Source organism: Macaca thibetana, chromosome 7 (assembly GCF_024542745.1).
Source record: "Macaca thibetana thibetana isolate TM-01 chromosome 7, ASM2454274v1, whole genome shotgun sequence".
Lineage (NCBI taxonomy): Eukaryota > Metazoa > Chordata > Mammalia > Primates > Cercopithecidae > Macaca > Macaca thibetana.
This window is the reverse complement of record NC_065584.1, coordinates 16,813,928-17,390,643: the sequence shown is the minus strand read 5'-3', so window position 1 is coordinate 17,390,643 and position 576,716 is coordinate 16,813,928. Positions and strand designations below refer to the sequence as shown.

At 46.5% G+C, this 576,716-nt stretch overlaps 4 protein-coding genes, 3 long non-coding RNA genes and 1 pseudogene across 14 annotated transcripts in view; 6 read left to right on the top strand and 2 right to left on the bottom strand.

Moving 5' to 3' along the window:
* PSMC1 (proteasome 26S subunit, ATPase 1) overlaps positions 1-35,462 on the top strand; it is a 1,015,066-nt gene extending 979,604 nt beyond the window's left edge. The window contains exons 2-12 of the mRNA XM_050799114.1: positions 20,138-20,185; positions 22,737-22,790; positions 23,671-23,767; positions 26,530-26,654; positions 26,884-27,069; positions 27,265-27,393; positions 28,275-28,371; positions 31,073-31,262; positions 32,246-32,397; positions 33,037-33,191; positions 35,109-35,462. Coding sequence (XP_050655071.1) covers positions 20,138-20,185; positions 22,737-22,790; positions 23,671-23,767; positions 26,530-26,654; positions 26,884-27,069; positions 27,265-27,393; positions 28,275-28,371; positions 31,073-31,262; positions 32,246-32,397; positions 33,037-33,191; positions 35,109-35,243 — 1,368 coding nt within the window. The 3' untranslated portion in view covers positions 35,244-35,462. The remainder of the gene's footprint in view (positions 1-20,137; positions 20,186-22,736; positions 22,791-23,670; positions 23,768-26,529; positions 26,655-26,883; positions 27,070-27,264; positions 27,394-28,274; positions 28,372-31,072; positions 31,263-32,245; positions 32,398-33,036; positions 33,192-35,108) is intronic.
* A 3,844-nt stretch (positions 35,463-39,306) lies between these two features.
* Positions 39,307-228,102, bottom strand: NRDE2 (NRDE-2, necessary for RNA interference, domain containing). 2 transcript variants are annotated; one of them, XM_050799009.1, is made up of 15 exons: positions 228,093-228,102; positions 89,973-90,090; positions 76,215-76,323; positions 74,464-74,697; positions 70,322-70,471; positions 63,799-64,246; positions 62,577-62,982; positions 61,113-61,246; positions 57,968-58,088; positions 52,429-52,604; positions 49,993-50,379; positions 47,898-48,826; positions 46,049-46,187; positions 40,286-40,357; positions 39,307-39,688 (listed from the first exon to the last, which is right to left on the bottom strand). In XM_050799009.1, exons 2-15 carry the CDS (start codon positions 90,034-90,036, stop codon positions 39,563-39,565), a joined length of 3,495 nt encoding a protein of 1,164 aa, XP_050654966.1. In that variant the 5' UTR covers positions 90,037-90,090; positions 228,093-228,102; the 3' UTR covers positions 39,307-39,562. The 2 variants fall into 2 exon arrangements, with proteins under 2 accessions (XP_050654966.1, XP_050654967.1); XM_050799010.1 differs by lacking the exons at positions 74,464-74,697; positions 76,215-76,323; positions 89,973-90,090; positions 228,093-228,102 and adding an exon at positions 71,914-74,455.
* Positions 90,043-108,861, top strand: LOC126959716 (uncharacterized). Its single transcript, XR_007727602.1, has 3 exons — positions 90,043-90,117; positions 95,626-95,742; positions 108,838-108,861. It is a non-coding gene; the product is annotated as an uncharacterized LOC126959716 (long non-coding RNA).
* CALM1 (calmodulin 1) lies at positions 161,568-173,374 on the top strand. 2 transcript variants are annotated; one of them, XM_050799190.1, is made up of 6 exons: positions 161,568-161,723; positions 165,173-165,203; positions 166,386-166,529; positions 168,957-169,063; positions 169,474-169,609; positions 169,785-173,374. In XM_050799190.1, exons 3-6 carry the CDS (start codon positions 166,460-166,462, stop codon positions 169,811-169,813), a joined length of 342 nt encoding a protein of 113 aa, XP_050655147.1. In that variant the 5' UTR covers positions 161,568-161,723; positions 165,173-165,203; positions 166,386-166,459; the 3' UTR covers positions 169,814-173,374. The 2 variants fall into 2 exon arrangements, with proteins under 2 accessions (XP_050655147.1, XP_050655146.1); XM_050799189.1 differs by lacking the exon at positions 161,568-161,723 and adding an exon at positions 162,033-162,313.
* Positions 220,399-224,075, top strand: LOC126959728 (uncharacterized). Its single transcript, XR_007727635.1, has 3 exons — positions 220,399-221,418; positions 221,591-222,308; positions 223,763-224,075. It is a non-coding gene; the product is annotated as an uncharacterized LOC126959728 (long non-coding RNA).
* Positions 228,103-256,778: 28,676 nt separating the features above from the next.
* On the top strand, positions 256,779-273,037 carry LOC126959723 (uncharacterized). 3 transcript variants are annotated; one of them, XR_007727630.1, is made up of 5 exons: positions 256,779-256,999; positions 259,386-259,448; positions 261,193-261,427; positions 262,059-262,199; positions 272,591-273,037. It is a non-coding gene; the product is annotated as an uncharacterized LOC126959723 (long non-coding RNA). The 3 variants fall into 3 exon arrangements; XR_007727628.1 differs by lacking the exon at positions 256,779-256,999 and adding an exon at positions 258,135-258,596; XR_007727629.1 differs by lacking the exons at positions 256,779-256,999; positions 262,059-262,199 and adding an exon at positions 258,135-258,596.
* Positions 273,038-304,188: 31,151 nt separating this feature from the next.
* Positions 304,189-576,112, bottom strand: TTC7B (tetratricopeptide repeat domain 7B). 4 transcript variants are annotated; one of them, XM_050799034.1, is made up of 22 exons: positions 575,876-576,112; positions 550,307-550,461; positions 544,946-545,114; positions 509,927-510,057; positions 495,278-495,399; positions 461,780-461,858; positions 456,463-456,635; positions 447,181-447,244; positions 442,901-443,038; positions 424,674-424,757; positions 423,560-423,664; positions 421,077-421,194; positions 418,933-418,990; positions 412,942-413,014; positions 410,064-410,224; positions 384,173-384,289; positions 376,971-377,068; positions 371,829-371,993; positions 369,466-369,516; positions 359,692-359,832; positions 343,983-344,185; positions 304,189-305,189 (listed from the first exon to the last, which is right to left on the bottom strand). In XM_050799034.1, the coding sequence occupies exons 1-22, from the start codon at positions 575,994-575,996 to the stop codon at positions 304,968-304,970; spliced, it is 2,748 nt and encodes a 915-aa protein (XP_050654991.1). In that variant the 5' UTR covers positions 575,997-576,112; the 3' UTR covers positions 304,189-304,967. The 4 variants fall into 4 exon arrangements, with proteins under 4 accessions (XP_050654991.1, XP_050654992.1, XP_050654994.1 ...); XM_050799035.1 differs by lacking the exon at positions 371,829-371,993 and having other exon boundaries at positions 575,876-576,088; XM_050799037.1 differs by lacking the exon at positions 575,876-576,112 and having other exon boundaries at positions 544,946-545,110; positions 550,307-550,383.
* On the top strand, positions 522,179-530,780 carry LOC126958219 (40S ribosomal protein S18-like; annotated as a pseudogene).
* Positions 576,113-576,716: the final 604 nt, after the last annotated feature.

Sequence of the window (576,716 nt, the reverse complement as noted above, 5' to 3'; positions counted from 1 at the left end):
CAGGTCATTTTACCCAAACACTTCAGTTGAAAAAAATCTTTTAACAAACTTGCCTGCCGGGCACTGTTTTAATTACATTACAAATGCCACCTGAAGTTATGTGAGTAGGGTCTATTAGTATACCCATTTTACAGATAAGGACACTGGCGCCGGGGCTCACATGCTGACATGCCATGCCAGCGGCAACCGGGGGGCACCCAGGAAACCTGGCCACAGGGCGCCTGCACTTCACCATTCCAGTACCTGCCCCTCTTTTATATATATATATATATATATATATATATAAAACAGCTTAATTGAGTTACAATTCACATACCATACAATTCACCCACTTAAACCCCACAACTTAGCCGTTTTTAGTGTGGTCACAGGTGTCTGCAGCCATCACCAGAGTACATTTTAGAGCATTTTAATACTCCCCAAAAAAGCCCCTTACCCATTTGCACTCACTCCCCGTCCCCTCCTTCCTACCCCCAGAAAACCACTAATCTTTCTTCTTTCTTTCTTTCCTTCTTTCTCTTTCTTTCTTTCTTTCCTTTCTTTCCTCTTTCTTTCTTCTCTTTCTTCTTCCTTTCTTTACTCTTTTCTTTCTCTTTCTTTCTTCCTTCTTTCCCTCCCTCCCTTCCTCTTTCTTTCTTTCTTTCCTTTCTTCCTTCCTTCCTCCCTCCCTTCCTTCTTTCTCTCTCTCTTTCTTTCTTTCTTTCTTCTCTTTTTTCTTTCTTTCTTCCTCAAAGTGTCTCTCTGTTGCCCAGGCTGGAGTGCAGTGGTGCAATCACAGCTCACTGCAGTCTTGACCTCCCAGGCTCAAGTGCTGCTCTCGCCTTAGCCTCCCAAGTAGATGTGTCCAAAGGCACACGCCAGAACACACAGCTAAGTTTCATATTTTGTAGAGATAAGATTTCACCGTGTTTCCTAGGCTGGTCTCAAAATTTTGAGCTCAAGGGATTTGCCTGCCTTGGCCTCGCAAAGTGCTTGGATCACAGGCATGAGCTACCATGCCTAGCCCACCAACCTACTTTCTGTTCTCTATGACTTCACTTAATCTGAACGTTTCATATGAATGGGAGCAAATAGTATGTGCTGTTTGGTGACTGACTTCTTTCATGTAACGCAATATTTTCAGGGCTCATTCATGTAATATATGCATCATACCTCACTCCTTTCATGTCTGAATAATATTCCCATGTATGGATATACCACATTGTGTTTCACATTCCTCAACTGATGAACAGTTGGGTTGTTTGCACTCTTTTGCAATTATGAATAATACGGCTATAAAATTTCATATACAAGTTTTGGGGGGACATATGTTTTCAATTTTCTCAGGTATGTACATAGGAGTGGAATTTCTGGCTCATATGGTACTTATGTTTAACCTTTTGAGAAACTTCTAGACTGTTCCCCTCATTATTCTTTTTAAAGGTAAGAACACTGAGTAAGGCCCCCAGATTCTCCTCCTACTTTCCCCACCCACCTCCAACCCCCAGCAGTCTGGGGAGGGAGAAACTTCCTGCTTACTATGGGTGGTTTCTGTCGAATCTGCTTTCTATGTCCTGAGGTCTCCCTGAAGCTTATGAAAGTCAAGAGCAGGTCATGGTAGCTCACGCCTGTAATTCCAGCACTTTGGGAGGCCGAAGTGGGTGGATCATGGGGTCAGGAGATTGAGACCATCCTAGCTAACATGGTGAAACCCATATCTACTAAAAATGCAAAAAATTAGCCAGGTGTGGTGACACGTGCCTGTAGTCCCAGCTACTTGGGAGGCTGAGGCAGGAGAATCACTTGAACTCGGGAGGCAGAGGTTGCACTCCAGCCTGGGCAACAGAGCAAGACTCTGTCTCAAAAAAAAAGAAAGAAAAAAGAAGAAGAAGAAAGTCAAGAGCAGAGACTCCCTGTCCTCTGCTTGGTGCCAACCTCCCCATCCCTTCCTGCAGCAATGAGTCCAGGACAGCCCAGCTGAATGGAGGAGATGGCAAAGAGCAAAAGAAGATGTTGGAGAAACAGGCATTGGTGAGTATTTAGAGGTGATTATCCCACCACGCCACCTAATGGGGGAACAACATGAACAAAGAGCAAAGGCAGGCTGGGTGCAGTGGCTCACACCTGTAATCCCAGCAATTTGGGAGGCCGAGGCAGGCCAATCACTTGAGGTCAGGAGTTCAAGACCAGCCTGGGCAACATGGTGGTATCCCGTCTCTACTAAAAATACAAAAATTGGCTGGGCATGGTGGCAGGTGCCTGTAATCCCAGCTACTTAGGAGACTGAGGCAGGAGAATCACTTGAACCCAGGAGGCGGAGGTTGCAGTGAGCAGAGATCGAGGCACTGCACTCCAGCCTGGGCCAGAGTGAGACTCTATCTCAGAAGGAAAAAAAAAAAGAACAAAGGCAGGAATGGAGCAGGAGAAGATATAGGGGAAGTCCAAGGAGCCAAGAGAGGAGAGGAGAGGTGACAAAATAAAAAAGTATGGAGGCCAAGGGTGACTGCCTTAGCCGCTGCTCCTGGAGGCTGCCTGTGGTCTCCAAGATGCTTGGATAACTTACCCATCAGTGTCTTTTTTAAAGTTGAGCACCGAGTCTCATTTGCGTATGCATGTACTTATTATCTGTTTGTGAAAACAAATCTCCATATGTGTATTTATATACAGATGCCACCATAGAGGTCTTTCTACCTGGACATGCACTCCACTAGGGTCTTGGGATATATTTCATGTTCCTCAGTTGTCCCTGTGTTCTCTTTCCTAAAATTTGATCTGTGGACTAAGCTCTGATTTTTATCTTGCACAAATTCTCACCTAAGGGGCCTAGGGAGTCATGTCCTACACCCCATAAATTCTTATCAGATCCGTTTTATGTGGCCCTATATATCATGACTTACTTTCCAGTCTGACTTTGGAATAACATTATGAGACAAGGAAAAAAATATTTAATCCCAAAATTATATTTCCTTGCCATGCCTTGAAATTGCCCTGCAAAGTCTCTTGTAAGAAAAATCCACATTCTATAGAGAATCCCCTTCCCCCTTTGTTTACCTTCCTTTCTTTCCAGATCTAGGAGATAATCAGCTAAGATCCAGGCACCCTTTTAGGGCTAATAAGAAACATTTTATAACCTACTTTCTCTCTGAAGCCTGCTATCTGAGATTCCTCTGCACAACAAATTTGGTCTCCACATCCTTTATGTTAACCTGAACATTCCTTTCTATTGATCCCGGGTCTTCAGATAAACTCAACCAATTGTCAACCAGAAAATGTTTAAATTTACCTATAGCCTGGAAGCCCCTGCTTTGAGTTGTCCCGCCTTTCTGAACCAAACCAATGTATTTCTTAAATGTATTTGATTGATGACCCATGCCTTCCTAAAATATGTAAAACCAAGCATTACTCTGACTGCCTTGGGCACATGTTCTCAGGATCTCCTGAGGACTGTGTCATGAGCCATGGTCACTCATATTTGGCTCAGAATAAACCTCCTCAAATATTTTACAGAGTTTGACTCTTTTCATCGACAATAATCTGGCGCCCAACATGGGGCCTCTGAGAAGACTCAGGACCCTGAAGGAGTTGCCTGAAACTGGAGCTAAGGAACCAGCAGGAGCTCACTGAAGCCTTACTAAGTTTGAGCTTCTCCTTTGGTGGGACTGGTAAGTCCTCCTGAGCCTTGGACCTCCCGTTTTGGTTGATGGTCCTTTATTTATCCTGGGCTGTTTCTCTCTCTCTCTCTCTCTCTTTTCTTCTAGGAAGTTGATTAAAACCTTAATTTTAGGTTCAGTGGTGCATTCAAAAGGGCTGGCCTTTATCCATTGCCTTTTCTCTCAAAATTAATCTCAATTGACTTGTGGGCACTGTGCTCATGGAACTGAACTGTTATTTTTCATAAGTAAATGAGAGACTGAGTTCTTCAGCTCCAAAGAGAAAGGACATTTTGCTCTTCCCAGCTGAAAGTCACCTCAGGGTGACTGGGGGCCTTGTGGGAGTGTCTGGGGGGTTGACCCACCCAAGACTTGCAGTGGCCCTATAGGAAACTCCCAACAAATATTAATTTAAAAAGGCTCGTCCAGGAAATATGTGTAAGGGGTGATCGCTCAGCCTTTTAAGCCCACTCAGAGGTGACAGACCTCTGAAGAGAGAAACTGAGACATGTAAGAGGGTGGAAATGACTCATTGGTGACACACTGTGGAGTCCTGCCCACAAGCAGCACATATCAGTCCACCACACAAAACCTTAGGCCACAGGTCAGTTCTTATTTATTTATTTATTTATTTATTTATTTTTGAGGCAGTATCTCACTCTGTCACCCAGCCTGGAGTGCAGTGGTATGGCCTTAGCTCACTGCAACCTCTGCCTTCTGGGTTCAAGTGATTCTCCTCAGCCTCCCAAGTACCTGAGATTACAGGTGCATGCCATCATTCCCTGCTAATTTTTATATTTTTGGTAGAGATGGGGTTTTGCCATGTTGACAAGGCTGGCCTGGAACTCCTGACCTCAAGTGATCTGCCTGTCTCAGTCTCCCAAAGTGCTGGGATTAAAGGCATGCACCACCAGGCCTGGCCAAGTTCCAAAAAAAAGGGGAAATAAAACCCTCCAAAAAAAAGAGGAAAGGCAAGGAGAGTGGCCCCCTATGGGCACCCAGCTAGGTTTAGGTTTAATAACTATGGCCTCTTTACTTCTGAGTATTTATGTAAATGGGAAGATCTTACTAAAAATGACCTAGGTCTAAGTTTCCAAAATGGGGAACTTTTGATATCCCTAAATTGATTTTTTTGCACTCTAGATTAGAAAAATTAGGCTAAAAAATTGAAGAAAATGAATGGGAATTGTACTTTAGCTGGCACCTAGAATCATCAGAAAGAGAGAATAATAAGCTTTCCTCCCTCCAGGAAGTTAATTAAAAGTTTTTTGAAACTGTCTCAGAATTAAAGAAATTAGTAGAAGTCCCTTCTGAAATCAGGAAGACTCCAGAAACTGTCTCCCCTTCTGCTCCTCCTGACCCTCTTCTCTCTGAACTTCCTTGTCTGGGCAATTTCATTTTTCCTCCTCCTTCCCCTACTCTCTTGCCTCAAGCCACAGGGGGACCAGAAATAGCTGGAGAAAATAATACTGTAATTGTTCCTTTTAGAGTAAAACCCGCTGGCAGAGGGGATGCTAACATAATATATAAACCCTGGACCAAGTCAGACTTAAAGGCCCTGGTATCTGGATTCCCCAATCTGAAGTAGATACCTTTGGATTTGCTAAGGAATTCCAATTAACGCTTTAGACTTATGATCCAGGGTTCTCTGACCTGTATCAGCTGATGGAGTTACTGGTCTCCAAAAACACAGCTGCAGAATGGTTTAGAGTAGCAGATTAGAAACAGCCTTTAGAAGATTTTGATAAAATAGATGCACCTGGAAGAGAGAGATGCAGAGAAGCTTTGCAATCACCTCTGTGAAACTGTATCATGGATATTCCCCAAGGTTATAGATTGGGCAAAGTTGCAACAATGTAACATATGCCCAAATGAAACCATGCCTGACTTTTATATCAGGTTTGAAAAGTTTTCAGGAATACCTCCTAAAACTTCAAACATGGTAGAAGTGACATCTTACTAAATTCTGGGTTTATTCAAGGTTTGGATAAGGAGTTAGCAACCCTAATAAAGCAGAACAATGTGGCTTGGGCTTCCTTTTTTTTTTTTTTTTTTTTTTTTTTTGAGACAGAGTCTCGCTCTGTCACCCAGGCTGGAGTGCAGTGGCCGGACCTCAGCTCACTGCAAGCTCCGCCTCTCGGGTTTACGCCATTCTCCTGCCTCAGCCTCCCGAGTAGCTGGGACTACAAGCGCCTGCCACCTCGCTCGGCTAGTTTTTTGTATTTTTTAGTAGAGACGGGGTTTCACCGTGTTAGCCAGGATGGTCTTGATCTCCTGACCTCGTGATCCGCCCGTCTCGGCCTCCCAAAGTGCTGGGATTACAGGCTTGAGCCACCGCGCCCGGCCTGGCTTGGGCTTCCTTGACCACTAGCCACCTAGTCACCTTAGCTGACTAATTGTCGCAAACAATCATTAAGAAAGAAAATGAAACAGTCTCTAAAATTATGAGTTTACAACTAAAACAACTTAGTAACCAAGTTGGGAGCTTGCAAGGGTCCCATGGTCCCCAGAGATCTAAGCCACCCCAAGAGGAAGCAATTTGCCACTATTGCAAAAAGAAAGGACTTTTGTTTGTTGTTGTTGAGACGGAGTCTCACTCTGTTGCACAGGCTGGAGTGCAATGGCATGGTCTGGGTTCACTGCAACCTCCGCTTCCTGAGTTCAAGCGATTCTCCTGCCTCAGCCTCCCAAGTAGCTGGGATTACAGATGCACGCCAACACACCTGGCTAATTTTTTGTATTTTGATAGAGACGGGGTTTCGCTGTGTTGCCCAGGCTGATCTCAAACTCCTGAGCTCAGGCAATCCACACTCCTCGGCCTCCCAAAGTGCTAGGATTATAGGCACGAGCCACCGTGTCCATCCAAGAAAGGACAATTTAAAAAAGAATGCAAAAAACTTAAATGGGCACTTGCACAAAGCGGGCAAAGGGCCCCAGAGGAAGGCACCCGAACAATTAAAAAATCAGAATAGGGATGCTCCGAGGGAATAGAGACGACTTTCCCCCTACTTCTAACTAATGCTTTAGGAGAAGTAGAACTACCCATAAATGGGGAAGATACCAAAGTCCTTGTCAACACCGGCGCTACGCTGTCAGTTTTTAACCCTACCTTGATTAAAAACCCTTTCCCTTGGAGTAAAGAAAAAGTCCAAATGGTAGAGGTTTCAAACTCTCCTATTGGAGCATTTAAATCAAATCCCCTTCAATTTCAATCAGGAAAACTAATGGGGCATCACGTTTTTCTTCTAGTAGATAGTGCCCCCATACACCTGCTGGGATGGGATTTCCTAGAGACCCATAATGCTCACACCTCGTTTTCACAGAGGGAGAAATGATACTCAACTTGGGAGACATAGAAGACTTAGAAAAGCCCACAAGTAATATTACGCTTGGGAAAATTAATCAAGATTCTGGACAGGAAAAATTAGAACCTTTCTTATCTAAGGTCCCAGACTCCTTATGGGCAAACTCTTCCATAGATACTGGGTGAATTAACTCAGCAGTCCCTATAGAGGTAACCATAAATCCATCCAAACCCCTGCCAAATGTAAGGCAATATCTCCTTAGACCAGAAGCCTTACTAGGAATCAAACCAATCATTCAGGACTATTTATACAAAGGACTCATAATACCCTGCACCAGCCCTTGCAATACACCAATCCTCCCAGTTAACAAGCCAAATGGGGGCCAGGCATGGTGGCTCATGCCTGTAATCCCAGCACTTTGGGAGGCTGAGGTGGGTGGATCACCTGAGGTCAGGAGTTCCAGACCAGCCTAGCCAATATGGCAAAACCCTGTCTCTACTGAAAACACAAAAATTAGCTGGACATGTTGGCAGGCACCTGTAATCCCAGCTACTTGGGAGGCTGAAGCAGGAGAATCGCTTGACCCCGGGAGGCAGAGGTTGCAATGAGCTGAGATCATGCCACTGCACTGCAGCCTGGCCAACAGAGCAAGACTCTGTCTCAAAAAAAAAAAAAAAAAAAAAAAAAAAAAAGCCAAATGGGAAATGCTGGAGATTTGTTCAAGACCTAAGAGTTATAAATAAAATAATAATTCCCAGACACCCTGTTGTTCCCAACTCCCACATCTTATTGTCCAATATTCCTATCATTCCCAGCCACTTCTCTGTAATAAGGTGGTGCATTTTTCAGCATACCTGTAGAGCAAAATAGCCAGTATATTGCCTTCACTTTGGAAAATCGCCAGTACACATGGATAGTCTTACCCCAGGGCTACTCTCAAAGTCCCACCTTTTTTTTTTTTTTTTTTTTTTTTTGGTCTTGCTCTATCAGCCAGGCTGGAGTACAGTGGCGCAATCTCTGCTCACTGCAACCTCTGCCTCCTGGGTTCAAGTGGTTCTCCTGCCTCATCTTCCCAAGTAGCTTGGATTACAGGTGCCTGCCAACATGCCTGGCTAATTTTTGTATTTTCAGTAGAGACGGGGTTTAGCCGTGTTAGCCAAGCTGGTCTCAAACTCCTGACCTCAGGTGATCCACCTACCTTGACCTCCTAAAGTGCTGGAATTACAGGCGTGAGCCACCACATCCAGCCTCTTTTATTTTTTATTTTTTATTTTTTTACTTTAAGTTCTGGGATAGAAGTGCAGAACGTGCGGGTTTGTTACATAGGTATACATGTGCCATGGTTTTGCTGCATCCATCAACCCGTCATCTAGGTTTTAAGCCCTGCATGCATTTGGTGTTTTTTCTAATGCTCTCTTTAAAGTCCTACTTATTTTTCTCAAATACTAAAGGCAGATTTAGATGACACTGAATTTTCAAATGAATCTACTCCAATTCAGTATATGAATGATTTATCGTTGTGTTCATCCTCACTACCAAAATGCAGAGAAGGTACTGTCCACCTATTACAACAGCTTGCTTTTAAGGGACACAAAGTGTCAAAAGATAAATTACAATTTTGCCTTCTCCAAGTTAAATATTTGGGACACATGATTTCCTCAAGGTGGCTATTAATAAACCCTGAGAGAATCTCTGCTGTTATGATCTTTCCCATGCCCCAAACTGAAAAGCAATTAAGAGGATGCTTAGGGTTAACAGGCTATTGCAGGAGTTGGATTCCAAACTACTCCTTCATGACCCAACCCCTACAGAAGAAACTAAAACAGACCCAGGTGGAACCAATCCACTGGGAAGAGGGGGAAACCCAACACGAAAAGATCTAAAACAGACTCTCACCCAAGCACTTGCTCTAAGCCACCCCATTTACAGCCTTCCCTTTTCCCTCTTTGTACACGAAATAAATGGGAATGCTCTACGAGTATTAACTCAAAAACATGGTGACAATTACAGACCCATTCGTTATTTCAGTCAACACTTAGATCCAGTTGCAAGGGGGCACCCTCGTTGTATGAGGACTGTATCAGCTGCAGCCACCCTATGCAAAACAGGGAAGAATTTGTTCTAGGGTACCCTCTGCCCATCTATGCCCCTCACTCTGTGAAATGTCTTCTTCTTTTATTTTGAGACAGAGTTTCACTCTGTCACCCGGGGTTGTAGTGCAATGGCATGATCTTGGTTCACTGCAACCTCTGCCTCCCAGGTTCAAGCAATTCTCCTGCTTCAGCCTCCGGAGTAGCTGGGATTACAGGCATGCACCACCACACCAGGCTAATTTTTGTATTTTTAGTAGAGACGAGTTTTCACAATGTTGGCCAGGCTGGTCTCAAACTCCTGACCTCAGGTTATCCGCTTGCCTCAACCTCCCAAAAGTGCTGGGATTTCAGGCATGAGTCACTGTGCCTGGGTGAAATCTCTTCCAAGCTCTCACCACACTCAATGCTATTCTGTTAGCCACCTTGTCTCTTATGAGGTACTCCTGCTTTCTGCCCCCAACATCACTTTGAAGCATTGTAACACTTTTTTTTTTTTTTTTTTTTTTAGACAGAGTCTCGCTCTGTTGCCCAGGCTGGAGTGCAGTGGCACAATCTGGGGTCACTGCAACCTCCGCCTCCTGAGTTCAAGCAATTCTCCTGCCTCAGCCTCCTGAGTAGCTGCGATTACAGGCACCTGCCACCACGCCTGACTAATTTTTGTATTTTTAGTAGAGATGGGGCTTCACCATATTGGTCAGGCTGGTCTCGAACTCCTACCTCAAGTGATCCACCTGCCTCAGCCTCCCAAAGTTCTGGGATTACAGGCGTGAGCCACCACATGCAGTCGAAGTGCTGTAACACTCTTAACCCTGCTACCCTGCTCCTCTTTCCAGGAGAACAAGAAGAGGAAGAGGAACATGACTGCAATCTACTAACATCTTACTCTCCCCTAGAGAAGTTTTACAGGAAACTCCCATTGATAATATGCTGAATTAATGTGGTTCATGGCGGGTTCTTATTTAAGGGAAAACCAGGGGCATTACAGGGCAGGATATGCCATCACTTCCATAGCAGACATAATAGAAAGTGCCCAGCTCCAAGGAGTCAACTCAGCCCAGATGGCTGAATTAATCGCATTAACCAGAGCTTGTAAATTAACTAAAGGAAAAGTGGCAAATATACGTACTGAGAGCTGATATGCTTTCGGAGTAGCCCATGATTTTGGCATACTATGGAAACAGAGAGGATTTCTGACTTCATCAGGACAGCCCATATGAAATGGACACCAAGTCTCAGAGTTACTAGAAGCAATTCAGATGCCAAAGAAACTTGCAATCATACAAATTCCTGGGCACTCATAGGATAACACTGAAGAAACAAAAGGAAACAATCTAGCTAATGCTGCAGCAAAGAATGCTGGAAAGAAGGCCCGTCTTGTACGGAAATGTACCTTTCATCCTACAAACACCCGCACTAACATTCTTTTACAATGTCAACAAGCATCTACCCCTCAAGAGAAACAAACCTGGCAGCCAGGCATGGTGGCTCACGCCTGTAATCCCAGCACTTTGGGAGGCCGAGACGGGCGGACGACCTGAGGTCGGGAGTTCGAGACCAGCCTGACCAACATGGAGAAACCCTGTCTCTACTAAAAATACAAAATTAGCTGGGCGTGGTGGTGTATGCCTGTAATCCAAGCTACTCAGGACCCTGAGGCAGGAGAATCGCTTGAACCTGGGAAGGCAGAGGTTGCAGTGAGCTAAGATTGCACCATTGCACTCCCATGGGCATGGCCCATGACACAGCCCTCAGGAGGTCCTGAGAACATGTGTCCAAGGTGGTTGGGGTGCAGCCTGGCTTTATATATTTTAGGGAGGCATGAGACCTCAATCAAATTCATTTAAGAAATACATTGGTGGCCGGGCGCGGTGGCTCAAGCCTGTAATCCCAGCACTTTGGGAGGCCGAGACGGGCGGATCACGAGGTCAGGAGATCAAGACCATCCTGGTTAACACGGTGAAACCCCGTCTCTACTAAAAAATACAAAAAACTAGCCGGCCGAGGTGGCGGACGCCTGTAGTCCCAGCTACTCGGGAGGCGGAGGCAGGAGAATGGCGTGAACCCGGGAGGCGGAGCTTGCAGTGAGCTGAGATCCGGCCACTGCACTCCAGCCTGGGTGACAGCGCGAGACTCCGTCTCAAAAAAAAAAAAAAAAAAAAAGAAATACATTGGTTTGGTTCAGAAAGGCAGGACAACTCGAGGGGGGCTTCCAGGCTATAGGTAAATTTAAACATTTTCTGGTTGACAATTGGTTGAGTTTATCTAAAGACCTGGGATTAATGGAAAGGAATGTTCAGGTTAAGGTTGTGGAGATCAAGTTTCATTGTGCAGAGGAAGCTTTCAGAGAGCAGACTTCAGAGACAGCAGGTTGTGAAATGTTTCTTATCAGACTTAAAAGGGTGTTTGGCTCAGGCCAGGTGTGGTGGCTCATGCATGTAATCCTGGCACTTTGGGAGGCCCAGGCGGGTGGATCTCAAGGTCAAGAATTCAAGACCAGCCTGTCCAAGATGGTGGAACCTCCTTTCTACTAAAAATACAAAAAAATTAGCTGGGTGTGGTGACGGGCATCTGTAATCTCAGCTACTTGGGAGGCTGAGGCAGAGAATTGCTTGAACCCCGGAGGTGGAGGTTGCAGTGAGCCAAGATTGTGCCACTGCACTCCAGCCTAGGCAACAGAGCAAGACTCCGTCTCAAAAAAAAAAAAAGGAGGGGGTTAGTGCCTGGTTCTTGGTTGATTATCTCCTGGATCTAGAAAAGAAGGAAGGAAAACAAAGATGAAAGGGGATTCCTATAGAACGTTGTTGATTTCTCCCACAAGAGACTTTGCAGGGCAATTTCAAGGTATGGCAAGGAAATATAATTTTGGGGTAAAACATTTTGATTTTCTTCCTTGTTATGCCAGAGTCAGATTGGAAAGTAAGTCATAATATACAGGGTCAAATAAAACCCATCTGAGAATTTATGGTTTGTGGGGCATGACTCCTCAGACCCCTTAATAGGAATTTGGGCAAGATAAAAAAAAATCAGAGCTTAGTCCTAAGAATCTATGCAATCTTCCTTGGTATAACTTTCTAAAATGGGTGTGGCCGTACATTCCCTTGCTAAAGCCAGAAAAATGTTTTACTTGTTCATTCTCATTCCCACAATCTCCTGTGTCTGCCTACCCCATACTTCTTCTCTTTTCAAACCTGAAATTTTCTCCTGGTCCCCTGCAAACCTCAGCAATCTTCCTGCAGGCAGAGCCCACATCATTTGGTATGATACAGACGGGACAAAATGAAGACTGTTATATGGAACAGCACCATTCTAAACATTCCCCGAGGTTCCCCCTTCTTAGGGTATCTCCATTATAGGGCTGCAACCAAACATGACGCCCTGCAGGAATACTCACCTAACAATGCCTCAGGACATCACTGAGGGGGTCTAACCAGGTAGAACGTTGCATAACAGTAGATATTGGGGATAATCAGTTGAGGCAATTGCCTGGTTATAATGGGAAAAAATCTAACTGCTGTAGCATGGCCTTTCCAAATAACCACCAGTCCTGTGCTTATGGCTGGATGCCCCTATCCAGGACCACAGGTGCTGACACTGCCTTTGAGGAACTATTTATGGGAGTTAATTAGGGGACAGAGGTCCCCGATGGGACAAATTCCACCCTAAGACCAGGGCGCTTCTGGGAAACCTTATGGAATACCCAGGCAAGGGTGTACTGAGGTGTAACCTCCACTCATGTAACAATTATATGGGATACCCAGCGGTTCTGGATTGACTCCATTTATCCAAATTGTACAAATGCCATCAGTATACAACAGCAACAGCATTCCTGGTGGATACACCAAAATTGGCCACCCAAAAAACTAAAGCATGACCTCAGTGGAGGAGTTGGAGCTGGGCTAGGCATATAGGGGCAAGCTGAGTTCATGGCTAATGAAGAGACATTCTTTAGAAAAAAATTCCCCATTGAAAATAGACCACATAGAAGGAATGCTATTGCAGGAAGAAAGAAAAGGATGGGAAGCTGCTTTAAAAGATAACACAGCACTCATCAAATGGATAAAAGAAACCAGAAAAACCATGAAAACATACTCCCAAAACCAAAGATGGGAACGAGCATGTATTCTTACCCAACAGGGGCTCATATCTATTTTACTACATATGGAATCTGGGGTGGCTATGAAGCAATGACCTACAATCCTCAGTACTGACGCACAATCCAGTCGCCTATGGAAAATATTTGGTCCCCCAAACTTATGGGGATTTTTGCACAGTAAACGTGACCTTAAACATTGTATTCTCAGCTGGGCACAGTGGCTCATGCCTGTAATCCCAGCACTTTGGGAGGCTGAGGCGGGCGGATCACCTGAAATCGGGAGTTTGAGACCAGCCTGACCAACGTGGAGAAGCCCTGTCTCTACTAAAAATACAAAATAAGCCAGACGTGGTGGCTATGCCTGTAATCCCTGCTATTCAGGAGACTGAGGCGGAAGAATCGCTTGAACCCGGGAGGCGGAGGTTACGGTGAGCTGAGATCATGTCACACCATTGCACTCCAGCCTGGGCAACTGAGCGAAACCCCATCTCAAAAAAAGAAAGAGGCCGGGCGCGGTGGCTCAAGCCTGTAATCCCAGCACTTTGGGAGGCTGAGACGGGCGGATAACGAGGTCAGGAGATCGAGACCATCCTGGCTAACACGGTGAAACCCCATCTCTACTCAAAAATACAAAAAACTAGCCGGGCGAGGTGGCGGGCGCCTGTGGTCCCAGCTACTCGGGAGGCTGAGGCAGGAGAATGGCGTAAACCCGGGAGGCAGAGCTTGCAGTGAGCTGAGATCCGGCCACTGCACTCCAGCCTGGGCGACAGAGCCAGACTCAGTCTCAAAAAAAAAAAAAAAAGCAAGCAAGCAAACAAACAACAACAACAAAAAAAAAACCATTGTATTCTCAGAGCACAGGCACCAAAGTTAAATGAGGCTCAAAGGTACTCTGTCATCCAACTGGCAGACATTGGGAGTATTGTAAACAATACAAGAATACTCCCTCTGGGAAATACTCCCCCTGGGCTATTTCAGCTGATAATAACACATGGCATCCATCTCCCTTTCAGGTTGTGAAAACAGAAAATGAGAATGGCTATGCCCTCAAACCACTTGGAAGCCTGAGTTTTCCCAGACTTGGCCTCTAATATCCACCCCCATGGCACATAGCATCTAGTGTATGGGGAAGGGCCATGTCTGTTGGGAGGGATGACAAAACGATACTGTATAATTATATGACTTCTCTTGTGACAAAACCTCTTTCCACGCCCCCGCCCCCCTCCCCACCCAAATACCAGTATTTGGGGCAATACAAAAGTGGTGGGAAAAATCGATTTGTCCACTGTTAACAAGTCCTACAACAATTTAGACATTGAGGGCCAGGCGTTCCTTGCATTTGATTTATACCCTCCTCAGGATGCTATACCTGTGGCAATAAAATGGCCGGAAGAGAGATTAAATTTATTGGACTCTGATTTAGTGTTGGTCCTATAATCCTCAAATAAGATTTATCATAAGGTTCAAATGACCCTTGATAAGGAGGGTAAACACATTGTGAGTCTGACCAAAGAATATGATGATGCATGCAGTGGTTTTTTGGCTGGTTAGGTTGTGTACTGCCCCCTGACTCTACCTATAACCTTCTTGGATGCCTAATCTTTGCCATCTTTATGGTATTTGTCACTGTATTAGCATTATAGATCTCTTGTAAATGTTATGCCAAATACAGCAAAAGGAAGAAGGCACAATTAAAGACCCAGATGATAGCTTGCAAAATAGATAAATTTGGAACTTTTTTTTAGACCAACCCTAGGCCTGACTCCTGCAACGGGAACTACAGGTAACTGCCACCACGCCCAGCTAATTTTTTCTTTTTTTGTATTTTTAGGAGAGACGGAGTTTCACCATGTTAGCCAGGCTGGTCTTGAACCCCTGACCTCAAGTGATCTGCCTTTCTTGGCCTCTCAAAGTGCTGGGATTACAGGCGTGAGCCACCACACCCAACCTTGATGACCTATCTTTTGCATAAAATGCATTGACATGAAATGCATCAGTCTTGACAGAGCCTCCTTGGAGAGTAAAGCAAACAAGCATTGGTAACAGACATTGAGGCTGAAAATGACTTTTTAAAATGCATTTAAACAGGCAAAATACCTGCCCTTAGGACAAAATGTAAATTAGAACAGCAGAAGCAATATTGGTTTGTAATAGTCTTTTCAGGGTAACTACAGGGTTTGCTGGGGCTACTCGATATTTCAGGATGCTTTAGATAAAACAAAAACCCATTGATTAAACCTTAACTTAATTTCTTTCAGATTTAGCATGTATTATTCAATGTGGTTGCTAAAAGTTATTTTTATCCAGTCATATGAAATATTTATTCTGATTGTCAGAATAAATTCTCATCTTATTTCATCTTTAAAAATGTTTTTGTTTTCTACTTCCTATTTTTGAAATGTATTTGCCAGAAAAATTAAATTTTAACAATCCTATATATTTATTTTCTCTTCCCTGAAATGAAAATGTTTAATCCTGATAATATCTTATAAAATTAATGTAATTATTCTGATTTTTATGCTTGATTCTTTTTTTTTTTTTTTTTTTTTTTGAGATGGAGTTTCGCTCTTGTTGCCCAAGCTGGAGTGCAATGGCGTGATCTCAGCTCGCTGCAACCTCTGCCTCCCGGGTTCAGGCGATTCTCCTGCCTCAGCCTTGCGAGTAGCTGGGATTACAAGCATGCGCCACCACGCCCGGCTAATTTTGTATTTTTAGTAGAGACGGGGTTTCTCCAAGTGTTAATTTAAAAATTCACACACACACATATTTACCCAAGAATACCATATATTTTATTATAATCCTTGCTTCACAGATAACTCATATTTTTAGCTACATAATTGCATTATTAAAAATTAAGAGAAACAAATATTAATTTTTTCTTACTATATAACTTTATAAATATATTATTTTAATTTTATCTTAACTGTTTCTGATTATTTGTCTTATGAGTTGCATTCTATAATTTATCTCTGTCATTCTAAAAATAATATTTCTTGATTTACATATGAAGAGGTTTGTGTAATTGAAAAATAAAAGTTGAGGGTTTTTTTTTTTTCCTCCCAAGTAATAAATCTGATTTGGCTAAATGGGTTGAAGTGGAGCACTAATTTTCCATTGGACATTTTTCAGAAATAGAATGCTCTAAAACTCTGCTGCTCCATGGCTTTGACAAAAATGTATTTAAAGAAAGTTAACTTTTAAATTCCTATGATCTTAAAATATTATGAAAAATATTGTATTTCCAGGCCAGGTGTGGTGGCTCACGCCTGTAAACCCAGCACTTTGGGAGGCCGAGGTGGGTGGATCACTTGAGGTCAGGAGTTTGAGACCAGCCTGACCAAGATGGTGAAACCTCCTCTCTACAAAAATTACAAAAATTAGCCAGGCATGGTGGCAAGTGCCTGTAGTCCCAGCTACTCAGGAGGCTGAGGCAGGAGAACGGCTTGAACCTGGGAGGTGGAGGTTGCAATGAGCCCAGATCGTGCCACTGCACTCCAGCTTGGGCAACAGAGCAAGACCCTGCCTCAAAAAAAAAAAAAAACTGTATTTCCAGGGGTATAATAAGATTAATGATATTAAAAATTTTCCAGTTCTTTTTCAGGCTATCAGTTTAAGCTCTGAGTGAAAGAGTAACATGTCTTCATGGATAGTATTTGGTAAGTCATGGGAAAGCCTCTTGGGTGCATTTCCCAGAAACTGAGAAACTGAATGACCCTAATCACTGGCGAACGAATTGTTTTGCACCTACAGTGTTTTCTAGTTCCTGGCAACCACATTGAAGAAAGACTTATTTCAAGTTATCATTAATAATAGATTTTGTGGATCAATCACTGTGTGATTTTTTTGTTTAGGATATAGGATTGGAAAGAATTGCATGACATTTTCATCACAAAATTATTTTCTTTCCCGTTCATGTGAATGAGAATTCTCAGCCCAAACATCTGTAAACAATAACTAACGAGACTAGAATTGGTGCTGAACCCTGCCTCATTCTGACATTGTTATATCCATCCATGGATAGGTGAAATGAACACTAACTTACCACAGACTGTATATCATCTTGATCAAGTGCATACTAGTGGCAACTGGTAATAACTCCAAATCCAGAAAACATTTTTAGCATGCAGGACCCAAAAGACACAGAAAATAAAATACATGAAAAAATTCTGACTTATAAAACTTTTGCAAAAATGTGCGAGAGGTCAATCAATAAAATGTTTTTCAGCATCAACATACACGATATTAGGATAAAAGTATGCATGATAAATGGAATGGAAATGTTCACTTCAAAGGGAAGAGATGAAAGCAAATATTTTCAATGCTAGAAAAAAGCCTGCGTACATAAGTTTGAAATGGATGAAATATCAAACTATCATGACAGTTAGATTCCTTTGTGTATATACATTAAAGTGTCAATACTTAAAACTTTCTGGCAAGTGGATCATTTGCAGCTATTTAAACTTATATGAAATTTAGATGCTAACCTAGAAATGTGTCAAGAAATACATTTTGCAAATTACTTTTGAGAATGCATGAAGAAATGTGTTTGAAGATCACTGTACCACTCTACCAAGAGATTATAAATTTTGAGTGGGATATGGGACCATCTAATATATGCACTGAATGAGGGCGCCAATGGCAATTTGTATATTAAAAAAAAATACTAATAAGGCCAGGTGCGGAGGCTCACACCTGTCACACTTTGGGAGGCCGAAGTGGGTTTATCACTTGAGGTCAGGAATTGGAGACCAGCCTGGCCAGCATGGTGAAACCCCATCTCTACTAAAAATACAAAAATTAGCTAGGCATGGGGATGGGTGCCTGTAATCCCAGCTACTTGGGAGGCTGAGGCAGGAGAATTGCTTGAACCCGGGAGGTGGAGTTGAGCCAAGATTGTGTCACTGCACTCCAGCATGGGTAACAGCATGAGACCTTGTCTCAAAATAATAATAATAATCAGAGTAGCTGATACCTAGAGCAATTGTCCTATGCCAGGTGCAATTCTCAGCATTTTACTTTAGTCCTTAAACAATGGCACCATGAGGGAAGAACTATAAAGGTCCCCATTTCACAGACGACAGAACTGAGACACAACAACACAGCTCACTGGTGACAAGGCTGGAAAGGAGACCTGGCGGTGGGGCCCACATTGTTAACCCCTTGGCTGTTTGCCTAGTAATTATTCTTATTTTTTAAATAAAAAGTCATTCTGATGGCTTCTTCCAACACACGAATGGGCCCCTGGGCCACCAGGGCGTGGCTGCCCGGCTTTGTTGACCACTGTTCTGGAGTTCCGGCTCTAAAAATGTGGTGTATGAGCCACCCAGCCTCAGAATCCCTTGGGGTATCCGTTAAAATGTAGGTGTCTGGGCCCTGCCATGGGCCTACAGAATCACAGTCTCTGGGGGATGGCACCAGAGTCTGCATTTTGTCAGCATCTGGGCTGGTTCTGATGTGCTTGAGGTTGCGGGAGGGCTATTGAACAGGATGCACACTTGCCTCTGGCACCTGCCCTCTGTCCACCTCGGCCCCGCCCCCTCTGTCCACCCTGGCCCCACCAGGGTGGGAGGTTGGAAATTGCAAGTGGAAAAGAGGGAGAGTTGTGGAGATGGCTGTTAACCAGGTGGGGAAGATTGAGAGAGTCAGCCATAAGGCAAAATCGATGAACGGGGACGGGCGCGGTGGCTCACGCCTGTAATCCCAGCACTTTGGGAGGCTGAGGTATGCAAATCACTTGAGTCAGGAGTTCAAAACCAGCCTGGCCAACATGGTGAAACCTCATCTCTACTAAAAATGCAAAAAATTAGCCGGGTGTGGTGGCTGGTGCCTGTATTCCCAGCTACTTGGAAGGCTGAGGCAGGAGAATCGCTTGAACCTAGGAGGCAGAGGTTGCAGTGAGCTGAGATCACACCACTGCACTCCAGCCTGGGCAATGAGAGTCTCTTAAAAGAGAGAGAGAGAGAGAGAGAGAGAGAGAGAGAAAGTAGGGTTGCTATGCATTAAGAGGGCACTTCCTCCATCAGCATGTCCTCCAGAATTAAGGTCTTCAGTTTTAGTCCTCAGCCTATATTTCTTTGCACGTGTCACCATCTCAGGAACCCCATACTTTTCCAGGTTATACACAGATTGCCTAGACCTTCCATACCACACTGGCATTGCTTTCAGCATGTATGAAGGGATAATCATCTTGCCCCATCCTATCGTGTGATTTCATATGTCATGTACACTAGATGCCAAATTTGTTAACAGAGGTCGATAGTGCTAAGACTTTCCATTACCGTGTTCCAGTAATGATAAAAAGGAAGAAGTGTACCTGTTGTGTGTTCATAAGGGAAATATTTTTAGTATTTCACAACTAAAATCCCTAAATTAATCTGGAGCAGAAAAAAAAAAATCCATCTCTCCAGAAAGATGCAGCATTTTGAGCACTTGTTAATGGAATTTCCAGAAATAGAAGGGATTCTTGCCATTTTTCTGATGTCCTGGAGGGTGTAACAAATGATTAACTTTACCAATCAGCTTCAAGAAGAGGAATTTAAGACATCTGGCATCATCACAAGTCACAGGTCATCAGAAAAAGACAGGTTTAGATGACTCATTACACACACACATACTCCCAGGTGTGCAGGTTAATTCCAGAAGCTGAATAATAACTGAAATATTTGTGCAAATGTATATGTCAACTTCCCGGTTCCAAATGCCATTCCAGTTTTTAGAACAATAAAGTTCTTACCAGTTATAAATTTTGCATAATTTAAATATTGTATATTTTCACGATTGTCCTAGCTCTTTGACAGTTGGGGTCATTGTCTTAAGTTGTTCACTAGCGCCTCATAACGGGTATTCAAAATTTCTTTCAAGTAAAATATTTATAAAGTTCACGTTATGCCTATAAATTACTGCGTTGCCCTAGTTCGCCCGCACAAGCCCTTAGAGCACAACTTGGTCTGCGCACAATTTGGTTCCTATCGGCTTCCGTAGCGTCCCTAACGACTTCCGCCTCTGGCGGGCCGCCGTGGTGGAGGAACTTCCGGCAGCGGCAGCTCAAGTGGCCAAGGCAAGATGGTGAGTGACTAAGGATTTCTTTCCGCTGGTGGTCGCAGTGCGATGGGGTCGCCGCGGCCTGAGGCGAGAGACAGAGGCGGCTGCCCGAGGAACTGAGACTGCCCTCTTCTCCTCCTGCCGGCCTGATCTTCTCGCCGGGTGGAGGCTCCCAGGGACCGCGCTCAGGTCCACCGCGGGCCAGGGCCGACTAGCGGGCCTTACCCGGGGGTCCTGGGGCCGGGGCTCAGCGCAGAGAGGTCTCCTGCGTGGGCTTGTGGGGCGGCAGAACGGATCAGGTCCCCGGCTTTGCTGCTCCGCCGACCAGGGCTTTGCTGATCCGCGCTGGGAGTTTCGGGGGCGCCTCCTCGAGTCACTGGGAAAAATGCTTTTTGAGTCGGGCAGCCGAAGGGTGCTGGAGAAGAGGGTGGGATTCGTTCCACCTGAGGAGGGGAGAGCGGAGTCGTGGAAGGCCTTTCGGAGCTGGCGGCGTTTGAAGGAGGCCTTAAAGACGCTATTATGACAGGCGGAGCTCAAACGGAAAGGGCCCGTGGTGCAGTAGTAATAATAAAAGCAGCTAGCATTTATTCATCAATTCACTAAACAAGTATTTACTGAGCACTTGGTGTTTTCTTGTTGTTGTTGTTAAACTTTTGGCTAGCTTCTGTTCCAGACACTGAGGATACAGGGGGTGAGCGGGATTGATGAAGTCCCTGCCTTCATAGTGCGTACATTCTACAGCAGAAGGCAGACAATAATCAGAAATATGATGTCAGGGGTGGGGTGGTCATTGTTGTATGGTTATTGTATAGAAAGGGAAAACATGGAGGGGTGGCTGCTTTTTATAGAGTCAGCGAATGTCGCTCTGAGGAGGTGAAATTTGCGCGGACCGAAATTGAGGGAGTAACCCCTGCAGATGTCAGAGGGAAATGTCCAGGCAGAAGATACAGCACATGCAAAGAACCTGAGATGGGAATGTTTAACCTGTATCATGAACGCCAAGAAAGTCAAATCTCATAGAGGTCGTTTTGTTTTGTTTTTTTGAGACGGAGTCTTGGTCTGTCCAGGCTAGAGTGCAGTGGCGCGATCTCCGCTTCCCGGGTTCAAGCGATTCTCCTGCCTCAGCCTCCCAAGTAGCTGCGACTACAGGCGCCCGCCACTACACCCGGCTAATTTTTGTATTTTTGTAGATACGGCGTTTCACTATGTTGGCCAGGCTGGTCCTGAACTCCTGACCTTGTGATCCGCCCGCCTCGGCCTCCCAAAGTGGGATTACAGGCGTGAGCCACCGCACCCGGCCTCATAGAGGTCTTACACGGATTTCTGGGTAGTATTCTAAGCATGTGCCAAGTACTTTTCCAGCATTTTCTCATTTATTACAACAGTTCCCTCGAGGTAATTACTACTGTCCTTATTTTGATAAGGAAGAAATGGAAACACAGTAAGTGGCTGTGCTGCAACACAAACCCCATCGGTTTTTTCTAGAACAGTAGAGAAACACCTGGGTTTTGACATTCAGCAAACCTGAGTGTGATTTCTGGCTCCATCTCTGACAGGCTTTGTGACAACAGGCAAGTCATTTAAGCTCTCTGGGACTTAGTTTTCTTATCTGCAAATGGTGGGGGGGTAATGATAGTACCAATATCATAGTGTTTGTAAGAATTCAGTGGGATAATACTTGGGAGAATATTTAGGACACTGCTTGGCATATAGTAGGGGTTCAGTAATTGGTGTACTTGTTATTTGAGACTGAGAAACATGTAAAATGCCCAAGAGGTGAAGAAGTGTTGGTGTATTCATTTAGAAGTGCTGCGTGGGGCTGATCTGAGGGAGCTGAGTGGGCCCTTCTAATCAGGAAGTTCACTCATCTTCATATTTAAAATGCCACCATTTCTGAGACATTGTTCAGTGTTAAGCTTTGTCCTATAACTGAAGGGCCTTTTAAAATCCGGAATCCCACTGAGTTTATTAATACACTAAGTTCTTAACACCTTAAAGTGATAGAGCTTTTCAGATTGAGAAGAAAGACCTGCCCGGAAGCCCCCTGACTTTAGGGGTAGGAATTAGATAAGGTGCTATTGGAAGGAAAGTCTTCTGGATCTTGGTGTGATCTAAGTAAGGGGTAAATGATTGGTAAACATTTTCCAAGCGTGTAAAATGACTTAGCTTTCATAGCCTGATTTTATGGAATATATTCTTGGTAGCTTCAGTCTGGTAGTTTCCTATCAAAAGCTGGGAAGGTCCATATTTTCCCCTCAAGAGGGGGTGATCTTAAGACTCTCAGCCTCTTTGGTTATATCTACTTCTCAATAGAGTTGTTCTTGATTCTAAGATGCAATCAATTGCCAGGTGTACCGGTAATCCATCAAACATCTTTTCGGGGAAAAAGAAATTCTGCCACACTAAATGCACACATTGACTACAAGTATTACCTCTTGCGTTCAGAAATGTTGAAACGAGGGAGAAATGTTACAGACTCACAGGACACGTTACAGACTCACAGGACAGTATGAAGGCATTCTTTTCAAGTGATCATATTCTGAATTTACATCTGTGTCTGATTTTTCTCCCACAGGGTCAAAGTCAGAGTGGTGGTCATGGTCCTGGAGGTGGCAAGAAGGATGACAAGGTAAATATGCCAGATTTGTCCTGTGATACGAGCAAATTGTAGAAAATGTGGTCTCGGCTGAGAAGTTCTATGGGGATTCATGAGTTTTAAAAAGTAGAGTGATCCAGTAGTTTTTAAACTAGCCTGTCCTACAGATAGAATAAGTATGCTTATACTTTAGAAAAGGTTATTGACCTAACCATCAAATAGGTATTTAAGTGTGTAAAAGCAATGACCTTATAGAAGTATTAAAGTAAATTGCCTATAATTTTGGTGTCTAATATCCTGAGGTATGAAGATTGCCTCAGGTTACCTAAACTTTTGGCGTATAACTTGATTCTTACCCCTCTATACCTTATTGGAATAATATGACTCATTGTCACTTATGTGTGTGGTAAAAAGATTATATTTATTTTCATTTATTATTATTATTTGAGATGGAATCTTGCTCTGTCGCCCAGGCTGGAGTGCAGTGGTGCGATCTTGGCTCACTGCAACCTCTGCCTCTGTTCGAGCAATTCTCCTGTCTCAGCCTCCCGAGTAGCTGGGATTACAGGTGCCCACCACCACACCCGGCTAATTTTTGTATTTTTAGTAGAGACAGGGTTTCGCCATGTTGGCCAAGCTGGTCTCAAACTCCTGACCTCAAGTGATCTGCCTGCCTCAGCCTCCCAAATTGCTGGGATTACAGACGTGAGCCACCGCACCCAGCTTACATTTACTTATCATATTTACTTATTAAAATTGCAGGAATGTGAAACAAGTCAGGTTTTTAATAACATCCTAAAAGATCAGGAAAATTGTACCACCTGAAAATAGATGATGGTGGTACAGAAATAAATTTGTGTTTTAATATGATTTTCATGTGACTTTTTTTTTCCTGCTGTTCTAACAACTCAAGGACAAGAAAAAGAAATATGAACCTCCTGTACCAACTAGAGTGGGGAAAAAGAAGAAGAAAACGAAGGGACCAGACGCTGCCAGCAAACTGCCACTGGGTAATGACATGGCTCCTCCTTGCCATCTTTCCAGTTCTTAGGAGAAACCGTCTCTGTGCATGCAGCTTAGAGTCTGAAAGGGGAAACAGGAAGTAGAGGGCAACTGAAGCTCTAGCTTTGTGATTCAGTTTCACCTAACTCTTGAGTGTGACATTCCTCTAGGTTGGCATACAAGTTATCTTTTGTTTTAAAATACAGTATTATATGACTGTGTCTCACTTTAAGAAATGTCACCATTTTTCTTTAAAGGCTCCTTTAGTGGATTAAAAGTATAGTGTTAACTTGGGAGGCTAAGGCAGGAGAATCACTTGAACCTAGGAGGTGGATTGCAGTGAGCCAAGATTACGTCACTGTACTCTAGCCTGGATGACAGAACAAGACTCCATCTCAAAATAAATAAATAAAAGTATAGTTTTAAATTACAAAACGCAGGTTGAACTTTAGTAACTCAGAATCATGTGTATTTGAAATGAAATGCCACTGTGTTGAAATTCAGATCATGCAATGCCTGAAGTTACAATAAAATTTTTCAATGGCTTCCTGCCGAACATAGAATAAAATTCATACCAGACAACCTGACCCAGCCCACCTCTCCGATCTCAGCCCTGCCACTCCCCCTTGCTCATTGGACACACTGCTTGCCTTATGTTGTTTTGACTTTTGTACATATCAGGGCCTTTGCCCTCACTCATTCCTCTGCCTAAAATCTTCTTCTTCCCCCAGTTCTAATCATGGCTACTTGCTTCTCATCATCTCTCAGGCTTCAGCTCAAATACATCCCCAAACCCTCATCTAAATATGCTCCTCCCTGCTTAGAAGAAAAAACTAAGAAGAAATACTTAAACTACTTTAAAAAACATTGTTCAGTTAATTGAAGGAAATCAGTAAAACCAGCCATTTGTCTACCATAACAGATTGGTATGGTGCTGGTACAGAAAAAGACAGGCTACCAGAACAGAGTAGGAAGTCCAAAAACAGTCATGTTACATGGATATTTAATATACACTGAAGGTGCCACTTCAGGTCTGTGGGGAATAGGATGGGTTATTTAATATGCAAGGCATTTCCATCAGAGAAACGCAAATCAAAACCACAATGAGATACCATCTCATACCAGTTAGAATGGCGATGTGGAGAAAGAAATGGGAACACTTTTACACGTTGGTGGGGCTGTAAACTACTTCAACCATTGTGGAAGACAGTGTGGCGATTCCTCAAGGATCTAGAACTAGAAATACCATTTGACCCAGCCATCCCATTACTGGGTATATACCCAAAGGATTATAAATCATGCTGCTATAAAGACACATGCACACGTATGTTTATTGTGGCACTATTCGCAATAGCAAAGACTTGGAACCAACCCAAATGTCCAGTAATGATAGACTAGATTAAGAAAATGTGGCACATATACACCATGGAATACTATGCAGCCATAAAAAAGGATGAGTTCACGTCCTTTATAGGGACATGGATGAAGCTGGAAACCATCATTCTGAGCAAACTATTGCAAGGACAGAAAACCAAACACCGCATGTTCTCACACATAGGTGGGAATTGAACAATGAGAACACTTGGACACAGGGTGGGGAGCATCACACACTGGGGCCTGTTGTGAGGTGGGGGGAGGGGGGAGGGATAGCATTAGGAGATATACCTAATGTAAATGACGAGTTAATGGGTGCAGCACACCAACATGGCACATGTATACATATGTAACAAACCTGCATGTTGTGCACATGTACCCTAGAACTTAAAGTATAATAACAAAACATTTTTTAAGTATATATAAAAGGCATTTCAAAAATTTTTGTCCAAAGAAAATGAATTAGATTCTTGACTCTTGCCAAATGGAATACAGGTATATGTGTGAAAATAAATAAATGAAAATTAACCTTAGGGAAGAAGAAAGTTTTTGAAGTAAATGGGAAAACCCAGAAACCATAAAAGAAAAGGTTGACATATTTGTCTATAAAAATGATACAATTCCCAGCACTTTGGGAGGCCAAGGCGGGTGGATCACAAGGTCAGGAGATTGGAACCATCCTGGCTAACATGTTGAAACCCCATCTCTACTAAAAATCCAAAAAGTTAGCCAGGTGTAGTGGCATGCGCCTGTAATTCCAACTACTCAGGAGGCTGAGGCAGGAGGATCACTTGAACCCAGGAGGCAGAGGTTGCAATGAGCCGAGATGGTGCCACTGCACTCCAGCCTGGGTGACAGAGCAAGACTCTGTCTCAAAAAAAAAAAAAAAAAAAAAAAAAAAGACACAATTCCTCTGTGACTTGAGACTTCAAAGCCAAAAGAAACAATAATACATGGAAAACATTTGCCATATATGTGATAAACAGGGTTAATATCCCTGATATTTCAAAATTTTACAAATAGGTGAGTGTGTATACAGCCAGCATGCAACAGTGTATATACTGGACTGAGACACATATGTAACTTTTTATTAGTACCTATGGGAAAAAATGAACCAGACCCAGGTATCTGATGGGTCAGTAGCTTTTTTCTTCTTTATACAGACTTTTCAGCCAAGGGGCTAGCTATTTGGTCATAAACCCCATCCCCATTTTGAAAGTCTTGATTATATAACGGCCAAACTCCCCTTTCCATTTTGGCACCTGCTTACTTAGAGTTACTAAACTGAATTTTTCTGAAGCTATCTCCAACAAAAATGAGCTTATTTTAAAATCTTAATTCCTTTCTTGCAAACTTCAGGGTCCACGTATAATGAAACTTGATATTTTAATTTCAGTGACACCTCACACTCAGTGCCGGTTAAAATTACTGAAGTTAGAGAGAATTAAAGACTATCTTCTCATGGAGGAAGAATTCATTAGAAATCAGGAACAAATGAAACCATTAGAAGAAAAGCAAGAGGTGAGTTGAAAAGTTACTTCATTTTCTTTTTTACAAATTGAATTCTATTTAGAACCTAAAATTGTCAACAAATAAATGAAATTCAAGTAGTTGAACCTGTCCAGGCTTTCATGAAGTATTATTAGTTGCCTTTTACTAAGCATCAGCTGCTTTGCAAATCTACTGAACTATCAGGATCATCTACTTTTAGGTCTAGTCTGCTTTTTTCCCTTGGCATTTTCATACATAGGAGGAAAGATCAAAAGTGGATGATCTGAGGGGGACCCCGATGTCAGTAGGAACCTTGGAAGAGATCATTGATGACAATCATGCCATCGTGTCTACATCTGTGGGCTCAGAACACTACGTCAGCATTCTTTCATTTGTAGACAAGGATCTGCTGGAACCTGGCTGCTCGGTCCTGCTCAATCACAAGGTGAGGTGATAGTCTTTTTCAAAAGCCCATGGAAGTGCTTTCTCTTTTCACTTAGATCCATCTTCCTGTCCCATGGAAGTAGATCACCAAAGCACTCCTGAGGCAGGAGAAGGATGTCATGATTGGCATCGCTTTGCTGTAAACAGATCCAGCGAACCTCACGTTCCTGTGTTAAACGTTGATGTTTCCTGTTAGGTGCATGCCGTGATAGGGGTGCTGATGGATGACACGGATCCCCTGGTCACAGTGATGAAGGTGGAAAAGGCCCCCCAGGAGACCTATGCGGATATTGGGGGGTTGGACAACCAAATTCAGGAAATTAAGGTATTATTGGTAACCATCTCTGGGTTTTTTCTGAGTTTTGGTTTCTGCTGTCCCATTTAGGATACTTTGGAATTGTTTGATATGTTTGCTTGTTTATTAATCAAACCAGTAGCTGAGACAGAGCTTGCCAGTTGTGGTATTTTTGTATTTGTTAATACTGAGTTAGGTGATAGAAATAACAATCAGTTGTGTGATGGTTCCTGCAGCAGCTGCAGCTTCATTCTTTTTATATGTAATGTTGACTGCATTGTCTGTGTGAATATGTAATGTTTCTGACTGTGTTGACTTCAGTTGTGTTTATCTGGAAGCCTCCAGTGCTTTGTGGAGCTAGCATGTGTACTTGCACACATTTAGACAGTGGTGGGGTTGGAGCATAATCCCAGTGCCTTCAGCGGCCCTGGGGGCTGCAGGGGATATGGTCATTGAGGATGGCTGTGGGCTGTCTGCATGTTCTTTCATAGGGAAGTCATTCTGAGCCATCACAGATCTCTGCCAAGGACCTCTGAGGCAGCTGAGAAATAGCCATAATGTCCCTAGATGGGAAGAGCCTTTCCCGGTCCTATCTGTAGTTTAATTGAAAAGGGTGAACTTTAGCTTTCTTAAGTCTCTCTTGCTCAAGAAGAGCTCCAGGCTGACTTCTACTAGAAAGTAAAAGGGGAATTGGGTGTGACAGGGAGATGGAATGGGTGCAGGGAACTCAAGTAGGACAGGTGTCATCTTCAGTATGTCTTTGCTGCTAATAGAAATCAAGCACATTGTCTCTAAGAAGAGGAATTGAGATTTTTACTTATTTTTGTTGAAAGCAAGATATTCTTATGTTGCCAATTAGTAAATATGCTAATAATTTCAGTAAAGCCTTTCATTTTTACTACTTTTCATAGGAATCTGTGGAGCTTCCTCTCACCCATCCTGAATATTATGAAGAGATGGGTATAAAGCCTCCTAAGGGGGTCATTCTCTATGGTCCACCTGGCACAGGTATGCTCTGTTTTTGACACTTTCCAGGCACCTAGCTGGTCTCTTGAGTAGCAGCATTGGCTAGTTATAATTACTGAACTAGTAAGTGAGGACACCACAATTCCTTAGTTTAAAACAGGGCTGCTCAACCTTGTCTACATGTTGGAATCACCTTGGGAGCTTTCAAAATACTGATGCAAAAAAAAAAGCCTGAGCAACTTGGCGAAACCCCATCTCTATAAAAAATTAGCCGGGTGTGGTGGTGCATGCCTGTAGTCCCAGCTACCCAAGAGGCTGAGGTAGGGGGATCACCTGAGCCCTGGAGGTCGAGGCTACAGTGAGCTATGATCACACCACTGCATTCCAGCCTGGGCAACAGAGTGAGAACCTGTCTCAAAAAAAGAAAAAAAAAATATGAAAAAAAAAAAATGATGCCTGGCCCCATCCCCAAAGATTTTGATCTATTCATCTGGAGTATGGCCAAGCCTGGGAGCCATAGTGGAGAAGTGCTACTTTAAAAGCTCTATTCTGAGCATGGTGGCTCATGCCAGTAATCCCAGTACTTTGGGAGGTCAAGGTGGGTGGATGACTTGAGGCCAGGAGTTCAAGACCAGCCTGGCCTATGTGGCGAAACCCCGTCTCTACTAAAAATACAAAAACTGGCTGGATGTGGTGGTGCACATCTGTAGTCCAGCTACTCGGGAGGCTGAGGCAGGAAAACCACTCGAACCTGGGATACAGAGGTTGCAGTGAGCTGAGATCATGCCACTGCGTTCCAGCCTGGGTGACAGAGCGAGACTGTCTCCTAAAAAACAAAGCTCTATTCTGCGGTATCAGATTCATTTAAGCAGTCATTTGAGAGAATTGACAGTGTTCCTAAGAGGATCCATGCTGAGGGGTGCCCACAATGGAGAGACTGGGAGACGCCTGTACCCAGAGGCCGAGAGCTAGAAGAGATCGCTCTCCTACAGCCCCTCAACTTACAGCTTAGGAAATTATGTTTCAGAGCGGCCGGTGACTAGCCCAAGGCCCCTCTGGGAGTTGAGCTAGTAACAGGGCTGGAGCTGGAACACAGGCCTCCTGACCCACAGCTGTAGGCCCCCTGTGGGGCTCTAGCACTAAAGGGGCTGCGGTACAGGGCTGGGAGGCAGGACTGGACAGGCAAGTCTGTCAGAGGAGCAGGCAGCTTGTTCAGTGAGCCCTCTGACCACAGAAGCAGCCCAGGGGCTAGACTTGGCTGCTTCTGCACTGTAAGATCCTATCCACTGAAAAGGTCCTGTTTATTTTCTGTTCACCTTCCCTCACTGATGCTTTCAGGGAGCAGTTCAGCCTTTGCACCTGCTACTCTGCCTGTCTAAAAGGAACATCATTGCCACATGTTACAAAGCTGAGCTTTGTGTCAGCCATCCCATTTCTGGGAAGTCTTCCCTGTCACACACCAGCTAGCCGCCTCCACACTCCTCCTGTGCCGGCCTGAGGCTGCCAGTTCTGCCCCTAACTGCCTCTTTATCCTGAGGCACCCACCCAGCTCTTGCCAGGGTCCTCACAGACCACCAAAGGGTCCTAGGTCTTCCAATTCAAAAATTCTCAAGTTGGGCACTCTTTGCTGACTCTTGTTTTTCTTTTCTTTCTTTCTTTTTTTTTTTTTGAGGCGGAGTTTCACTCTTGTTGCCCAGGCTGGAGTGCAATGGCATGATCTTGGCTCACCGCAACCTCCGCCTCCCGGGTTCAAGCGATTCTCCTGCCTTAGCCTCCCCGGTTCAAGCGATTCTCCTGCCTCAGCCTCCTGAGTAGCTAAGATTACAAGCATGTGCCGGCTAATATTGTAATTTTTTTAGTAGAGACAGGGTTTCTCCATGTTGGTCAGGTTGGTCGTGAACTCCCAGCCTCAGGTGATCCTCCCGCCTCAGCCTCCCAAAGTGCTGGGATTACAGGCATGAGCCACTACGCCCGGCCGGCTGACTCGTTTTTAACCTGAAAGTGAAATATCAGCAAGTAGAGCAGTATTGGAAATGATGTTTGAGCTCTTCCCTGAGATCAGTGGGAGGAACTGCCTCTGCCTTGGAAGGGCATGTCACAGCAGCTCTCACTGTGGGCTTCATCAAGAGCTGGTCCTGTCTCAGCTGTCTGAGCTGGCAGCAAGCCCACCCAGTAGCTACTCTTCTGGAGCAGCGGGCACTGCATGCCTGGAGCTCAGGAACACTGTGTGTGTCTCCTTAGGGCCAAAGCTAGGATTCCCAGACCTTTTTTTCCAGCCCTGATCGTTTCCTAGGAGTTTAGTTTGGCTCTCCAGCCCTGGGTTGGGTGGGTCAGGTTAATGTATGCAACTTTGAAGGGGCCCAAGAAAGGCTCAACCAGAGAAAAAAATGAGATTTATTTCATTAATAGTACGAAGCATTTCTTCATACGGGTAATTATAGTTCGCAGTTCTTCAGGGGAAACTGGGTCAAGGTTGGAAAATAACCAAGTAAAAAGTATTTTCTGATGTTATCATGATAAGTTTAGGAAAATAGCTAAGGATAATCCAAACATGTTAGTAGATTTTTCTAAATGTCCTCTTGTCTACTCAGGACAACGGAATGTGGTGACACCTGAATTGGTGACATGCCTTAGCATGGGGGCCCACCTGTTTTTGGTGTCCATTTAAGGTGGTAATGATACGAGTTTTTAAGTTAAAACAGCACTTGAGGTGTCTTTTTAAATCTTTTTTCATCTAAAATAGGTAAAACCTTGTTAGCCAAAGCTGTAGCAAACCAAACCTCAGCCACTTTCTTGAGAGTGGTTGGCTCTGAACTTATTCAGAAGTACCTAGGTGATGGGCCCAAACTCGTACGGGAATTGTTTCGAGTTGCTGAAGAACATGCACCGTCCATCGTGTTTATTGATGAAATTGACGCCATTGGGACAAAAAGGTAGACTTTCTCATGCTTATTTTGCCTTGTTTAGAGGGAACACCGCATAGTTCTTCTCTTGAGAATGAACCATCTCGGGGGGCTCTCTCTGTGGCCACAGTTCTTGCCGTGCGTGGCCTTCCATGGATGCTTTAGGCTCTGCTCTCCCAGGAGCCAGGTAACAACTGCCCAGGAGCTGTGAACGTCTGGAGATTGTTCAGTTGTGAATAACCATGTCTTGAGCACACACCCTGAGCCAGGACCATCTGGACTCTAGGGACACAGCTGTGAGCACAACAGCCTCTGCCCTGGAGGAGCTCACAGTCAGGTTGCAGGGATCAGACACCAAACATGGAAACAAAATAAATGATACAGTTTCAGGCACAGAAACTGCTATGGAAAAATATGATCTGTAACTTGGCTGATGGGGAGTGTCAGTCCATTTGTGCTGCTGTAACAAAATGCCTTGGGACTGGTATTTTGTATAAAGAATAGAAAATGTATTTCCCACAGGTCTGGAGGCTGAGAAGCCCAGGATCAAGGCACTGGCATTGATGTCTAGTGAGGGCTGCTCTCTGCTTCGGAGATGGCACTTGTTCTGCAAAGGGGACACATGTTCAGGAGACAAATGGAAGAGCAAAAAGGGCCTATGCTAGTTCCCTGCAGCATTTTTATAAGGAACACATGCTGTACAAGGCCTTTTTTTAATAAGGAACTCATGCAGTATAAGGCTCTGCCTCATGCCTTTAGCCCTTTCCAAAAGGCCTCATCTCTTAACCACCTAGTAGGGATTAAGTTTCAACACATAAATTTGGGGAAATACATTCAGACCATGGCAAAGGGTGCTGAATTTATTTTTTCCTGAGCGTAATTGAGGGAGTGCCATGTGAGTTAAACAGGAATGTTTGTTAAGGTGTTTTGTCACAATGAAGTCTTTGCTGTAATTTCTCTTGAGCAGGTGATCAGTTGGGTCTTCATTCCTTCCCTTTTTTTTTTCCCCAAAGATATGACTCCAATTCTGGTGGGGAGAGAGAAATTCAGCGAACAATGTTGGAACTGCTGAACCAGTTGGATGGATTTGATTCTAGGGGAGATGTGAAAGTTATCATGGCCACAAACCGAATAGAAACTTTGGATCCAGCACTTATCAGGCCAGGTTAAATTTGCTTTTGTTTCGTCATGGAGATTAATGTGTTTATATATTTAAATGTGCTTTGGGAGGCCTATAAAATGATACATAAAAAAGCAAAAACTGCAGTGAAACTTAGGATAATTTACCAAAAATAGGTCCCCTTGAGATGAGTGTTAAGAGAACATGATAGTCTATGCACCTCGGCCCTTTGAATTCCAGTCTTATGTCTTGATCTTTTCTTTTCCATAATATTCCTTTTTTAGCCTCAAGAACTGGCTGCTTTTTCTGGAAGAAATAATTCATGTGATGGTAGGATTTGTTGTTTTTACTTTCAGGTAGCATCAGAAGAAACAGTGATTTGTTTGCTGTCTTTTGTAATGTTTTTAACACGATAGGTCTGTCCAATTTCACTCAGGACTTGCTCCTTTCATTTATTTCTGAAGGTAGCAAAGTAGACAGAGTTTCTTTTAAATGAAGAGAATTCAAATGTAGAAATTTACAAACTACAAAAATGTATGGTTACTTTTTAAGATTTGGACATCCTTCCCACAGAATACTGTCTGACTGAAACTTCATATGTAAGGAGATGGGCTGAGGCCTCTGAGCCATGGCCAAGCCTGGGTTTTGATGGTGGTGTGACTTAAAAACTTTTCATACCTGCAGGCCGCATTGACAGGAAGATTGAGTTCCCCCTGCCTGATGAAAAGACGAAGAAGCGCATCTTTCAGATTCACACAAGCAGGATGACGCTGGCTGATGATGTAACCCTGGATGACTTGATCATGGCTAAAGATGACCTCTCTGGTGCTGACATCAAGGTGAGAGCCTAGCCGTGTCAGCTCATTTCTGGTAATGTGGCTGTCAATCAGGAAAAAGTCTATACATGCTCTTGGGATGGTGGTTGGCCTGGACAGATGGGTGTCTGTATTTTAATCATCATACTGGTTTATGATTACATCCAAATAGTATATGTGCTTGTTATTTGAAGTCATTTTTAATGCATCATTTTATGCAGTGAATGACCCTAAGGCTGTAGCCACAAGGCTGAGTTGCTGGTACTAAGCTGCCTTAGGCCCAGGTGACTTTCTCAAGGTGTGTCCAATGTAGCTGCTCAGTCCCAGGTCAAGGGAAGGATATGTCCTGGGAGAACTCTCCCCAGAGCTGCAGAGTGGGGACCAAGCACCCACCGCATTCATGTCCCAATCTGTGTTCTGGAAGGTTCTACCAGATTACACCTCTTGATTTTATGACAAATGTACATGAGTTAGGACATTTCCTCCCAGCTGACCAGAATTTACAGCAAGGCCTGGCAGTGTTGAATATGGGTTCAAGCTGCTTTCCCTGGGAAGAACTGGGTTTTTGTCGGTCATAAGTGCCATGGTTAGGTAGGGACAGCACAAGCAGTGCCTTTCCAGGTCAGCACCTGCCCTGAGCCCACAGATCATTGGCAGTTAGTCGTAGAGAACTAGGTGTCTCTGTTGGTGAGTAAAATCTATCTTCTTTTTTAAAAACTGAAAGATCTTAACATTTTATTTTTAAGATAAAAACTTACTTTGACAATTTTCAAGCCTTCAAAAAAGTTGCAACAATAGCACAGTGATTTGCCAAGAGTTAACATTTTACCCATTTGCCTTTTCTCTTTCTATACACAAAACTTTCACCTGTACCATTTGAAGTAAATGACCTGATGGCCATCACCAAACAAACTTCCGCGCCAGGATTGTGTTTTTTGCCGCATCATGTTTTTGCCACAGTAATTACTGGCCAAAAGAAAAAGAAAACAGTAACCCATGTAACATGTTCATTTGCTGTCCCTCTCTATCTATTTCCTTCATTTCTCTTTCCTTTCTAAACAGATCAGTCCTAAAACAATAACAGTAACCCATGTAACATGGGTTATTGTTTTCTTTTACTTTGGGCAAGTAATTACTGAGAAATTAAATAGATTGGAATAAATGCTATACTCTATAGTATTATTCCATAGTATAGATACTGCCACTTAGAGTATCTAACCAGAATACATGTTCTCGTATGACTATAAGTAAATGAAATACACATATACTGTCAATTGCCTGTAAGTTTCAGGGCATAATGTCGTTTGTTTCCTAGGAATATTATTCTCTTTAAGGAAAGTGGTGCTGTAAGAATTTACTGACCTGCCAAGCCACATAGCTTGTTAGAACCTAAGCCAAAACTAGAACCCACAGCCCCGACCCTTAGGCCAGTCTTCTTAGTTACAGTAACTCCCAGTTTAAGCCACTTCACATCCTTTCAGAAAATAGGATGCTTAAAATATTTTTTAAAATCAAAATCTTTCCCAAATAAGCAATTTGTGTTTAGTCTAGGTGTCTTATGCTTTATTTCAGAATAGATTTTTTTTTTTTGAGATGGAGTTTCGCTCGTTGCCCAGGCTAGAGTACGGTGGCATGATCTTGGCTCACTGCAACCTCCACCTCCCGGGTTCAAGCAATTCTCCTGCCTCAGCCTCCCGAGTAGCTGGGATTACAGGTGCCTGCCACCGTCCCTGGCTAATGTTTTCTATTTTTAGTAGAAACGGGGTTTCACCATGTTGGCCAGGCTGGTCTTGAACTCCTGACCTCAGGTGATCCGACTGCCTTGGTGCTGGGATTACAGGTGTGAGCCACTGCGCCCAGCTTTAGAATAGCTTTTTCGGAATTCCTTGTTAGAATAAAAATAAGTATTTCACTTTCTGAACACACTGTTCTTTCTTACAGGCAATCTGTACAGAAGCTGGTCTGATGGCCTTAAGAGAACGTAGAATGAAAGTAACAAATGAAGACTTCAAAAAATCTAAAGAAAATGTTCTTTATAAGAAACAGGAAGGCACCCCTGAGGGGCTGTATCTCTAGTGAACCACGGCTGCCATCAGGAAAATGGTTGGGAAATTTCCCAATCCCTGAAAGGGATGAAGTTCTGGGAGTTGCCTAGAGGAATCCCTATTCCCATTGATTTTTATTAGCAAAGCATCCTGTGTCTTTTGGAGTACGATGTGTAAATGCCCATTGGGTGGTCTGTCTGTTGGTCACTGTGCAGCAGTCTGCTTCCCAATAAAGCGTGCTCTTTCACAAGCACTTCCTGTTTCTGCAGTCTCCACACACACCTACCGCTCAGCAGCAGCCTGTGGGTGGACCCAGCTGCAGGGAAGCCTGTGGATAGGAACTCAGGCTGCAGTCACAAGGAGTGTGGACCTCACTATGCGTTCCCCGCGTCACACCCCCAGAGCTGGCATTCAACAGTAATTACAGCGGGAAATGGTCACTACCACAGAGCCAGGGATATTCGTTGTTTAATAAAGGCTGAATTAATGTGGCTGTTGCTTCTAAAGGAAGTCCAGCATTCCTTTTTGGAAGTTTTGTGGACCGTGCGTGTTTCAGCACTCTGAGGGCAGAAAATAACTACTGGTGTTCCCAAGAGACTGAGGATTCCTAGAGATATCTTGAAAGCCCTTGTTCTTGGGCTTAGAAACCTCATCCCTTTCAAGGTGTTCAGAAACATGTCAGAACTTCCCCTTCCCTTTCTTCATCTATTTCCTTCATTTCTCTTTCTGAACAAATCAGGCCTAATGCTATTAAGTGGGGCAGATCAAGGTAAGCATTCCCTCGACAGGTGGCCTGGCGTGGGTTGTAGGGGCCCATGTTGAATGAGGAGGGTGTATTCGTTTTTTGTTAATACCATAACAAGTTACCGCAGGGTTTAAAAACAGCACAATTTGGCCAGGCACAGTGGCTCATGCCTGTAATCCCAGCACTTTGGGAAGCTGAGGCAGGCGTATCACAAGGTCAGTAGTTCAAGACCAGCCTGGCCAACATGGTGAAACCCCATCTTTACTAAAAATACAAAAATTAGCCATGCATGGTGACGGGCGCCTGTAGTCCCAGCTACTCAGGAAGCTGAGGCAGGAGAATCGCTTGAACCCAGGAGGCGGAGGTTGCAGTGAGCTAAGATCGCGTTGTTGCACTCCAGCCTGGGTGACAGAGCGAGACTCCGTCTCAAAATTAAATTAAATTAAAAAAAAAAAAGTGAAAACCACAATTTAATCTCAGTCCTGTTGGTCAGAAGTCCAACACGGGTGTCTCCAGGCTAAAGTCATGCTGTTGGCAGGACCGTTCTCTCTGGCATCTCTAAGGGAGAATCCGTTTCCTTTCTGAGCATTGTTGGCAGAATTCTGTTTCTTGGAGTTGTGGGGCCGAGGTCAGCATTTCCCTGCTGGCTGCCAGCTGAGGCCTTTGCCAGTCTGTGAAGGCCACCCTCCCTCCTGACTCGCGGCCCTTCATCTTCCGCCTGCAGCAGCAGGCCCAGTCCCTCTCTCCAGCTGACCCTTCTTTCTCTCTGCCTTTTCTACTCTTAGGGACCCTTGTGATTACATTGGACCCACGCAGATAATCCAGGATAATTTCCCTGTTTTAAAGTTTACGATCTTAATTTTTATCTGCAAAGTTCCTTTTGCCATGTAACATCCACAGGTTCCAGGGCTTAGGGTGTGGCCATCTTTAGGGGCGCCACTCTGCCTACCACAGAGGACATTCACACATGGGGGTGGCCCAGTGCAGGGTGAGGACAGGGTGCTCGTGGGGAAGGCGGGTGTCAGCCCAAGCAGGGTGTGGAGCTGTCTGTGTGGAGAAGCACCACAGCACGGGGACTCAGCATGGGCAGGGGGAGGGTGGCATCCGTGTGGGGTGTACGTGCAGGGCTGGGGTGGTCCAATACGGGGAGTCAATGTGTGCAGCCTGATGTGCAGTATGAGAGCCCAAGTGGGTGAGGAAGGCATCTGCAGGCACGGGCTGGTGGCAGGGGAGGGAGGCTGCTTATGTATGGAGGCAGTCAGGTAGGGAAACAGGACGGTGGGCGCCAGGTTTCTCTGAGGAGTTAAGACACAGAAAGGAGAAAACGAGAAGGACCCCTGTCCACTGGGAGCGCCTAGGAACAGTGACACCCCAGCTGCAGCAAGCACCCCCAGACCCAGACCTTTGCTTCTATGTAGTATTCTCCATTAAAAGGAGTGAGGGCTGATTCCAGGGCTAGGCAGGGAAAGGACAAGATGAACCCAAAGTCTGTTTTGCCAGAAAGCAAGGGAGTGCTCAAGGAATGATAGGGACATGTCCAAAGGACACCGAAGCCTATGTGAAGGGACTTCCACTGGCCAAACCTGGGACAATCTGAGCATCCCAACAGCTAACTATTAACGGAATTCAGTACAGCCCTTTAAATAGGGAACTACACACACATACCACTACATGTGAATTGATCTGAAAGTCTGCTGAGGAAGGGGTGTTTACAGAGTTTGAGAGTATCCCACAAAACACCGTTCAGTTAGAAAGGAAAGTCCCACTGGAGAAGTGCAGCAGACACCGTCTTCGCCAAGTGGTCAAAATGCACATCGGTAATGGGCACTTTGACAGTACGTGCCACCCAGGAGTGTCACTGCTGTCACACTCCTGCCAAAGATGCTTAGCGTGAATCCAGTGATGAGGAAACACCAGGCAAACACAAACTGAGGAACATTCTACAAATTCAGAACATTTCAAAAGTATCCATACCTTGGAAGTCAAAAAGCTTCCAGTCAGAAGACCAAAGAGATGACAACCAAATGCAGCTCCTGCTCCTGAACTGGACCTTTTCCTAGAGGACGTGACCGGCCTGAGGACCCGCTGGGAGTACCGTGTCCATGCCGACTTCCTGCTCAGTGTCTGTATCGTGAGTGGGAAGCAGACTCTCGGCAACTGCCTCTCACGTGGTTCAAGAAAGAAAATTCTTTGTAACGGACTTGCACCTTTTCCGGAAGTTTGAAATTAAAAAAAACCAAAAAACAAAAAACCCAGCACATCAGTATTGCCTTTTCCTTATTGGTAATAGCTGAGCCTTTTCCTCTAGAGGGACAGTCTCCCTCATGTCAATCCTACAAAAGCAGCTAAAGCAAATGCCAGGGCCTAGAGTGTCAGGGTAGCGGGCTGAACCGTACCCCACCCCAGCTGCTTCTCCAGTTTGCTTGTTGACCAAAATGCTGAAATTACCATTTCAGCAGTTGGCCACTGAGGCCTGCGGTGCCAAGTGCAGGGATGCAGGGGTAAGTGCTTGTGAAGTAACAGAATTCCCATAGCAATTTCTTCCCTGGCTTCCTACACTGGTGAGCCGGACAGGGAGAGCCCTGTCTGCCTGCAGAAAACCCACCGGCTCTTTGGAGCCCTTCCTCAGCAAAACCATTTAAGGTGAACTCTCCCATCACTCCCTCTGCAGCAAGCCCAGCTTCACTTTTCCAACGCAAAATAGTATGTGTGCCTTACAAGTAGTAGCTGCCTCCTCCTACTGGGGACACCGCACAGAGGTGCCTGCTGGCCTCATTCCAGGAAAGAACACTGTCCCAAACCCGCGGCGGGCCGACCACTGTGGTCTGATATGATCAGTGGCTCCTTTGAGGAAACGAGCGCTCCTGATGAAACGCATGAGCCACTGTTTGACTCGAGCTCAGACCCCCCCTTCTCAGCCCTCCGAGCTGATGGTTAGTCTTGGGAGGCACGGAGTCGTCTTTCAGAACTTCATGTCAGCAATCTCAAACGGGCTTTTAAAAAACAACAGTGATGCTCTCGACATCTTGTTGGTCAGGCCTGAGTTCTTCAGCAGCCCCAGGGCACGCTGCCCCTCCAGCTCCAGGAGGAGGCATCGCGGGCTAAACTCAGGGAACTTTCCACGCACCGCTTGCAGGCCAGAACATCAAGCCTTAACTGCGGGTCTGAACACAAGAGTAAAATCTGCTCACCAGCCTGGGGAAAACATCCTAGTGCTGAAAAACCAGCCCTTTATCTCAGAGAGGGCCTGGCAGGGCCACCACGCCACCAGCGGAGGGGACTCACTCACCACACAGGGGCTGGTGCTGGCTGCACACAGGCAGAGAATGAGCAAGGACGTTGCCACACGTCAATCATCATCGGTTTAATGACCCCTTGGCATGACTCTCTGGCTATATACAAATATACACATATTCACATATATAATATGTAAATAGCTTTTGTGTCATTTACACACCCAAAAAGTGTACAAGATGTGAAGAGGCTGACAGCCCACATTATTACTATCGAGAAAGAACATTTCGAAAGCTGAGGTCTCCCAACACACATGTTCTCCGCTCACGCCTCCTAGCTCTGCAGGGTGGGCAACTTGGCCTTGCTGCTCTCTAATCCTCCAGCAGCAGCTCCAGCTCCTCCAGCGGCAGGCGCACCCGGAGCTCCTTCTCAGTCATCAGGTCCAGGATCTCCTGCATCTCGTCGGGGAAGTACTCCACGGCGTCCAGGTATAACACCTAGGCGCAGGCAGGAAGGCCACCCCACTCAGCCTCCACTTCCTGTCAGCCTGGAGGAACTCAGGAAGCAAGGGCCAGGTTCCTGGTGACCCTGCCATCCTGTCGCCCCCCATGGCCCCTGCTCCCCTTGGCTCAGACTTTCTTAACTCGGGCAGCACTGGGCACATTCAGGAAGGACACCACATTCGCAAAAGCGAGCAAACGCCAAGCGAGGCCTTCTCTTTCAAAAGGGGGGCCAGGAATTGCTGGCTGTCACCCTCAGTTTGACTTCTGAGTGTCACCTGACCTGGGCCCTCACAGCCGGGCTGGGACATGATCCCAACTCTTTCAGCATCTGGGCTGAACTCAGCAAATGCTGGGAAACCTGCTACCCACGGCAACACTTCCACGAGCTCCAGCCCCAGGCAGGGCCAGGCTCTGACTCCACAGGGGACAGCTCCACCAGGAAAAGGCTCTGGATGTACCTTGGGACAGGGTATGGCATCCATGAGCTGAGCATCCCCGGTGCCGCGGAGCAGGCCGGGAAGACACTAGCTGGACGGAGCCCTGGCGGGAAGTCTTCGGGAAGCTGAAGACACCATGGCCTTTAACACTTACCTTTGCCCAAGGGCAGTTCTGAAGCGCTTTGTAGAATACACCTTTGCTTCTTTCTTTATTTCCTAAGGAAACCTGGGGTGAGGGGGAGAAAATACAAACATGATTCATTGACACACAGAGGCTAAGGCTACACAAACGCCCTTGGATGATGGGCACAAGCCCCTCAGCTTCAGTGAGCCTGCCTGTGCGGAAAGCCTGTCACCGTCACGGGGGCCGTGGGATGGGGGCAGGTGCCAGGGAGCACTCTCAGAAGCCACTGCTGTATTGGGGTTGTTTCCTCCCATAAAAACGGCCCAAGAGTGTCAACCCTGAACACGTCTGACTTTTTAAAGTCTCGTATCTCCTCCTCTGCTGTGGGCTGTCACGTCTGGGTGTTGTAACAGTGCTTGAAACCAAGCAGCGTCGGTGAGATGAGGCTGAAGACCTTATACAAATAGAGAAAATCTTCTACGATACTTATCTTAGAAAACATAGAGAAGATACTTGCTTTAATACTTGCCATTTTCTGAAAACCATCTTTTAGAGAAACGAGGCGGCCAGGACGGTGATCACTACCTTACTAAAGGTGCAAGTTCCATCAGCAATCTCAGCATCACTGTGTGGATATTCAGCACGTGTTCTCTAGATATAAAACCCCCCATCGCGACTCAGCCACACAGCCTCCTTCCCAGCCCAGTGTGGAAGGAGACCCAGCCTGGGACCTCCGCTGACAACAGCCCCTCTCCAGCCCCTCCAAGGAATCACAGCTCACACAGGCAGCTCCACAGGTAGCTGGCTGTGCAGCCAGGAGTGGGCACAGGCAGGGCTTGTGGGGCTGAAGTTTCTGTGTTTCCATCCACCCCGTCCTTCAGGCTCCCCTCCCTCAGAAGAGTGTTCTAGGGGACACCAACCTTGCCCAGCCAAGCGGCTGGGGCACAGCATGCAGCCCAGGACCAGTGAGGGCTGCTGACCGGCCTCCCAGAAACCTGAACAGTGGCATCCAGGGACTCCAATCTCCAATTTACATCTCAGGAACTCCATCTACCAAGGATGGCCTCATTCCTTTTTCAATTTTTTTTTTTCACGGTCTATGTTGCCCAGGCTAGCCTTGAATTCCTGGGCTTGAGCAATCCTCCCACCTCAGTCTCCCAAGTAGCCAGGACTCCATGGCCGGTCCTTCTCAACTGTTAACTCCCACAGTCACAGGGACTGGAACTGTGATAACCTTGCTTCAGGCAAGGCCCAGTCTGTCCCCAGCCTCTGCAAGTGCCACGCACAGGGCCAACTGTGAGGCTCGGAGGACTCCTGAGTGTCCTCCCTGGTGGGAGCCTCCAGTTCTGAGGCTGAGCCTCTGAATTTATAACCAAAGAGCCATTGAGCGCTGTCTTTCCTTCCCATGCCAATATACTTCAGCGTCCTTTCCTAAGATACTGACAAAATTTAAGACTTTTTTTGTCGTTTTTGAAAGAAAGAAGAAAAACTTTATGACTGTACTTTCTCAACCATGCACAGCTAATCCTGGAACCCAACAAATCCAGGTACACCAAATCCAGGCTGGCTAGCCTCCATCAGTGCTGGAGACGCCCCTACTGTATGGAGGTATGGAAGGGCTTGACGCCAAGTGAAAGCTTGCTGTGACTATGTGTGACTTCCGTCCATGATTTCATATTCTGAGACGTGGCCTGTGTGTACCTTTGCCTTCTGACTGGCGCAGAGTCTCAAGGGAGGGAAGAGTTCATGGGTGCTATCTGGCTCTCCTGGTCCTCCTTCCTCACCTTCTGAATTGACAACTGAGACTCCTCATGAAATTCCTAAGTCAGGACTGAAACATAACAGAGGGGGCAACTCTTCTTTGCTGGAGTTCCCACGGTACTGTGTCTGCCACCCCACGGGATTGTGGCCAGGTAAATGTCTCCTCAGGTGGACTGGGAGCATCTCAGGGAACCAACAGGGTCTTTGCTGGGAACCTAAGAAAACAGCTAATGGAGGAGAACTGCCCTGATGGGTCCCCGAGTGAGTGTGTGATTCGGCCAAGGGCAGTCTCCCAGAGGGAAGCGGGAATGGAGACTTCATACAGAGGCCTTTCCCCTCACACGAAGCCCCAAGAACTGAATCTCATACAAACTGTCCGAAGAACTCAGCCAACAAGATGCTGGCCAGGCACGGGGGCTCACGCCTATAATCCCAGCACTTTGGGAGGCTAAGGCAGGCGGGCTGCTCGAGCTCAGTAGTTCAAGACCAGCCTGGGCAACATGGCAAAATGCTGTCTCTACAAAAATACAAAAATTAGCCCAGCACGGTGGTGCGCACCTGTGGTCCCAGCTAAGGTGTGGGGGTTGCTTGAGCTCAGGAGGTTGAGGTTGCAGTGAGCTGAGATTGCGCCACTGCATTCCAGCCTGCATGACAGAGCAAGACCCTGTCTCAAAAAAACAAAAAATGCTCACGACTCAGACCTGAGCTGGGCCATTAATAATTCTCCCCCGCAGGACCACGGGGGAGACGAGTGACAGTGGCGGGCAGCTGCCTGTCGGCTGCATCACTAACGTCCCAAGTGTCTGAGCCCTCCGTGTAGAGAAGCTATCTGGTTTCTCGTAATCACTTGTTTTGGCATTTGTCTACCTTCTTAGATGTGTGCTGCCTCCCCATGGGGGAAGCAACATCTCTAAGAAAACGAGGAAGCTGAAGGTCTTCAGGCTCTTGCAAATTTTGATTCTCTTTTTTTATCTCCTTATAAACAAATCTGAGCAACTGTTACCTTATACAGCTTTTTAACTAATTTAACAAAACATGACCAACCTTGCCCAAACAAAAAAAGATCCATTTCTAGAATGCTCCCTCCTTGTGCTCCTGAGAGAAGATGGACACTCTGCTGAGAGGCTTACTGGTTTATCTCTGATAGATAAAAAAAGGGGGCTTCTTTTCCCTCCCACCAGATCTTGTAAATGATGGTCTTTCAATATATACCAATTCCTGCCAGCTGTCAACAGGATGGAAGAAGTTATACTAGAGGGTAAAAGAAAATCTAATGATTCACAATTCAGAAATGCCACTGTGCCCTTTTTATTTTAAGACGTCTTTCATCAATCCCATGAAATCAGCTAACTGGCTTATATACTCATAGTTCCTTCTTTATTGTGTAGGCAGACGACCAAATTAAAGGATTTTAAGTATCTTGAAAATAACTGCAATTTTAGCTAAAACAACAAAACAATAAACAAGCCAGGCGCAGTGGCTCACGCCCATAATCTGAACACTTTGGGAGGCTGAGGTGAGTGGACTGCTTGAGGCCAGGAGTTCGAGGCTAGCCTGGGCAACATGTGAGACCCCATCTTTACAAAAAAATAAAAAAAACCAGCCAGGCATGGTGGTGCATGCCTGTAGTCCCAGCTACTCAGGAGGCTGACGTGGGAGGACTGCATGAGCCCAGGAGGTTGAGGCTGCAGTGAGTCGTGACAGTGCCATTGCAGTCCAGCAGCCTGGGCAATAGAGTAAGACCCTATCTCAAAAAGAAAAGAAAAGAAAAAAAGTTTGGTGGAGAGTGTTAATGTATATGCAAAACAGCGTATTTGAAAGTCTCTCCTACAAGTGAGGTTTTAACCTGCTAAGTTCCAACATTAGTGGAAAATTTTAACTGCTGTTTGTCCAATTCCTTTCCCTCCCATATTCTCCATGGCCAAGAATAAGCTTTAATTCCTTCGAACTCTTTTTTTTTTTTTTTTAGACGGAGTTTCGCTCTTGTTGCACAGGCTGGAGTGCAGTGGCGCAATCTCAGCTCACCACAACCTCCGCCTCCCGGGTTCAAGTGATTCTCCTGCCTCAGCCTCCCGAGTAGCTGGGATCACAGGCATGTGCCACCACACCCGGCTAATTTTGTATTTTTAGTAGAGATGGGGTTTCTCCATCTTGGTCAGGCTGGTCTCGAACTCCTTCAAACATTTTTACAGGGGAAAAAAGTGCAAACAAGCAAATACGCTTGCATGCATGTTGCAAGAGTGTATGTATGTGCATATGTATAAGCATGTATGTATGTGCACATGTCCACAAAAAGGCACAATCGCACAACCAGCCTCACAGCCCTCCTCCAGGGAGCCTTAGCCTTCCCCCTGGCCTGCCAGGCTCTCTTCTCCTGCCTCTTCAGACACCTGCTACCTTCACCTTGCATGCTGGCCCTAATGTGATTTTTCCCTGTGTTAACAAAGTGCTAGGAGCCTGCCCAGATGCCTCAGGAACTGCTATGGGCACTCTGCTCTAATTGGTCCTTAGTTCCAATACTACCTTTCCAGAAAGAGAGAAATTCCCTAAGGGGTCAGATATTTTTTTCAAAGCCAACAAGCACTTTTTGTCCACAACCCAACCAAACTAGGCTAATGGCAGATTCTTAGTAAAAATATGGTACATTTGCACCTTACCCTGCCTCTACCTGTAAAAGACTGGGCAAGTTAAACTGGCAAATGTGCGAGCTCCACCATTTTAAACGTAAAGATGGGTGGAATCTTTATGCTGGGAATATCAGGGAGCATCTGCCCTGCTCCCTCAGCTGAGCAGCCTGATGACAGGAGTGGAGGTTTCACTAAAACCCTGGGCTCCTGACTCTGCTGCCTCAAACTGCCGTCTCTACCAACAGCAGCGTCCTGCCTGCAAGTTTCCAGCTCACACACGAGTCAAACCATAAGATCAGAGCTTCTGGGTCTGAAGAATAAATGTTAAGAGAAATGCACAAACTTTTGCAGTTTTTTTTTTTTCTTTTTTTTGAGATGGAGTCTTGCTCTGTGGCCCAGGTTGGAGTGCAGTGGTGCAATCTTGGCTCACTGCAGCCTCCGCCTCCTGGGTTCAAGCGATTCTCCTGCCTCGGCCTCCCAAGTAGCTGGGACTACAGGCGCCTGCCACCACACCCGGCTAATTTTTTGTACTTTTAGTAGAGATGGGGTTTCACCGTGTTAGCCAGGATGGTCTCCATCTCCTGACCTCGTGATCCGCCCACCTCGGCCTCCCAAAGTGCTGGGATTACAAACGTGAGACACCGCGCCCGGCCGGAAATGTTGATTTTAAAAATTACATTCTAGATTGCATTTTTAAAAAAAAAAAGACAAGGTCTCACTTTGTCACCCAGGCCCGAGGGCAGTGGTGTGATCATAACTCACTGCTACTTCAAACTCCTGGGCTCAAGGAATCCTCCTGCCCCAACCTCTGGTGTAGCTGGGACCAAAGGCTCACACCACAGTGCCCAGCTAATTTTAAAATTTTTTTGTAGAGATGCGGTATCGCCATCTTGCTTAGGCTGGTCTCGAACTCTTGGGCTCAAGCAATTTTCCCGCCTTGGCTTCCGAAAGTGCTGGGACTACAGCCTGAACCATTGCACCCATCCTGAACCTTTTCTTTTAAAAACAAAATCTGGACCTAGAAATTCCTATGAGCAGAATGAAAAAGAATATAGGTCTCTTTCAAAGGAAAGCTCTTAGACCATTTTGCAAGTTGCCAACTTAAGTCAACTTAGAGAAACCCACATTAAATCCTATTGCACTCAATAGCCTAGTAACTACTCTTCAACTTCGTTCTACCAAATATTTTGAGGAGACGGACCACTTGCAACCTCTTCCCAAGTCCTGAGAGATCTGACATTATCCCATCAGGATTTCTTAGGGATTCACCAATGCCAAGAAGATGAGAGTGAACTGTGGCCTCCCAGCTCTCTCGGGCAGGGGCTTCTGGACAGCCATACTTTCTCATTAATGAAGGAAAAGGTAGAGCTCTGCATGAACACAAAACATCTCAGTATTTTCTTACCAGAAAGTTCAAATACATCCTCCACAGCAAGGGGCACTGGCTGCCACTGTCGCTGCGCATGGCGTTTTCAAACAGGGCTTGGATCCGATGCGTTAAGCCGGTCTCAGGAATTGTGGCGTGGATCTCTCTACCGTCTAACCTGCAAGGCAAAGGCTCATGTGACTCTGACACAGTTCTCTCATGCTACATCACAGGAGGGAGAGATGCCTTAGTGATGACAAGTGTCAGCAACAGCCGGATCAGAGAGAGTCAGGGAAGAGAAGTCCCTCAGGCACAGGGCGCTGTGCACGGGGCTTCTCCAAGGCCAGGAGAAGGCACAGGCAAGAGTTCTGTGGTTTCTACACCACACCAAGTCTGAGTCTGTCTTGAAGTCACACCAAAACCCCCCCACCCGTTTTCTAAAGAAAGCTACCCTTTGCCAGGCACAGTGGCTCACGCCTATAATCCCAGCACTTCAGGAGGCTGAGGTGGGTAGATCATGAGGTCAGTAGTTCAAGGCCAGCCTGGCCAATATGGTGAAACCTCGTCTCTACTAAAAATACAAAATTTAGTAGGTGCCTATAGTCCCAGCTACTCAGGAGGCTGAGGCTGGAGAATCGCTTGAACCCGGGAGGCGGAGGTTGCAGTGAGCTGAGATCGCACCACTGCATTCCAGCCTGGGCGACGGAGTGAGACTCCATCTGAAAAAAAAAGAAAGAAAGAAAAGAAAGCAAGCTACCCTTTAATCAGCAGAATGCAAATTCCACTTTACAGGAAGAAAAGACCTTTTGATTTATAGTAGAGAAAGCAAGGCTCACATGGAGTGAACAAAATCCCAATGAAGGAATAAAAAACAAGTGAAATATTATTCAAAGACAGTTTTGGCTAATTTATAAGGTCAGAGTGAAGCAACAGCAAAGATTCTGGGAAAACAATGATGCCTAAGCTAATGTGTCCCCCAGATTAACATTTAACCTTTAGAGAGAAAATACTGGATCAGGCCGGATGCCATGCTTCCCTCCTGTAATCCCAGCACTTTGGAAGGCTGAGATGGGAGGACCACTTAAGCTCAGGAGATGGAGACCAGCCTGTGCAACACGGCAAAACCCCATCTCTACAAAACATAAAAAAAAATTAGCCAGGCGTGGTGGTGCCTGTAGTCCCGGCTACCGGGGAGGCTGAGGTGGGAGGATCACTTGAGCCCAGGAGGTCAAGGCTGCCGTGAGCTGAGACTGCACCACTGCACTCCAGCCTGAGCGACAGAGTGAGACGCTATCTCAAAAGAAAAGAAAAAAAAGAAAATATCGTATCGAAGATGGTATTTAAACATGACAGTGCTGTCACTAAGAATGCTGACAAAAGCTCCCAGTCGTTACACACTTTGTGCCAAGCACTTACCTCACTGACTCCTCAGAGAGACCCCATGATGTAGCTTCTTCATGCCCATTTGACAGAGGGGGAGCTATGAGAGGGGAAGCGGCCTGCTCGAGTCACCCAGCCGAGAAGAGCTGGCACTGGAATCCAGAGCTGCCGCCCAGCCCCTGTGCTGTCAGCCATCAGGCTTCCATGACGGCTTCTCAGCATTCCCGTGGTCTGACGGCCACCACCCACGCACACAGAAGCAACATTCACACTCCCGAGAAGCACACCCAGGCGACCGCCACCAACCCCTCTCCTGAGAGGCGCCGCTACTTTGTGACTCGATCACCTTTCAAACCATTTTTCTACGACACCTACAGCCCCACAGCAGGTGTTCCGGGCACCGTGCCGTGTTCATCCCTGTATTCCTGAGACCCGGCAAGGTGGGGGGAACACAGCAAGCATTTCATAAACATTGGCGGGGCACACGAACAGGACGGTCTGGAATTACCTCTGGACAGTTTCCACCAGTCTCTTCCTCAGTTTCTCAGCTTCAATTGCAAACAACCAAGGCTCCAAGGCTTTGGCAGACCTGGTGATTGTGTCAAAAAATCTCCTGGTCTTGCTGGCACTGTGGGACTTATTCTGAATCTGTACATAGGACCTCCAAAGAACCTGGTTGCCCGGATACAACTTTAAAGCCTGTGAGAGCACCTCTCGCAGAGGGGCCAGCGGGTAGACACTCACTTTCATGTGGAACCTCAGCAGGCTCGTGTGCATCAGTGTGATGGCTTCGAGAACACTGGTCCAACTCTGGGAGCTCGCACTGTCCCCCTCGCCAGAGCCTTCTGGGAAAACATAACTGTTCAGTTTTGCAAATACCTGTTCGTATATCCGCACAGCAGCATCAATCCCTGTGGTCAAATACTGGAAGAGCATGAAGCATTTAGCCAAGCTAATTAGGCGGCTACAGGAATCGGTGGGAGCTGGATCGGAGACACAGCTGTCACCCAAACAGTCCTGCAGCGCGTGCTCATAAGCCTTTCGCGCTTTCAAAATGTGAACAGCCAACACCTGTCCAGTGTAGGGCCCACAGGGGCTGCTCTCAGTCAGCTTGGTTAATATGTGAACAGCTCGGGCCGTGGCAGCCCCTCTCACTTCCGGCGACAGCTCCACCTCCAGCTCAGCATAGAGCAGACTGAGCTCACAGAGGTCGGAGTCTTTCAGTTCTCTGCTTCCTGCCATGCCGAGTGCTGTGTCAAAAACTTTTCTGGCATCCTCCGTGTTGCCAAGCAACCACTCTAGATGTGCATACTGCTTCCAGAGGCAAAAGTTGTTGCGGTTCTCTGGCTCCTTAAGGAGATTCTTGGCTAGTTTTTTGCAGTTCTTCCCTTGTGACTTTAATCTCTTCTTGTTTTTAGTGTGCAGACACCAAATTACCTACAGGGAAAAAGAGAAGAATGACCCCAGGCGCTCTGTAATTAAGACGTCCTCTGCTGCCAACGGTAGAAAGCACTGACAGGGAAAAAGGCGTCTATACTTCCCCCTTTATCACGGGTCTGGTAAACACTGAGGCTCTCTAAGCTGGAAAAGAAATGAGGATTTTTACCAGGGCCATAACTGCCCAAATATACAATCCAGGGTTCCAGCTGAAATCTCTATAAACAAGGCTGATACCTACAAATGTTCTTCTCCAAAGAGATGTGGCCACAACATTTTAACATACTATTTCAATACAACCTGGTGTGTGTAATCTGTAGTTAAAGCTTCAGAACTTGGGTGCTAAGAGAGCCAATACTAACTGTGGCCAGCAGAGGACAGAACAGCTGACTCAGACTCATTTCTAGCAGAAAGAGGAGGGTAAGTATTACAAGTAGCTTACCTTTTATTTATTTATTTATTGAGATGGAGTCTCACTCTGTCACCCAGGCTGGAGTGCAATGGTGTGATCTCAGCTCTCAGCAACCCCCACCTCCCAGGTTCAAGGGATTCTCCTACCTCAGCCTCTTGAGCAGCTGGGATTACAGGCATGTACCACCACACCCAGCGAATTTTTGCATTTTTAGTAGAGACGAGGTTTTGCCATGTTGGCCAGGCTGGTCTCGAACTCCTGACCTCAGGTGATCCGCCCGCCTCGGCCTCCCAGAGTGCTGGGATTATAGGTGTGAGCCACCCCGCCTCGGGCTCCCAGAGTGCTGGGATTATAGGCGTGAACCACCCCACCTCAGCCTCCCAGAGTGCTGGGATTATAGGTGTGAGCCATCGCGCCCAAAGCTTATCTATTTTAATAAACCCCTGAGTACTCTGACGCTGCTTTAAAACTGTTCTGAGCACTCACTGCTCATATATGGACGGGGACCGGGTAGTGCAAGACAATACAATAAACAGCTCGAGAGTCACTGAGGTAGCCTGACTCATTCCTGTCTCACTCCTCTTCGCTGCGGCCCCTCAGAAGGGCAAACACACACAAGGTGCCTTCAGGGTCACTGGAGGAAGCGGCGCTGGGGCATATTCCAGGGAGAGCACTCAGAGGCTTACAATCCCGTTTATAAACACTGACATGAAATGAAAAGTCCCCAGACACAGGAGGACGAGTCTGGAATTACCTTTGCAATCTCATACTGTAACCAGGAGAAGCAGAGCTGGGACTTCTCTTTGCCTGAAAACAAAGGCATGACAAGGTGGAAGACATTGCGGATGAACTCCTCGCCCTCTCGGTTCTGACCCCTGGTCCAGCGAGGACAGCCCAACCGATCCATGCGGCCAACACAGCTAGCCCCGGAAAACGAGGGGTTGAAAAAGGTCAAGGGCTTTTCATCGTAAAGTCCATTATCAAAGATGCTGTTCTCATCCATAGCCAGATAAAGACAGGAGGCTGGAGAAGTAAGGCCAGAAGGCACACCCAAGAACTGCAGGAAGGCCTCCACCAGCTGGAACTGAAGATTGTGGCTGGAAAGTCTGATCAAAGACTGCCCAATATCATCAAACAACACCTGCAACAAAGGCAAAATAAAGCGACCCATGTCACAAAACCAAACCTGCACATTTTTCACAGTTCTCTTTATGTGCATGTACTAATGGTTCAACATTATTCAAATTAAATTCGTTTTAAATAGACAGAAGCTTAGCTCTCTGTTAGCAAAAGCCAGAGGCCTCTCAAGGCAACCTGGACAGCTGGAGAATAACTGTTAGGCAGCCCTGTGGTGCCATTAACATTTCCACACATGGGAAAGCCTGGGAAGGAGAGAAGGCTTGAACAGGTTTAAGCCAGAAGCTTTCAAAGTATCCTGATGGATTTGTAGAAAATCTAGAACATGCTCACTTCTGAAAGCATATATAATTGCTTTTGTACTTTGATAATGCATGATGGTGAAAAATTTTTATTGTACGATGGAAGATAAGAACTTTACTATTTGTGGTTTCCTTGTATAAAATTGCTCCAAGAAATGAAAAATATGCTCAAAACTAGATAAACAGACTCAAGGTAAGAAGGAACCTACAGGAGCAATGGAGCATGTTAAAAGCAATTATAAGAGCTTAATACTAACTGTAAATGTCTGTGGCTGAGTTCATGTAATAATTTAAAAACATAAGGCCAAGGAGGCCACCCTTTTGTGTCCTGGTGCTGCTTATCTGACTGGTCTTTGTGGCTCTCAGCAAAGAGGAAATCATAACATAAGCACAATAAACTAGAGTATGTGGGATTCAATCAAAACCATCAATTAATCAGAAAGCTGCTTCTCTATGTTAAAAATAAATTAGAAAGCTTTTCTCCCCCAGGCTTTGATTACGGAAAAAGCTAAATGGCAAGAAACTGCTCGCAGCAGCAGTCTGCTCCAGAAATCTGCTTCCAGGAGACTGCTGGGACTCCAAGCCTTGAGAAACGACTTCCAGAAGGGTGGCTGTGAACTCTACCAAAGAAAGATTCCACTGTTCTGCAGACTTTCAGCTTCAGCGAGGCGAGAGGCCTCACGGGCAGTTCCCTCTCTAGACGGCCAGTGAGTTGAGGCTTCCCTAGAAGCTGGCCCCTCCTTCCTCCAGAGATCACCTCTGTCTCTATCCCCACTTCTCTGTGTCCTCACTCCAGTCTGGCCACCCCATTCCCCACTCCTCAAACGCTCCTGGCACTCTGGGGCCTTCACCTGTGCTGATCCCTCTGCCCAGAGCAGACACTCTGTCATCAAACAAATATTCCTTCCGCATCCAAGAGGATTCACTGAGCGCTCACCACAGGACGAATGCTGTTCTAGGCACTGACGTCACAGCAGTAAACAAAGGGGATAAACTCCTTGCCTTCAGGGTACCTCATTTGTAGAAAAGGTTACAAAGCTCCAAGACACAGAGTTGGTATCTTGTGAAACTGGATCAATTCCAGGTATCAAGATAGCATTTCTGCATTTTAATTTAAAACCTCCAGAGCTGCTGGCCACTAAACACGGGGCAGCATGTAGCAAGTCACATGGTAACAGTAAATGAGATAACACAGGTGAAGTGTCTGGCACGCCACAGGTATTCAATAAATGCTAGTTTCTTCTTCTGCAAGACACGCTGATGCCAACTGTCCAACAAGGACCCTACAGCCAGTCCCTCTTGTCTTCTAGAGTTCAGTCTGTATCTGCTACAGCTTCACGGACCCAAGAGTGGGGTGGGGAAAGTGGACACAAGGAAAGAATCTAGGACGGTGATTACGAGTTTTTTGAATAATCTGTATGTATCCCACAGGGTTCCACATGAAAAATTCACTGAATGACCTGGAAGTCAATCTCCAGAGGGGTGACCACAAGGGCCCATCCACCTACTAGGGGACAGGAGCTCTCTGGTCAAGCGCCTATATGCTTCCTCATCACCAGCAGCCAAGGAAATTCTACACTGATATCCAGCAGGAAGGAAGTTTCACAGATGAGAACAGGAACAGGTTACCATCTCCTCAGCTAGCCAACTGCTAAGAGAGCTCCAGCGGCCTCCTTTCAGATAACCAAAGTGCACGGGAAAGCAGGCAGAGGCCCCCGGTCAGCTTCCTGCCTGGGGCGGAGGATACATGCCTGTCTCTCGGGATCCTCACAGTCTTCCTCAGTTTGCTTCTTGGTCTTATCAGGGCGCCAGGGCCGCCAGTGCCTCTGGTCTCGGGAACGCTCAGCAGCAAGCCAGATCTGCCACCGGGGCAGAGTCTTATCTTTTATTTCCTGGTCATCCTCTTCTGGTTCATCGTCATCCTCATCTAGACAAGAATGAGACTTCTTCACCTCATCAGCAAAGAAAACCACCATCGCCACTCAATCAGCCTGCTATGTCAGGGATGGCTGGGCACCCGCAATGCCAAGATGTGTAAGAGCCATGCCAGCCTCCCAGGATACTCAGTGGCATTTAGGACCTCCCTTGTAATCAGTCAAGTCCTCAGGAAACCACGGAAGACAAGGTGATAAAATCAAATTATTTCTAATAGTATAGTGATTAGAATGGAAATGACACAGACTCTAGAACAGTACTGTTTAGCAGAATGCTCTGTGGTGATGAAAATGCCGTATATATCTGCATTAACGGGGTAGCCACATGTGACTCACTGGGCACGTGAGATGTAGCTAGTAAAGGAACTGAATTCCTTTTTTTTGAGACGGAGTCTCGCTCTTGTCGCCCAGGCTGGAGTGCAGTGGCGCAATCTCGGATCACTGCAACCTCCGCCTCCCGAGTTCAAGCAATTCTGCCTTAGCCTCCTGAGTAGCTGAGATTACAGGTATGTGCCATCACACTTGGCTAATTTTTTTGTATTTAGTAGAGACGGGGTTTCACCATGTTGGTCAGGCTGGTTTCAAACTCCTGACCTCAGGTGATCCACCTGCCTTGGCCTCCCAAAGTGTTGGGATTACAGGTGTGAGTCACCACACCTGGCCTGAATTCTTAATTTTATTTATTTTTAAATAGTCACATGTGGCTAGACGTTACTATATTGGACAACATAGTTTTAGAGTGCTAAATGACATTTAATGATGGTACTAGTTTAGATTTTCTTAAGCCATCAGAATTTTTAGCCAGGGACCTTGTAATTAATTATGACCTGTGCTCACTAGAGCTTGCCTTTAAAAAAGCCAAATCAGGATCTCCAATAATTTATTTCACCTTGTTTCCTAACTCTGAACGTGCAGAATGGAAGAGGAGGAAAGCCAGTGTCATCTGTAAAGTTCAAGGTTAAAAAATAAAGAAGGTGTATAAATGGTATGGCCACACAGGAAATCATTTTGGCTGTTTCTTACAAAACTAAACACACACTCAGCATAACTGCACTCTTGGGCACTGATCCCAGATAAATGAAAACCCATGTTTACACAAAAACCTATATGCTAATGCTCAGAAACAGCTTTATGCATAATCGCCCACACCTGGAAACAATCCAAACATCCTTCAGTAGGTTGAACAGTTAAGCTGTGGTCTATTTACACAGTGGAATACTACTCAGCAATAAACATGAACAAACTACTGATATATGCAACAATTTGTATGTATCTCAGGGAAATTATGCTAAGCTAAAAAAGCCAATCTCAAAAAGTTACACAAAAAAACAACTGTTCCCAGGGATGCGGACAAATCGGAACCCTGGTGCCCTGCTGCTGGGAATGTAAAATGGTGCAGCTGCCGTCTGCTGCATGGAAAACAGCACGGCATACTAGACACAGGATTATCGTATGAGGCAATTCCACTGCTGAGTATCTACCCAGGAGAACTGAAAGCAGAGACTCAGACAGATAGTGTACACCCATGTTCAGAGCAGCATTATTCACAACGGCCCAGAGGTGGAAGCAACCAAAGTGTTCACTGACAAATGAATGGCTAAACAAAATGTAGTATATACACACAGTGGAGAAGTGTTCGGCTTTCAAAAGGAAGCAAATCCTGGTGCGACATGGATGAACCCTGACAACACTGTGCTAAGTGGAATCAGCCAGTCACAGAAGGTCAACTACTGTCTGATTCCACATCTGCCGGGCTCCTAAAGTAGTCACATTCATAGAGACAGAAAGTAGAACGATGACTGCTGGGGCCTGAGGGGAGCGAGAAATGAGGAATTCGTCTTTAATGGGTACAGAACTGGGGAGGATGAAAAAGTTGTGGAGGTCGATAGAGGTGATGGCTGCATGGCAGTGTGAATGTACTTAATGTCACTCAACTGTATACTTAAAAATGATCAATTTTATCATATATATTTTACAACTAAAACAATTTTGTTAATCAGTTATATACCTTATGATTCCATTTATATAACCTTCATGAGATAACAGAAAACAGACAGAGAACAGATTAGCGGTTCCCAGGAGTTAGGGAGGGGAAGGGGCAGCTGTGGCTAAGAAAGGATAGCGCGAGGGAGCCTTGCAGTGGTCAAACAGTTCTGTATCTTGACTGCGGTAGTGATTACACAAAGCTACACACGTGACAGAAACTGCCTGGTACTATAGAAACACACACACAAATGAGTGCATGTAAAATGGTGAAATGTGAATCAACTCTGCAGATTGTACCAATGTCGTTGCCTGGTTCTGACACTGTACTGTGGTACCACCACTGGAAGGAACTGGGTGAAGGGTGCACAAAACCTCTTGGTACATTTTTTCTACTTCTTGTGACTCTATACTATTTCAAAATAAAATATTTTTAAAAATGTAAATGCATAATGTGTATCTATAGTATAATATATACTGTATATATTAGCATTATATATAGTATATATTAGCATAATGTATATATTAGCATTCTATTATTCCACCAATATTCTGCCTAAATGCTCTTCTGAGTTTCTCAGAAAACTAAATTTATTTATCACTTTCTTCTAAAGATCTATGTTTAAAGTATCCTTTAATCACTCTGAAAAACTCTTATAAGAGATACTACCTTTGTGAGTCATACATCAGACTTAGATACCTGAATTTACTACATGAAAGACTCAAAAGATTACATGGCTTTGGACAGACATTCATGTATAACAATTACATAGTAACAGAGAGTGAGGGCAAGAGAGAAGAAACATGCTATGAAAAATGCTCGACTGCCTGATGTAATCAACTACCCTTTAAACGCTAACCTTTCAGGATGAATAAGAGAAGTTAAAAATAAAATAAAAACAAAAACTGTTATTAATTAGGTTTGCTGGAATCAAGAAAATTTTCAGCCTTTCTTTTGACCCTCCTAGTTTTTTGGAGGACTTCCACTAAATTCATTAGAAAGAAATTCATAAATTCAGCAGAAGTTTCTCCATAATGGAAATGTGTGAGAAGCTTGCAGAGAATGTAAATACCAACACAAGTCTCTAACCTGATGCTAAAAGTCAAGGTTTTGGTATTAATTTGCATTCCCTTTTGGAGAAAACTAACTTTACACCTGATTTTAAGTGACCATTAGACATCTGGAAACTTATCACAGAAGTAAAATTAGTCTGTGCCACTGCTATGAAAACTTTATTGTCACAGAAATGCAGAATACAGCAAACTGTGTAACAGATACTATGCATTGTAATGGGCTCGCTCTCTAACAAAAACCAAACAAAACCAAAACAACAAAAAACTAAGCCTAAAAACACAGACCTATGCTAAGTCAGTCACTCAGAGAGGAGAGTTACTAATCAGACTTCCGTGTTTTGGCCCTTGCTTATGCAGTCTTGCAGACTCAGTGGCTGAGTGCAGTACCTACTTCCGTTTCATGCAGGCTGTTTTTCTTCATACGTAAAACCACTGGTCAGCCTGATGAATAGTTCTCATTCTTTTTGGAAAAGAACACTCCAGGGAAATCTAAACAGCTGAGACTCTGACAGCCCCAAGTGAGGCATGATCACTGCCTGACAGCACTGCCCAGAGGAGAGTTATCCGAAAACACCTGAAGGGCCCTCTTGCTTCTTGTGGTAACAGAGACGCTCCCTGGCCCAGAGCTCTGAACTGTCATGCAAGACAATGCCTAATCCAAAGTTTTCATGGTGCAAATGAATAAACAAAGAAAGGCCACACCTGTGGAAAGAGGCTTACTGAGCCTAGGCAGGGAGCCAGTCTCCTGAGTCCTTGTCCATCCCTCTTTCCCTATGGAACTTTTGATGAAACCATCTGCCTGGCAGATCTCTCTGCTGGAACTGCCTTTGCAGGGAGTGAAGCAGTTCCTGAATGTCTAAGAGTTGTGCTGTCCAATACATCGCCATTAATATGTGGCTATCAAGCACTTGAAAAGTAGCTAGTCTGGGCTGGGTGTGGTGACTCACATCGGTAATCCCAGCACTTTGGGAGGCAGAGATGGGTGGATTACTTGAGGTCAGGGGTTCGAGACCAGCCTGGACCAACATAGTGAAACCCTGTCTCTACTAAAAATACAAAATTAGGTGGGCGTGGTGGTGCATGCCTGTAATCCCAGCTACTTGGGAGGCTGAGGCACAAGAATCCCTTGAACCTGGGAGGCAGAGGTTGCAGTGAGCCAAGATCGACCCACTACATTCCAGCCTGGGCGACAGACCAAGACTCTGTCTCAAAAAAAAAAAAAAAAGTAGCTAGTCTGCACTGAGATTTGCTAAAAGTGTAAAATACACACCAGATTTCAAAGAGTACTAAAAAGAGAATGCAAAATACCTAGTTAATAATTTTTTTTTCCTTTTAAAGCATGCAATTGGCATCTGAATCTCTGGTTAATAATTTTAAAATATTGATTACATGCTGAAATGCTTTGATATACTAGGTTAAGTAAAATACACTATCAAAATTAACATCATCTGTTCCTTTTTACTTTTTTAATGTGGCCACTAGAAAATTTGAAATTACACAAGAGGCTCACATTATATTTATACTGGGCAGCTCTGTGTTACAGTATAAATCTGGAAAGTATTTTGGGGTCATTTAGAATGACAGTTATGTAAATGCTAGGTAATAATCACTTTACAGTAGTCCTAAAAAGGTATTTTTCAAAGTATCTGTTGGTCTGTACATTGACAGGATAACAAAAAGACTGTCTGAAATACACACTAAAAAAGAATGGGGTTGGGCGTGGTGGCTCACATCTGTAATCCTAGCACTTTGGGAGGCCAAGGTGGGCAGGTCAGGTGTTTGAGACCAGAGAGACCAGCCTGGCCAACATGGAGACCCTATCTCTACCAAAAATACAAAATTTAGCTGGGCGTGGTGGCAGGAGCCTGGAATCCCGGCTACTCAGGAGTCTGACGCATGAGAACTGCTTGAACCCAGGAGGCAGAGGCTGCAGTGAGCCAAGATCGTGCCACTGCACTCCAGCCTGGGTGACAGAGCGAGACACTGTCTCAAAAAAAAAAAAAGAATGGGGAGGGCAGTTATTAACAAGATTCCTTCTTCAGTTGCAACCTTTAAAAGGAAAAAGGAAAATTACAGAAACTTTCAAATCCTCAAAGCATCATGTACTGAAGGAGTAAGTCAACTGCTTTAAAACTTCTAAGGGGAACCCATGACATCTACTTAACATTTTTGACATTTTGATGTTTGTGCAATGTTCTGAAGCTACTGATAGCTTAAGTAGATAAACAAATAATCAAGAGGACATAAAAACAAATTCCAGAAGAAAAAAATGTACACGTCTTCACTGAGAGGGACTTACCTGGGTTGATGACCACCCAGCCACCTCGTTCCTGCTGGTGCATCCATGCCTTCCAGCCTCGGGCTCCTTTCTCCCCAGCCCGGGGCTCTCCACTGTCCCAAAAGGGCTCAAAGAATTCCACCTGTTCAGATTTTAGAATGGATGTTAGACCTCACTTGTACAAAACTGCTGAGTCAGTGGGCAAAATCCGTGCTGGTGGACATAAGAGAAGCTTATGATCCTTGAAATCATGTTTGCCATCAGTCTTTGAAGTAGATACATGCTACACACCCCAAGATAGAAAAAAGAACTATCTAGTGTGGCAGGCAGCTTCCAAGATAGCCCCCATGACACTACCCCTGCCTCGTGGTTTTCACACTCGCATGTGAGCTGGACCTAGTGATTCTAACACACACAATATGGCAAAAGTGACGGAAGGTCACTCCCGAGATTAGGTTACAAAAAGACTAGCTGAGGTTCAGCAAGAAGGGTCTCCAGCTGGGTAGGAAGGGAGTGGTTTCCTAGTTCTCATCCTGCCAGGCCAGTCTAACCAGGGACAGTGGCACTGCCAGTTCACCTAGTGCCACTGGACCCCCAAGCTAATTCCTAAAGTCATGCCGCTTTCAAGGTATTTTGAGAGGAAGGCTCCAACAAGAAAGATCATGAGCTCCTGAGCACAACCATATCTTAAGTAACTATATATTCCTAACACCTGGCACAATACTCACTGCCTAGCAGGGACTCAGTAAACGCTTGTTGGCACAGATCTGAACAAGGTAGGCAACCAGGGAGTAGAAAGGTCTGCATTTTTTTTTTTTTTTTCACTCTTGTTACCCAGGCTGGAGTGCAGTGGCGTGATCTTGGCTCACTGCAACCTCCGCCTCCTGGGCTCAAGCAGTTCTCCTACCTCAGCCTCCCGAGTAGCTGGGATTACAGGCATGAGTCACCATGCCCAGCTAATTTTGTATTTTTTTAGTAGAGACAGGGTTTCTCCATGTTGGTCAGGCTGGTCTCCAACTCCCAACCTCAGGTGATCTGCTCACCTCAGCCTCCCAAAGTGCTGGGATTACAGGCATAAGCCACCGCACCCAGCCTAAAGATCTGCATTTTAAAGCCTGGCCCCATTAGCGCCTCCCTCATTCATTGGGGCATTAGGTCTGCAGTGTGTGGTAAGCAGCTCCCTGGCAATAAATCTTTCCCCATGGAACAGAATGTGAACACAGCAATGAACAGAAACATGATCATGTTACTGACTCGAAACAGGACTGTAAAAGTGAGCCAATAACCTACTCAATAAAAGCTTTCCTAAGAAACCTTTTGAAGAGGACAAGCAGGCTTCCAGTGGACACAGCATGGGCCAGGAGCCACAGGATTCTCCAGCCTGAGCCCTGGGCAGTGCCATGCATGCCTGGAAGAGTATGGCGTCCAGGAGAGTCATGTCAGGGCAGCGCAAATGTCCTGACACGTCAGTCATCCTCAGGAAGGGGAACCAGGAAGATGACGCTCCCTCTTTAGAGGTCTGGTTCTTGTAAGAGTGAAGAAAGAAAGTTTACTCAAGAAAGGATTTAAAAAAAAAAAAGTGTGATAAATGAGTATAATCTATTTGTTTATTCCACAGAAACACAGCCCAGTAATATCAGACCTGCCTGTGTGAAATCACGCTACTGTGTTTATGGTAACAATGTCTCTCAGTCAAAAAAGCAATATGGAATATTAAGTAAGAAACTATATTCCAAATCTGTCATGTAAATACTTTGGAATTACAAGTGCTGTTCGTGTTTAAAACCTCAAGCACGTGGATCTTTGATGGGTCACATTCGTAGGCAGAACCCTCCACCCATCACTCTGTTCTTATCACGGTGGGTCTTAGGAAAGGGGCAGGGGAGGGGGTGAGAGAAATTCCGATCCTGACCTACAAGCCTCCTTAGAGTCAGCTGAGAATTCTGTAGTACAGGCTATTCTTAAAATCTCACAGCATGTCTTAAAATCACTCTGTTATATGGCTTACTAATGATCGATTAGAGTAATTTAACTGGTATAATTCTTTAATCCCATTTTTTCTAGACGTAGCATCATGATAAAAATGGTCTTTACTGGCAATTCATGAAACTCCCACGTGATGGAGACCTTGGCCTCTCAAGAAACACTTTTGAATGTTCACCATAAACTCATATATTCTATTTATCTTCCACTAGACATCTTTACAGAGTAGAAAACTGAGTTTTCTTTAGTGCAAAAAGGGAAAAGATATGTTTTCTTATATGCGTAGCTCTATAAAAATTCTTTATTTCTTCACTTATCTTCACTTATCTCAAACACTGGCAATGCTCGCTTGTCATCTAAAGGATTAACCCTTCCCCAGTAAGATTCACTGTTGACAAGGTGCCTTTGTGTAATTTCATTTGCAACGCTACTGAAGATTGTGGGTAATTAGAAGGTTAACTGGGGAAGTGACACAAGACCCAAACTAGAATGCATATGGGTGGAAGACAGTAATACAAAGTTTAAAATGGCATGACAACTTATTCCCTGACTGGGGGAGTTAACCAGTATCGAAACAAAGGTGGAAAGGCGATGGAGTGGAGAGGGGAAAGGGGGGGGGGGGTGAGGAGGGGAGGGGAGGAGGGGAGGGGAAGAGGGGAGGAAAGAAGGGGAGGAAAGGAGGGGAGGGGAGGGGAGGGGGGGGAGGGGAGGGGAGGAGTGGGAAGCGGAGGGGGGAGGGGAGGAGAGGAGGGGGGAGGGGAGGGGAGAGAAAGGGGGAGAGGAGGGGGAAGGGAGGGGAGGGGGAGAAGGGAGGAGGGAGAAGAGGAGGAAGGAGAGGAAGGAGGGAGGGAAAAGAAAAGGAAAAGGAAAGAAGGCAGGCAGGATGACAGGGTGGGTCCTCAGACAGCCTTTATGTTGTGAAGGAGGGGAAGCGTCTTTACCTATCCATATCTCACCACTTTCATTACAAAACTTTCCTCAGATCACTGGACTATTTCTGAGAAGTCCTCCTCAGCAGACTGATATAAAGGAGGATATGATATTTTAAAAACACTACCACACCACCTCTCATTATCCACACCACCTCTCATTATCCACACCACCTCTCATTATCCACACCTTCCCCCTCTCCCTCCCTCCAAAGAGCCAGAAAGAAAGAGATGAGGCGAGCAGAGCTGGGTACCTGTCCTTTGGTAGGCAGATCTTTCACGCTGTCAGGTTTGAAGAAGGTGAAGTCCACCATGGCCTGGAACAATGAGACGGCCTTCTCAGAGTGGCCGGCCTGCCGCAGAAGGTGGCACTGCTGAAGGAAGAGTGCTGCGAACAGGAGGGCAAAGGGGAAGAAGCCAGGTTGATACCAGTAAAGGGAAAGAATGTACTTCTCAAAACAGGCAATTAACACACTGAGAACATCTTTTACCTGCAATCACTGTTAATTTACAAAGCTGTGATACGTATCCTGATTGAAAGCGTCTCACACAGTATTATAAACCAAGTATGTTTGTTCTAATTTTTGTATGAAACCACAGAACACAAATATTAACAATAAAAACTATATATAGTACATAAAAATAAGTCAAGAGGTTGGTCTGAATGCTATCAAATAATCAGAGCTCATTATTACAAGAAAAATGGTAGAAACAGGATGGCGTAGCAGATTTTTATCAGGAAGCAAAGAGCTGTATTCAATTGATCACTAGATGGCATTATTCGCCAGCAACTTTCATCCTATGTTCAGAGTCGGCTATAAAAAAATCAAGGTTCCATGTCTGAATATTCCAGTTCATCTTACTTGTGGTACAATTCCAGCTACTAAATAACACTAAACTATTTGAGTAGATCACAAACAGTAACAAAGTCAAGACTCTGTGTCAGTGTGATAAATGCTTATTATTTTGAGAGCAATGTATTTCTATCTTTAGATGCCAATAGTAATCAATACTCAATAACAGGGGTTGTGATCAAATAAATGCCGGACATTGAGCTAGACTTGCCACAGATTATCTCGCTTACTGTGCACCACAGTCCTGTAAAGCAGGTTTATAGTATTGTTGCTGATGGAGAAACTGGGGCTCAAAGAGGACCTGCCTAAGGACACACCAGAGCCAGTGAAGGGCAAAGCCTTCAGGATTCAAGGTCAGGAGTGATTCTCTCTGGCTCGGCAAAACATGCAGCCTCCAACATCTCAATGCTGTCAAAATGTATATCCCAGGCTCCTTCAGGACAGATCAAAAATGTTAGCAGCATAATAATGCCCAAAACTTCTATTTATGCAGTGGTTCCCAGTCAGAGCATCTCACAGACATCACTGCCTGGGACCCTATAATTGGGTGAGACAGGCACACGCATCTCAACAGATAAGACCATCGACTGCCAAAGCAGTTAAGAGATTTGCCTGTTTACTTGGCTAATCAGCAGAACCTTGTCCAGTGATATCTTAACTCTACTGGCTCTACTGCCCCCATCTGCCCTGGGAGCTGGGGGCAAATTTGTTATCAAAAAGAGTCGTAATACTTTTTTAAAAAATCAGTTCTACCAAACAATTCAGAATTTTTCTAGAATAAATCAAAAATAGATCTTCATTTTCAAGTAAAGCCAAAAGAAAGTCTAACTCCTCCCACGTAACTGGATCTGGTTATCTCCTTACCAAACATGGCCTCTTCTGTGCCAGGCAACGCAGGGTGAGATAAGATGCTGCCGTCCTTAACAGCAGACAAAGTGCTCAAGCATTTTCCATAAAGACTGTGAATTTTTGATATCGAAAAGGTACTAAACTGGCTCTGGCAAAATAAAAGGTATTTCTGCCAAAGGGCTGTATTATTGGGATGCAAAAATATCAGTTTCTGCCACTCTTTGACCAGAGTGGAGGGCTCCCAGAACTCTGTGCAGAGCTTCAGCTTGGCCAGTTTCAGATCCACACTGCTCTGGTTGCTCTCAATGGCCCGCTCCAGAATGGCCAGCTTCTTCTCCAGAATGAGCTTCAGGGACCTCTTTCGCTTTTCCTGCTCTCCTTCCTCGATGGCATACAGGCCAGGACTTTTCATGACTTCGTCCTCAACAACAAAAACACCAATTGACAAATGCAAATGGACCTGGGGGATCCTCAGAGTTTCAACAAAGCTTAGTGATTTTCTTACCACCCCCTAGGGACTTTCTTAAACCACCGGTTCGCCACAATTTCTTTTAAAGAACACTTGGATCCTAAGGTGCTTGTGTCACCTGGTATGTCTGATCTTGTGTTTCTCACTTAACTGTCCATTCTCTGCCATTTTAGGCTTTGATTTCTGTATCAATGACTGGCATACAATGCCTTGAAAGTCTTTTCTGAAGAGCAGACCTTACCAATAAAAGGGCCAAATGTGGCACAAAATATGGTAATTGTATGAGTGGTTCAAAATGAGAGACTCAGACAAACCCACAAGTTTTCGAAAGGGAATGCATGGCTCTAACTGGGTAATACACTGAGCAGCCCTCTCTCTTTCACAACTCTGTGAGCTCTGCCTCTTCTGTTTGTACTTCAGGAATGCCTTTCCCTATCTGGTGAACATCCCTTCTTCTTTCAAGATTGTGTTGTTGAACTTTACCTTCTCCTTCTTGGTAGCTCTTTCTCCTCCCTCAATGCAAATCATCCCCTCACTCCACTCCCAAGTTACACATTACAGTGTTTACTACCCCAGGGTTGCACGTATTCTTCACATGTCCACTCTCCTCACTGGACTCTGAGCGAGCTCAGGGCAAAGCCTCTAATAATCTTTGTATGCCCAGTGTCAAATTTCCTCATTAGCTCAAAAATTGTTGCAGAGTCCATCAGTTTGCCCAAAACCAGGAATGTCCTTCTAAGGTAAGAGAACTGGGATGGCAACACGTACCTGAAAAGCAACGAAGGCCATCCACAGCTGCGTATCCCGAGGATTCTCCCGCACCCGCCTGTTAAACTCCTCCACCTTGGCCTTGAGAGCCGCACTCTCGCTGTCTGGCTGTGTGTCTGGCTGCTTTGATTCCTGCTCTGGAGGACCCTGTCCTTGTAGCCACTGTGTGGTTGACTGATCATAAATCCCCAGAGGATTCAACCAGGTTGTAACAGGAGCCGCATCTTCCAAGTCCTTCACTGGTATAAAGGAGATGGGCTCAGATGAGGGAGGTTCAGTTTTACTGCTGATGGCAGCTCCGTCAATGTTCATTAATCCCACACTCTTCTTAGTAAAATAGCGTTCAACCTGCTTGCGTGAATGCTTCTTCTCTGTGGAAGTCCCTTCCCAAGATATGCACTGCTTCTTAGGGTTAATGCCAAGGCAGGAGTCTCCTTTCCTCTTGTATCTGATATTAGAAAAAGAAAAAAAGTTACTGAGGGAATATGTGTACTACCTCTGAATGACTGAAGGCGCATTAGACCTCAACTCTTGTTACGCAGGTTCACTGCACAGATCCAAATTCACCTTACCTTCAGATTGTTTCTATCTGGAGATACACAAGGACTAGCAATTAACTTTTTTTCTGCCTGGCTGACTTCCTCCTATAACACTTCAACTCTTTGTTAACATCTCATGAATTTCAGATCATGCCTGTCTTCTAGATCTTAGTAATTTCTATTTTCCTGGAGCCTTGTAAAGAACTGTCACACACATTATGTCATTTGATCATCACAGCCATATGTGACAGGCAAGGCAAAAATTATCATCCCCTCTCTTAACTGTTCCTAAATAAGGACACTGAGGCCTGGGAACCTGGATCATCTGTCTCCTAGACCAGTCCTGTTTTCTCAATATTTTCCTGTGTCCCTACTTAAGAAGGTAACATATAGGCCTAAGATTCTTTTTTTAATCCTGAAACAAAGTATGTCAAATGAAATTACATTTAGTTATTTTCTACTCTAGAGGAAAAGAGGTTGGGTTCTAAAACGCTTTTATGGAACGTGTAGGCGTCCCCAGAGTTAACAAACACATGACTACTGAATATTTGCACAGGCAAAAGCTAAGGAAAATTGTACATTCTTCTGTATGTATGTTAGCAAACAATTCAATTTTAAAAATGGGCAAAAGATCTGAACTGAAATTCCACAAAAGAAGACATGAATAACCAATAAGCACATAAAAAAAAATACTCAACATCATTAGTCAACAAGGACATGCAAATTAAAACCACAATGAGGTACCCTACACACCATCTAGAACAGTTTTAAATTAATATTTAAAAGGCTGACAACACCAAATGTTGGTGAGTAACCTGTGGAGGAACCAGGACTCTCATCCGCTGTCAGCGGGAATGTAACCTGGTATAATCACTTTGGGAAAAGATCTGGCTATTTCTTAAAAAACTCAACACAGACCTAACCTATGACCCAGCAATTCTATTCCTACATATTTACCCAAGAAAAAGGAAAGCATATGTCTACACAAAGACGTGAGCACAAATGTTCTTGACAGCTTTATTCCTAACAGCCAAACACTGAAAGAGTCCACGTGTCCATCAATAGAAGATGGATAAGTAAACGAAGGTAGAGCCATACAATGGAATACTACCAGCAGTAAAAAGGAGCTACTGGTAAGTGCCTTATGGACGGATGATCTCAAAAACATTACGCTGAGTGAAAGCAGCCAGATACAGAAGAGTACTTTGGGAGGCCAAGGTAGGCGGATCACGAGGTCAGGAGATTGAGACCATCCTGGCTAACATGGTGAAACCCCATCTATACTAAAAATACAGGGATTACAGGTGTGAGCCACTGCACCAGTCTACAAAAAAATTTGTAGGGTTTCCCTCTGTTGCCCAGGCTGGAGTGCAGTGATGCAATATAGCTCACTGCAGCCTCAAACTCCTTCAGCAGTCCTCCCGCTTCAGCCTCCTGAATAGCTGGACTACAGGCACACGCCACCACACTCAGCTGATTTTTAAATTTTTTGTAGAGACACAGCCTCACTATGTTGTTAAGCCTTGTCTTGAACCCCCGGCCTGAAGCAATCCTCCTGTCTTGACCTCCCAAAGTGCTGGCACTACAAGTGTGGGTCACTGCACTTGGCCAAAAATCTTTATATATGTAAAGTCCTTAGAAGAGTGTCTGCCATACAGTAAGGGTTAGATAAGTTTAAACTATTATTTTATCAAAGTTGGCTCCTAAACATAAGCCAACTATTTTATCTGGTGTATAGCCAAAGAAATAACAGTCTATTCCAAAAACGGAGAAAAAACGGACTGAGCTGAACTTCACTATCAGATAGTATATTAGTCTTAAGGAATTTCCCAAATATAGTTTGACTCTAATTTTCTCAAGTTATACACTAACTTTAGAACCTAACCCCTGCTCACCACAATCCTCCCGTACACAGTGTCACAGCGGGATGCTCATAGGAGTAGAGGATGTGCTACTCTATACGGAGTCAAATCTGACCTCCTGGAACTTCCACTCATTAGTACTGGTTCTAACTTCACAAGCCACACAAAACATTGTCAATCCAGCCTCCAAAGGGCAGTCCAACCAAACTTAAAAGACAATGATCGGGGGTGGGATGGGGGAAAAAAAGGAAAAAAAAACAATGATCATATCTCTGCCTAGGCTAAATGCCCATCTAGTCCTTACATGACAGTGCTAGTCAAATTTTAAGTGTTCATCTTCATTTCAATGCTCTCAGTGTATCAGTGTTCCCCCTAAAGTGTGAAAATTCAGTACCCGACACAAAATTGTTAACTGCAGAACCAGTTCAAACTACTTCAACTTTGTCAATAACAGAACGATGAGTTGTTTTTCAGTTGCATGGACCCACAGCTCGCCAGTCACAAGCTTGTGCAGGTGAATCAAGTGTGCTCAATTGGTGACCCCAAAGCCAGGGAACAAAAATGTTAATTAACCACATAGGGAACCAAGGTACCTGAACCAAGGAGCACGGACCAAATTAAGAAGTGAGGGGAGTTGCTGCCACATGAACTTAAGAGCCAAGAACCCACAGGCCGGGCACAGTGGCTCACGCCTGTAATCTCAGCACTTTGTGACGCTGAGGTGGGTGGATCACGAGGTCAGGAGATTGAGACCATCCTGGCTAACATGGTGAAAGCCCATCTCTACTAAAAATACACAAATACAAAAAAATCAGCCAGGCATTTACCTTCCCAGAGTCCATGCATGTGAGTTGGGTCAGGTGCACTGGCCCAGTGGAAAAGAGAAAGAAAGAATAAAAGCTAGAGAGAGTGAAGCAAATGAAAGATACAAAGTGGGATGGAAGAATTAAATCCAAAGCTCCAGGCAATCAAAATGAATGCAGGTTGAATAAACTTGGGCAAATTTTAGTGGCATATGGAAAAAAAAAATTAGTCGGGCATGGTAGCACATGCCTGTAGTCCCAGTTACTTAGGAGACTGAGGCAGAGAATCATTTGAACCCAGGAGGCGGAGGTTGCAGTGAGTCAAGATTGCGTCACTGCACTCCAGCCTGGGCGAGAGAGCGAGACTCCGTCTCAATAGAAAAAAAAAAAGAGACAAGAACCCCACACTGTCTGTCTCCATAACCCAATCAAATCACGCCTCGATGCAGTTTCCTATCTCCCTCACAGTTACTCTCTTCCTCTAAAACACAGACCCCATTTGGGGGAGACAGATTCAAGTGCTGCCTCCTGTTGACCTTGCAATAAAGCTGCTGCTTCTCTCAAAAGCTGGTGCCATAGTACTGACTTCTATGCACTTGAGGCATGAAGCCCATTGCTCACTGACAGTATTCTCACTGTCTTCTGACCAGCTCAGACGGCCATAGTATCAATATCTTCTCAGAACTGGACACTAACAGTTACTAATCCAGCTACTAATCCAGGCAAGATGTGTCTTGTGTAAACTTTACCAAATGGCTAGGAAATCACAATGCCCTAAGCCCTTTAGCAGTGGCATCCTTGAGGTTTAGATTAATAAGGCTGTTTCCAATTACTTTCTTCCTAAGTCTGTGCTATTCATTAGCAGAAGCTCAAGAGCCACTCTTTGTTAGTACGTTCTCCTCTTTTCATCTATTAATAAATACTAACCCTTTATGTTGGCATACCAATTTCCAATTCCATATCAAATATTCTGATATTTGAGCACAAGCCATGGCAGAAGTTGCAATTTCCAATTTACAAATGAAGCAACAGAGGCTCAGACAGGTCGGATGACTTGCCTGGAACTATATTGCTAGTAAATGGCAAAGTCAGAATGAGAACCAGAGTCCTCTGTTTCCAAATCTAGAAAACCACACACCCTGTCTCATCTTTCTGCATGGGCAGTGAAAGAATATTTGAAATGTGAAGTCAGAGACATGAGGGTTCAAATCCCAACCCTGCGGCTGCCTGGCTGCATGATCTTGTGCAGTTACTTAACCTCTCCGCAATTCCTTTTCCTCATTTGTGAAATGAACAGGGTTCTCCTCCTCCTCCTCACAAGCAGCTGTGAGGATCAGACAGGCTGACTTAAGTGAAACAACACACACAGCACCATGGCCACTACCTCATGTCCAATCTCTGTTTGTTGACTGCCCATCTTTTTTTTTTTTTTTTGAGATGGAGTCTTACTCTGTCACCCAGGCTGGAGTGCAGTAGCACAATCTTGGCTTACTGCAACCTCCATCTCCCAGGTTCAAGCGATTGTCCTGCCTCAGCTCCCCCAGTAGCTGGGATTACAGGCATGCGACAACATGCCCAGCTAATTTTTGTATTTTTAGTGAAGATGGGGTTTCACCATGTTGGCCAGGCTGGTCTAGAACTCCTGACCTCAAGTGATCCACCCACCTCGGCCTCCCAAAGTGCTGGGATGACAGGCATGAGCTACCATGCCTGGCCCCAACTGCCCATCTTTTCTTGGGAATCTACCACATCTGGGTGTGCCTTTGGTGGCACAGAAAACCAAGTAATACCTCAAGGAGCATTAAGATAACTCAAAAATACATGAATACATTGAAAATATAATAGTCATTTATGCTCAACCATAAAGTTTCCACTGATAGTAGGCAGATTAAATATGTACTGAATAAAACAACTCATCAGGAAGGAAATTTTAGTTGGAATTGCTTACATGGTGAGGTATAATGTCAGGATAAGTGACAACAGGATTAAAAGTTGGAGACACAGCAAAATAATGGAAATGGAAATTTATTTCACAAAGTCATTAGTCTATAAAGAATAATGATCTTCAAGATCTCCTCTTGTCTTTGTATTCTAAAACTGATGATTCTCTGTCTTCAATTCTCATTATCTGTAAACTGTTTGGGAACAGATTGTGTGTTACTGTTCTTTATGTTCCTCACGATTTCTCACAAAGTACTAAATGTCTAAAGCAGGGGTATCAGATACGGTTTGGCTGTGTCCCCACCCAAATCTCATCTTGAACTGTAGCTCCCATAATCCCCACATCGTGGGAGGGGCCTGGTGGGAGGTAATTGAATCATGGGGCAGGTCTTTCCTGTGCCATTCTTGTGATAGTGAGTGTCACGAGAGCTGATGGTTTTATAAAGGGCAATTCTCCTGGTTTTATAAAGAGCAGCCACCATGTAAGATGTGCCTTTGCTCCTTTTTCACCTTCTGCCATGATTGTGAAGTCTCCCCAGTCATGTAGAACTGTGAGTCCATTAAAACTCTTTTTCTTTATAATTTACCTAGTCTCGGGTATTTCTTCACAACAGTACGAAAATGGACTAATACCATACCCAATCTTTTGGGTTCCCTGGGCCCCATTGGATGAAGAATTGTCTTGGGCCACACATAAAATACACTAACACTAATAATAGCTGATGAGTTTAAAAAAAAAAAAATTCACAAAAAAATGTCATAATGTTTTAAGAAAGTTTACAAATTTGGGTTGGACAAGTTTGGTCTAAAGGGTTTAGTAAGTACTCAAATATTTTTGATTGCCAGATTAGAGGGGAAAAGTTCAAACTCTATTACTAAAGCAAGTATCACCTATTTTTTATGATTTTTTCTTATGATTTTTATGATTATCTGATGGTATATGCTAGAAACATTTTGAGAAAGTCCTTACCACTAAATGTCATTTTTTAAATGACAGAAGTTGGGGGTGGATAAATAAAAGCTTTGCCACTTTAAAAAATTGCATATAGGTTAGACCAAATGGTTACCAGATACCTGTCACAATTAATTATTACAAGGTACTTTTGGATTCACTTATTCAACAAATACTTATTGAACGTCTACTGTGCCAGGCACTATGGCAAGCACCAGGAATAAATAAGATTAATCTGACTTGAATTCAAGCATTAAGCTTTCATTTTAGAATATGAGATAAGACACGTGCCTGAACAATGCAATAAATAAAACCCAACAGAACTGATGAAAGACAGAAACAGGCAGACAGACAGTGCCAAGAGAGTTCCGAGGAGAAAAAAGTTACTTTCCTACAGCGAAAACTGGGGCAAAACAAGGTGGCTACCTCGCTATATCCCCTCGGTAGAGAGACTTGTACTCCCAGTTCGCAGGATCTGGTTTCTTATCTGTTCTGAAGGTTTCTCCCGTCACAGCCTGAATGTCCTCAAGCCAAACAAAGCGATGTCCAGTATCAGCTGCAGCATTATTTCCTTGACTGTGAGACAAAGGAAGAAGAAGGGAGAAGCACTTTAAAAATCTTCCAGTGACACAGCTGGCATTTTCAGCAATATGAGAGTTAAACACCTCAAACTCCACATAGCATCCAACACGCCCGAGTACATAAAATGTACACGTGCCACAGAGATGGAAGAGGACTCTCACTCTGGGCAAAGAGTTTAAAAAAATAAAGCAAAACCTGTCACCACTAAATGACACTCTACCAACAAAAGTCTTCCTACCTCAAAAATTAACCTGAAGAATATAGGTATACAGGAGTTCTTTTAAAATGTTTCATTTAGATTACTGTAACCTGAATTTCAGATATATTTATAAACAAAGTCTTTAAAGTATTCCTGCTCTGAGGCACCTTAGAGGGCTAGGCAGAGGGAACCCCCACACCTCCCAAGGTGACAACCACTGACATTCAAGTGCACTGCCCTAACTTCACCTAACTTACTTGAAAGTGCCTAGATAGTTTATTCCAACTCAAAACCTCTCAAAAAAGCCATTGCTCTGAACTGTTCAGCCTCCAACATTACTTAGGCTTGGTCTCAGCCTCATTTTTATAGTCTGGACTCTGTATTTGCCGTTTTGCTTATACGTCTGGACCTTGTACATAAAGGGCAGAATCACGAGGCTCCCCTGAAGACAAGACCCTAATCTATCTCTCTGAACCAATGTGTAGGCTGGCAGACTTTCAGCTCAGATACAAAAGGAACCACTCCCGGGGCGTTAAGTGAGAGGGAGGGAAGGTTTTTCTGGCATCTAACATCTTCTTCCTCTAAAGAAAATCAGTTCATAATGCTGCTGACACAAGAAGGTGCCAAAGTAGTCAAAACAGCCATTAACTGTTGCTCCATCTCTGCTTTTCAGCTCTGCCCAGGTACAAACAAAGATTCTGGAGGCTTCTTAGTTATTCTTGGCAGGGAATACAAGGGAATGGCATTTCAGGAACACTAGCTACTCAATAATAGTTGTTGAATGATGAGCCTCAGGTTAATGTATGGAGATTTCAACACATTTCCCTTCAGAACAACTGCAGAGGGCTCTCTGTCAACAAAAGCCGTAAGAGGCAATGAAAAGATGGAGAGCCTACTGCAAACTGATTGATGCATTCAAGAAAGAAATGGAAAGCCAACTGGGAGAAAAAAAGGAAAGGCCAGCTGCAGACCACCCCTGAGGAGTCAACAGGTCCTTTCCTCTCCCCTTGGTGGTACTGAGCTAAGGAAGCAGGATGTGGTAGTCTGGGCTGTGTGCAAGGAAGGAGCTGCCTCCACCTAAAGGTGAGGGAAAGCTCATCCCAGAAACTCAAGGTCAGTTAGTAGCTGTGGCCTCTGGGGAAGGTCATTTGTCATCACCCTGAAACAGAGTCTCACAGGGTCTGCTACCCTCATGAACCCATTTTCCTGACATCACAGAAAGACTCTCACAACTCACTAGTATTGCAGTCCTTGTCTATGTGGAAATAAATAATTCTTCCAGGTCACCTTCTCAGGAAGAGAATACATAAGTTAATAACAAGACAGTAAAACAGAAGGACAAGAACAATCTTAATAAGGATAGTCTACAAAGTATCAATAAACTTAAAAATGCTATCTGGATCATAAAACTATCAAGAGGCTATAAAGATTCCCTGACATGATTAAGCATAGGCTGAAATTAACTATCCTTCAAGTTCTAAAGACAGTTTCTGTGTGGTTTCGGGAAATCCTTTAAAACTCATTGTCCCCAGCTATAAAAAAGGACAAGTAGCTAAAAGGTGAGTTTTGGGAAGACATAACAATTAAAGTAGCTTGCTTTAAAGACACAGTAAAAAGTAAGGATACCAATAATATATTCATTCATTCACGTAACAAAAACGAATTCAGTGCTTACTCTCTATCGGGCCCTGTGCATCAAGTGCTGTGGGAATATAGTGGTAAGCAAGACAGGCCAGATTCCTACCCTCAAAAATTCAGTCAAATTCAGAACCTTTTTGCTCAACCGCTTTATTTTTTCCTCTAAAGAGCAAGCTTGGGGGCTGGGCGCGGTGGCTCATGGCTGTAATCCCAGCACTTTGGGAGGCAGAGGCAGGCGGATTACCTGAGGTCAGGAGTTCGGGACCAGCCGAGTCAACATGGAGAAACCCCATCTCTACTAAAAATACAAAAACTAGCCAGGCATGGTGGCACACGCCTGTAATCCTACCTACTTGGGAGGCCGAGGCAGGAGACTTGCTTGAGCCCAGGAGGCAGAGATTGCAGTCAGTTGAGATCGTGCCACTGCACTCCAGCCTGGCCGACACAGCAAGACTCTGTCTCAAAAAAAAAAAAAAAAAAAAAGCTTGGGTTACAGGTAGAGCTCTCCAACACTTATCTGTTATCAGAGGGATCCCATAAGCCTGCAGTGACTGTCTCTTGGACTGGAAACATTAAGGGCCAGTTTCCAGACTTGCTCCAACACAGAGCCCTCGCTGACATCAATGGGACTTCTAAGCACACAATGGAAGTAACTAACTCCTGAAGGCCAGGTGCAGTGGCTCACGCCTGTAATCCCAGCACTTTGGGAAGCTGCAGCAGGTGGACTGCTTGAGGCCAGGAATTCGAGACCAGCCTGGCCAACACGGCAAAACCCCATCTCTACTAAAAACACAAAAATTAGCTGGGTGGGGTGGTGCGTGCCCGTAGTCCCAGTTACTTGGGAGGGTGAGGCAAGAGAATCGCTTGAACCCGGGAGGCAGAGGTTGTGGTGAGGCAAGATCATACCACTGCACACCAGCATGGGTGACAGAATGAGACTCTGTTTAAAAAAAGGAAAAAAAAAATCCTGAAGAGTTGCAAAAATCTCAACAGCACTATTTCTTTTTTAGCGATGTTCTAGACAGGTACCTAGGTTTTCTCTCTTCTAGACCATATAAGCAAAAAAAGGAGAAAGTTAAATGAGCAATAATTCAGGTAGTTTTACCATATACCACCTGTCCCACCCACAGGCAAATACCCCTCTACTTAGGAAGACATTCAACTAGGCACAGAGAAAAAGGTGTATTGAGCACCTATGCTGTGGCCATCCTGTAGAATGAATTGAACAATATGCTGAAGGTAGAAAGCAGAGTAGGCCGCAGTGGCTCATGCCTGTAATCCCAGCACTTTGGGAGGCCGAGGTGGGTGGATCACCTGAGGTGAGGAGTTCAAGACCAGCCTGGCCAACACGGTGAAACCCTGTCTCTACTAAAAATACAAAAAATTAGCTAGGCGTAGTGGCAGACGCCTGTAATCCCAGCTACTCAGGAGGCTGAGGCAGAAGAATCACTTGAATCCGGGAGGTAGAGGTTGCAGTGAGCCGAGATCGCGTCACTGTACTCCAGCCTGGGTAACAGAAGCGAAACCCCGTCCCCCCGCCAACAAAAAAAAAAAAAAAGAAGGAAAGCAGAGTAAAATATGGGAGAAATAAAGCCCCCAAGGAATGGAAATACTGTAGTCATGAGCTGTTTTCCACACCTTCGACATAGTGGTCTTAAACAAATATGAAAGAGAAAAGGAAAAGGCCAAATGTAACAATTATTTAAGTGCTATGTTAATCTTAAAAGGGTGTGTGATCATGTATACACACAGGAGTTGATAGCAGTGACTGAATGAAAGATAGATGAAGGCAGAGAGAGATGCTTCCCTTACCCTGAGCGTGGAGACCCACGGCCCTCAGAGGGGGATCCCTTATCTGTGAGGTGCACTGGCTCACAGACCCGCCGCGGCACATCTGCCATCTTCTGAAAATCCCAAGGACTTGTTGTCTGAACCAGACTCACACAATCATCACTATGTCTAAATAACATTTCTCAAATAAAATCGTGTCCTTAATTTTTTCCCTTCTCTTTTTTAAGCTGATATAATGGTAGAGCTCTCTTCTGATTGAGTGACTACATGGTTATTTGAGTATCTAATTTGTGACAACAATTAAGGGAGAAAAACTCAGGACTTAAAATATCATAGGTGCTTGAGAACAGCAACCTACTTCGGTTTCTCAGATTCCCTTTTACTGCCTACGACGCCTCTGGAAGGTTTGTCCTTTTCAGAATCGGTGTCTGTCTCAGACCTGCTGCTACTCGACTGCCCATGCTTCCTCTTTGTTTTCTTATGATGCTGATGCTTCCTTTTTTTCTTTTTCTCTTTCTTCTTTTTTCTGCTTATTTGTTTGAGCTTTTTGTCAGTGTCACTTTCATCCGAAGGCTCTGATTTCAGAGGACTCCTGTTTGGGAAAATCAACATTAGAATTACTTTCTAAAAAGATGTAGGAAAAATAATACTATGTAAATAAGTCAACAAATATTTAAGAGGGAACTCTATACATGTTCACACAGATTTACTATTTGCCCATATATTATACAGTAACTTCCTGGATTACACCTTACCTGCAAGACTCAGGAATTGGACCTAAAATAAAAACAGGTGAAGAAATTCTAATTTTAATAGTTTCTAAACCTATACTTTCATACTTACACATCTTTAAATGAAAGTAACCTACCACTTATCAAATATAGTATTTTTTAAGACATTATTAAAGGTTGACTGGTGTGGAGACTCACTCCTATAATCCTAGCACTTGGGGATGCCAAGGCAAGAGGACTGTTGAAGGTGCTCGGGAGTTTGAGACAAGCCTGGGCAACATAGCAAGACCTCATCTTTATTTAAAAAAAAAAAAAAAAACAGCCGGGCGCGGTGGCGCAAGCCTGTAATCCCAGCACTTTGGGAGGCCGAGACGGGCGGATCACGAGGTCAGGAGATCGAGACCATCCTGGCTAACACGGTGAAACCCCGTCTCTACTAAAAAATACAAAAAAAAAACTAGCCAGGCGAAGTGGCGGGTGCCTGTAGTCCCAGCTACTCGGGAGGCTGAGGCAGGAGAATGGCGTGAACCCGAGAGGAGGAGCTTGCAGTGAGCTGAGATCCAGCCACTGCACTCCAGCCTGGGTGACAGAGCAAGACTCCGTCTCAAAAAAAAAAAAAAAAAAAAAAAAAAAAAAAACAAATTTCAAAAAAGAAATCATTATAAAAGGTTTATTTTCAGTGCCACATATTATGTCAGCATGTCGTTAATAGAAAAAAACAAAACATTTAATTGTGGTCCGTGTTTTCGGAGATGACAATGAGCTCTTCTTCCTCATTACTGAAATATCTAATATCTACCAGCTTCCTCTCACGCATCAACTATTCTCAATTTCCAGAGGCTTCTTACACATTTAGAGTATGGGGTTTCATAGCCTATTAACCCTATTAATGAAATCATCTAGTCTATATTTGTGAGAGAACTTATTTCTCAGTTCAATGATCTAAAACAAAATTCTTTCACAGTTGAGGAGAGATGTGTGCCATCTTGCTTTCCCTGATGTTTTCATGCCATTTTTAATCTTATACAAGCTCCCTCTATTTTTACAAAAGGGTTGAAAATGCAACTAAAAAAAAATCTGAATTATGATATTCTAAAGGTTACTAATGAGGCTAGTAAAGTTACTTGAGAATCACAATGATGCCATTTCCCTCTTGGCCTAATTACAGGCACTAACTGTGTCACGTACTTGCCACTGCAAAGCAAAGAAAAAAAAATTAATACAAGAGGTAAGGGAAAATAGTCAAAGATCACCTCATTACTTTAAGTAAGAGTTTTACATAGCTCTTTTATTAGAGTTTTCTAAGGAGCATCATTTCAGCTAAGCTATAGATAGTAAACTGACAAAAACGAAAACACATCTGTCAAACAAAAACTACCTCGTCAGCGGTGACCCTTCAGAAACATGGGCTGGGGCTGCTTCAGTCTGTTGGCTCAGGGACGTTATGGATCCAACACAAAAGCTTGGGTTGCTCAGCCAGTCTAACTCTGCACAGGCAAAAGGAGAAAAGATCAATGAAATTAGTTCAATATGATTCTAAAGCAGGAGATCTATCCATCTTATCAGCTGACATCCTAATTCACAGCCAATGTCAGCCAATTTTGAACAGTCAGTCCAAAGTCCACAGAAGCTGAACAGAATCCATGAAATTTTTATTTCACAGGGCATGGCTTTAAAACACCCGAAAATATTCAAGACCAAAATCCTTCCATGATATCAAGCTGCAGCTTAAGCAAAAGCCATGTAATAAGTATGGGCTAAAAGGCAACAAGGCATTATGCATTCCATCCACCCACACGGTCTAATGAGTGTGACAGCTTCCAACGCATTAGGTTTTTATGACCTCAAATTTGATTCAGACAATTCCTAAAAGTTAAAAAATCAAACTGGCTGGGCGTGGTGGCTCACACCTGTAATCCCAGCACTTTGGGAAGCTGAGGAGGGCAGATCACCTGAGGCTGGCAGTTCGACACCAGCCTGGCCAACATGGCGAAAAACTGTCTCTAGTAAAAATACAAAAATTAGCCAGGGGTGGTAGCACACGCCTGTAAACCCAGCGACTGGGGAGGCTCAGGCAGGAGATCGCTTGAACCCAGGAGGCAGAGGTTGCAGTGAGCCAGTATTGTGCTACTGCACTCCAGCATGGATGACAGAGTCAGACTCCACCTCAAACAAAACAAAACAAAACAAAACAAAATAAAATCATGCATAAAAGCCCACCATGCTTAATATTATTACAGAAGATTAAGATATTTTTAAAAATATTCCATGTTCTACCTTAGTACACTAACTTAACAAACCTTTCCTTATAATAGTACTCTTCTTTGGAAATAAAAACCCAAGATGTCAACTTTTAATGTAAAATTATATAAATGTTAATACTGTGGTGATTATCTCTAGGTGATTATATTAAATGTCTAAAGATTTTCTTCTTTCTGCTTATCCATAATTTCTTACTTTTCTACAGTGAACTATTTCTAAATTACTTATTTTCTAACTTTTAGGAGTCTTAGCTGTGAAGGGAAGAAAAAACATGGGATGGCAGCAGCAAGGGAGCCCAGAGTGGGGTTTGTATTTTGTCCTGTTTTGTTTTAGGATGGGAGGCCAGCGAATATTCATATCCTGAAGAGGAAGAACCTGTTAAATGGTTGAAGATACAAAAGAAGAGGGAAACTGCATTTTTGAACAGTTTTATTGAGATATAATTTACATACCATAAGTTTCAGCCATTATTCATGTACAATTTGACAGATTTCTAGTATATTTACAGAGTTGCGCAGCCATCTCCAGAACTTTAAAACATTTTCATCATCCCAAAACAAAACCCCAGACCTATTAGCAGTCCATCCCTATCACCCACCTCCTGCTTCCCTGCCCCGCCCACCTCACCCCTAGCCAAACACTAATCTGCTTTCTATCGCTCTAGATTTGCCTATTTTGGACATTTAATATAAATGAGCTCATATAATATATGTGGTCTTCTGTAACTTTCCACAAAGTTTTCAAGGTTCATCCATGCTGTAGTGTCTATCACTAACCGCATTCCTTTTTATTGTCAGATAATATCCCATTTTATGGATTTACCACATTTTACCTGTCCGTTAGTTGATGAACACTTGGATTATTTCTTCTTTTTAGCTATTATGAATACTACTACTCGGAATATTTCTGTACAAGTTTTCATATGGACATATTTTCATTTCTCCTGAGTGGACACCTAGGAGCAGAACTGCTGGGTGATACGGTAACTCATGTTTAACATTTTGAGCAACTGCCAGATTGTTTTCCAAAGTAGCTGTACCATTTTAGATTCTCATTAACAATGTACAAGAATTCCAATTTCTCCATATCCTTTTTTGTTATATTATCTTTTTTATTACAGTCATCCTAGTGGGTGTGATGGGTTATCTTGCTGTAGTTTTGATTTCCATTTCCCTAATGACTAATGATGCTGAACATCTTTTCATGTGTTTATTAGCCAATCACAGATATTCTTTGAAGAAGTTCTTTATTCTGGATACTAGCTCCTTACAGTAACTGTATTAGTCCGTTCTCACACTGCTATAAAGAAATACCCAAGACTGGGTAATTCATAAAGGAAAGAAGTCTAACTGACTTGCAGTTATACATAGCTGAGGAGGCCTCAGGAAACTCACAATCATGGTGGAAGGCAAAGAGGAAGCAAGGACCTTCTTGATGTGGTGGCAGCAGAGAAAAGAGTAAAGAACCAAGGGGGAAGAGCCCCTTATAAAACCATCAGATCTAATGAGAACTCACTCACTATCGCGAGAACAGCACGGGACGAACTGCCTCCAGGATCCAATCACCTCCCACCAGTTCCTCCCTTGACACTTGGGGATTATAGGGATTACAATTCAAGATGAGATCTGGAGAGGCACACAGAGCCAAACCGTATCAGTATTTGCATCTTAGTATGGAGGAGACACCAGAATGTATGCCTCCTGACAACAGGTGCTGTTTTAATCACTGGCTTATAGTAGGTGTTCAACAAATACTTGTGAGAAAGAAGGAAAAGAGGAAGGAAGAAAAATCCCAAAGAAAGGAAGAAATATTAAACAGCACAGAAAAAAGGGAAAGAAGTGACAGATTCCAACTTAAGTGCCTACAGCAGGCCAAACACCAGGCTAATCACTTAAATCCTTTTCATCTTTTAATCCTCACAACAAGGCTCTATGGCAGGTAGTATGATCACCATTTTATAGAAGAGAAAACTAAGACTCAAAGGGGTTAAGTAATTAGTAAGGTCATACCTAGTAAATGCTAAACAAATGTTCATGCAACTTTCTACTGTTTTTTTCCTTCTGAGGTTGGTTCCCTTCACTTGGGCCTAATTCCTGGCAAAAGATATGTGAAACTAGTTCCTGTTGCTCACTGAGATCAAAATTATTTCCACAATAATCAGATTCTATCTATGAAAAAGGAAAAGTGGAAAAAGATGGAACAAACAGAATTCAGGAAAAGATGCTCTCAAACAATTCCAGTATATTTTTTTTTTTTTTTTTTTTTTTTTTTTGAGACGGAGTCTCGCTCTGTCCCCCAGGCTGGAGTGCAGTGGCCAGATCTCAGCTCACTGCAAGCTCCGCCTCCCGGGTTCCCGCCATTCTCCTGCCTCAGCCTCCCGAGTAGCTAGGACCACAGGCGCCGCCACCTCGCCCGGCTAATTTTTTGTGTTTTTAGTAGAGACGGCGTTTCGCCGTGTTAGCCAGGATGGTCTCGATCTCCTGACCTTGTGATCCGCCCATCTCGGCCTCCCAAAGTGCTGGGATTACAGGCTTGAGCCACCGCGCCCGGCAATTCCAGTATATTTCTACATAAATATTCTAGATAGTGATGACAGCTGGAAGAAAATGTAAAGAAATACATACAGCGCGAGACTCTTTTTTTTTTTTTTTTTTTTTTTTTTTTTTTTGAGACGGAGTCTCACGCTGTTGCCCAGGCTGGAGTGCAGTGGCGCGATCTCGGCTCACTGCAAGCTCCGCCTCCTCGGTTCACGCCATTCTCCTGCCTCAGCCTCCTGAGTAGCTAGGACTACAGGCGCCCGCCACCGCGCCCGGCTAATTTTTTTTTTTGTATTTTTAGTAGAGACGGGGTTTCACTGTGGTCTCGATCTCCTGACCTTGTGATCCGCCCGCCTCGGCCTCCCAAAGTGCTGGGATTACAGGCTTGAGCCACCGCGCCCGGCCCAGCGCGAGACTCTTCAAAGAAAGTCCTTCAGAAGACACAAGAAAGGCTTTTTAAATTTGAGCAATGGGGTCTTGCTGTGTTGCCCAAGCTGGTCTCAAACTCCTACGCTCAAGCAATCCTCCTGCTTCAGCCTCCCAAGAAGCTGGGACTACAGGTGTGCCACCACTGTGCCAGGCTTTTAAGGATGCAATTGAGGCTTTGCTGTATGGCACTACTATGGGGGAAAAAAATTCAGAAAGAAAGAAAATTTGGCCAGTGCATCTATTATACTAGCACTTCGGGAAGCTGAGGAGGGAGGACCACTTGAGCCCAGGAGTTCAAGACCAGCCTGGGCAACATAAGGAAGACTCCAACTCTATTAAAAAAAAAAAAAAGAAAGCTCTTGGGTTTTGAACCTGAATCATGATGGATCCTCTGTGACCTTCATGACAATCGAATGACCTTCTGTGGAGCAAAAGATATTTTCACCTGACAAGAAGTTGTGTTTTATTTTATTTTTTGATAGCATATTAGCAGTAGACATGCAGGGAATATCAGAAGTAATACTCACTGTATGGCAGGCTTGGAAAGATTTTGGAAGTCCTCTAGTCCATGAATTTTCAAACTTTTCTTAGCCAAGGAACTCACTTTTCAAAGAGAATCTTGCAGAGAAGTCCAACATGAAGAACAGAAAAGGCAGGGACGCTCTCTAGTTGGGAGTTCAGAAGGAGGGGCTGGGTCTGAGATGGCTCTTCAGAGCTCAGCCTGGACACCACCCCCTCCCTTATAGACCAACAGCTGGAGTCCCAGCTGTGGCCAAGGGCAAGCATCTGAACCTGAATCTGTGACTCTTCATCCAGTTCTCTCCATCCCACACCATGGGAGCTTCTCTTCACTTTCTCAGCTAAGGGGGCTTGTTCTCCTAAAGTCCCCCTGCAGTTAGTACACGGGGCTCTTATGGCAATCTTCACATTGTAATCTCATTATCTTCCCACTATACTCTAAGCCAAGGGTCAACAACTCAAATCCTTATAGGGACCAGATTAGTAATGACTACTGTGATACTACACAAGTGGCAAAAGAAAAAAGAAACACCACTGGCTTACAACTCTTATATCCAAGTTTCCAGCTCCCTCCCCTCCTCCCACCTGTCACTTCCCAAACTATAGGCCCCATGAGGGCAGGGCCATGACTATTCTCTACTGTATTCCCAACTCCTAGCACAGTGCCTTGGTACAAAGCAACTGGACTTGATAAATATCTGTTGAATAAATAAAATGAATGGGGATATGCACCACATCTTTGCATGTTTATACTCCAACACCTAATCAAATGAACTGAAGAAATTTGAAATCTTCAAAAAAAATCCATTATCTAGGTATAAAGTACAACTAGTATAATTCTTCCTTTCTTCACTGTAAATGTATATTTAATCATGACATAAGTTGCTGAACACCAACTCCACGCCCAGGCACAGGTTGAGGTATTGGGGGTACAGTGGGGAACAAGAAAGGTTCTGCTCACAGGGGGCTTATAATTATAACCTTCACTGTCAAATAAAAACTTGCATTGTTAAATTCAATTTTAATTCAACAGAATTCTGGAGAAAGTGATCTGAGATGAACAGACGCTTTATTAATCAGATTGCAAAGTCCTTTTCAACAGTTACATCCTCACGTAATTTACATACTTGATGGATATAAAATGTGTACATAGGTAATTGTGCCAATACTAAGCAAGATGTAACATTTATAGAGAAGACCAGCAGCACACCAAATACCTACAATTTAAGAAAGAGAATCCCACTGGCTGACAAGGCTTTTGTCCTTGCAGGTTAGTAAATTACGAGTTAGAATGTGCCTGGAAATTAACACTCTGCCATACATTTTATTATGCATACACACCAAGCAATGTGGAAACATCAGGCAGAAAAACCACATTAGAACTACTGCCTAACAAAAATAGGCAGGTATCTGGTAGAAATGTAGCATGTATAAATTTTCAGCGTAATTTAACAGAAAATAATATAATGAATCACCACTGAATAATTTCAGCTGAAATACTTTTTATGAACATTTATTATGTAACCCCATTTCTCCATCACTAGTGAAAATGCTCTAATTCTATTACACATAGAGGGAGGAAGGAATTGCCATGAAAAGATCTGAACTTTAAAATAGATTTTTAACTATAATTGGATAAAATATCCAAGTTCTACATCCATTCCCCTTCTATTATAACGAAATAGCACTGATTACTAGTTCCTTTGAGTGAACTCAGAGGTAAGTGCTCCTCCTGAGACGGTAATTCAAAAAATATTTCTAGGGCCAATTGTATAAATAAAGTAGTGTATATATTACGGAAGAGATTTGTTCCTTTAAAATAAATAAGCCTAACAAAGGATCTGGGAGCACAAACTTATTTATACAAAAAGCACCAGCAAACATGGCTGAGAACTGCATTTAAGATGATTATTACAGAGAACCTGAGCAAAGTCAGCCCTTCCACAGCAGTTAACCTACAATTTGAAGAGGCCCAGGAATTCCAAAGGTATTATATAAAGGACCAAAACCCCAATGTTCTAATATCATAGCATGGTTTATAACACAAGTTCTGTAGTTAGAAGGACCTATGTTCAAACTGGTGGTTTCTTGGTTGTGCAACTCTGAACAAAGTAACTTCTCTGAGTCTCTTTTTTTTCATTTGGCAATTTTTTACCAACAGCCAGGTATTGGTCTAGGTGCTAGGAATGCACGATGAGTAAGACAAACCCAGCACTCCCTTCATGGAGCTACCCTACTAGCAGTCACTTCTACGCAATGTGACAAATGCAGAGAGAGAGAAAATAGACAGGGAATAATGAGAGCACGCTCCCTAATTCAAACAAGGTCTGAATCAGAGAAAACTGCCTTAGAAAATATCTCAGCTAAGATCTAAAGGAGGAGGAGTGAAGGAAATATGCTCCTAGAAAGTGTCTGGGAAATAGACACTGAGAAATAGGAGAAGTGATTGTGGCTTGGACATTGGGACTGAGGGGAAATGGGGGCAAAATGAAGCAGGAGAGGTAGGGCCTTAAAAAACATGTTTGAGAGCTTAGCATTACCCTAAGAGCAATGGGTAGATGGTCATGTTTTGAATGAGAGTGACAAAATCAGATATACTGTTTGAAAGATCAGCAGCAAAGAACAGCATTTAAGAGCACACATTTTAGACCAGGTATGGTGGCTCGTGCCTGCAATCCCAGCATTTTGGGAGGCTGAGGCGGGTGGATCACTTGAGGTCAGGAGTTCGAGACTAGCCTGGCCAACATGGTAAAACCCCATCTCTACTAGAAATACAAAAATTAGCCAGGTGTGGTGGCGCACACCTGTAATCCCAGTTACTCAGGAGGCTGAGGGAGGAGAATCGTTTGAGCCCTGGAGGCAGAGGTTGCTGTGGGCGGAGATGCCACTGCACTCTAGCCTGGGCGACAGAGTAAGACTCCATCTCAAAAAAAAAAAAAAAAAAAAAAAAAAAAAAAGAGCTAACACTTTGAAGCTAAATTGCCTGAGTTCAAATCCTGACTCTGTGACTTACTAACCATGGGACCTTCAGAAGTTACTTACCGGCTCCCTCTGTGCCTACATTTGAAGAGTATTAATTTCATAGAGTTGTTATGAGAATTCAGTAGGTTAGTAGTTGTAAGGCATTTAAACCAGCCAGTGTCACATAGTGTTGTTTTTAAATAAAGACATTTAAAAATTCTTGCTACAGTGTGGCGAGTGGCTCAGGGAGCAATGGTAGGACTAGTGGTGGGGACGCTATTTTAGGAGGCTGTTGTAGCAATCCAGGGGACAAAAGTTAGGTAGTGGTAGTAAGACTACGGAGAAACTAAGGACTTTCAGAGTTGTTTGGAAGGACTAAAGAACTGAATGGGTGTGTGTCTAAGTTTCGGTTTGGGTGAATGGTAGTGCCATTTTCTGATGTTTGCACACAAGAAGAAAAAGGTTTGGAGGAAAAAGATAATGTGTTTAGTTTCTTCCCCAAATACGGATAATATACTTCATATACTATGAAGATTAAATAAACTAATACACCATCTTCCATTCCAAATCTGTCAAATATTTGATTCCCAAGCAACAATGTTTTAGGGTACACAATCCTAGTCAACAATCTGAGGGTAGGAAGAAAAGCTCCAGAACTGAAGGGGTCAGATACTGGGCGCTCTCTGCTGCTCTTGACACAATGGATGCTCCTATTCCTGTTGGTTGAAATAATGAATTTTACTAAACATAGCCCCACCAGGCTCATTACTGAATGTGATACCTACTTAAATCCTGGCCTCTTTGTTTTTTTTCTAAGATAGAGTCTCTCACTATGTCACCCAGGCTGGAGTGCAGTGGTGAGCTCTCAGCTCACTGTAACCTCCAACTCCCAGGCTTAAGCAATCCTCCCACCTCAACCTCCCGAGTAGCTGGGACCACAGAAACACACCACCACACCCTGCTAGTTTTTGTTGTTGTTATTAGAGCCCAGGCTGGTCTCAAACTCCTAAGCTCAAGTGATCTGCCCGCCTTGGCCTCCCAAAGTGCTGGGATTTCAGGTGTAAGCCACTGTGCCTGGCCCTTGGCCTAACTTTTAATGGCAGCCAGAAAGAGGAGAACAGTGCCCCTCTCACTCATTTTGGCATTGGCTGTCTTTCCTGTCCAGGAGTTTAACATTTTTTTTTAAATTGAAACTGCACCCACCTCTTGCTAACACTATTTTACATTTTTATAACATTTTTATAGTGTAAAGCAAAAAGTACACTGCTTCTATTTATAACAGTAAAAGACTGGAAAGAGTCCAAATGTCCTTAATAGGGGACTAGTTGAATAAAGCATGTGACAGCCACACGATGGAGTTCTGTGCACTAGTAAAAAGAAATGAGGAAGATCTCTATAGAGTGTAGAGCGATCTCCAGGATCCAAGGTAAAATGCAGAATAGTACGCATTTAAGAAAGAGAGGGGAAATGTAGTTGCTTATAGAAAGGAAGAAAAAAAAATGGGAAGATACCATAGGATAATGAAAATGTTAGTCTGCAGGGGAAGGAAAGTGACAGGTTGGATAAACAGAGATGGAAGGCTTTTCTTCTCTGAATATACCTGGTTTACAATTTTAACGTCAGACTAAGTGTTTCATAACATTATAAAGCAAAATCAAATTAAAAAGAAAAACAATGCCTAAAAATGGAAAACATTTACATTTATATCACCATATATCAAACTGGTGATAAAATCACACAGGGAATTGTTTCAAGTGATTTTCAAACTCAGTAAATTGACCGCATATCCACTGTGGGCTACGTCCTTAAAACAAATAGAACCATAAAAAAATCTGAAACTGTTAGTATTAGTCACATTAACACTGTTATTTTGAACATACACAGAAATTTTAAAATTAAATCAAAGAAGTAAAAGTTTCATAATCTTACATTTGGAGTGGAAATACTAATATGAATTCCTGATGTATTTTTCTCTTCCTGGTTCCATCCACTGAAAAAGTCTAGAAGTAATGACAACACAGTGGTGATGATACCCCTAACAACCCAGTGTGTGGTTTTCATATATCCATACCATTTTCCACTAAAAGAAACCAGGATTCCCTGGAGAAATGGCCAACTCCAGGCCACAACAGAAAATATAAGTGATGATTCCTGGACATCTCTTTGGACAGAAAGCAAGAAAGCTATTAAATAAAGATGATTGGGTCAGGCCCGGCATGATGGCTCATGCCTGTAATCCCAGCATTCTGGGAGGCTGTGGCGGGAGCACCGCCTGACGCCAGGAGTTCAAGATCAGCCTGACCAATGTAGCAAGACCCTATCTCTAAAAACATAAATAAATCAGCTCAGTGTGGTGGTGCACACTAGTAGTCCTAGCTACTCAGGAGGCTGAGACAGGAGGACTGCTTGAGCCCAGGAATTGGAGATTGCAGTGAGCTATGATCGCGCCACTACACTCCAACCTGGGCGACAGGGTGAAACCTCATCTCTTTAAAAAAAAAAAAAAAAAAAAGCCTACCTGCAATGTATTGAAATATAAACGTTAAAAATTCATGACTTCATAATGAAAACAAAAGACTTCATACCTCACTGGTCACCTCTAGAAGTTACTGGGACCCCAACTCATTATTCTGAAACTAACGAAAGGAATGAATCAACTAATCAAGTAATTATCCTAGGCCAGGCGAGGTGGCTCACGCACTTTGGGAGGCCAAGGCAGGTGGATCGTTTGAGGTCAGGAGTTTGAGACCAGCCTGGCCAACATGGTAAAACTCTGTCTCTACTAAAAATACAAAAATTAGCCAGGAGTGGTGGCACATGCCTGTAGTCCCAGTTACTTGGGAAGATGAGGCAGGAGAATCACTTGAACCACAGGTGGAGGTTGCAGTGAGCCAGATCTTGCCACTGCACTCTAGCCTGGGCGACAGCTAGACTCTGTCTCAGAAAAAGAAAAAAAGAAAAAAGTATTTATCCTATATTTCCTTCCTAACTAAACTGTATTCAGCGTATCCCAATAGTTCTTCATAGAATAACTGATGTTAATAAATACAGGAGGAATGATACGATTAGAAAATAACCATTTTGCAACCTCAATGAAATAATAATGAATCTAAACAATAATCATAAATGGCTGCAAAAATCATTAGCTGTAAGGTTCACGGGCTGCTTCATATGGGATGAAACAGGTTGCAAACACATGAATCCACCGGTCAATCTTAACATCACTAAAACAGAATACGTCAGACAGGGCATCCTCCTGATATGATTCCATAGCAAGTGCACTGCTCCCCCAATGAGGTACTTTCAACAAAAAGATTAAATCTGAATAACTAATTGACTAGAGCTAAATACCAGTTTATATGAAATACTGGGATACAGAAGCATGTTAAGTGACACTATGAGGATTTGGTGGGAAACGTTTACAGGACAAATAACACGGTTTCCTCAAAAAATCGACCACATGGAATGAAGGAGAGGGAAAAACTGACCAATATTGAAAGAGACCTAAGGCATACATCCACAAAATGCAACGTTGGCTTTATTTTGGTAATTGACTTGAACAGTCCAACTGTAAAATCCCATTTTTGAAACATCTTGTGAAATGTGAACACTGACTGGTAAGTGAAAATGACCAGAAAAGAATTATGGCTTGTTTTCACTACAGGAGATAATGTTGTGTTTACATTTTTTCAAAAGACAATACTTTATAAAACATACTTTTACACATATTTTCCTGATCGTAGATATCCAGAGGATGTCAAATAAATATTATTTAAGAGTAAGACTCCTCTGCAAAACTTCGATTTCCCCCTCTCAAAATAAAAGGATAAAGCTTTGTTATTAAAGATTACTACCCTCCATCACCACCAGCCCAACCATATTTCCCAAGGCTCCTCTTTATGCCACTATATCTCCAGACAAACTAGATGATTTGCAGTTCTCATGTTTTTCTTCTGCAGGACTTGAAGGCCCTGGTATACCCTTCCACCATCTTTATTTGTCCAAATCCTACTCTCCTGAAGATCCATCAAAACTTAGCTCCTGGCTAGGCACAGTGGCTCATGCCTGTAATCCCAGAACTTTGGCAGGCTGAGGCAGGAGGATCACTTGAGCCCAGCAGTCTGAGATCAGCCTGGGCAACATAGCAAGACCCTGTCTCTACTTAAGAAAAAAAATAAAGAAGCAGGCCAGGCACATTGGCTCATGCCTGTAATCCCAGCACTTTGGGAGGCCAAGGTGGGCGGATCCTCTAAGCTCAGGAGTTCCAGACCAGGCTGGACAACATGGTGAAACCCCATTTCTACTAAAAATACAAAAAATTAGCCAGGTGTGGTGGCGCACGCCTGTAATCCAAGCTACTTGGGAGACTGAGGCACAAGAATCACTTGAAGCCGGGAGGCAGAGGTTGCAGTGAGCTGAGATTGTACCACTGCACTCCACCCTGGGTGACAGAGTGAGACTGCCTCAAAAAAAAAAAAAAGTAAAAGAAAAAAAAATTAGTTCCTACATAAAGCCTTCTTTGAACCTTCTATTAGAAGTAATTATTCCTGGGCTGGGTGCAGTGGCTCACAAGTGTAATCCCAGCACTTTGGGAGGCTGCGGTGGGCAAATCACTTTAAAGTTAGGAGTTCGAGACCAGCCTGGCCAAAATGGTGAAATCCCGTCTCTCCTAAAAACACAAAAATTAGCCGGGCATGGTGGCGAGTGCCTGTAGTCCCAGCTACTTGGGAGGCTGAGGCAGGAGAAACACTTGAACCCGGGAGGTGGAGGCTGCAGTGAGGCAAGATCGTACAACTACACTCCAGCTTGGGCGACAGAGCAAGACATGGTTTCAAAAAAATAAATAAATAAATAAATAAAAAGAAGTAATTAATCCTGTAGTTAACCTACGATATGTATAACATCCTATCTTGTACTATACACTTTTTAGGTACACTCATGCATTCGTGCAACACATAATTATTAAGTAACTACTATCTATCTGTACATCTAGAAAATATTTATTTAACACCTATTTTGGACCTGTGCTGGGGCTAACTATGCTCCAATGAACACAACCTGATAGAGATTACAGTCTAGTAAGGGAAGACTACAACTTTACACAAGAAATTACTCACAATTATAAGAAACAGGACGAGCGCAGCGGCTCATGCCTGTAATCCTAGCACTTTCGGAGCACCAAGGCAGAGGATCGCTTGAGCTCAGGAGTTTGAGACCAGCCTGGTCAACACAGTGAGACCTCGTCTCTACTAAATATTAAAAAAAATTAGCCAGGCCTGGTGGTTCACACCTGTAGTTCCAGCTATTCATGAGGCTGAGGCAGGAAGTTGAGCCCAGGAGTCTCAGGCGGCAGTGAGTTATGACAGAGCCACTGCACTCCAGCCTGGGCAACAGAGTGAGACCCTGTCTCAAAAGAAAAAAAAAAAATTAGGAGAAACGTTACAAAAAGTGTAGGAACTATATGAGAGGATGTAACAGACGTGTAAGACTCAATTGGGCTCTGTCACATATGGCACATAATTTAGAATTACTTTTTTTTTCTTTTTTTTTAAGAGACAAGGTCCGCCCCCCAGGGCAGGATGCAGCGGCAAGATCATGGCTCACTGCAGCCTCAAACTTCTGGGCTCAAGCAATCCTCTCAACTCGGCCTCCTGAGCAGCTGGTATTACAGGTGTGTACCAGCATGCCCAGCTTTAAGAGACAGGAGTCTCGCTCTGTTGACCATGATGGTCATGAACTCCGGGGCTCAAACTAGCCTTCCACCTACAGGTGTGGGCCACCGCTCCTGGCCAGGATTAATTACTTCTTAAATGAACTATGTACCCCAATTTTGAACAATGCAGCTCTGCTGGAAATGTCTAGGACTTAAGAAAAATGTGTAAAGCCATAACCTGATATACAGTAGGCCCTCAAGAATAAAAGTTAGTTCTTTTCACTGGGTGCTGTGCCCGTCCAGAGAGAAACTGATTAGATTTTGGATACTAATCGCCTAGCTCTAGGCTGCTAAGTAATACCAACCTAATAAGCATTTCACAAATAAGTATAACAGGAAAGGAAGGAATACGTAATAAAAACATTCTGCATTTGCATCAAGGGTTTCCTTGAGATGTCGAGTATCACTATTCCCAATTTAAAGACGAAGTAACTGAGGCTCGAAAAAAGAACAGGACCTAACAACATCGTAGAGAAGTCCCAGCTCCAGGGCATCTGCTGGTCTCTCTCCACCCCTCCATAACTCTACAACCTCGGCCCAGAACAGGCCTTTGGGCCCCAGACCTCGGAGGAGGTCTTGAGCCTTTCCCAGAAGGCTTTGCAGCGCCGCGGAGAACTCTGGGATACAAAAATCCAAGGCAAAAGGCTAGACCTGGGTCCGAAAAACGGCCTCTTAAGCCCCCCAAGTGCCTTCTTCGGCTCGTTTGTGTGCTTACCTTTCCTGGAGCTCCCGCTATCGGGAGCCTCACTAATTCCCGCAAAGGCCGGGAACAGCGCCATGACCACAGGCCGTACCGCAGTTCCTCTCTATAGAGATGGCGTCGGCGAGCGAGCGTCGGTCTGAGGACCCCGGCCGTCGCGGTACACTCTGGGAAATGTGGTTTTCGCAGCGCTCGCTGGGGCTTGACCCTGAAGCGGGAGGGGCGGGGCCCAGAGGGGAGGGTGGCCAAGGGACGGGGGCGCGGCGGGGCAGGGCGAGGCAGGGCAAATCAGGGCAGGGCGGGGCCAAGGGGGGCGGGGCGAGAAGTGACGGGTTTCTAGTGGTTGGGACCCTGTGAGAACCGGAACTGCGAAAACCGGGGGAGGGACTTGTTCACGGCGGAAAGGGACTAAGGAAATTGGGATTCCAATTCGACCCCTAAATTCACACTATCCTTGCTAACTGGGTCAACTTAAACGCTCTAAGCATCTGTTTCCTTATCTGCAAAATGTTGAGAAGATTAAATGAACATATTTATAAAGGGCCTAGCATTGAGTCCGGCCCATGAAAAGCACTTAATATGTGTTAGTTATTATGTGAATTACGATTGCAAGTTCGGCTCAAAGTCATGTGAGATATCCAAACTTCAATCGGGTTATCATATTAAATACCCCACAACAAGGAAAAATGGAAAGTCCCATCAAGTTCAAGGGTCTTTGATAATTATAAAATACCTGTCTATGAAGCATTCTTGACCCTGGTTCCCCCCACCGAAAATCTAATCACACCTGCTACCAGAAATATAGAGAATAAAGGAACAACTTAGAAGACTTTGTACCACCAAGAAACAATTAGCCAAATTTAGAATGTGGGAAATTACAGAAAACAACCGTGCTTCCTTCGCATATCAATGGCTTTAAGAGCGCAGGAGATTGTAATAGATACGAAGATCTTACAGACACATCAAGCAAATGCAATGTATCTTTGGCCTCACCTCATTATGATTCTGATTGGACAAACTGTAAAAAGACCTTTTTAAGGCCGGGCGCGGTGGCTCAAGCCTGTAATCCCAGCACTTTGGGAGGCCGAGGCGGGCGGATCACGAGGTCAGGAGATCGAGACCATCCTGGCTAACACGGTGAAACCCCGTCTCTACTAAAAATACAAAAAGAAATTAGCCGGGCGTGGTGGCGGGCGCCTGTAGTCCCAGCTACTCCGGAGGCTGAGGCAGGAGAATGGCGTGAACCCGGGAGGCGGAGCTTGCAGTGAGCCGAGATCGCGCCACTGCGCTCCAGTCTGGGCGACAGAGTGAGACTCCGTCTCAAAAAAAAAAAAAAAAAAAAAAAAAAAAAAAAGACCTTTTTAAGATAGATGGAGAAATAAGAAGGTACGCAGAGTACAAGCAATTCGTAAGTAATTCTTGTGAATTCTGTTAGAATTACTAAGGTACTGATATCACTGAGGTGACCTTTATGTATTTATTTTGAGACAAGGTCTCCCTCTGTCGCCCAGGCTGGAGTGCAGTGGTGCGATCTCTGTTCATTACAGCCTCAAACTCCTTGATTCAAGCAATCCCCTCACCTCAGCCTCCCAAGTGGCTGGGACCACAGGCTACACCACCATGTCTGGCAAATTTTTTTTTTTTTTTTTTTTCAGGTAGAGGCAGGGTTTCACCATGTTGCCCAGGCTGGTCTCGAACTCCTGGGCTCAAGCGATCTGCCCCCCTCAGCCTCCCAAAGTGTTGGGTGCCTGTGCCTGAGCCACCGCACCCAGCCTGAGATGACTTTTTAAAGTTCTTATATATTAGAGATATATACTGAAGTATTTGCAAGAGAAAATAGGTAGGTAAATGAAGATATATTTATTAGGATCCCAGGGAGTTAAAGATCTGTATTAGATAGGAAATACATTAGAAACCAGAGATGCAAATGTAATAATCTAATCAAGGAATGGATAGACTCTAACGAAGGCTGCAGACCTGTATAAGAATTAGGTTCTATGAGTCCAAAATAGACACCCTTAAAGCTTTGAAGTCCCTGGCAGAGTACTTACAAAAAGGAGCTTAGTATGACAATAGGGGCAGTAATTCCTGCATGTCTTCAACTTTAAATCTCAGGTTCTACCAAAATCTTTGACTCTAAGTTACCTCAATTAATTGGGGCAGCATTTGTCTCTCTCAGCAGATCACTTCAGGTAACTGGGATGGAAATAGTCTATCCCAATGCCTCCTATCTTTCCACCCCAGAAAAGTAAGAATTAATATGGAAGTTTTAAGAAATTAAAACCATAATAATGTTTCTGTAATACGAAGGAATCTGGGTATTTAGGTATATTGTGTACTTACAAATGTATAAGAGAATGTTGCTCAGGAGACCCTTCTCACAAGAACAACTTAGGCCGGGCGTGGTGGCTCAAGCCTGTAATCCCAGCACTTTGGGAGGCCGAGACGGGTGGATCACGAGGTCAGGAGATCGAGACCATCCTGGCTAACACGGTGAAACCCCGTCTCTACTAAAAAGATACAGAAAACTAGCCGGGTGAGGTGGCGGGCGCCTGTAGTCCCAGCTACTCGGGAGGCTGAGGCAGGAGAATGGCGTAAACCCGGGAGGCGGAGCTTGCAGTGAGCTGAGATCCGGCCACTGGACTCCAGCCTGGGTGACAGAGCGAGACTCCGTCTCAAAAAAAAAAAAAAAAAAAAAAAAAAAAAGTAAAGCAGGCAGCTAGTCTGTCCAGAAAAAAAAACAAACGAGAGGCTGGGTGCAGTGGCTCATGCCTGTAATGCCAACACTTTGGGAGGCCAAGGTGGGAGGATAAAGTGTTTGAGACCAGCCTGGGCAACAAAGTGAGATACCGTTTCTACAGAAAAATTTAAAAATTAGCCAGGCATGGTGGTGCATACCTGTGGTCCCAGCTACTCGGGAGGCTGAGGCAGGAGAATTTCTTGAGCCCAGGAGATCAAGGCTGCAGTGAGCCATGATCGCACCACTGCACTCCAGCCTGGACAACAAATCGAGACCCTGTCTCAAAAAAAAAGAAAAGGTAAAAAAAAAGGAACGGAAAAGAGGTGGGTATGAGTGAGAGCTAAAAACTATAGAAAACAGCCTTTAGGTCATTCCAGAAGACATGATATGAACAAAAGGATCGGCAAGAGGCAGCTAGATACAAAATAGGTAGATAGTCAGTACTTGTTTGTTGGCAAAATACTGCATATATAATTCCCACTCACTTTTGGAAAAGGATATTATAGAAAAGGAATAGGGGGCCAGCCATGGTGTCTCATGCCTATAATCCTAGCACTTTGGGAGGCTGAGGCAGTTGGATTGCTTGAGCCAAGAAGTTCGAGACCAGCCTGGGCAATATAGTGAAACCCCATCTCTATCATTTTTTAAATAAAACTAAAAAAAGAAAAAGGAATAGGTAGTGAACATGTTTTGTTTAGTTTAGTTTAGTTGGCAGGCTCCTTTCTGAATCCACAAGAAGTCTTGTCGGTACAATGTGGTCTGGCTGTCCCAGCCCCATCTGACGGGTTAGGATAAGTGCGTGACCTAGCTCAGTCATGTCCTTAGTTGATAGGTGCTCAACCCAGCTCTGACCCAAGCCAGGCCAAGCAAAGTTCTTTTCCATGAATTTTGAAACTAGAACTGAAAAGGAAAAAGTTATCTCTCTTTGTGTGTAGACTGCAAGGTATAATAGTCCAGGAGTAGAGATGCAGAGTAAACTGCCTGTGGAGAGAAGATAAAACCAGGAGTGAGCTGGACAGGACGGGCCCAGGGTTTTGGAACTCAAATTCTAATTCTCCCTGGAGCTCAGCCTCATTCCTAGGCTTGGGTTCTAGGAAACAGCCCAATATCCTTATAATACATTTCACATTTCAGTAAACAAATTCTGTCACTTGCTACCAAGAGTCCTAAATGATACAGAATGAACGAGTGAATGAATAAATGATACCATTTCCACACTCAAAGTCACAATCTCAGAACCTGAGGATACTCCAATTGTTGATAGTTTGAATGACAAATGACACTTTTAAAATGGTCTACTCAGAACATGTATAAACAAACTCCATTCATCTGAAGAGGGAAAGAATCCTCACTCACTGATCAAGAAAACCAGAGAAACAGGTCTATCAACTCCATCAATCTTAAGGAATTTTCTGGTAGTTCCTATGAAGTCAAATGAAAGAAAATGTGCCCTTTGGAAATCAGAAATATCAGCAAGGAAATCAAACAGCCTGAGCCACTTCACTGGTGTGATCTTTTTTCTGTTTTATTTTATTTTGTTTTGTTTTGGGGTTATGGGGGTCTCAGGTTGAAAATGTCTCAATATGTGGACACAATCCCAAGTAACAGATCTTCAGTCATAGTTAACCAGCCTATTTATGCCTAACTCACAATTCACGCACTCCAGAACCTGCTAAAATATGTAAAGTTATGCAGAAAATAGAGAAGAGGGACACCAATAACACTTAATAACTATACTGTAGTCTAGAATAATCATTAAGAGAACCCTGCTTGGGTTTACTGTCCTAAATGGAGGCTGGGGTACATTTTTAAGAGCCTTGGATAAGAGTGACTTTAACCAGAGTTTTATTTATTTTTTTATTTTTTATTTTTATTTATTTTTTTTTTGAGACGCAGTTTTGCTCTTGTTGCCCAGGCTGGAGTGCAATGGCACAACCTCAGCTCACTGCAGCCTCCACCTCCCATGTTCAAGCGATTCTCCTGCCTCAGCCTTCCCAAGTAGCTGGGATTACAGGCATGCGCCACCAATCCTGGCTAATTTTGTATTTTTAGTAGAGATGGGGTTTCTCCATGTAGGTAGGCTGGTCTCAAACTCCCGACCTCAGGTGATCTGCCCACCTCGGCCTCCCAAAGTGCTGGGATTACAGGCATGAGCCACCGCGCCTGGCCCTAACCAGAGTTTTAAAAGATTAAATCAATCTTCTTGGGTAGCTCACTCTTAAACTAGCACTTCTTCCCAAGATGCTCTGAAACAATTTTCAGCTTTCGTTGTGATTATAGCTCTTCCAGAAAGTGATAGGTTTTGTGTTATGTTGATAGGGAAAGAGATCAACGAAACAACACAAACCTCTTTTTTAAAAACTAATTTACAAATAGGCAAATAATTAAATCACCACTGTTCAGGCTGCCTTTCTTTGACTAGAAAAATGACATTTTAAGAACTGGTTTGGTCCCAGTCTCCATTTAAAATTTCCTTAATCTTGTTGATGTTTGTCTCTCTGGCAATTCTCCTGGCTTGTGGGTGCCCATTTTTAAAGTGTGGTCAGAGGTGTTGGCTGGTTCCTATCTTCCCCCTTGTATTAACATCTGCACCTCTCTTCATTGCCTCCTCTCATTGCCAAAGAGAGTGAAAGTGTGAATTTTTTCACCTGTAAATTTCCAGTTACAGGGGAAAGTATCCATATTAAATTTGTTTTCACCTTTTGCCTATTTATTTAGGAATACAGAGAGGAACTATTCTCTCCTACCATTTTAAGCATGATGCAAGAAAAGTTTTCAACACAGAAAAGTATAAAAAAGATGGGAATGATCACCCATGTTTCCATTACCCAAAATAAAGACAAATATTATTTTGGAGTTTGTTTTGTTTTATATTTTATTTTATTTTACATTTTTAATTATTCAGACAAGTCTCCTTCTGTCCCCCAGGCTGGAAAGCAATGGTGAGATCACAGCTCACTGCAGCCTCAGCCTCCTAGGCTCAAGGGATCTTCCTGTCTCAGCCTCCTGTGTAGCTGGGACGACAGGCGCACATCATCATATCAGGTAATGTTTAAATTTTTTGTAGAGATGGGGTCTCATTTTGTTGCCCAGGCTTTGTTTTGTTTTCTTAGAGATGGAGTCTTGCTCTGTTGCCCAAGCTGGAGTGCCATGGTACGATCATAGTGCATTGCAGCCTCAAATCCATGGGTTCAAGCAATCCTCCTGCTTCAGCCTCCTGAGTAGCTGGGATTACAGGTCTTTCTTTCTTTTACGTTTTTCCTGTATCTTAGATCATGGATAATTTTTTTCATCATAGTTGTGATTGCTCTTTCTCTTAATGTTATACAAAAGCATTTCTGTTTTATTACAAACCTCATAAACATGTATTATTAGATTGGTGCAAAAGTAAGTGCGGTTTTCGTGTGGTTTTTGCCATTCCTTTCAATGAGGAATAGCATTGAAAGGATGCATAATATTTCATTCAATGGATGGAATTACAATATACTTAATGACTCCCTGTAGCTAGGTATTTAGCAAACCTCACCTCTTATGTCATCTCATCAGTGTTATCTATGAGTTCTCCAAACTATGAACTGGCTGGTCAGGATTGTCAACCATAGGATTTTATTTTATTTTATTTTTTGAGACAGAGTCTTGCTCTGTCACCCAGGCTGGAGTGCAGTGGCCGGATCTCAGCTCACTGCCACCTCCGCTTTCCGGGTTTAAGTGATACTCCTCCCTCAGTCTCCCAAATAGCTGGGATTACAGAAACCCACCACCATGCCCAGCTAATTTTTGTATTTTTAGTAGAGAGGAGGTTTCACCATGTTGGCCATGCTGGTCTCAAACTCCTGACCTCAAGGGATCCACCCACCTCTGCCTCTCAAAGTGCTGGCATTACAGGTGTGAGCTACTGTGCCCTGCCAACCATAGGATTTTAAGTTGTAGCTTGTCCACCAGCAGCCAAGACATTGTTGATGACGAACAGCCATTTCACTGGAGCATGAGGAATGAGGTGTGAAAAAAGCAATCAAGAGGGGCACAATGACACTTTCTAAAAAGATAAATATGTCTGGGTGCGGTGGCTCACGCCTGTAATCCCAGCACTTTGGGAGGCCAAGGTGGGAGGATTACCTGAGGTCAGGAGTTCGAGACCAGCCTGACCGACCTGTTGAAATCCCGTCTCTACTAATAATACAAAAATTAGCCAGGTGTGGTGGTGGGCGCCTGTAATCCCAGCTACTCAGGAGGCTGAGGCAGGAGAATCGTTTGAACCCGGAAGGCAAAAGTTGCAGCGAGCTGAGATTGCACCATTGCACTCCACCCTGAGCAAGAAGAGTGAAACTCCATCTCAAAAAAAAAAAAAAAAAGCAGACAAATACAACTTCAGATAATAAAGGCAAGGTTCTACTCAAAGCATATTCAGCAAAGGCCATACTCTATGTGTCAAAGGTACATACGGACATCTCAACAAACAAGTCTGCCTGAAGAGTTAAGTGCAAAGATGATCTATAAATGAACAAAGGATTACTACCAGCACCGCGGAGGTGGAGATTAACTCTGCCCCTTTGGATGAATCCAAGGAAGTGGAGCTACTTACCCGGCTCTTACAAATGAGAAGTAGTCCCTGGGACAGATGAAGGAGAAAACAAACATAGGCCGAGAAAGCAGCATGCACAGAAGTCCCAGGTTATAAAACAGCAAGGTGTGTTCAAAGATCCTCAAGGGTTCTCTGGCTGCAATGTGATAGGAGAGGCTGGGGGCCTGCAAAGACTGTCTGGGATCCGGACATGAAGAACTCTGATGTCATAGGTGGTTTAATAATTTGTCCCTAGTTCGGCTGGGCACGGTGGCTCACGCCTGTAATCCCAGCACTTTGGGAGGCCGAGGCGGGGGAATCACGAGGTCAGGAGATCAAGACCATCCTGGCTAACATGGTGAAACCCCACCTCTGCTAAAAATACAAAAAATTAGCCGGGCGTGGTAGTGCACGCCTGTAGTCCCAGCTACTCAGGAGACTGAGGGAAGAGAATGGCTTGAACCTGGGAGGCGGAGGTTACAGTGAGCCGAGATCATGCCACTGCACTCCAGCCTGGGTGACAGAGCAAGATTCTGTCTCAAGATAATAATAATAATAATAATAATAATAATAATAATAATAATGGTTCTTCCCGGGTGTTAAACTCTAAATCTTTGGAGTTTCCCCAGTGATAGGATAGGAGTGTCTTTGTTATTCATGGTGGCCTACACCTGAGTTTATGCTAACAAGATAACTCAGATGGCGGATGCCTAGAAAGACCAACTCTGTGATTAGAGAGGAGGGGTTTCTAGCCAGCCCGACCTCTAGGGAGTAAAGGTAGCTAGAGGCTGAATTTGATCATATTGAATAACGTGCCAGTAATTCAGTCAGTCCATCATTCCTATGTCATGAAACCCCAATAAAACTCTAGACACAGGCTGAGCAAGCTTCCTGGTCGGTAAACACAACAGCATGCATCCTGATTCTCAGAGGGCACAGAAATTCCATATTCAGGACCCTCTCAGAACTGTCATTGGCTGGTCCTGATTGGTATCTTTTTTTTTTTTTTTAGGCAGTCTTGCTGTATTGCCCAGGATGGAGTGCAGTGGTACAATCTCTGCTCGCTGCAACCTCTGCCTCCCAGGCTCAAGGGATTCTTGTGCCTCAGCCTCAAGTAGCTGGGATTACAAGTATGCGCAACTATGCCCGGCTATTGTCTGTATTTTTAGTAGAGATGGGGTTTCGCCGTGTTGGTCTCCGACTCCTGGCCTCAAGTGATCCACCCACCTTGGCCTCCCAAAGTGATAGGATTACAGGCATGAGCCACCGTGCCTGGCTTGTATCCTTTATAATAAAACTATAATAGCAAATATAGCACTCTCCTGAGTTCTACAAGTCATTCTAGGGAATTATTGAACCCGAGGGTGCCATGGAAACTCCCAAATTTGTTGCCACTTGAGCCACTGGGTGCCACTGGCTCACACTTGTAATCTCAGCACTTTGGGAGGCTGAGGCGGGAGGATCTCTTGAGCTCAGGAGAGTTTAAGACCAGCATGAGAAACATGGTGAAACCCCATCTCTACAAAAAATACCAAAAATTAGCCACGTGTCATGGCACATGCCTGTAGTCCCAGCTACTTGGGAGGGTGAGATGAGGATCAGGAAGAGCCCAGGAGGTCAAGGCTGCAGTGAGCTGAGATTGTGCCAGTGCACTCCAGCCTGGGTGACAGAGCAAGACCCTGCCAAAAAAAAAAAAAAAAGAAAGAAAAGAAAAGAGAGAGAAAGAAAGAAAAGAAAGAAGGAAGCAAGGAAAAGAAAGAGAGAAAGAAAGAAAAAGAAAGAAAGAAGGAAGGAAGGAAGGAAGGAAGGAAGGAAGGAAGGAAGGAAGGAAGGAAGGAAGGAAGGAAGGAAGGAAGGAGAGGCTGGGTGCGGTGGCTCACGTGCAATCCCAGCACTTTGGGAGGCCGAGGTGGAAGGACCACCTGCGGTCAGGAGTTCGAGACCAGCCTGACCAACATGGAGAAACCTGGTCTCTACTAAAAATACAAAATTAGTCAGGCGTGGTGGCACATGCCTGTAATCCCAGCTACTCGGCAGGCTGAGGCAGGAGAATCGCTTGAACTCGGGAGGCGGAGGTTGCAGTGAGCCAAGACTGTGCCATTACACTCCAGCCTGGGTAACAAGAGTGAAACTCTGTCTCAAAAAAAAAAAAAAAAAAGACAGAAAGACAGAAGAAAAAAAGAAAGAGTGGGTGGCCTGGGGACCTCTGGAACTTGTAGCTGGCATCTGAAGTCAGGGTGGTCTAGTTGGGAACTATGCCCTTGAATCTGTGGAGTCTGTGCTTACTCTGGGTGCCTCACATAAGAATGGCACTGTCGACTGGGCTCAGTGGCTCACGCCTGTAATCCCATCACTTTGGGAAACTGAGGTGGGTGGATCCCTTGAGATCAGGAGTTTGGACCAGCCTGGCCAACATGTTGAAACCCTGTCTCTACTAAAAATACAAAAATTAGCCAGGCATGGTGGCACATCTGTAATTCCAGCTACTAGTGAGGCTGAGGCAGGAGAATCACTTGAGCCCAGGAGGTGGAGGTGGCAGTGAGCCAAGATCAGGCTACTGCACTCCAGCCTGGGCAACAGATTGAGACTCCGTCTCAAAAAAAAAAAAAAAAAAAAAAAACAGGAATTGCGTTGCAGTATTTCATAATGCATACATCTTATTTTGAAAAGTTTTAAGTAAGGAAATACCAAATACTTGTGTCAGAAAAACCAGTCTGCAACAGTATAAAGAATGGATAGACAGGGTAGAATATGAAGGAGGGTGTGTTGCAGATGGCTAGGAATCGGGATGATCAATAAACCAGGCCGGCATACAGTGATCAGGAGTGAGACTGTTCTTTTTGAGTTAACTTTTAGGACAACAGTATGTTTAAAAGAATGAATTACAAACATATCTGTGAAATATGTGTGCGAAGAGGCAGATGAAAGAGCAGCACCCCCAGGATTTAGTTCTGCATGTGACCAGCCTGGCGTGGAACAGTTGGCAACTTATCACTTTAGATTACTGGTAGGCTAAAGGATTTGTTTTTTGTTTGTTTGTTTTTGTGTTTTGTTTCGTTTTTGAGACAGAGTCTCGTTCTGTCACCGGGCTGGAGTGCAGTGGCACATCTCAGCTCACTGTAACCTCTGCCTCCCAGGTTCAAGCAATTCCCCTGCCTCAGGCTCCCAAGTAGCTGGGACTACAGGCACGTGCCACCACGCCTGGATTTTTTTTTTTTTTTTTTGTATTTTAGTAGAGACAGGGTTTCATCATGTTGGCCAAGATGGTCTTGATCTTCTGACCCTGTGATCCGCCCTCCTTGGGCCTCTCAAAATGCTGGGATTACAGGCGTGAGCCACCGTGCCAGGCCCAGATTTGGGTCTTTTAAAGATACATTTTCCTTTTGAGTTTTTGGGAAGAATTTAAAAATACAAAATAATAAAACAGGCCAGATGCAGTGGCTCATGCCTATAATCCCAGCACTTTGGGAGGCCAAGGTGGGCAGATCACTTGAGCCCAGGAGTTCAAGACCAGTTTGGGCAATGTGGTGAAACTCTGTCTCTATAAAAAAAATATAGGGCGGGCGCCTGTAGTGCCAGCTACTCAGGAGGCAGAGGCAGGAGAATGGCGTACCCGGGAGGCAGAGCTTGCAGTGAGCTGAGATCCAGCCACTGCACTCCAGCCTGGGCGGCAGAGCGAGACTCCGTCTCAAAAAAAAAAAAAAAAAAAAAAAATTACCCACGCGTGGTGGTGCACCCCTGTGGTCCCAGCTACTTGGGAGGATTGAGCCTGGGAGGTTTGAGGTTGCAGTGAGCCAAGATCACACCACTGCACTCCAGCCTGGGTGACAGAGTAAGACTCTCTTTCGAAAAATGAATTAATAAATAATGATAATAATAATCATAAAACAAATGATTAAGTGCTCTCTCCCACCCCCAATTTAGCACATGCTAAGATTTTCTTCATTTGTTCTATTTGTGCTTATTTGCTTTTTATTTAAATCAATGACTCTCAACATGATGGTGTGGGGAGTGGGGGCGGTGTGGGGGAAGCAATTTTATTTCCCAGGGGACTTTTGGCAAAGGCTGGAGATACTTTGGGTGGTCACAGTTTGGGGTGCTGTTGGCATCTAGAGGGGAGAGGCCAGGGATGCTGCCGAACATCCTACAACGCCCAGGACTGCCCCTACCACAAAGAATTACCTGGCCTCAAATGTCAGTAGTGCTGAGACTGAAAAACTCCAATTTAAATAAAATACATAAAATATTATAGATAAAATCGAAGTCCCTTGGTACCCCTCCCCAAACCCGAATGTACTTGCATCCACTATCTCCCCCAAAACAACTGCTATCATGAGTTAGGTCTAAGGACAGAGGGGTTTTGTGTATTCCAGCCAAATGGAATTCTGCAGATAAATCCAGTTTTATAACTAGGGACAAAAAATCACATCAGCACATATTGGTGTTGTACCTGATTGGTTTACCGACTAATTCCATCCCAGGCATGACATCGATTTCCCTTAGTGAAAAATCATCCCTATTTGCTTCTTATTTTGAAGGCGTTTTTGTATTTAAAGAATCAAAATTCAAGTCAGGGCCCTTAAATTCAAAGACCTCAGCAATGAAATGTTGCATGGTGGTGACAGTCATTTAGACGAAGCAACATTCCTAGTGCAGTTCTCCATCCTGCCTCATTAGAGATGCTTATGTCATGGACAGAACCTCCACAATGCAGCTTGATTGGCTTAAGCAGAAGACAGATCTTTCCGTGTTAGACCGAAAGGTGGCATCGAGGATGGAAATTCGCCCCCTTACTTTTCACTATCCTCAAATGTTTTGCTAACAGATTCATCAGAACTAGTGAGAGCAAAATGTCTTTCAACATCTCTCAAGAGTATCAAGCAGCTGACTGCAACTTTTCACATTCCTTCAGCATATGGGCTGTATAATCTACAGGGGATTCTGCCGAATATGCTGATAATGGTTTCCTCCTTGACCTTCAAGCTAATTATCACCAGGGAATCTTTAATGCTTTAAAAGTACATGTCACTTGGCTGGGCGCAGTGGTTCACGCCTGTAATCCCAGCAGTTTGGGAGGCCAAGGCAGGTGGATCAAGAGGTCAGGAGTTCGAGACCAGCCTGACCAACGTAGTGAAACCTCATCTCTACTAAAAATACAAAAATTAGCCGGGTGTGGTGGCGGGCACCTATAGTCCCAGCTACTCAGGAGGCTGAGGCAGGAGGATGGTGTGAACCCAGGAGGTGAAGCTTGCAGTGAGCCAAGTCCGCCACTGCACTCTAGCCTGGGCGACACAGAGAGACCCTGTCTCAAAACAAAACAAAAAAAATACATGTCACTTATTTTGCTCACAGATCAGTGGTTTAATAAATGCCAGCGTATATGTTAAATTTTGTTAACGTTTAATATCTTTTTTTATCAGCCAAAGTGCATTAAAAATTAAAATTAATTCCCACTTTCCCATTTTTATGCTGTCGGGTAATGTTATTTTACATCGTGCTGTAGTGGACGTTCAGTGCTTTGAATTAATGCACTTGGTGATTTATTTACCGCCTTGGGTGTTAGTCATTACTTTTTCAATTACTGTAAAACTTTATGCATCACAGCATGATACTCTGAGAAACCAGATAAACAGTGCTGGGGAGATTTTCTTTTAAATGGGATCCAGTAATAAAGACAAAAGACTACATTAGAATATCTAATGTGCCAGCCAGAGACATTGGTTTCCATGCTTGTGAGCTTGTGAATCACCTTCCAGAAGTGAACCTTTCCCAACCAGAATGCATGGGAAATCCTGGTCTTCTGCCTTTGAGTCACTGTACAAGTCATAGCAAGCCATCCTTATCCACAGAGCTCAAAAGCAGGAATCTCTAGCATCCAGCGTATTAGCAAGAGGAAGCTGAGATTTTGAGAGGACTGACATTGTGTCATATCATCCTACAAACCTTTAGAAGTGCCATCAGTGATTGCTATGCTATGCACCAAGACCTCAATGTGTCCACGCATTTGATTTCTTTTCCTATATTTGATAAAGCCCTGACAAGATGCCTAGCACTGTCCTGTGCTCTAGGGATTGAGAGCATATAACAGCAAGATGACATGCTCCCGGGGGAGGTTTTAATCTCCTGGAAACCCTGTGTCATTGCCAGGAGGGGCATGCCACTGGAACATGGTCCCTGCTGTAAAACTCACAGGGAGGTGAGGCTGAGGCAAAGAAAGGTTAGAGGAGGCCTCATTGGGCTGCTTCCAGAAGCATTCTAGAGCAGTGGGGAGCGAGGAGGAGCCGTGGGCAAGGCGACAGAAGCCGCAAATGGGCTCAGTGGGAGTCCAAATTCAGCACCTGCAAGCCCGGCTAGCCTGACTGTGGTAAACACACAGCCACAGGGATTCCAAGTAGTCCCTGGAGCGAAGGTTTCTTCCAGTCTGTTCAGCCCACTCTGCCTGGTGGTCCTAGATCTACAGTTATTTAAAATGTGCCGATGAAAAACAAAAGGAAAAAAATGTGCCAATTGAAAGGGAAGTGTTTCAGGACAGGTGCGTTGCCTCATGCCTATAATCCCAGCATTTAGGGAGGCAAAGGTGGGAAAATAGCTTGAGCCCAGGGGTTCAAGATCAGCCTGGGCGACATAGTGAAACCCACTTGTCTTTTTTCTTTTTCTTTTCTTTTTTATTTTTTGAGACGGAGCTTCACTCTTGTTGCCCAGGCTGGAGTGCAGTGGCGTGATCTCAGCTCACTGCAACCTTTGCCTCTCAGGTTCAAGCAATTCTCCTGCCTCAGCCTCCCGAGTAGCTGGGATTACAGGTGCTCACCACCACACCCGGCTAATTTTTGTATTTTTAGTAGAGATGGGGTTTCACCATGTTGGCCAGACTGATCTTGAACTCCTGGCCTCAGCCAGGTGATCCACCCACCTCAGCCTCCCAAAGTGCTGGGATTACAGGCATGAGCCACCACATCTGGCAATTTTTTTTTTTTTTGAAGGGGAAAAATTTTATTAGGTCCAGAAATCAAAGATGACTTAGGGTAGAATTATGATTACGTGCAGAATTGGGTGGTTAGAAAAGAAATCAATCTATTGAGGTCCAGCCTAAGGTTCTGATAGCCAATGGGTAGACACAATGAGAGTAGTAGTATTCCTAGAAACCAGGATAAATCTCCAACTCGTGTGAGTTTATTTTATTTTATTTATTTATTTTTTTTTTGAGAGGGAGTCACGCTCTTGTTGCCCAGGCTGGAGTGCAATGGCACGATCTCGGCTCACTGCAACCTCTGCCTCCCAGGTTCAAGCAATTCTCCTGCCTCACCCTCCCAAGTAGCTGGGATTACAGGCACCTGCCACCAAGCCCGGCTAATTTTTGTATTTTTAGTAGAGACGGGGTTTCGCCATGTTGCCCAGGCTGGTCTTGAACTCCTGACCTCAGGTGATCCACCCACCTCGGCCTTCCAAAGTGCTGGGATTACAGGCGTGAGCCACTGTGCCCGGCCTACTTGCATGAGTTTAATGAACCAGGTAGATTATTGTATATCCGCCCTTATCCCATTCTCGGTCAGGTGAATTTTCTTGCTCATGAAGTCCACATTGAAAGCAGCATGCTCAGAAATGGAGGTGAAACCCCCTTCTCTACAAAAAATTTAAAAGTCCTAACTACTCAGGAGGCTGAGGTGGGAGGATGGCTTGAGCCTGGAAGTTTGAGGCTTGAGCTCCTTCCCTGAATCCTCCTTGACTTAAACCTGTCCCTTTGATGAGGCCTGTGTAAGATCCTCCAGGAGCTCCTCACTCAGGACAGGTGCCCACCAAGCGGACCCTGTTTCCTCCAGCTGAGCAGAATCAAGGCAGGTTTGGATCATTTGCTTTTTTGGAGCCAAGGAGAAAAATCTTTTGCTTCAAGTCTTATTGTTGTGGACCCAGGAAATCTGAGACAGGTCTCAGTTAATTTAGAAAGTTTATTTTGCCAAGGTTGAGGACGCGCCCGTGACACAGCCTCAGAAAGTCCTGACAACATGTGCCCAAGGTGGTTGGGGCACAGCTTGGCTTTATACATTTTAGGGAGACACGAGATATCAATCAATATATGTAAGAAGTGTGTTGGCTCCGTTTGGAAAGGCAGAACAACGTGAAGCAAAGGCAGGAAGCAGGGAGGGAGCTTCCAGGTCACAGATAGGTGAGACGCAAATGGCTGCATTCTTCTGAGTTTCTGATTAGCCTTTCCAAAGGAGGCAATCAGATATGCATCTGGCTGGGCGTGGTGGCTCACACTTGTAATCCCAGCACTTTGGGAGGCCGAGGTGGGCAGATCACTCGAAGTCTGGAATTTAAGACCAGCCTGGCCAATATGGTGAAACCCCATCTCTACCAAAAAATAGAAAAATTAGCTGGGCATGGTGGTGCATGCCTGTAATCCCAGCTACTCAGGAGGCTGAGGCAGGAGAATCGCTCAAACCGGGAGGCGGAGGTTGCAGTGAGCTGAGATCGTACCACTGCACTCCAGCCTGGGCGACAGAGCAAGACTCTTCTTAAATAAATAAATAACTAAACAAATGACAGACTTTGGGAAACCAAAGATGCGGGATTCCTTGAGGCCAGGAGTTCGAGGCTGCAGTAAGCTATGACTGTGCCACTGTACTCTAGTCTGGGCAACAGAGTGAGACCCCATCTATAAAATAAATAAATAAAATATAATAATTCCAGTTTTTGCAAGGTCTGGAGAGTGACGGTCTTTTAGGCCTATTATGCCATATCCACCCTAATGGGTCCCAAAGGCTAGGTAGCCCCTGGGAAGTAAAGACTACTTTTGGCCTCTGAAACTGACACAGAAAATTATTTTAGCAAATAAACCTCTCTGCCCAGAAATACCCAAATAATGCATTCTAACGTGTCTGCTTTCAGGTTACCTGAAGAACCCGGATGGAGAGATCAAGTACAAGTTATAGTGAACAGAGGGTGTAGGTTCTGAGAGTCATGACTGGCGTTCATAGCTGGGGTGGATATGGCATGGTCAGTCCCAGCCTGGACCCATGCAGTTTTCTGTGTGGCCTGTCCAGGGACCACCAGACCCTTTGGGAAGGTGGCAACGGCCTGGGAGGGAGACTGAGGGAAGATTCAGAGAGACCTCCCATCTCAGTGTCTGGAATAGGTGTGTCACTTTGCTCCCAGTCAGAACTGATCAATTCCCCAAGTCCAAATGTCAGAGTTATGATTTCTTGTACAAGGTGAATGAGAGCCCCAGATATTTTGGAAACTAACCATATTGTTTTCCCTTACCTCTCTTAGGAAAGCGGTCACCAAAGAGTTCCCATCTGAGTACAGGTTACAGGGCCAAAAGACCCTGATGCCCCAGCTGCCAAGGGGGTGATTTAGGCAGAGAACCTAGAACAGCAAAGAGGCGTGCTATTTCGACTCACACTGCTTCCACGCAGCAAAGAGGTGCTGGGAAAGCGATTTTGAAAAGTTCAGAGATCTTGACGTGTCTGTTCATCTTAAGCTTATTATAACTATAATTTTATTTTATTATTTTATTTTTATTTTTGAGACAGGGTTTCACTCTGCTGCCCAGGCTGGAGTGCAGTGGTGCGATCTCAGCTCACTGCAGCCTCCACCTCACGAGTTCAAGCAATTCTTGTGCCTCAGCCTCCTGAGTAGCTGGGATTACAGGCATGTGCTACTATACCCAGCTAATTTTTGTATTTTTTGTGGAGACAAGTTTTCGCCATGTTGGCCAGGCTGGTCTTGAACTCCTAGGCTCAAGTGATCCGACTCCCAAAGTGCTGGGATTACAGGTGTGAGCCACGGTGTCCAGCCAAGCTTATTATAACTGTAATTTTAAATTATCTTCTTCTATTCTGATCTTGACTCTTACAACTGAATTTGTAAGCTTTATAATGAATATTAGTGGAATAATTTACTTAGGAATTCACCTGGTGTCTATTTTTTTTGTATGGTTTTAATCACAGTGATTCCATACTCTTCTATGACTGTTACCTGCACAAGTATTGCCCCTATTATCTATTTTGGGAAATACTTAATTGCTGTCTGCTTCTGTGTTAATTCAGGGAGCTCATTCATTCTCAAAATAGAACCTCTGCGATTTAACCAAATGACTCAGATCTCTGCCCCCTGCCCCCCACATGCTGCGAAAAGCACAGCTCCGGTCACATGTCCTGTTGCATGAAAATAAACTTGTTAAATTCTTTCCCAAACTACTTCCTCTTTCAAGTTTCCCTATTGATTTCCATCAGCTGCCCTGTGCAAATATATCTCTTCCCTTTGGGATCCCAAATTCATTTATTTTTCTCACCCACAGGGACTCATGAACCTCCCCAAATTACTTAATATATGTATGCATATTTTTCTGAAGACTCATCATTTTCATGCTATTCTCAAGGAATCCATGGCTCTCTCCTCCTCCAAAAGGATCAAAATGATCTGCCATTTTAATCCATGCCATCACCACGTAATACTAGTGTAGCAGGATGAGCGGCAGACAAAACTCCTCAGACACCGAGTTAAAGAAGGAAGGGGTTTATTGGGCCAGGGGCATCACCAAGACTCCAGTCTCAAGAGCCGAGCTCCCCGAGTGAGCAATTCCTGTCCCTTTTAAGGGCTCATAACTCTCAGGGGGTGCGCGTGAGAGGGTCATGATCGGTTGTACAAGCAGGGGGTATGTGACTGGGGGCTGCATGCACCAGTAATTAGATCGGAACAAAACAGGATAGGGATCTTCACAGTGCTTTTCTCTGTCTGTAATCTATAGATAACATAACCAATTAGGTCAGGGGTCGATCTTTAACTACCAGGCCCAGGGTGTGGTGCCAGGCTGTCTCTTTGTGGATTTCACTTCTGCCTTTTAGTTTTTACTTTTTCTTTCTTTGGAGGCAGAAATTGGGCATAAGACAATATGAGGGGTGGTCTCCTCCCTTACTAGTACTACTAAAAGCAGCTGGGCGCGGTGGCTCACACCTTTAATCCCAGCACTTTGGGAAGCTGAGGCGGACGGATCACTTGAGATCAGGGGTTCGAGACCAGCCTGGTCAACATGGTGAAACCCCTTCTCTACTAAAAATACAAAAAAAGGCCGGACTCAGTGGCTCACACCTGTAATCCCAGCACTTTGGGAGGCCCAGGCAGGCAGATACGAGGTCAGGAGATCGAGACCATCCTGGCTAACACAATGAAACCCCGTTTCTACTAAAAATACAAAAAAATTAGCTGAGCATGTAGTCCCAGCTACTCAGGAGGCTGAGGCAGGAGCATGGCGTGGACCCGGGAGGCGGAGCTTGCAGTGAGCCCAGATCGCACCACTGCACTCCAGCCTCAGCGACAGAGCGAGACTCTGTCTCAGGAAAAAAAAAAAAAAAAAAATTAGCTGGACATGGTGATGAGCGCCTGCAATCCCAACTACTCAGGAGGCTGAGGCACGAGAATAGCTTGAACCCAGGAGGCGGAGGTTGCAGTGAGTCTAGATCGTGCCACTGCACTCCAGCCTGAGCAACGGAGCAAAACCCTGTCTCAAAAAACAAAACAAAACAAAACAAAACAAAAACCAGCATCCTGACTAGGTCCCTCCCATCTCCTCCTTCCAGCCCATTCGGGACAAGGACGCAACATTATTGCTTCAATCTATGGAAGACAGGGGCTAGCTGCTCTCACTCCTGTCTGTCTGAAAGATCTGCAGGAGTCTACAGCCATACCACCCTGAACACGCCCAGTCTCGTCTCGTCTCGTCTGAAAGGTTTGCAGGAGTCAGGCTAGTCTACTCACCTTGGCGCCACCACTTCACCTCTATTCCTAATTTGTTTGCTGCTTTCTTCCCAAGAACCCCTCCCATACCCACTTCCCCACACCTATCCACACTTCAAGACCCAGTAAAAGATGCTTCACACACCAAGACCGGCCCAGAGAGAGTTTGGTTTCAGACGACAGAATAACTGAGTGGGCATGTGGCTCCGGAGTATAAATATTTGGAAATGTTAATATGATATATATCGTAATACATAATAATATTATTATAATAAATGTTAATATATAATAAACATTAGAAAAAAATATCTGCAAAGAGCTTAAACCCTTGTAAAAAGATGAACTCTACAAGGTAAATAAAAGCAGAAAGCAGTCAAGTGCTTATTCTCAATTTCTACTGCACTTAGGCGCCTAGCCCAGTACTTAGGCGAAACTAGCACTTGACATTTACGGAATAAATGTGGAATGTTATATTGAAAATAAAACATATGGAGGCCAGGCGCGATGGCTCATGCCTGTAATCCCAGCACTTTGGGAGCTGGAGGCAGGTGGATCTCCTGAGGTCAGGAGTTCGAGACCAGCCTAGCCAATATGGGGAAACCCCGTCTCTACTAATAATACAGAAATTAGCCGGGTATGGTGGCACATGCCTGTAATCCCAGCTACTCGGGAGGCTGAGGCAGGAGAATCACTTGAATCCGGGAGGCAGAGGTTGTGGTGAGCCGAGATCGTGCCATTGCACTCCAGCCTGGGCGAAACTCCATCTCAAAATAAATAAATAAATAAAAACATATGGAGCTGGGCACACCTGTAGTCTCAGCTACTCAGGAGGCCAAGGTGAGAGGATGGCTTGAGCCCAGGAGTTTAAGTCCAGATTGGGCAACATAGCAAGAACTTGAACCTAAAATAAAAGTTAAAAACTAAAAATAAATGCCTAATTAACTTTTGAGAGGTGCTCAACTTCACTAGCCTTCCTGAAAATTCAAATTTAAATAATACAATACCATGACCTAACCTTCAGAATAGCTAAAATGAAAAGAAAAGAAAATGCCAGGCTGGGCGAGGTGGCTCACACCTGTAATCCCAGCACTTTGGGAGGCCAAGATGAGCGGATCGCCTGAAGTCAGGAGTTCAAAACCTGCCTGACCAACATCGTCTCTGCCAAAAAATACAAAACTGGCTGGGTGAGGTGGTACATTCCTATAGTCCCAGCTACCGGGGAGGCTGAGGTTGGAGAATCACTTGAACCTGGGAGGCGAAGGTTGCAGTGAGCCAAGATCACACGACTGCACTCCAGCCTGGGCAACAGAGCAAAACTCTGTCTCAAAAAAAAAGAAAAAGAAAAAAGAAAAAAAAAGAAAATGCCCAGATTGATAAGGATAGGGAGTAACCTACACTCATGCACTGCAGGTGGGGATGTAAATTGGTACAGCTACTATGGAAAACTGTATGGCAGCACCTACTAAAGCTGAACATATGTATATCTATCACCCAGCAATTCCACTCATAAGGATGTACAAACCCCCTTCAAAAAATAGCAAGACCTCATCTCTAAGAAATAAAATAAAACCCCTTCCTATCTAAAGGGGATTGGGAGTTTCACATGGTCAAAATTTGCCAGCAAAATATGCCGAACAAAGTACTTTGTAAAAAGTAGATGAATTATTGCCCTAGTCCTTGCATTCAAAATGGTTATTTACAAAAGCATCGTAGTTGCTAAGCAACTTAAAGCAGTGCACTACATGTCAAATGACATCTTTAATAGGTGTATAGTAAATACACACGTTCATAGTCACATTTATCATAGATATGATTACAAAATCAATTTAAAGTGGAGAGAAAGAAAATACACTTTGAATTAATAATTAATAGTCATCTCAGGCATTTGATTAATTATTATTAAAAATGTAACTAACTCCGGGCATAATTATTTAGGAGAGAATTCGGGTCTTCTTAGAACACATTCTAAACTGATATTGTTGGTCTCTAAGGAGTAAATGTGTTCACAGCTAAGTTAGGTGTTCAATATTATGAATCAATATTAATTTTAAACTTGGGCTGAAGAGAGAACAAAAAATGGGCTAGTGCACAGCTACATAACCATTCTCTCGCCTGTTATGCAGACAACTCCAAGTTACCTAATTTTTTTTTCTTTCAGAGTCTCACTCTGTTGCCCAGACTGGTGTGCAGTGGCATGATCTTGGCTCACTGAAACCTCTGCCTCCTGGGTTCAAGAGATTCACCTGCCTCAGTCTCCTGAGTAGCTGGGATTACAGGTGTGCACCACCACGCCTGGCTAATTTTTGTATTTTTATTAGAGACGGAGTTTCACCATGTTGGCCAGGCTTGTCTTGAACTCCTAACTTAAAGTGATCCACCCGCCTTGGCCTACCAAAGTGCCGGGATTACGGATGTGAGCCACTGTGCCCAGCCCCAAGTTGCCTAATTAGGTGTTACTGAAATGGAAGACCAAGCAGGAAGCTGGTGGCTCAAAAGATGGGGCTTGTTCTTCATGTCCATGGTGCTCACTAGTAGAAGGTTCAGGCAAGTGCTTATCTTTATTTGAAGAGGATAATGGCTAATATCAAGGCCAGGAAAGTACAGCCACTTGCATAGGTCCCAGCCTCCAGGCACATAGCAATGTTAGACCAGGCCTCACCTGACAATCTATGCCTTCCCCAATCTGCAGCAGTTCTGTGTCTCTAAGTTTCCTTCTGGACTTAAGCCGGCCCCTTTGGGTCTCCACACACAGAGGGCCTGCTAAAAACCTTTCCACTAAGCTTCTAAGAGCTCCAGAAAGAAATCACTGGAGGCCGGGCGCGGTGGCTCATGCCTGTAAGCCCAGCACTCTGGGAGACCAAGGTGGGCAGTCACCTAAGGTCAGGGGTTCGAGACCAGCCTGGCCAACATGGCAAAACCCTGCCTCTACTAAAAATACAAAAATTAGCTGTGCATGGTGACACATCCCTATAATCCCAGCTACTTGGGAGACTGAGGCAGGAGAATCGCTTGAACCCAGGAGGCGGAGGTTGCAGTGAGCCGAGATTGTGTCACTGCACTCCAGCCTGGACGACGAGTGAGACTCTATCTTAAAAAAAAAAATCACTGGAGCCTTCCACCAAACCCTCATCCCCAAAGCTGGCTGGCCACTGCATTCCACCAGTGCTCAGACGACACAGCGCAGCTGCGCCCTAAGCCCAGCGGAGAATTTCAAAACAGGAGAGCTCACAACAGCCACTGCTCCTGTGTAAAATGTTACAAGAGATGACAAGGAGGTCTGGAAAATCTGAGATCTGAGCCACAGACCAGGCAGCTGGCTCTTAGCCTGGCTTCTCCCAGTCCGGGGTAGGCTTCGCGGGATCCCAGCCCTTCCAGCTATTGGTGACGGTGGAAACACCAAACAAAAGAGAGCTGGCTTTTCAGGAGGTGCAAGTAGGGTCCTTTAGGATAGTGGTCCCTAATGGTCCCCAACCTTTTGGCACCAGAGACTGGTTTTGTGGAAGACAGTTTGTCCACGGATGGGGTGGGGAAGGGGGAGGGGAGATTGAAGGGAAGGGATGATTTGGGGATGAAACTGTTCCACTTCATATCAGGCATTGGATTCTCATAAGGAGCCTGCAGCCTAGATCCCTGGCCCGCGCAGTTCCCAAAAGGGTTTGTGCTCCTTGGAGAATCAATGCCGCTACTGATTCAACAGGAGATGGAGCTCAGGCGGTAATGCTCGCCCGCCCGCCGCTCGCTGGCCTGCTGTGTGGCTTCGTTCCTAACAGGGCATGGACGGGTGCTGGTCCGCAGCCCAGGGGTTGGGGACCCCTGCTTTAGGAGTTCTGAACACCTACGTGTTTGAGTATTACTGGGAAGATATGATGCCAATATATTGGATTTTTTTCCTTATACAAATTGATCCTCCACCCTTGCCAGACCCTTCCCATTCATTTCCTTTGGAAACAGTCTACCTTATCGCCCCTACACTGTTACCCAGTTGTGTACTCAGGGATCCCAGTTTACTAGACCCCTTTGTCAAGCTCAGGGAACACTGGCAAAGAATGGAAGGAAAGGGCCAGAACTGCAGAGGTTTTATGATGCAGGCAGTGGCCAAGGTCTGGGACGTGAAACTTGCCCGGGGTGCCCATGACTTCAGGAAAATCTTGAAGGTGGCTCGGCAGAGCACTCACCTTCATTCCAGTATAGCTCAGGAGAGCCCTTCTCCTGATGAGCTCTGGGCAGGCCCTGTCCTTCCCTGCTCCCTCACCCTTTTACCCTTCCTCACTGGTGTAGGCAGATGTCCCAATTCGTCTGCAACCAAGGCAGGGACAATGGGCTGAGCTGACTTATTTAGGAACAGTAATTCTTCCCAGAGAAGATTCCCCATTCATTTAGACACTGAAGCAATTATTTGCGGGCTGACACTTGTAATTACCTTTTACTGCAGGTAGGTAACTGTTCCAGGCTAATAGGATTACTGGTTTCTGAAGGGCTTTTGGAACAAGCAATTTTCAAATAGTCAGCACAGCATGTTCAATGAACTTTCCACCCAGGGCAAATTCCTTCCTCTGTGGCTCCTCATGACAGGCAAGGTGTGGATTCCTGGATGGGGGGCACTTTGGAACTGCAGGCGCATTTTTCTTCCATGCTCCTTTGTTTATAAATGGGACCTGAGCAAATTATGCTTGGTTATATTTCGTGGGCTTGCATGTAATTATTCTAAAATTTTCAACTGTTCTGGAAGTTGGCATTAAATTATATCAACCAACCAATCTTCTTAGCAATGGCAGGGAAAATCACTTTCCCAGTTATGGTACCTCATGGTTACTCCTCCCTCTATACCACACATTTCTGAGGGGAAGTTAAAAAAAAAAATCCAGGCTGAATGTGGTGGCTCACACCTGTAATCTCAGCACTTTGGGAGGCTGAAGCAGGAGGATCACTTGAGCCCAGGAGTTTGAGACCAGCCTGGGCAACATGGTGAAACCCTATCTCAATGAAAGTACAAAAATTAGCCAGACATGGTGGTGTGCACCTGTATCCCAGCTACTCAGGAGGCTGAGGTGAGAAGATTGGCCTGAGCCCTGGAGATCGAGGCTGCAGTGACCTGTGATTGTACCACTGCACTCCAGCCTGGGTGACAGAGTCAGACCCTGTCTAAAAAAAACAAAAACAAAAACAAAAAAACAGGCCTTTTAGTCAAGGTTTTTTGTTTGTTTATTTGTTTGTTTTTTTGAGACGGAGTCTCCCTCTGTCACCCAGGCTGGAGTGCAGTGGTGCAATCTCAGCTCACTGCAACCTCCACCTCCCAGGTTCAAGTGATTCTCCTGCCTCAGCCTCCTGAGTAGTTGGGATTACAGGTGTGTGCCACCATGCCTGGCTAATTTTTTTTTTTTTTTAGATGAAGTCTGGTTCTGTCACCCAGGCTGGAGTGCAGTGGTTCAATCTTGGCACACTGCAACCTCCACCTCCCGGGTTCAAGCAATTCTCCTGCCTCAGCCTCCTAAGTAGCTAGGATTACAGGCGTACACCACCAAGTCCAGTTAATTTTTGTATTTTTAGTAGAGATGGAGTTTCACCATGTTGGCCAGGCTGGCATCGAAATCCTGACCTCAAGTCATCTGCCCACCTTGGCCTCCCAAAGTGCTGGGATTATAGGCATGAGCCACTGAACCCAGCCTTAGTCAAGGTTTCTAACAAGATAATCAACTGTTGTAGACTGTAAATAATGATTTTACAACAAGGTTCTCTATTTGATGAGAAAAAGTCCATTTGAATGCTTGTCAATATTTGACCCTATCAGTTGGTTTGACATTTAGCAGTTTAAAAAGCACATCCACGGTCTGTTGGAAAGACAATGTTTCTTGCTGAGAAGGCTTCTGAGGTATTTGGTGGTGGTGGTGGTGGTTGTTCTTGCTTACTGAAACATTCCCAGCAACTCCACTGTCCATCTATTAGTTAGACAAACTCTGAGGGGGTCATAACCTTTCTCTTTGTTTGCAGGAACCATCCTGCCACCTGCCCTGAAGAGGCTGCAAAATGGCCAGGAGGAGATTGGGAGAATTTAATCCTTGCACCTCAAGAAGAAACAGTTCTACTTTTAAATAGAAGAGGACAGTGAGTAGCTGAGAATCCAGGGAGCGTGAACCATGTAGACTGCCAATTTGGAGAGTAGTTTTTAGACTTCTAGACATAGTCAATGCCTAGAACTTATAAAGAAATTCTGTTATCAGTAATATGTACTCTCGATTTGGTTTGTTGGTATGCAAACTCATTCAAGTCTGGGATCTGCAGAGAAGGAATTGTAATCCCACAACAAATGTCATTTGCAGCCCTTAGAAATAAAAAAAATACTCATGTATTGTTAGGAAAATTGAGAGTATGCTACATAGCAATCTCCAAAGCCTGAAAAATGCTTAGCTGAAGATCTGATTTTATTTATTTTTTTTGAGATGGGGACTCACACTGTCACCCAGGCTGGAGTGCAGTGGTGCAATTAAAACTCATTACAGCCTCAAACTCCTAGGCTCAAGCAAACTTCCTCAGCCTCTCCAGTAGCTAGGACCACAGGCACATGTCACTGTGCCTGGCTAATATTTTATTTTATTTTTTTGTAGAGATGGAGTCTCACCATGTTGCCCAGGAGGGCCTCAAACTCCTGGGCTCAAGCGATCCTCCCACCTTGGCCTCCCAAAGTGCTGGGATTACAGGTGAGAGCCACTGTGCCCAGACTGAAAACCTGAAAACAGTTTTAAAATTTTCTTTTACTATTTAAAATTATAAAAACCTTTAGTATTACCACAACCTTTGCAAATCATTCTGTTGGGGGCAACTAAAGTCATCCTCAACTGTGAGCCCCCAGCTCTACAGTATCAGGGGAGTAGTTTGCAAATTGAGAGCATGTAAGTAAAAGTACAAGTTTGGAATCAGACAGAATTGGGTTCAAATCACACTCTAACACTTCAAACCTGTGCAGAATCATTATCTACCTCACAAGGGTGGAGACAATGAGATCACACATGTGAAGTACTTAGTACTATGCCTTGTGCATAGTAAATGCTCGAACTGTGATTAACACATTACTTATACTGAAGAGTCATGCTTCCTTTATGACATATGCCATTAACATTTCTGAATGACGCGCACACCATTTGCTAGCCAAGCCTCCTTTATGGCAGATCTAGCCTACTGGGATTGAGAAAGTTTCTAAGGTACCTGTGACACCTATGCCATCATAAAATGTCAGTCCAGGCTTTGGTCCCAAAGGGGCCACTGCACCTGCATCACCAATGCTTGTTTAAAAAACTGGTCTTAGCTGGGTGTTGTGGCTCACGCCTGTAATCCCAACACTTTGGGAAGCCAAGGCGGGAGGATCACTTGAACCTAGGAGTTCGAGACCAGCCTGGGCAACATGGCAGAACCCCGTCTCTACTAAGAATACAAAAAATTAGCCGGGCACAGTGGCAGGCGCCTGTAATCTCAGCTACTCGGGAGGCTGAGGCAGGAGAATTGCTTGAACCTGGGAGGCAGAGGCTGCAGTGAGCTGAGATCACACCACTGCATCCCAGCCTGGATAAAAAAAGCGAGACTCCATTAAAAAAAAAAAAGAAGGCCGGGCGCGGTGGCTCAAGCCTGTAATCCCAGTACTTTGGGAGGCCGAGGCGGGTGGATCACGAAGTCAGGAGATCGAGACCATCCTGGCTAACATGGTGAAACCCCGTCTCTACTAAAAATACAAAAAAAACTAGCCGGGCGTGGTGGCGGGCGCCTGTAGTCCCAGCTACTCGGAGGCTGAGGCAGGAGAATGGCGTAAACCCGGGAGGCGGAGCTTGCAGTGAGCCGAGATCGCGCCACTGCACTCCAGCCTGGGTGACACAGCGAGACTCCGTCTCAAAAAAAATAAATAAATGAATAAATAAAAAAAGAAGAAGAGAAAAAAAAAAAAGCTGGTCTTGGCTGGGCGTGGTGACTCATGCTTGTAATCCCAGCACTTGGGAAAGCAAAGGTGGGAGGATTAATTGAGCCTGGGAGGTTGAGGCTGCAGTGAGCCGTGATTGTGCCACTGCACTCCAGCCTGGGTGACAGAGCAAGACACTGTCTCAAAAAAATAAAATAAAATAAAAAAGCTGGTTTCTGCCTGGTGCCATGGCCCATGCCTGTAATCCCAGCACTTTGGGAGGCTGAGGTGGGAGGATCACTTGAGATCAGGAGTTCAAAACAAGTCTGGCCAACATGGTGAAGCCCCATCTCTACTAAAAATACAAAAATTAGCCGGGCATGATGGCAGGTGGCTGTAATCCCAGCTACTCTGGAGGTTGAGCCAGGAGAATCACTTGAACCTGGGAGGCAGAGGCTGCAGTGAACCGAGATCGTGCCACTGCGCTCCAGCCTGGGCAACAGAGTGAGACTCCATCAAAAAAAAAAAAAAAAAAGCTGGACGGGCGAGGCTGTGCTGCAGTAACAGACACACACTAAAAACGCAGCAGTTTAACACTGAAAAGTTTGTCTGTCCCTCATGTAAAATCCACTTTGGGTTTGAGAATCCTGCAGGGAACCTGTCAAGCAGGGGTTTGGAGCACGCTATTTCTTCTTCGTGGCTCCACCACCTGGAGACAAGTTCCCTTACTGCTGCTCTGGTGGAGAAGAAGAGAGTGGAAGCCCCTTCCACGTTTACTCACAAGCTGGTGGCTGGAACTTGTTCCAGGAGCCCGCTCAGTGCCAGGGGCTGAGTAGGAGTGAGGGGTTGGGAGCGGGGAGGCTGGGATATCTGATGAGCGTTGAATGTCTCTGCCTCATCTACTGAATCAGAATCTCTCAGGGGTGGGATCCAGGACTCTATTTTCAAACTTCCCAGCTGATTATAATGTAAAGTTAGTCATTACAGTTGCTGTGATTAACTATTACTGGGACTTTTCCTTTATGGGATGAATAATTTGAAATAGTGGAAATGAAAGAACAGTTCTAGGCTGGGCCCGGTGGCTCATGTCTGTAATCCCTGCACTTTGGGAGGCCAAGACAGGCAGATCACTTCAGGTCTGGAGTTCAAGACCAGCCTGGCCAACATGGGGAAACCCCGTCTCTACTAAAAATACAAAATTTAGCCGGGCACAGTGGCGGGCGCCTGTAATCCCAGCTACTCGGGAGGCTGAGGCAGGAGAATTGCTTGAACCCAGGAGGCAGAGGTTGCAGTGAGCCAAGATCATGCCACAGCACTCCAGCCTGGACGACCGAATGAGACTCCATCTCAAAAAAATAAAAAATAAAAAATAAGGCTGGGCGCGGTGGCTCAGGCCTGTAATCCCAGCACTTTGGGAGGCCGAGACGGGCGGATCACGAGGTCAGGAGATCAAGACCATCCTGGCTAACCCGGTGAAACCCCGTCTCTACTAAAAAAAAAACAAAAAAAAAAACTAGCCGGGCAAGGTGGCGGGCGCCTGTAGTCCCAGCTACTCAGGAGGCTGAGGCAGGAGAATGGCGTAAACCTGGGAGGCGGAGCTTGCAGTGAGCTGAGATCCGGCCACTGCACTCTAGCCTGGGCGACAGAGCGAGACTCCGTCTCAAAACAAAAACAAAAACAAAAACAAAAAATAAATAAATAAATAAAAAATAGAAGAGTAGTTCTGTGAATATAATAATTGAGAGTCTAAGTGTTGGGCTTAGACTAAACTAAGCACTGGGCTCTTTCCTAGCTGTCATTGGTGTGTAGCTCTTAGATACAGATGCCTCCCAAATCTGTGTTTCTGGCCCAGACTCTCCCTGACTTCAGGCCTATACACACTGAGGGTCTCACAGGTGCTTCAAACTCAGTTTGTTCGTCTCTACCAAACCTGTTCCCGTGTCCAGGGACAGTAGCAATATCCATACTCCTAGGGGACTTCTAAGGCTTCCCAACTTAGGAGTCTTCCTTGTTTTTTGTTTGTTTGTTTTGTTTTGTTTTTTTGAGACAGCATCTTGCTATATTGCCCAGGTTGGAGTGCAGTGGTGTGATCTTGGTTCACTGCAGCTTCTAACTCCCAGGCTCACATGATCCTCCTGCCTCAGCCTCTTGGGTAGCTGGAACCACAGGTACTCAACACCATGCCTAGCTAATTTTTTTTTAATTTTTTGTAGAGACAGGGTCTCGCCATATTGCCCTGGCTGGCTCGTGGGCTCAAGCAGTCCACCCTCCTCGGCCTCCTAAAGTGCTGGGATTACAGGTGTGAGTCACCATGCCCGGTCACCTCTTATTTCTTTTACTCCTTAAATCCAGGCAAGACATGTTCCTATGTCTTTACCTTATACAGCATCTCCTCCCTTCTCTCTCCCTCCACTGCTGCCCCTTAGTCCAGGGTCCTGTCATCAGTCACCTTGTCCTCCTGCCTAGTCCAGCTTCTCCCTCTTCTTCCTCCCACATTGCTGTCAGGATATCATCATTCTTTTGCACAATAAGCATCTCCTCATCTTTTACACAACTCCTCTCGCTGAGATGCATTTTTTGATCTTATTCTTTTTCCCTCCACTGTTCCCCAACATACTAGTCTCATGCACCTATAGTTTGCACTCATGTGTATATGTCTTTCCCTCTGCTAGAGTGCAAGCCCCATGAGGGCAGATGGCACGTTCGTCTCTCTCAACATGGTATCCTCGGAGTCTAACATAGCACTCAGTACTCAGTAGGTTTGAGATAAGAAAGAAATGAGTTAGGGCATTGTAGGTGCCATATAATAGTCTATTGAATGAAAAAATAAGTGAATATCTCAAATATTCATTAAAGGATTTCACCAAACTCAAAATAATAAATTAATTTAAATTGACTACTTGAGCTGGGCACGTGGGTCATGCCTATAATCCCAGCATGTTGAAAGGCTGAGGCTAGTGGATCACTTGAGGTCAGGAATTTGAGACCAGCCTGGCCAACATGGTGAAACCCTGTCTCTACCAAAAATACAAAAAATTAGCCAGGTGTGGTGGTATGTGCCTGTAATCCAAGCTATTTGGGAGGCTGAGGCGGGAGAATTGCTTGAACCCGGGAGGTGGAGGTTGCAGTGAGCCGAGATAATGCCACTGCACTCCAGCCTGGGCAATAGAGCAAGACTCCATCTCAAAAAAACTATATAGATAGATAGATAGATAGATAGATAGATAGATAGACAAAATTGACTACTCATCTATATGAGTTTGGCCATTTTTTTTTCCTATCTTTTTATTTTTATTTTTAGTTTTTGAGACTGAGTTCTGCTCTTGTCACCCAGGCTGGAGTGCAATGGCATGATCTCGGCTCACTGCGACCCCTGCCTCCCGGGTTCAAGCGATTCCCGTGCCTCAGCCTCCCAAGTAGCTGGGACTACAGGCGTGCGCCATTACACTTGGCTAATTTTTTTTTTTTTTTGTATTTTTAGTAGAGACAGGGTTTCACCATTTTGGCCAGGCTGGTCTCAAACTCCTGACCTCAGGTGATCTGCCCGCCTCAGCCTCCCAAAGTGCTGGGATTACAGGCGTGAGCCACCGTGCCCGGCTGGCCATTTTCCTTTAGAGGACTTAATAATGAAATCCGTCTTCATTGGAAACCGTGTTCTGCAGCTATGATTGAAGACACAAAAGGAGATGAAGAGAATCATCATGTCCAGGGTGTCTAGGTGGCGTTAATTTACAAGAAACGTTCCATTGTAATTTGCAGAAAAACAATTTTGAATAAAATCAAAGGAATTAAAAATAAAATCAAGTGAATTAAAAATAAATGGCTTAAGTGAATTCATCCCATAGTTCAGGAAGAGCTAACAACAGAAAGTGATGTCATTTTTCTCAATTCAATGCATAATCCATAAATATTTGTGGGAGTTAAAATAGTAGTGTTCATATTTGTTATAATCCTGAATATCTACAGCTGTACTTATCCATACATAATAAAAAGTTAGCCAGAATTAATTCAGAATTTATTTCTAGGAATGTATGTATAAGCCATTTATTACAGAGTATGTCTCCTATCTTAAATAATAATAAACTTTTACTACAAAGCATGAGGAATTTTAGTCTATTTCCTCACCTCTAAATCTGTTCTTTCATATCTTTATGAAAGATATGCAAGATATCTTAGCACCTCTACCTGCTAAAGATTTCCCCAAAGATGATCCAAAAATTGGAGACCTTACAATAGAGGGTAATGTTTTATTATGCAGATAAAAACAGATGAATGGAAGCCAATGAATTAGAAATAGTGGCTGGGTGCAGTGGCTCACACCTGTAATCCCAACACTTTGGGAGGCCCATGCAGGCTGAATGCTTGAGCTCCGGAGTTGGAGGCCAGTCTAGACAACGTGGTGAAACTCTGTCTTTACAAAAAATACAAAAACTAGCCGGGCATGGTGGTGTGCGCCTGTGGTCCAAGCTACTTCGGGAGGCTGAGGCAGGGGATTTCTTTAAAAATTAGAAATTGGCCGGGCACAGTGAATCACGTCTGCAATCCCAGCACTTTGGGAGGCCCAGGCGGGCAGATCACTTGAGGTCAGGAGTTCGAGATCAGCCTGACCAACATGGTGAGACCCTGTCTCTACTAAAAATACAAAAATTAGCCGAGCGTGGTGGCACGCTCCTGTAATCCCAGCTACTCAGGAGGCTGAGGCAGGAGAATTGCTTGAACCTGGGAGGCAGAGGTTGCAGTGAGCAGAGATCACGCCACTGCACCCCAGCCTGGGTAACAGAGCTAGATGCCATCTCAAAAAAAAAAAAAAAAAGAAATTGGCTGGGTGCAGTGGCTCATGCCTGTAATCCCAGCACTTTGGAAGGCCGAGGTGGGGGGATCACCTGAGGTCAGGAGTTCAAGACCAGCCTGGCCAACATGGTGAAATCCCATCTCTACTAAAAATACAAAAATTAGCTGGGTGTGGTGGTGGGTGCCTGCAATCCCAGCTTGTTAGGAGGCTGAGGCAGGAGAATTGCTTGAAAAGAGGAGGCGGAGGTTGCAGTGAACCAAGACTGTGCCATTGCACTCCAGCTGGGGTGACAAGAGTGAAACTCTGTCTCAGAAAAAAAAAAAAAGAAATAGTACATAGAAAATATTAATTTATTTATCAATAATTTTCAGTAATACATGAAATACTTAGAAACTATAGATAAGAAAAATAATACAATTAAAATCAGTCATAATACTTCCAAATCAGATGACTACTACTAGCATTTTGGTTCTTTCCCCTATGAATAAGTGCATCTTAGGGAACAAAAGGTAGGGGCATCATATGGACATGATGCTTCAGAGAACCTGACTTTTTCACTTACCAGTATACCAAGAACATCTTTGCCTGTCACGATCTTACTACAACATCAATGACATATTACAAATCCATTTCAATTATGTTGTTGTACCATTCATGGATGACTGCTCTCTGATAACACTGTATCCCATTTAAAAATATTATCTAAAAACTGAAATTAATATCTATGAATTAAGTATTTATGGACACCCATTATTTTTTCCTTAGGATAAATTATAAGAAGTGGAATTGCTGGGTCACGAGGAGTCAAGATTTTAAAACTTTTTTTTTTTTTTTTGAGACAGAGTCTCGCTGTCACCCAGGCTGGAGTACACTGATGTGAACTTGGCTCACTGCAACCTCTACCTCCTGGCTTCAAGAGATTCTCCTGCCTTAGCCTCCCAAGTAGGTGGGATTACAGGCATGCACCACCACGCCTGGCTAATTTTTGTAGTTTTAGTAGAGACAGGGTTTTGCCATATTGGCCAGGCTGGTTTCAGACTCCCGACCTCGGGTGATCTGTACACCTCGGCCTCCCAAAGTGCTGGGATCACAGGTGTGAGCCACTGCGCCCGGCCAAGACTTTTAATAGACCTAGTTTAATGTATAACACTGATTAGCTCCAGAAATATTGTATCAATTTATACTTTAATATTTATGGTCCCAGGGCCGGGAGCAGTGGCTCACACCTATAATCCCAGCACTTCAGGAGGCTGAGGCAGGTGGATCACCTGAGGTCAGGAATTCAAGACCAGCCTGGCCAACATGGTGAAACCCTGTCTCTACTGAAAATACAAAAATTAGCTGGGTGTGCTGGCACGTGCCTGTAATCCCAGCTAGTCAGGAAGCTGAGACACAAGAATCTCTTTAACCCAGGAGGCGGAGGTTGCGGTGAGCCAAGATTGTGCCACCCCACTCCAGCCTGGGTGACAGAGTGAGACTCTGTCTAAAATATATATATATGGTCCTTTGTGTTTGCTTTCTGTTAAACTGTTGAACTCATTTATGCCAGAGTTTGTAATTTTTAAAATTGCAGACATGTGTGAAAAATGAGACCTTGGCAATGACCTTGAGCAGTAGGATATAAATAACTCCCATATGCTTAGCGTTCCAATAATGAAACACTAGGCATAAATGGGCCTTTGTCCTTTTATTTATTTATTTATTATTTATTTATTTAATTTTATTTTTAAACAGAGCCTCTGCCCAGGCTGGAGTGCAGTGGCACAACCTCTGCTCACTGTACCTCGACCTCCTAGGCTCAGGTGATCCTCCCACCTCTGCTTCCCAAGTAGCTGGGACCACAGCTGCATGCCACCACACCTAGCTATTTTTTTTATTTTTTATTTTTTATTTATTTATTTATTTTTTTGAGATGGAGTCTCGCTCTGTCACCCAGGCTGGAGTGCAGTGGCTGAATCTCAGCTCACTGCAAGCTCCGCCTCCCGGGTTCACGCCATTCTCCTGCCTCAGCCTCCCGAGTAGCTGGGACTACAGGCGCCTGCCACCTCGCCCGGCTAAGTTTTTGTATTTTTAGTAGAGACGGGGTTTCACTGTGTTGGCCAGGATGGTCTCGATCTCCTGACCTCGTGATCCGCCCGTCTTGGCCTCCCAAGTGCTGGGATTACAGGCTTGAGCCACCGCGCCCGGCCGCTATTTTTTTTATTATTTGTAGAGACAGGGTCTCACTATATTGTCCAGTCTGGTCTTGAACTCCTGGGCTCAAGAAATCCTCCTGCATCGGCCTCCCAATGTGTTGAGATTACAGGAGTGAGCCATAGTTCCCAGCCTTCTTATATATGTATTAGAATTCTTCATACATACGTATATAGGATGTTACACAGATCTATGACATATATTCTGCAAATATATTCTCACAGATTGTTGTGCATCGTTAAGTTTTTGCTTATGTTGGAATGTATTGTCATGTGAAAGGTTTTGCAATTTCCTTTTAGTCAAACCAGCTTATTTTATTGTTTCTGCTTTTGATGTCATGCTTAGAAAAGTCAAGGCCATCCCTAGAATATATAAATATTCATCAAAATTTTCTTCTAATACATTCTAGTTTCAATTCATACATTTAAATCTTTAATCTGAAATTTTATGCTGATGTATGATGTAAAATAGAAATCAAACTTTTTTTTTCTAAACACAAGCTGGCCAATTGTCTCAATTTATATCATGAGGTAGAGGCTTGGAAGAGGTTAATTTCCACTAAAGCAAACTAAGATTCCAACATGTGCTATATCCTCCTTCAAAGCCCAGAATCTTAGCTTTCTGCTTTCTAGAGCACTATCTGTGCTCCTGGACATTCAGGAAGAGGTGTCAGCAGTTCCTCCTAAGACACCTCTGCTTTTGCCACATTCCTAGACTATCTTGGATCTCTGACCGAATGGATTCTGGAAGCAGTCATTGTCATGGTGCTCACTCAGTCCCCAGTCCCTGGTCAGCTCCCTCGTCAGAAGCTTGGAAGACCTGTCAAAGCAGAACAGAGCGTTCCAGGGCAGCACGGTTTGGGGGAGTAGTGGAGGCAGAAGGGATGACACAGATCTTTCCCCCCCAAAATCGAATACATATGCCTAGGATACCACTTCTGTGAACCTAACCTAAAGAAATACTTTCCCAGGCCAGGCGCAGTGGCTCACGCCTGTAATCCCAGTACTTTGGGAGGCTGAGGCGGGCGGATAACAAGGTCAGGAGATCGAGACCATCCTGGCTAACACAGTGAAACCCCATCTCTACTAAAAAATACAAAAATTTAGCCGGGCGTGGTGGCGGGTGCCTGTAGTTCCAGCTACTCGGGAGGCTGAGGCAGGAGAATGGCATGAACCTGGGAGGCAGAGCTTGCAGTGAGCCGAGATTGCGCCACTGCACTCCAGCCTGGGCGACAGAGTAAGTTTCCGTCTCAAAAAAAAAAAGGAATACTTTCCCATGTGGACGAAGATGGAAGAGTAAAACTGTTCACTGCAACATTATTGTTAACAGCAAAACACATCAATGGAAAATTGGTTACATAATGATACATCTGTATTATGGGATACTTTGCAGTGATTGAAAAGAATAAAAGGGAGAGAAGAAGGGAGGAGGAAGATAAAGACTCCAAAAACATATGAAAAGAAAAACCAAGACATAGAATATTATGTACAATATAAACTGGTTAATGTAAGAAAACCCACAAATATGTAAACATATATATATTTATATTCATGAATATATGTGTATGTATATACATACACATCCAAACATACATATTCATATACATTCATAAATATAGAAGTATTTCAGAAAAGATATTGAAAAGATGCAAACCCCACTGAGAAAAGAGTGGATGGAGTTGATAGGGGAGTGCTAGAAAGAGATGGCAGAGGTTTTGTTTTTTTTTTTTTTTTTAGCATTTTACCCTAAATACTTCTGTATTTTAAAAATCTTTTTTTGTTGTTTTTGAAATGGCATCTCACTGTGTCACCCAGGTTGGGGTGCAGTGGTGGGATCTCTGCTCACTGCAACCTCCGCCTCCTGGGTTCAGGTGATTCTTCTGCCTCAGGCTCCTGAATAGCTGGGATTGCAGGTGCCTGCCACCATGCCCGACTAATTTTGTTTTGTTTTGTTTTGTTATGAGATGGAGTTTTGCTTTTGTCGCCCAGGCTGGAGTGCAATGTCACGATCTTGGCTCAATGCAACAACCTCCGCCTCCTGGGTTCAAGCAATTCTCCTGCCTCAGCCTCCTGAGTAGCTGGGATTATAGGCACCTGCCACCATGCCTGGCTAATTTTTGTATTTTTAGTAGAGACAGGGTTTCACTATGTTGGCCAGGCTGGTCTCAAACTCCTGATTTCAGGTGATCCCCCCACCTCAGCCTCCCAAAGTGCTGAGATTACAGGCATGAGCCTCCGTGCCCAGCCTAATTTTTTTATTTTTAGTAGAGACAGGGTTTCACTGTGATGGCCAGGCTGGTCTTGAACTCCTGACCTCAGGTTATCCACTCACCTCGGCCTCCCAAAGTGCTGGGATTACAGAAGTGAGCCATTGCACCCTAAAAATCTTTTACAATAAAACATTTCAGGAAATGCATATGTAATTTCTCTCTTTCTCTCTCTTTCTTTTTTTGAGACTGGGTCTGATGCTCAGGTTGGAGTGCAGTGATACAATCACTGCAACCTCCACCTCTGGGGTTCACGCTATTCTGCCCCTTCAGCCTCCCAAGACGCTGGGATACCAGGCGTGCACCACCACGCCCTGCTAATTTTTTTCTATTTTTTGGTAGACACGGGGTTTCACCATGTTGACCAGGCTGGTCTAGAACTCCTGACCTCAAGTGATCCACCCAGTTCGGCCTCCCAAAGTGCTGGGATTACAGGCGTGAGCCACCATGCCTGGCCGTAATTTCTTAAAAGACAAAAATTAAAAAGAAAGGTTTTCATGGAAACCCTAAGGCTATATACACCAGGATGAACTGGAGTGTTCCTGAGTTGGTCACCAGTTGGGACTCAGTCTTTCATTATCAGTAGCATCAGTGAGCCCAAGCAGGCTCAGCTGAAAGCCAGCCTGCACATGCATACGTGGGGCACAAAACTGGATGTAGAAAATGCAGAATGAAATACATTAGAACACGAACACACTAGAGAATGCCCAGAATGCCCATATCAAGGATCAATTTAATCTAGAATTCAAAAAACAAAAGGAGCCATAAATAGTGAATACAACAAGATGAATCATCTCCCAAATGGAGAAGACTCGATGGCCTTTGTTCTGGGTTGAACCTGGACTATGCCATGCATGAAATAATCATATAACTTTTTTTCCCACTGCCTCAGAAAAAACAAAACAAAACAGAAGAGCAGCAAAAAAATTACTGGGTGTGGGGGTGCACACCTGTGGACCCAGGTATTGGGGTACTGGGGAGCAGGAGGATCCTTAAGCCCAGGAGGTCGAGACTGCAGTGAGCCATGATCACATCACTTCACTCTAGCCTGGGGAACAGAACAAGACCCTGTCTAAAAAACAAACAAACAAAAACAAAAAGAAGAAGAGGAAGAACAAGAAGACGATGAAGAAAGAAGAGGAGGAGGAGGAGGACGAGGAGGAGGAGGATGAATGCCTTGAAGTGATTGAAAATTACAAAGTTTTTTTTTTTTTTAAAGTGGGAATGATCACCTATTTTGCCACTTTGGCATGTCTCATGATTTACTACTCAGATTAGTCTTCATCTGTTTGGGCTGTTATAACACAATACCATAGACTGGGTGGCTTATAAACAACTGAAGTTCACTTCCCACAGTTCTGGAGGCGGGGAAGTCCAAGATCAAGGTGTCAGCATGTTCTGTGTCTAGTGAGGGCTTGTTTCCTGGTTCATAGACAGCTGTCTTCCGGCTGTGTCCTCACATAGCAGAAGAAGTGTAGGAGTTTCCAGGGTCTCTAATGCCATCCAGCCCTCATGACCCCATCCTTGTCCAAGGTCCCACCTCCTAATACCATCACACTGGGGGGTTAGGATTTCAACACGTGAATTTTGAGGGGACATGAACATTAAGTCTATAGCAATTACCAGAACTGACTTACTAAAGACTTGACCCTTTGGATCCTTCTATATTCATAGCAGCTGCCAGATTAGACTGACAAATAGGGAAGTAAGGAGCCCCCTGTCCCAGCCTGCAGCATCAACCCAGTTCTAAGGCCCATTTGAGGCAGGAGTGGGGATCTCCCATCTAAGACACTGGAAGCCCGCTTTGCTTTGTCACACTGGAAAGCCAGGAGGGCAAGACGGTGGGCACAGTGATCCCTTACCTGTCAAGCGCCAGAGGGAGAGCACTCAAGTGACCCTGCTCCTCAGATGTTGACTCTGTTGAGGGCAGAAGCACACAAGGGGTGGGAGGGAAGCAGAGAAGCAGTGGATCCTGAGGAAAACACTGCCAGCACCATCTTTTACAAATCCTCTCCTTGCAAATTTATTTCCCACTTCCTTTGTCTCTTTAACTCAGCTCAACCTTTCCCAGGGAATGTGTCCTGGACCCCCTGGCTGGGTCCAGGTGGTTAGATACACACAGCACTGTTTCTCCTTCATAACATTTACCACAGTAATGACTTGACATTGCTGCCCATAATTATTTGACAATACCAGAGTCTCTCATGAGACTACAAACCGCAGGAACTGTGCCTTTCTTTAGCTCATCTTGGCATTCCTGTGCATGGCACATATAGGAGTTCTATAAATAGGTGCTGGATAAATGAATGAGAGCGAGCAGGAGGAGGAGGCATCTTGGAGATGAGACTGGAGGCTAAGACCTTAAAAGAAGGCAGGATAAAAAAGAGTTTAACTTTAACCTGATATAATTTCCAGAAGGGCCCTAGAATACATTTGCTGCCAGATGATTCTATCATTCCATAACTAGAAAAGTTTGAAATGTACATGCTCCTGAGAGAGGTAAGACATTAACCTAAATTTGCATTTGCATATTAATAACACTTCCTTTCCAGAAAGAAAGCTTGCAGAGAGATTATGCTGTGGAGAATACTAAATCAATACCCTGGGCCAGGCGCGGCGGCTCACGCCTATAATCCCAGCACTTTGGGAGGCTGAGGCAGGTGGATCACCTGAGGTTAGGAGTTCGAAACCAGCCTGACCAACATGGTGAAACCCCGTCTCTACTAAAAATACAAAAAATTAGCCAGGTGTGGTTGTGGGTGCCTATAATCCCAGCCACTCAGAGGGCTGAGGCAGGAGAATCTCTTGAACACAGGAGGCAGAGGTTGCAATGAGCCGAGATCATGCCACTGCACTCCAGCCTGGGCAACAAAAGTGAAACTCAGTCTCAACAATAAACAAACAAATAAATAAATAAATAAACACCCTGAATATCTGAAGGTGGAAGCTGTGGCTTGATGACCATGGAGGAGGAAAAGTAAAGACCATGGTAAATGGTGTCAAAAACCATTCACCATTCTTATGTCATAGTTTTGCTAAAGGTCACCTTACTGTTGGTCAGAAACAAACCACAGTTCACACTGGTCAACGAGACCCCTTTGCAGTGCTGCATGGAATTCTAATGCAGTGCTGCATGGACGCTGGGCAGGCACTGGCAGCCAGCTACTTCCTCTTTCAAGTAAATGCATGCTAAGGGGTGGTGGAAGATGTGCATCTGGTATCCACCCAAAAGGAAGAATCATGCCCTTGAGGTCTGATCACAAGACTCTTCTGCTGTAATTAAAATGGAATAATCTTCACCATCAACCAACCTCCAGATTCTACAAGGTACTGCCACCAAACCTGGCTAGTTATCGAAGGATAGTCATCTCTTGGGGAAGATCAAACTCTAGAACTCAATAAAAGAAATGAACCTCGCAGCCTATTAAAAAGGACTTCCTGGCCAGGCACAGTGGCTCATGTCTGTAATCCCAGCACTTTGGGAGGTGGAGGCAGAGGGCTCGCTTGAGCCCAGCAGTTTGAGACCAGCCTGGGCAACATGGTGAAACTCTGTCTCCACAAAAAAATATGAAAATTAACTGGGTGTTATGGCACGTGCCTGTGATCCCAGCTACTCCAGAGGCCGAGGTGGAAGGATCACCTGAGCCCCAGGAGGTCAAGGCTGCGGTGAGCCACGATTGTGCCACTGCCCTCCAGCCTGGGTGACAGAGTAAGACCCTGACTCAAGAAAAAGATTTTAAAAAAGAACTTGCTGAAGATTGTACAAAAAGAAAAGAAACTTGAAATGGATAATTGCTTTTATTAAGCTGCAGGAGTTGGATTTTTTTCTCTCTCTACTGTCAGGATGTCTTTAAGACACCAAGGTGGGAAACAGATTTTTCCGCATAGCCCCAACTCAGGATACATTTCCATGGACAATGACTGGATACCCTAAAAATGCCCCCCATTCATACCCTCTGAAAGTGTTAAGGTTAATTGCATAAAAGATCATTTGAAGTTTACTAAAATCTTAGATTCTTAGAAAGGATCTCTGAGTACATCTGGATTATTTTTTATTAATAATAAAAAAATTCTATGGAATAGCAAGGATGATCCTCAACTTATGCTTGAGTCTTCACAGAAATAGGATCTATGCAAGATGAAATGGACCAAAAAAAAAATGAAAAAGGATCTAGTTTGCTTCTTTTCTAGCCAACTTATTCCCTTATTCCATTATTAAGCAATTCTGCTTAACAAGCTTTTAAAATACATCTTATTACACAAGGTCCTATATAGCCAACTGGCTCAATTTAAATTTACACTGGTACCTTGTTCTCCCAAAAGTATTGCCTAAAGAAAAATATTTTAGTTGCATAATTAAGTAAAAGGCAAAAAATTGGCAATGATTTTATTTCTGGACTTATGGCCACTGGAACATGCCTGTGGCAGGAGAGAAAGTAAACTAAACTTTGAAATTAAATAGATGGCTATACATTTATGTCTTGACATGTAAATTACACATTTGCAGTCCTTCACTGAAGCCCAGTTTCAGATTTATTTTACTTATTTATTTTTTAGACAGGTGTCTCATTCCGTTACCCAGGTCAGAGTGTAGTGGCGCAATCTCGGTTCACTGCAGTCTCCGCCTCGTGGGTTCAAGTGATTCTCCTGCATAGCTGGGATTACAGGCGCCCACCACTACGCCCGGCTAATTTTTGTATTTTTAGTAGAGATGGGGTTTTGCCATGTTGGCCAGGCTGGTCTGGAACTCCTGACCTCCAGTGATCCGCCTGCCCCGGCCTCCCAAAGTGCTGGGATTACAGGCGTGAGTCCCTGCGCCCAGCCCTATGTTTCAGAATTATTTAAAACCTTATCTTTTTTATGTGAAACTTAGAGCCTCACAAAACACTATTTGTGAGGTATCTTTCCCATAGTGATTTATTTTTGTGAACAAAATTTCATTTCTATAAAATATATTGTTGGCAATTAGTATAGTCATTTAATTTTATGACTGTGTATTTTAGGAATAAATGCATTCCCCAAAGGGGCACTGACATATAATTAGCAATAGAAATGATGTCACTGCTATAAGGAAATTCAAAGTGGCTAAGATTCCAGAGAGTCCTGCAGAGGTCTATAGCCTATGGATTATTAAACACTGCCACCTGATAAAGGGGGGACAAAAAGAACAAAAGCAAATGTACATGATTTAGAAATTCTGAAACATGATTTGAGTAACTGGAAGTAGAAACAAAAAGCTTTCTCAAATATGTTTTAAGTAAACTATCAGAGTTAGCCTACAAAATAATACTTTTTAACTTTGACCAGCAATTTAAAACTTTTAAAGTATTTACAACAATCTTAAATATATAATCAGTTTATACAAAAAAAATAGGCCAGGCGTGGTGGCTCATGCCTGTAACCCCAGCACTTTGGGAAGCTGAGATGGGAGGACTGCTTGAGCCCAGGAGTTTGAGACCAGCCTGGGCAACATAGTGAGACCCCATCTCTACAAAAAACTTAAAAACTAGCCAGGTGTGATGGCATGAGCCTGTAGTCCCAGGTACTCCCAAAAATCAATAATAAGACTTGATCAGCTCAAGAGGAAATTCTAAAGAAAGGGGATCTGGTAATTAAATCATGAGATGTGTCTTGGACCTCCTGGCATCAACCTTCTGGGAGGCAGCAGGAAGGAGATAGTCTCAGCCAATGTCTCTATTCCACAAAAAAATGGAGCCCTGAGAAGCTAAAATGGTTTGGGTAGAACTCCACAATAGTTCTCTCTGATTGATACGGGCTGCCTATGTTTGATTCAGTTGTAGGAATCCGTATCAATGAAAATTAGTTATGGCAGGAGCTTGCACTGTCAGCCATTACCCACTATTGCCTTCTACTACACTATAATTACATTTCCACTCGAAAGGGATTAGGACCTCCACAAATACTGAAGTGTACTGAAGGTAAATTGAAAACCAGTGGGAAACAAAATGCAGTTTAAAAAGCTTCACACAACCAGCAACCTTAAACAGAAGAACAACCATTTTGCCCCAGATCAAATCTCAGGATGCCCATCAAAAGCAATCCTTTGAGTATTTCAGGGTCTTAAATTGTATTGGTGGGAAGGAGGCAAAACAATTCTATTTGGATTTGCACTGAACCAAAGTTAAATTAGGGACAAATTCCATAATTTAACTGGGAATCAGTGTCTTTTTCCCTTGTCTTTTATATACTTTTTTTTTTGAGACAGGGTCTCACTCTGTCACTCAGGCTAGCACAATGCAGTGAAGCAATCATGGCTCACTGCAGCCTCAACCTTCCAGGCTCAAGCAATCCTCCCACCTCAGCCTCCTGAGTAGCTGGGAGTACAGGCACACGCCACCATCCCTGTCTAATTTTTCATCTTTCATAGAGACAGGGTTTCACCAGGTTGCCCAGCCCGGTCTCAAAACTCCTGGGCTCAAGCAATCCTCCTGCCTTAGCCTCCCAAAGTCCTGAGATTACAGGTGTGAGCCATCGTGTCCAGCCTATTTACAGTATTTCTAAAGTTACAGCTTTGAAAGAGTTGAAAAGTGTTTTCACTATCTAACTCTACCCATGCTCATTGTGAACAGAAGTTCTGTGTTTTGGATCCTCTATGTGACAGAAGATAAATACTAAGTGCATCAGCAGAGGGTGGAGGAAGTGAATTCCATAAATGCTCACCCTAATGTTTTCTGCAACAGAAAATCATCTATTCTCATCTTTTTTCAGCTATACAAAAAGAAAAAAGGAAGACTGTTTCACAATCGTGGATGAGTAGCTGATCATAGCTTTCATAAAATACACATACCAGCACTTCCGCACAATTACCTTGAAGAACCAGTTTCTTGTTCCAAACATTTCAACAGCAAAAGACCTACCTGTAGCCAGCCATTTAGAAAGTGAAATATTGCCTAGAAAATACTTATTGGAATCAATAAACAATTAAAATTGGGGCTGAGGAAGTTCTTAGATTTACTTGATTTTTTTTTCCCACAGATTTAAAAGAAAATAAATTTCAAAATACTGTATAAATTCCTATGGATACAAGCTACATATACATAAGCAGGTATTCTCTTAATTTGTGTCAAAATTATCTCCTGACACCATCAGACATACTACCCCTTCTGGTAGTACCATTCAGGATCCATAAGATGGCAGGCCTAGATTTCACAGTAGTAATTAAAAGTGTATATACATTGATTTCTTTGGGAAAAAACCCTCATATTATCAGTAGCATGTGGCTGGTAACAATCTTAGGGGCATATATCAGATTAAATTTGTAAATTAAAAAACATAGCAACTATTACCAGGTTAATGCATGCTATTAATTCATATTGAATCACAAAATATTATTGCCGGAAGAAATTTAAGATCATCTACTTTAGTCCTGCCTATTTCCATGTAAAGAAACCAGAGTGCAGATGTCAGAACTTTGCCCAAGATCACATGACAAAGCAAGTAGCAGAGAGAGGACCCGAATCCTGGTCTCCTTCCTCCCAATCTGTATCAGTCCTATTGTTCCCAATATTTCTTCAATTCCTCATGGTGGCATCAAAGTCCAAATGACTGCTCTGCTGTCCAGCCCTATCCTTGCAGTTTGCCACAGATTGCTTTTTCCTTGTCAAAGGAGTCACTCATGAGTCACCACTTGTCCTATCTGGACTCCGCATGGAAGCATGGAATTCCACAACTCTCTTCATAAACCAGTTGTGTGCGTCTCAAACTGGGGTGTGATGATGTATGGGGTACTTGAAGTCGCAGAATAAATAAGTACTATTTCCTTCATTGATTTTGGTGGTGAGGATGGGGCTCAACATCTTTATAATTAGAACATAAAATATGTATGAATGCCAAACATGAAATGCATAAAGGTTCAAAGCAATGTGTAGCTTTGTGTAGGCTAGATCAGGCCACTGTGCAGGCCTGCAGCAGTACAGCTCTTCAGTCCTCTGTGCTATCATGGACACTGTGGTGGAAAGCTTGGTATCTCATTAAGAGGCTCCCTCCTTCAGTACATAACCTGGAGTGCACCTTGTCTTCCATGATGTATAGAATAAGCTAACCTTACACTTGTGTTCTGGAAAAATCAACACACTGCTATCCAAATGCTATGTGGATAGTCCTAAGACACATTTTTTTTTTTTGAGACAGAGTCTCGCTCTGTCGCCCAGGCTGGACTGCAGTGGCTGGATCTCAGCTCACTGCAAGCTTCGCCTCCCGGGTTCACGCCATTCTCCTGCCTCAGCCTCCCGAGTAGCTGGGACTACAGGCGCCCGCCACCTCGCCCGGCTAGTTTTTTGTATTTTTTTTTAGTAGAGACAGGGTTTCACTGTGTTAGCCAGGATGGTCTCGATCTCCTGACCTCGTGATCTGCCCGTCTCGGCCTCCCAAAGTGCTGGGATTACAGGCTTGAGCCACCGCGCCCGGCCCTAAGACACATTTAACTTCTATATGACAAGCATTACATTATAAACATTAAAATATTCACCAAGTATCAACTATTATATATGATAAATATGTAACAGAGGCCACTGCTGGGCAGAATTCTTATGGACAAATCAAACACAGTGGATGGAATTAATAAAAATAAACCAACGTACTACTTTTAGTAAGCATTATGCTATAGAGGAATGTACAGAGATCCAAGAAGCAGGAGAGCTGGAGGATTTTTGATCACTCATCTAATGTGTCTTACTCTATTTTCTCATCTATAAAAAGGAGATTGGATTGGGTTAGAATGGGGGGAAAATTTAGAATTCTAAATTGTTTTTTTGCTCACCCTCTGCTCTAGCATTTCCTTGGGCATACTTTTTTAAATGAATGTAACATAAGATAATTAGCACCTAAGCATTTTCCTGAGCATTTTGACAGTGATTAATTCAGTTTCTCGGAACATACTCACCTCCTTAAAAATTCTCGGTATATTGATTGGCTAGAAATCAGTAAATTAGTTAATATCATGAAAAACAAAGTAAGACTGGGAAACAATTTCAGATTAAATGAGACTAGAGAAAGGACACCTGAATGCAATACAAGATCCAGGATTTTGCTATGAAGAACGTTATTGCCATTATTGACAACTGGCAAAATTCGAATGACCACTATAGAACAGGCAATATTAGACAATGGTGTTGTATCCATTTCCTGATTTTGATAATTGTACTCTGGCTATGTAAAAGAATGACCTTGTTTCTGGAATTACACACTGACACATTTAGGGACAAAGGAGCATCATGTCTGCCAAGAGAGGGAGAAAGAGAGAGAGAGAGGGAGAGCAAGCCCAGATACCAGTGTGGTAAATGTTAAAATCTGGGAAATATGAGTGAAAAGTACATGGGAATTCTTTGTACTATTCTTGTAAATTTTTTGTAAGGCTGATATTATATTAAAATAAAAAATTAAAAGAAAAAAATCATAAAGACAACCTGTTTGATGGCTACGTATAGAACTGCAATGGAAACCAGATGTAGAAAAATTAATGAGGAGGGCAAAATTACAGTCGAAGGGAAGCTGATTTATTTATAACATATTTCTTTGCAATTTATGAGTTTAAGATAATATACTATACTGTCTTGTATAAAAGGATGCATCTGGCGAACACTGGTCTAAAAATTCTTATTTTATAAATATTGTTATAAGGTCACTCTGTAGCTTATTTTTTGAGGTTTAAAAAATTTATATATAATAACTATAATATGTCTTTATTTTTCTTTTATGTCTTCTTTAGTAAATCTTTACTTATAGCCAGTGTTATAACTTAAAATCTCTTCACAGACAACTCACAGGGAGACTTTCACTCAGAATCTATGTAAAAACTGAACCAAAATGATTAAAGACAGTTTTAGACCATGAAAGAGAAATTACATATGTTGAATAAAAAAGCAATTTAAAGCAAATTACAAGAAACAAAATGAAATTTCAAAAATATATACTTTTACATGGAGTGCCATGGTGCACACCTATAATCCCAGCTACTTGGATCACTTGAGTCCAGGAGTTTGAGACCAACCTGAGTAACACAGTGTATTAGTGTGTTCTCATGCTGCTAATAAAGACACACCCGAGACTGGGTAATTTATAAAGGAAACAGGTTCAATTGAGAGTTCAGCATGGCTGGGGAGGCCTCAGGAAACTTACAATCATGGTGGAAGGGGAAGCAAACACATCCTTCTTCACATGGTGGCAGCAAGAAGTGCCAAGCAAAAGAGGGACAAGCCCCTTGTAAAACCATCAAATCTCGTGAGAACTATCACAAGAACAGCATTAAAGTAACTGCCCCCAGGATTAAAGTATCTCCTGCTGGGTCCCTTCCACCACACGTGGTTATGGGAACTACAGTTCAAGATGAGATTTGGGTGGGGACACAGCCAAACCATGTCACGTAGTGAGGCCCCTATCTCAAAAAAATGAAACATCATGTTATATCAACACACGGTAAGATAAAACAAGACACCAGAAAATAAATTCTGGTCTATACCTCACCTGTGTGCATAGGTAGATTATCTGTTGTTCCCAGGATTTAGCACATAGAAGTGGCATTGCTTCATATTTTTTCATGATGATTTTCAAAGGGTAAATGATCTCCCATATGACTATTTAAAAAATATATTTATTTTTCAATTGCTCAGTACATGTAAACTTCTTTAAAAATTAGCTTTTTCTTTTTTTTTTTTTTTTTTTTTTTTTTTGAGACGGAGTCTCGCTCTGTCGCCCGGGCTGGAGCGCAGTGGCCGGATCTCAGCTCACTGCAAGCTCCGCCTCCCGGGTTTACGCCATTCTCCTGCCTCAGCCTCCCGAATAGCTGGGACTACAGGCGCCCGCCACCTCGCCCGGCTAGTTTTTTGTATTTTTTTTAGTAGAGACGGGGTTTCACCGTGTTAGCCAGGATGGTCTCGATCTCCTGACCTCGTGATCCGCCCGCCTCAGCCTCCCAGAGTGCTGGGATTACAGGCTTGAGCCACCGCGCCCGGCCTAAAAATTAGCTTTTTCTTCTGTAAACACTTGTTTCTGACTTACACATCTCAAAGTTAAAATACTCTTTTTTTTTTTTTCTTTTTCTTTTATTGAGAAAGAAATAAAACTTGCTCTGTCACCCAGGCTGGAGTGCAATGGTATGATCTTGGCTCACTGCAACCTCCGCCTCCCGGATTCAAGCGATTCTCCTGCCTCAGCCCCCTGAGTAGCTGGGATTATAGGCTCCTACTACCATGCCCAGCTAATTTTTGTATTTTTAGTAGAGATAGGGTTTCACCATGTTGGTCAGGCTGATCTCGAACTCCTGACCTCAGATGATCCACCCGCCTCCCCGCCTCAGCCTCCCTCCCAAAGTGCTGGGATTACAGGCATGAGCCACCGTGCCTGGTCCAGTGTTTACCTTTCCCCCATATAGTTAGCTGATAAAAAAGCTTTTGTGTATATACCCTGCATATCACAATGGGGGTAAATTAAAGTTAAACTGAGATGGTTTTCATCCATATCTGAAACTCAAAAATCTTGATCAGTTGCTAATAAATTTCACACAGCCCACTTATATTTACAAAGTGAAGAGTAACCGATCTACTCAGAGCATGGGATCATTAGAATAAAACATTTGGGAAGTCTGTCCTTGAAGGACTAACACAAAAGTATGTTCTCATCTTTACACGAGGACTCTGGATTATTTTCCATGCTTTTGTGATGAAGTGCTGTTTTGTTATATAATTTTGACTTGGATTCTTCCCAATTACATCTGTTTATGTAATTTCAGGAGGAATACTGAACATCTGAGTCCTGGATGATACTATTATAGTAAACTAATAATTGCAGAAGTTTTTAAAAAAAAAAAGCTGCATCAATTGCACCATTGCACTCCAGCCTTGGTGATAGAATAAACCCCATTTCTTTCTTTTCTTTTTTTTTTTTTTGAGACGGAGTTTTGCTCTTGTTGCCCAGGCTGGAATGCAGTGGTGCGATCTCGGCTCGCTGCAACCTCTGCCTGCTGGGTTCAAGTGATTCTCCTGCCTCAGCCTCCCAAGTAGCTGGGATTACATGCATGCTCCACCATGCCCAGGTAATTTTTGAATTTTCAGTAGAGACAGGGTTTCACCATGTTAGCCAGGCCAGTCTCAAACTCCTGAATTCAGGTAATCCACCCACCTTGGCCTCCCAAAGTGCTGGGATTACAGGCATGAGCCACCAAGCCTGGCTTCCGTTTCTTAAAAATATGTAGTCATCCAGCCTGGTCAACATGGAGAAACCCCGTTCCTACTAAAAATACAAAAATTAGCCAGGTGTGGTGGCGCACGCCTATAATCCCAGCTACTCGAGTGTCCGAGGCATGAGAATCACTTGAACACAGAAGGCGGAGGTTGCAGTGAGCCGAGATCACGCCACTGCACTGCAGCCTGGGAGACAGAGTAAGACTCTGTCTCAAAATAAAATAAATAAATAAGTAAATACATACATATACATACATAAAATACAAGAACATTACAAAATAGAAGTTTTCCTTATTTCATTTAACTGTTTTTTTTCTCTCCAGCTATTTTAATTGATTTAAAATGTTCAACATATATTTATTTAGCAACTAGTATATGCCAGACATGGTTGTTAAGTATTGAGAATATAAGCAAATAATATGTAATTGAAAACCTGCATAAACAAAAACATGGTCTCTGGCTTCATCCTGGTTACAGTCTAAGTCCTGAGAACTTAAAGGGCAGGGATGAGTTTTATAAGCTTGGTACCTCACTGGGTGCCTTGCACATGCAAGAACCACAGTAACACTCTCTGATGATACTGATGATGTCTGCACTGCCTATAGATCTTTCTTATTGGTAGAAGAGAGATTCTTCACGCTGTAATCAGATCATTTTACCTTTGAAAATAGACTTTGGCTGGGTGCAGTGGCTCACGCCTGTAATCCCAGCACTTTGGGAGGCCAGGGTGGGCAGATTACGAGCTCAGGAGCTAGATACCATCCTGGCCAACATGGTGAAACCCCGTCTATCAAAATACAAAAAATTAGCCGGGCGTGGTGGTGCACACCTGTAGTCCCATCTACTTGGGAGGCTGAGGCAGGGGAATTGCTTGAACCCGGGAGGCAGAGGTTGCAGTGAGCTGAGGTCGCGCCACTGCACTCCAGCCTGGCAACAGAGTGACACTCTGTCTCAAAAAAAAAAAAAAAAAAAAAAAAAAATAGACTTCAGCCCAGCCAGACCCGGTGGGTCACACCTGTAATCCCAGCACTTTGGGAGGCCGAGCAGGCAGATCACCTGAGGTCAAGAGTTCGAGGCCAGCTTGGCCAACATGGTGAAACCCCGTCTTTACTAAAAATACAAAAAATTAGCCCGGCATGGTGGCACATAATTGTAGTCCAGGTACTTGGGAGGCTGAGGCAGGAGAATCACTTGAACCTGGGAGGCAGAGGTTGCAGTAGGCCGAGATCCAGCCACTGCACTCCAGCCTCGACAACAGAGCGAGACTCTGTCTCAAAAAAAAAAAAAAAGAAAAGAAAAAAGAAAAGACTTCATCCAGCAAGAAAGAAAGCTGTCATACCGGATTCCTGAAAGTCACTTGGAATCTCATCCTTTTTAGGAATCTCAATAGCCTTGTCTTACTGAAATAACAAAAATTGCAACAAGTTTCCACGCATAGGCAAGGAGCTGTGGACCTTTGTAAACATTGCTCAGTGTCCAGTAATCCCATTGTTAGTTATTCACATGCAGAATAAATTCTCAAATGATAGCTCTTTGACATACACATTTTATACAAATTAGTTGATTAGTTATATACATAGCCTCAGGTTCTAGATGACAGGGCTTACTCTTCATCAGTCTTTCGTTTTTTTTTTTTTTTTGAGACGGGGTTAGGCTCTGTCTCCAGGCTGGAGTGCCCTGGCGTGATCTTGGCTCACTGTAACCTCCACCTCCCAGGCTCAAGTGATCCTTCCACCTCAGCCTTCCAAGAAGTAGCTGAGACCACAGGCGCCCACCACCATACCCAGCTAATTTTTTTGTATTTCTGGTAGAGATGGGGTTTCACCGTGTTGCCCAGGCTGGTCTCAAACTCTTGAGCTCAAGTGAGCTGCCTGTCTCAGCCTCCTAAAGTGCTGGGATTATAAGCGTGAGCCACCCTGACTGGCTTCCTCAGTCTTTCTGTAATAAAAAATCTTTTTTTTTTTTTTTTTTTTTTGATACAGAGTCTCACTCTGTCGCCCAGGCTGGAGTGCAGTGGCATGATCTTGGCTCATCGCAATCTCCACCTCCCAGGTTCAAGCAGTTCTCCTGTCTCAGACTCCTGAGCAGCTGGGACTATAGGCGCGAGCCACCAGGCCCAGCTAATTTTTGTATTTTTAGCAGAGATGGGGTTTCACCATGTTGGCCAGGCCTGTCTCGAACTCCTGACCTCAAGTGATCTGCCCGCCTTGGCCTCCCAAAGTTCTAGGATTACAGGCATGAGCCACCATGCCCCGCCCTTTCCGAAATAAAACTTAGCAAATGCTGATGTGAATTAGAAACAGCAGTACAAAGGAAAGAATACAAAAAACCCACTGGTAAGTGGTTCTGAAAATAAATCATACAATCACTATTCTCTTTGATGAAAATATTTTTTCAAGATGATAAACAAGCACTGCAGATACCTACCATTGTGTTGCAACTGCCTACAGTATTGAGCACAGTAACATACTACGCAGATTTGTAGTCTAGAAGCAATAGGTTATTCAATATGGCCTAGGGGTATAGTAGTCTACACCACCTAGGTTTATGTAAACATACTCTATGATGTTCACACAACGATGTAATTGCCTAATGATGCATTTCTCAGAACGTATCTCCACTGTTAAGTGATGCATGACTGTACGTTAATGTATCTGTGTTTTCCTGGGAGAAGGTTCCTATGACTTTCATTAGATTCTCAAAGGTGTTAATGATCCGAAAACTTCCTAAGAACTATGACCCCAAAAGAAAATAATCAGCACTCATATTCTAAGGAAACTAGCACATGGAATGAATTCAATAAATAGTGTTAAATGAAATCTAAGTAAATAACTTTTATCTAGAGTATCATTAAACTTTTTTTTTTTTTTTTTTTGAGATGGAGTCTCGCTCTGTCGCCCAGGCTGGAGTGCAGTGGCCGGATCTCAGCTCACTGCAAGCTCCGCCTCCCGGGTTCACGCCATTCTCCTGCCTCAGCCTCCCGAGTAGCTGGGACTACAGGCGCCTGCCACCTCGCCCGGCTAGTTTTTTGTATTTTTTAGTAGAGACGGGGTTTCACCGTGTTAGCCAGGATAGTCTCGATCTCCCGACCTCGTGATCCACCCATCTCGGCCTCCCAAAGTGCTGGGATTACAGGCTTGAGCCACCGCGCCCGGCCTTCATTAAACTTTTTTAATGCTGTCATCAGAAATATATGTTGAGTATGAAAGAAATCAGTGAAAAGAGGAGAAAAATGACAAATCAAGATGGAGTGACTACTACATGCAGGATAATGGTACAGGTGGTGGGAGGACTTTTTTAAGGTAATTTCTGCTTTTTAGGCACATATGATAAATGTGGGATGGTATGATAAAACATACAAAGTGGTGTAAGAATATTAGCAAAAGGAAAAAAGCAGTCAATGTATTTACAATATACACTAGCCTTTCTAAAGGGGATAGCCTCTGAGGGAAAAGCCTAGGTTTGAAGGAGTTTTTGACATATACAGGGTTTAACTGTGCCATCTGCAATAGGAAAAGACTAGAAGTATGAGGTATTGAATAGAAGGTATTGGAATAAATGAAAACTGCCCCTACCTGCTCCTCTTTTTACAGTTTTCAGCTATTGCGAAGAGAGCACCAGGGCAATGCGAAGCAATCCAGCGGTTTCTGAAGGGCACACTCCCTGGCTCTGCCTCCTTATGCTACTTTTGTGTGCTGGGGGTTGGGGGCAGTTTGCTGACTTGACCAGAGGATAAGGAAATCACTCCTCCAGTGCCCTGAAACCATTACAGATTTTTATTTGTTTTTATTTTATTTTTATTTTTGGAGATGGAGTCTCATTCTGTTGCCTAGGCTGGAGTGCAGTGGAGCAATCTTGGCTCACTGCAACCTCTGCTTCCTGGATTCAAGCGATTCTCCTGCTTCAGCCTCCCAAGTAGCTGGGACTACAGGCATGTGCCACCACACCCAGTTATTTTTTTTGTATTTTTAGTAGAGACAGGGTTTTGCCATGTTGGCCAGGCTGGTCTCAAACTCCTGACCTCCAATGATCCACCCGCCTTGGCCTCCCAAAGTGCTGGGATTACAGGCATGAGCCACCCCGCACCTGGTCCCATTGGATTTTGAAACAGGTATTAGCCTAACAAAGATCTTTCACCCAGAGGCAAATGCCTTGAAAAATTCCAGTTTATATTTGGGAAATGTCCCCAGTGGGAATATTTGAAAGCATAAAAGCACACCTCCAAGTCAGTGCTGCCGCTACTTCCTTCTGTGATGTTTCTGAGAAGTTCCAGCAGAAGGCCAAATCCAACTGGTGTCTAAACTCTTTCCCCATTTTGCTATTATGAGTTTTCTTAAAGTGAGGCATATCTGCAGCAACATATTTTACTTACTGGTGTCTTATTTTTTTACTACAGAAAAGTAACTAGGAAATACATGATGAGACCATTATTGGGGGGATAAAGCCCAGGAATTTAGTCCAACTATGGTGATATTCGTTGTTTGTCACTCTTCACCTCAAATATAGAGTACAAAAATACTACTGGGTGTAGTGGCTCATGCCTGAAATCCCAGCACTTTGGGTGGCCGAGACAGGAGGACTGCTTGAGCCCAGGAGTTCCAGACCAACCTGGGAAACATAGTGAGACACTGTCTCTACAAAAAATTAAAATTAAAATAATTAGCCGGGCATAGAGGCTGATACCTATAGTACTAGCTACTCAGGAAGCTTAGGTGGAAGGATCACATGCCAGGAGTTTGTGGCTGCAGTAGCTATGATCATGCCACTGCACTCCAGCCTGAGCGACAGAGTCAGACCCTGTCTCTAAACAAACAAGCAAAACAAAAATACTATCATTTATAAAAGTTATCATTCCTTGCATATTCTCCTTCCCTAAACCCACTGCAACCACTTTCAGATCACAAATAACTTAGGGGCTGACTACTACAAACCATAAAATGGGTTCAACTTCCAGCTCTGGGTGAACCTGACAAGTTATTTATCCTTTGTAAGCCTAAATGCCCTTATTTGTGAAAAGGAGTAAATAACAAGGTTTTTGTGAACAATAAAGGAGACACTGCAAGTAAAAATATTGCATGGCATACTGTAACTGCTCAATAAGTATTTGCTATTATTCTTATTACTGCCTTCACTAGTGTCCGTATCTACAGTCCTTTGTAAAATTCACCTTGTGGCCAGGCATGGTGGCTCATGCCTGTAAAACCAGCACTTTGGGAGGTCTAGGCCGGTGGATCAACTTGAGGCCAGGAGTTAGAGACCAGCCTGGTCAACATGTTGAAATCTTGTCTCTACCAAAAATACGAAAGATTAGCTGGGTGTGGTGGTCACACCTGTAATCCCAGCTACTGGGAAGGCTGAGGCACAAGAATTGCTTGAACCTAGGAGGCAGAGGTTGCAGTGAGCTGAGACCGCACCACTGCACTCCAACCTGGGCAACTGAGCAAGACTCTACCTCAAAAAAAAAAAAAAAAAAAGAAAAAGAAAAAGAAAAAATTCATCTTGCACTTTGCTAACACATTTGGCTTTTTCTTTTCTTTTTTTTTTTTTGAGACAGGGTCTTGCTCTGTCACACAGGCTGGAATGCAGTGGCATGATCACACGTCACTGCAGCCTTGACCTCCCAGGTTTAAGTGATCCTCTTGCCTTAGCCTCCTGCGTAGCTGAGACCACAGGCATGCACCACCATGCTCAGCTAATTTTTCTTTTCTTTTTCTTTTTTTGTATTTTTTGTAGAGAAGGGGTTTTGCCATGTTGCCAAGGCTGGTCTCGAACCCATGGGCTCAAGCAATCCACCCACCTCTACCTCCACCTCCCAAAGTGCTGGCATTACAGACAGGCATGAGCTGTGGCATCTGGCCATATTTGGTATTTTTTTTTTTTTTTTTTTTTTTTTCCTTTTTCAACTCATTGCTTGCTAACACATTGGATATTCTTAGATCACCTTTGAGTTTTGTCAGTTTCTTTTCAAAACTCTTCAGTGGATTCCCTGCATACAGGACAGTCTTATCTTCTTGCCTGGAATGTGTAGCCATTCCCTAACTGGCCTTAACAACCCTGATACCAGCTTGGTCTTTCATGATGCTCGTTAATAATAGACTACACTTCTTCCCCTTCCCCAACACACCCTGCTCTTTCAGACTCTTTGCCTTTGTTCCTGGTGTTCTGTGTGTGTGGAATGCCTTCTCTATGTACATCCATATGGGGTGCTGAAGATGCCACCTTCCCCCACAAGGCTCTGATCCCTTCAGCAGAGCAAACGCTCTCTGGACTCCTGAAATAACTTGTCGTTTTCTCCCATCTTGAAAAAGTGTTACTTAGGTTCACATTATCTCCCAACCTAAAATATAAATCCTTTAAAAACCAAGGTTCACGTTTGTTACATTTTACATACTCATGGCCCAGGGTCACACTCACAATCGGTACAAATACCCATAATGAAAGCAGAATGTGGTAACAGAAGACAGTGAAACAAAGTGCTGAGGGAGCCCAGCAGAGGAAGAGTTTATTTCATTTGCCTTCACATTTGAAGTAAATCTTTAAGGATATTAGAACTGTGTTGGGCAGAAATGATGGAAATCAGGAATCTAGGCTAAGGCAGCAACATGAATAAAGGTGGAGAGGGAAATGCACAACGGAAGAACAATTCATATGGCTAAAATTTCGGTGGCAGGTTGTTAGGACTGAAAAGGCAGATTATAGAGGGCCCTGAAGGAACTCCTAATTGCATTTGGACTCAATTTTGAGGTCATGGGAAGCTAATGAGGTTTTTGAGCTGGGAAATGACAGTCAGATGTGTGTTTTAGAAAAATGACTCTATCAGCTGGGCACACAATGGAACTAGGGATGAGACCATTAGTTTGCATGTGTGTGTCCCTCCAAAATTCATGTTAGAACTTAAACCCCAAGGTGATGGTATTAAGAGCTAGGGCTTTTGGGGAAGTGATTAAGTCATAAAGACTCCACCTTCATGAGTAGGACTAATGACCCTATAAGAGAGGCATCAGAGAGCCGCTTGGCCCTTCCAGCTCTTCACCCACGTGAGGATACAGCATTTATGCCCTTTCACTCGTCTGCCTTCTGCCACATGAGGATGCTGCAGCAAGGTGCCATCCTGGAAGCAGAGACCAAGCCCTCTCCAGACACCAAATATGCCAGTGCCTTGATCTTCAACTTCCCAGCCTCCAGAGCTGACAGAAATAAATTTCTGTTGTTTACCAATTACCCAGCCTGTGGTATTTGTTACAGTATCAGGAATGGACTAAGGCAAAGACCAATAGAGACTTTCGCAATAGTTAGGAAGACAGTAATGGTATCTTGAACTACAGTGGTGGCAGTGAGAATGTGAAGAGGCAAGATGTGAAAGGAGACAGAGTGGAAAGAGAACTTCAACAGGGTGATGGAGAAGAAGCAGGTGTTCTCAACCTGGAGTCTATGGAGAGAACTTAGGGGGGTCCATAAACTTGCACAGAAAAATAGAACATCTTTATTTTCATTAACCTGTAAGTTAAATGTAGCATGTCTTCAATTACGAATACAGGCAACACACCAATGGCACCGGACTTCATCAGATTGGCAAAGGGATCCATGGCATAAAAAAGAACTTCTTCACTCTAAGGGCCTAAAAGTCTGGTAATGTCTTTACCAGAAACAAAGATTACAATTAAATACAAAAATTTTAAAACATTAAAAACAAAAACAAAACACAACAATGTGTGGGGACGGAGGGAAGGAAGAGTAGTAAAAACAGAAAAAGTTCTGTTTGACTTTAGATGTGCTGAGTTTCAGGTGTCAGCCCACCCTTATTTCATAGGAGGACATCCGATTTCTTATGCCCAGTCGCCTTCAGCAGGGAACCTGAATCATCTCCATATAGTAGGAATCTGCATTTCCCATTCTGTTCCTCCTCCCATCTCTCCGCATTGAAAAGAGTCCAGGGGTGACCAACTGTCCTGGTTTGCCTGGGACAGAGGGGTTTTCCAGGACACATTCAATGCTAAAACCAGGAAAATCCAAGACAAACTATGATGAGCTCATCATCCTAAGAGGCCCTCAAATCTGGCACTGTATGCTAATAAGGCTATAATAATACTATCTACATTACAAAACTATGCTATTTAAGGTTTCTTTTAGATCTGAGTTTGTCCATCTGTTCTCATGAGATGGAAAATCCTGAAGGAAAATCTTCCTTTCATAAGGTCAGACTCAACAAATCCATTAGTAACTGCATATCATTATGTCAATAGTCCCACAATTTATACAGTTCTGGCACATCCACCTATCATGCAATCCTCACAAGAACTCCATGAGGTAGATTTGATACTCTTCCTATCACAGAAACCGAGGCTCTGCAAGATTTATTACTTTGCTTTACCTCACCCAGCAAGCAAAGTGGCCGGCTCCTAGCACTGCAGCTGTCAAAGAACACTGAGATACTGTGTGTTCTACAGAGACAAGAGCTACACGGAGATTATGCAGAGTTGCAATTTCTTTCTATTGCCTACACGGAGATTATGCAGAGTTGCAATTTCTTTCTATTGCCATGTCCAGGAACTCAGTGCTCTGCCACTGCACTGATTCACAATAATATGAAGTGTTAGTTTTAAGCACAAGGTACCCTAAGGTAAGGTGTCGGCTGACCTAAGGGAAAAGGCATAAAAGCCAAAAAATAAATGTCCCAAACCAGTAAGATTAAGCAAGAACAGCAATAATTTGCAAATGAAAATGTATGGCAAATGGTACAAAGACTATGCTCCCAGATGCAGCTCTAATTAGAAAATCTACACACGGTAGTAAGTGTACCTGTATTAGTCAATACAGAAAATCAACATGCCCGTGTGTGCCTGCGTTGATCGATCCAGGAATCTTAGCCGGGGATGGAACGGTGAAAGCCAGGATAGATAAACCACGGTAGTAACGTACTACTAATGCTCCATACACTTAAGGGAATGGCCCTGCCAGGTTTATTGGCCCTGCAATTCACCAGCTACCTCTTCCTGTCGCCATGGCAACACCCACACCCAACAGCTCCAGAATTCACCTTTGGATGTCCACAATCCACCGAATTTGCACCTACGCAGTTCAAATAAACCAACAAAAGACATCCCCACCCGCTAAACTGAGACAATCACTACCTTTTCCATTTCCCCGATTTCTAACTCATCCAGGGAACATGTCTTTAATTTTTCACCCATATCCACTGAAGGGAGGGTGAGTCCTAAACAACGACCACTTTTGATAACAGTGAGAGGGTTTTTTTTCTTTCCTCCCCCTCCCCCCGCTTTTATTGCGGGGTTGGACATTAGAGACAAACGAAAACCGGATGCACACACAAACATTTGCCTAAAAAAGGCAAGTTAGTTGATATGATCAAAATAATTTTCAGCCAACGTCTCGTGGCACGTCTGTCAGGCAAGCTGAGTTTTACCCCCGCAGGCGACCGCCTCTGGAGCTGAGAAATAGTTTCCAGCGCGGCAGTTTGATTTACAGCTCTCAAAAACAAAAACGCATTCCGTGCCGGCGGGACCGCGCACAGCGTGAGCAACCACCATGACGTATTCGAGAGAGTTTTCCAGAACGGCTCTCTGGCTCGAGCAAGATCCCCAGGCAGCAAATCTCATTTCTGCTGGGAGAAAGGGAATCAAATCGCACCCCACTGCGCCAGCCCAGAGAACGCAAACCAATCAGTTTTATTAAAACGATAGTTAAACCCTTCCTCAGACCCTGAGCTCTGCCCCGAGCCCCGAGACCTCGCTTTCTACCCCCACCACATCCCTAAGACCTGGGAAAAACAAAACGACTCGCCGTAGAGGAAAAGGAAACCCCAAACAAAACTCGGTGGCAAAGCCTTTTTCTACTGGCCAAAGAGAGCCGCGAAGACCCCTTGCGTCCGGGGCCGTCCGCGCTGCCACTACTAAAGATGGCGGCCATAGGCGGAGCCGCTCCCTACGAAGGCCGCCGGCTGCCCCACCGGCCACGACCATTCACGCGGAGGCCTCCACGCCCGCCGCGGCTTGACGCATTGCAGGTACAGCGCGGCCAATCAGGCGGCGCGGCTCTTTTCGGCCAACCACTGCAGGGTCGCGCCGGCCTATCAGAGCGTCCTTGTCAAACAGAACGAGGAAAGAAGCCTCAGCAGCGCCAACTAAGCAACCGGTTACAGAGCTCGTTCCGGTGCGTGTATGACGACACCACCGTGTGCTCCTCCGCTGGGAGATATAGTGCCCTCGCCCGAGGCTCGCCCCGCCCGCGAGCGCTCCAAAGGCTTGGGCGTGGGGCTAGCTCCTCCCCTCCGCTTGACGGGCGGTGGTTCCCCCGAGACAGAAACTTGCCTGAAAAATAATACCAAATTCCCGTGCTGCGGCCCGTGGCCCTCCATGGGGCGACGTGAACTAGCGTCGCCTGCCCCCTTGCTCTTTGCCGTTCGTCCTTCGCGTTTTGTGAAAACAGTTGGCGCCGCAGAAATGAGATAAACGCCCTGAGCTCGAAACCCGCAATCGAACTGTCACCGAGCCGACCCTTCCTGTTTTGGAGCCCAGGGCCCGGCCACCCGAGAAGCACCCTCGTGGGCACTTTGTTTCTAGAAGGGCCCGTTTCCATTTCCTTCCTAAGGTTTCCTTATCTCCTGCGGCGGGAGGGGTCCGCTGGGCTCGGGTTTTCAGCTGCGTCGGAGCTGCAGAGGGCTGCGGAGTGAACGCGGCCAGGAGCCCGCCTGGGAGCCCGCAGCGCCCGGGATCCGGGCAGAGGCCTGAGAGCCGCTGCTTGGCCCTCTCTGGCAGGGTAGACCGAGGGGAGGCTTCTGGCCTCCTCCCCCTTAAGCCCCTTATTGCTTCTGTGGGGAAGGGCCTCTTAGGTAGAGGCGAAGGTCCGGGGAGATGACCTCTCCCATGGGCCACATCTGCTGCCATTGTCTGTGTCGTGCCAGAAGGTACCTCTCAGCCCTCAGTGCAGTGAAAAATCTGACACCCAAGAAGGTCGATTGACACGCCTAACGTCACATAGCAATTTAGTAGCACAGCACAGAATAGAAGCTACCCAGGCTGGCTGTCTCCCAAGCCTGTGTTTCTCTACCACAGTAACACTGCATCTTCCAGAGCTGAAGCTGTAGTTATGAGATGGCTCAAGCATTTGGGGGAACTGGAAGGCAGACCTGGGAATGAAGAGAATCGTTTTCTCTGAGCAGAATTTTCAGTCAGTGACCTACAGAAAAAGTAGAGAAGAAACATTACTTGGTTATTGTCACTGTTCCAAGAAGCTAGCTAAGAAAATTAAATCGTGTGGATTTCTTAAAACTGCAGTTTCGTGTAACCTCCAAACATCCATCTGTGACTTTGGCACAAGGTGGCTTGGATGTCTGATCTTTGTGATTGAACTATGTTCACATCCTGTTTCTAAGACTGTGTTACTAATGGTTTTTCCTGAGGTTTTACAACCAGTGGTGGTGTCTGCGCTGTAGTCAAGTGAAGGTTCTTTGATCTAAGGCTATACTTGTCAGTTGCTGTTTATTGCTTCTTAAACTTTTACTCAAAGTCTTCTTCAAAAAGGAGAAAAGCTGTGGTTTTCTTTCTGTAGGCGGTTAGTAGTCATCCCCAAAGATGTTTGCCAAGTGAGCAAATATATTGGAACTTCCAAATGAGCATTTCACTGTAAAAATACCTGCCCCCAAAACAATACGTCATGTTTCTTTTGCAATTTATATGGTATAGGAAACATGTACTGTGACTTCTTTGTAGCAAACCAGATCCTGATGTGAAAAAAGAGATCTAACTGTGCCAATAACAAATTGAGAATTCTTGAGTAAGTTCCTTTCCTGTGTTCTTGGGACCTCAGTTTTTCTTTCTTTTCTTTTCTTTTTTTTTTGTTTGAGACGGAGGCTCGCTCTGTCGCCAGGCTGAACTGCAGTGGCATGATCTCGGCTCACTGCAACCTCTGCCTCCCAGGTTCAAGCGATTCTCCTGCCTCAGCCTCCCCAGTAGGTGGGATTACAGGCATGTTTCACCACCTTGGTCAGGCTGGTCTTGAACTCCCGACCTCAGGTGATCTGCCGGCCTCAGCCTCCCAAAGTGTTGGGATTACAGGCATGAGCCACCGCGCCTGACTGGGACCTCAGTTTTCTAGTATGTAGACTTTGAGGACTGGATTAGAGAATTTCCAGATTCCCTTCCAGCTCTAGTATTTGATTCCCCGGTGGAGAAATTGGACCATAACTTCATTATGTCATTATACTTAGGCTTATCTGTTTCTGTGTATAATGCTTGACATTGTACAAGTTGCTTATATGTTTATTTTTATATTCAGTCTTCCCAATATTTATAATACTTCCAGAGGAAGGGTCCCAGTTTTACAAAGAAGTTAGGCTTACCAGGAAGCCTGAACTACATTTATCTAAATGTGAATTGGTGTGCCACAAAATATTCCTTGAGGCTTATTACTTCAATCCTAGTACATGTAAAACTTGCTTTTTAGCAGTCAGCAAATGAGCTCACTAAATTGTGAACTCCTTAAGGACAAGGCCTGTTCGAGTCATCATCATATTGTCTGTGCCTAGTGAATTTCCTTTACATTTCTAGATAAAGATTTACTGAAGGAATGAATGAACAGTAATTAGGACAATAGTAGGAGAATCTGGATTTGAAAGGGCCTTTGAGTCCCAAGAAAGTCAATCAAAGGCCGGATGCAGTGGCTTACACCAGTAATCCCAGCACTTCGGGAGGCTGAGGTGGGCAGATCACTTGAGCCCAGGAGTTCAAGACCAGCTTGGGCAAAATAGGGAGACCCTGTCTTTACAAAAAATAACAAAAATTAGCCGGGCGTGGTGGTGCACACCTATGGTCCCAGCTAATTGGGAGCCTAAGGTGGGAGGATCACCAAAGGCCAGGAGTTTGAGGCTGCAGTGAGCTATGATCGCGCTGCTGGACTCCAGCCTGGGTGACAGAGTAGGACCCTGTCTCAAAAAAAATCAGTATTTATGGAGTATCTACAACATAGAAGGTTCAGTTTCTTTTTTCAACGCAATTTTTTTCCCCCTCTGGTTGAGTTGTCTCCATTTTTTTATTTTTAAGTTAAAGAAATATCATTGTGGAACATTAATGATCTTAAATATCAGGGCTTATCTCCAAGCTCTCCTTTGTGTGTATTCTATTACATTTTTTGAAGAATACAAAGATTTAGAAGAAAATAATTTTTAAAAAACCTATCTGACTCACTCAAACAAAATTGCTCACTTTCCCGGTCTATTGTTGCTTTTCTGGTCTTTGGAAAGAGATGATGTCTTCTACCCGGCCTTGGATTTTTTTTTTTTTTTTTTTTTGGTCCTTCCTTTTTCTTTGGTGGGGGCAGTTTTTGGAAATAAATGTCACAATGGATCAGTCAATTTGAGTAGGCATGGTCTAGTCTGTCGTAAGTATTTTATATGAGTACCATTTGACAAAGTCAGAATTCTATAATGATTTTTAACTTTTTTTTTTTTTTTGAGACAGTCTCATTCTGTCACCCAGGCTGGAGTGCAGTGGCGTGATCTTGGCTCACTGCAATCTCTGTCTCCCGGGTTCAAGTGATTCTCGTGCCTCAGCCTCCAGAGTAGCTGGGACTATAGGCGTCTGCCACCACACCTGGCTAATCTTTGTATTTTTTGTAGAGATGGAGTTTCACCACATTGGCCAGGCTGGTCTCAACTCCTAGCCTCAAGTGATCCACCCGTCTTGGTCTCCCAAAGTGCTGTGATTACAGGCGTGAGCTGCCATGCCAGGCCGATTTTTAACATTTCTAAAAAGATGTAACTCTTGAGACAAGTCCACTGTGACCTCAGATGTATATACATCCACATCTCTAAGAGTCTCCTGGTTACTAGGGAATTCCGCACAAGTTCCTCACAAAATTCACAAGCAAGAATATTTAGAACATGAAATTCTAAATCTGGGAAGAACCAGAGAAAGTCCATCTGGTCTAACTTTTACATTTTCCAGATAAGAAAACTAAGTCCCGAGAAGGGACTAGTTAGGGAAAGAACAGGTTTTTAGACTGCTCTTTCCTTTGACCTTTGAAAACATTTTAATCAAAGAACAATCATAATAAGGGGAGTAGAGGAATGTTATCATTCACAGGGCTTCCAAGTGACTGTGGAAAATCTTGGGAGACTGCTTTGGACTTTGTTATCCATTTAGGGATTGGCTGTTCTGAATTGTTCTCTGTGCCTTATCTAAACCACTTGCCTTAAATCTTTGACCTTCATTTAAATTGCTGACACTTCTGCCTTGTGAAACTTTATCATAATTTCTTCTGTCTTTTTTAGGCTAGCAGCATTTCCCGTTCTTATTCCCAGAAGAGCTCAGAGAAGTTTATTTTTTGAGATGAGTGATGCATAAAAAGAAATGTGGCTACACAATTCTAATTATTTCATAAAGTTCTGAAGTATTTTTAGGGTATTGCAAAGTGCTAATAAAAAAAAATCATGTTCATGGATATACAGAGTGGAATAATGGGCTTTGGAGACTCCAAAAAGTGGGAGGGCAGTAAGGGATGAGAAATTACCTATTGGGTACATTGTACACTGTTCAGGTGACAGTCACACTAAAAGCCCAGACTGTGCAATATATACATGTAACAAAAATGTACCCTTTAAATCTATAAAAAAAAAAATCCTTTCCAGCCCTAGTTTGCCAAGGGTTTTTTTTTTTTTCATGAAGAACATTTATAATAAACTCTTTGTTCTGCATAAAAAAAGAATAATGTTTGTGTCTTTATTTCTCATTATGCGATTTTTAGGCTGCTTTCTAAAATTTTGATTTCTTCAGGAGGTTAAAACAGTATGATTGGACTTGTTTAGAGCATGGTGCTCTTTCACAGAAAGAGAAACTTGTTCCAAGGCTTCAGCGGCATCCTAACCCCCTAACCTAGCTGGCCGTCTAACAAATATTCACAGCAAAACAAGTTTCGAAAGTCAGAATGGCTCATTGGGAGCCTATGGTGTCGCCATATGGAACACAGTTTGAAATGTGTGCTCAAACCACGAAGTATTCCCAACTGCAAAGGTTCCCACGGGTCTCAATTGAATCTGTATAAAAAAGTAAAAAATAAAAATAAAGTTCCTACAGCTACAAAGCACAGAATACCTTTTCTCTCCCCTTCTTTAGGATTTGAAAATCAGAAATGCCTCTAGTAGAATCTCCGTGTCAGTAGACCATTTAAAATATGGTTCATATGTTTTGCTGCTATTCAGTTTTAAGGTCATTTCCTAAGTTTCAAACTTTGAGGGGAAACAGGTGCAACTGTGAACCTTTGTGTGGCAGGGAAGAGCTAGAGCAGTGAAACATGAAACTATAAATCAGTTCTCTGAGTCACAAATCTCTTGGGCTGCTCTGGAAGACAGTGATGACTCAGCAGCATTGCATAGGACTGGTGGAGGGTGAGGCGGCTGAGGGCTTGGTGCCCTGGGCACCAACCTGTTGGGGGTGCCGCCAAATGATGGGAGCCCGAGTTGGATCTTCCCACTGCTGAGCCCTTCCACAGACCAACTCAGACCCCCTGACCTGGGTTCTGAATGGATTTCTGACCTACCCATTGCCATTTAGCACACTGATACTTTAAATATTATAAGCAACCACATCTTATATTTCCCTAGGGTTTGTTTATTACACTAATGTTACAGATGAGATAGCTGAGTCTGCGTGGCTAAGCGGCCAATGAAGCAGCCATTTAGCCTAGCAAATGAGATGCAGCAATATGGTCCTCTTCTTGGGAAAAAACTACTTGCTTTGTCAAAACAGTGAAAATAACAAAGCCTTGAGTAACCTTTCATCAAAATAAGACATTTTCTGTCTATCCTTTTGGTTTATGAGAATGAGAATGAGAAGGAAGGTGACACAGTGATATTCAGTTGTACAACTTGAAAACACTCCTGAAGGTACGTCTTTTCAGTGGCCAAATGATTCAGTCATCCCGTTGTGATGCCTGGAGTTGGTTTATTAGCCAATGACTCAGAGCCTCGACTTAGAATGAATAAAACTCAATAAGCATCTTCACTAGATTTAGGTGGAGGTGGTTTTTCTGTTCAAAGACTACTCCCCTTTGACCATATTTTCTCCATTATAGGAAGCAGAGGATGGATCCAGTTATGTGAAAGTCTGAAGAAAATTGCCAAAGGATGGGTCAGCCAGGGTATATGCTTGCTCGTGACTATAGAAGGATACAGGTTGGGATCAAAGCAGGGGTAGTTCAGGATGTTCCGGAGGAGGTGTGGCCTCCCACCTTGCTTTCAGAATTAGAGCAAAGGACTTTCTTTTCCTTTTGTATTTTGAGAAATTCACTTTTAATATCCTCTTCAGTCCTGAGAGTAAATCGAGCTCAACACTAATCAATTAAATAGTCGACTGGTGTTTAATGAGTCAAAGGCTATGCTGAGTTCAAAAAGTATATCTTGGCTTCTACTACTATATCTGATGTTAGATATATGAAACGATAATATCAGGTAGAAAAGGACAAGAGGGGTAGGAGTTCAGCAGAGAGGACGTTCATTTGGAGTTGTGATAATCAGGAAAGTTTGAAACACGTTGCATTTAAACTGGGCATAAAAGACCCGTAGGATTTAGATAGGTGGTGAGGATATGGACAGGCGTTTGGACACTGAGAATGGCATGGAAAAGGCAATGAGTTGAGAGGGGACAATGTATGTTCAGGGGACAGAGACTACAGTGGTTTGTCTGAAGCAAAGAATGTGTAGAATAACAAAGGATGGTAATGCTGAAAAAGTAGATTGGCAAACTGTTGAAAGGCATTGGGAGCCATTGAGGGTTTTTGAGCAAGGGAGTGACATGATGAAACTGCTGGCAGCTGTGCCTTGGATGGATCAGAAGGGGACAAGCTCATTGGGATAAACAAAGATCATGGATGTGCTATTAGAAATTTTGGGATCCTCAACATTCCTGATCCAGGCAAACACAGATGTTTCTTTTTTTTAAATTTCTAGAATGGAGCTATCTGATAGAACTTATTGCAATGATGGAAATGTTCCATGCTGCCCAATATGGTAACCACTAGCCATATGGGCCTATTGAACTCTTGAAATGTGGCTATAAACTGAGGAACTCAATTTTAAGTTTTAATTAAGTTTGATTTAAATAGTCACATGTGATTAGTGACTACTGGATTGGGCAGCACAGCTCTAGAAGGAAGGACAGAGGCTATTTATTGATTGAAAACCAAACCACACAGTTGCCAAATTAGATCTTAACTCTGTTGGAATTGGTGGGGCCAAGTCTTTGATAAAACCCACAATCAGCATCAATTTACCTGATTTATCATTATGATCTGGTTTTCCTTGTGTCAAGACCTCAGCGAAAGTACCCATTTGTGCCAATCACTGGCTCTGCTCTACAGGCAAACTGAGTCACCCCAAAACCTGCCATTTCAGCTTGTCGCTGTGGCCACATACCCTCAACTGAATAGCTGTTAAATTACTTGTAAGCTGTTAAATGTCTATTGTTGCATGGAGAAGTCTTAGACCTGTTCTATGGTTTGGCCTGCATTCTAGCACATATGTTGAAATATGAAGTTGCTGGTTATCATTTGGATGCTAATTGAAGTTACTATTCCCCTTGCTTTTGGAGTGATGAGGAAAATGGTAGTTTAAGAATTTCCGGCCGGGCGCGGTGGCTCAAGCCTGTAATCCCAGCACTTTGGGAGGCCGAGACGGGCGGATCACGAGGTCAGGAGTTCGAGACCATCCTGGCTAACACGGTGAAACCCCGTCTCTACTAAAAAATACAAAAAACTAGCTGGGCGAGGTGGCGGGCGCCTGTAGTCCCGGCTACTCGGGAGGCTGAGGCAGGAGAATGGCGTAAAAACCCGGGAGGCAGAGCTTGCAGTGAGCTGAGATCCGGCCACTGCACTCCAGCCTGGGCGACACAGCGAGACTCCGTCTCAAAAAAAAAAAAAAAAAAAAAAAAAAAAAAAAAAAAAAAAAAAAGAATTTCCAGGCCTGGCTAGACACAATGGCTCATGCCTGTAATCCTAGCAATTTGGGAGGCCGAGGTGGGTGGATTGCTTGAGCCCAGGAGTTAGAGACCAGCCTGGGCAACATAGCAAGACCCCAAATCTAAAAATAGTAATAATAATAATAAATTAATTAATTGAATTTAAAAAAAGAATCTCCAGGCCAGGCATGGTGACTCACTCCTATAATCCCAGCACTTTGGGAGTCCAAGGCACTTTGAGCCCAGGGGTTCAAGGTTACAGTGAGCTATGATCATGCTATTGTACTCCAGCCTGGGGGACAGAGTGAGACCCTATCTTAGAAGACAAAAAAAGAAAGAAAAAACCCAGCTTGAAGTTAGTGTAAACAACTAAAGAACAAAACTATGATCTTATCCCATGGGGCATTTTACTATCTGAATTCACACACAGTACTTGGTCCCTAAGTCTGTGTAACCATTGGCTGCCTTTGACTTAAGGGCTCAGTCGGTTAAAGCCCAAAGCTGAGGCTCAAGTCATGGGTCCAATCTCATTAATGGCCAATTATTTTGCTCTGTTCTCATTCTCTATCCCTGACCCCACTTTCTGTGTTGCATATTTATGACCTTGGTCACGAGGGTGGCTTGACCAGAGAGGGCACAGAGGAAGGCAAATCCATCACCACAGCTACTAGCAAAACAAGCACAAGCCCTGTGAATGGAGGAAAATATGTGTTTTCTCCTATACAAAGCAAAGTGTTTAAAAAACAAAAAACAAGAATGAGGCACTCAAAGCTGGTGAATGGTGCTGTTTGGAAATATTGCACTTCAGACCACTGAATATACTGGTGACCATCACAAGCTGGAACATACAACGGGATAGTTAGTCTGGCTATGAGTCATTTAAAATCATGGGACACTAAACAGATGCCCTATATGCTAAAATGGATAATATTTTTCTCATGGTAAGTTGTCATGGCCAAACACTTGCTTATTATGTTCTGATGGTAACATAGTTTCAAATTTAAATGTAATGTAAGAATATTCCCTCTGCTCATTACCTATGTGAGTCATTCATAAACATTATAAGAACAAAAAAGATAATCACAAAATTTTAAATGGAAAAATAATGGAGTATTTTATTTATTGACAGAGATAATAAAACTTTTTATGATAATCCTGAATAGAATTTAATGAAATGTAAATCCAGATGCAAACAGCAAGAACCTGTTCTGGCAATTGGAGATGATTAGTGAAGCGGAGAATCCTGAATGGTGGATATTCATCTAAGTACTATTGGACCATGGGGTGGAGAAGGAGGGAGTCGAGGATGGTGAAGAGGTATTATTTACTATCAAACCAACCAACCAACCAACCATATCTGTCTCTACCTGTCTCTCACACACACAACTGGATGTCTGACAGTGAGCAGGGCTCTTGACCTCTCTAGACCTCAGAGGCAAAATGAGAATTGTCCTCCAGCTAGAAAGCATCACAAAGTAAATGTTTTGCTTTAGATTTTCTTCCCCAAACACTCCATATTCCTTATGTAGGAAATAGAGCCATTACTATATTCCTATGATCTTATGTTAAATCTTTGGGTAAGAAATATCTCTTTATAAACCAAATTTTCATCTTAATCTTTGCCACTTCTTCCTCCTACCCCAAATTAAAATAAAAATAAATTCTATTAAGTTGCAGGAGATAGTTATAGTGTAATGCTTAAGTGCTTGGGCTTTCAGCTAGATTTTTGGGTTCCACTTAAATTAGGCAAATCAGTGACTTGTTCAGTGCCTCAGTTCCTTTGTAAGAATAATAATGATACTTGCTTCACAGGATGGGTAGGAGGATGAAATAATACATTTAGCACAGGGCCTGGCCATAGTCAATGCTGAGTAATTGTTATTTTTTATTTTTATTTTTTGAGACCGAGTCTTGTACTGTTGCCCTGGCTGGAGTGCAGTGGTGTGATCTCCACTGACTGCAACCTCTTTCTCCCAGGTTCAAGCGATTCTGCTGCCTTAGTCTCCCAAGTAGCTGGGATTACAGGTGCCTGCCACCACGCCTGGCTTATTTTTTATATTTTTAGTAGAGATGGGGTTTCACTATGTTGACCAGGCTGGTCTTGAACTCCTGACCTCATTATCCGCGCACCTCAGCCTCCCAAGGTGCTGGCATTACAGATGTGAGCCACCGCGCCGGGCGAGTAATTATTATTTTTAAACTATTTCCATTTCTCCATTTCCATTCTCCATTTCTCCATCTTCAATATATGTATATGTGTGTATACATATATATGATAAAGGTTATATACGTATATGTTATACTCATATAACCTCAGACACAGGGTTTCACAGCTAGAAGGAATTTCTAGATCAAGTACAAAACTCTTGTTACATCTGTGTCCTTTCTGTCAGATTCAGAGGATTACAGTGATTTGGTTAGTGACAGAAATGATATTTAAACATGAGATTCCTGGCTTGGGGCTGGCTGCATCGTTTTTACTTTTCTTTCATTTACTTTTATCTTATTTAAATAATTTCCTATAGAACAATTTCCTTTAAATATGAAATGTTCCATAGGTTTTTGGTTCTCAGTAAATTATGATATTACAATAATGTGGCTTATTTTCCTGATTGCTGATCTCTTCATAAATTAGGACGTGAATTCACTTAAAGCAGTCTATTTGATCACGAAAACCCAGTGACTTCTAAGTAGGCAGTCAGAAGAGTCTGCTTTATGAAACAGATAAACACCTAACATTGGACCTTTAAAATGTTCAGATATCAACACCACGAAAATATTATCTGATATTAGAGCCCCTGAGCAAGGGCTCAAGCTCTATTTTATGCCCCATCCCTGACTCACAGTAAGATCTTGGGCAAGTCACCTGACCTTCTTATATTTCAGAGTGTCAAACTGTGAAAAGCATGTCCATAAAACTGTGCAAGCATGACCTCATTATAAACCCGATGGACTTGAGTGCTTTGATACATTAAAGAATTACCGAAAGAGAACTCTAGTTTGTAAAATATGAAGAATGAGGAAAATAAATTTTACTAAAGTAAAAGGATTCTGAAATGTACAGTTTTTAGCAAGTAAAGTCATAAAAAAGTTTCAAAATGTTATATTTGGGTGAAATAAGGTTAGCGACAGAGGAAAAATATTATTTTAGAGAATGCTTCGCTTTTGAAACCATAGATTGTAGCAACTTAACCAAAATAATTACAAGGAATGAAAGACTCAGAAATGAGTAGATCCTTAATAATTAAACACATTTCTAGGCCATTATTTTCCCCTACTTATACAATGCATACCATGTTTTAAAATGTATTTCACTGGCCAGGCGCAGTGGCTCACACCTATAATTTGGGAGGCCAAGGCACGTGGATCACTTGAAGTCAGGAGTTTGAGACCAGCCTGGCCAACATGGCGAAACCCCCGTTTCTACTAAAATTACAAAAATTAGCCAGGTGTGATGGCAGGTGCCTTTACCTGTAATCCCAGCTACTCAGGAGGCTGACGCAGGCGAATCGCTTGAATCCGCGAGGGGAATGTTGCAGTGAGCCGAGATTGAGCCACTGCACTCCAGCCTGGGCAACAGAGGGAGGCTCTGTCTTATAAAAACAGAAAAATGTATTTCACTCACTACTATATGAAAAGCCCTGGAGAAAGAATACCAATACCCTTAGGAAAGAAGCAGTTTTATTATTATTATTATTATTATTATTATTATTAGATGGAATCTCGCTCTGTCGCCAGGGTGGAGTGCAATAGCGCCGTCTTGGCTCACTGCCATCTCCGACGCCCTGGTTCAAGGGATTCTCCTGCCTCAGCCTACTGAAAGTAGCTGAGATTACAGGCACACGCCACCATGCCAGGCTAATTTTTGTATTTTTAGTACAGACGGGGTTTCACTATGTTGGCCAGGATGGTCTCGATATCCTGACCTTGTGATCCACCTCCCAAAGTGCTGGGATTACAGGTGTGAGCCACTGCGCCCGGCCAAGAAGCAGTTTTAATAATGAGTTTGGCCATTTAGGCTTGTAACTAACTGGATTATTGAATATTCTTTAAAATTACTTTGTATTAGTCCCTTTTCTTCTATTTCCTTATTTCCAACTCTCCCATTAGTATGCACGCTTTATTCCTACTCAAGTTTCCCCCTATGAACCCAGGAGTAGTAGTATTATTTTTGCAGCGATTGGGTTTAGGTTGGTGAAGTGAATAGTGTCTTTCTAATCTGCAGAGGGAAGGCAGCACCATCCCCTGGCTTGCTGCTGCAGCCTCTCTTTAAACAGCAGGTTCACTCTTTCTGCCGCATTCCAGAAGGAACACCAGTAGGAACAGCTCCACACATGCTGACATCTTGTCTGAGGTTATCCCAAGAAGTCCTGTGGCATTTGCAATGTGCCTGTATATTTTCCCTTTAAAAAAAAAAATCTTCCTGCAGACTTTGTTGAAACCACAAACAAACATAACCAAGCAAAGCCCTTTCTAGCAGAGCATGTTAATCACACACTGCTATATTCTGTGAAACAGTAAGCAAATGATAACCTCCAACTGTTGCCCGGGCCCTGTAAACAAAAGATCAAATTCTGTGTTCTGCCTTGGCAAGAAAAGAAACTGCAGCATTTTGTCAAGATTTTTACAAGTCCTGGGCTTCACATTACTGGCTGAAATTGTTCTTTCTCTACTTTACAGAAAAATGGAAAACACTAGTAAACTTAAAGATTTAAATGTTATTTTAAAAGGAATATAATAAAAAATGGAAAACACTAGTACATTTAAAGATTTAAATAGTATTTTAAAAGGAATGTAATCAAAACTGTAGTTTAAAATACAATCAGGCTCCATAATAGAGGCAATTGGCTGTGTGTTCCACCTGTAATGCAGGGGATTTGAAGCATCTATTTTTTCCCTTGTTTCTATGGATTTATGAATAAAGACTCTGACCCCCCTCAGGATTAGGAAAATTACGAAAAATTTAAAGCCTGGGTTTTAAGGTCTGTAGAAGCTGCACAGGTACACTAATTTCAGTAAGAGGGGCGCCAGAATGAATAGTTTTCTCCACAGGAAAAAGAGAACAAAATAGTAGGGGAGAAATATTCAGGCATCCTAAAAAATATTCAGTGGAAACGTGAAAACATTAAAGACTGATTAAACATCGCAGCATGACACAGATTTAGCAATCGAGCATATATAATTTGGCTCAGATATTGCTCCAAAATCCGAAGAGCAAACACAGGACCAATTTCTTCCAGGACAACGACCTCGTCCTCTGCAGACCCCTCTCCTCGGCAGCTGAAGGTGTGGCCAATCTGCCTCCACCTCCCCGCAAACCTCCCAGTCTCAGGACATTCCACAGCACCCCACACTGGAAGTGGCCGCTGCAGACCCAAGGACAAGCGGCACGCGGGAACCTGCAGCCCCAGTGGAGCGGTTAGAGACGTTGAGGTGGGAGGGTCACCTAGGTGGGGTGAAGCTGGGGTGGTTAGCGGGGCGAACGGCTTTCGAAGCTCTGGGCCGCCCCCAGTTTGGACTAAGCAGGCGCTCATGCCTTCGCCCCCGCCCAGGATGGGCGTCTCCTGAGGACTCCCCGCCACACCTGACCCGACACCGCACGCCCAGCCTAGAACGCTTTCAAACCCCGACCCAGCGCAGGGCCGCCGCGACTAGCGCGCGGGGGGCGGCGGGAGGCCTAGCGAACCGGGGGGCGGGACCAGGCGGGCAAGGCCCGGCTGCCGCAGCGCCACTCTGCGCGCGGCGTCTCCGCCGCGGCGGAGGGATACGGCGCGCCATATATATACCACGGGGCTCAGGCTCGCGCTCCGGCAGTGGTGCTGGGAGTCTCGTGGACGCCGTGCCGTTACTCGTAGTCAGGCGGCGGCGCAGGCGGCGGCGGCGGCGGCACAGCGCACAGCGCGCCTTAGCAGCAGCAGCAGCGGCAGCAGCAGCACCATCGGAGGCACCCCCGCCGTCACAGCCCCCGTGCTGGTGCAGCCACCCTCGCTCCCTCTGCTCTTCCTCCCTTCGCTCGCACCATGGTAGGTCGGGAGTGGCAAATGCCGGCGTAGCGGCTGCCCGAGATTTCTTCCCAGATTTCTAGTTGTTTTGTTTTTTGTTTGTTTTTGGTTCGTGGAGGTTTTTCTTTTCTGAGTGTTACGCAGTAGCTGCGCTTAAAGGAGGATGTATTTTGGATTTGCATCTCGGCGACCTCTGCCAGGGGGCTTCATTTATTGGTTCCCCTTGGAGCTGGACTTGGCCGTAGGCCGTCCAAGGGCAGGGGCTCCGGCCGCAACTGCGGCGGGGCTTTCTGCATCTAGCCCCCCCGCCCCCCGCCCAGCCCCGCACCCACTGCATCCACCAGCGCCGCACCCGGGCTGCCTGCAGCGCAGCGTTTCGGCCTGGGAGCCGGGCGGGGCCGGGCACTAGACCCCCCCGCCCGCCTGTGCCCACCCCGCTCGCCCCTCCCCACCCCGCTTCTCCGCCGGCGTGAAGGTGGCAGGTCGGGCAGGCAGTGGAGAATGAATGGGCTGGAGCGGGCCGGTGGCGCACATTGTTCCGGCCGGGTGTTAAGGGGCGCAGTGAGCCCCCGCCACCTCCCCACCTTGGCCGGTCCTGCTGGGCACCCTCCCTCGGTCGCTCTCCCCTCCTTCTTCCCGGGGGGCGCGGCGCGGGCGTGGGCTGGGAAGGAAGGAGCCGGGGAAGGGTGGGGTTGGGGGCAGGAAGGCGAGGGGTTGGGGGCGGAGAGGGCGGAAGCGGCGGCCCGGCCGCCCTGCGCCCGGGCGGGGCTCTGCGGTGTAGCCGTGGCTTGTTCCTGCCGCTTTCGCACCTCTACGGCCCCCCACCCAGTGCAGCAGTGCGGGCGGGCGTGAGCCTCGGTGCACCAGGAGGCCCTTCCCGCGGGAGGCGCTCGGCTCGCGCTAATTGGGGCGGGGGGGGGGGCGGGGGAGGAGGGAGCTGGCGCGCGGCTTGGTTTCCATTAGAGACGCAAAGTTTCTGCTCCGGGAGGAGGCGGCGGCGCGGCTGGCTGGTAGCCTACGGGAGCAGAAGCGGGTGGGAGGTGCGGGGTCGGCCTTGGCCAGGGCCCTGGAGCGCGGGGACCGGGGGTGGTGACCCTCCTGGCCGAGGAGGGGTGGCGTCCCGACGCCCGCTCAGGGGCCGCCTTGTCCCCCGCCTGCTCCCGGGCACGCGTCCTGCCCGGCCCCTCGCTCCGCGTTCCTCCTGCCCCGCGCCACTTCCATTCCGCAGAGAGATGCCCGCCACGTTTCCGCTTTCTCTGCAGCCTCTAGATTGCCAGATGCGACTGTGCGCCTTGCTGGGTGTGTTTTCCACAGCCCCTTCCTCCCTCGGCGGGCAGGGCTGACATCACCGAGTGCGTTTCTGGTTTGGCGGGTGGGGAGATGGTTCCCCGCAGGGTTCTGGTACACCTTTGCCCCCAAGGCTAGCGCCCTTTGGGGGAGGAGGATTTCGTTTTCGAGAAAGTTGGGTGCCCCTGGTAACCCCTCTAACAAGAGAGTTTTGTAGCGAGGTGGGACTGTTCTCCCCATAAGGTGACAGTTCCTCTTGCGAGGTGTGGCGGCGCTTCCTGTTGTACAAGACAGATGTTGCCCTGGCGTTACGTAAATCATCGTGTCTCCCTCATTTAATTTTAAGAAAGCCAATTTTTAGTGATTGGGGTAGAAAGAAAGATCCATTTATAATCTGTAAAAATAAGTTTTCACCCAATATCAATATATTGGAACGCCATTCTTGCTGTTAAAGTTTTCACTTAAGAGAATAAACTTCATTAGCTTTCTATTAGGACTTATTTTGTAATTGGCTTCTTAGGCATCCTTTAAAAGAGAAATACACATTAGCTCTCCTTGAGGTCTCGAATTCCCTCGGCTGGAGGCACGGGTTCAGTGTGGTGGAGACCAAATAATGCAACTGAGAATTACCTTCGTGGCCATTACTGCCTCGATTGAAGTGTGTTTATTAAGCACAGTTCTTATGTCATTCTTAAGGTAGGTAAGGTAGGTAGGGTTAATACTCTCCAGCAAATTAGGTAGACCCTCTTTGCCAGAAAAGAGAGGAGTATATGTAGTCTGATAATTATTGTGTAGTTTTCTGTGTACTTAATTTTTGTAGTTTTGTAACACTTCATTTATAAGATGGTACCATTTTTTCCTGGCTTCTGAATAATAGGATAATTTGACCCAGGGCATTAACCATTGTAAATGGTAGGCTTTTAACAAATAACTGCCTAATTTAAAGGATTGGAAAGCATTTGTTACATGGAAATGAAGTTGGTGGGGTACCCAGTTGCTGTATCTTTATTTTTTCCACTTAATTATTTCTCATAAAATGGATGTAAAAGCCTGTTAATCCAACCCAATGCCATTATGTAACGACAGTTTGGAGATTTCGAGGGCCTGGAGCAGTGCGCAAGGTGCGCGGAAAGCCTGCCCTGATCCTGGCTGTGGTGGCAGTGGCAGTGGGCTGGGTCCCTTGTTGAGTGGAACAGGGGACTGCGGTGTCCATGGTGCAGTAGGTGGCGCGCTTCTGTCTTACAGCCTGCTGCCACTGCAGCTGGTGCCATGGGGCTTTATGCCGCTAGAGGTGCCATTTTTCACATGATGAACTTAGCCTAGTTAGATCGCAGAGCAAGCTGTAAGCCATGGGCCCAGAAAACTTGAAGTGAGCAGAGGTTGTCACTTCCTTGAAATCGTTTGTTAAAATAGCATAAAGAGTTTCCTTTATTCTAATTACTTTCATTAAATGACAGTGCTACAGGTTTCAAAAGATTTTTTGAAGATCGATTTTTGAAAGATCACAATATTAAAAGTATAATTGGAAAACCTATGTTGAAATCAACCAAACATGTTGTGGACTGAATGATAACCTTTTCTTTCTTCATGTAGGCTGATCAGCTGACCGAGGAACAGATTGCTGGTAAGTTGACAACTCCAAGGAGTCCCCAGAAGGCCAGAACTAGGCATTGACTCAGTTTTGGTGACTCCTCTGTTCCTCCCCGCTACAGTCTGGGCAGTTTTCTAAGAATTTATTTAAAGAAGAACAGTAAGCAGAAACATTGAGGTCAGGTGTTATTCTTGCTAGTACTTTATAGATGAGGTGAAAGGAAGTAAAATTAGGATGCCCACTTGTTAAATTCTGGAGAATTTGACCATGTTTCACAGTGTGCAGAGTTTGCCTATGATTAAATTGTACTGAGCCTGCTACTCAACAATTTAGTTTACAGTTCTTATGCCATGGGTCTTTCAGTAATCTGCCCTGAAAGCTTGTGCTTGCTATCCTAAAATAAATGGAAATGGGTGAAAATGAGTGTTAGGACCACTGTAATAATTGGGAAGAAAGTTACATTAGTTAAACTCTGTTGCCTAGGCTGGACTCTTAACTCCTGGGCTCAAGCAGTCCTCCTGCCTCAGCCTCCCGAGTAGCTGGGATTACAGGCATGTGCCACCATGCTTGGCAGATTTTAGCTTTTTAAAGTCCTGGAGGACTCGTTTTGAGACTGTTTCTCTTTAGGAAACCAGGAATGCTTCTGAAATATCCTAAAAGTCATGTGGAGAAAAACAGACTGTTAACCTGGGAATGTACATTTCTAGTAACCATTTCATGTTGTTATGAAACAGGGGATTCTTATGGCTTTAGAAATGTAACAGGAAGGGACTTGAAGGGGGCACATGGACCAGTCTTGTCAGATGGGATTTAGTCCCTTGAACCCAGGAGGCAGAGGTTGTAGTGAGCTGAGATTGCACCACTGCACACTGCACTCCAGCCTGGGTGGCAGAGTGAGGCTCCATTATTTTAAAAAAAAACAAAACAAAACTGGATTTAGGACTAATTTAAGCATGTTTCAGCTTAGCCGCCTTGAAACCTGTGGGAATATTGTGGTGTATGGCACCGTTTACTGGGAGCAGTGTTTGCTTTATAGGCTGCTGTATAAAGGTCAGTCCAACAGGACTATTGTGGTCTTTATTTCGTTAGATAAAGACCAGACTTCTGATACCTTGCACAACTTGAATGGCTTGCTTTGGCAAGCCCCCGGCAAGTGTATATTGTGACTGGGTTGGATAAAGACATTCATTCTAACGGGTCAACTTTTGTTTTCAGAATTCAAGGAAGCTTTCTCCCTATTCGATAAGGATGGCGATGGCACCATCACAACAAAGGAACTTGGAACTGTCATGAGGTCACTGGGTCAGAACCCAACAGAAGCTGAATTGCAGGATATGATCAACGAAGTGGATGCTGATGGTAAGAGCTTTAGAACCATGAATGAGGGCCACTGTTGTGTAATTCAAGTTCAGAAATGTTACAGAATTGTCTTTCAGGTCCCCAGAGCAAAGCAAATGTGCAAAGATCCTTTCTGTGGTTGCCTTAGGGCCATTGACAATGACAATAAAAGATGATGGGCCTTGTGTCCGTCCTGCTTAGCTTCTACAACGTTTTCTGCAGGGATCACTGTATTGTTTTTTTTCTGCTTGGCGTGACCTAGAGCTCAGATTTTTTTTTTTTTCTTTTTGAGATGGAGTCTTGCCCTGTCGCCCAGGCTGGAGTGCACTGGCGCGATCTCGGCTCACTGCAACCTCTGCCTCCCGGGTTCAAGCAATTCTCCGCCTCAGCCTTCTGAGTAGCTGGAATTACAGGCGTGTGTCACCGCCCCCAGTTAGTGTTTTGTATCTTTAGTAGAGATGGGATTTCACCATGTTGGCAAGGCTGGTCTCAAACTCCTGACCTCGTTGTCCGCCCGCCTCAGCCTCCCAAAGTGCTGGGATTACAGGCATGAACCACCGCTCCTGGCTGAGCTCAAAGCTTTTATCAACTGGCCCATGAGTCTGCACTGAGTCTTGATGGGGAGGTGAAATTAAATAGCCACAGAACGTGCTTTTTAACAAACTTACTGTGTCTAAAGAGGAGGAGGAGCCACCAGATGAAGTGGGTGACAAGCTCTCTTAGAAGTTACCATGAAAGTGTGAGCTTGTAGATGTGTTTGCTGCGGAGGAGCATGTGAGGTTTGGAGGCGGATGTGTGGTGACTCTAGGGGATAGTTTTGCAGAACCTAATGGAAAGGGAAGCTGTAAGGTCCAGGGTCAGAGGGAACCAGCAGTAACCCTGATAGCGGTTTGTCATCTGTTCCTCTCGACTCTACAGCAGTGGACAACAGACCTTTGATTGCTGATTTCCACTTCCCCACCCCTAAAAGAAACACGTATTTTGGTAAATCATATATATATTGTAATGTGTACTATATAACATTATAGAACATGATTTTTAAAAGATGAGTTGCGGGGAGAGAAGGTCAAAAGAAAAAATAAAAGATGAGTTAAGAATAAACTATTCGGATCTAGATTTTACTTTGTAGATGATTGACTCAAAGGCGGTGTGGTAAAATCGCTTGTCTGGTCACAAACATTTGGAAGCAGAGCTTTTGATTAGGTTATTTGACAAAGCTTTCAGCACATTAGAGCGGTTTTCACTAATAGTGTTTTGAAAAGAAAAAGTTTCCCATGGTTCTCTCTAGTTTGACTGCTAAGATGATCAGCTATCTGGGAACATGGAGTAACTTCCTCTTGTTTGTGGGAGCCCTGGGAATCTGTGCTTGGGGAGGGGAGAAGTCTGTTAGGCTCTTGGATTGTGTGGAAGAAGGAGAAGTTGTGCCAGGCTGCAGAATCCTGTGTTTGCACTGAGAAAATAGGATGGTACCTGACCTTCTCTGCATGGCTGTGAGACAGCTTAAAATAATTTCTCTTGTCTTTGATGAATATGAACAATATCTTACAATTTTTGAGGCTAAAAAGTCTTGAAGGGATCCCTGAGGTATTTTCTTTTAAAGTAAAGGTACTGGTGAAAATGAGTAACTTAACCTAGGGTTTTTCTTCCTAATTTTATTTCCATTTAGTTCAATTACACTGTTAGTCTGGAGTGCTTGTCTTTAGGGGTATTTATCTCTTAGTTTTAAAGAGTTGTTTGGAGTACTGGCCCTAGAACAGATTCTTCTGAGAGTTCCGTAAGTGTTACTGGTCTGAGCTGTGAGAATGCTGCTGAGCTTTTCCCTTAATGGGAAATAAAGATACTGAGTTGGAAGAAAACAGGTGGCCAACCTTCATAGTGTGGCCAAGAAATGATCCTGGAGAAGACTTGGTAAGACTTTATGGCCCATGCATGGCATAGCAAAATCAATGTTCCTCACTCATAATCTTTTCTCCCCTGAAACACTTTATACTCTTAACCTGCAGCTCAGTTCTAGGCCTTTTTTGCGTTACTGCCGTCACTAGCCAAGACAGAGTTAGACCTGAGTGATTTCCCTGACTCAGGGATGGCAGTTGCGGGCGCTTCTTCCCTCAGAGTGGAAAGATTCAGCCTGCAGAGTGGTGTGTGCTGTTCTTTTTCTTGAACTGTACAGCCCTTCATGACCCTTCCATGGGCTAGAATCCAGATGTGCAGTTTCCTTTGTATGATTAAATACTATCCTGGGCACTGATGATGAGTTTGAAATTATATGAAATTGCCCCGTGAAGTGTTTGAACATTTTAGACCTGCAAATGTTTGAACCTAGTAAGATAGTTTGCCCCTTTGTCCTAGTGTGTGTTTACCATTCTGTACAGTGGTTCTGAAATGATTACTGCAGAGCAACATTCATGGAGTGCTTACTTTACATGAGCTTTTGTTTTTTAATTTGAGGTAATGGCACCATTGACTTCCCTGAATTTTTGACTATGATGGCTAGAAAAATGAAAGATACAGATAGTGAAGAAGAAATCCGTGAGGCATTCCGAGTCTTTGACAAGGTAATCCAGCGTCTGCGTAGCAGATGGTACTTAAGTATGGCTGCTTCTGCTGTCACTTCTAAAAGCTATAATAATGTTATAGGCAGAAGACTTAAATCTAACTGCCTGAGCCTTTGATCTCACTTTCAAAAGTCCTCTTTATGGTAACTGTATCAGGTGAAGGTAGGCGTAATAAATAGGAATTTTGGACCACGTTTCTTGACTGTTACTTTGAATCATTGTGAGCTTTTGAAAATCCTGTTTTCTGCATTAGCTGTTTGCACGTATTTAGAAGGTTAGAGGTGGGAACTAGAGATCGGAGAATTGTTGATGGGAGCAGAGTTAGCAGTAACTTGAGAGGGCGTAGCTAAGTCAAAGACCTACTTCCTCACACCACAGCATTAGCAATAACAATTGCTGAATGTTCACAGGATGGCAATGGTTACATCAGTGCAGCAGAACTACGTCACGTCATGACAAACTTAGGAGAAAAACTAACAGATGAAGAAGTAGATGAAATGATCAGAGAAGCAGATATTGATGGAGACGGACAAGTCAACTATGAAGGTAAAATGAAATTATTTGAGCTCAGTGTTTCATAGTCTTACCTTTAGGATCTGTAAGCAAGCCAGCTGCTTCACTAGGCAGCGTTTGACTTTATTTTATGTACAGTAAAGATGTTGTGTTCATTAAAGCTGCTTTCAAAGATAACCAAAAGTTACTATTATATTTGTCTTTTCAGAATTCGTACAGATGATGACTGCAAAATGAAGACCTACTTTCAACTCCTTTTTCCCCCCTCTAGAAGAATCAAATTGAATCTTTTACTTACCTCTTGCAAAAAAAAGAAAAAAGAAAAAAGTTCATTTATTCATTCTGTTTCTATATAGCAAAACTGAATGTCAAAAGTACCTTCTGTCCACACACACAAAATCTGCATGTATTGGTTGGTGGTCCTGTCCCCTAAAGATCAAGCTACACATCAGTTTTACAATATAAATACTTGTACTACCTTAATGATAAGGACTCCTTAAAGTTCCATTTGCTAATGATACACTGTTTGGGCTGGCCAGTTTTTCATGCATGCAGCTTGACGATTGAGCACAGTCAGGCCTTTGTATTAAAAATGAAAAATGAAAAAACAAATTCAAAACCTATTCAAATGGGTTCTAGTTCAATTTGTTTAGTATAAATTGTCATAGCTGGTTTACTGAAAACAAACACATTTAAAATTGGTTTACCTCAGGATGACGTGCAGAAAAATGGGTGAAGGATAAACCGTTGAGACATGGCCCCACTGGTAGGATGGTCCTCTTGTACTTTGTGTGCTCCGACCCGTGGTGACGACACACCCTGGTGGCATGCCTGTGTTTGTTGGTTTAGCGTTGTCTGCATTGTTCTAGGGTGAAACAGGTGTCAGGCTGTCACTGTTCACACACATTTTTAATAAGAAACCTTTACCAAGGGAGCATCTTTGGACTCTCTCTTTTTAAAACCTTCTGAACGATGACTTGGAGCCGGCAGAGTAGGCTGTGGCTGTGGACCTCAGCACAACCATCAACATTGCTGTTCAAAGAAATTACAATTTACGTCCATTCCAAGTTGTAAATGCTAGTCTTTTTTTTTTTTTTTTTTCCAATAAAAAGACCATTAACTTAAAGTGGTGTTAAATGCTTTGTAAAGCTGAGATCTAAATGGGGACAAGGCAGGTGGAGGGGAGGCCAGTGTACATTTAAATGCCCACAGCCCAGCATTGGGTTTCCCTCCCAAGGCCCCAGCACCAACCTCTGAGCCCAAGACCTTGCCTAAAAACAAGCAGATACCGATTGCTTCATCCTATTTATGGACATGTAGGTCTAGTTGCATTTTCACTGGGGGGAGGGGGGAAGGTGAATTACGGTAACTTTTAATGATCTATTCAGGCAGTAGAGCTCTTAAGGAAAAAAAAAAAATCCACTTTCTCTCAAGCATGTATTTAGGGGTTCTCAATTGTGCTGCTGATTACCTGTCTTATGTAACTACTTGAGACCATCTGCAAGAGACATGATTTAGTGTGTCTGTAATTCAATCTTCGCTGTGTGTGGTAGAAGCAGTAGTCACTTTTCTAAGCCAGTCTCTTCATGCCTAAAAGACACTACCAGTCACCTTTGATTCGCGACTTTTAATTTATGATTATACTTAACCTTAGCCTCCTTTTACTTTTTTTTTTTTCCCCCAAAGTTGACTTGACTTTGCTTCTTTCCCCCCCAAGTAGAACTAATGCTAGCTTCCAGCTTGAAAGTGAAATTCCAGTGTGGAGTGAATTTTGTGTCTAATTATAAACCTGTAACCAAAACTCAGACATCTGGTTCTGGTCTTTGCATTGAGATTGGTCCCTGTAAAAGCCCCTTAAAAGCATATTGCATTTAGTACAGAGCTCTTTTTTGAAATGAAGGCTGGAGGTGTGCATTTTTCACGGTGTTAGCTGGTTGTATCTTATTAGCAAGGAGATTGGGGTTTTGAGTGTTTGCGTGGGTGGTTTCAATTTGCCAGGGAACAGTGGCAGGCTGCTAGCAAGGCAGTGAGAAGCTCTTGGCAGCCAAATGGGTGCATTCAGGGCTGATTTATAGAGACCCTTGGCTTCTCCTTCTCCTACTCCCTGTCTTTCTGGCATTTTGTAGCTTGTTAGATTTTCTGCCAGAGGGGTGGGTCAGAGCAGTGGAGAGGAGACATCGCCCATGTGCTTCTGCTACTGGTCCTTGGGCTGTGTGGTTGGTAGAAGAGAGGTTGACACTATGAGCTAAGGGTTGGCTTTTATCATTCCCTGAATCTGAAAGGAATGCCTAAGGGTTTCTCTTCTGGTGAGATAGGGTTCCTGGTTTGAGTAAGTTAATGTCCTGGATATTTCTTGTGGCAGGGGGTGGTCAAAGAGCCTGATTGGCTGACCCAGTCTCACACCTGTGGTCGATGACCTCACTAGTTTCAGAGGGGGCCAGAGGGGGGTCATTTGACTTGTTTTTTTTTTTTTTTTTGAAATGTAGCCTTCTAACCCTCAAGTCTTTTTAGAAGCTGGGTGGACTGTTAGTGGTCTTGCAGCCTATCCTAAAAGACTACCTTTGAAACAGGATTCTTGTATGGCCAGGATCCTGTCTGGGAACCAGAAACCCTACACCCTCCCCCTCCAGGGAATGCTGAGTTCCTGTTGTGAGCAGAGGTGAGGCAGAATCCATTGTAGCCTTCCCCCCTCGCATTTGCGGGGATGGCCAACCCAGGCGTTGGGTGTTAGTCTGCATGAGTTTGCGAGAGGAGATAGCTGGGTGTCGTGGCAGTGCCCTTGAAGTTGGTTAGCACCTTCCTGTAAACTCTTGCCCCTACTTCTAACTACTCTATAAATATATACATATATTTATATATAAAGTGATTAGTTGAACTGGCATCCTGCTTTAGCCTGAGACTTGCCATAAGAAACTGCTGAGTACTTGGCAAACAAACCCTTTCATAGTTTTGTTCTCCATCTGTTTGGGGTAGGTGTTGAGCGAGGCAAATGGATCTCGATACTTCAGATGGGCTTTTGATGCACTGTTGCCAAGGAAGGCTTTTTCTGATTTTTTGACAAATGAATTTTTGCACACTTTCATTGGTGTCTTTCGGCAACTTAAACACACATTGAAAATGAGCTATTGTACATATTTTTATATTCTCTTTATAAATGCATGTCTGATTGTACTTGTAACAATATTGTAATGAACGGCTGTGCAGTAGGCCCAGCGCTGCTGTGTCTCGTCAGAGGAATAGCTTACCACGAACCCCTCAGCATACTGGGAACCTCTTCCTGAACAAAGAATGTAAATTTGGTCAAGTCTACTCTTCCGTTCATTCAATTATTTTAAGCATTTGAATTATTTATTGTATATCCTAAATATATTTATCCTTTGGCAGTGACTAGATTTCCACTAATGTGTCTTAATCTATTCCTCCAGCTGGCAGTTACTGTTTTTTTAATCCCTTGAAGTTGTCCTGTAGGAGACAGAAATTCTTTGCTGTCTGTATCCCTTGGAGTAAGAAGGTAGTGGCATGGGTGGAGTGTGTGTTCTTTCTCCAAATCTATTATGATGTTCATTAAACACTTCTGTAGCAAAGATGGTGGTAGTTCTTTTGTTACTGAAGTTGCCCTTCACCATGGCTATTTGAAAAGGAGATGTACTTGGACATTTCTGTAAATCTTGAGATAAACTGTTTGGAGATTTAACCACCTCTCTGATGGGGGACCAACTCTATGGAAATTGTAAATAAGTTTTATTTATAAACCTGGCACTGTATTCAATAAACATTTCTGCAGCCTTTCATCTCTAACTGCGAACTGTGTAGGTTTCTAGCTTGCATAGCTTTCAATCCCTGTTGCTCTCAAGGTAGACCTGTCCTCAGATGTAACTTCACCGGGCCTCTAGTACGGTGAGAGTGAGGGGCCAGAAATACCATAGACATCCCACAACAGCCTTACCCTAGTTTTAAGTAGTTTGAGTGTTAATAGCTGACATTTTTAACATAGTCTCTTAGCCTATTATTTTGTCCATGCTTGCTTTTTATGCAGAAAATTTACACCATAAAGATTAGTTTCCTGTTAACCCCAATCCAAGTCTCTTTAGGACTTGTACAAAGAAATACATTTTTTTTCCAGTAAGATGGGAATTTTAGATGACAAGCACATACCTTGGTTCATGTCAAGAGCGGGACAGCTGAGGAAAGTGGGGTGGGATGCAACTCCAATTTAGGATGTTGGCATCGAAGCCTTCCCCTTAGTCAACACCGGCCCAGACCCTGGTTCTCAGATGTGGCAGGGGAGGCTACCTTGTGTGTTTCCCACTCTGCCCAGAAGGAGTGAGAGGGCTGAAAAGTGGGGCAGGGTAAGTCCCTGCTTTGGACGGAAGGCTTGAGACACATCTCCAGGAAGCGTTTAAACAGCCCCTCCTGCACACAGGAGCTGGGACTACAAGGATATGGACATCACCGTGGAGACGGCCCTCTGCTCTGAGGCTTCAGACCCAGCTTCTGGTTTTGGTTTTGTCCCTCCAGCCTCAGGCAGGTTCTTTACCTTTCCCAGGCCTCGGTATCCTCTTTGGTAAGATCCTATTGGACTTGGCACCTTCTGCCTGTGACTTTCTAGGATTATGACCGACCTGGTTTGGCATCACTTTCTGTTTAGATAGATGAAATTGCAGCCTAAAGGATGGGAGGTAAAATTGCGTAGGAGTGCGGTGTCCTTTGAGATGACAAATGGGATTTAAAAATTCTCAGCAGCTTCGTGTTGGGGGTGGAGTGGAGGTTAACCTTGCTATTAAGACGTGATGTAATATTGGAACCTGGGTCAGAGAAACTGATTGTTAAGTGACTTCCATTCTCCCAGGACGGAAATAGGAGGCTACCACTGGGCCTGTAAGGGATTCAGTCCAAGTGTCGTCATCTGGTTTTTCAGCAGCTCCGGTTTAGAAAAACACACATTTCCGATTCCAGCTGAACTTTCCCGGGCACTGGGGGGCTGGAGCACCCAATGACTCAGGATGCCTTAGAAGGAAATAAAACATAAAGCTTTTTATAGCTTGGTGCTTCTCTCCCACTGCCCTCAACTCTCTGCCAAGGAGTGGGAGGAGTTAGCTCATGGCCCAGAACAGTTAAAGCCCCTGAACTCCAAATCAAGTGGCAGTTTTCCTTACGAGAATTATGTTCTTTGTGTTAGCAGCCTTAGGAATGAGCGTGAATTGACACATTCAGATTGTGGGGGTTTTTTTCTTTTTTGAGATGGGGTCTCATTCTCACTCAGGCTGGAGTGCAGTGGCACAATCACAGCTCACTGCAGTCTCAACCTCCCGGGTTCAAATGATCCTCCCACATCAGCCTCCCCAGTAGCTGGGACTACAGAGATGTGCTGCCGTGCTCAAGCTAATTTTTAAAATTTTTTATGCAGATGCGGTCTCACTCTGTTGCTTAGGCTGGTCTCAAACTCCTGGGCTTAACAAATCCTCCCACCTTGGCCTCCCAAAGTGTTGGGATTACAAGTGTGAGCCACTGCGCCTTGGCTCAGATAATTTTTTTTTTTTTCTTTTTTTGAGATAGAGTCTTGCTCTGTCACCCAGACTGGAGTGCAGTGGTGTGATCTTGGCTCACTACAACCTTCGCCTCCTGGGTTCAAGCAATTCTCCTGCCTCAGCCTCCCGAGTAGCTGGGACTACAGGCGTGCACCACCACGTCTGTCTAATTTTTGTATTTTTAGTAGAGATGGGGTTTCACTATGTTGGCCAGGCTGGTTTTGAACTCCTGACCTCAGGTCATCTACCCGCCTTGGCCTCCCAAAGTGCCGGGATTATAGGTATGAGTCACTGTGCCCAGCCCCAGATAGTCTTTTAAATGTCGTATCTTAAAGTTTTATTTTCACTTTTACGAAGGCTAAAAGGAAAATCCAGTTTCCTCTAGCAACATAATTATTTGAACATTTCGTTGCAACATAATCTTTAGATCCTGGCTGTATGTCAGCATGTTTGCTTTTAAACTAATTTTTCATTTTGAGTCTTTGTATACCCTTCAAGTTGTGATTTTTTTTTTTAAGTTACTGCATTTTTTAGCAAAAGATAGATTTTTTCCCACATAGACATATCAGAATCAAGATTTGAGATGGTTTTAAAAATGGAAAATAAGTAAAAAAGTAATTATAAAATCATATGTTGGTTAAAAGGAACAGGTCATATAGGTAAAACTTTCTCTGAGTGCGAGTTTCCATATCTGGTAATTCTCAAACTTGGAATACTTCTAACACTGGACATCTAATCCTGTTTCCACAAGGCAGAACTTAGTCTTTCTCCCTTTCAATGACAAGAAGTTAATTAATAGTCCATTCCCATTTTTACAAAAGCATTTTTCTGAATTTAATAGAAATGCTGTTGATTATTTAAAATTTGTGATATCAAATGACCCAGTACCCTATAAACTATAGTTGAGACTTTGTTATTTCCTTTTGGAATTTTTTCTCACCATATAGATGCAAAGATAAGAGTTTGCAACATGGGGTCTCACTGTATGTGGAAGTTTTTTTTTTTTTTTTTTTTTTTTTTTTGAGACAGAGTCTTGCTCTGTTGCCCAGGCTAGAGTGCGGTGGCGCGATCTCGGCTCACTGCAAGCTCTGCCTCCCGAGTTCACGCCATTCTCCTGCGTCAGCCTCCAGAGTAGCTGGGACTACAGGCGCCGGCCACCTCGCCCGGCTAATTTTTTTGTGTGTGTTTTTAGTACAGACAGGGTTTCACCATGTTAGGCAGGATGGTCTCAATCTCCATCCTGACCTCATTATCTGCCCACCTCGGCCTCCGAAAGTGCTGGGATTACAGGCGTGAGCCACCGTGCCTGGCTTTTTTTTTTTTTTTTTTTTTTTAGTAAGCATAATATTCTTTAGTATGCATAATTGTATGTTGTATGTATTACAAATATATTACAATCTTCTTACTCCTTATACCTTTTTCTCCTCATGATATAATTTATGTACCATAAAATTCACCTTTTAAAAATACACAATTTGGTGGTTTTTAGTATATTCACAGGGTTGTACAACCATCACCGCTATATAATTTTAGAACATTTTCATCACCCTGAAAAACCCTGTACCCATTGGCAGTGATTCCCATCTTCCTTTCTGCCTCCTTCCCCCCATCCCCTAATCCCCGGCAACTACTATATTTTCTGTCTCCATGGATATGCCTATTCTAGACATATGTAAGTGAAATCATGTATTCATACTTTTTAAATCCTCTCTTTTTCACTTTTTTTTTTTTTTTTTTTTCTGAGACGGAGTCTCACTCTGTTACTCAGGCTGGAGTGCAGTAGCCCAATCTTGGCTCATTGCAACCTCCTCCTCCCCGATTCAAGCAATTCTCCTGCCTCAGCCTCCCAAGTAGCTGGGATTACAGGTGCACACCACCACGCCTGGCTAATTTTTGTATTTTTAGTAGCGACGGGGTTTTGCCATGTTGGCCAGACTGATCTTGAACCCTTACCTCAGGTGATTCACCTGTCTCGGCCTCCCAAAGTGCTGGGATTATAGGCATGAGCCACTGTGCCCAGACTTTTTTAAACTTTTTCCACTGAACATTTCTCCATTGCTTTACATTCTTAAATGTAATTTTTAAGATCTGGCTGTATTAATACATCATCATTTAGCTAGCCAATACCCTAATAAAGGCCATTTGGCACATTCCCATTTTTCTTTTCTTATTTCTCCAAGAAACATTCCATTTTAAGCCACTTTAACTGTGAGCACATTCTTACTAGGCTGGAATCTGCTTCCTTTTAACCCCACCCGTTGGTGCTACTGCAGCTTGGTGGAGCTAACACTGGACATCTAATCCTCTTTCCAACCTTGGTCTTCCTCACTGTCATGGACCCCTCCTGACTTCTTTGTCAGGCTTAATATTTTGCTCCTTCTTTTTTATTTTTATTTAATTAAATTAATTAATTAATTAATTTATGACAGAGTCTCACTCTGTTGCCCAGGCTGGAGTGCAGTGGTGTAGTCTCCACTCACTGCAACCTCTGCCTCCCGGGTTCAAGCGATTCTTATGCCTCAGCCTCCTGAGTAGCTGGGATTACAAGCGCCTGCCACCTCGCCTGGCTAATTTTTTGTATTTTTAGTAGAGACGGGGTTTCACTATGTTGGCCAGGCTGGTCTTGAACTCCTGACCTCAGGTAATCCACCGCCTCGGCCTTCCAAAGTTCTGGGATTACAGGCGTGAGCCACCGTGTCTGGCCGGTTGTGTTTTTGTTAAGTGCACTGGTTTTGAGTTGGTTGCTCCTTGTTTTTTAAAACCACTCTTTGAGAGAAATCAAGGAAATGTAGTGAAATTTACCCAGGCTGTGTATTCAAACATCTGTGTTCAAATCCTGGATTACTGGCATGTGCCACCACACCCAGCTAATTTTTGTATTTTTAGTAGAGACGGGGTTTTGCCACGTTGGCCAGCCTGGTCTCAAACTCCTGGCCTCAAGTGATCTGCCTGCCTCTGCCTTCCAAAGTGTTGGGATTACAGGTCTGAGTCACCACACCTGGCCTACAACATATACCAACTTTAATATGTAAGAACTGATGCATGCAGACATAGCATAAAAATGCATAAAGTAAGAATTAACAATGGTAAGAATAAGAAATCCATTATTATAGATATTTTAATATACTTCTGGTAATTGAGAAATCAAGCAGACAATAGAAGATTTGAACCACAGAATTAACGAGTTTGATCTCTTGTATATACATAGAACATTAGACCCAGCAAGTAGAGAATGCACATTTGAAATATTAAATATTAATCAGCACTATTATTAATCACAAAGTAATAAACAATATAGCTATGTGGTTATAATATAAATTGTAAATACAAATATATAATTATATAAACAAATTATTAGCATAATAAAATTACTAATAAATATCAAGAAGATATTAAATAGATAATTAGGATTGACTACATGTTAGATCATAGGGTAAATCTCAACGACTACTTTAAAAATCCTATCATATTGACCTAGAAAATAATTCCAAAAATACACCTTTAAAAATAACTGTTTAGAAAATTAAAATCCACTTCTAATAACACATGGGTTTAAAGAAGAAATCATAATAAAAATCTAGAAAATGTTTAGGATTGAGTGAAAAAAATTCTACATTTCAAAATGAGATACAACTTAAGTAGTACTTAGAAATGTATAGCCTTGGCCAGGTGTGGTGGCTCACGCCTGTAATCCCAGCACTTTGGGAGGCCGAGGCGTGCGGATCACCTGAGGTCAGGAGTTCAAGACCAGCCTGGCCAACATGGTGAAACCCCATTTCTACTAAAAACACAAAAATCAACCAGGTGTGGTGGCAAGCACTTGTAGTCTCAGCTACTCAGGAGCCTGAGGCACGAGAATCTCTTGAATCCGTGTGGTGGAGGTTGCCGTGATCCGAGATTATGCCACTGCTTTCCAGCCTAGGCAGCACAGAGCAAGACTCCATCTAAAAAAAATAAAAATAAATAAATAAATAAATAAATAAATTTATAGCCTTAAAGGGCTTATCATGGAAAAGAAGAAAGGCTAAAAATAAATAAGCTAAGCATCTAACTTAGGCTAGCAAAAGAATAGAATAAGCTCAAAGAAAGTAGAAGGGAAGTATCAAGGATAACCACAGAAATTAATGAGAAACAACAAAGAAGATCAACACAGACAAAAAATGGGCTCTTTTAGAAATAGCATGGCAGTTTGTCAAAAAAATTAACCATGGAATTACCATATGATCCAACAATTCCAATTCTGGTTATAGACCCAAAAGAATTGAAAGCAGGGACTTAAATAGATATTTGTACACTTACGTTTATAGCAACATTATTCAAAATAGACAAAAATGGTAGCACCCAAATGTCCATTGATGGAAGGAAAGATAAAATATGGTATAGACATATAAGAGAATATTATTCAGCCTTTAAAAGGAAGGGAATTCTGACACATGCTACAATGTGGATGAATCTTGAAGACATGCAAGTGAAATAAGCCAGGCACAAAAGAACAAATACTGTATGATTCCATTTATATGAGGTACTTAGGGTGGTCAAATTCACACAGACAGAAAGTAGAATGGATGGTTGCCACAGACAAGGGAATGAGGCATTATTATTTGATGGGTATAGAGTTTCAGTTTTGTAGAATGAAAAACTTCTGGGCTGGCTGCAGTGGCTCAGCCTGTAATCCCGGCACTTTGGGAGGCCGGGGTGGGTGGATCACCTGAGGTCAGGAGTTTGAGATCAGCCTGGCCAACACAGTGAAACCCCTGTCTCTACTAAAAATACAAAAATTAGCCAGTCATGGTGGCACATGCCTGTAGTCCAAGCTAACTTGGGAGGCTGAGGTGGGAGAATCACTTGAACCCAGGAGGCAGAGGTTGCAGTAAGCCGAGATTGCACCACTGCATGCCAGCCGGGGCAGCAGAGACTCTATAAAAAAAAAAAAAAAAAAAAAAAAAATGATAGGGACAAAGATTCCCCTCATTCAGTGGGAAAGTAACATCATTTTATAATCATATATATTTTTAACTACTGATTCAATTTCTTGAACAGTTTGTTTTAAATTTTCGATTTCTACCTGAGTCCATTTTCTAGGAAATTTAGGAAATTGTCCGTTTTGTGTGTCTTCATATTTACTAGCATCAACCTTTTTTTCTTGTTTTTTTTGCAGAAGGGGTATAGCTATATTGCCCAAGCTAGTCTCAAACTCCTGGGCTCAAGCTGTTCTCCCACCTCAGCCTCCCAAAGTGCTGGGATTACAGGCAAGAGCCACTGTGCTTGGCCACATCAACTTTTTAATATCACACTTAAAAAAAAAAATCTCTGGTTAATGATTGCACTACTGTACTCCAGCTTGGATGACAGAACAAGACCCTGTCTCTAAAAAAACAAACAAAAAAACCCATTTTTAAAAAAATCAGCACTCCCTGAAGTTTGTCTAACAGTCTTTTTTTTACTTGAAACACCAGAAATTAGATTTTATTATAAAGCTATAATAATTAAACAGCATATGAGTGAATGCAATAATAGGAAAAAATAATCAATGATACATGAAACATCACCTGCAATATAAGCAGGTTCCAGAATAACATTATGTTTCTGTAATGTTCTCATCACTTTCTTGACTTTAAAAAAAAATTGTAGTAAAACACATAAAATTAATCATTTTAACCATTGTTAAGTATACAGCTCAGTGGTATTAAGTACATTCACATTGTTGTGTAGCCATCACCACCATCCATCTCCATAAGTTTGCTTTCTTTTGTTTTTGTCTCACTCTGTCACCCAGACTAGTGTGCAGTGGTGCAATCTTGGCTCACTGCAACCTCTGCCTCCCAGGTTCAAGCAATTCTCCCACCTCAGCCTCCCAAGTAATGGATTACAGGCGTGTGCTAACACACCCAGCTATTTTTTTTGTATTTTTAGTAGAGACGGGGTTTCACCATGTTGCCCAGACTGGTCTCGAATGCCTGGCCTCAAGTGGTCAGCCCACCTTGGCCTCCCAAAGGGCTGGGATTACAGGCATGAGCCATTGCACCTGGTCAACTGGGCCATTCTTTCTGCCATCTCCATCCAGGTGCCAGACCTGTAAGCAAGGCCATTTTGGATCCTCTAGATGAGGTCATTCACCAGCTGAATAACACCAGGTAGCTTCAGTTGACCCACACGAAGCAGAAGAACCATCCAACTGAACTCTTCCTGAATTCTTCAGCCACAAAATCATGAGATGAAATAAAATAGTGGTTGTTTTAAGGTCCATACCATATGGAGTCCTCTGTTTTGAACTAATAGAAAAAGCACTACGGAAAACAAAACCAGAATCCCAGAGAATTAAAAAAAATCACACTATGACTTTTTACCTATTCTTGTTAAATTCTTCCAGAAAAATAGAATTGAAAAAAGAACTTATATTAAGACCAATTACCACACCAGATAAGAACAGGAAAAGGAAGAAAAATTACAGGCTGATCTTATGTACATAGATGCAAAAATATACAAATCTAAATATTAAACTGAATTTAGCAATGCATTAAGTGAAACATATCATGACCATGTTGGTTTTCACCCAACAATTCAGTGCCTATTTCAGTGGAAGAAGAGATTCCCACAAGGGGAAGAACAGGCTAACAACCAAGCCTGTGGAAGGGCAGATGCCCTGCAGCTTCGGCTTTTCTAGAACTGAAGACTCCCACTCCTCCATCAAGACTCTGTCTCTTTTGTCTCGTGCCTTGCCTTCCTTCCTGTTTCCTGCAGACTGGCTTTTCCCTACAGCAGGAAACATGGCCAGCACGACTTCTAAGCTTTACATCCTACAGCTTTAGCCAGGCCGTGATAATCTGGCTCAGTTCCAGTTCCAACACTTTTTATTTTTATTATTTTTTTAGAGGAGGGGTCTCACTATGTTGCCCTGGGTGGCCTCAAACTTCTGGGTTCAAGCACTCCTCCCACCACAGCAACCCCAATAGCTGGGACTACAGGTGTGCGCCACCATACCTAGTTCCAGTTTCATTTTTGAGAAAGGATTCTGGTACAATTTAGCTAAGCTGCCCACCCTTGGACCAATCAACTGTAACAGGAATTGGAGTCTGGGGAAAGGACTGTGTATCAGTTTTCCATGACAGATGTAACAAGTTATCACAGGGCTCCTGTGACATGGGGTTTTGGGGGAGGTGGGGAGGTCAGCAAGTCCATAGCAGGGTTCAGTCCTAGAGGAGTGGTTCTGGCTGGAGAGTTAAGGCAGGGCCCAAGAGACTTTAATGTAATGTTGTTCTGATTATATTCATATAGAGTCTAGCACACAGCAAAATTTAATACATTATAGTTTTTTTGTTTTAAAATATTGCAGTATAATTGCCTTTCTCCCTTGTTTGTTTTTTGTTTGTTTGTTTTTTGTTTTTTTTTCAGCCAGAGTCTCACTGTTGCCCAGGCTGGAGTCCAGTGGCAAGATCCTGGCTCACTGCAACCTCTGCCTCCTGAGTTCAAGCAATTCTCCTGCCTCGGCCTCCTGAGTAGCTGGGACTACAGGTGCATGCCACCACGCCTGGCTAATTTTTTGCATTTTTAGTAGAGATGGGGTTTCACTGGGTTAGCCAGGATGGTCTCGATCTCCTGACCTCATGATCCACCCTCCTCGGCCTCCCAAAGTGCTGGGATTACAGGCATGAGCCACCATGCCTGGCCCATTGTTTTTATTTATTTGTTTGTTTATTTTTTATAGAGGAGGGATCTCACTATGTTGCCCAGGCTGGTCTCAAACTCCTGGGCTAAAGTGATCCTCCTGCCTCTGATTCCCAAAATGCTGGGATTACAGGCGTGAGCCACTGTGCCCAGCCTCTCCCTTGTTTTTTAAAAAAATGTGATGAAATTCACATAAGATAAAATTAACCATTTTAAAGTGTACAATGCAGTGGCATTTAGTATATTCACAGTGTTGTGCAACCACCACCTCTGTCTAGTTCCAAAACATTTGCATTACCCAAAAGAAAACCCTGTGCTCATTAGCACTCGCTCCCCATTCCCTCTTCCTCCCAGCCCCTGGCAACCACCAATTTGTGTTATGTCTCTATGGAATTACCTACTCTGAAAATTTCATATAAATGGAATCTTACCATATGTGGTTTTTGTCTGGCTTTTTCAACTTAGCATGGTGTTTTCAAGGGTTATCCACATTGTAGCAGGTATCAGTATTTTGTTCCTCTTTATGGCTGAATAATATTCCGTTGTGTGGACATACCACATTTTGTTTACCCATTCATCAGTTGATGGACATTTGGGTTGCTCCCGTCTTTTGGTCCCCCTTGTTTTGGTCAGTGATACATGTATCTTAGCAGGTTTTTGGTGACCTAACAAAATGCTGGAGGCCGGGCGCGGTGGCTCAAGCCTGTAATCCCAGCACTTTGGGAGGCCGAGACGGGCGGATCACGAGGTCAGGAGATCGAGACCATCCTGGCTAGCACGGTGAAACCCCGTCTCTACTAAAAAATACAAAAAACTAGCTGGGCGAGGTGGCGGGCACCTGTAGTCCCAGCTACTCGGGAGGCTGAGGCAGGAGAATGGCGTAAACCCGGGAGGCGGAGCTTGCAGTGAGCTGAGATCCGGCCACTGCACTCCAGCCTGGGCGACAGAGCCAGACTCCGTCTCAAAAAAAAAAAAAAAAAAAAAAAAAAAAAAGAAAATGCTGGCCCAGTGTGTGTGATGCTGCATATCACAAGTGAGAAGATAGCCTGTCCCCCACAGTCCCTGTGCCCATTTTGCTGCCTGTGGGGACAGTGCTAAGAACTCAGTCACTGAGTCACTGATACCTGGGTTTGAGTCCTGGCTCTGCCACTTAGGCTTGCGGGACCTCACCTACTGAATGAATGGGTTGGGAGGCTCCATAGATGTAAGAACCCTTTGCAAGCTGGGAAGCTGAGCTGAGGTGCTGCTGCTGCTATTCGTCCCCAGGCTGATTCAGAGCACAAAACCCCAGGCCTAGTGCAATCCAGGCTGTTTGGGTTCAAACCTCAGCTCCTCTTTTTACTGGCTGACTGATTTCGGCAGGTTGTCAACTTCTCTGAGCTACTTTCCCCACCTGGGCCCCTGAGCCCTGCTGGGCAGGGAACCCCTTTCTCCTGCCTGCAAACTTCAGACTCTTTCCTCTGAAATAATGGAAGGGGACACCTTTTATTAAACTGCCGTGAAAAGATGAGTAACAGGCTCTCTGGTGAAGCTGGCCTGTATGAGCTTGAAGATGCAAACCTGCACATGGACATACACACATGTACATACTCACAGGGCAATTGTCAAGACACGTAACAACAGGGAGGGTCCCCTGTTCTTTCCACCAACCAGAACACTCTCTTGCTTTTGCTGGTGCAGGGTTGAGAGTTAATCCTTCAATTGGAGGCTCATGGGGGAGGTCCCAGGGGTCCAGGGAGGGAGCTGCGGCAGCAGGGGGCACTCAGGGGGTGTTGAGGCTGGTGGCTTTTACCAGCAGGTAAGAAAGTTTTAGAATATTTTAAGGCTGTTATGGCCACAATGGTATGTATCGGACAAATGCCAGCATTGCACACCTGTGAACCCTTTCCCATGGATAGGCCCATACAAGGGCATGTGCCTTGCCACACACACACACACACACACACACATCCTGCTACATCAGACTTCCTGGCTTCCTGCAGTTAGTTTTCCTCGAATGAGCCAAAGCTGGGCTGACTCAGGTGGCAAACTGCCAGGATGCTGGTATTTCCCTCGGCTCTGGCCTGAGAAGCTTCAGGGAAAAACCCACTCACATCCTGAATCCTCACCTGCTCCAGGCGGGCCTGCAGGCCTCCAGGCCTGGGCGCCGGCGACAGGCAGCCTCAGTGACATCCTGGTCTCCCTGAATGCCAAGCATATTGGCAGGCAGACAACCCTGCTACACCCAGGGTTTCTCCAGAGTCCTCCCAAGGAAGAGGTAGAATGAGGCTGGTTTTCTTAATGTTTGGAGCTGGAAAGTTTAGCTGAGATAACTGGTCTAGGCTTCCACTTTTATATTTTTTTATTTTTTGGTAGAGACAGGATCCAGCTATGTTGCCAGGGCTGATCTTGAACTCCTGGCCTCAGGTGATCCTCCCACCTTGGCCTCTCGAAGTTCTGGGATGACAGGCATGAGCCACCACACCCAGCCCTAGGCTCCCATTAATAGGTGAAGAATTTGGTCCCAAACAGAGACAGAAAACCAAGCAGAGTCCCACATGCAGAGGGTGGTCAGCCCAGGGCTGAACCCCGGCCTCCCGATGCCCCAGCCAGCACCTTCCACCCAGCAAGCCACAAATGACTGGATTCCCCCATTTGGTGTTCTGATTGCCTCCTGGGCAGTCCCCCATGGACACAATGGCCTAATCGGCTAAGTTTTCTCTTCCAGTTCTGCTCCATGCTATTCTGGAGGCCTGTCTTTCTCAGCTCCCAACAGAACTTACCTCCCACGTGGTCCGGTGGCAGTGTCAAATAGGTCCACGTGCTTGGCCGGCAGATGAACATACTGATGCACTTTATTTTATTTTTCTGAGACAGTCTCGCTCTGTTACCCAGGCTGGGGTGCCTGGCACGATCTCAGCTCACTGCAGCCTCTACCTCCCAGTTCAAGTGATTCTCCTGCCTCAGCCTCTCGAGTAACTGGGATTACAGGTGCCTGCCACCACACCTGGCATATTTTTGTATTTTTAGTAGAGATGGGGTTTCACCATGTTGGCCAGACTGGTCTCAAACTCTTGACCTTAAGTGATCTGCCCACCTTGGTCTCCCAAAGTGCTGAGATTACAGGCATGAGCCACCACCCCCAGCCTGATGCATTTTAATTAATTTCCTCTCCTGGGTATTCGGGAGGCCTTCACCCAGTTAAAATCCATAGGCTCGGGATACTTCCCAAGAAGCGGTTCTGATAAGTAGGGGTCTTTGGGGTCTTCCATGCCCACACGGGCTGCAGCTGTGTGTGTGTGGGCATGCCACATTGTGCGTTAGTCCCTTCGTTCAGTTATTCGAACCCATGCACCCTCCTTCCCAGGGCCATTCCCTGTGGTTTTCTCCCTGTCCACTGCACAGCTTCATGCATTGTGCCCCAGACACACTCTGCGAGACCCCTGCTGGGCCTCTGCTCCGGATGCACCTTCGGCCTGGGGTGCCTCCCTTCAGAATCAGCCAAGTTGCTGTTACAGACACAGAGTAGCAGCCCCTGCCCCGGAGATTCCCACTTGGTAAGTCCAGGCTTCACGGACAACACTGGTCCTTCCAGGCCCAGGTTCACTGTCATGTCCTCCAAGGAGCCAGTCTCCCTCTTCAAACACTGCGACTGATGCACTCTCCCTGAAAAGGCATGGGTTACAGACGCTGTCTCCGTCGACTGTTGACAGCTGGGGAGGTGTGTGTCCCCTCCCCACCACGGCGGGGGACTGCGACCTACTGAGGGTTGACAAAGCCTCAGAGGTCATCCCATTTACTCAAGCGTCATTCAGCACCTGCTCTGGGGATTCAAGACATCAGTCACTTGTCTCCACGCTGCTGTGTCCTAGCATGGGGCCTGGCCTTGAGCAGACGAGGCCTGCATGAAACAGAGGGGCCTCCAGTCTGAACGCCTGAGAGCCCCTGACCCTAGGGTTGATGTATCCATGTGACAATCACTTTCATTTAGCAGAGTCCCTCCAGGAGCCTACAGCATGGAGGGGATATAGCTCAGTTGACAGTGATAATTTTCAAAGGTCAGTGTTGTCACAGTGGTGGGGACAAAACGCCTGGGAACAGAGGGGGGGAGTACACAGGTGGACAGATAGACCAAGCCTTTGTCCCTGGGCTGCCAGGAGGTGTGCTGAGGCCTGTGGCACTCAGCCCTGAGTCCTGGGCCAAGGTCAAGTATCCCAGGCCTCCCCCTGCCCCAGCCTTTCTCCCTCCCTGGGACTTGGCATTTATGTATGTATTTATTTAGACAGAGTCTTACTCTGTTACCCAGGCTGGCGCAATCTTGGCTCACTGCAACTTCCACCTCCCGGGTTCAAGTGATACTCAGCCTCCCAAGTAGCTAGAATTATAGACGCAGACTACCACGCCCGGCTAATTTTTTTTTTTTCAGTAGAGATGGGGTTTTACCATGTTGGCCAGGCTGATCTTGAACTCCTGACCTCAGATAATTCACCCACCTCAGCCTCCCAAAGTGCTGGGATTACAGTTGTGGGCCACCGCACCTGGCCACTGGGACTTGGCCTTTGAAAGCTTCCCCTTAAGCGAAGACAGAATATTCGTCCCCACCCTCTGCCCATCTTCTGGTGCAAACACAGTGTCTGAGTATGGAAACCATCTTCTCTCTACTCAGCGTCCTCCAGTGGCTCCCCTTTTCATTCCTTCCTTTGAGAACCCATGTGTCTTGGCCCCCGGCCTCCTGTGTGGCATCTCCTACCCACCCACCTGTCATACACTCTGCCTTGGTGCTTCTTGTGCTCATCAAATGTGCTCTTGCCTCAGGGCCTTGGCCCTTGTTGTTCCTAAGGTCTAGAATATTGTTCCTTCCCAACGGCCAGATGGTTCCTTCTCCCCACCCTGTGGTCTCTGCTCATGCCCAGAAAGCAGCCACATTGTCTCGCCCGGACCCTGTCCCCCGTGCTTCTGAGAGTCGGGGTGTGTGTGTCTTTTTCAATGATGGCTGCTTAGACCTTCTTTTTATTTCATTTTTAAATATTTATTTATTTATCTATTCTTTGAGACAGAGTCTAACTCTGTCACCCAGGCTGTAGTGCAGTGGCACGGTCTCGGCTCACTGAACCCTCCACCTCCCGGGTTCAAGAGATTCTCCTGCCTCAGCCTCCTGAGTAGCTGGGATTATAGGCCTGTGCCACCATACCTGGCTTATTTTTGCATTTTTAGTGGAGACAGAGTTTCACTATGTTGGCCAGGCTGGTCTTGAATTCTTGACCTCAAGTGATCCACCCGCCTTGGCCTCCCAAAGTGCTAGGATTACAGGCGTGAACCACCCCCTCTGGCCTGCTTAGACCTTTTAAAAACTCTTGGCATTTAACCCACATTTACTCCCGGGCACATCACCCATCAGTTCCCCCTGGATTCTCTGGCTTGCTTCTAGATGCTAGGTCCGAACGACGCCTGCCACCCTAGTCCACGAGCATCGGCCCCAGGTGTGTGTGGTGCTGGGTGGGCATGGGCGCCTGAAGCCAGGCATCTTCCAGGCCCAGGCCTCTTGTGCCCAGTCCTCTCCCACCCAGTGCACTAGGCTGAGGGCGTCTCAGAGGCCAGGGCTGGTCCCATCGACCCATCCTCACAGAGCCTGGCACAGGCCCCGTCAGGCAAGTCGGATGCAGCAAGGCCCCAGTGCCCGCCCCCCCCCCCCCCCCCCGCAGGAGTATCCTGATTGTGAATAGGAGGGCTGGGGAGAGGTCCGGGACTCGCCAGGAGCGCAGGTTGTGGGACACCTCGGCTCCTCCCATGGGCAGTGGGGAGCTGCTGGGTCCTGTGGAGCTGGTTCTGCTCTGCCACCCAGTCTCACTTCCAGCCCTTTCCTGCCCTGGCTCCACGGCATCCATGGGCGCCCCTGCCTCTGGCTTCCAGGCGGGGCTGGTCAAAGGGAGGCACCATGGGTGACTGAGGAGGGAGAGAGTGAGGCCAGGCGTTGATTGCCAAGTGGCAGCTGGGCTGTGCATTAGCAATGGCTGTGTCCTTCAGTGAGGGTCCCAGCCTCTGTGGACAGCCCTTTCCTGCTGCTCCGGCTCAGGCCCACCCTTTGTTCCCTTAAGGCCAGGGGCTGGTGCCTGTCTAGACCTGGGGTGCTTCGACATCCTGTGTTGGTAGCCTAACCCTGCCCATCCCCTGTCTGAGGTACCCTGACAGCCCCAGTTCCCCTGTCTGAGTGTGGCCCCTATCACCTGCCTGCCAGGACACTGGCAGAGTGTCCTGCCAATTTAATGGCACACCCACTAAATTGTATTTACCACATGGTGCATCAGGACATAAGCTGACAAACCCATTTTAGAGGATGAGGGGAAGGGGCCAAAAGCAGAAAGCATTGTAAGTCGGACTCTGGGGACTCCAGCTGGCAAAACGGAGGCTCAACACCAGAACAGGCCCCTTTGGGAAGCGAGACCTCTGAGCATAGCAGTTTCCCAGGTTCAGCTGGGGCCCTGGGGCTGAGGCTGCACAACCAGCTGAGCCCAGAGAACAGCCAAGGGGACCCAGCCTGGCTCCCAGGAGGAAGAGCGCAAGGTTGCCCTCCACAGGCCCAGGCATTAGGGTGTCCGGGTGTGCAGAAAGGCATCTCAGGAAGGCTGGGGTAGGGTGCCCACTCCCACCCTGCCCCCGAACCCTGCAGCCTGAGACCTGGGCTTCTAGCATGCACATGTATTACTGGAAAGGGGTCCCGATTGAAGAGGGTTCTTGGATCTCATGCAAGAAAGAATTCAGGGTGAGTCCACTGTGCAAAGTGAAAGCAAGTTTATGAGGAAAGTAAAGGAATAAAAGAATGGCTACTCATAGACAGAGCAGCCCCCAGGGCTTCTGGTTATCCATTTTTATGGTAATTTTTTTATTATATGCTAAACAAGGGGTGGATTATTCATGCCTCCTCATTTTAGATCGCATAGGGCAACTTCCTGACGTTGCCATGGCATTTGTAAACTCTCAAGGCGCTGGTGGGAGTGTAACAGTGAGGAGGACCAGAGGCTCCTCTCACGATCGCCATTTTGGTTTTGGTGGGTTTTGGCCGGCTTCTTTACCACAATCTGTTTTATCAGCAAGGTCTTTGTGACCTGCATCTTGTGCCGACCTCCTGTCTCATCCTGTGACTGAGAATGCCTTAGCCTCCTGGGAATGCGGCCCAGTAGGTCTCAGCTTCATTTTACCCCACCCCTATTCAGGATGGAGTTGCTCTGGCTCAAACACCTCTAACACATGGACTCTTCGGAGCTCGATGGAATTGTCCTGAGCCTCAGGGGGACATGGGAAGGGGAGTAAGGTCTACATGAGGCCTGTTCAGACTCTAGCTTCACCCAGTTGGTGGTGAATCCTGGGGGGCAGCTCGTTGCACTGGGGCTGTGGCTTGCCCCCTTCCCATGCCTGCACTTGGATCCAAGCCTACTTGAGAAGCTGTGGAGAGCTGCCTTGGCCTCTCCGGAAAACTGGAGAAAACAAAGAAGCAAAGTTACCAGTTACCATGGAAACCATCCAAAATTTAAAAGACTGAAACAATAGTTTAACATTTCCAAAACCCTCCTGATTTTTGTTTTTCTCTATTAATAACACACACACATACAAACCCCACTGTATTACATTAGTCTGATGAGACACTGGCCTGGAATGAGAACAGGGTTCAGGATCTTAGGGGGCCATGTGGCTCATGGAATGCCCAGAATTAGTTTTAGGGATTTAAATCAAAACATGAATAAATATTTAAAATGCAAAATCTAAATCCTGGGGCTCCTCTGCAGCTGAAACAAGGTAAAAGCTTTTTGCTGGATTAAAGAGAGCGATCATATGAGGGTGGGGAGAAGCTGGTGAAGCCAACTGGGCACTGGTGGAGGGAAGGCTGGGAGCCGAGGCCCTGCCCAAACCCCAGCTCTCAGCTCAGCCATCACTCCAGCTCCAGCTGGCCTGTTGCACTCTCTGTCTGCAGGGCCTGAGAGGTGAGGCGATGTCCTCAGTGTTGCACGGGGCTGCTGTGGGTGAGTAGGGACTGAGCTCACTCACTCTTTGTGGAGGCCGTTGGGTCACCATCTAAATGCTGGGTCTGTACCAGGTACAGTGACTCATGCCTATAATCTCAGCACTTTGGGAGGCCAAGATTGGCAGATTGCTTGAGCCCAGGAGCTCGAGACCAGCCTGGGCAACATGGCAAACCCCACTGCTACAAAAAGTACAAAAATTAGCTGGGCGTGGTGGTGTATGCCTGTAGTCCCAGCTACTCAGGAGGGTGAGGTGTGAGGATTGCTTGAGCCTGGGAGGTAGAGGTTGCAGTGAACCAAGAGATAGAAGTTTCAGCGAGTCAAGATAGTGCCACTGCACTCTAGCCTGAGTGACAGAGTGAAACCCTGTCTCTAAAGTAAAAGAAAATGAAATGAGATGAAATAAAGTAAAATAAAATAAACGCAGGGTCTGGCTGGGTGTGGTGGCTCAGGCCTATAATCCCAGCTCTTTGGGAGGCTGAGGCAGGAGGATAGGGATGCCCTGGTGGGCGCCTTGCGGCTGTTCCACACTGCTGGCGGGCAGAGCCCCAGGGCTTGCCTGCTGCCCTCTTCTTCTGGGAATGGTTTCCTTCACGTTCACAGGAAACCAGCATCCTCTGGACTCAACCACGTGTTTGCATAGTACTTAATCCCTTCCCCAGTTCCAGGAGAGAGGCCTGATTTGCCACAGGGATTGGTTAAAGGATAGGTAAGGATCCCAGTTGGAGCAAGTGACCTGTGATTAGATGCTGGCCTGGAGTTCTGTGAGAGAGACGCCCGTCTTCCTCTGGCCTGGAACCCGGAAGCATGATTTTGAAGGCAGTCCTCCTGAGCCTGTGAACGGGGAAGCCTCTCTGGAGAAAGCAGCCTGTACCACCCAGCTCCACGCCCAAACTCTTCAGTTATATGAGCCAATTCATTCTTTTTTGTGCTGAAGCCAGTTTGAGTTGGTTTTATGATCATCCCCCCGTGAAAAAGTTCTAGTTGGGACAAACACTCAACCCTGGGCCTGAGATTCAAGGGTCTTGTCATCTCTCCCCTTCACTTTCTTTCCCTTCTTCACACACCCTCACCGCTGCTCGGTGCTATTCCTTCACTCAGCACACGGATCCAGTCGGCCTCTTCCAAGCACCTGGCAGGAGTCCATCCACCAGACGGCTGCTCTCAGCACTCTCCCTGCTTGGCGTGTCTGGCTTCCTTAGCACTAAGCGCTACTCCTCTAAGTAGCTACTTACCTTCCAAGGCCTTCCTCCCTCGTCCAGTGAGACTTCCTTGCAAATCTCCCATGCATTGCCCTGGCTGCCCAAGTTTCTCATCTGGCCTGGACAAAATACGCCAGGTGGTACCAGAACCCTGATTATCATACCTGGTGTAGTTTAGCAGCTTCCTAGAACTTTTTTTGTGTGAGACAGAGTCTCGCTGTGTTGCTCAGGCTGAAGTGCAGTGGCACAATCTCGGCTCACTGCAACCTCTGCCTCCTGTGTTCAAGTGATTCTCCTGCCTCAGCCTCCCAAGTAGCTGAGACCATAGGCACCCGCCACCATGCCCGGCTAATTTTTTGCATTTTTAGTAGAGATAGGGTCTCAGCATGTTGGCTAGGCTGGTCTGAAACTCCTGACCTCAAGTGATCCACCCACTTCAGCCTCCCAAAGTGATGGGATTACAGGCATGAAATAGCTTCCTAGAACTTATTCCACAGAACCATTCCAGCATGGGAGCTGTGCCTGAGGAGAGCTATCCCCAGGCCCTGGCCTTGAAAAAACTCTAGTTGGGACAAACACTCAACCCTCGGCCTGAGATTCAAGGGTCTTGTCGTCTCTCCCCTTCATTTTCTTTCCCTTCTTCTCACACCCCCACCGCTACTCGGTGCTATTCCTTCACTCAGCACACGGATCCAGTCGGCCTCTTCCAAGCACTTGGCAGGAGTCCATCCACCAGACATCCATCAGAAAGGAGATGCAACGATCATTTCATACTCATTTCCTCCTTTGGTCCTCACAATGACCCTGAGAGGTACAAGATTTCAATCTCACTTTAAGAAAAGGACCTTGAGGCCCAGAGCAGCCTAGTGACTTGTCCAGAGTCACACTTCCCTGTCCTGGTGAAAACAACGACCAGACCTGTGGCCTCAAACCCAGGCGTTCTGATTCTACCCCACTGGGTTCCCTTGCTCTTTCGGCTGATGAGAGACAGATCTGAACACGAGTGAGAGGCCCCGGGGGATGTGTATGCATCTCTCCTTGGCCCTGCTGAGTCAAGGTGGCACCTGTCACCTCCTGGCCTGGCTGGTGTTCTTCCAGCCTGGATCCAGCAGGCCAGCCCCATCCTGACCATGTCGAATCCCAGAGGCCTTACCGGGGGGCCGTGCCTCTCCAGATGAACAACATAAATTCATGGAAATGTTTTCACAAGGGCGTTTTTCCTCTGCTGGCCTCCATTTCCTTGAAAAACACAGACTTGGAGGTAAACAGTCTTTGCTGTTGCAAGGGAGCAAATATAGACTTCCTTCCACATCCCCCGCCTGGCAGCTCTGCTTCCTCGACCTTCCTTCCAGCCCCCTCCAATGTCCCCAGGGAGGACGGAGAGGGCCAGGCTCCAAGGATGGAGGGTGCCCCACAGTGGGGGGTGGCACCTGGAACCCCAGATGCTTCTGTCTCACCAGAAGTTAGGGTCCCCAAGTACCTCCTGCCCTCTGACTCCCCCCACTCCCATCAGACTTGGTCTGATGCCCTGGAGAAGCAAAAGAGGGGGGCATTGCTGAAAGGAGGGGATGTTGTCAGGTGAAAGTGGAGGCTCCATCCTAACGGGGGAAGATAATCTGTAGGCTTGAACTATACTTTCTTCTTAATTCCAGACCCTGGAGTTTGCTCATAAACAACACATCGTCAGCTCAATGCTTCAGCTTCTTGAAATTAAACACCCTGTTACGAAGGATTTGAACAAACACCCCTAACAGCAGAGTGCAAAATGAGAGGAATTACTTTGTCTGTTTATTTACGCTGTACACTTTACGCTTGCAAAATGCTCCGAAATGCATTTGATTTTGTGTCTGAGTTTCCACCCCCGCCGACAAGATCCCTGTGGGGATGCATCCTTCTGGTAATTCTCGGATACAGTGTGGAGGAAAACAGTGGTGGAGTGACCAATCCTCAGCCACTTGCAAAATAGAGATCAACTTGATGGGTTTGCCTGGGCATATGGGATTATTGGTTGCAATTCTTTACTCCCTTGTGCTTGTATTATACACCCACATGCTTGCCACAGCCTCGTGGTAGATTTCCCTGCCCCACTGACATTGAGGTTGAGCATGTGACTTGCTTTGACCAATTGCAAGGAGACAGAAGGAACTGTGTACCAGTTCTCAGCCTGGGCCTTAAGAGACTGTGTGTTTCCACTTGTTCTTTGTTTGCTTTTTTTTTTTTTTTTTTTTTTGAGATGGAGTCTCACTCTATTGCCGAGTCTGGAGTGCAGTGGTGCAATCTTGGCTCACTGCAACCTCTGCCTCCAGGGTTCAAGCAATTCCCCTGCCTCAGCCTCCTGAGTAGCTGGGATTACAGGCATGTGCCACTACATCTGGCTAATTTTTGTATTTTTAGTAGAGACAGGGTTTCACCATGTTGGGGAGGCTGGTCTCAAACTCCTGACCTCAGGTGATCCATCCGTCTCAGTCTCCCAAAGTGCTGGGATTACAGGTGAGGCTGTACCCAGCCCCTACTTGTTCTTTGCGCTTCTGCCATCTCTGTAGCAACCATTTCCCCTGTAACCCCTTTAGCCTGGGACCCAGAGTGAATACATAGCAGGCAGAGTCTTGCCCCTGTTGACCTGTAGACCCTCAAGTGAGGGTAAATGGTGGCTGTTTAATTCTCTGAGTTTTGGGGTGGTTTGTTACACAGTATATCATGACAGTAGCTGACTGATACAAGTACGCAGTAGAAGTTCTGTAGATAGTAGGTGATTGATAAATGGCACCATTCCTGGCACATGTATTACATCCAGATTTACAGAGCATCTGTTTGTTTTGTTTTGTTTGGCACTATGATATCTTAGGTGCTTGGGATACAAGTAATAGAAATCAATAAAATAATAATAATAACCAACCTTATTAAGCACTTACTGGATTCCAGGAATTGTGTTGATCTCATTTCATTTCCCCAATATTCCTATGAAGAAACTGAGGAAACTGGGGCTTTGAGAGTGTAAACGACCTGTTCCAGATCATTTGGCTGGAAAGACCCAGTCCCTGCCCTCAGGAAACTCACAGTCTGGCAGAGAGGGACAAGTTAGTTGCAAACACCTGTGCATGCCTGTCTGTGCGACTGGACTGATGATGCTTATTGTCCAAGTATGGATTCTGTAGCAAGGCAGCAAACAGCAGACTGGCTTCAGGCACAGCCCTTGGAGCTGAGGGCTGTTAGGAAGTCAGGGGACAGTGAGGTTACCATCTGGCACCAAACTGCATGAAGGCTAACATACCAGGAAACTCATGGAGGCTGAGGAAATTCCTGCCTTCCGAGTTGTAAAAACTTAAAACTGGGTTTCTGCAGTTCTGGGCCACCTTTCCCACAGGCATGTTGTGTGACCTTGGGTCCATCCCTTGCCTTCTTTTGACCCTAATCTCCTCACCTGGAAAATGAGCTAGGGGATGCAATTGGGTGAGCTCTACGGCAACTTCTATTTCAGAGATGCTAGAGCCCTGGATCCCTGCTTTGGAAGGAAAATTCCTCCATTTCTCTTTCCCCTTGTTATCTGCAAGAGGGGAGAAGTGTGGAGTGAACATATCCTTTTAGTACTTTTTTTTTGAGACAGAGTTTTGCTCTGTTGCCTCAGCCTCCTGAGTAGCTGGGATTACACCACGCCTGGCTAATTTTGGTATTTTTATTAGAGATGGGGTTTCTCCATGTTGGTCAGGCTGGTCTCAAACTCCCCACCTCAGGTGATCCACCCACCATGGCCTCCCAAAGTGCTGGGATTACAGGTGTGAGCCACTGTGTCTGGCTGTCATTTTAGCACTTGTGTTCAAGGCAATATGAGCAGTGTGTCTCCATGTGCCTTCCTCGTAATGTGATGTTTGTTTTGTTTGATTAGAGACCATATTTACTGTGGTCCTTTCTCCTGAAAACTGAACTGGCAATAAACGCTATGGAGCAGGATTTTAGCACCAGCATATGGGTGTGTGTGTGTGGGTGTGTGTGTGTGTGTGTGTGTGTGTGTGTGTGTGTGTGTTGTCGGGGTGGTGGCGGTGTTCTGTGGGTTAAATTTAGCTTTCCAAAAGACCAGAACAATAGCTACTGTTTATTGAGCAACTGTTATGAGCCATGCACTTGCATTGTCTCAATCAATCCTCACAATAGCCTTGAGAGGTGCCTGGTAGGGTTTCTCCATTTTACATTAGGGGCCTGCCATGCTACTTTCTCTTGCTCAAGATTTTCTCCCCTTAGCTTCTCTTGGGAGAGCAAGATGTTCCTCATAGCTATGTGATTGTGGACAAGTTCTGAACTTCTCTGAGCCTCAGTTTATTTATCTATGCAATGGGCATCTGAAGTCCTTCCTTACACTGTTTTACATTAAGTAATATAAAAGATCTGGGACATAGAAGACAATCAATAAAGGTAATCATTTTCTCTAATGCATGATAATTATGTACTTACTTGAAATAAATTAGTAAGTCATCTTCAGGTGAAATACTTCCAACTCCATCTTTTCCTAGAAATTTCTGTTCTGTTTTTACAATTATTTTGCTCAATTCAATTTAAACCACAGAACCCCAGTACGCCAGAGCTCATAATTACCCAGGGTCTCCCAGTCCAATTGGCTTTCATATTTTTTTGTGTTTTTTTGGGGTGGTGGGGTGGGGTCCTAACTAGAGAACACCTTTTTCTAACTGAACCTTATGGGGAAGCCCAATGAATAAAGCATAGAGCAGGCCGGGCGCAGTGGCTCATACCTGTAATCCCAGCACTGTGGGAGGCTGAGGCTGGTGGATCACCTGAGGTCGGGAGTTCAAGACCAGCCTGACCAACATGGAGAAGCTCTGTCTCTATTAAAAATACAAAAATTAGCCAGGTGTGGTGGCACATGCCTGTCATCCCAGCTACTTGGGAGGCTGAGGCAGGAGAATAGCTTGAACCTGGGAGGCAGAGGTTGTGGTGAGCCGAGATCGCACCACTGCACGCCAGCCTGGGCAACAAGAACAAAACTCCACCTCAAAAACAAAACAAAACGAAACAAAAACAAAAACAAACAAACAGAAAGCATAGAGCAGCAGGACTGTTCTGGTTGAGACAGGAAGTGTGGCTGGTGCACGGCTGGAGTCCTGACCAATGGGGGTCTCTCCCCTCCAGAGTAGGAACTCCTCAGTGCCCCCGAGGAGACTTGCCCCACTCTCCTCACACTGCAGTTGTGACCCACTAGGTTAGTCATCATGAAATCAATTCAGAGGTCACCACCTAAACAGAATAAAATGAAAAATGCCAGCATGCATTGCACATGGTAGGGGTGAGTGTTGGTATGTGTCAGTTCTGTTTCGGTTCCATGGTACCCATGTGTTCACCTGACAGGGAAGTAAACAGCTATTTCTCATTGTGACTTCCATCAGAAAGTTGGAAAATCACTGCCGTTCACTCTAATCCCTCATTTCATGTTTGGGAAACAGAGCCCAGAGGAGGGAAGTGAGGGAACGGACCTGCCTGAGTTAGAGCTGCAGCCAAGATAAGAATAGACGTCTCTGGCCTCCTTGCTCCATGTCTTCTTTTTGAGACGGAGTCTCGCTCTGTCACTCAGGCTGGAGTGCAGTGATGCGATCTTGGCTCACTGCAACCTCTGCCTCCCGGGTTCAAGCGATTATCCTGCCTCAGCCTCCTGAGTTGCTGGGACTACAGGTAACTGCCACCAAGCCCGGCTAATTTTTTCTTTTTTTGTATTTTTAGTAGAAACGGGGTTTGACCATATTGGCCAGGCTGGTCTCAGACTACTGACTTCAGGTGATCCTCCTGCCTTGGCCTCCCAAAGTGCTGGGATTACAGGCATGAGCCACCGCACCTGGTCCTTTTCTTTTTTTTTTTTTTCCCTTTGAGACAGTCTCATTTTGTCACCCAGGCTATAGTAGTGCAGTGATATGATCACAGCTCACTGCAGCCTTCACCTTCTGGGTTCAAGTGATCCTTTCACCTCAGCATCCCAAGTAGCTGGGACCACAGGCACACGCCACCATGCCCAGCTAATTTTTAAAAAAAATTTTGCAGACAAGACTTTGTTCAAAGATAAGCCTTTGTCTTGAACTTCTGGGCTCAAGCGATCCTCCTGCCTCAGCCTCTCGAAGTGCTGAGATAACAGGTGTGAGCCACTGTGCCCAGTGCTCCATACCTGCTTGAAGCAGCACACAATGGAAGGGTTAACACTCACTGAGCCTCAGGATGTGCCAGGCACTGCACTCAGTGCTTCAGATTGAGGCCACCTTTGCAGAATTATGACTGAGACGGTGAAAGAGATCTGACTTAACTGACTCCATCTTGCTTCTAACCTCCAAACTGCCCTTGTTTATTCCTGGGCGTAGGTTGAACTAACTTTGGGAGAAACTTAGTTTATAGTTTATAGTTTAAACAAAGACAGTAATAGCCCTTTCTCAAAGCAGACTTCCTTCTTGCCTGGGGACTAGATTGCCTTTGTAGGACTAACGTTAGCCACAAGATTAGAAATTATGGTTGAGGAGTCATGCAGCTGGAGGTTACAAGATGCCGGCCCTCCGTAAACTGCTCCTAAGATCCGTGCTTGAGAGATTTTGCAGACCTTGCATTTGATGGATCAGCTGGCACCACTCAAATCAATAAACTGGCTCATCTGATCTTGTGCCCTCCCCCCTCGTAACTGACTCAGCAAGAGAGCACAGCTCTGATTCCTGTGATTTCATCCTTCACCAATCAGCACCCCTGGCTCACTGGCTTCCCCCCGCCCCAACCAAGTTATTCTTACAAACTCTGCCCCCCGAAGGCTCAGGGAGACTGATTTGAGTAATAAAAAACTCCGGTCTCCCGCGCAGCTGGCTCTGCATTAATTACTCTTTCTCTATTGGAATTCCCCTGTCTTGATATATCAGCTCTGTCTGGGCAGCGGTCAAAGTGAACCCTTGGGTGGGTACAAGATAGGAAGTCATTTCAGCCCCACCGTGACTGTATCAGCCGCCTAGGGCTGCATAGCAAATGCCACAGACTGGTGGCTTAAAGACAGAAAGTTAAAATTTTCTCATAGTTCTGGATGCTGGACGTTTAAGATCAAGGTGTCAGTAGAGTTAGTATCTCCTGAGGCCTCTCTCCTTGGCTTGCAGAATGGTCTTCTTCTCCCGTGTCTTCACAAGGCCTTATCTTTGTGTCTGTGTTCTAATCTCATCTTCTATTTTTTTTTTTTTTTTTTTTTTTTTTGAGACAGAGTCTCGCTCTGTCCCTGAGGCTGGAGTGCAGTGGTGCAATCTTGGCTCACTGCAACCTCTGCCTCCTGGGTTCAAGTGATTCTTCTGCCTCAGCCTTCCAAATAGCTGGGACTACAAGCGCGCACCACCACGCCTGGCTAATTTTTGTATTTTTAGTACAGATGGGGTTTCACCATATTGGCCAGGCTGATCTCGAATTCCTGACCTCGTGATCTACCCACCTCGGCCTCCCAGTGTGCTGGGTTTACAGGCGTGAACCACCACACCCGGCCTAATCTCCTCTTCTAAGGATACCAGTCACATTGAATCAGGGCCACCCTAATGACCTCATTGTAACAAAATCTCCTCTGTAAAGACCCAATCTCCAAACACAATCGCATTCTGAGGTCCTGGGGGTTAGGGATCCCACATAGAAATTTGGAGATGGGGATGTAATTCAGCCATAACAACCTAGCAATAACAATACCACTGCTACTATCATCCTCATTGACAGGCAAGGAAACTGAGGCACGGAGAGGGTAAGCTGCCAGGGCCCACGGGGAGGAAGAATCAGACCTGATGCAGACCTGGACGTGTGGCTCTGAGCCTGTGCATCACTCACAGTGCCCTGCCGCCAGGAAGTGAGGGGAGCTCATGGGGAGCCCACGGGCTGGATGAGGAGGTCAGACCAAGGAAGAGGGAACACTGCATTTCACCGGCTAACGACTGCCAAGAGCCCAGATAGTGAGTGGGTTGAGGAGCTCAGAGGAAGGGGCAGCGGGGCAGTCCCCTCCCTCCTTCCATGAGGACTTGCTGCTCTCAGCCATGCTTCTGCGGGACAAGGAGTGGCATGCCCAGGCTGGGGCTGGGGGTCCCCACTTGCTGCACCCCAGCATTCCCGGTCCTGTTCCAGAAACATTAGGGAAGGCAGGGAGCAAGGGGGGGCCTATTAGGGGACAACCTTGAACCTCGAGTTCTATTGATATGAATTTGCAGCTTTACCCATGCAAATTACTTGACACGCACCTTCCCAGTGATCTCACCTGAGACACTGAGGTGGAAGGCAGTAGGCCTGCAGTAAAGAAATCGCAATTTGGTTTTTCTTTTTAATATTCATATTCTCAGCACAACCCCTATGACTCTTCTGTCCTATCTTTGTCTCCTTCTTCATCACTGTCCCACGCTCGTGCTGTGTCGCCCTGGATGATCCAGTCTTTCCCTACAGGCTCTGTCTGCCTCTGGGTTACCTCTCTCTCTGCCTCTCCCTCCTTTTTTCTTGTTTTGAGACAGAGCCTTGCTCTGTCACGCACGCTGGAGTGCACTGGTGTGATCTGGGTTCACCGCAATTTTCATCTCCCAGGTTCAATTGATTCTCCTGCCTCAGCCTCCTGCGTAGCTGGGACCACCAGCGCCCACCACCATGCCCGGCTAATTTTAGTATTTTTAGTAGAGATGAGGTTTCGCCATGTTGACTAGGCTGGTCTGGAACTCCTGACCTCAAGTGATCTGCCCGCCTCAGCCTCCCAAAGTGCTGGGACCGGCAGGCGTGAGCCACCGCGCTGGCCTACTTCTTCCTCCTTCGTTGCTAATAGGAGCAGAGCCTGGCTGCTCTGAATTCATAGTTGCCACCCCGTTGCTAATTGTACCACTCAGACCAAAAGACCAAAATCACACTGGAAAATGCTTTCTTGTGCACATTTCAGAGTGAGCCCCCCTTTCCCATTATTCTCCCCTCCTCTTGCCCTAGGAACAGGAGGGGGCTCTAAGAAGCTGGTTTCTCTATGCGAAGCACTAACAGTGCCCTGGCAGCCACTGGGGGCCTTGAGCGTCCATTCCTGCTCTGGGCTCCATTCAATTCCAGAGGGAGCCAAAATATCCACACTGGGCAGGGCAGGGGATCGCCCTAACACTAAGACATAACACTATTTCCCTGTAGCATTCACTGGATCTTCTCAGCTGTGCTGTGAGGGAAGCCAATACTGTCCTCATTTTGTAGGTGGGGAAACTGAGGGACAGAATGGCAAGCGAAGTGACTCGACAGAGGTCACACGGCCAGTTCGCAGCAGTCAAGACTCAAATCCAGATCTTTTGACCCCAACTCCAGCGCTTCTTCCCTGAGATCTCTTGAGATGGAAACTTCAGGAAAATAAATGAACATTGGTGGAGAGAGTCAAAGAGGAGGAGGATGCTTAGGATTCTATTTCCTCTGCCGGGTGCAGTGGCTCACACCTGTAATCCCAGTACTTTGGGATGCCAAGGTGGGCGGGTCACCTAAGATCAGGACTTCGATACCAGCCTGGCCAACATGGAGAAACTCTGCCTCTACTGAAAATACAAAAGTTAGCTGGGCTTGGTGGCACGTGCCTGTAATCCCAGCTACTCAGGAGGCTGAGGTAGGAGAATTGCGTGAACCTTGCAGGTGGAGGTTGCAGTGAGCCGAGATTGCACCACTGCACTCCAGCCTGGGCAACAGAATGAGACTCTGTCTCAAAAGAAAAAAAGTCTGGGCCGGGCGCCATGACTCACACCTATAATCCCAGCACTTTAGGAGGCCAAGGCGGGCAGATCACCTGAGGTCAGGAGTTTGAGACCAGCCCAGCCAACATGGTGAAACCCCATCTCTACTGAAAACACAAAAATGAGCCAGGTGTGGTGGCGGGTGCCTTTAATCCCAGCTACTCAGAAGGCTGAGGCAGGATAATTGCTTGAACTCCGGAGGCAGAGGTTGCAGTGAGCCAAGATCGCGCCATTGCACTCCAGCCTGGGCATCAAGAATAAGACTCTGTCTCAAAAAAAAAAAAAAAAAGAATTCTGTTTCCCACATACCAACCTCCTCTATTTCTCTGGGTTAACATGATGAAGAAAAGTAGTAGTGGCTTACTCCCAGAAGGGTGTACGGTCCCCAAGGCAGGAGGGGCGGGGAAGCAGCTGGTGGGTGAAACCCTTGCACTGCCCCAAATCCCATGGGGCTGGGGCAGGGCCTGTGGGCTCGGAGAGAGCTGAAGTCAGTGAGCCAGATGGCCCGGCTGCGGGCAACTGTTTATTTCCCTTTTGGCATTGCAGGGATCCTAATCCAGTCTTTTTTTTTTTTTTTTTTTTTTGAGAGAAGTCTCACTCTTGTCCCCCAGGCTTGAGTGCAATGGCTCGATCTCGGCTCACTGAGACCTCTGCCTCCCAGGTTCAAACCATTCTTCTGCCTCTGCCTCCCAAGTAGCTGGGATTAAGGCATCTGCCACCATGCCCGGCTAATTTTTGTTTTTTTTTTTAGTAGAGACGCAGTTTCGCCATGTTGGCCAGGCTGGTCTCGAAACCCTGACCTCAGGTGATCCGCCTGCCTTGGCCTCCCCAAGTGCTGGGATTACAGGCATGAGCCACCGTGCCTGGCCGATCCTAATCCAGTCTTGATTAAAGGCTTTGGTCTGCTGCTGGGTGGGCAAAGGGGAGTGAAGGGAAATTAGAAGGAATGGTAAAGAGGGGGCAGCACCCTGGGCCCCCAGAGCCACATGGTGGTAGTGTGACAACGAGTGGGGATGCCCTAAAGAGGGTCTGGGAGACCCTCAACAGTTGGAGCTGTAGGGGCCTCTCTCTTCACTGTCAGCTCTGAAAGGTCAGGCAGGGATTTTTATATAGGGAGCTGAGGCTGGTGGGCTCAGTGGGTAACGGGGCAGGGTGGGAGGCACTAGTCCATTGCTGTCCATTCTGGGGATCCACCTGTGGTTTAAGGAAGCAGATCCGCCTCATCCGGCCTCCGTCGCAGGCTGCCGTCCAGGTCTGTCATTCCCGCAGTGCGGTGCATAGCCTACACTCCTCTCCATGGCTGCCTGGTCTGGGAAGAAGAGGCACCTGATTTTGAGGCAAACACAGCCCAACAGATCTTTGCTCTGGAGCATAAAAGCTGGTCTTTATGAAGACTTTAGTGAAGAACTTATTTTCAGGTTGAACTAGCACATACTCAGCTCCTTTTATGTGCCAAGCTTAGAGTAGGTGACCTTTCTCATCTAAACCTCCCATCTCCCAATGCAATTTCTGCTACTTTTTTTTTTTTTTTTTGGAACAATCTTGCTCTGTAGCCTAGGCTGGAGTGCAGTGGTGCGATCTTGGCTCACTGCAACCTCCACCTCCCAGGTTCAAGCAATTCTTGTGCCTCAGCCTCCCGAGGCACGGGAGGATTACAAGTGTGTGATTACAGCTGGGATTACAGGCGTGTGCCACCACACCCGGCTGATTTTTGTATTTTTTAGTTGAGACAGGGTTTCGCCATGTTGGCCAGACTGGTTTCCAACTTCTCATCTCAAGAGATCCACCTGCCTCGGCCTTCCAAAGTTCTGGGATTACAGGCATGAGCCACTGGTACCTGGCCTCTGCTACATTTTTGAGTTGGAAAGAAACGTACTTGCTTTATTGATGGAATGACCATATTTATATTCTCAATGGCAGATGGTGCATTTACAAAATTTAAGTCAGTTTTGTAGTCACGTCTGGCTTGCAGTGTCACCTCTCTTTGTCCCTTTGAGAATGGTTGGGACATTTGGATTCATACCCAAGACCCTCTGTGTGGCCCTGTTGATGTCCCTTCTCACCCTGGTGACTCCCAGGCTTCTAAGCAGTTGCTCGAAAGGTCTCTAGGCCCTTGGCTCTTAACCAGCCTAGGAGGAGCCAATGATTCCAGGAGGTTCTCTAGCATCAAGGGCTAGGGCTAGGGCTGGAGACTTGGTGGGCACCCAAGTGAGAAAGAGGCCCCCAGCCCATCCCCACTCCTTTAAGGGAGACCTTGCCCTTTGAATTTCAGCTGAGATTTGGGACTCTCCTCCCCACTCATGTCTGCTTGCTGGAGTTGCCTATGAAGCTGGAAAGGCTGTGGGCCTTCTCGTCAGAACTGGGTTCAACTCTTGCTTGAATCTCGGCTCACTGCAAGCTCCGCCTCCCAGGTTCATGCCATTCTCCTGCCTCAGCCTCCTGAGTAGCTGGGACCACAGGCGCCCGCCACTACCCCCGGCTAATGTTTTTGTATTTTTAGTAGAGACGGGGTTTCACTGTGTTAGCCAGGATGGTCTCGATCTCCTGACCTCTCCTGATCCGCCCGCCTCCGCCTCCCAAAGTGCTGGGATTACAGGCGTGAGCCACTACGCCTGGCTGAAGTGTTTTAATAATTTTTGAATGAGGGGCTGCACATTTTCATTTTGCTTTGGGTCCTGCAAATTATGTAGCCAGTCCTGCCTCTTCATCTTCTCTGGTGAATCATATCTAATTCTACCACATCATACCCATTCTACAGATGCATAAACCGAAGCTTGGAGAGGTGAAATGCACAAAATTACCCAATCTCTAAATTGCAGAGCTGGGCCCAGAAACAGATCTTCATAAATGGAGTCCATTTCACTGGGGTGGTGGCCGTGTTTCTGTGGCCTTGTGCCTGGCCTGGGCCCATGAGTTGACAGGTTACGGGTCAACAGACTCAGTGGCCTTTACCCTCTGGCTCTTAGAGGCCAGGGACTTGGAGGATCTCACCAGTCTATCACAAAACTTTCCATTTTTAACAAAGCAGTGAAAATGGCCTTCTGTCTGCCTCTTTGTTTCTTTCTTATTCTGGAAGACAAGTGAGAAGGAAATGGGAAAGAAACAGAAGAACAAATGTCATGGAAAGTCCGTGGCACCTCCCTCCTCAGCCTGAGCAAGGCCACAGGGACAAAGGCAAATATCAGGGAAGAGCAGCACCGCTACCCCTAACCCCAGGCCTGGGGCCTCTGGGTGGCTGAGTGTCCACAGCTCTCTGACCAGTGCTGAAAATGAAAACTCAGGACAAGATGATCCCCACTGCCCAGAACAAAGAGAGGCTGGTGCATCTTAGTCACTGCTAATTTCTGGCAAATTACTGGGCTTGGGAGCAGGACTGCTTGTAAAGTTCCTGGTTGCACCAAGCTGGAGGCAATTTATTCAAAGGGAAATAAGGCTGCATCTGCTGAGGGAACAAGGAGACAAGGGAGCCTCTTGCACGCTCGTAATGTCTGAACCAGATCTTAGATTCACCTGCAGCAGGCCCAGCCCTTTCCCCAGCCTGGTTTTTATGCCTTTGGAGAGGTTTGCAGAAGGATGCTCAGAGGGCTGATGGGAGCTTGGGAGGGTGTGTGTGCGTTCTTTAAAAAATAATAAAGCCCTTGACCACGCCTGAGGCTGAGCACATCTGAAGGGAGTCGTGGGTGGGAGGAAATTGCAAATAGTTTTTTTTCAGCCTGAGATGGAAGGCACTGGAACTGGTTCCCAAGGAGAGGGAACGCCCTGTGGGCTCTAAATTCCAAGGTGGCTGGACTCACGCACACACTCCAGGTGCTCAAGGCAAGAAGGGAGCATTAGGGTCCAGGAGGGCATACATCTCAGGGCTGGAACCCTTGGAAGGGTAGGGGGAGAGAGGGAAGAGGAGATGTCTTTACCTCCTTAGGCCTCAGTTTGCCCCTCTGAAAAATGGGGCATGGGAGGCTGGACCACAGTGGTTCCTTTTAGTGTGGACATTCTGGATTCTGAACCTAGAGAAAAAGGACAGGTGGGAAGAGGAGGTTCTTCCTGAGCCCTAATATCTGGACAGCACTTCAGTTTACAGGACTCTTTAAATCCATCTTCCGTTTTTTTCTTCTTCATCATCATTATCATGGCAGACACACAGAAAAGGACATACACAAATGGAAAGTGTTATGAATAACTGTAATTGTAATAATCATAAGGAAAATACCTGTGTAACCAACAACCCAGGTCAAGGTTAAATGACAGAATGATACCAGCCTCCCCAGGTGGCCCTCCTCACTCACACTCCCTCTGTCTCCTAGGTACTCATTGTTTTACTTTCATGAAGATCATTTCCCTTTTATTTTTCAAAATTTATTTTATTTTATTTTTTGTTTTGAGACATACTCTCACTTTGTTACCCAGGCTGGAGTGCAGTGGTGTGATCTCGGCTCATTGCAACCTCCGCCTCCCAGGTTCGAGTGATTCTCCTGCCTCAGCCTCCCAAGTAGCTGGGATTACAGGCATGCCACACTACACCTGGCTAATTTTTGTAATTTTAGTACAGACCGGGTTTCACCATGTTGGCCAGGCTGATCTCCAACTCTTGACCTCAAGTGATCCACCTGCCTCGGCCTCCCAAAGTGCTGGGATTACAGGCATGAGCCACTGTGCCCGGCCCATTTCCTTTTTTAAAAATGATTTTGCTATGTATGCATCCTTAAATAATAAAGTTTAGTGTTGCCTGTTCCTGAACTGTATATAAATGGACTCATATAATATGTGTTATTTGTGTTCAGCTTCTTTTACTCAAAATCATGGTTGTGACATTTGGCTGTTACACCAGTGAAAAAAATGGGGCCCCAGAGAAGATAAACAACGCATCAAAGATCACATAACTAGTCATGGCAAAGCTGGACATGAGCTATGCCTTCTGCCCACTCCACTACCCAGAGTGACCAGCTGCTGGTGGTGACTTCCATTTCCAGCAATATGGTGGACTAAGTAACCTGAGAACGGAGGAGATGGTCCCTATGGCTGAGCCGAGATCACAGGCCCCAGATGAGGAGCCTCTATCCCCTGCGCTTCATGGTAGGGTGCTGTACCTGGAATCATCTTCCCACTGAGACAAAAAACGTGGCAGGGAGGTAATTCCCCAAAAGGAAATGGGGGTGTAATTAGAAAGGGGATGGATGCTGAACAGCCAAAAACAACATGTCCTTTCATTTGTCCTGTGCAAATGAAGGACAGTCATTTTTAATTTTTCCTGTCTCACTTCTTAATATACAAGTTAGGACAAAGTGTCAGAATCGACTCCTAAGAACACGTCAGGCATCCTCGTCTCTCAGTTCAACAGTTAGTAAATGAAGCTGATGGAAACATTGATTTTCTGAATTTCTTCTCCAAGCTTTGAATTTTCTCCTCACTCTTGCACATGAGGCTGACACAAAACTGACATAAAATCATGGCATTTTATGGCAGCTGGATGCCCGCAGGGCCAACTCTTCCAGCTTCTGCTTGGACAATTATTCCTTCATGTTACCCCTGCCTTTGCCTGGACCCTCAGCTTCATGCCAGAGACCTCCCCAGTCTTGAACAACACCTTGAAAAGCGCTATTAAGCAAACAGCTTCCAACAGGGGCATAAAGTGGTTTCCTCATATCCTCTTAAGTGGAGCCCCTGGCAAGTCCTTTACATCCTAGCAGGCAGAGAGGATCAGGTTTTCAGAAGAAATTAGCAGCTGGGATGAGATTTGTGGGGAGGGAGGGATTCTTGGCTGAAGAGGGGAGATGGGAAGGGTGAGGAAATGAATAGCTAAGCAAATAGGACTGGTAGAGCCTGGGGTGTGGGAACGGCAGCCTGGAAATCACAACACGGGGGTCAAAGTGTCTGGGGAGGGGGCAGGGTGGTCAGAATAATGGCTTGGCTCAGCCCCTGGGCTAGGGCAGGTCCTCCAGGGTGCTCCTGACATAGCCCCTTCCAGGAGGGCACAGAGCTTTCTCCAGGGACCCCCAGCCTCAGGTGGAGCAGCAGGCACTGGACTGGATGTTGGGGAGCCCTGGAGACATGTGTGGGGCAGCTGTAAATATGCCCATGTCTTAGGTCATTTGAGGCTTACAACCACCCAGCACATTTTATTGGCATCATTATTTTATCTTGAAAGAGAACAGTGCTGTTCCCTTTTGACAGGTGGGAAAACAGAGGCACAGTGACGCTTGAAGCTGCCCCGTGGCAGAGCCAGGATGTGAAACTCTGGCCACCTGACTTAATTTTTTAAAAAAGATTAAAGAATGAGGGGATGGGACTGGGCGAGACCCACGGTCCTTTCCCATTCCCCCATCTGAGTGGCTGATGGTCTTGTCTACTGGCTTTCTTGCAGTCTAGGGTCACATACGGTGATGAAACAAACCTTACAAAAAAACAAGCCGCTTTGTAAAAGACGAGCCGTCAGGCTAACCCGATTTCCTTTCTTGAGATCATGCGATTTGAGAGAACAGCCAGGCTGGGGACACATCCTGCCTGGCGGCCTGTGGAGTGTGGCCATAAGCAAAGGGGCCCAGGAAGCTCCCCTGCGCTTTGTGCCTCTCTGAGCCAAGCACACGCCGCCTCCTACCTCTAACTGAGAGCGCTCACCCTACCTCTCCGGGACACCCCACCCACTGCCCAGCCCAGTGCCTGGCCAGCACACACCGTCAGAAACCCCAGTGAGAGGACGGAAGACAGGCTCCGCCATCCTCTTGCCATCGGGCAATACCAGGTCTGCATAAGGTGGGGTCCACCCACACAGAGTTGAGTAACCCAATGCTTTTATTGGCCTGATTTAACCCTGGAGTCTGCTTAAGCAGAAAAGCAAAGACAAGTCATAGAAGGTGGCACTGAAGAGCCACCTGGTCATGCTGGAAACAAACAAGGCCCTGGGGTCAGAGACAGGAAAAGGTGGCACCGGCTCTGGGGTTAAGCTCTGAGTGTCAGGATCGAACTTGCGGTAGCGCTTGGAGCCCTTGGGCCTCCCCGCTCCCTGGACAGATGACACTGTCAGCTTGAGAGGAGCCTGCCATGGTCCACGTAGCTCATGGGAGGGTGGAGCGACAGTTCAGGCAGAATCTCTGGAACAAAGTCTAGCGCTCATTCCGCCTGCCCACATGCCTTCTCATCTGATACCAGTGCAGGAAGCCATACCCTCCGCGACTCTGGTTCCAGCATCCAGGAGGCCCCGACTGCAATGCCAGAAACAGGAGACTCAGAAACAGGAAAGTGAGCTTGTCCCATTCTGCAAGGGAACCTTCTGTGATGGTGACTTAACAGCAGCTGCATCCCCTGAGTTCTCAGAACTCCTCCATCCAGAAACAGAGCGCCCAGGAGTAGGACCGGCTTGGCAGCTCTCTGTGCCTCTCCAGGCCAGGGGGACACACCTGGCCATAGCCTCAGGTGCCTTGGCTAGCAGGCCCCACCTTGGCAGCCTGTGCTGTCTCTCCCGGGAGTGGATGTTTCCTAAGTGCTCCACTCGCTCTCCCGGTTCCCCTGACACAGTGACACAAATGGAATGCTCATTATACATGCATGACAGGGCTCATGACACAGGTGAGTTCATTTACATTTCACAATAACCCACTGAGGCTGATGGGTTATTGCACAATAGCATTTTACCAATGAGGACTCTGAGGCACAGCAAGGCTAAGTGCCCTGACTGTATTAGTTAAAACAACTAGTAATCGGCGAAGTCAGGATTGCACACCCAGACAGCCTAGTTCTCAAGTCCATGACCCCAACAATTGCACTGTAAAGGAAATGAAGCAAATGAGCTTTCCCAGAGCGAGATTTCCTCCTCCTTTCTCCTTTCTGTGCTAATTTCACTCACTCAGGCTTGCTTTTCTTTCTCTCTCTTTCTTTCTCCTTCTCTCTCTCTCTGTCTCTTTCTTTCTCTTTCTTTCTTTCTTTCTTTCTTTCTTTCTTTCTTTCTTTCTTTCTTTCTTTCTTTCTTTCTTTCTTTCTTTCTCTCTCTCTCTCTCTCCCTCTCTCTCTCTCTTTCTCTCTCTCTCTCTCTTTCTTTCCTGTTTTTTTTTTTTTTTTTTTTTTTTTTTGAGCCAGGGTCTCTCTCTGTCACCTAGGCTGGAGCACAATAAGTCAGACACAGTCCACGGCAGCCTTAACCTCCTGGGCTCTAACAATCCTCTCACCTCAGCCTCCTAAGTAGCAGAGACCCACAGGTGTAAGTTACCACAACCAGCTTATTATGATTTTTTAATTTTTGTAGAGATGAGGTCTCCCTATGTTGCCCAGGGTGGCCTCAAACTCCTGGGCTCAGATGATCCTCCCACCTCAGCCTCCCAAAGTGCTGTGACTACAGGGATGAGCCACCATGTCAGTCACCATTTCTTTTTAAGAAACCACCCCTCTTCCATCCCATGAGATCAGTGGGCGGGCACAATGTTCAGGTTGGGCCAATCAGACTCTCTGGGTGCCTGTCACTTAGGCTGAGTGACAAAGAAGCCTTGAGTCCCCCCTCACAGTGGTGCCCTCCAAAACCCCACTTCTGACAAAGTTTTCTGAAACTGCCTTTGTTTCTTCAGCTTTTCTTTAACTTCTATAACCTATCCAGTTTGTTCCTAATAAATGGCACTTTTTTCCTCTGCTTGTGAGCCAAAATTAGGTTCTACAATTCAAGAACCCTTTGGATACGACCAGCACAGAAGTGACTTGCCTTTCATTGTGTATACTTTATTTTTTAATTTTTAATTTTTGTGGGTACATAGTAGGTATATGTATTTATGGATACATGAGATATTTTGATACAGGCATGCAGGGCGTAATAACCACAGCATGGAAAACAGACTATCCATTCCCTCAAGTATTTATCCTTTGTGTTATACTCTTCTAGTTTTTTTTTTTGTTTGTTTTTTGTCTTCTTTGAGACAGAGTCTCACTGCGTCACCCAGGCTGGAGTGCAGTGGTGCGATCTCAGCCACCGCGACCTCTGCCTCCCAGGTTCATGTGATTCTCATGCCTCAGCCTCCGGAGTAGCTGGGATTACAGGCATGCACCACCATGCCTGGCTAATTTTTGTATTTTTAGTACAGATGGGGTTTCGCCATGTTGCCAGGCTGGTCTCGAACTCCTGACCTCAAGGGATTCACCCGTCTCAGCTTCCCAAAGTGCTGAGATTACAGGCGTGAGCCACCATGCCCGGCCTCTTCTAGGTATTTTTAAATGTACAATTAAATTATTTTGACTATAATTACCCTGTGGTGTGGTCAAATACTAGGTCTTATTTATTCTTTCTATTTTTTTTTGTACCCAACATTTCATATGCTCTAGTAGGCACCAAACGCGTGTCCAAACAGGTCTAGATTCAAATGTAGATTCTGCCACTCGTTAGCTGTTGTGATCCTGATGAAGCGACCTCACCTCTTCAAGCTTCAGATCCTTCATCTGAAAAACGAAGATACAACCTGGTTGTACAATTATAAGGAATATTCCAGTAAGAGAAAGAGCAGGTGCAGAGAAATAGAAGTACGAGAGAATTTGCCTTAGGCCACAGTGGCAGGTCTCATGAATGGCTCCCACTCTTCAGCCCTCCCTCTGTGCACACCCTTTGCCATGGAACTTTGCAGTGGCCTCCTTATGGTAGGCGGGAGGTACTTTCCTACCTCTTGATTTTGAGATTTGACCTCAGCCACGTGTTTTGGTCAATGGCGTGATAGCAGATATGGTTCAAGCGGAGACTTGCAAAGGGCTTGCAGGACAGAGTTTCCTGTCTTGTGCCACTATCATTGGCTTCAGGTGGACATACCCGGGCTAGCCCACTGGTCCCAGCAGGAGGTGAGAGACACATGGAACAGGGGCATCCCCAACTGAACCAGCCTAAGGCAGATGATCACCTAGATCAAAGCTCAGTGGAGACGAGGAGGACCCGTCAAGCTCAGCCTGAATCAGCCAATCCCCAGCTGACCGACAGACATGGGAGGAATGAGGAATGATTGCTATTTTGAGCCACAGAGATTTGGGATAGTTCATTATGGAACAACTGCTAAAGGTACATAAATTGGTACCCAGAAGTGTGGTGCTGCCATAACAAAACTTAAAATACGCAGCATTGGTTTTTTAGGACTGAGTGGTAGGAATGAGTAAACTATTAGGAGGGTCAGGAAAAATAGCAAAGAAACTGCAATTGGAGGTGGAAGAAGTGGCAATCCCATTGTGTAATAGGGAATGATTAGGTAAAATTGTTGTCTTTAGTAACTTATTGGGAAACAAATGTATCTAATGAACTCTTGGTCTTGGGCAAAGAGATTTCTAGGCAGACTACTGAAAGCATCCTTTGACTTTTATGGTTGTGTTTGATAAGGTACTGCAAAAAGGAGATGACCTCAGAAAATAACTGCCTGGTTTGAAAGTAGTATTAGACTTTGGGAGGCTGAGACGGGCGGATCACGAGGTCAGGAGATCGAGACCTTCCTGACTAACACGGTGAAACCCCGTCTCTACTAAAAAAAATACAAAAAACTAGCCGGGCGAGGTGGTGGGCACCTGTAGTCCCAGCTACTCGGGAGGCTGAGGCAGGAGAATGGCGTGAACCCGGGAGGCGGAGCTTGCAGTGAGCTGAGATCCGGCCACTGCCCCCCAGCCTGGGCGGCAGAGCGAGACTCCGTCTCAAAAAAAAAAAAAAAAAAAAAAAAAAAAAAAAGAAAGTAGTATTAGAAAGAATATAGAAAAGACTGAGTGCCGTGGCTCACACCTGTAATTCCAGCACTTTGGGAGGCAGAGGTGGGCAGATCACCTGAGGTCAGGAGATCGAGACCAGTCTGACAACATGGCAAAACCCCATCTCTACTAAAAATACAAAAATTAGCTGGGCATGGCAGTGCTTGCCTGTAACCCAGCTACTTGGGAGGCTGAGGCATGAGAATCGCTCGAACCCAGGAGGCAGAGGTTGCAGTGAGCTGAGATTGCACCACTGCACTCCAGCCTGGGCAACAGAGTGAGGCTCTGTCTCAAAAAAAAAAAAAAAAAAAAAAAAAAAAAAAGAATATAGAGAAATTTGAATGTGTTCTGTTGATATGACTTTTAGCACATGGAGTAGAACGGAATCCAAGACACAGGGAACCCATCAAGTTTTCAGAGTGCTGTACTGGCAGTAGGACTCCCAGCCTGCATGAAAAAATACCAAAGTTGTTTAAAATGCAAAAAGACCTCTGGGTAGGAAGCAGTCTGAAAAGATTGCCTAAAAGATGTATTTTACAATGCCTTCAGAAGTGACTAAGGAGGGTGATAGAAAAGGGAGAACATTGCAGAGGCTGGAGCAGGAGCCAAGCAGAAAATGGAGATGAACCTCTCTCTGGATGGAAATCTGGGAGCTAATCAGGGAATGTTACCTACCACCAGAACAAGGGCAACTGGAAACATTTTCCTAGCAGGATTTCAGAATTGCTATGGACTAGTGATGGCTATGGGCCTGTTTCTTCCCCTGTTTGAGTGGCAATGTTTACTGCAGGTAAGATGGATAACTTACCCATAGATCTCTGGATTACGAGGAGCTGCATCTGAACCTGATGAGATCATGAGAAAGTGGACTTTGGCTCGATGCCATTGGTTGCTTTGGGGTTGTTTTGGAGTCCTGAGATGGGAGAAAATGAATTTTGCCTACTGGATAATTGGGGTCATGGGCACGGAGTGTGGTAGTTTGATGACATTAATGGACCCAGTTCTTCACCTTTCCCTATAACTATGTCCTTTGCTGTGTAACTTTGCAGTGCCCCCCTACGGTGGGCAGGGGGCAGTTCCTCACTCTTTGAGCTAGCCTCAGTCATGTGACCTGCTTTGGCCAATGGGATGTTAACAAACATAACACAGCACTTGCATGACGGAGCTTGTCCCCTTGCACCTCTGACATCACCGTAAGAAGAATATGCTCAGGCTAGTGTCGTGATCTATGGAGCAGGACAAAAGACACGTGCAGTAGAGCCACCTCAAGCTGGCTAGCTGCAGACTTATGCATGAGTCCATAAAGACCTGAAGAACCACCAAATCAACTCAGTGTAAGTCAGCCGACCCCCAGCCAATGCACAGACACACAGAAAACAAAAAATACATGACTGCTGTTTTAAGCAATGGAGTTTTTTTGTTGTTTTTGTTTGTTTGTTTGTTTGTTTTTTTGAGACAGGGTTTCACTCTGTCACCCAGGCTGGAGTGCAGTGACATGATCTCAGCTGACTGTAACCTCCACCTCCCGGGTTGAAGCGATTCTCGTGCCTCAGCCTCCTGAGTAGCTGGGATTACAGACGTGTGCCACCACACTCGGCTAATTTTTGTATTTTTAGTAGAGATGGGGTTTCTACTAAACCCCGTCTTTAGTAGAGACGGGGTTTTACCATATTGGCTAGGCTGCTCTTGAACTCCTGACCTCAAATGATCCGCCCACCTAGGCCTCCCAAAGTGCTGGGATTACAGGCGTGAGCCACTGGTCCTGGCCTAAGCAACAGAGTTTTGAAGTGATTTTAAATGCAGCAGTTCTAACTGATACAGCCACAAAGAGAATTTTTCTCCACGTGAGGCTGTTAGCCACACACAAAGATTAAATGAACTCCTTCCTTTGTCGCGTAAGAATCTCTCCAAAGTTGATCACCATAACAATAACAAAAGCTACCACTTATTGAACTCTCATTGTCGGACTCTGTGAGAAGTGCCACGTATGTATTATCTCATTGAATTCTTGCAACAGCCTTAGAAAGTAGGTATGATTATTTCCATTTCAAGGATGGAAAAAAAAAAGCCCTGAGGCTAGGAGAGGTTAAGAAACAAGGCCAAGTTCACGTAGCGAATAAGTGGTAGAGTTGGATTCAAGCACAGGCTGGTCAACCTCCCAAAGCTATGCCAGATAGGCGGCACAGACACTGTAGTTAATGGGGTTTCAGGCCTTGGGAATAAGTGGTCCCATTCTTCAGGTCCACCTGTGGGTCACAGAGCACTTGTTGGTTTTATTTTTCCAGTAGAATTTAATATAAGAAACTTACAGTATTCAATATAACAATTGAACACCTGCCCAGTCCAAGCCCCCTTTTCTCCCCAGTGCCATTCCCTCTGTTTTGGAGAACTGAAAAGGTGAGAAGGAGACACCAGGGTAACAGAGGTGGAACCTGCAGGAAGTGGCAGCCACCCTTACATCAGAGAACAAAGGGAAGTATGGGAGTTATCAGAGCCTCCGAGCTGGGAGCAAGACGCTGCAGAACAGGGGCCTTGTCTGGCACCTCTCAGGGGAAGCTCTTATTTTTTTCTTTTTTCTTTTTGAGACGGAGTCTCACTCTGTTGCCCAGACTGGAGTGCAATGGCACGATCTCGGCTCACTGCAGCCTCTGCCTCCCAGGTTCAAGCGATTCTTCTGTCTCAGCCTCCCAAGTAGCTGGGATTACAGGTGTGCACCACCATGCCCGGCTAATTTTTGTAATTTTAGTAGAGACAGGATTTCACCATGTTGGTCAAGCTGGTTTCGAACTCCTGACCTCAGATGATCCACCCACCTTGGCCTCCCAAAGTGCTGGAATTACAGGTGTGAGCCACTGCGTCTGGCCAGCTCTTATTTCTGACAGTGAGCAATGCCAAGGACATCAAGGAACGTAGCTGGTTGGTTGTCGGGGGTAGGGTGGACTGGGAATATCCAGTCTGGAACCCCATTTTTTCCACATGCAAAGAAGATGCCCAAGGAGAAGCAACGGCAAGAGGGAGAGAATGGGAGCTGGATCGGGCATCAGAAGACAGTCAGGATTTGGATAATTGAAGACATCTGAAAGAAGAATTTGCTCATCCAAGGTCCTGGGGCTAGGATGGGGCAGGGCTGGGACTGAGCACAGACCCACGTATGTGTGCTTCTCCCTCCAACACTGCGTTGTGGGGAGCTCTACCCTGGCACCTCCTGCCATGGCGCTGGGCATAGGCTTGTCCACCCTCTGACACAATGCCCACCGGTACCTGCAGCCCTGGGTGAAAGCCTTCTAGGGAGGGGCAGGTGACAGAGTGGCCCCCCTGAGTTAGCAGAGTGTGGTGGTCACAGCTTGGGCTCTGCAGCCAGACGACCTGGGACCTAATCCTCACTGTGGCACCCACCAGCTGTGTGACCTCAGGCAAGTCACTTAACCTCTCTTATTTTTAAACATTTTATTCTGAGAGAATTTTAGATCTACAAAAGAGTTGCAGCAAGAGTTCCTGTATACTGTTTGCCCAGTGTCACCTAACGTTAGCATCTGACGTTACCTGACATTCATCAAAACTAAGAAATTAACATTGGTACATTGCTGTTAACTCCACTCCAGACTTTATCCAGATGTCTCCAGTTTTTCCACCAATGTCCTTTTTCTGTTCTGGGATCTAATCCAGGATCCCAGGTTGCATTTAGATGTCACCTCTCTTCAATGTCCTCATCTATAACGTGGGGAGGATGGTAATGACATCTATCCCACGGTCCTGCTGTGCGGAGCAAGCGATGGTTCACAGATGTACTGCATTAGCTGGTGCCTGGCACAGAAAAGTGTTCCATTAACTAGAGGTCACAATTCTTATCTTAAGCCCAGTGCTATTGTCTCATGCCCTCTGAGGGCCTATCTTGGAATGCGAGCCCAGGCCTTGCCCACTCACTCAGGGCCTAGGTTATTTTGTGCCCCTCCGGCAGGCTGGGTGGGGTGTCAGCCAATCCAGCCACTATCACTGAGGCCCAAGGAGGCACTCCCTCTAACCTTACAAACTGGCCAGGGGTCTGGGGCATTGACTAAGGACCCGCTTTAGAATTAGGCAGGCCTGGGTTCAAATCCTGCCCTCCCCAATTAGTCCCTCTGTGAACTCAGGCAAATCAATGAATTTCTCCAAGCCTCCATCATCCCTGCCTCCCAGGGTGGCTAGAAGAGAGGGTGGTTGACAGCAGGTGTCAGCCTCAGGCAGGGTACACAGCAGCCTCCCTATTTTCTGCAGCCCACTGCCATGCTTCCCAGGGCAAGCTCTCCCCGTGCTGTTCTGCAGCTGGGCTCGCCAGGCTTGGTGCCTGCTCGCACTTATTTGTCCACATTTGGACATATGGCCTGGCTAATGGGGAACCCAGTCTGCCCAGTCTGCAGTTCCATCTCCTCTCACTTCCTTCCCCGCCCCTTACGTGTCCCCAGCTGATGCTTCTGCAGAAATGCCAAACCAGGCCATCAGAACCCTCCCTGCAGGGCGGTCTAGGGTGGCAAGGCCATATGCGCCATCATCCCGGTCTCCTCCCAGAGCCTCTCCAGCACCACCCTCGATCAGGGCTTCTGGTTGGCATCATGACTTGGAAAGGAGGGACGCAGGCTGCCAGAGACCATGCTCTGCTGCTCATCTTCTCTCTGGGCTCCTGTCCCGGCTCCAGTGTCTCCTATTTTGGCTCTGCATCCTACCTTCCCGCCCCTCTGGCATGCCCCAGTCCCCTCAGACCCTGAGCCTATGAAATCCTGACAACAAAAATGGTGAGTGTGTGGTAGCAAGGTTCAGTGCTGAAGATTCAAAGTCTGCCTCTGTCACTTCCAAGTGGTGTGACCTTAGGCAAATCCCTTAACCTCCCTGTGCCTCATCTGTCAAATGGCAGTAAAGATTGTACCTACCTCAAAGGGTTATTGAGAGGAGTAAATGAATTAAGGCAAGATGCTTTTATTAACTGATCGCATTAACGTACAGTGCTTAGAACCACGCCGCGGAGCTGATGTTACCATTGTCATTAGCAAGGCTGATACTCAGAGAGGTGGTGGCAGCTGGAAGAGGAACTTCTGGTTTTGGTTTCAGGTAAAACCAGGGCTCTGGGCTTGTATCCTGGCTCCTTTACTTCCTAGCTGTGTGACTTTCGGTCGGTCACTTAAACACCCTTGATTTCCTTGGTTTCCTCATCTGTAAAATGGGGAGGAAAGCAATAACCACCTTGTAAGTTGCTGGGAGGGTTTGATGAGATGATGCGTGGAAGTGCCTAGCACAGAGCCAGGAACAACCCGAAGGCCCTCAGTGGATACTTGGTAGATGGCAGGAGGATGGGTGGAAGTCCCTGCCTTTGCCTGAAGCATGGGATTTCAGAGCTTGGTTCTCGTCCTCAGAAGGGGCTCCCCCAGGGCCTGGGCCGGGGTGGGCCCTGGTATCTCTGGGTTCCTGTCCCAGCTGCAGAGTTCCCCAGCCAGAGCCCACAGGGCCAGTCACATCCTGTTCCTTTTAGGCACCTCCTTTTGGGCCCCAGGGCCCCAGATAGATATCCTGCTATTCATTTAGTCTATGGCGGGTGTGGGGTGGAATATTTAGGTAAAACTTTACAAACAGCTAGACTTGAGGTTGGCCTTGAAGAACACTACGTATGCCAACAGGTGGAGAGAAGAGGGGTGGAGATGGTGTTTGCTGTACACTGGCTGCATTTGTGGATCCAGAGAAGGGCCTCCATGCATCTATGCCCTTTGCAGTGAGGCTCTGCTGCTCCTCTCTACCTTCTGGATCTTGGGTGGCCTCAATACTTGCTTTAGCAGGGAGAAATGCAGCAGAAGTGATGATGTACCAGTCCTGAGCCAAAGCCACGAGAGGCCTTGCAGGCTGCGACTGCCACCTCAGTGTACTTAAGCCTGGGCTAGCCTCTTGGAGCATGAGAGGCCACATGGAACAGAGCCAAGCCAGCCCAGGTGTCCCAGCTGAGGACCTGGACAAGGGGGAGAGCCCAACCTACACCCTGTCTGCCAGCTCACCACAGATGCAGACACATGGGTGAGGCCAGCCAAGGTCAGAACTGCCCTGCTGAAAGAAACACATACTCTTAAGCCACTGGACTTGGTGGTTTGTTGAGCATCACTGAGACCACAGGTAACAGAGACAGTGAAGGTAAAGAGAATGGAGAGGCAAACTCGCAGGAGGGACAGTGTGGGGGTGCCTAGTGGGGGGTGAGCAGCCCAGAATTTCTGATTCATACGGGCCTGATGGCAACTCCAAGTTCCCTCAAGCCAGGAGGCCTGAAGCCTGTGTGGCCAGTGACCCGCCCGCTGCATGATGGATTAAGCGCATGTCTGATAACCGGATTGGCCACCAGACTGCTGGTTGGATGTCTGCCAGGTTCCCTCACAAGCAGGTCTGCCTGATATGTTTTCTCAGCCTGTTTTTTCCTATTTGCCAGAGCCCAGGCCTTTGAAACTCCTATCACAAGGCCGCTTCCACTTCCCCCGTGGATCCTGGTGAAGTTCCTCTCATAGAACAGCGTTTTCTTGATGTTGAGCAACAACTCACAGAAACTCCTGGAACTTGCCTCTCAGCCATGCGCACTGGCGCAGCCCTGCTGTGTGGCCTCAGGCGCCCCTCTCCTGCCCCCGGGCCTCCCTCTACTGCGTGACCGGCCACATGGCCATGCCTGCTGCTCTGTGCCTGTCTCCTCATCTGTGAAATGAGGACACAGTCATGGACCTCATGGCGGGGGGGGGGGGGGGAGGGTGGTGGCAAAGGGGACTACTGTGTGTGGTTTGGATTCCTCCTGGCTTAAAAACGGCTTCCATCCCCAACTCCCCAGCTCCCCGTCTCCACCCAGGCCATTTGAACGATCTTGACGATCTTGTTGAAAATCACAGTGGTTTCCAAAGCAATCCAAGTCTTGTGCGGCTCTGGGCTGAGGGTCCCCACGCTTTCCACCCAGACCTATAATCATCACAGATGTTTAGAGGAGATCGTAAGTATAGAGCTGTATGCTTTAATTCTGCTGACCCAGGCCCCCGCCCTCCTCCCTCCTGGGTACCGGGCTGCCTCCCAGGCTGGCGGGGCTGGTGTCTCTGTCTCCTCCTAACACCCCTGAGATTTGCAGCGACGCCAGGCGCGGCGCTGACCCAGGAGGTGGGGTGTTTAGAACCCGCCCCCCGGGCTCCCCCAGGAGCTTTGAATTTAGTAAAGGCAGCAGTCAGTTCCCTGGTAGGCTCAGGGAGGGACTCCCGGCTCAGTCCTCAGCCCCCAACCCCCACTCTCCAATGCCCTTCCCAGACTGATGACCCGCTCTGCTGGAAAACCTGAGGCGAAAGGCACCGCCCCAGAGCAGGGTCTGGAGTGGCAGGACCGGCAGCCAATGAAGGTGAAGGCCGAGCGTTACATCATCACCGTGGTCTCCCATTGGTTGACATTCTAAGCTTCCTGACTCCGCCTCCCAGCCTTGACAATGGGCCTCTCTGGGCCTCTCTGCTCCCCAGGCTTCTGCACCCTAGTGCAATCGTTGCCGAGAAGGCCACTGTCGGGCAGAGTGCTGGGCTAGGCGGCAGCCCGAAGTCTGGGCTGAGCCACTAACTAGCGGTGAAGCATGGTGTTGCCAGGCGTCATCTTCCTCACCTGCAAGAGGAGAGGGTTCCAGCTGTCAATCTCGGGTTCTGCCGCAGTTCATCCACCACCACACACGCGCCCATGAACGTCTTCCTCGCAGGCCAGGGGACCCTGGCCGGTCAAGTGTCTGGTCTGCCATGGGCTCCCTTTCCTCCCCAGAGCCTGGCAGGAAGTGAGCATATGGAATGGTTAATGTTAACTGATATTTTCTAAAGAGCAGACACTGGGCTAAGCCTTATACATTGTTTTCTTCCTATCCTAAACATTAGCCCGCCATGCAGCCCTAATTGTTCAGAGACAAGCACTGACTCTGAGGCTTGGCCAGGTTGAGTGATGGCCAAGGCCAAGGACCTGGTGAGGGGGACAGTCAGGATTCGAACCCAGGCGGCTGGCTCCAGACCCCTTCACCTGATGCCACGGGAATGGATGGGGGGCACCAGCCTCGCCATTGTGACTCGTTTGAGCTCTCAGCCCGGCCTGTATCCTGGCGGGGGCCATCCCCGACTGGCTCGGCAGCTCCAGGCTATTCCGAGGAACAGTCTTCAGAGAGCCTGGGTGCTGAGGGGGAAAGTTGTTGCTGAGATTTGACAAGTTTGGTCCTGAGATGTCAGAAAGAATTTCAGCTCTTCTGCCACCCCAAGGATGGTGGCAAGTAAATCACAGTGAGCTGGCTTATGTCAGGTCGACTGTGGAATTTGATGCTAGCTCATTGCTACCTCCTCTTCCTTGCCTGCCTCTCTCGCTCTCTCAGCTCTAGTTTGAGATCAGCACAGATTCCCTGGGTGATTTTTGAGAAAACTGCCTCCTCTTTAGGACTTGGCATCCCGAACCTCCATCAGGAAAGGGTGGCGACATATACTCTCACACCCAGGGAGACTGCAAGGCCTACCCTCCACTCTCCACCTGGGTTCTCTGGCATCGAGACTTGTGCCCTACAGTTTTGGGCCCTTGAGGTGATGTCCCAGTGGGACCAGGGTGAGGGTGCAGGTATCTGAGAGCGTAGTAGGACCAGAACCTCTAACCTTAGGGAGGCTTCCTGGGAGCCAAGCTTGGTGACTTAGAATGTGAATGTCTGACTCATATCCCACTACCTTTTAGTGGGTGCTGCAGAGGACAACGGAGAGGGATTCAACTCTGAAGAGTGGTCTTGTGGAAGAGGTAGCTGGCTTGTTCAGTGTGTCTCTGGCAGCCTCCCTAAGGTTCTCAGGTAGAAGTTTCTGGCAGGTAGATTTCAGCTGTGTTTAAGGAAGAACTTTGAAGTTGTCAGAATGAGCTGTCTTGTGATAGTGAGCTCCCTGTCTGCAGAGGCATGCAAGCAAGGCACTTTCACTTATGCATTCAAGCTGACCTATGCAAGGCACTGTGCTAAGTGCTGGGTGCAGAGGAGAACGAGACCCAGTGGGGAAACAGGCACTTGCAATGCTGCTGTGAGTGTGAGCAGAGGTCAGCATGTGGCATCTGGAGCACAGGGAGGGAGTCCTGAAGGCTGCATTGAGGATGAGGATACAGCTCTTTGCTGAGCCTTATGGTGAACCAGAAGTTTACCAGGCAGACAGGGGCTGGGGAGAGGACTGGCATTTGTCCATTCAGGTTATGTTTTCTGAATTATATATAGAAGGACATGTTGCAGAAGAAATGCAAGTACAGTGAAGAATAAGACTGGGGGACTTTTACAATTCAGAGTGGCCTTCACTGTGGGTGATCTGAATCGATCCCTGTATACAGGTGCTTCTGGGGTGACACTTTCCCTGCTCCATGGAGCTCCGGGAGGAGCGCGGACCACCCCCTTCTTTGTAGGCCCGTCTGTGGGGTGCCGCTCCTCCTCCCACCTCCCCACTGCACAGGCAGCCCGTCAGTGTCCATGAGCTGCTCCAGAAGGATGCAGCTCTGAGGAGGCTCGGGGAGCAGCGTATCCTAGCAACCTCTGAGGCTGGCATCTGCAGGACTAGGCCCAGACTCAAGGCTCTTTCTAATTCACCAGCCTTCCCTTAATGATAAGCTTTCCCACACAGATGTGGGGGTGGGGAGGAAGAGGGGAGAAGTGGGCAGGAAGTGTTGCCTCCAACCCCATCACAGAGCAGGTCAAGCCTCGCCCACAGCACTGCCAGGGATGGGGGAAGGAGGGAGGGCAAAGTGAGTCCCTTAACTGCATATGCCACTTGTCCATCACCATGGCCAGTTTATCACCGTTTAGAGGACAATGAATCCAGGCAGTGATCATCAATGATAACTAACATCATAAAAAGATAGATGGCTGGACATGATGTTCCTTCCGATGAAAGACCACAACACCTACTGAAAAATCAAACCTGAATCAGATCAAGCCTCTAGAGGTAACTCCCAGCTACAGGAATTAGAGAACCAGGGGGCATGTTAATGTGTCAAGGTGTTTAAACCTCACCACAGGGAGGCGGCCAGATTTCATCTCAGGCAAAAAATTACAGGTTTCATCAACAACGTGGAAGGAAAAGGAATAAAAGAAAAAAAAAAACAAACCATAAGGAGAATTTATAGAATAACAGAAGCTTAAGAGAAATATCAGCCAATTACAACATACGGACTTTGGATTCTGATTCTTGCGAACAAACTACACAATAGTGACAATAAAAATGAGACATATTCATGAGACAATTGGGGAAATTTGAACGCTGACTGGATGCTTAACCTCAAGGAATTATTTTTAATTTTTGAGCAATGTGAAAATGGTATTTGAGATTATGCTTAAAAAGAGTCCTAATTGTTGAGGGATTCATACAGAAATATTTGCTGATGAATTAATGAGGCCAGGCACAGTGGCTCACACTTGTAATCCCAGCACTTTGGGAGGCCAAGGCAGGCAGATCACCTGAGGCCAGGAGTTCAAGACCGGCTTGGCCAACATGGCAAAACCTTGTCTCTACCAAAAATACAAAAATTAGCCGAGCATGGTAGCACATTCCTGTAGTCCAAGGTACTCGGGAGGCTGAGGTATGAGAATTGCTTGAACCCAGATGGAACCTGTTCCCAGCTACTTGGGAGGCTGAGGCGTGAGAACTGCTTGAATCCAGATGGAGGAAGTTGCAGTGAGTGGAGATCGCGCCACTGCACTCCAGCCTGGGCGACAAAGCAAGACTCTGTCTCAAATAATAATAATAATAATAACAATAATAATAATATGTCTGGGATGTGCTTTAAAATAATCCATTACAGAGAGAAGAAGGAAGTAAAGGTTTAGATGAAACAAGATTTGCTCTGAGCTGATTGATCACTGTGGTAGCTGGGTGATGACAGGTACATGGGGGTCATGATACTACACTATTAATTTGAGTCTTACAAACTTGCGATTATTTGACCATTTTTGACTTTCAAAATGACTTAATGTGGTGCAAACCAATCCTTTGGTGTATGCTGGAAATTTTTTCACAACAAAACATTCTTTTCAAGAAAAAGATGAAGGGCAAACCTGCTTTTTCAGCAGGCTCTGCCCAGGAAAGAGGTACCCGAGACTCTCACTAAAATCTATAGGGCTGTCATTAAAAAAGCCAAAAATGACCCTCAGAGGCAGCTGTAACTTGCATGAATTATTTCTGTTCAGCTAATAATAACAGTAATAGCAATAATGATGATGATAATAATAATAATTTACTGGTCGCTGTCAGCAAATGCTGAGCAACATGCCTGGATATGTTGGAACTGCAGAAGATGGTTTCATTAATGCCTTAGTTGCTCAATAAGGAACAATAAAAAGTTAAAGGAATCCAAACAAGCAGTAGACCAGGCATTGAATGGAAATTCTTCTTGCTTGCAGAAGGCAGCACCCAGGGTCATTCCTGGAGCATAAACGATCCCTGCAGAACATGGGCTAGAAGACCCCACAGTAGGGCAGAGGCAGATCCTGGACTGGGATCCCAGCAGTGAGAAGACCCGGACATCAACCCTATTTCATTCTGTGGCCTCTGCAAATCTCCAAACTTGTGGAGCTGTAGTTGCAAGCTCAGACTTGTGGTTTCCTGTACCTGGAGGAGGCCCAGGTCATTCTGTTAAGTCCCTTGTCTATTTCCTGTTTTTATCTGGATGCTGAGTTAACTATTTGATCCAACAATAAAACTAACAAGGTTTTATTTATTTTTAATGTCTTCTCTTTGCTGAACGCTGTGCTGGGCACTGTAGCTAACATAGTTTTTGTCTTAACAGCTCATGAATCAAATCCCAGCTCCACATTTTATAGCTTTAGACAAGCATTTAACCACCACTTGGGCCTGTTTCCTTACCTGCAAAGTGGGGATAATGACAGTTAATAGCTACTTCATTGTGACTTTGTGAGGATTAAATAAGATAAGGCAGATAAACTACTTAATAGGGTCTGGCACATTGTAAGCCTCAATAAATGGCAGCTATTTTGTATTATTATTATTATATAAAACCATGAGTGTTTAACAATGAATATATAGTAAACAGTGATTCTGAATGATGTATGATGTGAGATATCCTCAAGGACTGGTGTCACAGGGAAGTCTTACACTAGACCTTGAAGGATAAGACCAGAAACTGCTGGATGCTCCCCATTACTGACCCTCCCCATTTCCTTTAATAACAAAGCTGAGACTACATTTCTTAGCCTCCCTTTCTGCTAGATATGGCCACATGATTAACTTCTGGCCGATGAAATGGATGCACAGGTGTTATGTGGAACTACTGGAAAGGCTGCTTAAAAGGAACTGGTTGAGTGGGAAAGATAATCCCTTTGTCCCATTTCTTTCTACTGCTGGTCTGGAATCCTGATGTGATGGCTTGAGCCCCAGCATCCATGCTGGGGCATGAGTTAAGGGTTTTTAAATAAGACCTTGCATATAAAAATATGCACCAGGGATGATGGAGCATGATGGGAGCCTGGGTTTCTGGTGACAGTGTGGAGTCACTATAATGTCCCTATCTCCTTATATTTGGGTATGAGAGTAGTAAGCTATCTTGTTGAAGTCCCCCTTTTTGCTGTTAAACGCACCCAAACTTACTCTCAGGGACGGTATTGAAAATATTTAACAACCAGAATGGCACAGGCACTGATGAGGAAGGGTTTAGGGTAGCAGAAGGCTTAGAACCACAAATATTTACCAACCAGTATGGAAGTGTTTTAATATTTTAGCAACCAGCTTAGTCATATCAATGCAAAACAGCTGAGAACCAGTTGAATACTAGCCCTGCCTAACCTTAACTAATACAATCAATAATATTTGGGAATAGCTAAAAAAACCAAGAAGATGGCCATTCAGGCCATGAGTACAGCCTGAGTAAAGCTTTAGAGGGTGAATGAAGCTCCATCAGTTGATGTACAATGAGAACTAGAGATCAGCCTGACTTGTTGGGAAGGTTCTCTTGAGTATGTGTATGTGAGTATGTGTAGATTATAAGAGGGGCTGGAAGATGTCATTGGAAATAACACCAAAGAGGTCAAATAAACCAGATTGTGGAAGCCTGTGAGGATTTGAGGCAATAAGGAGCATTTGTGGGCTTTTGGGTAAGTGAGAGAGCAGATGAGCCCTGGCAGTGAGGAAATTTGGCTTTGCAGTGCCAGGTGGTAGTTCAGTTAGCACTGCAGTGTAACAAGCCATTCCTATTAGTCAAAGAAATCACAAGTCTACCCAGATTCAAGAGGGAGCAGGCATAGGTGCCATCTCCCAATGGGAGGAGTGTCAGGGCCACATCACAGCAAATCTCGTGGATGGGACTGCTGTAGCTATCCTTGGAAATGACAACCTGGCACAGGCGGTGTCCCTCCTCGCTGGCACCTTTTTTTTTTTTTTTTTTTTTTTTTTTGAGACAGAGTCTCACTCTGTCACCCAGATTGGAGTGCGGTGGTGCGATCTCGCTCACTATAATCTCTGCCTCCTGGGTTCAAGCGATTCTCGTGCCTCAGCCTCCCGAGTAGCTGGGATTACAGGTGTGTGCAACCACGCCTGGCTAATTTTTCTATTTTTAGTAGAGATGGGGTTTTGCCATGTTGGCCAGGCTGGTCTTGAACTCCTGGCCTCAAGTGATCCACCCACCTCAGCCTCCCAAAGTGCTGAGATTACAGGCGTGAGCCACTGCGCCCTGCCACCTTTCTTGTTAGGAAGCCCCTCGGAGTGGGTACCTTCTCTTTCTTAGCAGTTCCAGTCTGCTCAGAAGTATTAGGAAGCTCTCACTATCTTTTAAATGGGATATGCAGTGTGCACCAAAATTATTTATGGAAACCAACTCTATCTTTGGTGGAAAATGTCCAAGAAAAAACATAAGCACTGAAGTAATTAGCTAAAATAATTGAAATGAAGGGAATAGTTCAGACTCTTTAAGTATGACTCGAAAACGAAGAGACATGGATTCCTTTTTTTTGAGAAGGAGTCTTTCTCTGTCACCCAGGCTGGAGTGCAGTGGTACAATCTGGGCTCACTGCAACCTCTGCCTCCTGGATTCAAGTGTTTCACCTGCTTCATCCTCCCAAGTAGCTGGACTATAGGTGCCTGCCACCACGCCTGGATCATTTTTTGTATTTTTAGTAGAGACGGGGTTTCACCATGTTGGCCAGGATAGTCTCGAACTCCAGAGCTCATGATCCACCCACTTTGGCCTCCCTAAGTGCTGGGATTACAGGCGTGAGCCACTGTGACCAGCCAAGACATGGATTTTTTTCAGTGAGAGGTGATATAATCCCCATCACTATCCCAAGTGGGAAATGGAGTCATTCAGTTAGCAAAATCTTCCAAGTGCCCACTAGATGCCAAGCATCGTGCTAGGTCCAGGTTGAAGATGAAGGCTGCCTCCTACCTGCAAGCTGCTGAAACTTAGCAACGGAAATGACCAAAACATGTGGACAATGATGTGCTAAGTGCTCTGATGGAAGGCAAAAGGTAAGGTGTCCGGGAAGGTGGGAATGATTGGGCTCAAGGAAGCCACCTTGAGCTGAGTTTTGGAGAAGGAGACTAGTGTACCAGGAACTCAGGGGCAAAGCAGGCCAAGGACCTTCCAGGCAACCCTGGTAGCTTCCTGAGGCTGGATCTTCTCAACCATGGCTGAATGTTGATCTGTCACACAGGCCCAAAAGAGAGCTGGAGAGAGACAGACAGACAGATACACACACACACACACACACACACACACACACACACACACACAGAGAGAGAGAGAGAGAGAGAGAGAGACTGTCTCTTATTATAATCTTAAGATAAACAAGTCAGAAACACAGCAGAGACCAATCATATGGCAATATGAGGCCATTCCATGAAGGGGCAAGCAGCACCCCCAGATCTCCATAAGCCCAGAGAGAATCATCCAATCATATTTAGGGCAATTCTGGGCCATCTGCATTTTAAAATAATCTTTTGGATCTATTGTTTGAAGGAGGCACACTTTAAAGAACACTATATCTTAAAGGAAAGTCGATTATCCTTACCTAAGTTTACAAAGGACCTTTTACACATACACTTTGTTTTCTTTTCTTTTCTTTTTTCCCCTGCATCTTCTTAGAGCAAGAAAGGAATACACATATACTTTTTATTTGATTTTGTTTTATAGTTATTTATTTATTTAGAGACAGAATCTCTCTCTGTTTCCCAGGCTGGAGTGTAGAGATGGGATCTCCCTATGTTGCCCATGCTGGTCTCAAACTCCTGGCCTCAAGTGATCCTCCCTTGTCAGCCTCCCAAAGCACTAGGGTTACAGATGTGAGCCACTGTGTTAATGCATTTAATCCTCACAACACCACTCTAGGTGGAGGTATTCCTGTGGGTCCCATTTTAGGATGAGGAGCCAAAGACACCGAGAGTGGTTGAGAAACTGGACTCACACTGAGATCCCTGCTGGAACCAGGAGCCCAATGGGCCCCACCCCCTGCATTCCTCTATGATTTTTCCTCTGCGATGCCTCCTGTCTCAGCCTCCTCCTCGCCATTCCTTTAACCCTGTTCCAGGTCACACCATTTCATGTCTCCTGCGTCCTCCTTTCCCTCAGCTCCTCCCCTCCCATCCACTTCCCGCTATGCCACCAGGGATCTTAATGAAAGTCAAGTGTGGTCCTGTCCCTGAACCTTCTTACCAGCACCCATATGTAGCCTCAGGATCAAGTGCAGACTCCCCTCCTTGGCATCCTAGGTCGATGCCATTTGGCCCCAACCACGTCTCCCTCCTAATCTCTCACCACCCTGTGTGCACCAAATGTGCTAGGCTGCAGTGCCTCTGAGCTTCTACCGTCCCCACAAAGAGCCCAATTGTGAATCTAGGTCTTTGCAATGCTGTTCCTTCTTTCTAGAATGTTCTTTTCTTCTTGAATTTGCCAAATTCTTAGTTCCTCAAGACGAGGCTCAGAAGCCGCCACCCTGTGCCCCCCCTCTTGGCTTCCCCAGCCTCCCTCCTCTCTCTCCTGGGGTTGGAGTTTTCCTGCAGACGGAAACCCTTCCCACACGGCCTTGTTGTTGGCTCTTTACTTGCATATCTCCCTCCCTAGACCAGGAGCAATTTTAGGTCAGGACAGATCTTACCCATTACCATGGGACCCACAAGTGGGGCTGAGCCCTCACACTGGCATATCGGGAGGAGGGGGGCCTAGATTCCATGGCCTGCTCTGCCCCTGGCTAACTTTAGGGACTGATCAGTGCCTCGCCTCTCTGTGAGAGAAGAGCATTTGTCCAGTCAGTGGTTTTGGACCCTGGGAACCTTGCAATTAATACTGATGGCCAAGAACCACCCCCAGTGATCCTGACTCAATTGCTCCCAGGCGATTCTAATATGCCCCCAGGGTTGAAAACCACTCTGAGTGCTTCCCCGGCCTTGATGTGCACACAAGTCCCCTGGGCCTTGTCTAAGAGTCGTTTCTGGTGCAGTAGGTCTGGGGTGGGGCTGGCGTGTCTGCATTTCTCACAAGCTCCCAGGTGATGATGGTGCTGCTGGCCCACTGACCACCAGTGGGACTTAGCCAATCTCTTAGAAAGGACTTAGCCAATCTCTCCCATCCCAATGCCATTGAGATGGAAGAGGAGACCTGGAGGCCTGCAGTTCAAGAAGGAGGGAAAAAGGGGTGGAGGGAAGTAGTGAGGCTGAGGACGTGGTCATACCTGAGTAGGGTGTGGGCAAGCAGCCACCCCCAGGGTGAGAGGCAGGAAAAGCAGTGCAGCCCCTGCCCTGTTCATTCACAACCTCCCCACTCCCTCCCAGTTGCTTAGGATTTCAGTCCTCATCAGGCCATCATTCCCGTTCCAGCATCTGACTCTCATGGTCCTGGCCGATGGGCCACATAATGACTTGTCTTTTGCAAGATCAATTTTGTTCTGTTATTTACTAATTGCTTAGTTATTATTTTGATGGACGGAACAAGGCAGCCAGCCCTCTGGGCTCCTGTGAAACAAACTGACTTCTAGCTCACACCACTTGGATAGATAATAGATCCTCCCATTGGAAAGCCCAGGCAAGTGTATGAGGACTCCTTGTTCCCTGTGTCCCTTGCTCCTGAGGACAGATCCTGTATTAGTCTGTTCTCACGCTGCTAATAAAGACATACCTGAGACTAGGTAATTTATAAAGGAAAGAGGTTTAATTGAGTCACATTTCTGCATGGCTGGGGAGGCCTCAGGAAACTTACGGTTATGGCAGAAGGGGAAGCAAACACGTCCTTCTTCACATGGTGGCATCAAGCAGAAGTACCCAGAAAAAGGGGGACAAGCCCCTTATAAAACCATCAGATCTCATGAGAACTCACTATCACAAGAACGGCAGCATGGGGGTAACCACCCCCATGATTCAATTACCTCCCACCAGGTCCCTCCCACGATACGTGGGGATTATGGGAACTACAACTCGAAATGAGATTTGGGTGGAAACACAGCCGAACCACATCAGACCCCCTTCGCCTTACGTCAGGTGGGCTTTCGTGGAGTAGATACCCCATCTGGTAAGCTCTGTAGCTGAGGTCAGAGCTCCTCCTTGGGGACCCTGATTGCTAAGGGGGCAGATGCCCTGAGCTCCAGCAGGGGAGAGGGAGGGAGACTGGCTCGGAAAAAGAGCTATCCAAGCCAGAGGGAAGCAGACAAACAGAGAAAAGGCTTATCCAAGGCCAGACCTCCCCTGTCCCTGCCACTGTCTTATGGGGTCTTCATGTCTACTGGCATTATTATTGCCTCCACCATCAGGCTCGGGGCTCCAGCAGCATCTGAATTTGATTCATCTCTGTCATCCCAGGAGCCAGTGTACGGCTTGACGGAGTCAGTGAGGTCCTGTACATCCCACAGGAAAATGACCAAGGGCTAGAATTCTAGTAGTTGTACCCAGCCTGGCATTTGCCATTCATCCACCATGCATGTGATGTGTTTGACTCTTGCTCCCAGTAGCTCACATTTACAATGCATACTTCCTATGCTAGGTTATACTCTGGTGTGTTGTTTATTCATAGCCAGTATTTCCACTTGATGAGATCCTATGGGATTTTGCAACTTACGTAACAAACTTTTAGGCAGCATTTGCTATGAGTTGAATACCATTTTAGGTGTTTACTTATCGAGTCCTCGTAATGGTCCTGTGAAGTAAGTATAATCATTACCCACATTTTATGGAAAGCTGAAGCACAGAGAGATGAAGTAAACCTGCCAGGAAGTGAGGAGGTGGGATTCAAACCCAGGCTCCCTAGCTCCTGGGCCTGTGCCATCGCCCTCAGCTAAGCTGCCTCTCCTGGGTTTTCTCATTTCCAACCATTCTCTCTTTTTTGGATGTTGTATGCCTGCCTTGATCATTGTAAAGTAGTCTCCAAACTTTTTTTGTTTGTTTTTTTGTTTTTGTTTGTTTTGTTTTGTTTTGTTTTTGAGATGGAGTCTCGCTCTGTCGCCCAGGCTGGAGTGCAGTGGCGCAATCTCAGCTCACTACAAGCTCCGCCTCCCGGGTTCACGCCATTCTCCTGCCTCAGCCTCCCGAGTAGCTGGGACTACAGGCGCCCGCCACCGCGCCCGGCTAATTTTTTGTATTTTTTTTTTTTTTTTTTAGTAGAGACGGGGGTTTCACCGTTTTAGCCAGGATGGTCTCGATCTCCTGACCTTGTGATCCGCCCGCCTCGGCCTCCCAAAGTGCTGGGATTACAGGCATGAGCCACCGCACCCGGCCCCTCTCCAAACTTTTTGATCATAAACTCCATCAGTAAACATTTTGGAGCATGTTTTCCTCTAACATATGTATGGAATGCTGGCAAATTATATACAAGCACCACTGTCAGAAATTAATATCGCAAGGCTTGGTACGCATTTGGTGCAACGATGGAAATAAATCCACATTTCAAATAGTCTCCTTGAGAATCTCAAATTCAAGGGCAGGAAATTGCTGCAGATTTGTCACTGGTTTTATTTCATATTCTGTCATTTACTTTATTTTTTTTCTCCTGTGCTTAAACAACTAGTACTGTCTTCACTTCGTAGGCCCTTTGCAGGAGCCCTTTTAAGTCATCTATCCAGTAGGTAAGGGCTGATTTAATGAAGAGTAGATAGTTTGCAAACCCAGTTTCCTGGACAAACTTGAACTGCCTTACAGCACTAATGGGAAAAGCTCATTAACCCCTTCACACTATGGCCACCTGACTCAGGATTACCTTCATATTGATTTGTAAATTAAATATGAGTAAGTCCTCATTTCTTTCCTAATTTTTACACAAATATATGAATAAAAATTCTAACATTATCTTCCTGCCCCTGGGGTGCACAGGCCCCCAATTACAGACTATTTCTTTGCCATTCTCATGTTTATTAGCATAATTTCCATGGGTTTCAGGGGTTGTTACACGTGATGCAACCATTTTCACACAGATGAAACCCTTGGGTAATCAAATAAACATTTTTAAATAGCCGCAGAAAATTATTTGATTAAGTAAATACATGCTCAGGAACACAAACAATTCTCAGAAATGCTTTTATGTGCGTTGTTAAGTTCCAAACAAGTGATCCACGTTTAGTATGACACATGGTACAAATTCTAAGCTTGATTTTAACAGATTGAATAAACAAATACTCCAAAGGGCTTAACAATTCCTTCAAGTAGTTCCCACTTCCCTGTGGCTCGGTGGATCATTTACAAGGTAACAGGCCTGGGTCTTAGGTGAGCTTGGATGCTTGAGTGATCATCCACTGGAGCAATTATGTGATTAGTGGGACCAGCTGCACTTGTATCTCCCAAATAAGCCTTTTAAGCAGAGAGATTTAATAGGGGAAGTGCCTGAGTCTCAGAGAGACTAAAGCCCATACTGATAGTTAATGGTGGAGCTGGATTTAAAAATCAGGTCTTTGCTAGCTGGCACAGCATACCAAGCAAACTCTTTATTTTTTGGTGTATTAGGCAGCTATTGCCATGACAGTGCTGAGTAACAAGCCACCGCCAGACCAGGTGGCTTAAAACAGCAATCCTTTTTGATTACATTCACAGGTGTGCAGGCCAATTGCACTTGAGCTAGGCTGGCCTGGTTTCCAGATGCCAGGCCCTGGGCTCCAGGCCCCAGATTGCTGGTTGGGTTACAGTCTGCTTTCCGTTATCACTCACCCTCTGTGGTCCAGCAACTACCTGGGGCATGTGGTCTGCTCCACTGATCTCATTCTAAGGCTCAGACTGAAGTCGTATTCTCCCTCAGTGATCAATGGCAAGCCCAGCTGGTCAAGTACATTTTTTTTTTTCTTCAACTTTTAAGTTCTGGGGTACCTGTGCAGGATGTGCAGGTTTTTCACATAGGTAAGCATGTGTCATGTTGGTTTGCTGCATAGATCAACCCATCAACCAGGTATTAAGCCCAGTATCCATTAGTTATTCTTTCTGATGCTCTCCCTCCTCCTCCTGTTCCCACCACAGGTTCCTAGTGTGTGTTATCCACCACCTCCCCAGTACATCCATGTGTTCTCATTGTTCAGCTCCCACTTATAAGTGAGAACATGCAGTGTTTGGTTTTCTCTTCCTGTGTTAGTTTGCTGAGGATAATGGCTTCTGCTCCATTCATGTCCCTGCAAAGGACATGATCTCATTCCTTTTTATGGCTGCATAGTATTCCATGGTACTACATTTTCTTTATCCAGTCTATCATGATGGGCATTTGGGTGGATTCCATGTCTTTGCTATTATGAATAGTGCTGCAGTGAACATACATGTGCATCTGTCTTTGTAGTAGAATGATTTCTATTCCTTTGGGTATATATCCAGTGATGGGATTGCTGGGTCAAATGCTATTTCTGCTTCTAGATCTTCAAGAATTTGCCACACTGTCTTCCACAATGGTTGAACTAATTTACACTCCCACTAACAGTATAAAAGCATTCCTTTTTCTCTGCAACTCACCAGCATCTGTTGTCTCTTGACTTTTTGATAATCACCATTCTGACTGGCATAAGATGATATCTTATTGTGCTTTTGATTTCCATTTCTCTAATAATCAGTGATGTTGAGCTTTTTTTTCATATATTTATTGGCCACATGAATGTCTTCTTTTGCAAAAATGTCTGTTCATGTCATTTCCCCACTTATTAATGGTTTTTTTTTTTCTTGTAAATTTGTTTAAGTTCCTTGCAGACTCTGGACATTAGACCTTTGTCAGATGGATAGATTGCAAAAATTTTCTCCCATTCTGTAGGTTGCCTGTTCACTCTGATGATAGTTTCTTTTGCTGTGCAGAAGCTCTTTAGTTTAATCATATGACATTTGTTAATGTCTGCTTTTGTTGCAATTGCTTCTAGCATTTTTGTCATGAAATCTTTGTACCTATGTCCTGAACGGTATTGCCTAGATTTTCTCCCTGGGTTTTTATAGTTTTGGGTTTTACATATAAGTTTTTAATTAATCCATCTTAAGTTAATTTTTGTATAAGGTGAAAGGAAGGGGTCCAGTTTCAATTTTCTGCATTTGGCTAGCCAGTTCTCCCAACACTATTTATTACATAGGGAATCCTTGCCTTATTGCTTGTTTTTGTCAGATTTGTTGAAGATCAGATGGTTGTAGGTGTGTGGTCTTATTTCTGAGTTCTCTATTCTGTTCCATTGGTCTATGTGTCTGTTTTTGTACTAGTACCATGCTGTTTTGCTTACTGTAGCCTTGCAGTATAGTTTGAAGTCTGGTAATGTGATGCCTCCAGCTTTGTTCTTCTTTTGCTTAGGATTGTCTTGGCTATTCAGGCTCTTTTTTTGTTCCCTATGAATTTTAAAATAGTTTCTTCTAATTTTGCGAAGAATGTCAATGGTAGTTTAATGGGAATAGCATTGAATCTATAAATCACTTTCAGCAGTACGGTCATATTCATGATATTGATTCTTCCTATCCATGAGCATGTAATGTTTTGCCATTTTTGTGTCCTCTCTGACTTCCTCAAGCAGTGGTTTGTAGTTCTCCTTGAAGAGGTCCTTCATTTCCCTTGTTAGCTGTATTCCTAGGTGTTTGATTCTCTTTGTAGCAATTGTGAATGGCAGTTCATTCATAATTTGCTTCTCTGCTTGCTTGTTGTTGGTGTATAGAAATGCTAGCCATTTTTACACATTGATTTTGTATCCTGACACTTTGCTGAAGTTGCTTATCAGCTTAAGAAGCTTTTTGGGTGATACAATGGGGTTTTCTAGATATAAGATCATGTAATCTGGAAACAAAGATAATTTGACTTCCTCTCTTCCTATTTGAGTATGCTTTATTTATTTCCCTTGCCTGATTGCCCTGGCCAGAACTTCCAATACTGTGTTGAATAGGAGTGGCGAGAGAGGGAATCCTTGTCTTGTGCTGGTTTTCAAGGGGAATGCTTTCAGCTTTTGTCCATTCATAAGATATTGTCTGTGGGTTTGTCATATATGACTCTTATAATTTTGAGACATGTTCCTTCAATATCTAGTTTATTGAGAGTTTTTAACATAAAGGGATGTTGAATTTTATCAAAAGCCTTTTGTGTGCCTATTGAGATAATCACGTGGTTTTGTCTTTAGTTCTGTTTATGTGATGAATTACATTTATTTATTTGCATATGTTGAACCAAACTTGTATCCTGGGGAGGAAGCCAATTTGATCCTGGTGGATAAGATTTTTTGATGTGCTGCTAGACTCAGTTTGCTAGTATTTTATTGAGGATTTTTGCATTGATGTTCATCATGGATATTGGCCTGAAGTTTTCTTTTTCTGTTGTATCTCTGCCGTGTTTTGGTATCAGGATGATGCTGGTCTCATAAAATGAGTTACAGAGGAGTCCCTCCTTTTCCATTGTTTGGAATAGTTTCAGTAAAAATGGTACCAGACTTTCTTTGTACCTCTGGTAGAATTCAGCTGTAAATCTATCTGGGCCTGTGCTTTTTTTTGGTTGGTAGACTGTTTATTACTGCCTCAATTTCAGAACTTGTTATTGGTCTATTAAGGGACTCAATTTCTTCCTGGTTCAGTCTTGGGAGGGTGTATGTGTCTATGAATTTATCAATTTCTTCTAGATTTTCTAGTTTATGTGCATAGAGGTGTTCACAGTATTCTCTGATGGTTGTTAGTATTTCTGTGGGGTCAGTGGTGATATCCCCCTTATCATTTCTGATTGTATGTATTTGGTTCTTTTCTCTTTTATGCTTTATTAGTCTAGCTAGCAGTCTATCTATTTTATTAATTTAAAAAAAAAAACAGCTCCTGGATTGGTTGATTTTTTAAGGGGTTTTTGTGTTTCTATCTCCTTCAGTTCCACTCTAATCTGGGTTATTTCTTGTCTTCTGCTAGCTTTGGGGTTTGTTTTTTCTTGGTTCTCTAATTCTTTTAGTCATGATGATAGGTTGTTGATTTCAGATCTTTCTAGCTTTTTAAAAATTTTTTATTTTGGACACATGGTTTCTCTCTGTCACCCAGGTTGGAGTGCAGTGGTACAATCTTGGCTCACTGCAACCTCAACTTCCCAGGCTCAAGCAATCCGCCCACCTCAGCCCCCCAAGTAGCTGGAACTACAGGCGTGTGCCACCATGCCCAGCAATTTTTTTTTTTTTAATTTTTTGTAGAGACAGGGTTTTGCCATGTTGCCAAGCTGGTCTCAAACTCCAGAGCTCAGGCAATCTGCCCACCTTGGCCTCCCAAAGTGCTGGGGTTACAGGTGTGAGCCACCACATCTGGCCTCTTTCTACCTTTTTGATGTGGGCATTTAGTGCTATAAATTTCCCTCTTAACACCGCTTTACCTGTATCCCAGAGATTCTGGTATGTTGTCTCCTTGTTCTCATTAGTTTCAAAGAACTTCTTGATTTCTGCCTTAATTTCATTTTTTACCTGGGAGTCATTCAGGAGCAGGTTGTTCAGTTTCCATGTAGTTGTGCTTTTTTGAGTGAGTTTCTTAATCTTGAGTTCTAATTTGATTGTGCTGTGGTCTGAGGGACTGTTATGATTTCAGTTTTTTTGCACTGGGCAAGCACATTTTAAGCCTCTGCTCACTTCCTGGCCACTAATATGCCAGTGTCACCTGGGCAAGCCCAAAGTCAATGAGTGGGAAGGTTTCTCCCTCCCACCATGAGGCTATAGCAAAAGTGGGAACAAGTCCCTTTTTCATTCATCATAAGCAGTAGTTTGAGTTCACAGAGACCAAATTCCCAGCTACCTGAATGGATCTGAACTTGTGGCTACTCCCTGCCCAGAGGAGGGGGCTGGTCTTTGAAGAATTGCAGTTCTGCTTCTAACTAGGCCTTTTTAAAAAAAAATCTTTTTGTTATGAAAATGTCCAAGCACACGTTAGAGAGAGAGAGTAGTCTAAAGAACTCCCACACACTCATTACTTAGCTTTAACATTCTGTCATATTGCTTCATCTGTTAGTAACTAGTATAACCATAACACTATCATCACCCCGATATTGACATTTAATCACTTGATACCATCTAATATGTTCAATTTCCCCCAATTGTCTCAAGCCTTTTCACAGTTGTTTGTTTGAATTAGAATTCAAACAAGGTCTACACATTGCTTTTGGTTGGCAGTGTGTAAGACTCTTTCAATCTGTATCACTTGCCCTTCCTTCTGAAAATGCCATTTATTTGTTAAAGAAACTTGGTCATTCACACTGTGCAAGTTCCCACAGTCTGGATTTGGTGTTCAGCATGTTCCTCTCTCCTCCATTTTCCTGCAAACTGGAGGTTGATCTAAGGGCTTAAGTAGATTCTGGTGTAGTATTCTGGGGAACAATGGAGTCACAGGTAGTGCTGTGTACCAGAAGGCATCATATCAAAAGGTGCTCCAGCCCTAGAATCAGCCACTTCTCAAGGAACCCTGGATTCTTCTAGTGGGAAAGGGTACTTAGAGATCACAATCAAGATGCTAAATATGTTTATTGCTACTGTGGTATTATCACTTCTAAGGCTATTCAGTACACAATGCAGGAGATATGCATATATATATATATATATATATGTGGTTTAGAAAGAGGAAAATAAATCCTGAGTTATACTGACATTTCAAATTCAAAGTTCCTCTTGCCTAAAAATGGATCTGGCACTATGGAACGTTAACCGCTATTCTCTTCGGATTTATCTCCCTTGCACTCTTTGCTGACAGCTATGGGTGACAGGATTAGGCATATACAGGATCATGGGATATGGGGAGCTTTTTCTCCCCAAAGGAGAGAAACTTGAGAGCTGATGAGACTGCTGGAAAAGATCCTTTTGCAACTGACAAGCAGCTGCCTGAACTTTTCAGTGTTGCTGCAATGGGTGGGTCTTTCTCTGGCCTTCCTGAGCTCTTGGCCTTCCCTATCCTGCTGCAGACAATGGTTTTCTCTCTCTCATTTCCCTTTCCTATCTTTTCTGTTACTCAGGGCAACCATCCTGCCAGAGACCACATGTGGAAAAATGTCCTTGGGAGCTTGACCTTGTAAACATATGGTGGTACTTCCTCCTGGTCTCCGCCATCCAGGGAACAGGAATTTTGGGGTTCATAGCTCCAAAAATTATCTTGAGTAGTTAAAAGTCTTCACAAGCTCAAAACTGGCTGTTCTAGACTCCTTCTGGGGAGAGCAATGGAAACTGCCCAATGCCGTAACTCAGGAGTTAAGGCTGTGCCATTTTACAACGGCGGCTCATGTTCAATCCTGGCTTAGAGAATGAGTCCTTTCTGGTTTGATATCTGCGTAACCTTGATCATTTGGTTATTCTCTTCCCCTCCACAAACCATCTTGAATTTTTCTTTCTCTGAGCACAGAAATACTGGCTTTTTGGCCTGGCTAATGCTGGGTAATAAGAAATTTAAAAGGACTTTTTAAAAAGAACACTATGCACTGTGGTGAAAAGTCAGCTTAATGAAAAGTGGATATTCACACTCTAACAGTCTGGGACCCCTTGGGAAAAACAGGAGACACCACAGACCCTGTTTTGGGAAAAACCTCAGTTTTCCTCATGAAACTTCAGGATTGAAAGCAGATAAATCCTTCTCAAAATCTAAGGCTCTGTTCCGTTTTGCATTGCATTATCTGATAGTTTTAACTTTTTGGAGTATCAGAAATTACTTTGTATTATAAGAGAGATTCGATGTGTAATAACTAGGTAGGGAATATACTTTTAGGGCTAGCTAATGGCAGTTATGGGGGAATACTCAGCTCTGCATGTTTGGATCAGAGTAGCATGCTCTTGGCCACCTAGCAAGTATGGAGATGTCCCTACCCCTCACTGAGAAATAAGACTCTCATGGGGATGGGCTGATTCCTCTTTTCGGAATTCAGGATCTGGTATAAAAATGGGACCCTTAATATTGGGTGATCTGTTTTGCCTTCTAGTTGTGCCTGCTTATTAGGCCGTAGAAACGATATGCTTTCCTCGCCCTGTTCCTCCAAGGGCTCCAATCCAAAATCAGTAATCCAACTTAAAAAGTGACAAATGAAAAATCTTACAAGTACTAAATCTTCTTCTGTCTGTGTATTTATATGTGTTTATGTGTGATATGAAAGATCTTTAATCAACTGGCTTAAAAAATAAGAGCTCCTTAGGGCCTCATCCGTGCAAGTAATGGACACTTTTAAGCAACGCGATCTAGATGTTAATATGAACATGCTCCATAGTTTTATGGGTTTCATATTGTTTTGCAATTGCAAACATCATCCCAAGTGGGTATTGTAGAGTGTCACAAATGAGTGGCAATCCTGTGGAATCAACTTCATGTTCATTTTCTAACTCAGAATTTTATAATCTAATTAAGTGTTCTCATTACTAAAGTTGGAAGTGTAAACAGGTAAAAAAAAAATAAGAGCTTAACTAAAATATTTTATCAGAAAAATAAAAAGTGTAACGTCTTTTAGTTCATGTAACTTAAGTAAGCTTTGGAAAATAAAGGCAGTTTTAAAGATTATTGGTAAAATAAAAATATCTTCAAAATTTAGACATTTCATTTAAATTAGGCAGGTCAGATATTAAGTTTTTCAAATGCTTTAAAGTCATAAAATGCTTCTTTGGCTTTTGAAAATTGTTCAATTTACCTAATTTGGAGCATTAGATTCTAGATAAGGCCTGGGGACATGTGGAGAGCCATGCCCCCTAGCTATGCTGAAAACAGTCAGCCCTTATCTGCACTTCTGTCTGGGTCCTAGGTTCCACATCTAGTACATAATTAAAATCCCTTATTTACCAACTTTTTTCAAAAATAAAAGTTGCTAAGAGTTAACATTGTAATATGTAACTGAGACTACTGGAGAAACAGTTTTACATGCAAGGTGTGTAAGAAAAGTGAAATCTGTTTTGGTAAAAGATTATAAGAAGGCATGGAAATGTAGTTTTTCTGCCTAGATTAAAGGGTTAAAGGGTTGTGTCAATTAGATAGGGTAAAGCTGAAGGTTTAAGCCCGTTTTGGAAGATTTGTGAAAAATTAATGTGTAAAAGAATTTCTGTGTGAGAACATATTGGCTAAAGTTAAAGAAGTATTATTCAGTTTTTTCATAAAGTGAGCATTGAAATAAAAGCACAACAGGTTTTCCATAGAGCACTGATCTGCTCTTCAACAAAATTTTGTAAAGGGTTATAAAAGATTTATGAGCATCTTACCTTATGGTCAAACTGATTAAAGTGGATAGGTTTGTCTATAAGGTTTTATTAAGAATTGGGTTAACATCAATAATGCACTGATGCAAAGGTGAAATTGGGCTCATTTGGTATAAAAGTCATACAGGAAGCATTGTCAAATATGAAATGATGTTTGGCTTTCTTTGGGCTGTATTTGTATAAATATGGAATTGGTATGTGTTCCAAAATTATGGAAAACTCCTATAATTCTAATATCACTTAGGGTATGATATCAATAACTATACTTATTATGTAAAATTGTTGTACACCACAGAAGTGACAAAAATTTCTTTGTCAATTGTGGCTTTAATAGTGGCTGTCCTAAAACTTTTTGTCATCTACTGACAATTGTCTTATTTTGGTCCTCTTCAAAAGGTGGTTTTATAATCAGTTATAGGAATTTTACAGGTGCTCTCGAATGCAGGTTTCTGATAACTTTGGAGATTGTGACCTAGCATAGAGGAAAAAACTTTCAGGATTCATGGAAAGCTAAAACGTTCATGAATATCAAGCAGAACAGGAGCTAACTGCGTGAACTGCATTAATAGAAGACTGAAGTAATCTTTTTGACTTTTTGCTTAAAATGTTCCTGATGCTTCCTTTTGTTTTTGAATCAAGGAAACTTTTCTTTTGAGCTATTTACAGCTTTTAACAATTGAGAGAAGTATACTTCTGTGAACAAAATTTGGAGCATATTTGTTTCTCTCTACCTGATTTCTCCAAAATTTGGAAACTATTAGTTAGCATTCTTAATTTATGGCAGTATAGTTGTTTGCATAAGTGCAATAAGAATCTGTTTTCCTTCATAACAGTACACAATTGGAGAAACTGGTTATTTTAACAAGGCTTTGACTGGAATGGCGTGCTTTCCTTTAGGGAATCAAACTTGACTTGCAGAGCCAATAAAAGCCCTTTGGGAAAACTGGCCTCATACCTTGTCTCCACAGTTCCTGTACAGGGTTCCTGACCTGTGGTAAGTAAAAAATGTTACTTTCTGACAGGTCCAGGAGCCCCAAGTTATCTTGGGACTTCAAGAGGAGAGGAATTTATCCAACTCATAGGTATTTGATGGTACAAATCCATGGCTGGGCTCAGCTTTAAAAAAAAAAAAAAGTCTTATCAGAGATTGCTTCCATGGAACAAGGTTCCATCAAAGCCAATTTTAAAAGCCTATGTAAAAAATTATTCTTGCTGTACTTTGTACAATCAGGCTAAGTATAATAAAGGAAATTGGTCTTACCATGATTTGTCTTTAGTAAAAATGGGAGACTGAAGAGAGAAAAAACTGTATTTGAAGAACTATGGTACACCTGTTAGATTCTAGTCTCATCAGTTGTTTTTGAGTTTGTTTTTCCTGCAATTTAGACTGACCCTGCTTATTTCTGTGAACCAACCAGTGATCTCTGGCTACTGCTCAGAAGAAACAGAGGGATGGGTAATGTAAGAATCTGGATCAATATTCTAATTCTCAGCACATTGGAATCAGCTTGTGACCCCATATCAGCTTGGTTCCAACAGCTGTCCAGTTCATAGAAAGCCTTCTAATTTAGTTTACTTGGAATAATTTTGCTTATTTTGCTTTACTGTTGTGAAATATGTTGCTGTTGTGCTCTTTGTGTAAGAATGCAGGATAAGCTTAATGAATGTTTTCCTAAACTATACATTTATTAATCCAGATATCACCTTTCATTGGAGTTATGTATAGCCCTCACCATACTGATGATTTCTGACTAAGCTCCTCTCTACCTTGAATACAAGATACCCTAATAGTTAGGCAGGAATATCATTGCCCCTATTCAGCCTAAATAAGTTACAGAAGATGGATCTTTGTCTGTCTACAACCATTAGGATTAAGAGTTTTCTTATAAAAGGAAGGGGGGAAATATGTCAGAGTTGTTTGAACCAGCGTGACTCCATCTTGAATAGGGGCTGGATAAAATAAGGCTGACACCTGCTGGGCTGCATTCCCAGTAAGTTAAGGCATTTTTAGTCACAGGATGAGACAGGAGGTCAGCACAAGATACAGGTAATCAAGACCTTGCTGTTAAAACCGTTTGCAGTAAAGAAGCCAGCTAAAACCCACCAAAACCAAGATGGCAACAAGTGGTTATCCTCACTACCACACTCTCACCAGCGCCATGACAATTTACAAATGCCATGGCAACGTCAAGAAGTTATCCTACATGGTTTAAAAAAGAGAGGAACCCTCAGTTCTGGGAATTGTCCATCTCTTTTCCAGAAAACTCATGAGTAATCCACCCCTTGTTTAGTATAAAATCAAGAAATAACCATAAAAGTGGACTACCAGCAGCCCTCAAGTGACCTGCCCACCTTGGCCTCCCAAAGTGCTGAGATTACAGGTATGAGCCACCACGCTTTGCCTAGACACTGTTAAAATTGCAGTTGAACTTCAAACAATGTGGGGACTAGGGATGCTGACCCCTGTAGAGTTGAAAATCCAAATATAACTTTTGACTCCCTGAAAACTTAATCACTAATAGCCTACTGTTGATCAGAAGCCTTACTGATAACATAGTCAATTAATACATATTGTGGGTTTTATATGTGTTATATACTGTATTCTTACAATACTGTAAGCTAGAGAAAAGAAATGTTACTAGGTAAATCATAAGGAAGAAAAATATAGATTTAAGATTCATTAAGTGGAAGTGAATCACCATAAAGGTCTTCATCCTCATGGTCTTCACACTGAGTAGGCTGACAGGGAGGAGGAAGAGGAGGGGTGGGTCTTGTTGTCTCAGGGGTGGCAGAAGTAGAAGAAGTAGAGGAGGAGGAAAAGGGGCAGGAGAAGCAAGGACACTTGGTGTAAATTTATGTAAATATATTGTAATTTTTGTCTCACTTTTTTGCTTTTACATTTCTCTAAAAATGTCTCTATATGGTACCAAGTCTTCTTCCACTGTTTGCTTTAGTCTCAGGGCTCATATCATAGACAGGTCCATGTTGTAAAAGAAGTAAAACAGTATTGAATAATCAGAACTCTTCGGTCAGAATGTCTAATGTCCATTGTTTTGTGGCACTGGCTCTTCTATGTCTTTTTCCTCATCATCTGGCACTGGTTCAGAAGCACTCCTCTCCAAGTCGTCTTTTGTTCATTCCTCTGTTAGCTTTTTTGTTGTTGTTGCTTTCAGGTTTTTGGGAAAGATCTGATTTTAGCTGAAAAAGCAGAGGAAACCCCAGACATTGCCCTGTTTTAGACGTTAGCCCTATCATTCTCGTGAGCCTCAGTTTTACTCGGTGCAGACCCTAAGGTCCTTCTCACCGGCGTGAGACACCTGTTAGGGTGAGGTGAGAAATCAGCTGGGGGGAGCAGAGCCACTTATGGCCAAGTGGAATCGTTCCAAGGGGTTGTTTAGTAAGCAGGAGGGTTAAAGGGCAGAAGAAAACTATGCACAGGGGTTGAGCACCTCCAGCCAAAGAAGGCGAGGCATACAGATATCTTACCACTAGGGAACATAGCCCAGTCCGAGTCACATGGCACTATATGTTACGGGTGGTGAATTCCTATCCATAAGAGTCTGCAGCAACCTCAATTCTTGCCTCCTCAGAGGAAAGAATTCAACTGAGGGGCATAATGCAGAAGGAGAGACTGCGGCAAGTTTTAGAGCGGGAGTGAAAGTTTATTAAAAAGCTTTAGAGCGGAAATGAAAGGAAGGAAAGTACACTTGGAAAAGGGTCAAGCAGATGCTTCAAAAGCGAGCTCCTAAATTTTTCGAAGATCCATATCTTGAAACCCTTCAACCCCCACCACCACCTTTCTTGCCATATTCACAATATCAATCATGAGTTTCTTTTCTTTTTTTTTTTTTTTTTAGACAGTCTCGCTCTGTCACCCAGGCTGGAGTGCACTGGTGTGATCTTGGCTCATGTCAACCTCCACCTCCCGGGTTCAAGCGATTCTCCTGCCTCAGCCTCCTGGGTAACTGGGATTACAAGTGTGCATCACCACGCCCCGCTAATTTTCTTTGTGTTTTGAGTAGAGGTGGGGTTTTGCCATGTTGGTCAGGCTGGTCTCTAGCGCCTGACCTCAAGTGATCTGCCTGCCTCAGCCTTCCAAAGTCCTGGGATTACAGGTGTGAGCCACCGCACCCAACCCATTCATGATTTTCTTGATTGGACCTGTTATAAATTCTATGAAGCCATGAAGTCATGCACAACATCCGGACACAGTTTTCTCCAGCAGGAATTTATTGTTTTAAGCATGATGTCTTTCACAGCTTTTTCTATAATAACAATGGCATCTTCAATGGTGTAATCTTTCTAGACTTTGTCTTTTTTTTTTTTTTTTTGAGACAAAGTCTCGCTCTATGCCAAGCTGGAGTGCAGTGGCATGATTTTGGCTCACTGCAACCTCCGCCTCCTGGGTTCAATCGATTCTCCTTCCCCAGCCTCCCTAGTAACTGGAACGACAGGCGTGCACAACCATGCCCAACTAATTTTTGTATTCTTAGTAGAGATGGGGTTTCACCATGTTGGCTAGGATGGTCTCGATCTCTTGACCTCGTGGTCTGCCTACCTCAGCCTCCCAAAGTGCTGAGATTACAGGCGTGAGCCATTGCGCCCGGCCTCTTTCTACACTTTCATAATGTTCTCTTTATCAGCATTTTTTTCAGCAGTGTTGACAATCATTTCCATAGAGCACTGCATGTGATGAACCTTGAAGGCCCTTATGACTCCCTGATTTAGAGGCTGAACTAGAGATGTTGTGCTTGGGGACAAGTAGAACACTTTGACTTCAGTGTTGAACTGATGGGGTTCTGGATGGCCAGGGCATTGTCCAAGATCAAATGAATGTTAAAAGGCAGTCTCTTACTGGCAAGGTACTTCCTAACTTCAGGGACAAAGCATCAATGGAACTAGTCCAGAAAAAGGGTTCTTGTTGTCCAGGCCTTCTTGTTCTACAACCAAGAAACTGGCAGCTCATGTTTATCCTTTTCCTTCAAGGCCCAGGGGCTAGCAGCTTTATATATAAGGGCAGTCCTGATCATAAACCCAACTTATCTGCACAAACAACAGATTTAGCTTATCCCTTCCTGCCTTAAATCCCAATGCTTGCTGCTTTTCCTTACTAATGTCCTTTGTGACTCCCCCCAACCCCCAAGAATAGGGCACTTTTGTCTACATTTAAAACCTGTTCAGGCAGTTATCCTTTCTCCTCAATGATTTTCTTAATGGTGCCTGGGAACTCTTCTGCTGCCTCTTGATCAGCAGAGCTTGCTTCTGTTATGTTGACATTTTTAAAGCCAAATATCTTTCTAAAATTATCAAACCATCCTTTACTGGGATTATATAGCTTTAGATCTTTTGCTTTCCTGTTTCTTTAAGTTGTCATATAACGACTTCACTTCTTCTCAAATGGTATTAGAGTTGACAGGTATACCTTTCTTCCAGCAATCCACACCTATGTAAAAGCTGCATTTTCAACATGAGATAAAAAGGTATTTCACAAGAAAATACACAGTTTTTATGCCTGCTGGTGTAGCTGCAGTGATGGCTTCATAATTTTCTCTTTGTTTTTAATATTATTTAACTTTTGCATTTTTTCCAGTTTTTGAGACAGGGTCTTGCTCTGTCTCCCTTGATGGAGTGCAGTGGCATGATATGGCTCACTGTGGTCTCCACCTACCAGGCTCAAGTGATCCTCCTGCCTCAGCCTCCCAAGTAACTGGGACTGTAGGTGTGCACCACCACACCTGGCTAATTTTAAAATTTTTTATAGAGACAGGGTCTCCCTATGTTACCCACACTGGTCTTGAACTCCTGGGCTCAAGCCATCTCCCCACCTCAGCCTCCCAAAGTGCTGGGATTACAGGCGTGAGCCACTGTAATGTGGACTCCTTTTCTTTTTTTTCCTTTCTTTTCTTTTTTTTCTTTTCTTTTCTTTTCTTCTTTTCTTTTTCAATGGTCTTTACACTAGATTAATTTATCTTGAAATGGCGGGTAACTGCAGCTACTTACCTCAGTCTATGGTACATATCAAGCAATTCAACTTTTTCTTGTAATGTCATGACTTTTCTCTGCTTCTTCAAAGCACTTCCAGTATCACTAGTGGCACTTCATATGGGACCCATTGTGCTATTCCAGGTGTACAATATTGCACTAAACAATGAAAAAGATGCAAGAACTGAGAGATCATTTTGTATTGGAATATGCAATTTACTGGAGAAATCAACTGCTTGCAGTACTTGAGCTCATTGCAATAGCAACAGGAGGTGGTGGCTATAAAATTATTACAGTAGTACAGTGTGTACTGCAGTTAATTTTATCCAGTTGTGATTTAATACTGCATCTTTACATTTGTTTACATTTCTCTCAACTGCAAATGGCATCATGTATGATCTGTGTTGGTGTCTGTTTTGATAAATTTTAACTTTTTGTAATAGATTTGTGTATCTTTTAGGGTGGTAAATGATAAAAGGAACGATCTACATATATTTTATGCATTCATGACAAATCTAATTTTTCTCAAACTTTTTTCAATACTTCTAGGCTACACAGTTTGTCCGTGAGTTTTTTCAAGTTGTTGTAAATCTACCCCTAAATTTTCCAATGTATTTATTGAAAAATATCCATGTATAAGGTGACTCATTTAGTTCAAACTCATGTTGTTCAAGGGTTAACTGTATAGAAGCTTAAAATATGTTAAATATCTTATAAGACTAGGAACCCTATTCTTCTTCTTTTTTAGATTTTTCTCTGGCTACCCTTACTAGTTTTATTCCATATGGATTTTATAATCAATCACTGATGGTCCATGAAAAAAAAGATAGCATGGGTGGGAGGATTAAATTTCTAAATTAAGTTTATAAATTAGCTTGTGAAGTAGTGACATTTTTATGATGTTGATTTTTTCCACCATGATCATGGTATATACATCAATTTGTTCAAGTGGACATTTGTGTCTTGCAGAAATGTTTTCAGTTTTCCTCCTATACATTTTGTACATTTCTTATTCAGTGCATGTCTAAATATTTTATTTTAATTTTTGCTATTATGAATGGAGTCTGCTCTTCCATTAGTTTTTCTCCCAACTGCTAATTTGTTATATATATGAAGACTATTGATTTCTCCATGTTAATTTTTTTTTTTTTTTTTTTTTTTTTTTTTTAGATGTAGTCTCATTCTGTCATCCAGGCTAGAGTGCAGTGGCATGATCTCAGCTCGCTGCAACCTCTGCCTCCCGGTTTCATGTGATTTTCCTGCCTCAGCCTCCTGAGTATCTGGGATTACAGGCACGCACCACCATGCCTGGCTAATTTTTGTATTTTTAGTAGAGACGGGGTTTTACCATTTGGGTCAGGCTGGTCTCGAACTCCTGACCTCATGATTCACTCACCTTGGCCTCCCAAAGTGCTGGGATTACAGGTGTGAGCCACCACACCAGGCCTCTCCATGTTAATTTTATATTTTACTACTTATTGAATTATCAGGCAGGGCACAGTGGCTCACACTTGTAATCCCAGCATTTTGGGAGGCCAAAGCAGGTGGATCACTTGAGGCCAGGAGGAGTTTGAGACCAGTCTGACCAACATGGTGAAACCCCATCTCTACCAAAAATACAAAAACTAGCTGGGCATGCTGGCACATGCCTGTAATCCCAGCTACTCAGGAGGCTGAGGCAGGAGAATCACTTGAACCCAGGAGGCGGAGGTTGCGGTGAGCTAAGAAGGCACCATTGCACTCCAGCCTGGGCAACAGAGTGAGACTCCATCTCAAAAAAATAAAATAAATCCTCATTGTTTATAGCAATTATTTCATATCCTTTTGCCTTCTCCCTATGTATAGTCTTATCACCTGCAAGTAGAGATTGGTGTTATCTCTTCCTCTCCAATTCTTCTGCCTCTTCTTGCTTTCTTTTGTCTAATTGCTTTGGTTAATATCCCCAGCATCATGTTCAACAGTCATGATGTGTTGTTTTTTAATGTGCAGATGGTTTTTGTTTGCTAGTATTTTATTTAAGATTTTTCTATCTGGGTTTATGTAAGATCTATCTGTGATCAAGTGAGGTTAGTGGGGCCTGTTTTTAAACCCTTCTCTGGTACCCACAGCCTATGTGTGGGTGACAGTATGAACTGCAAAGATTCTCATGAAATTCACTTTGCATGTTCTTGCCTCCACACTGGCTGCTGCCACCACCTTCAAAATCTACCCCTCTGTGCTTCCTTTTGCCTCACCCTCTGTTGGTCTTTCAGACTCCTCCGTTCACCTTCATGTCTGCTTTCTGTTCTTTCCCCTTCCTGGGGAAGCTTATGATATCAGGAAAGTGAACAAGCCTTGGACCCACACAGACAAACCTGGTGTTGAGTCACAGCTCAGCCACTTGCCAGGTCTGAGGCTTTGGGCAGGTTGATGAGTCTTTTCAAGCCTCAGCTTTCTCATCTGTGAAATGGGAATGCTAACAATGCCTCACTTTACTGGGTTGCCGATAAGCGTAATACAATTTAAAGAGATAACACAGTGAACAGCTGTTTGTCAGAGCTGTTCACCAAGCCCAGTTCTTCTTCCTGGCCATAGGCTTAGATAACATTTCCCACTCTTCTTTGCAGGTGGTGTGGGAGAAGCCTGCTGTGTGCTAGCCAGTGGAATGTGATCAGAATGATGTGTACCACTTTCTGGTAAGGGCTACAACGAGCCTCTCTCAAGAAAGTTTCCACGTTCTTTTTCCTTTTGCTAGTTTGATGCAGACAGACAAGGTGAAGATGGTGGAGCCACAATGTGGAAGGAGGTTGGATCCCTGAATCACCACTTGGAAGAGAGTCACCTGCTAATCAAAAATATGGTTTTGGATTTTACATGAAAAACTAATAAACTTCTATCATATTTGACCCATTGTCCATTTCAGGGTTTGTTTGCTGTAGCAAACAACATTATCCTAATTAATACTGTGCTCAAGAAATGTGACTTCTTCCTCCCACTTTCCTCTTTCTCATCCCTCTTGACCCAGCTCAAAATGCCAGCTCCCTGGTGAGTCTTTCTCCCACCTCTTCAGGTAAAATTCGTCATTCGGTCTTTGGTGCTTTCAGAGCACTTAGTGCAAGCCCTTTCTCAATCACAAACTGGGTTGTGAATTCTTTGTTTATACATCTTTCTGGCCATCAGTGCAGTGAGGTGTCTGGTCCAGAGCTGGTGCTCAGAAGAGGTTAGTGGGCTCGATGAGGGATGAGTATGGCGTGTGCAGATGTATTAAGCACATGTTCTGGTTAAAAATTGATGTGTACAAAATCTCTGCAAAAGGATATAGCAATAATACATTAACCATCTCTTCCAACCTTAAGTTCAAAGCGAACTGTTGACCTAGTTACAACGTTGGGTCTCTGCCAGGGACAGCTTTTAGTAAAGGCTCCTGGAACAAATGATGTGGATTGTATTTCATGCACCCTTTATTTTCTACCACGTTAGGTTCAAGTCTTGGCTCTGTCTGGAACTAGGTATGAGGCCTTAGGTGTGTTACCTCCCTGAGGGTTCATACACTTGTGATCTGGTGGGGAGGGAGAGCACTCCTTACCTCAGGTGGGCCTAGGGAGGCCAAGCTGCAGAGAGCTGAGGCTAGAGGAGGCAGCCCTGGAGGAGGGCTTCTCTGAGGTTCCATGTGGCATTCATGTCCGCAGACCTCTGAAATGCCAGATTGTGGGCCTAGGCCTCAGCTCTCGCTGCTCAAGAGCTTGGTCCCAGCTATCAAGCTGCTCCAAACTCCCGGAACGTGGGGCCACATCAAGACTTCCTAGGGCCCTACATTCCAGAGAGATTCTGGTGCTCACCATCACCCCACAAGTCAGACAAAAGTAAAACAAGACTATAATGGAAATACCATAATGCAACCGAATTCTGATTTTTTTCATGATTGTTACTTGGATAGTGCTTTTGCAACATTACATATCACTATCTTTCTAAAATATTTTCTTTTTCCTCATTTAGTTTTTGGTGCCCTTGTTTGCTGTCATCTTCAGCACCTGCTGGGCCTCCTGTTGGAGAATCCAGGAGGCAAGTTGATACCTGTCTTAAGGCACCTTGAAAATCTTGCATTCTTGGTATCCGTGGGAGCGGAGCCCAATTCCTATCCGTGTGGGCAGGTGCTGATACCTTACTCGCACATGGCTGGAAAGGAGCCAGGTCTCAGAGCTGTGGAGCTGCGGCACCTTTCCTGGGTTCCTGTGGTGCATGGCGGGGGCAGGAAGTCTTGCAAGCTGCTGTGTGTGGGGTGAGGGTGTGACAAAGGGTGCTGGGGATGGGGACAGGGGGGATATGGAGAGGCTGAGCTGGGAGGAAAGCGAGCAGGGAGGGGCCTGTGGAAAATGCCACTTGCGTCATCCCTTGGGCTCTGGGAGAGGCAGCAAAATGTGGAACAAGCCCAGGTGCTTCCTGGTGTCTGGGTCTCAGAGGGGTTGGCTGAGGTGGTGGCTTGGTGGACTGGAGAGGTGGGGCTTGGCACTGGAGACAAAGAGCCCCTGGCTGGCCTCGGAATCTTTCTTCTGATGTCTCAATAGTGGCAGGAAAGCAGCATAGTTTACAAACATGCACTTTAGAGCCAGATTGTTCAGATCCACATCTGAGTTCCATGGTCACCAATTCCACCATCTTCAGAAAACCACTGAACGTTTCTGAGACATGAGTTGTTTCAAACTAGAAGGGTCAAAGAGGCCCCTCAGCCCAGCAACCTCATTTCATAGAGAATGCTGCTGAGGTCCCACTGGGGAAGGAGCTCTCCAGAAGCTCCAGCTAGGAGGAGGCAGAGCTGGAGCCTGAACCTAGGACCTCTGACTCCTATCCAAGTACTTCGTTCAGTCCATCATTGTGAAATTGGGCATAAACAATCTCCACCCACTGATTCTCCCAATTTAACCATTCATTCCCCCAACCATCCATCATGTGTCCACAAATCACCAAATTCCTCCATTTCTCCATTCATAGAATCCATTCCTCTACCTGCCCATCCTCTACCTGCCCATCTATGATCCATCCATCCATCCATCCATCCATCCATCTGCCCATTCCATCCTCTCTCTCTCCAGCTATTCCTTATTTACCCGTCTGTCATCCATCTATCCATTTATGCATCCACCTATCCTTCCATCCAACCACTACCATGCCCAGCAATCCAGGAGAATGACTATTGGGTACATAACCAACAGCTTGTCATAGGGTATGAGAATCCTTTTTTTTTTTTTGAGATGGCGTTTCACTCTTGTTGCCCAGGCTGGAGTGAAATGGCATGATCTCGGCTCACTGCAACCTCTACCTTCCAGGTTCAAGCAACTCTCCCACCTCAGCCTCCCGAGTAGCTGGGATTACAGGCGTGTGCCATCATGCCAGACTAATTTTATATTTTTAGTCAAGACATGGTTTCTCCATGTTGGTCAGGCTGGTCTTGAACTCCAGACTTCAGGTAATCTGCGCTCCCAAAGTGCTGAGATTACAGGCGCGAGCCACCACGCCCGGCCCAGAATCTCCAGTTACTATATTTAAATCATTTTGTCTCAATTCAGATCAGTGTTTACTAATTTGCTATTAAGTTCATAGTGTTTTAAGAACTGCTGGGTAGGGGTCAGGATTCAGAAAAAAAAATAAAACATAAAATACTGTTTTCTAAAGAAATATGACTATTAATTGCAATTAGGGAATGTGGATTGCATCTTGGACTAGGAAAATAAAAGAGCTATCAAGCACAGTATTGGGGCAATTGATTAAATTTTAATATGGACTGTGAAATAGATAATAGTATATTGCTGGAATGTTTAATTTCCTGATTTTGATAACTGGGCTATGGTTATACAACAGTATGTTCTTTTTCTTAGGAAATTCCCACAGAAGTATTTAGGGATAAAAAGGCACATTATCTCCAATTTACTTGCAAATGATTTCAGAAAAAAGATATACATATATATATGTACATATAATACAAACATTACAATGTACGATGTAAAATATATGTATATATTAAAATATATGATTATATAGTTATATATACATATATTGTGTGTGTGTGTGTGTGTGTGTATATATATATAGAGAGAGAGAGAGAGAGAGAGAGTGAAAGGAAGAAAAATGGGTAAAAAGTAAGCAATTGGTGCATTTTGGTCAAAGATATAAGAGAGCTCCTTGTACTATTCTTGCAAATTTTCTACCTTTTTGAAATTTTATAAAATAAAAAGTTGGCCGGGTGTGATGGCTCACGCCTGTAATCCCAACACGTTGGGAGGCCGAGGCAGGTGGATCATTTGAGGTCAGGAGTTCGAGACCAGACTGGCTAACATGGTGAAACTCCGTCTCCACTAAAAATAGAAAAACTTAGCTGTGTGTGGTGGTGGGTGCCTGTAATCCCAGCTACTTGGGAGGCTGAGGCAGGAGAATTGCTTGATCCCGGGAGGTGGAGGTTACAGGGAGCTGAGATCACGCCACTCCACCTCAGCCTGGGCGACAGAGTGAGACTTCATCTCAAAAAAAAAAGAAAAAAAAAGTCAATCTCCCAAATCCTGAGTCCCTTTCTCAGGAGTTTAAAATTAGAGGAGATACCCCTGGCAAGCCCAAATGCCTCCGAAGGTAAAGAGGACAGGACATACTAATCTGTGGTGTTTATGTCCCACCCCCATGCCCATCCCCACCCCCGGCTCCAGCAAGGTACACAGTGAAGGACTAGAGGGGAGAGGGTGGGAGACAGACCATGGGAGTGGGGCTGGGGGAAGTTTGTGGGGTGTGCTGGCGAGAGCTGCAGTGGGCGTGGCAAAGGACCTTCTGAGAAGTCAGGTAAGGGTCAAGAATTCCATTGTTTTTCAAGAATCAGAAAAGGATTGAAATGTAATTTTAAGTTACTTTTGGTTGCCAGACTATGAGTCTTGGAGTGCAAATTCATGCAAAGACTGGTTCATATGGAGCCTTGCATTTTATGCAGGTTACAAATATATAGCTCTTCTCCATCAATTAGTACTATCACAAAGATCCTTGGGGAATGAGCTGGTCAGAGAAGCTCTACCTCCAGCAGGAAGTGGAAAACTAGTGGAAGCAGAGGTATAAGTGACAACTGGCTGGGCAGTGAGGAAGAAGAAGCCTTGTGAGTCCAGATGAGAAAGGGGAAAGGCATGGAGAAAACGAATATTTATGGTGCACTGTGCTAGGCTCATATACATACCTTCATGTCACTTAATCCACACAATATCCCTGCTAACTAATTATTATGAGCTCCATTTTACAGATAAGAAGACTGAGTCACAGAGAGATTGCCCAAGGTCATACTGCTAGTAAATAGCAGAACCAGGAATTGCATGATGCCAAAGACACCCATGCTACCCTGACTCAAGGAAGAACATGTCATGGGCAGGTGGTAGGGAGAGGTGAGACAGGGATGAGCCCAAGGGAAGGCCTTGGATGCCAGGAGCAAGAGCCCGGACTTCACCAACATAGATTCTAAGAAAACTGCTAGCAGATGAGGGTGCTGGTGGACATGGAATGTTAAGAAGAGGGGCCAGGGGTCATAATCTCACCCAGCCACCGCAGCAGCTGCCACCAAGACACCCACCTCTCAGAGAGCTGGGCTTGCAGACCCCTTCATCTGACGGATTCTCCTGAGAGGTAGGCACTGCTGCCTTCTCCATGGCACCAGGCACATTTAGATTCAGAGAGGGATGTGAATTCCATGTGGGCAGGCTCCAATTGTGACCTTGCCAGCTGCTGCTTCCTGTTCTCTCCTGACACAGGATGGGGGACAGCCCCCCCTCCTCCTTGCAGACTGGATGATTACTGAGCACACACCAGCTGCTCAGTGAGCCCAGCCTCCCTCTGCTTGGTGACTTGGACTGCAGCCTTGCCCACCTGACCAGCTCGGAGCCCAGACCAGGCCCTTCCCAGTGGGCAGAGGGCTGAGCTTGTGACACAGGGGCCCAGAGAAGGCCGAGGTCTGGCAGGAGGAGGGGAGCAGTGAGAGCCAGAAAAGAATCACTTGGGATTTCAGTAAAGTAGAAGGACGATTTTCCCAACTGGGCCAGGGCTCTGTCTTCTGTCTGCTGGAGGCAGATCACGATGAGGCCCTACAGGATGACTGAGCCACAGGAGGGAAGAAACCTGGGTCTCCGAGGACCATGTAGAAGACAGCTGACCCCCACCCTCAATACCTACCCTAGGACTAGTGTAAGTGTGAGCAAGAAATGTGCTTCTGCTGCAGGGAGATGTTACCTGCGTGGGCCTGTTTGTTACAGCGGAATGCCTCCTCCGATATGCAGTCTGTGTCATCATGGGGTCATGCAAATAGCACCCAGCTCCTGACTCGAAAAATAAGCCACCCATTTGCTGTCATCTTGGACAGTCGCTTTGCTGAGATCCAATTTTCCCATCTGTGAGGAAAGAGAATCAGTTAGGTGATTTCCAAAAGTCCCTTCTGTTCTGCGATTCTGTTTTCTAAGAGGTGGACAGCAGTATTTGAGAATAAAAACCCAGCCAAATATTAGACAAAATGTCTGACAGCATCCTGATGGATCGGATGCAAAGTGGAAGCTTGCAGGCTGCAGGTGGAGATGGGTCACAGCAGGCTGAGTAATGATGCTTAAGGAGTATTGATTAGGATGGATCAATAACAGCCCAGCAAGGAAGTCTCTAGCGATGTGCCACAGGACTTTTTTATTTTATTATTTCTTAAGATGGAGTCTCATTCTGTCACCAATGCTGTAGTGCAGTGGCACAATCATGGCTCACTGCTGCCTCAACCTCCTGGGCTCAAATGATCCTCCCACCTCAGCCTCCCAAGTAGCTGAGATGACAGGCACAGGCCAACACACCTGACAAATTTTTACAAATATTTTAGCAGAGATGGGGTCTCGCTGTGTTGCCCAGACTGGTCTCAAACTCCTAGGCTCAAGCGATCCTCCCACTTTGGCCTCCCAAAGTGCTGGGATTACAGGTGTGAGCCACTGCTCCCAGCCCCACAGGGCTCTTTTAAAGTCAACAACTTGAATGAACATAAGGAAAAGAAGTTGAAATGTATACAAAACACAAAACTGAGAGGGCTAATGCACAAGTGGATGAGAGACCCATGGTTCAAAGCTGTCTTCATAAAGTAAGAGATTGGGATGAAGGTGACAAAGGCAAACAGAACCAAAGATGAATGCAAGTCCTGCAGAATTCAAGGGCTGGGGGAGCTTGTCTGGGCAACAGGCCTTAGCAGCAGGCTGTGCAAATGTGACCTGGGCATCTGTGTTGCCCACATGGATTCTTGTGAAGCCAGTACTGGGCCATGGCTACTGAAGCCACGGCATCTGAGGCTGCACTGAGCAGTCACACATGGGGTCCAAGGAGGGGAAAGAAGGTATCCATCCTAAATGGTCATCCCTGAGGTCCCCTGTGCAATGGAGGGGACCAGTGATGCTTTAGAACGAAAGTCAGAAATTTTCTGTAAAGATCAAGTAGTAAATGTTTTAAGCTTTGGGCCATACGGGTTCCCTTGTAACTGTTCCACTTGGCTTTTGTAGCTCAAAAGCAGCCACAGACAACAGTAAACAAATGTGTGTGGCTGTGCTCCAATAAAACTTTATTTACAAAAACAAGGGGTGGGCCAGATTTGGCCCTTGGGCTGTAGTTTGTCCTCCCTACTTTGGAAAAAAGAGCAGACATCAATGACTAGGGTGGCCAGGGTTCTGGAGGTGGAGGCCAGTGTGGATGGGTAAAAGAACTGGGTGGGGCTCAGTGGGGAGAGGTAGGCATGCCCCCTCACTGGCCTCGCATGGAGAGCCATGTGAGGGAAAGTGAGAAGGGGGCTTATTTTCATCCATGCCAGGGAAGACCTCATAAAACAACAAAGGAGTGATTCTACATTATCCGAGGCTAGGGATGGGGGAGCGGGGCCGGGTGATCTTCCACACCTTGGCCTCTGCCTCCTGGAATGGCCGTGTCTTCCCACCCTTCCCTGTCCCAGCACTAGGCTGGGACATTCTGCCTACATAGTGAGGCATGAATAACACCCTGGAGGCACAGCCGCAATCCCTTCAATGAGGAGGCTCCAGGAATCAAGGAGACATTTGTAGGGCTGGCTTGATGAGAGACTTCAGCAAGCCCTGCGAGGCTGGGGAGGCCTCTGGCTGCAGATTACCCTCCCCACCATATGGGTGATGGAAACCTGGCTCTTCAGGTGGGAGGCCTGGCCCAGGGCTGGCCTCTCAGAGCCTGGTTTGTGCCTTGGGGTTCCCCCCGGTCCAAATCGTGGCAGGTGGTTGGATGAGTTAATTTCTCTGGTCCTTTCCAGCATAGGCATCCTGGGACCAGGGAGCAGCCACCAATGACTACAGATGAAACACAAGCCTCCCCGGTCACTTTTTGCTGGCCGTTGGAAGGAGGCTGATGAGTGGGAGTGGAACCTCCAGGTTTCCTGGGGCACCATTCTCTATCCCCTCACCTCAGCTCTGTGAGGTCATGGCTAAGCCTGAAACAGGTCCCAATTCAATCTTGCCATAAACCTATGAAATGAGTGTCAGCCACGAGGCTTTGGTTGCAAATAACAGAAACCCCAACTCAACTGCCATATGGAAGCAGAGAAGCAACTGACTCTTTGCTGGAGGCTTATGGCAGGACTTCAAGTAGTGAGTTGGTGGCTGTTCAGGTCAAAGGATTTGCAACTCCCACTGACTTAAACAATGAAAAACTGCATCTATGATCTTAGCAACAACATTCAGTAACATTCAGTATCACCACGGAGGAGGACGCGGCCTCCCTGGTGATAGCTGATTGGACCAGGGGGAAGCCCCAGTCCCAGGGCAGCCAATCAGCAGTCTGGCAAGCAGCCAATGGGATGGCCTGGAGGGGGAGTTCTCCCCAGTCACGATACCAATAATTAAGAGGTCCATGCTGGAGCTCTGTCTTGGAGATTTGAGCCAGAGATTTGGAAGAAATGTGGGGCAATCTGTAGAAGGAGCAGAAGACAAAAATCACACTGAAGGCAGTGAGTGGAGGAGCTTGAGCTGCGGGATACAGAAGCCAGGAGGGAGTGAGGCACAGGCAGAGCCAGTCTGGCGAGGACTCAGCCATCTTTAAAGCCAGGAATGAAAGGTTCTCTGTCCCCAGAAGTGAAGCAGGACTTTCCCAGTCCCCAGTTTGTTCTGGTCTTTAGAAGCTGGTGAGTGGCCAGCCATGGAGGCCATGCCATGTGACTGGCATGGCTGAGTTGCTATCCTAATCTGTGGCCTCCCATCCACCCCTCGCCTTCACCAAAGAGGCAGCAAGGAGGACAGTGAAGCCTGAAATTCTGAGGAATTTTCTTGCAGGGTTATGGTGTGGCATAAGCCAGGCTTCCTGGGCCAGGTTCTCTCTCTGCAGGGCATCCCTGGGGAATGTGTGAGTGCTAGGAGTGGTACCTAGGTCTCTAGGCCCCCTGGACTTTCCAGTGCCATCCCTAAACTAGGGAGCCTTTCCTGACCCTGAATGAGAGTGCTTTGGTCGGCCAAGGCCAGGGAATCAGCCCTAAAGCAGTGTTTCGGGAGGAATGGGCTGCCAGCCTCGCCCTCTGCCCTGGCCCAAACCAGGACTGTCAGTATGGGGTGAGACAGAAGGAACAGAGAGTGGGGAGGCCCAATGGGGTCCCCAGAGTATGGGCCACCTGTGCCTCTTTTCTGCCTCCCACCCTCACCTGCATTTCACTGGGGGGCCCTGAGTTTCTCAAACAAGTGAGACCATCCAAATACCTTGTAACTGAGGGTGCAGTCGTTGGAGTCCCATCAAACTCCCAAGTCCACCATCTACTGTGAGGCAAGTCACCCAACCTCCCTGAGCCTCCATTTTTTCATCAGTGGAATGGGAGCGATCATAGTGCCTCCTACACAGAGCAGGGGAATTAAATGAGTCCCCACGTGTGAAGCACATGAACCTGTGCCTGGCACGTGGCACATGCGGACTAGCCACCTCCTGTAAGCAGGGGCTCAGGGAAGGGAGCCAGGAAAGAGGGATGTAGAGAGAACAGGAGGCAGAGAGAAATGCTAAAAGGAGAAGGAGGTGAGAAGGATATGAAGAGGCCAGAGAAGAAATGGGGCTCCCTGGGGTGCTGACCTTGACCTCTCAGGCCTGGCTCAGGTCTGTCTTTCTTGCTCTTTCTTCCCCCATGTAATCTGTGTCTGGAATGCTGAGAAATTCTGCTTCCACCCCCCAGCGGTTACCATGGTGATGAAAACCTGGACCCAGTGGAAAGTTCTCTGTGCTCTTGGCAACCAGACTGCAGCACCCTGCCTCCCCCTGCCTGCCTGTGCGTGGGCGGCCAGCTCCGGCTGCTGCCAGGATTTGGGGCCAGCACGGCCTCGCTGCAAGACCCAGCCCTGCCCCCATAGAATCTAGGATGGGAGCTTCGGCATGTCCGGTGCCAGGGGCCCTCAGAGAATATCTAGCCTGTCCCATTTTACTGATGGGACCCTGGGCCACAGAGGACTAGTGGCTTGTCCAAAGCCGCACAGACCCCCTGGGGTCTCCCTCCTGGGCTCGGCTGTGAGTCGGGTGGGCACGGAGCACCCGGGAACATCGCAGACAGGGGACTAGCCACATGGCAGGCCAGTCCCAGAAAGCAGGCCAGCTGCTGCAGCCAGGAGGATGCAGAAGACAAAGGGACTCCAGGAAGCTGGACACTGCCTTCCTCTTCTCTCCTAGACACAGTGGTGGGTGGGTGCGAAGGACTGAATGCTTGTGTCCCTCCACAATTCACATGCAGAAACCCCAGTCCCCAGTGTGATGTTATTTGGGGTACAGCCTTTGGGGGTGATTAGGGCATGAGGGAGGGGCCCTCACAGTGGAATTAGTGCCCTTGTGAGAAGAGACAGGAGGGATAATCCCTCCACCACGTGGAGGTCGCAAGCACCCAGAGAGAGGGCCCCTCGCAGCCCTACCATGCTGGTACTCTGATCTTGCAGACTTTAGAGCTGCGATAAATCCATACTTATTGTCAAAGCTGCCTTGTCCACAGTAATGAGTTACAGCATCCTGAGCTGACTCAGACAGTGAATTTGTTGGGGTGCTGAGTTTGCTCCACTTTCGGCAGCCCCAGCTCTCAGACTAAGTGGAAAGGCACAAGCCAGGCTTTTTTTTTTTTTTTTTTTGAGACATAGTCTTGCTCTGTCGCCCACGCTGGAGTACAGTAGCGTGATCTCGGCTCACTGCAGCCTCCGCCTCCTGGGTTCAAGCGATTCTCCTGCCTCAGCCTCCTGAGTAGCTGGGACTACAGGTGCGCGCCACCATGCCCAGTTTATTTTTGTATTTTTAGTAGAGGTGGGGTTTCAGCATCTTGGCCAGGATGGTATCGATCTCCCGACCTCATGATCCACCTGCCTCAGCCTCCCAAAGTGCTGGCATTACAGGTGTGAGCCACTGCGCCCAGCCAAGCCAGCTTTTAGCAGCCTCCCTGCCAGGGTCCTAGCGGCCCCTATTTGATTCCCCTCCTCTTTTTCCTCCTCCTCAGCAGGCTGAATGTTGGTCCTGAAGATTGCTTCCAGCAGAGGACAACTGCCTCCCTTCAAGGTTGGTAGGTCCTTTACCAGCTCTCTCCCGCCTTTTGCCCACCCAACTCCTTCTGTGTTATTTTTCTTTTATGTACCCCATGTGCTATGGTCTGAATGTTTCATGTTGCCCCAAAGTTTGTATGTTGTCATCTAATCCCCATTGTGATGGTATTGGGAGGTGGGAGCTTTGGAGTCATCAGGCCAGACCCTCATGAATGGGATCAGTACCATGAAAGAGGAGCTGAAGAACTCCCTTACCTCTTCCACCATGTGAGGACACAGCAAGAAGACAGCTCTGTGAGCCAGGAAACAGGCCTTCACCAGGCACCAGAGCTGGTATCTCTAGTGCAGACGCCAGCACCTTGATCTTGGACCTTCCAGCCTCCAGAGTTTCTGTTGTTTATAAACCACTTGGTTTATGATATTTTACTAGAGTAGGCTGAATGGACTAAGACACCATGCTTTCAAAACCTCTCTTCTTCTGTCTCTTCTTGAGTGAGGGCCTCACTCTGTTGCCCAGGCTGGAGTGCAATGGCACGATCATGGCTCACTGCAGCCTCAACCTCCCAGACTCAAGGGATCTTCCAGCCTCCCAAGTAGCTGGGATCACAGGTGCACACCACCACAACTGGCTAATTTTTCATATTTTTGTAGAGATGGGATCTTGCCATGTTGCCCAGGCTGGTCTTGAATTCCTGGGTTCAATTAATCCACCTGCCTCGGCCTCCCAAAGTGCTGGGATTATAGGCATGAGCCACCACCCCCAGATGTCTCTTAAGCAAACAGCTTTATTGAGTAACAACACAATGGCCCATTTTTGATCATCAAAGCCCCACAGAACCCAGGCTTTGCCTGCCCCAGAGACACGGGACTCTTCAGGTTCTTATATGGTCATGTGATGGATATGTGGGACAGTTCCATAAGCTGAACACTGTCACTAGTGCAGGGCTTACTGTCCACATCCCTCAGAACCCTGCAGATGAAGGTTCCCAAGATGACATCAGTGGAATTTCCCGCAGGTCCCACAGGCCCACATTGGGATGGGATGTGGGTCGTCCCAGGAGCTCTGGCTATGGATCAGACTGAGGCTGGGCTGGGCCATATCATGCCTACCACAAACTTCCCACGGGACTCAACTGTTCAGACATTTTGGGAGTGTGAAAGGTCCTTGTGGTTCTTGCCAATAATCCAATTATTGGGAAGAAGGGGCCTCCCACCCTCTTTCTGATGATAAAACTTGGACAACAAAACTACTTACTGGGCACCAAGGGCTTTCCCTGGTGCCATCTCAGTGGTCCCAGAAGCTATGGCCCCCAAAATAGAGACTAAACTCATGGGTTCTAATTTTCCATGGAATATTGGAGTTGGGACATTTCCCTAGAGATGTTTTCGTTATACAGGAGCATGAATTTGATCTAGAGATGGGAAGTGATGGCACAGCCAGGGGATGGCTACAATGTCCAGAGCCAAGTTCCATCTCTGTCAGTCCTGAACTATGTAATCATAGAAGAATCACATCACTCCCTGAGCCTCAGTCTCCAAATCTGTGAAATGGAGCTCAGATTATCAGCCACTATAACTCCTCCACCAGGTCATATACTTCTTTGGGGAAGGACTGTGCTTTTGTTCTCTTCCGTGTTTCTAACACAGAGGCTGCCAGAGTAGCCCAGGCTTAATCAAAGGGTAGGCACAGATTATGAGGGCGTTCTTTCCCCCAGACCATCCACCACACATTCATTTCATTCATGAATTCATTTTTCTGTTCAGCCAAAATTTAATGTCATCATCTACATGCTGGGGACACAACAGTGAGGGAAACGGACTGGGAGCTTACAGTTGACCGATGGGACCCAACAGGTGGTCACTGCACACTGGAATGTGGGACATATAGGACGCCTCCTGAACACGAAGAAGGAGACCTACCTCAGTTCTGCAGAGTCCGAGAAGACTTTCCCGAGAAGCTGACAACTCAGCTAAGACCTCAAAGATAAGATGGTTTAATGTAAGCCAGAAAAGCAGGTTTAGAGTTCCAGGAAGTGGAGAAGTAAAAGTATGACATGGAAAGGGAGGGGGGAGGGAGAGGAGCCTCTGGGACCACACAATCCCCACTTCCCCCGCCAGCTACTTCCCAAAGAAACCATCTCCCTTACCCTGAACAGGGACTAGTGGGGTTCAGGACCATGGAGAGCACCACAGTGCTCTTCCAGGCACCATTTTGGTCTTGCTAATCCTGAAGGGCCCCGCTCAGGTTAAAGCCTGAGGAGATGAAGGACAGGGTCTGGGGGTGCGGAAACCACCAGGCTGGGGACCAAGGAGGGAGAGTCCGGGGGCCAGCTGAGTCTGGGGAATCAACTGTCAGCTCTCCAACTAGATGAAGGCTGTAGTCACAGACCCAAGGGGAGCCTGGTGAGTTACACTTAGGCCTGGGAGCCCAGTATCCCTGCTGAGCACAAGGAGAACAGCGGGATGATGGAGACAAGTGGTTCTCTACAGTCTCTGTTACCCAGGCTGGAGTGCAGTGGTATGCAGTTTCGACCTCCTGGGCTGCAGTGATCCTCCTGCCTCAACTTCCCAAGTATCTGGGACTACAGGCATGCACCACCACGCCTGGCTAGTTTTTGTATTTTTTGTAGAGACGGAGTTTTGCCATGTTGGTCAGACTGGTCTGGAACTCCTGGACTCAAGCGATCCACCCACCTCAACCTCCCAAAGTGCTGGGATTCAGCAGCCCAGGGAACAGGCCCAGGGGATGAGCTGCTGCAGTGGGGTCTGTGGTAGGTTTCCCTGTCTCCCAACCCTCAGCAAGAAGAGTCTTGATCCAACCCTGTCCAGAGTCCAGCTGAGGCCTCCAGACAGACCCCACTCCAGCCACATGAAGGCCCCTGTCAAAGAAGGGGCAGGTTGGGGGAAAAGCAGAAAAAATGTCCCCCAATCCAAACTCCTGGATCCCTCCATGAGAGAGAGGTTTCCCCTCTTCTCTTCCTGGAAGAGAAGCGCTTATCCCCAGGCCCAAGACCACCAGCAGAATCCATAGCCTTTCCTGGTAGAGTTGGCAGCTCTGAGGTACCACTGCTCCTGTGGCCTGTGGCCCCTCTCCCCTGCCCTCCCCTCCCCTTCTTTCCCTTCCACTGCGCTCCACACCCCACATGTTACTCTCCCAGCTCTGGGCAGCCAGGCCCTCCCCTCTTGCCTCCTGGTCTTCTCTATTCTGCTGGTTCCAACCCATCCCCTGGCTCAGCCCACTGTCCCCCACGTTGCTCCTACTGCACACCCTCTGCCTCCTCATCTTCCCCTCCCCTATCTAGGCTTGGTGGGCTCAGGCACCCCAGGCCCTTCTTAGCAAAGCCGTCTCTCTTAGCTGCAGTGGTCCTACCTCCCAACCCCATCACTGCCCTCCACCCCACATTAACTGTAATTCTGTAAGAAGAATGACTTGTTGGTTTAATAAATCTCTAGTTATTGTAATAATAATTTATAAAACACACACAAAGTGTTGGGATTACAGGTGTGAGTCACCATGCCTGGTCCAGACTTCTTTTTCTTTTAGAGATGGGGTCTCACTCTGTCACCCAGGCTGGAGGGCAGTGATGTCATCATAGATAACCACAGCCTCCAGTTCCTGGGCTCAAGCAATCCTTCTGAGTCAGCCTCCTGAGTAGCTGGGACTACAGGCACACACCACCACACCCAGCTAATTAAAACTTTTTTTGTACAGACAGGATCTTGCTATGTTGCCCAGGCTGACCTCAAACTCCTAGCCTCAAGCAATCCTCCTGCCTTGGCTTCCCAGCTAGTTCTCTACTGTTTAAAATCAGAAGCCCTTTGGTAATCTGATGAATGATAAATAATACATTTAGAAATTTAACATAATAAGGCCAGGCATGTTTGCTCATGCGTGTAATCCGAGCACTTTGGGAGGTCTAGGCAGGCAGATCGCTTGAGCCCAGGAGTTTGAGACTAGCTTAAGCAACATGGCAAAACCCATCTCTACTAAAAATACAAAATTTAGCCAGGCATGGTGGCGCATGCCTGTTGTTCCAGCTACTTGGGAGGCTGAGGCAGGAGGATCACCTAAGCCTCGGGAGGTCAAGGTTTCAGTGAGTGGTGGTCGCACTACACTCCAGCCTGGGCAACAGAGTGAGAAAGAAACTTAACAAGTAAGTAAATGTATGGCGTGGTATGTCAGAAATCGATAAATGCTGTGGGAGAAAAGAAAAACTTTCTCCCCCTGAAAAACAAGTGATCTCTGGAATTATACCAACAAAGTTGGTTTTAGCCCTCCTGAGCCTTCCATGGATACATCTCAGAACCAGTGCCCCTCCAGGTTATGACCCACTCTATGTGGGAGTGGGGAAGAGGGAAAAAGGGACTGGGCTGAGTCTGCCTGGACCCCCAAGCCAGGTGTAGGGGGACCTCTGCCCCGACCAGTAGCAAGGAGCATCCCCAGGCCCCTGGCTCCTGACTTGCAGCCCCTCCCTCGCCACTGTATTTACCAATTGAGCAACTAGACTGTATCAGTCACAAGATAACTAAAGATGCTGAAGGGGATCAGGATGCTGGAGGTGATATTAGGATGCTGGAGCTGATATTAGGATGCTAGAGGTGGATAGGATGCTGGAGGAGATTAGGATACTGGAGGTGATTAGGATGCATCAGTCAGCAGAAGTAAAGTCAATGCCCCCAGACAGTTCATATCCTAGTGGGTGCAGACAGATAATAATGAACAAAGTAATTTAAATTATATAGCACATTAAAAGTGGTTAGTGCTGTGGGAAAAACAGAAAAAGCTTAGCAGGGAAAAGGGATGGGGAGTGCGGGGATGGGCTTGGGTAATGTGTTGGGGGTCAGGGGGCTACAATTTTTTAAACGGAGGTCAGAGTAGGCCTCACTGAGAAAGTGACCCCCGAGCAAAGACTCAAAGGGGCTGAGGGGCTTGGCCATGAAGATGGGGGGAGCAGGGCTTCAGGCAGAGGGGACAGCCAGTGCGAAGGCCAGGAGGAGGGGAATGTGGCTGGCACAGAGGAGGACCCGGCACAGGAGGTGTGGTTGGGAGGAGGTGAGGGGGCAAGGGGGCCGAGCCATGGGGAGCCCTCGTACAGACTGGCTTCTGCTCGGCGTCGTGGCAGGGTTAGAGCAGAGGAAGAACATGATCTGACTTGTGGCGAGAATGGATTGTGGAGGAAAGGGGATTGGTTAGGAGGCTCTAGCAGTTACCCAGATGAGAGGTGACAGTGGCTTGGACCAGGGTGATGGCCAGGGCCGTGGAGAGACACGTCAGACTTGGGATAGATTCCTAGGGTAGGGACAGCAGGATGTGTGGATGGATCAGAATGGAAGACAGAGGAGACTGAAGGACGACTTGGAAGTCTTGGTCTGAGCTACTGGAAGCATGGAGTTGCCATTCCCAGAGATGGGGAGACTCCAGAAGGGGCAGTTTGGGGGACAGAATGGGAGTTGGATTTGGATGTGTTCTGTCTGAAGTGCCCACTGGACATCCCAGGGAGACACTGAGGAGGGATTTGGAAACAGGATTCTGAATTTCACAGCCCAGAGTGGCTCAAATGGGACTAGCCCTTAGAAAGCCACCTGAAGCCAAGGCCCGTCAGAGCTGGGACATTCTCCACCCCATTTGTGTCACTGCCTGCATGCATCCAGGGTGGGTCACCACTGTCTTCCCAGGCAGCTGAAAGAAGGATAGATATTGAGTGGAAGGATAGAAGGATAAAGGATGGATGGATGGATGGATGGATGGATGGATGGATGGATGGAAACAATGGGCATTAGACTGGAGGGAAGGAAGGATGGAAAAATGAAAGAAAGGAAGGAAGAAAAGGTGAATAAATGAAATGATAGTTGGATTCTATTAGTCTATTTGTGTGCCTGGACAGCCCTGACTGAGGCGTTCTTCCTACACTGAAGGGACTTCTGTACCAGGGGCATCAGGGCCATAAGGAGAAACGCACAAGGAGAAATGTTGCAGCCTCAGAGAATGAGAAGCAGAGAGGAGATAGGAAGTTCCCAGTGCCTGGCTGGAATCCTCAGTGAGACCAGGGGTCCCCAACACACCCAGAGCTTCCCAACAAATGCCCCCTTTCTCTTAAGCTGGCCCCAGGGGCTTCTGCTACTGCTACCAGAGACCCCTGCCCGGACAAGCCACATACAGATGGAGAAACCATGAGGATTCCAAGAGACAATGCATCAAATGCTTCGCCCAGTGCCAGGTGCAGAGAAAGTGCTAGATGCAACAAGATAATCACCTGGACCCTGCAAGCATCCAGGAGGGCACTGGTGGAGAAGGAGACCCTTGAGTTAAGTCCTAAGAGATGGGCAAGAGTTAACCTAAGAGGAAGAGAGGGGGAAAGGAATTTCAAGAACTCCCCTCCAGCCCCCAGGTCTCCAAGCCATCTCGTCTTCATACTGAGCATGTCCAGCTCCTGCCAGCCCCTCTCCCTTAGCCAGTGGTCCTGCCCTTCTTTAAAAGATAGTGCCTGGGGCAGAGTCTTGTGAGGGGACATAGCCCAGCAATAGCCGTAGAGACTGGAGCTGTGTGACGTTGAGCAAGGTACTGAACTCCTCTGTGCTTCGCTTTCCTATCTACAGAGGAGGGGTTGGTAACAGGACCTGCTTTGTTGACTTGTGTGAAGATTAAGTGAGCTCATGCCTGGATCATGCCTGGAAAGACTTCAGACATGGTGGGCTCAGGGAATGTGAGCATTGGTGATCACAGCGGGGGCCTGGGTGCAGGACTGGCCTCAGCTTCGGCTCAGCTGAGCAAACCCTGGCAGGTCTGCCCCAGCTCACAAGCCTCGTCCAGTCCATGAGCCCAGGTGGCTCTGCTTTATGGAGAAAGACACGGAGGCAGCTCAGAGTGGCCAAATAACATGTCTCAGACCCCACTGCCGGCCCAGGGCAAACTCAGCCAGAGACCCGGGTCTCGCTCAGCAGACAAGCAGTGGCCAAGGAATCAAGTGAGGGTGTGGTTGGAACCTAAGTTGCAACCAAAGCAGAGGAGACAGCAGGACTGGGGGACTGGGGAGGAGAGAGGAGGCAAGTTCTGGCCAGAAGAGGGAGAGGAAACAACCACGTCCAGAAGGGCAGTGGAAGCTCCAGCCACAGACACCTGGCTGTCCCTTTGGGCCCCCCACAGTCCCCTCTTGCTTCGGCTTTCAGTTCGAGGCTGCAGCAGAAAAGCCATTTGCTGAGTCACGCAGCAGTGTGGACAACCCGGAGCTTCCTCTGGCTGCCGAGAGTCCCCACTCAGTTCCACTTCCCAGCCTCCAGCTCCAGGGGCCTTGGCAGCTGCTCCTGACTGTCCACCTGCTGACCGCGCATCTCTATGCAGGCCACTGCACCTCTGTAAGTCTCAGGCTCTGGAACTGTCCAGCGGGACTTGCTGTCACCAGAATGCAGGTCCCAGGAAGGCAGGGATGGTGGTGACCTGTTTGCTGTGTATCCAGGGCCTACAGTGGAGTCAGGTACATGGTGTTCGGAAAGTGTTTGTCAAGTAAATGAAAGAATGAATGGGCCAGACGCGGTCGCTCACGCCTGTAATCCCAGAACTTTGGGAGGCTGAGGGAGGCAGATCACTTGAGGTCAGGAGTTTGAGACCAGCCTGGCCAATGGTGAAACCCCATCTCTACTAAAAACACAAAAAAAAAAAAAAAAAAGAAAGAAAGAAAGAAAAAAATTAGGTGTGGTGATGAGCACCTGTAGTCCCAGCTACTTGGGAGGCTGAGGCAGGAGAATCACTTGAACCCAGGAGGTGGAGGTTGCAGTGAGCCAAGACTGCGCCATTGCTCTCCAGCCTGGGTGACGGAGCAAGACTCTGTCTCAAAAAAAAAAAAAAAAAAGAATGAATGAATGCCTTGCCTGCCTAGCCTTGGTCAGTACTTGAGACCAAGGGAGCTAACAGGCAGCAAAAGCCAGTGCTACAGGTCTGTGCGCCCACTCTCCCGGGATGCCCCCAGACCCCAGGCTCTCCTCAGCTGAACCTAGACTCACCCTGCCCTCCGACCCTGCTTCTCTTTCATGTTCCCAGCTCCAGCATCATCACCCCTGGCTACCTGCAGGATGCCCCTCAGTACCATCGCCCTCTTCCTGCCCATCACTTGCTCCCCCTGCCGCCCACGCCACTCTCCACTCCGCTCACTCTCCCTCTGAGCTCCAGCACCTTCACCAGAGCAAGTCATCTCCTCTCCTACCTCCCAGGGTGACCTTCCCCCTACCTGCAGTCACATTCCTCAGCCCTGAACATTCCTTCCTCCCCTCCCAGCCAAGGAGGCCTTTCTTCTAGGGCTCCCCTTGTCCTCAGGACAAAGTCCAAATTCCTCACGTGGCCCATGGAGACTGGGCTCCTGCTCTCCTCTCCAGCCCGCTCATCTCCAGGCTCTGTCCTGTTAGCACACAATGCTCTTTATCGCCTCCCTGCTCTCCCATGCCTCTGTGACTTTGCCCATTCCCTTCCTTCAGCCTGGAATGCCTTCCTTATCTGCATGATAAACGTTCACTTCCCACCTCCCCCAAGAGCACCCAGGAAACCCATTATGACCCCCTGAGGGCTGGCGACTCCACTCTAACTTGCATTACTTCTTGGGAACACATCTATTATATTGCATTTCTCAAGTTGTACCTTAAGTATTTGAAGTCTTTCTTCCCTATGAGATGTTTCTAGAATACGCTTATGGTTTGTTCATATTGAAAAATTTGGACATGCATATAAATGTAAATACTTAAACATAAGTAGTATCCAGTTCAAGTCGGTACTCATAAATATGTAATCAATGAACGTATTGATGGGTAGAAAGGATGGGTGGACCAATGGAAGGAGGAAAGGAAGAATGATTGGCTAGATTGAATGATGGATGGATGGAAGTGAGGAAAAGGAAAGATGGATGGATGGTTGGATGGATATATATGGAAAGAGTATGAATGAAAGAAAGGACAGTTGAATGGGAGGAAAGAAGGATAGATATTGAGTGGAAGGATAGAAAATAAAGGATGGATGGATGAATGGAGGGAAAGATTGACATTAGAGTGGAGGGAAGGAACGATGGAAAAATGAAAGAAAGGAAGGAAGGGAAAAGGGTGAATAGATAAAAGAATAGTTGGATTCTATTAGTTGGATAGTTGGATTCTATTAATAGTGAGATAAATTAATGGAAGGATGAAAGGAAATAAAGGATGAAATGATGGATGGATGTTTGGATGGACTGATGGAAGAATGAAAGGCTGAAAGAAGCAATGTAAGAGGATAGAGAAGGAAGAATGGAAGGATGGGTGAATGAATGGTTGGATGCCTGGATTCACGGCTGGACATGACAGTTCTCATACCCCTTCAGCTGGTCAGCTCCCTCACAAGGCAGTCTGGAACTTCCAGGTGGTCCCTGAAGCTGGCCCCCATTGCCTGATCTGCTACATTTATCTTGTATATTTTGACCTTAGTCAATAAACAAATAATCTATTTGTGGTTATTAAGGAAAACTAGAATGCTAGAGGCCAGTTAGTCAAATACATTCAAGGCGATTTCAGAGGACATGGGCTCAGCCTGTCGAGGTCGTGTCTAGGTCCTGCGATATCTAATGAGCTCAGCTCAGCTAACTCCACCCAGAGCTCTGCATTCTACTTTCCTCTTCCCACCTCTCCCTGGAGGCTCGTTCAGAGCAAGGCCTGCCTGTCCGCTAACCTGGGGAGAGATTTTTCATGGAACAAATGAGAAAGGGAAATGACCTCAACCGAGGGTTGTTGCTGGGGAGGCCTGGGCAGGGGCAGCTGCCTTTCCATACCACCTGTGACCCTGGGCACATTCTGGAGCAGCAAGAAGAGGATCTGGCCCAGTGCCAGCACCCAGGCACCCTGCCAGAGCCATGACACAGAAAATGCTGGGCAGCACTGGTCTGGGTGCCCAGGGAACCCTTGGGGGAGGTGAGTAGGCAGGTCAGGGTGCCTTCATTGAACCCAGAACAGGGCCTGGGTGTGGAGGAGTCTGTGACCCCTTGGTCCCTGGTGCCCTCAACTCCTGCCCCATGGTGAAGGTCCAATAGCTGAGCCTTTATGGCGTCCCCAGCCCTCTCCTCTCCTGATAGCACTTTCTGCTTTCTTTCTTATCTATTTATCGGTATCTGTCTATCATGTATTTATTTATTTTATTTTATTATTATTTTTTGAAACACAGTCTTGCTCTGCCACCCAGGATGGAGTGCAGTGTTGCGATCTCGGCTCACTACAACCTCTGCCTCCCAGGTTCAAGCCGTTCTCATGCCTCAGCCTCCTAAGTAGCTGGAACTCCAGGCATGCACCACCACACCCGGCTGATTTTTATGTTTTTAGTAGAGATGGGGGTTTCACCACATTGGCCAGGCTAGTCTCGAACTCCTGACCTCAGGTGATCTGCCCACCTCAGCCTCCCAAAGTGCTGGGATTTCAGGTGTGAGCCACTATGCCTGGCCTATTTATTTATTTTAGAGACAGGGTCTTGTTCTGTCACCCAGGCTGGAGTGCAGTGGCACCATCATGGCTCAGTGCAGTCTCAAATTACTGGGCTTAAGCAATCCTCCTATCTCAGCCTCCCAAGTAGTTGGGTCTACAGGCGTGCAGCACCATGCTTGGCTAATTTTTACATTTTTCATAGAGACAGGATCGCACTTCTCAAGCAATTCTCCCACTTTGGTCTCCCAAAGCGCTGAGATTACAGGCATGAGCCAACCATTCCCGGCCCCCTGCTCTCTTTCTCAGCTCCTCACCCACCAACTTCACTAATGAAGTTTCCAGACGATGCTTGCACACCTGTGGTATCCACACACCGCCCTGCATCTCTGCATCCCAGGTGGGCGGCAATGACGCAGGAGATCTGTGCCTGGGATCCCAGCCACTCCCTTCTCCAGTCTCCTTCCACACACAGTCCCCACGCTGGGATACCTGGCGATTACTTCCCCTGGAACTTCCACCTCCACCCTCTCAGCGAGCCTTCCAGCAGCCCTTGAGGTGGGGGTCAAGGGGAAGGCGGAATGGAGGGATTGAAGATAAGATTCCAGGCCTTCCATGTTGGGGTGGTCATTCACGAAAACACACAGCAATATGTATTTACACAACCAGAGACGTGTCGTAGAAATCTTTATGGAGAACTAGGCATAAAGTCTAATTTTAAAACATGTGTTTGTATAAATTCATCCTTTAATTATTTATTTATTTATTGTCACGGTGTCTTGTTCCAGGTTAAAGTTCAATGGTGTGATCATAGCTCACCACAAACTCCAGCTCCTGGGTTCAAGCGATTTCTTGCCTCAGCCCCCTGAGTAGCTGGGACCACAGGTGCACTCCACCACGCTCGGCTAATTTAAAAAAAAATTGTTTTGGGTCCAGGTGCAGTAACTCATGCCTGAAATCACAGCACTTTGGAAGGCCGAGGCAGGTGGATCACGAGGTCAGGAGTTCAAGACCAGCCTGACCAACATGGTGAAACCCTGTCTCTACTAAAAATACCAAAATTAACTGGGCATGGTGGTGCGTGCCTATAATCCCAGCTACTCGGGAGGCTGAGGCAGGATAATCGCTTGAACCCAGGAGGCAGAGGTTGCAGTGAGCTGAGATTGCGCCACTGCACTCCAGCCTGGGTGACAGAGTGAGAATAAATCTCAAAAAAGAAAAAAAAAATTTGTTTTAGACAGAGGATCTGGCTACATTGCCCAGGCTGGTCTCAAGCTCCTGGGCTCAAGTGATCCTCATGCCTAGGTCTCCCAAAACACTGAGATTTACAGGCGTGAGCCACTGTGCCCAGTCTAAATTGATATTTGAATTGTACAAATTTATAGCAAATGTGTGAAAGTATTATACTTTGGGATTATTACTGCTCATCTTTAAGAGCTTGTCCTTCTAACAGGCCTCCTTGCCCGTTCCAATCTGCTTTCAGCAGTAGCTGAGTGATTGGATTGAAACTTAAGGCACACACATTTAGGAGAGGGTCAGAAACTTCCTCTGTAAAGGGCCAGAGGGTAAATATTTTAAACTTTGTGGGTCAGTCTCTACCATAGCAACTCAACCACTCTGCCAGTATAGCACAAAAGTGGCCAAGCACAACAGTAAATGAATGGGTGTGGCTGTGTTCCAATAAAACTTTATTTGCACAAAGAAGTGGTGGGCCAGATTTGGCCTTTGGGCTGTAGTTTGCCACCCTCTGGTTTAGAAAAAGGACACATACAAATGACCACAAAGGTGAGCGTTCAGGAGGTAGTGGCGTGTATATGGACTGGGGAAATAACTGGGTGGGGTTGGTTCAGTGTGAAGACTCAGAGAGTTAGGCATCCACCCCTAAAACACCAAGGGATGGGGACAGAGCCATTCAGTGGTCCCAGAACCCAACCATAATGCGGGGGATGTAGCAAAGAGGCTCATGTTCATTCACGAGAAGAAAGACCCCATTAGCAATGAAGGGGGAGTCCCATATTCTTGGAGGCATGTAAGCAGAGGCTGGGGGTTAGGGAGAATTGTTCGTTGTTTTTTTTAAATTTATTTTAATTTTGAGTTCCGGGGTACATGTGCAGGATGTGCAGGTTTGTTACATGTTACATAAGTTAACGTGTGCCATGGTGGTGGGGGAGAACTGTTCTTATACATCCAGTCCTGCTCTTAGAGTGAGACGTTCTCTGTTTCTGCTCAAAACTCTCCACAGTCCCTGCTTTGCTCAAGGCAGAGGCCAAAGTCTCCACCAAGGCTGACCACCTGCCCATGCTGGGCCCACTGCCTGGCCGCTCTCGCCTCACACTCTCCTCCCTCTCTCAACTCCAGCCCTGTTGCTTCTGAGCTGTGGCCTGAGCCCCCAACACCCACCCACCTCAGTGCCTCTGCTCAGGCTGATCTCTCTCCTGGAGTCTCATCCCCAGACATCCCCGCAGAGGGGACCAGGGCATGTGGGGAGAGGACCCTCATGTCACTCAGCCCTCTCCCTGCCTGCCCTGGTCCTTGACTGCTTGTCCTCCTTAGTGCTCACCTCCACTTAACGTGCCATTTCATTTATTTATTTGCTCCATGGTCTGGCTTCCCCTCCTAGAATGTCAGCTCCATGAGGCAGGGACTTGTGCCTGTGGGTCACGTCTGGATTCCCAGGGTTTAGTGCCTGGCTCACAGTAGGTCTGCAATAAATATTTACTAATATGGCGGTTTTCTTTTCCAGAGCTGGCCATGATACCTCCCATGCCACTGTACTTCTTACAGCATGGTGCCAATACTCGTCCCTTTGAGAAGTGGGGTCTTTGTTCCCTTCCCTTGAGTTTTGGCAGGCCTATGACTATGTCAGAGGTAAAGTTATGTGACTTCCGAGACTGGATCATGAACGGCAACACCGCTTCTGCCCAGTTCCTTAGAATGAAGGAAGGCTGGCACCATGGTGTGAGGAAGCCCAAGCTACACAGAGGCTGCATGTGGATGCTCCAGCCAACTGCCCCAGCCAAGGCTCAACCGCCAGACATGGGCATGAAGACATCTTCAGAGCAACTCTGGCCCCAGCCACCGTGATGGCAGGAGAGGCTCCCAGGGAGAACCAGTCAACCCCCAGGACTGTGGGACGTAGTAACAAAATCTTGTTGGGGGCGATGTGTTACCTAAAGAACAATGAACAAAAAATGCTGGTGTGTCACTGGTGCCTCCAGTGTTCCTACCTCACTGTTCTGAGACCTCACTTTTCATATCTTCCCCCTCAGAGTATGCACCCCTGCTTCTGTGCGTTTCCCAGTCCCTGCCTTCCTCTGGTGCTCTCTGGAAGCTTCTCCTGGTGGCAGCGGGTATTCTGCTCTCTCCTCTAGCATCTGCTGAGACTCCTTCTCCTGGGAGTGGACCACTGCAGATGTTCCCAGGCTTTGGGGTGCATGGGAACACCTCTCTTCTTAGGCTGCTTCCCTCCTTAGGGTGGCCAGAGCAGCTTCCCCCTGCACGGAGGCGAAGGCCCCCTCAGTCATGATCCTGATGAAGATGCCTTGCTTGGCAAAACTTTAGGCAGTCTTCTGAATCTTCTGCTACACCCGTCTGTGCACTTCCTTGTAAAACCCAGTTTTAGCAAAAGAACCTGCGAAGTCAGTTTAGGCAGAACCCCCATCCTAGATCGCTGATCACCGTTGATACCTGAACGGGTTCCTCGTCCTCCACCATCCCCCGGGCACTGTCCAATCACCCTGCCTGCAGCAAGAATCCTGTTGGGGCGGTTTTGCCAGACGTTTCCTCTAGGTAATTTTCCATCCACTGACAACTGCTCTGCCTCCCCTGCTATAAATCCCCACCTGTCCGGCTGGTCTTTGAAGTTGAGCCAATTCTTCTCTCCCTCAGCAAGACCCTGGTGCAGTGGCCCCTGTACCTATCACGATGGTCCTGAGCGAAGTCCTCCTTACCCTGCCTTAACCAGTGTCACTGAATACACCCGTCCTCAACACTGGCTGTCCTAGAAACTGTTGCCCACTCTGGGCTCCTGCTGCCACCTCCACCGCCAAGAGGGGGAAACTGAGGCACAGTTTTGTCTTTAACTCCCAGCTACCACCATGCGACCTGGGAAAACTCACCCACCACCAGGACCACTTCAGGCCTCTGAAGGGACACACGAGCCCAGAGAGAGCAGAAAGTCCTTTCTCCCTCCTAGATCCCAGACACTCCTCTTTCATGGACCTTCTTTCCAAGATGACTGACAGCAGCCACTCCACTCAGCTCTCCCCTGAATCCCACCCCCACGCCCATTCATGATGTGGTGCAGCTGGTCCCAGCATGATGGTGCCCCCAGAGCCCGGCACCGGTATTTTGCTGAAAGTCTGGGCCAATCGGTGTTACCATTCATGACCACCCAGAGGCCTCTGCTTCCTTCCAATGCCCTCTGGCCACAGGTTGAGGCAAGCTCCTGTACTCACATTCTTTTTTTTTTTTTTGCAATGGAGTTTTGCTCTGTCACACAGCTGGAATACGGTGGCGCAATCTCTGCTCACTGCAACCTCTGCCTCCTGGGTTCAAGCTATTCTCCTGCCTCAGTCTCCTGAGTAGCTGGGATTATAGGTGCCCACCACTACTCCTGGCTAATTTTTGTATTAGAGACAGAGTTTCCATGTTGTCCAGGTTGGCCTTCAATTCCTGACGTCAGCTGAGCCACCCACCTCAGCCTCCCAAAATGCTGGGATTACAGGAGTGAGCCACTGAGCCCGGCCAGCACTCACATCTTTTAGGAGCCATGACAGAGGTGCAGAGAGGCAGGGCGGGGCTGGGGCTCAAAGCCCAGGCTCCAGGGCCAACCCAGGTTTGCCCCCCAGCTTTGTGACCAAGGTCACATCTCTTCACCTCCCTGAGCCTCAGTTTCCTACTCTGAAAGGGGGATAATAGCACCGCTCCTGGGGCTGTTGTGAGGATAGAGGAGGTAACGTGTAGAAGGTGCTTTGCCTGGTGCTTGGCACATAGTAGCACACAATGAACAGTGACTGTCATTATTGCATGTGATGCAGCCAGACAGCCGGGCAAGGCACGAGCGGCCCCGTGTTCCCATCTCTGGCGGCTCACCCAGCTCTGACTGCCCCCTCCACCCCGCCTCACCTTCGGTGGCGCACGGCCCAGTTGTTCTCATTAGATGATGCTGCTCTGCTCCCAATGTGTCACTCATGTGAACCAGCGCACACCTCATCCCCACCCCCATCACTGTTCTGCTGGAAGAAAGTCAGGAGCCAGGGCCGCACAGCCAGCTTCCCCTGTGCCTGCCTTCTTGGGCGTGCAAACCAGAGTGAGCTCTTCCCCTCTGCCTGGGCAGACTCCCACTGACTCCCGCTTCGTTCCTGCCCCCTTCTCCCCAAACAAAACACAAAGGAGGGCCCAGGAAAAGAAGGGCTATCAAAATCCGGTATTTGAATCAGGCTCAAAATGAATCAGGGTTTGGCCCCTGGAAGCAACATGAACGCCCAGAGGCTTGGGAGGTGCTGCTCTGCCCCTGACTGACTTTGTGGCCTTGGGCACCTCCCTTCACCTCTTTGAGCTCCAGCTTTGTCACCTCGGACACAGGGACAGTAGTACAAGCCCTGGGTCACTGTACCCTCCTGCCTGCTCTGAGCTGAGCCATGCTGCCTCTCTGAGGCCACTTTGATTTGGTCTCTCCTGTTCCTGGGTCCATAATTCCTATCGCTTGCCCTCCCATGCCGAAATCCGACAGGGTTACAGGCGTGAGCCATTGTGCCTGGCTAGCACTTTGGGAGGCCAAGGCGGGCAGATCACCTGAGGTCAGGAGTTCAAGACCAGCCTAGTCAACATGGTGAAACCCCGCTCTATTAAAAATACAAAAATTAGCTGGGCGTAGGGGCAAACACCTGTAATCCCAGCTACTTGGGAGGCTGAGGCAGAAAATTGCTTGAACCTGGGAGGTGGAGATTGCAGTAAGCCAAGATTGCACCACTGCACTCCAGCCTGGGTGACAGAGCAAGACTCTGTCGAAAGAAAGAAAGAGAGAGAGAGAGAGGGAGGGAGGGAGGGAGGGAGGCAGACAGAGAGAGAGACAGAAAGAAAGAAAGAGAAAGAAAGAAAGAAAGAAAGAAAGAGAGAGAGAGAGGAAGGAAGGAAGGAAGGAAGGAAAGAAGGAAGGAAGGAAGGAAGGAAGGAAGGAAGGAAGGAAGGAAGGAAGGAAGGAAGGAAGGAAGGAAGGAAGGAAGGAAGGAAGGAAGGAAGGAAGGAAGAAGGAAGGAAGGAAGGAAGGAAGGAAGGAGAAATCCAGGGTGATGTGTGTTCGGGTCAGTGTGCCCTTCACCTTTGGGCACCTTGATGGCTGGATCTTCCACTGTGTCCCTTGCGAGCACCTGTGCCCAGCACAGAGACATACACAGAGAACCTCACCTGGGTCAGATTAGCAGAGGCTGATGGATTTGTGATGTCACACCCGCAACAGGGCTGAGTGCCCAGGAGAAAAAGGTCTTAACAGCACGTTGGGGTGAGTTGCCAGGTCAGGCAGGGATCAGGGAAGGCCAAGGAGGAAGGCTCTGAGCCACCTGGCCTTCAGAGAACTCCCAGACAGTGGCCCAGGGACCAGTCCAGCCCAGACCACCTTAGGCAGTGACCTCTTTCCCAGGATCCAGGTACCCTAGAGGCACCTCAGCGGAAGAACTCTCTGAGGTCTGCAGGCTTGAGCTGTTTTGCTTTCTCCAAGACAGTTTCATCTTGTAATAGTTGCCATTCTCATTGTCATCATCCCATTAGAGTATATTTGTTTTATTTGAGAAATGTATGTAATGATTATTTCTGGCACTACGCTAAGTGCTTAAAAAGTATGAATTCACTAACTGCCGAAACCCCATAAGGTGTACTATTTATGAACCCTGAGGTCCAGAGACATTGAGTAACGTGCTTGATGTCACGAGGCTGATGGATGGTCACGTGGGGCTCTCGGCTTCCTTCTGAGAGGCAGCTGCCGGGCACGGGGCATACGGTTGTTCCAGGCCCATCTGCAGACACAGCATTGTCTCCTACATTTCTCCCATGCTCCCTGGGGCCTTGCAAGTTCCAGATTCTTCATCTGTAAATGGGGACAATAAGGCCAGCTCTGGGGGCTGGGCCTGGGGGAGGGTTCAGCCCCACAGGGCCCTGCGCCCTCCTTGCTGTTCACCATCTGTCTGAGGCTCACTCAGAAGCTCTCTGGCACGATTTGATTCTGCCGGAAAAACGTGCTGAGGGGTAAGTGCAGGGTCCGGTGGGAGCCCCAGATTGCAGGGTGAGCTTCTCCTGGGGGCAAGCCCAGTGGCACCAACCCAGGTGAGGGGGCCTGTGTGCTCTTGCGTGCCCCTGACCTTCCCCTGCCGGGCTGGGAGCCAGAGCTGGCTCGTTTACAGAACACTGGGCCAGGATCGCAGCCACCCCAGGCCGAACCCTGAGCTGTGGGTTATTTGCCAGGACAAGGTGGCCCTGGGGCAAGGAGGCCTCCCCAGGATGGGCTGCCCCCACCGTGGAGGAAATCCACACAGCAGCTTGGTTCCCCAAAGGATTCCCTGCCTGGAGTCCAGGCCACACCAAAGTACACAGAACTTTGTGTGCGGCTGGAGGAGAGGGCGGGACTCCAGCAGGAAAAGCTCCCTGCCTGGCGGACGCCCCCAGGCACCTGCTCAGGGGTCAGGGGGATTCTTGGAGATCAGTTTCCAGTACAGAAAAGCCTCCACCCCAGCCCTCCCGAGCCCTCAGTGTGGGGAGAGGCAGCGCCCCAGCACAGCTCACCCCTCCCTAGGAGGAAGGGAGTCAGAGGGGGTGGGCACTGGCTGAAGGTCACACAGGAGCCCCGGCTGCCAGCTGCCTTGGGTTGGGCCTGCCACAGGAGGCTTCTTGCTCACTGAGGGCCTCAAACATAAGCCTTTGACATTCTCTCCAAAGGAGGTTACAGCCTCAGGCACAACCACGTTGTCTGCAGGGCCAGAGGAAGTTTGTTTTACAGCCACTAGGGAGGGTCCCATCACTGGACGCACCTCCTATGGCCCCTAAACCTGGATGTGTTGGAAATAAATCCTGTATCTATTTGGTATCTACCACTAGGCTATTGCCCTAACGGGGGCTGAAAGTGGTAATTGGTTCATCATGAGCATTACAAACAATATTGTGATTCTTATAAAGTGATCTCCATGTGTTGGTAAGACATTAAGACCCTTAAAAAATGACCATGGTTCAGGTTGTTCGCCTCCAAGGGCCTGGTTCCAGAAACTTCTGGGTGGAGGTGAGCTGGGCAGCCTCCCTCTAATTTCCCCAGGGAATGGCCTGGGGACTTAGCCAAACACTGACAACCAGCGGGTGAGGGACAGGTGGACGCTTCCCAAATCAGCTCTGTGCAGACAGACCGCAGCTGTCAGGCCTGTGTTGGCCTGACCCTCCTCTGTGACCTTGCGCCCGGGACCCCCTCCAGTGTCAGCGTCCCTATCAGAGCCTCGAGGGCTGAGCCAAGTGACCCTTCTGATGCTCCCCAGCCCTACCACTGGGCTCCAGCTCAGCCCTGGAGAAGCCCCTCCACTATGGGGACTCACCTGGAGCCACCTGGAGCATGAGCAGCCTGAGGAAGGAAAGAAAATGCTCTTTAAGTTGTCATAACAGAGCGGGGCCTCCAGCACCTCCTGTTTACTGAGGCTGAGTAAATACAGCCGGGCCCTTAGCAACAGGCACAAAGGGGCCGTTGTGCTGCCCGCTGCTCGCTCGCTCACTGCTCCCTGGGCTCCTTCCCTGAGCTCAGCCCCAGCTGGGAGCTCTCTGAGAGGCAGGCTGGCCTGGCCCACAGCCCTGGCCTGACGGGGCCAGAACCGGGCGGGTGCAAGGCCTGCTGTGTGCCAGTCTCCAGGCGTGTCCAGGAGAGCCAGGCCTTTAGAGGTCCCTGTCCTCTGCAGGCAGAAAATTCCACCCCATTCTTCTGACCAGCAAACTAAGGTTTGCAAAGGTAAGCAAAACAAGGGCCTCAGAGACGCCCCTGATTTGAGTTTGTCACTCAGAGATGGAGCAGGTGAGCCTTGGACCAAGAAGCCCCAAGTTGGACGTCAGTCTCGGCCACGGGAGCTTTGGAGTGTTCTGTGTTACGAGTCCCAGTCTCTTCATTTCTGACAAGGGGCTCATGCATCATGCCTGGCTCGCCTGGCTGCGTGCACATCAAATCACATGAGTGTGTGAGGACGTTCATTCTATGAACTCTACAAGCTCTGAGCAAACAGAGGGAGTTATTATTTGGGCCAAGGGGGCAGAACAGACATTAGAGTCAATGATAAATAGGTCGGGCCCCTGTCAAGTGCTAGGAGCTTCCAGAGCCCCCCTTTGAACAATGAAGGTGTCACACCTCCTGGAATCCCAGGTACTGGCAGCCAACTCCATGCCAGGCTGGGGAAACGGGGTGAGAAGGGTGCGATCCCTGCCCATAGGGCCTCCCTCTGTAAAACAAAGGGCTAGTTCCACGGTGTATGAAGCACTGTAATACATCAATGAACTGAGAAGGCCTCCGTTGAAAAATGAGAAAAAGACGTGGCTAAGTAATTCGTAAAAGAATTAAGGCTGCACACAGTGACTCATGCCTATAATTCCAACTATTTGGGAGGCCGAGGTGGGAAGATCACATGAGATCAGGAGTTCAAGACCAGCCTGGGCAACACAATGAGACCACATCTCTACACAGAAAATTATTTTTAAATAAAAATAGAAATAAGTTAGTTGGGCATGGTAGTGTGTACCTGTAGTCTTGGCTATGCAGGCTGCTGAGGCAGGAGGACCCCTTGAGCCTAGGAGTTTGAGGTTGCAGTGAGCCATGATTGTGCCACTGCACCCCAGCCTGGGTGACAGAGGGAGACTCCATCTCTTAAAAAAAAAAAAAAAAAAAAAAAAGAATGCTTATCAACACTTAGAAAAAAACCAAAAATAGAAATCAACCTGATGAGTAACAAAAATGAAAATAAAAGCAACATTGAGATTTTCTGCACCCCCCATTAGATTATTAAAAAGATTAGAAACATTTCCCCCAGCATGGGCAAGTTGGTTATGAAGGCTCTGCACCTTACTAACTTTTTTTTTTTTTTTTTTTTTTGAGACAGAGTCTCGCTCTGTTGCCCAGGCCGGAGTGCAGTGGCGTGATCTCAGCTCACTGGAAGCTCCGCCTCCCAGGTTCATGCCATTTTCCTGCCTCAGCCTCCTGAGTATCTGGGACTACAGGCTTCTGCCACCATGCCTGGCTAATTTTTTGTATTTTTAGTAGAGACTGAATTTCACCGTGGTAGCCAGGATGGTCTTGATCTCCTGATCTCGTGATCTGCCCACCTCGGCCTCCCAAAGTGCTGGGATTACAGGCCTGAGCCACCGCGCCCAGCTACCCCTTACTAACTTTTGACCTCTAGCATAAACTGCATGCCTCACTTTACCTGTCTGTAAAATGGGCACTAACAGAACCTGCCTTGCAGGCTTGTTGGGAGGAGTAAATGAGTTACTGCGTATAAAGTGCTTCCAGGGATGCCAAGCATGTAAATGGTGCTGAATGCACTGTAGTTATTACTTTTATGATTACCATTGGTTCAAAGTATACATTGGACAATCTTGTCTTGTTTATTAAAATAAAAAGTTGGGGCCGGGCGCGGTGGCTCAAGCCTGTAATCCCAGCACTTTGGGATGCCGAGACGGGTGGATCACGAGGTCAGGAGATCGAGACCATCCTGGCTAACCCGGTGAAACCCCTTCTCTACTAAAAAATACAAAAAACTAGCCGGGCACGGTGGCGAGCGCCTGTAGTCCCAGCTACTCGGGAGGCTGAGGCAGGAGAATGGTGTAAACCCGGGAGGCGGAGCTTGCAGTGAGCTGAGATCCGGCCACTGCACTCCAGCCTGGGCGACAGAGCGAGACTCCGCCTCAAAAACAAAACAAAAAAAAAGTTGGAAATCATCTAAATGTCCATTAACTGGGAACTGAAGAATTCGATGACAATCTGTGGATCCCGATCCCATGGAATACGTTCCTGCGACAGGGTCAGCGAGCGCACGGGTGTTTGTATTGACACGGAAGGTTCTCCATGTCACACTGATGGATGAACGAGCAGCCGCTGCAAAGAGATCCCGCTTCTGTGGAGTTGGAAACGTGGATTTATTGGTGTGTATTTGCACTGACACACGGGCAGGGATGTTCTCCAGCTGTTAGCGGCGGCTTTCTAGGAGTGAAGCATTTTAAGGCTTTTGTTTTCTTCTCTATACTTTTCTGTGTTTTTAAAAAGTACAAGAAGGTTTTGTTTTGGTTAAAAAAAAAGTTTACTAAAGCCATTTTCTTTTGTTTGAATTTCAAATGCAGTAAGTGCTGAACGGAAGCACTGGGGCATGAGTGACCAAACAGGGAACAATGAAATTTGGGCTTGTCAGTGGGGACGAGGTTGGGGAGGCAGACTCAGTATTGATGGGGTGGGAGGTGGGCTCCGTGGCAGGAAGGCAGGGACTTGGAAGAGTCCAGGGCTTTGAGAGGGACAAGGGGTGCAGTTAGAAAAGCAAGTTGGCCGGGCACAGTGGCTCACACCTGTAATCCCAGCACTTTGGGAGGCTGAGGCGGGCAGATCACAAGGTCAGGAGTTCAAGACCAGCCTGGCCAATATGGTGAAACCCCATCTCTACCAAAAATACAAAAATTAGCTGGGTGTGGTGGCACACGCCTGTAATCCCAGCTACTCAGGAGGCTGAGGCAGGAGAATCACTTGAACTCAGGAGGCAGAGGTTGCAGTGAGCCAAGATTGCACCACTGCACTCCAGCCTGGGCGACAGAGCGAGACTGTCTCAAACAAAAAAAAGAAGAAAAAGAAAAAGAAAAAGAAAAAAGCAAGTTGAAGCAAAGTCACGTCATTGGAAGGGCAGATGGAGGTTTTATCTGGAAGGTGCAGGGAAGTTCAAAAAAGTAAGGTAAGGTGTGGACTCTGATCTGGCCTCTGCCCTATTTGGTTTTTCTTATCTGGGCCTCAGTGCTCCGGGCAGGAAAGTCTTGGATCGGGGACAGAGGCGGGAGCCTCCTGTCCATTTTCAGAGACAGGCCAGAGGAGGCAGCTGGATGCTTGAGTATGAAGAAAGCCCCCTGTTTAGGGCTTGCATCTCTCCAAGTCCAGTAGGGCCCCGGCCACCCTGAGAGGAGAGCCGCTCCCCGTGTGTGTGCTGGGACTTGAAGAGCCTAAGAAAAGGTCTGGACCCTCCTATGGCCCACAGGCTCTCACTACCCTAGAGCCAAAGACCACGAGCCACTCTCCAGGGCCACGGGAGGGCGGCCTGATGAGTAAGCGCAGGTACCTGACCAGGCAGCATCGCGCCATGAGAGGGGATCGCATGTGCCAGTCTGCAGCTGCTCCTTGCTCTTCCCCAGGCCCCGGGACCGCGGAGTTAGCTGACCAGGCAGAAGTTGGCTCCCCGGCAGCCCACGGGTGGTCCCGAGATACCCTGTTAATATTTGGGGGCTGCATAGGTCCACGTGGTGGGGAGCTGTCCTGTGTATGGTGGGATTTTTAGCAGTGCCCGGCTTCTACCCACTAGATGCCAGTAGTATCCCTTGGCAATTGTGACATTGACAAATGGTCCCTGGGAGACACAATTGCCCCCATTTGAGAACTTTGGCTCCATGGTGACCTGCATGGCCATCAGCCCCTCTCCAGGGCTGAACACTCCTCAGGGGCAGGGTCCTCATGTCCCCAGCACCCGCACAGGCTCGGCACATAGCGGGTGTGAACACCTGGGCAGCACCCGCACAGGCTCAGCACACAGCAGGTGTGAACACCTGGGCAGCACCCACGCAGGCTCAGCACACAGCAGGTGTGAACACCCGGGCAGCACCCGCGCAGGCTCAGCACGCAGCAGGTGTGAACACCTGGGCAGCACCCGCGCAGGCTCAGCACGCAGCAGGTGTGAACACCTGGGCAGCACCCGCGCAGGCTCAGCACGCAGCAGGTGTGAACACCTGGGCAGCACCCGCGCAGGCTCAGCACGCAGCAGGTGTGAACACCTGGGCAGCACCCGCGCAGGCTCAGCACGCAGCAGGTGTGAACACCTGGGCAGCACCCACGCAGGCTCAGCACACAGCAGGTGTGAACACCTGGGCTCTGGCCCTTCCTCACCAGAACCCCCTCCCTTCTTGCAAGGAGTGCAGCAGCAGCATCCACAGCGGACACCCAGTCCCTGCCCCTGCCCCCAGCCCGCCCAGAGCGGAGATGAGCTGAAAACCCCACTGTGTCTCCCACCTCCCCCAGCTCTGGGCTCCAAGCGGCCAGGATGCAAAGAACTAAATCCTTTGAGTGAAACAACCTTCAGTAACCTTTTCAGACAAACACGTCCTCCCCTCCCACCACTTGCTGGAAGCCAGAGCTGCTGACGCAGCCATGTGGGGACCTGTGGGGACTCCCTCTCCTTGAGCCGTGGCACACGCACCCCTCACACCCAGCCACTCCCTGCCACCCACTCTCTCAGAGGGAAGGGCCACCCAGATCTACTGCCACACTCTTTTTTTTTTCCTTCGAGACAGGGCCTTCCTCTGTCATCCCGGCTGGAGTGCAGTGGTGTGATCACAGCCTTCCCGAGCCGCATTCTTAACACCCAAAAGCATTTATAAGAAGCTCAGTTCTCAGTGTTTAGGGAGACAGTGGGAGGGAGATCTGTCCAAAGGGTGCTGAGTCCTGCACTGCCCAAAAGTATGAGACTTCTTGGGGCCCGCCCAGCAAGTGTCCTGGGGCCATGTGCTGCCTGGAGGGGCTTCTGCTGCCATCTCTGACTCTGGTCTGGAGGGGACTCCATCCCCTCCCTCTGCCAGTGCCTGGGACAGAGACAGCTGCTGTCGGAGATCTGCAGGGCCTAACATAAAGCAAGAAGCCGTGCTCATTAGGCCGGTGGCCAGCACTGCAGAGCGCGCAGAAGGAAATAAACTTCCACTAGAAGCTGCTGGCTGGGCAGGCAGGAAGGGTGCTTCATGGAGCTTGGAGCTTTGGCAGGGTCAGGGACCCCAAACATCGTGTGCACAGTGGCTAGGGCTCCAGCTCAGGAGAGCGCCCCCAGAATGCATGACCCGGATCAAGGCCCACAGGGCACACATGGCGTCAGCAGGACCCTGGAGAGGGGGCTTTCAGATAAAATCCAAACAGGGATGCATCTCCCAAAAAAGACCCATGATTGGTCCTGGACAGCCAAGCCCTGCTCTCAGCACTCAGCCAGGACTGGTCCTCAAGCTGTGTTGACTGAAGAGCAGGCCGGATTAATGTTCACTCCAGAAGGAACCTGACAGCCAGTCCTTCTCAACAAACCATCTTCACATATGCTCCACGAGGCAGTCATTCCCCACACGAGGGACTCCTGGCTGACTCCGTGTGATGCCCGGGGGAGGTGAGCTGCTGACTTCCTGTTGTCTTGAGTTAGAGAGGACTCCAGGCTACCCCATGACAGCATCATCAGGCACTTGCAGGCAGGTATGTTTTGGTGAGGGCTGGTGAAGGGTAGGATGGCCATGGGCATGCAGCCATCCCATCCAAGTGTCATGGCAGGAAGAAACAAAGGTTGAGAACCACAGCACTAGATGTCTGGGTTGGGAGACACTTGCCATTGTGACCTGGATTCTGGTGCCTGGGGTGGGCACAACCAGGTTCACGCCTTGTTCAGGAAGCTATATGCAGCAGGCCTGTTGCTGGCTGGGTTTGCTGCTCTTAAGGATGCAGCTGCACTGGAATTTGGGGTCCCCTCATCCCCTTCCAGGAGTTCAAACCCCTGTGCCTTCTGTGTCCTCTGTCCCACACTGCCCCCTGGAGGAGGGATGAAGGATGGTGCTAAAGGGCACAAGAGGTAGACATTTTCATCCACCTTCACCTCCTCTTCCTGGCCAACAGAACGCTGATTTTGTTTGAGGCAGCAGAATGCCCAGCCCCAGGGACAAGTCTTGCTTCATTGTATAAGTCAGTGATGATGGCCCTGTACCCCTGTGCCAGGCCGTTTCTTTCCCAGACTCCTTTGCAGCTAGGGGCCATTGACCCAATTTCAGGCAATGAAGTGTAAGGGAAAGTTTTGGGGGGATGCTTCTGGGAGAACTTTTGCTTCTTAACAAAAGAGAAGTGTGTGAAAGGAGAGTTCTCTTAGGTCCACCCTCACTTTCTTTCTTTTTTTTTTTTTTTTTTTTTGAGACGGAGTCTCGCTCTGCCACCCAGGCTGGAGTGCAGTGGCTGGATCTCAGCTCACTGCAAGCTCTGCCTCCCGGGTTTACGCCATTCTCCTGCCTCAGCCTCCCCAGTAGCTGGGACTACAGGCGCCCGCCACCTCGCCCGGCTAGTTTTTTGTATTTTTTAGTAGAGACGGGGTTTCACCATGTTAGCCAGGATGGTCTCGATCTCCCGACCTCGTGATCCGCCCGTCTCGGCCTCCCAAAGTGCTGGGATTACAGCCTTGAGCCACCGCGCCCGGCCAGGTCCACCCTCACTTTCTTTCATGCTGGAGTGCAGATGTGGTGGCCGGTGCTGCAGCAGCCATCCTGCACTATGTGGCACCAAGTTAACATGGAGGATGGTGGGTAGAGAGAGGGAAAGAACCTGGGTCCTTGATGACCTCACCAAGCTTTCACCCTGAAACTGCCTATGCCCAGGGTCCTTGTGAAGTAACAATGGTTGTATTTGTGGTTTCGTTGAATTCTGTTACTTGCAGCCAAACACATCAGGGAAGCACTGAGGTGTGAGGTGCTGTGTGAGCATGGGTAAAACACTTAGCACAATGCCCAGCCTATGGTAACTGCCCATAATGGTAGCTGTTATTACTGTCATATGCATCTACGAGTGTGCACAAGTTGCTAACTCGTGTGGGCACATATGGGTGAATATGGAGGTGTGATGTGCAGGTGACCTTGGTTCAAAATGTGATTCAAGTCCTGTCCTGTTGCTTGGCCCAGGAACTGGGGCCACTCCCTCGACCTTGCTGAGATGCAGTTTCCTTAGCTAAATGGGGAGGCAATGACTTGCATGGGTCTAAGCTGGCAGTTGGCATTGCCAAACTCGCAATCACCCAGAGGTAGGATAAGAATACTTGCTCCACCTGACAGATGGGGAAACTGAGGCTTAGACAGTGTAAGTGAAATGCCCACATTTAGAGCCAAGAAGTGGTGATGCTAAGACTTGAACCATGTGGCCTCACACAGAACCTGTGTCTGCAGAGCTGTGTGTGAGTGTGTGTATGTGCAGGAGTGTGTGTGCAGGAGTGTGTGTGCCAGGGTCTGTGTGCAGGGAGTGTGTACATGTGTGCAGGAGTGCATGTGAACATGTGTGCAGGGTGTGTGTTCATGTGTGCAGGAGTGCATGTGAACATGTGTGCAGGGGTCTGTGTGCAGGGTGTGTGTTCATGTGTGCAGGAGTGCATGTGAACATGTGTGCAGGGGTCTGTGTGCAGGATGTGTGCACATGCAAAGTCACTTAGGTCAGTGCGTATGAAACCCAAGGCATTCTGGACAAACCCTGATGACTCTGTCTAGAGGGAGGGTCTCTCCTTAGCCCTCAGAGCTGCAGTTGGGCCTCCCTCACCCTAATCTTTACTGGCTTTCCCAGACTCCTGGGCTCCGGCAGGACTGCCTCTGTTGCAGTGGCTCTCTCTGGCTCTCCAGGGCCCTGGCGCTCCACAGTGGCTGCCTCCTGCTCCCTTCTCCAAAACAACATCAGCAGCAGTTCCTAAGGGGTGAGCCACCTCCCTCTTGTTTACCACTTGCATGGCCCCCCGCCCTGCAGAGCTAGCTCCAGGCTGCCATCAGCAGGTGTGTTTTCCAGGCCCTGGCCCTTTCCCCTCCTGGCATCTTTGAGGCCCAGCTAGAGGGCAGCTGCTCTCAGGAGGGTTTCCTTTTCCCTTGAGACCAGGACCCACCAAGTCGAGGGGTACTTTCCAGGCTTCCCCAGTTGGGTCCAGCCTGGCAGGTGGGGAGGGGATGGTGCTGAGTGAGAGAGAAGGAAAGTGAAGGGAGTCCGAAGCTCCTAGAGACAGTCCCAGGCTCCTTGCCCCAACCTCACCCCCTTCCTCGTCTGAGCAGATCTTTCAGGCTTCTCTGAAGACAGGGGTCCACTGGGACTTCAAGCTTGGGCCCCGAGGTCGTCCAGTCACAGCTAACACACTGAGAAACTCCTGCTCTCACTTCACCCTAAAGGGCTCCTTTCTCCACCCCGTGCTCCTTGTCCTCACCTCCTCTTCTGCATCTGTGGTGAGAGATGGAGAGGCTCCACACCCCTTCCCCATTTGGAGCCTGAGGCAGCCCCGCCTCCTGGGCCCATCTGTCCCCTCCAGACCCTAAGCCACAAGCTTTACCTCCACGATTTTCTCACAGCAAACCCACTGTCCTCTCCTACTGTCCTCCCCCAGGGAGTCTTTGATCCAGCTTGGGCCTTGAGCCAAAAAATCATTAAAAGAAAGTACAGCCAAGGAGGGGAAAAATTGCTCTTCTGATGGGAGAAAGCCAAATGCTGTCACACGCCAGGGCCATTGGCTGTCACCCAGGAACTTCGGGGAGAACTTGCTGGGAGGTAGGGTGGGGGCCAGGGGCTGAGGCAGAAGGAGACGGTTATAGCAAAGGTCTTGGAGCCCAACAGACCGAGGTGCAGAGACCAGCTTTGTTCTTGCTGAGGCCTTGAGCAAGCGCCCAGCCTCTTGGGAGCCGTGACCTTGCAGGGTTGGGTGCTGTGGAGACCTGGCATGTAGCAGGCCCCAGCTAGAAGGACCTCCTGAGGTCTCTGATGTTTTCCACAGCTCACAAAGGTGTTTGGGAGGGAACAGCACCAGCTGGAGCCTCTTACAGGACAGGAGACCGAGCAGAGGCCCCGGGAGGGGTGATCTGTCTAACGTCACACAGCAACTGCATGCCCTTGCCTCTGCCTGCGTCCCCAGCAGTCCTGGCCTGTAGGAGACATGACAGTCAGAGACTCTGGAGTGTGTGCTCTGAGAAGGTGAGCCTCACCTTCTCAGCCCCCAGCTGGGGAAACTGAGGCCCAGAGTGGGAACTCCCATGGCCATGTGACCCGTGTAAGAGGAACACGGGCAAGAAGGCACAGGCCCTGCTTCTCCCTGCCTCGCGTCCCTCTAAAACAAATAGCTGATGCTCACTGCACCAGGCACTTTGTACTTGAGGCTTTCAAGACATGGTCAGATTTGATTTTTACAACAAACTAATAAATGAGGTAGGTGCCTTTATTAACCCTCATTTACAGATGAGTTAGGTGGGGCACAGAGAGGACAAGTGACAGACTGAAAGTCACGCTGCAGATACACAGTCGAGCCGGACTTGAAACCCATGGTGCCTGACTCCAGCACCCATGGCTGTGGCTCCAGTGAGGACAGAGAAGCTGACCTAGTCCTCCATTCTCTGCTCACTCCCTGAACGCCTGGGCTGGGGGGAAGGATGTCCAGAGCACCGCCTGCCAGGCTTCTTGTGCGGTGTGCCTGGTGCATGGTGGGTGCCTGGTGCCCAGTGGGTGCCTGCTGAACATGGCGCTGTGCTGAGTGAGGCGGGCTCAGCAATCGCACTAGCACAGGGCGCTCGGGCCGAGACCCCTGTGGGAGAAACAGAGGCGGGGGGGGCCTTCGGCTGGGCAGACACACTCAGGCACTCACAGCAGTGCGTCACCGTGGGCCACGCAAGTCAAGGGCAAACTCTTCACCTCTGCTGTTGCTATGGGAAGAGCGCCAGCTCTGGGTTTCAATCCCCTCTGCCTGAGTGGAAGGACAAGTGCGGGCGTCTGTGAGGATGCTGGGACCACTCAGGGCAATTTGAAAGGAGCAGAAGAGCGAACAGCACCAGGGGAGACTCTGGTCAGGAAAACCAGCCAGGAGTAGTGGGAGGAGAAGCCGCGGGGGCTGCGGTCAGGAGTGGCTTCCTCCAGGCACTGGTCCTGGCCTGGCGTGGTGGTGACCACAGGGGAGACTCCTTCTCATGCCATGGCCTGGGTACCTCCCCTTTCTCCTGGCTGCAGTCCTTCCCTGGCCTCTGGAGTGTGCTCCGAACACCTACCCCATCACCTGTCCCCTGAGATCTCTCTAGGGAGCTGGATGTGCCTGGGGGGAGTGCCTCCTTTGGCCTTCTTTGGCCCCCAGTGCCTTCTTTGGGCCCCACTCAATCCTGTCCCTTTTTGCAGCCACAGCAGTGCTCCACGCCACCCTCTGCCCTCCCCCTACTCTCTGTAAAAATTGCTGTGGCCAGAGCACTCAAAGAGAGACCCCGCCCCACAGGCACCACAGCGTGGGAGGGGGGAGCTGGTCCTTTGGCTTCCGGCCCTGAGCCTGTGGTGGTTGCCTGGGCAACAGCAGCCCATGGGAGGCAGGCCTGACAACACCACGAGAGGCTGCCCAGCCCCCTCCACCCCTCCCTGCTCCCAGGGAGGTGTGGCACCTGGGTGTGTGCGCGGTGCGTGTCTGTGTGTACACACCTGAGCCTGCAGTCTGGGTGCGGCCGGCCATGGGTTCCGCAGAGCTGGTCACCAATGGCCTCACAGAGCAGAGAAGGGCGGGATGCCCACGGGCTGGGTGCTTATAGCTCCCTCAAAGTTTTTGGGCGTGGAGACTCACGCCTGTAATCCCAGCACTTTGGGAAGCTGAGGCGGATGGATCACGAGGTCAGGAGTTTGAGACCGGCCTGACCAACATGGTGAAAGCCCAACTCTACTAAAAATACAGAAATTAGCCAAGTGTGGTGGCACACACCTGTAATCCCAGCTACTCAGGAGGCTGAGGCAGGATAATCACTTGAACCCAGGAGGCGGAGGTTGCAGTGAGCCAAGATTGTGTTACTGCACTCCAGCCTGGGTGACAGAGTGAGACTCTGTCTCAAAAAAAAAAAAAAAAAAAAAAAAAAAAAAGAGAGAGAGAGAGAAATGCAAGGTTCTGAGTCATTTCGAAATTATTTGAGTTGCTGGATTTTTCTTTCTTGGACCACAGACTCTCAGAGATAAGAACTGGGCCTTCAGGTTTAGAAGAGCACCAGCCACACAGTAGGTGATCAGAAAATGTGTCCTGACCCCTGCCCACAGGCATGATGGTCCAGGCCTCAGCCACAGGCCACGTGGTGTTTGGGGGCACCACGGCAGTGGGCCAAGGCCTTTGCTTGTGGGTGGACAGGGAGCTGTGCTGGGCCTCCAGAACCCGCCATGCTCCCTAGAAAAAAAGGAGTCCACGTGCAGTGTCTGACCTTTATCTCCCCACAGGGACACAATGTGTCAGCAGAGGGTGAGCAGTGGAGCCAACCTGAGCTGGTCACTGTTGGCCTTGGGAAGCCAGGCCTTGGGTCTCACCCTGCTGGTCCCAAGGCCTGGGTGGGGCAGGAAGGTGTCAAGAGTTGTCCAGAACACCCGGACAGTTCGCCTGACTTTGCAAGAACAGAGGCTCGGCTGGGAAGCGGGCACCTATCAACCCTCCCTCAGTAGCCTCTTTCCTGTCTCTGCTGGGCCTTGTTGACTGTGATCAATGACTTCTACTTCTCCGTTGAGGAAACTGAGGCACAGAGAATTCATGCAGTGCCCAAGCAGCAGGGCTGAAATTCACCGGGGCTGTGGGCCCAGCCAGGAAGCTACTGGCCACTCCACCATGCACTCCTGGCAGCCTGGCTCTCGGAGAACTGGGAGACGGGGTGGGCCTGGCCAGAGCAAGGGAAGGGTCGCCACAGCTCCGGCCCCACCCAGACAAGCCTCCACTTCCTGAGCTGGCCGCCAGGACAGGCTAGGCTCCCAAAATCCTTCCTAAAAAGGAATCAGGCTGTGGTGGCCCACACTATTTTTAGATAATTGTGTTGAAAAATCCCAAGGCACATGTAGCATCATGCATTTTTTTATTCAGGAAGAAAGAAGAAAGGGACCTCCGCACTCTTCTCCTCACGGCCACGGCCTGCCGGAAACAGGTCACGCCTCTGGAGGGGCCTCGCACCTGTCCATCCCCGGAGGGGCAGTAGCCTGGGCCCTGCAGCTATCCAGCCCTGGGGGTTAGGGCCTCGGGGTTTCTGGCTAGAAGCAGGGCTCACCTTGGTCTCCTCCTAAGCCTGGAGCTCTCAGGGGGTGCAAGGCACATGGGGATCCCCCACATTGCAAGTGGGGAGACTGAGGCCAGGCTGTCCTCATCTCCATTTCCAGGCCTTTTAAAAAAAAAACACAGAAAAAAACAAAAACAAAAAAAAACAAAACAAAAAAAACCCCAGCTTTATGAAGATGTGATTGGCATGTAGTAAAGTGCGAGCATTTAAAGTATACAGTTCAATATGTTTTGACATTTGTATCTATCCATGAAGCCATGGCCACAATTAAGATAGGGATCACATCCATCACCCTCAAAATGTCCTTATCACCTTTGAAACTCCTCCCCCTGGCCCCCCTCCACCCCCAAGGCTCCTTGTCCCAGGCAATCATGGGTCTGCTTTCCATCACTCTAGATTAGTCCACATTTTCTGGAGTTTTCTATAAATGGAATCACACAGCACTTTCTTTTTTGACTGGCTCCTCCAACTCGTCACCACTCTCTGGAGATTCACCCGTGTTGCTGCAGGCACCAAGCCCCTCGTATGGAATAGATCACAATTCGCTTCTCCTTTGATCTGTTGGTGGACATTTGGATTGTGATCAGTTTTTGGCTATTACAAATAAAGCTGCTGTAAACATTTGCAGAGAACTATTTGTATTTTATATTTGTACATATATTTCCTTTTCTCTGGGGTACATACTAAGAGAGGAATTTCTGGATAATTCTATGTTTAACTTTTTAAGAAACTGCCAAACCGTTTTCCAAAGCGGCTGTACCATTTTACATTCCCACCAGCAACGTATGAGGGTTCCAATTTCCCCACGCCCTCACAAACATTTGTTATTGTCTGTCTTTTTGATTATAGACATTCTAGTGGGTGTGAGGTGGTATCTCTTGGAGTTTTGACTTGCATTTCCCCAGTGAGTAATGACGTTGAACATTTTCTCATGTGTTTGTTGGCTTAGACCTTACTTAAAAAAAAATAAACTTTTAAGTTTGGGATAATTTTAGATTCACTGAAAAGTTGCAAAGGTAACACACAGAATTCCCACTTACCCTTCTCTCAGTTTCCCCTAATATAACCCTTTATGTTACCTGGTACATTTGTGCCAACAAAGGAACTGACATCAGTACATTACTAGTAACCAAACTCCAGACTTTATTTAGATGTCAGCAGCTTATAATATGAATGAATGTGCCTGATATGGTTTGGCTGTGTCCCCACCCAAATCTCACCTTGAATTGTATTTCCCCTAATCCCCACATGTTGTGGGAGGGACTCGGTGGGAGGTAATTGAATCATGGGGGTGGTTACCCTCATGCTGTTCTCATGATAGTGAGTTCTCATGAGATCTGATGGTTTTATAAGGGTTTTTTTTTTCCCCCTTTTTACTCGGCACTTCTTCCTGCTGCCATGTGAAGAAGGACATGTTTGCCTCCCCTTCCTCCATGATTGTAAGTTTCCTGAGGCCTCTCCAGCCATGCTGAACTGTGAGTCAATTAAACCTGTTTTCTTTATAAATTGCCTAGTCTCGGGTATGTCTTTATTAGCTGCATGACGACATACTAATACAGTGCCTTTCCCATCCAGGACCCTGTACCACCTAATATTTAGTTATGTCTTCATGGGCTTCTTAAACTTTTCTTTTTTCATGCTCTTGATAGTTTTGAGGGGTATTGGTCCGGTATGGTGTGATCCAACTGTGCTGTTACCTGTTTCTGATGGTGTGATCCAATTGCACTTTGTTACCTATTTCTGATAGTTGGATCTGACTGCACTTTGCATTCATGGGGGCACCGTCTGGCAAGGTGAGTTTGTCAGGGAGAGGCCGTAGCCCTCCCTACCGCTAATGATTGGCTACCACACACAGGTTCCAGGCAGAGTCTAGCTACTGGAGCCAACCAGCGTGGCTTCAGCCAGTTAACAGACCACTTCTTGGCATCATGAGGATTAACGGAGTGAGCCCATGGAAAATGCACAAACTAAGCCCTCAATAAATATAGCCCAATGAACTGCCATTCTGCCTATCCTAATTCTATCCTAAGATAGATAATCAGAGATGCTGGGGAAAAATGAGCATGTGAGTGGCTAAGAGTGTGGATTCTGGAGTCAGGCGACCTGGTTCGAGGCTTGCTGTAGTATCACCCAAACTTGGGCAAGTTTCTTCATCTTCTGAAGAGGGCTTCATTTCTCACCTGGACCTGTATCAGTAATAATTGTATCCCTATCATAGGATTGTCATGAGGATTAGATGAGTTAATACATGTCAAATGATTGGTGCATAATAAATGCTCAATAATTGTGAGCTGGCATTAACCATTCCATTGTATGTAGTATGACAATGTGAAACCACTGAAATCATCGACAATAGAGAATGGGTTAAACAGTCTGCAGTGCATCCATGTGAGGGGTGGTTATACTGTCTCTAAGTTATCTAGAAAGAGTTTTAATGACAAAAGAATATTAAGTGAAAAGATCCATACAGTGTTATAGATAGTGTGATTTCCCTTCATTAAATATGTATACTTGGCTGGGTGCGGTGGCTCATGCCTGTAAATCCCAGCACTTTGGGAGGCTAAGACGGGTGGATCATGAAGTCAGGAGATCAAGACCATCCTGGCTAACATGGTGAAACTCCATCTCTACTAAAAATGCAAAAAATTAGCTGGGCATGGTGGTGGGCACCTGTAATCCTAGCTAGTGGGGAGGCTGGGGCAGGAGAATCACTTGAACTTGGGAGGCAGAGGTTGCAGTGAGCTGAGATCATGCCACTGCACCACAGCCTGGGGACACAGTGAGACTCTGTCTAAAAAAGAAGAAAAAAAAATCTATATGCATGGGAAAATGCTGGAAAGCAATAAGCCAAAATGCTGAGAAGATGAGCACTAAATAGTGGAATTGAATGATCTTAGTCTTCGTATTTCTGAAATTGTCCCCATGGTGAGTATGGTAAGTGAAACGATGGTCCCCAAAGATGTCTGCATCCTAATCTCTGGAACCTGTGAAGACGGTCACTTACCTGCAAAAGGGGCTTGGCAGATGCAGTTTGATGAGGGATCTTCAGACGGGGAGAGTGTCTTGGATTATCCAGGTGACACCAATGTAGTCAGGAGACTCTTACAAGTGAAAGAGGGAGACAGGAGGGTCAGAGGCAGAGAAGGACGTGTCACAGAGATCGCTCTGTGGCGAGGTCGGGGTGACGCCACTGCTGGCTGTGAATATGACCATGAGCCAAGCACACCCCCAAGAAACTGGAAAGGGCAAGGCTTGACGTCTTTCCTAGTGCTTCCAGAAGGAACAGCTCTGCCGTCACTTTGCCTTTTGCCCCACGAGACCCGTTTTAGACCTCTGACTCCCAGAACGACATGGAAGACAGGAAATGCGCGTTGTTTTATCGGGGGCAGTGTCTACTGCTCGGGTGATGGGTGCACCAGAATCTCACAAATCACCACTAAAGAACTTACTCATGTAACCAAACACTGTGTTCCCCAATAACCTATGAAAGTAAAAAATTAAAATTCTATAGAATTTGAAGAACGAAATGTAAATCTGCATAAATCTGTTAATACAGGATATAAAATGATATAATTTTAATATTAATAGCTGAAAATAGAAAGTTTTATATTCAATTGAAGTTGTTATGAGATTAAAATATATTGTTATGACTTAAAAAAGAAAGAAAGAAATGTGTGTTGTTCTAAGCCACTACATTCGTGGCAATTTGTTACAGCAGCAACAGGCAGCTGATACAGTGGGTATAGGTTTTATGATCACAAAGAAAATTAAAAAGCTGCTTGCCTAAGAAAAAAAAAAAAAGACAGCTAAGCGTGGTGGCTCACACCTGTAATCCCAGCACTTTGGGAGGCTGAGGCAGGCAGATCATCTGAAGTCAGGAGTTTGAGACCAGCCTGACCAACATGGTGAAACCTTGTCTCTACTAAAAAAAAAAAAAAAAAAAAAAAAAAGCCGGGCGTGATGGCGCATGCCTGTAATCCCAGTCACTCGGGAGGCTGAGGCAGGAGAATTGCTTGAACCTGGGAGGCGGAGGTTGCGGTGAGTCAAGATTGCGCCATTGCACTCCAGCCTGGGCAACAAGAGCAAAACTCCATCTCAAAAAAAAAAAAGCCGTGGGTGAACTGGCTTCATCTCTACACAGGAGCTCTGTCCATCTGCCAGTGCAGACAGGCACAGCCCAGATCCAAAGGACAAGCTGGCTCAAGATTTTGAAAGCAATGAAGTGAAATTTGAAGTTGAAATTTTTGAAGTGAAATTATAAAGTTGAAACCAGAGGATCTGAAAACACTGGACTGAAAAGTCTCATTGTGTCTGAGCTCTGCCCCTTTCTTATTTAATCTTGTTGTTTCTAAAACTGCTGATAGGCCAGGCACAGTGACTCACGCCTGTTATCCGAGACCTTTGAGAGGCTGAGGGGACCGGATCACTTGAGCCTAGGAGTTGGCGTCCAGCCTGGGCAACATGGCGAAACTCCGTCTCTGCAAAAAATTAGTGGGGCTTGGCATCTGTAGTCCCGGCTACTCAGGAGGCTGAGGTGGGAGGATCACTCGAGCCTGAGAGGTGGAGGCTGCAGTGACCTGAGCTCGTGCCACTGTACTCCAGCCCGAATGACAGAGAGATACCCTGTCTCAAATAGAACAAAAAGAAACAAATAAACAAACAAAAAACAACCAAAACTGCTACATAAAAATATTTGTAAAAATTAACACAGTTACCTTTGGACAACATATTAAAGAAAGAAACTCGAGAGAATTTAGAGTTGATCCCGTATTTGCAGATTACAGGATGCTCTTCCCTCTTCACATGGTCTGGGCCTTGCTGGCAATGTGAGGACAGGCCAGCCCTTTTGAAAACTGGCTGGGCCTAGTCATGTAGTAGAAAGTGGCAGAACCTGAAGCATTTGGGCTTCTGCTCATGATCCTTCTTAAAGGTGGAGAACCCCGGAGTCCTCCAGAGTGGCACCTTCTTGTCACTCAATGTCACTGTCTCCCAGAGGTGTCCCCGACCATCCCATCTAAAGTAATCCTCCACCTGTCACTTAAAATTTGCTCTCATCATCTCTGCCAAGCTGGTAATTATCTTATTTGTTTACCCCTCTGTTTGGAGTCTGTCTCCCCAGTCCCCAGTAAGACCGCCAGCTCCCCAGGCCAGGTACCTGTGTCTGGCCAGGGCTCCTCCATACACCACAGCTGACCACAGGCAGGAAGGCCTCACTGCCGCCTGGGTGGAGGTTTCAGGCCGGGCTGGGTGCCCAGGAAGCCTCTGTGGGCTTGGGGAGGTCACCTTCTGGTAGCTGTGCCTGTCTGGGTACTGCTGAATGGCAGGCTGGAAACCCTGACCTCCTGCCATGCCCAGGACAGGAGCCACATGGGGCAGGGCTGGGCTCTGGTCGGCCATGTGCTTGCATTTTACACACCCTCTGAATCTTTACAACTGTCTTGTTCTCTCCATTTCACAGATGAGGAAACCGAGGCTCAGAGAGGACTAGTGACTCGCCTAAGGCTCCTAGGAGAGTGGGTGGCCAGGCCACGATTCAGGCTCCAGCCCAGCAGGCCCACAGTCCGAGCCCTTCGACACAGGCGCCACTCAGGCAGCAGCGGACGGGAGCCGAGCGGGACAGGGCTGCATGACCCTGCTCAGGCCTTGGCTGGACCCAGGGCCTGAGGATGATCCTGTGGGGTCAAGGAGGCAGAGACAAGGGTGGTGGCGGTCACAGAGGGCCCCAGCTGTGCCCATGCTGACCAGGCCCCTCACCTCCTCCTCCATGCAGAGCGGGACTCGGACTCCACCTCGGCTGCATTAGCTCTGCCCTTCCTGCCCTGCTTCAGGGACCCCTCAGCACGTCGCGGCAGCCACTCACCCCCCCTGCTTCAGGGACCCCTCAGCACGTCGCGGCAGCCACTCACCCCCATGCTTCAGGGCCCCTCAGCACGTCGCGGCAGCCACTCACCCCCCTGCTTCAGGGCCCCTCAGCACGTCGCGGCAGCCACTCACCCCTCGCCTGAGGGTGCGAGAAAGACGGAAAGCCTTTACGGTGCACCCCGGGGTCCAGGCTCCATGCCCTGTCCAGGTTGACCTCTGTGAATATCCCCAAAAGCCCGTAAAGGAAGTTACTCCCCCTCCGTAGAGACGAGGAGACAGAGTGCCTCCCTGTAAGAGGCGACACGGCCCGGCAGAACTGGGATTCCAGGCTGATCTGTGTGACCCACAGCCCAGTGGTCACCGGGAATCCCTATTGTCCTCAGGGGGTCAAGAGCCAAACAGCAAGAGATGAGGGAGTCGAGGAGGGTGGTGGTGGCTGTGGGTGGCCCAGAGGGTCAGCTGGAGCTGCTGGCTCTAGGCGGACCTGCAGAAGGTCCCCCACCACCTTCCTGCCGCGTCCCCATAGTCAGCTCCACTCAGGGACTGAGTACCCGGGAGGAACCCTGCCCGCAGTCCTGGCCCTGAGGCTCTGTGTGGTGGTCCTGAGAGGCGGTGGCCCTGGTGTCCCCTGCCTGGCACACACCACCCCTGACAGCTGCCTGCAGACCCACATCTCAGCCCGGAAGGCAGGCTGGGCAGGGGTGAGTGTCCCCATCTGATTCTGGGTCCAGGGAGGGACAGTGGCACAGTGAGGATCACCTCTGGCAGGTGCAGAGCTGGAGTGGGTCCCCTAGGGCGTGACCTTGAGGGAGGGCCTCAACCTGGCCCCCAAAAGACCTTCAGGAGGAGCACGTGCCTGTCTGAAATGGTGCAGGATGTCCTTTTTCTGTTTCTATCCGGCCGCAGCGTGGGCAGGGGCAGCAGGAAACGCGTGACCACGAGTGTGGGAGGAAGGCTGGTGGTGGGAGCGGCCGCAGCCCTGAGGCTCAGCCCTGGGGCTCGGCCCATTTTCCTGTGTGGGGTCCTCAGGCCCAGTGCGGCTGCTACTGCCCGCCTCCCCCAGAGGACTCCGGCCAGGCCTCAAAGGTTTGTGGTCAAGTGTGTGGCTGCTTCTGGAGCAGGCAGAGGCCAGGGGAGGGATAGGAGCAGCCACCTGGCCCAGTGCCCAAGGCACTGTTTACGGAACTTCAATAGGAGTGATGTCCCCACACTGGGCAATGCCCACCCCGTCAGCCTTGAGAGGTGGCTGGGGAGGAGCAGGAATGAAAAGGTGGAGATACGGAGAGAGGGGGCCGAGTGGCGGGGGCCGAGCACTGGGAGGTACAGGGGCATTGGAGGAAGACAGTGGCCAGAGTGGCTGACCCTGACCTGAAATGCCTTCAGTGGGGCTGGGTCACCCATTCCAGCCTGGAGCTGGCTGTGCTGCAGGGACCTGGGCTGGGGCTGGGGCAGCAGGTGATAGGCTGTTGACAGGCCCAGCATGGACAGGACAGAGGTGGAGAACTCCAAGGATGATGGGGAGGGTGCCCGGCAAAGGGGGCACTTCCTGCAGGCAGATGGTCCGGGCCTGCAATGAGGACCATGTGGCCGCCGGGGCGAGGCGTGGGACCATCTGGAGGAGTCTGGGGTTGCTCCATGTGATCACAGACATGCCCACCTGTGCACGAGCGTGCACCTGCCCCCAGCCCATGACAACGCGTAGGGGGCACAGAGGAAAACGGGAGGCCTTGGTTCCCTCCCTTCCCCACCTGGAGAGGTCCCCACCCAGCCCTGAGGGTGAGCAGAGCCCTGGCCACAGCCCAGGGCCCAGGACCTGGAAGGAGGCAGAGGGACAGACAGACAGATGAGCCCATGGATCCTAAATGGGGCTGGGGATGGGAAGTGGCCTGCCCCAGCCATACCTGCCCAGGCCCCCAGCCTGGCTCTGTCCTGAGATCCTCTCAGCTGGGTGAGGCAGCTCCTTCACAGAAGGGCCTGCTCCCTCCTCCGTCTCCTCCTTCCCTTCCTGGTCCATTTGCCACCCCACCCTGCCCGAAGTTGGCTCCCTGCTCAACGAGGAGTGGGTGCCCCTTCCCCAGGGCTCCCTGGCTTGGGGGTACCCAGGCCTCTGCCTCCCTGCAGCTGCTCTGCGGAACCACCAGGCCCCCAGCCAAGGGAGCCCCCTCAGCTTCCCTCTCTCCCTCCTCACACCTGCCCCGCTGCAAATACAAGGTGCTCAGCGAGGCCCGCCCTCAATATGGCCCCTTCCCCACCGGCCTCCCACCCAGTGCTCTCAGCTCTCCTCCGCAGCTACGCTCTTGAAAGAGACTTTACCTTTTCCTCCCCCTTGCGCCCACTCCAACCTAGCTTGACCCCACCTAATTTGGCTTGGGCTGCCGTAAGAAAACCGCCACAGACAGGTGGCTTCAACAATGAACTTAATTTCTCACGATCCCGGAGGCTCAAAGAACAAAGCAAAGGTTCCAGCCCATCTGGGTTCCTGCGAGGCTCCCTCCTGGCTTGCGGGTGGCCGCCTTCTCCATGTGTCCTGGCGTGGCTGAGCGTGAGCTCATTTGCACTTTGGAGTCTCTTCTGGTGAGGACGCCAATCCTACTGGGCCGGGGCCCTTCCTGATGACCTCACTTCACCCGAATTACCTCCTTAAGGGGCCTATCTCCAAATACAGTCACACTGGGGCGGGGGTTCCACCCTATGAATCTGGGGGAGCAAAATTCCATCCCCAGCATGGCTCTGGTCAAGGTCACTGCCAACCTGCACACTGCCAGGCCCACGGTTAGCTCTCAGGCCACCCTGCTGGGGTCTCCGGACATTGAGAGAGCCCACCCACCTCCTCCAGGAAGCTCACCCTGCCTGTTCTCCGCCTCCCTCGCAGCTGCTCCTGCGCCTTCTTTCCTGATCTCTTCATTTCCCAGCCTGTAAACCCCACCAGCCCCGGAGCTCAGCCCTGACCTCTTCCTCTTTGTCTATGCTTGTCCCGAGGTGGCCCCGTCAGGCCCATGGCTCCCAGCCCCACATCCCTGACACCTCCCACACTCTCGCCTCATCTCAGCCCAGCCAGCTGCCTCCGCCTCAGAGGCTCCACAGGCATTCTGTATTCAACCTGCCTGAAAGCAGACTCCTGCCTTCCCCTCTCCTCCCCAACCTATTCCCCTGCCTCCTGGCGGTCAGTGCCATCCTTCCCGTAGCTCAGGACAAGACCCCCACCCTCATCCCTGGCGTCTCCCCTCCCTCACACCCAGCTCCATGTGTGAGCAAACCCTCTTGGCTCTGACTTCAGAATCTTCACAGTCCAGTACCTCTCGCCACTTCCTCCACGGCCCTTGGTCTAAGCACCATGGTCACTGTGTGACGGCAGGAGCCTGACAGCCTCCCAGCTCCCACGCTGTGGCCTGCAGAATAATGTGCTCCCCCTAACCCCCAAAGACGTCCACACCCTGAGTCCTGGAACCTGTGACTATTGTTGCCTTCCACGATAGATGGGGCCATGCAGTTGTGACTGAACGAAGGCTCTTGAGGTGGGGCAATGGCCCTGGACTGTCCAGGGGGCCCAGTGCAACCAGCAGAGTCCTTAGAGGGAGGCAGGAGGTCAAAGGCAGAAGGTGACACAGTGATGGAACAGAGGAAGGAAAGGCAATGTAAGGCGGCCACGAGCCAAGGCCGCAGGAAGCTTCTAGCTGCTGGAGAAGACAGGGACGCCCGTCCTCCTCCAGAGCCTGGGGAAGGAACACAGCCCCACTGAAACCTTGATTTGTGACTTCTGACCTCCAAAACAAAGAGAATAAATTTGTGTTAAGACACTAAGTTTGCAGTCATTTAAAATTTAAAAATTTATTTTATTTGTAGAGACAGGGTCTTGGTCTCTCATGCAGGCTGGACTGCAGTGGCATGACCACTCACTGCAGCCTCAACCTCCTGGGCTCAGGCAATCAGCCCATCTCAGCCCCCTAAGCAGCTGGGACTACAGGTGCATGCCACCAAACCTGGAGATATATATATATATATATTTGTAGAGATAAGGTTCTCACCATGTTGCCCAGGCTGGTCTTGAACTCCTGGGCTCAGCTGATTCTCCTGGCTCGGCCTCCTAAAGTGCTGGGATTACAGGCAGGAGCCACCATGCCCAGACAGTTCATGGTAATTTGCTGCAACCACAGGTAATGAATATACACCGTTAGCATGGTCCACGAGGCCTCACCCCGTGTGGCCCCTGTTAAACTTCTGACCTCTTCTCGTCCTTCACCACCTGACCATCCCCCTCCCCTCTGGGCCTTTGCACCTGCTATTCCTGCTCCCTGAGACGTCCTCCTCCCAGATTACCTGCCTTTCTTCAGCCAGATGGTACCTTCTTAGCGAGGCTTCCCTAGTCACCCTCTAAAGGGCAGCCCTGCCACTCCCTACCCCTTCCCTGGCTTCATCTTTCTCCATGCGTCACCCCACCTGCCATATTCCTCATCTGCCTTTTTTCTTCTACCAGAAGGTAGGTCCTAAGTGGATGCGGCATCTGTGTCACACATTGCTGTGCCCTCAGTGCCTGGAATAAGATCTGGGATGTTGTGAGCATTCCATAGATATTTGTTGGATGAATGAATGAGTGAATGAATGAATGAAATTTTACAGAGGGGGAGACTAAGACCAGGGAACAGGAACCCCTTGCCTAAGTTAGGGTCAGCACTAGTCCTGGAATCAAACGAGGCATCTCCCGCATCTCACTGTCCAAAATCGCCTCCACTGGGCAGAACTGGGCACTTTTGAAAGGTTTATCTCTCAGGCCTGCCTCAATCTCAGTCCTGCCAGGTCATTCCATGATGACCCCAGGCAGGTGTCCTGCCCTCTTGGCATCTAGCGTCTGTGTCCTCATCTGTTAATGGATGGATGGTTGGGTGGATGGATGGATAAACGTCCTTAGTTGGGAAAGGCTCAGCAGGTCAGAAGACTAGGAAGGTGGCCAGAGCCACGAGAGGGCTTGGGGAAGGAGAGGCAGCCAGGCACAGGGGGCCGGGACACAGAGGGGCTGGACACAGCCAGGCACAGTGGGGCCAGGACACAGAGGGGCTGGACACAGCCAGGCACAGTGGGGCCAGGCACAGTGGGGCCAGGACACAGTGGGGCTGGACACAGCCAGGCACAGTGGGGCCAGGACACAGAGGGGCTACACACAGCCAGGCACAGTGGGGCCAGGACACAGAGGGGCTACACACAGCCAGGCACAGTGGGGCCGGGACACAGAGGGGCTGCACACAGCCAGGCACAGTGGGGCCGGGACACAGAGGGGCTGGACACAGCCAGGCACAGTGGGGCCGGGACACAGAGGGGCTACACACAGCCAGGCACAGTGGGGCCGGGACACAGAGTCCAGTTCCAGGCAAGAGCTTGAGAAGCCATCAGGGGTTTATAGAGGGAACCGACCCCATCCTCCCTTCTAAGAGGGGTCTGCTGACATTGGACTGTGTGGGGCTGGGGCCAAGGTGCTGGGGATGAAGGTGAATGGGAGAGATTTGAGATGCGATTTGGGTAGAAAAGACAGGATTTACTGGAAAACAGAATATGAGGTGAGTGAGTGGGATTAAGGTGGGGGACTGAGGAGTCTGGAAGAATGCCCAAGTGGGGAGTGCCAAGGATGGCAGGACTTTCCTGCATTTCTTAGGCACCTTTTAGGTAGAAGGGATGGAAACCACTGTGCTTGCGCTAAGCAAGATGGGAAACCGTATGGGCTCCTATGATGGAAAAATCTCGGGCTGCAGTGCTCCAGCGGTGACCCTGGGCCCAGCTCTCTCCACCTCCTCATTCTCTTTTTCTGTGTTGGCATCATTCTCAGGTAGGCCACCCCATACAATGTCAAATGGCACCCACAGCACCCCATTGGCATCCTATTAGGACAGAAAGAGGCTTTTTTTCTAACGTTTTCATAACCAAAGTCCCAGGGGTGCTTCTCATTGGCCACGCATGGGTCACATGCCCAAACCCAAACCGGTCACTGACACTGGGGAGCTGGGGGGCTCCGGTTGTTAAGGCTGGGCCCATGTGTCCATCCTTGAGCCATATGGGTGGAGAGTAGGGGTGGTTCTCCCGAGGGAGATGAAGACAATGGAGAGGTGCCAGCCCCAGCGCCCTACGGGGCTGATACGCACAGGAGTCTTTGAGGTGAGGGCCTGGCGGACAAGGTCTGGTATGGCGCCTGCACCATCTGCCTCAGTGGCCCAGCCTCCTCCCTTCCTAGTCCGGATCCAGTGGGCCTTGCCCCACACTCCTGCATGGGATGGCAGTGCCCAGCCCTGTGCCTCCAATCAGGGCAAGCTGCCACCACACTGAGCACCTGCCCCAGGTCCTACAATGCAAATCCCATGACTTATGGCCACTCAAAGCCACAAGTGCTGCCTGGCAGGGTCAGTGCTGAGGCTGGGGCTCCCACTTACTGTCTCTCCCTCCTTGGCTGCCCCCTAGCCCACCTGCCTCACTGAGCCAGGCAGGTTGTGCCCAGTTTGAATGCAGTCCTCTAGGCTTCAGGGCACCTAAGATCAGCGCTCAGCCCTCCATATTTCCCTGGGTCCTGGAAAGGTGGGGCCACCCTCCAGCTGCCCCCGAGGGCCTGCAGATACCTGCTCACTTTCTCTCTGGTTGCTGGTCTTGCTGTCTACTCTGTGGGATTTGGACTTTGGCTCAAACACCTCTACACCTTCTTCTCACGGTGGCAAGAGTGCTGCTGCAGTTCCAGCCTCACCTCTCCCCTTGAAAGGCAGCAGGAAAGAGCGACAGCTTTCCCTGCGGCTCCCGCTCCGACTGGACCGCTTTAGGTCACATGCTCACTCCTGACCCTCTGTGGCCCATGAGTGCAGGAGGCTGCTTGGGCAGGGCTGAGCTGCATGCTCCAATTCCAAAGCCCCATCGGGGGAGAGCTAAGGAGAATTCCCAAACCAAACCCAGGGCTGTTGCTGCAAAAACGAGGCCTGGGTGCCGAGGACCCAGGAAACACGTCCCTACCTAAGGATCATCTTCAAATTATAAGTGGGGAGATGGCCGGGCATGGTGGCTCACACCAGCACTTTCGGAGGCTGAGGCGGGAGGACTGCTTGAGTCCAGGAGTTCAGGACCAGCCTGGGTAACATAGTGAGACCCTATCTCTACAAAAACAAACAAAAATTAGCCAGGCATGGTAGAGTGCACCTGTGGTCTCAGCTACTCAGGAGGCTGAGGGGGGAGGATCACCTGAACCTGGGAAGTCGAGGATGCAGTGAACTGTGATTGCACCACTGCACTCCAGCCTGGGCAACAGAGTGAGACCCTGTCTCCAAAAAATAAAAATAAAGTAAGTGGGGAAAGAGAGGCTGGGCCTTCTAGTGTCAAGGACTGACATGTCCAGAGTGGGTCCCCAGGTACAGACAGCTCCTCAACCCAGGAACTAAGCCTTTCTCAGATCTTTGAGCTTTTACAAATGACACAGGCTATGAGTCCATTTAAAAATCATTTTATTATTAACATCATCTTCCCATGTAGCCAAGTGTCTGTCATGTATAAGGAATGTCAGTAAATATTCCATTTGAAGCTTCTTTGTACATATTTCCCTCGATAAATAAACTCTGAATTCACATAAAAAAGTTAAACTTAAATAACTCATATTTCCTTCTCTTGTAACAGGCATATATTGGTAAAATATAAATATTCTTGGACTCAGGCTTTGTTCTAAGTGAGGACAGTCATTGATCACATGGTATAATTATTGACAGTAAAACCAAGAAATTGTCAGCTGGTTCCCGGCATGGACTAGCGCTGAGGTGGGAAACAGGAAGTTCACATTTGGTTTCTGGGCCAAGGTGGGGCAGGAGGGGTGGTGGGGAGAAGAGGACAGTTGTTTTCTTTACAGCTCTGATAAAAATAATCTGTTCTGCCACTGAATTTTAACTTTGAATATATTCTTCTACATTTGCTGATTAATTCCATAATCATTTTACTTAAAACTCAGATGTCGACTAACAAAATATGGCACATGATCCATTTTGAACAATGTCAATAGGTTCAGAAACTATCATTGGGCTGGCAAAAAACAACAAGAGAAACGCACGCGGCAGAGCAATGATTTGGGCTTGGTTTGGTTGGTTCACTGTGGCCCACTGAACGCTCGTCCCTGGCCTCAGTGCGGCAGATTCATCCCCTGGGGGCGATGGGACAAGCCCTGGTGCCCGGCAGGGCCTCTGAGGCCTGAGCGGCAGGTGAGGCTGGCAGGCGCCTGCTCAGAGCACGCGGGGGATGATGGTGAAGGGCACGGCGGGGCTGCTGGCCTCCAGCTCCAAGGCTGTCAGGAAGCACTCCGTGGCCGCCGCGTCGTTGCCCTGAGCTTGGAGGACCTCGCCCAGCCCGTTCCAGACCTCGTGGGCTGTCGAGTTCACCTGCACCGCGTCCCGGAGGATCTTCTCTGCCAGACTGTAGCGGCCCAGCTGGTGAAGGATCAGCGCCTGGAGGGGTCAGAGAGAGAGAGAGAGGGAGACAGTCAGCCATGGAGGCTCCAGGAGCTCTGCGCTCCTACTTGTCCTTGAGTTTCCAGTCAGTTCCTTGGAGCCGGGAATGTATCGCCATTGGGCTGGGCCCATAGTAAGTTCTCAAGTACTACCTGCGTTCAGGGGCAACAGTCGAAATAGTCGCCGAGCTGACTAATACAAAATTGCTGATATTCAGCCATATTTTGAATTTAAAAATGGCAACTTCATATGGTTCATCTGAAAACTGAAGAACCATGAATGAACCAATTGGAGGTCCGCAGTCTGCACTGACCCAGTGTGGCGTCAGCATGGGATGCAACTGTGGTTTTTTTTTTTGTTTTTTTTTGAGACAGAGTCTCGCTCTGTTGCCCAGGCTGGAGTGCAGTGGTGCAATCTCGGCTCACTGCAAGCTCTGCCTCCCAGGTTCACACCATTCTCCTGCCTCAGCCTCCTGAATAGCTGGGACTACAGGCGCTGCCACCTCGCCCGGCTAAGTTTTTGTATTTTTAGTAGAGACGGGGTTTCACCATGTTAGCCAGGATGGTCTCATTCTCCTGACCTCATGATCTGCCCGCCTTGGCCTCCCAAAGTGCTGGGATTACAGGCGTGAGCCACCCCGCCTGGCCTGTCATTTTTTTTTTTTAAACTAAAGAAACATCATGGGTGGAATTATACTATCAAAATGATGATGACAGTTTTTAAATTGCTCACAGCCCCTTCCCTGAACAAAGGCCCTGACCTCACTGTCCCTGCTTGCCCCAGGCTGTGCCCAGCTGTCATCTTCGTTCTCCTTGGTTGGGGTGTACACATTGGTCCTACCTATTTCATCAACATCATGTTTCCAAGCCGCGCACCTCTATAAGCGATGTGTGTACTTTCTCAACCTTTCCCTTGGGGAGAGACATTTAGGTCACATCCAGTCTCTTTGCTGTTCTGAATCGCACAGACATGAACATCTTTCCAGAAAGCGCCTCTTTGTTCTTTAGATCAGTGGATTTCCAGTCTTTTTTGTATCCCTGAAAACCTTTGGTTAAATGAAATCTTACTGAGAACACCCACACAGTCTATGTATAAACAGACAAAAAGGAACAGCTGGGGGGGGTGGCGGGGAGGGGAGTCTGGTGTCCCCCATGGGCTCCTTTTAGTGGCCCTGGAGGAGGTTCAGTGGAACAGGCCTGACAACTATTTGGAGATCCTCCCCTTAGGGCAAATCTCCCCAAAGTAGGGTCACTGGGTAAGAAGATATGACTCTCTTTAGCATTCCCCAAACATTTTGCAAATTTTATCCCCAAAGGTCGCCTCACTTTTTCAGCTATCAGCAGTTTGTGTGGTCACCTGCCCCCTTCTATCATGACTCTCTTTCTGCTAATGTCATATGTGCAGAATGTCCCTCCTTGTTGAAATCTGTATTTCTTTAATAACCATTGAGGTTAAATATTTCCAATGCTTTTGTTTAGGAGCCTTTCACAAGATTGCTATTCATCTGCTACCATAATTTTCCAGCCTATTCTTTGACTTTTGAGATTCTTTTCTTGAAAAGTTTTAAGTTGAAAAATTAAATTTGTTAATCTTTGATGATTTTTTTTGCCACTTCAAAACTTAGAAAGTTATCCTTTCAAAGGGCAGACACATGTTCAATTCCATTTATTGTAATTTTCCGTCCTTTAAGTAGTTGACTACTTTATCTTGGCAGAGAGTGATGTAGTCCTCCTACTTTGCTAGACACAAACTAGCTCATCCTCCCTCCCCTCTCTCTTGTAAGGCACTGCCTCCAACCTAGAGTGAATTATTACACGAAACAGGGGCCTTTCACTATTTTCCAGCGAGCCACAATATCGAACTTCTGCATCGGCACCACAGTTTTCATTTCTGTTACTCCCAAATCATGTTTTTGTTGTTGTTGTTGTTTTTGTTTTTGAGACAGAGTCTCGCTCTGTCGCCCAGGCTGGAGTGCAGTGGCGCGATCTCGGCTCACTGCAAGCTCCGCCTCCTGGGTTCACGCTATTCTCCTGCCTCAGCCTCCCGAGTAGCTGGGACTACAGGCACATGCCACCAGGCCCGGCTAATTTTTTTTTGTATTTTTTAGTAGAGATGGGGTTTCACCGTGTTAGCCGGGATGGTCTCGATCTCCTGACCTCGTGATCCACCCGCCTCGGCCTCCCAAAGTGCTGGGATTACAGGCATGAGCCACTGCGACTGGCCCCAAATTATGTTTTAATAGGTAGAGTCAGAGCTTTCCCTCACTGCTCCTTGCTTTTAGTATGTTTCCTGACAATCTTACCCTGTACTATTTTCGATGAATTGCAAAATCAGTTTCTTCACTCCCTTTAGAAGTCAAATTGCATTTGTGTTACCTCTCTTGGAGAGTGTGGAGAAGCCTGACATCTCTACAATGTCTAGTCTTCCCACTGAGTAATGAGTTATGGCCCTCTGCTCTTTCAAATTTCATCTTGAATCTCCCAGTAAAGCCTTGCCCTCCCTTTAGGCAGTGTGAGCATGTCACTCACAAGACAGCCCAGCCTGCTCGCAGGCCCCGGCTTCACCAACAGGCAAGCGGGCAGCAGGGTGGCTGTCAGGAGCAGAACCAGCCAGTGTGATGGCAGGAATGTGCCTGCCTTGAAGTAGCATCCCAGGGGCTGAGAGACTACCTGGCTTCCATAAGCCCCCGACAAGAGAGCTGGGATGTCCACCCAGGAGGAGCACGTGGTTGGGGTGACAGCCAAGGAGACCCATGGCCGAGGGCAGTGTGTGGGCCCTGTGGAGGCTCAGAGTGGAAGCGGGAGGGAGACCCTCAGCTCTGGGAGGAGGAGGCAGTTCAGGGAGCTCTCCTGGGTGAGGAGGAAGCGGAGGCCACGCTGCCTCGGGTAGAGAGGGCTACCCTATCCTGGCTAGGAACAGCAGACTTCAGGGTCAGCTCTACCTTTTCATGAACACAACAGAAACACCTCATGTTTCTTTTCTTATGAATATCCAAACATGTGTCCATGCTGGAGCTCCTGCATAGGACCAGGTCCTTGATGGCATCTGCCAGAGAAGGTTCCAGGGTGGCCAAACAGCCGAGGGTAGCTGACTGCTGCAGAGCCACACCTCCTGGCTGCCTGAAGGGCTTCTGGGTGTGGAGTCCAGCTGGGGGTGGCAAATTAGCATGTCCATCTCCCAGGATGGTGCTCTGGACCACCTTGGACCTCCTTAACAGGGAATCTGACAACTCCACATCCTCGCTCCCGAACCTCAAAGGCCAGCAGAACAAATGGGAGGCCACCATCCAGGTTGTACTCAGTAGGACATGAGGCCGAATGAGATCCTGCCCCCTTTCTTTGAGGGGAGGTTATCGCCTGCACTCACTCTAGAACATTCCAATGTAACCACAATGGAAGGGAGGTTTCTGGGCAGCGGCTGTGAGCAGCAGCCTGGAGAGGTTACGGCAGGAGCTCATCACACGCCTTCCTGGCATGGCTTTCTTGGTGCATCAAGATACTGAACACACACAACAGGTTTCTGAGTGGCTCTCCCGGCAGGGAGACAAGTGCTGTATGCTTCTGGCAAACAGGTGATGAGCGGCAAGCCACTGTGCTTACTTGGTTGCAGGTGGAGAATATAATTCAGGTCTCACTAGGCTCTGCCACTGTAGCATCAGCCCCGTGCTGTTTTCTTGCTCCAAGTGGAGGGTTTTTCCCCACTGGGCACCATGCTAAGCCCTGTAGCTAGCCCATCTCCTATGACTACCGCTTTAGATACAAGAAGATGCGGTTCAGAAAGGCCAAGTTCTCACCCCAGGTCCCAGGGCCAATCAACATCGAACTGCAGCCTTGCCCAGGTCTGCTTGGTCCTGAAGCTGCCTGTTCTTCCCACCTGGTCCACATTGCCTCTGTCGCTTTAAGGGGCAAGCCCTGGGCCAGCAGAGGAGAGCTCAGTGGAGCTTTCTCAATGCAGGCCCCAGGGCACTCAGGCAATAACCCAGTTACATCCAAGCAACAGGAAAGGGGCATCTGCCACGCTGTGTCCTCCCGTTCATTCCTCTGACCACTAACTGCTGGTTTTATCGCTCCTTCCCATGTTATGATTGGGAAATTGCTCCTCTCCAAGGCACAGCTTCCCTCTGGCTCAGACCTGCATCTTAGAAGCATCCTGTATATCTGCTTGTGGACTGGGAGGGCTCCTTGCCTCAGGCCAGCTGTGATCTTGAGGCTTGGGAAGGCTGCCAGAGCCAAAGGACTGGGCCATTCTGTCTGCCAGAAAGTGGATGAGTGAGATGTGGAGACCAGGAGGACCAGGGCCTTGGCCCAGGGGGACACAGAGGGCTCTGCTCTCAGCACCCTCCTGGAGTGGGGAGAACCCAGCAGTCCCTTCCTGCTGGGATTAGAAAGTGGCAGTCCAGTGAATCTGGCCAACTGTGGGGGCTGCAGGGTATAGGGCAGGGGCATGTCTACCCGCCCCCAAAAGTCCCGCAGAGAACCAGCCCCGAGGGGCTCATCTGAGCCAGCACCCTCCGTGTTGGCCACTGAGAGCCTCTGCAGTGCTCTGGTGTTCTAGGGTTCTTGCTGGCTTGGAAATTTCCGGCCCGTATACCTGGACTGGTAGTCCTAACGTAGGAACTGCCATTTTCAGATGACCTTGAAGCTTCCTGAGCAATCTGTTCAGTGGAATTAATTCCTAAAGCTGGAGCTGCTTAGGGAGACATCGCAGACTTGCCAGGGGCTGCCAGCTCAGGCTTGGCACAGGAATGAAAAATAGGCCTCTCCCCAGTGAGCCAGGAGCAGCTCAGAAATCAGCCCATGACGGGATCAACCAGAACAAGCTCCAGCTGCAGTCAGAGCCACTGCCTGGAGCCAGCACAGCTAGAGGACTGGCCAGAGGTGCGCTGGGACCTGGCTGTGTCTGGCTGTCAGGAGTGACACACCGCCCAAGCCCCACAGTGCTGGCCAGGGCCCTTCCTTCCTTTCCCTTCCCTGGGTTCCATGTGCTCTTCGGCACTGCAGCCCTCATGTCCTTTCCAATTCTAGGGGCCCGGCTTGCTCTCTCCTCCAGAGATCAAAGGCCTAACTCCTGAGGCTGGCATGGGGCTGTTGTCAGCACCAGCTGGGTCCAGCCTTCCCTGGGTTCAGCCAGGCTCGTCTGTCAGCCAATGTGTTTCTGCAGGACGCAGCCCCAGCCCCCTCCTGCCTCCCAGCTGCGGTCGGTCAGCCTGGGGCCTTCCTGCTAGAGCTCTTGTCCATCTGCCTGAGGCCATAATGCACCCCGTTCCTACAGAGCCAGGCGGCCACACTGCCCCCAACCAGCAGCGCTGCCCAGCAGCACACAGCTCCTGCTCCCAGCCATCAGCCTGCAGGAGGCAGATTCCGATAATGACATAGTACCATATACAACCATATAACCTGCCACTCCCTGCCCCCACATCAAACCCAACAAAACCCACCAAGTGATTGCTTGGTGCTGGACAGAGTGGGTAAGCGCAGGCCTGCTCTCAAAGAGCTCAGGGTCCGGTGCAAATCACCAACAGCACTGAGCACTAAGGTCTCGTTCCATCCGCTCTCACCTCCAGGAGCCAGTGCTGCTGGGGCTTGAGTCTCACAGACCAGATGACCTGCCTACAACCCTTGTACAGGTAGCTAGCGGCAGAGCGGAGGCCTGCAGCTGTGCTGCGTGTGCCCTTGACGCTGGGCCCCTCCCCTCCCCTGTGTGTGGAGAGGACGCGCACACAGACTCCCACCGTCGCCAGCACTGGTGTTCCTGCAGCCCCTGTGGGTTGGGAGCTGGCTGGAGCTGAGCTTCAGAGAGCTGGGAAATCACTGAGGAAGTAACTTATTAGTCCCTTTCTTCAGACACAGATGAAGGCTGCCTCCCAAGCTGGTAATTAACATAATCAGGTGTTTTGTACAAATAGGATCTTGATGATGCACCAAATTGGCAATAAGAGATTAAATTAAACCGGTTATTTCAAATGAGATGAAATGGACTTGGCCAGTTTCAGAGCAATTAGCATCTTCCTCGCTTTTGCCTTTTGTTGCGATAATTGCTGCCCAAGAGCTAAACTCCTTGCCAGACCCCGAGGGCGCCTGTGTCGCAGCCCCTGGAAGGCTCCTGTGTGCAAGGTTTCCTGCTGCAGCCTTGGTGCGGGAGGCCCTCAGCAGGGCAGGCCTGCACTGTCCTCTGAGGCAGAAGCCTGCGGACAGAAGCCCCTTTGGAGGCTGGAAATGGTGGCTCACGCCTGTAATCCCAGCACTTTTGGAGGCTGAGGCAAGTGGATCGCTTGAGCCCAGGAGTTCGAGACCAGCCTGGGCAACATGCAAAACTCCGTCGCTACTAAAAAAATACAAAACTTAGCTGAGTGTGCTGGTACACACTGTGATCCCAGCTACTTGGGAGGCTGAGGTGGGAGGATTGCTTGAGCCTCAGAGGCGGAGGTTGCAGTGAGCTATGATTGTGCCACTGCACTCCAGCCTGGGTGACAGAGACAAAAAAAAAAAAAAAGCTCCTTTGGGAGATTTTGGATATCCCCATGGCACTCCGCAAAAGCAAAGTCAGACCTTTGCTGGGTTCAAGAGCACATCACAGACCACTGTCCCTCTAAGGGTACAGGTACAGGGAGATAACGTCCCTGAAAGCATCCTTCCCAAGGAGAAGCCATTGCTGAAAAGAAGTCCTGTGGCCCAGCTCTGGGTGGGGGTCAGTCGGTCTACCTGGTTGTCGCTTTTCCCCAGGCACAATGTTTTGGAAATCAAGCATTCAGCATTAGGGATGGAGGTGAACCACTCCGAGTGCTTCCTACGCCAGGGCCTGGCTGATGGGCAGGCTCCCCTGCCGGTAGTGCTGTCAGCTTCTCTGAGTAGCAGTGCAGTGTTAGTGCAGAGAGCAGCGAGCTGCCCCTCGCCACATCACAGCCGGCCTGGATTCTGCAGAGCCTGCTGGGCCACACCAGGGCCACTGATGGGTAAGACGTTTAGTGTCAGGGATGGTACTGGAGCACTTAAAGATCTTTCTGTTCTGCTCCTGAGTCAGAAACTCCACCATCACCCTTTGCAGGGGTTAGAGGTGGGCATGAGTGGCTTAAGGCAGTGTTATCAGCTGGTTTCTCCAAAAACACAAGTAAACCTGGGAGGACAAATTCATGGGTCACCAGGCTCTATTAATTGTGCATGTGCAGGGCATTATGATCAATGTAGTGTATGTTTTGCTGACTGCAAAGTGCTTTTGACACCGTCCTGTGTGATGGGTGCCACATTAATTGAGGTGGCTTATCTCAAGCTCTGTCCCCCCACTAGGCTTTGCTGTGAGTGCCTGGAGGGCAGGGACTGGGTGAACCCTGGTCATCTCTGCACCTCCAGGCCTGACGCCGGGTAGGTGGCCAGTAACTTGGGGCAGAATGAACAAATGAGCAGGCCCAGAAACTCGGTGAGAGCAGCGTACGGTTTAAAGCTACCACGGACTGAGTGGGAGTCTGTGTGCCTGGCCCAGGGCCTGTGCTCTGACCCACCACGGCTTGCCATAGAGAGGTGAAGGATTTTCTCAGCATCTGCAAGTCAGCAGCTCATGCAGCTAGTGGAGGTCAAACTTCACTGGTGGAGTGGGGCCCCTTCTTCTCCAGAGGGAGTGGGGCCCAAAGGCAAGGGCGGCGGGGGCTGAGGACCAGGATCAGCGGCTTTTCCCCTGGCTCAGCACCCACCCGAGCTGCTGGCGCCACTTGAGCTGAGCGGGCGCCACCACGACTTTTGAAAAAAGTCACACAGCCTCCTCATGGTGAGGTGTCAGGGACTGTGGTGGCGGCTTCTGGGGTGGAAAGCCCATCTTCCCAGCTTTGTTTCCTCCCTTTGGGAAGATGACAGTGCTGCTGAGCTGGCTGTGGCCAGAGCTGCAGTTGTGCTGGCCACAGACGGTACCCTGGGGGCTCAGGGTGTAGGTGAGGCGTCTGAAAGGTGCTACAGGCCCTGGCTGCTGCTGGTGGCTTCTGCATGGAGGGACCTGGCTGGCCACCGGGGAAGGACATGGTGCTCTCTGGGACAGCAGAGCATGGAGGTTGGGGGTGTGAGTCCTAGGCTCACCCCAGCAGACTGGGCGTGAATCCTAGCTCCACCGTTTACTTGGACAACTTACTCTGAGTGTCAGATGCTTTATCTGCATAATGGGGAGAAACACCAACCAACGGGGGAGTTAGTTGGACTAACTCGTTTAGTAAGGACTAAATGAGGTTGCGAGTTTGCAAGGCACTTAGCAGATCGCCCAGCACATTTGTACGCCTTCAGTGGGTGGCTGCTCTCAGCAATATTAGGACTATGGCTGTTCTCATTACCGTTGTTAAACTAGAGACCATACGACTGAAGGAACAGACTCACTGAACGATAAGATACCAAATCATAAACCAGACCTAAGACCATGCCAGGCAAAGCTTAAGTCACGTATCCCTGAAAGAATAAACTGCCTTCTAACTGCCACAAGGTTTTTCTTTTTCTCTAGCAGCTAAACAAGCACTGGCCTCCAGATAAGCAATACTGAAACAATTGCAGCTCACCTACCACCAGACCCTAACTGAGCTCCCATCCCACAAGCTGCAACTGCAGCTTTGACTGGACGAGAGACCACCAACCACAGGCTGGTTCTGGCTGGTTTAGTAAGAGGCTGAGCACTGCGTGTCTTCCTGCCCCTGCCTCATCTATTGATGTATAGGACTGAACTATAATGCATGTAAATGTTATGTCTCCACCCTAAAGTGAACATAGGACACATGTAATTTGCATATTTGCTTGTCACACACATGCACACATCCCCCTTTTGTGAATATTCATAGCTCCTCCTATAACCTGTTGAATATGTATACTTGGCCAACCAGTTCCACATAAATCCCTGTTCCATTCTCCCCTCTCCCAAAGTGCTTGTTTTTGGTCTGTGCCTGAGGCTACATTTCCCAGCCAGTCAAGATGGCCACCTTGTAGGCTGCAATCCTTTATAAGAAATGAAGTCTCTTCTGCAAATGTATGAACCTCCTGATTCCTCAGTTGACACTATTAGGGACTCCAAGAGGAGGGGGGCCCTTCTGTGATGCCAGTAGTTGGCTGACTCTTCACCTGCATCTGTCTCCCTCTTTAAGAGCAAGGACCGCCATGATTTGTCTTTGCATGTATGGCACTTGGAGTGGGCCTGGTACAGAAGAGGCTCTTGGGGAATACTTGCTGGATAGATGGAGGGACGGTGTGGGATGCTGTGGGGTGGTAGGGAAGGAGAAGTCCCAAAGAAAGCTCTGGCCTCAGGTCACCCTTGTCTATGCTCCCAAGGGAGGCCAGCATACTCAAAGCCTCCTCTCCTTCCAGAAGCATTAGCATGATGGTCTCTGGGGGATGAGAGCACCCCCTGGGAGAAGGTGTGCTGCTCCCAGCTGAGCCCAGTGGGCTGTATGGCCTCCCCTCGGGCTATCTGCTCATACACCACAGATCTGACACCATTCTCTAAGAAAATCCCTGAACCCACCCACAGAGCCAACACTCTTACAGAGAAAACAGAGGGCCAGAGAGAAGAGCCTTGCTCAAGGCCTTGACCCTGCTGGACACAGAGCGGAGCTAGATGGTAGGTTCCTGAAGGGCTGGGTCTGGAGAGCCTGGTGCAGAGCCTGGCCCCAGGGTCAGCCTCCAAGTTTTAGACTCCGATTACAGTGCTCCGACTCTGCCCTTGACCCCAGCTGCTTTCTGCTTGTCCTGTCAGGGGCTATGTCCATGGCAGACTAGGCTTTTTGGAAGCCCACCAGGGTTTCTTTCCTAAGAGTAGGTTCCCTGACCTGAGGAAAATGGGGACCCCACAAGGGCTCCGGCCCCTTCCCAAAAGCTGCAGCGCTGCTGGTCTGGCCGTCTGCATTCACTGAAACATAGGCATGAAATGAGAAACACCAGCACACATGAGTCACCACTTCTCGGGAATTTGCATTTTCCTTCTAGAGGATGCCATTGATCAGAGAGAAGCAGGGTGGCAGCGGTGGTGCTTTCAAAAACATTTTTCTTTTAAATCAGAATATAAATAGACTGCAAACCAGAACCACTCTGAGAAGCCCACAGGAGACTGGTTTTGAAAGGGTTTCCTTGGAGCAGCTCGGGAACACAGAGCAGAGGGCTGCCCCTGCCTCCTTTCCTCCCGGGCGGTCCTTTCTTCTCTGGCAAGTGTCAGTGGCACTGTCAGTTCTGAGTACAAGCATTTTGTGGGCGCAGCTGAGGGGGCAGCCCTGAGCCCCACCCCGCTTTCCAACAATGCCTTGAAAAGGAACTGAAAACACGCGTGGGTGGGGTGGGGGCTGTGCCAGCTTTTCCACCTGGATTCTAGAAGCTCTGGGCGAGGCCTGGTCTCTATGGGACTCTGTTTTGTGTTTCATTTCTGTTTGTTCTGAGTGCTTAGAAATGGTACCGGTTTGCCAGGGGGCCAAGTGTGTGTGTCTTGGTTAATGACACCAGCCGGAAGGCTGGCCTTCCCAGGCCAGAAGCTCCACAGGGGCCAGGTCCTGGTGTTCTGGCTGAGGGGAGGCGTCCCCAGCCCCACAGCCCCACATCTCCTGCACACCTCTGCCCGTCAGAGCTCCACCGTGGGGTGGGACTCAACGCTGCCAATCACTCAGTCCCTCACTGGGCCAGTCGAGAGCAAGTTGAAGGACCTTCTGGGTGCCAGGCAGGCCCACCTTCCTCTCAGTAGGTCACAAGTTCTGGGCAGGGACAGATGTGGGGCTGGTTTAGTCATTTGGCCCATTTTACTCAGCACCGACCCAGTTTCCCCAAAGGCCAACCCCAGGTCTTCCTGACAGCCTGTGCCTATCTAAGCCTCATACACAGCAGGTGGCCGGAGCCTGCATGCGGCCCTCTCCCCAGTGACATAATGGCTGCCACTGTCACTGGGTGGCCTCCAATCCTGTCCACCCCCAGGCTCTCAGGTGGGGACAGAACATTCATGTGGCCACTTCACCTCCAGAGCCACAAAGGCCACTGACGTGCTGGTCCAGGAACCCACACAGAAGGGCAGTGCAGGAGGAGGGAAGGCACCTGCAGTGCAGCTCCCGGGGACACGCTGCCTTAAGCAGGGCATCCTTCCGAGAGAGACCAGCTCAGATGAAGGAGGAGAGCTCCAGAGGACGTGAGTGGGAGCCCAGCCCCCAGGCCGGACACCTTTTCCCGTCTACCGTGGGCCTGGGGTCGGACACGGAAGGCACATCTCCTCCAGTCCCTGTGGCTCCCACCTCCCTGCTCGAATGTCAGAACCAAAACTCGGAGTGGCTGCTTCCTCACTCCCTTCAAGTTAGCCAAACAAACGCCCCCAGTTACCGGCAGTCAGACATAGGGGTGTGGAGCCCCAAAGAAAAGACTGAAGCCCAAAGAACCTAACGAAGGGGGGTGATGCTTTTGTCTGGGGCAGGGACAGGGGCTGTGGTCTGGGCGTAGGCCAGACGCCCCAGGGCGCTCTTCCTCAGGGAGTGTGTGGAGTATTCCAGGAGGGAGCAGCGGAGACCCCCAGCATGCCCTCTCAGAGCACTGGGGGGACCACGGGCTGCAGCACAGCCAGAGGCAGCCCCGGGTGCAGCCCCTCTGCTCACTCGGGACAGCTGATGGCGGCAGAGGCTGCGCTCTCATGGGGCCCCTTTTCCAGGTCAGACATTTTATCTGGAGAAATGTGCCTTCTGGGGTTCAGGACTTTCCAGCATTGAACTCAACTCAGAAGGAAACAATACTCATTTTTTTCCCAAAAAATCTCTTATTTTTCTAAGCCAACAGCCAACCAGCCATGGAAGCAGAACTCCGCAGGGTTTGGGGGTGCCTGGGCCCTGGCTCTCCAACGCACAGCCCCTGCTGCTTTCCCTGATGGGCAGCGCTCCTTCCAGGGACCAGGAGCTTGTGACTTCCCTGGGCAGCCCACACCGTGAGTGGACAGTCTGAACTGTTGGTTAAATGTGGAGCCCTCATTGTCCTTTTTCATCGAGTCCCCATGCTTTGAAGTTCTCTGAGTCCTCTGGAACCACGTGGAAAAGGCCCCTTCTCTTTGCACCTGATGGGCCTTCAGGATAGGAAGAGCTTTCAGAACAGCGCATGCTCCCTCTCTGGGGCCTTGGAGGAATGGCAGATTCAGACCTCCCGCCCACTCTCCCCACCTCCCTGAATTCTGCTGCTTAACACAGCTCCTTGAAGAAGACCTGGCCATGGGTCCAAATGAAGGCTCTGTTAAGCCCCAGGAAAATATGAGCATGGCTTTGACTTTTGTCTTCTTTTTAAAGCATCTGACTGGCAGAATCTCATAAAGCTGCTTTCTTCCAGGATGATTTGGAATATTCTGGAGGAGTTTATTCTGTAATTAGCAGTGCAAAGTAATGGGCTCTCAGGCAGTAAACGCCAGCAGCTACGGTACCAGCAGCCTGGCCAGAAGCCAAAGGGCTTGATCAGCCTTGTGTGAATCTCACAGAGTTGGCCCCCAATTTCCCCTTGGCCTAATTTCTTTGAAACTGGGTGCTTCAGCATTGGTGCTGAAATATCCACAGGCTGTGGTGGCTTTTAGACTAAAGAACAGTTGCTGGCAATTGGTGGGACATCCGGAGAGGGACCGCAGCCCATCTGCCAGCAGCTTCTGAGCCCCAAAGCCCCAGAGTCCCCCACCTACTCTGCAGCAGGTGTCCAGAGGGTGGTCAGGGTGGCAGTGAGCAGGGCATGAGAACATCCCCCAAAGGACCAGCCCTCCTATTTGATAGGGGAGCAAACAGAGGTCCAGAGAGGGTAAATGTCCGCCAAGAGCACAGAAGTGAGTAAGGAACAGCATCCGGGTGTTTGGGTTCCGGGGGTGGGGCTCTGTTCGCTCTGCTCCAACCAAAGCAGTTTCTAGTTCTTTCCTCCCCTCTACAAACATTCGTTGAGCGCCTGTGGGTGTTCTGGCACCAGTGGCCCGGCGCTGTGCCAGGTGTGGGGAACTCAGTGGCACAGGCTGCCACTCCGGCCACGCTCCTGCCCTCCTCAAGGCTTGGGACTGGAGGGGCTGGTTTGCTGTGGGTCCTGCCCCAGAACCTCAGTCATTCACGTGTGTAATCCCAGCATCTGCCACAGACAGAGCAAGGCCTATTGGAAGGAGGATGAGGGAGGACATTCCAAAAGACACAATACGACGTTCCCTCCACTTTAAACAAAGAAGAAGGCGGAAGCTCAGGGTCAGGGTGCTCGTTCATGGCCACACAGCTGACGAGGAGGAGCTGAAACTTCAAATAGGATCTGATGTTTCTGCTCCAAAAGCTTCCTGTGAACAGAGGTCTGACCCTGCACGTCTGATTATGCCTGGAGTGGATCGGCTCGGTGAATACACCTGAATGATCTGGGGCAGGCTCCTAGCTCTCGACAGCCCTGCCTGGAAGGTCTTAGTGGTGACAGGGTACCTCACTCCAGGTCAGAAGGAGGGCAAGTACCTGGTTCGGTTACCAAGCCAGGTGGACGTGGGGTGTCAGAACCCAGGTTTTGTGAGGACCCACTCAGGGCTCTCTGCTCCATGGCAGACTACTGAGATCTCTAGAGAGGGCAGCAGGCATTTAGGGACCAGGAAACACATTCCAGAGTCCTTCCCTGATGGTCAGCTGACTCTGGACCCCACGGCTCAGCACTCCCTACACCAGCCTGCGGGAGAAGCTCCAGGGACATGAGAGTGATGCAGCTGACTTCCCTGCTGTTCTCTGTCACTCTGCCCAGCACTGCAGGCCTTTCCTCCACCTGGTGGCTGCCAGATTCCAGGTGAGCCAGACCATGGGCTCTTGAGACCCAGGTGACATAAGAGGACCTAGGGAAGGGGGATGTTTGGTGGGGATGTCTACCTCTGGGTGGCCTGAAGAATGGCTGCTCTATCTCATGTCTGCTGAGGGATCCAGGAGGGTAATCTAAAAAGCAGCCCCTTCACAGTCTGGATTCTGCTGGGAGGACAGGATGGCATGGGGACAGCACAGTTCCCTTCCCTGCAACCTGCACCAGCGCCATTCTTCCTACTGTGTCTCCAGACCAGCCGCCTAACCCAGAGTCCTTTTCCTTGCCCTTGGGATTAATGGTGTGGTGATTTTGTGAGTCAGGAAAGAGAGGGAGAAATGGCTGTAAGAACAGAAGGATGACTTGACCTCAACATCAATCATCTCTCAGCTCCTCTCTGACTTCAGCCCTGGAGAGACCAAGGGAGGCATCTGCCTTCTCCTTGGAAAAGAGCATGAAGGCAAGCTGAGAGCTGCCTCTGCCTAGCCCTGGGAGTGGAATCACTTGGTCACCCTTGTGTCCATGCACCTGGGTGCTGCTGCAGGCAGGGTCGCCAGGGACCCGTCAGGGGAGGGTGACGGGGAATCCCGGTGCCCCGGGGTCCACGTGAGCTCCCTGCCAGCTGCAGCCTAAGGCATAGCACTCACAAATTCAGCGAACACACTCACAGAAGCGCCAGCACAATCACCTCCGGCGCGCTGCGTGGTGCACTGACCTAATTGAAAAAGTGTCAGGCCAGCAAGTCCCATGTAACATCAAAGGACAGTCAGTGAGAAAGGAAGGCCAGGTCCACTGGCTGCAGCACAGGCTGGGTGGGGGCCCTGTGGGGGTGGAGAGGAGACAGGAGGAAGCCTTGGGGTCCCCAGCAATATGTGGGGACACCAGGCATCCCCCCTACCCTGAAGCCTGGGCAGTCCTTGGTAACATCAGAGTCTCCAGCCTCCCCTCCCCCATCTGCCGTTTAAATGACATGCTTTGAGGCAGTGAGTTTTAGCTCAGAGGCTGGCCGGAACGTGGCGGTAGCTGTCAGCTCATGGGAGGGAGGAAGCTTGGGTCCTGCTGCTGGGGGACCTGCTGCACGCCAGCCAGTGTCTTCTGTGGGTGCTAACACGGCCCCTCTTGCTGGTACTTTTCCACTGGTAATGGGCAAGAGACTCCTGTTCACTTATTTCTACATTTCCCTGGTTGACTTATTTATTTATTTTTACCTATCTTCCCCAACAACAAGTCAGGCAGAGACCAACGGCACAGAGCAGCCCGGAAGGCGGCGCTCCCCCATGGCCCGGCTGATCATCGTGGTGGAAAGTTTGGTGCTAATCACCCACTAGAGACCCCTCCTGCCCTCTGGGGAAGCCAGGGCCCCTGCACATTGGGGAAGGTGGCACTGTGCCCCAGGTCATGTGCGCCAGGCCGAGGAGATGCAGGCGTCAGGGACACTCTGCGGAAACTTGGCCCGACTGAGGCACAGGCTTCTCCTGGGGTCCTGGACCACTGCCTCCACAGGGGAGAATAGCAGGCCCAGGCAGAGGCTGAGCTCCCCCAGAAGCCAGGGAAGGGGAGGATACGGGCAGGGGTATGACCCCAGGGCTCTGGTGGGGGAAGTGTCAGACCTGAAAGTGTTGGAGGGTCTCCATGGTCAGAAAGCCATTCCCATGTGGCCACTGCAGTGCTGCACGGGGAGGTTTCCTGGGAGTCCCAGGGCCTGAGACAGGGGGTCCTAGAAACTCTGACCCCACTCCTTCCCAAAGACCCTGACAGAGCCTCATCTGCCCTCTGCTTCCACCTGTCCTCAGGTGGGGCGGGGCAGGGGTCATCCCTTTGTGAGGGGCTCACTGTACTCAGGGCTGACCTTTTATCACTGAACACTGGCAGCTAAGGCCTGTCCCCAGTTATCTCAGCGAGAGGGCTGAAGGCATGCTCCCCCTGCAGGAGAGCAGGGCTGGGAGAAGTCATGCGGGGCAGAGGGCGATGCTCCCACACCTGCTGTGTGACCTCCATCAACTGCCACTTAGGCAGAGGCTTCTCTCTCAGCCTCAGGGTTCTAATCAAGAAAATGAGACAGTGAATTCTAGGGTTTGATCTCCAGCTGAAAATTCTAGGGTTTGATGAAATCTTCCACCCAAGGAATATTTTTTGGAGCACCTACTATATCCTCAGTGTGCATCTGTTCTTCTAGGATTTGAGTGGCAGTGGCCAATGCAGCCAGGGAGGGCTTCCTGGAGGAGGGTCCTTGGCAATTCAGCCTGCAGAAGCAGAGGCCTGGCTGGAGTCCTCACCTCCAGCAGCAACACTGAGCTCAAGCAAATGGCAGCCCTGGAACCCCATTCCCCGCCTATGCTCGGGGGGAGGGGGGGAAGCGCCCCTGCTCTGGTGCTGCCTGGGGCGTGGGGCACTGAGTAGTGCAGCCCAACTTTCTCCCTGACTCTCTAAAGGCAGGGAGCAGATTGGAGTGGTGACAGAGGATGGGCTAGTGGGGAGTTCTGGAAGGCAACTGGATTTACAGGAAACTCTGGAAAGCTCAAAAACACCAGTGGTGCAGAGGAGAAGAGCTGCCAGGCTCCTGAAGACAGGGGCTCATCGCTGCATTTCCTGATACCTGTGTGGTCCTGAGGACCCAGCAGACACTCAATAAGTGTCGCTGGCTGAAAGTCACTGCAGTCCCTGGCACGTTCTTGGTATACCGTCGGCACTCGATAGATGATTATGGAAGGGGTATTATCTCCCAGCTCTGCTGCAGCCGCACCTGCCGTCCAGCTCAGGGTCCACTTGGGAAGGCCAGCCTCCGTGCCAGGGTGCCCCTCTGGCCTTGCATGGCTGCCTGGGTGGGCAATGGCAGGTGGTCCCCAGCAAGGCTGCCAGACCCTGGCCGTGAAGGCTGCCTGGGGATGTAAGCCCTGTCTAGACCTCCATGGAGAGTGCCAGCTACACAAACAGCTGCCAGGACGACCCCTGGCCAAAGCCCGAGTTTCAACAGACAGGGTCTGAGAGGATGGGCTCTGCTTTGGGGCTGCCCCCGCCAAGCCCACCCTGGGCGCTGCTGGGCAGCAGCTGGAGAGGAACTGTTTTTTCCACAGCCCCGTGTGACATAAGGGCCGGATGATTCACTACCTGCCATGGCGAGTCCGGTCATTTTGGCGAATGGCTTCCCCCATCACTGCCAGGGTTTGGCATTCACTATTTTTCCATTTTTAAATAGGAACAAACAGAAATGATAAGACACCTTCTGATGAAGGGAGGCCTGGAACTGATAGGCCTTGGAAAACTTTTTTCCACAAATAACAAGAGAATTCACAACCCCAAAGGGCGGGGGGCCTCCCCGGCCAGCTCGCCTCTGCTCTGCCGGCCTCCGTTCACACCGCGGGCGATTCTAGTGCATTAGCGCTGATGAACACCGGTTAGTGAGGAAAACAGAAACGGGCAGCTTGCCAGAAATGGGGACGTTCACTCCTGGAGTTTTTTACAGACTTTCTCCCCAGGGTCCCCAGGGCTTGGCCCCAAACTCAGGCCCAGGGTTGGAGCAGAGGAGACAGCGGACAGGCAGGGAACACCGTAGGGGAGTAACTGCTGCCTGGGAAACTGCATGGGGCACGGAAATAATGTTTGGGTGATGGCAGAGATCCAGCCCGGCACCTTCTTTCCTCACACAACTAAGCTCCTATCAGTTACCACTTCAATATGGAATAATTCAGTATCAAGAATACAGCCATTTCCTCAAACTCTCCAGTCAGCTGTGATGGGCAGGGCAGGGTGATGTGACCGCTTACCCAGGCCGGGCAAACGCGGAGCTTGGAGGATCCACCCGGCCACCTGCCATGTATGGGTCAGTTAACAAGGAGCCTCTCCAGCCTCCTCAGAAGCCAGAAGCCCTTGCAGGGGTTCACAAAACGGGTTCAGGGGTGGGGGCTAAACAATGACTTGAGGGAGACCAGGAAATTGGAAGAGTAAAAGCAACAGCACATATTGCTTCTGCAGCGCTCACAGGAGTCTCTGCAAATGTAGTGGTGGCTCCGTGCCCAGGGGGCCCCAGAGGTGGCTGCTTACAGCCAGAGGGCACTGGCGGGGCAGCTCTGGCTTCTCAGGAGCTGAGATCAGCCTCCCTGCAACCCACCTGGGCACCCCCTTGCTCTCAGATTGGGACACTAGGTGGAAAAGTAGGCCCTTTCCTTCTCTGGAGAACAGGGAAGGGGCAGACGTGTTACAAGGCCCTGAAGCCCACCCTGCATGGACTCGCGGTGGGAGCTTCTGTGCGACACACACGATTCTCACAGCCACTCTGTTTTGGGAGAAGGGAAGGCACAGAAGACTAACAGCTGCCGGGGACATCCTATGTGCTGGGCAGGTGCTAAGAACCTGTTGAACCCATATGACAGAGCTGCTAGGTTGGAATTCACTTCTGTATTACAGAGGTTAAATCACACGGCCACACGGCCAAGGTCCTACAAACTGCCAGCATATGGCAGAGCTAGAATTCAAACAATGGGCTCTTTTGCTCCACAGTGCATGCTCCCCCACCATGCTACCCTTCCTGCCACCATCCTGGGCAACTCCAGGGCTCGTTCCTTCCCCCTTGGCCCCTGTCCAGCGGATCTGTCTCCCTCTGGAATGGCAGACAACCTCCGTCAGGTCTGTGCCGTGAGCGCCATGCGCCCCAGAAGCCCCGGGTCAGGGCCATTTGGCACTGTTCTTCTCTGCCAATGTCTAGTGCTCTCCTGACTCTGCTGCCTTCCCCCCATCATAGTTCAAACCATCTGAGTCCAGCAGTGTCAGCAAACTGCCTCTCTGAAAGAGAAAAAAGCCTTGATCTGTGGCGCTTGCCAATTTCCATGGTATAAACACTTCCATCATGGCCGATTCGACGCTACTGATGTGACGTCATTGTGGGTGGAGCCAGGGAGCAGTGACAGGAAGGGACAGACTGGCTCCAGCTGCACTGCATGCGCTTGTGAACCAGCAGGACCTGCAAGAGGCCCTGGCACTAGAGCAGAGACCACACAGGAGACACAGGTGACACTGGATGTTGCAAAACACACTGGTCCCAACATCCAAAGCACACTGTCGTCTTGATGGTTGAGGGGAGCAACACAAAAATACTATACTATCCTCCTCAGTGTTGAGGATTCAGAAAGGGACAAGAAATACATTTTCTTCTATCACAGAACAACGGAACGAGGAGAGGCTCACAGCATCATTGAAACATCCTTGGGACACTTCCCACATCTAGAAAAATGAGAAGGCTCTGTCTCCTCCCATTCAGGCTCCAAACGGTGGCTCAGCAACACAGCCTTCTGAGCTTGATTTCCCTACAGCCAATTTCCTTGTAAACTGGGCTGTGTCCATGTCATGCTTGCTGGTGGGTGTGTGGGCGTCTGAGCGGCAGGAGGGGTGGCTGGTGGGGGCTGCTGTCGGCAGCGAGGGTGAGATTCTAGCTGGCTTTCTTTAATCATTGCAAAGGCAGAAGCAGATTTGTCACCTTTGTGTAACAGACCAGGCAGCAGGTAAAGAACTTAACAGCTCGTGGGAGTTCTAATTAGAGAGCCAATTATAACTCAATTGACCTGCCTTGCTTTGAAAGGCCTGGAAAAATGCATGTTGTCCTCAGGAAGAGGCAGCTTTTGCTTCTAGTTTGTTCTGGGAGATCCCCGCAGGGATCGCTCACTTGCGCTTTGGTTCTGGCCCCATGCATCTGTGTGGTGCGGGGTGCCCTGATGTAGAGAACGAGAGGACCTGCGGGGACACCGATCCCTGCGGGGAGGGGTCACTTCCTGCAGTGGGCATGCTTCGCTCCTCTGTTTATGCAGAAAGACACAGCCTCACATCCCACTGGCTCCCCCGAGGGGCTGGGCCGGCAGCTTCTGCTTCACTTGGAAGGTCACTGGCCAGCATTCAACTGGATCTAATCAAGACTGAACTGGCAAGGGTGGACCCCAGGCGTACTATACATGCGTGCACGTGTGTGTGTGTGTGCACGTCCAAGACTCCTTTCAGGAGCAGTCACTGTTGTCATGGGCTTGAGGTCACCCACTGTCCCCTGAGGGATGGACACCTGGCAAGAGAATCAGGTCTCAAACAGGCATAAAGAGGGGACACTTCACGTTTCTCCTGAGAACCAAGGCGTGGCATTCGTTGTTAGACACCACTGAAGTCCCTCTGCCTCAAACATGTGATCACATCTAATTTTCCCACAGCCTGGTGGGATGAACACCATCGTCCCCACATACAGAGGGAAAAACTGAGGCCCAGAGCCTCGACATGACTTGCCCAAGGGCCCCAGCTCCTCCCTGTGGAAGCCATCTCTAATTCAAGCCACTTCTGCTCCTGACACTTATCCAAGAGTGATTTTGCTGAGACCCTTCCTGTGCACGGTGGCTTCGCGGACATCACATAAACCATGGCAGGGAACAGGGCTGGCTACAGCCCTAAGTGGAGAGCAGAGTGGGGCTGTGGAAACAGGAGGGCTGGTGAGTCTGGGAGAGCCAGCCCCAAATGCTTGCTATAGCTGGGATTAGCAAGGTGGATTGAAAAAACTGTGTGAACATCAGAACCTCCCTGTCCTTGGAAGCCTCATTTCCCTCCTGCTCCCCAAATGTGGGGGCTCCCAGGGCTCTGTCCTAGGCCCTTTCTCTTTCCTACTCTCTGGAATTTATATCTTAGGCAGTCTTGTCTCTTCCTATAGCTTTGGGTACCATATACCAACTGCTGCTGCTCCCAAAACCATTGCCCCAGCCTGGCCATGCCCCAACCTCCAGACCTACCCAGCCACATGGCTGGAAGAGGCAGCCCTTCCAGGAAAAACCCCAGTCAGCCCACCTCCACACAGCCAACCAGACTTGACATCACCCTTCGTTCCATACCTGCCCCTCCCTCTGTGTCCCCCCAGTTGGTGAAGGCGTCTTACCCATCCAGGCTCCTGAACCATGTGCCTGAGTCAGCCTCAAACCCTCTGGTTCCCTCGCCAACCCTTTTGAAGTCTCCTTTTTCAATACTCCCACCTTGGGCTGTCAACGTGTTATGTTAAGCTGAGTCCAGACCTCAGTGTCTCTTTCCGCCTAACCTATCCTCCACAGCTTCCAGAGCAATCTCTCTAAAATGCAGACCTGATCATGTTCACTCACCTGTTTAAACTGTATCTTGAAAAAGTTCCAACCGACAGAAAAGCAGCTAACATAATGAACATCTCTAGACCTACCACCTACATTTAACAACAGTTCATCTTTTCCATATCTGCTTCATCTGTTGGGGGCAAGGGCTAGTATTTTAAAGTAAATTGCAGGCACTGTGACATTTTACCCCTAAATACTTCAGGATGAATCTCTAAAAAATAAGGACATTTCCTTATATAACCATGTAACCATATCCTACCTAACAAAATGAGCAGTACCTCCATTCCATCACCCACTAGCCTTTCCACACTCAGACTTGCCCGAATGTCCCATACACACCTCCAAAAGCTGGCTTATTACCTCTGTCAACTCCACCTGTCTTCCCACTTGTGGAAAGTCTGCGCCTCTACTCAGCTGCCAGCACTTGGCCCACAAACCCCGAGCACAGACCCGCACCCCCCCACCCCTACCCCCACCGCACCATACCCTGCACATCTGTCTGTCAGAGTCTCCTTGACGACCCTTCTACTCACTTGTATATGTTAACGTCTCTCCCTATAGACTTCCAGTACCAGAGGGGAGGGACTAGGACAGAGTCATGTTTACACCCTCAGGTCCTAGTCCAGTATTGGACTCAAACTACATAACCTTACATGTGTCATCCCATTTAATCCCTCCAATAATCCTAGGAGGTTGCTATGCTGAATCAACAACTGGTGACTGAGTAAACGTGATGCTTTAAAGGTAAAGCTCGAAGGACACAGGCATGCCTCGGAGCTCCCGCAGGCGCAGCTCCAGGCCTCCACAATCAATCAAATGTCGCAATCAAGCAAGTCCCAGGAACTTTTTGGTGTCCCAGTGCATCTAAAAGGTGTGTTTACGCTACAGCGTAGTCTATTAAGTGTGTAATAGCATTATACCTGACAAAATGTGCGTAACTTAATTACAAAATATCTTGCTAAAGAATGCTAACAATCATGTGACCTTCACCAAGTGATATGCTTTTTGCTGGTGGAGGGTCTGGCCTCCATGCTGATGGCTGCTGACTGATGAGGGTGGTGGATGCTGGAAGGTGAGGCGCTGGGGCAGTTTCCTACAATATGACAACAGTGGTTACAATAAGACTCACTGATGGACCCTTCCTTGGACAAAAGAGCTCTCTGTAGCATGCGATTCAGCTTAACAGCATTTTACCCACAGCAGAACTTCTTTCAAAGTTGGAGCCCATCCTCCCTAACCCCGCTGCTGCATTATCAATCAAGCTGATATCATATTCTAAATTAAACAATGTTCACAATGTCTTCACCAGGAGTAGATTCCATCTCACAAAAACACTTTCTTGGCTCATCCATAAGAAGCAATGCCTTATCCATTCAAGTTTTATAAACTGCAGTAATTCAGTCACGTCTCCGGGCTCCATTCTTGCTCTCTTGCTATTCCCACCACGTCTGCAGTTGCTTCCTCCAACAAAGTCTTGACCCCCTCAAAGTCATCCATGAGGGTCAGAATCAATTTCTTCCAAACTCCTGTTAATCTCGATATTTAGACCTCCTTCCATGAATCATGGATGTTCTTAATGGCATCTGGAATGCTGTATCCTTTCTAGAAGGTTTTCAATTTACTTTGCCCAGATCCATCAGAGGAACCACTATGTCAGAATTACTCCTTGATCCATGGGCTGTAAAGTGGATGCTGTGTTAGCAGGCATGGAGATAACAGTCATCTCCTTGTCCAGCTCCATCAGAGCTCTTGGGTGACCAAGTACATTGTCACTGAGCAACAATATTTTGATAGGAATCTTTTTTTCTGAGTAGGTGTCAACAAGGGGCGTAAAATAGTCACTGAACCATGCTTTAAACAGGTGTGCTGTAATCCAGGCTTTATTGTTCCATTTACAGAGCATAGGCAGAGTCAATTTTGCATAATTCTTAAGGGCCCTAGGATTTTCAAAATGGTGAATGAGCAGTGGCTTCAACTCAAAGTCACCAATTGCATCAGCCCCTAACAAAATAATCAGCATATCCGTTGAAGCTTTGCAGTCAGGCACTGACTTCTCCTCTGTAGCTATGAAAGTCCTAGATGGCATCTTCTTCCAATAGGAGGCTGTTTCATCTACCTTAAAAAACTGCTGGCCAGGCGCAGTGGCTCATGCCTGTAATCCCAGCACTTTGGGAGGCTGCGGTGGGCGGATCACGAGGTCAGGAGATCGAGACCATCCTGGTTAATACAGTGAAACCCCATCTCTACTAAAAATACAAAAAAATTAGCTGGGCTTTGTGGCGGGCGTCTGTAGTCACAGCTACTTGGGAGGCTGAGGCAGGAGAATGGCGTGAACCTGGGAGGCGGAGTTTGCAGTGAGCCGAGATTGTACCACTGCACTCCAGCCTGGGCAACAGAGGAAGACTCTGTCTCAAAACAAACAAACAAACAAACCAACAAACAAAAACTGCTGGGCTGGGCACAGTGGCTCAGGCCTGTAATTTCAACACTTTTGAGGGGCAGAGTTGGGAGGATTGCTTGAGGCCAGGAATTTGAGACCAGCCTGGGAAACACAGTGAGATCCCCATCTCTACAGAAAACTTAAAGAATTAGTGGGTTGTGGTGATATGTGCCTATAGCCCTAGCTACTTGGGAGGCTGAGGCAGGAGAATCACTTGAGCCCAGGAGTTCGAGGCTGCAGTGAGCTATGATTGTGCCACTGCACTCCAGCTTGGGAGGCAGAATGAGACCTCAATAAATAAATACATAAATAAAAATCTGTTGAGTGTAGCCACCTTCTTAGCTGGATCTTCTGGATAACTTGCTGCAGCTTCTCTAGTTGCACTTTTTTTTTTTTTTAATACTTTAAGTTCTAGGGTACATGTGCACAACGTGCAGGTTTGTTACATATGTATACATGTGCCATGTTGGTGTGCTGCACCCATTAACTCGACATTTACATTAGGTATTTCTCCTAATGCTACCCCTCCCCTCTTCCCCTACCCCACGACAGGCCCCGGTGTGTGATGTTCCCCATCCTGTGTCCAAGTGTTCTCATTATTCAATTCCTACCTACGAGTGAGAACATGCGGTGTTTGGTTTTCTGTTCTTGCGATAGTTTGCTGAGAATGATGGTTTCCAGCTGCATCCATGTCCCTACAAAGGACATGAACTCATCCTTTTTTATGGCTGCATAGTATTCCATGGTGATTATGTGCCACATTTTCTTAATCCAGTCTGTCACTGATGGACATTTGGGTTGGTTCCAAGTCCTCTATCTGCACTTGTTGTTTCACATTGCACTTTTCTGTTACTGAGCCATCTTCTTAAACCTCATGAACCAACCTCTGCTAGCTTCCAACTTTTCTTCTGCAGATTCCTCCCCTCTCTCAGCCTTCAGAGAACTGAAGAGAGCTGGGAACTTGCTCTGGATTAGGCTTTGGCTTAAGGGAATATTGTGGCTGGTCTGATCTTCTATCCAGATCACTCAAACTTTCTCCCTGTCAGCAATAAGGCTGCTTTGCTTTCTTATCATTCGAGTATTCACTGGAATAGCACTTTTAATTTCCTTGAACAACTTTTCCTTTGTATTCATAACTTGGCTAACTGGTGCAAGAGGCCTCGCTTCTGGCCTGTCTCAGCTTTTGACACGTCTTCCTCACTCATTTCTAGCTTTTGATTTAAAGTGTAAGGTTATTAATTGTCCTCATTTCAATATTACTGTGCCTCAGGGAATAGGGAGGTCCAAGGAGAGGGAAAAAGATGGGGGAACAGCTGGCCAGTATAGCAGTCAGGACCACATTTGTTAAGTTCGCTGTCTTATATGGGTGTGGTTCATGGTGCCCCCAATTACAATAGTAACATCAAAGATCACCATAACAGATGTAATAATAATAAAAGAATGTAAAATCTTGTGAGAATTTCCAAAGTGTGACACAGAGACACACAGTGAGCATGTGCTGTTGGAAAAATGGCACTGACAGGCCAGGCACGGTGGCTCACGCCTGTAATCCCAGTGCCTTGGGAGGCTGAGGTGAGCAGATCACCTGAGGTCAGGAGTTCGAGACCAGCCTGGCCAACATGGAGAAACCCTGTCTCTACTAAAAATGCAAAAACTAGCCGGGCGTGGTGGCAGGCGCCCAGCTACTTGGGAGGCTGAGGCAGGAGAATTGCTTGAACCCGGGAGGCGGAGGTTGCAGTGAGCCAAGATCGTGCCACTACACTCCAGCCTGGGGAACAAAAGTGAAACTCCATCTCCAAAAAAAAAAAAAAGGCACTGGTAGATTTGCTCAATGCAAGGTTGCCACAAATCTTCAATTAGTAAAACATGAGTATCTGCAAAGTGCAATAAGGCGAAGGGCAACAAGACAAGGTGCATCTGTGCCTATACCCTCTTCCTTTGCAAGCCCTTGGGGTGACCAACTAGTTGATGTTCTGAGAGACTCAAAAAAAAAAAAGAACCAAAACACTAACACCTGGAAAGGTATTTTAAGAGTCAGTTGTTACATAAATACCACGCAGATGAGAAAAGGGAGGAAGCCAGCTGGAGGAGGGAAGGGAGAGATCACGTGTCGTCCATCAGTGAACGTGGTGGGCAGTAAAATAGGCAAGGCCCATGGGGAGGGGAATTTCCTATGGGGGCAAAGTGGTCTAGAGCTCAGGAACCCTGGCAGAGGCTCCCTTTAGCTAAGGAGTTCTCTAAGGGCTTTTCCAAAGCTCTCAGAGACTTGGAGCGTTCTGGACATTGGAGCCCTCAGACCTTGGTTGGTTTGGTCCATTCTCTCCTTTCCCCAGGAGATTGCTGAGGCCTCGGGGAGCCAGGTAACAGGCAAGGCCACCTCCTGCCCCCAGACCAAGCGCTCTGGGTGGAGCTTCACACACTTGCACTCTCATTCCTTGGTCAGCTGCACTCATCAGATTGAAAGCGGGGTGGGGCTTGGAAGCGCAGGCCCAGGATCCACAGGGCCCAGAGCAGGCATTCGTGGATCTGTGCAGGAGAGAGAGGCCTGCCTTGGCTCCAGGTCAGCACTCCCCAAGAGCCTGAGGGTTTGAGACTTGGTGATTCTTGGTAGATCTGTCTTCCTTCCTCCTAAGCAACCCCACCTTGGCAACATGAGTGCCAAAGGCTGACCTGGAAACTTCTCTGTATCCAAGTGAGCTCGTCTATCGATGCTGAGGCTGGCGACTCAGGCACATCCTGGGCTCAGGACAGCTGTGAGTGCAGGCATGCCACACGGTGGGGAGAGACAGATCTAGGCAGGTAAGGGGCAAGAGGAGACACAAAGACTTCTTTCTAGTGGAGAGCAAGAGAAAGGTGTCAAGCTCAGTGGATGCTGCATGACCACTGAGACCCAGAGCTGGGGCCGTCTGAGCCTCAGGGAACAGTGAGAAATTCCACCCGTCCATTAGAGTGGAGACAAAGTTCTCCAGGGCAGCATTGGCCCTGCAGGAGTTCAGAGAGCCGATCTCTTTTACCTCCATCCCCACTCCCATCTCAAGAAGGCAGGTGCTAGTCTCCCGTTTTACAGATAGGAAGATTGGACATGAAACCTTCAAAAGTGATGGAGTCAGGATTCCTGGTGGGTTGGCCACCCATTGCTCTGTGCCCTTGGTGAGTCCCTTCCCCTGTCTGGCCTCCGCTTCCCTATCTGTAAAAGGGGGTGATTAGATTAGGTCATTTCAATGGGATTCTCAGTCTGCAACGCCTTTAACTCTCTGGTGAATGTCAGGTCCAAAGGTTTCCATCTGCAACCTTGATGCTGGGAGAGACTTCTTACAGGATATTCTCCCTAGACCTTTGGGCTCAGCGATTTAAACTCAGTCTGAAGGTCCAGACCACACGCAGGGTTGACGCGGCCCAAAGAGAGCCCCCGAGCCCTCAATGGGGAGTCTCTGGGACCAGCACTACATGGTGGGAAAGCAATTCAGGCCCAAGATGGCCTCGAAGCAGCAGGCCCAGTTGGCCCAGAATGTCACATTCTGAGTGACAGCCATCCCCTCTGGCTGAGTTCAGAGGCAGGGGGTGTGGGGGAGGGGGTGGCTGAGGAAGCAAAGGCAGCAGCAGGGCTAAAATCCAGGGAGGTGGGAAGTAAGGAGTGGGAATTCGGGACCAGTATCCGAGAACACTGAACAATGCACAGAAGTGAAAACAAAAGGCCTGATCCAAGCTGGGAGCAAAGCAGGAAGGCGGTGGAACCTCAATATCAAATCACACTGAAATAACGGGGCAGAATTTCCAAGAATAAATGGTTTGGCGAGAGTATGTCAGATTTTAAATGATTTTAGATCATAATTACTAATGAAAGACTGAACTGCAATTAGTCATCTAAGATTCCAAGACAGAAAACAGAAATAAACACAGCATTCATTTTTTCCTTAAGCTGAAGCAAAGGAATGCCTAGTGACAAAAGGCGCCGCATGCTTGCGTTTCAGAGCCTGCCCTGGGCCCGTGAGGCTTCTGGGTCCATGGCTTTAGTCCTCGGTGAGGACAGGGTGGCCTGGTGCCATGCCTCCCTGGCCAGCACTGAGAAAAATGCTGCAGTGGTAGGAGAAATCCAAGCACCGAGCAGAAAACGTCTGCAGAGACTATCCCTGTGCCAAGTGATGTTGCTTTGAGCGGGAGGGTTGCTGGGGAGAGGTGGGCAAGTCACCAACCAGGAGCCATGTGGATGGACGGCAGAGGTTCTTCCTCCCAGTGACATTCCTTTTACTCCAAGGAGGACACAGATGCTCAACAAGGAGAAAATGTTATAAGCTAAAAAAGGGCAGTTTCAAAAGGATGTGAGGAAATAGCTTACATCATAAGAAAACTTTCAATCACCTGGTTCTCACCTCACATCTCTTCCACCAGTACCTCCCCCCACTCAATCCTCTCCACTGGGTTTGCCTCTCTGATGGGATCTGACAGGCTCATCTTTAATTGGTTATTGCCACCGCTATCACCTGCAGCCTCAGAGACAAGGTGGCAGGCACTGCAAACCCAGTGAGACCCGCGTGGTCTCCATATCTCCTCCCTAGAGGAGCCCACCCTCCTAAGGCAGTGGTGAAAGCCATGAAAAGGCCTTGGTGCTGTGGAAAGCAGGGGAGGCTGCTTTCATCTAGGTTTGGGGTAAGGGTGGAGGCAACAGAAGCAGCTCCCTCTCCCTGGACCAGGATGGGAGGAAGATCCTGCCTTGCACGGACACCATGATCACAGTCTACAGAGGGAACCCCCGTACGCAGGGCTGAGGCTGTGTCCCAAGTCACCATCCGGGGATGAGAGTGTGTCCCAACAGATGACTGGGGAGTGACTAATAGAAACTCCACTAGCTGAGAATTCATCTGACCTGAGGGAGGAGGGCTTGGGTATCTGGGCTTGTTTTTTTTTTTTCCCCTCCCAAGCAGAAAATGATACAGGGGTGAGAGGATCAGATTGGCCCTAGGCCAGAGTGATGAGCCCCCATGGCCCACTGTCGCGTTCCCTGGCAGGGTGATGAGCCCCCACAGCCCCTTGTCCCCTTCCCTGGCGGGGTGATGAATGCCCATAGCCCCTGTCCCATTCCCTGGCAGGGTGGTGAGCCCCCATGGCTCCCTGTCCCCTTCCCTGGCAGGGTGATGAACCCCCACGGCCCCCTATCCCCTTCCCTGGTGGGGTGAAAAGCCCCAAGGCCCCCATCCCCTTCTCTGGCAGGGTGACAAGCCCCCACGGCCCCCTGTCCCCTTCCCTGGCAGGGTGACGAGTCCCCCACGGCCCCCTGTCTTGTTCCCTGGTGCTCCCAAGGGCTGAGGCTGTGCCTTTCTTTGTTCATCTGTAACCCTGGGATGCTGGCAGGGAAGCTCTGGGCTGAAGGGCTAAGTGATGGTGGTGAATTTGGGCCCCAGAAAGGGGCTTCCCACAGCAGAGGGGGTGCTGCTGTCTGGACCTGTGTGGCCCCCATCTCTTGGCATCTGTCATGTCAGCACGCTGGACTCGGTGCCCCAGACCACCCGGGGTGGCCGTTTCAGCTTCGGCGTCAGGCCTTAGGGCCTGATGTCTAGCCTAGAGGGCAAACTCCTCTGGGGAGGAGGGCGAGAGACAGCACAGGGGTCTGGCCCAGGAAAAGTGCAAATCCTTATAAATCATCATTTTGGTTTCTGGTTGGGAACTCAGTCTGTCAAGAGCGTGATTAATGTGAGTCTGTTTCTCAGAGGGGGATCCTCTCTGAGTGAACTGAGAGAACAGAAGGGCCAGGCCTTGGAGTCCTGTGAAGCCAACAGACACCTGAGCCTGGACACACCTGCGCCTGGACACGTCTGCGCCTGGACACGTCTGGGCCTGAACACGCCTGCGCCTGGACACGCCTGCGCCTGAACACGCCTACGCCTGGACACGCCTGCGCCTGCACACGCCTGCGCCTGGACACGCCTGCGCCTGGACACGCCTGCGCCTGGACACGCCTGCACCTGGACACGTCTGTGCCTGGACACGTCTGCTCCCGGACATTACTGTGCCTGGACATTACTGCGCCTGCACACGTCTGCACCCAGACATTACTGCGCCTGCACACGCCTGCACCCAGACATTACTGCGCCTGGACATTACTGCGCCTGCACACGCCTGCACCCAGACATTACTGCGCCTGCACACGCCTGCACCCAGACATTACTGCGCCTGCACACGCCTGCGCCCGGACATTACTGCGCCTGCACACACCTGCGCCCAGACATTACTGCGCCTGCACACGCCTGCGCCCAGACATTACTGCGCCTGCACACGCCTGCACCCAGACATTACTGCGCCTGCACACGCCTGCACCCAGACATTACTGCGCCTGGACATTACTGCGCCTGCACACGTCTGCACCCAGACATTACTGCGCCTGCACACGCCTGCACCCAGACATTACTGCGCCTGGACATTACTGCGCCTGCACACGCCTGCACCCAGACATTACTGCGCCTGCACACGCCTGCACCCAGACATTACTGCGCCTGCACACGCCTGCGCCCGGACATTACTGCGCCTGCACACGCCTGCACCCGGACATTACTGCGCCTGCACACGCCTGCACCCAGACATTACTGCGCCTGGACACACCTGCGCCTGGACATGCCTACACAGGGACATCACTGCCCTCAGGCAGGTGCCTGCTCCCTGAGCCTCTCTCAGCTGTCATTGCTCATGTGGACAGACAGCAAGCAGCCAGGAACACACATGTGGCCAGGGGAGACTCTGCAGGCTCCAGCAGGGCACTGTTCCACAGCAGTCCCTGTGAAAGGATAGTGACGCCCATGCCTCCCAAATGGGGTACAGAGTCTGACAAGGAGGAGTGTGCTTGGGGACAACAGGGCTGAGTGTATGAACTCAGGGCTGGTGGTGACTGCCTCCACCAAGGGCCCTCAAGCACAGGCTCTCCCCCAGCCTGTTCCCATGTTCAGCCCGGAGCGAGCACTGCAGATCAGCCTGGGGACCTGGCTGGGCCCAGCACACTGAGTGACAGCCCCACTTACAGCCTAACTGGGCCTCCATGCGGTCCGGCTTGTAATACACTGACATCCCGCTGTGCTGGAAGGTTCCATTAATCAGCCTGACCAAGCCTCGTGGTCTCATGTCAAATCACATGGCTGCATCATCCAATCCTGCCTCAAAGTCATTTCCCGCACTCATGGTAAGCAAAGGCTGTGCCAAGACCAAGCCAGCAAACACTCAAAGCCCTGCACCAAGGCAGGAGCCCTGGCTGGAGAGAAACAACTACTTCTGATGACCTCTGCTCAAAATCCATGTAAGGGAAACCACTTGGGGCTCTGGGGGCCTCTTGTCTGGAAGATGGGATCAGGACACCTGACTGGTCTGCTTACAGGTGTTGCTCTCCTCTCTCCTGCCCCCCCTGCCGCCCACCACCTGCCCCACACCTGGTCAGTGCAGGCCACTGAGCTGCCTCAGGCATGGGGCCTCCCCTTGAGGAGCTTCCAGTCAAAGGCAGATCTGCAAGCAAAGACTTCCCTGTTGGTTCACCCAAGACTTCAAGAGAGGAAAGTCAGGGGCTGAGGACCCCTCTATGGGGTGGTGGTGGTCAAGAAAGGCTTCTCAGAGGGGGAGACACTTGAGCCAGGCTGCCCTCCAGGCTGGGGACCCACTCTCACCCTGGCCATGGGAGGGACCATCCCTCCCGCACAGGGAGGCCTAGTTCAGGGCCCTCCGAGACCCACCAGAAGCAACGCTTTCTATCTCCGCCTGGGAACAAATCACCGCAGGGGCCTCCACCAGTGCACTCTCCCACCCTTTCCCACCTCAAAAACCCGGGCCCTGGCTCCCCAGAAACAGGTAGCAAGTCACACTCAAAAGTGAAGCATCGTGCTCGCGGCCGACCACGCGCCGAGATATATTCTCATTTCGGCTCCTTCAACCAGTGAAAGTCAGTCACGCTGGTGCAGAAAGGGAAGCTCCACGGGGCCAGGAGATGACTCACTCACTGTCAAACAGACACAAAGGAGCTCCCAGCCCAGGCGCGACCTGGATTACAGAGAATGACAGCGACCCTCAGAGCTGATATTTGCGGAGTGCGAGGCACCCTGCTAACTCATGTAACCCACACGGCAACGCCACCGGGCACTGTTATTACCCCCATTTCACTGTTGAGAAAAATGGAAGCACAGAGAGATGAAGGGACTTATCTCAGGGTACGCAGTTAGTAAGCGACACAGCTGGGACTGGAATCCAGGCAGCTGGCGCCAGCACCGTGCTCCTGATCTTTACACTGTCCTGTCACCGAAGCTCTGGACTCCTAAGGGACCACACCAACATACGATCTCACAACTTTCTTGTTCTGCTTCTGCTCCTAACTTACAAGTGACCTGGGGCAGGTCACCAAGAGCAGGGTCCCCATTAGTAAACAAGAAAGTCCCTTCTCACTGTGTACTAGGAGAGCACACACAGCAGACACGGCATATGAGGCTTCAAAGTTCTTTGTAGAGAAAAGTTATCCTTATGCCAAGTATCAATAATTGTTGAAAGAGCTTCACACAGCTACCAAAGAGGCTAAAACTCTCAAGAAGCTATCAAGAAGTGTGTGTCACTGGACAGAAGACAGAGCAAAGATTGAAGACGAAGTGTCCAGTAGGAGGCATCCAGTAGGAGGCACTACTTTGTCCTCGGCACTGTGAGTTGGAACTGCAGTAATAGCGAGTAAAGGGAACAGAGAAATGAGGGCCTGTGCACTTTTCAGGTCCTCTCAACAAGCATGGGAAGGCGGGGCACTACATACTTCATACGCCTTGCTCTAGAGGAAAATAAAGTTATTCTCCTCAATTTGGAAAGCATTTTTTAATTATGAAAGAAAACAAGATACAATGAACAGATGAAAGGGCCTTCTCACTAGACTCCTGAAGTTTTGTTTCCTGCCAGTGATTCTTTCTAGGTATGGAAAGAAAACTGATACTTCGGATGAAAGAGATCCACCTCTAAAGATGGCCATTTGAAAGGGGAAGGGTATTTCAAGTCTATTTCATCAGTTTAATTGTGCCTGGGCCTTATCCAGAGGAACAGAAGGGATCAAAAGATGTCTCTTGAAGACGTTTCTCCAAGGGAGAACTGCAGATGTGCTGACGCGTGAGCCTGTCCGGCCTGTCTGGATCCTGGGTGGCCCTCACTAGGCTGATGGATAAACTGCACAGACACACAGGCACTGAGCGCCAGTCTCCGGAGGAGCCCTGGGAAGTTCATCACCTTCATGCTGAATCTCTCCTCCCGCAGGGGCACAAACTGGAAAACATGGTGCTAACTAAGATAAGAAAATAGGAGACAGCAATTTTCCCCAAATCTCAATGAACAGATGGACAATTTAAAATATGGGAGAGAGAGAAAAACACTAGTGTTTTATAATTCAGCAGTGCCAGGCAAGCCGAAGCTCACCTCTTTCCCTCTCTGCCATCTCTTCCAGCTCATCACGCGCAATGGAAGAGATGTTTCCACACAGTAAACAAGCACGTAAGCTGGAAGACAGTTTAAAGAAAGTTCCGACTTCAGGTCCCTCTTTGAACTTCAGAAGAGCCGCCTTCTCAGAGTGGTGTCGTTAGTCAGCAGTGCCATTAGTCAGCCTTTGGAGCTGTTAAAACAACTGAACATGTAGTCATAATCCATAAGACATATCCACTGCACCTCACATCGTGGGGCCGTCTCCCAAACCTACCATCAATCTGCTGTGCCTTCGGGTATTTCATAAGAAAATGCAGTTTTCAAACAGCTCAGCCAATCTCTGCAAGTCTTCTGCTACTAATGTAGTCCCTTGAAATAGAACGGCAGCACCACTCCTCAAGTTTTTATATTTGATGTTATTCCAGATTTCTGATGTTTCAGAAAACAGAAGATCATAGAGGAACTCCTCAAAGACAGCCTGTATATGAAACCTTTAGCCCGCAACCATCTTGATTGAACTGAGAGGTTTTCTTGTCTCACAATCCGTCCACAGAAGACAAATGAGCACTTTTGGGCCCACCATGCCCGGAACAAAAAGCCTGTTCTATTATTAGATTGACCCCTTATGGTAACCTGAAAAATGTGTTTTTCCGCCAAGCAGCACTCCTGATCCGAGCTCCCTGCCAAATGCTTCCCACGTTCCACTCCACTCCAACCCACCACCCCTAGGACCCCTCCAGATGAGGCACATGGCCCCCAGCACACTCTTTGGGCCAACTGCCTCGGCCCAGCCCCTAGCCACTGCCCGTCTCTCCTCCCCATCACTTTCACCTTCTGCTTGGTGGGCTTCACAGTGGTCTTTTATCACTATTTCCTTGGGGAGGGGGCAGGGGGTGGGGGGGGTGCGTGAAACACAGCGCCTCTGCTATCTTCTCACAAAGGGCTGATGGCTTTCTGTACCTTTCCAGGCCCTCAGCCTTGTCTTGGAAACTTCATTTAAGGGGATGGCCCCTTCCTGCTTTTAATCTAGATTTCATCACTTCTCAGCATCGGCTGTGAAATATCATGGCCTCTGTCCTAGGCCTGGGGAACGCTCAGTCTGCAGGTGGATGCAGCAGTTCTCCCCCTTCCCCCTGCGGGGTGGGGGCTCCATCTCACTGCTGTCCCCTGATGCCCTTTCCATGGTTCTCAGTGCACACTCCCTCTCTGGCTCACAGTCCCTCTCCGGCTCACGGTCCCTCTCCTGCTCACGGTCCCTCTCCTGCTCACGGTCCCTCTCCGGCTCACGGTCCCTCTCTGGCTCACGATCCCTCTCTGACTCACGGTCCCTCTCCTGCTCACGGTCCCTCTCCTGCTCACGGTCCCTCTCCGGCTCATGGTCCCTCTCCTGCTCACGGTCCCTCTCCTGCTCACGGTCCCTCTCCGGCTCATGGTCCCTCTCCTGCTCACGGTCCCTCTCCTGCTCACGGTCCCTCTCCGGCTCACGGTCCCTCTCTGGCTCACGGTCCCTCTCCTGCTCACGGTCCCTCTCCTGCTCACGGTCCCTCTCCGGCTCACGGTCCCTCTCCTGCTCACGGTCCCTCTCCGGCTCACGGTCCCTCTCCTGCTCACGGTCCCTCTCTGGCTCACGGTCCCTCTCCGGCTCACGGTCCCTCTCTGGCTCACGGTTCCTCTCTGGCTCATAGGCCTCTCCAAAGCTGCCTCACCCCACTTCACTCCACTTGCTGTCCACTCCACCAAGCCCTGGCTGACCCCCGCCATCTGCTTCTGCTTCACACCTTTTCTCAACCTGTCAAAGGGACTGGAGGCGGACCCGAGCCTCCTGCTAATATTCTCCAGCACGCATTTGTTCCCCAGCAACACTTCCCATCCCGGCCTTATCAGCTCCCCTCCACACAACCTCCTTGGCTCCCTTCCATGTTCTTCTCTCTCCTGAAAGCCCTTGTTCCCTTCTTACTTTCCAATCTCACACTTGCCCTTGAAAGCTTAGGCTGACATTATCAGAGGGCAACCAGATGTCCCTGTTTGCACAGCCTGTCCCTGTCCTGGTGATTTTGTCCTTGGCCTGGGAATGACTGTCCAGGGATGCTGGTTCTCTGCTCCTCAGTCCACCATGAGCCACGCTTCTCTCCTCTCCCCACCCCAGAACATGGAATAACTGCTTTGGAAAAAGTTGCTCTATGCTTCGTTAATTCATTTTGCATACTGGGAGCTAAAGGCTTTTTAACATAGCACACGAATAAATGTAAATTTATACACTATGCAAAAATAATATAAAAATATGCCTTTAGATTTTCTGGAAAAAGTCTGGTCAGTCTATGAATTCCTCCCCTTGTCAACAATATTACTTGGTAACTCCTTATCCCTCTAGCATGCTGCTTCCTTAATACCTGCCCATCCTCAGCAATCTCTGCCTCCCTTGTCTTGTGCTAACTCATTATTGCTGATAAACACATGATTTCTCTGCTCCCTTCTCACTACACATGAATTTAAACACAAACATGAAGGCTAAGTTATTAGAAGATCGTACGATTCCTCTGGGGTTGAATTTACATTTCTCTTGTCAAGTCTGTCCTCCGATTTACCGTTCATGAATACTAAAGTCACTCTTGCTTTTTAACAATACTAACAGGCTTGCATTTCTGCTTAAGCCGGAGCCCTCCTACCAGCTGGTGATCTGGCATCTGCTGCCACTTACAACTCCTGGCATAACTGTCCTCTGCCGTCACAGCAGCCACCTGACCACCACCTGTGACACAGACGAGGCTTCCTTCTTAACAGCCCTCACTGACTGCTTGTCCGCCAGCTCCTTGCCTTCCTCTCTGAGCATCAGGGCTGCTGCAAGCACACTTTCCATCCTCTCCCATGACCCACGACCTGCCTCACGCTTGGCTCCTTCCCTTGGAGCCTCCGTGTTTGGCTCTTTGATGCTCCCTAGGGCTCTGTTCTTTAAACTCCTTCTAGTCTTGACCTTCTGACCCTGGCCTCCCTGGCCGCCCCCCTTGCCGCTCTCCCTGCGTGCCAGGCAACTGTCAACGCTCAGCTCTGTTTCCGCTGCCCTCTGCCACACAGGTCAGGGGCCCTGCCTCCTCCCTGGGGCTTGACCTGGTAAGACAGCCTCTCCTCTCCCTGCTGGCACCTTCCTCTTAACTCAGGGACTTGCAAACCAATCCACCTTCCGTGAGGGTAGAGACAGAGCCTTTTGTGACTTAGCAAGAGATGTCAGTTCTTGGGTTTTAATCTGTCTCTATGATGTATTGGTGCGAATATTATCCCCATTTATATAGCTGAGGAAAATGAGGCACCGAGAGGGTGAATAACCTGTCCAAGGCCCCACAGCGAATAAGAGCCAGAGCTGTGATTCTAACCCAGGCCAGCCTGGCTCTGGGGCCTCCTCCTGGGCCTCTAGAGTATACACGAAGGCCCCTTCCTCCCTTCCTCTATCCAAGGCCACAGAAACACAGCTTTCCTGTGCAGCTTGTAGGGAAGAGGACAGAGAGGGAGCGTGACGTCTCAGGGCTGAAGAGCCTATGGGGTCCAGGGGCTGCCCCTCCACAGGCACGAGAGGGTCCTGCGGCACCAGTGGGAGGGGGACGCGCCCTTGGCTGCATGGGGCTCCCCCTGGCTGTGGGCTGGGCTCTTGGGGGCAGGCTGGGGAGAACACAGGCTGGGTGCATCATTTAGAAAATCACCAAGAAGGCGTGTTCGAACTACCTTCGGGAGCCACACTGAGCAGTCACTGGGCAAAGTTTCTGACTGCAAGACAAATCTGTAGTCCCGCTCTTCTCAACCTGCCTCCAATCCGGATGGCTTTTCACTGTCTCAGGATCCACTGAGAGAGCTTTTAAGAGTTTATTATGATGACCCCTCTCTACTGGCAAGACCTCCAAAGCAGCTCATGTCTCTGAGCCTCGTAAGGCGCAGCCATTGCTGATGGACCCCGCAGGTGGGGCTCACCACGGCCCTGGTCTCACTCACCAGCTCCCTCGTGCCAGGTCAACTGCTCGCTCCTTTCAGAAAGGAAAGCGCCTGGCATGTGTCAGGCATCTCAGGTGTCTTGAAAAGCTCCAAAGGTGAAACAGAAAACTCTCCTGGTGCGATTTTCCTATTTGATCTTTTGTCTCATGTGTTCCCCTTGGGGATGAACGAGAAATACTTTCCTGAATGATTCATAGGCCCTGAGGTGGAAACATGTAGCCTCTTTTTAATAAAAAGGCTGGGATGTGGCGGGGATTGTACCTCTTCTGGATGCTGTCAGCAAAAGCACAGAGACCTGACAAGCTCTTTACAAATTCCTCTTCTAATAGTGAGACAGAAATGAAAAGCCACGTCATATTTTTAATCAAACAGACTAACATTTGGATAATATGTAAAATTATGTATAAATCTGTATGGGCCTACAGAAAACTCACAAAGAGAAGCTGGAAAAAATTAAGTAGCTGTAATTATGGTAGGGTTTGATTTCTTTTTAAAACTGAAAATGACTGTCTTCAGTTTCCTATTTCATGAGCACCTACTAGGTGCCAGGAACTCTGCTAGGATTATTATGTAAATCAGTTCATTCTTTCTCAACATCCCACTGGGGTAGGAGGCCAATCCACCGAAACACACCAAGGCGCCTAAAGGTTACATGACAAGTCCGAGCTTCCCCAGGAGTCAGGACCAGGGCTTAGTTCGAGTGCACATGTAACTCATAAGTAGACACTCTTTCCACGGGGCCTAATTCCCAGTGCGTCAGCATTCTTCTGCTGGAAACCAGCAGTTAGTGCCCAGCCCCTTCTACATTTTGCAACATTACTATGAGAAATGGCAAGATAATGAAGGCTTTGGGATGCTTTGGGGAACATTTTACTTATTAGTTACAAAACCACATCCTATTAGTCTTGGACAGACACAGCCTGTCTAGTCAAATGCCTTCATTTTGCAGAAAGGACACTGAGGTGCTGAGAGCTTAGGGGCCTTTCCTGAGGTTAAAGAGCAAGCAGCTGATGTTGCCGGGACCAGAACTGTGTCCTCAGACTCCCTGTCTCTTTCCATATCACACTCTTCTATATCACACACCACCACCTGGTTATGGGTGCTAAGCCTCCACGGGTACAGACACAAAGGGCCCTGAGCTTTATAATAAAAGGCTCTTCTTTCCTGCAGTTCATGACATCAGCGATGTCTACTGCTAGAAATGAAACAACAGTTCAGAACTAAAGCCCAGCATGCAGGCCCAGAGAAGGCGGCACAGCTTTTCACAAGCTCCTCAGACCTTGGTAACTTGTGAGTTTCAATTCAGACCCTCACAGGAAGATGACAGAGGACTGGTGAGGCAGCTGCACTAACATACGTTCATAACAGACAGAACCGCCTGAGCGAGCAGTCTCCCCTCCTAACTGAAACCGACACGGCCAGGTGGCTGGCTCCAGGGTCTCTCAAGAATGATCCATGGCAAGGGGTGGGGGCAGCAGGGCAACCCCAGGCTTCTGGCCCAGGCTATAGATGAAGGATGTGTGCTCGTGGTGTGCCGCCACACCCCCGCACAGCGTGGACACTGGGGTGGCTCATCTGCCTCCCACCTCTCAGGGCAACACGGCCAAACACTCCCGCTGGTAGGATGCTCCCTCCCAGCCAACGGCCTCAGAGACATGCTGGAGTCTCAGGCTCCCTTAAGGGAAGAGAGCCTCTCAGTTTGTAAAGTGTTCTGATCCTTGTCCTGAAGTCTCCCCGGGATGTGGAAATCCCCAAAGGTGGCTACTGCAAGCAGCGCAGAGGCTGAGATAGCAGCCGCAAAGCCCCATGGCCACAAGAATATCTTTATCAAATCCAGAGCCACAGGGTGGCTTAGACCGCTGGCCAGGAGACCACAGCACCTAACAGGACATCCGATATGGCTGCTGAGGTTATGCACAGCCAACTCTGGGGGCGCCATTTGCACAAACTATGGTAGAAACAGTGCTCCCTGGCTTCAGGCCATGTGACAGCCTGGCAAGCTAACTGCATGGGGCCTTTGGAAGCAGAAGAGGGTGTGAGGGTCATGTACTACCTGCTGCTTCCAAGGGCTGTCCCCCTGCCAGAGTGGGGGCCGCAGCCGGGCCCGCGGACTCACCAGTCGCTGCATGCTCTTCACGTGGGTGGGGCTGATGGCTAAGGCCTCTTCATACCACCGCCGCGCCTCGTCCATGCTGCCGCGGAGCTCGGCAATCTGGCCGCGCATGTAGAGGACGTTGTGGGACATTGGGAAGAGGTTGGCAGCTTCTTGGGTACAGGCTGTGGCTTCTGCAGGCTTCCCGATGCCGATGTAGACTTCAGCTGTGAGGAGAGAGCAACGGCACACGCTTTCCTGGTGCCCCTCTGAGGCCCTGCGAGCGGCCACCACTCTGATGTTCATGTTTCCCGCACAGGAGTCTGGAGGGGCCCGGAGCCGGCGGATCCCTGCTCCGAGTGGAAACGGCTGCCGCCGACAGCCCCTCCTGCCCACTCCTACACAGGGACTGGAGTCACTTGTGTTGCAGGCCTTGCAGGGCAGGCATAGGTCACCACCAGGCAGGGGGCAGTGAGGCTTGCCTGGTCCCTGCCCCAACCTCTGAGGACACCCACCCTCAGGGCCCACACGGGGCTCCTCAGTGTCTGGACAGAGCCTGGTCTGGTCCTACCCTTGGCTTTGATCCCCATAGAAAAAGGGCCAGAATGCACATGGGGACAAGCAGGCCAGAGGCACACAGACCCTCAGAGGGCAACAGCTCTGCCCTCTGACCCACTCTCCTGATGCCAAGAAGTATGATGGGGCTGTGGGCTGCGGCTATCATGTTCACAGCGTGATGCAAGATGGCTGCCCCGCCAGACCTGGCCCCTGAGCTCATCTCTGACCAGGGAAAGTTGGTGAACCCTGTAAAACTCTTATCTGTGTCACAATGACAAAGCCCTTTGACAAGCCAAGCTATCGCTTTTAAAGCAAGCAGGAAATGACCCTCCCACTGACCCCAGGCCTCAACTCTCTCACCTCTACATGGAGCCAAACCCCTCTGCAGCCCTGGCCTCCCTGAAGAGCCCTTTTGAGTGTTTCCAAGGGCGGCCTCCCTGCCTCCCAGGTGCACACCTGTCGAATATCCAGGGGGAATGCGTCACCTGGCCCCAGGGCCTCTTCTCCTGAGGTCTTGCCAATGGAGGCACCACCATCTTTCTAGTCAGCTGGGCCGGAGGCTTCAGGGACATCTGAATCGCCCCCACCCCTCTCCAGGGCCAGCAGGGCCACATGGTCAAGTTTGCAGCCCAGAGCCTCACGCAGGGGCCACCTGCTCACGGACCCCTTCTCCCACCTGCAGGCCAGACCCTTCCTCAACACTCTTGCCTTGACCACTGGCATACTCTGAAGTAAAAGAGGTTTGCACCCCTATCTCCCAGTTATGTGTATGTTTGTATGAATTAATATATTACATGTCATATAATCCACAACAGCACACAAAATAGAAATGTTAAAAGAACAAAAATTAAAAAGAAAGTTTAGGCAGGGTGTGGTGGCTCGCGCCTGTAATCCTAGCACTTTGGGAGGTCAAGGTGGGCAGATAGCTTGAGGTCAGGAGTTCAAAACCAGCCTGCCCAACATGGTGAAACCCCGTCTCTACCAAAAATACAAAAAATTAGCCAGGCGTGGTGTTGCGCACCTGTAATCCCAACTACTAGGGAGGCTGAGGCAGGAGAATCACTTGAACCTGGGAGGTGGAGGTTGCAGTGAGCCAAGATCACACCACTGCACTCCAGCCTGGGTGACAGAGCAAGACTCCGTCTCAAAAAACAAAACAAAACAACAACAACAAAATAAAGTAGAAAGAAAGTTTTACTATTTTCTTTGTGCACCTTACCATATCATCTCCTGGAGCCCACTTTGGAAACAGACTCAATTATGCAGAGACTCCCCTCCCTGCCTCCTGCCCTGGCCATGAGCCTGTCATCCACAGCTGCTGCCAGGTTAACCCTGAGGCCAACCTCTGGGGCGGCAGCCACCTGCTCCAAAGCCCTTCTGCCTTGGGGCTTATGGCTTCTACCCCTGCCCATTAGGCAGCCAGGCCGAGGCCCTGTACTCTGATTTTCCATCTGTGTGCACCCACTGGAACGTGGGCTATAAGCGACATGAGGGCAGGGATGGTGTCTGTGCTGCCCACTGCTGTGTCCCCAGGGACTAGAACAGTGCCTGGCACATAGTCAGAGCTCACTGAATCGCTGAATGGATGAATGGTGGATGAATGGTAACTAACAATAATAGTAGCCAACATTCATTAAACATGTGCTTTGTACCTGGAGGCCTTCTCAGTTCTCATTTTATCTGCATGGTGATCCAGTAGGTACTATTATTCTATCCCCATTGTCCAGATGAGGAAACTGAGGTGCAGAAAGTATAAATACCCTGCCCGAGTTCTCAGGGCAAACTGGAGGCAGAGCTGGGATTAGAACCCCAGTCACCTGGCTGAGAACCTGTGCTTGCAGCCCCCACAGAGAACAGCATCTCCTCTGGCCCAGGGTGACATCCGACTCCTTTGCAGGCCTTGGGAGCCGGGCGCAGTGCCCTTATCTGCTTCCTACCGCCTCCCCAAACCCCCAGGCTCTGGCCTTGCTAGTGCTGCTTCTGCACACACAGTGGGTGTCCCCATCTCCTGTCGATTCTGTGGCTTTTGCCTGTAAAGCCGTCACTCCAGCCTCCTTCAGGGCCCAGATGGATCCCGCCATCCCAGGGAGCTCTCTGACCACCCGCCTCAGCTGAAAGGAAAGCCCAGCCTCGGCAGCTCCTGATAGCCGGGTCCCTGTAAGTATTTTTGTGAGGTCTCGGGTATGCCTGGGATAGTACACTCCCAGGCCAGGCGCTGGGGCAGATCCACCTTTCCGGCTCCCAGCTTCAGGCCTAGGGGCGGGGAAATGGCTGGTGTATATCTCATGGCTGTGGTTAGTGGCAATGCCACTGCCCTTTGACCTCAATCAGCCTGGCCGGTCCCTCCCTCGAACACCTCACTTCCCTGGTGATGATATTTGCACCAATGACTGACTCCCCAGGCCTTCTCTCCCCAAGGGAAGGCCCTGGAAAAAGCGGGCCTCGCCTGGCCCAGATGCACACAGTACCTTCTGTCTGTCCTTGCGCCTGCCAGTCCCTCCTCACCAGAGATGACGGGGCCCAGGGGCTTGTGGAGGGGCATACTGGGTGACTCCTGCAGACACAGAAACTCGGGCAATGCCAGCACCATGCACTGGGCCCTGAAGGTGAGCGCCCAGCCACACCTGCCTCCCGATCTCAGGAGACTCAACTCAGAATGTACCTCCTGAACTTCTGTACACACAGGGGACTCTACAGGGACAAAGAAGACATTTTTCTGTCCTTTAGTTTGGACCAGGCAAAATCTCTCCCTTCTGGGAGACAAACACCCTCCTAATGACACTGTCGGGGTATCTGATGCCTTTCAGGAACACAATTCCCTCGACGCCCTCACCAAAGACTTGAAGATGTGCCCACTGCAGTTTTGGGTTCTCGAGCGTGGCACCAACACGGGGGAGCAGGACAGAGCATCGCTCTCATTGCACGCCTGGCTCCTGCCTCGCTGACAAGCTGGGAGTGGGTTCACTTCCAAGATCCCAGTCCTGGAGATGCTGTGGGCTGGTGAGGCCGCTCAGCCTCTCCCACTTAGAGCATTATGAACAAAGGCCGACATGGGAGAGCAGGGATGAATGTGTCCAGAACAAGAATCAACGTAGGGAAAGCGGTAAATGCCAATAAGACTGTGTGCATGTCATTCTGCTCTCCAGGGGTCCTCCGTGAGACCAAATGTGATTCCAAGCATCTCACTGGTCACTGAGCCTGCATAAGCCTCAGGTCTGATGCAGACAGGTCAGTGATGTGATGGGGAAATGGGAGACGCAGACGGAACCAAGTCAGGATCAAGACAGTAAGGGAAAGAATCCAGGCCCCATTGCACTTTTCAGTGCTGTGGAAGTTGCTGGAGGAAACCTATGGCTCTGATAAGGCCTGTGACCCTGACAGATGTGGCAGGAAAATGCACAGCCTAGGGTTGCTCCCAAATCCCTCCGTTTTCAGCTCAAAAGCAAGGACTGAAGCCACAATGTCCTGCAGCGATTTTCAAACCATTTTCACCAGTGGAGGCTGTTTCTTCCAAAGAGACCTTACCCCAGGATACAAAAGACTCCTAAGAGTGGGCAGTGTGGCTACCTCTTGTTTGCCCCCGTCTCTGCCTCCGAGGCACCACTGGGAACACTAGGGTTTCCAATTTGTAAGCCACAGTGTCATGAGAACATGGAGGACTTGGTTCCTGGCCCTGGGCCTCGTGTGTGGCCTTGGGCAAGTCGGTCACCTTCTCTGGGCCTGTCCACCTGTCAGGTGGCGGGCCTGCACCTGGCCCACAGCTCTCCCAGGGCAGTGGCAGGCATCAGACAACACAAGAGTGGCAGGGGTCAAGACAAGGCCGTGCCAAGAGATCAACCCTAGGCTGAGCATTTTCTGTCAGGAGCACAGGCCTTATACCAGTACTATGGGTTTCCTACAGCAACTTCCATTCACCAGGAAGCCTGGAGCCCAAAGCGAGTCACGAATGGTGAGGGTAACTCCTAGTCAAGCCTAAGCCCTCTTGGAGACCGCAGGGTGAGCAAGCTGAGGTGCAAAGACATAACTGGGCTCATTCGAGCCTTGCAGCAGCTCTATTTCGGGCAATAGGCATTCCGTCTCTAAGAGGAAATTACACTTAGGCTTCAGGGATGAAGCTTTAGTGGTGGGGTTTCAGACACCAACCAGGTAGTCTGAGATGGAGTTGGACAGGAAAAGGAAGGGATTACTAAGGTTTCCCACCACCCCTGAGATCACCCCAGGATGTAGCCTTCTTGCCTAGGCATGTGGCTGGGCCTCTAGGATAGAACGAGGCCACAAGTATTGACTATGAACCTGCACTACTTGACAAACCTTCTTTCCTGGGAGTCCATAGCCCAAACAAGGACCACATTTTCCAGCCAGCCTCCCCAGTAGCAGAGCTTGGGATCTGATCTCCATCTGCCTCCCTCCTCTTCATTGGTTTGGAACTCAGGAAGAAAAGAATATCATTTATACTTTCCCAAAGCCCCCCACACAGAAACTGTATGGCTTTCTCACTAAACTACAGACAACTCCTAGCCACACTCATCTCTGTATCCCTCAGCAGAGGATCGAGAGGCCGGTCCCCTAGAACACAACTTAGTAGGTGCTTAAGAAAAGTCTGCAGATTAATGAATGCTGGGTGTGGTCAGAGCAGGGCAGCCATTTCTGTGGCACAGGTCAATGAAGACAGGTGAAGGCCAGGGAAGCAACAGCAAATGAAATCTCCCTGTTCCTTTCACCAAGGAGTAAATTCAATTTAAAAAAAAGTAAAGGGCCTTGTGAGCTTATTAAGAGATACAAGAACTGGTACCAAAGGAACAGAAGCACAGCAAAGCAGGCTCTGGGAACTCAGTGCCATCAGCTGCCAACGAGAACTCAATGCCATCAGCTGCAACAAGAAAGCAAGAAAATGCTCTTCAGCGCAAGGTCGGCACTCCAGCTGCAGGGCAGGGTCTGGAAGGTCACTCTCTGAAGAGGTTCCAGGGACAGACATTCTGTCCTGGCTGCTGGTGGCTGACTGCCTCTCACCAAAGGGGCGTGGATACTTCCTACCTCATTTTGAGAGCTCCATGAGCTCTGAATGTCCTCTTAGGAACCCCTTGGTTGGTCCCTGCTATTGGGTTACTATGAAAAATGCTGTGGATAAAATCTCCCCACCGTGTACAAAGCTTATTTGGCATGAACAGAGCCCAAATGCTTTTGCTTGGCTTTCAAAATTAGGGCCCTGCCGCCTTTCCAACCTCCTCTTTTGCCCCAAATGCCTTTCAGCTTCCCTCTGCCCAGGACCCCCCAGAAACCCAGGGCAAGCACTTTTCACCCTCCCATTCTTCCTCCACCCTGTGTGTGCTCTGGGACAACCCTCAGCCCCATCTGCCCTGTCACAGTGAGCCACAAGTGTGCCAGCCCTCCTGGAGGGCTGGGTCAAGCCTGTTCCTTCCTCGCACCCTAACTCTGCCTTGCGCACAGAGGGATTCCCGGAACAGTTTGCTGAACCAGACTCGAGATGTGATCCGAAAAGGGCTGAGCTACACTGTGAAGGTTTCTTTCTCAGCGTGAAGTGGTGTTCCTGGCTGGGGGACCTGGTGCTAGATGCACCCAGAAGCTCACGCAGGTCTAGTTTCCTCATTCATTCATTCATTCATTCATCCATCAAATGCTTGTCAAGCCCCTGCTTCATGTCAGCTGCAAGGGGCTTGCCCTGGGCTTGGCTGTGCAGGGTGTGCACAGACACTGGGCTGAGAGGGCTGACAACCAGCCTGGGCCCCACTGCAGGCTGTGTGTGCCTGGACAGGGCTGCACCAACCCCAAGGAATGCAAGGAAGCCCTTTCCTTCTCACAAAGGCGTCCTCCACTAGCCAAGGCTGCTCCCTCTGGGGGCTTAGTCTACTCAGAAGGGACATCTTTTGGAAACGCACACAAAGGAGCAGTTCAATGCCCCGAGATCTTCTACCTCACCTGCGCCTGGCAGAGAAATGTGACGGAGAGGACCCACAGCGGTAGGTACCTCCCAACCTCGCAGCTCAAGCCAGCAGGCTCCCTGACCCCTCCAAACCATGTCCTTTACCCCGACCCTGCCCCCCTAAAGAGAGATGCTGTGGAGGGCCGAGGGGTCCCCACTGATCGCAGGGTGTCTGCTAGCACAGAGGATGCTCCTGGAGCCCACCTTCTTCTTCACATAAAAATCAGCACAAGGGCCAAGCAGAAAGGGATCCTGTGTCCTGATGGGTCTCCTGTCACCCTTCCAAGCCCTCAAGGCCTAGAGAGGCCTTCAGCTTTGTCAGCTCTCACTGGACTTAGCCTTGATTCTTTCTTTGTCTGAGGAGGGTTAGCAAGTGAAAGGAGGAAGTGATTTTGTCTCCAGGTGCCGTCCTGCCATGGGCTTCTCTGGGCCAGGCCCCATGCTGGGACCTGAAACCCTGAAATTGAGCAGAGCCCAGGCTGTGGCCTCACTGAGGGCCCAGCCAAATGTCTTTGCCAGGATGGGGCTGTGCAACTGCCATTAGTTTCTGAGTCTGCGTCCGGCTATGTCAGTTTGTCGAGAGAGATCCCCTCTTCAGGGGCCCCGTGGCAAAGCAGGATGAGCTCCTCCTCCCCAAGCTGCAGCAGTGACAGGCACTAGCCCTTCCCGGCCTCAGCCCCGCTGTTCTGACTCCTGACCCTTCCCCTCGGCTGCCTTGACAAATCATTCAGAGAGAAGTCAAAAGCCAGCCAAGTGGACCCCAAGCCTCTTCTGGCCACCAAACCAACAACTCGTCTGTGTCCTCTGTTCCATCCACTCTGCGTCTCTTCTGCCGTTGTCGCTGAGAGCCAACCCCTCTGCCTGTGGTCTGGACCCCACCACACTCTTGCTGGAGGCATTCATTTCACCTCCACACATCCTCTCTTCTGGATGCCGAGAGCCTCATTTTTACCTGATCATCCCTGTTGGCAATCAATGTGCTCCAATAGGCTTCAGCCTCTTGTCCCCACGCAGCTCCGCACACCCAATCAACGTGCTCCAATGGGCTTCGGCCTCTTCAGTCCCCACGCAGCTCCGCACACCCAATCAACGTGCTCCAATGGGCTTCGGCCTCTGCAGTCCCCACGCAGCTCCGCACACCCAATCAACGTGCTCCAACGGGCTTTGCCCCCTTCAAGCCGCAGGCTCCCCGTCACATCCCTCATTGCTGCTCCAGAGGGATTCTTCTTGGAAGAACTGTGCACCTTCTGTGCCTCAACTTCCTCACTTGCCATTTGCTCTGCAACCCACACCAGATGGCATCCATCTCCACCACGCCACTATATCCCGTCTCGTCATCATCACCAACACTCCCATACATCAGGTCCAGCAAATGCTTTTGTCTCTACCACACCCAACCTCTCAGCGGCCTGCCCACTGGCCACATCCTCCTTAAAAATCGTTATTTTAGTAGTTGCTAGTGTTTCTATGTTATGTGGTGGTCCTAACTCTCTTCATTTAACAGAGGACACTGAGGCTCAGCGGGAGTGGGAATAGCTTGCCCAGGTATCACAGCTAGTGTGCAGCAGGGCCAGCGTTGTAACTGGTGAGTCAGACTCAGGTTCTCGCCTTCCCTGCATGGGCTCCTTCCTGCCCCGCTGGCTGCCGCCATGCCGTCTGCGCTGCTTTCCTCCTGCCTTGCCGACCACTCCCCTTCAGTTGCTGTGGCTCTCCTTCTGCTCCTCAAGCTTTTTTTTGAGACGGAGTCTCCCTCTGTCGCCGGGGCTGGAGCGCAGTGGCCGGATCTCAGCTCACTGCAAGCTCCGCCTCCCGGGTTTACGCCATTCTCCTGCCTCAGCCTCCTGTGTAGCTGGGACTACAGGCGCCCGCCACCTCGCCCGGCTAGTTTTTTGTATTTTTTTAGTAGAGACGGGGTTTCACCGTGTTCGCCAGGATGGTCTCGATCTCCTGACCTCGTGATCCGCCCGTCTCGGCCTCCCAAAGTGCTGGGATTACAGGCTTGAGCCACCGCGCCCGGCCTCCTCAAGCTTTTTATCTTTTTTTGAGACACAGTTCCACTCTTGTTGTCCAGGCTGGAGTGCAGTGGTGTGATCTCGGCTCACTGCGGCCTCCACCTCCTAGGTTCAAGTGATTCTCCTGCCTCAGCCTCCCAAGTAGCTGGGATTACAGGTGCCCGTCACCACACCCGGCTACTTTTGTACTTTTAGTAGAGATGGGGTTTCACCATGTTGGCCAAGCTGGTCTTGAACTCCTGACCTCAGATGATTGACCTGCCTCAGCCTCCCAAAGTACTGGGATTACAGGCATGAGCCACTGCACCTGGCTGCTCCACAACCTTTAAATGTGGAGGGGCTCAGTCTCAGTCTGGCCCTTTCACTTCTCCATCTACATTCTCTTCTTAGGCCGTCTTAGCACCTATATTAGGCCTTTAAAGGGGGCTTTAAATCCCAATTCTTAAAGGTATGATTCCAGCCCAGATCTGAAATGTAGACTGGAACATCTGGCCGCCTGCCTGGCATCCTGACTTCCTTGTCCTCAGGCACCTGACGCTTCCAAGCTCAAGTGGGACTCTGAAGTCTCTGCCTCCCTGACCCCAACTCATCAGTTCTTCCCCAGGCTTCCTCCCTGCAGCAAATGGTGTCACCAGTCATCCACAGCCTCAAGCCCCACACTCAGGTTTCCTTCCGTATTCCTCCTTTTCCTCCACCCCTCAACATCCAACCTACAAGTCCCATCAGTTCTGCCTCAGAAGGCATCTCAGGGTCCCCTTCTCTTCATCTCCATTGAGAACGTAGACCAAGCTGCTCTCCTCCACCACCTGGACCAATGCTCCCAGTTTCCTGCTCTGCCGGCGTCCACTTTGACTGCCTTCCGTCCCATTCTCCACATTTAGCTGGAGTGATGTTTTTTTCCGGAGAGGGATCTTGCTATGTTGCCCAGGCCGGACTCAGGCAATCCTCCCACCTCAGCCTTCTGAGCAGTGCCCAGCTTGGAGTGATCTTTTGAAAGTGGTCCTTTCATGCTCCTGCTTCAAGTCTTTCTGTAGCTTTCCCATGCTTTTAGGATTAAGTAAAAGATCTTACTATGGCTACCACGGGTGCTGGCATGACCTGAGTCTGGGCCCTTCTCCTGGCTCCCCTTGGCTGCTTTACTGCTTACTCCTCAGCGTTCATGCCCCAGGGACCAGCATTCCTCTAACACTCAGAGCTCAGGCTGCCCCTAGGGCTTCCCATGTGCTGTTCTATGCCTCCATCGTCCCTGACCTGGTGCTAGTCACTCCTGAGGTCACTGCCCAAGTGTGTGCAGGCCCCCTCTGGCTCCCCTGGTTCGGGGAGCCCTTGTGTTATGAGGGGTCACAGGGGCCTACAGTGCTCCCCCCAGCACTCAGCACAGGGAGTTAAGTGCTTCTGTCATTGTTCTGTTTCACATCTGCAAATGCCATGAAGGCCAGGAGCTGTGTCTGTCTTCATAACCATAGGACTCCAGTGCCTTGCTCTACTGTGGCACGTGGAGATGCTAGACGATACTGTGTTGACAACTGAGTGCCTACTGTGGGTTGGAGCTGGGGTTCTGGGGCCACACTGGTTGGATTTAGATTCTGGCTTTCTAACTCATTAGCCATTTAACCTTAGGCAAGTGACCTGATAGCTGTGTCTCAGTTTCTTCACCTATGGAATGGGGTGAATATGGGTATTTATACCTCATAAGGTTATTATGAGGGCTGAACAAAGTAAGACATATTAAAGTCCTTGGAATAGCATCTGACACATCCACAGTGTGTGGTAAACGTTAGCAGGACAGGCTTGACGCTCAGGGACGTCGTGTTCCCTCTCACAGGCTCTCCCTGTACAGTGACTGCACACACCACCTGTCTGGGAGCTGTCTTCATCTCGTCACGAACGGGGCAAGGCTACGGGATTACCCCTTGGCCCTGCTGATGCAACCTCTGGTGCCTGGGAGGAGTCTGGGCAAAGGGGCCAGGCCAGGCCACGCCAGGCCAGGGCCAAGGAATTTGTGAGAGTATTACAGCCTTAAATTTCCAGCAGAAATCAGAAAATCTGATCTTGCACATCTAAGAATAGCCACTGGTTTCAACCATGAGAGGTGCCAAAGTGAAAGCTATAATTATTAGTAAGTAACAAGCAGAAATTAACCACCTACCGCAAAGTCATTTTTAGCTGCCATCCTAAGGTGGAAATTGAAAAATGGGCACCAAGAAGTTGTTTGGTTTGGAAAAGACCCTGGCTCAGTGCTGAAGGGCTGTGGACATGCGAGTTTCCAATGCCAGCAGTAAGGTGTGCACTCAAGGAAGATGAGGAACGGCTCCCAAGGAACCATGTCTCCCACATCCCATGCTCTAGTGGGACTCTCCTGACTTCTGCACAGCGAGACTGCAAAGGTGCTCACTTCTTTCCAGCCTGGGCTCCCACACTGCACAAATGGAGAAAATAACCTTCCTCTGACCTTCTTTACAGGATAGTATCTAGACAAATGGCACTGGACGATACCTCGAACTTTTAGGAGAAGAAACCATAAACATGGGTAGGTTTCTTTCCAAATATCATGGGAGGCACAGATGCCGTAAGAAAAAATTGATAAATTTATTTTAAAAAGTGGCAAAAAAGACAAAAACTAAAAAAAAAAAAAAAAAAAAAAAAAAAAAAAACCCAAAAAACCCAAACAACCCTTGGAAGAAGATGTTTACAGCACCTATTTCAGAGACAAGGCAGATTTCTTTGACACACAATAAATGCTTAGAAATAAAAAGGAAAAGCTCAGTATCTAAGAAGATAAATGGTCAAAAGCTATGGACAGAAAATTGAAATACCATTTTCTACTTGTCAGATTGGCAAAGATCAAGGATTCTGAGAATTCATTCTGTTGGCAAGGGTGGGAGAAAGTGGACATGAGCACATTGTTGACTGGAATGTAAACTGGTACAATTCTGCGGAAGGCAATGGACAAAACTTATCAGAATTAAAGAGTACACTCCCTTTCACGCATCAGTTCCACTGTTTAGAGTTTATCTTACAGATTAAAAAAAAATACACGGTCGGCCCTCAGTATCCATGGGGAGTTGGTTCTAGGACCTCCCTCGAATACCAGAATCCATGATGTTCGAGTCCCTGATATGAAATAGTACAGCATTTGCATATAACCTATGCACATCCTCCTGTGTATTTTAAATCATCTCTAGATTACTTAAAATACCCAATACAATGTAAATGTTATTTAAATAGTGCTTATACTGTATTGTTTAGGGAATAATGACGAGAAGACAAAGTTTGTACGTGTTCAGTACAGACACATTTTTTTCAAATATTTTTAATCCAAGGTTGGTTAAATCCATGGATGCAGAACCCGAGAATGTAAAGGGTAGACTGCGTATAGGGATACTTATTGAAGCATTATCCGTAATGGCAAAATACTAGAGATACTTAGCTCTCAGAGCGGGGGAGCTCAAACCACATAAGGTAAAACCCGACAGTGCAGTGGAAGCTGTTTTCTTGTAAATTTACCTCTTAAAAGGCTATGTGAATGTATGATATGATTCTACATCTTGACTCAAGCAGTTCTACATATGGACTCTTTGAAAGAGTCAGTCTGGCACAAATTGCCATAATAATCTAAATGTTATCAGCTGAATTTAAGATTCAAATCTAAATGTTAACCAGTAGAGTATTGGTCAAATGACGGTCTAACCATACAGTCGACTTATACTCTGTAGCCGTGACAAAGTATAAGTCACCTTACAGGTGCTGATGTGCACTGACCTACCAGGTAGCACATTCAGAGGGCGGTGGGGGACAAAGTGCAGCGTGTGAGATTTCTGGAAGATGCACAGAAGTGGTGACAGTGGTTGCCTGTGGCGGGGGTGACTGAGGCTCACGGATAAGAGGGAGCCTTTACACTTTGTGGCTGTTCAATTGTTTGCCATGGACCTATGGAAGCGAGCACCAATCACACAGAAAGTGGGGACCTGCTGTGGGCAAGCATCCCTCATCTCCTGGACCTGTCCCCTTACAGAGCAGCTGGTGGCACAGGTATCCTATTCACTATCTCCTTGCCTTGCACAATGACAGACAAGTGGCCTAGGGACTCTCTGCTATGATAGATTTCTCTGCTGGAAATCCAAGGTCATCTCCAAGTGACCTTTCCTGCAAGCGTCAAATCTGGGTCCACCTCCACCGTGGGTTCCCATCACGAGCTCCCAGTGTACTCAGTTCACCAGAAAAAAACCACCAGGAGAGAACAGGCCCACAAATGCCACCCAGACACCATGGCTTTGGGTATAAGACCTTGATCTAACTAATTTCTTCTAAAGCTTACAAAACTTATGGGTTCTGGCAGTATTGTGGGAGCTGATGATGGACACAGGAAATAGAGGTTACCTTGTTTTCATGAACTGCCAAAAAATTGAGTCCCATTTATTTTGTCTCTCAGAGCAGTGAGGCTCAAATCACATAAGGTAAAACCTGGCAGTGCACTGGAAACTATCTGTCTTCTCAATTTTCCTCTTGAAGGACTATGTGAATATACGATACGATTCCAAACCTTGACTCAAGCAAAGTCATTGCTTTGAAATAGTCAATATGGCACAAATTCCAAAAAGATCATAATTGACTGCATTCATTCGTCCTACACATAATGCTCACCGTATGCATACAGCACAGTTTGCTCAGGCCCTACAGGGTCTACAGTCACTTTCCATAGTTCAATTCCACCACCTTCTAGAATAGTAAAGCCACACCCATTCGCTAGGAAGGAGAACTTGACTCTGTCCTATGGGCCACGCAATGAGAAATGGATCTTGTGTGATTATATTAAAATTCAAGGACAGCTCCAAGAAGGCTGGGCGTGGTGCCTCACACCTGTAATCCCAGCACTTTGGGAGGCTGAGGCAGGCGGATCACTCAAGGTCAGGAGTTCAAGAGCAGCCTGGCCAACATGGTAAAGCCCCATCTCTTCTAAAAATACAAAAATCAGCAGAGCATGGTGGCAGGTGCCTGTAATCCCAGCTATTTGGGAGGCTGAGACAGAAGAATCACTTGAACCCGGCAGCAGAGGTTGCAGTAAGCCAAGATCGCGCCATTGCACTCCAGCCTGGGTAAAAGAGTGAGACTCCATCCCCACCAAAAAATAAAATAAAAGGATAGCTCCAAGCTGAATCTTAGCCATCAAGTTCTTCAATATTCTAATAATCAGCTACAAAATTTCCTCCCCAACAGTCACGGCAGGCCACGCAAAGTGGGGCAAAGTCTCTGGATAACTGAGTCGGCGGCAGCAAGACACCAGGCGGAGCTCTGCTGGAATATGTTGACTCTCAGGTCAGTACGTTTTCCAAGAAACAAGCAAGAGAAGCACCGCCTTTGAGGTCAGGGGAGGTAGTTCCACCCTGGAGGAATGGCCTTCAGCCCTTCTGGTGTTTTAGACCTCGGCACTTCGGAAACCCAACTTTGAGACCAATTTGAAAGGCAACTCTGCCCCTACACCAGTCCCACAAGTTCAGGTTTACCTGGCCTGGACACTAAACCATACTCCTTCCCTTTCTGTTCTCTGTAGTCGTTGTTCACAGGGGTGACTGACTAGGACAGGCATCAGACTTCTCTGCCAGGGACTGGGCTTTTGCATAAGGGAGCTGTGGAGGAGGCGTTACTGCTACTCGTTGGCCCTCAGAGCCAGAATGTCTGGGCCTCTCTGAGCAAGAGGCCGAATGCCGCGGGTGTCTGCAGCAGAGGAGAACAACTGCGAATTCAGGAATCACCCCTCTTCTGTACTTCTGCTTAGAATATAAATTGTTAATTTATGGTAGTCGTTATGGCACAATTGAAGATGCCAACACAGAAAAGGCTGGCTGAGCTGGGCTCTGTGGCATGCCAAGGCCAGGTAAATCCAAACACGTTTTCAATGCGAAGGCCTGCCAGTGGTATCAAACAGGGTGGAATATCACACGATTAGCCTTGGCAAAAAAGGAGTCAACAGAAGGACAATTGGTGGATAATAAGCACCCTTCTCAGCCAAATGTGGGCTTTCACCATGCACTGTAAGAGTCAAGCCTGAGAAGGCCCAGGTAGGGCTGTACGGATGAAGTGATGAAACCTAAGGAGTGGAATTACCTTTTATGTTGAAACATAAATATGTAAGTAAAAACAGCCATTATTTCTTGGAAGCGCAGTGCAGTGGGATTCTCATTATTAAAATGCCTGCACAGGCCAGGTGCAGTGGCTCACGCCTGTAATCCCAACACTTTAGGAGGCCGAGGTGGGTGGATCACCCGAGGTCGGGAGTTTGAGAACAGCCTGGCCAAGATGGTGAAGCCCCATCTCTACTAAAAACACAAAAATTAGCTGGATGTGGTGGCGGGCGCCTGTAATTCCAGCTACTTGGGAGGCTGAGGCAGGAGAATTGCTTGAACCCAGGAGGCGGAGGTGGCAGTGAGCTGAGATTGCACCACTGCACTCCAGCCTGGGTGACAGAGCAAGACTCCGTCTCAAAAAAAAAAAAAAAAAGCCTGGACACTGCATTTATTTTTGGGCTTTTTAGTGGTGCAGAAGCATCGCTGAGCCAGCAAAATGCCCTGGGAACTGGGGAAGGGGCACTTATGGCCCCCTTCTGGGCCAGTCTCCAGGTCAGAGGCTGCTGCTGTCTCTCTATGAAATTACGGAGAGAGCCATCAGAGAGGGGCAGAGGCGCACAGGAACATGGCGGCACCAAACACACGGCCCCTTCCCTGGCTTTATAAAGACATCTGTGTCCTTACCACCACCTGGCCCTCTCGCAGGGACCCCAAGAATTCACTGCCAAGATGTGCCAGGCATTGCACTCACCAACCCTGGGAGATGGGTGTTATTCCTAAGCCCATCACACAGAATTGGAAACTGAGGCTGAGTTAAATACTTTAACTCAAATCTATCCAGTTGGTACAGGTATGACTCCAAGTCACTCACAAAGACAGTCCCTATAGCACAAACCCGGTACCCCACATGGCAAACTCCCCAAGAATCCTTAGAGTCAAATCCAGAAAACTTTCTTAGATGTCTGCTCTGTGCCAGGGCACCGAGGCAGGGGAGAGGGATCAGGGCATACAGAGTCACTCGTGGATCCTGCAGAGAAGCAGTAACATTTCGGTGCATGACTGAAGCTTTGAGCTTTCCTGATGAGGGGTGTGGGCTAAACAGGCAAGCGCCCAGGCTTTGGCACAGCAGCAGGTTGTGGGTAGGGGCGGAGTGGTACCTGCATGGAGCCAGATCTGTGCCAGCGTCATCCAGGGGTGTAGCGGGCCCTGCTTAGGGGCGCTGCTCTGCAGAGACGAAGCCACTTCCGACAGTGCCTGCTCCACTCTTGAGGCTGCTACTGATGTGGCATGGACGGAGCCTGTGAGAGGTTTTTGAGAAGACTCTATCAGGAGCGAAAGAACAGACCCAACCAATCAACCCCTTCCCACACAGACAAGTGTGGAACACACACACCCCTTCCCCCAGGATGTTTCTAAGATTTACTGTCCACAAAGAAATGTGGGCAATCATGGCCTGGGGCCTTAGTTTCCATCCTTAGGCTTTAGCTAATCTTTTTGTCAACAAACAGAGCACATGCCCCCTCCAGGAGCTCAGCCTAGCAGCGTGAGTGCTGGGAGATGGGGGGCCAGATACATAGCTGTGACGATACTAGTGTTTAAAAATCACATAAATGAAGCGCTACAAAGGTACATTACAAAGCGCCCCTGTAAGGGCCTAAACCTAGAAACTGAATCAGGGTCAGGGGAGGAATACACTTGCCTCCTGGGGTAGCATTTGGAGTACATGTACTGGCCATTCTCAAGACAAACCCAGCAACTTCCCAGCCTTGGAGAGGTGGGCTACACCCTCAGTTTAGAACCATATTCTAAGGCATGACTTAAAAACTGCAGAAAAAAGCACACTTTTGCCCTGTGTATAAGCAGATGTCTATCCTTAAGGCTAGACTAGCAGGGGATGGGATGGGATGGGTTTGTAGCAAAGACTCCTGGGGCTCAGAATATGCACCTGCCTGATTACTCCGTAAAACCTGCTGCCCTGAAAGGCTAAGGACACGGGTCGACTGAGCATGTTCACTAGTCAAGGGATAGGTGTAGTTCACAAGTCAAAATGCAAAACTCATTTCTCTTCACGTTGACCTCTTGGAGGTACTGATGATCAGAGACCACCTCCTTAAACAGAGGCTTGCTTCCCACCTCTTTCTAACATTCACTCTTGGAGATGTGGTTTTAGAATCGATAGCAGGATTCTCAGTCGTTTCAAATTTGAGACTGTTAATATTTCTATTCACCTGCATCATTCTTAATTTGTACTTCATCAGAAAGCTTAGTATGGAGATAAACATTCCAACACTGAGAATGGTAACTACCAAATCATCATAAAGTTTAAAATAGTAATAATCTATAAAGATAAATGCTGACTACAAAATAAATGGAGTTATATTCTTCATAATACAAAATTGTGAGCATAAAAATAATTTCAGTTGCGCTTTGGAACGCACCCATCATCTATAAATTTAAAGAGTATTATTCACAGCAACAGATGCGCCATCCATGTTATGTTTTGATTGCTCCAATATAATGGTAACATGGATGCCTCTAAATGCACCTGAATCCTTCGGTGGGGCCTTGGTGGATGGAAATCAGAGTGGGCCAACAGTGCCCACAAGGATGACCAAGAGGAGAGCAGCCTCTGGAAAGGTATAGCAAGTCCTGCTGCACAATACGGAATTCAGAGGCTGAGTTAAAAGAGTCTAATTGTCCAGGCACGGTGGCTCATGCCTGTACTCCCAGCACTTTGAGAGGCCAAGGTGGGTGGATCACCTGAGTTTTGGAGTTCGAGACCAGCCTGACCAACATGGAGAAATCCTGTCTCTATTAAAACACAAAAATTAGCCAGCTGTGGTAGCACATGCTTGTAATCTCAGCTACTCGGGAGGCTGAGGCAGGAGAATCGCTTGAACCTGGGAGGCGGAGCTTGCAGTGAGCCGAGATCGTGCCATTGCACTCCAGCCTGGGTGACAGAGCAAGACTCTGTCTCAAAAAAAAAAAAAAAAAAAAAAAAAGGTCTAATTGATGGCATATGAAGGGAGAACCTAGGAAGTGTGGCTAAGAATCTATCCTTGTTTAGACAAAGTATGTCTAACTACTATTTTTAAAAAATCTAAATAGCAAAATGATTAAACTGCTGTTGAAATTTCTTATTTGTCACCTTTTTATGGAAAGTAATATTCTAACTTTGATAACAAGGACTTGATGTAGTTTCCCTGAGACTTTTAGTAGCAATGATAGTTAAATAAATGAGTAGCCTAGAGGTTGCTGCTGCCCTATTCTGCTGTTGCCAAGCTGGCTACCTTCTCACTGGCTTGAACAGTGGTTCTCAACCTTAACTTCACATCCAAATCATTTGGGATTTAAAAAATCATGAGGTTATAGCTACATCCCAGACCAACCACATCACTCAGTCTAGGGGTGAGGACTGGCATCTTCGTTAATCACCCCAAGTGATTCCAATGTGCAGCTAAGAATGAGAACCACTCGCCTGGAGAGACAGGAAGCAAATGTTATGAATGGTCAAAAAAAAGCCTGTACATGGCCCAGGCAGCCTGAGCTCTCCTGCTTCGCTGCAGCTCAAGGGTCACCTGGAGCACAGAGTTCCAGGAAGATCTTGTTCTCTAGAACAAGGGTTCTTAGACTTTTTGGTCTCAGAATCTCTTCAGATTCTAAAAAATCATTGAAGACCCTAAAGAGATTGTTTATATGAGTTATGTCTATTGATAGTCACATTAGAAGTCAAAACTGAGACATGTTTAAAATATTCACTAATTCATTAAAAAATAACGACAACAAATTACTGCTCTGGAAGCATTCTGTACCTTTTCTACCAGGTTCTGTGAATCTTTTGCTACAGGAATTTGTGACTTTTGGAGGGGCTAATTTTGGTTTTCGGATTAACTGTTTTGTTTGGTCCACAAATAAATAATCAGAACTACTGCCAAAGTTTCTTCTCTGTGTGATATTTATACACAACTAAATCAATTAATTCCTAGCACAATATATTTTACTATGAATAAGGTCTGGCAGATGATGATGATGATGGTGACGATGATGAAAGCAGTGGTGGTTGTCAGTTTTAGAGAACATACCATGCTTCAGGCACTGCGATTGGCACTTTATATGTACTAATCTTTAACCAGAATGAAAACCCTAGTCTGATTCCAAATCTGTCCTCTAAGTCCAGCTCTGATGCCACCTCCTACAGGAAGGCTGTTGTGAGCCTTCCACTTCTCCCTACAATGAGTGAGACCCTCTGGCCCTCGGTGCTTCTATGAGTTTGTCACTAACAATGCACAGACCACAGGTTTTAAAGTTAATGTTCACTGTCTCCCTTATTAGACTGTGTGGGTCTAGAAGATGGGAACTACGTCCTCAGTCTCGGGATTTTCAGGGACTGACAATACCAGACCCATACTAGGCATTAGGTAAATGAGTGTGCAGGGAGTGAACAAGTGCTGTCAGTAGACAAGTCACTGTCTGAAATTCAGAAGAGGGCGCCCCCTCTCTGGATGCACGTCCGTGTGCTCCACTCTTCCCCTCTAACAACGGCTCAGAGGCCGGAACCTTCACCCACTCAAAGGCCACTTCAGTATAGTGCTCATCACTTCCAACAATCCAGACTAAAAATGACAGTGGTGAATAGTTCCAATTAAACACGGACGTTTCCCCTCTCTAACGTAAAATTAAAATATAGAGAAGGATAACAGGTTTATAAGAAATAATGCTTTTCTTCCTATCAATTTCTTGGTACACACATTTCACCAGGGCAGAGAGCCTTCATGTTCTGAACCAGGGATGAATATTAGGGCACTCACATAATAATAGCAGATAACTGACAATAGTGAAATTAGATAAGTTGGTATCTAATATTTCTGAAAATAAACAACAAATAAAAGTCTTCCGTTGAATTAGTATTGGAAGGAGGGGGAAGGAAAAACATCACTTTAATCAGAATGGATACAGCTGGTTAAAAAACAAAAAACAAGCAGGCCAGGTGCAGTGGCTCATGCCTGTAATCCCAGCACTGTGGGAGGCCAAGGCAGGCAGATCACCTGAGGTCAGGAGTTTGAGACCAGTCTGGTCAACACAGTGAAACCCTGTCTCTACTAAAAATACAAAAATTAGCTGGGCGTGGTGGTGCACGCCTATAATCCCAGCTACTCAGGAGGCTGAGGCAGGAGAACTGCTTGAACCCCAGAGGTGGAGGCTGCAGTGAGCTGAGACTGCACCATTGTACTCCAGCTTGGGCGACAAGAGTGAGACTCTATCTCCAAAAAAAAAAAAAAAAAAAAAAAAAAAAAACCACACAAAAAAAAACCCCTGTATTTTATTGTTTCATAGAACTGAAATGGTGACTATACAGACACTGGATTTTGATTTATCAGGTAAACAGCTGGAAACACTGGCTCTAACCAGCATATTTTTAAAGAGCCCCTTTCTTTCTCACCACAGCAAACCTGTTCCCGCATCATACATCAGAATGAGAGCACTATTAACTTAAGCTGGAAATGGGCAAACTAAGGCTTGAAAAAGGAATCAGAAGTTAGACTATAGGACATATTTCCAATTTGAAATCCAAGGCTCTGCAGAAATAAATTTCCAAATAATCAGGTTCAACAGGTGAGCCAGGGAGAGCACCTGGGCTGCTGTGCATGTCTCATCTGCCACCCGGCTTCAAGAGGTCCCGCCACTGCCAGAGCCCACAGGGCTGTGTGCCGTGCAGCGGCTGCCGTGCTTCATCTAGGAGACAGTGTGCCTCTCTTCCACAGTCACGGGACACAGGGGCTCTGAAAAGCCACTGCCAAGACCCACTGGACGAGGGCTGACGTAGGCAGGTGAGAGCTCGCTCTGAAATTTAGCCCAGGTCTGTGGTCTAATGGCCCAAATGGTGCAGGGGCATGTGACGTCTAGGAGCGGAGGCCATCTGCATTTCCACAAGCCAATGGCTTTCCTTGCACTCCCACCTAGATCCTCAACAGAAAATGTTATATTGGACACTTGATACAGAGGCAAAGTGCCTCTGTATCCTTCTAGGCTCCTCTCTCCATCACTGTGTGTGGGGGTAAGAATGGGGAAAGGCAGCCGAGGACCCAGGAACTGTGGTGGGTCAAGAGGACCCACAGCCAAGAGGATCAGGAACCAAGAGGAACCCAGGTCACTGACCTCGGGGTACCACGAGTCCAAGCTCTGAACCCCTCCTGAGGTTTTCTGACCCATGCTCCTATCATTCACTGAGGGCTGTTGAGAAACCCTGCCTGCCACAAATAGGACACTGGGGACAGCCAGCTCAAATTGCCTTTGTAGGTGAAGCTTCTCCAAAAATCCTTTTTCCAACGCACATGACACCTATGGTGAATTTCACATAGACCTCGGCTGTGGCAATCACACGTGAGCCCTATTCCACCAAAGTTCATCATCCAAAGGGATCCCAGCACCAATAATTCTGTTAAGAAAAGGCACAGGCTGGGTGTGGTGGCTCATGCCTGTAATCCCAGCACTTTGGGAGGCTGAGGTGGGTGGATCACTTGAGGTCAGGAGTTTGAGACCAGCCTGGCCAAAATGGCAAAACCTCATCTCTACTAAAAATACAAAAAAAAATTAGCCGGGCCTGGTGGCTCACGCCTGTAATCCCAGCTACTTGGGTGGCTGAGGCGGGAGAATCGCTTGAACCCAGGAGGCGGAGGTTGCATTGACCTGAGGTGGCACCATTGCACTCCAGCCTGGGTGACATGGTGAGATTCTGTCTCAAAAAAAAAAAAAAAAAAAGAAAAGAAAAGAAAAGAAAAGGGCATAACTGATAAATTAAGTGGCTTAGTTATGCTTCATATCCCTGTATTTGTCACACGCAGTATTGCCAAATAAATAGCATATATTATATTCCAGCGCTCCTTCTAACTATCTGGTGGCCTCAGTTAAGTGGCTGCAGTCTGAAGGACCCCTCGCTTTCCCTCTCCCCTCAGAGCACATAGAAGATGAGCTGGATCTCAGATGGAATCCTGCCCACCCGGTGACTTGGCAATTCCAGTGCATTCCAGTGCCAGGAACAATGGATAGCCACATTACATGATGTGTGAAAAACATCCTCTACCAAAAGAAAGACGTCAGCCGACCACCTCACACGAGGCTGGCAGGATTTGGGGCAGCTCCTTGCTTCCCAGCCCTGGAGAACTCACTCCATGCCTCATGGGCGTGAACGTGGGAGAACAACGGCACGTGGCCGCACCCCAAGCCCCATCTCTGTTTGGCACCCACATTCTTTCTGTCCAATGCTGCAGCGGCAGACACCTGCCCTCCCCATATTTTTCTGACAAGTAGCTGAGCCACTGCAGTTGTGGGCATGCAGAAATCACCTGCTGCTAATGAATCTCTGTACCTGTTTTCCCTTGACCTTGAAATGATTCCAAATTCTCTGTCAACTTATACACCTTCCAATTCTTGGAAGGTGTGCCCCCAAAACAATTAAAATAATAAGAAAAAGCAGCAAGCAGTTCCATCTCCTAAAGAACCTGAATATTAAGCAGCAATCAGAATGACTCAGCATTCTGTCAGCTAGCTTTGCTTTAGAATTTTCATTTCTTAACAGGAAAAAAAAATTCTGTTTCTCAAGATAGGGCTTGGAAATAAATCAGTCCAACACTGCAGACTGCTGGCAGCTCTGTGCCCTTCTGTCTCTGTGTGTCACCTGTGCTTGACGAACCAGAATGTCCTGGGGGCTGAGGATGGGAGGAGGCGGAGGAGCTAGTCATGGCTGTCTCTTATTTCTTGAAGGGAGAGGAAGAGGCGTGAGTGTCCACTCTCACTTCGGCCCTCAAAGCAGGCATATTTCTCCATACCTTTAAAAAAACATAACTGCTGTTCCCTCATTTCCCTGGCGCCCGGGAGTTAGGACAATTCCCATCTTTGCTGTAGGGTAGTCCTGCTTTCTGAGGAGGCGACTCCAGGTGGTGGCTCCTTGCACCGCGCTGCCACAGCTCTCCTCTCCATCTGCTGCTTCCCTGGGAACTGCCCTCGCGCCTTGTGTCCCCCAGTGTGACAGCAGGGGCGGGGCCGCTGCCCACCCAGTCCCACCAACCATGAGGGCTCCTGCTGTGGGTTCCTCTGATAAATAAATCACCTTGGTCACCATTCTAGTAGACACTTCCGTTTTTCACCAAGTGAAAAAAGGATTAAGACTCATAGCCCCAAGAAGGGATCAGTTTCCCACTGACTTTCACAGAATAGCAAGCACCGTTTAAACCTGACAGCACGTGTCTTGTCCTGAGAGGGGAAAGCTCTTTCCAGGGAAGGACCCCAGTAAGGCGGGGAGGGCCGGGGACATGTCGTCACTGGTGGGCATGCAGGGCTAGCGCAGCATGCTGCTGGCGGGTGCTGGCAGGGCCAGGCGGTCACACGGAAAGCATGGAGGGAAGCCGTTCACACGCATGCGGGAAGGTGCCAGCTGTCAGAGCGAGCCTCCGCCGGTGGCTCTGCACTAGAGACAGTACCTTCTGGAGGACTACATTGGGCAGATGCTTCCATCTCCACCTGAACCCTCCCCGATGTATATTCATGAGGCTGTATCTCGGGGTGGAAGTGCCTTCTGCCTGGGGAAGGCTCTCTGAGCCTCCAAGTGCCTGACTGCCGGCGTCCGGGGGAAAGCCTCCCACCTTGGGATGATATTCTAATGCTGGACACACCCCCCAGCTTCTACCTGAGTGCCACTTACTGGTGGCTTGTCAGTCTCCTATCATTCCACTCAATCTTGTTTAAAGAAAGATACTACAGAACTAATTAAGGAGAATTATATTAAATTAATTTTAGTTTAATTAAAATAGTAAAAAAAGGTTCTATATTAGGGCTGAATTTTTAAAATTACCACCCCTCAAAAATGGTATGGTCATCACAGAGAGATGTTCCCATATATACATAGATTTCTTTTAAAGCTACTTTATTCTATTAAGCAGGAACAGAGACTAAAACCGCCTAATGGACTAGTCACCCCCTGATCATGATATACATTCTTGAGTGTTAGAAAATGCAACTCAATAAAATGCTAGTCATAATGGAAAGAGAAAAACTTCACTACTCTCTTGAATTCCTTTCTCAATCTTATTTTATTTTAGAGGGATGTTCTTTCATTAATGTGTTTACTCTTTTCTCTTGGTGACTTACTGCTAAAGAGAGCAGCAATTTCACTAGAATCAGTGATAGGAAAAATGGAGCCAAGAACTCAAGTCGGTAATCTTGACTTTAGCACGTTCTTGGAGAGGGGAATAAAACATCAGCACAGATTTTTCTCCAAAAAGACCACTGCTAGGGCACCTGCAGGGGAGTGCCCGGGGTCCTCTAAGAAGTGATGCGCAGCATGCAGACAGCCCTGCTGGTTCCTTCCCATCCTGCTCAGCCACTTCCACTCTTCTGGTCCTAGCTGCCCAGGGCGTAACTCAGGGGGATGGCACCTGACTCGCCCTTAAAACCAGGACCCATGGCTGCCAAATCATAAGGGCAGCAGTGTACATACAAAAACTATAGAATTTACATTTTTCCAGATGAGGAAATGAGGCCCAGGGCGATGCAGTGAGTTGCCGGCTGACTCCAGAGCTGGCCCTTGATGGTGAAAGGAACCTGGCAGGGAAATCTCTTTTATGAAGCACCTAATGTGTGATGACAACACCAACATATACCTCTTTTCTATTATGGACTGTTTTTAGGCCAGAAATGAAGGCACAACTAGGCTGAGCTGGATTTCGGAGGGTGGAATCAACTCTTAAGGGTGAGGGGCAGCATTTGCCATAAGCTAAAGGCTCCGGTCATTCAGATGCACTGGATCCCATATCCACCAGCATTTCCCCAAATACAATCCATGGAACACTGATTTCCTAGGGTGGAAAAAATGATTAAATTAGCTTGGGAACACTGGGTCAAAGTGCGGGACTTCTCAGAACATTTAATATGGTTAAGGTGAACTATGAAGCACTAGGCAGGAGACGGACTATCGTCCAAATATATTTGACCAAAGAGAATTAGTGGTCTAAGAAACATCCTTTGGAAAATGTGACAATTCACGAATGACTTAAACACCGCCAAAAGCACTGTAAGGCAGGGCGTGATGGCTCACGCCTGTAATCCCAGCACTTTGGGAGGCCGAGGTGGGAGGATCGCTTGAGCCCAGGAGTTGGAAACCAGCCTGGGCAACACAGTGAGGCCTCCTCTCTGCTAAAAACTTAAAAATTAGCTGGGTGTGATGGCGTGTGCCTGGTGGCCCAGCTGCTGAAGAGGCCAAGGTCGGAGGCTCGCTTGAGCCCTGGAGTTCCAGGCTTCAGTGAGCTGTAATTGTGTCACTGCACTCCAGCCTGATCTACTAAGTGAGACCTTGTCTCAAAAAGAAAAAAAAAAAAAAAAAAAAAAAAAAAAGCACTGATCCTACATCCAGGGAATTAAGCAATTCCTTTAAATTTTGGTAGATACGGTTTTAAGTTTTATGATGTCTGCTTATTTTCAGAAAAATTAACAGTTAGAATTGCTCTCCTATGAACAATAAAGGTTGGATTAATTACAGAAATTTCAAGATCCAACTGGTTCCCTCTACCTAAAATTTATTGGCCACCTGCCTTGGGAAGGCGGGGCATCTCATGCTTCCAATCAGTGCCAGGAGTGCTTCTCATCCACCCACTGCACACCCAGAGTTGGCCCTTTTCCCTGCAATGCCTTCTTTTGTAGTCCTTCTCAGATCAATACTGCCTCCTCATATATAAACCCAAGCTGCGCTGAATGCATGAGGCTCTCAGGAGGGATGGGCTCCAGGTGGCAGAGTGGGCAGGTGGGCAGGCAGGTGGCAGAGGGATGTCCACGTCATCTCAGCATTCTCAGCGCTCAACAACCACAATGCACATTCCATGGTGGGGGGAGTGTGATTCTGGAGGCCCTCGGAAGGATTAATAGATTGGTAAACTACTTACTAACTGAAAAAAGGGAAGGAAAACCATGAAAGTATGCTTCTGGAGAGTTGCCTTGGAACAACAGATCAAACCAAAAATTAAAACCAAGAAACAAAACATTTGAAAAATCAAAATTAAGGCTAAAAAAGCGAACAGAGTTCTAATAACCTTCCAACTGTAAGTCTGGCTGTCTAGAATCATATTTCCATTCAACAGTGGCACACATTTTTCCACTAACAATTTTTTTTTTTAAACCAAAGAAAGACCAACTGGGCATTCCCCTATCCATTTAAATGTTCACCCAGCACATGAAAGCTGACCCATTCATGCAATGTATTTTGTTTCCAGAGCAGGAAATTCCAAAGGGAAGGGAAAAATAATCAAACGAGCAGGTTATGGGTCTTTCCACACATTAACCCTAATCATGACTCCAGTGGTTTGTAGGGTTGGGCTAATTTTCCCTTCTATGAAGTCAAAGGGTTGGAGGGAGAAATTCACAAAACTTCAGGGCTTGACTATCTGCTTGTCCTAATGGAAAAGTTGGGACTTAAAATCATTAAATTTTAATTAAGAAATTCTACATTTGTCAGTATGTTTCCCCTCTCTACCTAAATGCTGACTCTACGGGAGGGGGTGGATTCTCGAGAGCTTCAGTCTCAGCTGAAACACCTGGTTACTGGCTAGACACTCCCTGAGGATGGAAAGATGACTTCAGCTTATTAAGAATAAACAACTGAGCACTGCCCGGGACACACTCCATTCAGCAGAAAGCCCAGTGGGTGCTCATCACCCCAGAAAGTCACTGATTAATCAGATATAAAGTGCCTCCCCTGAAGAGTCGGCACTTCAATCTTCAAAAGGTTTCAGGAGCACAGGGCTCCCAGGATGCAACACGATAAATATGGGCAGGTGGGTCTGTTGTGCAGAAAAGAGTGGATGGGGCAGTGGGAACATACCATGTTATTCTAGAATGGAAAGATCCCATTTTCAGACAATAAACTCAACAAAAGTCAATGTAAAGAATTTTTCTGGAAAAATCGAAGTTGGCAATTGCCAGTAGGCATTGTATTAAGAGAAAATGCCTTTTTTGAGAAATGAATTAAAAACAACATACACGGTGTTTAAACAGTATCTTCATCTTCCATTTCATAAAACTGGGATTGCCATTAAAACAAAGTTCAGAACACTTAATATGCAGATAAGTACGGTCAGCGGGCTTCTCGGCGTGGATGGTTTATTTTAAATGGTAATCTAATTTCTGCCCTGGCTTTGTGTGTGTGAGAGCTGAACACAGCGGGTGAGCCATCCGAAAGATGTGCACATTAGAGAAAGTGGTTCTTTCTGGCAGCAGTTCCCCTTAAGAGCTTTTGTTCAGCATGTAACTGGGCATTTGGAACAAAGATGAGCCCTTATAAATCAGAGACACAGAGATTAAATTTTCTGGCAGTGCTGGCAGTGAACATTAAATAAATGAGCAAAAGAAAACAAGGACGGATTCCCCGGGCCAGATTCACATTTAGGTCCCATTTAAGGTTTTACCAACCAGTGTTCATTTTCACACAGGGATCTTTCTTGTTGCTGTTCATGGACAGGTTGTGGAACTCCCTAAAGCTGACTTTCAAAATTTCTGTGTTATCTAAAAGCAAGATTAGACTAAAATACTGTTCAATTTCTCCGCACGGTTTCACGACACAAACCCCACATTTTCCTTCACTGCAAATGGAAAACAGTTTACAGCACTGCTTCTCAAAATGTGGTCTAAAACCCACTGGCATTGGAATCACAGGGGAGCAATTCATAAATCCAGATTCCCAGGCCCCACCTCAGGCCTCGTGAATATAAAGTTGGGAGTGGGGACCAGGGGATCTGCTGCTTTAAAGGTTCTCTGTGTGGTTTTAATGCATGGCAAAGTTTGAGAACCACACATTGAGCGGGCTGTGGCCCTGATCTTTAGAATACGGCCTTGGTGATTATACACTGGTTGAATTCATTTCTAAATTGAAAACAGGAGTTTTTAGGATTACATTATTACTTGCGAAATGTTGTAATTTGCCTTTTAATAGGATTAATTTTTATGCATTTATATCAACTCCAGGAAAGCACGGAAGGGCCCAAGAATTAGAGGCAACATTCTAGAAAAGCTTCTATCCGTCCTGCCCAGAAGGTTTCCTTTACTTTGCAAAGAGGAGGTTGGAACATGGGCTCCAATGCCTGCAATCTCAGGTTTCCTTCTGCCCAAACAGCTTTCGGATTTTCCAATGAGCAAGATTTCTCTCTGACAAGTCTGAAGACGTTTCCTCTCCAGCTTATCAGTTAGGAAGATTATCAGAAGGTAAAACAGGCAAATGAAGTAGGTCTCACAAGAAAGGAAAAACCATGTTTACAGAGAGAGGGTTCCCGGCGGGGACCTGCGTCACTGAATGAATGAGCTGCAGGGGGCCACACAAAGGTATCGGGTTTGGGATGAGAATGAAGATGAGAAGACACAAACAGGTGGAGAGGAGATTCGGTTCTTGAAAGAGGAGAGGAGGAGGAGGAGGAATCTGACACTAAAAAAGTGAAAGAGAAAAAAAGGGTAAAGGCAAAAAAAAAAAACTTTAGAAACACAAAGAAAAAAATAAACTCGCTTTTAATATACTCACATAAGCTGCAAAGAAAATGAGGTCATGTAATACACAATCATTCCTCTACTTGACAATAGAATACAAGTGCTTTTCGAAGAAAACAAATTTGTTTTTCCGCTGGTTATTTAGTTGGTCCACAACACCACCATCGAATAAAAATAACTCAAGATTTACCTGGGCACAGATTCAGCAGTGTGATCTGCTGAAAATAATACATCTTTAGCCTACAATATCCAGAATATTCTAGAGGAAACAATTTGCTTTTCATCTGGAACGGGTTAGGACTTGACTTTACATAGATTTGTTTTTTATGAGAAGCACTTATATACAGTTTACTTGAAAATAAGGTTTTCCAAGGTGCAGAGTACCGAGGTGCAACACTATGTCATGGTCCCAGCATTATGACAAGGGGGTGCTAAGCTTTCTGGGGTGGTCTATGGTTGGGTGTGCTGGTTGGACACCTTGGGGGAAAAAGCCAGTATGGCTGCCTTCATGTCTTATAGCTGGAGGAACACATGGCAATGGGGAGACCACTGCAGCTGCAATGAGAAATTTACCCAAACAAAGTGGATCAAACTTTCAAGTTAAAAGACTTATTTTGCTTTGGATAGGTATTTGTTGATATCTACCAATTATTAAAGATAAATCCCCTTACCCCACATCCTGTTTTAAAGGCAAAGGAATAAAATTTTTTTTTTCATTCTCTATTTAAGGAACTACCGACTTATTCCAAAGACAAGACAATGACTCAGAGCTTCAAAGTAAAGACTGTCACTCTATCTGAGTCCTCTTTCACTGGCTGGGACCTATGAGATGGCAGAGGCGGGAGGAAGGGACGCCCAAGGTGATACCTAAGGGGAAGTCATGTTCTGAAAGGGGGGTTATTTTAGTTTGACATGTCTGTTTAATGAAACAAAATTCCACTCTATTAGCTACAGTGGACTTGGCCAGTTCAAAGCTTATGGACATGGGTGACTCCTCATATTATTCCACAGCTCTGCATGTGGACAATTTCAGAGGTAGGAAACCGTATTCCAGTTAACCAACCACTTCCAAAACCATGAACACTGAGGCTGCACCGTATAAGGACCCAGGATATATAATAACAGTATTGTAGATTTTATATATTTTTAAGCTCTTATCAGTTAGACATATATCCTGAAATTTTAACAGGCAAAATAGGATATTAGGGACTTGTCTTAAAATACTCTAGGAAAAGCAAGTATGGGACAGGAGACAGAGATCAAATGAGAATGCTGATTACTAAAACTCACTGGTGGGTAATGGGAATATTAGTATCTCTGTTCTGGTATATTAGAAATTTTTCCATAATAGAAATTAAAAAACAGAAAAAGAAAATAAATTTAGTTCTGGGGGAAAACAAAAAACAAAACGAAACAGATCCAAGAGGACTTGATGCCTCACAGAGGAATCTGCCTGCACAGTGGGTGATCCTGGGCCTGTGCCCCAGGGTTGGCAGGATCTCGACAGCGGAAGTTCACTGTGGCTGTGGCTGTGCACCCTCACGGATGCTAACACCGCAAGGCTCTGCTTGTGTCGGACGCCTGTGCCCTTTAAAAGGGATTTAGAAAAGCAGTGAAGTGTTGGGCATGGTGCTGATGAGCTGCCACCCGCCAGGGCTGGGTTCTTCCAGGCCACATTTGATCTCAGGGTCACTTCTGTTTCACTGGGAACCATTCTGACCTCGGATAAGATCCTTTTCTCTTTTCCTCTATAGCCCAGTTGCTTTTCTAGATGGGCAGTGCTGCAGTGGATATTCAAAATTAGCCAGGCTCCTTTAGCACATGAAAACTGTTCAAAGGCAAAGGGAGGAAAAATGACTGTGGTCATGCTGGATGGATAAGAATCCAGAAAGTAAAATCCATGTGTCATGGAATACTATATGACTGCAAAAAAGAATAAGGAAATTCTCCACGGATGGATATGGAGGCATCTTCAGATATGCTGTGAAGTGCAAAATGGCAGGTGCTCAAAAGCATATATAGTGTGTGATCGTTTATGTAAAGGGGCAGGGGAAATGATATATATGCTTGTTTGCATGAAAAAATACTGGAAGCGTAAACAAAAAGCTAATAAATACGGTTGTCTTTAGGAACAAATAAGATGGACGGGCAGGGAGGGAAGCCAAACTTCTCTACAGCACCTTGTGAATTAGTTTTTGGCTTTTGAATTATGTAAATGTATTTCCTCTTCAAATCAAATCAAGGTGAGGGAAATAAAAAATCTGTGGGTGGTTCGCAAGGCGGGCTCTCCACACAGGTGTGTGAATGAGAGCATCTGCCCGTTCTGTGACTGCACCATGAGCTGAACCACATGCAGTTGGGCTCTATTAATCAAGGTGGAGGCATTTTTCCCCATTTTACAGCAAGCCTTCCCAATGTGTAAGTTTCTTTGATTTACATTGTCATTTCAGAATGTTTTACCCTTGTTTATAAATGATAAGGCCTCCTAAAATGGCCTTCCATTTTTCTAATTCCCTGATCTCTTGGTTAAATTGCTGGCGTGCAAATCAGTATTTTGCAGCTGCCTGGTTGGGTGGGGGGCGCTGTAGGGTGGTGGCAGGAGTCTCAGAGGGACTCTCGTGGATGACTCGACAATGAAACCATCTGTGGCAGTGCCTGAGAGGCTGTGGCTTCCCCCTGTTGTTGAGGAAGGGCATAGGAGCCCACGGTCCTGACTCCAAACACCTAGGCTCTCCGGAAATGAATGGTGGCCCACCCGAGACACTGGCTGCATCAGTACCAATAAGCAGAGGGGGAGGAGGAAGACCCGGGGGCCAGGCCCAACCCAGGGCAGTGACACCCCAGACTGTGTCACACAGGCACATCTTCCCTAAACACCGTGGCATCTGAGAAAGCTAAATCTGAAGAGAGAGACTCTCAGGCACACTAGGGGAAATGTCCCAAGGGGCAACGGGAAGAATGAATAACAAGGACCTCATTTATTTTCTGACCCTATCTGTTCTCAATGTGATGTGGCATTAAAGTCTCGGGACTTCCAGGGAAATTAAGGTCCAGGCCAGCTGGAAGGAAAGGGGGTCTGAATTTAGTGTGGCTGTTCTCACAGGATACTCAGGAGGGAGAAAAGTGGGGAGACAGTGCTGGGTGGCCACAGCAGCTGTTTTGAATCAGCCGAAATTGCTGCCGGTGCTATAGTGAGTTTCACTTCCTCTGATTCCCTGTGTCTGAGCCTCACCTTGCAGTGGCTAGTCCTGACAGCCTGACCTCTTTCCTACAATGACAGGGCCTAGACAGGTGCCTTAGCAGGAGCTGGGATGAGGCAGAACTCTGCTGTGCTATTCCAGCCAGGGTCTCTGCCTGGTGTGCAGTCTAAGCCCACCAACAACCGCTGACCTGTCTGGAGAGTGGTCAGGCCACTCCAGGGGGTGAGTTTCTCCATGGCTCAGTCCACATTTTAAGCAGCAGCTGCAAGCCAGATTAAACTGCACCAATTTACGATTTGTGCCGCTTCCAGCACCCAAAAATCTTTTGACCCAGGAGCCGCAGGACCTATGGATCTGATTTCTCAAGCTGATTTTAAATTTGGTAGAAGGGAGCCTAGGGCAGATATGCAATCTGCAAGGCAGCTGTGCGGGTGGGCCTGGCTTGAGCATCACATCTGGCTCCCGAAGGCCCTATCGCTCTTAGCCCACCTGGATAGGTTTTTCCAGGGGACAAGCCCTGGCAGTGCAGGACTCACAGCTGCTCTCGGGCTTTCTTCGGAAAGGTTCTGGCAGGAGCTGGGATGTGGCACAAGGACAAAAAAACAACCTCGTGGTCCCTTTCATGCAGCCAGCCCGTAAAAGACCAGGCATACGCAGATAGAGATGAAGCCATACACAGTCCCCTGTGGGTGGGGGAGAAGGAACAGGAGCAGCTTCCAAATGATGCTCTAGAATGATTTTTGAGGCTCAAAGAAGAGCAGGTCTATGTGTTTTGTGGGTCTGTCAAGTCACCCAGGTTACCACTGAATCGTTGGTACAGGTTGGGCGTCCCTAATCTGAAAATCCAAAATCTGAAATGCTCTAAAATCCAGACGTTTCTGAGTGCTGATACAACACAAGTGGAAAATTCCGCACCTGACTTCACGTGATGGGCCACAGTCAAAATGCAGTCAAAACTTTGTCTCATGAACAAAATTCTTTAAAATATTGTATAAAATTGCCTAAAATTAGGCTCTGTGTATAGGTGTATATGAAACAGAAATGGACTTTGTGTTTAGACTGGGGTGCAATCCCAGGATATCTCATTATGCTTATGTAAATATTCCCGAACCCAACACACTTCTGGTCCTGGGCATCTCAGGTAAGGGACACTTCACCTGGGTCACCGTTGTGGGGTCTACGCAGGTGGACTCACTCCCCTGTACTCAGGCGAATGTGGAACACACACACAACGAGGTGTGCAGATTTGCTCATAGGCAGGAAGTGCCTCGGGCCTCTGCGTGGGGACAGTGGAACCCACCTGCCACCCTGTGGGGTCTTGTGCTGGGTGTATTTGTGTTTATATGTGCAACTGATTAGAAAGCGAACCTTGCTTTCAGCGAGGTCTGAAACCCAAAGCGAGAGGGAGACACAGGGAAGCAGAGGGGAAACCTGATGGGGACAGAAACCACCTCATTTTAGTTTCAAACTTTAAGTTCCAAGAGCAAAGGGGGAAACCAATTTCAAAGCACTGGGCTGGGCAAACCATACGATTGGCCCCACCGAGAACAAACACTTGAGAAAGACACTGGAGAAATGCACCTCGATTGAGTGTTTAAACCATTTGTGCGAGAAATTTTTCCAACCTCAACCCGATCAGTCTCATCCCATGTCACTCGGTCCCAGGCCCCCACATTCTCCATGACACCATTTCGTCCCCTCTGGCTTTTTATTCTCACCTGTCTCGGGATCGCTGAAGTCTGGCAAAGTAATTGTATTAAGCTGTCGTCTGTCAGCAATGGTTCTATCTAAGAGGCTGCTCCCACGTCCAGAATCACTGCAAAACACAGCTACAAATGTCAGTCACCTGCAAGGTGGGAGGAGGGAAGGAAAGAGAGGCAACCTGTACCGACTCCTGAAGGCCAGTGAATACCTTCTGTGCGGTTTTTACGTTCTTCAGCATCTTTCTTATGAAGGAGGCATCCTGCTTCCTGGCTTGGCCTGGGCTGGGATTCCTTTCAGTGTTCACTATCACAAACAGGGCATAAACCACACCCACAGACCCTGGCTAATTTTGGCCTCTTTTGTGTCATTAGAAGACACAAAAATGAAAACTTCAAGCTTCGTTTTCCATCCACCTTACAAGGGGAAACTGATTGGCATTAGCAACCTTAGAAAGTGAAGTCTCAGCAAGTGAGTCCATGAAGAGTTGTCTTCATGAACCAACGCTCCACACCCGTGCTTCTAAACCCAGGCTGCATGAGAAAATCACCCAGGACATCTCTAAACAACAGACACCTAGGTCCCACTGTGGACTGAACAAATCAAAACTCCTGGGCTGGTCGACATTTTTCACAGTTCCTCAGATGGTTCTAAGGTGCAGCTGCTGGATTTAAGGACCCCCAACCCCCCTTTCTGACTGTGATCACAGTCATGTGCTCCTCAGGGTCCCCAGAACGTAGGCCTTCGTGCTACATCGTGTGGTTAACTTTCCTGCCGGTGTACGAGCCCTGTCTAGTGTTCCTAAGCTGGAGAAAGCCAGCTGCTAGGGATATGCAGGGACTGGGAGAGAACATGGCAGGGTTTTGGTGGCAGCCTCCATAACACCACTCCTACCAGCTTCCTGCACTGCCCATCTCTACTGAGTCCCCTCTCCAGCTTGCGTCTACAAAACAAGCTTGGCATTGTTCACCTGGTAATGCCACACGGGAGACCACAGCGGGCCTAACTGGGAAACGGTTAAGGGATCTCAGCCAATATGGATTTCTTTTTTTAAATTCTGGGAAGCTTGTAGGAAAACACTATTGCTTTTTTCCTGTATCATGATATCCTATCAAAGCAGCTCCAAAAAGAATCACATCTGTCTCTTGAAGTTTGAATCTTCAATGCTTTGAATCTATTTTCTTTTCCAATCTGGGGGCTTTAAGAGTGATTTTTTAGTTGTGAAGAAGTTCAGATTCTACAATAAAGGGACACAATTTCCTTCCTTTATGCAGCTGTTGCTAAAGCAGTACAAACAAGATTTGGCATGAAACTTAATACAGTTTACAGGCTGCAATTTCCACATCCAGCGATTTCTCTAACTACATTAGAGAAATCCACAGGAAGCAGAAGGAAACTTCCTTCAGGACAGACTGTTTGTCAGCCTATACTTATTACATCATCTCAGACATGTTTTTTGGAAACTGCTCTTTTAATTGCTTCTATAACTGAGAAACAATACATGTCTCCGAACAGAAGACAACATAAAAGTACACGCAAATTTCCATTCATCACAACGCTGACTGAGTATTTCTAGCGCAGGTCTGTCCAGGTAGCCTTTTTCACATAAATGCTCCTAAGTGCAAATTATCTGAATATTGCAATGGCAATCCACTTAGGAGTTTTTCAGAAGATTTGTCTCAAAATACAGTGAAATGATGACATATTATTCACCACCTTGGGGATTCCAAGACACGCGATGAGGTACTGGCATTGCAAAGGAAGGATTTGCCTGGGTTTCTGGGGGTCCAAATCTGAGGTTTGTTTCAGACATTCTCATCTTCCAGGCTTCCTATCTCACCATGTTTCGGTGCTGTCACTAATGAGGAGGTCACTTTGGGCGAAAGGCAGCTTTCCCTGTGCCTCACTGACTTCCCTGATCAGATGAAGATAAGGATTGTTGTCCTACACAGAACTGTGTGAGGATGACATAAGGTCACATAGATGGAGCATTGTGAAGACTTACAACTTTTAGGTACATGCCAGGTGTGTATAAACCTACATACCTACAACACACATCTGAGGTTAATATGGCCAGTCAATTCCTGCAGCCAACTTATCCCTAGGCTTCTGGTGCAATTGTAGGAGGTACGGGGAAGCCGAGTTAAAATGTTAGAAACCCCAAACAAAACCATCATCTGAATTTTGAACCTCGCCCCCTGACAATGGCACAGGATCCACATTCCCTCCACCAGCTGGGAAACGGCGTTCAGTTACATCCTTAGTGTGTCTGCCTTAGTTCCCTCTGAACACAGTGTGTGCACAACAATCCACTATTCAACATAGAGATGCTTTTGTTTCCACATTGAATGTTTTCTCTCTAAAAATAATTAGGGCTGGGCACAGTGGTTCACGCCTGTAACCTCAGCACTTTTGGAGGCTGAGACAGGAGGATAGCTTGAGCTCAGGAGTTCAAGATCAGCCTGGGCAACATAGCAAGACTTCATCTTTATTAAAAATAAAAAAATAATTTAGGCGTGGTGGTGTGCACCTGTGACCCCAGCTATCTGAGAGGCTGAGGCAAGAGGATGGCTTGAGCCTGGGAGACAGACCGCAGTGAGCTATGATCATGCCACGGCACTTCAGCCTGGGCGACAGAGCAAGACTGTCTCAAAAAATATAAAAAGTAAAAAAAATAAAAATTAAAAATAATTAGGTATTTGTGACCGATTAAGAATTTTACTGAATGCTTGAAGCAATTTTTAGTTCTTCATTTACATGGTACAGAGTCTTCACCAATCAAGATTTGCATTTGACCCCTAGAATACTGGACAAGGGGCAAGGAGAGGCCTTGAGCAGCCCTGAGCCTCCCTAACTTGCTCGCTCTGGCCAGTCTCTCAGGCAAGCTGGAAAGTCACCTTCCTCTCTCCCTCTGCAACACATCTGCTCGGGCACTTCTGTGAACCACCCATTTCCTCCTCATGGCCCAGTCACCTCGCCTCTTCTCTGCCAGGCCCTTAGGCTGCCAGGAGCACTTCCCAAGGCAGGAGGCAGGAAGGGAGAGAAAACTACTCCTGGTGAGTGCTGGTAGTAGAGGGAGAGAAAATGGGAAGGACCCCAAATCCAGAGTATGTAAGTAGGGGATGCCCACATGTGTAGATGCACACATGCAGGGACTTCTATTCCCTATAACCACTGAATTGTAATGAGACTTAAAGTTATACTGGCCATTAGAAGCCTCTCTTGGAAATCCTCTATCTTCCACAGCCACACAGAGGTTAAACACAAGAGGCTTGGTGGTGGTGGGGTGGGCTCGGAGTCAGAACGCTGGAGCTCTTGTCTCAGCTGAGCCTCTTCCCAACTCCTGGAATAGTGCCTGGCACACAGTAAATACAGCACCTAAAAGAAGGGCCTCGGCTAGGGAATCAGAACAGGGGCAGATCGGGGAGGAACTTCTGTTTTTGGAGGCCTGGATTATAAGAGTCAAGGTAAGTTCCCAATATCCTGGAGCCTCAATTGTCTCATCAGTAAAATGGGTATGAGATCATATGACTTTTGCCCATTTTATGGGGCTGCTTCAAAGATGGAATGAGGATATGCTTTATAAAAAGAAAAGCTCCACCCAAATGCTGGTGACTGTAAGGATGAAATGGGATCTCTGACTCCTAACTGAGGTTAGAGCAAAAAAATGTGAATGTGAGTATGTGTGTGTTTAAATGCTGTTTGTTGGCAAGTAACTGAAACAGGACTTTGAATCATATGCAGATGTCACCTCATTGGTACATGACGGAGATGGGTCTAGTAGCAGTGACAAGAGGGGAAAAGAAGTGGTTAACAATAAAAAATGAAAAGAAACTGGTTGTCAGCTCAAGAGAGGCAGCATGCTAGTGTGGAGAGAGCTTTGATGTTAGGCCTGGGGCTGAATCACTGTTCTGCTACATATTCAATTGGAAAAACTTAGGCGAGTTATTTAGCCACTTTTATCTTCAATTTTATTTTCTGTAAAATGGAAGTAATGGTAGCTATCTTGCAAGGCTAATGTAGGGATTGAAGATAACACATCAATGGCCTAGTACAGTGCTGGCATGGAGAAGGTTCAAGAAACACGGTTATTACCATCCCTGGCTGAAATGCTCTGAGATTCAGTTCAGGGAGCCTGCTGGGACCTTCTGGTGAGATTCTAGTGAGAATTCACACTGTCTTGAGTGGCCAGGTCAACATGCACAAGGACTGAGGGAGCCTTACACTTCACCCAGGGAGAGGAGACAAAGCATGAGACAGATTTCTATCCCAACTGCAAGCAAAACTGCAGACCGAGGGAAATAGAATCCAGGCTTCTGAAATGACAAACACCTCGCCAAATGTAAGAGAATGCCACCCACCATTTTGCTCACAGCAAGAGACGCATCTCCAACTGCAGGTGGAACACTATTTGCAAGTTTTCCAACGCTCAGTTTAGCGACTAGCTCAGTGTAATTTTTTTCCCCCTCTTTAAGCAAAAGTTGGGAAGAGGGAATGGGTTGCTGAGAATACGAAGCTAGAAGCTAGGGTCTGTTCTCAATTTGGCCACTCACTCCCTGCTACTGCCCACATCTTCCTCGTCTCACTGCCCTGGAGGCCTGTGCAGAGCCTGGGGTGGATCTGGAAGGGGGTGGGGAAGACTGGGGAACTGGCAGGTTGAGCAGAGGGCTCAAAACAAACCCAGCATGCTCAGAAGCAAGGAAGCCGGGACGTCAGCACGGACCAGCTCCGGGGAGAAGCCAAATGCGGCCTGCCAAAATGCTTTCTGCTCAGTTTTCATTTTATTTTAAAGAAGGCATGATTCTTAGGTGCTTGTTCATGTGATTCTACCCTCCTCTAAATCCCTGTATGCCCTGATCCCAGCCTCTAGGCTGCTGGAGCCGCAGCGGCCCCACTCCGGAGCGCTGCAAGGTATGTGTCCCCCGAAAGACACAGCCCTTCCTTCAGGCTTTATTCTGTTGCCAGGGTCACCTCTTACTGAGCAGGCTGTGGGGGAAGACTGCATTTACACAATGATAAAGGCTACAGGAGAAACATTTATTTCTACCCCAGAGAAAATCAAGTTAAAAAACCAGACAGGACACTCCTTAATAAGGGGCTGCGCGATTCACCAGCCCTCCCTCAAGGCTTTGTGGGGAGCTGGAGGGGGAATTCTGAGTGACCGGTGGGGCCTCTACCGCCCACCCCATCCGCCAGTCCCCACCAGACACTGCCTGGAGCCAGGGTCCTCCCCACTCTGGCCCTGAAGGAACCTTCAGGAAACGGAGGAAGTATGGACACAGCCCAGGCATTTGGTTAAGTATTTTTAAAAAGCTTTCCAATTCTGCTATTTTTTTTCTCCTCACATTCAATATTCTTGGTTGCTAAGTGGGAGGGAATGTGGGGAGGTGGGAGAGGTGTGGGGAACTGAGGGGAAATTGGCAACACGAAGCTGATGGGTTTATTTTTTCATTTCTAAAGGGGGTACAGGCAAAGGAACGCGCTCTGGCGCCGAGGCAACCTGCCTGGGCAGCATCTCCCGCTAGCTGGTTCGGAGGCAGACTCCCCCAAATCCTGAAGATTTCATAGGCCAGGAGTGGGGGCTTTCGGGGGAGATAAATGTGGACAGTTTCTATTTTTGCTCCCAGACTTAGAAATGTAGAATTTTTAAAAAATTAAAATGATCTTTATTTTGAGAACATATCCACAAAAGGGAAGAGGCCAGTCTCATGATTACCTGTCACCAAGCGAAGGGCGGGTGTGCCCGGCAGCACAGCGCCGCGCCATTCCTGTGCCTGGGAAGGGGACTCCCAGCTTGAATCAGGGGGACGGGGCGGGGGGACCTGGGGCTGCTTGGGGGAGGGCGGGGCAGGGGCTGGACAGTACATGGCTTTCCAGGCAGAGTTCTCTTCCTTCCAGGTACACAGCCCACAGGGCCTGGGGTCACAGGTCTGTCTGTCAGTTTCCAGGGGGTCCATCCCCTTAACAGGGCCCTGACTTTGAACATTTTTTTTAAACTGCAGAAACGTTTGTAAAGCAAAATCTCACAGGGAACCCCATCTCTGTTCTGCTGCTTCCGTAGCCCTCCCTCCCTGCTGGTGTCTGCAGACCACGGCCACCAGCCCACTGCCCACCTCACCCTTAGTACTCATTTACATTTTAGGTGACACGTTTTTAGGCCCCTGATTCTTAAAAGCATGATATCAGTTGCACAGGAAGGTAAAAAATACTCTGAGTGTATGAGCAGTTGTGTGAATTCACTTGAATCATTACATCCCTTCCCATTACATGACTTCCTTCACTTAGTAATCTAAACACATGCAAGGGAAAACTGTGCAAGACTTGGAAATGGGCAAATAGGTTATTGGGTGTCCGTCCGTGGAATGCGGGGGGTTGACCAGCAGACCTTCCTGGGGTTATCTGACTCTAAAGGGGCAGGCACTGTTGACTCACTTCCCATTGACTGAGCTACTTTACAGCTCTGTAGGGGTAGAAATTAACCTGCAGAAAACTGATAATAAGGCAAGTGAATTTTGTTTGTGGGGGAGAGACAATTGATGTTGTCACCCTGTAGTAAAGAACCCCAAACGATATCTTTCATCGTCTTACAGAATGCTGTTTTTGTATCTACTTGCAAATCATTCAGCATTCCTGCCTATGAGTATCTGTTCTTCAGACTCTTCTGTGAATAGGTCTTAACATTTTCCGGGTTCCTGCATGAGTTAATAAGGCAAATAAAATCTTTGACATGTGTGTATTTGATAGTTGTATGCGTCATGATTTTAACTTTTTCACAGTGATCTTTTATCAGGCTAATAGCCACTAGCATGCGGCCTGTTGTCTGTGCAGGTCTTTTAAATATTACTGCAGGAACCCCAGCTGGAACACAGAAGAGACTGGTCTGTACATAAATTACCAGAAAGATAAGACTTGTCAAAGGAGTTAGGTAAACGGACGGCAGAGAGAAACTGGATAGAGATCCATTGCGAATTGAGCCTGGTGGGTCACTACGGCAGTGAAAGCAAAAGAAACCCAGGATCTGGAGGCTGCATCAGCCACTGGGACAACAGCACCTTAAACATGGAGTGTGAAGCTCCACTGCTATCATCTGCGACTTTTGGGGGCCTGGAGGTGCACAGGGGTGACAGAGTTAATGCCTGCTGAATGCCAATCAGAGAAGGCACTGATAGGCAGGGACCCATGCAAAAGCCATGCAAAGCAGGCCTTGCTGGCCTCTTACCTGGGGTTGGTGAGGTTGTAGCAGGATTTCCATATCTGCAGCATGTGCTTACAAGTCAGGAGTGCCTCGTCTGGGCCCCGGCAGAGTGACTGCAACTTCACTTTGGAAAACAGTAGTCTGCAGTGAGGAGACAAAGGGAGAAAACACTGCAGCTCAAGCCACAGAGTCCCCATCCCAACAAGACAAGCGGTGGGCTTAGACCCAGAAGCAACTGTACTCATTTCAGAAACTATCCACATGTGTGGTCCAAGGAAAGCGGGATTCCAGAACTCCTGGCTCAAGGTGTTACTTTGCATAAGTCTCGCCACTAAGGCAAATGCAAGCACGATGTGACTATTTGTGGTCAGGCTGAAAGCATTAGCGTGGCCAATTTTATTCAGAACACAGGGAATTTACTAAAAGCGTGCTTTTTAGAACCAAACCAATTTATTTATGAAACCTCAAAAACTCATTAAAAGAGAACTTGGTTTATTTACAGAATTACACAGGAGATATGACTCAGTTGATATACATATCTACAGATAACCCTCCACAATGATGCTCACCGTCCTGTGAGCTTCAAAAGCCTGAGCGGAAGTCCCATGAAGAAGGGCAGCCTCTGGCATAGGCCGTCAGCTCCTGCATCGTCCCATGCCTGCTACTGAGGGCCTAAGGCTCCTTCCGCAATCACCTAGGTCTCTCTTCCCTATTTTTTGTTACCATCAACTGCTCCACCCTCCGCCAAGACCTTCTGGGCACTAAGCTCAGAATGTTCTCACTTTCGTGGCCCCTCAGGGTAATGCCATTTCCAGATTCTACTTATGTTTCTCTGCGGACATCAGCCTAGGTGCCTGTAGACATCAGCTCTCCTGGCCCTTGCACTTGTCACCACTATCCTAGTAAAAGTCCTAGTACGAGCCCAGCTTCCTTCCTTGTGTTCTTCCTGTCCCCTGACTTACCCAGCTCTCACACATCTTATTATAAAGATCTCCAAAAATCATTCTTTCCCCCAAGATGGAGTCTCGCTCTGTCACTCAGGCTAGAGTGCAGTGGCATGATCTCGGCTCACTGCAACCTCTGCCTCCTGGGTTCAAGTGATTCTCCTGCCTCAGCCTCCTGAGTAGCTGGGATTACAGGTGCCCACCACCATGTCTGGCTAATTTTTGTATTTTTAGTAGTGCTGGGATTATAGGCGTGAGCCAACGTGCCCAGCCCCCAGAAATCATTTTTGTTCCCACCTCCTTTTTTTTTTTTTTTTTTTTTTTTTTGAGGACGGAGTCTTGCTTGCAATCTTGGCTCACTGCAAGCTCCGCCTCCTGGGTCACGCCATTCTCCTGCCTCAGCCTCCCCAGTAGCTGGGACTATAGGCACCCGCCACCACGCCCAGCTAATTTTTTTGTATTTTTAATAGAGATGGGGTTTCACCGTGTTAGCCAGGATAGTCTCGATCTCCTGACCTCGTGATCCGCCCGCCTCGGCCTCTCAAAGTGCTGGGATTCCAGGCGTGAACCACCGCACCCCGCCTGTATCTTGTCCTTTAAGGCACTCCACCAACTAGCCACTCTTCTTTCACCATCTCATCCGACTGGACCCGTTACTTCTGCCAATATAGGCCAAATGCTACCTTTCTGGCACAACTCTATGGCTATACGTGCCACGTCCCCAATTGTAACTTCCACTCATGCACATCTTTCTTTAATTCTTCCCAAACCCAGCTAGAACCCCACTTAAATAAGTAAGTCTTCTGTCAATACGAGTTTTATCCCTTTATCTTCTCTACTCAGTATGTGCCATATTAGCTTATGTTTGCTGTTAATACTAAAAAGAAGAAAAAGAGAGGGAGGAGCTCCTGCTGACTGAAGGCATCCCATGTGCCAGACCTGTGTTTGGCACTTCACACGTGGTCATGTCCTTGGAAGAAGCTGTCAAGGCAGGTGGTGTCTAACCCTCCTCGACAGATAAGGAAACCGAAGCTCTGGTGCCCTTTGGTTGTTTTCTGGATGCGATTTTCTCCCTGAGGACAAGAGCCCTGACATCTCTCTCTGCCTCTCCGTAGCCTCAGCTCCAGTACCAAGAACTGTGTTCTGAATTCACGGGGCCTTAAATCAGCATTTACTCACCGACCACTTTTTCTATAAACCACAGAAGATAAAGCAAGGTGTTTTAGAGATTTCAGTTAGACATCCAGGAGAATTCCTTCACCCTGCATGATGTGAGGTCCTCATTCAAAGGTACCTTAGAGGAGGAAAGTCTCTTTTTCATGTGTGAGAGGTGGAATGAAAGTGGTCCTAACCCATCACTGCCCAAGTTCGGGATAGGTTCACACCAAGCACCCCCAGCACCCCCTCCAAATGGAAGTCCAGGGCGGTGTGGTGCTCCCAGTGGGTCCAGGGCTGCGGCCTCCCCATGCCTGGGCTTGCAGAAGCCTGGAATGATGGGATGAGGGCCAGGTAAAGGGAGGGATGTAGTCCCTGATCTACAAGCAGGTGGGCATAAAGAGCGAGGCCAGATGTGAGAACAGGGCTCAGCTTCTGCTCAAAAACATCTCAAGAAGCGGAAATGCTTCAGAAGCCTTACCAAGACTGCCTAAATGGGATGGCAGGCGCTCAGGGTGCCTCTGGGGGGATTTAAAGACACCAGAAGCTGACTCCTGCTGAAGCCTGCCCGAGTCCAGAACATGATGGGAGTACTTTTCCACCAGAATCTCCCACCAAACTGGGGTCAACTAAGGGAGTTGACAAAGGAAGGAGAAGCTGCCAAATAGGTCACCATTGGGTAGCGAGGGTGAGGAGTGGTTGCCAAGCAATTGCGGCAAGGGGAGGCCCCACAGAGGACTGGGGGGGGGGGTCCAGGAAGCCGTGCACGTGCTGCACAGGCTGGAGCTCTCTGGGGGCCATGCCAAGAACTCTCCTCCAAGGCCACCTGCCTCCCAGAGGAGGTGCCTGCCCCACAGCAGGCAGCGGGGTGCCTCTAACAGCAAAGAACTGTGATTCCTTTAACTGTACCCAAAGGAGAGAATGCCAGAGTGCGTCTCTAAGCCTCAGCTTGGGGAAACAGTTTTGAGCAAGCCTTCTTGGCTGGAAAAAGAACTTCTAATTAACATAAAATAACAGCTTTCAAACACTTGACTCAGGATATGGAGTTGAAAAGGTGTGGGCTTGGATTTCAGAGAACCAGACAGGAAGGACAATGGTGGAGTGGCTGAGCACAAACGATGGAAAAAAGCACTTGGAAGACCTCTCAAGAGGAACAGCATGAAGAGAGGCTGGCAGAGAAAAAGAGCCAGGGACACAGCAGGGACAAAGAGGAAAGCCTGCAGCTGCTGCCCAGGTACGGGTTCGGCCGGGATGATGGGCAGAGGCCACGCGGGTTCGGCTGGGACAATGGGCAGAGGCCACACGGGTACGGCCGGGACAATGGGCAGAAGCCACGCAGGTTCGGCCGGGACAATGGGCAGAAGCCACGCAGGTATGCCCAGGACAATGGACAGAAACACCTGCCCCGCCCGTCGCCAACACTCCCTGGGATGCCCAAGGGAAAGCAGGAACAGAAGTTGCCGCCTTTCCATCATTTCCCCAAACCTCAGCTTGTTTACAAGATACAAAACAATACTGAAAACAGAAGCAGTGATGCTCGTCATCCTATTTGCCAAACCTGCTTACACACTTCAAGACTGTTCAGAAACATCTGGCTGGGTATATGTTACATTAGCACAGAAAGGAAGAGCACACAAACAATGGTCAGCATTCATTTTCTGTGGCTGACACCCAAAGATATAGATTCAATGTGCTGAGGAAACCCTGAGGCAAAAAGAAAGTTACGGAAAAACTTGCGAAAAGTTAACTTTTAATACATTTCAATATGTCTAACTGTCAACATGATGAAGAGGGCAGAGGAGACGAGGGTGAGACTCTGAGCTAGCCACACAAGTTCATGCATTTAATTTTTTTTTTTTTTTTGAGACAGAGTCCCGCTCCGTTGCCCAGGCTGGAGTGCAGTGGTGTCATCTTGGCCCACAGTCAACCTCCACCTCCTGGGTTCAAGCGATTCTCCTGCCTCAGCCTCCCAAATAGGTGGGACCACAGGCACATGCCATCACACCTGGCCAATTTTTGTATTTTTAGTAGAGACAGGGTTTTGCCATGTTGGCCAGGCTGGCCTTGAACTCCTGACCTCAAGTGATCCACCTGTCTCGGCCTCCCAAAGTGCTGGGATTACAGGCGTGAGCCGCCATGCCCAGCTATGAATCTAATTTAAAATATATATATATATTAGCCAGGCATGGTGGCTCATGCCTGTAACCCCAGCAGTTTGGGAGGCTGAGGCAGGTGGATCACTTGAGCTCAGAAGTTCAAGACCAGCCTGGGCAACATGGTGAAATCCTGTCTCTACAAAAAATATAAAAATTAACTACTCATGGTAGTGTGCACCTGTAATCCCAGGTACTCAGGAGGCTGAGGTGGGAGGATTGCTTGAGCCCTGGAGGTGAAGGCTATAGTGAGCTGAGATCATGCCACTACACCACTCTAGCCTGGGTGAAAGTGTGAGACTCTGTCCCCCTCCCCCCAAAAGAATATTTTGTTCATAGACTCATTGAAAACTTACAGAAAATTAATGAAGGAAAGAAGAACCTTGCTAAAGTACCAATCAGATCTCATTACTGATGACCCAAATCTAGCATCTCATACAATGCCTTTGCTGTCTGGCTCCTGTCCACCCACATGCTTAGCTACCAAAGGATTTGTTCATTGCCCATCACCTACACTCCCACTCGAGCTGTGGTCAACTTCCCCTACGTGTCACTCTCCTCCATGACCCTGGCTGTTTGCATATGCTGTTCCCTCTGTTTGGAATACCCTTTCCATCCATTTCTGCCTTTTAAGCATCTATTCATCCGTCAAGATTCAGGTCAACTAGCAACCCCTCACTGAAGTCAGACTTAAATAATAGGAGTTAAACCTTCCAAATGGAAACATAACTATAAAAAACACAAGAGCTCACAACTGGGAAATCATAAGCTACAAGCCAGGAAGCTTCTGCTTCGAAGACAAGCAAAATAATAACAATAATAACAGCAGCTGCCAGATACTTTAAATATTTAATTCCAGATTCTGAACGACAACCTGCAAATGAGGCTGAGTTAAGTAATTTGCTCAAATTAACACCACTAGTGATTGGTAGGATAGAAATTTAAACCCAAATCCATGTGAATAAGAAACAGAGAAGGATGACTGAAAATCCAACCATACTACTGGCACTAATGAAAACACAGGACATTTTCTCATCCATTGCCAAATATTTAAAACTCTAAAATGTGCAAAGCTCTGTGCTGGCTATGTTGAATACAAAGTGATATTAAATACATTCCCTTGCTTACAAAAAATTTACAATCCAATTGGAGAAAAAGACCTGACCACTACTATTGGGCAGGACTTCTAGTTTTGGGCCACATGATGCCCTGAAACTTGAGTAGGGCTACAGGTGAGCAGGCGTTTGGGCTACCAGGTGTTGCTTCTGGGATCTTTCATACATAGTTCTTTAAAGAACAATCACATTTGGCTGGGCGCAGCGGCTCACGCCTGTCATCCCAGCACTTTGGGAGGCCGAAGCAGGCAGATCACTTGAGGTCAGGCGTTTGAGACCATCCTGGTCAACATGGTGAAACCCCGTCTCTACTAAGAATACAAAAATTAGCTGGGTGTGGTGGCACACACCTGTAGACCCAGCTACTCTGGAGGATGAGGCAGGAGAATCGTTTGGACCCAGGAGGCAGAGGTTTCAGTGAGCCAAGATTGCGCCACTGCACTCCAGCCTGAGCGGCAGAGACTCACTCTGTCTCAAACAACAAAACAAAAACAAAACAAAACAAAAACCCAATCGTGTGTGTGTGTGTGTGTGTGTGCACATGCATGTGTCTGTGTGCATGTGTCTGTGTGTTCATGCACGTGTGTCTGTGTGTGCATGCGTCTATGTGTGTGCACATGCACATGCATGTCTGTGTGCGTGTGCATGCATCTCTGTGTGTGCACGTGCACATGCCTGTGTGCGTGTGCATGTGTCTGTGTGCGTGTGCATGTGCACATGCGTGTCCGTGTGTGTGTGTGCGCACTTGTGCGTGTGTGTGTTTTGTGACTTGTCTTTCATCCAAAAGTCTGGTGCATATAAAATCTAGTTGTTTGAAGGACCTCGTTAATCAAAGTTTACTTTTCATTAAAACACATAGAAATGCTATTTTACTGTACTTCTGGAATATTTTAAGAATCTCAAGATAACTCTTGAAATAATAACTATGTTTGGCTAGGGTAGGGCTTAGAAAGAAGACACAACTGCCCCTCAGGAAGCTCTGGGGCACGCGGCATCATCGTGACTTTCCATTGTTCACCTCAGGAAATGAGTCAGAGCAGCACTGGTCAGGGCCAGGCTCAATGTCTCAAACCATTCCCCAGGAAGACTTCGCTGACTCCCTGGAAACTGCTCCCAACCACTGGACTCGCACCTCTAGTAGCTCACACCCTATTTAGTTTTAGCCTTGGCCCTACCCCAGTGAGTCCCAGACTTGGGCAGGGGCCAAAGATAAAGTGAAAAGGGCAGATATTTCTGAATTCTGAGCTGTACGAAGAACTCTCTATGAAAATAAATTAGAGAAGTTCAGACAAATACTGAAGTAACAATTCCCTCCCATCTTCTAGAAACATGCATATTAATATACAAAACCTTCACTAATTAGGTGATCCGTGAATGCTACAGTCTCAGGAACCACGTTAGAGGTAAAATCACAGGAACCTTGAACATTTCGTATCTCGTGCTGATCTGTGTTGTGAGCTCCTGGGCTCTGCATGCCGGGGACCTGCTCTTTGTCTGTTTGTCTACTGAATGTAGGCAGGAATGCAAAATGGCTGTGCAGAAAAGCATGCGAGATCTGCCCAAGTGGGGCAGCGGCTGAGGGGGCCCTGGATACCTTCCCCATCTCTTGCTGCCTCCTGGGAGCCTATCCAGATGAGGAGCTGTGGCGGGGCTGGCTGTCAAACCTCTCCGAAGGAAAGTGAGCATCTATCACCAGGTAAGAGAAATAACGGACCAGGCTGAGGGGGGCAGGGGGCAAGTATGTTGAAATTTTAATTTGAGAAGGTGTTTGACAACTGGCCGATCAGAATGGTAAGAGAAGTCAAAAGAGATGTGCCAGTAGCACGTGGTGACGGGGAGAAGGCAGATGGGAATGTGAAACCAGAGAACTCGGCTGGGAACAGAGAGTCTGAGATCAGCCCAGTGCTGCCCAGGGAGAGGGATGTCATCGAATCCATCGACCCAGGCCCTCGGCAGGGAGGAGGGATTCCTTTCAGGTTGCCATGTGGCTGGAAGGAAACTGACCACGATTCATTTTCACCACCATTTCTGAGGGCCCACCGTAGGCTGCTCTTGGAGCCACTGCTCTCCTGGCTGGGTTTCCAAAGCACCCCAATCCCAGAAGGTGTTCCATCTCTGCAAAGAGCAGCCTCTGGTCCCAGGCTGAGTCACTGTCACTGAAAATCAATACTGTCACTGGCCTGACCTCCGCCAGGTGGGCCAATGAAGCTGGGATGACAGCTGTGCATGTCCTGGAGCTGGGAGGCCTCAAACCCCCCCGAGGCCCCTCTGGCAACAGCTGGAAGGGATGAGAAAGGATGGAAGAGTTCATGTGACCATTCCTACTAGATACCGAATACTGCATGGGGCCTCCCAAAGTGCACATCCTCAATAATGTCACGTGAATCATCGAATTCCTGAACGGTTACACAGGAAATATACAATTCTTAGATCATCTAGCTTAACCAATTGCTGCACTGATGTGCTATTCACTGGGGTTCATCAGAAAACACATAGATGTTTCCAATTAATCCAAAGCTGGAAAGGCCTTGGGTCCAATAATACTTTGCCACTCAGAGTGTGTCCGGGGCAGGCAGCCTCAGAATCCCCCGGGAGCTTGCAAGACATAGAAGAATCTCCAGGTTCTCCACTCACCTTAGACCCACTGAGTCGGAATCTGCATGTAACCAGATCACCAGGGGATTCCTGTGCAAATTTAAGATCAGTGACGAAGCACCACTCTCGTTCATAACTCTCCGTCCTAACCTGCCATGGTCTGATTTTAAAAAGAAAAAAGACTTGCCAGGGAAGAGTTCTCACAATCCCCGCACTTCAGAAATTCTGGGCTCATTTCATTCCAGTAAGAACTGGGGGAGCATGTCTTGGAAGACATTTTACAGGATGATTTTGCTCTTAAATTCGGTGGGAATTCTGAACAACCATTTACATTAAGCCCCCAAAGGAAGGCCACCCCTGCCTGTGTCTTGAACAGAATGCCTCCTTCCTTCTGGAGGGGTCCCCTGGATCACATTCGGAAGGTGCTATCGCCCTGCCCAGGTCCTCCACATGTCTCCAGTGAAGAAGCTGGGGAGGCCACAGTGTACCCACTGAGGGGGTACCATTCATACTGTCACCCCCATTAAAGGCACCTGCTTGAGTCTGCAGAGCACTGAGTAATCATCCCCTTCCCATTGTGGGTTCCCCAGGGGCTGAAAACTCAAATGTCTTCCAAAACAGGCAAGTGTGACCACAAGGTCAGCAAATTCAAACTTTTTGAAATGCGTACTGGCCTAACACAACCCTGCTAGCCGATGCCAGCTTACAGGCTGCCAGCTGGAAACCGTGTCTATATGCTTTTCATACATCAAACCTGAGTACCTGGTTTCTGTTACAAAACCGCAACTGCATGCCAGCCCCAGTCAGTCCAGGCTGCCAACAGAACCAGTAATGGGGGGTTTGAAGAGCACGGATGACTCCTCTGCTAAGCGCATCTTTTCTAGGAAGGAAGCCCTGGCAAGTCGCTGGCCTGAGGAGCTTTTTGGCGAACTTCTGTCTGGGAGTTATTTAACCACAAAGGAAGTTCTAGAAACTTAACCACTTTTATTTATCTTATTTTGTTTTGCTTGAGACAGGGTCTTGTTCTGTTGCCCAGGCTGAAGTGCAGTGGCTCGAGGGTCAAGACCCTCAACCTTCCGGGGCTCAAGAGATCCTCCCACCTCAGCCTCCTGGGTAGCTGGGACTGCAGGCATCCGTCACCATGACTGGCTAATTTAAAAAAAAAGTTTAGTAGAGATGGGGCTCTCACTATGTTGACCAGGCTGGTCTTGAACTCCCAGGTTCAAGAGATCCTCCTGCCTCAGCCTCCCAAAGTACTGGGAGTATAGGTGTGAGTCACTGCACCCAGCCCATGTGACCACATTTAATGTCCCCGGCTGCTGGAGAAGCGGTCGCAGCACACCAGGCTGGCACATCTGGGACACTCACATGGCGTTCCTGCCACTCCAGTCTCACCCATCAGTGTGAGTGCAGGGCTGCATCATCCCAACCTAGACTCCCAGATCCACTGTCCTGGAAAAATCCAGGCCACACCTATTTAGCAAAATGAAGTTTCTCAGGGCCAAAGTATGAGGAGGAGATACCTCGTTCTTCACAACTTAGCAGCCCTTATCTCAGCTGGGAGGCTGCGGTGAGTGGCGGTGCTGGGGCCGAGGCCGTGGCCATCCTGGGTGGTTTGGCTGCACCTCCTGGTGTCCTAATCCTCCCTCCTCTTTGTGACAGGCAGGAGCTCCTGTTAGAGCTCATATCAGTTACATTTTGCTTCTCATTTCAGTCAAAGTGTCAACAATCTGGAATACTCCCCCATCCTTCTAGCGGTATTTTTAGCATGAACAAACAACTGACATAGTTAGCTGGAATAAATCACCTCAAGAAACCCCAGTTTGGCTCATTTTTTGCTCCCACGTCAGCTATTAATCTCCACTCAGATCAGCATCCAGGAGCCGGCACCTAAGCTGGAGATGACCTGGTCAGGTGCCACTGAAAACACCACTTGAACCTCACTGCTGGTGTTCCAAAGACCTCTCCGGTCCCTGTGAGTGACCTTTTAATGAAGGGAGCCATTTCATGTAGTGCCATCCGCGAAGCCAGAGAGTCTAGACAGCCAGGGCTATTCCTGAGGGCTCCCTGAGCGCATGGTGTTAGGGCTGGGGGCCTGCAAAGCAAGTGAGGGGCCCAAAACCCACCCCCCGATTTGGAAAAGGAATTGAACAAGTGCCTTTGGAACAGGAAGTGTCAAATAGCCATCTGCTAAGTACATATGTGAACAGGACGTGTTTGAAAGCAAGTCTTCCTGTCAGACTACTCTGGCTCCTAAAAGAAATATATTGTTCTCTCTGAACCGTAAAGCTTTTTGGTAATTTCTGATATTTGGGAAGCAAGTCCCAGGCCTCTTCTGCTCTGCCAGCCTGCCTCTCCTAGAGGGCCTTCTCTCTGGAGGATCTCTCGGTCTTTATTTCTGGCTGAGCCCCCAAGGCCCTGATTTCCCCACATGCCCCAGTTTGAGGAGGGGAGCACAGTGAAGAAATGAGACATTGGGACGCAGTTCAGCAGACAACGGCAGATGTCAAAAGAATGGGAATCCGACCACCTAGACCTAGAAGGGGAAGGGCCTGGGCCACGATGTGATATGGACTTCATCCATAAAGCTCTGTGATATAGAAATGACGCCTTCTGCACAGTCAGGAGGGATCTAGGAAGGAAGGGGCCTGGCAGGGCACCGGGAAGCCCAAGCGGCTCTCCAGGACCAGAGGTGGATGTGTCTCTCTGGGCTCCGGGGCCACATGGGACTGCACATCCTTGCATCCACCAGCTGCTCCTGTGAATCCTGGCCTGTTTTACATTTCCTGCCTTCTCTGCCTTCATTTCCTGTGTGTTCCCACGAGGGGCTGTTTGGTTTCGCATGGCTTGATTCCACTGTGCCAAGGGACACTGAAGGCAGGACTTCTGTCCGTGCCTGGCCTGGAGCTTGGAAACAGTCCGCCCTCCTCCCTGAAGGTGAGTGATTCTTCGGAGGTGTGGCAGGCTCCAGTGTGATTCTGCCTCCACACCTCACTGCACGCTGCATGAACACAGGGTCGGTGCTCTGGCTCCGGCCTTGGCCCTCCTGAGCCTGGCACCATGCCTGGCTGAAAGCAGGCGCTCTCTGCCCATGAACTGGGGGAGTGCTCAAAGGACAGTGAATCTGATCATCTGGAGGCGGCTTATCAGTTCCCACCAGTTGTTTTCAGCTCAGGATCCCCACAAGAATACTTATAGGATAAATTCGGAGATTCTCTTCTTTCTCTTCCCTGCTCTCAGGTTCCTTTTTTTTTTTTTTTTTTTAATAGTACTTTCCTTATGCAAAAATGCAAAAGATCATTTTTTTTCACAGCTGACGGGACCAGCAGGCACCTTATACCGCCGATTTGCAGAAAGTATGGTCATCATTTTATCAGATAGTGGAACTCAGTAAAGTAGAAATCAAAATGGATAATAGATGAAACACAGGCAGACACAAGCTTAACTATGAACAAAGAGCTGCCAGGCTACTCTGCACGGACAAAAGTTTCAAGCATGCATTGCACAGACAGGTATTAATGTTTGTAGCAGACAGCCCGGAGCCAGGTGCTTGGGAGCCAGAGGTTTCCAGGAAACACCTGCAAGAAGTCTGAAGAGGACACTCTCATACTCCGAATTGTTGAATGAGATATGGGGAGAACTTGGAGATCTTGGAAAGAAAAGCACGAAAATAAATAAACCTTCTGGAAGGTATGACTGGTGGAGAGTGGCTTTGGTGTGGGCCTTGCCATGGTGCCCCTCCTGGCCCGGCCTGGCCTCTCCCAGCTGCTCAGCTTTCTGAACCCGGGGTGGCCAGCCAGTGCTCTCTTAGGTGGCTGACAGGGAGGCTGGGATGCCCTGAGGGCTTCCTCTCCAGCATCCTCAGAAAAAAACTAGAAAAGGGAACTTCCCTGGAAAGGAAGCAGACTATCCCATGAGGATTTAAACTGGGGGACACCAGTCATAAGCAAGCCGAGTACTGGCTGTGGAAATGGGGGGAGGGGCTTGGGCCAGCACCACTCCCAATCTCAGGACGTGGCCGTCTCCAACCCCGGAGAAAGGAGGATCCTCTCATAAACAAATGTGGCTTCCAATACATTTTCCCACCATCTGCCCTCTTCCAATTCTTCTACTTTTGCCTCATAAACCAAATCTTCAGTTTCCAAACAATTTTTCCTCGCATTTGGGGGATTTTGTCCCTCTTGACAAGCATCTATGTTTAGTGAAGGCGACAGCACAGAGCCAAAGCCTCACAGAAAGAGGACACCCACGTGCATGGGGTGCTGGGAGGCTGCTTCCGTGGCTCAGCAAGTCCATCCCGGAAGAACATTGGCTCCGTGATCCAGAGCCAGAGAATCTCAAGGGCAGAAGGGTCCCTCGTCATCTACGAATGCTGGAAACCCTCCTGCAGTCACACATGTCAACAGAGGGAGCTCAGAAAGTTTCCTTTCTTTAAAATGTAGTAAAATATATGTAACATAAAATTTGCCAATGAGCCATTTTCAGCGTACAGTTTAGTGGCACTGTGTACATTCACACTGTTGTGCAGCCATCATCAGCTTCCATTTCCAGTACTCTGCGCGTGTTGCACCCACTGAACAATAGCTTCCCATTCCCCTCCCAGCCCTGGCAACCACCCTTCTACTTTCTGTCTCTCTGAGTTTGACTACTCCAGGTACCACATATAAGTAGAGTCACACATTATTTGTCCTTTTGTGACTGGCTTATTGCACTTAGCATAATGTCCTCAATTTTCATCTATGTTAGTACATCCATCAGAATGTCCTTCTTCTTCTTCTTCTTTTTTTTTTTTTTTTTTTTGAGACAGAGTCTCGCTCTGTTGCCCATGTAGAAGTGCAGTGGCGCGATCTCGGCTCACTGCATGCTCCGCCTCCTGGGTTCACGCCATTCTCATGCCTCAACCTCCCGAGTAGCTGGGACTACAGGTGCCTGCCACCACGCCCGGCTAATTTTTTGTGTTTTTAGTAGAGACGGGGTTTCACTGTGTTAGCCAGGATGGTCTCCATCTCCTGACCTCGTGATCTGCCTGCCTCGGCCTCCCAAAGTGTTGGGATTACAGGCGTGAGCCACTGTGCCCAGCCATGTCCTTCCTTCTTAAAGCTGAATAATATTCCATTGTATGTGTAAACAGCATTTTGCTTATCCATTCATTCATTGACAGGCACTTGGCTTGCTCCCACCTTCTGGCTATTGAGAATTATGCTGCTGTGAACGCGGGTGTATAGATCTGTTCAAGTCCCTGTTTTCAATTCTTTTGGGCAGAAACCCAGAAGTGGAACTGCTGGATCACATGATAATTCTATTTTTAATGTTTTCAGGAACCACCATACTGTTTTCCATACAGTCTGCACCAATTTTTTTTTTTTTTTCTGAGACAGATTCTCACTCTGTCACCCAGGCTAGAGCGCAATGGCGTGGTCTCAGCTCACTGAAACCTCCGCCTCCCAGGTTCAAGCGATTCTCCTGCCTTAGCCTCCCGAGAAGCTGGGACTACAGGCATGTGCCACCACATCCGGCTAATTTTTTATTTTTAGTAGAGACGGGGTTTCACTAGGTTGGCCAGGATGGTCTCGAACTCCTGACTTCGTGATCTGCCTGCCTCAGCCTCCCAAAGTGCTGGGATTCCAGGCATGAGCCACCGCGCCTGGCCTGAGTCTATACAGTTTTATATTCCCACTAGCAATGCACAAGGGTTCCTATCTCTCTACATCCTTACCAACACTTGTGACTTTGTTTCTTTGATAAAATCCATCCTAATGGGTATGAAGTGGTATCTCATTGTGGTTTTGTTTTTCATTTCCCAAATGATTAGTGATGTAGAGACTCTTTTCATGTGCTTATTGGCTATTTGTATATCTTCTTTGGAGAAACATCTATGCAACTCCTTTCCTTTGCCCATTTCCTAAAGGAGATGGGGTTTTGTTTTGTCTGGGTTGTGGAAAGTTGATTTTAAATAAGCTACTGCACCACTAAGTCCGACTCCACTGTGACCCTTGTTGCCGTCCAGGCTGCCACCCACTCTCCTGTGTCCAAAGACCTCCCTCCCTACTGGCCTCGCTGGGGTGGTTACTGTGTACTCACTCCTTCCAGACATCCTTCAGGCATCAGTGGATCATTTCTCTAGTTTAATGAGGTGAACAGCCTCTTTCCCTGTGGTCTAACTTCTTATCAAATGCTCATTCAGTGGGCATGTTCACTGCTTCATCACTCAGCTCAGGCAAAAAAATTGCCCACAACCCCAGGTCAATTTTAATCACTAAATCAAAACATTATTCAATATGATGTTTCGACTTAAACTGAACTTCTCTGAGAGTATGTGTGTGTGTGTCCAAGTGAAAAAGAAACATTAGTCTCACTTGCCAAGTAATGAGTTTTAAAAAAATTAGATGTATACTCCACTCAAGTAAAGAATGATCATAACTCTGTCTCCTAGTTTTTTGATTGCAGATTAACAGGGGAGACAGCATAAAACTCCTGCTTATCTGGGTTATAAGTTCTAATGGAGCAGAAACTGACTTCTTCATGGCAGTAGTCCCCAACATCTAGCACGGCCCCTGGCATGTGGCAGAAACTCAATGCTTCAAAGTCAGTTCGTGGTTACAAGAACAGATGGTGAGGCCAGATTGCCTGGGTTGAAATCATGGCTCTGCCATTTTCCAGGTGCATAATCTTGGACAAATTACTTAACTTCTCTGTGCCTCAGTTTCCTTATCTGTAAAATGAAAATAATAATAAAACTATCCACCGTAGATAGTTCTTGCAAGGATTAGTTAAAAATGTGTAAAGTGCTATTAAGAGTGCCTGTCACAATGCAGGGTATAAACATTAGTGGTTATTAATGCTGAAAGAATGACTGATTAAGTGAATGAATGTCTTCCCATACAGTTAGTTTCCACTGATGTAAAAGGAAATGTGATTGCCTGATAAAATCTGCGTTCACATGTATAAGAGCTGAGGCCACGGACAGAAGTGTTCTAGAAGACCTCTGTGCCTCCAAACAGGTGACTGAGGGTATGTCTCAATATCACCTGATGTCTTATAATTATGGGACAGAGAAAACACTTCAAACACTTGTGCGTACAGCATCCTGATCTCATATTCATATTAGTAATCTTGAGAGGTTTGCTTTGTGGTGACATCTGATGTTTTCTTAAGTGTGCTATTGATGTGATGACCTCTCTGGGAGCACACGAATAGGAGTGAGTATATGTTGTATTTAAATAGGAAACAATAAGAATTCACATCAATTAGAAATCTATTGAAGAACTGCATAACCACAGTTGTCTCAGGGCAAGAAAGTTAAATTCTGGCAGTGGCTTTCCTTAGCCATTGTAAGGCTCGCTGAATTAGAATACAACCTTTCAGTAACACTGAAGTTCTTAAATGTCACCATAAAAGTATGATACTATCTGGTATATATTCCAAAGACAAAAAATAACAAACTGTCAGTTCTTAACCTGATATTTTTTTCTAAAAATGAATTTCAATGGCAGAAACACAGTCTGGGGGCCTGATCAAAGCTCTCGACCAACAGTGTCTCATTGCAGTTGAGAGAGACAATTATGAACTCCAAACATCACCTGGTACCTTCTACCTTTTTGGGCCAATGAGGAAAATTACTAAGTGAAATGTATTAATGAAGGGAATCTTCTACAAAGCTGTACTGCAAAAGAAGAAAATCAGGGCTCTCATGGCAAATATAACAGACAGTGAATCCATGGAATCCATCAGAATTCACGAACACCTTTCAACATAAAAATGTGTACTTTGTTAATTTTTTGTTGGGGGAGGAGGGAAGGAGTCTCGCTCTGTTGCCCAGGCTGGAGTGCAGTGGCACGTTCTCAGCTCATTGCAACCTCTGCCTCCCGGGTTCAAGTGATTCTCCTGCTTCAGCCTCCCGAGTAGCTGGGATTACAGGCATGTACCACCATGCCCGGATAATTTTTGTATTTCTAGCAGACAAGGGGTTTTGCCATGTTGTTCGGGCTGGTCTTAAACTCCTGACCTCAGGTGATCCACACATCCTCGGCCTCCCAAAGTGCTGGGAATCCAGGCATGAGCCATCACGCATGGCCCATTGTTAAGTTTTATTTTGGGAAAAACTTACAATGTGTCTGAGATAACTATTACATAATCAGTTAATATTAACTTTTCATCTTTTTGTTTAGATATTTAATAGTTCAGCGGTTTAAAAAATAATTTTTCAACAAAAAGAAAGCAGATTAAGAGGAGCAACAAAAAGACAAGACACATGAAAATGGCAGATGCAAATCCAGCCATAGCATTAATTATACTAAATGTGAATGGACAAAACGCTTGAGACAGAAGGCAGAGGTTATCAGACTAAGTAAAAAAGATCTGCTATTTATTATATAAGAAGACAGGTAGGCTGGGTGAGGTGGCTCAGGCCTGTAATCCCAATATTATGGGAGGCCGTGGTGGGTGAATTACCTGAGGTCAGGAGTTCAAGACCAGCCCGGCCAACATGGCAAAACCCCGTCTATACTAAAAATACAAAATGTAGCCAGGTGTGGTGGCATGTGCCTGCAGTCCCAGCTACTCAGGAGGTCGAGGCACGAGAATCGCTTGAACCCAGGAGGCAGAGGTTACAGTGAGCTGAGATGGCGCCACTGCACTCCAGCCTGGGAGACAGAACAAGACTCTGTCTCAAAAAAACAAAACAAAAAAAAGAAGAGAAGTAATACATGAAGAAAGAATGGCTGGGAACTTCTTGGAAATGATAAATAATACAAACAATACCAATACAGTTTTAAACAGCCCAATGAATACTGAACAGGATTCACCCTTAGATGTGTCACAGCGAAAGTGTACAATAGCGGTAACAACAGCAATTACAAGCAACCAGAGGGAAAAGACAGATGACGTTAAAATGAACTACAAGTAAACAAATAGTTGACTTCTTAACCACGACAAAAGGAGTAAGATCACTTGTGCTCCTTTTGTCGTTGTGAGAAGTCAACTATTTGTGAGAAAATGTTTGAGCCTAGAATTGTATATCCAATTTGAAAAACTTCTTTGGAGAGTAATGCCAAATACACTTTTAGATACAGTCTAAGAAAGTCTGCCAGCAATAGACCCTCACTAAAATTTCTTGGGTAATCACTAAAGAAGAAGAACCAAAAGAGAATGTTTCTCTTCCATATTAGCAGAGAAAAAATGTAAAAATATAATAGATCTAAAAGAAAGCAGAAAAGGAGAGGATACGATATGGAACAAAAGGAAAGTCAAATACAAAGCATAGATAGCATGGTAGACACAAATAGAAATATATCAGTATTTAGGATAAGTAGAAATGAACTAAATATTCCAGATACCATAAGCCTGGGTTTTAAAAAATTATCAGTGTATATAGGCTGGGTATGGTGGCTCGCACCTGTAATCCCAGCACTTTGGGAGGCCGAGGCGGGCAGATCACGAGGTGAGGAGATCGAGACCATCCTGGCTAACACAGTGAAACCCCGTCTCTACTAAAAATACGAAAAATTAGCCAAGCATGGTGGCGGACGCCTGTAGTCCCAGCTACTCGGGAGGCTGAGGCAGGAGAATGGCGTGAACCCAGAAGGCGGAGCATGCAGTGAGCCGAGATCGCGCCACTGCACTCCAGCCTGGGTGATAGAGTGAGACTCTGCCTAAAAAAAAAAAAAAAAAAAAACCTAAACAAAAAACTATATATAATAAGCAGAAGAGTATATCCAAAACATATTTTAAAAATTCAAATAGAGGCCAGGTGTGGTGGCTCATGCCTGCAATCCCAGCACTTTGGGAGGCCAAGGCGGGCAGACCTCTTGAGGTCAGGAGTTTGAGACCAGTCTGGCCAACATGGTGAAACCCCATCTCTACTGAAATATATTAAAAATATAAAAATTAGCAGGGTGTGGTGGTGCGCACCTGTAATCCCAACTACTCAGGAGGCTGAGGCAGGAGAATCACTTGAACCTGGGAGGCAGAGGTTGCAGTGAGCTGAGATTGCGCCTCTGCACTCCAGCCTGGCCGACAGAGCGAGACTCCGTCTCAAAAAAAAAAAAAAAAAGTTCAAAAAGAATGGAAAACGATAGTCCAAATCTATATATGTGTATATGGTACATGTGTGTACACTCACACACATATTTGTACAGATGTATAGCTACATATATATATGTATGTGGCTATATGTATATCATGCAAAATAGACTTTGAAGCAAAATGCCTTGTATCTTACAACATAATGATAAAAGGTTGAATGTACCATACCAGAATACACAGCAACTCTAAATTTATATGCAACTAATAGCACAGCTTTAAAATATAGAAAGGAAAAACTGCTATAACGATGTGGTAAAAAAAAAAAAAAAAAGCCAATCTGCCAACCCAGTGGTAGATTTCAACATACCTCCTCTCAACAAATGATAGGTTCAGTAGACAAAAAGCATCTATGAAAACAAAAAAGCTCTGAGTAGCATAATTAATAGCTTAACCTAATAAAATATATAAAAATTTCCTCAACAAATAAAGAAAACATTATTTTCAGGCACACATGGAATATTTACAAGGAGTAACCACTGGGCCACAAAATAAGTTTGACCAATTTCAAATGTATATGTAGGCTTTAAACATAATTTAATGAAGTTAAAAGCTCATAACAAAAGATAAGTTGAAAAAACTCATATTTGACAATTGTAAAACACAGTTCAAAGACAACTAATGGGTCAAAAAGAAAAGAATAACAGAAATTTCAAAATATTTAGAATTATACAATAATAAAAATTTCAGATATTGAAACTTGTAGTTTACAGCTACAGCAGTATTTAGAAGAAAATTTTTAGTCTTAAATGCTTATGTCAGAAAATAAGGCAAAAAATGAATGAACACCAAACTAAGAGATTAAGAAAAAAAAAAAAAAAACCCAAAATACAACAAAACAGAACTTAAAGAAAAAAGAAGATAGAAAATAATGAAAATAAGAACAGAAATTCATGGAAGAGAAAGTAAACCTACAAGCGAGTTGACAAAACAGTTACTGGTTCTTTGAAAGGATCAGTGTAACAGACAGGTATCTGGCAAGACTGTTCAAGAAAAGAAATAAAGTGCATTAAACAATATTAGAATTGAAAAAACTTAACCAACAAATGCTATATGAAAAATAAACATTATGCCAATAAAATTTAAAATTTAGATGAAACGGACAAATCTTTACATATAATATATATTACAGCTTATACATTATACATAGCTTAATAAAAAAAGAAATAGGATATCTGAACAGACTATAATCATTTTTAAAAAGCATTAGAAATCTTCCCATAGAAAAAAACCCAGCCCCACATGGTTTTACAGACGCATTCTACCAAAACTTAACATTCTCAGAACGAATAATTCCAAAAAATGCAAAAAGAAAAAGTACTACTCCAACTCACTTTATGAGGCTGGCCTAACCTTGATGCCAAAACCTGGCAAGAACAGAAGGAGAAAGGAAAAGAATAGGCCTATTTTGCAAATGAACACAAGCGTGAAATTCTCTAAAAAATAAGTAAAGTGAATCCATAAAAAAGCTAATTTATCATAATCAAGCTGGGCTTATTCCAAGTATGTAAGGTGAGTTTAACATTTAAAAATATAAATTAATATATAGCATTCATAGATGATAGGAATAGTCACATAATCATCTCAATAGATACAGAAAAGGCATTTGATAAAATCTGCTATCAATTCATCATTAAAGAAAACCAACTCTTAACAAACCAGGAAGAAGGAAACTTCTTTAATCTCTTAAATAGTATCTACAAACAAACCTATAACAAGCACAATTCTTTTTTTCTGAGGCAGGGCCTCGCTCTGTTGCCCAGACTGGAGTGTAGTGGTGCAGCCTTGACTTCCCGGGCTCAATTGATCCTCCTACTTCAGCTTTCTGAGTGGCTGGGACCACAGGTGCACGCCATCACATCTGGCTACCTTTTTTTTTTTTTTTTTTTCTGTCTTAGAGATGGGGGTCTCACAATGTTGCCCAGGCTGGTCTTGAACTCCTGAGCTCAAGCGATCCTCCTACCTTGGCCTCTCAAAGTGCTGGGATTACAGGTGTGGACCACTGCACCCAGCTAAATGTAATTCTTAATGGTAAAACATTGAAAGAATTTTCTCATTTAACTACTAGGTCCTAACTAGTACAGGTTTAAAAAAAAAAATGGAAAGATTAGAGAAAAAGAAACAATTTTAATCAACTCAGAAAAAAAGTCATTACCTATGTAGAAATTCCAAACTGCATTATATATGTCATTAGACTTACTAAGAATTTAGCTGGGTCAAGAAGAATGTGCAAAAACCAGTTGCCTTTCTATACCTTCATGACAAGTACATAGTAAATTTGATTACAAAAATATTCTGTATACATATAGTGCATACAAAAGCATGAAAAATTTTTTCAGGTAACTAGAAATAAGTCTAGTAAAAAATGGGCAAAATATTTACTAAAAACTTATAAAAACATCCAAAGATACTTGTAAAGGCCTAAATAATTAGGGAGCTATAATGGCTACGGATTAGAAAACCTACTGTCATAAATATACAATTCTCTCCAAATTGAGCTATTAAATTAAACTAATTCCAAAGTCTCCAGAAGTTTTCTGTGCAACTCGATGAGCTGATTTGAAAATTTACATGAAAGTTCAAAGGCCCAGCACAAGCCATGGCAACCCAAAGAGCAGGATACAGAGAGGGATCCACCTTATGTATAATTAAGCTACGACAATGACCAGACAGTGACAATCACACGGGATGGGCACGATGGCTAATGGAACGAAATAGGAAGCTTAGAAACACCTACGGACATTTGGTTGATGACAAAGGTGGCACTGTGGAGCAACAGAATCTTTTCAGCGTTTGATGCTGGGACAATTGAATATCCTATGGGGAAAATTACACTGGCTCCCTCATACCATACACACATAAAACAGTCCATTCTAGGTGGGACCTTAGGTTTCAGTGTGAAAGACAGCACACAAGAGGTTCTAGAAGATGATTTAGGAGACTACCTTCGTGATCTTGGAGAAGGGAAAGGTTTCTTAAACTAGACATAGAAAGTACTGTTCATAAAGGAAATGACTTCTACTTTCTATTACTTTAAAATTAAGAACTTCTGTTTATCAAAAGACATCATGAAGAGAAAGCAAACAAAATCACAGCTTGGGAGAAGATTTCTGCAACAGGTATAACCAAGAAAAAGACTTGTAACCATAATATATAAAGAAACATTATTAAGAAAAAGACCATCCAATGAAAAAGACCATCCAACAAAAAAGAAGGAATTTCACATACACTTCACAAAAGAGAAAAGCTGAATGACGAATAGACAAATAAAAAGATGTCCAAACTCATTAGTAAAGAAGGACACGAAACTTAAACTCACAAGGTGACATCATTTACCAGCAACCATCCTGCCAAAAATATGAAGTTGGGCAGCACTAAGTATTGGTGTATGGAACCACAGGGGTCTTGGGCGCTGCTGATGGGAGTGTAAACTAACACAACCCCTTTGAAAAACAGTTTGGAAGTATTTGGTAAAGTTGAAGATACGCACATCCTATGACCTAACCATTTCACTCATAGAGAAATCCTTGAACGTGTGCACCAGGAGCCCTGTAAAAAATATTTACAAGCACTGTTCATAATAGCCAAAACCTGAAAACAACCCACGTATCTATTCACAGTAGACTAAGTAAGGAAATCTTAGTGCATTTACACAATAAATACTATTCATTCATGCAAACCAACGAGTCACTGCTGTGTGCAAGAAGGAGGAGCCTCAGGAACGGGATGTTAAGCAATGAACGCAAGCAGCATAAGGACATATTCAGTCTGATTCCATTTTCTACCACAAGTTTAAAACAGGCAAAACACAATTGTTATTATTTAGGAGTACACGCTGGGGGCAGTGGCTCAGGCCTGTAATCCCAGCACTTTGGGAGGCCGAGGCGGGTGGATCGCTTGAGCTCAGGAGTTTGAGCCCAGCCTGGCCAACATGGTGAAACCCCATCACTACGAAAAATACAAAAATTAGCTGGGCATGATGGCACACGCCTGTGCTCCCAGTACTTGGGAGGCTGAAGTGGAAGGATCCATTGAGCTGGGAGGTTGAGAATGCAGTGAGCTGCAATTCTACCACTGCACTCCAGCCTGGGTGATAAGAGTGAGGCCCTGTCTCAAAAGAAAAAAAAAAAGAAAAAGAAAAAAGCACAATATACATGGTACAGAAACGTGAGAGAATGATTAACAAAAATTTAGAATGGTGATTAACCTGTCAGGCGAGAGGCAAAAGGACAGGATACAGAGAAAAGTCATTGGCAATATTACAAGGAAAATCCATATACATAGGAAATACATACACATGTTGAAGATACGTGTAAGTATATATGTATAAATAAATCTACACAGGAAATTCACAGGTAATATTAATGTTCTTTTTCCTAAACTAACAATAGGCAAACACATACGTTCATTGTATGATTTTAGATATATTTAATAAATATTCATTTGATTTTATTCAATATTTAGTAAAAATTCTAAAGGACTCTAAAATACCATATTTGAACACACTTTAGTAGTATCAGTAGTAATAGTCATAGAAATATGAGTTTCTACCAATTATTAGGTGATTACCAGATACAATGCCTCAAATGCACTAGCTAAATCAATTCTGACCACAACCCTCTGAGATGGATATTTTATTATTCACATTTTGTAGATGAGGAAATGAGACTCAGAGAGATTTAGTGACTTGCTCAAGGTCACACAACGTAAAAGGGAAGGATTTGGAGTTCTAAACTAGACTTGTCCCATTGTAAGACTGTGCTCTCAACCACTACAAAAAAGCCTTCCCCGTTCCTTTCCTTCCATACTGGACTAACCCTCTAACACTTCCAAAAATGCCTGCTTCTCCAGAGTAGTGAGCTTATTTGGGGGGTTCCCTGAAGAAAGAATTCCTGATTCTCACAAATCCCTACAGTTAGAAACATCTTCTCAATTGTTGATTCTACTGTTGTCTCGGCCCTGCTTGGAGTGACAAAGTGGCTGAGTTGGTACCTCTCAGCTTAGAACTTTTTGGACCCTGTTAAGCTTATTCAAAGTACTTAAACAGCAAGATTTATCATTTCATGGTGACAGGAAGGTAACGCTGGAGGGACCAGCTGTTCCTCCAAGGGCCTTCAGCTGTCTCCTCTGGTAACTGCCCAACAGGTGGACGGAGCTGACCCTCACGGAGGGAAGGTTTTACCTCCATCAAAACCTCCATCAAGGCCTGACTACCCATTAACCATGTCCTCCACTCCCAGGCTTCAGCAGTCTATGGTTCTGCTGCAGACAAGCTTGTCACAAACAAACAGATGACACTACATGGCAGTTGCAACAAGTGCCCACTTAGTCTTGTTTAGGTTGGTGTCGAAATGTTTTGGCCAGGCTGGGAAGAAACCATGGGATCCACTGATTATATCTGGCCTCAACTTTTAATAAAGTATTCTTGGGAAGAAGTTTCCCATCGCAAAGAAATACAAATATTTAAAAAGCAAACAAGTCACGGACTGCTCTCAGACCTGCTGCCATATGCTTTGCTTTTTTGAGCTTACGGCTTAACATTAAAATAACAGCCTTGCATTCCTCAAATATCTCTACTGCTGTTCCTTACTTCTACTACTTGAAAAGGCTGTCAGCTGCTGTCACTTGGAGGCATTACCATATTAGCCACCACTGTTTACTGCTTACCATGTGGTATGGCTATTAGCTTAATAAGCCTCCTCTTGGATGATACCCTAGGCTGTGGAAGCAGAAACCATACCCTGGAGTCCAATGCCTAATGAAAGAGCGTGTGTGTGTGTGTGTGTGTGTGTGTGTGTGTGTGTGTGTGTGTGTGTTCGAGGGTGAGACAGGGAATGACGCTTTATAAATATTGATGAGAGACACTGAATTCAATTGTATCGGGTTGTATTTATCGATGGTTAAAAGATCAAATATTTTTTAAAGTGCTTTAACCATTTTAAGGATCAACAGCTTGGGGTAAAATCCAGAAATATAGATGGTGTACAAAAGAGCAAGTTGGAGATCTGCAAGAAGTAAAACACTGCAGCAAAGCTCTTTAATTCACTCTGCATAAATAGCTGAGCCTACAAAAGAAATCTCTAGTCAGAGGTTTCCTGGATTATAACAAGAATTCTCTCGATGGGGAGAAGTGCCCTTTTCACTTGAAGACAAAGAAATGTTTGTAATGGAAATGTGTGAACCAATTTTCCAAGGAGAGCTGCTGAAAAGCACTGATTAAAAACACAGTGAGGTGATGAGGCAGTGAAATAAAGCCAGAGCTGACCCACTTAGTTTGTGGCTGCACTTACTTCCGAAAGTGAAGAGAGCAACCCCGGGCCACCTTCTACATTCTTTCCCTTCTCCCCAACCCCAAGCAGTCCCTGCCCCATTACTGACCCTGCAACTCCGTAGACAATCAGAACCTTCCAGCGTGCAGGAATGTTTACTATTTCTGGACATTGTGTACTGGTTACTAAGCTACCGACACTGAGGATGAAATGGTAACCCAGTAGCTCAAAACACAAAGTCCTTCTCAACAAAGCCTAACCAACGGGCAATGGATTACAGTGATTCAGAGGAAAGATGAGAAGGTAGGTAGATGACTCTAGCATAAGACAGTTTACAGTGATAGTTCTTAGGGGATGTATAATACTCATTGTTTAAGAACTTCCATTCCCTAGAGAGTAAAACTAAGACACAGAGAGGGAAGGTATCTTGATCACAGTCGCCTAAAATAGGAGAATCACTGAGACCTAGTGGAACAAGCCCTCAGTAACTCAGGACAAACAAGCTATAACGCCCTGTTTCCGAAATTTCACCCATTGGAGTTTAACATCACTTTTGCCATATCCAAGTATATCTGTGTTAGTATTCACTTAATATTTTTCTTTAAATTGACTTGGAAATATCTTAATAGCCCCCTGAGCAATAATTTTCACCAAATCACTACATTCTAACATACATTTAAGAATGTGTAACTAGGCTGGGCACGGTGGCTCATGCCTGTAATCTCAGCACTTTGGGAGACTGAGCAGGGCAGACCACGAGGTCAGGAGTTCAAGACCAGCCTGACCAACATGGTGAAACCCCGTCTCTACTAAAAATACAAAAAATTAGCTGGGTGTGGTGGCAGGTGCCTGTAGTCCCAGCTACTAGGGAAGCTGAGGCAGGAGAATCGCTTGAACCTGGAAGGTGGAGGTTGCAGTGAGCTGAAACCATGCCACTGCACTCCAGCCTAGGCAACAGAGTGAGATTCCGTCTCAAAAAAAAAAAAAAAAAGGAACGTATAATTACTAAAGTGTTCATCCACAGTCCATTTAAAATTGTCTCATGTGCTCCAATGGTACACATTGGGAAAGAGTAGATAAAGTATTTTAAATAAATAAGGATGACATAACACTACGTTAGGATGACCTAACAGCTTTTTTTTTTTTTTTTTTGAGACGGAATCTTGCTGTGTTGCCCAGGCTGGAATGCAGTGCAGTGGTGCGATCTCGGCTGACTGCAACCTCCGCCTACCAGGTTCAAGCAATTCTCCTGCCTCAGCCTCCCAAGTAGCTGGGACTACAGGTGCCCGCCACCACACCCAGCTAATTTTTGTATTTTCAGTAGAGACAGGGCTTCACCATATTGTCCAGGTTGGTCTTGAACTCCTGACCTCAGGTGATCCACCCACCTTGGCCTCCCAAAGTGTTGGGATTACAGACGTGAGCCACTGCGCCCAGCCCTAAGTTTGTTTTTAATATCAGGAAGAAATAACAGTAAAGGGAATTTTATATTATTGACTGCCAGGGTGTCGGTGAGGGACTTAGACAGATTGGAGAGAAGGCAGGGGAAGAAGTAAATTTAATAACTTCCAAGTAAGGGAAAACTGAAGCCCAGGATCACTTACATGAAATTTTCTGGGTATTCGCTCAGGGCCATGTCAATGATGTTCAGAGCGTCATGGTAATGCTTCTGTGCTGACAGCAGGAGGGCAAGGAGGTGCAGGGAGTTGGCATCGTCACCTTGAAGCTGAAGAGCTTGGCGGACATACCCCAGAGCCTCTGGGATCTGGTTTAAAACAAAACCAAAAAAGGTTTTACACACACGCGCACGCACGCGCGTACACACACACACATAAAAGAAGCCATCATTTCAATGTCTGATTCTCTTTAAATATCAAGTTGTTTCACGTTGTGCCTCATTCGCATTTTAAGCCAAGTCTTTATGGCAGCCCCAGGATATTAACCACAAATACGAAAATGGAAGCCACCTTCGAGAGACATTCTGAGTGACACAGTGATACAGGAGACCCTGTTTCTCTACATAGCTGCCAATGCTGCTCCAAGTCTTTCCCTTCTCCCTAAGTAAACACTTTCTCGTTCTGTCCACAAAACTGATCTACTCTGATTATGCTCACGATGATTTTGCTCTAAGTGGAGACACATACAAAGTGTCAGAGGTTTTTAGTGGAATTAAACTGCCTTAGCTTAACTGTTCTCATTTTTTCAAGTATTACTGAAATTAAAGTGCTTAATAAGTTATAAAACCTTTAGCAGAGCTTTCCAAATGATCAGAGGCCTGTGGTTCTTTGCAGGTTCCTTTGTCTTGGACCTCCATTAGACATCAAGGAAACATGCCAAAACAGTAAACAACAAACAAAGGCCCCACACCTTTCCAAACTACAGCCCAAAATAAGTTGATTGAGAAACAAATTGCAATGCCACATGCAAAGCAGATGTGTCCAAATTCATGTAGGACCAGACACAACCTGAACCTTTAAATGCAACAGCTGTTCGAGACTTTCTTCAAAATCATCCAAGCACAAGGGTTGATAAAATGCACACACAATGGGTATTTGACACCCTGGATTCCGTGCAGGTTTGGCAGTAACCAGGGAGGATTAGAACCCGAAGCTAGATTTTGAAATAGAGCTCTGGACTGAAGCATTCTTACACAACCATCCCACAGATGCCTTCCCGTCTTGCTCCAACTCCAGTCCTCTGTGGGGCCTCTTCTTAGCTCTCCTGCTTTTTCCCAAACCCTCAGTAACCTCCCTCCATAGTAGAAGGCCATGACTTCTCTTCCCAAACCAATTACTTTTCCTCAACGAACTTCTTTTCTTGATGGATTTAGGTTATAACTGCTGGCTGGTGGAGGCTTTCTGCTTTGGAACCATAGAATCACAGCTCTCACGGTTGGAAGGGAGACCATCCACCCCAATCCTTCAGTTACAGGGAGGAAGCTGAAGTCCAGGGAGGTGAAATGGCTTGGGCAAGGTCACCCAGCTATGAGTGTCTGACAAGAGAGTGATTCCTGTCCTCCTCTCCTCCTGGTCAAACCGCCCCCCTGCCCCGGGGAAGTAGGTAAACACTCCTCGCAGCTCTGGTGTTCTGACACCACATGCCCACAAAGGCTGCTGCCACACCCACAAGGCTCCATTTACTCATCCTTCCCCAGGTGACAGCCTACTGTGTGAACAGCACTCAACCTGGTATTGACAGGTGGGTTGAAAGGCACAGCATAGGCATGATGTTGATTTGCAGGGATGATCAGGGCAACCAGGGACAAACTGATACAGGGATCAAAATGATGCCTTGAAGGAATTCAAAGCTGGTTCGTTCATTTAGCGAGTATTCCTGAGTGGTGAACACATGCCAGGCAGCATTCCAAGTGCCAGGGTAAAGCAATGACAACGACGGGCATGGGTTCCTGGAACCTACAGTCCAGTGAGAAAGATACTGAACAAGAAAGCAGGACAAAAGGAAGAAGTACAGGCTGCTACAGGAGGAAGGCTTCATGGAGAAGGTGAGAGAAGCTGTCAGCGTAGGGGAGAGATCAGATGGTCAATCAATGCCCACACCTGCTGCAGAAGCCCAGCTGTGAGCCATAGTCAGGTGACAGGACCTCTACAGGGGCGGTATCTTGGTTTCCTCTGTCCCTAGGTTGCCAATGGAAGCCACTTCTCAATGCCATTCCCAAGCAACCAGGAAGACAGGTGCATACCTCAGCCCAGGCCTGCCAGGGGAATGGCATGTCTGGAGAGCTGACCTTTGAATCACCCTCCCAGTCAGCACTCAGGAATGTGCTGGGGTTACCACCAGTGTCTTGCACCTGGTGGGTGGGCAGGCATGTGGCCAACATCCCCAGAACAGCTGGGAGGGGATAGGAGGGTTTCGGGAATGGCAGAGGCAACATCTAAAAGCTGCCTTGGGGAAGACGAAGGCTGGCAAAACTTGCCCCTCATGCAAGGAGATAGTGTTAAGTCCCCTTTTTTGAGTAGCCACAGCGGAAAACTGTTCATGTCTTCCACGTATTGTAAAGGACCTGGTTCTTTTGTCTCTGCCTGTTGGCATCTTCCTGCCAGTCAATGATACCCTTATGATAACCAGACCCCAATCAGTGGCTAAATCCCCACCATGCAGCTCAGCACTGGGTTCTGCTACCTGGCTCCTGTTGGCAAGGGACAAAGGCTCTTTGATGACTCCTGGGTTCAGGGTATATGCCATGTGCTGCTCCCCAGGTTGCCATCTGACCCTAGCTTGGGCCCTCCAGCTGTGTGGATTTAATGTCCAACAGCAGAGCCGGGAACTCCTGCGTCTTCACAGCTGATGCTCAAACCAACCAAAACAACAGGCTCTTTGCTGAAACCTCTGAGAAGGGTTCCTGGCTCCAGGTCAGCCTCGATGGAATAAAGGAAGATCACCTATCATTTCAAACTGAAGAGCTGAAGGAGTTGTATCAAGATATAGAGTGCAGCAAGCATAGGAAACACTAGAGAAACTGACCTGTCTGGAGATGGCAAGTTGCAGAGCCAGGTAGAAAGCTGCTTGGTGATCTGTGGGTGACAGGCTGTGGGCCCTGAAAAAGTATATATGGCTATTAGTACATGGAGAGGAGGCCATTTTTACTTTCCCTATCAAACAAGTCTTTTCCACATTTGCATTCTTATACTAAGGCCCCATAGTTATTTAACTATGTAACGCTTCATTTAAACTCTTCTTCTTTGTCCACCTACACATGTAAACAGTTTCCCTCTTACCAGTGTGTAAAGGTACAGGAGCGCGTTTTGTCTAGCATCTAAAATGGCAGCCGCAGCTTGTCGGCTTTGCAGAGGGCCTCGAGGTGAAGAATCCACAGGCCCTGAGGCCTGATCTCCCCAGCAGATGGGCCCCTGTGTCATGCTGGGACACAGTGAAGCCATGTGTGCACTTGGCAAGGCGATGGCTGCTTTGGTTAAGTTTGGCTCGGCCTTCCTTAATGCTACTTTATCCAAATTTCTAGATTTCAGAGAAACCATATGAAAATCAAAGACCCAGCTTTGCTTATAAAATGAGGTTTTGGTTTTTGGTGAAAAAAGGGAAGAGAAAGACACTCATTCAGTCTTTTGAAGCTTCTACAAAATTCCATGCCGTTCACTGATTTATTCCAGATAACTGTGATGTGTAAGAGTGTGGTGAGACACCAGGCTCAGTTTTAAGAACTGACATCAGACAGGAAGGGACCATACTGGCCTCCTAGCTGATTGCCAATGTGGTCTTCTCTGCTTCTATGTGGAAGTCATTTTCATTTCAGCATCAGCAACTCAAATGTAACTACGTACAAGACATAATTCTGTGTTTAAGTCTGCTGGGAAGAGAAAAACAAACTTCTACTTTCTTTAAAAGGCACCATGGAGCAGACTAATTAGGTGGGATCCAGATAGTAAACAAAACTTCATGCTGTTCTGTCAACATTCTGTGATTAAAGGAGGCTCTTCCACCAGCAGAAAACAAATTTGAGATGAAAAAGAAAACCAAATCATTATGGCTTCAACTGTGGCAAACAGGCCAAAGATGGCTTTCTACAATAATAAGGTCTTTTAATTGAATTGTCTGCTGCAGGGAAGGGAGCTAATAAGCCTCCCAGGTGTTTGCCATCCAGAAAATATGCTAAGTCCACCAGTTTAGGGCATTATTTATGCAAACGTAGTAGCTCATGTGCAGGTCCAGGGTAAGGCAAAGCTAATCTCTGTCCTTATATTAATCTTAAGAGCAAAGCACCTAGACTTTCAGTCCAGGGGAATCTTCACTTGGCCTCAAGACATAGCCTTAGGACCTTTCTTAGCTTAGTTGAAGAGGCTGAAGCTGATATTGCCTGTGTTATCCTTTCACATGTCTTATTTCTCTCTCTCTTTTTTTTTTTTTTTGGAGACAGGGTCTCACTCTATCACCCAGGCTGGAGTGAAATGGCATGATCACTGCTCATTGCAGCCTCAACCTCCCAGGGCCCAAGCGATCCTCCCATCTCAGCCTCCCAAGGAGCTGGGACCACAGGCGTGCTCCCCACGCCCAGCTAATTTATAAATTTTTTTGTAGACATGGGGTTTCGACATGTCATCCAGGCTAGTCTAGAACTACTGGGATCAAGTGATCCTCCCACTTCGGCCTCCCAAAACGCTGGGATTACAGGCATGAGCCACCACGCCCAGCTACTAAATGTCTTATTTCTAAAGTCCACTTAGTATGTAGCAACTTTTAAAATTTTACAAACATTGGCTTTCCATGAATTTGTACATCAAAGAATATTTTTCTTTGGTGTTTATAACAGTGAGATTGAAAAATCATGGTTTCTCTCTCATAATTATTCAGGAAAAAGAATACACAATTATGAAGAAATTTTTTGATTTATTTTATCTTCCTTCACAAATAATAAAGTTTATACAACTCTCAAAAAGAATTTCTTAGAGTTATAATTTTCTCAGTTCAATTCATATTCTTCACAAATAAATCAAGTCATGGTTGCCTCTATGCAACACCAACCAACTGAAGGGCTGGCAATGATCTTTTGAGTTGAGGGTGTGCATAAAGATAGTTCTGGCTAAAGACCCCATGCTGGCCTCATCAAATGATTTTTCTTTGTTAACCACAGCACCGTGAAAGGAATAAACCAGCAGTGCTAGAGATCTTGGTATTTCTGGAGTGCGTTAGGGCAACATCTGAAGGATTTCCAACTTGGCTAATGATGCATATTCAACTGCCAAATTTCTAATGAGGCACAACTGAAACATACACATTTTAAAAACCTTATTTCTACAATTTGGCTAATGAATTCAACTGACCACTTTACCCACTGAAGGAAAAAAGGAAATAAGGAAAATGCCAAACAAAACAAGAAAAAGCTCCCTGTGTTGATCTCAAGTAGATGCTGAAATACTTGCTTCCCACAGAGCAACTTCAGCAGCTAAGCTTCCTGTGGGAAAGCCCCTTTGGTATGCCACAGGCAACTCGCAGGACAGAAATCCTCAGGCAAGGCAGGTGAGAGAAAGGACATCAGCAATCAGAAGAACTGCAAGCCTTCTGAAGTCTGTACATGAATCTAAAGCAGCCTCAGAAACCCCGTGCCCATATACTGAATACGTGGCTAGACTGCTCAGAAATACCTAAAAGACCTAAAAATGTCACCACAGGGATGCTCACAAAACGCTTCCCTTATCTCAAAGCACCTCCACATGATTAATTCAGTTTCTCTCCGATGAAGAAGAGCCCACTCATCCTTTTATCCACTTACCCACCCATCCACCCATCCAACCACCCACCCATCCACCTATCCATCCACCCACCATCCAACTATCCATCCATCCATCCATCCATCCATCCATCCATCCATCCATCCATGCATCCACATTATGCAGTATCTCTAATATGACACCAGGGCCTATGCTAACTTCTGGGGAGCATGGAGATGAATCATGTTAGTGCCTTTCCTTGATGAGCTCCCACCCCCACTCCAGAGGGAGAGACCCAAAATGACCATCATGACAGTGCAGTGGGAGCAGTGCCCAGAGATAGGCATGCTGGGCTGCTACTGGAAAGCATCACATGGTCGCATGGGCTTCCCAGATCACCTGGCTAGAACCCAAGGATGTTGTGGCATCTACCCCAGGGCTCTCCTAGATTCCATTTCCAACATTCTCTAGAGCTGAACCAAGAATATAGAGAAGGCTGATCAATGTTGACCCTAGTCCATAAGGCATATATCTTGTAACAATAATAACTACAGTTTGTGAAGTTATCAACTATTAAGCTTCTTGTCCAAAAACAGCCAGTAAATGAGAGAAAGCCAGAGTGGAGTGGAAAGCACATGATTGCAAAGCCCGTTCTTTGTACACTGTCACCTTGCTGCCTTGTTTAGCCAATTCTCCTTGAATTCCCCTTCAGTCCTGATTACAGGGCCCATTGGATTCGTGCATTAAGTTTTTTTAAAAGTGCAAACCCTGGTTAAATCTGTTGCTCAGGAATCTCTCGTTAGTTACACACACAGAGGGTGACCAACTTGTCCTGGTTTGTCCAGGATGTTCCTGATTTTAGGATTGAAAGTCCCATGTTCTGGGAAACCACTCAGTCCTCAAGAGATTGGGATGGCTCATCACCCTATATGCACAAATCATACCACACTTCAACTCGAGTTAGGAGAGAAAGGGGAAAACAAAGCAAGACTGTGTACCCTATGCCACAATGAGTGATAAACACAACCACCACCATGCCACCCCTGCCTCCTGGAGCACCAGGCTTGATGCATACTGTGGGCCATGCAATGAAAGGCGCTCTCAACTGTTTTCAGGATTGCTTTTCTCAGTAGGATGTGAGAGCCTGCAGAAGAAGCAACTCAGATCAATTCAGCATCTTCAGAAGCTTTGCAAACAATATTGTGTTCTTCTTCACTATACTTTTGTACAGGGCAAATGAATTGGTTCAGCTGCTTGGGTTGAGCTTATGAGTGTAGGAACAGCTGAGGGTCTCACATTCAGATGCAGCCGCCCAACCTGGATGTCTTCAAAAATCACCTCTTTGGATCCACTAGAGAACAAATATTTCTGAATTATGGTTCCAGTCATAATTAAGAGTTAACTTTCTTGTGCTATATCTGCAACCCCATCCCTTCTTGAATTGTGTTTTCTTTTTAAACAAAAAATGCAAAACATTAGTATAAACAGAATTGTGGGGAGGATATTTAAAATACATAGTAGAGAAAGTACTTCTCATCAAAGTAGTTTTAAATTATCCATTTACATTTAAGAAGTAATACAAATCATTTTTATTTACTTAAAATCTTTCCCTTAAAGATGTTGGTTAGGATTGCAATTCACTAGAATAGTCCTAGTTACTGTGTACTTGAAACAAAATGAAAAACATTCCTTTGAAAAACATTCTATATTTCACACAACTTCTAATTTAGGTTAGCCTTCTGCAATATCATCAGTTAGGTTAGTGGGATTTTATTACTCTTTATTCCCATATGAACTAATATTTTAAAAATCTCTTTGAATTTAAACTTAAGCAAAAGACGAACAAAAAAGAATTCAGGCCAATGGAGCAGCTGTTACATAACATGAAGTTATACTGGCAGCTCAAGGCAGACCACCACTGTGGCTGTTTTTAGAGAGCCAGTAAGATGTGCTGATTTAAGAAAAGTGAAACAGATGTAATGACCACTTTCTTAAGCATCCATGTGTGGGTTCTACAAACTAGGACTGGAGAATTTAAATCTCCAAATCATTTGAAATGGAAATGCTTTCCACACTCCGTGCTGAAGAACATCAACAAAAGCTTAGCACAGAGACAGGAGATCTGTTTGCAGATGTCAGTTGGTACTTTTTATCATTACCCAGACTGGGGCTGGCAACCTGAAGTAGCTACCGGCAAGGCTGCTAGGAAACAGAAATGAGACGGAAGAGTTTCAGACTCACCGAAACCAGCGATCATGATTTCATGAAAAAAGGCACATGGACACCATGATAAATTGGTAGGCAGCCCCAGTTCTAAGGAAAGAGTCTAACAAAGCTTGTCAGGTATTAGGAAGGCCTCATGAAATGTCCATGTAAGTATCTAAGTTTCTAATACAATTCCAAGAAATCAGTGTAACTCAGATATATTTAAAGTGACAGCATCAATACCAATTCTAGATTTCACATCATAGGGCTATACTTCCAGATAATTTCATTTTTGTGATTATACCTGTAATGAGAATAAAATGAGGGCAATGTAGTATGGTGGGGCAGGAGAAACTGGGTTAGAGTCAGGAGACCCTGACCACATACTGACTTCAACAGCTGCGGGACCGGCAGCTCCTGTAACTCCTGTGCCTCAGTCCCTGACCTGCAAGGGACATATTGCCTGTCTGTCTTTCTTACTTGTGTGTGGTGAGCAACAAATTAAATAAGGGATATGAAGGCACACTGTGACGCTCGAGCATTTTATAATTGCAAGGCCTTCTCCTAATTTCCTGAGAGGTACAATGACAGAGAGAAGCTCAAAGTGTTATGGAACAAGGTGGGGGCAGGGAGTTTGGGGCTCACTGTCTTCACGCAGTATTTCAGAGACTTCCTGAAATCGGCCTTCTCATTCCTTAATACAAAAACCTGCAGCTTGACATGTTTAAAAAAAAAAAAAAAAAAAAAAAGCTAGAAAAGAATAATCTCTTCTCTAGATGATGACAAATGTCTTTAATAAAGGACTCATCTCCCTCGGCATACAAAGTATCTGTCTTTTTCGAGCTGAAGTCACTTCATTAGGAATGAATAAAATGTGCCCAAATGGATAAACAGATTAAGAGTGCAGATTGATACAGCAACAAGTGACGTAGCAGGGTTTGCATGCTGTGTGTTCAGTGCTCAGGACGAAAGACTCTCAGGGGTAAAACACTGTTTACATAATCTTTATAAATATCTCTCCTTTTTATACTCATCATACTTTGGTGTCATTATGTACAGCCGAGTGAAAAGATGAACTCCCACTCACCTCTGAAATGCAAGAAGCGCCTTTCTCTGTAGGACCTCCTGCATCCCTCGCAAAGAAGCTAAGAAAAGGGTTCAGTTAGTCAGTGGCATGGGAGATCAGGGAGTTTTGACAAATACAAAACCCATCACAAAACCTGTGCATTCAACTGGATGAAAAGCAACAATGTCTGAGTGCCTATGTGCCCAGTCCTGCACCAGGCCCTGGAGAAGATAGCAAACAGAGCTACCCCCGAGTGCTTGCACGCATTGGGTGTGACTGTGGAACAATGCCAAGGGGGCAGTGTGAGTTGGGTGGTCACTCTTGGTACTCCCAGGCATATGGGGGCCATTTGCAAAAGACCAGTTGGGAACTCCAGAAGGAGCATGACTGCCCTCTCAAGTGCAGGCATGTAACTCAGGGGAACGACAAGCTCCATGAGGGTGGGGTGGGAGGGATGCAAGCACCAGCAGTGTTGATTTTGACAGCCTTCAGAGTCCCTTCTGCCACTGACAAGCTGCAGTGCTGGGCCACCGACACTAGCTTGCTGCCTTGAAAGGCCAGCTTGGTTCACACTGGGCAATGGCCAGGACTTTAACACCTTCAAGTGAACACAAGAGATGAAGTAGGCAAACCCAACACTGATCATGGAAAATTAGCTCAAAAGTGTGAGGCCACCTGGCTGTGAGTCAACACTTCTCCTGTGCAGAGCACGTGAGAAACGGCCCCTTAAGCCTGGCTAGGAATGAAAAAGGTGCTTTTTACTACGGCAAGAGAAAAAGTCCTGGAGGAAACTGTTTATGGTTGGAACTGCAAGAGGCCGTTACCTAAAGCCTCCAACATGGCACCTCCCAGCCTGGCATGAGACTGAGAGCAGTGAAAGGCTGCCAGGGGGTCAATGTGGCTGGAGACCATGGCTAACGTAACTTAGAACAGCAGTGACCCAGCTAGAGAGAACCTCAAAAGGCCCCAACTGACCCATGAATGGAAGAGGAAGCCCCACAGGGTCAAGCAACTCTCTCAAAGTTGCAGGAGTAATGAGGGGTAGAGTCTGAACTAAGAATTTACATAGGTTAATATGTGGCATTAAATTTGCCCTTCATTCAAAGTCTACTATATCAAAAGCTATGTGCTGGGTATTGCCAATGTATCATGTGTATATGGAAAATTAGCAAGCAATCCATATTGAAAAGCAATTAATATGCAAAACTTCCCCAGGACCTTTGGTATTTTAGGGCAGAGAAAAGAATTTGGAGTACTTTGTAAAATAAATTACAACAAAACCATAAAGAAAAAAAGGAAGTATTATAAAAGTCAGGATAGTATTTCCTCTTAAGGGAGAGAAGGGGGTTTGTGATTGGGAGGTGCACATGGAGGGCTCCCCAGGTGGCTGGCAAGGTTCTAGCTTCTGAGCAGGCTAACGGCTACAAGATATTTTGCCTTATACTAATTCAAATTCATTAAATTATCCATTTGTTTCTGAGATTTTTGTTTTGCATTTGTGTTACATTTAACAACAACATGATAAAAGAACAGTAATAGTTCAGGAAAAGTTTGTTAAACATTCTGCAGATATCACTGAAAACTTAAGTATACAAGATTTTTTCTTAGCTAGAATCCCATCCATCAGAACTCTAAGCACATCCAAAATCACTGTTTCCAAGACCCCTAGGGGTCTTGTGAGCTGCTGCACTGCACATGTACGTATCTACAAATTCAAACGCGCAAATGGAGAAGGGGCATTTCCTGACCAGTCAAGGAAAGCTTCCTAGAAGTGTCTGGCCGACTCTTCCACATTCCTGTGCCTAAGATCCAGCATCCCTTCACACAGGACAGCCCAGACCAAGTGGTAGGACAGGGGCAGGTGCAAGGCTGGGTGGCGGAATCATCCTGCAAAGCCCAGCGAGGTGCCCAGTGCACCACCAGCATAACGTACCTGAATATGAGGCCTGGGAGCCCTGGCACAGGGCCTCCCTCCCTGCCCTCCCATTCTCCCATGAGACCAAGCAAAGAAGACAGCAGCACCAGGGGCCCCACTGAACGGCACAGCAGAATGCCCCAGCTTCTGCACCCTCCTGAGACAGAAGGGGACTGTGGGAATCCTGCAGTGTAGACTTAGGCAGTCCAGCCCTGCAGCTCAGCAGCCCTGGGGGTGGGACGTCTCTCACCGTCAGTGGCCTGCAGACTGTACGTGAGCCCCAGAGCTAAGTAGCCTTTGGCCTTGAACTCTGACGTTTTCTCTCCCACATCAACGACAGTTTTGGCAAACTTTTCAGCCTCTTCCAACTGAAAAATGAGACAAGTTAAAAACAACAACAACCTGCAGAATTCCTAACATGAGTTCCCATAAGCATCTGCTGCCAAAATTGGATTTCTGATGAGTCACTTTGAAAATGACTCCCAAATCTCCCAATCCCACTCTGGTGGTTCTGTTTTCTTTCTTGAGCCTCTCTTAACGGTTCGCAGGAGTCCTATCTTGCTTTTTCTCTTTAAAGTTTTCCTTACTGCTTCTTTGCCTTCTTTTCCAAAGTTGCTTTCATATTTGGTGGGGGTCTATCTTTTTTATCTTTATTTTTTACTGATTGGTTCTATAATGAAGTTGTGCTAGGTATTCAGAAGCTGAACTGAATATATTTGTAAAGAATACAGTTCTTGGAATGTTTTATGTTTGAGCCTTTCTTTTTTCCCCCCAGGATATAAAGAATCCATTTAGGCTTGGATTCTCTTTGCCATGAACTGTTATAAATTTCAAAACTCCATCCACTTATTTTACAAACCTCAACACATGTACCTTGTGCCAGCAGATTCCAATGAGAAAATGTGCACCTGTAAACTACACCCACAAGAAGACCTGGTGCACAATTCATTAGAGGCAAAAATAGTAAGATTTGTTCCTTCAAAGTATGGCAAACGTTGATGATATTGAGTTGGGTGATAAGACACTGGAGTTCATATACTCTTGAATTTTGTGGTGTTTAGAAATTTTAATAATAAAAATGCAAGAAAAAAATATACAGAAAAGATTTGTTACATATATATATATATATATTTTTTTTTTTTTTTTTTTTTTTTTAAAAGAGGTCTGGCCGGGCGCGGGGGCTCACGCCTGGAATCCCAACACTTTGGGAGGCCGAGGCGGGCGGATCACGAGGTCAGGAAATCGAGACCATCCTGGCTAACACGGTGAAACCCTGTCTCTACTAAAAACACAAAAAATTAGCCGGGTGTGGTGGCGGGTGCCTGTAGTCCCAGCTACACGGGAGGCTGAGGCAGGAGAATGGAGTGAGCCGAGATTGCGCCACTGCACTCCAGCCCGGCCAACAGAGCGAGACTCCATCTCAAAAAAAAAAAAGAGGTCTATTTAAGGCATTTCAAGATGTATGTGTTACAGTAATAAATAAAGCCAGAGCTGGGAGGAGGGCAGTAGTCACTGCTGGGAACTGGCATGTTCCAAATGCAAAAGTTGTGTCCACTCCTCCGCCTGCCCACTCCTGGAGCGCCTGCGCCATCCCCTTGCCTGCTCACAGCCCTAAACTGTCAAAACCCACATGACCACACTACGCCTTCACAGCTGTGCGTTTCAGGTGAGAGCCTGTGCTTTCAAAACATCTTTTCTACATTTTCCCAAGCAAAATGAACTAAACTGGAACACTCTTCGCTAGGCTTACTTTTCTCCTACTGGGTGAGAATATGTGGAAAAAAACAAAGAGCAAGGACATAAGGGTGAAAAACCTGAGCTTGTAAGACGCTTTGGTCTTTTTTGAGCAAATCGTTTTTATTGCTAATGTTGACATGAAGTTAAAGAAAAGAAATTAGAACTCTATCGTATGTGGCAATTATCTATACCACCATCTCGGCAATTAGACTGAGTTTTCTATTTTCTACTCAAATGATGTATTTTTTGAGGTACTAGAATTGTTACAAATCAGGCTATTGCCAAATTCAAATTTGAACAAGAATATTTGAAGAAAAATGTGTATGTGAAAGAAGAGAAATGAAGACAGTTGAATTTAACATATGAGCTGAAATGTAGGGTGACTCCTTGCTCTTTAGAAAGTCCCAGGCTCCCAGCCTAGGCAACAGAGTGAGACCCTGTCTCCACAAAAAATACAAAAATTAGCCGGGTGCAGTGGAGCACACCTGTAGTCCCAGCTACTCAGAAGGCTGAGGTGAAAGGATGACTCGAGCCCAAAAGGTTGAGGCTGCAGTGAGCCATCATGTACTCCAGCCTGGGTGACAGAGCAAGACCCTGTCTCAAAAGCAAAAACGAAAGCAAAAACAAACCAGGCTCAGCCACGGATGCTAATTCAGTCACGTGTCTCTTCTCAGTCCCACATTGCTTGAATAAAGCAAGATGTATGGGAGTATGAATTATGGTTCTATCTTATTATCATTATTCCTGGAGCACAATCCCATAGGAAAAAACCCCTGGAGTACCCCAGAATCCTCCGCAGTCCTTAGGTGGGGTGGATGAGGCCTGAGGAGGCCAGGGGCCCAGGCCCAGGCTCCGTGGCTCTACACGGTCTTGTATCTTGTCCTTGCGTAGCTGATGAATCACCCTTGCTTTCTCTCTGTGCCTCAACATGAAAAAAATGGGCAGGACTGGCCTGGAGTCCTCTGCAGGAGCAGGGAGGGGGGCGCCCCTACTCACCCAGTGCAGGGAGCCCATGCAGAGCTTGGCAGCGAGGAGAGGGATGGTGGCGTCGTCCGGCTTCAGGCGGATACACTCTTTCAGCACCTTCACGGCACGGGCAGACTTGGCAAGAGAAGATTATTTCTGTGAAACTCAAAGCGTTCGACAGAACCAAATACAACAGCCTTCTCAGAGGGGGTTTTGGTCAGGGTGGCCTCCTCGTGGGCTTTTCCAACTTTAAACCCAAGCAAGCGGGGGCCTGGGGCATGTGAAAACCAGAGCCTGTGGCTTCTGAGGGACTGGGGAGTATGCTGGGTTAAAAGCCAGCAGGAATGCTTCCCTGGTGCCACCTGAATTTCATCCCATACTTGTGTAGCTATTGGAAAATTAAGAAAAATGTAAAGATGGTGGAAGTTTATTCCTATAAAAGATAAATATCCAGTTGAAGGCACAGAATACTAAATTTCTGAATTCACTTAGCTCAAATAATCTTCTATCTCAGGCTTCATTCGCTAAATTGCCCAAACAAGAAAAACAATAGCTACCACCTCTGTTGAGTGTATACACAGCAAGGAACGCACCTCTAAACACCTACGGCGTAGCATGTCATTCCCCTGATAACACACCTACGGAGTGGGTGCTGTTCTTACTCCATTCGACCGAGGAAACTGAGCTACTCAGTAACTTGCCTGGGTCACTCAGCTGGGAGAGCAGCACCAACCTTCCATCCTGCCGTTGGACTCCCTCAGCCCACATTTTCATTCAGTATCATGCACTGACTAATATAACACATTGCTCAAGATAACCAACAGGTTTCCCCTCCAGGAAATAGCTTAACTCTCGGTTGAGTGTAAAACATTAGCTCTAGTTTAAGCCATGCCCATGACACCTGATGAAGTCACAATGACTAGAAAGAGACAAATATTTCAGAATTTTTCTTCTCAGTGATAAGTCCATCTTGGCTTCCCAGACGATTAAATCTGATTGTTCACTGAGAGTGGACCAGGATAGTTTCCCAGAGTGGCTCAAAAGACTTCCATAAAGTCTATCATTCCGTGCAATTCATTGACATTAACCTCTTTGGCCTTAATAGGATAGGCATAAAAAACTGCCCATCACAAAGGGGACTCACTTTTCCAGCAGCCATCAGGGACAGGGCAAACTGGTACCACAGGTGGAACTCCTCAAAGGCAAACTTCATGGCTCTCTCTAGGCACTGGGTGGGAAAGAAAAACAAAGCAGACATCTGAGAATCGCTGGCGCCGCAACTGCACAAGCGTGAGTTGGTGTCCATGCACGCTAAGGTAAGTCCCATCAAATCTGCTTCCCTGGAAAGCTTAAAACATAATCCTCCACCAAAGGGCTCCTACGGAGTCCCCACACAGGATAATGCACATGCCGGTGGCCAGGACAACCCACAATTGACCAAAGTTGTGACAGTCCCTGCCCTTGAGTAGCTTTGTATCTGGCACAGGAAAAGAGGCAAATACATCAACAACACAAATACAAAGCCAAACTCAGGAGTGCCCCAAGGGCGAGAAACAGGACTGTGGTGAAGTGATCCCAGGAATCAGGAATGGCATCAGGGAGAACGGAAACTGAGCTGGGCCTTCCCCAGCCCAGCCCCACTGTGAGAAACCATCAAAGACAGAAACCACAACTTCTTTATCTTCTCAGTACTGGTGCATTGCCTGCCGTGGTGAGTAATCTACAAATGGACTTCCCTCTCGGTCAGCGAGGAGCCTCTGGTCCCTGCACAGGGTGACATGATGACATTAGAGCTTTAGGAAGATCGTGGGGGACTGGGGTGAGTGGGGTGAGGAGGAAGACCTTGATGGAGGCAGGCCAGGAACAAAGTGGACAGAATGGTCCGGGGGCTTCAGAATCAAGAAATGTGTCCAAGGTCAGATCAGCAAGGACGGGTCACCCGTGGAAGCATGTGGGGACTGGGGAGGCATAGGAGGTGCCCAAAGTTTCTGGCCTGCATACCTGGGGGAAAATCCATGCCACAGGAGGCCCTTGTGTATGCACAAGTGTGAGTGAGTGAGTGAGTGTGTGTGTTTGAGAGAGGGGGAGAGAAGGGGAGGTTTTTGTGGGTTTTTTTGTTTTGTTTTGTTTTAGGAGAAAGGGAGAATGGGGAAGGAAGTTGTCATGAACGAGTTTGGCATGTGAAATGCTGAGTTCGAGGCATCATGAGGTAATGTACCAGAGACATTCTGGGACCTCAAGAGAAAGATCTAACAGAAGACAAACATTTGAGAAAAGAGCTGAAGTTACTGGAAGAGATCAGATCAGTCCAGAAGAGTATTCAGAGAGAAGGCAGCAGGGCCAGACTGCGGAAAGGGAGAGCAAAAGGATCTGGAAAGAAGGGCAAAGAAGGGAGCTGGGACAGCAGTGTCACGACACAGAGAAGGCCCCGGGAAGGGGCCAATGGGGCCAGCGGCAACAGAGGCCAAGAAACCACCCGAATCGACTGGGTGACAAGCTCTGCAATGTGGCTTTGGGGGACATGGGAGGAGAACATAGGCCATGGGGACCAATAAGCAAAGAAAAGATGGAGATGACGCATGAAGGAGGGATGTGTGGGGTGAAGAAGGGCTCTTCATCTATGTGCTTAATTTTTCATAGAGGCAACTCAAGCCTCTCGCTACCATGAGCAGAACGAGCATGCAGAGTGAAGACCCTGGGGAGATAAATTAGGTCCCAGAAGACTAGAGGGAGCCAGGTCCCTGGAACAAATGTATTCCTGCTGAGAGGCCTTCTCTTAGGGAGGCAAGGTCCTCCAGACAAGGAGGAGAGAATGGCAGGCCCTGTCGGGCCCAGCCAGTTTTCTCTGTAAAGATGGAATGAGCTGGGTGCTAGAAGGAAAAGAAAAGAATAGTGGCAGGAGGTTTTAAAAAGAACAGAGGTGGCTGGGCGCAGTGGCTCACACTTAATCCCAGCACTTAGGGAGGCTGAGGCAAGAGGATCACTGGAGGCCAGGAGTTCGAGACCAGCTGAGGCAACATAGCGAGACCCCGTCTCCACAAAAAAGGTAAAAAAAATTAGCTGGGTGTGGTAGTGCACACCTGTAGTCCCAGTTACTCAAGAGGCTGAGGAGGCAGAATAGCTTGAGCCCAGGAGGCCGAGGCTGCAGCGAGCTGTGATTGCACCACTGCACTCCAGCCTGGGCAACAGAGCAAGACGACCCTGTCAAAAAGAAGAAAAGAAAAGAAAAGAAAAGAAAGGCAGAAAAAGAAAAACAACGCAAAAAATAGAAAAAGGTTTAAACAACAACAAAAGCCCCTTCCACCAAAGGGGACAGAAGGCTCACAGCAGGGTCAGCTCAGAGACTGGTGCGAGCACTCAGTGGGGCCTGCACCACTGTGTTGCCACCTTCTTTCGTGCTGCTAGGTGGCCAGTGCAGGAGCAGAGGAAAATGATGGGATGCTCAGGATTCATGGACAGTCAAGGGGGGAGGGCAGGGAGCTGGGGACCTGGAGACAAGGAGCTGCAGTGAAGGCGATAAATGGGTAAAGGTAAAGTGAGGTGGTGGGAGAGGAGAGAAAAGAATTCTAGAATTTTAAATGGCATATACAGAGGTCACACAGTAAATATGCTAGTTGGTTTACTGTGAAAAGCTGTTCTGACAAAAACATATTCTATTTAAAAGTAAAGTACTAAGCATTAATAAGCACCTAGTGCTTGGCGATGGCACAAGGTGGGCATCCGAAGACCTTCAGCAAGGTGAACGTGGGCAATGCGTTCAGCTCAGGGCTGGCTGCGGGCCTCATCCTACGCCATGAGACATTGGCAGGAGGGGCTGGGTGAGGCCTCCAGGAGAGTCCTTTAAAAGCAGGGCATTCTCTGCCAGCACCCACTTTGCCCTCAGCCCTGCCCCTTCAAAGCCGGAAGTAGGGTGGCCAGGAACACTGAGCAGAAAGTAAGTGTGTGGCCCTGATGCCATGAGGTGCTGCAGCTACTGCACCAGCCTCTCAAAGGCTTCTTGTAGGCTGAACCAAATAAACTCCGCTTTGGCTAAGCCACTGCATGCTGGTTTTGTTAATGACATCTGAATACACTCCTCACTAGTGCGGACACCAAGCGGCAGACCTGGAATCTGAACCTGAACCCAGGGCCCTCTGAGCTGCTTTGCTGTACTGAGGAAGGTGTCACTGTGCCTTTAAGGCGCACAGCGGGAAGGGAGAAATGAAAGCAGCATGCTGAGATCAAGTAGGCAAGACAGGGTGGCAGGAGAGACCTAACCCAGGTCTAGGAGGAACGGGCTGGGACTAAGTGGGGGAGGGCAAGTGTGATGGAGGATGCTAAGCAGTGAAAAGCCAGCAGTGCCTAGAAACTGACTTGGGGATGGGAATGAGGGATGATAGAGGAGGAGGAGATGAGAATGATCACAGTGGCTGAAATGAGGCACCAGGAGCCAGTATGTGGAGAGATGGTAGATAATAAAAAATAAGGATCGTTCTAACAGCCCTACTCAACCAATACGTTGCAATATCACCACTAAGTACTTAAATATACTTAGTAAGTACTTAAACACTAAGTACTTAAACATTTAAATGTTTAAATGGTTTTTCGTCCTCCTTTTGCTAAGAGGAATGATAAATATCAACTGTTCTCCTGATCAACAAAAGGAGCTCGGCAGCTGAAACAGTGTGTTCTGAATCAAAAAGCTAGATGCTATAAATAAGTGTGTACCCTTCTCTTCTTGCATGCCAAAGGCTAACAGTCTCATTAAACTCTGTGAAGCACATTCACCGGAGGTCTAATTGGTACAGAGCTGCGTTCCAGGTGCTACAGGAAAGAAAAACAGCCCCAGTCCTCATCAGGAGTAGAATCACGGGATCCTGTGGCTGGCAGATCACGTGGGGAGCATCTAGTTGAAGCCCCCAAAGGAGAGGGCACTTGTCATTCTGGCTGCCTGTTACTTCAAATCTCTTCTGATTTTGGGGGCGGGGAAAAGCAGGCACTCCCAAAAAGACAAGCAATAGAAATGTGGCACACGCGTGGCATGCAGACAGTCAATCACATGCTCCTGCCAGCCTCTGAATCCGCAGGTAGGGAGGCAGGGAAGGGCCCTCTGGAACTCGTTCCAAGCGTTCCAAGTGTTCTAAGCGCCCTGAGTGAGCTGGGGCCTCCCAAATTGGGGCAGGGCTTTTGTCTCCCTGAATCTGTTCCAGTCTCCTCTTCAGCCTCTGGTGGAACTGGTGAGCTTAGCAGTGCAGATGGATAAGTTCCTTTTCTGCTTAACAAGTCCGGTTCCGTCACCTACAGCCAAGGCCCTGACAGTACGCCCAATCAAATGCTTCAGGCTCCTCCTGTAACAATCCCTACCTTCCAGCCCCCAACAAGTTGTACAGCTAGCTGCCTGAGAACCCTTCAGAATAGGGAGTACACAACCTGAATGGCAGCTAGGAATACAGAATCAAGGTGCACAACAAATTGGGTGTGTGAATTCGGGCAAGCAATTAACCACTGTGTTGCCTAGATTCCTCACTGTAAAATGGGAAATATGACAGTGATTAATGTAGAGAGTTACTAAGACTTAGTTACTACATACAACGCCACAGGAAATAGCACCTCACAAACAGGCTAGCGAGTGCTAAACAAAGGTTAGCTATTATTCCTTTTAAAAAATTTTAACATTCTTATATTAGGAATGGAAATACAACAAATTGTATCATACCTATCACTTTATCCAGATTCAATGTACGAAAACTCAGATTTACAATGCATTACATCAGAAATAAATATCTTTACAAAATGTTTACAAAACGTTTCCTCATTTTAGAAAAGGATTCAATCTGAGACCCTGGAGAATAGGGCACAACTTTAGAGAACTGGACCAGAATGTGTGCTTATTCTTCATTTCTTTAACAAGTGTGGTAACACCCTGTAGCCAGGCACTATTTTAATTACTTTACAAGCATTGCCTCATTGGGTGATCCTAAGGACCCTGCAAAGTACAAGGCAGGTCTCTTTATCATCATCCATTTGCAGGTGAAGAAACTGAGGTGCAGAGGTGTTAAGGGAGTACACGGGCCTCTGAGTTGGTGGTGGAGCCAGATGGGAGGGAAGTGGTCTGGTTCCAGAGACTGAGCTCTTCACCACAACACTACTGCCTCTGAAACTTTAATTACATCGTGCCACTCACACTTCACGTATCAGGCCCACTCATGCTGCAGAAAGCAAAGGACAGCTAAATAAAAGGCCCCTAAAAAGGCCACATACTTCTTGAACTATTTCAGAGACTCAGCAATAGTTTTTTTTTTTTGCTGCTAATGGGGACCCTTGCTTGAGGCTACTAAGGACGGAGTTTCCAGCTAGTAGAAGTGTCAATCAACTTTATTGATCCCATGATATCCACCAGCACCACGACAGCCAGTGGTGCCACATCTCCAGCCCATCGCAAAGTTCTCAACTAACAAAGATTACACGAGTCCTGTGTTTCCTCTACAGGTAGCATCTCTCTCAGTTCCCTCCTAGTTTGGACCTCTTTCTCATAATGATAACAACCCACCTCCCATAACAAGCCAAGAGGGTGTCCTAAAGAGAGTTAGGAAATCTGGGTCAATTACAAATTAGCCCTCCACCCCAATTCAGAAGGGTGTGAGCTCTGGCATCACAGCCGATGGTGCTGCCTGCCAGTGGGCTCTTGGCATCTTATGAGATACAGTGACGGCACGCCAGCTTTGGAAAACTGCCCAGACAGCTTCAGATGCTCCTGAAATGCTGATGCCAAGCATGCTGCCTGGATATATAACATGTCCTCCCCTATGTTTCCGTAAACATGAAGATTACATAAACCCCTAAGCAGTTCAGGTCAACCATACTTCAACTACAAAAGGAGACTCCCTGCCAAAAAAATACACCCATGGAAAAAAGAAATGTGGGTTGTCACTGGGAGCATACGCTATCCACAACCCTTGCCCCTTAGGCTGTTTGCTCATCCCAGTTCTGTTTGCCTATCCCTTTTTAAGAACCCTATCATATGTGTATGTGACAGAGTAAAAAATTGCAGTTTTAATGTTGTGGGGAGATGGAGAACATAAAATAAAAGCATTCACATTTTTTATTTTTTAAATATTTATTTATTTGCTTATTTATTTATTTTGAGACAGGGTCTTGCTCTGTCACCCAGACTGGAGTGTAGTGGCACAATCTCAGCTCAGTGCAACCTCTGCCTCCTGGGTTCAAGCGATTCTCCTGCCTCAGCCTCCCGAGTAGCTGAGATTACAAGTGCCTGCCACCACGCCTGGCTAATTTTTTGTATTTTTAGTAGAGACGGGGTTTCACCATGTTGGCCAGCCTGGTCTTGAACTCCTGACCTCAGGTGATCTGCCTCCCTCAGCCTCCCAAAGTGCTGGGATTACAGGCTTGAGCCACCATACCCAGCTGCATTCACATTTTAATGATGGTTCCAGTGAAAAAGATGCATTGATGAAAATGGACTTTTCAGAAGATGGCAGGTGTTCTGTGCATGGGGGACATATAAAAGAGTGCTTTAATCACCCAAGCCCAGCACACAGGGTGTGAGGACAAAAAGAGCAGTCACATGGTGAAGGCACTGGCTCTGGGGCCAGGTTGCCTATCTCAATTCATGCTCCTCCCTCCCAGCCATGGGGTTGTAATGGGGGTTAAATGCAGAAATACATGTGAAATGCTCAAAAGAGTGTCTGGCCCGCATTGAAGGCTATCGATGGGCTGGCTTTTATGAAACAAAGCAAGAGCAGATCTTCAGGGTTCTGAAGGGCGGATGAAGGGGATAATGAGAACCCCTGGGAATGAGGGTGGGCACACCAGTGGACAGCAAAGGCAGTGTGAACAGGAGTCTTTGAGTGGCGCGAGCTAGATTCTGGCCCCTTTTCCACTTCTGGAGTCCAGTGGAGGGATGGCAGGGTGGGCCTAGGAAGGGAAGTGGGGCCGGTCCAGAGCTGCAGATCCCTGAGTCACCCATGCAAAACAGCAGGTGACATCTCCAAATCACCTCCCTCACAAGAAAAGAAGATGGATTTGGCAGTGGTATTATTTCTACCAGGAAAGATAGACCCATTCGCTGTAATCACATGACTGCTACCTCTCTAATCCCAGATAACATTCATTTAATACCACGAATATTTGGTAGAACAATAATTAGACTCTAAATGGCATCCTAATCATTTAAGTGAGAGTCAAAATGTCACTTGCAAAAATGGTTCCTTTTGGTAACAAGAGCTTATGCCTTTCCAGTCCCTTTTTCTGGCTTTTCATAAATCAGCCATCTTTGAGGGGCTCCAGGAATGAGAAGCTTTTCTGGCATCAGAAAGGGATTTAGCAATTACCTCCCTAGTACATAAAGCCCAATTACACAAACAGGGTGTGCGGCAGCGACAGCTGTACAGTACCACAAGCGCAGCAAAGCCAAAGTCTATTTTTGGAATTCAAGGGTAAGATTCTGCATCCAAATCCCATTGGGGAGTGGGCAGAAATAAAATAATCAGACACCCCTCAAATTTAGCCTGAAGTGTACGTCCAAAATTCATCACTATTAAAAGACAACAAATAGCAGAGTGAACTGCCATCATTATTTACCTCATAGACAGGTTAGCCATATCCTAAAAGTTCTTATGGCATAGATCCTTCAGTTCATCAGGGAGACTTTCTCTTCCACATTGTGTATACTTCATGAGTCAGTTAATCAAATTCCTTGCGGTTGTGCAACTGATTGTTTTTAAACATGATATATACAAAATATTTCACTTCCTTAACTTTTAGCAATAAAAAACTCTGCAAGCTATTCAAACATTTTGGGCCATCGTCTTAGATCCACAGACTGAGAGTCACAGAGCAATTTGAGGCCTTTGAGATTATCTGATCCCATTCTTACTTTATGGATATGGAAACTGAGACCCAGAGAGGAGACAAGACGTCCCCAGGGCTGCACTCAGTGGCACACCTAGAGTAAGAGCCAAGGTCTGATGATCCTCGACTCCTAAACTTTTTATTGTTGTTAGACAGAGTTTTGCTCTTGTTGCCTAGGCTAGAGTGCAATGGCGTGATCTCGGCTCACTGCAACCTCTACTTCCTGGGTTCAAGTGATTCTCCTGCCTCAGCCTCCCAAGTAGCTGGGATTGCAGGCGTGCACCACCATACCTGGCTAATTTTGCATTTTTAGTAGAGACATGGTTTCACTATGTTGACTGGGCTGGTCTCAACCTCCTGACCTCAGGTGATATGCCTGCCTTGGCCTCCCAAAGTGCTCGGATTACAGGTGTGAGCCACCGCGCCGGCACTCCTAAACTAACTAAAAATGAAAGTACAAATTAAAATGGAGTTTGAGAGGTCTATCTACAGGAGCCTGGGTCCAGGAAAAGCTTCTCAAAGGCATACTTATGGGACTCTCAGCTACAAATGAAAGTCCCCCTCCTCGCCCCAAGTTTGGAGAAAACAGACATCAAAACTTGCTCAAGTTTTCTCTCCTTATATTGGAAATAAAGCAAATACATCCATGCCCCACCCCTTCCCATTTCTCTTTTTGCTTTAAAACAGCAATACTGCTCCAAGCAGGGAAGTCTCAGAGTTTTATTGCTTTGGCAAACACTTAAAGGATATCATTGCCTCTGGCCACGGTGAGAGGAGTAGAGTGGGTTGTTTTCAAAGGTCACAGACTTTATTATAGAATTTGAATGCTGGACGCAGTTTTCTGGCATGCTCTCCTCTCAACTCGACAAATCAAGTGGACCAAGCTTGCACATTGAGTAAGGGGTCTCCACGGTCCTGCTCAAACTCTACTCCATCTGCTGCTTTGCCAGTGTAGCTGTTCCTTGCAAAATGTACTGAATTCACAAAATGGGCATTCCATTCCTCCTGTCTCCTCAATTGCCTCTCACCTTTGGTCTTTTCAGTCTCTCTTCCCCGGCTTGGGGCACCAGGTTTTAACCCTTCAACCATGGCTGCCGCTTAGCCCATGCCAGGACTAAGGGAGGAAGTAAGGAGTTGAAAGTGTGGCAGCCTGGGACACACCATGTACAAAATAGCAGCACAGTAAATGCTCGGATGAAGGCTGGACAGAGAATTGGGATCCATTCTTTTGGAGGTCCTTTAAGGAGGGCCGCAGCAAACATGGAGGCAGGGAGGAGTACTGGAATTACCAAGACTGGAGACAATGACATAGCAGAAAGGACTGAAGCAGGGTCACTGAGCTATGGCCTGAGGGCCCAATGTGACCTACTGCTTGTTTCTAGAGTCCAAAAGTTAAGAATTGTACTTATAGCTGAACGTTCACCATCAATTTGATGAGAGGGGTTATTAACTTTAAACCCAAATTAAGCAAGATGTTATCCCCTACCCTCACAAACAACCCCATTCTTCTCATTCATGAATCTATGTTACAAACATTGTACTCATTATATTTTGAGTTTCATTGCTTAAAATTTTGTGGAAATTTGTTTTCTCTCTTGTTATACCTACATGCTATTCTTGATTTTGTCTCTTAGCCTTTGAAGCCTAAAATATTTAGTATCTGGCCCTTTAATTTGCTGACCCTTGTTCTAAAGGAACCAACCGGGGGCACTTTAGGTTGAAGGAAAAAAGACAATATGACAATTGTCTTCAAAATTTGGTGGACTCTAAAGGGAGAAGGAGTCATCCATTACCAGGGCATCTTTACTATGGAACATTCTCCCACCCTATGAAGAAAGGGGCAGATCTAGACACATGGATCTGGTACAATCTTCAGGATAGATCACCGGCTGGATAAAACATAGATTTTATGTCCTGTGGCATGCTACTTTTGCATTGAATGGGGACACGCACATATGCATAGTGGCCTATGGATTTATAGTCAGTCTTTAGGAGTATACACAAGTAACTTCCTCTTCATGTTCCCCTTGGCTCTGTTGTAACACTTCCCTTGTGCATACATTACCTGCTCAAAATAGATAATAAGACCAACCAAAAAAAAAAAAAATTGGTAGACTGTCAGTGAGGTGGGGCTGGACTTGCCCTATTGCTCCAAAAAGACCGAATAGATAGAAATTACAAGGAGACTCATTTTAGATCAATCCTTTCTAATAACCACAGAGGAATCAAATGATATATATTACCCATCAATTGCTGTGCTGGCTACATTATAGTCATTATCTTACTGAGCTCCCTAACAGTCTGTGATATAGGAGCTCAGAGGGGCCAGTATCTTTCTCAAAGTCTCAGAGCTAGGAAAGGGCAGAGCCAGAATTTGAACACAGATCTCCCTGACTCCAGGGCTGAATTTTTTTACTATACAGTGGGTACTTCCCTATATAAGGGTCAAGGATCATCTGCCAGAGTTATTATTTCGTACAAGGGAGATTTTTAAATTAGAAAGCAGATTATTAATACCACCAATAATAATAGTAACATGCACTTTTTACAGTAACATACATTTATCTCCTTAATCCTTATAATAACATTCCAAGGTAGATCTTATTATTATCTATGTTTTCCATATAAGGGGACAGGTTCAGAGAGGTAATGGAATCTGTTCAAGTTTATATTCAGCATGTAAAGTAGCAGAACTGAGATTATAACACAGGTCTGATGTTAAACTATGAGGCATTGTTGAGATGGTAATGTCATCCAAAGTGACCTATAAATTCAATGCATCCCTATCAAAATTTCAACTTTTTTTTTTTTTTTTGCAGTAATGGAAAAGCCAATCCTCAAATTCATATGGAATTGTAAGGGATCTGGAATAGCCAAAACAAACTGGAAAAAGAACAAAGTTAAAGGACTCCATACTTCCTCATTTCAAAGCTTACTACAAAGCTACAGAAATCAAAACAGTATGGTATTACATAAAAATACACAGACAGACCAAAGACAGAATTAAGATTCCAGGAAAAAATTCACACATTTATGGCCAATTGATATTTGATAAGGGTGCCAAGTCCATTGAATAGGGCAAAGAATAGTTTTTTCAACAAATGGTGCTAGGACAACTGGATTTCCGCATGCAAAAGAATGGAGTTGGACTCCTACCTCATACCATATACAAAAAAAAACTATAAATGGACAAACAGTTCAAATATAAGAGCAAACCTGTAAAATCCTTAGAGGAAAACAAAGGAGTAAACCTTCATGAGTTTGGATTTGGCAATGGATTCTTAGTTATGACACCAAGAGCATAAGCAACAAAATTAAAAAATAGATACACCGGACTTAATCAAGATGTAAAACTTTTGCACATCAAAAGACATTTCAAGAAAGTGAAGCTGGGCATGGTATCTCATGCCTGTAATCTTAGCACTTTAGGAGGCCAAGACAGGAGGGTCACTTGAGGCCAAGAGTTTGAAACCAGTCCAAGCTGGTTTCTACAATCTCTACAAAAAAAAAAAAGCAGGTGTGGTATCTCTAAAAATATAGCTGACCAGAGTTTATTATGTAGACTTTAAAATAGGCAAAAGACTTGAATAGTAGTTTTACCAAAGAAGATATACAAATGGCCAATAAGCCCATAAAAAGATGCTAAACATTATTAGTTATTAGGGAAAAGAAAATCAATCCCACAATGTGATATCACATCACACCTACCAGAATGTCTACATTAATAATAATTTACAAATAACAAGTGCTAGTGAAGAAGTGGAGAAATTAGAACCCTGTGTATTGCTGGTAGGAATGTAAAATGGTACAGTCACTGTGAAAAACAGTCTGGCAGTTCCTCAAAAAGTTAAACATAGAATTATCATATGACCAAGCAATTCCACTCCTAGGTGTAAACCCAAAAGAACTGAAAAAAGGAACTCAGAAAACATGCTGTGCCCTAACGTGCAAGTGTTGATGTTGGCTGGGGACAGCAGAAGGAAGGAAAGTTCAAGTAGAGTATTCACTGCAGCATTATTCACAATAGCCAAAAGGTGGACACAATCCAGGCGTCCACTGACAGATGAAGGGATAAACAAAATGTAACACATACATGCAATGGAATATTATTCAGCCATGAAAAGGAACGAAGTTCTGATCAATGCTATCAGATATATTGTTAAAACATGGCTGAATCTTGAAAACATTAGGCTAAGTGAAGCAAACCAGACATAAAAGGGCAAGTATTGCCTGATTTCTTTTATATGAGATACCCAGAATAAGCAAATTCATAAAGACAAAAATTAAATTAGAGGTTACTAGGGTATCGGGAAGGAGAGAATGAAAAGTTATTGCTTGATGGGTACAGAATTTCTGTCTGGGATGATGGAAAAATGTGCAAATAAATAGTGATGATGGTTGCACAACATTGTGAATGTAATTAAATGCAACTGAATTTTACACTTTAAAAAGGTTAATATGGCATATTAAAAAAAAATTTAAACAAAGAACTAAAACAAAACCATGAGGTATGTACCTAGATACCTTGTTTCTCTGAACTATGCTACCCTAAGAGTTTAAACTCCTTCCATTCCTCCCAAGCGTGTTGGCATTTTCATTGAGGACCACGTTAAGAAAGCAATGCTTAATTCGAAAGAACGTTTTCGTAATGGTGAGAATGGAGATCCCAGGGGCCATGTCAGAGGCTGATATTCTTTGGGGCAGGGTGTCATGTAAAAATGGTGAAGATGGTCCCTATTGAGCTGACTCACAAAGCTGGACCAGAGCTGGTAACTGTCCAGGTGCTCTGCCCCAAGCTGGGCCCATCCCTTCCTCTGCTGCCCATTTCCCACTCAATGACCTTTAACCTTTGGGCCTGCCTGGGAAAGATATACTCCTTGCACATCTAGGGACCTCTAAAACCAAAGAAAAGGGGGCAGGATGAGGGTGCACACTGGTTTTGAAGCACTGGTGCATTCAGCAAGTTGTTAGGGACCACCCAGCACTAACCAAATACCCTGCCTTGATTTCTCAGAAGTCTACGGCTCCATTTGTGTCATGCCCACTGATGCCTTCTAGAAACCTTGGCACCTAGCTCAAGGCTGGGTTTCTGCAGTACAAGCGGGGCTGCATGCAATGCTGAACTTTAAACAAATGGTAGGCCTGGCAAGCAGACGTTGTTAGATGTGCAATGCTTTTCACAGTGCTCCCTGATTAAATAAGCGTTTAGGTTAGGGAGGTGTAAATGTCCTTTTGGTACAATTACTAGTCAGACAGTTCTACCCACAGAACTATGGTGTTGTTGAGATTTACCATAAACACATGAATATGAGTTCAACAGGAAAGATAAAAATACCATTCCTGTCTTTAAAGCTGCCTCGCCTATGGAGGGGGGACACACACAACCTTCTAAAAGGACCCCATAATATACTGTCGAAATGGAGCCATTAATAGTCAAATTCAAGAAACAAACCTCCTTAGCAGCTTGGGTTCATTCTGAAAAACAGAGGAAGCAGTGCTTGTTGCTTTACTTTTAATAGCGCAGGTTGTCATGCCAACTAGTGCTGCTGTTTAAAACGAAGAGGAAAGAAAGAAGTGTTCCTTCCTACACAAACCTTTCAGCAGGGCTCACAATTAGTCTTTAAAAACACGAAAACTCACAGCACTGGAGATATGGTAAACATTGTGCTTCTATTTAAACCTGTCAGAATGAGGATATGATAAACCTTTGGCCTGGGTCTCCTTTGTACAATGCTCTTTGGCCAGCATCTGGCTGAAGAGTCCACAAGGAAAGAAAGGCACGATGATGTAGGTGCACACAAAGGCAGCCGGTCTCGAGATGGGAGAGCGGCCTTCCATCTTGAATAAGCACAAGAGAAAGGCCGGCTTCCTTGGGAAAGAGAGGCTCTGCTCCCGCTTAGCCCTGTGAGCACAGTTATTAAAAGGCTGGGTCTGCACAATGCTGCGCGACACACCCACTGCACAAGGGTGCCAAGGACAGGAGAGAGGAACACGGGCTGGCAGTGGCAGTAGAGGCGCCCCCACCCTCTGTGGTGCCCGTGGGCCCAGGTCAGCCAAGGAGAGGAGCCAAGAAGCAGGAAGACATGCTGTGCCCGGATGTGTAAGTGTTAATGCTGGTTGGGGACAAGAGAAGGAAGGAAAGCACAAGGACAGGGTGAGAAGGAGGTAAGACCTCTTCTCTCTCTCACAATTGACTGATGGTTTTACGAACTCTTCTGTCCACAAAAGCTTCCACCCATGTAAAAGAAGATCTAGCAACGTTTCTGAGGCAAAGAGGACTTGCTCACAGATGAGCCACAGGGTGATATATCTAGATCGCATCTGCAAGGGGCACACGTAAAGTCTGCCAATAGGTTGTGGTGCTGACAATCAGGCCCCACACTTTCTTTCCAAGCTCCTCTCCTCCCACTTCTCCATGAGAGCAAGCCCTGGGTTCCCGTTCCCTCAGGTCCAGTGCCTTCACAGCTCTGTGAGCTTAAGGATGAAGAGGGTCTCTCTCCTCCTAGACCACTTAATGCCTATCAGGCCTTGAAGAGCCAATTCATATATCCACTGTTCATAATCTCTTACTGGCACTCCCAACCTATAAACTTGGCTGCAATTGGCCTATTCCATTCACCTGCCAATTAACATGCTTTGCACTACTACGTATTCTCTAATTTGATTATCTTTTTGTTTGTTTCCATGTGGTCTCCCTAACTAGAGTGGAAATTTCTTGAAGGCAAAACATCTTTCTGTATCCTTTGTTGCTCCCCCTGTGCCTAGTAATTCCTGTGTATACAATGGTAGTAACTGCAGGAGCAGCAGTGTACAGTTGCCACTTACCGAACTCTAAGTGCTAGGCTCTGTTCTGAGTACTTTACATGGATTAATGAATATGCATCTCCCAACTGTCTGAGATATACATTCACACAATTATTACCCCTATTTAACAGGAAAATAAACTGATGCATAGGAGGTTAGTGACATGCCTAGGCTCACATGACTGGTACAGAGCAGACCCAGAACTCAAACCAAAGCTCTCTAACTCTAGAGCCTGTGACACACTATGTTGATGACCTGAGTTTGGGGTTGAGGAGGCAGAGATGGGTGAGGTGCCAATGAAGCAAAGAAGAGAGATAGGGGATATCCACAGTAAAATGTGTAAGATACTGTCCCATTCAACAAAACTTACATAATGCACACATTTATTCATAAAGACAGATGTAAAGTTCGCCTCTAAAATGTCAATGAGTAGTCAACTATCTCAGGACAGCTGGATTCCAAGGCACTTTTCTTTCCTTTTCTATATTTTCTATGTATTGTTGGATTCTCCAAGGAGTATGCAGGACTATTGCATACGGCAGAAAGATAAACAATGAAGTCAATTTCATTATGGGTGGAAAGGAAAAGAAAACAAGAGAAAAAAGAAAGAGAGAGGGTCTGTGGAATATTTGTGAACAGAAGGGTGGCATGTCTATTCCTGTGTCTCAGAAAGATTGCTCTGCTGACAGTGGAGGAAATGAAGACAGGGAAATATAACATACCTCTAAGACAAATGATAATAACGATAATTGCTAACATTTATGGAGCTCAGAGAAAGGTAATATAGGAAGTTTAAAATCCAGTTATCCTGACAGCAACACTGTTCATAGTAGCCAAAAGGTGGAAACAGCCACAATTCCATCAGCTAATGAATGGAAAAACAAATTGTGGTAGATCTGCACAATGGAATACTATTCAGCCATAAAAAGAAATATTGATCCATGTTACAATGTGGATAACCTTGAAAACATTATGCTATGTGAAAGAAGCCAGACACCAAAGCCCAAATATTGGCTATTTATATTTATATGAAATACCCCCAATCAGTATCCATAGAGAAAAAAAGCAGATGAGTAGTTGACAGGGACTTGGAGGGAGTGAGGAACGGGGAGTGGCTGCTTAATGGGTATAGGGTTTCTTACAGGGTGAGGAAAAGGTTTTGCAATTTGAGGTGATGGCTGCACGTACTAAATGTGCATGTACTAAGTGGTATGAACGTACTAAATGCCACTGAATTCTACACTTTAAAATGGTTAAGTTTGTTATGTGAATTGTACTTCAATTAAAAAAAAAAAAAAGCCAGTTATCCTTTTAACTTAAAGTTCTGAGAAAATGGAAAGGCAGATGAGGAGGGGGAAAAAAAATGGATTCAGAAAAACCCCAGTAAATGAGGCAATAAGACAAGTGGGACACCCAGAGTAGGATGTGGCCTCGGACAGAGGGAGAGAGGGTCCACACTCAGCAAAGGGTGGACCTAACCCCTATCTTCAGTAACTGAGCTATCCAACCATGGGCCAGGCAGCCTTGAGATGCTGTGAGCTTTCACCTTTTTCCTACGACATCTACCGTTTTAGTCGGTTGATCTGAGACAACACAGTTGTCGAATGCTCGCTCCAATTGCCTAAGTGGTTGGCACAGGCAAGGCTGAAGCCAGATATCCAACCCCTAGATAAGGCACGCAGAGCTTGTGCTGGGCCCGCCCCCATCGGCGCATGGGCCGCAGCTGCTTGTCACACCTGGCAGCTCCAGGCTGGAGGCAGCTTGTGGGTAGGGGTCACACCTTGCTCCTGGCTGTATCCCTGGCCTTAATCAGAGCCTCTGGCACAGAAGAGGTGACAGTACATATATGTGCTGAAGAAATAAACATCCTTCATTTCATATATTTTATCAGTTGGTTGAGATTTTTACTAGATAAAACACAGATATGGTACAAAATTCAAAAGGTTCCAGGGATATACAGTACTAAATTTGCCTTTCTTCCACCCTCCTACTCCGGCTTCTCCGAGGCAACCTTTGGCCTGCACCACCATTTGCAATGTGACTAGGGGGGTGAAGTTCTGACTCGCAAAGGCTCCTGCGACCACATACCCAGTCGTCTGGGAGGCAGGTCACCACCACGAGATGGGAGCTACATATGATATCAAGACAGAAGTCATCTGGGTGAAAACAAGGTCCTAGTATTCTATGCCAGGAGCAGGCACAGGCTCCAGAGCCGCAGCTTGCAGAGGAATCCATGAGGGTGATGACCACCCCCTAGAGCATTCATGGAAAAATGGGAAGCCAGGGACAGAGACCACCCAGCCAGTCAACAGGGCCAGACACCTCAAGCTCCTCACTCCTGTTTCGGACCTAGGAGATTTCGAGCCGGGGAAAGGCAACATTGCTACCCAATGGGACGGAAGTAGATGTGTGCGTACCACTGTCATCCTTGGACCTAGAGAGGTGATATGTGTTTTGTCTGGAGGAACAAACTCACCTTAAAGGAATTCAACTGTGAGCTCGGTGGCATGGTCCCCAGTGACAGACTTTGTGGTGGACACAGCTGACAGCAACTTAGGTGGTGGGGAGAAGGGGGGCCCAGGAAATCAAGGTACCGGCAGAGGTTCGATCCATTTAGGGATGAACAACCTGGGCCAATTCCAAGCCTGGACCGAGCCCCAGGGCTGAGCTGCGTGTGGTGGGGGCATCTGCACACACTGCTTTGTCAGGTCGGATTGTGAGGCTGAGTAACCACTGCCCTGTAGAGTCACCAAACCATGGACTAAAAAAAGATTCAAGCCACGCAGGCTCATCTGTTTCCCCAAGGTTCCTGCCTAATGTGGCGATGCACTGGCAGGCTGGAGGGTGAGTCGGGCACTTATCTGATTTCAGCCAATCTGTTACTGTATTTCATTCCCTGTCCTCGTGCCCAGAGGCTGTTGCAATGGGTATAAATTTAGAAAGAGAAAGATAAATAACATGGAAAAGTTCCTTTTAACAAAATAGGGATTTTTTTTTTCTCTCTATTTTGCTAAAGAAAAGATAAAATGATCTTCTTGTTATTTATTTAGCCTTACCATGGTAGAATCTGATATTTTGGGCAGGAACCTAATAATGCATAACCACAGCCCAAGACGAACCAGCTTCTCCTGAAACTGTGAAAGAGTCAAGCCTCCATCCTAAGCGTTTCTTAGACACTGAGGGAGTGAGAACATGACAGTACCTTGTACAAGATCTGAAATCCACGAGGGTCCCTTCTGAACAAGCAAAAGACTCTGAAAGAAGACTGTCTCCTTTATATGAAACGATCTATGCCAGCTAACATAACACACTGTGCCTGAAATTGTCAGGCCACTGGCAATTTCACTGGTCACACTGATACTTTAAACCAAACCTGTTCTATGAGGAAACTAATATCACAGATGGGAGATTTTCAGTTGGTGGAAATTAACTGAAAGAGAAACTGCTTGAGAAATGTTTGCCTTCCCTCACACACAAACTCACAGCCCAGCGGGTTATGGAACCCTCATGGTAAAAGACTAGATCAATTCCACCACCTAATCATTTAGCCCAACGCCCATTCTACAGGGGAGAAAACCAAAGTTAAGTGACTGGCCCAAGATCACATGGCTGCCACTAATAGAGGGGGGCCCAGGTCCAGGTCTCACAACCCTTCCCTGGGGTCACCATGCAACTGTCACCCACCACCTGGATGTCAACCAGACTCAGCGGCTGTACCTCTGACAGCATCTCATACTGGCCTCTTCTTCCAAGAGCAATGGTGAGTAAGTCATAGACCACAGACGCACTCTGTAGACTGATGAGGCGGTCACTCTTGTGTTCAGGTATCCTGCTCAGCACAGCATCCCGGTTGGCCTGAAAAAACACAAGAGAAGCAGATGGAGAAAGAGCCTAGTGCTGCATGGTGGGGAGGCCACCTAGGCCCTCCTGCCCCTACCGATTTGCCAAGGGAATGGAGACAAGGGTAGGAAGGAGCAGAGGCCTGTCACCTTGGGTTATTTATTCAAAATCCCCTGGGCACTGCAGAACATGATATATGGGATGATCCAAACACTAAAGTCCTAGAATTGTGAACCTAGAGGGCACCTGTACCTGTCGGCAGGCATTTGGAGGAAGCCTTGGCAGCCGATACAAAGTTTTCCCTGGGCTCGGGTTCACAGCCAGCCTCGTGGAAGATGCAGCTGCGCTCTGGAGCAGCCGAATCATCCATCAAGTGAGGCCCTGCTGCGCCTCACTCGCGAATCCTGCTTCTGCTCTACATTAAAGAGGGGGAGAAAATTCCCAGCCCTGCATTTCCCAACACCCAATTGTGTCATCAAGTTCCATGAGTCCTACAGAGATCTATCTTACTTTTCCTCTATCACCAAGCAATATTCAAATCCCTATATGACATCTTCACTGGAACAGAACACAAAGACGAATTCAATCTTGTTTAGGGAAGCACAACACAGATATATAAGAGAAAACAAGAAGAAAGCAGATTTTTCCTTTAAAAGATATTAACACAGAGGACTCAAGAGAACAATTTTCTAAGCTTAGCACAGAAATACATCAGGCACATTCAAACTTATTAATCTCATCTATCCAGAAATCAAATGCTCTTTACAGCAACTTGTTTCCATTACTTCTAAAATTTAATTTCTCTACAGATTCCTCTAAATATATCACATGTATGAGACTCAATAGCTAGCTCATTTTCCCTTTTTCCCTAATAGGAAGTTCAGAATCAACAAAGTTAGATTTCGATTTCACCTGCCCTTTTCCCCCTGCTAATTAACAGAAGTCTGCAGATCCACCTGTCCTTGGGAGCAGAGACAGGCCCGCCCCCAGTCTTTCCTGTGAAAGTGGTACATGAGGTTCCAGGGTCACTTGTCCCGGCATGCTGACATTGATCTTCCTCCTGACATTCAAAAAGGCCACGCACACACCTTCCCTCTCACTAATGAGACAAAATGCATTTTCTTTGTGTGTGAGTCCAAGGCATTTACTTTTAGCCACCCATCAGTACTTACTCACTTTAAAACTCCTTGCTCTTAAATGTCAAAGACAAATAAGAATATATAAGACAGGCCACTTCCTACAAAGTGAGTCATCTCTGACGGAAACAAGCCTGCTTTTGAAGATTTCATTCTAAGTTTTTCTTGTTAGGAGTCCCTCTTGAGCCCCCAAAAAAAGCAGCTCTGAAGGAAACAGGGCCTGTTGCAAATGGTCTCATTTTATTTATTTGCTATACATATTCTATACTGAGACCAATGCCTGGAAGAGAGCAAAACAAACATACTATTTATGAAAGGTTTTCAAGTTATACCAAATGCATTCTTTTCATTTTTAGAGAAAGTATCAGTATCTTTTGACTAAAAAGGTACAATACAGAACCTCAAACAGACCCACAAATAATAAATATCCCAGAATATTGCCTCAGTGGTAGTTCTGCAAATCAAGTTCTTATAATCCCATTCTCCTAGGGGAAACTAATTTGTTTTGTGGTTAGAAAATAGCACAATTCTAAATGACATCTTGTAGGTGGAGAAGCTATGGACAAATTCATGCTTCTGAATTAAAGTCAGAACCAACAAAGAACACAATTTTCTGACATCCAAAAACCACAAATTTTCATTTTGGTTTTGAAATTGAGCACATTCATTTTCTGTCTAAAAACCAAAAAATCGAGAAGTCAAAGGACATGGAAAAAAGGCTTCCAAAAGCAACTTCATTTAGATTTCTACCTACATTTTCTGAAATGATTTATAGGGAGAACATAATCATTTGGGTTAGAAACCTTGTCCTTCATACCCACTGATGACATCACTGGATTTCAACATCCCCTGAAGAGATTTTTCTGGAAATTACATACCACAGAGCCAACTCTGACTGTCTCAAAGGGATCTCAATGTTTGAGTATTATTAGTTTCTATCACTTCAATTAAGAAGCAGGAGAGCTGGAGACATCATTCCACAGACATCTCCACTTAGTGCAAGCGTTTTAGAGAGGTGGCCATGTTTTCCAAATTGCAGACTGGAACATATCATCTGACAATGGAACATAATATTTTCAATCAGAATTGTCCAGGTAATCTAAAATGTATAGTCACCATGCTTTCAGAACGTGTACACCATAACCAACCAAGTTTGCCCAAAGGGAACTAACTACCTGCCAAGGACCCAGCTTGGGATGAGGGAATGCTGACCAGGAGGCCAAGGTGAGCTGGCTCCATGGATGCCCCGGTGGGGAAGCCTGGGGAGACTTGTTCACTTGAATGCCACCATGTGCCAGCCTGCTCACCTATGTGCTTCCCTGATTGCACCAAGGCAAGCAGAGAATGTAAATGACACCATCCTAAGTTACCAGCTGACTATCGGGCAACCCTGCTTCCTTGAGAGGAAGTAAGCCCAATGACACCAAACAGCCTCCAAGTCAAAAGAGGTGGTAACTCACGCAGGCTTGCTCTTGTCAACATCGGTGGGCCATTCAAAGTTTTTTTTTTTTTTTTTTTTTTTTTTTTTTGAGACGGAGTCTTGCTCTGTCGCCCAGGCTGGAGTGCAGTGGCCGGATCTCAGCTCACTGCAAGCTCTGCCTGCCAGGTTCACGCCATTCTCCTGCCTCAGCCTCCCGAGTAGCTGGGACTACAGGCGCCCGCCACCTCGCCCGGCTAGTTTTTTGTATTTTTTTTAGTAGAGACGGGGTTTCACCGTGTTAGCCAGGATGGTCTGGATCTCCTGACCTCGTGATCCGCCCATCTCGACCTCCCAAAGTGCTGGGATTACAGGCTTGAGACACCGCGCCCGGCCGCCATTCAAAGTTTTAATCAAAGGCAAGAGAGCTGCCCTCTCATGAGTTCTGGCCTCTTCTGATCCCTCCTTCTCTCTGTGCATGTATGTTATTATGCTCAGACCCCATGTCTATACTCACCTGAGTCCATTTTATACCTCCCATTAAACAGTATGTGTGGGGAGGGCAAGAAGGGAAATGCCTTCTCTTGCTTTAGTTACGATTCCCTTTTCTCCCCTGGGCTGCCCCAGGGGTTGGGGGTAAGCAGTGACAGCTATGGGGAGGGGGCAGTACAGTCTCCTAGCAGGAACAGGAGACCACTGCGTGATGCACGCATTCTGCCTGCTCTGGGCCTCGGGTTCCTCATGTGTAAAATGAGGGAAGGGGATGTGAGCCCTCAAGATCTTTTGATTCCAGGAGCCCGCCCATTCTGCTCAGGTCCTCAGTACACATCACTATTCTGCTGAGGAATTCGCCATTATAACACACATGATCCTGAAGGTTTCAAGCTAGGGCCACAATGCCTAGTGATAGATACACAGGACAGAAACCCAATAAATGATGAGTGGTGAAATAGACCTAAAATTCGATATCCTGGCCAAATACTAAGAAAATGTTTCAAAGCAATCAGAGGGTCTGGCAAAACCTCCCTCACAATAGCAGTGACAGGGAAGAGAAGTGAGTTCTCACGGCCTGGGACTTTACAGTGTCTGGTGACAGCTGGGAGCTGGGAGAGACAACCAAGGCAGGAGGATGAGAGTTTCATCAAGTTCCTGCTGTGAAAACCAGAGGTTCATAGAACCAACAAATGACTTATCCCCAAATTCTCCCCCACTCCAGGGCAAATTGAGAGGCTTATAAAGGTCACCCTTTGGGGGCCTCTTTCTCCTTTTAAGATTCCTCCGGTGGTCATTTTAGCTGTGGTTTACCTGGATACAATTGCATTAATGTTCAGCCAATACTGGGTGGATAAATGAATGAACTAAGATACCTGCTTCAAGATAGAAGATAGAGAAGCTCCAAGCTCCAGGCTAACCAAGGGACATTGCTCGCTGGTCCAGGAATTAAGACCCTCATTTTAAACCTCTACTGTTTTTTCCCATCCACGTATACCCTCTAGAAAGTATTTTCTCTCAAGAAAAAGAGTCGTCATACTGGCAGAATGGCTGTATCAAAGAAGAGACTACAAGGCCGGGGAAAGAACGATGTAAAAACACATTCCACGTACCATTGATTCGCTAATCAGCAGTAACAGCAGGGCTTCTTCCGTATTTTCTTGAGGACAAAAAATGCTGCAGAAAGAAAACTGACTTTGATATATGGCAGTTTCAAAATAACACAAAACACACAAATACAAGCAGAACTGAACACTAAAAGCTTCCAGGATTTTATATAATACCCATGAAAAATACTGTATAATTTGGACACTTGAATTAATTTGCCTATTTCTATGGTAATCTATGGAATTCATACATTTTAGCTATGCATTTTAGTGGTAGGCAGAAGGGTAAAGTAAAGCTGTAAAAACCAAGTTAAAAGCCCAAATAACATATGTACATATTACAGAGGCAGAATTTTAGATTTCAATAAATTGACATTATCTAAATAATACAAGCTTTCTCCTAAACCCGTTACAGAGGTATAAACTGCAGGCATTTCACTTAACAGTACTCTTCTTACCTCTTACCTGCTAACTGGCATATCTCATACTGTTATTTAGATGAAATAAGAGATTAGAAGCAATTTTAGAGTTTGAATAATTTCTCTAATACTGTAAGAATTTAGTGAGCTATCTTACTTAGACACATAAGTTTTATTATGGGGTAGCATGCAAGAGCTCTTATTAATCTATTTTACGGAATTTGGCCGAACTCTTAAATCTTGGATTAAAAGAAAGAGCTTTTTAAGCTCAACGTTGCTCAGGATTAGAGAATAATAAAAACCCAGCGGAACCCCGATCTGTATTCTCTATAGCCTATTTTCTGTGTTGTGAGCATTTGCAGCACTTTTTCTCCTGTTCTAAAGCTCTAGAATCCTTTGGGCAGAATTCTGAATGTTATCACCAATTGGGTCAAACTCAATATTTTTTCATGAAATGGAAGAAGAGTATATAATAAATAAAAATGAACTTGGTTTAAAAAAACTCCTAGATATTTGGAAGATGACTAAAAATGACTAAGTTTATGTCTTCTCAGGGATATTACAATCATTTAATTGAAGGGATTTCCCCCCCCCATAAAAGGAAAAAAAAAAAGGATTTTTCACATAATTATAAACATTTGTTTTCTTCGAAGTGCTGGCAATTTTTGTACTGCATCTTAGGATGACAAAGAGCAAGATAGAAGAAACACAGTGCCTGGCATTCTCATTACAATGCTGACACCGCCAGAGGTAAGGAAGCCACCTGCAGGATGGTTTCTATCGCTCTTCTGAGGCTAAAATTTTATGAAAAGGCTGGCCTGAGAATGAGGAGCAAGATTCGGGGATATGCAGTGACTTGCTTCAGAAGTCAGCTTGAGATGATCTGGGTTTTTCAGACGGGACAGTCCTTTCCCCTTAGATTCTGAAATAGAGCCTAAAGGCTCTGAATTAAGTGTCTCCCAAACAATCACCTCAGTATGTTGTGTGTGTGTGTGTGTGTGTGTGCACGCACACGTGCATGTGCGCTTATACATGCACACTGGTGCCCAACAATCATTTCCTGATATCCTGGCTTGTGCTTACATGCAGTTGGGACCTTGCAAATAAAACAGTAATGTGAACCATTGTGTGTGTGTGTGTGTGTGTGTGTGTGTGTGTGTATGCACACACCCATGCCCAGTCATCATTTCCTGATATCCTGGCTTGTGCTTACATGCAACTGGGATCTTGCAAATCAAGCAGTAACGTGAATCATTTTTTTTGTTCATGGCTAGCCAGTTCTGCATTGTCCAGACGAATTGAAAAGAGAGAGAGCCTATGCTAATTGTGACTTCACAGCAGTCAATTCAGTCCATGGCTAATCTCCAGATTCTGGTTGAGCCATCCAGCCTGCTTAAATGCTAGTTTGTGTTATTTTTACCATAGTTGCTAACAAGTGGCACATGAACCGAATCCAGCTCCACTTCCTCTAACTTCCCTATTTGTGGCAGGCAAGGTGGGTACTCAGGAGCACTGCAAGCCTCCCAAGGCCAGCAGAAGAAGTGGGGGGCGAAAAGGTAGTTTTAAGAGACAGATCTAAACAACTACACACTGGAAGCCTCCCTCTCAATCATTATGAACTCTCTAGACCCATTTCCGGCCAATTCCTTCCCTCGTTTGCCCAGGGAAGCGTGGATGGAGCTCAGGGTGAATGGTCACAACTGTTGGGGACTTCCTTTTGTGGCCTTCTCCTCTTTGGGGCTCACGAGCCTCAGGGGGAGATACTGGGGTACCCAGGCCTCAGCCTTGAAGAGTGGGAAAACTGGGGCCCTAGATCCAAAGGAAGTTGCTTGAAGGGGAAGGTGGGGGACAAAAGGGGACAAGGAGAAAACAGGGCTCAGCAGGCATGAGGACAGGCTCCCAAGAACTGGCGGCCTGGCAAAGGAGGCTGCTGCGCTGAGAATGGGAGGGTGCGTTCTCGCCCTAGCCATGTCACCAACTCACTGGGTGACCTTTAGGCAAACTGCCCATTTTCTTACTTTGGATGAATTTACCAACTGATTTTCTGATTCTACAGAAGACACAGGGAACAAGGGCGAGAATTCTCAGGTATAAGTAGTAATCATCATCTTGCCAGGGCTCCTACATAATAGCTTTTTCTTAAAAATTTCCTCCCATACGTAGAAACTTTACTGTAATTGTAGAAACAATCATGCGAAAGACATTAATCCAACTTTACCCAACTGCATTTCATCTCTCTGTCATCGTTAGCCATTATATAACTAATGACAAGTTAATGTCTAAAGGTCACTGGCACCTCCTAAAACTCTACATTTAGGTGCAGGGAGGGCCTTGAACACTGCCAACCCATGAGAAAGTTGATTTGTAAATAATGACAACATCAACTCTAAGGTCTAGTAATGGTTCCTTTATAATGTTAGTATGTCTGGCTGAGATACTACCAGGAAATTCCAGGAGAAACACAGCCTCTGAACCACAGCCAGCCAGATAAGAGCCGAGGCATGGAGGCCAAGATGAAGTCCCACCCCGAACCCAAGTCACACTGTCTGCAAGCATGCCAAGGCAGAGTCTACTGTCGATCCCAGGTGTATGTGGATAAATGGCTACCAAGAAAGGAATAGGACTTAAATTGAAAATTAAGAGCGCATCTTGATTATTAGGGATTGGCTAGTCTGATGCAAGGACTATTGAGGCCTCACCACGCTTCTCTTTCGTGTCAATCCATATAGGTCAAAAATCTCTGCATGACAAAGAAAGAAGGGTCCCTCATGTAGACCAGTGCAGGTCCACTGGGCTACACTCTGCTGAGTGGGTCAGGTGAATCCCACCTAGAACATCACCTTGCACAAGTGCTTCCATGTTCCTGCTGAGAGGATGGGCCTCTCCACGACTCCAAGGTGAGATGTGTGCACCAGAGGCAAGGAGACGACAGCAGCCAGCAGTGCCGCTGGCCATTTACACAGCTTCGGTTCAGCCATCAAGAAGTTATCCTGACCCTTCAACATCCCTTTGCTTTCCATTTTATTTTATTTTATTTATTTATTTTTGCAAGCTCTTGAGGATGTATTGTGTCCAGGGAAGGGCCTGGCCAGTGCCTGGCTCAGGCTGTCCAGCCCTCCCCAGCCGAGACCCCCCTCCGCATTTGCCATTTTAAACAGCCTCCCCATCCTTACCAAAAACTCCTGGCAACCAAGAGGTTCAGATCTACATTCAGTATTCCATGATAATCACCTTTTCCTCCTAGACCTACAAAGGAGTTTAGACAATGCCTGGTACTCACTAGCACTCAATGAATCTTTTCATCATCTATTTCTTGGCAATATTATCCAATATTAACCAGTATCCACAATAGCTGTTTTTAATCTTCTGCTTTACTTTGTGTTAACTATCTAGTCTAATGTGCATTTAATTATTGAAACTACCTCAATGCTTCTTACAAGAGGAAATACAATGAAAAAAAAAGTATACCTGACTGAAACACACACACACACACACACACACACACACACACACACATATACACACACACATACACACATATACACACACACACACACATATATACACACACACACATACACACATATATACACACACATACACACATATACACACACACATACACACACATATATACACACACACACACACACACATACACACACATACACACACATACACATACACACACACACATATATACACACACACACACTCTCACACATTAAGAAACATGTAGATGCAGGGGGAAAAAAGAAACATGTACAAGACTCTTCACAGAAGCCCTGTTCCTATTAGCCCCTCATGGGAAACAACTCACAACACAAGCAGAATGGATCAATATCCTGGAGGACAGTCATAAAATGAAACACCTCGCAGCAATGAAAAACACTCCTACATGAAAAAGTATGGGTGAATAGTTCAAATATAAAGTTAGACAAAAGAAGTTAAACATTAGAGAGTGCATATTGTATGATTCCACGTATATAAATTTCAAAAAGGGGCCAGACTAATGATTGCGACAGAAGTCAGGAGAGGGCTGCCCTGGATGGGGGTGGTGACTGGGAGAGGCCATGGGAGGGCGTGTAGGGCTCCAGTAGTGTCCATTCCTGACCAGATGCTACTTACATGGATATGCTAACTTGGTGGAAGTTCATCAAGTTTCATACTTTTGATTTATTTTTCTCTATGTATGGTGTGTATCCAAAAAAGCTTACTCTAAAAAATAAGTAAACAAAAGCTGATACAATTCTTCACAGAAACACCCAGAAGAAAAAAAGCAAGGAAGCCTATGACAGGTGATCCCTCTTTTCATTCCATCCAGGATTTTCTACATTGTATTTCCTTTCAAATTCAAGATGGGCAGAGTGAGCATCCTGTATGCATTTCATGCTCAGGTCTCCGTGACCAGGGGTGGAGCTTCCTGGCAGGGCTTGTCTTTCAGTTATGTTCCATTACAACCAACTCTTCTGAATGGTCTTTGTGGTTTTCTGGAGCTAGAAGGATCTCTGCCATCTAAATTTTGCTTGACACTTATTATACTTATCATAAGAGACTGTGGGGAAGGAGACTGTTAGCCAAAACGAGGTTTCTGCATTATCTACAGATTCCCCTTCACACCTCCAAACCGGCATAACTGAATGGTGAGAATGTACTTTCTGCCAATGTGGATGGGTCAGAGTCCTGCCTTGGTAAGAAGGGAACCTCCAAACAAGAATAACTCCCACAGCTGTTCCTCTTTACCCATATTCTAAGAAGTAGAGCTTTGAACCCACAAAATTACAAAGCTAAAAACTGATGGTAATAAATGAAAGCATAGAATTCATGTGGAAATCGATGAAACAGAGAACAGAATCACAATAGAAAAAAGTCAAAACCCAAAGTTGGTTCCTCAAAACTGACAAACTTTCAGTTAGACTGACTCTAAAAAAGAGAAAAACGACTTAAATTACTAAAATGAGAAATCAGAGAACATGACAACCAACCCTGTAGAAATACAAAAAAAATTATAAAGGAATGCTATGAACAACTGTACGGAGGCAAATTAGGTAGTTGAGACGAAGCAGACACATTTCTAGAAAGACGCAAACTAATCAAACTGATTCAAGAAGAAATAGAAAATACAAATAGACCCATAATAAGTAAAGAGACTGAATTAGTATTTTTTTTTTAAAAAAAAAAAAACTTCCTACAAAGAAAGCCTAGGTCCGGATGGCTTCACTGGTGAAGTCTACCAAATATTTAAAGGATTAATACCAATTCTCCACAAACTCTTTCAAAACGAAGAGGAGGGAATAGTCTCCAACTCATTTTATGAGGCCAATATTACTTTAATACCAAAACCAGACAAAAACATCATAAGAAAACTGCAGAATAGTATCTTTTATAAATATAGATGTAAAAATCTTTAACAAAATATCAGCAAATAGAACCCAGCAATAATAAAAAGGAGCATACACCATGACTTGGACAGGGATGCAGGTTGGCTTAATGTGTGAAAATAAATTAATGTGATACACCACAGCATTAGAATAAAGGACAAAACCCACATTATCATTTCAATTGATGCAGAAAAAGCAGTTGACAAAATTCAACACCCATTAATAATAAAAATAACAAACTAGAAATAGGAAGCCCTTTTCTTAACCTGATAAAGGGCATCTACAAAAGCCCACAGAAAACAACATACTCTGTAAAAGACTAGATAATTTCCCCTGCCTGAGATCAGGAATGAGACAAGGACGTCCATGCTTGCCACTTCTATTCAACATTGTACTGGAAGTTCTAGCCAGGGCAATTAAGAAAAAATAAAATAAAATAAAATGCATCTAGGTTAGAAAGGAAAAAATAAAACCATCTATATTAGTATTAATAGATGACACAATCTTGATGTAGAAAATTGTAAGGAATTCAAAAAAACTATTAGGACCAATAAACAAATTCAGCAAGGTTACAGTATACAAGATCAATTTACAAAATCTGTTGTATTTCCATATACTTGCAATGAACAATCCAAAAATGAAATTAAGAAAACAACTGTATTTATAAGAGCATCAAAAAGAATAGCACACGTTTGCATGCACACATGTGCACGCACGCACACACGCGTGCGCGCACACACACACATTTAGGAATAGGCGTAACCAAAGAAATACAAGCTTTATATCCTGAAAAATACAAATCATTGTTTAAAAAAATTAAAGACAACCTAAATAGATGGAAAAATATCTCATGTTCATGGATCAGAAGACTTAATATTTTTAATATGGAAATATTCCTCAAATTGATCTACAAATTCAATGCAATTCCTATTAAAATCCCAGCTGCCTTTTTTTTTTTTTTCCAGAAATGGACAAGGTAATTCTAAAATTCATATGGAAATTCAGGGGCTTGGGAGACAGGAGGGTGACAGCTAAGAGGTGCTGGGTTTATTTTGGGGGTAATAAAAATGTTCCAGTCATGGCGATGGATGCACAACTATGCAAGTATATTAAAAGCAACTGAATCGCACACTTTCAATGGACGAATTGTATAATATATGAATTATGTCTCAAAAAACAATTTTTTAAAAAGCTGACACGTGTGAACTGAAACTTGTGACTCAGTAGCCAGTGCTACTATAGGAATGCTCCCTTTAATGACTGCATTTCCTGGAGCTGCATTTTGCTTCTATAATTCTCTTTGTACACATGGGAAAGGTGACATTAGAAAAGCGACAAAATCTGAGGGGTTCAGGAAATGGAGAAATGGCCAGCACTGTGAGCTTCTCTGCCTTCAAGGGGTGAGGCTATACTGGATGGCACCCAAAGAGACAGAGTTCCAGCCATGTGTCAAACTGGACTGGGGGAAGAGGGTGAGAAAGGAGGTCCTTAATGCCCTTGGCACCTTGGTTATTAAGAAGCATCTAAAGCAGGGGAAAACTCTAGAGTCTATTTTTATGATATAAATATCACTTAAAAATGAACCCCAAACCTACTTCTAAATAGTTAATAATGAGGGGTCAGCATTTTAAAAATAAGAGCATCGAAAATTGCTAGAACAGATATTTTATGAATCCAGATAAGGACTAAAGAGTAAACACAGATTGTGAATTAAGCAAACTCACATGGTTCAACAAGGCTGTAGAAAAGGGGGATGAAAACTAAATTAAGATAAGCCTAGGGAAAAAGCTAAGAATACGCGAACTCATCTGAATCCATGTAAGAAACACAAACTTGAACAAGAAGGTGACGAGAGACAGAAATGCAAGGGTCAACAGGATTATTAAGAGATGGCAACCTTGAAGAAATGCCAACTCCTCTGAAAGTACAACAATTATTTTCAGATGTTTGAAATCTTGATCTTCAGATGGAGAAAGTGTCTAGTCATGCCATCTCTATTAGTGCTTTCTCTGGGACTTCAGAAGCTGCCACCTCATCATCTCAGCTGTTTTTCTAATTTGAAAACATGGAAAAGGTCTTCAATATTTATTCATGTGTGTTCCCCTTTCCTTCACACAGAGATTCTGAAAAGCCAACATGTCTTGTCCTTATAAGAACAGGCAAAGGCCAGGGTGGTGGCTCATGCCTGTAATCCCAACACTTTGGGAGGCCAAAGTGGGCGGATCACCTGAGGTCAGGAGTTCAAGACCAGCCTGGCCAACATAGTGAAACCCTGTCTCTACCAAAAAAATGCAAAAATTGTCCCAGCGTGGTGGCTCACACCTGTAATCCCAGCACCTTGGGAGGCCAAGGCAGGCAGATCACAAGGTCAGGAGATCAAGACCATACTGGCCAACATGGTAAAATCCCATCTCTACTAAAATACAAAAAATTAGGCAGGCATGTTGGCATGCACCTGTAGTTCCAGCTACTTGGGAGGCTGAGGCAGGGGAATCACTTGAACCCAGGAAGTGGAAGTTGTAGTGAGCCAAGATCACACCACTGTACTCCAGCCTGGTGACAGAGTGAGGCTCTGTCTCAAAAAAAAAAAAAAAAAAAAAAAAAAAAAAAAAATAGCCATGTGTGGTGGTGTGTGCTTGTAATCTCAGCTACTTGGGAGGCTGAGGCAGGAGAATCACTTGAACCTGGGAGGTGGAGGTTGCAGATTGCACCACTGCACTCCAGCATGGGCAACATAGCGAGACTCCATCTCAAAAAAAAAAAAAAATTAAAAAATTAAAAAATGTAAAAGAGCAGGCAAAGATGGGAATTCAAGACTCGAATGGGAGGCATTGAGAATGAGTCAACAACCATTCCGGCCTCCCAGCCCTTCTCCTTGTCTCTCCCTCCTCTGTCTGGCTTCCTCTGGCCTGGGGAAGGCTCATGCTAAGACTGTAGTGACACTCTGACCCATTTTCCTCCAAGGTGATCAAGTCTCAAATATAAAACTTAAAAAAGATAAAGAAGTTCTAAAGAGACATCACCTTCCAATCACTTGAAAATATTAGATTCTTCTTCTTACATCTAGTTCCATTTAGAACAAGATTTTAAGCAAAAGGATCAAGGAATTGCTGAAGAAATGTTAGAAGGGTGAGACTGATGTTAGATGTTAGATGGCTTGCAGATAGCTTTATTTCTGATTGCTGTCTGATGCTGAGGTCTTATAATAAATGGAATGAAAATTCCAAAAACCAATAGTGATGGCTGCAAATGGCACCCAAGCACTGAGATGAGAACTTTCTCCTACTTAAAATGTCCCTGGTAGTGCACAGATACTTGCTGAAGATATAAAAAGTAATGAGGAATCTCTACTAAACTGGAAAACGAGACTTGTTCATTTGATTTTCTTTTAGGGAAAAAATCTACTCTTCTACTTCTCATCATCCTTGAATTTTCCCAAGTTTCCCTCCCATCCCATAGCCTACAAGTGAGGACATCAGCTTTCATACTTCTCTCCTGAGTAGACACGGGCTCTCCGAGTGAGAGTGTAGGTTTTTGTGTTTGCTCCTTTGCGGAGAGGATCGTCCAGAGGTGACTGGCATGGTGGATCCTCCAGAGGGTTCCAGTAGCTCTGCTCACACATACCCCGCAACAAGATCTCTGCCAGCTGCCTGGCTATTGTCTGGGAACATAAACGAGGAAAAGCACAGCCATGAATCTATTTTGTATTAGTCATTCATTCAGTCAGTCAATAAATATTTATATCATCACATTGTGCTAAGCACTACTGCAAGGCTCATAATTAAAATTTTTTCTTTTACGATGGTAATTGTACCAGTTTATGACAAGAAAAGAAAACATGATTCACTAAGATGTTTGAACACTTAAAAAAAAAGGTTCATGTACTTCAAATGCTGCCCCATCAGTCACACTCTGGAATACTACACATATTTTATACCTGAAACAACTGAAACTTTTGGCTAAGCCCTTTCCCAAGAGCTCTTATAAATAACAGGTGAGCTGCAGATATTAGCATCACTAATGATGTGTGCTAAACCTCAAACCTGGCAAAAAGCTTGTACTCAGCTTAGATAATGCTATCCCTGAAAAAATTATCCTCACTGAAAATCCAGTGTCTACTGTAGACATCTTCTTTCTTAAATGTACCAAAGGCAGGCCCTGTACGTCCCACCTCCAAGGACTCAGCACCTGAGTGTCTATTCTCAGCACATTCTGGGCTCCTGGCCCGGAGATTCTCACCTGCCTTGTGCAATAGGGAAGGCAAAGTGGGAACATGGTTCCGATCAAGAAAGACCTTTCTTCAAAGCTGGATGGGTATCCTATTCTGCACAGTGAAAACCCAGAAACATCTGGATCCTGTTCTCCAAGTTAGATGCAGATTAATAAGCTTTCCCAAACTTCTGTAACTCCACTGCCTAAAACAGTACCATGTATAATATAATGTATGGGGGGAAAGAATGCATGGTATGTACTAAGAAGTGTTTTGTTGACTGATGCATGTCAGTTCACTTAGCTTATAATCTTCCAGTAACAAAGAAGAGGATAAGTAATTTTTAAAAATTCCTCTGAAAAGAGAAGCACTGCATCCCAGGGTAGTTCACTCTACCCATGGTCAGCCAGAGGAGGCACCAGAACCCAGCATGGTTTTCCACCAGGTTTCAGCATCCTTTGAAGATGCAGACAAAGACTGCTGATCTTCTGAGAAGGAGCCTTTTTTAAAAAAATAAGCAAATGTTTCAGAAGAGGGCTTTGCTAAGCTTTCATCCATATGAAATCTCTTAAAACACCACAAGGAAAGTTAAATCCAACCAAATCACTAACAGAGTGGTTTCTGATAACCACTGGGTAAAGGCAAACTTTCTTTATCATTCCCAAGTAAGACCCACTGGCATTAAATGTCTATAAAAATGTGAAATTAAATGCACTCTGATCATCCCCAACTGAGCAATCTGTAAAGATCTCATAAGAACACAATTTTCAGGACCTAAACAACTCCTGAACTGTTTTCTTAAGCCTTCCATTATAGTTTCATTTTGATCTCATTGCAGTCATATAAGCTAATGACTTTTGCTGGAAACTTCAACTGGCAAAAATAACTTCCACTCACTACAGCTGAGAAATAAATGTTAAAAGAAAAAAAAAATGAACAAGGAATTTCATTTTCTGAATATATTTGCCATGGAGGGATTTTAAAGTTGTAAAAATTTCTGCCCTAAACAGTTTGCTTGTTCACTACTAGATAGCTCATGCTAGGTCTTATTTCCCCTCAGGGTATTAACCTTCCTGAGAGATTTTTTTTTTAATGGGGTTTTGATGTGATTGCATATTTTAAAGACATCGCTTCATCAGTGCTCTACCTATTAAGACGGCCATTTGGTTATGTCCACTGAAAGCTCAAATGAAGTTCAGAAAAAAACAATAAATATGAGATTACCAGCAAGATCACCAATATCTAGCATACTTTTTACACTCAACCTACATTTAGCCTGTAGTTTAAATGCATCAAATTGTTGGTAACTATAAAATAAATTCAGAATCAAAGGAGAGAAAGGTGGGAAGTGGGCCTGAAATAAGACCTGGATGTTTATGTACAAATTTGGTCATGAAATGCCCTTTGTGTGTGTGTGTGTGTGTGTGTGTGTATGTGTTTTAAAACTTGTGGTGAAATTCACATAACATAAAAGTCACCATTTTATTTCTTTAAAGTGCACGATCCAATGGCATTCGGGACACTCACAATGTTGTGCAACCATTAGCACTATCTAGTTCCAGAACATTCCAGAACATTACCCCAGAAGGAAACCCTATATCCTTTAGGCAATCACTCCCCACTTCCCCTCCCTCTCAGACTCTGGGAACAACCAATATGCTTTCTGGCTCTATGGATTTGCCTATTTTGGTCATCTTATACGAATTAAAGTATGTGATATGGGTCTTTTTGCGACCAGCTTCTGTTACTTAGCATAAAGTTTTCAAGGTTCATCCATATCGTTGTGTATGTATCAATACTTCATTCTTTTTTATGGCTGAATGATATTCCATTGCATGGATATACCACATGTTGCTTATCCATTCATCAGTTCTAGACATGTGGATTGCTTCCACCTTTTGGCTATCATAAATGGTGCTGCTATGAGCATCCATGTACAAGTTTTTGTTTGAACGCCTGTGTTGTTTGTTTTGAAACAGGGTCTCAGGCTGTCACCCAGGCTGGAGTGCAGTGGTGCAATCACACATAGCTCACTGCAGAACACCTGTTTTTAATATTTGGAGTATATATCTAAGAGTGGAACTCTTGAAAACATACTTTAAAATCCTTCTCTGCTATGATCTCACACCAGATAGTTTACAAAGCAACTTTTCTACCTCATAAGAATATTATAAATTTGCAATTATCAGCTAATCTAAAAATATCATAGTTATTAAGGCTGATGGAAACACTGCTTATGAATGTTATTAGCAGGAGAAACTTTCTAATGTCCAATGTAAATCAAATCAAGAAACCAGTGAGAGTCGACAATATGAACAAATGCTCTATACTTAAGCAATTTTGAAAGACTGACTTTTTAAATGCGCTTTTAAAACAGTTGTGAAAACACTTGCCAATTCAGTCAGTTACTTTCATCATGCTTCCAAATCTTGGAAGAACCTGTTCATATTGATCAGTTGGGAAGTTTTATGAAATACTGAGAGGAGGTAAATTTGAGAGAAAAGACAACATTCTTGTAAGTTCTTTTGCCTTGAAGAACCCTAAAAATGGAAATATTTTGTTTGAACTTCTTAAGGCACTTATAAATCACATAGATATATAAGTAAATTTTGAAGGCAACTGAGCTCTTGGTGGTGGTGATGACAGGGTGTGTGTGTGTGTGTGTGTGTGTGTGTGTGTGTGTGTGAAGTTGCCCATCCTGTCTCACCCCCATAATTCTAGGAAAGCCCAGCTTGGCCATCTGGCCCCATGAGTTGTATGTCTACATCTTAAAACTCTGGAGACACCACAATGAAGTCATTTCCTATGACATGAATCTCTTAGCCTTGCCCAACTGAATACTCTCCCACAGCATTTAAAGGATTCATGATAAAGAAAGGACAAAAGTATGGGTGACAAAAGATAAACTGCAACCTTCCATGAGGTTGCTACATCAACTGTGACATGTGGCATTTGCTTAGTTTTTCATAAGCACCAGTCCTCCACTCAAGCACTCACTGGCTATGGTTATATAGGGCAAGTTGTAGAGGTCTACCTAATGAACGTCCCTAGATAGGAAAGTGAAAGGATTAAAAAGGCAAAGAAAGAATTCAAGTCAACAGGAGAGCCAAATTGCTAACCAAACAGTTAATTTAACTATGTTGTATATTTCTCTTCCAAGTTTTATAGTTAATACAATTAGCCAAACTACTAGCAGCCCTCAGGATCCAATGTGTCTTATTCTGTCTGGGTTTGGTATGAATCATAAGCATACACCAACCCCTCAACACCCTGGCAGCCATGAGGGCCTACATTCTACCTGCCTTAACAGGTGCAATTCTCAGGTTTCAGCAGAGAATGCTGCCAACAACACAGGAAAGGATGCTCAAAATCATTAGCCAACAGGGAAGTGCCAATCAAACCACAATGGAATATCACTGCATTCCCACCAGGATGGTTACACCTAAAAAGATAATAACAACTGTTGGTGAGGGTGTGGAGAAATTGGAACCCTCATAACTGCTGGTGGGAATGTAATATGGTACAGCTGCTTTGGAAAACAGTCTGGCAGCACCTCAAATTGTTAAACAGTTACCATATGACCCAGCAATTCCACTTCTAAGTATACAGCCAAGAGAAAGAACACATATGTCCACACGAAAACTTGTACATGAATGTTCATAGCAGCGTTACTTGTAATTGCCCCAAAGTAGAAACAACCCAATGTCCATCAGCTGATGAACGGACAAATAAAATGTGATACATCCATTCAACAGAATATTATTTGGCAATAAAAAGGAAAGAAATATTGATCACGCTGTGACCCAGAGGAACCTTGAAAGCATTATGCTAAGTAAAGAAAGTCAGTCACAAAAAGAGTACAAATTAGTCGGGTGTGGTGATGTGCACCTGTAGTCCTAGCTACTCGGAGGCTGGGGCAGGATGCAATGAGCCAAGATTGTGCCATTGCACTCCAGCCTGGGTAACAGAGCGAGACTCTATCTCAAAACAAAAAAACAAAACCACAAATTGTATCATTCCAGTTATAGGAAATGCCCCAAATAGGCAAATCCATAGAAACAGAAAGTAAATTAGTGGTTGCCAGGGACTAGGGGGAGGGGAAAATGGGGATTGACTACTAATGAGTATAGAGTTTCTTTTGGGGGTGATTAAGATGTCCTGAAATTAAATATTAGTGATAGCTGGATAATTCTGTGAATATGCTAAAAACTTTAAATGAGTAAACTGCTATTTATATATTATAAATTTATATTATATATTACATATATTTATATATTATAATTATATATTATAAATATGTCACATAAATATCCATTATGACACAGAAGTGAAAGAGCTTGCTCAAATTCATAAGCCCAGTGACATATACTTACAATAAATATTTAAATATATGTGACATATATTTATTATAAAAATAAATATAGCTACAGTTAAACAAAGGATGGGCATGAATATGGTAGTCTAACTTTGTTCCATATATTTATTATAAATATATGTCACATATATTTATAATACTTAAATGTAAAAAAATATGAATGTAAATACCTATGAGACAAGTGCCTGCTGGCCTCAATCAAGTCACTGGTCACACTTACCATTCGCAGGTTTTGAGTTGTTCTCGTTTCAACTGCTCTGAGCAGCTCTCTAAACCTTCCGACTCCTCTTGTCAAGTTCCTGTGTGGACACAGAATTGGATGGTTTTCATCTGGCATGTATTAATATCAAATGCGTTACATGCACGTTTCAATGCATTTTGTCTGCATAAAAGCTGTTGGCTAGATTTTAAGCAAACGATTACTCTGCACGTGTCTAGCCATCTTTGGTTAAATGAAACATTTGACCTAAGATTGATGGCCTTTTGAGTTTTCTAACCCCTAGCACATTTTCTCTAAAAAATAACAATTTGAAAATCAGTTGAGGCCAACAAATTAAAAAGCAAGATACCTTAGAAGAGTCTGTGTTCAAACTCTCAATGGCTCTGTAGAGTGGGACTGAAATCTATATTTTCATTTAAAAGGTGGGAGACAACACTGGGCAAAAGCGCACCAGAATATGAGCAAGGCACTGTGTGTACCATGGGTAAGGATAAAATATGAAGATGAAAGGCACGAGAAAACAGGAACTCCACCAAGCAACCACTCTGTATCTTTGAGAACATAAACTTACCAAACCCGGTAAATTCATCAAACCAACCCTCCTCCAAACCCCACACTGACAAAAAGAAGCAAAAGGGTGAGAGGCCCCTTCTGAGAGCGAGTATGTGACAACTGGAACCAAGCTCCCTGAGTGTGAGCACAGCACACCTCATCTCACTGCCACTCATACCCCACAGGGACACATTTGGTGACATGTTTCATTAAGAGACAAATAATTACTTTGTAACATCCTGGTCAATATTTTCAAGCCCCACTTGTCCTCTCTGAAAGCTGCATCCAGCCTGTTGAGCTGGGAACGCTCCCCAGCCGGTCCCTTTACATTAAGCGCTGCCACCACCTATGACATAACTCGGCGATATTTATAACCTGCTCATTAGAACATATCTCATCTTTCCAAAAAGCCACAGTGCGGGTCAGCCAGTGCAAACGTGTCAGCCAGCCTCTGCAGGCCGTGGCAGATGCTCTAGGTATTTGGCTCTCTTCTTGGATGACATTTTGAATCACGCAAAGGTATTAAATCAAACCTGAATGTGGGTTCTGTAAGTTACAAGCACTCATGAGGGCTATTAATTCGCATCTTATACCTACATGACATCCCAGGGCTCTCATGCACAAGAATGGCCCCAGAACTTTAAGATAATGGTTTATTGGCATAGGTACATAAATATTCCCATAGTCCTCTCACCCCCACATATCAGATGGCATCAGATCAGAAGCTTGATGGTGGCATAAAAAGAGAAGCTGTGCTCAGGACGCCAAGCAGCACTAAAGGAAATCTAACAGAGACGTGAATAAAGATTAGGTAACAGGCCCTGGGACATGCAATCTACTCTGCTTTCTCCTTCATTTGCTTTTATGGGATCCATGTTCACAGGCAACAAAGTACATTTGCTTTGGACTGAAGCTCAGTTCTCTTAAGTAACATGGAGGGAAGGAAATAGCTACAGCTAAACAAAGGATGGGAATGAATATGGTAGTCTAACTTTGTTCCAGAATCACGGATTCAACTCCTACTGGGTACAGAAGGGATGGTACTTCGAATTGTATGAAATAAGCTGTGACTGAGGCAACACAAGTGGAGACCCTGGTGGAAGGGGCTGATTTACCAGGTAGAAATCAGGCCTGGAATAAGCAGTATCAAACCTAAATATTGCAAGCCAGGGAAGCCTACAAATAGGAACTGGTCATTGAGAATGTTTCCAGTGTCCTAGGAAACAGAATGAGCTACTTAGACAGTTACAGAAGCACAGAATTTTCCAGCTATAAATGATCCAACAGAATCCGGTCCATTATGACACAGAAGTGAAGGGCTTGCTCAAGCTCACAGGCCCCGTGAGAGAGACAGTGAGCTAGGAGCTTTCTACCCTACTCTGTTACCTTCCTGGGTACACATAAGCTCCAAAACAGAAGTGTAACTCTAGAGGAAGGAACAAAATATGAATCCAAGAGTTCAGGTCTATGTTTTGCATTATTAATATGCAAATTACTTCATATATTCATAACATAAATTCTGTGTGTCCCAGTGATGACAGCTAATGAAATACTCATTACTCGTCCAAAACTGGAAAGAAAATCCGTTGGCCCAGGGGAAGAAGTCCAGTGAATGCAGGTAATGCCCTGGGCTGCCAAAAGAGATCGATGACGGATAGAGAAATTCAATTCCCCTGTTAAGATGCAAAAGGGTTTCTCCCGCGCAGGACCGAGGCCCTCTGGTGGAGGAACAGAGGAAGTCTCCGCCCCGAAGGAGGCCAGGCAGGATGGGGCAACACCAGCCACTGGGTGCGTATTCCCAATTAAGCCTTTGAAGCAAATACAAGTTTTTCTCAAACTGTTTCCAGTTTATTCCTGGAGAGAGTTTAAGATTCAGAAGCAAAATCTTCCTCAAGCTGGGAAGAATCTGCTTGTAAACAAAGAAGCCACAGTAACCACAGAGCTGAGAAGGCCTGAAGCTACAGCCCACTGCAATGACTCTGGCACCCAGAAGGGTCCCCACCCCCCCCACAGATCAATCGGACAGCAAGAAGAGGTGAAACAGGCACATCTTAAAGTGCCCAAATGCAAAAACACAATTCTCAGGAAATCCTGTCATCCAAACATGTTGAAATCATATAATTGTATTCAACTGATCGCTTCCACTGTTGCCATGAGAGCAGAAAAATAAAAATGTTCAAGTACATGGATAATCAGAACAAAAAATAAAAGGAAGTTAACTTGCAAGAATTATATTCCAAATGCTATGAGATAACCCAATTTGAGAGAGGCAAACAAAACCCACACGATTGCCTTCATATCTCCGAACTGTTAGTTAATTCTTAAAATGTTGAGATCAATTAAGTATCTAAGAAGGAACTGTTGCTTAAAACTCCACTTCAAAATGAAGATAAGAGAGCCAAGGAATCTCCCAATCTCCCTGTTTTGAGGGTTTCCACAGACCCCTGACATTAGGTCATGTATTCCATTTCAACACCCTTGTCTGAGAAAGTGCAATGATGTCAGAATTCATTATGGTTAAACTATTCTCAAAACAAATGTTCCTGCCAGCATTCGCGCAGCGGGCACTCTGGCAAGCTGTCAGAACTTGGGGTTCATCTCCTGCACTTTGCTTCACAAGCTTCCTGAGCTGGGTGCATTTCCTTCCACGTGGAATGGTTCCCAACAGCTCGGCTGGGCCCAAGGAGGAAAGGGCCTGCAGTCCCCGGAGTGCCAGCTGCTCATTCCGCCTGACAGGCAAAGCTCTGCTTTCACTCACCAACATCACTGTCCTCAGCCCATTATGGAGAGCTCAGGCCACAGTCCCACAGCCTTGCTCTCATTCAGATCCTTGTTTTCCCATTGGCAGGAAAGCCTACCACTTTTCATGGGGACATAGTCTACTCTTCCCTTGACCTACTTCTATCTTTTCTTCTCTCCTATCTTTTCCATCTGGTTTTATCCTCCTCCTGCTGAACCTCCTTCCAGGGCTTGTCTGCTGACTTACCAGCATTCGACCCTCCCTCTCGACCCTCTATCCTGGCGATGGGCTCCGGTTCCCCCTTGGGCCCCGTGGCAGCATCTTTCCAGGCTCTGAAATGTACATTCTAACGTACAAACTCACTGCACCTGGTTTCGTCCTGTTCTATGACTCTGAACCACATTCTCGACAAATGCCATCTGTCCCTCTGTAATCAAACCAAGGAGGAAATGTAAATGGGAAGAAAGCCAGAGCTCCAAAATCAAAATGGAAAACCAAGGCTAGAGAAACCTGGGGACATGAGAATCATTTCAGCTTGTCATGAGTGGCTACTTCAATAACAAGCTCAATACATTTTTGTTGTGTGGTTATTTCTCCTTTTATTTCTAGGGAGTAGGGTGGGAAAAGACAATTCTTCCCTTTAACTTGTCCTTCCAAATTAGCTTCAGACCTCAAAATCTGACCCAGGCACCAATACACTTAAATTCAATATCACCTGTCATTGTCGTGCAAACTCAAAGTAGTGATATGAATAAAAGACAGGGTCCATTTCCTGGGTAACGAGGAAAAGGTGGCCTGCTAGAGTCTATTCAATATTTTTTTCTGTTCGGTGGCTGAGAATTTTGTAACTAAAGATCAAACACAATAAGTCAACCCAGTAGATCTCAAAGAGCAAAGAAATCGTCTGCCTTTCTCCATGTTTTCTTCCCACCAACCAGCACTCCTGAAACACTGAAGCAGGAGGTTACTTCCACAATTACTGAGCACTGTTTCCCAGCAGGGGCCAGGGTGGTCCCTGAGGACACACTACTGAGCAGGGGACACCATCCCTGCCTCAGGGAGCTTAGATGGCTTCACATTCCCCACAAGAACGTAAGTGCCTCCAAGACAGAGGCCTTGGCTTTATTCACTGACATAACCCAAGCCTCTGAAACAGAGCCTGGCATACAGGAGGCACCCAATTAATATTTGTTGAATGAAAAAGAACCACCATGAGCCAAATGAACCAAGAGCACGAGGGGATACATTTCCTACCCGTTTCTTATCTCATTGTTTCTCACTGAGCACAGTCCAGCAGACAGCAAAGCACCACACTCTCTTAACTAGAATAGTCTTGTGTGCCCTCGGGGGCTTTCCTTGTAGCGTGGAGACCTGGGGGAGCAGTACTCCTACACCAGTGACATGCCCAGCCTAACAGCTTCTAGAGAGCTATGTGGATAATGGGGATTTTGAGGTTTTTAAAGAAAAGTTCCAGGCATTTCAGGGAAACTTTCCTGCCCCTGTGCCTTCACACATGCTCCTCTGTCTACAGGGTCAAGACCCAGGGCCGAGGCCAGCCTAGATGGCACTTTCCACCTTTCCACACTGCTTTTCATTTGAGTTTATATCTGTTCACCAACCAAACTGCAATCATTGTGAGAGCAAAGGCCCCTTCTGTACACACCCCTCCTTGTCTCAACTGCCTCACAGGGCCAGCCAGTACCTGTGACACTTAACAAGCTGGGTACCCCCAAAAGAAAGGAAAGAGTGAGCACCATCTTATCTTCTCAGACCCCTTTCCCCATCTCCTTGCTGAAAAGAGTTATCTTAGTTACAAAGGGGACAACTAAAGCAGGTACTTGGTATATCCACGAGATACATCCCATCATCATATACCTATACCCTTTATGGTACGTATCTGCTTTTCCGGAGTTGTAAGTGTTGGCAATGACAATGTTATTCTGGACACTGTCAACACTTACAACTCCGGAAAATCAGATACAGACCATGTATCTTCTAGGTTCATCACTTTTAGTTCTCAGGCTTGAGAATTTATGTAACCCTTAATATCATCTATCTTGAAAAAGTCTGAAATCAAAACCAGATATCCAGATCTGGAAAGTGGGAGAAGAACAGATACCCTTCACAGTCCAAAAGGACACTGTGGCCGGCTGTCAGGGAGCTGTTTTTCCCAGAATGGAGTCCAGCTTCCCCCTCTGTACACACTCTCCTCCTCATATCCAATGACACGCATTTGTGAAGACAGATGGCTTGCTGTAGTCAGGAGCCAGGGATCAAACCCACAACCTTGGCCTCATTAGCGAAGGGCTCTCTCTGATCCACGGAGCAAGCCAGCTGCAGCCTGGACATAGTGACGGAGGGTGTGACAGCCATCCATGCCGGGATGTGAACAAGCAGGCGAGGCTTCCAGATGTCTCGTCTCAAACCTAATGAGAGCTGTACTGGGCTTAACAACATTTTTTGGACTACCTCAGCAATCAAGGCATCCTGGTGACAAAAGCAGAGTAAATTAAACATTTGGTCAGCTGGCCAGGTGGCACACAGTACAGGGAGTCGGGACTACGGCCCAGGCAGAGTAGGTGGCACCAGACACATAAAGTCAAAGAAGTCACAGAGAGTGGCTTCTTGGAGTTCATACTTCATGGGCCAGGACAGGAACACATAAACAAGTCCTTCCAACATGGGGTGCACAAGGCCTATGAATGAAAGGTGGCCAGACTGCTCTGACAGCCCGGCCAGAAGAGCAACTCGCCCGCCCTTCACCTGTCCCCTCCACTCCCCTAAGCTCTGAGTCTCTGAGAAACATGAAGTGTAGAAAGGCTTGCCCCATCTCACATCCTTCCTTTCAACCTCTGGGAGTGAGTCAAAGAATATCAGTACTCGTTCCAAAAGAAATATATACATATATATACACACACACACACAAAAACATATTTCTCTCTCCATATATATCTATACACATATGGAAAGAGAGAGAGAGAACTCCCATACCTACTATGCACTACGAAGTGAGGCACGGTGAATGCAATGGTGAGCCAGTCAGCAGACATGAGTCCTCAAGAACTTGTATTTTAATGATATTCAGTTTAACCCTAATGGTATCCAAACACACTTGGACTCCTCAACCTAACAATACTTAAACCAATCCGAACTTATCATATAAGGATTGTCCTTCACCCAGGAATCTATATGCTTATCTATATACATGAACATAAAGAGACAAAACAGAGTTGTGGTTACAGACCCTGGAGCCAGACAGTCAAGTCCCAGTTTTGCCATTTATTAATTGTTGACCTTGGGTAAGTGCCTGTCCCACAGTTTCCTTACAAAATGGAAATAACAACTGTACCCACCTCACTACTGTAAGAATTAAACTAGTCAGTAACAACGGTGCCCACCTCATTGGGTAACTGTACCCACCTCACTGCTGGAAGAATTAAACTAGTCAGTAACAACGGTGCCCACCTCATTGATTTGTTTTAAGAATTAAACTAGTCAATACATGTAGGAAGTGCTTTTTAAGTATTTGCCATTATTACTTCTGTTAGCCTCAAAACTCTACCATTGTTTTTTTTAAAAACTTTTGGAATTCTGGAATCTATTTTCCAGTCAATTTATAGCATATGAAAATCTGCTTTATTTCTTTGAAGTCATTTAATTTTGAAGGAACAAAAGATATTCCCCAGTTTGATTCATTGATCCTCTTTGCTATTTATGGAAATCTACCACGTCCTAGGAACTCCCTATGTAATTCCCAGGTCTGGCTCACAATAACAAAAGACTACAACCCACATCAGGTAAGAACAGTAAAAAACTCTTTCTCTGGGGCCCTGTGGTCACCCTCCTGGGAAATGATGTGGCATCTCCTAAGAGTGCGGGTGCACCCGACGGGGGCAGGGGAACAGTCTCCAGCCGCGGCTTTGGGGCAGGGCACGGACAGATGCGCAGCTGTCTGGCAGGGCAGGTGTGAATCCTGATTGCTCCATCATACCTCGCACAGTGAGCATGTGGAGACTGTTCTGAGTTCATCAAGAATGACCAGATCACGCTGAAAACTGTGAACTCAAAAGTGAACCACCAAAGCTTTATAAGCCCATAACACAAAGCTGGAGAGGAAAGCTCGCCACTTCCACTGGGGAAGTGTCTGCTCCAGACCTGGCCGGAGCTGGAAGACAAGCATGGGGGGGTGGTCCCCGTGAGCCTGCTTCATAAGACGGGGCTCAATTAGCTGCACAGAACACTGATGGACACAGGCCAACAATATTCGTTTTTAACAGTCCCGAAAAGTGCAGAAAAAAGACAATCTGGCAGGTAGAAATGTCCTAACAAAATGACTTCATTCATCAATTCTGAGTGGCAAAGTCACATAGGAAAAGGACTTCTGGCCACCCTGTCCCTCCGGTCAACTGGGCTGCGGAGAGGAAAAGAAGGCAGAAAGGACCTTAAGGGGAGGACAGTCCCTCCAAACGCACCACAGGCACTTGAGCTGGAAGTTTGAGCACAAGGATAAGACAGCAACGTTCACTTCCATTCAATTAGCAGAAGACAGGAGAACTGCGTTTCCAACACAACTGTGAAGACCACATTTCAAAGCTAGGACAAGTGAGAAAAAATTCAAGGGGATCATTTGAAAGAAAGGGAAAAAAAAAAAAGACGATTAAATGTGCAGGGGTCAGCGGTCCAAATGGCTCCAGAAGCCAAGTAGGTAGCAGAGGTGGGTGAAGACAGACTGTGGGACGACAGGCCTCGCAAGCCCACAGGCCTCCAACTCGAAACCGTAACACAGAAACTCAACAGGGAAGGGAGGCTCTTCGCCGTTACATTGGTAAATAAGAGCTTCTAATATTTTTCTTGGGGAAACGAAGCAGTGCTGCTTGGTCTGAAGCAGCATGGTGCCGATGGGATTCTCACACATTCTCATGAGTGGGGCCAGATAACCCGCTTGGGCCTGGGAAAGGCGAGTCTGCTGGGGAGAGAAGAAAAAAGGGCAAAGGTTGAGCAGGCTCATGAGAAGAAGGATGGGAAGTGAGCGTGGAATGTGAGCCATCTGGGAACATGGCAAGGGGAACAATTACCAGATGCCAGGCATGCACTGAGATGGGGAAGGACTGGCCAACGGGCTTCACCTTGTCTCTTCCTCATCTGCAAAATAGGACTAACACCTATGTGCCATGCTGAATGAGATGGCACCTGGAAAGCTCCTGACTCAATGCTCAAAAACACATGAATCCCCCATCTTTCCCCAACCAGCTGCTACTTCCCACCACCCGGCCCTTCATTCCACATACAAACATTTACTGGCTAAAAGCCAAAAGCAGCCACTGGTGTGATTGTGAACCTTTGGTTAATAGAAAACAGTGCAGAATCAGAACCGGTTTCTATGATGCACTACCCCAAACTCTTCTTCTCAATTGTAGCTTTATACATGAGGAAACACAGGCTTAGAAATATCAGGGAACATGCCCGTGATCACACAGCCCACAGCAGAAGAGCTGGGATTTGAACTCAGGCCCTATCTGATGCCAGTGCTAGGAAAGATGAAGACCCCTGTCATGCAGAAGCCTGTAGTCAAACTGGAAAAGGTGACTACCTCCTATGACACAAAACAAAGGCATCCCAGGGACAGGAGAGCAGCCCGGGAAGGCTCCTAGCGGCACGGGCCAGCTGAAGTCTCTGTACCTAGACACATTTGGCTGCAAAGAAGGGTATGGGATCCCACTGGGAATGGGTGACAACGGGACAGCAGAGAATTTATGCTGAGGCGTCTGAGCTTCATAGCAGAAACAGGACTCAGAAGAAAGATGGCGTCGGGGAAACAGACTAACACTGATAAGATGGCGACAACACCGAAGACGCTCGGACCACAAGTCAATCTTCTACAGGAAATTCTTTCATCGCACAGGACCTCATTTATTTGGCTTTCCCAGTCAGAGTTCACACTCACTCACTCAGACGGGAAGCTCAGGTTTACCTTGGCTCTATCTATAGAGAAAAAAGAGCTTTGCTAAGCACATCAGCAGAGCAAACATGATCTGTGAGGAGAATATTTAATTTGCTCAGGGGAATAAGCTATTTTCAAGCCCCTCTAAGCCATCCAGAGGAACTGCCACTTACTAATAAACCACTGACACGGTAATGAAAATTATTCCATTCTCTCATCCAGGAAGTCCCCACAAGAGGCTGGGCTCCTTTGGGACAGAGACGGGGTCCCTCCCACTAGAATGGAGTATGATCCAGCTGCACACCTACTCATGGGGCTCTAGTGAGGATGAAAGGTCACAGTCACTGCCCAGGAAAGGTCAGCCATCATCTTCTTCTGAGATACCACTAACTGCTTCCATGCCATTCTCCAACTCATTATTCCAGATGATCTGCCAACCAACCTAGTGACACAGGCAGGAGTTCGTTACTCACAACTGATAAGGAGGGAAACTGAGTCCCAGAGAGAGAAGAAGGGTGTCTGGCCTAACAGCTCCAAGAGAGGCTGAGCTGGGACCTGACTCCCAGCCTCTGGGTTCCCAGGGCAGGGATTCCCTCCCCTGCCCTCTGCTGGGTACTGTTGTAGCCCATATTTCATTGACCCCTCAATTCTTCCTTAATATTTTGTTCTACGAAGTATAGATACAGAAAGCCATATAAAACAATTATATGGCGTAGGGGACTATTAGAAGGCATACACCGTGTAACCACCACCCAAAAAAATAAAGACACTGCCATTCACCTCATCCCAATGAACAGCCCCCTCCATCTAAAAGTAACAACTACTCTGAATTTACTGGTTAATTGCTTTGTTACTCACGCAGGCATCCCTACACTATAGCCTTGTCCACTTTTTTTCACTTGATGGTTCTTTAAAATCACTCTTACTTTACACCCCCCCCCCCACCCCACCTCTTTTTCTTACAACTTATCTGCTAGAGAAAATCTGAACAGCCTATAGAGTTTCCCACTGGCTAGAAAACTGCACACTCATGCTACAGTTCAATACATGCCTCTGTTCTCCGTATTGCCTGCAATTTGGCAGCTGGATCCGGAGGCTTGATCAATTCAGGGTCGATCCCTTTGGCAAGACTTCAGCAGTGTTGTGCTCTTGTTCTGACATTAGCAGCCCTTGATGTTCAACACTTACAGCATCAATCTCCTGGGAGTTACTAAGTGGTGATGTTCTAATTCTCCCACTGCATTTTCATTTATTAGCTGGAATAATTTTTATAAGATGTTTCATCTAATATTTGGCTTTCCAGTGGCTTAGTACACATAGTAAAATGTTTTATGTTTTCCATTTATTTGCATAGTTTTCAAAATACTGACTCAGAACTCACTAACTTAAGCTTATTTGATTAGTCTATTGCAATTTTTACCCTTCTTGAAATTCAAACTGTCCTGTATTTGACCTGAGTCTTTTTAAAATGACCTTGGAATCTTTGATAGCTTCTTTGCTCTACGGATGTAGGTAAAGGTGTTCCAAGCTCATCTTATATATTTCCTGCCCCAGAACTGGCATGAGGTTTCTTTTATTGAAATCTGATATTTCAAGATCAAAATCTAGGAGCTAGAGATGTTCACTGCTAATGGGCCAGTCACCTTAGCCAGACCTTCTCTGTTTCTCACATATAAACACATACACACGAACATGTATATATGTGTATATATGCACATACTTATATACACACATAGACACAGATACCTCAGATTTCATACTAATATTTCCAATTTGATTATTCCAATTCAGGACTAGTTTTTCCTAGACTACTTCTATCTTAAATCTGTTCTTCCTTTCTTCCATAGCAAGAATATTTGTTCTCAAGGACACAGAGGATGATGGAATTAGAACATTCCATAACTTTATTCCATGTTGTATGAGAAGTTTCAGAATAATACTAACAATACCACCATCAATTAATATCATCATCTGTTATCAGTGATCTTTGATAATACCATAATTGTTTGGGGGTGACATGGTTTACATGCCCACATAAGATGGCAAACTTGATCAATAAATGTTGTATATGTGCCCCACTGACCAGTCATTTCCCCATCTCTCTACCCTTCCTTGGTCTTCCCTATTCCCTGAGACGCAATATTGAAATGAGGCCAATTAATAACCCTACAATGGCCTTTAAGCGTTCAAGTGAAAGGAAGAGTTGCACATCTCTTACTTTAAGTCGAAAGCTGGAAATAATTAAGATTAGTGAGGAAGGTCTGCCAAAAACCAAGATGGGTTGAAAGTTGGGCCTTTTGTACCGAATACCTAGAACAGTTGAAGATGCAAAGGAAGCTGCTCAAAGAAAATTAAAGGTGCCTACTCCAGTGAACACACAAATGATAAAAATAATTTTTTAAAAAAAGCAAAAGAGACTTACTGCTGATAGGGAAAAAGTTTGCATGGTCTGGATAGAAGATTAAACCAGCCTCAACATTCCCTTAAACCAAAGCCTAATCCAGAGCAAGGCCCTAATTCTCTTCATTTCTTTGAAGGCTGAAAGAGGTGAAAAAGATGCAGAGGAAAAGTTTGAACCTGGCAGAGGCTGGTTTATGAGGTTTAAGGCAAGAAGCTCTTTCTATAATATAAAAGTGCAAGGTGCCCGGGTGCGGTGGCTCACGCCTGTAATCCTAGCACTTTGGGAGGTCAAGGCGGGTGGATCATGAGGTTAGGAGCTCGAGATCAGCCTGGCCAACATAGTGAAACCCTGTATCTACTAAAAATACAAAAAATTAGCCGGGCTTGGTGGTGGGTGCCTATAATCCCAGCTACTCCAGAGGCTGAGGCAGGAGAATAGCTTGAACCCAGGAGGCGGAGGTTGCAGTGAGCCAAGGTCGCACCATTGCACTCCGGCCCAGGTGACAGTGCAAGACTCCGTCTCAAAAAAATAAAAAATAAAAAAAGTGCAAGGTGAAGCAGCAAGTGCTGACACAGAAGCTACAGAAAGTTATCCAGAAGGTCTAGCTGAGATCATTAATGAAGGTGCCTACAGTAAACAACAGAATTTCAACATAGATGAAACAGCCTTCTATTGGAAGAAAAAGGAATCTACGACTTTCACAGCTACAGAGAAGTCAACTCCTGGCTACAAAGCTTCAAAGGACAGGCTGACTCTCCTGTAGGAGCTAATCTAACTGGTGACTTTGAGTTGAAGCCAATGCTCATTTACCATGTTGAAAATCCTAGGGCTCTTAAGAATTATGCTAAATTGACTCTACCTGTGCTCTATAAATGGAACAATAAAGCCTGGATGAAAGCACATCTGTTTACAACATGGTTCACTGAATATTTTAAGCCCACTGTTGAGATCCACTCAGAAGAAAGGATTTCTTTCCAAATATTACTGCTCATTGACAATGTACCTGGTCACCCAAGAGCTCTGATGGAGATGTATAAGGAGATAAAAGTTGTTGTCATGCCTGCTAACACAACATCCATTCTGCAGCCCAAGGGTCAAGGAGTAATTCTGACTTACTGTTTACCATAGTGATTCCTCTGATGGATCTGGGCAAAGCAAATTGAAAACCTCTGGAAAGGATTCACCATTCTAGATACCACTAAGAATACTTGCAATTTATGGGAGGAGGTCCAAATATCAACATGAACAGGAGCTTGGAATAAATTGATTCTAGCTCTCATGGATGACTATGAGGGGTTCAAATATTCAGTGGAGGAAGTAACTGCAGGTATGGTGATAATAGCAAGAGAACTAGAATTAGAAGTGGGGCCTGAAGATGTGACTGAACTGTGGCGATCTCAGGATGAAACTTGAATGGATGAGGAATTGCTCTTACAGATGTAAAAAGAAATAAGTTTCTTTAAATGGAATCTACTCCTGGTGAAGATGCTGTGAACACTGTTGAAACAACAACAAAGGATTCAGAATATTATATCAACTTAGTTGATAAGACAGCAGTAGGGTTTGAGAGGATTGATTCCAATTTTGAAAAAATTCTACCGTGGGTAAAATGTTATGAAACAGCATTGCATGCTACAGAGAAATCTTCTACGAAAGGAAGAATTGATTGATGTGGTACACTTCATTGTTGTCTTATTTTAAAAAATTGCCACAGCAACCCCAAACTTCAGCAACCACACCCCATCAGTCAGCAGCTATTAACATCAAGGCAAGACCCTCTACTAGCAAAAAGATATGACTTGCTGAAAGCTCAGATGACTGTTAGCATTTTTTAGCAATAAAGTATTTTTTAACTAAGGTATGTACCTTTTTCTGGACATAATGTTATTGCATACTTAACAGACTACAGTATAGTGTAAATATAACTTTTATATGCACTGGGAAATCAAAAAGTTCATGTGACTTGCTTTATTGAGATTATTGTATGATCTGAAACCAAACTTACAATATCGCTGAGCTATGGCTGTATTCAAACTTCTGAAGAAAAAACAAAAACATCACCTTGTCAATCAAGAATTCTATATCCAATAAAACTATCCTTCAAAACTGAGGAAAAAATAAAGACATTCCCACCAAGCAAAAAGTGAGAGAATTCATTGTTAGTAGACCTGCCCAATACAAAATTTTAAGGAAGCCTTCAGATGACAAGCAAATGATACCAGAGGGTCATAGGAATACACAGGAATAAACTAATAAAAGCATCAGAAATGTAAATATGTGGGTAAATATGAAAGACTGTATAAATATTGTTTTATCTTTCCTTCTTTTAATTTCTGTAAAAAATAACATTGTGTAAAGGGAAAATTAATATATTACATTGTTTTTATAACACAAAGAGGACAGGAGGAAATGAAACTATATTGGAGCAAAGTTGCTGATACTGAAATTAAGTCAATACTAACTTGAAATTGACTATGATAGTTTAAAGATATATATTATAATCCATAGAGAAAATAGAATTTTTTTTTTTTTTTCTGATGGAGTCTCACTCTGTTGCCCAGGCTGGAGTGCAGTGGTGCAATCTCAGCTCACTGCAACCTTTGCCTCTCAGGTTCAAGCAATTCTCATGCCTCAGTCCCCCCAAGTAGCTGGGATTACAGGTGTCCACCACCATACCCAGCTAATTTTTGTATTTTTAGTGAAGACAGGGTTTTGTTTTGTTGGCCAGGCTGGTCTCGAACTTCTGGTCTCAGGTGATCCACCTGCCTTTGCCTCCCAAAGTGCTGGGATTACAGGCGTGAGCCACTGTGCCCAGCTGAAAACAGAAAATTTTTTTCAAAAAAATGCGGTTAAAAATCAACAGAGGAATTTAAATGATATACTAAAAAGTATTTTTTAACAACCATTAAAAAGGGTAGAAAGGAGGAATGAAGAACCAAAAAAGACATGAGACAGAAACAAAGGGTAGAAATAGTAGGTGTAAATCCAATCACATCAATAGTTACATTAAATGTGTATGACTAAACATTCCATTCAAAAGGCAAAAAGGTTTATACTGGATTAAAAAACCCAAGATCCACCCACATGCTATGTATAAGAGATAGAGATATTTTAATTCAAAGACACAAATAGGTTGAAAATATAAGAAAGAAAAAATATACTATGTAAACAGTAACCATAAGAGAAGTAGTGTGGCTATATTAATATCAGGTAAGATAGACTTTAAATCAAGGAATATTACTAGAGAGGAGAGGCATCTATCAAAAACCTACAGCTAACATCATACTTAATGGTGAAAGACTGAATGCTCTCTAAGATCAGGAATACAATAAGGATGTCTGCTTTTGCCACTTTTATTCAATATTGTACTGGAGATTCTCAACAGTGCAATAAGGCAATAAATAGAAATAAAAGGTATCGAGATTGAACAGAAAGAAGTAAAATTGTTTATATTCACAGATGACATGATCCTGTATGTAAAAACCCTAAACAATCTATTACAAAATTATAAAAATTAATTCAAGAGATTAGTTTGCAGGATACAACATCCATATATAAAAATCAAAAGTTTTCAATAACAAAAAATAATTTGAAAATGAAATTAAGAAAGCAATTCAATTCACAATCACTTGAAGTGAATGAAATACTTAGGAATGAATTTAACAGAAAATACAAAAGCTGAAAACTACAAAACATTTTTTAGAAAAATCAAAGAAGATCTAAATAAATGGAGAGGGGTTGGATTAGAAGATTTGCTACTGTGAATCTGTCAATTCTACCCAAACTGACCTAAAGATTCGGTACAATCTTTATCAAAATCCTGGCAGGCTTCCTTTTTTTTTGACAGAAATTGGCAGGCTGATTCTAAATTTAATGGGGGAATGTCAAAGCCTGAAAATAGCCAAAATAATTTTTAAAAAGAACAAAGTTAGACTTATACTACCTCATTTCAAAACTTACTATAAAGCTACTATATTCAAGACAGTATATGGTATTGGCTTAAAGACAGACATATAGATCAATGAAACAAAATAGAGACTCCAGAAAGAAACCTTTATGTTTATATTAAATTAATTAATTTTTTTACTAACGTGTCAATGCAATCCAACATGAAAAGAACAGTTTTCTTTTTTTTTTTTTTTTTTTTTTTTTTGAGACGGAGTCTCGCTCTGTCGCCCAGGCTGGAGTGCAGTGGCGCGATCTCGGCTCACGGCAAGCTCCGCCTCCCGGGTTCACGCCATTCTCCCGCCTCAGCCTCCCGAGTAGCTGGGACTACAGGCACCCACAACCGCGCCCGGCTAATTTTTTGTATTTTTAGTAGAGACGGGGTTTCACCGTGGTCTCGATCTCCTGACCTTGTGATCCGCCCGCCTCGGCCTCCCAAAGTGCTGGGATTACAGGCGTGAGCCACCGCGCCCGGCCCAGAGTTTTCAACAACTAAATAAGAATACAAAAATCCAATTGAAACCAGGGCAAAAGTTTTGAACAGACATTTCACCACAGAAGAATATTAAGAATACTTTTTTTTTTTTTTTTTTTTTTTGAGACAGAGTCTCACTCTGTCACCCAGGCTATAGTGCAGTGGAGCGATCTCGGCTCACTGCAGCCTCCACCTCCCGGGTTCAAGCAATTCTTGTGCCTCAGCCTCCCGAGTAGCTGAGACTACAAGTGTACATCAGCATGCCCCGCTAATTTTTGTATTTTTAGTAGAAATGGGGTTTCACCATTTTGGCCAGGCTGGTCTTAAACTCTTGACCTCAGGAGATCCGCCCACCTCAGCCTCCCAAAGTGCTGGGATCACAGGCATGAGCCACTGCACCCAGCAAGAATACTAAGCAGCACATGAAAATTTGCTGAACTTCATTAATCATTAGGAAAATTTAAATTAATTAAAATCACAATGGGATACTACTACAAACTTACTAGAATGGCTCTAATTCAAAAAACTGACAATGCCAAGAGTTAAAGAGAAAAAAAGAAGCTGGAGCTCCCATACATACATCGCTGGCGGGAACGTAAAACAGTACCGTTGGATGGTTTCCTAAAAAGTGAAACAGAAACTTACCAAATGACCCATGAATCCCACTCCTATGAATCCACCCAAGGGAAATGAAAACACATGTTTACAAAAAGATCAGCACATGAATGTTCATAGCAGCTTCATTCATAATAGTCAAAAAGCAGGAACAATCCAAATGTCCATCAGTTGGTAAATGGATAAACAAAAATGTAACATATCCATACAGTGTAATAATAATGACGACTCCACAATAAAAAGGAGTGACCTGCTGATACATGCTACGATGGGAGTGAACCTCAGCAACACCATGCCAAGTGAAAGATGTGAGACACAGGCCGGGTGCGGTGGCTCATGCCTGTAATCCCAGCACTTTGGAAGGTGGAGGCGGAGGCCGGCAGATCACCTGAGGTCGAGAGTTCGAGACCAGCCTGACCAACATGGAGAAACCTCATCTCTACTAAAAACACAAAAAAATTAGATGGGTGTGGTAGCACATGCCTGTAATCCCAGCTACTTGGGAAGCTGAAGCAGGAGAATCGCTTGAACTTGGGAGGCAGAGGTTGCAGTGCACTGAGATTGCGTCATTGCACTCCAGCCCGGGCAACAAGAGTGAAACTCCATCTCAAAAAAAAAAAAAAAAAGAAGTGAGACACAATTGACTACATATTCTATGATTACATTTATGCAAAATTTCTAGAAAAGGCAAATCTATAGACACAGCCACAGAGCAGATAAGTGGTTGCCTGGGGCTGGGGGTGGCAGTAGCAATTGACTGGAACAGGCACAAGGAACTTTTAAGGCTGAAGGGAATGTTCTGAAACTGAGTTGTGAAGATGACTGCACAGCTGTGTAAGTTTTCTTTCTTTTTTTTTTTTCTTTTTTTTTTTTGAGACAGGCTCACTCTTGTAGCCCAGGCTGGAGTGCAATGGCGTGATCTTGGCTCACTGCAACCTCCACCTCCCAGGTTCAAGAGATTCTCCTGCCTCAGCCTCTCGAATACTTGGGATTACAGTACTCTGCCTGCCACCAAGCCTGGCTAATTTTTGTATTTTTAGTAGAGATGGGGTTTCATCATGCTGGCCAGGCTGGTCTTGAACTCCTGACCTCAGGTGATCCACCCACCTCGGCCTCCCAAAGTGCTGAGATTACAGACGTGAGCCACCATGCCCGGCCTGTATACATTTATTAAAAACAACCAAATTGTATAATTATTATAGGTTTTTAAAATATATAAATTATACACAAAGCTGCTTTAAAAAATATAGCAGTTTCCTTTATGACAATTCCTGGCTATCTCCCCCTCCCCAATTTTCATGTCTATTTTCTCATTCTTTCATCTCTTACATCACTGCTTGATCAATTTTCACTCATCTCTCAGCAGCTTCTCTTGTAGCAGGGCCCAGTCCCAGAAGAGAGCCCTAGTGAGTCAGTTTCCAGTCATCAGAAGGGCGTGACTGCTCTGGCCCCTTAGACCTTGCTGGGCAAAATCCTTTCATTTTCAGCTGCTAATCTCAAATTGGCCAGACAAGCTTCCCAGTAAATACGTAATGGCTATTTCAGGGTCTCCTGTTCCCAGGCCCATCAGATGCCCTGTTGCACACAAATGCACACAATATGCCAGCTGTGAGGCTGTTGGTAATGTGTCCCCATCAGCTGGTTTGCTGGGGCTCATGAGGATACTCTGCCACCTAGTCTAGCTCTAAATGTTGTTCCTGGGCCTTTGGGTTTGCTCTCTAGTCGCTGTGTCTTTTTTTATGTGGATATAGCAGAACCCCCAAAACTACGCTGCCACTGGTGCTGCCATCTTCCCAGATTTCTTAGCTGCCAATTCTTGCCTTTCTCTCTATGGGAGCTGGCAAACCCTCTGCTCTGTAGGGTTTTATTTATTTATTTATCAAACTCTTATATAGTACTTACTATGTGTAATGATAATGTGTTCAAAGCACATTATAATTACTAACTCTTTTAATCAGCCTAATAATCCTATGAAGTAGGTCCTATTATTATCCCCAGTTACAGATGAAGAAACTGAAACAGAGAGAAAGTGAAGGGACTTGCCCAGGTCACACTGCTGGTCAACAGAAGAGCAAGCATGTGAACCCAGGAGCAGAATCCGGAGTCAGTGCTGCACAACACGGCCTCTCGTGAGCATGTAAAGTGTCTCCGGCCTTGTAGATTCAGCACTCAACCATGACCACCACCCCATCCACTTCTCCCAAGACCCCTGTCAGATGGTATGTTTTATCCCGTCTTCAAAGACCAAGTCCAACTGTTAATTCTTCTAAGAAACCTAATGAATTCACCAAAGTAGTTAACTATAATACTTCTGCCTTCCTCCTCTCCTTTCTCCTTCTCCCCCAGTACACACCTTCATTACACTGCCTTTCACAGGGTGATATAATTATTTGTTGAGTTGAAGAGAAAATTATTCAATGACACTTGTTAAGGCAGAGTAAGGAGGACTTTGTTCAGGACCATCACGATAGGCAGAGGGACCACTGCAACTGGGTCTTGCAGTGGGAGGGAGGGAGTGGCTAGACTCCAAACACAGCCTGAACAGGTGAAGATTTACAGCCAAGGAGGGTGGGGGTCAGTGGGTGGAAAATCACTAAGAGGAAACATGAGGAGTAAGAAAGATTCTGGCTAAATGAATCTAACAGGATTCTTGCTGAAGACGGGCCAGGGTGATCAGACAGCACCTGGGGGATCGCAGTGGCGGAGGAACCCAATTAGACACTGAGGATGATATTAGAGAATGGGGGATTCTGGCTAAAATGACTTCACAGGTTCTTTTGCTAAAACTGGATTTTACACGGAAGTGTACATATGGGCCTACCAGAAGATTTAGGAGTGTGACTAAAGTTTGGCCAAGCAAGGAATCTTTGTCCGTTGACATCCTTGTCTGTCCCATAGCTCAGAGAATGCTTTCTGTTCATCTTATATCCCCAGAGCTTACCCAGCAGGTTCTCAATAAACATTCATGGAATTGAGTAGGCAAATTTTTTGTTTGTTTGTTTTTTTGTGTGTGTATGTGTGTTTAATTTACTAGCTCAAAATGTACTTGAAAGCAGTATAATTGCATCTTTTAAAAAGATCAGTAATTCAGGTTTTACTAAGCCTGGCTAATGAGTTTTTCTGGGTATTCTTCAGAAGAAATATAGCTTTAGATTCTTCCCGGTATTTTAACTGCTTATTTCCAGGATGCAGGGATCGCTGCTTCTGTTGCTAATTTGCCAGGGAGATTCAGAGGAGAACCAGCTACCATAACCATCAGTCAGCCAGAACAGAGAGGCAGAAGATGCAAATTATGCCAAGGGGAGGCAGAAGGAGGAAGAGCTAGCAGAAAAAAAGATACAGCGTGTCCACGCCAAACCTGGAGAACCATCACCAGAAGGCATTCATAAATAAAAAGTAAGAATTCAAACCCAAAATACAGAGGAAGGTGGAAAAAACAAATGTCAATTAAGAAACAATCTGGCTAGGCACAGTGGCTCACGCCTGTAATCCCAGGACTTTGGGAGGCTGAGGTGGGCAGATCATGAGGTCAGGAGATCGAGACCATCCTGGCTAACACAGTGAAACCCTGTCTCTACTAAAAATAGAAAAACTTAGCCGGGCGTGGTGGCGGGTGCCTGTAGTCCCAGCCACTCGCGAGGTTGAGGCAGGAGAATGGCGTGAACCCAGGAGGCGGAGCTTGCAGTGAGCCGAGATCGCGCCACTGCACCCCAGCCTGAGTGACAGAGCAAGACTCCATCTCAAAAAAAAAAAAAGAAAGAAAAAGAAATAATCCATGACTTTTCTAAACCCTGTAATTTAATGTAGGAATTTGCTATGAGAACATACAATTATATTATAGATTTCCTTATTGGTGGGCAGGTCTATGGCAGACATTGCCATATAAATATAAAGGTGCGTACTTGTAGAAAAATTTATTTCCCCTCTCATTTTCAATAGAAGGCTCTAGTGTATCCTAAGAAAAGTCATAAATTATCCCAAGATGTCTCAGTCATTTTCTGGGCTTTAGCTCAATCTCTGCAATTTTCTCTAACAGTTGACTAAAAATATCGCTGCAAAAAAAGAATGGAGAGGAAAAAGATGATTTTTTTAAAACAGGTAGGAAATATCCCTTGAGAAGGGCTGGGTACCCACCCCCAGCCCACCTTCGTGTAAAACACGAATGCAATTGACACCTAAACCCGGCAAGGGAAAAGGCAGGTAGGTGAGTGAGCTTTGCTCTGGGCCAGAGCCAGAATAGGGATGCATGCTTCCCCCTCCTCTCCTTCCCATCCACCCTCCTTCCCCAACAGATACATCTGGACCCCCTCTGTGATGCAGACGTCACTAAATTACCAAGACAGCTCCCCACAGTCTGACAGGCTCAGAGAGGGTGAAACTTGGCTTCCTTCTTGACCAGACAGGATATGAATTCCTTTGTCCCCACACACATGTGTTATTTCAATGGTCTGCCCTTGAGGGGCAGCCTGCAGAGGCCACACTTAAACTCTCTTGTGGGCTTCTCTGTCCAGCTGCACCCCATGAGGTTTCGACTTGAAGAGCTACATATTTGAAGTCTTAAAAAAGTTCAAGTCTGGGAGGCTGTGGGAGCAAATGTTCTCAACAACTAAACCAGGGAAGATGATAGCTCCCTTTCCTGCTGCGGGAGCTCTGGAATCCCATCCGGATGTGTGGGTTAGGCACCCTCCTCGGAAGGAGGCCTACAAGACCAAGCTTCCACCAGGCTAGGATCTTCCCAGAAAAGACTCTGTCGGAGCCAGATTGAGGAACTTAATAAAGCCACCGCTATTGTATTTCCCTCCAACTGCAAAGACAGGGTAGAAAGCAGAGGTCCCTGTGATCTTTCCAGAAAATGTGTTATTTCTTGCTAAGGTCAAGGAAATTATTTGATGCCTAGCACTCTCCATTCTCCTTTAACAGAATGAGATCATATCCAGGAAGACCCAGGTGGTCGTAGTGTATCTCCCGCTTTACCACAAAGAACCAAGAATAGGAGCAGTAAGTTCCATGAAGCCGGTCTGGGCTGTCCTGTTCAGCCTTAGAACCCCAGCACCTAGCACAACATGCACAGGTGTTACACCAACTACTTTTACAGACAATATGCAACTCTCAGGGAGACATCTATGAGCCACAGCTGTCTCAGCTGAAAATGAAAAGTGCATCCATTTATTCATTCATTCATGGATGCACAACTATACACCAGACACTGGGACATACAGGTAAGGATCTGTTCCCAGCAAAATTGACCAAAATTCCTACCCAAGTGGAGCTTAGGTTCTACCAATGGGAGACAAGTGTAAACAAATTAAATAAGACAAAATACAATTGGGGGCAAAGGGTAAAATTCCTTCCCTCTTGTTTTGAGAATTTAACCTCAGGTTGGCTGGGCACAGTGGCTTGTGCCTATAATCCCAGCACTTTGGGAGGTCCAGGTGGTCAGATCGCTTGAGCCCAGGAGTTCGAGACCAGCCTGGGCAACGTGGTGAAACCCTATCTCTACAAAACAAACAAACAAACAAAAATTAGCTGGGCCTGGTGGCACGTGCCTGTAGTCCCAGCTATTTGAGGCTGACATGGGAAGATTGCTTGAGCCCCGGGAGGTCAAGGCCGCAGTGAGCCGTGACTGCACCACTGCACTCCAGCCTGGGTGACAAAGCAAGACTCAGCCTCAAACAAACAAACAAAAACAACAAAAATAACCTTAGGTTAACTTTCTAGCTTTGTTTCCCTAGAAAGCCTAAAAAGATACAATGTCAATTATGTTACTAGGCAACATTTCCTATGATAAAAATGGCCCCTGATTGATAACTTGCAGCCAGACTGGGAGGAACTCTAAATACCTGATAGGAACATTGTGTCTTTGGGCTTCCCTGAGTGCGCTGATACTTACAACTGAGCATATCCCTTGGAGGACCCTGAAGACTTGGGGCCTGAGATGTTAAGCCAGGGCAGATGGCCAACCTACCCAATGTGAGTCTCATTCCCTAGCACTTGAGTTGTCACTTGAGGTGAAAAGGGACAAACAGAGCAGCTCCTGGGTGGCTGTAGGGACTGCTGGGAGCACTCATGTGGAAAGAAGCCCCTGATCTTTCCCTGCTGGCAGTTTTTGGTTCTGTTCTATATCTATCTAAGTAGACGGGTGTCAAGGGCAGCCTATGAAATTCTTGTGAGTTGGATTTTTTCACTAAACCTAAGATCCCTGGTTTATAGTGGATTTTTTGATGCCAGTTAAATGCTAAGGAGTAAAATAAAGCAGAGAATAAAGGATGAGTTGGCTGGACAAGATGCCTTTGAGGATTCTTTTGGGTCTAAACCAAGCTCGTCCAGCCTGCGGCCCACATGTGGCCCAGGATGACCCTGAATGCTGCCCAACACAAATTCAAAAACTTTCTTGAAACATTATGAAATTTATGCACAGACCTTTTTTTTTTTTTTTTTTTTTTTTTTTTTTTTTTTTTTTTTTGAGATGGAGTCTCGCTCTGTCGCCCAGGCTGGAGTGCAGAGGCCGGATCTCAGCTCACTGCAAGCTCTGCCTCCCGGGTTTATGCCATTCTCCTGTCTCAGCCTCCCGAGTAGCTGGGACTACAGGCGCCCGCCACCTCGTCCGGCTAGTTGTTTTTTTTTTTTTTGTATTTCTTTTTTTTTTTTTTTTTTTTTTTTTTTTTTTTTTTGAGACGGAGTCTCGCTCTGCCGCCCAGGCTGGAGTGCAGTGGCCGGATCTCAGCTCACTGCAAGCTCCACCTCCCGGGTTCCCGCCATTCTCCTGCCTCAGCCTCCCCAGTAGCTGGGACTACAGGCGCCCGCCACCTCGCCCGGCTAGTTTTTTGTATTTTTTTAGTAGAGACGGGGTTTCACCATGTTAGCCAGGATGGTCTCGATCTCCCGACCTCGTGATCCGCCCGTCTCGGCCTCCCAAAGTGCTGGGATTACAGGCTTGAGCCACCGCGCCCGGCCTTTTTTTTTGTATTTCTTAGTAGAGACATGGTTTCACCGTGTTAGCCAGGATGGTCTCGATCTCCTGACCTCGTGATCCACCCGTCTTGGCCTCCCAAAGTTTTCCCTTTTTTTTTAAGCTCATCAGCTTACATTCATGTTAGTGTATTATTTATGTGTGGCCCAAGACAATTCTTCCAATGTGGCCCAGGGAAGCCAAAAGATTGAACACCCCTGACTAAACAATAACGATCACCACTCCCTTCACCCTACCTCGCCTTTGCCAGTTAGCTCCTGTTTTCCAATTCATCTTCAGGATTCTGCTCAGTCGCTTCCTCAGGAAAACCCCCCATAACCACCAACTGTAGGTTAATTTCATTTTAAAATGGACTCTCAGAAACGGGTACCTTTCCTCCTCAATGCTATAACTATCTTAGGCTATAGTTATACATCCAAGAGTATAACGATCTGATTTCTCTCCAACAGCAAAAGCCTGTCCGGCTGCTCACCATTTTATCCCCAGCGCCCAAAGAATGCCTGGCTCAGAGCAGAAGCTGATAAACACTGGTAGAACAAGTGAATGCCGTAACACATCATCTGAAACCAACAGCGGAGGGCAGTATCCCTCAGACCACACGGTGTGTTCCTGCTGTGTGTTCATTCATGATACTCCCATCCAGAGCATGAGCAAGAGCTGCTCTGAAAATACTGCCATCTGATAAGGTCTTATATTAGCAATTCCCAGGGAATGAATCTCCAGTTATGTCAAGAGGTACTGGGAGATGCTACAATTAAGTCTGACTTTTAGATATGAAATTACATAACTATCTTTCTAAAAGAAAAGCTGCAGGTGAAAAGCTAAGGTAAGAAAAGAAAATAGCACTATCTTCCCCTTTCCTAAAGGCATAGCCCACTGGTAATTTACTTGTTTTTTCTTCTCCTGCTGGACTAGAAATTCCACAGGGACCATTTGCTGTCTCGACCCTGGTTCCTAACATGTAAATATTTGACAGATGAATAAATATATGAATGGATAAACAAAGAAGCAAGGAATCTATTCCTCCACTCCTGCTCCCACTAAAACCGAAAACCACTACCCAAGACAAATCCTAACCAGTTCATTTGTCAAGGAATTCCAGTTTCTTGGTGGTGATTAAAGGAACTGCAGCCTGCCTTCCAAGAGGCAGCATATCAGAGGTAAACCATGCAGGGAGGGGCCTTTGGGAGACACAGTTAAATGCCAATCACTAACCTCCTCCCGGACTTCGGAAGCTTAGAATGACCCACCCCATTCTTCTGCTGAAACCAAGGAGAGACCACACCAATGCACCCATCTTGCTGAATGCTGAGGAAGCTTTCTGACGGCATCAGATCTCCAACCCTCACTAAGTGCTAGCACTTGTGAAGTACACTGAAAGTAATTACCTGTCCCCATAATTCATCACTGAAAAGAGGGGTTTTGGAGTTTCGTAATTAAAATTGTTAGAGATTCTTTTGTTTCCACACTAAGGTTTTGATGGCATTAAGGGATTAGCAAGACCTAGCCCACATTTAAACAGAACAGAGAAGATCTGGCTGATGCGTTTTATTCATATATAATTATGTCTAGACTTGCTTTGTTTTTATTTTTTAATTACATGAGACCAATTGGAAGATGATAGACTAGCTTTTTAAGCTCCTTAATTTTCAAGTGTAATATATTGCTATGTTGCTCATGACTCCATTTTCAAGAAGAAGGGACTGACAAGGCATGGTCAGTATGGCCCAACTGATGAGAGGATTGAACTGGAAGCCAGGAGCAGGAGGACAGGTCCCAGCTCTGCCCTAGTCAGTTGTGTGACCTTGAAGAAAATCATATTACCTTGCTAATCGATTGTTTCCCCAATGATACGTAAACTCCATAAAGCCAGGGACTGGGTCTGACTCATTCACTTAGAACAGTATTTGGCACTAGTAAGTCACCTAGTAAGGGTCTCCATCAATGTTTGAATCATTAGTGAACAGGATTTCTCTGAATCTCATGTATCAGAAGTGATGGGAACAAATGCTCTCTAACAGCTGTTGGAGCTTCTGGATTTTCCGAATCTAAACTGCACCATCAGTTCAACTATTACGAAGATCTCCCTGCAAAGTGAAATGACTCATAGGAAGAACGTGGAACAGCGATCTAGGTGAGTCAAGTCTTCCAGACATGTGAGTGCCCAGGCGACATGTGGCAGCCCCAAGGTGGCCCTAGCTGGCCAGGCTGCAGGAAGGCGCCCTATACCTCACGCTGCTCCATCAACTTCCATTCTGCAGCTGTTAAGGCAGCTCTCACACAGACTCCCTCCTGGCTCGGTACCTCCCTCCATCGCCCACACCTTCCTAGTATGGTTCCTGCTGAGGTTAAAATGTAGCCTGTGGCCAAAAACCAAGTAAAATGAACTTGATTCTACTGAAATGGGGGACATGGCTCTGGTGGCACTAGATTCCTGGTGGCCAAATGAACTACCCTGTTTTTGGCCCTTCCCAAAACCCCACCTTCCAGATCCAATGGCTTCTCCACACCTAGAGAATGAATTCCCTATTCCTTAGCCTGCTGTTTAATCTTCCACCATCATTCTGCCATCTGTCCTTCCAGCATGAACTGCACCTTAGAAAAGAAAATGGAAGGGGAGAACATTTCTGGGAAGTGGCCTGTATACAGAGCTGCAATTCATCCTGTGTCATCTGCTCCTCACCTTCCCCTGTCCAGCTTCTCCTGTTACAGGGTCACAGATGTCTTCCAGGGCATCAAATCCAGGGGTCACAATTTGGTCTTCTTTATGAACATCTAAGCAGCATTCAGCACAGGTGACCACTTCCTCTTTCCTAGCACAGCTTCCCCTTTTGGCTTTCACAAGGACACACCCTCATGGTTTCCCTTCCGCCTCTGGCAGTTCCTTCACAGGATCCTCCTCTACTCATTTTCCAACTCTTGCAGGTCTTCAGGCTGAGTCCTGGACTGTCTTCTCTCTTTACTCTCTGCCCCTTCACTGATCTCATCCAATCCTGCAGCCTTAAATATAATCAATATGCTGAAATTCTCCATTTATAACTCAAGTCAAACCCATCTTCTGGTCATGTGTGTCTTCTCAGTTGACACTTCCACTTAGACATCTCACAGGCATCTTAAACCTAACATGCCCAAAGGCAAATTCTTGATTTCTCCTTTTCCAGATCTGATCCTCTCCTTGTCTCCACCCATCTAACCAACTGTTCAAGGCTGAAACTGGGGAGTCATCTCTGGTTCCTCCATTTCCCTTACCCTCTGTCCCCCAAATCCAATCCACCAGCGGTCCTAACTCTACTAGTTCTAACAGACATCTCAAATGCATCCACTTCTCTTGGTCTCTATACCCTTTGTTATCTCTAAGATACACATCTAATGTCTTCACCACCTAGTATCACCTACCCTTTGTCCTGGTGACCTGGGGACTTCTTTGGACAATCATCACTCTCCCACTATATGCTGCACAGTGGACCTGCCTTCTTCTGGGTAAGCCAGACTAAGAGAATCTGTGACCCTCCTCCTTCCAATGTTTCTGTTACACTGGACTCCTTTCTGATTCTTGAACACACCTAGCTCTTTCCTGGGTCAAGACCTCTGCACATTCTGCACCCTCTCCTTGGAGTTCTCTTTCCCCTGTGCTTGACCTGGTTAGTTCCTTCTCACCCTTCAAGTCTTGGTCTCATCTCAATGTCACCTCCTCCGGAGACCTGGCCAGGCCACCCTATCTAAGCAGGGGCCCTCTGTTATTTGTTTTCACTGCACCCATTCACTTCCTAGCACCTATTCCAATGTGTAATTATATACAACCAGTACTTACTTATTATCTGTCTCCCTCACTAGACTGTCTCCTCCCTGAGAGCCTGGACTATGTCTCTTCTATTGGCCAATATATACTAGTACTGAGCACAGTACTAGGTACTTAGCAGAACTCAACAAACACTCATTGAATAACTGAGCAAACCCACCGCATGCCAGGTCCCATGCTGAAAGCTTTAGAGGAACATCCCCAGATGTCTACAGAAACCATCACTCCCCCCGAGTGCAGTTCTAACTCCATACTCTGCCAACCACTGGAACGTCCCTCTGGTGCTTCCCCATCTGTAGGCATCTACGCCATCTCAAGCCCACTTTTCCAAATCTTCACTCCCCTTTCCGAATCCCATGGCCCTCCCAGCAGAGCAGCGTTCCTGTTTGCTTCTGTGGCAACCTGGACTTCCCCAGTGATAACACATACGACTATCCTGAAACGGCTTATTTTAATTCCTAATTCTCCATGAGACTCAGTTCTCCATGAATTCTAGGAGGGCAGGGGCTTTGTCTCTTCTCTTCACCGCTTGTCCCCACAACCTCACGTAGGCCCTGTGATACAGTTTGGATGTGTTTCTCTACCCAAATCTCATATTGAAATGTAATCCCCAGTGTCAGAAATGGGACCTGGTCGGGGGTGACTGGACCATAGGGGTGAATTTCTCATGAATGGTTTAGCACCATCACCCTTGGTACTCCTCATGATAATGCATGAGTTCTCATGAGATCTGTTCATTTAAAAGTGTGTGGTGCCCCACTTCGCCCTCGCTCTCTTGCTCCTACTCTGGCCATGTGATGGCCCTGCTCCCCCTTTGCCTTTCATCATGATTGCAAATTTCCTGAGGCCTCCCCAGAAGCCAAGCCGATAACAGCATCATGCATGACTAAATGGGCCTGGAAGCTTCAGCTCCCTTACATGATCAGGTGTTCTTTCATTGTTTATTATTTTATAGAACCACGTCATAACCTTTAAAGTTACTAATGTTTATGTCTTCGCCTTTTTTTCTTTTCTCTACCATCTCCCAGATGACAAGGCCCATTTCCTTTTCATCTCTGTATCTCTTGAAGAGGGTTGTGTACAAAAAAGTGATGGTTATTAAATGCTTACAGGAAATGTGTGTGAATTCTCTTACGTTCACTGCAGTGGACTTGTACTGTCAAAAGTAGTGTGCAGTTTTAAACGCGAACACGTTACCACTGCAAGAGGGAAGATGACCTCCGGAAGGCCAGAATACAAAGGCGAAGTTGCTCAAGCACCCAGAGAGACAACTGCATCCAGCAAAGCACACTCACGTCCTGGCGGGCGCCCTCGCCATGATCACCTCCCCACAATCACATGGGACATGGGAGCCTGTCTGCTGCTGCTGCTGCTGTATCTGAGACATAAGCCCAGGAAGCACCCTCCTCAGCAGCCCATAGGACACAGAAGGGCCTCTTGGACTCCTTTTCCTGCCTTCTAAGTCTAGGTTACACTGAGCAGGGCTAAACAATTGCAAAGAGATTATATGGGAAGATTGAAAGCTTTTTAAAGTCGATGCATAGTGGTGATGAGTGGTCTATTTGTTTGATTATAAACCCTCCCATACCACTTTATTCCCTGGCTTGGCTGCAAGTACCTGAGGGGGGCCCAAGGTCTGAACCATCCCTGCCTGACTTCCTGCTTTCTGAGTCAAGGCCTCCCATGCAGCATGCGGGGATGTAACCTAGGAAATGGTACAACCCCATGGGTGCATCTCCCAGCTGACAGTCATTTGCCTTTTGCATCAGTTTATCTCCACCCCACCTGAATTAAAATCAATTCAAAGCCAGTGAAAACACACTACAATCCGTTTTGCTTACCCAGGACACCTGACACAGCTAACAAGAAGCAAGTTTACTTTAAATGTGCTTTGCTACCCTTTGTTTACAAAAGATGGGTAAATATTCCTAAAGCAACCTGCAGTAACTAATTGGCATCCCAGCTGGGCATGGTGGCACATGCCTATAATCCCAACACTTTGGGAGGCCAAGACAGGAGGATCACTTGAGCCCAGGAGTTCAAGGCTGCAGTGAGCTAGGATCGTACCACTGCATTCCAGCCTGGGTCACAGAATAAGACCTTGATTCTATAAAGAGGTAAAAATCCAAAATTGATTGACATGCCCAAATCAAGCTTCTCTGGCAATTGTGGCGGCAATGACTCAAGTAGGGAGTAACATTGTCTTCTCAGAAGGCTGAGGGGAACCCGAGGGTGAAGCCGTTTCTCTGCTGCTAGCTGGGCTGCGAAATGAATACCCTGTGCTACCGCAGTCAGACCAGTCAGTCCCACCTATTTTCTCTGAAAGTAACTAGAATGTTATCCAAACTCATGGTTATACATCTTGAGCAGCATTTCCTTAAGCCAGCAGCCACTGTAAAGAAATGCCCTGCCTCCAAGCCCTGGCAATGTCCGGCTCAGTCATCTCCTTCTCCACAAACTCCCACTTCAACCAGGATGTGACCTTAATCTGGTCCCACTTTCAGCTGGTAAGTCAGCCAGGCATCGTCACCACTGGAAGTCACAATTTACCTCCTGCTGTTTGCCTGACACTCCGTGAGGTGCTTCCATGTGTATATTTTTATTTGCTCCTCACTACTGCCCTACGAGGTGAGTGATATTCACTCTACTACCCAGATAAAGAACCTGAGACCCAGAGGAAGAAAGGGCTGGTTCCAAACCCGGCACCCGAGCTGCCCTCACACAAGCGCTTGCCGTGGCAAGGCGACTTAGAGCCCTCGGAGGCAGCAATCCTGGCCCTCTGAGGCTGCTGTTCTGCTTTCACCCTCTGCGGAGCCTCAACAAGATGTTTTTTTCAGCCTTAACAGGCTTGTTGCTGCCACCCAGAGGGATAAGAGAAATAGATGTGAAATGGATCTGGGTACATTCCAAGTCGGACCGCGCCCAGAGACTTGGGACTGGGAGGCGGAGGAAGTTACCGGCCAGGATGACAACTAGCTGTTCTCTCCCGCCTCATAAGGAAAGAGGGAGTCCAGGAAGAGAAGAACTAGGAAGCAGGGGAAGGAAAAGATGGGAAGGAGAAGAAAAAGAGGGGTGGGAGAGGGAAGAGGAGGAGCCAGAAAGGGAAGCCAAGGGAGGAGGGGGAGGAGAAAGAGATGCTTTGTGACCGCTGTAGGTGAGACCCAAGGGAAAGCCTCAGGAGAAATCACCAAACCAATAGAGGCTGGGAACTGGCTGTGGGCCATGTCCCATCCTGGAGGTCAAGTGCTCCCTCACAGAAGGAGGGCGATGGACAGTTAATCCCTCCCATCGACTCCCTCCACGCCGAGAGGCAGCACTTCCCACACAGTGGCACAGTGATGAAAGGACTGGAGCCCAAGGAGCTGTGTGACCTGCAGCAAGGCACACCCCTGTGAGTCTAAACTTTTCTTAACAATAGGGGCAATAGCGCTCACACTGCCCACTGCACACGGTGGAGTGGCAACGCTGTGAGGACCAGTGACCATGAAGGACAAGTGTTTAAGCCAAACTGAAAAGCAGCCCTTGGATCTAACACATCAGAAGGGGCCTAGGAACTGGTCCTGGCATCAGGTTTTCTGGAAGAGATGCCCAAGTCCACCAGTTCAGCAGTGACTTCTGGAAAAGATGGGAGAGTTGTAGAAGAATCAGATTCAAGACTGGAATTCAGTGAGTCCTCAGGAACGACAACTAAAAAGCCAAGTATACATTTAAGTATATGTCTAAAGAAAAACATTGTGTTTCATCAATTCCATCTCTTATTGCCAAACTCTAGTGTATTTTCCTACTACTGAAAATCAGTTAATCCCGTCCATTATGTCCTTCCAGATACACAGAAGAAAACTGCAGAAAAGCAAAAGGAATGAGACAACTGGGAGCAAGTACATGACAAGGAAGTGTGGGAAGCTGCTGGTGCTTAGGGACAGCAGTTACCTCCATTCTGTTCCCGCTTGCTGTAGGCATCCACCGACAAATGAGCCCTGGCCGTGGCCCTCAGGCCCTGAGTAGCCCACTGGTATGGATCAAGCAGCCCTGACAGCACTTGGCATATTCAAAATCTCCCAATGATTTTTCTCCTTGGTCCACATTCTGTGGCCCCCAAACCAGCCCTCACCTCCACCTCCTAAAAGTAATTCTTCACTACTGTTGTACCATCCCAGCCTTGAGCTAGCGGCAGCAGGGACTGCAGCTAGCAGGGACCTTTGAGAGTACCTGGCCCAGCGGGCTGGGCGTGGTGGCTCACGCCTGTAATCCCAACACTTTGGGAGGCCGAGGCAGGCAGATCCCTTGAGCTCAGGAGTTTACGACCAGTCTGGGCAACATAGCAAGACCCTGTCTCAAAAAAAAAAAAAGAAGAGTGACAGTACCTGGCCCAAAATCTCATCACTGGTCTTTAGAGCCCAGAGAAAAGAGCAGGAGGACAAGAAAAGAGAAAACGCTTCAAAGTTAAGCAGTCCCTGAAGGCTACATCAACAAGCATTTCCTTGAACTTGAGTAAAGTAAAACAAAATGAGAAATGAGCCAGTAAGCAATCCGTGGCATGTGAATCCATCACCTAGTGCAGACCTCTCATCATTATGTTTTAGTTGGATTCCAGTGGGCAGCCAGTGTCTCAGGGCCCAGTAGTCTTCCTTTCTCCCCAAGGAACAGGCTTCAAAGATGAAAATAAATTATCCAACCCACTCTTATTAATCTCACACAAAACATTTTCAACTGAACGTACCGGTATGGCACTTCTGGGACCCCCAGGGAGATTAATTCCTGGGTCTGGACCTCCATATTAACACATACAGACACAGGTTAGAGAGAAGGAGGGCAAGGGCTGGGAGCTCCTCTGTGATGACCACCATTTGCCGTGAAAAGGGAAAAGCAACATCACTAGAAAAATATTCCATGTTCCCTCCCTTCTCCTTCTATTTATAACAGCAAAGAAAACAGAACTTCATCTTAGCTTAGGGGACGTGCGCCATTGCTCAAATGATCTCAATCAGTGGCAGATGAGATCGAATGCAAAAGCATCTTTATGCCAAGGCCATTGAGCGGCTGCAAACCTTGGGGTGTGTGTCACGGCCTTTTGTGGGCCATGTGGAGCTCAGTCAGAGGCCTCTGGACCAAAGCAGGCCTTCTCTCACAAGCAGTTTAATAGGACTTGAAAAATAGGCATTTATTTTCAACTAATGGGAAATAGATGCATGTGGCTCTGGGTCACTAGGCAGATGAAATCCCAGTTTCATGAGCTACACCCCAAGGTTTGAAGCTCTTAAAAATGAAGAAGGAGCAACTCCATTGTTCATTTTTCCAGAGCCTGGGACTTGGGTCCCTTCTGCCATTCAAAGCACTACTGGACTAACTCTAGAGGAGGGGAATACGCCTCTAGGGGCCTCCCATGCAAAGCCTACAGGGGTGCTACAGAGGAACCAGATACCTACTGTTGGTCTTCATGCACATCTATCCTGCAGCACAATGTCAAAATAAGGGATAACTGAAGAGATTTGGAACAGAATCAGCACATTTCTCACAAGAGCAACACAAAAAGGAAAACAAACATCAAATGCACTCGAGAGCTGTCCCTCCCATTCATGTCCTTCAACCTTCCGTAAAAGGCTTTTCAAAGCCACACTCACTTTCATAAAAACTGGCTGAGATTTGGCAAATTCAATTCCCTGAATGATCAGCCCCTGAAAGGGTGATGCTCCTGTGTGCCAGGATTTCCAATTCATTAACTTTTTCCTTAACAAATGGGGAGGCCCGTGCAGAGCCATTCATGGAGGGAGGGCGTGGGAAGGCGTGGCTCCCGTCAGGCCAACCCCACTGGTTTTGGGGCTGCGTACTTGTGACTTGGGTTCCCTCCCTCCCTTCTCCCACCTTCACATCTCATGGGAAAGCAAGAGAGCCAGGTAGAGAAGAGACAAAAACAGCCAATGTTCATTCTTAAAAAAAAAAGTTCCAATGGTAGTTCATATTTAAAATTCCTTTATTATGATAACTAAACTGGAGACAGCATTGTAAGGCTTTCTACTTTCCTTCTTTAGGAAGTGGATTAAAAAAATGAAGAAGGCTTACCCATTTTTGAAATAGAGGACATGGGCTCTCTGAAGTCCTGTTTCTAGGAAAAAACCTAGTTCTTGATCGTGGGGAGCAGGGCCAGGCTTAGGGCTTCTGTTTTGAATATTAGAAAGTATTACCTAGAAGGGGAGAAAATTGGAAAACTAATCAGATGCACATCCAAGCCTACTTCCTTCAAACCCTATCTCTAAATGCACTGCACGACCTAAAAAACCAACTTCCTCACGCAAATATCAGTGCAGAGGCACAAGTGTAGAAGTGCAAGTATTAGAAAAGGAGAGAGAATGGTTCTACTAGACAGGAAGCAGCCAAGCAACCCAGGGGCACACAGGGCCCTCCTGGTACCGAGAGCTGAAGACTGGGGGGTCCTGATGAGCAGGTGGTGCCATGAGAAGCACTAGAGGTGGAGAGGCCCTGCTGAAGGCCAGGATACTGACAGGAAGGCTGGGGGACACAGAAGCAGGTCCTAGCAAAGGGCAGACTGCAGCTGCCACCCTGCATGAGCTTGATGAGCTCCAAGATGAGCTGATGAGTGCTGTGATCCACACTAGCCCTGGAATCAACCAGAAAAGGGCAGACTCGCCAGGCTCCAGAGCTGAGGGACATTGCAGCTTTGCAACCTGGTGAGGTTGGCTGCGTAGCAGTCCTCCATTCTCAAGGCGGGGAGCTGAGCAAAACACCCTGTCTCCCCAAACCTGACTTCTTAGCTTGTCAACAGATAATGGGGTTTTTAAAGGTTTAATTTGTTAGCCCTGCAAGAAAGACTGCCAACTAATCAGGATGAAGACTTGCAAGTTGGGTTGGGTATACTGAAGCATAAACATGTAGCTGCTACTCTCTTTTTTTTTTTTTTTTTTGAGATGGAGTGTCACTCTGTTACCCAAGCTGGAGTGCAGTGGTGCAATCTTGGCTCACTGCAAGCTCCGCCTCTCAGGTTCATGCCATTCTCCTGCCTCAGCCTCCCAAGTAGCTGGGACTACAGGTGCCCACCACCACACCTGGCTAATTTTTTTTTTTTTTTTTTTTTTTTTGTATTTTTAGCAGAGACGGGGTTTCACCGTGTTAACCATGGTCTCGATCTCCTGACCTCGTGATCCGCCTGCCTCGGCCTCCCAAAGTGCTGGGATTACAGGCGTGAGCCACTGCCGCCTGCCTGCTGCTACTCTCTTTAAATTCACAAGTCGAAGTATTTCTCAGCGGAAAGCCTACTTGTGGCTCACGTAAAAACCAATGTTCTCCAAGCATGCTGTCTATATTTGCTGAGAGTCAGCAGCTCTTCAAAAGACCCCGTTGTTTGCCAAACCCCAAACATCCTAGAGGTCTTGAAACCTTAGTCTCCAAACAGAGTGAAAGTAATTGCTAGCTCCCTAACCCGCAAGCTTTGGGGAAAAGAAAGGTAGAAGGTACATGATAAACAAGACATTGAGGAATGAGGTGGGCAGCCCTAGCTTGTGAACCGGATCCCAGCATCTTATAGAAATTGCCCAGCTCCGTCCTGACTTAGCCCTCAGCTCTGCACCCCCGACTCTCCGGGAGTTCCTCCTCTCTGGGAACCTCATTTCCACCCACTACAGGCTCCTCCACTCATCCGTCACGTGCCAGAGATGCACGCGGCGCCATCCAAGCCACACGCCTTTCTCTCTTAGGTCTCTTGAGATGACCACATCCATCCCTAAGAGCCTCAAAATCATCAGTATGCTGCCAACGCCCAAGTTTATAGCTGTAGTCAAGACTTTCTCTGTGAATTTCAGACTCACGTATCCAACTGCTGCACTTGGAGGTCCAGCACGGAAACTTTTAAAAATCATCCTTCATTTGCTTTTTAGCATAGTTTTAATTTTGACATGCCATGATTATTTTAAAGCAAAAAATTCAGTACGGCACAAAAAAGAAAATAAAAAAATCACCTCACAATTCCATCACACAAAAATAACCACAGTTAACATTTATTGAACGACAATCCAGATATCTTTGTGGACACATGTATCAAGCAGAGAAAGACAAAAATCATTTTACAAAAAAAAATGAGATCATGTTATATATGCTAGTTTTAAATTTAAACCATTATATTTAATTTAGTTAAATTTAACAGAAGGAACTAAAGTGTAACCAAAGTTACACTTTAGAAAGTTTGTCCCTCCTAATTATTTCTCAACTATGTCTGTGACTATCCATTTCTACTACCATTACCTCATCTGAGCTGCCAGGACTTCCTGTCAGATTTCTATAGCAGCCTCCTGAATGGAGTCTCCACATCCTCTCTTGCTTCCCTATTTCCCTCACTCTTTATAAGCAGCCTGAATATATATATATATACACACACACACACACACACACACACATACACATACACACACACACACACACACATATATATGTATATATTTATAGTCTCATTCTGTCACCCAAGTTGGAGGGCAGTGGCATGATCATGGCTCCCTGCAGCCTCAACTTCCCAGACTCAAATGATCCTCCCACCTCAGCCTCCCAAGTAGCTGAGACGACAGGTGTGTGCCACCACACTCGGCTAATTTTTGTATTTTTTGTAGAGATGAGGTTTCACCATGTTGCCCAGGCTGGTCTTGAACTCCTGAGCTCAAGCAATCCAACTGCCTCCGCCTCTCAAAGTGCTGGGATTACAGGCATGAGCCACTGCACCTGGCTCCTGAATAATTTTTCATGATCCAATCTGGATCTTGTTGCTCTTAGGCTCTTTTTCCTCTTTCTCATCTCTCAGACATCAGCTTGCTTCTGCTTCTTGCTTCCTCCAAAGGAAGCGAGCCTTTTCTAACAACCAGCATGAAGGAAGTCTGCCCTATTCGCCTGCCCACAGCGTCCTTTCCTATTCCTTCATTGCATTTGGCATTGTTATTTCTTCACTTGATTTCTGACTGTCTGTCTCCACTGTGCTACAAATTCCACAAAGTCAGAGGCCTCGCCTATTTTACTTACCCAGTGTCTACTGCAGTGTCTAGCGCAGGATAAGCATTCAATATACATAGAAAATGAATAAATTTTCAAGGCCAATCATAAATGCAGAGAAAAGGCAACAGGAAAGTAACCCACTGTGTCTTAGGCACCATGTGGGTACGTGGCTCTCTCATGTATTCCTCCACAAAAACCCACCGAGATACACACCATTATCCTCTCTTTACCAGATGGGAAATGGAGACAGCTCCATCGAGTGAGGTGCCCGAATCGTGTGGCTTGAGAGCGGTGGAGCTGGTGCAGAAATCCAGGTCCCCCTGACTCCACAGCCCAGCTCCTTCCCCTTCATCTGTGTCTGCTTGCAGAGCAAAGTCCAAAACACAAGGGCAGCCAGGAGGTGGCTTAAGGTTATAAATGGGAAGAATGGGAAAGATGCAAGAGAAGCTTCGGAGGGACTAGCACAGCTCAGGGCTGACACTGAAGTCTAAGCATCTTGAACTTAATCCCTTTCTTACAAAAAGACTCCAACACATGGGCCTGGGCAGAAGCATTGTTTGGCAGTGCTGAAGCCACCACTTGTTCTGTGGATAAACACTTCCAGTGAGGAGACTGCCAACAAGCGTCCTTAACAAGCGCAGCTGGCTCTGGCAGAAGCAAGTACCCAATGACCGAGGAAGCACGGGGGAAGGGGTCGAAGATTTCAGTCAAAAGACCAAGGCACGAGGTCTGGTTCTGACACTGCTCACCCACCATTCATGGACTTAGGACAACACCTCTGACCTCACAGACCTTCACTGCCCTCATCTATATAAGGGGGATAATAATACCTGCCTCACAAGGTTGAATTGCAAATGAGAAACTTCATGAGCAAATATTATATATTATTATGCAAATATTATAATCCTTAATGGAGCTACATTAACTGCATGAACAAATATTATACATTATTGTACAAATAGTATAATCCTTAATGGAGATATATTAAAGAGTTATCTTTAAATAGAAGCAAAATAAAAATCTTTATTTCTTAACATCATTTTATAAATTATGGTAATAAGGCATGAGAGAGATAAGACAGAAAATATTAGAAAGGAGGAAACAGGACAGGAGTGATGGCTCATGCTTATAATCCCAGCACTGTGGGAGACTGAGGTGGGTGGATTGCTCGAGCTCAGGAGTTCAAGACCAGCCTGGCCAACATGGCAAAACCCCGTCTCTACTAAAAATACAAAAACTTAGCCAGGTGTGGTGGCGCATGCCTGTAGACCCAGCTACTCAGTAGGCTGAGGCATGAGAACTGCTTGAACCTGGGAGGCAGAGATTACAGTGAGCCAAGATTGTGCCACTGCACACCAGCCTGAGCAACAGAGCGAGACTCTGTCTCCAAAAAAGAAAGGAGGAAACGACGACGAAAATCATTCCACCGCATAGATCCACAGGCTGCAATGAGCTATGACTACTATCATTCTTTGAAAAGCATCAGCTCTGTTTCTATAGAAGAGTTCAGTATTGTGGACAATAACCACCATCCTTGCCATCCTCAACACTGCTATCCTTGTCAGCCTTCAAGATGTTGCTCAGGTGTCATCTCTTCCAGGAGACATCCCTGAACTCCCACACTGGCCCAAGGCCTTTTCTGGAGCTCCCAGAGTTCTCTGAGACTTCCCACCGCAGCACTACTCCTGGCTAAGGACCTGTGTCCTCATGAGCTTCTTTTTTAATTTTTATTTATTTATTTATTTATTTGTTTATTTTGGAGATGGAGTTCCTGTCACCCAGGCTAGAGTACAGTGGCACAATCTCAGCTCACTGCAGCTCCACCTCCCATGTTCAACTGATTCTCCTGCCTCAGCCTCCCAAGTAGCTGGGATTACAGGCATGTGCCACCACACCCAGCTAATTTTTATATTTTTAGTGGAGACGGGATTTCACCATGTTGGCCAGGCTGGTCTTGAACTCCTGACCTCAGGTGATCCGCCCGCCTCGGCCTCCCAAAGTGCTAGGATTACAGGCGTGAACCACTTAAGGGAAGGCTCTGTGCCATACCCATTCTAGTGCCCCTGCAGTCAAACAGTATCCAGAACATGGAAGGCACTCAATACATGATTGTGCAAGTGAATTAAAACATCACAGGCATTCTTATATGTTAAAATATAATTTCAAAATGATCCAGGCCAGGCACAGTGGCTCACGCCTATAATCCCAACACTTTGAGAGGCCAAGAAAGGTGGATTGCTTGAGACCAGGAGTTTGAGACCAGTGTGGGCAAGATGGTGAGACCCTCATCTCTACAAAAATGTTTACAATTAGCCAGGTGTGGTGGTGTATACCTGTAGTCCAAGCTACTGGGGAGGCTGAGGCGGGAGGATTGCTTGAGTCCAAGAGCTTGAGGTTGCAGTGAGCTATGATCACACTACTGCACTCCAGCCGGGGTGACAGAGTGAGACCTTGTCTCAAAAAAAAAAAAAAAAAAAAAAACCTTTTCACAAAACTAGAAAAGATCTGAGAATAAAACCACCTACTGGCCAGGTGCAGTGGCTCACACCTGTAATGTCAGCACTTTGGAAGGCCAAGGTGGGTGGATCGCTTGAGGTCCAGAGTTCGAGACCAGCCTGGGCAACACACTGAAACCTCATCACTTTTTTAAAATAATTTTTTTTTAAAAACCTACTAAAGTCTATAGAACAAAAAATATTCACAAAATAGGAAGAGGGTCATAGATGACAGGAGACTAAACATAATTCTCCAAATTAATGTATGGAATTAAAAATTCAACCAAATCCCAAAAGGATTTTTCTTGAACTTAACAAAATTATTCTAAAATTTATCTGGCAGTATTAGAATGAGATAAGAACAAAGGATAATCTGAAAATTAAAAGTAATGAGTAGTTACTAATCATTTAAATGTTAAAACCTACCATAAAGAAATGTGTATTAAACAGTGTCATGTTGGTACAACACAGATTAGTGCAACAAAATTAAAAAGCCAGAAATTACTGTAGTATCCAGAATTTTATCGAATGACTAAAAATATATGACAGAAAATATGAAAAGGAAAGATCATCTTAAAGTAGCACTGAAATTTGGGAATTTGGGAAATTTTAATTTTAATTGGGAAAAATTAATTTAGAGCTATATATATATATACCAAAATGAACCCCGACTATATTTGGAAATTAAAAGTTTTTGTATGTTTGTTTTTGTTTTTAAAGGTTTCTCTGCACATAGTGAAAAAATTGTGTTTTGTTTTGTTTTGTTTTTTAAAAAGGGGGAGGAGGCCAGGCGCGGTGCCTGTGATCACAGCACTTTGGAAGGCCAAGATGGGTGAATCACGTGGTCAGGAGTTCGAGAGCAGCCTGGCCAACATGGTGAAACCCGGTCTCTACTAAAAATACTAAAAAAAAAAAAAAAAAAAAAAAAAGGCGGGGGGCGCGAGTGGGAAATGGGGCCAGGCTTGGTGGCTCATGCATGTAATCACAGTACTTTGGGAGACCAAGGCAGGAGGATCACTTGAAGCCAGGAGTTCAAGACCAGCCTGGACAACAAAGTGAGAACCTGTCTCTACAAAAAATTTAAAAAGAGGCCGGACACAGTGGCATGCGGCTGTAGTCCCAGTTAACTGGGAGGCTGGGGCAGGAGGGACAGGAGGATCTCTTGAGCCCGGGAGTTTGAGGGTGCAGCAAGCTATGATCATGCCACTACACTCTAACCTGAGCAACAGAGCAAGACCCTGTCTCTTTAAAACAAAAAAAAAGTGTATATATATACACACACACATACATATATATGGAAAATGGTTGAAAATTATCAAATCCTAGAGAGGTTTATTCCAACATTCAAGTTTTAAAAACAGTAAAATAAAATATAATTAAAAAGATAACCAGATTCAACTATATACAGATTCAAAATTTATAAGCAACTTAAACATGGAAAATTACTGGTTAGGAAAATATTCAGAGCAAATATGATAAAGAGTTAACATACTTATGACATAGTTTATTCAAACTGTAAGAAAAACAACTTCCAAAAATTAGACAAAAAGGATAAGCAGACAAAAAAGGGTTAAACATAAAGTTACCACATGACCCAGAAATTCCACTGGTAAATATACTGAAGAAAACTGAAAACATATGTCTACACAGGAGCCTGCATACAAATATTTATAGCAGCATCATTCATAATAGCCAAAAAGTAAAAGCAACCCAAATGCATATGAATTGGTGAATGGATAAATACAACATAGCACATATCCACACAATGGCACAATGATTTAAACAATGTAAAGAAACAAAGTACTGATACATGTTACTACATGAACGAATTTTCAGAACATGATGCTATGCCACAGAAGCCAGTCATAAAAGATCATATATTGTATGATTGTATTCTTTTCTTTTTTTGAGATGGAGTCTCTCTCTGTCGCCCAGGCGGGAGTGCAGTGGCACAATCTCAGCTCACTGAAACCTCCACCTCCCGGTTCAAGCAATTTTCCTGCCTCACCTCAGCCTCCTGAGTAGCTGGGATCACAGGTGCCCACCATCACACCCGGCTAATTTTTGTATTTTTAGTAGAGACGGGGTTTCACCATATGGGCCAGGCTAGTCTCGAACTCCAGACCTTGTGATCCACCCGCCTCGGCCTCCCAAAGTGCTGGGATTACAGGCGTGAGCCACTGCACCCGACATATGATTCTATTTCTATGAAATGTCCAGAATATGCAAATCTACAGAGAAAGACAGCAGATTAATAGTTGCCTAGGGCTGGGGAGGCTGGACATAAAATGGGGATTGACTGCTAATGAGTGCAAGGTTTCTTTCTGAGGTGATGAAAATCTGGAATTAAATATTGGTGATGGTTACTGAACTCTGGAAATATGTTGAAAACCAGTGAACGATTTAAATGGGTGAATTGTATGGTAACAGTGATGCTATTTTTGAGAAAAGAAAATAGAAATATAACTAGTATATAACTAGTATATACTACTAGTAATATAACTAGTATAAAAAAAATTTCAACCTCACTGGTAATCGAAAAAATGTAAACTAAACTTGCAAAGTACCATTTTTATCTAGCAATTTTGGTAAAATAACTTTTAAACAATAGCAGGCCTGTCAAGGTTGCAAAGAAACCTCTCCTATACGGTCATAGGTAGAAGAAATTAGTAGAGGCCAGGTGCAGTGGCTCATGCGTATAATCCCAGCACTTTGGGAGGCCAAGGTCTCGAATCACCTGAGGTCAGGAGTTCCAGACCAGCCTGGCCAACATGGTGAAACCCTGTCTCTACTAAAAATACAAAAATAAGCCGGGCATGGTGGCAGGTGCCTGTAATCTCAGCTACTTGGAAGGCTGATGCAGGAGAACCGCTTGAACCCGGGAGGCGGAGGTTGCAGTGAGCTGAGACCACGCCATTGCACTCCAGCCTGGGAGATAAGAACGAAACTCCGGCTCAAAAAAAAAGAGGTTAGTGTAACTTGTAGAAAGCAACTGGACACAATACGTAGTAACAAGAATAGTAAAATATTCCTCAAGGCTGAGAATTTGTCCTTAGGGAATAACGTAAAGCAAGAGAAAAAGCAACCCGAAGGAAGTTGGCGTGGAAGCATTATTTACAACAGCTTTAAACGCAACAATAGGTTCATCATATTGCAGAGGCCACACATGTGAGACCAGCCTGGGCAACACAGAGAGACCTCATCTCTACAAAAATAAGAAAATTAGCTGGGCATGGTGGTGTGTGCCTGTGGTCCCAGCTACTTGGGAGGCTGGGGTAAGAGGATTTCTTCGGTCTGCGAGGTTGAAGCTGCAGTGAGCCAAGATCGCACCACTGCACTCCAGCCTGGGCGACAGAGCGAAACCCTGCCTCAAAACAAAACAAAACAAGAAAACACAGACAGGAAATATACAAAAATTAAAATAAGCAACTGCTCTTGCCTGGTATCCAGACTCTCCCAACTCAGTTTTCACTGTGTGGTAGCCTCCTAATCCAGGCTCCCAGATAAAGGGCTCAAAGTCAGAAGTGCCTAGAGCAGAAGTACCTGCCTAGCCAGTCAGTTTCTGGACATCTCTTGAAGGAAATATTACATCAAGCTATGAACTGTCCCCTTCTGGCTTCGGCCTGAGTGAAAAGGTAGGCCTGAAATGGGAAGGAAAGGAGGCATCGGCCTTTTCTTTAATGTCTCACATTTTAAAATCAGAAGCACAATCACCTGGCCCTCTAGAGACACAGCTCCGCCTTTCTCAGCAGCAGCACCGAGTGCTTTTCCTAGGACGCCTGGTTCCAGTTCAAGACCTGCAGTAACCTGCATCTAATCCAGTTCAGAATCCTGCATCTAATCCAGTTCAGAATCCAACACCTCAGCAACATCACTGCAAGTCCCTCCTGCCAGGAGAACATAATCCACTCAAGGCATGGCCAGGCTGCCAGTGAAATCTAGGTGGGGCACTGTAATATTTGGGGACCTGGTGTTTCTTCTAGAAACTTTAGCACTAAAACAGCCAATAAAATGTTATGGGTACCCCATAACTTAGCATTAACTTCTTTTCTAAAATAGGGTGTAGAGAAATGAACTGTCAGCAGAAGGTCAAGTTCCACCCTGGCTCTACTCCTGCTCAAGAGAGCCATAACCAGCTGGTTGGCTGATGCGTGCAAAGGACAGAGACAGGATTATTTCATCTGCCAACAGCAGGGCTCATATTATGATATCCAAGGGTGAAGTCATCTTTATTCCCACCACTGCACCACTAGAAGCTCCTTGCGGGGCAGATAACTTTATTTACGGTTGGCATAATGCTATCATTTGAAGATAAACTAATCAAGGCCATCCTATGCCATTTCTAATTCTATCTGCTCTAATGTAACTTATTTGGTTAAATTATTTTATTTGCTCGATTTTAGGGGTAGTGTATCTGTTATTCCCCTTCAGAAAACAAACTATCAGAGACTATTCGCAGGTTTCCCTGTGACTCTGATATAACAAAAACAACATTAAACAAATCTTTGATGCACACAGCTTTCCTTTATTCCCATTTTCTTGGCCCCGCCTCTGTGTCTGGAACCAGAGGGCAGAGGAACACCTGGAAAGCTCCTAGGTCCTGCCTGGCACATGCTGGTGCGCTCAGCAAGGGCCACTTCTCTCGCCCCAGGAAACCAGGCAAGTCAGGCAGAATGAGCCCCGCCCTGGAAGCATAAGAAACAAACCAAGGTCAAATGACCAGGAGTGAACAGAGAAGTCCAGACACGGGGACTCCAGGCAAAACGTTGTTCCACTGGCTTCAGCACAAGAAAGGAAAGGCAAATTCTCATGAAAAAATTATTGCGTAAACATTCCCCTGAAATTATTTAACTTTTTTTATTTTTTATTTTTTTGAGATGGAGTCTCACTCTGTTGGCCAGGCTGGAGTGCAGTGGTGCAATCTCGGCTCACTGCAATGTCCGCCTCCTGGGTTCATGCGATTCTCCTGCCTCAGCCTCCCAAGTAGCTGGGATTACAGGCTCCTGCCACCACGCCCAGCTAATTTTTGTATTTTCAGTGGAGACAGGGTTTCACCATGTTGGCCAGGCTGGTCTCAAACTCCTGACCTCAGGTGACCTGCCCACCTCATCCTCCCAAAGTGCTGGGATTACAGGTGTGAGCCACCACACCCGGCCTCTTTAACCTTTTTAACAAAACAGTATGTTTATAATATTCTAGATTTTAACCTAAATATCTGAAATTGTCCGAAGTTAAGAAAGATTCTACAGCCAGGTGACACAGGAACAGATAAGAGCAAGAGAGCTGACGTTCACTGCACGCTGACAATGTGCTGGGAGGCACATAAGTTAACCCACCTCACCTCACAGCAGCCTCATGGCAACTAGGACTACAGTTTTACAGACGAGGATCCTGAGATACAGAGAGGCTGAGCAACCTGCCCAAAGTCCCACAGCTAAATGGGGCAAGGCCAGGGTCCCAACACTGACAATCACTCCCCGCAGTGCTCTGCAGCCTCCCACAGCTTCTGTCAGCTGCTTCGAGGAGAAGTCAGTCAGTCCTCGTTCTGAAGTGTCACTGCCCTTCAGGAAACCAACAACTCAGAACATCACTGAACATCCCCACTACCAGAGGAACCCAAAGAACAGCACTCCCTCAGAAGCACCATTATGAAAAGTCACTGGTCACAACACCCCCGGCTGTCTCCAAAAATCCTCCCCAAATTTTACTCTTGCTAGTGAATAAAGTTCAAAGCCAGTACTAACAAATAAAATGCCCAAGGTCCCCAGCAAGCAGAAGTTTCTTCACTCCAGAATGGCAGGGAAGTGACAGGGCACCATGGAGAGGCCGCCTCCGCCCAGCAGAGCAAACAGAACAGCGTGTGTGATTACCTGGCAGGGCTGCTCCCAGAACAAAGCCCTATTTGCCTTGGCTTGCTCAAGGCTTTTATCAGATTCCATTCCCTTTTCTGTTTTCAATTCAACATAATTCTTACTGAGTTCAAAATTAAGTCAATTAAGTTCAAAATTTAAAAAAAGAAAAAGGCCAATCAAGTATCTCTTGCATAGCACACAACCATCTTGCCACATAAAAACCTGCGAACTTCCACCAAGCCCGTTGGTCACCTAAGGAAGGTTATTCTCCCCGCTAACCTTCTGCTTAATCAACAGTTAATTTCTTGAGTACTTACTACAGTCAAAATAGATGTTGGGTTCATTCAATCTCTCTCATTGCTAATATCTCAGCTTGCTGAAATCTGGGGAGGTCCAAACTGGTTTCCCAAAAAAGAAAACTCATGCTGAAAAATCAGAGCCAGAAATTTGAAAATCACATAACTATGCTGAGATTTAACCTTAGGCTAAAGAAGCTGCTTCCCAAATGCTACCAAAAGCTAAAGCTTACTTGATCAAATAAAACACACTTATTGACTTTTTTTTTTTTTTTTTTTAGTGCAGTGATTCAATCATAGCTCACTGCAGCCTCAAACTTCTGGGTTCAAGCAATCCTCCCACCTCAGCCTCCCAAGTAGCTGGGACTACAGGCACGTGCCACCATGCCTAGCTAATCTCTTTTCTTTTCTTTCTTTCTTTTATTTTCTTTCTCTCTCTCTCCTTCCCTCTGTTCCTCCCTCCCTCCTTTCTTTCTCTTTCTTTTCTCTGTCTCTCCTTCTCTCCCTCCTTTCTTTCTTTCTCTCTCTTTCTCTCTCTCTTTCTTTTTTTGTAGAGACAAGGTCTCACTATGTTGACCAGGCTGATCTTAAACTTCTGGCCTCAGGTGATCCTCCTCCCTCAGCCTCTGAAAGTGCTGGGATTACAGGCATGAGCCATCACACCCAGCCTTATTGAGCACTTTCTCTAAGTAAGAGTGTGGTGAAATGACATGCTTTTTCTTTGTTTGCAGCTGCCTGGGAAAATGAAGTGAGCCAGCACTAAACTAGGTGTCATGTGAGTTGTGTTCTAAAACTAGTGTTAGGCCTAACTTTCTGTGTGTGCCTGGGCTCTCCCTTTGTAGACCTCAAGTTTCTTCTCAAAATCCACATCCTATGATCACCATTTCCCCAAAATCAAAGAAAAGGATTTCTTTTAAATCCTACAACTATACAAGTCTCCTTCGTGGTCCTGCTGAAGAACCCAGCACTGAATGGGGCGTTGTGAGTGAACATAACAGAAGTGTATTCAGATCTACCAATTCCTACATCACTACAGACATATGTAACAGATGAGCCTCCTTTCTCCCAGCCAGGAGAAGACGGTTCCAAAGTGACAGGGCTGGACAACAGTGGAGAGTAAGCAGCAAGATAGGGTCCTAAGTGGCCAGGACTGTGTAGTCAGCGGGAACAGCTCAGTTGGGATAAGCAGACTTCTCCACTGCCAAACATGGGCCATCAAGGAGGCAGACAGTGGAAATAATGGGGGTTTTTTAAGCAGCCTAGATGATCATTCCTTTAAAGCTCATATCATAAATTCTGAATAACAACAACAACAAATTCTCTTCTCATAGCAACCTTCTGATAGAACATAATTTTGGCAAGACAGACATGTATCTTCCTGAATTCCCAGATATCTTAAACCATGGCTTATAATCCATTCTGGTTGAGGCCAGGTCAAATGTTATTCCCATCACTCTTTCCACCTCTCCTGCTGTGATTCTCACTCTCATCTCCCTGCCTCCTAAAAAGGCAATTCTGATGCACATCATATGCACCAACACATGACAACACGATTTATGAAAAATAGTTACTTCCTGTCTGTTCATTTATAAAGTAACAAAAGCTAGGGAGACTCTGGCAGTCTCTCTCTATTCTAATCCTTATAAAAACAAGGAGCCCAGAAAATTGCTGGAAAACAAGACCTCCAATCATTGTCAAAGTCTCACAGGATTTCTAATCACTTCCAACACTCTCGTAGGGTACATCTCTGGGTCTGAAGGGGTCAATAGCAGTGTCCTTGGTGAGAACGCCAGGAAACACTGCCAGCAACAGCAACTGCTAGGAGCTATTGTTATTAATAAAAATAAGTGACATTTACCAAGAATCCAATATGTTCCCGAATCTGGGCTAAGTGCCTTTATTCACAAGACCTTATATAATCCTCACAAAAACTTCATGAAGTAGGAACTATGATTATGTTCTTTTTATGGATGGAAAAACCGAGGCTAAGAGGTGAAGAAACTTAGTAAAGAGCAGAACCCAAAGATGAGAATCTGAAACAGGCATGTTGCCTCCATCACCCTGGCCCCATCCAGCTTCCAGCCTCCAACCTCCTCTGTCTGAGGCTGCGAGCTCAGAGCCCCGAGCTTACTCGTTCTCTGCTCAGAGGCCCTCTTGTCAGCTGCTCTTTTCCATCACCCATACCACAGGTGAAGCGCTGACGGCTGAGAGCAGACCATCCCTGATGGTCTCCAGGGATACTTGACATACTCAGCTCAGTCCACTTTGGTCCACATCCCCAGCAGACCTTAGCCACATCTGTCAAGGTAAAGCCTCCCAAACCCCAGACGAACAGATCTTGGCATAGTTCATACAAGTACAAATGAAGCTCAACCCATTTTATTAGGAAAACAGGGGTGGCTGGCCAGCTTCAGGATGCTGAAGGTATGAACAGATGCACACTGTCATTTCTGCTCAGAGGATGCTAAAATGCTTCGCAAACACTGAACCATTTAGTTTTCTTTCTTTCTCTCTCTCTCTCCCTCCCTCCCTCCCTCCCTCCCTCCCTCCCTCCCCTCCCTCCCTCTCTCTCTCTCTCTCTCTCTCTCTCTCTCTCTCTTCCTTTCTTTTTGTAAGATTGAGTTTAGCTCTTTTGCCCAGGCTAGAGTGAAGTGGTGCAATCTTGGCTCACTGCAACCTCCAACTCCTTGGTTCAAGCAATTCTCCTGCCTCAGCCTCCTAAGTAGCTGAGATTATAGATGCCCGCCACCACACCTAGCTAATTTTTGTATTTTAAGTAGAGACAGGGTTTCACCATGTTGGCCAGGCTGGTCTTGAACTCCTGACCTCAGATGACCCACCCGCCTCAGCCTCCCAAAGTGCTAGGATTACAGGCGTAAGCCACCACGCCGGCCCAACCATCTATTTTTCATAAGGTACAGCAATCACTACCATCCTCTCCTTGGCTTTAAGGAGTACAAGTGAAGCTTTGCACAGAGAGACAGACAAGTTGAAAGCTTCCTAGAGATTAATCACAGCTGTCCCCTATCTGATTCGGGGGAAAAAGTTATCAGGAACAAACACATGGTCCTCACTTACCCTTTCTATCTCTTGGAGGTACAGGAGTGCGATGTCCCCTGCTTTCTCATAACAGGTGATGACATCCTGTTCCCGGTCCACATGGAGATTACTGGTAGAAGAAGAAATAGGCAGCTTCTCCAAACAAAGTCCTTAAAAAAAATCAGACACAAAAACTGAGTGAGTTTTTTTTCATAAGACTTCATTTTTAAATATTGCTCTAGAGGGCCAGAAGATGGTTGTAGAATATCATGTTGTTTGCAAATAGACAGTTTACGTCCTCCTTTTCAATCTGGATGCTTTTTATTTCTATTGATTGCCTTATTGCACTGGCAGGAATCTCTAGTACTATGTTGAATAGAAGTGGCGACAGCAACTGCCAGCCGTGGTGGCGCACACCTGCGATCCCAGCTACTTGGGAGGCTGAGGTGGGAGGATCGCTTGAGCCCAGTAGTTCCAGACTGCAGTGAGCCATGACCACACCACTGTACTCCAGCCTGGGCAACAGATGGAGACCCTGTCTTTCATTAAAAAAAAGAAGAAGAAGAAAGAAAAAGTGGTGAGAATAAATATCCCTATCTTATTCCTGATCTTAGGGAGAAAACATTCAGTCAGAAAGCATTAAGTTTGAGATTATAAGTTTGTCTTAGACACCCTTTACCAGGTTGAGGAAGGTGCCTTCTACACCAATTTTGCTGAGAGTTTCTATCAAGAATCAATGTTGGATTTGCTCAAATCCTTTCTCCATGTTCATTGAGATAATCATATAGCTTTTTCACTTTTAGTTTTTAAAGGTGGTAAGTTACATTGACTGATCATCGAATGTTAAACCAACCTTCCTTTCGCAGCGAAAACACCGCTTGGCCAGATGAATTATCCTTTTTTATATTTTTGTATTTGATTTGTTAAAATTTGCCTTCAGTTTTTTTTTTTTTTTGGAGATGTAGTCTCACTCTGTCACCCAGGCTGGAGTGCAGCGGCGCAACCTCAGCTCACTGCAACCTCCACCTCCTGAGTTCAAGCGATTCTCCTGTCTCAGCCTCCCAAGTAGCTGGGACTACGGGTGCATTCCACTATGCCTGGCTAATTTTTTTTTTTTTTTTTAATTTTTAGTAGAGATGGGGTTTCACCATGTTGGCCAGTCTGGTGTCGAACTCCTGACCTCAGGTGATCTGCCCGATTCAGCCTCCCAAAGTGCTGGGATTACAGGTGTGAGCTACCGTGCCTGGCCTCAAATTTTGTCATTTATGTTTCTGAGGACTATTTGCCTAAAGTTTCCTTGAAATGCCTCCGTACCTGGTTTTGATATCAGGTAAATACTAACCTCACAAAATGACTTGAGAAATATTCCCTCTCCTTTGATTTTCTGAGAGTGTCTGTGTAGAATTGATATTATTTTGTAGTTAAATATTTGATAGAATTCACCAGTAAAGCCATCTGGACCTGGAGTTTTCTTTATGGGCAGCTTTTCAATCACAAATTCTATTTCTTTGATATAGGGTCATTCAGATTATCTCTTTCTTCTTGAGTGAGCTTTAGTAGTTTATATCTTCCAAATAGTTTGTCCATTTCTTTTGAGTTGTCAAATTTATTGGTAGAGAGCTGTCCATAATATTCCATAATCCTTTAGTACCTGTAGAATCTCTAGTAGATGGCACCTCCCGATATTGGCAATTTCTATCTTTTCTTCCTAATATCAGAGGTTTGCCAATTTTACTGAAATTCTCAGTAAAGATTTCTTGATTTCATTGACTTTGGTTTCATTGATTTTTCTCTATCCTTCTGTTTTCGATTTCATTTATTTCCACTCTGATCTTTATTATGTCCTTTCTCCTGAATACATTGGGCTTTATTTGCACTTCCTATTCTAGTTTCTTGAGGTGGAAATTATTAATTTTGGACCTTTTTTCTTTCCTAATATAGGTATCTAGTGTCCACAATTTCTCTGTAAGGACTGCTTTAGCAGCATCCTACAAATTTTGATATTCAGTTCACAATATTTTCTAATTTAACTTTTGCTTTCTTCTTTAGAAGTGTGTTATTTAGTTTCCAAATATTTGGGAGTTTTCCAAGATCTTTCTTTTACTGATTTCCAAGTTAATTCCATCATGATCTGTGCAGTAAAGGGCTGACTTAGAGCTTTGGGATGTTTAAACCCTGTACATTCCAAAGGGAGGACTGGCCCTTACCAGTTCCTGGGAGAAAAACTCTAAGCCCTCGGAATATCCTACCTGACAAGTGTCTTTGTTTATTTGGGGCCTTAAGCCATACCAGATAGTTTATGCTAACAATGTCATTTAAGGCAGAGGACTACGGCCATGCTGTATCAGTCTGATCTCTGGAGGGGCTGGAGACCGACTAAGGTCAGTAACATGGGTGCTCCATGCCTATATGACTGACCCCTAATAAAATCCCTGGGCACCAAGGCAGCTCAGGTGATCTTCCTTGACTGGCAATATTTCAAAAGTGCTGTCACACTTCACTGCAGGGAGAATTAAGCACTGTCCATAGGACTCCACTGGGAGAAGAAAACCGGAAGCTTGAGCCTGGTCTCTCCTGAATTCTGCCCTATGTGCCTTTTTGCTTTTACTGATTTTAATCTGTATCCATTTGCTGTAATAAACTGTAACCATGAGTATAACAGCTTTTCTAAGCTATGAGAGTCTTTCCAATACATCAATGCCTGATGGTAGTCTTGAGGACCTCTGACACAGTCCAGAGAACACACTCAAAGTCTCCTAATTTTGTTAAAACTTGTTTCTGACCCTGCATATGGTCAATCTTGGTAAATGTTACATTTGAAAAGAATGTGACTCTGTTGTTGTTGGGTGGAATGTCATATAAATGTCGATTAGGTCAAGTTGGTATATTGTGTTGTCCCAAGGCATCTATATCCTTACCAATCATCTGTCCACTTGCTTTATCATTTATTGAAACACGGATATTGCAATCCCCAAGCATAACTGTGCATTTGCCTATTTCTCCTTGAAGTTCTATCAGTTTTTGTTTCATGTATCTTAGAGCTCTGTTATTAAGATCATAAACCTTTGGAATTGTTATATTATTTTGATGGACTGACATCTTTGCTCTAAAACCTGCTTTGTCTGATATTAATATAGATACTATAGCCTTCATTTGATTAGTGTTAGCATGGTAAATTTTTTCATCCCTTTACTTTTAATCTATTGTGTCTTGGTATTTAAAGTGTATTTCTTGTAGCCAACAGAGTTGAGTTTTGTTTATTTTCCAATCTGACAATCTCTACCTTTTAAATAGGGTATTTAAATCATTTATATTTAATGTAATTTTTTCAACAGATAGATTTAAATCGACCACTTTGCTATTTGTTTTTCATTTGTCCCATCTTCTATTTTTCCTTTTTCTCCTTTTATCTGTCATCTATTTGAGAATTTTTACATTTTATTTTATTTATTGGCTTTTCACTAAAATTGTTATTTTCTATGTCAGTGATTGCTTCAGGGTTTAATTTGGCATAGTCTACTTTGTTTTGTTTTGTTTGGGATGGAGTTTCAACTCTGTCGCCCAGGCTGGAGTACAGTGGCGCGATCTTGGCTCACTGCAACCTCCACCTCCTGGGTTCAAGCGATTCTCGTGACTCAGCTTCCCAGTAGCTGGGACTACAGGTGCGCAAAATCACACCCAGCTAATGTTTTTTCTTTTTTTAGTAGAGACGGGGTTTTACAATGTTGGCCAGTCTGGTCTCGAACTCCTGACCTCAAGTAATCCACCTGTGTCGGCTTCCCAAAGTGCTGGGATTACAGGCTTGAGCCACCATGCCCAGCCCCTACTTTAAATGATATTATACTACTTCACATATAGTATAAGACCTTTACAATTGCATACTTCCATTTCTCCCCTCCCAGCCTTTATTATCTTATGTACATTTTATTTTTACAGAGGTTAAAAAGCTTACCCTATGTGGTTATTATTTTTGTTTAGTCAATTTATTTAAACATTTAGATCATAAGGAAAAATTCTTGTATATTCACCAAATTATAATTTCCAGCTGTCTTTGTTCTTTTGTGTAAATTCATATTTCTTCCTGGTATTAACATTTCTTGTGGGGTAGTTCTGCTCCCGCTGATTTCTTTCAGCTACTCTCTGCCTTGAAAATGCTTACTTTAGCTCTAATTTTAGAGAGAGATTTCACAGAGTATGGAATTCAGGGTTAAGTTTGCTTTTTTCCCCTCCATTACTCTCAAAGGTGCTGCTCCACTGTATTCTCACTTGCATGGTTTCTGACAATAATTCTGCTATCACCCTTATGCTTGTTCATTTGTATATAATATGTCTTTTTTTCTGGCTGCTTTTAAGATTTTATCTTTATCACTGGTTATGAGCAATTTAGATTATGAAGTGCTTGGGCTTTGTCGAGCTTCCTGGAACTGATGGTTTATAGTTTCCATAAAATTTGAAAAACATCCAGCCATTTTTTTCTTCAAAAATGTTTATGTCACCCTCTTCCTTCCTTACGGGACTTTACATACATATTAGGCCATGTGAAGTTGTCCTACAGATCATTTATGGTGTTTCCACTTAAAAAATAATAATTTTTTTTTTTTTTTTTTTTTGGTGAGATGGAGTTTCACTCTTGTTGCCCAGGCTGGAGTGCAATGGGTTCAAGCGATTCTCCTGCTTCAACCTCCCGAGTAGCTGGGATTACAGGCATGCACCACCACGCCTGGCTAATTTTGTATTTTTAGTAGAGACGGAGTTTCTCCATGTTCGTCAGGCTGGTCTCAAACTCCTGACCTCAGGCAATCCACCTGCCTCAGCCTCCCAAAGTACTGGGATTACGGCGAAAGCCACCGTGCCCGGCCAATAATAATAATTTTTCTTTCTTTCATTTTGGATAATTTCTATTGCTATGTCTTCAAGTTCACTAATCTTTTCCTTTGTAATGTCTAATCTGCCATTAATCACATCCAGTGTACTTTTCATATCAAACATGTTAGTTTTCATCTCTAGAAATTTGATGTAGGTCTATTTTTATCATCCACATCTCTACTGAACTTTCTGAAATAAGGAATATGGTTCTAATAACTTTCAATGGCCCTCCAGCCTAGGTGCTCAATGTTCATTCTCTTTCCATTTAGCACCAATGTTGTTTATGCAATTGAAAATAATCAATAAGTAGCCTCTCTCTAGTGTGAACTGTTACAACCTCTTGACATTTTCATTGGAAGAGAATATCAATAAAAGGAACAAATTCACCATTTGCCAGAATAGTTCCAAAGCTACTCAAAAGCAAATCGCAAATTTGGAAGCATTAGCTTCCCAAATATGCTTTAAGTGCTCACTTGTGCAAAATTAAAACCACCAAAAGCAACAAAAAGAGATAGATTGTTTCATAGTCTGCCTTCTGCTTATATGAAAAGCAAGAATATTGTGCAACTTGACATCAGGGATTTAATATTTAAAAAACTAATTCCCCAGAGTGTCAAAGGGTCAGGAAAAATTGAGTGTACTTTTAGGCATTTTGTACTGCTTCAGGCTGGACTCTGACCACTAATGCTCATGAAAATGACCAAGGTTCTCAGAGACCTGCCAAGCCCAGTGAATCAAAGAAAGGCCAAATCCAGTTCAACAAAATTTTACTATTATCTATATTTTATTGTGTTCTAAAATACTTGAAAACCAATCATCTAGGGCAGCAATCCACAGTCATGTATGGTCAGTAAGAAGACTCAAACCAGCTACACAACTTAATCCTCCACAGTAAGGAGAAACTAGTGTTTCTTGTGGGGTCATGTTCTAATTAGGCAGGTATGTGGACACCCAAAGTCTGAGCTGGAAAATTGATTCCCAGCAACAAGTCCATTCTTGGGCAGGAGGTCCTTTGAGGTATTAAATTAATTAAGTATTGTTCCTTTCCCTCTCCCAAATGCTATGGCATTTATTCCATGTGCCACTGGACACATTCAGAGCAATGGCATAGTCTTGATTTATCACAGTGAGTTTGTGCCTACGCAGCTCAGTTCCAGAAAATTTAGTTCTCTGTCAGAAGCTATTTACAGGCCCTCTGGACTGGTCTATAAATTTTCGAGAGTCCAGGATCATATCAACACTGTCTGAGAAGCAGAGTCCTGAGGTCATGGACAAAATTGGTCCCCATTAAAATGTCAGATGATGTACTGTCAATTTGGGAAGCTATCATCAATAATGTTTTTAGTTATTTTCCTTTTTTCTAGAGACATGCATGACAAAAGTAAGTGAAAAGCAGACTTGAAAAATAGTGGTACGACAGCAATGCCTAGTAAACATCTCAATAAGATCTACATTTCCAAAGTGAAAGCTATGTACAAAAAGGGTGGAAATCCAGTGCTTTCTCATCAACCATGACCAGCTCTAAAGCATGAGTGCTAAAAGTGGCTGGCTGAGTTGTGTGATTTAAAGAATAATGAATTGCCACATGACCCAAAATTTATCTCCCTGCCACACAAGAGCGTTTCCATAGATAAACTCACTTCTGAAATGCCCTTTCTAAGAAGAGTAACACATTTTACTTTATTTTTAAGAGATAAGGTTTTACTCTGTCTACCAGGCTGGAGTACAGTGGCATAATCACAGCTCACTGCAGCCTTGAACTCCTGGGCTCAAAGCAATCCTCCTGTCTCAGCCTCCTGAGTAGCTAGGACTACAGGTGTATGCCACTGCACCTTGCTAATTTCTTTTTATTTATTTATCTTTTATTTTTTGTAGAGACAGTGTCTCACTATGTTGTCCAAGCTGGTCTCAAACTCCTGGCCTCAAGAGATCCTCCTGCCTTGGCCTCCCAAAGTGTTGGTATTATAGACATGAGCTACTGGCCCCAGCCTAGGTAACACATTTTAAATAAATTAACAATGATAAAATTATAATTGCACTTGCTTTCAAACCCCTTCCATGTGCCTGTTTGGTCCTGCTCAATACGTACTATTCTCCTCTCTATCTTGTGGGAAAAGAATGAGAGTCTCAGAAAAGTTAAGTGACTTGCCCAAGGTCTATGCAGGAGTCAGAAGTGGAAGCCCCTTATAAGGGAGCCCATTAGCTGGGACCAATGCATCCTGCTCTGGGTAATATCCTAGAGGGGCAACAAGAACTTCTGAGTGCACAGGGTGGAGTGTGGAAAGCAAAGGTGTTAGACACAGGCCAGTAGATCAATGGGACATCACACTGGGAGGGGTACTGGGCAGCTAGCTAAGAAGCAGGCTGAGGACCCTCTATACTTTTAAGAGCTCAAACATGCCCAGCCTCTGAACTGTTCTATTTAGGTGTAACTAACAGAATATAGTATAACAAACCAGACTCTCCACTCCTTGCTTCCTTCTACATCAAGATTAAGGGCCTGGTGCAGAGGCTCATGCCTGTAATCTTAACACTTTAGGAGGCCAAGGTGGGAGCACTGCTTGAGCTCAGGAGTTCGAGACCAGCCTGCATAACATATTAAGACCCCATCTCTACAAAAAATTTAATTTAAAAAAAGAAAGATTCAGGCTCAATACCTCTGACAGGGAGCTATTTTCTCTCCCCAGGGCCTTTAGATTCTCTGGAAGTTTGGCTGAGGACGTGGAGAGAGCTACACATCTCATTGCCTGAAAATCCAGTGATTACTGAGGGGTTAGCACCCCAAATTCTTTCATGTCTGTCTAAATTTGAGATCCCTCAGCTAGGAGCCTTATCTGGGTATGTAAGATTTCAGTTTCAGTAATAATAAAGGTTGATTTATCAAAGCCCTACTCAGCACCCAGCACTAGGCCTGGGATATGACAGACACTATTTCTAATTCCCACAGCCACCCTGAAAGGAAGGTGTTAACACCACCTTATAGATAAGACTGAATTAAGGGCTCCAAAGCTAGTAAATGATAAAGCCAGGTTCCGACCCCTGGTCTATCTGACTACAAAGTGCTGCTCACAATCTCCTGTCTCACTGAGCTGTTGACAGCAGCCTATTTAGTGTTCAATAACAGCAATGACAATAAAAATGAGTTTCAAATTGAAAAGGCAAGAAATCAAAGTCTAGAACTTTAGGGTACTGATTTTCTTTCCTACCAAAAGCTGTATCACCCTAGGCAATTCCCCGGATCGCTGGGCCTCCTGTTCCTTATCTGTGTCATGAAGGGTTGAACTACAGAGATACTGCCTTTAGCTGCACAAGCTGTTATTTAATATATACATCATATATCATATTGATAATTTATACACGAATAAAGGGACAGCCTTTCCTGGGACAATAATAATCCTCCTCAATTTCTGTTGAGGGGTAGCTGAAAAATGCAGAAAAGCATCAAGAAGACAATCACAACCACTCATATTCCCACTGTTCAAAATCAAACACAGTGCACATTTTGGCACAGACCCACAACCTTACTAACACGTGATGCTTTGTAATTTTGGTCTTGGTTCTAGTTTCCTTCCTAAGAAGAGGGGACTCATCACACCAGTGATGAGTAAGTGTAGCCTCTGGGGTCCCCAACTATAACAAGGAGTGAGAGCAGCCAGTGAACAGGAGTCCTGCGCTTGCTCCATTCCACAAATTCTCGCTAGGCACCAACTGCAGGCAGGATTTTGGGCTAGGGATGGGCTTCACAGAACAGGACTCTGCCCTTAAGAAATTTCTTTGTCCTTGAAATTTCACCTCTAGTGGAAGACAAAGATGTCTTCTTTTCTTTTCTTTCTTTCTTTTTTTTTTGAGATGGAGTTTTGGTCTTATCATCCAGGCTGGAGTGCAATGGCACGATCTCAGCTCACTGCAACCTCCACCTCCCGGGTTCAAGCGATTCTCCTGCCTCAGCCTCCCGAGTAACTGGGATTACAGGCGCACGCCACCACACCCAGCTAATTTTTTGTATTTTTAGTAGAAACGGGGTTTCACCATGTTAGCCAGGCTGGTCTCAAACTCCTGACCTCAGGTGATCTGCCCACCTCGGCCTCCCAAAGTGCTGGGATTACAGGCGTGAGCCACCGCATCTGGCCGAGAAAGATGTTTTCAAAAGTATGTTAAAAATGCAGTGACTGAGACAGACATGGTATCACGGAAGAATTAAGAACAAGCACCTCAGTCGACCGGAACTAAAGCTCCAGCCCTCTGAGCTTCCTCTGGACTCTGAGTCTCTGCTTGCTTCCAAAAAGAGAACCAATGAGGAGCTGACTAACACAAGCAACATTAAATATGAATATGGGTCAGTGGCAATAAAAGGGTTCTTACTCTTCTTACACGGTCTAAATATAAACAGGAAGCTTTGACCAGCAACCTGAGATGAGCGGCCACATGCAATACACCCATCCAGTCGCCCACCATGAGCAGAATCCAGGATGGGAAGAGGCTGAAGAGATCATGGAGTCAGAGACAAACAGCTAGCAGAAGGCCTAACGTGGTGGATCTGCACCAGGCCATGGCCCCACAGCGCCCCCTCACAACCCCTACTTTCACATTTCTAGGTTTCCTACATAGGCAAAAGAAAGCACCCCGGAAAGCTCCCCTGAACCACCCCGTTCCCTCCACTCATGGACTTTTCTATAAAACTACTTTTTTTCACTGCACCCGAAGTGATCTCAAAGTTTCCAAAAATGAAAAGCAATCTTAGCGCAGTGGCTCACACCTGTATTCCCAACACTTTGGGAAGACAAGGTGGGAATATCACTTGAGCCCAGGAGTCTGGGGCTGCAGGGAGCTATGATTGCACTACTGCACTCCAGCCTGGGTGATAGAGCAGGACCCTGTCGAAAGAAAGGAAAGGAAAGGGAAGGGGAGGGGAGGGGAGGGGAGAGAGAGGGGAGGGGAGGGGAGGGGAGGGGGAGGGGAGGGGAGGGGAGGGGGGGGGGGGGGGGGGGGGGGGGGGGGGAGGGGAGGGGAGGGGAGGGGAGGAAGGAAGGAAGGAAGGAAGGAAGGAAAAAAGAAAAAAAGAAAGAAAGAAAAGAAAGAAAGAAAGAGAAGGAAAGAAAGAAAGGAAGGAGGGAGGGAGGGAGGGGAGGAAAGGAGGGAGGGAGGAAAGGGGGAAGGGAGAAAGAGAGAAAGAGAGAGAGAAAGAAAGAGAGAAAGAGAAAGAAAGAAAGAGAGAGAGAGAAAGAAAAGAAAAGAAAGAGAAAAGCAAAGCAAAGCAGATTCTCAAGGAAAAAAGATCGAGCTCTATCTTCTCTCCTGTCCTCTCTTTGCAAATGAGGAGATTCAAGCTCAGAGATGATTTGCCCAAGGTCACATGGGCAAATCCTGATCCAATGAGCTTACTACTACCACAGCAGGTCCACAGCAGTTGCCACACAGCTCCCAATAGACTGGAGACTTTTTCTGCCAGGGAAAAGGCAATGTCAGCGGTCACTTGTCTGTCCTACGGCTCTAGGATGCCACCTAGAAGATCATGGTCATTAGCAAATATCCAATTCATAAAGGCTGGGATTAGATCTCACTTTAAGACATGAATCTATCCAGAAACACTCCAGGAAAATCCTCCTCGGGTTTCCACAGTCCTTATGACCAGCGATTTTCGGTTCATGAAAAATAGTACGTACTTCAATTCCTGCTAAAGCAGGAAACACACCTTTACATCCTTTCTCTTTGTAAATATCCACGCATTGAATGTTTAACGTATTAAATGCTGTCAGCGTCTACAAGAGTCTCTATAGATGTGGTCCCAGAAAACAATAAAGGGGCACATCGGTGAAGGCTCTGCTGCTGCCTGGGAACAGCCAGGGCGTGTGAGTGTGAACGCCTCCCAGAGAGCTCGGCTTGGTGAGTCCCTAAGGAGGCTCACTAATACGAGGTTAATCAAGAGGGTTGGCAAGTTTGCCTTTCTTCTCCATCCCTGAACTCGAGCTGAATCGCAGAATCAGCTCGAGTTCAGGGGCTGCAAATGGTCAGCCGGCCCTGGGGGACCACTGTCCCGGGGGCCGCGGCAGGAACCAGTCCTGCCTTCCTGAGGCTGCACCAGCGCAGGACGCAGGGTACGGGCTCCAGGACCGCCGGGCGGGGCGGGGCGGGGCGGAGCGGGGGGGGGGGGGCGGGCGAGCGCGCGAGGAGGGGCGGGGTGAGACGGGGCAAGAGCGCGGGGCGGGGCGAGGGCGGGGAGAGCAGTGGGCGGGGCGAGCAGTGGGCGGGGCGGGTCGCGAGCGCGAGGTGAGGGGGGAGGCGGGGCGGGGCGGGGCGGGACGCGGGGCGGGGCACGGCCCCAAGGCCGACCCGGCCGAGGACGCCCGGAGCAGTTTTGCGCATGCGCGGCCGTGGCGCTAGGCTCTGCTAGTACGCGGCTCCCGCGACCCCTGGCGGCGGCTGCTGAGGCGCTGCGGGACGACCTTGGGCGGCAGCTGGCAGCGAGTCCTAGTTGATGTGGCCCAGAGTTAAATAGCCTTAAGAGGTCCCAAGACTCGTTCACAGGTGGCTAAACGCAAACTAAGGCACCTCCCAGCACACCAGGATAGACGTGTCCTCCTTCAGTCCGGACTTGGCGGAATGTGTACCTGGGAGCCCCTCCCCAAACGACCTGCCAGCCCCAGTCCAGGAAGCAGGCACCCCTCACTCCACCTCTCCAATGGGAGCACTATCCCTGTCTCTAGCTCTAGGGTTGTTGTGAGGATAAAGGGAGCTAAAGGACAAGTGCTTAGAACAGTGTCTAGAAGGAATGCTGTAATTATTATTAATAATTTATTGTATTTTACAATTCCAGAACCTGGCACACAGTAGGCACTCAACAAACCAGTGGGCCCTGGAGGGCAGCTGCCTGCCTCTGCCTGGTTCAGGGGAGGCCCAGCCAGGCGGGCCCCAGGTTCCTTCCTGCTCTTCTGCCCCACTCCGACCCACTCCGGAGAGCCACGCTCTGAGCCGCACATGACTCTCTCCTCCACAGAACAATCTGTGCTCTGCTCCCGCCCCCGAGAGAGTTCTGAGCTTTCCAAATATGGATGCTTTTTACATTCCCAAAGCATCACGAACATTTGGGAGAAGAAAATGAACACCAGACATGGTTTGGAAACGACGGAAGCCAAGGGATGGGTGATAGTGGAACAAGAACTGTACTTGGAGTTTGAAAATTTAAAACACGAGTCTGGACTAGGAGATGTCTTACAACCTCACTAGGTTTGTAGCAGTCTAGGCCCCAGGGAGATCCTAGAAGTAAGCACCCAAACCCTAAGAATAAAAACTACAGCGGCCACCACCACACATTGCAGAGGCGAAAACTGCATTAAGGAGGCCCAGAGAGTCACCTGCTGTCAGAGGAAATGAGCAGTGGGAGGCAGTCCCTTGAGAGCCAAACAGCTTGAAAGTTGACAAATTGAGATGAACCAGCCCGTCGGTGAGTGCAGGCAGAAGAGGCGTTAGACACAAGAGTATTTGTTTTTATTTCAGGCCCAAACCAAAACCTATTTTCACCTGAAATGAAGTGGATCTCAGAATACACTAAGGTTGCCCTTTTGCTTAGGCACCTTGTGTGTTATTCAGCTAGAGTTTATCTTCAATAGTGTGCCCCTGGATGCCAGGGCAAAATGTTAAAGGATGGCCCTGTCACAGGCACCCCTGTGCAGCAGGCACTGTTGTCCCTGGCGCAAATGCAGGGAGATAAAGCAGGCAGCTTAGATATGACACAGCCTCAACACCCAACCCAGAATAAGCACTCACATATTTGCTGATTTAATGAATTAATAAATTACACAGTCTAGTTTGAGAGAGGCAAATGGCAGATGTGAAATAATTAAACAAAATCTGAATGCCAAATTAGATGGTACTAGCTATAAATAGAAGTGAAATCAGAGGATGGAGAGATTGGTGTGGACAAACGGGGCTGGAGAGGTCTGTACGCAACAACGGGTGTCACCAAGGGCGGACTCAGCACAGGGAAGAGAGGACTCCCAGATGGATGGAGAAGATAAACAGAGGTGGGGGGTTGGCCTGGCAGGGGTGAGAGCAGGTGGGCAAGGAGGCAGGCAGCCTGGAGCAGAGGATGGGTGGGATACAGCAGGACATGCAGCCAGCCTGCCAAGACTAGGACATATCCTCCACAGTCTGGAGAGGTGCACACCATACCTAGATCTGCCAGGGTTAGCAGGAGGACTTGAACTTGAGCTTCAAGCAATAAGGGAGAGAATAACTCTTTTTTTGAGATAACTAGCTCCTGAATATCAATATGAGTTTGTCCATGGTACATTTAAACCTCACATGGGCTTGTCCTGACACTCAGGCCACTATTTACACTCTTCACTACATTTTAACGTCACTTTAACTGAGAATGTAAATCCAGCACAAATGTCCAAATGCTCATGTATTTCAGGCACTGTAAACCCCAGGCTAAAGCTCTGTGTCATCGGCATCCCTCCACCCCTTCACTAGCCCAGAGCCCTGGGAGGCAAGCTGTCATGTTACTTGCTGGGGCCTTGCAGGGCCCAGCCTCTAGCCATGCTCTCCAAATGAGCTTCAGCCACTCCTGGGTTTTAACCAAGTCCTGCCCCTATACGCAGACCTATTCCTGAATCCTGACCAACAAACCAATAGCCTGGAAACCTTCATGCTGACCACTAGCCAAGAATTCCAATGTTTCCCCCAGGATAGCACCCTCTTGTGGACAAAGATATTTCACCATGTTCAGCCAACCCAGTATCTTCCCTCTACCCTCCAAGGAAAATGGGCTCCATTTCCTGAAATTGCCTTTGCAAAAATTGTAACAGTGAGAAAATTATGACAGTGAAAGAGATCTAAGTTATGACAGTGAAAGGGATCTGATCTAACCAACCCCTATCTTGCCATTAGCCCCCAAACTATGGTATTCCTGGGCTTAGGTTAAGCTAACTTTGGGAGATATTTAGTTTATAGTTTAAAAGATAATAGCACTTCCCCAAAACTCAACTGCCTCTGTCAAGCTAGTGAAAGACCACCAGGTTAGGAGGATGAGAGGAGCCTGAATTCTGCTAAGGCATAAGTGATTACCAGCCATTGTTCCAGAGGTCACAAGATTTGCAACTTCCCCAGTTACTCCTGCAGATAACATCACTACTGTAGAATCTACGATTGGCCTTTTGAGGTATCTCTTCAGGTTTTGGCATTTCTGACAACTAACAGCCCCACCAGATCCACCACAGGGTCATGCTTTGTGGCCCCACCCAGAAGCGGGCTCAGCACATGAAGACCATTTTTCACACCCCTATGATTGTATCCCCAACCAATCAGCAGCACCCATTCCCGTGCCTGCCAAACTATCCTTGAAAAACTCTAGCCCCGAATTTTCAGAGATTGATTTGATTCATAACTCCATCACCCGTGTGGCACAGCCAGCCTCATGTCAATTAAACTCTTTATTGCAATGCTGTGGCCTTAGTGAGTTGGTTTTGTCTGTGCAGTGGGCAGGAAGAATGCAATGGGCAATTACACTCCTGCAGTTTTCACTTGGTTTAACAACATCATTACCTGCCCAGTGAGCTAAACTAAAAATTTCACTGTCATGTGGATTCCTCCCTCAACCACCTTCCCATACAGCTCCCAACACACACAGCCTATCTCTCTGGCCTACTGCTTCTCTTTCAAATGACTCTGGATTCTGACTTGCCTGCCCCTGCCATGGCTCAGCACTTTGTACTTGGAATCTAGGCTTTTGCAATACCTCTGATACCTGTCAGAATCCAGTTAGGATAATGAAAACACTCTAGTTCTTTCAAACAAAGGGAATTGAATGTATGGAATTGTCTGCATAGGAGATGAAAGAGATAAGAGGCCAAACAGGATGGTTTTGTACCCCAGAATTCTGAAATAGCAGGAAGCACTAACATCCCTAGGACTGGAAAGAACATGGGGAGGAGGTAGAGTCTTAAGAGCTCAGAAGCTAGGGCCATAGAGAGCCAAAACCCAGAGGAAGCTCCCTAATGGGCACTAAAACTACAGAGAAAGGTTTCATCTGACAGGAGCTAGGACAACTGAAGAGACACCATTGCTGGCAAAGGTGCTGCCTGAGGCAGACAGAAATACCCTGGCTTATCTCTCTCTTCCAGTTTCCTACCAGTGCCTCTTCTTGACCAAACCCAGGCAGAAACCACTGACTTGGGCACCTGGGAAACAGCCTGCCGAATTCAGCCCACTGAAATGCAGAACAGAGAAAGGGCCCAAAGCCAACTAACCCCCTTAACCAGTCTCCTTTGCTAGAATCTTTCATTCCTTCTAATCTATTCTCCACTCTGTGCCAGAAAGATCTTTCTTGCTTAAAAACTTAATTAAGTCATTCCTCCTGCTTAAAACTTGGCAGGGTCTGGCAGTTTCCTGGCAGAAAAAATAGGACTTATCCACCAGGCTGATTTTGTCAATCAATTGCAAATATAGGAAGTGTTGCTTCCCTTGACTATGACATGTATCGGGTTTGCTCTATAACATGACATGGGCTCCTATTCGAAGTATTGCTATAGAACAGAATAGAGACTACTCCTCAAAGCCATCACCCCTGAAACTGGGAAATGACTAAAGATAACTACTTTTGAATCAGGGTTGTTTGCCATGATCAAGAGGCTAAGGGCTCCAGTGAAAACATACCATACAAAAGAACAGAGAGAGCAAGTAAAGTCTATTAAAATCAATTAAAACAACAGGGTAACTAGAGATTGAATTAGCAATCAAACAACTTCTACAAAGCAAAGCCCAGGCTCAGATGGCTTCCTTGGTGAACTGTACCAAATACTTGAAGAACTACCAACAATTCTTCAGGAACTCCTCCAAAAAGCAGAAAAGGAGGGAACACTTCACAACTCATTCTATGACACCAGTGTAACATTGACACCAAAACCAAAGGCATCACAAGAATACCACCAATATCTATTATGAATACAGATATTAAAACCCCCTACAAAATATTAGGACATGGAACCTAGCAACGTATTAAAAAATCATATACCATGACCAAATGGGATTTAATTCAGGAATGCAAGATTGGTTTAATATATGAAAATCATTCAATGTAAAACACCATATTTAAAAAATAAAGCACAAAAATTACATGAACAATACAATAAAAAAATTAGACAGTGTCTAACACCCTATAATGATAAAAACACTCAACAAACTAAAAATAGAAAAGAGCTTCTTCAAGTTGATAAAGGCTATCTATGAAAATGCCACTGCTAACATCTTTTTTTTTTTTTTTTTGGAGGCGGAGTCTCGCTCTGTCGCCCAGGCTGGAGTGCAGTGGCGCGATCTCGGCTCACTACAAGCTCCGCCTCCCAGGTTCACGCCATTCTCCTGCCTCACCCCCGCGAGTAGCCAGGACTACAGATGCCTGCCACCACGCCCGGCTAATTTTTTTGTATTTTTTTTTAGTAGAGACGGGGTTTCCCCATGTTAGTCAGGCTGGTCTCGATCTCCTGACCTTGTGATCCGCTTGCCTCGGCCTCCCAAAGTGCTGGGATTACAGGCGTGAGCCACCGCGCCCGGCCCACTGCTAACATCTTAATGGTGAAAAACTGAATGCTTTCCCCCTAAAATAAGGATGTCCACTCTGGTCATTTCTAATCAACATTGTAATGGAGATACTAGTCAGCACAATTAGGCAATATAAAGCAACAAAGTCATCCAGATTGGAAAGGAAAATGTAAAATTATCTGTGTTTGCAAATGCCATGATCTTATATATTTTAAGAACCCTAAAGAATCCACAAAAACAATGAGTTCAGCAGGGTTAAAGGATACAAGATTAATACACAAAAATGAGCTGTATTTCTATACCTTAGTAATGAGCAATCTGAAAGTGAAATTTAAAAAATAGTTTCACTTATAATAACATAAAAAAGAACACTGAGAATAAATTTAACAAAAGGAATGTAAGACTTGAATGCCAAAAAATCTACAAAACATTTTTGTTTTGTTTTGTTTTGTTTTTTGAGACGGAGTCTCGCTCTGTTGCTCGGGCTGGAGTGCAGTGGCTGGATCTCAGCTCACTGCAAGCTCTGCCTCCCGGGCTTACACCATTCTCCTGCCTCAGCTTCCCAAGTAGCTGGGACTACAGGCGCCCGCCGCCTCGCCCAGCTAGTTTTTGTATTTTTTTTTAGTAGAGATGGGGTTTCACCGTGTTAGCCAGGATGGTCTCGATCTCCTGACCTCGTGATCCGCCCGTCTCGGCCTCCCAAAGTGCTAGGATTACAGGCTTGAGCCACCGTACCCGGCCTACAAAACATTTTTGAAAGAAATTAAAGAAGACATCCCATGTTCATGGATTGGAAGACCTGATATTGTTAAGATAGCAATACTTCCCAAATCAATCTACAGATTCAACACAATCCCTATCAAGTATTATTTCTTACACTAATTTACAACCTGACCCTAAAATTTATATGGAAATGTAAGCCAAAACAATCTTGAAAAAGAAGAACAAAGTTACAAAACTCATACTCCCCAAACTCAAAATGTACTACAAAGCTACAGTAATAAAGACAGTGTGGTATTGGCATAAGGACAGACATACAGACCAGTGGAATAGAACAGAGAGTCCAGAAATAAACACTTACATATATGCTCAACTAATTTTCAACAAGCATGCCAAGACAATTCAATGGAGAAAGAACAGTATTTTCAACAAATGGTGCTGAAACAACTTTCCACATACAAAAAGAATGAAGGTGGATGCTGACCTCACAAAAATATACAAAAATTAACTCAAAATGGATCAGACACCTAAATTTAAGAGTAAAAACTATAAAACACATAGAAGAAACCACAAGAGTAAATCTTCATAAACTTGATTAGGCAGTGGTTTCTTAGATACAAAACCAAAAGGACAAAAATAATAAAAGAAAAAGTGAACTGGACTTAATCAAAATGAAAAATGTTTGCATTTCAAAGGACATCAGAGTGAAAGACAACCCACAAAATTGGAGAAAATATTTACAAACCATATATCTGTAAAAGAAATTGTATTTAGGATATATAAAGAACTACTAGGCTGAGCGCAGTGGCTCAAGCCTGTAATCCCAGCACTTTGGGAGGCCGAGACGGGTGGATCACGAGGTCAGGAGATCGAGACCATCCTGGCTAACCCAGTGAAACCCCGTCTCTACTAAAAAATACAAAAAGCTAGCCAGGCAAGGTGGCGGGCGCCTGTAGTCCCAGCTACTCGGGATGCTGAGGCAGGAGAATGGCGCGAACCCAGGAGGCGGAGCTTGCAGTGAGCTGAGATTGCGCCACTGCACTCCAGCCTGGGCGACAGAGCGAGACTCCGTCTCAAAAAAAAAAAAGAACTACTACAACTCGATAATAGAAAAACAAATAACCCAATTAAAAATGGGCAAAGAATCTGAATAGATATTTCTCCAAAGAAGATACACAAATGGCCAATAAGCACATGAAAAATTGCTTAATACCACTTATCATTAGGGAAATGCAAATAAAAACCACAGTGAGATACCATTTCATACACTCTAGGATGGCTATAATCAAAAAGACAGATAACAACAAGTGTTGATGAGGATGTGAAGAAATTAGAATCTTCATGCAGGTGGAGCTGCTCTGGCAAACAGCTTGCAGTTCCTCAAAAACTTACACTCAGAGTTACCACGTAATCCAATAATCCCACCCCTAAGTATATATCCAAGATAAATGAACACCCAAAATGTTTTGGATGGGATTATGCTCACCAAAAAACTTGTACATAAATGTTCATAGCAGCATTATTAATAATAGTCAAATAATAGAAACAACCTGCTGTCTACCAACTGATGAATGAACAAAATATGCAAAATGGTATATCCATACAATGTAATATTCAGCCACAAAAAGGAATGACACATGCAGCAACATATAAGAACCTTTAAAACATTATGCTAAATGAAAGATGCCAGATACAAAAAGTAAAATGATTTCATTTATAAAAAATGTCTAGACCAGGCAAATCTATAGAGACAGGGTACAGATTAGTAGCTGACTAGGGCTATAGAGTTGGGGTGGGATTCAGGAAATGGGAAGTAACTGTTAATGGGTAAAGGTTTCTTTTTTGGAGTAATAAAAATTTTCTGAAATTGATTGCGGTGATGGTTGCACAACTCTGAATATACTAAAAACCACTGAATTGTATACTTTAAAGGGTTGAATTGTATGGTATATAAATTATATATCAATAAGTCTGTTATTTAAAAAGCTATAAACAGATTTCCGGGAAGATGGTGGACTATGAAGCACCAGGAATCTATCTTCCCCCATAGACAACTATTGTACTGGCACAATCTGTTCAATATAACTATTTTGGAACTCTGGGGTCTCTTGAAGGCTTGCAATTTCCAGGGGGAAATCTTGATGGTAAATTGCAGTTAATTTCAGCTCTTAGCATAGTAGAATCTGTGAACATATTCCTAGAGAAGCAAATATGAAGCTTGCAGGAGCTAGGGTGGGCAAAGAGCACCCTCTCCTCCAAATATTGGGTATCTGTGTTCTGATCACTGACTGTTGCTTCTGATCACAGGGGTGCAGACAAGAGGCAGCAGCCATTGTTGCTGCACCTCCCTTCATTATTGCAAGCCACCCCACATACATCAACAGAAGTGACATCCAGAGGATTTAAAGGGCCAGTGCCCTTCCCCCCAGCCTCATTTTTCTCTTTTTCCTTTTTGAGAGCCAGACATTTGAGACTAGAGCAGTATGTAGTATGTAGGCAACTACATACATGGGGAAAATTAGATGGTTGACCATGCATGCCCATGGAAAGGCACAGACTCAGAGAAGACCTAAGAAGACCTCAAATATATACCCCAGGCTGATCCTTGGCACAAAGACAGCCTGCAACACTTTTAAAATAAACAAAAGCAGCAAACCCTGAGGAACAGGGAGAATCCAATTTCCAGAGTTACCACATTATTAGATTCAAATGCCTATTTTTCAATAACAACAAAAAAATCACAAGGCACACACACAAAAATGGAAAGAGCAGCCCATTCAGAGGAAAAGTATATATCAACTGAAACTGTCCTTGAAAAAGACCTGGGCCGGGCGCGGTGGCTCAAGCCTGTAATCCCAGCACTTTGGGAGGCCGAGACGGGCGGATCACGAGGTCAGGAGATCGAGACCATCCTGGCTAACATGGTGAAACCCCATCTCTACTAAAAAATACAAAAAGCTAGCCGGGCGAGGTGGCGGGCGCCTGTAGTCCCAGCTACTCGGGAGGCTGAGGCAGGAGAATGGCGTAAACCCGGGAGGCGGAGCTTGCAGTGAGCTGAGATCCGGCCACTGCACTCCAGCCCGGGTGACAGAGTGAGACTCCGTCTCAAAAAAAAAAAAAAAAAAGAAAAAGACCTGATGGCAGATCTACCAGACAAAGAAACAACCATTTTAAAGATGCTCAAGGGACTGAAGGAAGATGTTGTGAGAGTCAAGAAAATGATGTATGAACAAAATTGAAATGTCAAAAAGGAGACAGAAAACCTAAAAAAAAAAACCAATAAGAAATTCTGGACAGGAGGCCTGCGTGCCACCGCTTGTGCTGTCGCCATGTCTCTAGAGATCCTGAAAAGTTCCAGCATATTTTGCAAGTACTGAACACCAACATCAATGGGCGGTGGAAAACAGGCTTTGCCATCATTGCCATTAAGGGTGTGGGCCGAAGATATGCTCATGTGGTGTTGAGGAAAGCAGACACTTGACCACACCAAAAGGGCGGGAGAACTCACTGAGGATGAGATGGAATGCAGAATCCACGCCAGTACAAGATCCCAGACTGGTTCTTGAACAGACAGAAGGGTGTAAAGGATGGAAAATATAGCCAGGTCCTAGCCAATGGTCTGGACAACAAGCTTCATGAAGACCTGGAGCGACTGAAGAAAATTTGAGCCCACAGAGGGCTGCGCCACTTCTGGGGCCTTCGTGTCCAAAGTCAGCACACCAAGACCACTGGCCACCGTAGCCACACTGTGGGTGACTCCAAGAAGAAATAAGTCTGTAGGTCTTGTCTGTTAATAAATAGTTTATATACCAAAAAAAAAAAAAAAAGAAAAAGAAATTCTGGGCTAGGTGCAGTAGCTCACACCTGTAACTGCAGCACTTTGGGAGGCCAAGGCAGGAGCACCGCTTGAGCCCAGGAGCTCAAGCTTACACTGAGCTGTGATAGTGCCACAGCATTCAGGCCTGGGTGACAGAGCAAGACCGTGTCTCAATAAAAAACAGAAGTGAAATTCTAGAGCTGAAAAAGTACAATAAGTGAGATGAAAAATTCACTAGAGGGCTTCAAGGGCAAACTTGAGCAGGCAGTAAACTTGAAGACAGGACAATAGAAATTATCAAGAATAAGTGCTATGGTTTGAATGTGTCCCATAAAAAGGATGTATTGAAGACTTAATCCCCATTGCAACAGTGTTGGGAGGTAGGGCCTGATGAGTGGTGACCATACCATGAAGACACAGTGAGTGATTAATGCCATTATCTTGGGAGTGGATTCATTATAAAAGAGGAAGTCCAGCCCCCTTTTCCTTCTTTCTCTCACCCTCTCACCTTCCACCATGGGATGATAAGGCAAGAAGACCCTTGCCAGATGCTAGAACCTTCATATTGGACTTCCTAGCCTCCAGGAATGTGAGAAATAAATTCTTTTCTTTATAAGCTACCCAGTTTCTAGTGTTACGTGACAGCAACACAAAAATGACTAAGACATTGAAGAACAAACAGAAAAAAAGATTAAAGAAAAGTGAACAGAGCCTGACAAACATGTGGAACACCATCAAGAGAACTAACATATGCATTGTGGGAATTATAGAAGGAAAAGGGAAAGAGAAAGGAGCAGAGAGAATATTTGAAGAAATAATGACTGAAAACTTTTGAAATTTGATGAAAGATATTAAGTGAAAAGTACAGTTACCATTTACTATAGTTTTTCAGCTCCAGAATATAAACATCCAAGAAGCTCAACAAACTCCAAATAAAATGAACTGAGAAAGACCCATACCAAGGCACGTTATAATCAAACTTTTGAAGGACAAAGAAAGAATCTTAAAAGCAACAAGAAGCAACTTGTCACATACAAGGGACCCTCAATAAAATTATCAGATTTCTCATCAGAAACATAGCAGGCCAGATTGCAATAGGCTGATATATTCAAAGTGCTGAAAGAAACAGACTCTTAACCAATGTATTAGTCCATTTTCACACTGCTATAAAGAACTTCCTTGAGCCTGGGTAATTTCTAAAGGAAAGAGGATTAATTGGCTCACAGTTCCACATGGCTGGGGAGGCGGCGGGAGACTTACAATCATGGTGGAAGGGGATGCAGCCACCTTCTTTACAAGGCAGTGGGGGAGAGAGAGAGAGTGAAGGAGGAACTTCCAAACACTTACAAAACCATCAGATCACATGAGAACTCACTCACTATCAGAACAGCATGGGGAAAACTGCACCCATGAACCAATCACCTCCCTCCCTTAATACGTGGAGATCACAAATCCCTCACTCAACATATGGGTATTACAATTCAAAATGAGATCTGGATGAGGACACAGAGCAAACCATATCAACCACGAATCCCGTATCTGCCAAAGCTATCCTTCAAAAGTGAGAGAGAAATTAAAAAATTCCCAAGTAAACAAAAGCTGAGGAGTTTTTTTTACCACTAGAACTGCCCTGCAAGAAATGTTCACACAAGCCGTGCAAGGTGAAATGAAAGGACACTAAGCAATAACTCTAAGTTATATAAAGAACTAAGGATCTCAATAAAAGTGAATACATTAGCAATTATAAAACTAGTATTATTGTAACAATGGTTTGTAACTCCACTTTTTATTAACCACATGACTTAAGAGACTAATATATTTTTTAAATTATTACTCAAAAACTAGTATTATTATAACTCTGGTTTGTAATTCCACATTTTGTTTCCTATATAATTTAAGAGACAATGCACTTAAAAGAATTATTAGCTTTATGTTTTGGGGCATACAATGTATAAAGATATAATTTTGTGACATCAGTAATGGAAAGGGATGGGGATAGAGCTTTACAGGAATGGAGTTTTTGTATGTTAGTCAAGCTTATATACTTTTAAGTTAGAGTGTTAAACTTTAGGATGTTAAATGGAATCTTCATGGTAACCACAAAGAAAATAGCTAGCAAATATACACAAAAGGAAATGAGAAAGAAATTTAAACATTTCACTACAAAAAAAAATCAACTAACAAAAGAAGACAATAATGCAGAAAGCAAGAGACAAAAAAGGCTATAAGGCATGTAGAAAACATAGCAAATTACAGAAGTAAGTCCCTCATCAGTACCTACTTTAAATGGAAATGGATTAAACTCTCCAGTCAAAAGATGGACATTGACAGAATGCATTAAAAAAACATGATCCAACTATATGCTGTCTACAAGAGACTCTAGATCCACAGACACAAATACATTGATAGTGAAAGAATGGAAACAGATATTTCAACTGGGCCAATCAAAAGATGGAGATTGACAGAATGCATTAAAAAAACATGATCCAACTATATGCTGTTTACAAGAGACTCTAGATCCACAGACACAAATATATTGAAAGTGAAAGAATGGAAAAAGATATTCTGACTGGACAAAGTGGCTCACATTTCAGGGAGGCCGAGGTGGGAGAACTGCTTAAGCCCGGGAATTCAAGACCAGCCTGAGCAACACAGTAAGACTTCGTCTCTACAAAATAAAATTTAAAAATTAGCCAGACATGGTGGCATGAGCCTTTAGTCCCAGCTACTTGGGAGGCTGAGGCAAGAGTATCACTTGAACTCAGGAGGCTGAGGCTGCAGTGAGCTGTAATCACACCACTGTTCTGCAGCCTGGGTGACAGGGCAAGACTCTGTCACAAAACAAACAAACAAAAAGATATTCATGCAAATAGTAACCAAGAGAGCAGGGATGGCTATACTAAGATCCAACAAAACAGACTTTTAAATTAAAAAAGGTGTTGGGTGTGGTGGCATACTCCTGTAATCTCAGCTACCAGGAGGTTGAGGCAAGAGAGTCATTTGATGCTAGGAGTTTGAGACTATCCTGGGCAACATAGTGAGACCCTATCTCTACAAAAAATAAAAAAAATTAGCAGGGTTATGATGGTACACATCTGTAATTCTAGCTACTTGGCAGGCTGAAGCAGGAGATCTCTTGAGCCCAGGAATTCAAAGTTACAGTGAGCTATGATAGCACCACTGCACTCCAGCCTGGGTGACAGAATGAGACCTCATCTCTAAAAATACACAAATAAGAGACAAAGAAGGATGTTATATATTAATAAAGAGTCAATACAGTAAGAAGATATAACAATTATAAACATTTACATACGTAATTACAGACCATCAAAATAGATGAAGGAAAAACATCATATATTGAATTGAAGGGAGAAACAGAGAATTCTATAATAGTAGTTGGAAACTTCAATAATCCTCTCTTAAGAATGAATAGAACAACCAGGCCAGGCATGGTGGCTCACACCTGTAATCCCAGCACTTTAGGAGGCCAAGGTGGGCAGATCACCTGAGGTCGGGAGTTCAAGACCAGCCTGACCAACAGGGAGAAACCCCGTCTCTACTAAAAATACAAAATTAGCTGGGCGTGGTGGTGCATGCCTGTAATCCCAGCTACTCAGGAGGCTGAGGCAGGAGAATCGCTTGAACCCAGGAGGCAGAGGTTGCAGTGAGCCGAGATCATGCCATTGCACTCCAGACTGGGCAACAAGAGTGAAACTCCATCTCAAAAAACAAAACAAAACAAACAAGCAAAACAACCAGACAGAAATAAGGACATAGAGGACTTAACACAATAAACCAACTAGACCTAAGAGACATAAACAGTCACTCTACCCAATTTTCTTCTCAAGTACGCATGGGACATTTTCCAGGACAGACCATGTGTTAGGCTACAAATTGAGTCAAAACGTGATATGTGCACACAATAGAGTATTACTTTCCCTGTAGATGAAAGAAAATTCTGACACATGTTACAACATGGATGAACCTTGAGAACACTGTGTTAAGTGAAATGTAGGCCAATCACAAAAAGGCAAATACCACATGACTCCACTTACATGAGGTACCTAGAGTAGGCAAAATCAGGCAGACAGAAAGTAGAATGGTGTCTGCCAGCAACTGAGGGTGGGAGGGGAATGGGGAGTTATTGTTTCATGAGTTTTTAAAAGGGAAAGAGTTCTGGAGATAGATGGTGGTGACAGTTGCCCAGCAATGTGAAGAATACATTTAATCCCACTGAACTGTGCACTTAAAAATGATGAAGATGGGAAATTTTGTTATACGTGTTTTACCAAATAAAATAAATTGGGGGAAAAAAGCTATAGAGTGTATTTATAATATGAAAACTGAAATGACCTAGATGTTTCATGGGCAGCTGTTTCAAAAATATTCATAGGCCTGGCACCACAGCTCACGTCTGTAATCCCAGCACTTTGGGAGGTCAAGGTGGGAGGCTCACCTGAGCCCAGGAGTTCGAGACCAGCCTGGGCAACGTGTCAAAATCCCATCTCTACAAAAAATTTAAAAATTAGCCAGGTGTGGTGGTGCATGCCTGTCGTCTCAGCTACTTGTGGGGGCTGAGACAGGAGGATCTCTTGAGCCCAGTGTGGGGGATGGAGGTTGCAGTGAGCCAAGATAGCGCCACTGCACTCCAACCTGGGCGACAAAGCAAGACCCCGTCTCAAAAAAAGAAAAAAACTCCATAAGGCACACCACTGTGCAGCCTTTAAAAACTATGTTTTCAAAAATATTTAATGATGTGGAAAAATAATTGTACATACATACACACACAGAGTGAAAAAAGAATATAAAATAGGATATAAAGCATAATCCCAATTGTATATAAAAATATTAAATATACTATATATAATGTGTGTGTGTGTGTATGTGTGTGTGTTTAACAGTGGTTAACCAGCTGAAGTAATAGTAGGGTACCTGATTTTATTTATAAATATTTTTAAATAAATATTAAGTATATATATATTTTTTTATTTTCCAAACAGCCTACATTCAATACACAGCTAAAGAATAAATGCTCATTTTTAAATCAAAGGAATTGCATTCAGTGTTGGCTGGAATGAGAGGAGGCTGGTTCCTCACACTGCAGGGAGGAAAGGACACAGGCGCCCCGTTCTGCAGGGCAATCTGGAAATACCTCTCTCTGACCCAGAAACTCCACTGCTGGAAACCTCTCCTCGGGAAATCATTAAGAACAGGCACCTTTGGGAGGCCGAGGCGGGCGGATCACGAGGTCAGGAGATTGAGACCATCCTGGCTAACACGGTGAAACCCCGTCTCTACTAAAAAAATACAAAAAACTAGCCGGGCGAGGTGGCGGGCGCCTGTAGTCCCAGCTACTAGGGAGGCTGAGGCAGGAGAATGGAGGGAACTCGGGAGGCGGAGCTTGCAGTGAGCTGAGATCAGGACACTGCACTCCAGCCTGGGCGACAGAGCGAGACTCCGTCTCAAAAAAAAAAAAAAAAAAACAGGCACAAAGACCAGGCTGACAAGGTACTCATCACAGCCTCGTGTATAACAGTGAAAAGCTGAAAACAACCTACGTGTGCAAAAATAGAAGCTTTACTTAAATAGATTATACTTCATCCATACTATGAAATGTTATACAGCTGCTTAAATGTTGCAGAAATGTATCTACTGTCATGGAAAGTGTTTACGATCTATAGTGAAGTAGAAAAAGCAGTTCACAAAGCAGTATATATGGTATAATCCCACTTTTATAAAAAAAAATTCACACATATAGGAGGTGTAGAGAAGATCTGGAAGGAAATGAACTATAGTGTTAACAGCAACTGCCTTGAATAGATGGGGTAATGGATATCTTTATGTTCTTTTGATTAGTCTGCATTTCTGAATTTTATATAAAACACATGTATTTTGTCTATACTGAGAACAATTAGGCCGGGTGTACTGGCTCATGCCTGTAATCCCAGCACTTTGGGAGGCCAAGGCAGGAGGATCGCTTGAGTTCAGGAGTTCGGGACCAGCCTAGGCAACATGGAAAAATCTCATCTCTAGAAAAAACACCAAAAATTAGCCAGGCAGGATGGTGCATGCCTGTAGTCCCAGCTGAGGTGGGAGGATTGCTTGAGCCTGGAAGGCAGAGGTTGCGGTGAGCCGAGATCACAACAGCCTGGCAACGGAGCAAGACCCTGTTTCAAAAAAGTAAATAAATAATAAATTTTTAAAAAGAACAATAAAATAAAATTGTGGGTATGAAACAAGAGATCAATACCAGGGACAGCTAGAAGCATTGCTGGCTGGCTCAGCGAAGAAGCGTGGCGGGCAGGGCCTTCAGGGACAGGAGGGGCAAGGCCATCACAGCCACCTGCTGCTCCCAGCCTCAGCTGTCCATGAGATCTGACTATTCAAATCCCCTTCCACTGACCTTGGATTTATCAATGCAAAGCATCTTCCCATTTTCTCTTATTTAGTCTTCTCAGTACTCCTGTGAGAGCATTATTAGCTCTGTTTTGCAGATAAGAAAAGCCAGACTTAAATCACTCACAAATCACAGAACACAATCAAGGCTGAGCAGGTTATCTCACACCAGAATCGCATCAACCATATCCTCACTCACAATGAGTGATTACGCTCCCATTGACAGGCAGCTCAGTAAAGTGGAAAGAGTATGGATGTTGGAGTCCACAGGCCTTGCTTTGAATCCCATCTCAACTCTGAAAAGCAGCCTCTTAACCCCTCTGCAGGGAACGATAATCCTAGGGTCCAGGATTGTTCTCAGGATAAGCACAATCACGCAGGTAAATCACCGCACACCATGCCAGGCTCTCCATCAGCGCTCAATAAATGCTCAGGCACAGGGAAGCCCTGCCTCTCAGTGCGGCTGAGCTCTCCGGCAGCTGTGAGGTTAGAAATCGGCTTCCATAAATGGGACTAATGTTGAACTTCACGCAGTTTCCAATGCCCGGCTCTGGCACTGTCCCTGAGGCCAAAACAGACCGAGTTTCTTCCTCCAAGAGCCCTCTACACAGGTAAGGCCTGCTCCTCCACCCCTGGAGGCTGCTCTTCCCCCAAAAAGCCCCATTCCTTCAGTGTTGATCGGCCTCACGCGGTCTGCTCCCAAGGTCATCTCTAGTCCACAGTGACTCTCTCACAGAGCAGTCACCTGGCTGCTCCCCAATTTTCCCTTCTCTTCTTCCCTGCAGATGCTACCTCAAAGAAAAAAAGAAAGAGCCCTGGGCATATTTGATGAAAGGCTCAATGATGCTACCTCAAAGAAAAAAAGAAAGAGCCCTGGGCATATTTGATTCAGAGGAGCCACTGCTGTGGACATTTGTCATGGACACTGGACACTGCCCTTCCTCTGATCCCCCAATGGGACCAGCCCCTTTTCACCATGGTAACTGGATCAAGGGTGAGAATGTGATCCAGTTGGGGTGGAATAAGACACAACAAGGCCGGGCGCGGTGGCTCAAGCCTGTAATCCCAGTACTTTGGGAGGCCGAGACGGGTGGATCACTAGGTCAGAAGATCGAGACCATCCTGGCTAACACGGTGAAACCCCGTCTCTACTAAAAAATACAAAAAACTAGCCGGGCGAGGTGGCGGGCGCCTGTAGTCCCAGCTACTCAGGAGGCTGAGGCAGGAGAATGGCCCAAACCCGGGAGGCGGAGCTTGCAGTGAGCTGAGATCCGGCCACTGCACTCCAGCCTGGGCGACAGAGCGAGACTCCGTCTCAAAAAAAAAAAAGAAAAGACACAACAAGAACCCGGCCGAGATGTCTGAGGATCACACCCAGGAGAATGAGAGTCTGGAGCTGCTCTGCTTACCTGCGGTCTGAGAGGGAAAGCGACAAGAGGGGAAGGGAAACAGAGAGGAAGAATCCATGTATTTGAGCCCTGAAGCCAGCTGCCACTGAAGTCAGTTTAAGCTGGGTTTTCTTTCATCTACAACTGAAAAGGCCCTAATGCATAGATTGTGGCAGAAACTAGAAAATGGATTTGCAGCATGGCTTGGGCGGTCAGCGCTGCATACACCGTTTACCCCTCTGCATATGCCTAAGGCAGGAGCTTAGGTCCTGCCCTCAGAAAGCCCTGTGGGATGGAGTTGTCGAGGCTGACTTGGATTTGCACTGCCCCCTCCACCCGCTCTGTGAACAGAGCACACCTGCTCACTCCATCTGCCTGCCAAGCATCTGGCTGGGGCTGGGCAGAAGGGATGATGTGGGTAGCTTCTCCAGCTGCTGCTGACTTCTATGTACTCGCCATCTTCCAACATCAGCAACAACTTTCCCTTCCCTAAGCCACACTCCAGGCCTCTGATCTTCATGTGATCTTCCCCTAAAGATTCCCCTGCTAGGCCAGGCGTGGTAGCTCACGCCTGTAATCCCGGCACTTTGGGAGGCCAAGGCAGGTGGATCAACTGAGGTCAGGGGTTCGAGACCAGCCTGGCCAACATGGTAAAACCCCGTCTTTACTAAAAATACAAAAAAAAATTAGCCGGGCATGGTGGCACACACCTGTAATCCCAGCTGCTCGGGAGGCTGAGGCAGGAGAATCACTTGAACCCGGGAAACAGAAGTTACCGTGAGCTGAGATCGTGCCACTGCACTCCAGCCTGGGCAATAAGAGTGAAACTCTGTCTCAGGAAAAAAAAAAAAAAAAAGATTCCCCCTGTAAATGTATGGCTCCCAGGTCCCACTTCCTGATGGTCAAACCCTCCGCCTGACAAAGCAGATCCACTAAGGCACCAATGTATTCATGGAAAAAAGCCGGCCTCTCCCCTCTCCCCACAACCAGATGTTGTCACCTGGGGCATCTGAAGAGGCCAATCATTTGTGGTCAAACAAATGAAGAGGCCAATCATTTGTGGTAAGAATAAAAATAACACATTTGTTGATCTGCCGGGCATTGTGCTAAGTGCTTTACATGTATTCACCCATTCCCTGCACAACCCTGTAAGGTAGATATTATCTCCATTTACAGATGAGAAACAGACCCAGTGGGGTGAAAATAATTTGCCCAAGACCTTTTAGCTAGTAAGTGGCAAAGCCAGAGGTCAAACCTGGACAGTCTGACCCCGAAGCTTCATGCCCTTAACCACTGCATGGAAGAGCAGTTGCCACCCCAGGAGCAGGGAGGAATGGAGAAGGTAAAGGAGCTCTGTAAAGCGCCCGACATGGTGCCGCCTCCTCCACCTGGGCACAGAGGTCACTCAGCTTGATGGAAAAATTTCCTACTAAGAAACATCCCCACATCTTGGTCCTGCCCTGGATTGTGTGGCATAGGGCAAGTCCCTTCTCCTCTCTGGCACAGTGTCCCCTACTGGGAAATAAAATGTCTACATGGGAGATGACTGTGCAGGCCCCATTTACTCTCTAGAGCCAGCCCTCTGCTTTGGTGCCATGCGATCTGGAAAGGAAGTTAACTCCCCTGCTGTTTCCAGGCCGCACTTTTAAAATTTTTTAATTTCCAGTTTTAAAATTTTGTTTTACTAAAAAGGGAACTGTTCATTTTGTCTCTTCTATTAATTATGTTTCTGTTTATAAAGCAGAGATAGGTGCTTACTTTCCTCTGTGTACGCAGAAAAGAAAGTCACAGAAAATGCTGAGAAAGCCAAACAGCCCTGTTATAGGAGGCAGCCAGTCAGGCACGAGCAGAGCAGGAGAGGGCTCCCCGCGACACACACACACACACACACCAGAAATGTCAGGTGACCATCAGGTGATGGTCAGGCAGTTGTTAACCGTTTCTCTAAAATAATAATTGGTAGCAGCCTGCATCAGGAAAAAGCAGCCTCCCAGCAGATAGAAAAAACTCGAAATTGGTGATCAGCAGCTTCCCAACAAGCTCTCAGGAATTGGGCGAGTGGGCGCAAGCATGCGCACTAAGGGGCAAAATGGCGGAGTGTAACTGGTAGATGACCTTCTTCTAGGAATGCTAGATTGGCAAGGCAAGAACGCCTTAAGTGAGCATGCGTACAACTCCAGTCGTTTCTTACATAATTCTAATGTACTGTGCTATGACAGCATCAAATATGATTGACTCTGAATGGGTGGGTCCCAGGGGGCTTCAGAGAAGACAGCAATATGAGCTTGAAGGACAGAATTTACAAGAGGAAACTCGGCAAGGGTGAGGCATTAAAGTAGAGGAACCAAGGGCGGGAGTACAAATCTAGGGTATTCTCGAGTGACCTGAATGTTTTCTCCCTGAAGAAACCTTACCTGGCCTAGCTGAGTTCCAGTCCATATGCCAACAAAAGAGAGCAATTAGGAACATGGGCGTCAGACTGAGACCCCATTCTGCCACTTGGAGGAGAACATCGGCCCTAGAGCCAGTCTCTGAGGTCAAGTCCTGGCTCGACCACTTCCTAGCTGTAGGACCCTGGGCAGGTTTACCTAACCTCTCTGTGCCCCAGGTTTCTTTTCTGTAAAATGGAAAGAACAATGGTGTTTACCTCATAGGTGGTGGTAAAGAATGAATGAAGGCTGGGCGCGGTGGCTCACACCTATAATCCCAACACTTTGGGAGGCCGAGGCGGGCAGATCACCCGAGATCAGGAGTTCGAGACCAGCCTGGCCAACATGGTGAAACCCTGTCTCTACTAAAAAATAAAAAAAAATTAGCCAGGTGTAATGGTGCACACCTGTAATCCCAGCTACTTGGGAGGCTGAGGCAGGAGAATCACTTGAACCTGGGAAGCGGAGGTTGCAGTGGGCCCAGATTGCGCCATTGCACTCCAGCCCAGGTGACAGAGTGAGACTCCGTTTAAAAAAAAAAAAAAAAAAAGAGTGAATACTGGGATAAAGGGCACCACACCTGGCGCGCAGGAATCTTTCAGTACACCATGGCCACTGCTACGCTTCTGCGTAACCTTACCTCCTCTCATTTCTCTCTTCAGTAGATTTGGGGTTTGGAGAGTTAAAGAGACAGGAAATTCCCTAACATAGTGCTGGCCCATAGGACATTCTGGGAGCTGAACCATACAGTCTTCCGATTCCCAATCAGCAAAGGCTAACGCTGGCTGGCTAGGGGAAGGGACTCTATCTGAAAACCCTGACCAACTCAGACCTCAGGTCACCAGGGAGAAGTTGAGGTGACAAAGAAAGTATGTAGGTCAATCCCGCTGCCTAGGGCGTGTGCAGATAGAGGAGGGACCAACATTCAGAGAACCCCCTGGCAGCAGCCTCCCCTTAAAAATCCTCAGGGACCTTGGTGAAGAAAGAGAGCCAAGAATATTCCTACACAGAGCTAGGACCGAGGGCCTCTTGAACTCCTCAGAGAGCAGGCCTGTCTCTGGGCATCTCCATGAATTGGGCCCAAAATTGCCCTGTTAGTACAAGTCACTTCCAGTCCCTCACGGCCCACCCAACACTCAGCTTCAGCTGACATTTACATCGTGCTCACTATGTGCCGGCGCTGTAGAAGAATTTCATGTGTGCTCTCTCATGCAGTCCTGTGACAAGCCAATGAGAGCTTGATGGGCGGGGAAACAGGGGCAGAGAGAGGCTAGGGAACTTGGACAAGGCCCCAGAGCCAGCATGTGACACACAGAGTAGGACCCAGGCAGATGGTCAGGGCCGGTGCTCAAAACTATCCCTCTACACTGCCTCTCACCTGGCCCACCAGGCTCTCCAGGGCCTGGAGCCCCCAGGCTGCCGGCCACTTCCTCTAGGCAGAAGTGACCTTCCCTCTCCCGGTACACATGTGACTCTACCTGCACTCATGGAAGTCAGAAACTAGCCAGACCCAGGTCTCCCGTGAGCCAGCAAGTGTCCCAAGAGCCAATGCCACAACCTCATGGGTAGGGTGACCACATATCACCCAGGGCCAGGCTCAGGGCCCAAGTCGCCTGTCCTCCTTGCCCACCTTTCATGGCAGCCACAAGACTGAGCTGGCAGTGCCACCTGTAGACAGCCTACCTCCATTAAACTATCTCAGAACCAGTCCTAGGATGTGGGCTCTGGGTACTGGGCAGGCCCCAAAGCCACCTCCCACCCCCAAATAGCAAGCCAACTCCTGGTTCCACCCACCAGCCCCAGGGCAGTTGGGCAGGTGGAAATTGCCAGATGATGCTTTGCTCTCCTTCCGGAATACTGTTGCTGGCCACACACACACAGAGCTCCTGATGCACGTGAGGTAGCTGGGTGAGCACCAGGGAGAGAAGAACGTGGCTGTGTGGCACAGACCCCAGCATTCCCTACAGCTCAGACAGATGCAAACAAAGCCAAACGCTGTCAGGACCCCAGAGGCAGCCTCAAAGGGGCGTGCCCATTAAACTGCCAGAGTGCCCTGTCAAGAGCAACGGCATTATTTCCGAGCCCACGGGGATGTTTAGAATTAGAGGAGCCTGGCAGTACTCAAGGGTCCCCAGGGAACTGGGTGAATACATCATTCCCATCACAAAGCTCTCAACAAGTGTGCCCCGGGCTGGGTCTTTGTTCAACATTGCATAAGACAACTGAGTCAGACAGGCTGGACTACCTGTAGCCCCCTCATCTCAGCCAGAAAGTGCTGGCAGCACACAATGGCCAGCTCATGACTGTGCTGGAGGGACAAGCCACCCAGGGCCCTGGCCTCTGCCAGCCACAGTCAGTCACGGTACTTGGTTTGAACAGCAGATGGCCAGAGGACAGGAGCCACTCCAGATAGTTCACTTCTTGCCATGGCCTTAAGAAGTCCCATTCAAAGTGTCCTCTTGCTCTAGAAAGCCTTCCTGGCCCTGCTGGCCTGAAGTGACCTCCCCATATTACCCATCCCTAGCTTTTACCATTTGCTGCCCTGTTTGGGGTTGAGGTTTTATTTTTATTTTTTAAATTTTTTTGAGATGGAGTCTCGCTCTTGTCACCCAGGCTGGAGTGCAATGGCGTGATCTCGGCTCACTGCAATCTCTGTCTCCCGGGTTCAAGCAATTCTCCTGCCTCAGCCTCCTGAGTAGCTGGGATTACAGGCGCCTGCCACCACACCCGGCTAATTTTTGTACTTTCAGTAGAGACGGGGTTTCGCCATGTTGGCCAGGCTGGTCTCGAACTCCTGACCTCAGGTGATCCTCCCACCTTGGCCTCCCAAAGTGCTGGGATTACAGGCGTGAGCTACCGCACCTGGTAGAGATTTTAAAATATCATTTATGCAGCATTTAGAACTTGCCAGGTACTACATTAAATGCTTTACATACACTATTTGGCTTAATCCTCCTAATAGCCCCATGAAGTCGGTGTGATTATGCCCATTATAGATTGAGGAAGCGGCAGTTTGGAACGGTCCCGTCGTCTGTGTGTCCTGTGCTTCCATACTTTTTCTTCCCATGAGACTGCATTATCTCACACTAGAGTGCAAACTGCTTCATGGCAGTGAGATATTTACGCGTTCTTCTTGTCCCTGAATAGGTACACAGTTAACTAAGAGAGGACTGATTGCTAGTGATTGTTGTGTGGCAACTGATTAGCCTTAATTAACCCAGAGGTGGCATTTATGAATAAAAACGTCATCAGCCATGTGGCCAACTGACCATATGATATGAATCCCTATATGCTGTGCAGGATTTTAATTACCAAGGCAGGCCCCCGCTGAAGTTGCATATTACTTATCAAGAAACTTTGCTGAAGCCAGGCACGGTGGCTCACGCCTGTAATCCCAACACTTTGGGAGGCTGAGGTGGGTGGATCACCTGGCGTCAGGAGTTCGAGACCAGCCTGACCAACATGGAGAAACCCCCCTGTCTATTAAAAATACAAAATTAGCCGGGCATGGTGGCACATGCCTGTAATCCCAGCTACTCGGGAGGTTGAGGCAGGAGAATCACTTATACCCGGGAGGTGGAGGTTGCGGTGGGCCAAGATCGCACCATTGCACTCCAGCCTAGGCAACAAGAGCAAACCTCCATCTCAAAAAGAAAGAAAGAAAGAAACTTTGCTGACATGTTTTTCCTTCATCCCCTTCAGTGACAGCTGATGGCCACTGGCTCGGAGGAACAAACCCCTGCTGGGCTTAGCATGACCCAGCACGTGCTGCAGGATGGCCCCAGCAGCCTTGCTGGGAGCTGCCAGGTTCATCACCAGCCAAGGGCCAGGGGTCAAACAGGCGGCTCCCAAGAGGCGCTGCTGGCTCCAGGGCATGGGATACTGTGTTAGAAGGCACGGGCCTCACCTTTGGTAGCATAGGCTTCTGCGATCACCCGCAGCCTGTAGGGCGGGGCAGCTGTCAGCGGCAGGTCGTCCAGGCCCACCCGGGCATAAATGTTCAGAGCTTCTTTATAATCACCTTCCACATAATTCAACTTGGCCATGATCAGATTGGATTCTTGTAGGAATTCTGACTAGAAGGGAAAGGAGAGAAAGAAAAGCATTTTCCTACAATATCAGGCATGATGCTCCCTCGGAGCCCAGCCAGCTGCCACCGTAAAACCCCACAGCTCCCCGCACAAGAGTTTGGACGTGAATGTTCTGAGCAATGTTATCCACAATAGCCAAACAGTGGAAACAACCCAAATGTCCACCAAAACGTGGGCTAGCCATAAAATGGAATATTACTCAGTTGTAGTAAAGAATGAAGTACTGTTATGTGCTACAACATAGACGAACCCCAACAACATGATGCCAAGTGAAAAATCCAGTCACAAAAAATATGTATGGAAGCATACATATGCTTCCATGTGTATGAGATGTCCAGGATAGTCAAATCTACAGTCAGAAAATAGATTCGTCTTGGCTAGGCATGGGAGGTGGCTGCTAATGACGATGGGTTTCTTTGGAAGGTGATGAAAATGTTCTAGAATTGATTGTGGTGATGGTTGCACAACTTCATGAATATACTAAAAATCGCTGAAGTGGACACTCTGAATGGGTGAGTTGTATGGTATGTGAATTACACTTCAAGAAAGCTGTTGCAAAAACCAAACCAAAACCAAACCCTGCGGCTCCCCTCACCAGGCCCATGGCTGGGTGGGCCGGCTGGGCCAAGGAAGGAAGGAATGCTTCATAAGTTAAACATACAAGCACCTGTCTCAGAAAAGAAGCGGCCCAGACATCCTGGTGGGCCGGCCATGGCAGTGGAGATGCACCACAACCCTGTAACCCAAATCATCAAGGAGGGCCTTCCCAAATGGATGTGAAGATTAGGACTTGCTTGCTTTCCAGGGCGAAGTTTCTCACTAAGCCACTGAAGTTTCTAAACTGAGGTGACCTGGTACCCTCCCCAGAGGCTGAAGGCTGGAAGTTCTCTGTGGGCCCCCCTTCCTCCCAGTCAGCGAGGCTGACCTGGCCAGTCCCCCACTCCCCAAAGCCTCATCATTACCCTTCTTCCCGACCCGTCCCCTAGCACCTAGGGAGAGAACAGGCCACCCTGCCACCTATATAAGGAAACAGATTTATCTTCCTTGGCCAGACCTTCTCCTCAGAGCCCAAGCGGTTCAAAGCTGAGGTTTTTGCTTACGGAAGCACACCATGAAACCACACTATTTATACTGTAACCTAGAGCTTTGATGGGTGGACAACAAGGCCAGGTAGCCAGCTACAGCGTGTTAAAGCAGCTATCTCAGCCAACGTGGTCAGCTTCCAGGCATTTCTTGGAAGAGAGAGGGACATCAGGCAGCATTGGAAAGGATGGTGGAGTGGGCAAGGAGGACTGATAGGAGCAAAGGTGTTTATGGGGGGCCCAAGGGAGAGGCACCAGAGGAATTAGAATTACATCTGGAGACGGAGAAATCAAAACAGACTCAGAAAAGAGAAAAAAAGCATCCAGGCCGCGTGCGGTGGCTCACACCTATAATCCCAGCACTTTGGGAGGCTGAGGCAGGCAGATCATTTGATGCCAGAAGTCCGTGACCAGCCTGGCCAACATGGTGAAACCCCATCTCTACTAAAAATACAAACATTAGTGGTGCGTGGTGGTGCACACCTGTAATCCCAGCTACTCAGGAGGCTGAGGCACAAGAATCGCTTGAACCCGGGAGGCAGAGGATGCAGTGAGCCGAGATCATGCCACTGCACTCCAGCCTGGATGACAGAGCGAGACTCTGTCTCAAAAAAAAAAAAGCATCCACCACAGGGGTTCTCCACCCGGGTGGGGGACGGGCCAGGCTTGGGTATTTTGAACACATTTCCTAGGACATTCTGGGAAGTCTTTCCTCCTTCCCCAAGCTTCCAGCCTCTGAGAACCGCTGGATTAAAGGCGAATTGAAGGAGGAGGGGGAAATGAGGAGTTAGCATTAATGGATACATCACAAGAGGTTCAGTTTGGGAAGATGAGCCTGGAGATGGAGGGTGGTGACAATGATAACATACTTAATGCTACTATACTGTACACTTACAAAGAGCTATAACGTTAGGTTGTATGTTATGTATATTTTACCAAAGGGGGAAAAAAAACGAAAGCAAACTGGAGGGCCAGGCGGAGAAAAAGCTTGAAGAAAATTGCAAGCCTAGAGGCACAGTTTGGACACTGGGAGAGCCTCCTTGGGGGAGTCCAATCTGCACCCAAGCACAGGAAACGGCTTGGCCAGGGTGCCTCGGCTGCTGGGGCAGTGGGAGAACAACCCTAACACGGTGTCAGGGGCCACCTTGCTCACAATAAGGACCATTTTCTTGCCTTGAATCAGAAGCCAGATGTCCTGACTCCTCGTCCAGGACTCTTTCCGTCCCACCTGGCTGGCTCTGGTCTTCCCAGCCTCAATTCACTTAAGACAAGCTGGACTTAAGCTCAAGGAAAGAGAAAGTTTCACATTAGTCAGTGTGAGTAGGACAGCACACCCATGCAAAAGATGTGTGGCTTTGGAACATTCTTTACAAGATGGAGGAAGGTGAAAAACAGCAATGGGAGAAAAAAACTCTCTAGGTAGCAACTAATAACATAGCAAGAAATGATGTGTATCTAGTGCTATACAGCTTTGAAAGAATTTCTCCATTTGAGCCTCAAAACAATCTTGGGCTAAGTAGGCCTGCAGCTGAGAAACATGAAGCTCAGAGAGGTTAAGTAACATCCCAAAATCACACAGCCTATAAATCCAGAACTGGACTCAGACTCAAGAATTTTAACTTGAATTAAATTCAACAGCTTCGTGCAGTGGCCCAGGCCTGTAATCCCAGCACTTTCGGAGGGATTACAGGCCGACGTAGGCAGATCACCTAAGGTCAGGAGTTCGAGACCAGCCTGGCCAACATGGTGAAACCCCGTCTCTACTAAAAACACAAAAATTAGCCAGGTGTGGCGGCACACACCTGTAGTCATAGCTACTCGGGAGGCTGAGGCAGAAGAATTGCTTGAACCTGGGAGGTGGAGGTTGCAGTAAGCTGAGATGGCATCTGGGCGACAGAACAACATTCTGTCTCAAAAAATAAATAAATAAATACTAAAATAAATTCAATGTGCTTACTACCACATGGCGTTGTAGAGGATGGAAAGCAAAACCTATCAACACCTGGTGAAATGAAAGGTGAATTTTTCAACATGAAGTTGGGGGGCGGGTAGACGGGGGAAAGAAATGAGCCAGATATCTCCCCTCACACCTCCCAGCAGGACACTTGAGTCCGGCTGGTCATCTCTGTGAGCTGCGGCCCATGTGCCTGCTGTCCCTTCACCCTCTCCTGCTGATCAAGACCTACTACCTGTGTCCCCAGATCAAGACCTACCCCTGTGTCCACCTATGTCATCATGTCATTGGTTAAGAACATATGAGATGAGGCCGGGCGTGGTGGCTCATACCTGTAATCCCAGCACTTTGGGAGGCCAGGGTGGGCAGATCACAAGGTGAGGAGATGGAGACCATTCTGGCTAACATGGTGAAACCCCGTCTCTACTAAAAATACAAAAAATTAGCCGGGTGTGGTGGTGGGTGCCTGTAGTCCCAGCTACTCGGGAGGCGGAAGCAGGAGAATGGCGTGAACCCGGGAGGTGGAGCTCGCAGTGAGCCGAGATCCGGCCACTGCACTCCAGCCTGGGCGACAGAGCGAGACTCCGTCTCAAAAAAAAACAACATATGAGATGGAGACAGGGTTTCGCCATGTTGGCCAGGCTGGTATTGAACTCCTAGCCTCAAGTGATCTGCCACACACCAAAGCGTGGCATGGTCCTTACAGAGAAACTGAATGGGGAAAGAGAAGACCTGGTTTTTGAAGCCCAAATGCAGCAGGGAGTCCTTAAGTACCTGGGATCCCTACGCTGAGGCGACCTCTCCGGCCACCCCCTGGGGGCCTGGGGCGGGGTCCCTATGTTGAGGTGACACTCTCCAGCCACCTCCTAGCAGCCTGGAGCTGTGTCCCGTGCAGACAACATACACAGAGACCATTTTGAAAGCAGCTCTCTATCAGGGTTTCCAAAAGCCTGTTGCTGCACAACTGACCAACACCAATATTAACTTACTCAAAGGTTGCCCAGGCCCTCCACTGCAACAGGGCCAAGGAGGTGGCCGATGACCAAGAGGAGGAACAGCTCAAATTGAAAGCTCACAGGCTTAGAACATGCAGGAGCCGGGAAGGTCCAAGCTCACCCCTTTAAGAGCCCACCCCATTCAAACCTAAAGGAACTGAGCTGCAGAGAGGCAAGTAACCTCCCTGGAGTCACACAGCAAGTCGGGAGCAGGCTTGAGTTTGCAGCACAGATATGAAAGGTAAAGGCAAAGAAAGCATGGCTTCCCATGGGAAAGCATGCACACGCCAACAAGAACAAAGACCAAACACGGAGCCTCACAGGATTCCAAGACAGGAAGAGAAGAAAAATGAGAAAGAAGTCATCAAAGTTAAGAGGAAACAGAAGTCAGAGCTCCAGAAGTTCACCAAAGACTGTCCTCAGTGGGAAATACATCCTGGGGAAGAGGGGCAGGATGGAGCAGGCCACAGACAGCCATCTGAACTAGGGGAAGTGTCTAGAGCCAGGGGAGTGTGAGCCACCCAGGGGGCAGAAGGGCAGGGCGGGAAGAGGAGATGACCCCCATGAAAAGCAAAAGGAACTGAATGAGGAGTCCCAGAAGAAAGGAAGGAAAGCCACGTGAGAGGGAAAGGAAACCTGGGTGCAATGAGACCAGAAAACAGAATGGACACATAGGGGGCAGCGCCTAAGATTCCCTGTGCCAGAGGGTGAGGGTCTTTGCTGAGATGCGGGGAAGTTCCTGGCCGCCTCCCACCCGTGACGCCAGGCCTGCTGGCACCAGTATGGAACCTCCCACAGCTCTGGGCCACAGTGGCTTGTTACACTGATGAGCAGGAAGCTGTGCGCTGAGCACCCCTTGTGATTAACTTCTCTCTGTTCTAGAACTGGGTAACATGTCAGGTTAAGCTCTGGGTTATATTGGATAGCTTTAGTTCAAGCATCTGAGAGATAAGTGGCATTGTGCACATGGCGTGTCATTGAAGACTCTTATTAGAGAGACCCTGTTGGCCCAGAAGCCCCCGCAGTGGTCAACCATCCTAGAGACTGGCACATCCACCCAACTGGGAGCTGGTCCGCTTCTAAGAAGATAAGCCACGGCGGTGTGCAGGTGAAGAAGTGTCGCCTCAGCCCAGAGGCCCATGGTACCTTAAGGTTCCCTCGGTCCAGGGCGGCGGTCAGATGCTTGCGGACCTCAGTCAGCTGGGGCTTGGGGCCTCGGGGACTGGCCCCCTGCCTCAGAGGGTGTTCCTTCAGGTACTGCTCCAGCTTCGACTCCCCGAGGAGAAGTTCTGCCATGTCATCTACAAAAACAAAGTGAGAAGCCAAACAAAGTGAGAACAAAGTGGGAGCAAGGAATGCATGTAGGAACCACCTCCAACTCAAAGGACTCCAGAACCACCACACCCCGAGGCTCCAGGCCCCCAGCAAGGCCCTTCTGGAACATCATAGCCTTCACAGGGTCTAAGTGGACACCACCTCATAGTGAATTCAGTTCATTTAAAGAATGTTCCAGTAGCATGTACTCAAATAGGTGCTAACTCAAGCACTCAGTCGTTTCTTTGCCAGTAGATACTTTTTTTTTTTTTTTGAGACGGAGTTTTGCTCTTGTTGCTCAGGCTGGAGTGCAGTGGCGCAATCTCAGCTCACCGCAACCTCCATCTCCCAGGTTCAGGTGATTCTCCTGCCTCAGCCTCCCAAGTAGCTGGGATTACAGGCACATGCCATCACGCCCGGCTAACTTTTTGTATTTTTAGTAGAAACAGGGTTTCACCATGTTAGCCAGGCTGGTCTCAAACTCCTAACCTCAGGTGATCCGCCCACCTCAACCTCCGAAAGTGCTGGGATTACCGGGATGACCACCGTGCCTGGCTGCCAGTAGATACATATTTACATGGAGAGAGCTCAAGTTCAGTAGGAAAAAAACAAAGGTGGCTTATGAGGTATTCACTATGATCTTTATAAAACACACACAAACCCCAGTGTTATGTATTTTCAGGAGAGGCGCGATGAAATCCCCAGCTCTTTGCTGCGTTCTATGGAGCTGGTGGAATGTCTGTACAGCCGGATCTTAAAATGAGTCTGTGTCAAAATGACCTGAACGCAAGTCTGTATTCTTGCAGAGTAACAGAGTGTTCATCTGCTTCTGTCTAAAAGTCATAACTATACAGATACCTGGGAATGCTTGCATGAAGCTTTGACTCCTGACAGCATACTACTTATGGTTATAACTTGCTGATGTCTGTATTGGCTTAATTTGAATGAAAAGTTCACTCCAGGAGCAGCTCTTTGGAATCCACACCAACCCCCAGACTGTTCTGAATAAACCCAGAACAACTCATATACCAGCCTAAGCATGGTCTATTTTTCTGGGATGGGACAGAACATACTTGTATTAAAATATAAAATCAGTTTTAAAAGGTCTGGAAGGACATATCTTAAGCCCATGATAGTAGTTACAGCTGGGGTGCTGGGGAGGGGACCTCAACTGGGGTTGGTGGCAAGAATGGACTTTCGCTTTGTCTTTAACATCCTGGTCCTAAAAAGAATAGATTTACCTATTACATATGCAATTTAAAATTAATTCAAAAAGCCATCACTGAAGACCCCCTAAGATTCCGGGTGGTAAGTCCACCAAAGGCCAAGAGCTAAAACAAAGGCCTTTTCCACATGTTCTGAGCAATTGGCCCAAAACTGCTGAATCTATAGGTCTTAGCAGTGCTCTGTCTATGTACTGGGAAGCCTAAAATAACCTTTTAGAGATGAGACCTAGAGTCCTGGCGGAGTCAAGAAACACGAAAACAGGGCTGAGTTCAGTTACTGAACTCAAGAACTCATTAGACGCCCAAGAAGAAAAAGCAAATCTGGCCAGGTGTGGTGGCTCATGCCTGTAATCCCAACACTTTGGGAGGCTGAGGCGGGGGGATCACCTGAGGTCAGGAGTTTGAGACCAGCCTGGCCAATGTGGTGAAACCCTGTATCTACTAAAAATACAAAAAAATTAGCCAGGCATGGCGGTGTGCACCTGTAATCCCAGCTACTAGGGAGGCTGAGGCAAGAGAATCACTTGAACCCGGGAGTGAAATTTGCAGTGAGCCGAGATCGCACCACTGCACTCTAGCCTGGGCGACAGAGCGGGACTCTGACTTAAAAAAAAGAGGAAATCAGGCAAGGCCACAGCAGCGTCCAACGCCAGAAGACAATGAAGTGGTGCATACAGAGTGCACTGGGGTACAAAGTGCGACCCCAGTGCGTGGGGCCGGTCCAGACACCAGCCAGACACAAAGGCAACAAGCAGCCTCCTCCCAGACACACAAGCCCTTCTCTAGAAATGAAACCCAGCTCATAAAGAAACCCAGGACTCAGGAACGAAGGACATGGAGGCAAAGGCCTGAGTGTTTCTTACAGAATACTAAATGCCCACAAGAATTAGAGGCACAGAACAGAATATGAATGTTAGAAAGCAATGCATTGCAAAAACAATCATATATCAGAAATTGGGAGGAGCTTCAGAGTGCCATGCCTTTATCTTTCAAAACACTGTACCATGTGCTTTAAAAAAAAAAAAAAAAATCTAATCTTTTACTATTTTTCAAATATTTGTTTAAATTTTAGTGAACTCTCAGGAAATAATGAAGAACCATTTATTTAGAGCTCAAAATTCCTTTAGGCAGGGTGTGGTGGCTCACACCTATAATCCCAGCACTTTGGGAGGCCAAGGCGGGCAGATCACGAGGTCAAGAGATTGAGACCATCCTGGCAACCATGGTGAAACCCCGTCTCTACTAAAAATACAAAAATTAGCCAGGCCTGGTGGTGGGCACCTGTAATCCCAGCTACTCGGGAAGCTGAGGCAGGAGAATGGCATGAACCTGGGAGGCGGAGGTAGCAGTGAGCCGAGATCGTGCCACTGCACTGCAGCCTAGCGACAGAGCGAGACTCCGTCTCAAAAAAAAAAAAAAAAAAAAAAAAATCCTCTAAATTCATTTTCATTTCTTTTTTCCCTTTAATATTTATTAATAAAATTATTAATACTATAATAATAGACCAGTGCTGTTCAATAGAAATATATGCAAGCCACATATATAATTTAAAATTTTTGTTGTTTTGTTTTGTTTTGAGACAGTTTCGTTCTTGTTGCCCAGGCTGGAGTGCAATGGCGCGATCTCGGCTCACTGCAAACTTCGCCTGAGTTCAAGCAGTTCTCCTGCCTCAGTCTCAGAGTAGCTGGGATTACAGGCACCCACCATCATGCCCAGCTAATTTTGCATTTTTAGCAGAGATGGAGTTTTGCCATGTTGGCCAGGCTGGTCTTGAACTCCTGGACCTCAGGTGATCCGCCCATCTCGGCTTCCCAAAGTGCTGGGATTACAGGCATGAGCCACTAAGCCTGGCCTTAATTTATAAATTGTAAATTTATAATTTATAAATTGTAAATTTATAATTTATAAATTGTAAATTTATAAATTATAAATTGTAATAGCCATATTAAAAAAGGAAAAGAAGACAGGGCTCAGTGGCTCTCAACACTTTAGGAGGCCTAGATAGGCAGATCGTTTGAGACCAGCCTGGGCAACATCGCAAGAAAAAAAAAAAAGGTGGAATTAATTTAAATCACAGATTTGATTTAACTAAATATAACCAAAATACTATCAGGTCGGCCAGGCACAGTGGCTCATGCCTGTAATCCCAGCACTTTGGGAGGCCAAGGCAGGTGGATCATGAGGTCAGGAGATCGAGACCATCCTGGCCTACATGGTGAAACCCCGTCCCTACTAAAAGTACAAAAAATTAGCCAGGCGTGGTGGTGGGCACCTGTAGTCCCAGCTACTCGGGAGCCTGAGGCAGGAGAACGGCATGAACCCGGGAGGCGGAGCTTGCAGTGAGCCAAGATCACGCCACTGCACCCCAGCCTAGGCGACAGAGCGAGACTCCTTCTCAAAAAAAAAAAAAAAAAAAAAAATACTATCAGGTCAACATGCAATCAATATTTTTAAAATACTAATGAGATCTTACATTCCTTTTTCATATTAAGTTTTCCAAATCTTGTGTGTATTTTACACTCACAGCACATATCAGCTCTAACCTGTACATTTCAAGTGGTCAATAGCTACATGTAGCTAGTAGCTATCATACTGGACAGCAATATGATCACTGTTTATAGAAGTACGTCTAAATATCTACCTTCATATCTGTCTATGTCCCTACAAAGATGTCTAAAACGATTATCACTTAATGTAAACAATAGGAATTTCTGAATGATAGGATTTGGGATAATTTTTAAATTCTCATCTTTGTGGTTTAAATTATTTACATTGAGCAAAATCCTTTTATATCACTTTTAGAAAAAAAAAAAAAACAAGTAACTCTTCTTTAAAAACTGGAAGTATATATACCAGGATATTAATAGTGGTTATTTCTGAGTGGTAAGATTGTCCATCTATGTGGAACTTCTTTTTTGTATATTTTAAAATTCCAAAAAATAAAATTATATAGAACTTGGGATTCAGAGTCCTAGATTTAAACCCAAGTTTGTCACTCGGTGACTTTGGCCCAGTGATTTAACCTCATGAATTCTGGGAAGCAATTCCAAGAAAGTGCCTCTTTTGGCCTGAATGGAGGACCCCTCTCTCCCCGCCCCTCCTCACAACCCCACCTCTCCTCACCTCCCTGCCACAGGGACCCTGCATCTGAAAATGGCTCCTCTGGGCAGAATCTCCAAGCCAGGGAGCAGAAACAATGGGAGATCAGGACCCCTGCTACCTATTCTAGCTGTGGGGGCACGTGACTAACCCTCTCAGAGCCCCAATTCCATTGACAGACTGTGGGCTACAGCTACCGAGTTCTCAGCGGGAAAACTCTATGGCCCAGAGTGAACACACCTCCCAGCTGGGCCTGAAAGGATGAGTAGGACCTGGGCCGGCAGAGCAGAGGGAAGGGCAGACCAGGCTGAAGGAACAGCACAGCCAAAGCCACAGCACACAGTCCAGGAAAGCAGAGACAGCCAAATGGCAGGGGAATTGGATGTGGGTAGAAAGCTGGAGACTCAAGCTGGGATCAGAACGCCCAGACGCCAATGCTTCCCCTCCCAGCCTGCCGACTCAGCACCCCCGCCACAGCAAGACATCCAAAGCCCTCAGCAATGAAAGACAGGTCCTGGCCCAGGGTCACATGTGCCACCCCTTTGGAATGCTCAGCATCCTGAGGACACCACTCACCACTACTTAGTAAACACCTACTAATATTCCAAGCACTGCCGACCTCTCCTCCAGGTGCCCCATCCCAAACCACCTCTAGCAGCCCCAGGAACCCTGAGCACCATGGGTGTTTATCAATCTGTCTGCCCCTTCTAGACTGTAAGGACGAGGCCTAAAGGAAGAACCTGTGTGTTGTGCACAACATCTGACACAGAGTCCACGCTCAATAAATGGTGAATTAATCAGATGATGGGGAAGGCATCTGCATCCTCCCTGCAGTTAGGGCGGTCACTGCCTGTGGCAGAGTCTGCTTGTTGTCCCAGAATATTCACTCTCCCCTTCTTCCTTTAGTATTAAAATTCCCACGTTTTATCTGGGCACATGGCTGTCCAGCTAAAGACTACACTTCCAAGGCTCCCTGGTGGCGACATGCTGCCACATGACTACATGATGACAATGGGACGGGAGCAGAGGTGTTGCACACAGCTTCTGGGCTCGGCCTTTAGAGGGAATGGGCTTGCCGGCCAGTCCCTGTTCACCCTCCCCCACAGGCTGGACCATGGCAGTGCTGATGGAAAATGGCAGCCCATCTGAGACCACAAGCTAGAAGCTACCTATTGAGGATAAGCAGAGCAGAGCAGCACCACACAAGGAGGCTTACTAGATCCCCAACACCAGGAGCTGCCACCGAGCCCCCAACTGCTTACGGTCAATTAATCATATGAGAGTGAAACAATGAACTATCCTGTTCTACTTGCTAAGTCACTGTGATTCTGACCTTTACCGAGATCTCCCAAACAAGAAACCAGCTTCAGGCTGAGAACTCCTATCTGGTAACACCCCACCAACTTCAAGTCCTCAAGTTTACTGGTCTCCAAACAGAATTCCTGGAACCCAATGAGGGCCTTTGCAGAATCCCCAGACCCTGCACTTCTCCTGCTGCTTTGGTTTTACACCCCAGGCTTGCCAAATTTTGATTTAAACAATGGGTTTCATAGTTGCAGAGAGGTGTAAAAACTGCTACCCAAGTGCTATGCAGGATTCAGGGCCTTTGTGTTTCTCTGATCTCCTGATGCTGGGGGAATGCACCAGAGTCATGATGCCAAGATGTGGAAAGTGCTCAGTTCCCTCAGCAGCAGCTGGGGGCAGGCTGCGGTGGCCCATGCCTGTAATCCCAGCACTTTGGGAGGCCAAGACAGGCGGATTGCTTGAGGTCCGGAGTTCAAGACCAGCCTGGTCAATATGGAGAAACCCTGTCTCTATAAAAAATACAAAAATTAGCCAGGCATGGGGGTGCACGCCTGTAATTCCAGCTACTCGGGAGGCTGAGGCAGGAGAATCACTTAAAACTGGGACACAGAGGTTGCAGTGAGCCGAGATTGTGCCACTGCACTCCAGCCTAGTCGACAGAGCAAGACTCCGTGTCAACAACAACAAAAGCAGCAACTGGGAGAGCACGGTGCAGGAAAATGTTCAATGGAGAAAAAAGTTTTTCCTCAGAATTAAGAGACACAGTCCCTTCCCTCATGATGCCCCAGTCTCTCAAGACCATTCAACACGATACAGGCTGTAATGAAGATGTGTATTGGATGGGGGTGGGAGAGGAGACAAAGCTCGCACCAAGAATGTCTCGAACTCCTGACCAAGCTGGTCTCGAACTCCTGACCGCAGTGGCTCACGCTTGTAATCCCAACACTTTGGGGGTCCAAGGTGGGTGGATCATGAAGTCAGGAGTTCGAGACCAGCCTGGCCAATGTGGTGAAACCCCATCTCTACTAAAAAAAATACAAAAAGTATCTGGGTGTGGTGGCATACACCTGTTAATCCCAGCTACTCGGGAGGCTGAGGCAGGAGAATCACTTGAACCTGGGAGGCGGAGGTTGCAGTGAGCCGAGATCGCTCCACTGTACTCCAGCCTGGGCGACAGAGTGAGATTAGTCTAAAGAAAAAAAAAAGTCTCAGAATGAACTGAGTGAACTGCAGCCCCTCGTTTACTGGGCTTCCTGTAATCCTGAGTAACCCAGCATTTGCAGTACTTGTGATCCCCCTGCCTCCAGAATGCTAACAGGAAAACAGACACTGCTGTGTCATGCTGGTAGAGGTATAAATTAGCATAAGTGTCTCCAGGGGGCAATGTAGCAATTTCCATGAAGCAACTGACATACTCCCATACCAGCTGACCCAGAAATTCCAGTTTTAGGTAGCTATCCCATAGATATATGCACTCTTCAGCACAAAGACGTACAGATATGGATGTTTACTACATACAGCCCTACTGGTAATAGCAAAAGATAGGAAACAACCTACACGGTCCTTGACAGGAGACCTGTTCACTGAGTTATGGTGCACCCCATGCAGCAGGACGGCGCATCCATGAACACATGCAGCAGATCTCCATACCACTCCGCAGTGGCCTGGCTGCGGGAAAGGCCATGTCTTCATGCTTCCTGAATCCCATGCTTTGTGGCCTCTTGCACTGACCCTGGGCTTGGCCCCAGGGCTTGCTCTGACTGATGGAACAGTGGAAATGTTAATGCACGCAGAGGCTTAGAAAAGGGCTTACTCACTTCTTCCCTCTTGTTTCTCTGTGACCACCATGAGAACATGCCTAAGCCAGCCCGTTCCTAGCCCAGGCCAAACTGCTGAACAATAAAAGGCCTCATGGAGTAGAGCTGAGCTGTCTAGGCAAGGCTCCGTAAGCATAAGAGAGCCCAGCCAAGAGCAGCAAAGTCACCGGGCTGACCCACAGCTGGCCACCAATGCATGAGCGAGCCCTGGCAAGCCCAGAATCATGAGAAATAATACAAGGTGATTGTTTTAGGGCACTAAGCTTTGGGATGGTTTGTTATGCAGCAATAGCTAACAATCACAAAGAGAGTTGAAAAAAGCAAGATACAAAAGAGGGTATATGGTCACTATTGTGTGTAAAAAACAACAACAGGCCAGACGAGGTGGCTCACACCTGTAATCCCAACACTCACCTGAGGTCAGGAGTTCAAGACCAGCCTGGCCAACAAGGCAAAACCCCGTTTCTACTAAAAATACAAAAATCAGCTGGTATGGTGGCAGGCGCCTGTAATCCCAGCTACTCAGGAGGCTGAGGCAGGAGAACTGGTTGAATCTGGGAGGCAGAGGTTGCAGTGAGCCGAGATTGCACCACTGCACTCCAGTCTGGGCGACAGAGTGAAACTCCATCTCAAAAAAAAGAAAAAAAAAACCAATACCATGTTTTCTTATAAATGTGCAGATATTCAGAATACTTCCTAAAGGACCCCCTGGGGAGTCTTAAGAGTGGCTGTTCCTATGGAAAGGAGCAAGAGGCCATGGACACGATGTAGGAAGCTGTTTTCACCATGTACCCTGTAATTCCATTTGCATTACCAAGTACATTCATTACCTACACAAAACATGAACCAGATAATTTAAAAAGAACAAAGATGACCCATGTTACTGCGTGCTCTTGGTCTAGAGTGGCTACTCTGGCAGCCCCAGAGGGGTTCCCTGGCTCAATCCATCATCTCAGAGCCAAGGAAGGAGTTTTACATCTGCGATCACTACTGAGAGCCCGTCTCCCACTCTCCCTGGGCCTCTAGCCCCACGCACCCATGCTCCAGGTGCTCAGCATCTTTCCAAGGCCATGGCCATCTGACTTACCCAAGGGTGCTTGGACATGTCATGCCTCCCTCCCTTCTCCTGCCAAAATCCCAGGCATCCTTTAAGACACATTTCAGGTCAGCTTGGAGCAGCTTCCCTTGCTCCCTCAGCCTGGGCTATCAGGGTCCTGGTGGCACTTTGCACATCACCCCCATTCATTCAGCACCTGCCAGCACCAAGGACTTACAGCTATGAACAGGACCTCGTAGGTCTCTACCCTCAAGAAGCTTACACTCTAGACAGAGAAGACAAAGAGAGAAACCAGAAAAGGGCCAGACAGTGGTAAGAGCTGTGCAGAGAATTAAAAGAGGGTGACTGGTGCTACTGTGGACTGAGTGGTCAGATCAGGGAAAGACTCAAGGGCAGGGCGTCCAGCTTCAATGAGGAGATGGAGTCAGTCATGCCCAGATCTGAGGGAAGAGCATTCCAGGAGATGGATAAGCTCCTGGAAAGGCCCTGAGCTGGGAACAGAGCTGGTGTGTTCCAGGAACAGCAAGAAGGCCCCTGTGGCTGGGGGGAAGGAAGGGCATTGGGGTGGAGATAGGCAGACGGGCAGGTAAGCGCAGACTGTGGCATTCATGTGAAGTGCAATTGAGAGTCTGAAGGTTTTTAAGCAGGGAGATGAAGTGCTCTGACTGAAGTTTTTAAAAGATGCCTCCGTCAGCCCTGTGGAGAACAGACCCAGGGCGGGGCTGGAGGCAAGGCTACAAATGGTTAGGAGGTTACTGTAGTAGTCAGGTGAGAGGTGGGCAGGACCAGGTGAGAAACACGCAGAAAGAGAGAAATAGACTGAGTGGGGACATCATTTGAAGGTGAAAGAAAACAAGACTTACTAATGGATTAAACTGGAGGTGTGGTAGACAGAATCACGGCCCCCAGAGATGTCCACATCCTCATCTCAAAGCCTGTGGATATGTTGTTTTGCATGGCAAAAGGGACTTTTGTAATTAAGATGTAATTAAGGATCTTGAGATAGGAGAATTATCCTGGATTATTTGGGTGGGCCCACTGGGTCCTTAGAAAAGGGAAGTTAGAAGGTCAGAGTCCAAGGAGATGTTAGGACGGAAGTAGGGAGAAAGACTAGAGGACACTAAACCTCTGGCTTTAAAGAAGCAGGAAGGTGACTGGGCACAACGGCTCATACCTATAATCCCAGAACTTTGGGAGGCTGAGGCAGGAGGATTGCTTGTGCCCGGAAGTTTGAGACCAGGCTAGGCAACATAGTGAGACCTTGTCTCTATAAAAATTTTTAAAATTAGCTAGGATTGGTGGTGCACGCCTTGTAGTCCAAGCTACTAGGGAGGCTGAGGCAGGAGGATCACTTGAGCCTGGGAGGTTGAGGCTGCAGTGAGCCATGATCACACCACTGCACTCCAGCTTGGAAGACAGAGCAAGACCCTATCCAAAAAAAAAAAAAAGATGGCACTATGCAGCGTCGGTGACCTCTAGAAGCTGGAAAAGGCACAATACAGGTCCTCCCCAAGAACCCCCGGAAGGAACGCAAAACCACTGACACCTGAAGTTAGCCCAGTGAAACCCATTTCTGGCTGTGACCTCCAGAACGCTGAGAGAAGACATGTGCATTGTCTGCAGCCAGCAAATGAGTGATAATTTGTTACAGCAGTCACAGGAAACAAGCACACAGGATGAGGAAAGGAGAGGGGTTGAAGATAAATCCTCGATTTGAGATAGCACAATGGAGCAGAGAGTGGTGAAATGTTACCATTTACTGAGGTGAGGAGGAATAAAACCAAGAGCTCTGTTTGCACCAAGTGAAATGTGAGACGGCATTCAATATCCAAGTTGAGAAATTAAGTCCAGATCAAAGACTGAGCGGGAAGGACCTGGGAAGAGAAACCACGACCATGTCTGCTACCGAATTAAAAGAGGGTGACTGGGGCTTCTGTGGACTGAGTGGTCAGATCAGGGAAAGACTTAAGGGCAGGGCGTCTAGCTTCAATGAGGAGATGGAGTCAGTCATGCCCAGATCTGAGGGAAACCAAGATTAGGAAGGGTTTCTGGAAAGAGGGGTATTCGAGTGCATTGAAAGCTGCTGGAACGCCGGGCGCGGTGGCTCATACCTGTAACCCCAGCACTTTGGGAGGCCGAGGCGGGTGGATCACCTGAGGTCAGGAGTTCGAGACCAGCCTGGCCAACTTGTTAAAACGCCATCTCTACTAAAAAAAAAAAAATTAGCCAGGCATGGTGGCGCGCACCTGTAATCCCAGCTACTCAAGAGGCTGAGGCAGGAGAATCACTTGAACCCTGGAGGTGGAGGTTGCAGTGAGCCGAGATCGTGCCGTTGCACTCCAGCCTGGACAACAAGAGTGAAAAGTCCATCAAAGAAAGACAGAGAGAGAGAGAGAGAGAGAGAGAGAGAGAGAGAGAGAAAGAGAGAAAGCAAGCAAGCAAGCAGCTGGAACATCAAGTGTAAGATCACAGAGTAGCCATTAGACCTGGCAGCACACAAGCAACATCAGAGGGCAGCCTCAACATGAGGCATCTCAGGGGACTGCGGGGTACGAGCCTAACTCACTGAACTGAGGGTTTGCCAGGGAAGGGTTTGCAGGGGGCTGGGCCAGTCCTTAGACAGCAATGGGGGTTCAGGGAGCCTTTAGCAGGGAAGTCTAGGGTGCAGTGCCTGTGCCTGCCAAAGGGGAGGGTCAGGAGAGAAGTGAAGGCTGTGGCAGCCCAGTCCTGAGAAGGTGAGAACGGAAAGGATTCTGAGCACAGGTGAAGGAGCCACTGGCCTCTGAAGGGAGTGAGGGCCCCAAGCAGTGACAGAGGTGAAAGCTGGTAGAGTTAGTGGCATGAAACAAGGTAGTTTCCTAATTGCTTTTATTTCCTCAGTAAAGTATGAGGCAAGGTCATGAGTTAGGCACGAGGGTGGCTTTCAGAGGAAGGGAGAGAGGAACGTGTGGAACAGACACTGTGGAGCGTGGGAATCCGACCTACTGAAGAGTGGCGGTGCTCCTCCAGGTCTGTGGTCACCACTTGCAAGTGGTCAACAGGGTTGATGGGTACTCCCCAGGGACGCAGCTGCGCAGGTGCAGGCATGGGGAGGCAGAGAGCCAGGTGTAACAGGGCAGGGATGCCGTCTAGCAGTGAGGTTAGAAGAGAAGGGCACACACCTCTCCTAGAAAACACAGATGAGGCCAGGCACAGTGGCTCACGCCTGTAATCACAGCACTTTGGGAGGCAGAGGTGAATGGATCACCTAAGGTCAGGAGTTCGAGACCAGCCTGGCCAACATGGTGAAACCCCATCTCTGCTAAAAAAAAAAATATTGGCCGGGCACGGTGGCTCAAGCCTGTAATCCCAGCACTTTGGGAGGCCGAGACGGGCGGATCACGAGGTCAGGAGATCGAGACCATCCTGGCGAACACGGTGAAACCCCGTCTCTACTAAAAAAATACAAAAAACTAGCCGGGCGAGGTGGCGGGCGCCTGTAGTCCCAGCTACACAGGAGGCTGAGGCAGGAGAATGGCGTAAACCCGGGAGGCGGAGCTTGCAGTGAGCTGAGATCCGGCCACTGCGCTCCAGCCTGGGCGACAGAGCGAGACTCCGTCTCAAAAAAAAAAAAAAAATACAAAAAAATTAGCTGGACGTGGTGGCACACACCTGTAATCCCAGCTACTGGGGAGACTGAGGCAGGAGAATTGCTTGAAACCAGGAAGCGGAGGTTGCAGTGAGCTGAGATCACACCACTGCACTCCAGCCTGGGTGCCAGAGCAAGACTCCGACTTAAAAAAAAAAAAAGAAAATACGAATGAGTTGACCCTATATAAGTCATACCAGGTCACCCCGCCTCTCTGAACTCTCCAGTGGTTCCCCCCTCCCCACCAAGTGAAGGCCAAAATCCTTGTAACTTACCACCTAGCCCCTACCTCCATCTATCCCCTCATACTTATGTTCTAGCTCCAGTGCTTGGGCCACACGAGGGGCTCCATAAATATTTCTGGAACCAACCAATCAATCAACATATCTCCCTTTCACAGACGAAGCCCAACCAAACAGCCTGGCCTCGGGAGACTCAGCTCCCCTGGGGTGCCTGGGACATAGTCTGGCCATGACTGTGGGCTGGAATCCAGGCCTTTCCATTCCCACCGCAGGGCTCCTGCTGGTTCCTCCCGACTCCCATAACTCTCTTGGTTTAAACTGTGGCCCAGTTCAGAGGCACTGGCTATTCGGAACTCTTGACTGAAAAGCAAAGATGGCAAAAGGCAAAGATGAAGGGGCGCAAAAGAAGTTGGCAGAAACAATATTCTGGGAAAATCTTGGTAGTCAGAGTCCAGGCTTCATGCCAAGCCTCCCCCCACATCTACACACACAGCGCAGAGGCTAGAAGAACAGGATGGGAGAGTAAAGTGTGGGAAGAGAAGACAATCCTTCCGCTACACTGGCAGAAGAGATGAGTACGCTGGTCACACACACACACACACAGTTCCTAGAGAAGCCTGATACAAGAAAAGGTAACCTGAAAGTCATTAGCGTAGAGCTGGTTTGGCCTGTCCCCGGAGCCCGGCAGGGCAGGAAGTGACTCTACCAGGCAGGGGGATGTTATCAGGCCGGCCCAGAGGGCTTGGAAATGGCCTCTCAGGAAGCCAGCTCCACACAGGCGAGTTCAACACACTCGCAGAGAGTCAAAAGACTGCAGGTCTGTGGGCTGCAGGTCTGTGGGCTGTAGGTCTGTGGGCTGCAGGTCTGTGGGCTGTAGGTCTGTGGGCTGCAGGTCTGTGGGCTGCAGGTCTGTGGGTGGACAGGTGGCACTGAGTCCTGGCCTGGTGGTGTGGAGAGGCCCCCGGGACGCTGAGAGGAGTGTCCAGAGCAAGTGAGATCTGGGCCGGGCCTGAGGGACTTCTCCAAGCGTGGCAGGAGCTCCCCAAGTGCAATTCCAGGTGGAAAGGAGGCTCAGCACGGTTGGGAGTGCGTTGGAGTAGAGGCCAGGAAGGGGTGTCACAGGCTGCGAGCCAGCTGCGAAGGGTCTCAGAGCCCACCTCCCCAGGCCTCAGGGCCCGAGACTCAGTGGTGAGTCACCTCCCTTGGCCTGGTGGGCCAGGGACGGGTAGGCAGCATTTACTGCGGGTCCCAAGACTCGGCACCTGGTCGGCTGGACACGCTGCAGCTGGCTCACTTCAGAGAAAGCACTGCTTCCTGTTAGGCTTCCGGCCTGCAAGGGCCAGGGGGGCAGTTCCTCAAGGGAACCAGGCCTCACAGCAAAAAGGGCTGAGCCCACAGAGGGACAGTGGAGGGGACCTGAACCCCTCCCTGGGGAAGGCTGCTCAGCAAGTGTCCACCCTGCAGGTCCACAAAAGCCACAGGAAGGGAAGGTCATGGGCATTCTGTCAGTCCCGCCAGCAAGCCAGGACTCACCCAGAGCCCCAGGTGTGCAGGGCCGCACAGTCACCCTGGAGACACCAACAGTCTTCGGTGTGGGGCCAGGTCTCAGGTGGATGCCCACAGCCACTCCCAGACCTGAGCACGTGCCCGTGTCTGCTAAGAGCTACAGGTGCATCTTAGACATCAGTTCAGGGCCTCAGGCCAGTGGCTGGCACACAGTAGGTGTTCAATAAGAGTTTGATGAGTAGTGAATCTCAGTAAACTAATCAAGGGCAGAGGCCAAGTTGTTCATTTAATAATTTTCTCTTTTTTTGTTGTTTTTGGAGACAAAGTCTTGTTCTGTCACCAGGCTGGAGTGCAGTGGCGCAATCTCAGCTGACTGCAACCTCCACCTCCCAGGTTCAGGCAATTCTCCTGCCTCAGCCTCCTGCGTAGCTGGGATTACAGGTGTGTACTACGACAGCCGGCTAATTTTTTTGTATTTTCAGTAGAGACGGGGTTTCACCATGTTGGCCAGGCTGGTCTCGAAATCCTGACCTCAGGTGATCCACCCACCTTGGCCTCCCAAACTGCTGGGATTGCAGGCGTGAGCCACCGCGCCCGGCCTAAGCCTCACCTCTATCTGCAAGGTTGGAATGGGGTAAGGAGGGACTCAAGGGTACCGAGAGCTGGCTTTGCTTTTCCCTCAGGCATTATTTGGGGGTTAAGTGAGGTTGCAGTAACCAGTTCCCAACGGCTTGTATAGAGATAAAGCCTGAAGCCGAACAGAGACCACTAGTGAGACCTTCATCAAGGAGATATGGGGAATAAGCCACCCTGCAGGGGGTCCGTGCCCTGCCTCAGCTCATCAGAGCCACTCCTGTGAGTCCTGCAGCAGGCACAGCTGGATGCCCAGGGGCACTTGGCCTCCTTGGTCCCCCCGGGGAAGGTGGGGCTGTGGCCTTTGCCTCTGGAAGGGCCTGCCCTTTCTCCAGTTCCTCCCTTGCGGGATAAGCAGCTGACATGCAAAGATCTGATCAGATGTGGAAGAAAAAACTAAGAGTTTCTTCTCTGTTCCTGGAAGTACTTGACACGAACACAACAAAAAGTCAACAATTCAGTTTCATTGATTAATTAATTGAGCACCAACTGTATGCCAGACACCGTTACTGGTGGTTGGGATACAGCAATGAACAAAATCAGCACAAAGCCCTGCCCTCCCAGGGCTGAGAGTCTAGTGGTCACGTTCCTCTCTGCATCCCCACTACACACACAGCACCCCCACATTCTGTACGGGGCTCGCCAAAGCACTGAATGTACAGTTAGAGGAGGAGGACTGTGGAGTCTGGCAGCCGTGGGCTGAAGCCAGAGTTCTGCACTGCCTCGTTCTGTGACCCAGCCAACACCACGCTGCTTCAGTTTTGGGCCGGAGTCACAATCAGTACAACCAGAACCTCACCTCCCCGCTGCAGGGCTTGTTACATCCACTATCACTGCTGGTGTTATCGGCCCACCTGCCCCCTGCACCCTTTGCAAAGAAACCGAGCATCTGAACCTTTCTATCCTACTTTCACACACAAGACTCCTGACTCTATCAGGCTGCTTTCAAATAACGCTGGTGCGGGAAACTGCACTGTCTCATTTACTCCACAAAACAACCTTGCAGGTAAAGGTGAGGCTTAAGCCGGCCACAGTGACTCACACCTGTAATCCCAGCACTTTGGGAGGCCAAAGCAGGCAGATCACTTGAGCCCAGGAGTTCGAGACCAGCCTGGGTGACATGGTGAAACCTCGTCTCTACAAAAAATACAAAAATTAGCTGGGCATAGTGGTACATGCCTGTAGTCCTAGCTACTTGGGAGGCTGGGGTGGGAAGATTGCTTGAGCCTGGGAGGTTGAGGCGATACTGAGCCGTGATCACACCACTGCACTCCAGTCTGAGAGACAGAGTGAGAACCTGTCTCAAAAATAAAAGAAAAAGAGTGAGGCTCGGAGAAGTTGAGTCACTCACTCACTTGAGGCCAGACAAGCAGGAAGCGTCAGAACCGGGATCCGAACCCAGGTCTAACAGGGCAAAGCCCACTGCTTTCTCCTGCCCAGGGTTCCTTTCCCCTTTGCTAAAACACCTCTATCTACGTGAAAGGGTGAACTACTTTTCCACTTGCCCAGGACTGAGGGAGTTTCTGGGGCTCGGGACTTTGGATGCTAAAACCAGAAAAGTCTCAGGCCAACCAGGACGAGTTGGTCACCCTCATGCCACCATCCTGCCCAAGATCCTCCTCCTGGTGCCCTGCCAGGCCCTGCTTACCCACTGCCACTGAGTCTGACCTCTCCAGGCTCCCAGCTGCACCCTCTGTGCCTTGTAAGCAATGCTGTCATTGCTGTCCTCAGGCTGCAGGGTCACATTCTATCTCCCACATGGACAACCATGTCTAAAGTCTGGTCCCAGAACCCCGGGCACCATAATCACCTGGGGCACTGGGATCCTGTTCTCTGAGTCCCCAAACCACTAAGACCTCCTGAAGTAGAAACTTGGGACCAGCCTGCCAATCCAAGTTGCTAACTAGCCCCCAGGGGACCCTGCTGTCCAGAGGTTGAGCAACAATCCTGAACTGTAAGCTTTCCCTGCCTGGTGACCTGCTCACTCTGTTTCTTCTGATGCCCCTCTGATACCTGGTGCTGTGTCCACACATAGTAGGTGCTCATTAAATGCTAACCATTGTGGTTCAGAGCAAAGGCTCCCACACTTGCCTACTCAAACTACCTGAGGCTGTTTAAAAATGTAGATTTCCAGCTTCTACCTTGAGCCAAGAGAATCACCACCCTCAGCCAAGATGTCTGGTAATTTATAAACTACACTTAGTTTAGTATTACTCAAAGCATGTTGCATACCTGCAGCACTGGGAGCTTAAGAATGCAGAACCCCAGCTCCAGCCCAGACCTACTACATCAGTATCTGCGGGAATGGGGCTTTGCAGTCTGGATTCTAACAAGCTGTCTAAGTGATTCTTTGATCCAACCAGTTTAGAAAAACATTAGTGTAATAGAAGAACAGTGAAACTAGTTGGAAGTGGGCTAGAATCCAGCTCAATTAACAGCTCTAGCCTCAGTCTACTCAGTCCCTGAATGAGAATTACCCCTGACCTCATTCTCTTGTTGTGATGATTAACTGAGATCTATGTAAAAGTTCATGCCCAGAATCTGGCACACAAGAGAGACCCAAGAGACTGGGCACAGTGGCTCAAGCCTGTAATCCCAGCACTTTGGGAGGCCGAGGGAAGACAATCGCTTGAGCCCAGGAGTTCAAGACCAGACTGGGCAACATAGGGAAACCCGTCTCTACAAAAAATATATATAGAGAGAGAGAGAAAGAGACCCAAGAAATGAAGCTCATTCTTCTTCCCTGCTAGCACTGTTTTAACACTCATTAAGTCAGGATAGCTACAGCTTCAGATGATCAAGTGATGTGTACAAGGTGGCTTGGAGGGCCAGTGTGGAAGATTCTGACTCCAGGCCTGGTGGCCTCTAAAAGGACCAGACCAGATCTGCTCTGCATGGTTCTGGCACTGCCACCACTAGCCACACTTGATGAGCAGGGACAGACAAATCCCATGGAGGGAAGGGCTGCAGCCACTCCATTAGCTTTCCTGTAGCTGTGGCCATCTTTTGTATTTTATATGGCACCCATTTGACCTATCTCTGGGTCAGACATCCGCTCATCCTTGTCTTGGTGGCTGATGGGAATGCTTTTGAGATCTCAGAAAACCTCATCCCTCTTCCTGGCTTCTCAGATGGGAGACACTGGCTTTCACGCATGTCAAAGGCCTGCAACCCTCCACCATCTACCAAGCATGAGGTCACTCAGAGGGGCAGGAATCCACCCACATGTGGCCAGTGTGAATAAGGACCAAAGGCCATTCCTGCGTGCCCAGGGCACAGCCGGCCGGGCAGCTGGGGTGCAGGGGTGCTCTGGGTAAGTAAGAGGTGTACCAGTTAGAATGCCTTCAGCAGCCAGTAATGACCAAACGCCTGACTCAGTGTGACTTCCACAAGAAGGAATTTATTCTCTCACATAACAGGAAGTCCAGAGAAGGGCTGCTCCAGGGCCAGTTGCTATCAGCAGTCTGGTGATATAATCGAGCGAGATTCTTCTTGTCTCTCTGCACTTCCGCTCTCCTTGGGTCTGCCTTACTCCTGGGTCAGGTGCCCTCATGGCCATAAGATGGCCACAGCTCCAGACCTCAAAGATATGAATGATTTCCAGGGGAAAAAGAGAGACTACTTCTTCCCTTTTAAGCATGGAAGTCACCCTTAAGCACAAGGAAATCTTTCCCAGAAGCCCCTCCACTGAGCAAATGGTCCCTGATGTCTCATTGGTCAGAACTAATTCACATGCTATCACTTCAAACCAATCACAGGCAAAGGAGTGTATCTACCGGGGCCAGGGCCCCTACAGCGAAGCACACGGCACCACTGCTGACAGCTGAACAAAACTGGGCCCAATCAAGGAGAAGAATGGGTGGGAGTCTAGGCTGGGGGACAATGCTGGATTAACAACCAGGGAGCCTCTGGCTAGCCCTGGCTCACAAGACCCCACCAACCCCAAGGGCAAACACCTGTCCTTGCAGGACGCCATTTCTCAGGGACAGAGTCATCACGTGGTATTCAGGTAACTTGGCCCTCACTTCCATTTGGAAAACCCTTGGCCTGACTTCCTTCCTTACGCCTGTTCCAGCTGCTCATGAAAGCCGAGCCAATTCAACACAGCATGTGCTGTGAGCCCAACTCCATGTCATGGGGCCAGAAAGGTAGAACTATGGCCCTTCGCCCTCTAGAAGCTGAGCATTTGGTGAGAAGACAAGGCATATGCCAAAATCGGTGGAGTCGGAGAGGGAAACAGCCCTGAGCTGGGAGATGGGAGTGGGTAACACCCACCACCACCAGCAACAGACAACAGCTGGTAACTAGGGAAGGCTTACTCTATGCAGGCACTAAGAAGTACTTTTAGGTATTTTGGTTTTTTCTTCATTTGATCCTTAAAACCTCCCTGTAAGTTTGGCACTATTATGACAGGTTCATAATACCTTACCTACAGTTTCCGAAATCCAGGGCTCTCTAAAAACCAAAAGTTGTTTTTTTGTTATTAATCATTTATGGGATGGCAGAAACCTCAGCTGAACCCATGTGAGGCTATTTATAGTCTATTTCTCCCTTTTGCAGTGACTGCTTATATGCTTTGATGCAGAAATACTGACCCGTTTTATTACAAAATGCTGCCCCAGACCCCATTGGGAATGTCACATAATGTCCAGTATACATAACATGTTCCAAAAAAATTCTGCATTCTGAAATACATCTGGCCCCAAGGGCTTCCGAAAAAGGGTTTCGGATGTGTGTCACCACTCTACAAAAGGGGCTTTGCAATTTGAAGGTTACCTCCCTTAGGAAGCAGGTGAGCCACGCTTTGAAATCAAGCAACCCAACTCCAAGCCAGGGCTCTTACCCACTCTGCTTGCATCTGCCCCTTGCTGGTTGGTGGCTGTAAGGAAGACATCTCCCTCTCCTGAACTGTTTTGTCATCTATAAGAAGTTGGACTACATCAATGGGTTTCAAAGTTTTTTGTTTTAAAATGTATTTGGCTGGGCGCGGTGGCTCACGCCTGTAATCCCAGCACTTTGGGAGGCCGAGGCGGGCGGATCATGAGGTCAGGAGATCGAGACCATCCTGGCTACACAGTGAAACCCCATCTCTACTAAAATACATATATATATATATATATATATATAAAGTTAGTCAGGCATGGTGGCAGGCACCTATAGTCCCAGCTACTTGGGAGGCTGAGGCAGGAGAATGGTGTGAACCCGGGAGGCAGAGCTTGCAGTGAGCCGACATGCACCACTGAACTCCAGCCTGGGCGACAGAGCGAGACTCCGTCTAAAAAATAATAATAATAAAATAAAAAAGGTATATTAGCCCTTCCTTCAAAGGAAACCTTAAGGAAAAGTATAACTGCTCCAGCGAGTGAGGCCTGCTCACCAGAGCCCTAAAGATGTTCCCAGAGGGGTTCCTTGACAGCACAGTTTGAAAACTGCTACACAGCATAATCTGTAAGGTCTTCTCTGGTTCTAACATTGTACGGTTGTCTCCTGTGAGGCAAACAGCCTTTTCAGTGATGAAAGGACAGCTGGGAGGAACTTGAAGCAGACCCTGACAGATGGGTAGGCTTTTGATCTGCAGAGAGGATTCCAGAGTCAAATAGTGTGAGCAAAGGTGCAGAGACAATAAGCAAGGTGTGTGGGAGGGTCCAGGAGGCCAGAGCAGCCGAGGGAAGTCAGGGGAACGAAGGCAGTGCAGCAGGCGACATGAGGACATGCTGGAAGTGTTGGCCAGACCAAGCAGATGGATGAGGCCGGGGATGAGCTGCGCAGCCCCAGCCCCACTGTGCGCAGCCACAAGAAATCCAGGTCCTTCTGCCCTGACTGCCATGGCCACGAGCCCCAATGCCTAGCTCAGTGCCATCAATCGGTCATTGTCAAATAAATGAGTCTTCTGAATCCAAAAATCAGGACATATGGTCTGCCACAAAGGTGTAGTCTTCTGAGAACAACAGGGCAGACTGTTTGAAAGCAGGAAGACGGCCCGCGAAAGGCCAAAATAGAGGGTCACTGGAGGTCTCACTGGTGTCCTTCCCCACCTTCTGGGAGCAGGTGGGCTCCCAGGAGTCTGCGGTGCCCCAGGCACGTCCAAAGAAGCCACCTCTAAACAACAGGGCCGCCTCACCCCACAGCAGAGACTCTCAGTTAAACCTCAGTCCTGTTTCCAGAGAAGACCCTCAGGCCAGCCAGGGAGGACTACAGTCCACCCTGACGCCTCTCCTTCACAGGAGGGTGTGCATGAGCCCAGGCGGCGTCTAGGAGCCCAGTACCCTGCACCCTCCACCAAGGGGAAGCCACATCACTGTAGATGCCCGCACTTAAAACAACACAGATCTCCACACCCTCTTCATGGTCTGAATACATTTGCTTACCAAACTATGCCCCGGAAATACTTTGTTTCAGGCACCATTTCCCGACCTACCCGTCACCAAGAGGTAATTAAAATGTCTCAAAACCTTACAGGATCCAACAGGCAATGATCTCCTAAGGGAGAAGCTACCATTTGGGGCCTAATCTTTCTAAGTGAATTCAGTCACTGAGTTTGCCTAAGAAGATTAACAGGCTGGGGAAGGAGGGAAGCCACACTGCCTCAGAAAAGGGAGTGGCCGTCCGTCAGGACAGTCACAGACCTCCAATGTACCTGTTTGTGTCACCGCAATAGGCGGGAGTCTTGACTGGGCACTAGCTCAAGTGTGTCACTTCTTGGTCCCCCACTCTCTTTTTTCCCTGCCAGGCTGACAGCTGGGACCTGGCCTACCTTGCCCAGGGTCACACGGGGTCAGCTGCAGGGAACCAACCCCATTATGACCCTGTGCCCTGGCTGACAGGTACCACCCACTGAATCCTCACAGGCGCCCTGAGAGAGTGGGCACTAGGAGCTGGCTGAGCAGGGAGGAAAGGCAGGCTCCGAGAGGCTAAGAAACTGGCTGGAGGTCACCTAGCCGCCACAGGTAAGGTCCAAATTTTAGCCTAGGTGCAGGTCACTGCACTTTCACACACAGTGGTGACCTCATCATTGGGAGGCTGGAGGGTAACATTCTGGAGAGAGAGGACAGTTGGGCCTGTCCTCCCAGGGACCAGGACCGACCTGTGAAGCCACATGAAGCTGGTGTGCAGTCCTGTCTTTATCCCTGAGTGCTCAGGCTGCTGCCTCAGCTCCAAGCCAGGGCACCTCAGGCTTCCCTGAGTCCCCAAGCCCCTGGACACTTTGCTGACATGTGGATTCTAACACCACACATCTGAAGCCAGCCCAAGAATCCGCATTTCTCACAGGTTCCCAGTGGTGCCCCTGCGCCTCATCCCCAGGCCACACTTCAGCCTACAAGGGCCTAGGCTTCCTGCCTCCCAGCCCCACCCTTTACTTAGGTGACCATTCTCTCACTGGGACTCACCCGGGCCTGGTGCACACCTAGCTACCACCACATTTGGGTTTTTTGAGATGGTGCAATGAAAATGGTGACTACAGTAGGGTACGAGGAAGAAGACAGTCTTCTGAGTTCAGTTTTCAACTTGGCATTTGTCCTTTTCTTCCTTATCTACCTCTTGGCAAATCGTCTAAACCAATTCATCTCAAAGGAGTCAGGCTGGGGCAGCACGCTCTGAAAGCATCCACTATTCAGAGTCCTTAACGGGGCGGGGCTGCCATGCTTCCTTCCCGTAAGGAGCTAACGCTGCTGGGTAGCGAAGCCCACTACAAGTGAGAGCTTTGGGAAAGAGGGATTCCTCTGCTTAGAACTTTCCCGTGGCCCCGTCTCACTCACAGGAAAGTCCAAGCCTTACCCTCGGCCTACCAGGCCCCGCCACTCTCTGCCCTTGAAGTTCCCTCCCTAGAACACGCTTTTCTACCTCCTTAGGTCTAATCTCGGATGCTGCCTTCTTGGGGAGGCCTTCCAGGGCCACCCTATTTAAACTAGTAGTTCCTGCATCCTCCACTCCCAGCCCACTCCAAAGCACTTATTCCCCTTCCCCTTTTTCTCTTTGATAGCACTGACCACCATCTGACACCCTGTAAACTTTACCTAAGGATTATATTGATTATCTGTCTCCCTGCCCCTTCCCTACTGGGATGTGAGTTTCGTAAAGGCTGAGATTTTTGCCATTTTTGTCTGTTTTGTTTACTAGTGTATTTCCAGTGCCTAAAACAGTAGCTAGCACAGAGCAGGTACTCAATCTCTGTGGAAGGAAGGAAGGAATGAGTGGCTGGCCCTAAGAGATACTAGCTACTTTAACCCTCATAACAACGCCTGCAAGCTAAGTCACTTAAATCCCATTCAAAATGAGAAAACTGAGGCTCTGAGTGGTTAAGTGATTTGGCCAGTGTCACAAAGTCAAGAAGTGGCCAAGGTCACAAGAATCAGGCCCCCGTCTGGCTGGCTCCCAACACTGTACTTTTTTTTTTTTTTTTTTTTTGCCTGTGGGTTGTTTTCAAGGTAACTGTATTAGTATGACAAACGTGACATTCCCTTGCTTTCCTTATTCTAAGCAGTAGATGCTTTAACTTCAGGATTCTGCAAAATCTGCCCAGAACTTGTGCTCATGCACCTGAGAATCTATGGGGGAGTCGGTGCCCCAAAAGCCAGGAAGAAGTCCCTCCACCAGCCGGAGAGTGGGAAGGCCTCCCCAGTCAAAGGAAGGGAAGGCCCCTCCTGCACACACTCCTCTGAACACCAAAGGAGAGCCACAACCACTCTGGTTTGGTTTCATCTTTTTCTTGGCTTTATCGTTTTATTTTCCTGAGCACTCATTCTCTCTGATCTTTTCAAGTCTGGGTAACTTTTTGCCATCAATGGCTACCACTCACCATGTGAGTCTCTAGGACAAAAATCTATCTCCCATGAGTTTCCCCAAACTGAACTTGCACACAGACCCATGGACCACAGTGCCCCCGCAAACCCCACTCCCCAAGCCCCACTCATGACTGCATCTTAGGCCATCGGGAGCAGCCCCTGGGAAGACAGCTAAGCCTTTCAGGGGCCATGAAGGTGAATAGGAAGGGCACACACCACCAAAAACCCATCTACCCTCTCATTCCAGGGACCACCATTGCTTGAGTCCCCCTTCATCTGCCTGTCATTCTCAATCACATTAACTCATCTATTTTGTTTCAATCACTTCTCACCATCTGAAGCTGTGCTGTTTATTTATTTCCGTATTTGCTTATTACCTGCTTCCTGAGAGCAGGGTGAGGGCATGAGGGCAGCGGCTTGGTCAGTGCTGTTCACCACTGTTCTGTGACTGGCACAGGTGGGCACGCAAATATTGGGTGAATGAATAAGCAAAGACAGCAGGAACCAAGTGGATTCAGAAGAAAAAAGACCAGGAGGCTCACAAATAAACCCATTTAATCCTAACGTCAACCTGCACAGAAGGTGTCATTATGCCTACACAGCTGGGAAGCCACAAAGTAGACCCAGGACTGTGCAACTCTGAGAGGAAAAGAGAAAATGCTGCAGGTAAGTGGAGAAGCAGGTGTGCCTGACACGGAGGGTAAGGGCAAGCTGCCTGTGGGGCCCAGGGCACTGAATACCATCTCCTCAAAGGCTGACATAACTGAGAAGAGTCCACATTTTCCACCCAGCGGAGCCCAGAGAGGGTCTGTGCTATCTCCCTGCCCCTGACACCACCATGGCACCTGCGTTCACCCAGAAGATACCTGCCCACAGCACACACCCATCACTGAGTGTGCAAAACCGAGTTCTAATTTCCAGACACTAATACCATAGGACACAAACCACCCTCCAGGAGGACACGTGACATCCCTCTCCTTTCTGGGTAGTCTGAAGTGAGAAGGTTGAAAATAGTGCAGATGTCCTTTCTTAGAGCAGCGCCGCCATCCATTCATTCACTCTTTCATTCATTTGTTCAGCCAACATGTGCCACTCGGCCTGGGGAAGCCCAGGATGAAATGAGACAAACCCTCTGCCCTCTGGCCACCGTGCGCTGGTGGCTGCGCTTTAGGCGGGTACTAAAAGACAAGCAAATATTAAAGATACTCGCTTCCAAAACAAATAAGGCCACGTGGAGCTGTGCACTGGAATGGGATTCTGGATGCAATTTTGATTTGATTGGGTACAAGAACCAATTCAGTGACATGGACCAACTCCAGGCACCAGGCTCCTACTCAAAGGCTGCCTCAGACCCCCTTCTGGCCCAGGCACCAACCCCTCACCCACCCAACTCCATCCCCCGACATTCTTCAACCACATTCTCATCCCGCTCCACAATATTCTCCCTCCAGGTCCCCCTGACTCTATTTCTCCTCTATTCCCAACCCTGACCTCTCTAGGTCGGCAGCCTTGATGCTACTTTTCCAAACGCCAGGACACACAGCCCAGTCTGCTTTCTACCACCACCCCACACACCCCGAGTCTGCGCTTCCACCCAGAACCCCTTAAACACCATATGTTTACAAACCAGATTCCCCAGGGGTCTATGTACAACACCCCATTCTCAAGACCCCATAAACACATCCTGGTTGCCTGAGCACACCATACACACACTGTGGACTTCACCCTTGTCCTGAGGGACCCCCTCACCCCCATCATCTCCAACTTCCTAGAAGCCCCAGGCCGGCCCCTGACCTCCTGGGGTCCCGGTGGAGCAGCGGACTCGCTGAGACCCCCCACACCCCAGACTCCGCAGAAGCCCGCCCTGCACGCTTGAACCCCGGACGCCGGTACGGCCCCTGGCGACCCCGGACCCCCACACCGCGTGACTCCGGGGCACCCGGGCTCCCCCAGGCCCCGGCCCCGCGCACATCCCCTGGGCCGCAGCTCCTTCGCGGCCCGGCCGCGCCCCTGCCCTCGCCCCGCGCCCGGCCGCGCCTCGGGGGCCCGTTCCCGCGGAGGCCGCGGCGCCCCCCGCAGCCCAGGCCGGCGCGCCCGGCGCGTACCGTTGGCGATAAGCTTGGCCGACAGCTGCTTGACGAGCTCGGGGATCCGCTCCCACTGGCACTCGGAGCGGCAGCGCTCGATCTCCGTCTCCAGCCGCGAGCCTGCCTTCTTGGTCGCCATCGCGGCCTGGCCGGGCCCGGCCGCCCGCCCCGCAGGCCCCGCCGCCGCCGCCGCGGCGCCCCCTCGCCGCCTCCCGCTGCCGCCGCGGGCTCGGGCTCCGGCTCCCGGCTCCGCGGCGTAACGGGAGCGCCGGCTGGGGAAGGGGCGGGGAGGCGGGCGGCGGCGGCGGCGGGCGCGGCGGGGCCCCCGGGCGCCGCGAGGAGCGGCCCCTGCCGGCCAGGGCCGGAGCCGCAGCACGGGCCGGGGCCGGGGCAGGGGCCGGGGTGGGGCCTGAGGCAGGAGACAGGGGCCGGCGGGAGGAAGGGCGGGGGGCGCCGGGAGGCCAGGGGGAGGGACTGGGGGTGTCTGTGTCGGGGTGGAGACCGAGGGGAAGTGGGGGTGGGGGTGGGGGAGGGGGGTAGGAGAAAGATCTGACCAAGGGCGGGTGAGGGGTCTGGTGGGGTGGGGGTCGGGGCAGGATGAAGGGGAGGGAGAGGATCGGGAGGGAGCTAGCGACAACCTGGGAGCGGGTTGGACCCCCAGGAGTAGGGCCAAGAAAGGGCAGTGACCCTGGGGAAGGTCACCGCCCGGCAGGACCGGTGAGCCGGGTGTGAGGGGTCGGGGGAGGCTGGTCCGAGCTTGTCCTGCCATCTCAGGTGGCCAGCGGTTCCCTGGGCCCGGTTAGCCTGTGCCCCTTAGCAGGTGCCCCTCTGCCCCGCAGCCTTAGCCCCTACCCAGCCA

Bases quoted from the DNA above. Each gene is read 5' to 3' on its own strand.
- CALM1 (XM_050799189.1), top strand. The intron at 165,204-166,385 runs GTAAGTTGACAA...TTTTGTTTTCAG, and splicing joins GACCGAGGAACAGATTGCTG to AATTCAAGGAAGCTTTCTCC. The intron at 169,064-169,473 runs GTAATCCAGCGT...GAATGTTCACAG, and splicing joins CATTCCGAGTCTTTGACAAG to GATGGCAATGGTTACATCAG.
- NRDE2 (XM_050799009.1), bottom strand. From the start codon at position 90,036: ATGGCGCTGTTCCCGGCCTTTGCGGGAATTAGTGAGGCTCCCGATAGC. The intron at 70,472-74,463 runs GTAGGTTGCTGT...TTTGTCTCACAG, and splicing joins AGGGAATCTGAGAAACCGAA to TCAAGGAAATAATGCTGCAG. The intron at 39,689-40,285 runs GTAAGTGTTAAA...GCCTGCGCCTAG, and splicing joins AGAACTGCCCTTGGGCAAAG to GTGTTATACCTGGACGCCGT.
- TTC7B (XM_050799034.1), bottom strand. From the start codon at position 575,996: ATGGCGACCAAGAAGGCAGGCTCGCGGCTGGAGACGGAGATCGAGCGC. The intron at 495,400-509,926 runs GTAAGTGAGGAC...CTCCCCTTCTAG, and splicing joins ACCTCCAAGAGATAGAAAGG to GTAATACTTTCTAATATTCA. The intron at 447,245-456,462 runs GTATGAAAGCTG...TTCTTTCTGCAG, and splicing joins CGTGTCTACTCAGGAGAGAA to CATTTTTTGTCCTCAAGAAA.